The 576,716-nt window shown below is 36.7% G+C and overlaps 2 protein-coding genes across 11 annotated transcripts; one reads left to right on the forward strand and one right to left on the reverse strand.

Annotated features, from left to right (window-relative positions):
- The first annotated feature begins 46,911 nt into the window (after nt 1-46,911).
- ACSS3 (acyl-CoA synthetase short chain family member 3) lies at nt 46,912-126,928 on the forward strand. Of its 2 annotated transcripts, none has more exons than XM_069858251.1 (15): nt 46,912-47,046; nt 57,377-57,570; nt 62,713-62,847; nt 63,532-63,672; nt 66,660-66,740; nt 66,823-66,918; nt 80,215-80,366; nt 87,509-87,612; nt 106,589-106,684; nt 110,266-110,329; nt 120,594-120,675; nt 121,607-121,729; nt 125,612-125,711; nt 125,791-125,966; nt 126,265-126,928. In XM_069858251.1, exons 2-15 carry the CDS (start codon nt 57,403-57,405, stop codon nt 126,337-126,339), a joined length of 1,593 nt encoding a protein of 530 aa, XP_069714352.1. In that variant the 5' UTR covers nt 46,912-47,046; nt 57,377-57,402; the 3' UTR covers nt 126,340-126,928. The 2 variants fall into 2 exon arrangements, with proteins under 2 accessions (XP_069714352.1, XP_069714341.1); XM_069858240.1 differs by having other exon boundaries at nt 46,913-47,046; nt 57,382-57,570; nt 126,265-126,927.
- A 4,535-nt stretch (nt 126,929-131,463) lies between these two features.
- PPFIA2 (PTPRF interacting protein alpha 2) lies at nt 131,464-455,765 on the reverse strand. Of its 9 annotated transcripts, XM_069858265.1 has the most exons (32): nt 455,434-455,761; nt 444,899-445,149; nt 293,280-293,342; nt 255,448-255,549; nt 245,636-245,800; nt 235,442-235,516; nt 209,984-210,100; nt 195,719-195,940; nt 193,902-194,048; nt 191,618-191,752; nt 182,654-182,737; nt 182,161-182,292; nt 181,107-181,169; nt 178,823-178,914; nt 175,173-175,308; nt 174,480-174,700; nt 171,356-171,593; nt 170,419-170,448; nt 169,410-169,540; nt 168,994-169,148; nt 164,619-164,712; nt 148,964-149,045; nt 144,866-145,066; nt 142,697-142,760; nt 141,243-141,268; nt 139,457-139,632; nt 138,500-138,597; nt 136,521-136,696; nt 136,358-136,426; nt 135,242-135,401; nt 133,523-133,615; nt 131,464-131,654 (listed from the first exon to the last, which is right to left on the reverse strand). In XM_069858265.1, exons 2-31 carry the CDS (start codon nt 445,145-445,147, stop codon nt 133,557-133,559), a joined length of 3,762 nt encoding a protein of 1,253 aa, XP_069714366.1. In that variant the 5' UTR covers nt 445,148-445,149; nt 455,434-455,761; the 3' UTR covers nt 131,464-131,654; nt 133,523-133,556. The 9 variants fall into 9 exon arrangements, with proteins under 9 accessions (XP_069714366.1, XP_069714374.1, XP_069714385.1 ...); XM_069858273.1 differs by lacking the exon at nt 133,523-133,615 and having other exon boundaries at nt 455,434-455,762; XM_069858284.1 differs by lacking the exon at nt 293,280-293,342.
- Between the last annotated feature and the right edge of the window lie 120,951 nt (nt 455,766-576,716).

Raw genomic sequence — 576,716 nt, forward strand, 5'->3', positions numbered from 1 at the left:
CGTGCTATTTTCCCTTGCTCCCCCCACTTCAGTTAAAATACCATGTTTGATATACCTAGAGATCCCAGCGCTACTGTTCTTAATGCCTGTGTTGGTATTTCTCATAAAAGCTAAAGGCTTTTTATATCCATAAATCTACTGTAGTGTATTCAATGGAGTATTTAAGTGGATTTTGTGCTGTGAGACTGGCCTGCCAAGGGAATTTGTTAATAATAAGTGTGGAAGATGCTTTTTAACTGTGTTTCTATGGCATTCAACTCCTGAGAAATAAAGTCTAAAGCCACTTTCAGTAATGCAGGAACTGAGTCTCTGTGTATATGTCTACTCACCAAATGAATTGCAGTGAGGCACAAAGGATATTTTAGGATCTAGTGCTGCAAGATATTGAGCTGTGCTAATTTCCTGGGTAGCTGAATAGGGGCATGCTTCCATGGAGAACTCTTGCGCTTTAGAACATGGATTATTCAAAGCCACTCCTCCTGTTCCTCCATGCAAACATGAATTACACAGAGTGCAGCTAAAGAAAACACGACAGGTATTATTTTACAGGCTACCTAAGCAAAACTGCGTTGGGGACAAGTGAAGTGAACTTAGCCTTTATGCTGAGCATAACAAATATTCTTTGAGACATAATTTATCAAATTCATTCATTAAATTATAGGATTGATGTTATTATTACATTAATAGTATTTAGTTAATTAGTAAAGATTGTTAGCATCCACAAGGAGAGAGAAAAAGTGAAGAAGTCAGAGACTAGGCAAAGCAAAGATGGGTTTTGCCCATTGATTCATTGGTAAATATTTCAATAAAGAGATGGTCAATACTCTAAGGCAAAGTGGAACTGCAGGTTTTGAGACTCTCCTGAATGAGGCTTCCATCACTGGCTGTTAGGCATTTTAAGACATTAATTAATTTTTCACTAGCTCCAGAGACAAAATGTATCTGGCACTGGAAGACATTTTAGTTTTGAATCACTGAGAATTAAAAAAAGAGAAAAACTATTGTTTTGTTCATAAGAAAATGATTATTATAGAGCCCCTTTAAATCAAGCTTCAGTGATCTCAGAAATGAGAATTTAAATATTTCTGCCAGTGCCATGTCAGCACACTGCAGGCATTAAATGATATTAGTTAGGGATTTGGTTTCAGTCATATAGAACAGCATGAACAAAAATAGGTACATTCCATATGTTAGATATAGCAATTTATGTTCCCACCCCCATTTTTATTAAGACTACTGTCCTAATATAATATGTAATTTCAGGGAGTGGGATTATGCGTCAGCTACAAAGCTGGCCTTGTTGCTTAGACATGTGCAGAATATAAATTTTGTAAAGCTTTAGAGAGCAGATGGCCAGAGATTTCAGAAATAATAAACATCAGCTTTCTGCTTTGGACTGGTCAGTGTTAGGCCTAGAGGTCACATGCAAGCTGCTCTGAGCTTTCCTGCAGTACTTGGGTCTAGTACGACTCTTCAGTCTCATAGGATTTCCTGGAAGGATCTGTCCTTGGTCATTCAGCAATCCAGTGGAGTGCTATGACTATGAAAATTCTTCAGAACTATTTTGTCTTCTTTTACTCCTCTCCAAACACAGCAAAGCTTCAGCTTTAGCTAACTGCAGTAACATTTGAGACTGTCAGACTTTGGGATGTATCAAGAAACATGAATTATGCAGCTGTCTTCATATAGCTTATGGGAAGCAAGGAATGTCTGTGTGACATGTTATGTATTTTATCCTGTCAGGAGTCCAACAAGGTTCCAAAAATGTGGCAGTAGTTGGGGAAAAGTTGAGTAAAGACTTAAGAAACAGCATGGATGAGAGCTTTGGAAATGAAAGGAGCACTCAGGGTTCAGTGTGAAAGGATCTGAGTAATTCTGAAGTCTTCCAGACAAAAAAATGTCTTGTGATCAGTTACAGCAAAAATTGCAAGGAAATGCTTGTGAGGCTTTCTCTAATTATCTTTGGAGTGTCTGTTAGCAACACTCATATGTTCACAATATGGCAATAGCAGGCTGATTGTGTATATACACCTTTAAATTATATTTTGTGTTTGCAGCCTTTTAGCACTGGATGATCTCATCTTACATACGGCTTGTGACAGCAGCTACCTGAAATGGTGTGGGTTTTTTCATGCTCTGATCTGCTTTCCACAGGCAAGAGAGATTCTTCATAATTGGAAATTTATGTCACTGCTCCCACTAACCACTCACAGGATTAGAAAAGACAGCAACAGACATCAATTATTTAATCATAGTTCACCTTATTGTGTCCAGAAAGGCTAACTACAAAGAAAGGACCAGTTATTTTTCAGTAAGACACGGGATTATTTATGCATTATATTTGAAGTATGTGAACTGCAGTGATAAGTTGACATAAACAGCATTTGAGGAGCCAGGAATCCCAGCAAAGGAACAAACTTTGTCCTTACCTTTCACTGCCTGTAATCAGTTCTCCTTGCTGAGTGACTGCTGCTGTTCTTGGTGATTGGCAACGTAGGCTGTGAGTCTGTCAGCAAAATGAAACAAGTTATAGTATCACTTCTCCCTTTCTTACAGACCTCTTAATTTATATCTTAGTTCTGAATGTTGTTATTAGGCCTGGTGTGTTTCTTTTCTCCAGATCTTTTAGAGAAGGGTACTTGTTACACTGGCATACTGTGTCTTACCCTTTAATACAGGGGTGTGTATATATATATATATATATATATAAACATTTCTGTAAAAGATCTTCATATAAGTTAAAGTTATAAATATTTCTAGAAGTTATTTCTGTAAGTTTGAAGATGACAGCTACACTTTTCTTCCTTTTAATCTGTTATAGTGCGTTGATGAAATTAGTCTTTCTTCCAGCCATTCACAGCTTTTCAATCCCAAACTGTCTCAATCTGTTCCAAATTATTTTTCAAAATAGGTCCTTGAAATCACATCAACTTGTTATGGGAAAAAGTGAGGACCTCATAGACAAAGCCAAGAAAGACTAATTTTTAATCTAAGTGAAGTCTTTCTACTCTAATCAGGAAGGTATCAGCACCCCAGTTCTTTTTTTTGTTTTTTTTTCCATAGGACGATTGTGAGGCTGATGTTAATGGCTTCTTTCTCCTTGCTCCTGGGCTAATTTTCATGTGTTTACTAACACACACTACACCTTGCTTTTTCTTCAGTCATCTACAATGTAGCATTACATCTGGGTTTGCAATATGTGTTGTGGTTTACATATGCTGGATATGCATAAATTTTGTTAAGCCTAATGGTGGTTTCGCACAGCTCCCAAGTTTGCATTCCTTCAACAGCCAGTAGCTGACTGCTGAGGAGTTGCTTATGGCCCTAGGGCCTCAAGAATCATCCTGTGCCCACACCTTCCAAGTCCCTGCTGTCATCTCATGCTTGTACTCCTCCACACTGTATTTTCTTAGCATATAAAGTAGTTCACCCCCTGTAGTAACTATTTGTAATTATAATCTATTAGTTACAGAAATATCTGAGAAATACATGAGAGTATTTCACCTTGCAGTTGTATAATTTTTGTGCCAGGGAGGCTTGGATTTGCTATTAGGAGAAATTTCTTCACTGAAAGGGCTATCAAGCACCAGAACAAGCTGTCCAGGGAAGTGACTGAGTCACCATCCCCAGAGGTATTTAAAAGATGTGTAGAAGTAGCATTTGGGTACATAGTGTAGCGGAAGACTTGGCAGCATTAGGTTAACAATTGGATTCAATGACATTAGAGGTCTTTTCCAATCTAAATGATTCTGTGATTCTATGAAATCTTAGCACAAACTAAAAGAATAGTAGTCCCCTGGATGTTCGGTAATTGCTGTTATAGCCAAACAAACTAAAACATGGCTCCAGAAAGTCCAGGACATGACCAAAACCTCACAAAACCTGAGGTCTATTTTGGTAGCTTAGCATCATGCCTGTGGTCACAAGCAAGGGGAATCCCATATTTCATGGCTGAAGATCTCCTCTCAGAGGTGGAGAATAGAGCCACAGCACCAAGTGTGGCTTGACCTCTTGCTTTCTCAGGTCCAGTTCTGCACGTGTTTTGAGAATACCTACCAGTTTGGCTGTCAAGCCAAAGACAGGTGAGAAAATCTAGTTTAGGTTATGGAGAGCACTGACTGGATAGTGCTGTCTGCATGTTACAGGATTGCTTATATGTGCCCGATTCCTGCATGTTTTTAAGTCTCATTTAATCTACCTTTTGTAATCTTCTTCTTTGAGTGTAGAAGTCTTTTATAACAAAGATCCCAGATATTCTAAAATGCCTGGATCATAAAATAACTGGATCTCATATTTGGGTATAGTGTACACTTCATAGTGTAAGGTCAATCTTGCATGAGGTTTAAACTAGAAGTTCAATGGTACACTATTGGTGTTAAAACCAACAGTGGTGGTTATGCAGGTTAATGTGCTCTTTCTCAAGTTGCAAAGCAAAGTGCAAAAGTCTGGAACGGGTTTTAATTTTCTGTCAGATGTAATGTTTTAATTAATATTTTTTTAAAAAAAATTAAAAATCTTCTGTTAGTGTTGAGCTATTTCATTTTTACTGTTTGATGACTTCCTTGGCTTTCACTGTAACTTAATTTTAGGATCACAGTTACTGCTTTTCCTTTTATTGTTAATTCTGGAAATAGAAGTTTTGTAGCTTTACCTTTTCTGTATTCATCGAGTATAGGTCCCTCTATGTCCTGATCAGCGATTCAGTTCTTGTTATAAAGGAGCAAAATGTCATCTCCTTATTGGTCCTACTTATTTCCTCATAACAAGTAGTTATATTAATTATTGTGGTGGTTTTAATCTTTGGTGTTTCAGATGAACGCTTCATTGAAATATTCCATTACCAAAGTTTTAAAAGTAAAGGAACTTGTTGTATTACTTGTTGCTTACTATTCAGATCCTGCCTGATCATTTCTTGGCAGACTTTGTTATAATATTAAAAATTGGTGGGTTTGAAAGTTATTCTATTAATCTAATCAAAGCAGAGAAGCAGACTTCTGAATAAAATCTTCTGATAATGGGAAATTTTCTGATAGGAGGAATTTGTATATTCTCATGGCCTTGAAATCAATATGAATAAAGTACTAGTAAGCTTGTCCCTTGAATATATCTAAATTCTGTGTTCCACCAAGCATTCATCTTGTATAGAACAGATGCAATAAAAAACATCAGTTCACCACAGACATGTTGATGCAGTACGTATTTAACAATAAAACACTGACAGATCTAATCTGAAATACATAAAATTCCAGTTTTACCCGTTAATATATTTACCGACACATCACTGATAAAATTTTATCTCGGTGATCTCTGTGTGACAAAAATCAGCAAAGCATTATTGAGAGTTCTGAAAGTACCTGTCAGCTTGAATGTTTGCAGATGGCAGGAGGATATTGAAACTGATTCATCATTTGAGAACGGTTACATTTAAGTGCATATTATGACCATTTGCCTAGGCACTTATTTAATAACATAGATGTCTGACAGCAGTCCTCAAACTAAAAGGTTCCAGGCTGGTTGTTTTTCAGATTGCTTAACTTCCTGAGAACTGCATAGTATTCACAGGGCTTCCTTCGGTAGTTGTTTGTGGGAAGGGCTAAGCTTTCTTTGTATACAAGACGTGTATTTTGCTTCTTGTTTATATGTAATATTTTACATTACTAAGAGACCTCTGCTGGGCTATGCAAGAGTGAAAGAGAAGATATTCAAACTAAAGTAAGTTCATGATTTTATGGATCAGCAGAAAAAAAATCTTATAGGTCTCTCACAGATCATTCTTTGAAGTTCAAGAAGCGTGGTAAAATAGAAACAGCTGCTAGAGAATATATTTATACCTGAAGATGATTTAAGTAGTCACTGGCATGAAACTTTTCTAAAATTAAGAAATCCAAGGAGTAAATGTCAGGAAAAATATCTTTACAGAAAGAGAGACAAGAGAAATGATACGCATGGTTGGCATGAGCACTGGCTAAGAAAATAAAATTACTTCTCCAGATAAGAAGAGAGTTACAAGGACCATAGCTGTCTGTCAGATGAGAACCTAATAGCAGCATAAATGAAAGTTCCAACAGTGAAAAGTATAGTGGTGAATTATTCAACAAAGACATAAACCCTATGGTAGCATGGAGCAAACTGAGAATGTATAAAATGATACTATATTCAGGATAACTGGTGTCTTCTGAATATCATTTTCCTGTATGAAAAATAGATGTGTACATTTGCACAGTTACACATAATAGATGAATATACCACACAGTCTGTTTTATTAACATAATTGCTGTCAGGTTATCTAGTCTAGTAATTGAAAAAGAAATCTAGAAATACTGGTCCTGAGACCTGAAACTACCAAGATGACTTATTTATGCCACTTTTGCTCTGCAGAAAGTGCTGGTAGATGTTTGAAGTGTGAAATACTGGATAGGGGCTCATTTCTCCTCTGCTCAGTAGTACTGAGGCCACATCTGGAATAGTGTCCAATTCTGGGCTCCAGCAATACAAGAGAGATGTGAAAGTACTGGAAAGAGTCTAGTGAAGGGCCACTAAGATGATTAAGGGACTGGAGCATCTCTCCTATGAGAGATAGGCTGAGGCTGTTCAACTTGGACAAAAGGTGGCTCAGGATCTCATCATGATGGGAGGGTATAAAAAAGATAGACCTGGACTCTTTTCAGTGACAGGAGTGACAAGTGCCTGGAGACAAGACCAGAAGCAAACTGAAACACAGGAGGTTCCCTCTGAACACCACAAAACGCTTTTTTTTTGCTGTGAGGGTGATGGAACACTGGCACAGGCTGCCCAGGGAAGTTGTGGAGTCTCCATCCTTGGAGATACTCAGAAGCTGCCTGGAGATGGTCCTGGGGAATTGGTTCTAGGTGGCCCTGCTTTAGCATGGAGGTTGGACCAGATGCCCTCCAGATGTCCCTCCCAACCTCAACCAGTCTGTGATTCTACCAGTTAGGCATCACTATAGGTGCATGTCTGTTTGTGAATTTGTATATTTTCCCCTGCAGAGTATGTTAATAGTACTACTAATGCCATTTTGACTAGTTTTACTCTGTCAAAGACAGAAAGAGCATTCAAAAAAAGACTTCACAACTAGTCGTCATGAAGAGGATGCAGTGTAATTTACTATGTGCAATGGGAGTGCTTTGAGGGATATTTATACGTGATTATGTGAGAGAACAAGTAAGAGGAGAGGCCTGGTATTTTTTAACTTTCTAAACAATGCAAACTAAGAAATTAGAAGATGATAATAAAATCATTGCATTAGAAGACATCAATTTGAAACAAAGCAGTCTTCATACAGCCAACTGTCTCCCTGATTTGTCATGTAACCTTTAAATAACTACATTATGGTATATTCAGCAACAGGCTTCTGGAGGCCCTTGGAAACCATGGTAATTTTCCTGACCTGTGAAAGACACACACCTACCTGTTATTAATATACTTTTGCATGTCTAATCTGTCTTGCATTGTGATGAGATTGCACTCTACTGGAGTGGCAAAGTGTAAAAAATAATGGTATTTTGGAAGAAAAATTCTAAGGTTGTTCTGGTAACTCAACTAAATTCTCTCAGCTTCTGAGTAATAGGCTCAGCCTGATCCCAAAGGCTGCATTTCAATCTTTTGATTAGCAGAGCTTGAGAGCACTTCTTGGCTGGCAAATTAAGTCACCATGGAGCAAACTTTGCATTCTGACACATAAATGCTCTTTGCAAATATCATTAACAAGCTTTGGAATAAATCCTGCCTTTGTTTTTTTGCTCAATTTTTTTAACCCCAGAAAGAATTTAACATGGCAAGGCTTTTTAGTACATGTTAGCAGTTGTTTGACATCGATAATTTCTTATGGGACACAACTATCATGCCATGTCTGGTCAGCTTTTTTGAATAAATTTCCAAATTTTGAAAAATGGTGTGCATTCTAAAGGTTATTTTTCAATCTTTTTTTTTCATCTATGGTACAGGACAAGTGCAAATCTACTGACCAGAGTACTGCAAGGAGACTTGAATGCTGCACAGGAGACCTGTGCCGTGGGCAACAGTATTTATGGCATATGCTAAGTTTAGAAACATAACACTATAAAACACGATCAAACTATACAATGAACACAATTAAAGGTGAATGCTGTAGGACTGACAGATTAGTAGTGCTAATTAAATACATGCAAAATCCTGCTTGCTTCGTTATGCTCTATACAACTGTTAAAGTCATATGGAAAAATACAGTTCTGTCTAAAAGCACTCTTTGTTATTGCAAATCCAAGGACAACTTTGCAAATTCCAAGAAAAAGAGAATGAAGCAGTTGTATAGATAAACACCATAAAGAATATTTATTTAATGGAGAAAGAGTAAAGAATTACAGTAAATGAATGAAACTACTCCTGAAAATAAACCACTAGTTTTCTGCTAGGAGCTATGAATTTCATTAATTTCCTGTCAGGATTTTATTTTTGTAGTAGACTTTTTTGTCCTTTTGAGTGGGTGAGTCTCAAGATGAAGAGCTGAAACCATTTAACCGAGACCCTAGAGCTGGAAATTTCAAGTGTAAACTATAAAAGGTTGATAGGGAGCAAGAGTTCACCAGAAGTGCTGCTTTGACATACAACCCCTTTAAATTCAGGGGAGTCAAGATTTTTTTATCTATGAGTGGCTTGTTTTGTTTCTAAATGAAAAACTAAGGAAAAAACCCACATGGGGATGGTAGTTACAGACAGTTTAGGCCTCTAGCTGCTTTTGACAATATAGTTATTAATGCAAATTGTCTTGTTAACCCGTGTGGTCAGGAAGATAGGGTTATGGTTTATTGTGAGTAGTACTGTGAACTGTCATGAGGGTGACTATAGTAGGAAAATGGCAATCCCGATCAGCAGCCAAAGGAAAACAACAATGAAAAAGCCCCACACAGGCAAAAGGAGTTACACACGCTTCCACTTACAGCAAACTAATCTTCCAGTTCAGAAGGCTGGAATGGCCTTTTTATAATAGTAATGTTAGATAGAGAAACGATAATAAGAAGACCCTAGACCACCTCAGTTGTATTGGACACACTGGTCTGCTGCCAAAGTAAACAAGGCAGCCTTGTTTTCTGCTCTTCCAGGAGAAAGACAGAGGCATTTCCCATAACACTCTCAGGGATTCTCCTGTCTTCATTTCCCACCTTTCTTTTATTCAGGCTCTCTTTTTAGGGGTTTCTATTTCCAAATCACAATATTTTATTTTATTTCAAAATCCTCACTGTGGAAAAAAACCACAAATAAAATTATTTTTTTACTTATTATTTTTTTCTTGAAATTCAGTATATGTAATGTGTTTCTTATCTCTTCTTTATCTCAGAATCATTTATGCTTTTGTTTTATATTGTCTCAAAGCTATTTATTATTCACTGCAACAGTAATCAAGGTCTGATTGTACTAATATTGACATAGAACTGGTAAGAAAGTGAAAATTTAGTATATGAACTACTCATTGCACTAAATGTTGCTACCTTGGCTATCTAAAGAAAATGCTGTTTCCTTACAGCCTTTCTCACTGTCGTTCTCCCTACCCTTAACATCCTCTGTAAATTGGGAAGCAGAGGCTTCTGGTGCTCTGCTGGAAATATATTCTGGTGATGCTAAGACATAGCAATGACCTTTGCGTCCACTCAGTCCCCATGTTACTGTAGATGTTTTGCAGATTATAATGCTGTGGTCTCGTTTTATGTCTGTTTCATATGCCTCTCTAAGAATTTCAGTTGAAAAGCCAAGTAGGCTTTTTTTTTATCAGTGCTATGCTACTGGCTGCAGCTTTCTAAAAGATGAATTCACAGTTGGCCTTTCTTGATCTGCACAACCTGATGAGAAAGGTTCACCAAGGATAAGCTAGTATGAGGCCCAAAGTAGGAAAAGTTGGCCTTTTGCAATGGGCAATGTACCTTTCATACCATCCTGACATGAAGAGAACTGAATACCTGAAAAATGCAAAAGTAAAGTGAATATTTAATCTCACTGCAGGTCTGATTCTGACGTAAAGAAAGTGTATACATCACTTGTTATTCTGCAGTAGCTGTTTTGGTATTTCTTGAGTATAAATCAAACAACACTGGGTTGCAGAATTTTCTCAATGAAGAGATGTTTCTGCTGTAATGTATGTGATCACTAAAATTATATTAACTAAATCACCTGGAACTGCTGTAGACATGTCACACACAAGTTCTTAGGCTTACAAGACTCAAACCAACACTTGAAGTAATATGGAAGAGCCAGAAAATATAAATCAAAAAGAATTATGGGTTTCTAAGAGATGATTAAGAATAGGTGTGATTTCTGACTTAATGCAACCAGTGGAAATCTCTGGCACAAAATTCTAGACTAATGTCTAATCTAATTCTAAATGAAGATCTAAAAACAGAGAGAAGAAAATGCATTATTGTACAATCTCTGTTTCCATTCAAGGAATACAGTGAATCTTTGCTTACTGAACACTTTTGCAACAGAATACATGAAATAAGTTGCAAGACTGATAGGCTGGCATACCGATGACTTTGCACCAATATAAAATTTTAGAGGAGTTCCATTTTGGCAGTCATAGGAATAAACTGAAAGCCATTATATGTGGTTCTCTGAAGTGAAAGGTAAGACTGAGAGCATTTTCTGGTAGTAATTTAGCCATTTTTGAACTCACAGAACTACTGAATTAAAAACAAAGTTGTAATTGCTGTTCTTAAAAATGACCCAAACCAGTCAGATACTTGAAGCACAGGAGGAAAATATATTGTTGCTATCTGAGGCAAACTCTGGCATATAACACACCTTTATGCCCTTTCATCTTTACGATTCATGATTTTTCTAATTAGGAATGAAGTAATGAAAGTTATTGAAGTGGAAGAAGAAATTTCATGCAAAATCTAAATTTCCTGCATTTATACATTTTTATAGCCTCACACTGAGTTTATGATCTGTTGCGCTCCATCACTGGAAAACTGCCACACCCAGCAGTAAAGAAATACTATCATCTCTGAATAAAGTAACTTTTAATATTTCAGGGACCCATGTAAGATGATTATTCTTTTGGGGCTTTTCATGCTGAAAAACATTCAGAAGTCCTAGAAGTTAAATAACTTGATGTATTCATGTCATTAAAGGGAGTTATGGTGGGGATGGGAATACCTAACCATTGATGTGGAGAAGAAAAAAATCTGCCTTTATCATCAGAGATTTGTCTAGACAACTGAATAAGTAAGCATTTGATGTGAGGTACTGAGTTATCTAGCACTTGTCAGCAGTGGTGCACCTTCTCCCTTGAATACGTTAACAAGGAATATTACTTTTTCTTCATCATAAATGTACCTCCTGTCTAGGCTGTCCTCATAAAGGTACCTCCTGTCTAGGCTGTTCTCATAAATGTAGCCTAGATTGGAAACTGTCCATGAACAATTGAAGAAAGGTAAGCTTTGCTGCTCTGAATAGGCACTGTTTAAAATGTTTCTCTTCCATATGCAGGCTGAGGAACGGGCACAATGGAGCTTGATGAAAGTCTTGCCATGAGTATACTCTGCAAGCTTAAAAGAGGTATGTAATAGAAATTTTAGAAACTAGTATGCACTTTGCCCAGTGGCCTCCTTGAATGTTTCTTTTCATCTTTGTCTCACCTACATACTTCCATTTTCCTTCTTTTTTCAATGAGAGAGCAGAAGGGTTTTGATTGAGTTATAAAATCTGTGGCAGGGCTTGAGTACTTTGAAAAATTTAATGCTAGTTCTCAAGGGCTTGAAGTGAAAGTACCAGTCTTTAGGGAGAAATGGTTTAATTTTCCTTTACTTTCAAAACAAATGAATGTCATCTAGTCAGTCCCCTTTCAACACTCTTTATATCAATACTACATCGTCTTGCCTTCTGTGAAAGGACTGAAATTCATTTTTATGTGCATTATTGAAATTCTTTCTTTCAGTGGGTGAATGAAAATTCAGTACTTTTTTTGTCTGCTTGCTTTGCAGAAACTTGCTTGCCTGATAGTCCTCTAGTATGATGCCAGAAATTACCTGAAGGTTATTTTAACACTGCAAAAATATTTAAGAGATTCAGGTATTTGAACATTAGTAAAATAAACTGATCAAATATAGAAGCAGCAGAACTAAGTACTTCAATTTACTCTGTTTTTCATTGAAAGATTCTATCTTATGCTTGAATTTTATCGTTAAAAGCACCCAGTCGGTGTGGGTCTGTCACTTTTGCATAAATTGCACAGAACAGTGATAACAGCAAATACATTAAACTCCCATTTCTGCCTACACTCTGTGTTAGGCAGCAGAATCTCTCTATGGGTCTGTGTTACTGCTCCTGTCTAAATGTTCTCTCATTCACTCTGTGTTTGACACCTCTATGCTCAAACAGAGCTAAAGCTGTTCATGGAAAGCCTCCTCAATGAAACATGAGTACGTTTTGAGGGAGAAAGTCTGTGTTGTAATTCCATTCTCTCTTTTTCCAGATGAGAACATCTGTAAGCAAGAGTCTTGTTGGTGCTGTTACAGGTTCAAAACAACATATCTTGCTTGTCCTGCTTTTCTTCCTGATTTTAATAACTTGTACTCCTGCATAGGCAATAGTGATACTGAGGCTGCACAATGTTTTCAGCTTTAAAACCTGATTTCAAATAATGATTTTGTGACTCATTAGCTCTTAAGCTGTAATTTTCTATTTCTGATTCCTAACCAAAGAAGAATCTTATCAGCCTGCATTAGAGCAGCCTAATTATATTTGAGTCAAAACCATGCACAGAGAAATAGTGTCCCAAAATATAAAAATCCTTCTAGTCTTCAACAGGTGCTACCTGGGGAGATCAATGTACTATCACAGTGTGAACATGATCTCTGCATGAGACTCTGTTGAAAACACTGAAATGAGCTTTTTTTGGAGTTCCTTTATTTTTCAGTTTTTAAACAAAACTGGACGTGTCCTCCTGAAGAGTGTTATGGCTGAGAGGCATGTATGTGAAGCAAGGTGAACAGTAAAATACCTGGTCCAATAGTTTTAGTATAAAAAGATAAATGACCTACTATACTACAAATGAGTAATTTGCTTCTTTTGTTAACAAAATAGATATCTTATTCTGCCTTTCATAAGCAATAATAACTCCTTCCTATTCTATTTTAGGTCATGGGATATATTTGTTGAGCAAGAAAAATGAAATTACTTTCTTTCCAAAGGCCAACTATAATTTGACCATGCAGCTCTACAGAACTGGATGAAAGGGTTCCTTGTACTGTTATTGTGGCTTGGCACAGAAAAAGCTCTCAGATCATGTGCAGTGGGCAGTCCTTTTATTCTTAAATTTTTCATTGTAGTCATTAAGCTAACGGCGATGTATAGGTATGTGGGTGGGCAGAATTTAGATGAAGTATCAAAAAAATGGCTTTGCAACAGCATGTGAAGAAGATGCATCATGAGGCTTTTTCCATCCTGGAAAGATTGTTCTTATGAAAGGGTGAGAATGAAATGGATCCATAACAAGATTAAGTGCTTTTTTTCACTTTTAACACCTATTACCTACATTTTTACGCTGTGAATGTACATAGAAGCATCTAAGTAACCTACTTACACTGTCCATTCTTTTATAATAAATTTATTTATCTTCTTTCTCTTTAAATTATACAATTCACATCCTTTTAGTATTACATCAGAAGGCACCCAGCATTAAATTCTAATACCTTTTGATGATGCTGACATTGCAGGTGAAGTTGTATGTTTTAATTTATGTAATGCCATTTCACTCAGTATTTTCTTAAATATTTTCTATGTATTTTTATACATGGTAATACATCACCATAGACATCTTCCTTTTAATTAGAAAATTGCAATGTATAGAAGTAGTTTTCAATGTATATTGTGTGGCTATTTGTTGATTTAAATTTTTGCCTATCATTATGTTGTTTATAGACTAGAGCTAATGATTTGTTTGAAATTCTGTCATTTGCTTGCTACTTGTTGTCTTACCTAAGACATTAAGAAGTTTGGATATTCACGTTTCTTTCCTCAAGGAAGACAAGTCAAGGCAAAACTGAGACACTATGTGTGAGTTCCAGACAGCTAATATCATAGCTGTCCAAATAGTTAGCCCACTAATCAGCAGGTCTCAGTGTTTGTGTTTGTGCTGCTAAATAACAAGGGCTAGGGAATGAGTCAGTCCCCACTACTAAACTGTCAGCAGTTTCTGATCCCTTTTTTCTCCCATTTAATGTTCTTCAAGATAATTCCCAGGCACAGGTGGTTCAGCTTTAACACAGGTAGGATGTACAAGGGATCTCTGTGTATCTTCTCCATTTTCCCACAATATTAGCTCTTCATTCCCCAATATGCACCCATAACCTAAAACTTGCCATCAACACTCTGAGGTTCTTGCTATAGATTTATCACTTTTATGGATTGTAACACAGCCCCCACAATCTTTCAGACCCACACAAAAAAAGAAGTATTCTTAAAACAAAGAGATAGCGCATAGATCCCAGAGCTAAGAACAAAGCAGTGTGGACTCAGCCAGTCTGCACTGTTTAGCCTTAGGGACAAACTTTGGTCCTGGTCCCCTTTTATTTAGAAGTTTATACACAGCTAAGGACTGTCCTTGGATGATAAGAATCATGAGTCTCCTTTCTTGGAGGTGTTTCCTTACTACAGTTTTACTTACTACATCCTTTCTTCTCTTATGGATGCATAATTGCATGTGCTCATCCCCTCTATCTACCTAATTGCTGAACTTGTTTCCTGATTTTTCTAACTATATGTTGAGACATAAGGAGTCAAACCCCTTGCCACTAACTCTTAACAATAACAAAAAAGGTAATTCTGCATTATTCCTAGTTTTGAACTTAGAGATTGTCAGATAATACAATAAATAAATTCATAAGCAAAGTGCAAAACTAATCAATGGGACCCCCTATTCTGAAATTTAAAAACCAGAATAAAATTTACAATTCGATTACCCAGGCAATTGATTATTTTTACCTAATCTCTAGACCTCTGAAAAGATGAAAACTTAATGGAGTTCAAGATTTTAAAAGAGCATATGAATTATTTCTTAATCCAGCTGAATACATATTTAGTTTTCTTTTTTGTCACTTTAAAGAAAAGAGAAAAAAATATGCATATTTCTGAGTCCTTCACCCTACCACAGTAAAAACACTGTCCAAAAATGATAATTAAGGAAGTGGACTTTATGATTCATTTCTAAAGGCAGGAATGACCATCTCATGTGTTTGTTCTGTAAGACACAAACATTGTTGATAAAGGTGATGCTAAGCTCTTTCCTATGGGATGCTTGAGGAGGTCTGTTATGCTTATGCACCTGGGTGAGTGAATGAGAGCATTATCAATGCCATGGCAGCTTCTGAAAACCTGGCTTGGGTTCTCAGAGCATTACTTTGACAAAGCTAGAGAAATAGTTTGAAATCTACAATGCAGAACTGACTGTCCTTCATTATATTAGGAGATTGCAGAAGATACTGAATTTGAGGAGCTAGTGATCTTGACCAGGCCATGCCTGCTCTGTTTGGTTTTGTGTTTAAGGCTGGACTAGCCCATTTGTTATCATGAGCAGTTGCTGCAGAGGAATCTTCTGGAGTGCCCTGTGCTGGCTTCTGTTGAGTGCTGGTAGACATTATGACAGAGATAACAGTTCAGCCTATCAGGAGAAGATGCATGGATCCGTATTTTTACACAAAATTAAAGGCACTGCACCATGGGAGGGAGGATAAAACTCTCCGTAGATGAGATATGTGCAGCATGCTGGGGAAAATCCATCCAGGGTCAGTCCGATGTTACCTGAAAGCAACCTCTTCCCAGCATCTGAAGGGGTGCAAGATTTACTCATTATCTCTATTCCCCTTTGTAATCTATCTTATTAAAACAGCTGTTTTATTACTGCACCATTTTTTTTTTCTTGGGCCTGTCTTACTGAGATCCCCCTAAGTCCCCTGCACCATCTCTCTCTCTCTGCCCTCCCTATCCCTGGTGCAGAACATAAACATTTGTCAAGTATGACTTTGCTGAAATGAAATCCTATCTTCAAACTGGGTAGGGAAATCATTGACCAAAAGCAGCACAAAAGAATCATGCCATCAGTTACTGTGTATTACTGGGGGAAATAAAGAAGGAAAAAAAATATAGATTATATATATTTTCCTCTGCTTGATGCAAGGAAGTGGTCCTCACCTGCATACCTGAAATACTGTAACTATTTTGGACGTGTAGACAAACATGTAGATAGAATGAAGCAAGTTCAAAACAGGGCAACAAGAATGCAAGCCTTATAAAACATAAAAACAGGTTGAAAGAGTTGGACTTCTTTAGTCCTGAAGCCAGAAGCCTATGAGAGGATGTAAGGGCTGTCTTCAAACACTTGCAAAATTGTTCCGATGAAGATAGCAGTCATATGTTCTGTATGTCTATTAGCACAGTAACGAGCTCAGCTTGCCATAAAGAAGTTGCAAGTGGGATATGAGGGAAAGCTTATTAGCTGTGAAGAGCAGAAGCAGAGCACAGGGGGAAATCCTATTGAGCCAGTGTTGGTGGACATTCTGCAGGGAAGCTTGATAAGCCATGTCTCAGGTCCAGGCACACTCAGTTATCTTTGGAATGTAGGTATGGGATGAATTGCCAGAGTCTTGGTTATCGTACGTTTCCATGCTCAAGATCTCCCTCTTCTAAGCTTCTGGACTGCAGTGTTGTATGCAGCAGGGAAGAAAATGGAAAAACTACCATACCAGAATATGTAAACTGCAGCAAAAGCCCTGTTATTCTGTAGAGTATTACACCCACGATTCCCAAGAGGAAAACTGACACACTGAGCAATTCTTGTCATTATTGTCATACCCTAACTCAAGAAATATCTATGATGGGAAGGAAAAAAATATATTTCATATTAATATATCTATTTTAAACAGATTTCAGTTGAGTAAATCAAATAAAATAAGTGAAGATCATCAAAGTGATTAAACCAAGTCAGTTTTGAATGAAGAAAAATATCTTTGAATTGTCTGAGTTTAGTAATTCCATCCTTAATAAAGGGATTAAGTCATTATATATGCAGTTCTGGGCTTTGTGTTTCTATCTTAGTAGATTTTTCCATAGCAAATCCATCCCATGTTTTGTCAGAAAAACCCAACCAAACCAAAAAAAAAACCCCAAAACCTCAAACAACCCATTTACTTTTTGGTACAATGGAATTGTTAGGAAACTTGAAAATAAGGCTAACATAAATGAAGACAGTCAGGTTTTGCTGATGATTGTTTAGGCATACAAAGTGAAGCAGAAGACAGGAACCACTGCATTACTGTTCCAAAAACATTTGTAGAAAATCTTGTTTGAACCTGCTAAATGTTTATGCTATGCTGTATTCATAAAATGTGGCAAAGAGCATAAATATCTAGAAAATTACAAACCCAAATAGGGCCTCATGCTGTTTTACTGATGACCTTAAATAAAACTTTTCAGAGACTCATGTCTGTAAAAAGAACATGGAGAGAGTGCAGCACAGAAGTTATAATTAGGACAAGTAAGTAATCAGCAGAACAGAATACACAAGGATTAGATAAAAACAGGAAGAAAAGAAACATGAATTTTTCTGATACCACTGAGTAGAAATAAAGGACAGTATTTTGAAGTCATTTTATTTTAACTTCTATTTAATGATTTGAGAAAACGTTCTTGAATAATTCCTATATTGCTTTTCTTGTAAGTCTTTCTGGATGATGGAGTATATTTTATGGAGTTTATTTATATTTATATTTTATCTAGGACAAAGTGATCATGTGATGATAGGGTTTTCTGTTCTAGGTGAAGTGAAGAGGGTGGGTAGTAGGACAGTAGCATTACATTTCCAGAGGGCAGACAACAGAGAAGGCTGGTTGGCAAAGTCTCATGGGAGACAGTACTTAAGGGCAAGGGAGCCCATGAGGGCTGGGAGCTCTTCAAAAAGGAAATCCTAGCAGCTCAGGAGAAAGCCATCCCCATGTTCCGGAAAAAATGCCGGCAGGGGAGAAAACCAGCTTGGTTGAACAGAGAGATCTTGAGTGATATCAAGAAGAAGAGAAACGTTTATGGGCTCTGGAAGAGGGGACAGGCCTCTTGGATGGACTACAGGAGGGAAGAGAGACTGTGCAGAGAAAAAATCAGAAGGGCTAAGGCTCAGCTAGAAATCAGATTGGCAAAGTCTGTGAAAGATAACAAAAAATCCTTCTATAAATATATAAATAATAAAAGGAGGACTAGGAAGACCATACAGTCGCTATTGGATGCAGAAGGAACAACAGTGACAGGGGATGAGGAAAAGGCTGAGGTACTTAATGCCTTCTTTGCCTCAGTCTTTAACCGTAAAGAAAGTCGTTCCGTCTGTGTACAAACCCAGGAGCTAGAGGAGCAAAATGAGGCTCCCATGATCCAAGAGGAGGTGATCAGAGCCTTGCTAGCCCGACTAGACTCCCACAAGTCTATGGGGCCGGATGAGATTCATCCAAGGGTATTGAAGGAGCTGGCGGATGTGCTGGCCAAACCCCTTTCCATCATCTTCCAACAGTCCTGGAAGACTGGGGAAGTCCCACTGGACTGGAGGCTGGCTGATGTTGTGCCCATCTACAGGAAGGGTCGCAGGGAGGATCCAGGGAACTACAGGCCTGTCAGTCTGACCTCAGTGCCAGGGAAAGTCATAGAACAGGTGCTCTTGAGTGCTATCATGAAGCACATGCAAGAGAACTGGGTGATCAGGCCCAGTCAACATGGGTTCACAAAAGGCAGGTCTTGCCAAACTAACCTGATTGCCTTCTATGACAAAGTGACTCGGCTGCTGGATGACGGAGAGGCTGTGGATGTGGTCTTCCTGGACTTCAGTAAAGCCTTTGACACAGATTCTCACAGCATTCTGCTTGAGAAACTGTCAGCCTCTGGGCTGGACAGGCGCACACTCTCCTGGGTGGAAAACTGGTTGGATGGCCGGGCCCAGCTAAATGGTGTGAAATCCAGCTGGAGGCCAGTGACAAGTGGGGTTCCCCAGGGCTCAGTGCTGGGTCCAGCCCTGTCCAGTGTCATTATCAATGACCTGGATGAAGGCATTGAGTGCACCCTTAGCAATTTTGTGGATGACACTAAGCTGGGTGGAAGTGTTGATCTGCTGGAGGGTCGGGAGGCTCTGCAAAGGGATCTGAACAGGCTGGACCTCTGGGCTGAGTCCAATAGCATGAGATTTAACAAGGCCACATGCTGGGACCTGCACTTGGGGCACAACAACCCTGTGCAGTGCTACAGACTAGGAGAAGAAAGTCTAGAAAGCTGCCTGGAAGAGAAGGACCTGGGGATATTGATTAGGAACTGGCTGAACACGAGCCAGCAGTGTGCCCAGGTGGCCAAGAAGGCCAATGGCATCTTGGCTTGTATCAGAAACAGTGTGACCAGCAGGTCCAGGGAGGTTATTCTCCCTCTGTACTCGGCACTGGTGAGACCGCTCCTTGAATCCTGTGTTCAGTTCTGGGCCCCTCACCACAAGAAGGATGTTGAGGCTCTGGAGCGAGTCCAGAGAAGAGCAATGAAGCTGGTGAAGGGGCTGGAGAACAGGTCTTACGAGGAATGGCTGAGGGAGCTGGGGTTGTTTAGCCTGGAGAAGAAGAGGCTGAGGGGAGACCTCATTGCTCTCTACAACTACCTGAAAGGAGGCTGTAGAGAGGAGGTTGCTGGCCTCTTCTCCCAAGTGACAGGGGACAGGACAAGAGGGAATGGCCTCAAGCTCCGCCAGGGGAGATTTAGGCTGGACATTAGGAAAATTTTTCACAGAATTTTTCACAGAAAGGGTGATTGGGCACTGGAACAGGCTGCCCAGGGAGGTGGTTCATTCACCTTCCCTGGAGGTGTTTAAGGGATGGGTGGACGAGGTGCTGAGGGGCATGGTTTAGTGTTTGATAGGAATGGTTGGACTCGATGATCCGGTGGGTCTCTTCCAACCTGGTTATTCTATGATTCTATGATTTTAGAAATAAGCCAAGGCTATTTTTTACTTGATTCGTTTTCCTCCTTACTGCTGTTATACATTTAAAAAGTCAGCTACATTAAATCAAAATTTCATTTTTTTAAAAAAAAAGTGATTATACCGTTAGTTTTAGAGAAAAAGAAGTAAATTTTTAAGGCTTGAGTTTTTTGATAATTCTGTGAATAAGTGGCATCAGAATCAAAGCAGCAGGCACTCCATCCTTGGAAACAGTTCGGGAATTTCAAATGAGAAAAACAGTATCTGAAAAGTTTTTATTCTTTTTAAATGCAAATAGGTCTAATTAAAGATGTGCAGTTTGTTGACATTTCTTATTTCAAAGGCAGGGTTTATGCTATTTTAAAATGAAATTCTCTAAATAATGCCTGGCCTTTGTGATAACTTCCATTTTTTCATAAGGAAGATGCTGATTATACTTGTATTGATTTGGTACACATAGCACTACTATAAAATACGCAACAGTTTTCTAATTACAATAGGAAAGGAAAAGTGCATTTTTTTTTCTATCATTAAAAATGTTGTAAACTAATTTTGATAGAAGCTTGTATATGACTTTTTTTTTGAAGGACCTACAGTTGTACAACATTGACTTTTAAAAGGAGCTACTCCGAATCCTTTCTTGTATCTTGGTTACCCTGAACACCAAGAATTGAAGGGCTTCCGCCAGCAAGGATGTTACAGTGTTTCCACTCTGTTCACCACACCTGCATACAATTCTTGTACTAAACCAATTCCAATATGCTTAAATGATTTGAAAGTAGTCTGTATGGATCATTAGTTTTGTCTAGTGACCCTATGCTGCTTCTGTTGTCAAGACATTCATTTGAGTAAATAAGCAAAACCAAAATCACAGGTGACCCACCTGTGTCTTGGATACGTCTACATGTAGATCAAACACAGCTCCTGTAACTGGCAGTGGCACTATGGTAACCGCTAAAACCTGCTAAATGCTCTGAAATCCCAAGCAAGCATCCAAAAGCTGATATTGATTGCCCTGAGACCCTGCTGTTCAGCTTTGTCCCAGCATTTAGTGGAGCAATGGGATCTATGGTCTTCATTCACTACTATGCAACTCTGCGTTTTCTGTTCTCAGATCTCCAGCACATGAAGTATGCATTTTATGATTAATCAACGATGAATTTTTTTTCTTTGTGGTCCAGAAAAGTTCACACATTCATTAGTAGTGGTCATACCAAAACTATTGAGGTAATCAGTAATTTTTAACAGAAATTGCAGTGTATTGCTGTGAAACGATGCAGGATGCTCAAAGAAGAAAAACAATGGGAGATCTAATTTGATGAGAAAGGCACAACAACATTTCATTTGCACACTGGCAGAACTCTACAAAACAGTATCCTATAAAATGACAGTGCTTTGGTCATAAAAGCACTTGCATCCTGCACTTCGGAGCAAGGGGGAATGCAGTACCAATTTTGACCATTAGTAATAGATGGTAGAAAGTAGAGCTCTCTTGGCTAGCACATTGCTGGGGAAGTATTGTATGTAAGTATTGCTGGGAAGTGAGCTAGTGGTTTGGAAAGTGCTCAGCTTTTAAGTCAGGTCTGAGAGATGAGAGGAAAGATTATGACCATGGATTCCTTATGATATGGAGAAATGTGAACTTTTTGCAGGTATGGGCTCCACAGAAGTCCTGTGTTTACTCACTGCTAGGATTCACCTTACTCTGAATGTCATGCCTAAAAACAGAAAAAAGATTACATTTTGTAGATAGGCAGGCTTTATATTTCTTATATTTGGATTAAATGAAAACTTGCAGTTACTAGCCAAGAGCTTAGCTCAATTGCATAAATATTCTCCCAGCCACATCACTTCATCAGGGCTTTTTTTAGGAATAATAAATGTTTCAAAGATAGTCTACAAAAATGCGTAGAAAAAAACAGCAGCAAGTGATTTAGTGTGAGTGAAATAATTGCCATGATTAACTATAAAGCTATATTAATATAACATTCGATTTTGCAGTTAAGCATTTCCCTCATAAATAGGAATCAAATTCCATCAGCTTAGATACTAAAATCATAAATTTCTACAAAAAATGTCATTTCTGCAAAGGATTTTTTGAAGTTTATCTTTCTATTTCAAAGCGTCTTTCAGGGAAAAAAGAAAGATCTATCTCTGATTGTGTGAATTTTCATTGTGATTGGATAGATTTTTGTGCTGCAAGCTGAAGGATGGCTAAATTTCTTGTCCTTTCTTTGCTCCTAGGAAAAGGAGTCAGGTGTGTTGCCTCTGATTGCTTCTTGTTCAAGTCTACACAAGATTCACCACATTTCTGCTCTGTATAAGTCCAACTTAATGTATTCAATTCTCCATTCTCTTAATTGCTGACTTCTTGAGCTTTAGCTACCTGATTTGTCAGAAAAAGTTCTATCTCTCAATTCTTTGCTGCTTTCTTTTGTTCTTCCATCAGAACCAGGAGGAGTCAACGTATCTCATTTTTGCATCATTATCAACACTAGGGCAGCTGTCAAATGCTTTCTTACCGAAAAGAGTGCTGGTTGGTATAAAACCAGTTTGGTATTAGTAAGCAAGACAAAAGTGGATCATCAATACAAATCACAGGAAGAAACTGCCTTTTAAAGTTTCCTTTTAAAGAACTTCACTGAATTAAGATTTTTATTTACTAGTGTTGTATCCCATGAAACAAATAACAGAAAATGCATACTCTAAATTTAGTGGTTGTTTTTAGTTTCGTTTGTCAGATGGAAGAGTGTTTCTTAAGCAACCAGAAAACAATTCACAACATTCAAACCCTTGGATTATTTTTGCTGTGTGCTTTTTTATGTTGCACACTTGAGCAGTGACTGCAGACCAGCTGGTCAGTAGTGCATTTAGCCATGGGTCACAGCCTTGGGCAGCGCTTCTGTTCTGTTAGAGAGAGGAGGTAGGCTGATGCCACAAAAACTTTAAAGTCCTTATTTTAATATTTTATGCAAAACCACAGTCTGAAATTCAAAACTTCTGTAAAACGTTCAGAAGGACTTTTCAGAACCAACTTCAGCACCAACTTTTTCCTTCTACATATCCATTTCCATTGCACCCCATGACTTGTTAATTCAAATATAACCTCTATTGCCCAAGACAGGTTGTCCTGGAAACTATTGTAATAATGTATTACTGGTTGGGTTATTTATATGTATAGCCCTGCACACATCTTATAGCTAGTTGCCCCTATAATTAAAACACTTGTAATTATAGGTTATGTTTATAGTTTACTACAGAATCATAGAATCATAGAATCACCAGGTTGGAAGAGACCCACTGGATCATCGAGTCCAACCATTCCTATCAAACACTAAACCACGCCACTTAGCACCTTGTCCACCCGTGCCTTTAACACCTCCAGGGAAGGGGACTCAACCACCTCCCTGAGCAGCCTGTTCCAGTGCCCAATGACCCTTTCTGTAAAGAATTTTTTCCTAATGTCCAGCCTAAACCTCCCCTGGCAGAGCTTGAGGCCATTCCCTCTTGTCTTGTCCCCTGTCACTAGGGAGAAGAGGCCAGCACCCTCCTCTCTACAACCTCCTTTCAGGTAGTTACAGAGAGCAATGAGGTCCCCCCTCAGCCTCTTCTTCTCCAGGCTAAACAACCCCAGCTCTCTCAGCCGTTCCTCATATGTGACTTACAAATATCTATTTAATATCTATTAAAACTTCCTGATTCCCAGATGAGAAATAGAAAAGAACTTTGGAGTGAGGCTTCATGTATGAGTTTTCCTGGGCCATATTCTTGTGACACTCACCATATTCTGACTGTATTCTGCTTATTGTTATATAATACAGCTGGTTCTGAGGAGAGCAATGTATATGCTATCTAGCTTGTGATTCAATCTTCTTGACTTTGAGTTTTGTTGGTTGCATTAAATGCATGCAGAAGCAAAAGCCAGTTAATATGACAACTGAGAAGTCATTTGTCATTACAATTATCCTCAAGTCTGTGTGAGCAGTGTGGGAGGAGAGGGAAAATCCTGTATCAGAAAGAACTGTTGATATGAAACAAGCACAAAGATAGAAAGTGAAGCAGCCAGAAGTTTCTTAACTTTTAGAATTAACTTACTCAAATAGTCTTGATGTCAGTGGTCCATGCTTACTGGCGGAATGGGAAAGAAACTCTGGATGTTGAAACCTGGAGATAGAGGGCACATTGATACGTATGCTGCTGCACAGAAGCAAAGGTTAATAACTCAGATAAACCAATTGATCTGAAAACACTTTCAAGAGAGATAACTGTCAAGACTGCATTTTATAGAGTAAGAGGCTAAAGCACAGAGTTTAATTCTGGCAGCTTAGTGGTAAACATTGGTCTCAAGTCCTATCAGTTGTCTGTTCATTATACTACTGATACTGACATGTCTCTTCTGGACTTCTCCAAACGCTTACTGCAGTGTAGGAATATACAACCAAGTTATTAGCTATAAGCCTGGTTAAAAAAAAAATGTTTTCATGTGTGCCTCTCACATAGTTCTTTTCACAGCCACTTCCAGCAATGGTAAGGGGCCCTGGGACTAAAAATCTTTTTGCATTCCCTCCACACAATGCTGGCACTCTTTCAAAAGTCATTCATATGAGTTTGAATTATTAAGTATGAAGTATTATTAATTCAGAAGTATGGTAGATGCATGACATTCATCTGTGGATGGTTACTAGCTTACGAGCAATTTCCTGGGACTAATTCAGCTTATGGAGTCTGTGGGCCCTGGATTCATTTTCTGTGGCCATATCAACCATCCTGCTGTGGCAATAGATGGAAGTAGCACCCTCACTGTCAAGTTTCATTCATAACTACAAAACTGACCTTCTGCTCTGAAAGAGTCTTTCCGTAGAGATCTTAACTATTTTGTGTGTATGTGGATCTTGAATGGATCACTGTGAAAATGCTTAAGACTCACGACGTTAATTACTCAAATCTCTGACAAGGTCTCCAGCAAATAGGGTAGTGGATAGGACCATGTTGTGCTTTTCCATTGCTAAGCATTGACTATGGCATCTGTGCGATACCTTTGTCCATAAAGCAACATGAACTTTTCCATGTCTTTAAAATGGGATCTTTAATTATGCTACACATATGTCATTACTTAAACTGATTTTCTTTACGTTCATTAATGTGAATTATTTTTGTTGGATCAATATGTAGAATAAAATCCTTTCTCTGCAGCCTCTAGATGTATAAATGTGCTAACCCGTATTATTGATCAGAAAAGATGTGGTGGAAGTAGCATGCTAGGTCTTGTTTCAGACTCAAGTGATGGCCAAACCTTTCATTTCTTCTTCCAGCTTTTCACAGCATTGTTTCTTCCAATGCAAGGGAGGAAGAAGCTGTTTTACCGAAGGATTAGGGAATGAGACAAAGAGCCTTTGGAAATTAGAAGAGCTAGGCAATGACATCAACAGATGATGGATGAGAATATTGTATAGGTGATTTCATCCTGTCCATTTTTGTTCACTTGCAAATTTGTGGGACAAAAGGAAGCAGGAGAAACTGAAGTGAACTTGAGCTGAAGGTACAGCATGCACTGTGAAGCTTTTTGTCTAGCAGTCAGTGGAGATAAACTTTACATTTCAAAGAGAGCAGGATGAGAGGCCAGATTAATAGAAGAGAAAATTTTTTTTGAGCCATCAGGATCAGAAGAGTTTGCTGTGATAGCATATTTAACATACTTTAGAAGCCAATTTCAAGATACTTTGTGGCACTACTGAGATCAGAGAAGACTTCAGAAATCCTAGAGGAGAGCAGAAATAGAAAAAAAAGCTTCAAGAAATCTCAAAATCCTTGTAGGTTAGTGAGAGAAGAAATTAAATATAAAATATAAACCATTGATGTGAATATGTAGATTTCAGTTTTGTGGCAAACTGGACATTTTGATTTCGCATTTTTTAAGCCAAAAAGAGTTACTGAATTCTGTGAAAACACAATTAGTTAAAATGTTGTGAAGACTAATTATAAGTTTAGCACTAGGAGAAACAAAAAAAAGTATTTTTCCAAAAGAAATTAGTAGGTAAGTGAAATCTGTGTTTTCCTGAATAAAAACAATTGAAGCAACAAATTATGGGATTATGCATCTAGACCAAACATTAACATGGCAGTATTGGATTTCATTGTGTCAGTTGTCCATTGTCAATAGGAGTCACCATGAGAAAAACAGCTGAGTTTTCTGAAAGTCAAAAAATGTGTGATAGAAGAGCCTGCTAATACATGGAGCGCTCACATGTACAAGATTCAGGGTAGGGGCAACCATCTCAGTTTCAGAGTGTGCTTTGTTGACATGCTTAGCTATAGTGTGATTAATTTAGATAACCTGCACTGTTAGGAATAAAGGTATCCTATTAAAAATGAGGTACAGCATGGGAGGACTGTCTATTATCATGGACCTGGATGATTTGTTAGCTAGAGTCTTACACTGATATTCAGGCACTTGTTTCATATTTTTCCATTTTTACAGTGCTATCCCCTTGAAACTCATTAAACTTCATTCTGCAGTAGTCTAGCCACTCAGGCATGAATAATCTAAGGGGTAAAAATAATATTGTTACAAATAAACAAGTGTCTGTTAAAAGAAGTAGTAAACGTGAAGATTATTAAAAAGCAACAACAAAGCACATATTGCTATAAAATAACCGGTATGCTTTTTTTCTTGTAAAGGACTCAATTAGAACATAAGTCTTAGAATTCAGTGAAATAAATAACTCAGCTTGATTATTCAGCTACCATTAATCACCTCTAGATCTCAAGTTCAAAAACAAAAAAGAGGATTTATTCTTTATTGCTTTGTGCCTTATTTAATCATGAGACTCATACAAAACAGATGTAAAAATGCTGTACTGTGTGTAAATGAGGATGCATTCTAACATGATTGCATTGTACCCTGTTTTACAAGGCTGTTGAAAGTTTCAGCTCAGCAGACCATCCCTCTAATTAAAAGCCCTAGGGTTCAACTGACTGAAGCTTAAATATGAGAGGGCTGTAAGGGTTTAAACATTTTGAAAAGTTTGAGGTATCTAAATCAACATTTATACAGATGAGGCAATTAACTCCAAACTTGCCATGTGAAATTCCTGTGTTAAAAGACTGGAGGAACACTGCAGGTGGTGTAATTTACGAAGTGAATCAAGTACATCCAGCGCTGTCTCTCACACACGCGTGTCTTTTGTGGGCAAGTCAGTAGATAAGGAATGGCTTTGTCCCTTTCACTTTTTGTGGATTTTATATAAAAAAACATAGAATAAAATGAGAGATCTCTTCCTCCAAGCTCAAGAGAGTTCCAGCGCAAAGAATACCAAGGCATACAAAAATACCAGGAGGCCTGTGTGGATGAACAAGGAACTCCTGGCCAAACTCAAAAATACAAAAAAGGAGGCATACAGAGGGTTAAAAGGAAGAATAGGTAACATAGGAGGAATACAGATATGTTGTTAGAACATCTAGGGATGAAGGTTGGAAAGCTAACACCCAAAGATAATTGAAACAAGTGGAGGGATCAAACACAAGAAGAAGGGTTTCTATAAATACGTAAGTGACAAAAGGAAAACTAGGAAAAATATGGACCCATTGCTCAATGAGACAGGATTCCTGGCTACACAGGGCATAGAAAGGGCGGAGGTATTAAATACCTTCTTTGTCTCAGTCTTTACTAGCAAGACTGACCTTCAGGAATATCAGGTCCCAGACACCCTGGGAAAAGTCAGCGAGAAGGAAGATGTACCCTTGGTGGAAGAGGATCAGGCCCAAGGATACTTAAGCAAACCAGACATACATAAGTCCCCGATAGGATGCACACACAAGTGCTGAAGGAGCTTACTGATGTTATTAGGAGGCCACTCTCAATAATATCTGATCAGTCATGGAAACTGGGAGAAGGGCTTGCAGACTGGAGGAAAGAAAATGTTACCCATATTTTCAAGAAGGGCAGGAAGGAGAACTACAGGCTAATCAATCAGTCTCACCTCCATCCCTGGGAAGGTGATGAAATTATTTCCAGTGATACCAAGGACAAGAAAATAATCAGGAGTGATCAGCACAGCTTCACCAATAGGAAGTCATTGTTGTTTAACTTGATAAACTTCTATGATGAAATGACTGGCCTGTTAGATGAGGGTCTAACAGTGGATATGGTCTACCTGGACTTCAGTAAGGCATTTAGCACTGTCTCTGACAAGATCCTCAAAGACAAGCCCTTGGTGGCTGAATGGGCTGAATAAGCAGACAGTGAGGTGGATTGAAAACCAGATGAATGGCCAAGCCCAGAAGCAGTGATCAGCAACGCAAAGTCTAGTTGGAGACAGTAACAAGCAGCGTTCCTCAGTCATCAGCACATCTTCATTAGAGGCCTGGATGATGGGGCACAATGTACCCTCAGCAACTTTGTGGATGACACCAAACCAGGAGGAATGGTTGTGCTGCTATCCGCAGGGGCCTCAACAGATTGGAGAAATGGGCTGACAGGAACCTCATGAAATTCAGCAAGAGGAAGTGTAAAGTTCCGCACCTAGAGAGGACAACCAGGCACCAGTATATTCTGGGGATCACTGAGATGGAAAGCAGCTTGGCAGAAAAGGGCCTAGGGATCCTGGTGTGCACCAAGCTGGACATGAGCCAGCAATGTGCCCTGGTAGCCGAGAAGGCTAATGGTACCCTGGACTGCCTGCAGGTTGAGGGAGGTGATCCCTTTCCTCTCCTCAGCCCTGGTGAGGCCACACCTGGAATGCTGTGTCCAGTTCTGGGTTCCTCAGTATAAAATAGTCATGGATATATTGGATAGACTCCAACAAAGGGCCACTAAGAGAATTAAGGGGTTGGAACACCTCTCCTCTGGGTAAAGGCTGGGAGAGCTGGATCTCTTGAGTCTGAAGAATAGAAGGCTCACAGGGGATCTTATCATTGTATATATCTATATAAATACCTGAAAGAAGAATGTTTAGAGGATGGAGCCAGGTTCTTTTCAGTGGTGCCCAGTGACAGGACAAGAGGCAATGAACACAAGCTGAAATACAGGAAATTCCCTCCAAACATCAGGAAATACCTTTTTTTGACTTTAATCAACAAAGATTTCCCTTTGTACTTGTATCTGCAGTTTCTTCGGACAACCACAAGAAGACAGGGCCCTAGAGAGAGCCAAAAGGAACTAATAAGGAGAAATAAATGTCTAGGTTCCCTTTCCCTCCCTGTTACTGGAATTTAGGCACCCAGGTCACGGTTGTGGCTTGATGTTGCCATTTTTTTTTGACCTTCAAATACTGTCTTGAAAAATCAATGTGTGCAAGAGTTCTTTCAAGTAACCAAAGAGGCCTCGCTCTTTGCTCTTAACAGTGGAAGAGGAGGAGATGTTATTGTTGTCCACAGCCTGGATTGAGTCTGATTAGCCTGCTCATACAGCAGGGGATAAAGTTAGGGGGCAATTCAGATGCCGAACTTATAATACCCAGTGCCTTTGAGAAAGGTCTAGGTATCCCATATGTTCAGTGTCATCAGTAATCCTACTGGACGATGTGGTAGCATAGTTTGTGGTTCCACAGGTCTTTCTTTGATTGCTCTTTTGTATCTAGATGCAGAAATTCTGCCTAAATATTTATTAGGATACATAATTTTATTTATAATTTATTAGGATACATAAGCCTTCCTGTTTGATTTTGGCTAAGGAGCAGATTTAGTTTGTTTGTTTCGGCTTGTTTCATTTTATGTTGGTTGTAAATAGTGAAAAAAATCATTATGGGTAATGGAACTATATTCATATAACACTGGACTAATTAGTGCTTTACTTTACCCTACTGTAAATGTGGTCCTAAAGCATACTAACTCACAGGGTTACTGAGAAAATAAATTCATTAATCTTTACAGGTTATGGTCCTCAAATGAAGGCACTCAGAGTCCAAAGTTATTATCTAAGAGAATCTTGACATTTAAAATGCAGCTGGCAATATTTTGACATGTCAAATATACAGTTAGTTTTGACTATATGGAAAGTGTTCAGAGGCTTATTCAAGCCTTTGTATTTTGCTCTGGACTGCAATGATGACTATTTGCAATACATCAAAAGTCAGAGTTCCAGAAGTGAAATTGACTCATGGAAATCAAAAAGAGGAAAACAGTTTGGAATTGATCACGAAATACTCTAAAGAATACTGTATATTTCAACGAAAGTGAGATGATCTTTAAACTCTCAGAGGGCAAGAAAATAATGACCAAACTGAACTCTTTCAGAAGATGAGACTGAAAAAGTTAGGTAGCCGGAAAAAATGGAAGATTAAGAAAGATTCTGCATAACTGAATGGGTGAAATTGGATCATAAACACTTTTGCCGTAGGAAGCTTCTGTCTGCAACTTCAAAGGTGTAAAGAATATAGAGTGTGGAATTGGCATGTATCTGTTTTGTTGCTAAGCTGGTGACAGAATGAAATTTCAAGTTAAGATAGCTTGTTAAATTGAAGCAATACTAGAGTCTCCTTTTCATTTTTTATTGTTATGTGACACTACCTAATCCTTTAGATACAGAAGTGCAGAAGAACCCAGAATTTGATGGCCAGTGCCTTTACAGAATTTTATAATGGAGTAATTCTTCTTTTGGCTAAGGTGCAAGCAGGTTATAAAGAAAACTAATGCTTGTGATTTTGCCACTCATTTGTATTCTATATATTGCATCTTCTTTTGCCACATTAAAAAATGCTTTTGCAAAATGTTCATAGATCTAGAAGTAACCTTGCAAAAATTCTGAAAGCCTTAAAAATGTATGCAAAAGATATTCAGCATATGAAGAAGAAGATTGTTTGGTTTTTTTCCCTTAAATATCATCATTGAAATTACAATGGAATTATCATGAGCCTTTCTCCTGGGAAGCAAGGCTGAGGATAATTATTGTTTTTCTACTGTTAAGTCTAGGCAAGTCTGTTACTTGAATTGGTACCACAGGTATTGAGGCAAAAATCAGAAGGGATTGACCCTTACCTTAAGACATTCTTGATCTGACTGCTGGAAAGAAGTAAGTCTATTGGTTGATATTGAGGTTGTGATTTAGTTCTTTATTTGGAGCTGCCAGGAAAATAAGACATTTACTGCCACAAATTATCAGACAGACTTTATGAAGAAGTATTTGCTTCTTTGATTAATTTATTTAAAATTAATTTAGTTCTTTAAATTCATCCATATATTTTACTGTCCTTTGTGTTTAGTCAGGCTATTTCATTATTAAAATGTAAAGAAATGTGTATGATTGGAATGTTTTCCCATACATGAGGATTCTTGGATCTGAAGATTTTTAAGACTGGTAAGACCCCGTAATAAACTAGATAGTGATGGCAGCGAAAACTGTACCTTAGTTCTCCTAAAAAGTTAATCTATATTTGTGCATGTTGTCAGCATTGGAAGAAGGGATGATTCAGTATTCATCATTTTTCCTAGTGTTTAAAACTCTTGATTGACAAAACAGAAAACAAAGGCTGATCAATTTAGACTCAGAAAATATCCACAACAGTTTCGTACTCTTTATAACAAGTTCTTTCTTACAATTTAAAAAGTAGTTCAGGTTCGTTAGACATTGTGCAGCTCACAGGGTCTAGATTGTATAGGTAGTAATACTGAACCTTGTGATATTTGGCTATGGTTAGTAAGCAGAAAGAGCAAGCTTTTCTATTTTATTCATAACATTTTATCTGTTGTTGTGTCTATGGTAATGCCAGAATCAGAGGAGATAGGTTTTTAGCTTTTGTTTTCCACATTTACCCATACTTAACTAAGAAGAAAGAAGATATTTAGCTGCAAACCATAAATGCTGTAAAAAGGAAGCAAATATTGTTATTTGGGAAAAAGAATCCTGTGAGTTCATTTATCATGAATTATGTTATCTGTCAAGGAAACAGGTCAGCTTTTTGGGAATTGAATTTTACAGAAGATGCCATCTGGCTTTTCCAGTTGTTACAAGGAAGGATGCTCTTTTTTTGCTTGGTATGAAAATATCATAGTGTTCTATAGAGGAAGAGCCATCCTTCAGGGGTTTATTTTACAAGAAAAGAGACTTTTTAAATTATCAAAGAATTAACTGCCTATAAAAATGATATTCAGCTCTTAATGAGTCCACGTAAAATTTTTATATGAGATGAAAAACTAATCTATTTAAAAAGTAAGGACTCAGGTTTTACTCAAAGATTTTTTTTTGTATATTTACCGTGAGATGTAAAACCTGAGTGTTGGTTTGCTGACCTAATATTGCCAGAGGCCAAGAAGTCAAACTTTGGACTCTGGTTTCTAGGGACCATTGTACATGGAGACAGCAATTGAAATGGGTTGTTTGGGGTCTGACAGCAAGTAAAGCAATCTGTTTGGCTACAGTCCATAAGACCCCACTGTAAAACTCTGTTAAATTCCCAAGATCACACACAATGTGTAAGCTGCCCCCTGTAATACACATCTAAACATTTCATAGAAATGTTCATTAATTCAGTCTCTTTAAAGGCTGTGATAACACCTATGTGTTACTTAAGTAAAGCTCATTAGAGATCTAGGCCTTCAAAATTAATGGGAAATTTGGCCTCTGCTATTAGATTACACAGTAAAATGTCATTTGTTGTGTAATCCAAAATACATACACTGGATAACTAAGCAAGAATGAACTGAATGTCCTCTAGATGTATAAGTAACCCAGCTATTCCTGTGAGCAGAAATATTGAGTATAACACCCCTGTCACTGAAAGATAATTCTGAAGATTCAATATTGTGCACTATCTAAAACATATGACTAACAGTAATTCATTGCTTTCCCTTAACAGGAGCTCGCACATATCTGAAGATGTAGTGTGCATGTTGAAATTCCTTTCTTTGACCATGAAAAAGCAGAACCGTATACTTTCAGTAAACTTCAGAGTGCTTGGAGAAGGAAAAATAGGACATCAGTGATAAGGCAAATGACCAGGTTTAAATTTGGGATGTCTGTCTCATTGAATTCCACTCCCATGATACTGATTTGACAGAGAATTTGGCTTTTCTGCCTTTTTACAGTTCCAGAGAGCTTACTTAAATAGGTTATCTGATGGCAAAAGGTTCTTCATTGCCTTTTACCTTGCATTTCTCCTTGATGTGAGAAAAGTAGGGTAAGTGTCCATAGATCTGCTATACTTCTCTTATACTAGTATAAATAGCTATAGAAACTGCAAATTAATGAAAAGCAGTATCTTGAAGGTCGACATGTAGGCTCCACTCTGTATGATCAATGACTTTTGGCCTGTAGATTTAGTGAGTCTAAAATTTTACCTTGCAATCTAAAATCCCCATAGTCATGAAATTTGATTCTGGAATCATATTTCTTAGGGTGCAAATGTAAATGTCTAGCAGTCTACTTCAGCATCCTAAGAGAGTAAGGCAATGAGAAAATGTGGACTTGAATGTACAACTGAATGTATTTGGACATATGATTTTGCTGCTGGCTTCCTAGTAAGGATTTTTCTGCTGCTTATAATAATTCCTGAGCCTGAATTAATGCCTGTTTTTCTTATTTAGAGTCTTCCAGAATCCTGTGACATGCTAATTTGCAGGATGAGCTATAGAAAAACTATATCCAGAGATTATTACTGATGTCATTTGGGGCAAACTGAGTGACAGCTACAATTTCTTCCCTAAGCTGCTGTGAAATTTCATTCATTCTTCACTAGTTTGAGCTGCTCAAAACTGGGATCATTCAAGAAATTCACAGAATTATTTGTTGTATGGCTCTGGATGAACTTGAATTCTGAAAAACACAGTACACATTAATAAATGACAACTGTAATGAAATATGTTATTGGCTTTGCTCTTAGTCAATTTAGGTGTAAATTCCTGGTTTGCTTGCAAGATAATCCTGCAGCTGGACTAATCCAGTGCACTGCCACAGTGTTGAACATAAGGTTTTCTTCTCATGCACTGAATATAGTTATCTAGTGGAATAAGGATCATGAAATATGTCACAAGGATAAAATCCAGCAAGTGTTGAGAATGGGATTGCAAGAATGAAATTTTGGAAGATAACCAGAAAAGGAGCAGACTAAGCAAATGTCGGTTATGCAAAACGAGGCTTTTCAGTATATGCTAATATGTTGAGCCATAATTTGCCACGGGCCAGGTTCCTGGGCAAGTTTGCTACCCTTGCAATATGACTTGTTAAATTCTTCCAGAGGGATATAACAGGTAGCAATATAAATACTAAATCTGTGCCAATTAACTCTGCTCCTAGGAGCATCCTAGGCATCTGTAGCTCAACCAATAATGCAAGTTCTGCACTCCTCATGCACCCAGATCTCTCGTGCAGAATGCCAAGCTTTGACTGTGAAAGCAGGTCGGTACAAGATTTTAGTCATTGTTTTGAAAATCTCAAGCATATGTCTTACAACGCTCCCCCCTAACATCCCACCCCTCCCCCCCGTTTAGCTACATATAAGCCATTTCCCCCACAGCCTCCACAATCCTTCCAAAATGGGAGACAGAATCTCTGTACCTTAGACCCAGGCAAGCCTAGTTATTCTAGGAAAAATCAGCTTTCCTGTTTTATCTTAGACAAGGAAGGCTGAAAATAGGACTTTTAAGCATAGAATTTCCATAGTACTGGCTTACTTCTGCTTATTTCTTGGGCTGCATTCTATATTTGAGAAAGTTTTGCTGATAAGAAATATTGATATAATAGGAAAACTTAAAATTACTTTATTTTTATGCCATTAGTGACATTAGAACTTTGACTGAGGGCTTTTTGGTAGTTCTGTGAGAAAGACAACTTTCTGGGTTAACTAAAAGGTTGTAAAATCCATGGTGATTTTTGTTTTTAAGTTCAAAAGGAGCATCAATAATAATTCTGGTGCCTGAAGTCCTTTTGTCTCCTTCAAAGATATATATTGAATGTTGACTGGTTTGTAAAAACAGTGCTTGTGCCTGTGATGGTTCTAATGCAGTGATCTGGAAAACAGTGGTAGAGGTATATAAAAGAAATGGGAATAGCCTTGGATAAACCAGCAGATTTTACTCTTGAAAAGACAAATAATTGATAATTTGCAATTTCAGGAAGCTGGGCAGCTCAGGGACATCGACTACCTAAAAATCAGAGTTCAATGACAGCCTTTATAAAATTACATCCTCAAGTTTGTATGCTAAATCTGCACAGCAGAAATGCAAAGCAGAAGACAAAATTATACTTCTCATTCTCCATGGAATTTACCATGGTCTTTTTTTCTCAAGCATGCCTAAATATCAAAAAGCATTTTGCTTTTCCATGAAACTATTCTGCTTTCATATGCTTGATTTGTTAGGTGGTGTGTTCCTTTTTTTAGTGTTTTTTAAAAAATTAAGAAATCCCAGTTATCTATTTGGTTTTGTTTCTCACATTTTCAAACTTTTTTTAGAACTTAAACTTATTGCCCAGCAGAATTTTATCAAAGCTGTCTGATCATTTGACTCAGATATAGCAGGGTCTCATGTGAGTAAGATTACTTACATGAATCAAGCTAAGCATATGCCCAAGAAGCTTTCTGAAACAGAACTTAGATCTGGAAAATTATGGATAAAATACAGGTTGTCCTCCTTGGGGAAGAATCAAATCATTAAATCAGTGAAAATTGATACTAAAATAGCACTTTCATTCCAGAAGATCTCTAACTCACTCTTACCTGGATCGAGTCAGATTTTTACTTCAGCACTTCCCAGAAGTCTGTAAAAACTGGTTCCTGCCTGCGGATACAGATACTTCAGCAATTTTTTTAAGTTCTCATTATTTGTCTTCCAGCACACTACACACACTCATTTCTAGAAGACAGAAATAAACAGAAGGTCAGGAATTCCCAGCATTTCAACAGACAGAGGCGTGATCTCCCATGGACACATTGATTTCTGCACTGCATCACTACTCTGGTTGCTGCAAAAACTAAAACACTTCTGACATGAAAGCATCTTTAGGCTGGAAGGCAGCAGTCAAACAAAGAAGAGTGGTAAGTGTAGATATTTCTATGGGGTTTGTTTGGTTCACTTTGTTTTTGTTTGTTATGTGATTTTGTTTTGTTTTGTTTTCTCCAATAACCAGATCGCACTATGGCAGAACAAACCACAGCATCTTTTGTAATCACTAAAACCAGTCAAAATATCTACTTGAAAAGTTCTACCCAAATACATATTTTTTCAAGTAATAATTTATTTGTTTATTAATTCTCTACAAGATTTTTAGTGGATTCCAAGTAAAACTGTGATATGTTTAATACTCTAACACTGGATAAGAAAATGGAAGAATAATTTTATCTACTTATGTTCTTTAGAAGGCACTGGTTAACACTGCAACCTTTATCACCTACCAGGAAAATGTAAAAGTTTATTTTGACTTGAGCTTAACTATGCAGACTACTTTATATTGTAGAAAATTGTGACTGCCTCTATTTGTTAGACACCAACGGTGGACAGGACTGTGAAACTCACTCATATAAGACTGGCAGTTTGTTGGGTGTGCACAGTCTAAAAGATGGACAAAACGGTAGTATAGAACAATAGCAAAGTAATTTGACATATGTACTATTTTTGCAACTATGGTTTCACTTTGAGCTCTAAATGAAATTTGGATTACTAAGGTTTGGAAGTCTTGTGCACTAGGACAGTAAGAGCATTTTGTATACAGGAGATGTTGTTTATAATACTTTTATGCTAATCTTTTTTCAACACACATATATCTCCAAACATGCATGCCTGGAATAAAAGACACAGTTGCAGAAAAGATGCTTTTTTAAACAAAAGAAGTGATTCAGATAAATTATTTTGCAGTTGCAGAAACACTCAGGACATGTTTCACAGTTTGATTTTTGCTAGATCTATGCCTAGAAGTATACATTTGTTTTTTCAATGATGTTTACAGCAACAAGGTTAATTGCTACGCACATCACTTGATGTTATTTGAAAATTTTTTGTTGAGTGTGAATTTCAGGATCATAAAGTTTTGCAAAAATAAAAAAATCCTTAGACAGAAAATGCATCAGCTCAGAAATCTGCTGCAACAGCATTTGTAAGTTAACCTTAAATTGCTAGCATGCAATTGGGAGAACTAGCAATCCCCTCTTTACCCTTTTAGCTATCAGTACGGGCTGCGAGTAGTTTAATTAATGAAGTATGTTCCACAGTTACTCATTACAACCATTCCTTCAGGAAACAAATACTAGGATATTAGCTAAAACAGGAATTTAATGCACTTCATGTTCTGATTAAGTTAATTTGTATTCTCTGCATCTCTAGCATATAATTTCTAGTGGGATTTATACTGAAAATTAATACCAGAGTGTTTACTGTTGCAATGATGATTCCTTTGCCAGATGGCTATACCTTCAAATTAAACACATACTATGGACAGAGTGGAAAAATGGTTAGCATCGCACAAGAAATGCTAGGCACCACCAGACATGACCCATTAAGTATTTATATCTCAGGATACTTCTTTCAGTGTTATTGCCTACAACTAACTTGTTGCAGAATACACACACTTAAATATTTCAGCTAGCGTGGCCTCAACAGTTTAATCCTCAACAGAGAAAAGGGAGATAGTGTTCCAGCTCAGAAATAGGTTGCTCTCACCAGAGGTTGACTGCATGCCGTTGCTGTTGGGGAGTGGGCTTCACAAATTGGGCTGAGGCAATTGATACTTCTCATTAAGTCTACTCATCACATGCCTCAAGTAGACAACCACTGCACTGGATTCAGCTATACAGTGGGCTTGTAAACACCCTCAAGTCTAAGGCTGCATGTGCCGATTTCTGAGCAGGCACCAAAACATATTAATTATGTTTGCATAAGAATTTTCATTCAGAATGGTGACAGGGGACAGGACAAGAGGGAATGGCCTCAAGCTCTGCTACGGGTGATTCAGGCTGGACATTAGGAAAAAATTCTTCACGGAAAGGGTCATTGGGCACTGGGACAGGCTGCCCAGGGAGGTGATTGAGTCCCCTTCCCTGGAGGTGTTTAAGGGATGGGTGGATGAGGTGCTAAGGGACATGGTTTAGTGTTTGATGGGAATGGTTGGACTCGATGATCTGGTGGGTCTCTTCCAACCTGGCTATTCTATGATTCTATGATTCTATGATTCTATGATTCTATGATTCTACGATGTATTAAACAGTAGCAATCCCAGTACGGACACCTGAGGGACACCGCTTGTCACAGATCTCCATCTGGACTTCGAGCCTTTGAATATGACCCTCCAACCAGTTTCTTATCCATTTTACCGCCACCCATCAAATCCATATCTCTCCAATTTAGAAAGAAGAGATGAGAATTAAAAAAAAAAAAATTATAAGAATTAAAATCTAGCAGGAGGTGTCCCTGCCCATGGCAGGGGGGCTCCACCAGGGGAGGTTTAGGCTGGACATTAGGAAAAAATTCTTCACAGAAAGGGTCATTGGGCACCGGAACAGGCTGCCCAGGGAGGTGGTTGATTCACCTTCCCTGGAGGTGTTTAAGGCACGGGTGGACGAGGTGCTGAGGGGCATGGTTTAGTGTTTGATAGGAATGGCTGGACTTGATGATCCGGTGGGTCTCTTACAACCTGGTTACTCTATGATTCTATGATCTTTAAGATCCGTTCCAACCCAAGCCGTTCTGTGGTTCTGTGACTGTATGGCTGTACGATTCCATGACTGTGACACGACCCGGTACGCCGAGGGGAGCTCCCCGTGCCGGCTCTGCTCTCCCGCGGCAGCGCTGCCCGTCCCAGCCCAGGGCCGCAGGAGCGCCCCCCGCCCCGGCCCCGCTCTCCCCGCCCCGCCCGGGCCGCCTCCCCGGCGAGGGCTGCGGGAGCCTCCGGGACGCGGCGGGCGATGCGGCTGCCGGCGAGGCCGTGGGCGCTGCCGGCGCTCGGCGCTGCCTGGCGGCGGCTCCGCACCGGCCCCCGCCCGCTCGGCCGCTACGAGGAGGTGTTCAGGTCCTCCGTGTCCGAGCCGGAGAAGGTCTGGGGAGCGGCCTCCGAAGGGATCCGGTGGGACAAACCCTGGGCCCGGGCCCTGGAGCGGCGCGGCGGCGCCTGGTGAGAGCTGGGGGGGGCAGGCGGGCAGAGGAGTTACCGCTGCACGGAGGGCGGGGGCTCTGTTTGGGCTGAGGCTGAGCTTAGTGTCATCCAAGTAACTCTTTGAAAGTCCGACGCAATGTCCCTCCGATGGCGTGTTTGCGTTAAAACGGTGGTTTTTTCCAGACGCTGCTCGTTCTTCGGGGCCGATGCCGCCTCGTGTTCGGTGCGACCCGCGCCCAGCGGCTCCGGCCGCTCCTGCCCTCGGCCCGGGGCAGCGTCGCCCATCGCGGGGCCGGGCCGGGCCGGGCCGAGCTCGCTCCGCAGCTCCCAGCGAGCAAGAGTTTTGTCTGTTGCAAAGTTCATGATGACATTAAAATTAATCCTTGAAAGTAACAGAATACGCCTAAGTTTTCTGGGAAAATTTATCCCCGTGCGTTTGAGTGGGGGATCTGTTCTGTCCCCAGCTCCTGTCTCGCTGCACAGGATTGATGGAGATCGCTCCCTTACGTGTCCCCTGCCTGATAAAGGGTGCTTGCTTTCTAAAACTCCAGAATGAGTCTTAGAGAGTTTTATTTGTTGACATTTTCACTACCAGTACCGGGGAGTGCTGCCTGCCCACCAGCCAGAGTGAAGAGGCCGGGTGGTTAGCACAGAGTTACTCCAGCTACTCCAGCTACTCCAGTTTGGGGTGGTCAAAGAGATAGGTGCAGAGCACAGAGGAGTTTAATGATTACACTCAGTAAAGCTTAATGATTAAAAGAAGCATAGAATCACATGTTGGAAAAGACTTTTGAGGTTATTGAGTTCAACCATGCCTGTCCACTGCTAAATCGTATCCCTAAGCGCTTCATCTACCCAGCTTTTAAATACCTCCAGGGATGGTGACTCAACCATCTCCCTGGGCAGCCTGTTCCGGTGCCCAATAACCTTTTGGGTGAAAAAATTTTTCCTAGTGTCTAATCTGAACCTTCCTTGGTGCAACTTGAGGCTCTTCTCATCCTATCGCCTGTCACATGGGAGAAGAGATCAACACCCACCTTTCTACAACCTTTCAGGTAGTTGTAGACAGTGATAAGATTTCTCCTCAGCCTTCTCTTCTCTAGGCTAAATAACCCCAGCTCCCTCAGCTGCTCCTCTCAGGACTTGTTCTCCAGCCCCTTCAACAGCTTCGTTGTTGTTCTCTGGACACACTCCAGGATCTGAATGTCTTTCTTGAAGTGAGGGGCCCCAAACTGAACTTGGTATTTGAGGTGTGGCCTCACCAATGCCACATGATCGTTTCCATGGTCCAGCTGGACACACTTTTTCTTATATGGGCCAAGATGCTGTTGGCCTTCTCAGCCACCTGGGCACACTGCTGGGTCGTGTTCAGTCACCTGTCAACCAACACTTCCAGGTCCTTCTCTGCCAGGCAGCTTTCTAGCCATTCTTCCCGAAAAAGGATGGGGAATGAGTATCTTGGGGTGAGAGAGCAGCCCTGTGCACTGCAACATGCGTGGCATATACATGTGTGAGTTTGTGTGTGTCTGGGTGCTGTGAGCGTGGGTGCCCAAATCTCTCCAGTGCGACCCATTTTGGGCCTGGCTTGGGAACGGTGGCTGTGAGCCAGGAAACCGGGCATCAGGTGCTAGGGAAGGTACATGTATGAAAACACAGAAACAGCAGCTTTCAGGGCTGTTTAATCTTAGAAACTATGTAAGCCGGTCCTAATTTAGAGGGCATTGTTAGGGTGGTGGATGGCAAAAGCATTCACATTACTAGATATAGATATATATTCACATGGTGAATAGCAAACTGCCCTAGGACAGAATGTCACAGCATTCTTATAAATTACCGAATAGGATTTTCAGTACTTTCTTGGAGATGATTTACCTGTTAAAATTTTGTTTTGACCTATATCACCTCTAATCATGGATCTTTTCTCAAGGAGAAGCTGTGGTAATATAAAAAAGGCAATGCAGGATAAGGGTCATCTTAGGTGCATTGATGTTCTTTGCTGTTTTATATTTTCCTGGGTTTATTTTAATTTAAGAATACTAATCGTTCTCCAAATAGAATTAAAAATATTAGTCACTCTCAAATATGCCTGCATGATGAGGTATGAACCAGTAGTGTGGAGCTTGCTTGCTTTTTCATGTCTGATATTATTGCTTGGTGCCTCTAGTAGAGAAAATTCTTTATATGTGTTAAGCTAAATGTTAAACAACGCCCAGTCAGGATAAATATCTTAAAGTCAGCAGGGTCAGATAACAGTTAGAAGTCCTGAAATGTATGGATAGGGAGATCTGTGGTCCACTAGCCTTGGTTCCTAGGTCATGGCAATATTAAAAAAGGTTGCCTGCATAACTGGAGACCAGTAGAGCTCACTGGCTCTGACATTCCTGAACATAATAATGAAGAAGTCAATACAATTGTTACTTTTTTAAGAATTAAGGAATGTGAATATACATATTTGTGAGCAAGATTTTGCAATCAGATTCTGTCAGACAAATGTGATTTGCTGAGCATAAGCTTGCTTGCTGAAAGTAATGTGGTTAGGACTTTGTAAAGCATTGTGACTTCTCAGATGGAAGTTATTTGATCTAACGGCAGAGGTAACTGGATGAAGTTTCATTGGCTGAAGTCAGATTGATCAGGGGTATTTTGTGGTCTCATGTCTCATTTGCATCTTTCTCCCTCTGGGGATGCAGATTGCCACAAACTGAAATAATCTCAGTAATGTGTATAAATACCTGAAGGAAGGATGCACAGAAGATGGAGACAGGCTCTTTTTAGTGTTGCCCAGTGATGGGACAGGAGGCAGTGCACACAAACTGAAACACAGGAGATCCCCTCCAAACATCAGGAAACGCTCTTTTACTGAGAAGGTGACCAAGTGCTGGCACAGAGCTGGTTGTAAGGCCTCCATCCTTGGAGATATTCAAAAGGTATCAGAAGGTCCTGATGCTGGTCTGCTGACTCCAAATGTCCCTGCTTGAGGAGGGAGGTTTTACCAGGTGATCTCTAGAGGTCCCTTTCAACCTCAGCCAGTCTGTTACTGGGTGGGATTGTACAAAGATGCAAGTCTCTGTAGACTCAACATCAGGCTCTGACTGTTGTTTGCATGTCAGCATTCTATTGCTTTGTTGTGGATAGTAAAAAGTAAAGCAGTTCACATTTGCGTAATCCTCTGTAACGTCTTGATGTACAACATGCAATTTTCTTTCCTTTTTTTTAATTTAAGTTTACATTAACAGGTAATAGTGATACCAGTGTAGTAGTCTAATGTTTCTGAAGTTGCAGATTGTTACCAGTGTGCTCAGCAGGACAACAGCTAGATGAGTTATTTGAGGGAAAGACTGAATATAAGGGAGAGCATAAAAGAGAATAAAAGGACATGCTGAAGCGAAAACAAAGAGGGCACAACAGAGGAAGAGGCCAAGCTTCCAACAAAAACATAGCTTAATGGTCTAACAGAGTAGAGATGTTGTTCTGTTTCAGAAGTTACCTAGGAAGCAGTTTGTGGAGACCTTAAAAATAGTGTTAAGAAGTTCATATATGGGCTTCTTGAGCTAGAATTTTTGAAAATGTTTCAGCTAGTTTGAGAGATATATTATTAGGTCAATTAACATATATCCATTATTTTCAGTCTCTCTGGTTTTGGTTGCCAAACCTGAACTTACAGAAACAGATGCTTTTTCTATATTTTCCAGTCTCGTTTACTTTGCTTGAAGAAGTTGAAGAAGATGGTTAAAGTATTTAAAATGTAGCTGTAAGGCAAATAACAATTTGTCCTCCCTAAATACTATAAAAGCAGGAGAGAAACATGCAGCATGTCCTAGTACTTTCTCTTTAGTCTTTGCCATTAGAAATACCAGTAATATGTCAGTGGGATGCAAAATTATTTCCAAAATGTATGTCATCAGTGTCACCATCCCCTGGCTTTTGTGTTAAAGCAGTAATCCCATGTACTATTGACTATTCTAACCTGCATCAGTAGCTGGTATGGTGCAAAATGTCATCAGGTTTTGCCCTCATCAGAAATAATGACAAGAGCAAAAAACCATAATTGTTCAAGAAAAAGATGAAGGAATTGAAATTGTTGGGTGTAGAAGTCTAAAAGGAGACGTAAGTTTTATAAGATGTAGAATTTGACTACTGATTTGAAGGCAAAACTATTATCTGAGTTGCCTTTGGAGAAGTCATAACCATAAGTCTTAAATGGCAACAAGGGAGTTGTAGATTTTAGATGTTAGGAAGAAAAGTCTTACTAATGCTAAAGATAGTGGAGCACTTGAACAACTTATTTGGTTAAAGCAAGTATTTCTTTAGGAATGTGGAAGCAGTTTTTCCTAATGTGTGCAAGCAGAGGGCAATTCTGCAAGTTTTGTTTTTTCCCCGATTCTAAGACATAAATGCAATACAAAAATCCCCTCTGAGCTTTAGGAATATTACACATATTGATGATCAAATGTTGCTTGTGCATTTAAAAGCTGTGACTGTATCAATTAACATAATATCTCAAAATATCTAGTGTTGTTGTGGTTTTGTCTGACGCTTTATTCAGCTTCTGTTCTCACTTCATCTAGAAAAATAGTAAAAAAACCCCATTGATTCATGGGAACCTGGCTTGGAGAAGTGTATGTACTATGCATGGCGTAGAAGGATTTTAGCAATATGATTTTTTTACACTTATGGTGCAAAATAATTTTAATGTGGCTTTTTCTTTTGAGTATATGCCAGCTTTATTTGGAGCCTTTACTTTCTTTCTTTTTTTTTGTATTAATTATCTTTGCCTCCAAACTGTTAAATGAAGACTAAAAATTTTCCCTGAATATAGCTACTTTGATTTTTAAGATAGCATATGTTGTTGGAAATTAAAGCATAATTTTCGAATATTTGAGCAAAGTGAATTAAGGCATAATTATGTGTTGCCCTCTTTTCTCCTATATTTATTTTGATACTAGCCGGTAGGCTCTTGTCACATCCTAAAAATACTGAATGCAGTAAAAAAAAATTCCATTCCACAGAGGGTAGATGTTAAGCTGTATATAAGGGGGGTTCCGCTGTGGAAGACCTAACTAACTGATTTGCCAAGTGTCAGTCATGAGCAGGTGATGAGCACTTTTGTGCCCTGTGCTACTCCTATCACTAAGAAGTTAACGGAGTAGTAATTTAAAAACCTGATTAAGGAGATAAGTGCACGTACTTGACATTCCTGTTTGTGAAGCAGCAGAAACTCTGCGAGACCTCAGTGCGACAAGAGCGTCATGAAAAGGCAATGATTCCTAGGTGACTGCTGTAGGCAGCTTTAAAGAGGCTCAAGGGGGCCCTAACATGGGTATCCATACTCAAATTCTTCAAGAAGTGCCTTATTAGATCTAGGTTATGCATGATGTGCATTGCCAAAGGCTACTGCTTTTGTGGATGTATGGGAAAAAGACTTATCAAAAGGATAGATAGATATTGTCAGAATATTGGTTTAAAACGTTGCTGTGAAGCAAGTTGTTTTGATATTATAACCACTATGCTATGATTTTTGACAGGAAGAACCCTGTCATTTTTTTTTTTTTCCACCGTAGCACCAGTGGGCGGTAGATGAGCTCTTCAGAGAGACTGCTTCTGAACTGAATCCAGTGTCTTTTATGTAGTAGGGTTGCTACTGTATACTATTTTTACTTTTTTTTCCACTCTTCCTCTGCTCCATTTGTTGAATATTATTCATTTCTCAGCATTAGGAACGCAGCCTAAAAAAGGTTGTTCAGTCTTGGATTCTTGTGGTTAACAGCATAGAGACAATTGACTGGTTAGCAACAAATTAGCATTTTACATCCCTGCTTATTATGGCAAGATTTACTAGCAGCTCTTACAAACATCCTGCAGATTCACTTATGATCTTTCTGCAGACTATTGTAATATTTTCTTTCCAGTTCTAGACCTCTTTAAAATAGGAGCATCTCATAATTGTCCCTATTTCAAGACTGGATCCTGGTTTCATACCAGTTTCTTTCCAACTAAATCTTATTCAAGCAAATCAAGTTCCTCACAGATATTCGTCTCCTTGGGAATCACTGAATCACCAAAAGTTTGCAGCAGCAGAGGGCAGCTTTTCCAAGCTGGGACACTTCTATTTGACAGCCAGAAAAAGGGATTTGAGCATGTGCTTGAGTGGCAATAGAGAAGCGGAAGTCTTGCAGTTGTGGTCATGGTAGGTGCATCTCTGCTTTTCTGATCCTGTAAGAGCGTCTCCCCTTGTGAACAGGGTAGTAGTGCTCTCATTACACTGTCCAGGAAGTCTTGTTTTTTGTTTCAGCCTGAGTCATGTCTTTTTCGCATACTTGTTCACGAGCAGTTGTGAACACTCCACTTTATGTGATGGTGTTGTGACATTATCTTTAGAAGGATCCAAGCTCTGGTATTTTCTCATGTTTTGACCATTCTTAAATGGTTATGACTAGCAGCCCAGGTACTGTGGTCCCTTGTTCCCTTGTTCATATCATCCTACAGTGAGTTGATATAAAAATCAATGGGTGACCTGAATCCTGCACAACCTTTATGACAGAAATACATAGTTTCTCTATATTATATTACATGAAACTGCTCCCAGTCCTATATTGTTCATACAGTTGTTCTTTAATGGGAAGAGGTTTGTAGTACAGAACGTTTTTGTAACTTTCCTGGTCACCCACTTTGTCACAGAATCACAGAATCACTAGGTTCGAAAAGACCTCCAGGATCATCGAGTCCAGCCATTCCCACTATCCTTGCCAAAGGCATTGTGAAGGAATCATGATAAAAGATTGCTGCGTCCTAAACATCCTAACTGGTTTTGGTTTAATGTTTGCCATTCTTGGACAATAAAGACCATCTTGTGACGTCTGTGTGTATGGATATATGAATAATACAGATAATATACTAATTTAGAGCCGTACTTTATTAGACAGGCTAGGTGAAGGACAAGTGGGTTACTATAGGCCATCTGTTTTTATTTCTAGTTAGATTATAACAATACATTATCATAGTGAATGTCTCCATAGAACTTTGGGAAACTCAAGTTTGTTTTTACTGTGTGTTGCTCTTCTTTTTCTGTAGAGAGATAGGTGGAGGTAGGAAAACAAACACGAAGAGCATTGCGTGGAGTGATCTTCAATTTTTTGATTCTGTGTCATCTGTTAGTTAGTAGAGTCATCTTTGTATCTGGTACCGTCTGCATTTTCTTACTTGAGGATTATGCTGCACTTGAATTTTCTTTTTCTTTTTGTGTAAAATGACAATAAAAATGATATTTGAGTTTGTGAAGTGTTTAATTAGAAGATGGGTTTTTTCTGTGAATGGCTGTTGAAGAAGCTATGAGTCACATCACTTTAAAGGGATTTTGAGTCACTAATGTAAAACATGGTCATGTCAAATGCATCATGAATTTCTAAGATTTAATAACTGTTGGGGTGAGTTGCAGTTAGATACAGATACCTATATGCTTGACTGTTATAATGAAGAGATGGATAAGAATATTTCAAGTCTTGAACCTGTTCTTAAAAAAGATATGTGTGCATGCCAATATAAAGTACTGTGATAACATATTTTCATGATGTTAAATTCTTTTATGTGAATGTGTGCTTTTTCTGTGAAACCTTTAGCTATAAATATCAGAATGACGTGAAGTAAGTTAAATCAAGACCAAGTTTAGCAGATTGTTAGTTAAGTCAATTAAGGTTTAGTACTTCACTTTCACTTTTTCACTAACAGGCTTACTTAGCTTTTTGATTAGATTGTAAGGTTATAGAAAAAAAATGACTTTCTGAACTGAGTATAATGTTTTATGAGCTATGTTTTAATTGAATGTTCTAATATCTTAAAAATAAAATAATTTACAAATAGTCTTACTAGTTTGGAAGGCTGGCTGTTATGGAATTCCAACTTCTTTTTTAGGTTTGTAGGTGGAGAGCTGAATATCTGTTACAATGCTGTAGATCGTCATGTTGAGAATGGACGAGGAGACAAAATTGCCATTATTTATGACAGTCCTGTAACAAATACGAAAGAGAAAATAACGTATAAGGAACTTCTTGAACAGGTATGTTTGAGAATAACCTTTTTGCTGAAAATGGGTGATAAATGTTGCATGGCAGGTAGATATTAGAGAGGCAGAAATGGTCTACCTTGTTAGTTTATTCCTTTTGCTGAGCTCAGTATTGATTTATGAGCTTCACTGCCTGTACCCAATTATACTGTGTCTAAGAGGTTTTGATCTTCCTCTAATTCCTCTTCTTCTTCTGCAGTTTAGTAATTGTATTCCTAGGTGGTTAAATGTTGAACTTTTCTCTATTGGATTTCTGCCCTCCACCCAACAGTTCTTGTTTCATATTTAAAAGGTGAAGTATTGGTCAAGTCTCTTTGATGTTTAATATGGTGAACAAAAGTACTATTCCAGTAGGAATGAAGATGTGTACCTTGGCTATTGCTGCACAAAATTCAGAGTAAAACTAAATGATATTTAACAGTTAGGAACTCTTAAAGAGCTGATTTAATAAGACCCTGCCTATTGTAGGCTATAGTGGGGGTGCTACCCAGCACGAGTTTTCTGTTATAAAGTCTGTGGATTTTGACTCCCCCATCGGCTGAGGTAGCTTAGCACTACCTGGAGTCACGAATAGCCGGTTCTGCACCAGCTCTTTTGGATTTATTCAGTGCCTGACTGTGGGTTGTTTCCACCATATATATTTGCAGTCTTCCCTCTTCAAGGTTCTCTACTCTCACGGCTGTCAGATGGTGGTTTGCCCTTGCCCTGCTCCTCTGTTTAGCTGCCTTTTGTCTTTCAGTTACATGTAGAAGTTGCACTTAACACTGAGTGAAAGACGTGCTGGAGTCAGATTCTTATTCTTCCTTAATGTATTTCAGTGTGCAAGAAGCGTTATATTGAATGGAACACACTCACTGTATTTGAGATATGCACGAGGTGTCTGCAGTAATGTGAACCTATGGTTTTAAAATGCGAAATGAGATTCACAATACAGTAATTCAGTTTTTGAGGGTTTTGTTCCACTGTTGCAGGAAAGAGAAGTCATACAGCAACAAAAAAAATGATAAACTTGTGCTACACTTTATCTTTCAATATCAAATATAGAAAACCTTTACTCCTCACTAGTTTCCTGTTGATTTACCAAATCTAAACAAGAACATAGAAATTCCCATTCAGTATGTTGGAGCTAGAAAGACTAGTTTCAGTGTTTTAAGAAATGAGGAGACTTTAAAAGGGCTTATCTCCTTATCTTATTTTATTTATTCTTTTATATTTATACATATTTATACATATATTTATAATATAATAATTTTATATATACATTTTTGTCACATTTCATATATAAAAATAGTATAGACATAATAGATGCACAAAATATTTATGTATATATATGAAATCAGTTTATGCATCTATCTACATATAAAAATACATGTTGTTTTATTTTAATGAATAATACAACATTTTAATGTAGATTATCTGAGCAGCCTGATCTAGTGGGAGGTGCCCCTGCCCATGGCAGGGAGGTTGGAATTAGATGATCTTTAAGGTCTCTTCCAACTCAAACTATTCTATGATTCTAATTTCCTGTGAAAAGCTCTTGAAAAAGTAGCCTTTGTTTTGCTTTAAGCTTGATGTTTGTATTAAGTTTCTTCAGTTTGTGCACCTGCGTTCTCTATAAACATTTCAGTTGTTTCAGGATGTGGTAGATTTGTGCAGAATGAGAAAGTTTTGCTAGTTAATGTACACATGCTTTCCTCCATGTTTACTCTCGTAGCAGCATTTCCGAAACAAATGGAAGAATTGTTTTAAGTTTTGTGGGGCTATGTAGCAGAACTCATTCAGAAGTTCATTACAATCTTGTTTGTATCAGAGTCCTGTCTAAATACTCTTTTTGCATTCTCTGCAGTTTGCTCTTCTCCTTAATAAAATTGGAATGTAAGCAAAAGATAGGATTTGAGACTATTATCTTGTCTATAGAAAATGTCTAGTCCATTCTGAGGGATAAATTTAATTTAGTTTACCTAGTAACTATTGGACACCTGCTAAAGAAGGTATTAAAAAAGAGATTTGCTGAAAATGAGAAAGACATGGGCTGCTGTATTTTGTGGCATAGATCTTTTAGGGTCTAGGTGAGACTTCGAGAAAATACCTCCTGAACCACTGTGGAGCGTGGGTGATGGCGTTTGGCCATCATTGCTCTGTACAACTACCTGAAAGGAGGTTATAGAGCGGAGGTTGCTGGCCTCTTCTCCCAAGTGACAGGGGACAGGACAAGAGGAAATGGCCTCAAACTCCAGGAGGTTCAGGCTGGACATCAGAAAAACATTTTTCACAGAAAGGGTGATTGGGCACTGGAACAGGCTGCCCAGGGAGGTGGTTGATTCACCTTCCTTGGAGGTGTTTAAGGCACGGGTGGACGAGATGCTAAGGGGCATGGTTTAGTGGCAGATAGGATGGTTAGATTCAGTGATCCTGGGGGTCTTTTCCAAACTAGTGATTCTGTCATTCTGTAATGGAAACAAATGACATGGGTGCTTGTCTGAAGATAATGAGGCTCTTAGGAAGGGTGGGATAGCTTGAGCTTTGTCCTCAGGAAGCCTGTTGTTTTCAGATTAGCCCTATCCTTTTTTTATTTATTGTACTACTGTTTAGGTTTAAGAGCTGCAGTGATGCTGCAATTTTGAAGTTAAGCACCACTAAACTATAATTAATAGAAAGAAATATTGGGAGCTTGTGGATGTTTCGTGCCCAGCTTCTGGGAAACTTTTTTTTTTGGCAGAACTAGAATATGAGGATTACAGGACAATTCCAGCAATTTTTTTATTGGTGTGAATAATGGCAAGATCTGTTTGTGTTGATATTCCGTGCAACTATACTGTCTTCACACGTGGAAAGTCTTGAGAATTAGGAAAAAATTCAGGAACATTAGGAAAAAATTCTTCACGGAAAGGGTCATTGGGCACTGGAACAGGCTGCCCAGGGAGGTGGTTGATTCACCTTCCCTGGAGGTGTTTAAGGCACGGGTGGACGAGGTGCTAAGGGGCATGGTTTAGTGTTTGATAGGAATGGTTGGACTTGATGATCCGGTGGGTCTCTTCCAACCTTGTTATTCTATGATTCTATGATTACAGTTAGTTAAAGTGAAGTTTTACAGTTGAAGTGCATACAGTTGCAGTTTAAGTGTGTTAATTATATGTTGTTACAGATGAAATATTCCAAATTGAGAGGGGAAGAATTCGGCAAATATAAGACTCAACTATCTTCCAGAATGTACTGATTGAACTTTTTTTTCTGCTGATGCCTGCAATAGGTTTTTAAATCAGCATTATAGTGTTGGACCGAAACCGGTGAAATGGAGATATAGGTGAAAGTTTTGAGTGTGCCTTGGGAGATTCTCTAATTCCAGTAATGAGATGGCAGGAAAACACAAGTGAGACACAAATTCTGCTAGAACTATTACTGCATCTGTGTAGTATCAGGGAAATATAAAGATATCCAGGAGAAATAAGGAGCAGTGTCTTATGTTAATTTAAAAACAAGCTTTCTGATTGTGTTGGAAAATACTACCATTTTCAAGTTAAGACAAAGGTTGTTAGGTAGGTGAAAAAAACCTTCTGTTTACATCACTGAGTGTATTCTCTAGAATATCTCACTTAGAATCATAGAATCATAGAATAGCCAGGTTGGAAGAGACCCACCGGATCATCGAGTCCAACCATTCCTATCAAACACTAAACCATGCCCCATAGCACCTCATCCACCCGTGCCACAGCCTGTTCCAGTGCCCAGTGACCCTTTCTGTGAAGAATTTTTTCCTAATGTCCATCCTAAACCTCCCCTGGCGGAGCTTGAGGCCATTCCCTCTTGTCCTGTCTCCTGTCACTTGGGAGAAGAGGCCAGCACCCTCCTCTCTACAACCTCCTTTCAGGTAGTTATAGAGAGCAATGAGGTCTCCCCTCAGCCTCCTCTTCTCCAGGCTAAACAACCCCAGCTCTCTCAGCCGCTCCTCGTAAGACTTGTTCTCCAGCCCCTTCACCAGCTTTGTTGCTCTTCTCTGGACTCTCTCCAGAGCCTCAACATCCTTCTTGTGGTGAGGGGCCCAGAACTGAACACAGTATTCGAGAAGCGGTCTCACCAGTGCCGAGTACAGAGGGAGAATAACGTCTCTGGACCTGCTGGTCACACTGTTTCTGATACAAGCCAAGATGCCATTGGCCTTCTTGGCCACCTGGGCACACTGCTGGCTCATGTTCAGTCACTGTCAACCAACACCCCCAGGTCCCTCTCCTCCAGGCAGCTTTCTAGACAGACTTCTCCTAGTCTGTAGCACTGCACAGGGTTGTTGTGCCCCAAGTGCAGGACCTGGCATTTGGCCTTGTTGAACCTCATGCCATTGGACTCTGCCCAGCAGTCCAGCCTGTTCAGATCCCTTTGCAGAGCCTCCCTGCCCTCCAGCAGATCGACACTTCCACCCAGCTGAGTGTCGTCTGCAAACTTGCTAAGGGTGCACTTGATGCCTTCATCCAGGTCATTGATAAAGACATTGAACAGGGCTGGACCCAGCACTGAGCCCTGGGGAACCCCACTTGTCACTGGCCTCCAGCTGGATTTCACACCATTTCCCACCACTCTCTGGGCCCGGCCATCCAACCAGTTTTCCCCCCAGGAGAGTGTGCGCCTGTGCAGGCCAGAGGCTGACAGTTTCCAAAGCAGAACACTGTGAGAATCTGTGTCAAAGGCTTTACTAAAGTCCAGGAAGACCACATCCACAGCCTTTCCCTCATCCAGCAGCCGAATCACTTTGTCACAGAAGGCCATCAGGTTAGTTTGGCAAGACCTGTGTTTTGTGAACCCGTGTTGACTGGGCCTGATTATCCGGTTCTCCTGCATGTGCTTCGTGATAGCACTCAAGAGCACCTGTTCCATGACTTTCCCTGGCACTGAGGTCAGACTGACAGGCCTGTAGTTTCCTGGGTCCTCCCTGCGACCCTTCTGGTAGATGGGCACAACATCAGCCAGCCTCCAGTCCAGTGGGACTTCCCCAGTCATCCAGGACTGTTGGAAGATGATGGAAAGGGTTTTGGCCAGCACATCTGCCAGCTCCTTCAATACCCTTGGATGAATCTCATCCGGCCCCATAGACTTGTGGGTGTCTAGTTGGGCTAGCAAGGCTCTGACCACCTCCTCTTGCATCATGGGAGCCTCATTTTGCTCCTCTAGCTCCTGGGTTCGCACACAGAGGGAACAACTTTCTTTACGGTTAAAGACTGAGGCAAAGAAGGCATTAAGTACCTCAGCCTTTTCCTCATCCCCTGTCACTGTTGTTCCTTCTGCGTCCAACAGGGACTGTATGGTCGCCCTAGTCCTCCTTTTATTATTTATATGTTTATAGAAAGATTTTTTGTTGTCTTTCACAGACTTTGCCAATCTGATTTCTAGTTGAGCCTTAGCCCTTCTGATTTTTTCTCTACACAGTCTCTCTTCCCTCCTGTAGTCCACCCAAGAGGCCTGTCCCTTCTTCCAGAGCCCATAAACGTTTCTCTTCTTCTTGATATCACTCAAGATCTCTCTGTTCAACCAAGCTGGTTTTTTCCCCTGACGGCTGTTTTTTTCCGGAACATGGGGATGGCTTTCTCCTGAGCTGCTAGGATTTCCTTTTTGAAGAGCTCCCAGCCCTCATGGGCTCCCTTGCCCTTAAGTACTGTCCCCCAATAGACTTTGCCAACCAGCCTTCTGAAGAGTTCAAAGTCTGCCCTCTGGAAATTTAATGCACTTGTCCTACTAACCGCCCTCTTCACTTCACCTAGAACAGAAAACCCTATCATCTCATGATCACTTTGTCCTAGGCGTCCTCCTACTGCCACATCCCCCACAAGGCCTTCTCTGTTCACAAACAGCAGGTCCAGGAGGGCACCCTCCCTTGTTGGTTCATTCACCAGCTGTGCGAGGAAGTTGTCTTCCACACACTCCAGGAACGTCCTAGACTGCTTCCTTTCTGCTCTATTGTACTTCCAGCAGATATCAGGAAGATTGAAGTCTCCCACAAGAAGAAGAGGCATTGATCTAGAGATTAACCCCAGCTGTTTATAGAAGAGCTCATCAGCTGCTTCTCCTTGGCTGGGTGGTCTGTAACAGACTCCCATCACAAAATCACAAAATCCACCTTCCTGGTGGGCTCCTCTGATTTGCGAGAGGAAATCACAAGAATTTGAGGCATGTTATTTGCCGTTGTTAATGCTTGACAGATCATGTACACAGAAGCAGTATGATTTCTCTCTGTGATTCTTTTAAATAACAATGCACAGTTAACATGCTTAATTCAGTGCTGTAATAAATAATTGCTGAGTGCAGTAACGTGATGGGATTAGTAAAACCAGCACACCCCCAAGTCCCTGAAAACATTGAATGTTACAAAACTATAGATGAAAAAGGAAGGACTTCAGGTTATCAACAATGAGCTAGGATGTAATTTCTTCTGTAGGAAGATTTTTTCTGTAATGACCAATGCTATAAAGTATCTTCCAAAACAGCTGTGCCAGCCCTTGTCAGTTTGGATTTATGTGTGTATCTGTCTTGTTCTGCTCATATCTCCTGGGTGTAGGTGAGGAATCACCCAGATTGTTTTGTATCTAGTGGTCTTTCTTCATTCTTTATGCTTTGCATATGTGATATGACACTTCTTAATGCTACAAGATGCACTTCAGGATGTTTTAGGACCTCTTCGTATTTGAAGAATCCTTTTGTGTTTAGCTTGCATTTAAGAACTCGACACAGATGAGACCCAGTCATTGTTCAAACCAGGAAGGTTTGAAATTCTTCTTTTGAGCATTTGGAATAGAATTTCTGGTTTAGTAACTTTTAAGAAAAAATCTCTTCTCAGGGACCAAGCCTGCTTTTTGTAACTATGGGGACAGCCAGGTGATTCAGAACTGCAGTACTTCTCCAAACCTGGCCTGCTAATACAGATGTAGCATTTGTTTGGTACCTGGGTGAAAATAAAGCTATGCTCCCTGGTGTCTTGCATTTGGTAGAAGTGCAATTTAAGCTCACATTTTCAAAGCTGAAAGCCTGTTTCAGTTTCTTATTATATCACTTGGTCTCAAGTGATTTTATTACTGAAGTGTCAAATATATTAAAAGTGATAGAGCAATCTTTGACTTGAAGAAAAGCAGAGAAATAGCATGCTGGTAGGAAAATAGCAACTGCAGAATACAGAGTGATGAAGTACACTGTCTTAATGTAAACGGTAAATGACAACACACTGTACAGAAGTGGAAGGTTTCATGGCTTTTAACAGTTTAATGAAATGACACTACTCACTCTTGCCCCCTCCCTTTTTTTGAAAGAGTGATTGCTTGGATGTTTCAGGGTTTCCACATCAATCTTAAGGGCACTGTAAACCTGCTTTATGATGTTTTCTGGTCTTCCAAATAGGTGCAGATACAGTGTTTTATTACGTATTCCATATGCTCCCCTGGCTGTCAGAGGGATGAGGAAAAGGGCACAAGGAAAATCATAGATACCCATGTATTGTATTGGGTTATTGTCTTTGGTGATATTAAACTCTCTAGGATGGGAAGTTAAGTGCAGGCAAATGATTAGTGGGTTTACACGGAAGACACGTGAGTCCTGTCTGCAACATGCTACATATGTATATATTCTGCTTTAAGTACATTTTACCCATATAAAAATTAATTAAGTACATGCAGATCTCTTCACTGTCTTCCTCTGGCAGCAAGGTACCAAAGTTACATAGCTTGTATACAGGCACCAGGAGTCTTCTGTTACAAAATTAGTAATTATCATAGAATCATGGACTGTTTTGGGTTGAGTTTGAGTTCCACTCCTCCTGCCATGGGCAGGGCCACCTTCCACTAGGTTGCTCAAAGCCCCATCCAACCTGGCCTTGAACACCTACAGGGATGGGGCATATATGACTTCTCTGGGTAACCTGTTCCAGTACCTCACCGCCCTCACAGTAAAAGATTTCTTCCTAGTATCTGATCTAAGTCTCCCCTCTTTCAGCTTAAAACTATTGTCTCTCATCCTATCACTGCCCTTACTGGTAAAGAGCCCCTTCCTACCTTTCATATAGGTAACAGATATCTGTGGATCTTTAAATAATGCCTTTTTTCTTTAGCAGGCAAACATTGTGGTTTTTTGTAATCAGTAATAATTATAAAATAATAATAATATAAAATAATTATAATTATTAATAATTATTTATTAATATATATTATAATAATAATTATTAATAATAATTATAATAATTATATAAAATAACCTGTGTTGACTGGGCCTGATCACCCGGTTCTCTTGCATGTGCTTCATGATAGCACTCAAGAGCACCTGTTCCATGACTTTCCCTGGCACTGAGGTCAGACTGAGAGGTCTGTAGTTCCCTGGATCCTCCCTGCGACCCTTCTGGTAGATGGGCACAACATCAGCCAGCCTCCAGTCCAGTGGGACTTCCCCAGTCTTCCAGGACTGTTGGAAGATGATGGAAAGGGTTTTGGCCAGCACATCTGCCAGCTCCTTCAATACCCTTGGATGAATCCCATCCGGCCCCATAGACTTGTGGGTGTCTAGTTGGGCTAGCAAGGCTCTGACCACCTCCTCTTGCATCATGGGAGCCTCATTTTGCTCCTCTAGCTCCTGGGTTTGTACACAGAGGGAACAACTTTCTTTACAATTAAAGACTGAGGCAAAGAAGGCATTAAGTGCCTCAGCCTTTTCCTCACCCCCTGTCACTGTTGTTCCTTCTGCGTCCAATAGGGACTGTATGGTCTCCCTAGTCCTCCTTTTATTATTTATATATTTATAGAAGGATTTTTTATTATCTTTCACAGACTTTGCCAATCTGATTTCTAGCTGTGCCTTAGCCCTTCTGATTTTTTCTCTCCACAGTCTACACTGCCTGTGCTACACTGACAGCAAAAGAAAGTTGAATGTTTAAACTTCCTATGTTTATTGTAGCATTTTCTAGGGAATGGCAACCTCTTAAAGAAGAGTTTACTATTGTATGTCAGAAGAGTTCCCCCATAAGACAAAGCAACACCTTTGTTCTGAACTTAGATTTATATGTCTTCGGATATCCAAAGAACTTCTTAGAGTCTTTAACTTTTTAGTCTTACCGCTAATGTGAAACTTTTGCAAGCAAAACTGTTCTTGTTACATCTGACTGATGTGCAACCATGCTTATAGAATATGCCAGTTTATGACTTCCTGGGATGATTCTAGTTCCATCCTGTTTCCTAGTAGATTATTACTCTGTTTTGAGTCTTCTTAGTCTGCAGTTTTTCCTGTTAACCTCTTACCTGTGTTTTGTGCACCATTACATGTAGTTTTACCTCAATTACTTATACACCTCTACACACTGACATTTAATTGAAAAAAATTAAAAGCAGTGTGCAGGTTTAGATACTGATTGTTACACAACTGTCAGCCCCTGGAATTTGAGAAACCTCTTACAGCTGGCTTCACTCAGTTGCTCTTGATGAATTAGTAATTTGCTTTTCCTTCAGAAGATGCCACATTTCCATGCTGCAACGAGCGGGCTGGAACAAGTATGGAGTGCTTGTCATAAGCTCCCATGCTCACTCTAACAACTTACTATGTGGTAGATTATCTATCCTGGTTTACTAATGAATTATTCAATACTGGTTTTGTGATGTAATACTATATACTGTTGAGGTAATAAATATTTTCTCATGGCGATACAGATTGCTGACATTGCTGGTGATCTATCACATTTTCTGAGTTCCAGTTCTTTCCTACCATGCAGACTATGTTTTCAGACTTCTGCATACCAAAAATGAAAATCTGGAAGTAAGAGGAAAATGATTTCTTAAGTCTAAATGTACTTCTTGGAATTTGTACTAACATTTGATTCAGGAGATAGGATTTCTTGTCTTGGGTTCTGAGAAATTTGCAACACTTTGCCAAAGTCGGTATGTGTACATACTGATTTTTGTTTCAAACTTAGCTGGCTAGGACAGAATGTGTGTTATGAAATTCCCTGCTTACATCCATTCTTAAAAGCTAAAATTGAGGAATATAAGCAGTTACTTGGATAAAAGAAAGAATGATTAGAGTGTAATTTAAAATTTTGCAAAAACATTGCTACTATTTTTTTTTGATCTAATGTGTAAAATAATTAGCTTCAGTCCATTCTCATTTAAAAAAAAAGACGTGTTGCACTGCTTTTTTCAGAAAGGAAATGATCCTAAATTTATTGAACCTGGATTGAATTGCCCATCTGCTTTCTGTATCGTATTAGTTTGTCTCCTTCATGTTCTGCATCTGTTGATTGTGTGAAAGTTGTTTTTTATGGGGCAGCAGCAGATCTGGAAAAACTTTTAATATGTTATGAATATTTTGTCAGTACAGGTCTCCAAGTTAGCTGATGTCATGGTCAGACATGGTGTGAAGAAAGGAGATCGTGTGGTCATCTACATGCCCATGATTCCACAGACAATGTACTGTATGCTGGCTTGTGCAAGGATAGGAGCCATCCATAGCCTGATTTTTGGTGGATTTGCATCTAAAGAGCTTTCTGTTCGCATTGATCATGCAAAGGTAACATATATTTGGAACAACACACAGGATTGCATTAGTTATTCATATAAATTAATGTCAACCCCCTTTTTTTTTACCCCAGAGAAGGTCCCATTTCTCTGTGTGCCACACAGTCTCAATTTGTTTATAATACCTAACGTTGAAATGTGAACTAAGTACTGCATCTGTGCTGAGAGTGATGCTTTTATAACAGACATTGAGATACAAATTTTGACCTCTTTTTGAAAAGCATCAGTTTAACGCACTGCTGTCTGTTTAGAACATACTTTCTTCTCCCCTTTGTCAATCTTTATCTACAAAGCATCGCCTTAAAACTGGCTTTTCACTCAGCGTTTTCCTCAAGTGTATGAGGAAAATGCTGCCAACCGTAAATGACTTCATTGGTTTACTTGATGTATAGACGTATTATGTAGTACGTTTTTAAGCTGTATAGCTACTTCATCTAATTTGTACATTAATCAAGGCATGTATAGAACCAGTTGTCTTAAGTAAGTGAGACTGCATAGATCATAATCAATAGAAGTGAGTGCTTTAAAGGCTTCTATGTTTGGCACAAGTTGAATGCGTTGATGAAACGTTATAGAAGTCTTTGTAAGTGAAAATTCAAATAGTACTTTAATAGCCTACATAGTAGCTTATATGTGCATATCAGTAACTGGTATATGCATTAGTTTCAAACCAGCTAAAAATATTTGTGCTGTAAGTTTCTGTTCTTGTTTTCTGCCAGTGAACGAGACTAATGTCTTTGTCATCTTGATCACTCAAACTGTCTGTGGTAGCCATCTATCGCTGAATTATGTAGATGTATAAGCCAAAACATTATGCAGGGTGAATTCCACAGGATTTTTGGAACTTCTACTTCAATTTTTGTGTACAGAAGTGCCTTTCAGATTTCCAAAGTCTTGTGTTTTATGAATATTTGTAAATAGAAAGTTGAATGCATTCCCTCTCCTCCCTCTTGATGTTTAAACAAAGCAGAAGTTAATAAAGCAACTGAAATGGTTTGTTGGAATTGTGAAACAGAGACGGGGGAAGACTAATGACAGCTCCATAGTTTTTCTTCTCTGTCTTCCTGCTCCTTAACTTTTTCAAAGAGCTGTAAGAATTAATTTTAACTCATAGAAGCTTTTGATCAGCAAAAGAGGAATGTAGAAGAAAAAAAAAATACTTTTAAAGTGGGAGTTGCTACAATATGAAACATCTGGCATGTTTACTTTTGGAGCATTTTGCAAATATTAATTCATTAATCCAAATGGACTTTTACTGGGGAACAAGGGGAGGCAGCGCCGTAACTATGATCTTTGTTTCATGCATTAAAAAGAAAATAGGGAAAGTTTAAGTCACTTACCCAAGGTCAAATAGCAAGTCTTTTGCAGAGTTAGCTATAATATTACTAGCTGCAGACCAGTGTAAATTTTTATGATGTCTTTTCATTTGTTCTTTAAAGGCACGTCTAAATATTTTGAATACTTTTTTTGTTCATCTGATGTGTAATGAAATTCTAAGTAAAAAGGAGAGGTGCATCCTCAGTCTGAATTTAAAAATGTGTTCTAGTTTCACAGTACTGTAAAGCTTTCTTGTTAAGTGAATTGCCCAATACTGAAGTTCTCTTAAAATATGTATTTAAGTGGCTGTGATAGATGGTATTCTGCTGAACTCAGAAGTTAATGGAAGCAGTCTGAAAAAGACCTAACCTTTCTATTAGGTTTTTATGTGAATTGGTTTAGATGCTGCAGTACAGGACCTACTGTGGGTACGATTACTCAGAAGGAGTTAAAAATGTGGAATTGAAAGCTGGCAGTGATGTGCTTTTGTAGAAGAAAGGTCATATTTCGCATTTTATTGTAAGATCTAAGTGAAAGAAATAACAAGCACTTTCTAGTGACTATGAAAAGGTGCATATAATTTGTGAGCTAACAATTTATGTTGAATTTTAAATAGGTCTGGGAATGCTCCAAAGTCATGCAGCAGGTAGTTTTTACTTTTGTCAGGTATTGCAGTTACAGACTTTCTGAGGTGAATTGTGATGAAGTGGTACAGAGCACATGAACAGGCATTTTTTTCATCTTTCTTTTCACCTGAATCTGGGAGTATACAGCTTGCAATTTCAAGACAGTAGATGCTTTGAAGGACATCAACTATATTTTGAGAAATTAACATGACATCTGTTTAAGCACTTTATCTTAGTAAACTAGGAAAAATGAGAAGGATGCTTAAGAACAATATGCTTATGTGCCTATTTTTGAGGGTAGTTGCTATGCTTTCGTCAACCAAATTTTCTCATAATTTTTGAATCATAATGATTATGTGGTAATTCCAGAGAGCTTTTTAGATTTTAAGTCCAAACCCTCCAAGATAAAATGCGAGTAATGGCGGTTTTCAGATGTGATTTTTGGAAATGTTTCACTAAAGGAGTATTATGAATTGCAAGTGAACCACAATTTTTGAAGTACAAAACGTGTGAGACACCCAAGTTGTTCAAAAGTATCTGTTACTGTCTTCCACTGAGGTCAGAAATGCTGTATTCCGCGCTTACTGACAGTTGATGCATTTGGAGATTTTAATAAGATTTCCTTGAAAAAAGGAGCTACTATGTGAGAGTTTATTCTCAATAAGATGTAGTTCCTGCATACAGATATGCTCTGAGTGGTTACCTCTCTTTTTTATCTTAAGTTGATTGAGCCTTTTGAATGATTAGACAGCAAGCTCAGCTGCTGATAGAGAACCTACTGGTGCACAATTGCCTTGTAATAGTTGCAGTCTGGCCTTGTCTAGAAGCACTGTTTATTTCTGGAATAGATATTGTAGATTACAAGGTACTCTCTTGCTTTTTCTTTTTACCTATTTGTGTGGTGTGAATCAAATCTCTTTCTTTAGACCGGTGTATAATATGTGACAGAACATGGCAGTCTGACTGGGATCATCTAACCACAAAACCAGAGCAGGGCCAGCAGGTGCAGCAGAACTATATAATGACTGCATAAATGCGGGGTTTGTTGAAAATGTGTCACTTTTTTTTAAGGAAAAGAAAGGGGCAACAAAAGTGCAGTAAGTTTGGGCACACGTTTGTTATCAGGTGGGTGGCTGAGGCATGAAGAGGGAAGAGCGTTATATGTTGAATAGCGAGAGCCTGAGTGCTGGATCTCTCTGTAAATCTCTTCATGACTCTCCAGGCTAGTTGGTTTTCAGTTTGGGCTTTTTGCAGCTTTACTAGTTGGCCCAATAAAATGTGTTTATTGCTTTTTCTAAACTTTGTCTTGCATGCTATTAAGAGACTATGGAGGAGTTTGCTGGAAGTGTCTTTACAACAGAATAAAAATGTCTGGTAACGTTGAGCCTTGCTTTATCTCATATTTTTATCTCTTCATGTTGTTTTTTTCCTACAGCTCGCTATTGCTGGCATTCCTTCTCCAGTAAACCTTTGAACTTTCCTGGTTTCCCTTCAAACTAGCTATATTCCTATCTAATCTTATTGTGCATGACTACATGGAGCCACAGAAGGGGTCAGAAGTGGCTGTATGAAAACAGTATGGGAACAGAGCTGCAGAGGAAGAAATGTCAGTAGGCAGAGAGGTAAAACACTGGAAAACAGCAGTTAAAGCCAGTGATGAACCTTTGATGTGCACAGAGTGATCCAAGATGCTTACAAGTACCAACCCTCACTTGGGAGTGGAGCCAGTTTAGTATTGGATATTTTTAAACTTCCTTACTGCATACAAAGCAGTTGATGAGGAGAGGCAACACCTTTTACAATGACTGTAAACTTGGTGTTGACAACAGTCTTTCATCTTAACAATTGAATAGAACTGCGTTAATATCTTACGTTAATTACAGTCTAATTTTGGGATAGCCTCCAGATAAATTTTCAGTTTAACTGCATTGTATTGTATTATTTTTTATTAAAATCAGTGCATCCCAAAAAAGAAGGATGACAAATACTGGCATTTTAAAACTCATGCAAAATCCTTATTTTGAATAATAACTAATTAGAAAACTCTCCTAAATGGCAGGTTTGGACAGGAAACATTTTATTATTGCACAAGAAAATAATTTGATCTGTGGTTTCTGTACTGAATTTAATGCAGGCTTAACTGCGGCATTACGGTTTGTGCCTACTTAATGAGATTCATGATAATGCACACAATTAGTAAACTATCTTGATCAGTCTGAGGGGCATAAGATAAATATACTTCTAAAACTCCAAAAGCAAGGAGATTGTAGACTCATTCTTTACCAATTAAAATGTGTTCTAACACATAGTTTCTTTGGTGCTCTCTCTCTTATTTACTGAAATGCAAGATGTAAAACTACTGATCCTCAGACTTAAGTCAAAATAGTTTGTATGCAGGTTTCTTGACTTCAGAAATTTTACATAAAACTTGAGGTTATTTTAATGACAGATGCTAATGCCACATTTGGAAATAGAAGTTATTCTAAAAAACCTTCAAAGAACTGCAGAAATCTCGATTTTTCATTGTTTTCCAACCATTGCTTGAAAAACTCTAGCTTTGCTTCCATCTTGCGCCTTATGACTTCAGCTTATTCTCTTCGTGTATTTCTAGTTTCCTGTCTTGACTGGTTTGCCTTCTTTTTCCTCGTTCCCCTGTTTTCCCTTTCATGCCATTCAATTGCAGGCTGAAAAAGAGCCATCAAAGTGCCGTGCAATGGGTAGTTTTGATTTATACCGTTAGGTGCAGGCAGATAATTAGAAAGTAAGCTAAACAGGAGAGGTAATCATTGACATCACTTTACCTCTTCTTAATGGAGGGTCTAAGATGGAGGTGGGTTTTTTTCTCTGTTCATTAATTTTTGTGCAACTTACAAGAACTTAATACTGTTGATTTCTTGCTGAAATCTGGTTGAAAATGATGAAGGGCATCAGAAGTTATTACTATGTTCCTAAACAAAAAACAGATGCTTGGACAGCAAGATCACCCCTAAAATTTTTTTCCTTAGGAAACTGATCTACCCTTTTGTTTCTAGTTATGTGAAGATAGATTTTATATGTTGACTGTTCACTAATCAAAGAATTAATGGAAACATTTTATTATATATTATAAATATATTAATATATGTTTATGTATTACATATATAAAATATAATGCAAATGTATGTATTAACAATCTAACTTCTCTGCTTTAGCCCAGACTTATTGTAACGGCAAGCTTTGGAGTAGAACCAAAAAGGAAAGTGGAATACATATCCCTTCTAGAAGGAGCACTGGCAAGGGTACAGAACAAACCTGAAAAAGTTCTCATTTACAAGCGACCTAATTTGGTGGGTGTACAGTTGTGCCTTTATGTTAACTTTTAGATATGTATGTTTTGCTTTTAAAAGTAAAATTTTTGGTGTGTCTGTTGTAATTTGGTCTTGAATTTTATGAGGAACTTTATATTCATAAGATTTAAATAGTAAATAGAAGTAATGCAGCAGAGAGATTATAGAAAAATCATAGAATCATAGAATCACCAGGTTGGAAGAGACCCACCAGATCATCGAGTCCAACCATTCCCACCAATCTCTAAACCATGCCCCTCAGTACCTCGTCCACCGCACCTTAAACACCTCCAGGGAAGGTGAATCAACCACCTCCCTGGGCAGCCTGTTCCAGTGCCCAATGACCCTTTCTGTAAAGAATTTTTTCCTAACATCTAGCCTAAACCTCCCCTGGTGGAGCTTGAGGCCATTCCCTCTTGTCCTGTCCCCTGTCACTTGGGAGAAGAGGCCAGCACCCTCCTCTCTACAACGTCCTTTCAGGTAGTTGTAGAGAGCAATGAGGTCTCCCCTCAGCCTCCTCTTCTCCAGGCTAAACAACCCCAGCTCTCTCAGCCGCTCCTTGTAAGGCCTGTTCTCCAGCCCCTTCACCAGCTTTGTCGCTCTCAATACTGCATGGTTTTTTTGACCACTTCCATGTGTTCTGTCTGTTTTTCTTTCAACACTTTTTTATTTTTCAATGGGCAGGGCGATGTTCCTCTTACCCCAGGTCGTGATCTTGACTGGGAAGAAGAGCTTGCGAAAGCACAGCTTTATAAATGTGTCTCCGTTCCCTCAGATCATCCACTTTATATTCTGTATACATCTGGAACAACAGGCTTGCCCAAGGTAAAACACTATCTCTAGTCTAAGTGTCTGTGACCAACCTATTTGCAGTTCCAGTTGAGGAAATATTTAATTAAAATGGTTGAAAATATTTTGCTGTAAATAATGAGCATTGCTAGAAACGATTTAATCTTTTGTTCACACTTCACTGCTTTAAAGTCAGTGTCTAGAAAAAATCACATTTGTTTATTTTGTTAGTAGTAGTATAAAGATAAATCGTGTTTACTTCAAAATATTTGTACAGTATAAACTTCTGAGGACAGCAGAATGTCTTTTATCCATTAAGGTCTTCTGTGTTTTAACTGTTCGAGATAAGTGTAGTATAATCACTTGATAGCAAGATTAGTTAATGTGTGAGTCATGTAATAGCGTTTATTGCTGGCTAGTCTTTGCTTATTTATAATTTACATATTAGCTAATCTCCCCATAGATAAGATGTGAATGAAGTTACAGTTTAAATGGAATCAAGCACGTTCTGAAGGTTTGTGTTGCTGAACAGTTCTGAGGATATAATTCCCATGAAAATGAAACTTAGTTGAATGAGAGAATACTAGTGTAGACCATTCCTTGAAAAGCATTTGTTTTCAAATGTGAATGAGTCTTAATGATCTATTTTTAGAAGATTTTATTTTAAAAGCAAACTCTTGAATGTTTGCTTGGTTCTTACTGTTGTCTTTTAAAGTGTAGAGGACAAGCTCAACATAATTTTCTGGAGGTAGTGTTGCATGACAAATTCAGAGAGAGTATCTCACATCTCTGGATATCACAGTGCTTAAACTACTACTAGAAAATTATTTAATGATGTGACCTATAAAGTGCAGAATCTGTTGGCAGGTAAGTGAAACCTAACATTGGTTTTGCTGAGAATATCTTCTTCTGCCTTGAACATGGGCATCTTAAAGCAACATACGTATCTAGAATTATTAGTATTTAATTATATTGTCACAGAATCACAGAATCATTCAGGTTGGAAATGGTCTTTAAGATCATAGAGTCCAAATGTAAACCTAACACTGGCCAAGTCCACTGCTAAACCATGTCCTGAAGTGCCACATACACGTCATTTAAATACCTCCAGGGATGGTGATTCACCCACTTCCCTGGGCAGCCCGTTCCAGTTCTTGACAACCTTTTCAGTAGGGAAGTATTTACTATTATGTACTTTAAACCTCCCCTGGTACAACTTGACGCCATTTCTTCTTGTCTTTTCACTTCTTACTTGGGAGAAGAGACCAACACCCACCTCACTGCAACCTCCTTTCAGGTAATTGTAGAGAGTGATACAGTCTCCCCTTACTGTGGGTGTGCTCAATCTCCTTGTCCATATAATTGATAAAGATATTAAACAGAAACTGCCCCGACACTGAGACATGGGGAACGCCACTTGTGACCAACTGCCACCTGGATTTAACCCCATTCACCAGAACTCTCTGGGCTCAGCCACCCAGCCAGTTTTTTACCAGCGAAGAGTACATCCATCCAACCCATAAGCAACCAGTTTCTCCAGGAGAATGCTATGGGTAGTGGTGTCAAAGACTTTATTAGACAACATCCACAAGCTTTACCTCATCCGCTAAGCAGGTCAAAAGGTCCAAGATAAAGTCCTTTATTACAGCAGATATTTTCCTTGACTATTAGTTTCAAAATGTAGTATCTCAGACATGAAAGTTCTCTGGAGAGCCAACACAGTGAAGTAAACTTCTGAGGAAATACAGAAATCTTGATGAATGAATCCCTGTTGTAAGAGGGAGATTGTCAAGTAGCATTAATCTGCAATGAGTAACTTAATGAATAAAATAACCTCTTTAGGAACTTGCTTTTAAATGGTCATGTAAGTAAAACTACTGAGTTAAAACTTCTGTTAATCTCAGAGTAGGGGCTAAGTTAGAAGATGAGTCTAACAAAGACAATCTGCTTTCTGAAATTTGTTAAGTGTTAGTTAACCATCCTGTGCTGCAGCAATCTCCATTTTAATAAGTATGTCTATAGTACCTCATTTCTTGGAAGAGGACTGAAAATGCCTATTTCATTCTATTAACTACATAAAGCGAATGTACTGTGCCTAGCACAGACAGGTAGCTGCATTGTAATATCTGCACTGTAGACATTTGTTTGGTCAGGTGAATTTTAGTTCAGGACATCAGGATGGAGTTTATTTACTTCTAGAAGTACTTCTAGTTCTTCTAGAAGCACTGTACTAGAAAATGATGACATGTATATTAAACATACAAATATTACAAACTATTTCAAAATTTTTCCTTTTAACAGCATTCCAGAGCTGGTTTTTTTCACTTACCAAGGTGCACAATGCTATTGGCACTCTCTTGTTCTAATCTTTAATGCCTTTTTTGGGCAAAAGCTGGGTTGCTCTTCATTTTGCTTTTGTATGTGTACTTCAGGCTAGGTAGTAAACCTTTCAGAAATAGATTTCTGATTTAAGCCAATTTTCTGACATCTTTAAAAAGAGTCAGAAAGAGGGGTGCATTTCAGGGAGTAGTTGACCCTGGTTATTTTAGGGATCAGCTACTCCACTGGTGCACCTTTTTTCCAATGATGAAACAGAAAGACTAGACTATGAAAACATTCCTAGCATTTAGCTGGCTACAGTTTAAGCAAGGTAGATACTCAATCTCTTGTTTTATATGAGCAAATGTTGACTAAATATTTGTATTTTCAATTTTAATGAGAGGATTCTAGTCTTTGTTACTTATCATCTGAAAACTATTATCACCTAGGGCCCGAGCTGGGTTTTTTTTGTTTGATTTATTGTATGTTTTGTTTATTTACTTGTTTGTTTTCTAAAATCACTTCTTCAGTGGGAATGCTAGCACAAGCATGTACTCGTCAGAATGGATCCTTTTTTTAAGTGAAGAGTACTGGAATTAGACAACTTTAAGTTTATTGCTGCTAAAACCCCCAGAATTTCATTGAAGACGGGAATATCATTGCATCCTTTAAATGATCTTAAACATTAAAATTTTCTCATGTAGGGTGTTGTCAGACCAACAGGTGGCTATGCAGTTATGCTGAACTGGACCATGTCAGCTGTATATGGACTCACACCTGGTGAGGTAATTCTGTTAAATAGTCATGTAATTTTTGTAACTCCTCTTAAAAACTCCTCAGTATATTTATGGTTTTATTTAATTTTAGGTGTGGTGGGCAGCTTCTGATTTAGGCTGGGTTGTTGGTCATTCCTACATTTGCTACGGACCTCTTCTTCATGGGAATACTACAGTTTTGTATGAGGTATGAACCATTCTGAAAAGACAGTTTCTCCTCCAGTTAATGATCCTGATGATCCTGTTTGTGCCTGTCCATTCTTTATTCAATATATATTTCAATTGTGTGTATGACTTCAGTGTTTATATTCTTCTGTCTATTACAGTAAATCTTGAGGAAAACTTACTTCTCTCTATTCCTCAAACTTGTTTAATTCGTCTGTGTGACTGGTGATGGTCAGCAGGACAAGGCCAAAACAGTGGACTTAAAACCAGCAGATGATCGAATGTATCTGTGTTGCTGAGGCTTCAGCCACAGGCCATTAGACTACCTTTACTATGGATCCAGGAGAGGATGTTGTGTTTTGCCTGTCTGGAGATAACGGATTCTTGCTGGATCTGAGTTGGAGGCCATCGGGACCTCTATGATTGGAACCAGAAATCTTAATGGACTTGTTTCTTCTTGCCTTCTCTTCGATTCAAGGCATGTGAAGCCTAGACTCAGATGACATTCAGGGCTTGGTCCTTCCCCTTGGGGGTGAAATTCAGTGGAGTGAACAGGAGACTAGTCCAATCAGAGTGGCCTGCTGCATCCTAACTTTGGTGCTCAAAAAAGCAATCATACTACCTTACATTGTTATTATTTTCAAGTTATTGTTGATGCTTTAATGACAGGGCAAGAAGATACAGTGTTGCTTGGACTGCCTTCTTTATTCTTCAGGGAGTGAATCCAATATCCACCAGTGAGAGTGAAAGACTTTATGCAAAACCACTGACACTGTTAGCTCTTAGGTGTGCTGAGACTTGTTTGCCTGCATTCATTTGATGTTAGAAATTCTGGGTATATCCCAGCTTCTGCAACGCTGTGCAGAGTGAAGCCCACCTAGTAATTGTTCTGTCTTTTTAAATGGCTCTAGAGACAGAAGTTGTTTTAGCTCTGCCATTGTGTCATGCTGATTACCTTTTTTGATTTGTAGTGGTAATTAGAAGTGTGTCAGCTATCAAAAGACATCTAATGGTAGCTCATGGCAGAGCATACAAGAACTGCAAAAGTATAGTGAGTGTAGTGGGTACTCAGGGCAAGAAGAAGCACATGAAACAGGCTTTGATGACACCATGGGTATAGCACTTGTTAAACCATGATCTGTACCCAGTGTTTGTGGAGCAGGGGAGTCCGCATGAAGTGGTGGAAAGGTACTGTCTTACAGACCATTGTAAGTGTGGAAGTTCTGCATAAAGAAATGTATATTGTGATTTAATTATCTTCATCTTCTTGCTGATATGCTATACAAGTGAAGATGACCATACCAGAACAGAAATGGATTGTTAATTTTTTCAGGAACAGGCTTTATCAAAACAATCCTTCGATGCTAGGACTGTGCCTGAATTTTGAATAAATATGTTTCCCAGTCCTGGAGATACTGAAGAAGCATAGACAGTTGTAGTAAGATGAGGTTATCTCCAAAATTGTTTGGATACTGCTGCATCAAATGCTACAGAACTGACTATGACTTCCTGTAATCTGTTTTGGAAGTTAAAAGTATACTTTACTGTTTGAAGTTCACTCTATAAACTTGCTAGTAAGATTCTTACAAGCAGAAGAGGCCTCTTGAATAGGCCTCAAGTCCAGAAAAGCGATGGTTCTTAAGGGTGTGTCTGCATGATATTTCAAATTGAGCAGCGGTGCAGTTCTGAAATAAGTCATCTGATTGTCCCTACTTACTGACTTTCCTCACAGAGTGGTTTAGACATATGAATGACAACTTTACAGAGAAAGTGAAAACAGAAGCTCTGCCACTTGGGATAAACGAGTAGGATTTAATGAGTGGGACACCACTGCTATGAAGTTCTCCAGAGCATACAAATAGTATATGTGCTACCAGAATGCTTTAAAACTGTCAAGAGCTCCCCCCTTACTCTGAATTATTTCTTATGCTATGCAAAAGCATATTTCAAATGCTATGCATGACTTCATATTTGCTAGTGACCACCAAATGTGTGCTTGTTTTGACAGCTGCTTCTTTTTTTCTTCTAAGCTTTGGCTTCTGTCCTCTTCACCAGTGTTGATTCTTCTGCTGTTCCTCCTTTACAAACAACATCTTTGTTATAACATTATTAAAACAATTCCCATTTTTCCTACTGCTGCCTTTTGCAGTAGTGACAAACATTGCGTTGACCTCCCAGAATATTAAGCAAGTGGAAGCCTGGAGCTTGGCAGTGTGTACTCTGAAAGACCCACGTGTTTTACTAGCAGATGCACCACTCTGTTGCTAAGGTCAAGCCTGCTGGCAAATGGGAGAGGAAGGATGAACAGCGCTGTGTTCTTTCAAGTACAAGTAGACCATGTTGTTCATGAGGTGGCAAAACTATGCTTCAGAGGTGGCACAGTGTGTGTACCTGTACCTGACATCATCAGGGGAGGGAAGAGCACTCTACCAAGCCCACTACTCATGAGGACATCCATGTCCTTAGTCCCAGGACCAACAATCTGGAAGAAAAGTCCAGGAGAAAGCATGCCTACAGTGCTGCACACATCAGCATGCCTGCTACCCCCAGAGGAGCCCTGTGAAACAACATTCAGGAATATCCCCTCCTTGGCCTGGTATTGCACATGGGACTGTGTTTAGGAGTTTCTGGTAGAATTGGGGCACTGGTAGCAAAGCTATGGAAAAGGTGGTCTAGGTCTCTGAATTAACTGTGAGAAGTGTGTGCCTTGAGGGATGATTCCCCAGGGGCTGGGAGCCATAAGGGAAGTTCTGTGGAGCTGCAACCTCCACCAGGGACCATCTGTCCCATCCCAGCTCTCTCTATGTGCCCTGCACAGTCCCGGCAACTGCATAAACCCTGCATGACTTGGTAACAGAGCTCTCCTAGGCACTTGAGCGAAAACCCAGCCTACACTGACTTCTCCTCTCCTCAAATGCAGTATATAAATGACCTGCCTCGTGGTGGTAGTGCCGCTGGTACTTCTGGCCACATGTCGGTTCCTGTCCCTACTTTGCAGTTAGCTGCTTGTAGAACAAATAGCATTCCGTTTCTTTGAAATGCAGTGGCTAAGGTGGGGGTTTTAGGCAATATATGATCTCTTCCTCTGCCCCAAGTCACATTCAGGAAAGGTCATATAAAGGGGAGGGCACTGTACGCTGTGGTAAAGCATAGTTAAGTTAGCCAGGTTTGCCCAAAACTTATTGAACACACCAAGGGAGTGTGTGTGAACCAGAGGAAAAGGGAGGACAGAAGGAAGTACTGGTAATCAGTTCCTTTTTGATCATTGCATAACATTTCTTGACATCAGGAAAAAATATTTCATGGAAAGGGTCATTGGGCACTGGAACAGGCTGCCCAGGAAAGTGGTTGAGTCACCTTCCCTGGAGGTGTTTAAAAGAGGGGTAGATGAGGTGCTGAGTGGCATGGTTTAGTGATTGATGGGAATGGTTGGACTCGATGATCCAGTGGGTGCTTTCCAACCTAGTGATTCTATGATTTGCCGTATTGAAAGACATTGATGCCCAGCAATATTCCTCCCATCCCTCTCCATTCACTCCTGAATGCTCAGTGGGTTGATGCCTGTCTTCAGGGAAGGAGCAGTCAAGTTCCTGACAGTTGTCAGGAAAGTGAGTTGCTGGGTGCCCCAGCTATGACGAAGAGAGCAGAGAACCATGCATACAGGCACTGCAGAAGTTATGCTCAGTATTTCTGTCTGAAGGAAGGTCTCAAAGATACCCTCACAGATGGTTCAGCCTACAAGTCTGAACTTATTTTGGAAGGTACCAAAACATTTGCATGGTGCCTGTCTCAGTCCATAGTCCAATGTGTTTCAGATTAAACAATGTAGATTGAGGTCCCATTATGCATTCAGTAGAAACGCAAATTAGGTGTGTGCTGCACCATCGTCAGAGTGTACCTTATAGCGTGAGGTGCAAGGGTATGCTCATTGTCATTAAGGACGACATGAATAATCCTGTCACTTCCTGGGAAGGAGGCACTGGCATATGTTTTGGTTCGGTGACCAGAGATATGGAAGATGGAGGATATGGAAACTTTATGGTGGAGCCTACTAGCAGTGTGTGAACTAACATGCCACTGTCATCTACATTAAACAGATGAAAGGGACACTTGACACTTAGTATAAAACCAGTCCCTTCTATCAAGGGAGCAAATATCTGTAGGGTAGCTTTCCATCAGAAAACTCTGAGCTGCATTTTTGGCCACGTTTAGTCTATAATAAACCACAAATAACATCTAATGGAAGATGTGAAGAGTATTGGTTTTAGACAGTTTGATATACTGGTCTGCTCTAATTCACCTTACTAGTTGCTATGCAAACAAAGTCTGTGGCACCATATTCATGTTTCATGTTATTATTTCATACAGGACTAAGTTTAATTGTACCAGCACATATCAGAAGATTATCAGAAGACTGATAATCTCTCATAAAGCTGCAGATTGTGCCTGACACCTGTGTGTGTTGCTTTATGCAAAGTGCTGTTGCTTATCTTTTTTTGTAACAGAAAAGTGTAAAATAAGAAACAAAATGCAGTGTTTAAAGGTAAAGCAAATTTTGAGGTCTTAGAAATGTATTTTGGAATTTGTTCTTGTCTTTGTGGTTAACTTTTAACTTTGTGGTTAACTTTTAAAAGTGTTAACTTTTTCTTCTGTTCTTGGAAAGACTGTGGGTGGTATGTTCTGTTGTTACATGAAAACCAAAATGAACTTTTGTCAGGTTGTTTTTATTCCCTATTATTTTGAGATCTGTAGGATCAGAGGGTAATAATTTTGTGTTTTAGCTTCTTAGGCACTGAATTGTTATTTCAATAATCTCTCAAAAAATTAGGTTTGCAAACCAAGTATTTTTTATTAACTATTAAACTACATAGGGTGGTGACAACAAGTGCAGGTTTTTTTTTTCCCCTAAACAGCTAAGACAGAGAAGGTCACATGTTTTAATGCTTCCACCCAATAACTGCAGGATCTGAAGAAAACTTAAACAAATGGTTATTCTTAATTTGAAAGTCAGTGTACCTTCTGTCTAGGTAGTTTACTGGCTGGCTTAATGTCAGTGTTCAGCATGAAAGCTTGCAATGAATGCATTAATGAAATACATGATGCAGGGAACAGCTACAGTGCAACCATGGCAATAAAAATCAGGCATTCATTTGAGTATTGCTTATGCTTAGCTCTTTCTTTGAAGGGTCTCTGATGTGCTAATCGGTTGGATTCTGTTTGCTTCTATTAATTTACAAACTGACTCACCGTGGAACTTCTGAAAGCTTTTAAGTCAATGACAAATGTCAGGTTGCTGATTGCAGCAGTGACGCTTAGTTCTTAGTCCATGATACAGCTGCATACTGGAGCACGTGATGGGGTAGAACATACAAGTTCTGAAGGACGTTAGTAAGCAAGGTTATTTTTAGGACATAGCTAATTAAAAGTGGTCAAGTGGTGGTTTGTTTTTTTTTTTAAGGAGGAAGATGATTGTTTAAAAGCAGTAGATCAAAGTCCTAGGCAGAGGGAAAAAGGGCAGAATTCAGAAGGAACAGACAAGTGAAAGAACATGTTAGACTCTTGCAGAAAGGATTCCTTAGTAACAGAATATATCTCTATGTGCAAAAGGGAGTACAGTACATTTCCCACACAGTTCATATGTCTAAATACATAGATGTATATGCATTTGCATAGATGGATAAAAATATCCAGAAGAAATTACCCTATATACTGGCATACTTGAACTTGCAGATAACTGCAGATGCAGAGGTGTATGACTGACATTTTACAGCGTGTGTGCACTTGCTGGACAGCTGTCCTATTCCTTTCGCTGATCCCAGAGGTCATGCTTGTCAGATTGTTCCTGTCCTTTCTTCATTTATGTAGAGCAGACATGCATACATCTGTGAGAAGTCCTAAAGATTCACTGAAGAATTTGGATATTGATTTTGATACCTTGATTTGAGTCATGTAGACTCAGTTAACTGCTTATAAAAGAAAGATATCACTGTAATGTATAAAAAGATCATTTTTTTTCCTGTGAAGAAAAGGAGGTCTGGACTCTTTTTCTGATTATTATGGCGACAGAAGAGACCACTGTAAACAGCAGAAACAAGGTTTGGCTCTGAAAAATTAACTGAAGTATGCATGGCGTTGTGTGCTGCGGTATTCAGTGTGCATTTCACCCGCCTTTTCCAGAGGTGAAAGGGTGAGGAAGAACAGTCTGTGTGCTGCACTTAAATCCTGCAAGACTCCATTTATCCCTCCTGCCAGATGGTAACAACCTTTGCTCTTACATCTTTATAGTATGTCAGGACCTTGTGAAATCTTTGGAAATTTAGTATCCTTAAGCAAAAAAACTGGTGCTTGTTTTGACCTTATTCTCTTGTCTGGAAATGAAGGCTTAAAAATACATGTGGACATCACTGTAGGCTATATTTAAATACTTACGTTCCATCCTTCAATCTTGAATCTTCATTCTCAGCAACCTAAATTATTTATATATGTGATCAGAATTAATATGTATGTTCAAGATTTATGAATCAGATATATACTCTAGGAAAAAAATATCTGCTTGCTGATCTTAGCGTTGATGACATTTGTTGCTTTAAATAGTATGGATCAATGTATGAGCTTAATTTTCTGGTATACAGCCTCCACACAAGCTAGCCATCTTTGCTTTCTTGTTTTGCTTGGATTTACTCACACAGAATAGACCTTATAGGCAAAATTAAGAAACAGAAAAGCACAGCACATGCCTGCACCTTCTCAGGTCAAGTGTTAGGTGGATCCCTAACTCTGCAGTATATATTAGTTCTCCAGTTAGGATCACTTCTAGTTTTGGAGTACATAATATAGTAAATTGTTGACTGTTTCGGCTAAAGCCTTTGTATACTGAATTCTTATTTGTATGGGTAGAAATGTGAGAAATCTCAGCATATGCTGCTAAAAGCTGGTCCTTCCAATGTCAGCATCAGATTCTCATATGAAGATGGGTGTTCATAAAGGTAAGCCTGCATGCTATGTAAATATACCTATATAGATACTATTTTTTTTCGCCCCCTTGTATGACTTCTTACATTTCTTAGTGTATTTAATTATCCACAGTATTCAGCTGATTTTTGTTCTTTTAAGCTCCTTTGCTTTTTAGTCCGGAAATTTTGGAGGCAGAGAACACATAACATACCTAGTCAGTGTATCAACACTAAATGCTGACTTTGGTTGAAATCTGGAAGAGAAAGAAATTGAGCTCTTTTCTAGGCTGATTTTATAACTTGCACAATTTACCTGATATTGGCCACTTTTCAAGCCCCATCTCCAACTTTATTTCATCTCCTGATGCTTGATATATATCAATTCTGGTATGCAGTTTAAGGGACTTCAGTGGCTGCAGGATCTCTACAAATAATTGAACAGAGAGCTCTAGTTATAAGTGACTTTCACTAGAAAAATGGAAATAAAATAGTAAAAAAAAACCGGAATGAAATAGTTTTTGTTCCTTTTCAATTTTTCAATTTTCTATTTTTTCTGGGAAAACCCTAGTGATTTCTGAGTAAATTAATAGTATTTTAAGGCTAGGGACCACAGTGGTTTCCCTCTCTCTAATTCTGAATAGCAAGGAGCTGAAACTTCACCTGAAAGCAGAAATGCACATTTATAGAATCAAATATCATATTAACTTGAGTATTAAATTGCTATAGTCTAATTAATGTTTAAACACCTAATAGATGTTAATTAGATTCTTCATTCCAAAGAGATTGACTCATCACCACTGCAGTAGTTACATAGAAGAAGAAAGTGGTGTGAGAAAAATGGAATTTTCTCAGAGATAAGGAAAAGACTTTGATAGTTTTGTATTAGCTATTTTTGACCACTAGCATATTAAAATTGTTGCTTGACTTTGGCAGAAGAGAAGTCATTAAAGGAAATACTACAATGAAGAGATTTTCATTCTAGCAGGTACAGATAAGAATGAACAGGGAGGAAAGTAATGCATTCCTTCAGCAGTCTGTTTTACGTGGTCATCTTACAGTGAAGTTTTGTCTCTGTGTGAATGCATGGGGATCAGAATGGTTATTGGTGTTATAAAGGTACATCTGATTTTAAAATGTGTTGGTTCTGGAAAATAAAAAGGGTAAAAATCCTATTTCTTTAACAGTGAATGTTAAAGAGAAATTGGAGTTAATAGTCTAGTTGACCTACATGTCTGATTTGTGATTTTTACTTTTAGTGAGAACATTATTAAACAGTGATAATACATTTTGCAATTTTTCTCTGACATGACACCAGACAGTTTTCAGAAAATGTTCATGACAGCAGTGTCATCTTTTTGATTAAAAATAGGAAGAAGAGGAAAGATTCTGTACAAACAGGAACAAAAATAATGTTTACAAAGAGGGATAGTGTATAATTTTTCCTCTTCTCAGAAGACTTTCTTAATGATGACTGTTCATAAATTTATAGTCAAAGCTTTTTCTTAATGATAGCCTAATGATGGGTTTTTGGGTAGGGAGTATCAGAATGCTATTTAGATAGCAGGAAAGAACACCTCATCCCCTTTGCCTAGGGACAACCACTATTGAATATAAACTGAGCTGACTTCATACCCTCACTTCTTAAAGTGATTTATTTATTTTTAAAGTACTTAGTAGGCGACAACTTGTCATTTTAACAATTGCTATGGAAACCTCGTGCTTTCAATTTTTACTTACTGTAACACCATTGTCAGGAATGTGAAAAGAGTAATGAATTCCCCTGAATATAGCAAGGTTGTAGTTTTTTTTTTTTTTCTTTTTAAATTGTCCTGAATTGTTTTTTTTCAAGACATGACAAATTTCAGCTATAAATAAGCTACTTGAAGTCTCACAGCCCACTCTGGGTTGCTCTTGCCGTTAGGATTGCAAGCTGTAAGCAACGGGAAGCGGGAAGAGAAAGTCTAGTTACTACCTGTGATGTCAGGAAAAAAGAATAGCATTCTGGTTCCTGCAATAAAGTTTGGGACTTCGAATTTGAGCTAAGGTATGGAAGACGATGCTCATGCTTGCCACGGAGCCGTGCATTGAGGACTCCATTTGGGTGATCTAGGACAGGGAAGAAGCTGCAGAAGGACATTGCTGTGCATGTGAAGCCTTCGTCACAGTGCTCGCTGGGATCCTTCCAGTCCCTGCTGTTGCAACAAAACTACAGGGTACACAGCAACAGGCTTAAAATTATTCTGATTTGGTACAGCTGTTAGCAACTTAGGGACACCCAGCCTTTCTACAGTTTCTGTAAGCCATTATCAGCTTACAAAGCAAGCACTGCTTCTGGAGTTTGCCAGTTTTGTGATCTTTCTGCCATCATCGATCCTGATTGTATTTGTGGAGCAAGTTCAGTGTGATGTACCATCTCTAGTCCTTAGTGGAGGTTTGGTAGCAGGGTGAGCAGCAGAAATGGATGCCTCTCTGAATGAGTGCTTTGGAATCCTCATGTGTCAAGATTTTGTGTGTGCTTTGGTGTCAGCAGGTTTTAGTGGCGATGACTTCCTTGTATAATATTTGCTGTGCAGGGAGAATTTTCTCATAATTTTGAATTTGTCTTTAATTGAAGATCCCCTTGTTGTTAGAGGTCAGACAGGGAGGGAATTACTGAACCGTTACTGATATGTTGTTGGTTATTATATTATAGCTCCTCTTATGTCAAGTAATCTGTCCTTGTGGCTTTTGACTAACACGGGAGAATTTTTCCATCCCTTTGATCATTCTTGCTGCTGGACTATCAATCTTCTGTCATATTCATGTACTACTATCCATCAACACATTCTGCTTGAGGATGTCTGCTCAGCTGGTAGGCATCTAATAAATTATGTGCTGAATCTGTTACTTACACTCCTATCTGTCTGTCTGTCTCTCTCAGAATCGCTTTGTTGGTTATTAAAACAAAGTCTTTTCTGCTTGAACGCTTCTAGCTGATACAAGAAGTATCTGTTTCTACTTATGTTTTTTACATTAGGTGAGACAGATCACACTCTCTCCGACTGTCTTGTTCTTCTTTATCATGCTCTCAGTTCCTGCCAACCACAGGTATTATTGCCAGTAACCTGTAAAGTTAATTTTAATCTTCAGTAATGGTGCAAATATTGAATAGCAATAGGTCTTGAACTGCTCCCTGCAGAAATCCAGTGGAAGCATCTCATTTGCTCACAGTCCCCAGTTGACTCAGCAATGTGTCAGCATATTCTGAATTTAATTACCCTGTGCTTTATTGTTTATATTGCTAACTTCTTAAAAAACAGACTTGCATGTGGTGATAAGCCTCTCATGGCATCTTGCAGTACTTAGAAAAATTTTGTATAATAAATGAGAATTCTCTTTGGATATTTTATTTGTAGGTTTTTGGGCTCTGAAATTAATTTGCACTGTCTGAGATTTGTTTTGCTTATGTCTGTTTTGTTTATGCATTTGGTAAACCGTGAACAGCTGCCAGGGTATCGGAAGTTTTTCTGCAGAAACAGTAAGAGTATTTTACAGCTGGGCCAGATTTTTTTTTCCCCCAAATGAATACTTTAAGCTTTGCCTTATCCTTTGGATATTATTTTCTGTCAGCTATCAGGGGCACTTTCTATTCCTTTCCTTACAGTTTTTGTGTTTTACTTATTTTTCTCCTAGGTCTGAGAGTGATACTTCTGCAAACCAAAGCTGTTGTAGCTTACCTGTGACATATCAGTATGAACCTGTCAGACCCCTGCATGCCTACCCACACACTCTTAAATGTTCAGTAACTTGTCTTGAAAATGCTTTAAGGCTCAGGCTGAAGCCTGCTGCAGGTGCACAGGCATAGCTGCACCGTAGCAGGGCAGGGATGAAGGGTGAGCACCTGAGTGTAAATCACTCCCTGAGCAAGGGGAGGCTTCTTCTAGCTCTTATCACAACTCTGCTAGTGGTCAGATCCAAGGTTACACAGCTGCACCATGAAACCTGGCCTTGAGCATCAACAGCCAAACCCCTCGAAGGCAGTGTATGTGCTCAGGGCCAGGCATAACCCTTTTATGGGCTCTCAACATTTCCATTTATTTAAAAATAACAGCCTATATTCTTACTGATAGACTAACCGGTTTCAGATTGCTCTACAGTTAGGTTTGTTGCTGTCCAAGATAATTGCAAATGGTGCTAGTTCAGTTATGTAATTGATTAACAAGAAGTCTATGAAAACAGATTTTTTCACAGTCAGAGACCATTTGTTTAAGTGTTGGTTGTGTGGGCTTGAACTCCTAACTAGATGGTTGCAGATCTGCAGGTATAGTGAACATTATAAGGTGATGACATGAAATTGAGTAAATAGATTAGTGAACAAATATTGATGAACACTTGGATGAATACATGAAAGTTGCAATGAAGAAGTATGCAAGCAAGATGCTTAAAGGCAGTCTGATGAAAGTTTTTTCTTTGGGAACTGTGCATTATATGATGGAAAAAGAGGACATAGTTCACTTTTGTGGCAAGCGAACAGCATTATTTTGCATTTCTTTTTGGTAATTTAGGATGGGATATTAGCAAAAAGGGAGTTTTTGACATTGGTCATGCTCCTCCTTGCTACTTTGGCTGAGGATTGTTTCTTTTGTGAAAGAGGTGATCCTCTGCTGCAGCACACTTTTCACCAGCAGTATCTCGCTATAGGGCTGCAAAGCCAATGGTACGTATCTGACCTCTGGCATCCTGCATTTTTTAAATCTGCCAGGTGGTTATTTGTGCTCTTGCTGGTGTTCAGGCACAGCTGGGTGCGGAACAAGCCTAAGGAAGACTGTAATGGGGAGAGCAGGTGGAAGAGAGGGAAAGAGATGAATTCCTTGGAGTGCTGCTTTTTTTGTTGGGATGAAGCTTTGATTAGTGTGTGTGTTTTTATTAAGACATTTACTGTGTTATTAGTGTCTCATTACCAGAATAAAAATACTGAATTTAGTACATTCTTCAGGGTATTTAAATGCCTGTGTTCCTTTTATCTTGGCGAAATGGAAAGTTTCCTATGCTATCTTTTTCTAGTGGACCTGTGAATCTGTCTGTTGTATTGTGTTTGTCTCATTGCAAGACTCTCCTGTGTTAGAAGAAAAAGAATGTATGGTTTCTTGAAAGTTACTGGCACGGGTGAAGACTGTACTGCCTGTTGCTAGTGAAGAATTGCTGAGTTGTGCCTGCAGATCTGTGTGAAGCAATAAAATATGTAAATGTGAGTTACCCTTGTTAGGAAGGATGTTTTCCAAGTTTACATTTATGCAAGGATGGTGGAGGTATGAATTTGTCTTGTGACTGGTGAACTGCAGTAAAGATGATGACATTTCAGTAGTGAAACTTTCTCTGTATTTGTGGCCTCTTGCATAAAGCATTGAGAAAACTGTGTTTGCAGTATGGAAAGTATGTGTCTTTCCTAACTTCTGTGCTCTGTTAGAGTTCATCTTCCATGTGTGACCTTTCCAGTAAAAAGGTTATGGTAGTACCTGTAGCAGAAAAGCTCATTTCACAGTGACATCATCTTTTTATAACTTCAGAATATATATGCAGCAGTTCATGCACTCTAATATTTAATACATACAGTAGCATTGGGATTATATGATCCTGTGCAGACAGCTTTTCATATTTGCAGCACCACAGATAAGTATTTTGGATTTTTTTTTTATTATTATTGTTTACCATTGGACCGTTTGTCACATCTCATTATTTCTGTTTTCAGTTCTCTTGACTATGACCCTTAGCTCAAGACAAGGATTAGTTTTTACAAAAAATCCAAACAAACAAGACCACAGTCTGGTATCACACTAAACCAGAAAAGGGGTCTTTGGCTTCGCTCCATTATTCATGTGTGGTAGCTGCACAGAGGTGCCAAGAAGTCAGTAGTACTCATTTAAGTGGGAGTTTTTCCATAATTAGGAGGAAATTGCTAGGTAAGAAAAAGCTGGCATTATGTTCCATAGGCCTTTACAGGGGGGATATAGCTGCAGAGACTCCTAGTTCAGTGGACCTCTGGGTGTTCTGCAGGCTGCTTCACGATAGGGGTAGTTGTAGATGTGACTCCCTCTGCTGTCAGTATAACAGCTCTTTGTGACTTTTTCATTCAGATGTCTATTTGTCCTGTTTTCCTAAGTAGCAGCTAATACGTGCTGTGTTCATGCAAGTGATTGTGCCCAAAGCTTGTGAATTTATTTCTACAAGTGAATATGCTCACAGTGTTATTATTTTTAACAAAGCTTTCTTTAAAGTCGTATTTGAAATCACTGTGCTACAGCTACTGTTACGTGTTCAAGCCTTGAACTGTCAAGGAATTATGAAATATTTTCATCCTGTGACATTTTAAATTATTTTCTCCACAGGGGAAGCCTGTGGGAACGCCAGATGCTGGTGCCTATTTCCGTGTGCTAGCAGAGCATGAAGTAGCTGCCTTCTTTACCTCACCAACTGCAATTAGAGCAATCCGTCAACAGGACCCCGAGGCAGCCTTGGGAAAGCAGTACTCTCTGAAAAGGTGAACTAAGGATACCCTGGAAGCAGTTTCTTACAGAAACAGGCTAAATAGTCTAAGAATAGCAGAGTGTCTGGGGCTTTGCCCACCTCTGTATAGCAGAATTTAAATATATTCTTGATAATTTAAGGGTACATGTATTTATTTGTAAATTTATGTTGATTGAAGGAGATGAAAACCATTAAAAAGATTAGTACTCTAAGTTTAAGAGCTTTTGTTGAGTTAGAATTGCTCACTCAACCTTAATTTTACTCCATGGTGCTTAAACCCTGTAATGCAGTCCTGATTACATGATCCTGTACTGTTTTCCCACATGACCTCATTTCACTGAGTGCAAAGGATCTTTAGTGCTTTTTTCATCAGCAACTAGTGAATGCTTTATTTATCTCTCCGTAACTTAGTTACTCCTTATAGTTCTGTGCTCCAAAGACTGAGCTATTTGCTATCTTTAGTGTTTTTAAGTTGTTTATCACTATACTATCATCATGCTTCAAAATTGTGACTGAGATCATCCTTACAAATCCCCTATGAGATGAGAGAGTGGAATTATCTGTATTTTGCAGATGGAAAGCTGAGGCACAGGGAGATTAAGGTCAAAGTCTTATATTAGTTTTGAATATCCAGTCTGAGCCACTGAACTACCACTGTTTTAGAGTTCTTAGCAATATATAGATAAAATGCATTAATAGCATTATATTAATAAAACGTCTCTCACACTGACTTAGGTCTATGGGTATTTAGTACTTCTACAGACCAAATCTCTCTATCTTATAGCAAATAGTCTAAAAATGCAACATATCTGATTTTGGACCATATCTAGTCTTGAAGTTGAATAAATGGCTCAGCTTCAAACGAGGACTGTGTCAGACTGTGTAGGCAGTATTCAGTCAGAAGAACACGTTTCGTCCACTTGTCCAAAGAGAACGGGGATTATACATAGACATGTAGCTTCATTAGATCTCCACATTCTTAATTGCGCAGGAAAGTTTTCTTTGTTAGTAAGCTGTATTTATTCCTGAGGTATTAATTACTTTCTTCCATCTGTTTTGAGTGCTATCATCATTCTTTACCCAATTCTTAACATAGGAAATAAAGTCATTTGAGACCCTAATGCACTGTTCTTCTATGATGCTTATTGATGACAGTGTGATACAGTTGCTAGAAAATATAATTGCTGTTCCTCAGCAACTTTTAGGCAATGACTATAATGACTTAGTCCATCTTTAGAGTATTCATTTAATGGAAAATCTACCAACTTGCTCTCTAAGTTGGCACATTTTCTGACCAAATGAGTATTCTAGATTCCAGCCTCCTTGCTGTTCTCATTTTCATGAAGTAACTTCATAACACTGAGCCGTTAACTCTTCCTGTATTTGGAATCATACTTCATCCTTTAATTGACCTAATTATTATGAACTGGTTAGGTCTGATTTAAAAATTACTGACAACTGAGGGCATTGTATGAAATGTGGCAACAACTCAGCAGGTTAGATTAATACACAAGTAATAATTTGCAGTTTGTGTCCCATAGCCTTCTTGGCTTTTTGACCTCGAGTTAGTTGTGAATCTGCTGCCATTTTATATGAAGAGGATCTAGAGATTCTTGCTTGTTCATCTGATACAAGATATTGATGTATTTGCTTTAGAAATAAATATGAGACTACGTACAAATGGGAAGGAAATAATAAATATGAAGTAGATTAGGAATTCCTATTTTCGGTTTCATAACACATAAACAAGAGGATGTGAAATTAAGATAACAAGTTTGAAACTGTTAGAATAAAATACTTTCTTATGTAATTGATGTCTCATACATGCTGCTAGAGGATATGTAATTAAGGATTCACAACACTGAAACCCATTATGCAGTTCTATCTGCTCCTTCCTACTCTGTGTTTCTGTAGATCATGTATGGCCATTCCTGTTGGATCCTTGAGTTGTGTTCATGAAGAGCCCTTGTGCAGCTCTACCTCAGCCATGCTGAGAAGGTGCTGAGCTGCAGTTTTGTTCTGTGTCTCTCTGACTGTCACCCAAACCTCCAGTACTTGGATCTTCCTGATCCAGGTAAAATCTATTCAGGGAGGAGAATGAGCAAACACACCAACAAAGAAAAATTAGAAGACTTGAAAATATTTCTTTATTTTGTGTATTTAAGTGTCTGCAGTTTCCAGGTGCTTCAAGAATTAGTGAGAGTTCTTTATTTCCAGTTCATATTAAGAGGTGGAAATGAAGTTCCCTCATAGATTTTTCACGAAAAAAGGAGTTTATTTAACATGATGCAGCTAGAGTTTATTTTGCCAGGAAAAACTGGTGTATGTATTTCAGAATTAAGAACACTTCTGTGATCTTTTAATCTGGAAATGTTCAGCTCAAATTATTGAACACTGAACACTCCTTATTTTGGGAAATGGTTTGGAGATGGTTTTTTCTTTTGTGCTTGGAGTGACACCAAAGTGTGCTGGCTGTATTTAACAATTTAGATTGTGTCAGGGCCATTAGAGACCTTGGTCTGTCCCCTGTATCAGGTGATACTTCAAGTCCACTCTGCTGGGGTCTTGAATAGGGTCTAAAAGCTTGATTGCAGTGAATTTATGTTAGGAGTGTAGGTTCTCCTAACCACAGCCTAGGACACATTTATTTAACAGAGAGGTTTTGAAGTCTTTTTTCATTAACTACATCACAGTGACAGATGATTGCAATAACAGATGCATTGACGTGCTTGTTCAGATTGGGACATTTTATAACCATTGCCATCTCTCTGTTGCTATAGTGTTTGGCAGGAGAAAATAATTCCATAGTTCTTAAGCTTGTGGCACTTCTTTTTTGATGATTTTGTGCTGTAAATTTGCCAAAGAGCTAATCCCTCTCCTTCTTACAATCTAAGATTGCTCTTCAGCCTGGAGATTATTAAAGCTGGCAACTCAGAAGAGAGGAATTCTGCTTTTGGCTCAGGAGGTAGCATGATGTCTTAATTTCATCGAGTCTTTTTAAGTTCTTGGTATTTTAATAGCCTTATTACTAAAAAAAGACCCTTATTTTTTTCAGCAGTTTATAAAGTTAATGAATTAATAAATCGAGTTTTTACATCATAGCTGAAATGTTGTGTTTAACATGCCTAATTACAGAAGTTTCCATATAATGTAAATTGAGCTGTGCTTTAACGGGGGGCCCTGCATGTAAACATGAGTCTTGAAAAAACTTTTCATAGAATATATTTGTGGGTTTTACTTATTCAATATTTTGTTCTCTTCTGTCATAAACTTTTTTTACAGTAAGAGGCATTGAGGTGCAAGATGTTGATTGGAGTCACAGTCATTATTATACTCATTGTCTTCTAATATGGAAGATGTGCTCAGAAAGCAGTTTACCAAAATGATGTTGTATATTTATGAGTACAGAAAATTGTACTTATTTGATGTGAAAGCTGTTTGTACATTTTACCCCCTGTCTTCTATTCCAAGAAAGAAGCCTCTCAAACCCATTGTGAAGTTGCAGAAAGGAGGGTTAGCAAAAAATGCTATTCTGAAACTGAGGAAGTTGAACTATTTCATTTGCATATTTAAGTTCAACATGGTAGCAATTTTCAAGATTTTCTGACTTTCATAAGCTTGTAACTAGATGTTCAGTAAATTAATTTTCACATATCAGATTTCTTATTATGGCTACCTCTATGATTGTTACTTTACTCAGTTCACAGATAAGACTGTTCTCAGGTTATTATATTCAGCTGGTGCAGGGATCCCTACCTTTATGATTTGAGTTTCCAGTACCTTTTGCCTGTGGAAGCTTCTTTTTCTGTATTATAACTACGGATCTGTAAATGGGCCAAGCGTCACTGTGAAAAAAAATCTGTTCAGTTTTAGGCACATGGCTTATTGCAGTTCAGATGATTCATGCCATGTTATACTTATGTTGTCTCCAGATGTAGCTTCACTCTGTACATTCTCCTGCCTTGCATCTATACAACAAGTAAGTTGCTAGTCGTTACATTGTAAGAAGCTGCCTTTTATGCTAAGGGGATGTGTCTGTCCTCTGGAGAGGAACTGAGTGTGAATATTCAAAGTAAGCTTTTTGTTTTGGCAGCCTTGTTATGATATGTCTGTGGTCTGTAGAAAAGAGGTCAATCTCTTAGAGGTATTCTGAGTTCTATGGTCAGGCTTATCTCTGTATTTCTCTTTCTCTTTTCTGACACCCTTGAGTTATTTCCTCTGATTTTTGTCACAATTTCCTAAGTTGCATGGAAAGATGAATTTCATAGTTTTCACTTCAGAGGCACGTAATTTAGAAAGAAGTTTGTTTCATACCCACCATGTGTAAGAATTCTTTCATTTTGTGGCCACGTATTTTACAAAATCAATGCAGTTTGTGTCTGTTGCTGAAGGACAGTAATCAAGTTCTTTGTTCAGCAGTTATCCTCATTCAGAATGTCACTGACGTTGATGTGGCTGGGATAGAGCATACTGCAATCCTAAGGGGACATTTTAGAGAAGCATTTTGAATCCCAGGTCCTGATGCTGGGCCACATGAAGCTCTGTTCATATCTTCATTAGCCATTCTGTCATCTCAGAAGCTTTGAGGTCTGAGGCAGTAGTTAGCAGAGTGCCTCTGCAGTTTCTCCTGGCATGACAGGCTGTTCGTGAAATGCTTAGTCCCTTGTAGTGTGAGTATACCTCTGTACTTACACTCGAAGAAGGAAAGAGCTTATTTGCTAGTAAACAGAGTTCTTCTGATGTGGAGTCTGAATCTGTGTTTGCCTCTTATCTTTCCTCCTTCAACTCTTTGAGGTTTTAAATTGCATCTCTGGGTAAAGTGAAAGTGCTCTCTTTGATCATATGCTGAGCAGGAAGGATTTGGGAGAGGGAAGTCCTGAGCCCACCCTGTGTGGATACTACAGAACAGAAGCAAGTTTTTTTTTGGTCTGTAGCAATAAGGTATGTGCATGCCAGCTCTGCATTCAGAATTCGCAGTATTCCTCCTGGTGGGATTGCAATTGGTGCATAACAACAACAGTGTGGCTGAATTGTTTTCAGATTGCTACCCCAGCCTTCCAGGGAAGGAGATGCAGTTTTTTATTATGCCTTAAATTTCCCTCTGTTTTACCCTTTATTTCCCGAATAGATGATGTCTGTTTCAAAATCTTGCTTAAATAGGGATATGTTTAAGCGTGCAGCAAAATAAGAATGTCTAAAAATTTCAGACATTTCCTATTTCCTTTTCCTGAGATGCAGGAACATCCCTGCCAATTTATAATGCAATAACTTGATAAGTGTGTCTGTTACTTTTTTTTAAACAGTGACTTAACATCTCTGTACTGTACTTTAGTCATATTAGTGTTGCTCTAGGGCCTTGTTTTTCGTTTAATTTTGGGTTTTATTTTGTTTTTGCTACATAAAAAATAAACCTTATCCTTCTCTTAAAGGTAAATTACTTTCCAAAGTGGCCTCTTGTTCTTTGTGGACTATCGAAGAAGCCTAGAGAACTAGAATAGAGATTTTTTTTTTTTTTAATAAGAGCTTATAATGAGCTAAATACCACACATTGCTGTCAATAGAAAACATGCTATCACAACAGAGACTATAAAACTAGTCATGTGCTAGTGACAAAGCACTGAATATAAATCAGCTGTTCATCTCAGTATAGTTAGCCATTCATTTTCATCTGTACATGATGAGCTTGAATTGAAAGTTCTGTGCTTCTGCCCGAAGAGGATTGCTTATTTCTTTGTTGGAGATATGGTGAGAGTGGTGAGGCGCTGGCACAGATTGCTCAGAGAGGTTGTGGTTGCTCCATCCCTGGAGGTGTTCAAGGCCAGGTTGGATGGGGCCTTGAGCAGCCTGGTCTAGTGGCAGGTGTCCCTGCATATAGCAGAGGTGTTGGATCTAGATGATCTTTAAGGTCCCTTCCAACGCAAACCATCCTATGACTGTAGGATAGGACCTTCCTTCCATCCCTTTCATCAGCTTTGTTGCCCTCCTCTAGATGCATTTGAGTTCCTGAACATGCTTCCTAAACTGTGGGGTCCAGAACTGCACACAGTAGTGAAAGTGGGTCTACACCGTATGCAGTTTATCGGGGTTTTAAATTGCTCATTAGGAAATAAGTGAAAAAAATCTGCCTTGACATGAATAAAGTTACTGAGCCAGTATCAGAAGGATCAAAACCTTAGCAATATGCATTAATGTACGGTAATGTCTAGCTTCTGATTACTGATAGTCATGTTTAAGAAAGCTACCACCGACACAGAGGACCTTATCATTTTAAACAGGGTGTGAAGTGAATTTGTAATGCTTAATGAAAGACAATGAAGTGTGACTAAACATCTGATAAAAGATTCCGAAGTTGAAGACTGTGTGTGGGTTTAATACTCAATTGTATTGCGTTGCTTGATTGAATGGTGCAAACATGCAGATCACATCTTTCAGGACTTTTACATCTCTTCTCTGCCAAAGTTGGCTCCAGAACGTCCAGTCAAACCAGTTGAAGTCTGGTACTGCAGTCAGGGACCCAAGGCTGCTGAATGTTCTTCTAATTGGCATTATCTAGTAGGATTACTTTATTTTTTATGTTTATGCATATATAACCTGCTTCTCAACAGGAAAATGGCTTTATGGCCCATTGCATCCCCAGAAACTCATTTCCAAAGGCCTATAAAAATACGATACAACAGTTCAGTAAATGCTAAAATCTCTTTAAATGGAACATTAATAAAACCTTAAAACTAAAAGTTATGCTACAAGTATTGCCTCTTAGTTCTGTTTCTTTCTTCACTAATTTTTCTGATACCTTTTTCTAACCCTTTTTGATATTTCATTTTTAGATTTTGCCTAACAGATATCTACCCAGTTCCTGTGTCCAAAAAATTAATGTTTTTTTTTTCTTTACTTCTAGTGACAGTGCTTGACTCTGGTATTCTGGGGTTTTTGCCTTTAGAAAATAAAGCTTCTTTTACATGATGTTTTAAGTAGCATAAATTAATATTGCTAACATTCTAATTGGTCTTCAGTAGGAAGGAGCATACAAAGACTATGAGTCCACCCTCCCTTTTTCTCTTTATCTGGGGCACCTACCAGAGATGCTTATTGAATTGTCTTGTTTTCCTTTCCCCATCCAGATCAAGATATATACTTTTTTATTTTTATTTAAAGGTTGAGAACGTTATTTGTAGCTGGTGAGCACTGTGATGTGGACACATTAGAATGGTCAAAAAAGGTCTTCAAGGTACCTGTCTTGGACCACTGGTGGCAAACTGGTGAGTGTTTTAAAGTACCATTTGTAAAATACTGTGAGGAGAAGTTTTCAGAATCGTTTTCTGAGTCTTTAGATAGAACTGGTTTCTGTTTCCATGAGCACTTAAATAGGTAAGACCAAGTGTGAAAATAAAAGCTTAAGTGGGAAGAACGTTTTTTGGAAGTGGTCTGAAAAGTGACTTCAGAGTATATTAAAACCAAAGCATTTTTAAAAGATGTATTAAAAAGATATTTTCTGAACACCTATGTTTAAAAAACAAAGAAAAAAAACAAAGAAAAGAAAGTTTACATCAGTATTTTTTTCCAAGTGTATTTATATTGTCTGAATGTGTAAAATTTGGTATTTAGGGAATCTGGGTTTAAGTTTTTTGTACATCTATTTTGTGTAATTAAAAACAAACAGTCTGGCACAGGGTAGACTCCTTCATCTTTAGTATGTTTCTGTATGGATCTCATCCAGCTTCTGTTGATTATTTTGGAATGTCTCCCGTTTATTTCATTAGAGGAGTATTAGATACTCAGACTGCAATGGAGAGTACCAATCTCTGTCTAATTGTCAAAAATCCCAGTTGAATTCTGGATTAAGGCTTGATTAAATGTGTCTTCATGTAACTGTAGATTAATATGTTTTTAAATGTCACTATTACAAGATCAGATTCAGATTTGGCTGCTTATGCACATTATTGCTATTTAATCTAAGGAAGAGTATTACAAAACTTCTCCCCTCCCTCCCTCCCTCCCTCCCTCCCTCCCTCCCTCCCTCCCTTCCTTCCTTCCTTCCTTCCTTCCTTCCTTCCTTCCTTCCCTCCTTCCTTCCTTCCTTCCTTCCTTCCTATAATCTCTCTTCTTTTCTATCATTGTTTTGAGGTGCACATTTTCTCTGGTGTCTCTTTGTATATGGAGAAAAACGTTTTGATTCCCCCATTATGTGTTAGATAGCAGATATATAAGAGTAGAATAAAATCTGGAAAACCCTTTAGTTAATCTATACTGTATGTTATATAATGAGATCAGTTGAGGAGGTTTGAAATGTTTTTTATTAACCCCTTCCTCAATCTTAGATAAATACCGAGAAAGTACTGGAAGGTAGTCGTGTCATTTCTAATTTAATTTTGATTTAATTTGCCAGATAATTGATAAATATGAGGGGCAAGACCTATATTTTGCTCATTTCTCAAAGATCCTAATGCCCATAGGCAAGAACAGGCCTCAGTGATGGAGAATGAGCCATTAACTGGAAAAGATTAGAAGATCAAATAATGTCCTTAACTGCCTACTGAACTGGCAGTAAGCAATATTACTGCATGTAGTTTAGCATGTGTTTTTATCTCTCCATGTACGTGCACATATATATGTATAATCGGCTATAGCTTTGATGTATATTTAGTGCAAAGATTTTAATATTACTGCCTTCATTGAGATGTATGTCAGGTATCAATGAGAGATCTTAAACAAGCATGTGGACATAATGTATTTTGTGTACATACAATGTACTGTGAGCAATGTGTACTCACAGTGTGTAGAGGTTAAATTGTGTTTGGGAGACTTCTCAAAGATGACTGCAAGGCCAACTCAGAGTTTAGTATATTTCTTGATTTTTATATTCATGGTATGCTGTTAAATTAAGTTCTAGCATGACATAATGAACTAAGGCCATTTCAAATACAGTATTTGAGAGTGTTTAATGATTTTATTAGAATCATAGAATTACCAGGTTGGAAGAGACCCACCAGATCATCGAGTCTAACCATTCCTATCAATAAATGCCACATTATTTGATGCTGCTTTCATAAAACTTGGGGTTTTTTTCCTTCCAAGAATCAATAAAATACAGTTGAGTGTTGTCATCAGTAACGGCTACTGGAAGTGACCATCCAAATTTTTCATTTCATATCATATCGTATCGTATCGTATCAGTTTTTTCTTTCTTTCTTCTTTGTTTTTTTGCAAGTGATTTCTGTAGAAATGCATGCTGTTGAATGTAAATAAGGCTGTAGTGCTTGAAGAGAGGACTGACATTTGCTGTCATCTTGTCTTCAATAACTCTCCCAGTCTCCATGACGCGTTAAAGGTCATTGTAATGACATCAGCCAGCTCCCTCAGCTCCCATGGATGCAGCTCATGAGGCCCCATGAACTTACATATGTCCTTAGAGGAACTGATCCGTGAATATCAGCCAGCTCTTGTGGAACCTTCTTCTCTCTATATCCTATGGGATTCTTCTAAGTGGGTCTCTGAAGAGGTTAGAATGTGCTGTTCTGAATTCCGGGGCTGCGGTCTCACTTTTGCTTTGCTCGCTCTTTTCAGAACCTTTGACTCCACCATCTCATGGTCACTGCAGCCAGGGCTGCTCATGACTATTTCATCCTTGTTTCTAAGTATGAGGTCCAGCAGAGCACTTTTCCATATTGGATCCTTGAGCACCTTTGTAAAGAGGTTATCATCAATGTACTACTTAAGTCTGGATTGCGTATACCCTGCTCCTTTGTCCTTCCAGAAGATATCAGATTGGTTAAAGTTCCCCATCAGGACAAGGGTTTGTAAATGTAGACTTCCTTCATTTATTTGAAGAAGGCCTCATTCTGATTGGGATGTCTCCAGCAGATACTCACTACAACAACGTGCATGTTGGTCTACCTGCTGGTCTTCGCCCATAGTTCTTGACTGGCTTCTGACCTGATCTCTGAAAAGGGAGAGCCCGTTATGTAAAGTGCAACACCCCCTGCTTGCCTCCCAGGCACAGGAAAAGTTGCTTAATGGAATACAAGCTAATAAAATAGTTTTGTATAACGATAGAGAACAATCAGGTCTGGTAAATGAGACAAAATAGAAATGCTTCTCCCTGTGCTATCCTGTGTTCCTGAACTTCCCTTGAGATTAACATGCTCAAACGCTCAGGGGGAAGAAGCAGATTCTTCTGCCCCTGAAAAGTTTAGCTTCTCTTCAAGCACAGCAGCCAGGGCAGCTGGTGAAAGCAGCCATCCCTCCTGCTGTCCAGTGACTTCCTTTTTGGTAGAATACTAAGCATATCCCATTAAGTGTGAAAAACCAAGAAGTTACGTCACATTCAGCTGTGGCTGTCACTTAGTAAAATATTGTTGGGAATAAATTTCTGTGCTGGAAAAGCCTTTTTGGTCCAATAGTACTGGGTTTCAGTACACTAGGTTAAAGCTGTACATGTTGAATGTGAAATATTTTACAGAGTAAAACATTTCATATTAGAAATATGCAAGGTTAGTGACTGATGAAAAAATTGAGGACCCAAAAATTCAGAAATAGCAATTTTGTGAACTGTCTCAAAAATAAAAATATGACAACTAAACCCACAGAATAAAATCATTTCTAACATGAAGAGATTGAGAGAATTAGGTTTTTTATGTAGAACTAACAAGTTTTTAAAATGTTTTTTTTTTAGTAAGACAGGTTAATTAAAAATAACAAAACTATTTGATTAATTACATTTTTGTAATTAATGCAACTGAAGTTGTAAGTTGTTTTGTTATGCCCATGATTGACAGCTTCTGACTTACTTCTAGTTATGAAAATGATTTTGACCTTTGATAGCCTGGCAAATTGTTACTTTTTCTCCAATTTGATATCTGTCTGCATTCTTCCAAAGCAAAAGCAGTGCAAAACTTTGAGAAATGTTGGCATCTTAATTTTACCTGTATGCTGTAGATCTTACATAATGCAGTTACTTCTCAATTGTCAGCTCTTCCCACTGAGACTAAAGCAGAAGATGGAGGAGGGGTAGTTAGTGTTTGCTGTATGTTGTGGTTATGTCTAGTCCCTTTTTTATGACTGAGAAAAGGAGGAGAAAGATTAGTTTTCTAGAGATGAGAAGTAACTGAGTCATTATTTGGAGGTGAAAATGAGTATGAGTGAAAGGAAACAAAAGGCTGACAAACAAAAATACTATAAAATAAAAAGGGAGCATAAAATACTTGCTTCTTCATGTTTAGTAAGGTATCATCAAAGCTCTTGGGCTCTTTGCCATGTAATGAAACTAGAAATAAATTGACTTTTGCAAAGAAATGTACATATGGTTTTCTTTCATTTTGTCTTTGGAAGATTTATGGAGTGTATGAAATCACTGTCAGTTGAAACAGTTGTTTGAAACAAAAGAAAGCTTTCATTGGGAGACTTCAAAACAGCTACACCTGGAAAGCCTGATTGGTTAAAACTTTGATTTCTTTCAATCTGCCTTCATCAATAAGGCTTATTTTAAATGTTAATATTTGTGTTACAAGTACAGTAAGCACATCTTAAAGCTGTGAAATGTATGTCACAGGATCAGTGAGTTGTAAGTGGTATTTGAGGCAGTAAGGACTGATAAGCAGTTGCTGTTTTCTTTGGAGACATGGCAGTGGATGAAAGAATGCTACTTTCAGATCTTGTGTTCTTCTGTATGTGGAGAGAGGATAATCTTGTTTGGAATTTGTGCAGGTGTTTAGCTTTTGCTTATTTTTTATGACACTTAGTGTTTAAATAGCAATTTTCATCTTCAAAGTAACTGCACAAACACAAGCAAATTAATTCTCTTAACACCTCTGTGAAGTAAGTAAAGTTATTCCAGTCTTGTAGACATGAAATTGTAGAAAAACAAGTATCTTGCCCCAAGCTATCCATGAAGCCATTGCAAATTCAGTTTAGAAAACTGAGCTTTTCTTGCTCAGAGATAAATTTTCTTGTCATTTTCACATATGTGTTGTGATATTGGGATTGAACAAGAGTGCACATTTTAGACCTTGTTCTATCTCTATGTGTAGTTATGTTTTAAGGAAATGATGTGGTGGCTCTGTTTCAGTATTCCATGTAAGTACATTAAAGGGCACCTTGCCAAATCTGTATGAAAGTGCTGAAACAGTGTTTGAGTTGTACCTGCTCTGTCACATCCTTTGGAGAGGCCTCAGTCCACAAAAAAATGTGAGTTTGGGTTACCTTGCTATTGGAGCAAGCTTTGAATTCTAGAATTAAAAATGACTAACAGCCATGAGGATAGGACGAACTGTGGAAGCATGAAGTTTCTAAAAGCTTGCGTTAAATATCCTCAGCTGATTTCATGTTAGCTCTAAAGTATTTTATAGTAAAAAGAAATAAAATTATATTCTACCACATAGTTTTTGACATTTAAGAAAAAAAGTTGTTATATTTTAACTTTTTCATAAATATAGGATGCAATTTTTTTCTCATGCTGTTTCTAAATAGAAATATTTTGAGATTCTGCCTTAGAGAAAGTATAAGAAAATTCAGATGAAACAGAGCTGAAACTGAAAATTCAGTGATAAAATTTGACATGCATAAAATCTTCAGTCAAGAGGCAATTTTCTCTACAACTGTTTTGGTCATGTGCAGTGGGAGTCAAAGTTAGAGAGCATGCAAGTGTAAGAGGTTTGAATTGGAGATATCTGCTATGTCCTGAGTGTCAGTTCGCTAGCAGACAGAATTGTGAGAAGTTTGTGCATGTTTTCCATTTTCCTAGAAATAAACTGCCTTATCCAATAAGGAATGAATGTGTGCAGCAGGCACTAGGACAAAAATCGCACGATGCTTACTACATTATGACTGCTGAAAAACAAGGTTGTATTATGTGCACATTGTAATGAGATCTTCGGTATTCTATGACATGGTGTGTTAAAATATACTGTTAGGAATTCCCCGATTTCTGTAGCACAGTTTATATGCTCTACCACCATTAAAATTGTTCTTGTTCCTTCTATGTGTCTTACTTCTAAAACATGCAACTGCTCGGTTGGTAATATTTTTATTTGGTGATACTATTATTATTTATTTCCAGATAGATGTAGTGGTTATAGAGATCTTTCATTAGGACCATACAAACAAAACAACTTTGTCATTGAATTCAGTGTAAATAATAGGAATCATAGATAAGTGTACTCATTGTAATATGTTTCAATGACTGTTTCTTACCACAATCGTGTATGGAAAAGAGTTCATTAATGTGGTCTCCAAACAGCACAACATGGTCCTCATGTTGTTGTGTTGTCTCATTGTGTTGTCTTGGCAACATTGTGCCAAATCTTCTTGTGAGTATCTGGAAAGAGGGATTTTGCAATTGAACCTTGTTAGCTAATCCTTCCAGATTTCCACTGTAGAACTCTTCTTTAGGTGAATTACCTTGTCAATCTCGACTTCTGTCTCCTCACTGTTGGCAGTTGGCTTACAGATTTTGTTCTTCAGTCATCTTCTGCTTTTCCCCATTCAAAACTGTGCAGATCAATCCATTGCATTCCTAAACTAAACAAAGGGTGGCTCTTCAGTTTGCAGAAAGAGTTGATTCTTTGAACATTTTTTTTTTCTGAGTGCCAGAAATTCAAAGAAGTTCTGAAGCTGTGGAGCCAAAGAATCTGGAGCTGAGATGACAGAGATGAAACAGCTTTTTCCGAAGTTCAGGCTACTGGTTTAGGTTATCAAGTGATACCTCAGTGTAGATGCAGATCATGCTGTTTAAAGACTTATGTATCCCATTAAGACTAGGATCGTATTTTTTTAGTGTAAGCTGATATTCTGCATAACAGTTCTTCAGAAGTGGCAATTACTCTGCAGAAACTTCTGCAGCTCTGCAGCCACAAATTAGAGTCCTTTAAGCATAATTTACTGGATAACCAAACTTATAACAGTAGGAGAAGAGAAAATGTTCATTTATTATGTTTCTACCTGGGGGCTTGCATTCTGACCCTTGGGAGTATGAACGTAAAGATTGTTTCAGCCATTTTTTGTTTCTTAATAATCAGACTTGAGCAGACGTGGACTGCGTGTTGTTAGGTACAGTACCTTGTTGTTCCATCAATGTCACATTAGAACATCCAGTTCAAACAGGTTTTTGGTTGTCCTTATTGAAGAAGAGAGAGGAGATTTTTTTTTAGACCCAGAGGAATTGCCAAGGGAGAGACTGACCTTTGAGTAGCGTGTGGCTGTCTTATTCTGTTCAGTGGTCTTTACCATGAGCTTCAGAGAAGGAGCTGAACTTGTCTGTATTTTTCTGTTTGGTGAACCTGTTTCAAAATCAAAGAGCTTTCCTAACCCTGAAGGATTGGCTCCTCTCTTGTGGCTGGAGCAATGATAGTTCCTGCGATTTTTATCTTATGTTAATTTAACATAACTTAAATTATTTACATGGATTTAAATTAGGATTTGCACTCTTGTTTTCTAATGAGTCAAATAATTAGGGCTAAATTGCTTTGGGAAAGGAAATTAGTCTCTTACACCTGTGAAAAGCACTTGGTGCCTCTCTGTCCCAGTATTCCAGTAATAACTACCACTCCAATGTGGATGAGGTGGAGGGGAAACCTCAGTCCTCAGTCTGTGTCACATGCCAGTAGCATTTCAGTCTTACAGTCATCTATACTATATTTTCTAGTCTTGAATTTTCATGAATTTTCTTTGTGCAATCCATGTGAAGGGATTCTCCTTCAGAAATTTGGGCTGTATCTGCCTAGCTGAGAATACTTCTTACAGAAATGCCTTATTTATTACTGTGTACTGTTTATGTGTGTTGGACATGAGCAAATGTATGTCTGGACAACACATATTCTGCAAGGTAGTTTTTGCTTTGAAAGAATTGTCACAGCTGCGTAGGTTTGTCACGGTCTTCAGTACTGCTCACTGTCCTCCCCCATTTCATGAGGTGCATTTTCTCCCCAGAAAGTGTTGCTCCCGTGAAGGTTATTTCAGATGCACATTTCACGTTGATTTCAGTTCTCCCATGCATTTTGGAAAATGTGCCACGTTGCAGAGCTGGGTCAGAGAAGTAAGAAGTGTTGTAGCCTAATAGGAGGATGGATCCCTTTGTTTTTCTTTATGCAATTGCTTACAGTTTTGGCACAATTAAGTCAGTAAGTACGCTAGATCCTCCTGGTAAAAAAACCCATGCACTTCTGTTCTGTAAATTGCTGGGAAGGTTCTCTTTTTCCTCCTAGCTGTTCTCTTTTCTTCCCACTGGTCAGTGCTCCTCTGTGCTGATACAAATTCACTATCAGCTGTGCCGTAGCCACTTTTGTCTCATTTGCAATGATGTATTCTAATTTAGAATTGATAGAAAGTATGTATAAAGCTTTTCTGTTCCCATTTGACTTCAGTTTCTTAGTGCTTATTTATCTTAATCTTTTTCGATTGGCTTTCCGCATGCAGCTGGGGACACGCATTAATATGAATGAAGTATTATACATGTTTTCCTCCTTTTAAAAAAATTCATTGATGTGGTTTAGATGATGGAAAATGAAAGAACTGTGAAGCACTGTTAAGTTACAGAGCTCATGAATGATGTTTAGTGTGCACTGAATAGGCAAGGGAAGAAGAGAGGACATCTTTAGGAAGATGTATGTTAGATAAGAATAGTGCAGTCTCGTATGCCTGAAGGAGACAAGCTGTGACAGCATCTCCAGTTTGTATGTGTGTGAAGATGTTACAGGTTGCTGATCTCATTCTTGTTGCATGGCAACTGATTTTTTTTTCTGTTGGTCATAGAATAAAGGCATCATTAGTGTAAAGGAGATGATTTTCCTGATGATTTAAGAACAGCAAAGCTAGTAGTAAGCTGCGGGGATCTCGTACATGCAACGAATGATCCTTTGCTGGATTTAAGGCTCCCAAGTGAAAGTAGAAAGAGAGAGAACTGGAGTTTCTGAGATGTTAAATTGGGATAGGGAAAAAATTATTTGAATTGCATGGTAGTAATTTTATCCGTCGTTTCCATCTTGGCAGTATTACTATGCATACAATATATTAATGTTGTCTGAAATGATTAAACAGTAAATGGTTAGCACTGAGATGTGTAATTACTTTTTATAATCTCAATAATTTGTCTCTTAGTATTTCATCGTGTATTAGTTATGATGTTACAGTAGGAGAAAAATAAAAATTGGAAATTCATTTTTAGTCTGAAAATATATTATAATTCAATGCATTGCCTGTGTTAATGCATCTTTAAACATGCCGTCTGACATCTTCAAAATATGACCCAAAAGCTTTTTTTCTTCTGTGATTTTTTTGGCTGTCATTTTGCTATAGGCAGCTTATAAGATGTACAATTAGAAATTACCATTTGGAGGCAGAGGAACCTGGTATACTTACAAAATGAATGCATAAATTTTTAGTGCTTTATGAGTAGCTTGCCTTTTTGTGATAACTGAACTTAATTCCATCTTTGGTTTTAATATTTGTCATGTCCTGCCAACCTTTATCTAAGCTAGTTAGAGCTTCTTTACAGTTACATTTTGTACATTTATTGTGGATACTTCATTTGGATGTACTTTCAAATCTTTAGATGCCATGTGTGTATGTATAATACCAGGAAGAGCACAGTTTGTAAATATGTTGTGTTTGGATAGGATTGTGAAATGGAGCCTTGGAGGAATTTGAATGGTTATGGGGGTTGATTGTGTTTTTAAATGAGTGGATTGAATATGGAAGTAGAACTGTTACACAAGAAGTGTTCAGTCTTCACAAGTGCAATGCATATTCATGGTAATAGATGCATTATGACTACAATTTATTTGAAGCATTTAGAAAATACTAAAAGAATTGCTGGTTTCTCTTGTGACACTGAATTCTAAGAAAAAGCATGAAAACTCAGATAATTTCAGAAATTATACTAATTTGCAAACAAAATGCATTTTATTTTGAGAAACAGGCTTCAGATTTTCAAATACCTTTAGCTTGTTTTGTGATTATTTTATTTCCCTGTGCTTCTGTACATTCACTAGAAATGAGTGAAACACTGCTTCTGGCTAGCAATACACAGCTGTTGTACAGGTATTAATATGGCTCCACAGTCAGGTTAATACTAACATCATGATTTCTAGATTGTGCAGACAAGCTGGCGGATGTCATTCTCAGTGCTGTATATGTGCAAAGTAATATGGGAATGCTTCATAATTTATTTAAATATGAATATACTTAGTGCCGCACTGTATATGATGCAGTATTTCCTTTTAAAGATTGGAAATATTGTCCCAGCTGGTATAGGAGACATGCACTGATGCCACTGCAGGTTAGGATCTGCTAAGAAGTTAAACCATAGATGAGGTTTCAGAAATTTCGTTGTTGCTAAATCTGTTTCAGAAAAATGGCCTGATTGATGAAAGTGCTTAAGTGCGTACCTGTGTTGCATTTCACATTTAAAATGTGAAGTGATGTCCTAAACCATGAATTGGACAAATTGATTGTAGGGAAGGGCATACTTGTGATACTGTTCCTATTCTAAATGAAACATACCGTGATAAATAGCTTGGTGTTGGTGGCATGTAATTGAGTATGTGATTTGTGAGTGGTCTGAGCTTATGTAAGTGAAAATCACCAGTGAAAGAGGGAGTGGAGCATCCCTCCTTTGTCTCTGGCACTGCCTTTGTATACACCCCTGCTTTTATGCCTACCCTACCATGTGTGTGGCCACATGGTGAGCAGAATCAGATCACTGATTTAGGCAAAAACTAACCTGGCTGAAAGAAAGAAAGAACAATATTTTTTTTAAATAATCAGTTCACTCAAATTCCATGTAAAAATGGGTGGAAACGATAATGGGTTTGTACAGCCCAGGCGTAGCAAGATAATGAGCTCACCCTTTTTTTTTTTATGCTTATCTTCACTTATATGTGTTTAAATTAGCTCAAGTCAGCTGTGCAGTGTCTAATAGTGCATTTCAATAACTAAATTCTCCTTCATGTAGTGGATAATGAAAATGAACATGGCTGTCACATCATTGTCCCTTTTAGCTATTGTCTGTGCTGTCTTTCAGAAGTTAACCACTTTCTATGGGGTCTGTAGTGTATGGCCCTGTCTTTGACTGAGCACTACCATTTAACAGGGAATAAAAGCTTCCAGGGAAAGTGAATACTGAACGGCAAGTAGGCATAACCAGGAAGAATGCAAATTTTTGTGCAAAACGCTGGTCGTGTTGCACAAACACATCTGTACTCGAGAGTCTGTTTGATGGATCTTTCTGGTTTCCTTAGTCACCCTTTAAAAAATAGATTGGTTGATTTCCTATTTATATTTCTTTTCCATGCTTTCCGAGTGAATTTTCAACATTACAGTTTCTAAGTAGAGAAAGTTAAGCAGGTACGTAGAGGTTTTTAGGGTTCAGTATACAATTTAATCAAGTGAGAAAGGTCAAATTTAATTACATTTGGATGTGAACAACAGGTGAAAAATGTTGTTTTTTCATGAGGCTTATAGTTAACTTGTAGACGTTTTACATTCTGTTTTGTAGAGTACTAGTGGGATGAACAAACATGTTTTGCAGTTGTCCCACCTCGTGGTAATAAATCACTGATCTGCTAAATGAAGGTTATGTACAGTGTAAGCAGCCTGTTGGACAAGGTCATGCTTTAGACATGGTGATCTTTCTAAATAATATTCAAGCAAGGAAGTTTTAACTGAAGTTTCTTCCAGTTGGTTTACTGTGTATTTTTTACCCTAGCTTTACTGAAGTTTGTAAGGAAACTCCTTGTAGACAAAGTATAAAAATCTTGATTCCAAATCACTCATCTTACGTATCTCACCTAAAATATGATACTTCTTTTGTGGTTTGCCAAGATCGATCATGGCTACTCACCATATTTTGACATTCTGTGTATGTCTTGTATTTATTGTGTTCCTGCTGCATCTGCTTAATTCACAAGATGAATAAGTTAAGAATGCAGTCAGATGGAGGAAAAATAAATGATAATTACCATCACTGTTCAAGAATATTTCTGCTGCATCTGTCATACTCCTCTGAAATAAGGAGTGAAATGAAATACCAAATGATGCATGAAAGAGTTTTTGAAGTTTCACTGCTAGCCAGCAAAGCTTTTCACAGTTTAGAATGACAGATTGACTTTAATCTAACCTAATTGTGCATAATGTGTGAATTGGATTTAATTTCACACTCTGACAGTTGATGAAACTGAATCAGAGAATTCTTAAGAATTTGTAATTCTCCACATTCTTCAGTCATTGTTTTCTCCTTGTGGCTACTCTAACTTTTCTGTTATAATTTGCTGCAGTACCCTGCTAAGTATATTAGAAGATGAGAATTCCAGTAAATATAAACTGTGTCATTACATTTTACTTCATTTGATGACAGCTTAAATAAAATGAGGAGGAAATGAGTAAATTGGAGGGGGAAGTTCATGATATAATCATCATATATCTGAAAAGTAATTTTCACTAGCCTTTCTCCTTAGAAGGCAGTAAAAATCATGGCATATCAGCATATATTAACAATGTGGGTGCAGCTGTACTGTAGACTTCTGTGTCGATCTGCCAGCTGACAGCCCAGCATCACACATTGCATTTCATTGGGATTATCCAACCTGTTCTCCTCTGTGCCCTTTAATGGCCCGGGATAATAGTGGCCAGCTGTCATCTCCTTGTTTTAATCTTGATGGATAATTAGAATCAGACTGTTTGTAGTTAAATACCCAGCAGTAGCCAGGTGTAGTGCTCTTTCTGCACATTAATACCTTATCATGTCTCATACACCAACTGAGCTGAGAATGTAGATCTCTTCCAGGGAAAAGATGAAGAAAACTTTGTGGCAAAATTACACAGTGGTTATTTTTAAGTCCTTGCTGAAGGCATGGCTGAGCTGTACTGTACAGAGGCTTAAACAATTATCTAAGATGCTCTTCTAGGACCAGTAAGCATAAGAGTAAAGTTAAATATTTGGGGCTGCCAGCTTGCAGCATGGCTGGCTAAACAGAATTTGTCAGGGCTAACAGTGCTAAATCAGATGAGGCCATCTACTGTTAGTGTAGTCAGAGACTTGGAAACTTATTCACGTTTTAGTGATGAAGAAATGACTGGGAAACTGTTGTCTTTGTTCTGCACAGCTGTATGCTGAAGGATGAAGAAAATGAGGTCTGTGTGAATACTTGATGATCTGGCCTTTGAATCTGTAGGACCCTCCCAGAACATATTTTTGTGATGTTAGATTTGTTTTTATTATAAGAAAGCAGTATGGTATTCTGTAATGCAGATTTTGAGTGCATTTATGCGCTACTGTGGTTTTCTGTTCTTGGATGTCCAGTAGTTGTTGCCATACTAGAAAGTGTGTTCCCGTGAATTTATTCAATTTTTCACTGCACCATTTCTGACATAATTAAAATGACCACTGGGCAGAGGGAGCATGTGCAAGGATTCCCTTCAGAGCTGCATTCTTGCTATGTGGATGGATTTGTAATCAAGTACTGCCTAAGCTTTCTGCCTTCCATAGATCCTCCTCTCTGTTTTATCTGTGCTGTCTTCTGATGTAATTTAATTCCCTTCAACCAAGATGACAACTTTATCAAGAGAATGGTTCGAAACAACATTGCCACGGTGGGAATTTATTGCATTATATTTATTGCATTTGTCAATGTGATAATGTCTCACAATTGCTCCTCTTTCTTCTCTTTGTCTGCTGCTATATAACAACTACCCTCCCCTTCTTGCATGCTTCCTGTATTTATCCATTGCTTCCTAAGACATTCAAAGCAGACAGCTGTACATTACTCCCAAAGTGCAGCTCAAAATAAATTATTAATGTCAGAATGTATTGTGTTTTCCTTTAATACCTCCTACCTGAAAATTGAATATTTTAGCAGTGTGGCTGGTTGTTACATTGAGGAACGCCAGACATGGTATAGGAATTATAATGTGACAAGAATGTAAGTGGGGCAGGACATTTTTCATCTTTAAAGTCCTGAGTTATTTTGAAACTGTTATTTTGATTGGACTTGACTGTTGACTGTGAATGAGCAAGATTATATTGAGCACAGAAATCACTAACTATTGCTTTGCATCATTTGGCAGAGCATGGCTTCTACAAGTCAAGCATATGGGCAAGTGGGAGTGTTCTGATGAATAAAGTCAGGCGTATCCTTATAGGCTCTCCTTGGTACTCATAAGAGAGTGTGCCCCTTCCTTCTGCATCAGCAGCATCTACTGTAACATAAGAATTGCTTTCAGAGACACAAATGGCACAATAATACATTTCGCTTGCATGTAGAGTGGCATAAAAAAAAGAAAGTCACATGTTTGCATTTTGAGGGCTATTTCTTTACATCAGCCCTTATCCTGAAAGTAAAAACGTGAAGAGGGACTTGAGACACTTTAACAGTTATGATTTTAAGATGATCTCTCACTAATTTTCTCTTCCAAGTCTCACTGAAGTGCTTTTCATTATTCTCAGAGGTATTTGTATTCATTCCATTAGAACTCAGAGCAAATGTTGAATGTAGCTACCAAACTAGTTCTGAAACACTCCTCTTCTGAATAGCTGTTTCATTGTCACATTATAAGGTGCAAAAAGGAAATTGGTTTTATGATCCAGTTGTCCCTGAAAAGCCTTCCACAGCCGGTGGGTGAACTAACTTGCTAGCATTGCGAGTGAAAGGTTGGTGCCTAAATGTTTGCAGAAAGGACTGGCTGGAAGGCAAATCTATTGTCTCTGCTCCTTACATTAAAAATATGCCAGCTCCTAAAAACTTCATCATTGGGGAATCTGTCTAGACGCTGTGCATTGATTTCTGAGAATCTGCAACTATAAACAAGTGAGTGTCAGGTAAGGGATGTCTGTTTGTACATTCAGAAACCTGATGTAAGAGATAGGTGGAATACTATGTCCATTGGACAAATGTTATCCTTCTTCAAACTGTTGCTGTTTTAATTTTCAGACATGGGTCTTGTAATTTGCATATAGGTCCTGACCTGAATCATAAAGAACACAACTTTAATTCGAAAGAAAGATTCTTAAACAATTTTACTTATTGGGAATCTGTAAAAGGTCCATGCATTACTTGTATTACATATAGTTGGTAAGGAAAGTTTCTCATCAGCACTTGCTTTTCTGTATTCTTCTGAGTAGTGATGATTTGTTTTCAGCAGGATTTTGAATTGAATTCCACTGCCAAGTTAGACTGTTTCTACTGCAATAAAAAATGCCCTAGAAAGGAGTCACTGTTTTCCAATAGGTTTGGGAAATTGATATTTCAGTCCAGCATCCTGTTTGGAAGATTCTCATTGATTTCCCAAGAAATGTACAGCACAAAGATTCGCGCTATCCTCTGACAGTACTCCTCCGTGATTCTACATTGTAAGGAATCTTTAGCATTCAGGAATTGTTAACCTAACACAAAGAACAGATGCTTTTGGGATTCCCTCTCTGAATTAATATCTGGTCTGAACACTAAGAAAACATGTTTTTTTACTGTATATAGAAAAATCTTATTGACCACTGGGAACTGAATGTACAGCTTAGAGATTAGAGTACTGGGTAAATATGAAAATGATATATCTACTGGTAATTGAGAAGCAAATAGAAGAAATTGTCACAGTTATAAAGGCCTGTTTACAAAGTTTTAGAACTTCTGATTCTTGTTTAGAATAAGTGGACTTCTCTTCAGTCTTATTCACTGTTGCCCAGGGACAAAAGCAGAACAATTTGTATGATGAAGTTTCTTTTCTAGTTCATATTGTTTTCATTAGCAGTTCATCAGAGTCAAGCAAATCCAAACTAAGTTTCAGAAATTTCAGATTCTCCCTCTCCCATCAGGGCTTTTCAGTTGAGAGCTCTTGATTAGAACGATTTGTCAGTTCTAACTTTATGCAAATCTAACTGATACATCAGGTATTCAGTGATGCTGTGTTCCTTTTCTCTCAGTAGTAAACCTAATTACTATATTTTGGTGATAGGAAACTGTCTTTCTCACCTGATCTGTTACAGTATGGCTTTTGGTTCTTGCCATGCGATATATAAAATAAGATGCTCTCCATGCTGCTAGTTCTTTTCCTCTTAATACCGTCAAAGAAGAAACGGCCTCTTCCAATTTACTGTTCTCTAAGATTACAAGTTTTTATTCTGTTTTGTGGAAAAGAGTAAAAAAAGTATTCACTAAGCAGAAAATGAAGCTCCTGAACTTCAGGGGGACAGGACCAGGGGGAAATGGCCTTGAGCTCCGCCAGGGGAGATTCAGGCTGGACATCAGAAAAAAAAAAAAATCACAGAAAGGGTGATTGGACACTGGCAGAGGCTGCCCAGTGAGGTGGTTGAGTCACCATCCCTGGAGGTATTTAAAGGACAGGTGTTTGAGGTGCTGAGGGGCATGGTTGAGTGGCAGATAGGAATGGTTGGACTCGATGATGCTGTGGGTCTTTTCCAGCCTAGTGATTCTGTGATTATGTAACTGTGAGTTTCTCTTCCTGCAACTTTCAGTGCGTTCACAGATGAGGTCTGTTAGATTATTTCGATATTGTGTCACTACTGTGAGTGTAGCTTGGGTGTTCTGCTTGTTGGAAGAAAAGGTAAGGTCTGTGATTGTGTGTGGAATGTGCATTATTTAGAAGAAGGAACAGGGGAAAGAACTAAGCAAACACTTTAGCCTGTATTTGTTAGCACTGAGGGCTGATAATTCTCATTTTGTGTCCCACATCTGGAGATAGGCCCTAGCTTAACTATGCTATGTTAGTGATTAATTTCACCTGCTTAATAAGACCTAGTATAAAACCACCACAAATTTCCATAATTTTTTTGTTCTTGCTTCTTTCAGCCCTTCAATTGTCACTTAACAGCTTCTGAAGTGGCACATGAATGCTGTCGAAGCTGAGAAAATTTCACAGCAAAACCAAATCTAGTTTTCTAATGCAAGAGACCTGAAAAGAGTTTTAACTGTACTGATCAGATATAAATATAGAGCTGAAGACAAACCTGCTTTGTTATGCTGATGCTTGAAGTTGGGGTGAACTCTGTATTGCAGGCCAAGTAACCTGAGACTTGGAACATTTCCATGTTCATCATCCAGAATGATAAAGCCACTTTTTAAAAAGTAATAGTCTCATACTGTGTTCCTGCTAATATTCACAACCACCTATACTTGCGTTTCTATATGTCAGAGTTACAGCAGCATTTAAAAGTAACTTCTATAGATTTTTTTTCTTAGAGGCAAAGAGAGAAGAGCAGCTGGTGTTTTTTCAAACTTAGACTCTCTGTTATACAGTGTACTAGTTTTAATTCCTTTTCTATAATAATGAGTTTTGTAGTATAGAAAAGTTATGTAAAATTGAGCTTTCTTAAGAAAAAGAAGGAGGAATTTCCAGCTGTCTAACTGTGGGGATAATTAGAAAGGCATCGTCATTACAGGGGTTATTCATGCTGTCTCATTTGGAAGGTCTGAACAAGGTATTTTACACTGGGGCTTCAAGAAGGGATTCCAGACCTGCCTCTTCTGGGCTCTGTGCAAGGATCTAAGGCATGTAGTGCCAGTGTTCTATTTATCTGTCAGCAGTTAGATGGATAAGTATTTTCTGGAGATTCAAAAACCAAGAGACATCTGTCTTCTTAAATCTCTACCCCTACCCACCCAGTGGAACACACTCCAAAATGCTGTACATAGTAAAAATTTGATGTTTGTAGGTGGAGAAAACATCTGGATTATTATCAAAAAATCTTTAAGCAGTTTGATTTTCATTCCTTAGATTGTTCCTTTTGAGTTTACCGTGGCAACATTGAAAATTTAGGCCTGACTTTTCTACCCTGTTTCTTTTTGAGCCTTTTTGTTTCTTGAAATAGTTCTCACCAAGAAATGAGAGTGTGGTTTCCAGGATTATAAAAGAGGTATTCCTGGCTTCATTTACAGTAAACATTTTTAGGCACTACATCTTCTCTGATCTTCCTGACCAATACTGTCATAGAGAAGATTTGGCATTTAGTTGCCTTCCAAACTTCTGTATGTGTAGCTCCAAAACAGAACAACAGACACTTTGATATTGCTGTACAGAGATGAGATAAGATAATCAACCAAGAATGGGTGGATATTTTTTTTCTGGAATTCATTTTTCTCAACGATGTTGACTCATGAAATAGCTCTTGAAGTCCATCTGCCATACACAGTATTTCTATCATGGCTTTGCTGGTTTCTTACTGGCGTGGTATAACCTTATACCCACAGCAGAATAAACTACAGATGTAATGCAGCAAGTGTTTATTTCTGACTGTCTTTTATGGAGCGGAAGAAGTTCCTTTTTGAAGAAAGCAAATTTCTGCAATGAACTTACATACATTAGATGATACATAAAAGCTCCTGAATCCAGGATCCATTGCTTGTCTGGCATTTTTATTTTATTTTGAGGTTTAACAAGGCCAAATGCTGGGTCCTGCACTTGGGGCACAACAACCCTATGCAGTGCTACAGACTAGGAGAAGTCTGTCTAGAAAGCTGCCTGGAGGAGAGAGACCTGGGCGTGTTGGTTGACAGTGACTGAATATGAGCCAGCAGTGTGCCCAGGTGGCCAAGAAGGCCAATGGCATCTTGGCTTGTATCAGAAACGGCGTGACCAGCAGGTCCAGGGAGGTTATTCTCCCTCTGTACTCGGCACTGGTGAGACCGCTCCTCGAATCCTGTGTTCAGTTCTTGGCCCCTCACCGCAAGAAGGATGTTGAGGCTCTGGAGCGAGTCCAGAGAAGAGCCACAAAGCTGGTGAGGGGGCTGGAGAGCAGGTCTTACGAGGAGTGGCTGAGAGAGCTGGGGTTGTTTAGCCTGGAGAAGAGGAGGCTGAGGGGAGACCTCATTGCTCTCTGTAACTACCTGAAAGGAGGTTGTAGAGCGGAGGTTGCTGGCCTCTTCTCCCAAGTGACAGGGGACAGGACAAGAGGAAATGGCCTCACGCTCCGCCAGGGGAGGTTTAGGCTGGACATTAGGAAAAAATTCTTCACAGAAAGGGTCATTGGGCACTGGAGCAGGCTGTGCAGGGAGGTGGTTGAGTCACCTTCCCTGGAGGTGTTTAAGGGATGGGTGGATGAGGTGCTAAGGGGCATGGTTTAGTGTTTGATAGGAATGGTTGGACTAGATGATCTGGTGGGTCTCTTCCAACCTGTTTATTCTATGATTCTATGATTTTATTTTATTTTATTTTATTATTTTGGTGTGCTTTGAATGAATGAGTACTTAATGACACTTAGAACAATCTTAACTGATAATATTTGTATTCTCATAACAGAATCTGGTTCTGCAATTACTGCTTCCTGTATTGGTTTGGGAAACTCTACAACACCTCCACCTGGACAGGCAGGAAAACCAGTGCCAGGATACAATGGTAAGATTGTGCTACAAATGTTGCTAGAAAAGGATGTTGCTTATGTTCCTGAGTACACGCTCTTTAATTTTCCTGCCTTGTAGGGAAAGCAAATTGCAGTTGTCTTAACATAATTTACTGCTTCCTGTAACAGGAAGCTCTGCTTTTTTGTCTTGTGGAGTGTCATTGTGAATAAACTCAGAGTGCAATTCAAAAAAATTGATCAACTACTTCTTTCTTTATTATGTGAAAGTTCTAGCACATACTTCTACACTGGATATAACAAAGGTATAAAAAATACTTTGCTTTAAGGCTTTATCTACAGTTGCACTGTTTTAAATGAGAGCAGCAATAAAATTTGTATTGGCAAATTGGGAAGAAAAATATTAGTTACAACTGTCAGGAAAAACAGGAAATGATAACTAGACAAATAATTGCTGTAACTTGCGCTTTGAATATTCTGTCAGACCCGTGTTTTTAATTTTCAGAGCCTAAATAGTTTTGGTTTGGGTTATGTGCATTGAATAATTATGTCTCAGGGACACATTAACTGGATTGATTAGATTTTCTTTTGTCCCTGCAATTTTATGAGAAGTATTCTGAAGTGCATAAAGAAGATTCTTACTGAAGTCTGTCTACCACAAATATATCATAGTAAAGAAGCTTGGTGAGGATATATATCTTCTATTTGAACTAATCTTGTACTACTTTAAAGAAAACCAAAATCAGTTTTCTGCCTTTTTATACAGATGTATGGGCTTATATTTGAGAGAGTTGTTAAGCTCATTATCTTTCAGTACTTGGGGAGCATCTTTGTTTCTAGCTGGGAGAAATGATAGGCTATGGACCAGCATGAAAAGGATGAGCACTCATTATCTAGAAGGTATTTGCATACTGAGAGTGCTGCTGTGGGATTAAGAGTGCAAAAATATTTTCCAACCTGGGAGCCCTGATTTTAACACAGTTTTCAAGAATTACTTGAAATCAAAAAGTGATTACAGTATCAATCAAACCATCTTCAGGAAAAGTTCTCATATCATTGGGCAGAAAGAACTAATGATTTTTCTTCTAATACATACAAGTGTAACTGAACATTAATGAAAACAAACATTTTCAGCGGCTCTGGATTTTGGCATTTATAGCATGAAGACAGGCAATAGCTTCAAAATGACATTAAAACAAAGTGATGGAGTTTGTCTGGTGCTGCAATAAGTAGGGAAGAGTGGAAGAATATAGTTGTATCACCCATGCTATAGGATGATAGTCAGACCTAGAAAAGTATGAGTAGCACTTAGCAATTTGTATTTCCTACAATTTTTTGTGAACATTTGGCCTAGTATAAATAACAAATTTCGTCAAAGGGGATGAAGGAAATGTCTTTAGCATGCCTTAGAAGTGAAATGTAAAATGAGCACTAAAATTCACTAAGGATTTATGAAAGGACTTTACACTCTCAGTTGATGATTTGAGACCAATTATGTCCTGTAATGCCACCATTCATAAAATAGTGGATCTTGAAATTACTTTGTACTGGTAGCTGTCTTGCTCTTTTGATGTTGTTTTGCTGCTTTTACTATGTTAATTATAAGAGATCCTTACACCATTTAGAAGATAGATTCTACATATTAGTTTATAGGGGCAACTGTTAATGGTTTTGAATATTGGTAAAGATATGTTGTATTTGTGCTGTGGTATATATAGAAAGTTACAGAATTTACTATTTTTTTTTAAAATGCAGTCAAATTTTTTCATGGCACAGTATTGTAAAAATAAATTGATTTCTTCACTAATTTTTTTTTAGAATATAAAATCTAAAACCAGTATTTAACTATAATATCAAAGTGCAGTGGCCCAAATTGCACTTAAAAGTGAATCAAGATACCATATTAATTTCTATCTCTGCCTTAAATTGAACATTATATTGTGCTTTCCCTTTGACCTACTTGATCCCGTTCCAGATAATTTCATTGCATTGTTTTCAAACTCGAGCAAGTCTTGCATTTTGAATAATTGAGTCAGTTCTTCAGTAATACGCAGTATAACATCTCCATTCCCTAAATTTTTGTACGTTGAAATACACTGCTTGCATGGAGAAGAATAAGTGCTGCAATTGCTACCATAATAAAATAGTTACAATAAACTTTTTAGATTTTACTTTAGTATAATAAAAATCGGAAAAAAATAGGAGAGAAGGCATTGAAAGCTACATGAATGAGTCTTTTTCATTGTGTTTTTTGAGCCTGAATTCTCTAAAAATATATAAGAAAAAAATGTCTTTACAGATTATAAGTGGGTTTTATTTATCCATTCTTGATGATTTTCATAGGTGCCTTCTGTGGTCTGTTCATTGTTTTGATTTCCTATCCCAGTTACTCCTTCCAGGTCACTGATTTGTAAAATTGGGCTCATGTACTTGCTTGAGTTTAAGTGCTGAGTTATTGCTTTCAGCAAGCTCCTCAGTTACTGAAAAATTAACATCCTCTTTGAAGGATTTGCTTCAGCTAGAAATAGTAAAATACAGATGTTAGCATTCTTTGTCCAGATAGTATATGATATTACTCATAAGAGTCTTAGCAGGGTTTTTGTCAGAAGTCTGTCATCCTCTTTTCCCCATTTCCTCTGGAACTTTTAAATACAGAATGTAAGTTTATTTGTAATAATATAGATGCAACTGAACATTGCTTTCTTTGCTTGGGCTGGTTTCAAAAAGCATGGCTTTAAATCCATGTCAGTCCGGTCTGTCAAAACCTTCCCTCCCTTTTTCCCCCCATGGTTTAGTCATTTCACATTGTTTAATTCCATTGATAACAGACCAAGCTGATATCTGCCATTCATTCCTTATGGTCACACCTTCACATGGAATGGGTAATTGTAGTAATTTCCTAGGTGCATGGAAGGGTCTATTTCATGTGTTCTTCCTCAGAAACCTCAGTATCAGGATATGATGCTTTAAGTGAAGGTGTTGGGCCAGTGTTATCCATGGAAAAGGTTTCTGTTGGGAGGTCGGAGTTCTTCACTGAACTCTAATGTCACTCTGCAGTGCACCTTTGGATAGCTGAAGAGACACTTTATCTCTTTGTGCTAGACTAGAAAAAGCTTTGTCAGCTGGGGAGCATCGTGCTGGGGTCTTTCTGGGTGTCTTTCTGAGTCCCTGAGAGCCTTTCAAAACCAGACACACTTACTTACTGCCAATAGTATTTCTCACGTGAACTGGATTAGTTGTTATTCTTACTGATGTTACCTGCATGCTTTTTCTTGTATTTGTCACGCATCCAAAGGGTTTGGTTTTTTTTTTTTTTTTCCTATTTGGAAGTTTAGATTTTCCAGACACCAGAAGGTTTCTTATAATCTTCAGTTCTGTATTTTTAATTTTTGGGACTTCGTGCCATTTCTCCTCCCAAAGCATGAGTTTTATTTAAGACTTTTTGTACTTAAGGCTGAATGTTAATAAGGCCATGAGATTATCCAGTCTGGCACTTCCAAATTACTTAACTCCTTTTGTTCCGTGGTGTATTGCCATTCTGAAGAGTGACTATCTTTCCCCTACAAATGCTACAAATGCACTACTTCACAAGAGTTCTCTTTATATTACTTTTTTGCAGTGATGATTCTGGATGAAAATAAGGAACCAGTGAAGGTGAAGACTTTGGGAAATATTGTGGTAAAGTAAGCAAGCCGAGTATCTTACAGTTAAGAGAAGCGTCCTATATGGGGTGATTTTTGCATATATGGTTTTTGCAAATATGATGGTTGAAGTTTGCAAATATAAAAAAACATAATTGAAGTAACAAGGGTTGAAAAACGTGGCTGTCTATGATACTTATACCAAAATGCCAGAATGTTTTATGTCAATGCTGAAAAACTGCAGATGAAATTGTGTGTGTGAATGAGTATGAATTGCTGGGTTTTTTTTTCTTGGACTATGGCAAAGTTTATCTTTTCCTTACTTACTTGCCCATTAGCACAGTATGAAGCCTTCCTGTTGTCATGTATGAGCAAGATATTGAATCTTTCTCTTAGCTATTTTATCTTTCCATTTAGTGAAATAATGCAGCAGTGCAGGTTGACATGCTTTGGTTTACATGTGTGATGGTGTTTCCTCTTTCACTATCTCCTAATCCCAACTGATGCACTTTCTTCGAGTGACAATGCATAGTTTCTATTCTCTGAAAAACATCAAGATACCTCTGCATGTGCTTTGCATGAAGTAAACTGTTCATTTGTAGTACTTGAAGAAAATATATATAGTAAAAGAATCCAGAAAAAATGGAAGAAAGAAAAAATCACTGCTGTGCATCATGTCAGTGATTTTTTTAATACTATTTACCAGACTCCTGTCAGAGGTGCCAGATGAGTTCCATAGCCTTTAGTATTCTTCTTGAAAGTATATCTTTCTTAGCACCTACTCTTAGATAAAGGGGCCTCTGTTTAGGTAACACTGAACATCAGTTACACTTCTCTCTCTCTCTTTTCCTTCTGTCATCTCACTCTTGCCATAACCTTTCCTTACTTCTGTAAAGCCTGATAGGCTGCTGCTCCCCATAGTCTATGTCAGCTCTGGCTTATGGATGTTTCACAAGCTTTTAGGCAAATGGCATTTTTCTCAGACAGATACCTACTTCATGATTAACTTGTTAACTATAGTCTTCTCTGTTTTCAGTCACAGAAAAGACTTCGGTTCTGAGCACTTTCTAACTGCCAGCTAGTACACGTCCCAAAAGAAATGCATTCATTTACTTCTTTTGTGGTAAAATTTAGAAGAGTGGTAACCCAGTTTTCATTGCTTGCTGAGATGAATGGAAGGCAATGTAAGGATTAGCATTAACTGTCACTGCACATAAATTCTGTCAAAAGCCAAAGCCTTGAGACAGGTGTACCAATTCTGAGGAGCTGTTAGAGAGAGAAATTAGCTGAGCATTGAGGCAATGGCTGCTTGAGCTGAGGATGAGACACGTGAGCTATGGGCACTGGAGTGTGCTGCAGACACGCAGTGCTAAAACTGCTGGCTGAGTGCATAGGGCTTGTTTGAGAGGTGGAATTGCCAAGGTTTGGAGGCTTTTTCTCTGTTGTACTGCTGATCTAATATAACTAGACTACTGTGGAGTCCAAGATAGTATCATGTTAAATTATTGTACTGTGTCATGGTGAAGTGTATACCCTGCCTGATTTTCAACATCTTAGGCTAAGCTGTTGGACGTATAGACACATATTTACACGCACATGCAATCTCCCCTGAAGCAGCAGACTCATATTTAGATGTAGTTTTCCTGTAACACATGTAAGATTTTGCATTCATTTCATTGTGGAGTAAGAGTAACTGAAATTGTTCCAGCCATTAATAGACTGGTTTGCAGTATCAGAAATGCAGGTCAGAGTGGTTGGCTGTCTTTTGAAGATGTCAATTCTTTAGTGCTTGATGCTACAATAAAATGTAAGTGTGTGATCAATGAAGAGAGAGAAAGTTATTTTCTAAGAAAATTGATCCTAGCTGTTTTAGGCTTTCAGTAAGGATGGTGTAAATTGCCTACCAGATGTGCTCATGTCTCTGCCCAGATGCAGGTGTGACACAGTTGGCTCAGGGTAGGTGCTTGTCTTATCTAACAAAAGTGAAATGAAATGAGCTCCATCCTTAGCAGCTCTACCAAACAAGCCGAATTATATCTACCAGCAGGCAGTGTCAGTAGATGTGTATGCACTTAAATGCCTATCAGGAGTGGATATTGCCATATCAGAAGATCCTGTTTAGGGTCATTGTTGGACTCTTAAAGACTGAATTTATCTTCCCTAATGTGGCCTCACATTTAGGCATTTAGCTTAAGATATAAAAAATGTGTTTATGTATTGATTTTTTAATGTTGTTGTTTTATTTTGTCTTGACTTCTTTTACAGACAAATAAATTTATAGGGATAAAGGTAGGATTTTTGTTTTGTTTAGTTTTGGGTTTTTTTTGTGCATTGGATCACTCAAAGCGTAACAACAAAAGGACGCTATTCATTTATCATGTCCGTATGTATAATGATGTCCATTCTGAGACAGAGGGAAGAGTAGGAGGCGAAGAAATTGCTTTGTACAGTTTAACTTAGGTGATATAAACCTAGTTCTGAGGTAGTTTAGCCATCACCCCTCTTTTTCTTCCAGCCTTTTTTCTGACTTAATCTTTGGAGATAATAGGATCTCGTAAAATTCCTGCAACTTAACAAAAAAAAAAAACAAAAACAAAAAAAACCCCGAGACAATGGTATTGATGAGCTGAAGGAGGCCAGTTGTGGATTTTTTTTTAAGATGTCCAACATTGCTATTTGTGGAGCGTTAACAGAAGTTGGTTTTAGGATATTATGGTTTGCAGCATCTTAGTGTTTCATTTGAGGCTTCGTTCTGGTAAGTGACAATTTGTTGCAGTGTTTAGTTGGCTTTTTGGACATAAAAAATCTGTGGGCGTTTGGTTAAGACATGATATTTTCTGTCTTATGCTTCACTCAGGTAAGTAGTTATTTAGCTGTAAATATTTTTCATTTTTTTATTAGGCCTACTTTTCATAAAGCCCTTCTGCAAAGAACACTTTCCTCTCTTTATCTCTCCAGCAGACTTTTCAGGTACAGACCCCTTAAAAATAGTGGGAATTATACATGTTAAGAAGCACAACAGTGCTTGTTAGTCACACCAGGGATATGTCCCTGTGCATCTAGAAGAAAATGGAGGGCTCAGGGCAGTTTTGCCTATTGCTCTGTCGTACACTCAGCAGCAAAATATGGTGTACTGTTTTAGAAGAAAGCACAGGTGTTTGTTTTATCTGCAGTATACGTGAATTGAGAAATACTCTAGTGCTTTAGTGTTTCTTGGAGAGGAAAATGGCCACACAATGCTAATACCAGCTGTGCAAAACTGGTAGGTTGCTAATCTTTGTTATTTTTATCCCAGTCTAACTCCTGGTGAAGACAGTTGGGGGCTGCTTGAGGCTTGTAGTGCTTCTAAGTATAGCATTTAAAATACCTATTCTTATAATAGAGTTTAAATCTTAAATTTTATCCTACAGGAGTCAAATGCTTCTTTTTTTTTTTCTTTTCTCCTTTTATGCCCTTTGGAAAGATTTTTCACTGCCAAGAACTCTCATATAGGCTAATGTACATGAAAAATGTGATAATGTTTTTGACTTCACAAGTCTTTGAGGATAAAGTAATTGAAAGCAGTGTCACAACATTTATGATGAAAAGGCAAGGGAAAAGGAAGAAAGCTGCAATGCATGAGGATGAGCTTGAATGAATTGTATCCAGACTTACTTTTTTTTGAGATAAAAACTTTGGACATGAAAGATTCAGGGGATTTATTCTGAAGTGAAAGCGATATTAGCAGTGACCTCTTATTTCCATTAGCAAGACCAGTCTGATCTAGTGACACACTTATGCTTGCATTGTTCTGATCTACATGTAATTAAGACACACTTGAAAATGTGTTTGTGTATATGTAATTATTATTTGCCATAAGAATTTTTCTAAGTTGCCTGTTCGCATAAGGAACATTAGCCAAGAGAAATCCCATTTAAATTCCAATGCAGTGGGAAAGTGTTTTGCTCTTGTACATTGTAAAGATCATAAACTTATTATGTTTATTTTATGAAGCCGTTGTCAGTACTGTCTCATTATATAGCATTATTCTTTATGTTTATCCACAATAGCAAGAGGACTACATTTGCTGTATGCTCATTCTATCTAGAGAGTAATGCCTGCCAGTAAATTACACACTAGATCCTAGTTACACTTCCTAGTGTTTTTATAGTTAATTTTGTGCCATAAAATGGAGGTTTGTGGAAGAACTATTTAAAAATTTGTTTTACTAATCTCCAGTATACAAACTCACATAGATATTTCTCTTCCTCATTCAGAAAAAGTTGAGACAATGTAGTTACATTATACATTGTTTCTGAAATGTTTTGGTTGCATTAGTTAAAGTTCATTTAAGAGTAGTGACTGTATGAGAGGGCCTGCAGACCGTTAATATTGTGGGGTTTTTTTCAAGAGTTTGGGCTTAGTGGAGGAATAGAATATATATTATATAGATAGTTAAAATTATTCAAATGATGACCCACTCCATTACATAGAGTAAAATAATGCAAAACTTTATGTACAGTGCTGTAAGAGTAGAAAATATTGAAAAAGAATATTTATTCATGAGTTTTCTAAAAGAAAGGTTCATAATAAATTTACAGCTTTTCATAATTTTAATTTTTAAGTTAGCTGAATAGAAACGTGACAGGACTTTTGAAGGAAATACCATGCAGTTAATATCCTTTAGTAGAAGAAAAGTTGTTCAGAAGCTAGCAACCCCAGTTTCAGTGTTTGCAGTCCTCTGTTCAGTACTTGGAGAGCAAATAGATGTTCAATAAAAAGCATTTAATATTTCTTATAATGCATTAAAAAGTCCCCCGGTATCTATATTGAAGTCTGAAGCAATCTGAAGCCAGGAATGTAGTCATTAAGATGCACAGTAGAAATGCTGACCAAAAGAGCTTAAAGGGAAGAAAAAGGAAAGAAAAAGATGTAATTTCTTGGAGCACACTGTAGCACCTTGTTATACCATTAAAGAAAATAAGGGAAAATCTTGTGAGACTTGATGGGTCAGTATTTGGGCATTCTAACTTGGGATATGCACATGAGGAAGGTCACAGCTCTTGTTTGCACTCTGTTCCTTCCCAGGATGAAAAGGAGGCCAGGAGGTGATGTCAGTGTTTTTAGATAGTGAAAGCAAGGGGAGACTCCATCTGAAGGCAAGAAAGGGTTATATGGGCTTAGTTTAGAAGACAGAGCTACATGAGATGCCCAAATAGCGACCGAAGAGCTAATCTTTACATAGAGTCTCAGTAATGAGTGTTGTCAGTGTTTCTCTTTTTGTAAGTGTATGGCATTATTGCTGTTCTGTGCTGTTAAAAGAACTTACTTTTTATCATTAAATTTGATCCAATGATAAAATATAATAATATTCTGAAAATATTGAAGATGTAAATGAGAGCGATTTGAGTTCTAGAAAGCTTGGCTTAAAGAAACTTAGTTTAACTTGGGTATGTAGTTTATCCAAGATCAGTTAAGTGATGACTTCATTGAGGTCAGGAAGTTCACAGAGGACAAAGTTGTCACTGAGAGACTGCTCTTTAATCTAGCATGAAGAGGTCGCTACATAAATTCACATAAGTAAAACACGTTACTTAGAGACAGTATTATTCCATTGGAACATATTGTTTGGAATATGGCATTTTTCCTTGATATCTCTTGGTCAAATCTGGATATATATCTTAAAGATAAACTGTCATTGAACCAAAAGTTATGGGCTTGTGGCAGGATTTAGTAGATGATGTCCTTTAAGCTGTGTTACGTGGGAGGTCAGGTTAGATGATCATGATAAATCTGTGCATAAGATTTCTCTCCCTTGCCAGCCTCACACATGTTTTTTTTATCAGCTTTGTATTTTCCCTTTACGAGTGAAACAGTGAGTTGGGCTTTCAATGTTGGAGCATTTTGGCCAAAGATGGGTTTTCTGGTAGATTTCTAGCTGAGTACCTGTGAGTGACATTTGAATTTTCTTTGCTTTTAACCTTTTCCAAGCACTTTCACCAAGGTGTTTTGGTTTTTTTTTAATATAGATTTCTATCCTCCCCACTAAACTTATGGGGTTTTTATTCTGCAAAACCCACACTGAAACCAACTATTTTTGTGATCTCTTTCAGCTCATTAAATAAATATTTCATGTAGGCTGCTGAATGTTTGAGATGCTCTTTCGTCTCTTGCCCCTTCTCCACCCTTTTTCCAGTGCTGCTATTCCTCATATCTGAAAAAGCTTCTAGGTTCCAGATGGCTTTCAAACTTGCAATCAAAAATTTAAGTGATATTTATCCACAGCATATAGATGCTGAGTAATAATATAAATGCCAGAAAAGATTATTTAGCTCCATTCACAAGTCCAAAGTCATTTATCAATGGCTTATGCTTGCTTTGACTGGCTGTAATGAACAGCCTGTGACTACCATTGTCTACTATAAAATAAAAGGATGTCTTTTCTGAAACTCAGCAAGGTAGCATTGCTAATAGTTTCTGACTTTTATTTGTACTTTCAGAAATCTGCTTTTCTCTAGATTAACTTTTCAGTGCTGTGTCTATAATTGCCTTGTTTTGTCAGTACAGAATGTACATCAATTTAATGAGTAGCATCCTGACAGGATGTGAGACACTAAGTCAGAATTTCTGGGGCTATACTAGAAGTGGGCTGTTGTGCATAAGATCAGACAGCATTGTATGAAAAAAACCCAAACAAACAGGTAATGATTATAGTTTAAAGTTGTCTAGCAGGAAACAGTTGGTGTGAAAGCACTTCAGAGTTTTTCTGCAATGCTGCCAAGCTCACCTAATCTGGTTTAGTTTCTCCAGTTTACAATGAAAGTACCTTCTTATCTTTGTAAAATGTAATCAGAGTGGATGTTTGTAAAATGAATGCATATAGTTTGTCATTCATTTCCACAGTGTACCTAGTTTTCTTGATGTTGTTCTAAATGTATTCAGTCTTGAGTTGAGAAATGGGCCTGGATCTGTATTCAGACCCATACATCTTTTTTGAGGTTTGAAATCCAAAGGTAAACTTCTCAGATGCTTTGATTCAGTTCAGGTACTTTGATTCAGCTCAGTGTAGGTTTTTGTCATGGACCTTGACTTGAGTTTGAAACTTCACCTATTCTTTGCTAGTTAAATGGGGTGAATTGACTGTAGCTTGCCTGATTCAATGTTGCTGGTAACTCATTCATGTTTTAAGAAAAGCTGGCAAGCTTGCCTTGAATATCTGTTTGTGGAAGCTCATGAGTGTCCTCTCCAGAAGGAAGAAGAAGCAATGATGAGATAGAAGACACTAACACAGTTAGTACCATGTGAAAAATCCAAGCAAGAATAACGTAAGGGCTTATCTTTAAACTGGCAGATATGAAGGGTTAACACTGGTTGGTATGTCGCTTAGCAGGTAGGATGAGAGAGAATTTAGTCAGAGAAATAAAGTAAATACCTCCCAAAGGGAAACTAAGCAAAGCTACGTCTTTGTATATTGTGGAAATGATGATGTAGGAACCTCCTCCTTGTATCTTGGTCTTCTGTGCTTCTGTCACTTGTGTAAGGAAAAAAGTATCATGTCTATGGCAATCATAATTATTTATGCATAGCTGGCATTTTTTTTGGTCAATATGTCCTCTTAATAAAAATAATCCTCCAAAGCCTTGAGTATCAACTCAGTGTTTGGACAGAGAGGCAACATTTTTGACACATAGAACTTTGGTAGGTATGTATTATATTTCCTGGGGAGAACAGCCCCAAACCCAACATATTCAGATGTTCCTTGTTTTTTATGGAGGGGTTAAGGAAAGGAAGGGAAGTTGGCTTTCATGTTACTGTAATTTTCTGACTCTCTTCTGGATCCTTTCATATAGTTATGATCCAGTTCTGCTCCCTTGGGAATGCTGACATGAATTCCAACTGACAGTGATGGGGTGGAGGTATTTTTGTCTCTTGGCATTTTAATCCTGATGTCCTGATAAAATTCCAACACACACAATTACGTTCTAGCAAGCTAAATTCTACCTTTATTAATTTTATCATTTACACAGCACCTAGAAATTCTAGTTAGTCATGATGCTAAGATCTTTACTGTTATGGAAGAACTGTATGTGCCCATTGTGTTGGAATTAGTTTGCCTGTAAGATGGACTTAGGGAAGATGGCAATTTTTACTTAGTAAATGGGAGAGAGGCCTAACTACAAGTAATCTTTTACAGAAAGTCATGAAGACATGTTTTCAGATTGTGTCTGTATTGTGCTGTGATTTGCTCTATGGAGATACCTGCAGTAGCCAATATTTTAGCATTGTGCTTTCCATAGACTCAAGAGAGTTGTGGATGCATTGTGGATGTATTTAGCATTGCGTTTTGCTTTAAAAAAAATAAAACACAATAAAAACCAAAGAAACAACAACAGAACAGTGGGAGCAGGGATTGTATTTTTGGTGATATGTTGCATACTTCTGTGTATAGACTTCTGAACAATTACAGAAAGGCAATTATTTTCTGATTTCAATGATAAAATTGATTCTTCTATTTAATGATTAACTGCAAAGTACTGAATAGAGCTGTGGAGGAATAAAGGACTTTGTCAATAAGAATTCTCCTTTCTCTTGCTTCACAAAGATGTTTCAGACTTTTAAATAAACTTAAATTGCAAAATTTGCAATGTTCAACGCTGTTAGGAATTTCTGTGCATCCAGGCAACAACCATAGTAACTAACATTCTGCAGTGTTGGTTTTTTTTTCTTGAATCTAGAGAGTTTTTTCTTTTAAACTCCTACATACACAACACCAGGATCAGCCTATTGGTTTTCTAATTTTTTTTTTTCAAGGCAAATACTCTGTAGGTCATGTTTGTATATCACAAAGATGCTTATTAAGCTTAAAAGGCTCAAAATAGGCCAGTAAATTCCCTCCAGAAGGACGAAAGCCAATCTGCCCTCCTGAAGCCTGTGTTACTACCTGAAAAGTGTCTTGGCATTTCTGGCCTTGCTGTAACTATATTTTGAGAGAATGTGATTTATAGGATGTGCTGAGCTAGAACATTCAGAGAAAGTAGTAATATTTATAGCAACACATTCCATTATGCTAATCGAACTGAATTAAGCTGAAAAGACCTGGGATTGTTAACAAACTATGGTTTTTGAATCATTATGAGATGACACAGCCTTTTCAATGTAGCTTGTACTATTTATAGGCTATTAACGTACATAAATACATATCTTTTTGTAAATGTAGTGTTTGAAATGTGCATGTCACTGAGCTGCTGGCACCTGTTCGCGTGACCTGATCATCATGGGAGACTCATAATGATATTGGTGTTGGTGTGCTACAGAGGTGTGTTTCGCTGCTAGAGGTGTTGTCTTTTGGTGTCATTGGGGGCAGTATCAGACTAGAAGATAAAATACCCCTGGCTAAAAATTTGCTGTATAAATATGTTTGCTTGCCTGTTCTCTCTCTCTCTTACTAGGGTTCAGCTTGATAAAACTTGTCTTGACGTGTCTGAATATGTATCTCATAGACAGTCTGAGTAAACTATGTTTAACCCTATCAGAGCTTTGAAGGAAAAAAATAAAACCACTTCTTTGTTAGCTGAGACTTCTACATCTTCTCTTCTGGCAGATGTGTATGTGAAATATCGCGTATTTTGTCATGTCCATATCCTTCACGGGAATTAAAAAAAATTCTGCAGCTTCACTTCGTAAAAAAAAGTACAATTATTTTAGAAAAAGTGACTTTTATCAGTGACTAAAGTCACTAAAAGCAACGGTTATCTGTATGCTTTCAAAGGACTCCTCCAATAATTCTAATAATATTATGTTTAAATAAAAAAGAAAAGTATTTTTATTCAGATTGTCATAAGTGAAGTAGTTTGAGTTATATCTTTTTACATAAGTTGAAGATCTGTGCATCTGATAATTAATGTCTACACGTGTGAGTGTGTATGTGTTAGAGAGATAACTATAGTAATGAAGTTTTGTATCACAGCGTATATGCATACACTTCTGACAGATACTTCATCCTTGCAAATGTTGAAAGCTGAATGCTGATAACATATCTGTAGTAAATTATGTAGTGTTTACTAGACCAGTCATGATTTTACTGAATGTCAGAGATGCTTATATTGTATAAAAGATATGGCCTGGATACACCTCAGAGCTATATGCATGTGATCAGGGCAAATATATAGCCTTTTTGATTGGTTATCAGCATATTATTAAACAGAAATGGTTTCTGATTGTGTAACCAATGATTATTTATCTGAATATGAAGCATGAATGGAAAGCATGAGTTGTACTCATTATATCGGTGTTTTTAACAACTTCACTCTGCTCTTTTTAATTTAAGGTTACCTTTGCCTCCTGGAGCATTCTCAGGTCTGTGGGAAAATCAGGAAACATTCCAGAAGTTATATTTCCAAAAATTTCCAGTAAGAATACCAAAATAAATTGTATAATCTTTTGGTAATCCCACAGAAGTTAATGGCAGTGGATTGAAACTGGATAAAATACAAAATGATTGTATTTTATTTTAATAAGAGATCTTTGATGCATGTGTTCTAGAATTAAAAACACTTCAAGTTAAAACTTTCTTCATATATATTTTAAGCTTTTGTCACACTTTTTAAGATCTGAAACAGAAGTAGTAAACATCAAGCTTCTGAACCTGAAAGTTGGTTTGTTTAATTTCATAATAAAAGATAGAAGCCTCACGACTATAGACTAGCATAGCTTCAAATATACTACTGATGTCGACATAGTCATTTTAGGTATGAGTCTGAAACATATACTTGTTCCAGTGTGCATGTAAATACATTGGAGGCTGCTTACTGAATTAGTTATGTCTCCTTGTCATATGAAGTATCCAAGGACTTGCTTCCTTTTTTCCCTATAGAAATAGATAGATAGGTCATGTATGAATGTCCAAAATGGAAGGTTTGGCTCAAGAAAAGCAAATGAGTGAATTGATCAGGCAAATTATTTTTTGTGTGCACTTGCATGATGATGATGATGTATGTTTGGATACAGCATACAGGAATATCTTTAGGGGCAATTTGACAACTGTCATTGCATTGTAACAATTCTATTCTCCTTATGTAGATTCAGGCGACATCCTTCTCAAAGCTGTCAGGGGTGAAAGAAAGCAGAGTGGGATGTATTTATATATTGTCTTCTTTCTGCCTTAATAAAAGTTTTTGTAGTCTTTGTTGAAAGGGAGCTGCGTGGTGTATTGTGGCATAAGAATGGTGAAAGTATCAGAAAATTAAATCTCCCAGGCACCAAAACTGTATTTCATTTTAAACAATGGATGAAATGTCCTAGTATGATTTCTGAGTTTTGTTTTGGTTGTTTTGTGTCTAGGGGTGTTATGACACTATGGATGCAGGTTATATGGATGAAGATGGCTATTTATATGTCCTGTCTCGGGCTGATGATGTGATCAATGTTGCCGGACACAGAATTTCAGCAGGCGCAATTGAAGAGGTGAGCATTGCCTGACATAAAATACAAGAGTGAGAGATGAATAAAGAAAAGCAAAGGCTGAAAGTCTCACAAAATTTCTCATTTTCTTTCCCATTTCACCAGCTACTGTAGTTTCTTAGGAGTAGAAACTTCTATTCCTAAAATACAGTTTATAGCACATAATGGACTCAAATTCAGTGATTTTTCTTGATTTGAAGAGTTTCCTTCAGTTTCTTGAGAGCTGTTTTGTCTTGTATTTTATGAGCAGTGCTAAATGAACAGTGAAAATTTCTGTAAAAAACCCCTGCTGTTAAATTGAAAGTCATTAAAGTAATACCCATACAACTCAAAAAGTTGAAAATAGTGCAGTTCATAATAATATCTGAATGTCATATCATTGTTCACTCACATCTCTGGAACTGCTGTGATTGATTGCCAGTTACACATTTCTGTGATGACATATCAATTGCTTATTCAGGGAATGTAGGAAAAAGTGTGCTGAGCATGTACAAGGGAAAAAATACACTTTATGAACTCTGAATTTAACTGTTTATTGAATCACAAACTAATCTGTTAGTCTTTTTTTGCTTTACAATGTCTGTTAGCCTAACGTCTGTTTTTCTAAAGGCTAGGAAGCTTAAAAGACAATAGAAGAAATTGTGATTATGCAGAAGTGAACAAATTCAGAAAAACATAGGCATTCCTTCCAAGTATCAGTCAGCCAGGGAGCTGAACCAGTTCCTGCACTGACTTGGGTCTGTGAAGCCATAGAGGTTGCTGTCAGTCGGCTTAAACCTTTTTCCCTTTGAAGTCATTTTTGTGTATTGCTCTACTAAAGTGCAGCAGGGAATCTCATCCCCACCACTTACTGCTCTGCTGCTTAAAGGCTGAGCTGAGCATTGTTTCTTTGTCTCCGGCTGACTCAATTTTTCTCCCTGCTAGTTAGATCTTTCCCCTAGAAACAAAAATGTGTTTCACCACTACAAAATTCTGGAAGCCTTTTGAAAAAACTAAACCCCAGAAATGTTGTTAATGTATGAACAGCAAATTGTTAGTTAAATGGGAAAGCATTAACAAGCCCGCAATTATCTCTACAGATAGATCAGTAAATATAGAATCAGTTTCATTGAATTGCCATCTAATTTAGAGAGAGTCACCTTGTTGAGAAAGTATATGATCTACATTTACATTATACCTACATTACAAGATTAACAAGCTTTTCCTTGGTGCTTTGTCTAAGAATTTCAGCTTCAGTATGTTCTTTGTCTGAGTTATCTGTCAGTATTACTGGGACTATCTCTTTGCTGCAGTGCAGTACATATTACTGTTTGTCTTGCCAGTTGGTGAATGTTAGCCATTACAGGGTAACATCGGCTTGCGTTGATCTGTCCATCTCTTTTTTCTTTACATCTATGGTGTCCCTGCTTGCCTTGACTATTTCTGAAGAAACTCAAATCAAATCTTGCCTGTCTAAGACAGCAGACTTGAATGGAGGAATTTAGCATGAGAAATATCCTTCCTGTTGGTGTGGTTTCCATTCGCCACCACACTAGACATACATTCTTGTGCCCAGTGATCATTCCCTGGACTCATTTCACTTTCATGAGTTTTTCCTTACTTTTAAACAATTTTTAAATGTCTAGTGCTGATTCTGTTCTTTACAGCTATTTTACAGAGTTCAATAATTTTTAAATTAGTATTTACACTTTCATTCATTTGCAATTAACTGTCCCAAAGTCAAAGGTACGTTGGTAGGATTTTGCATAGATTAGCAAATTAAAATACTACAATGATGGCAATTTTCCAACTTAACAAAAAGTTTATATCAACAAGTAACAGACCATAATAACACAAACAAGCTACTGCAAAACAAGCTGGCAACACTTAAATCTCCATTGTAAAGAGGTCCTGTTGATGCCTGATAGGCTATGGTATTGGTGGAAAGTACAAGTACAATTCCTCTGATTGTAGACCTTACTACTCATCTTTTCCATAATTCATGGCATTTTTTCCTGTGGCAATCAAATTACTGTGGTCAGGGTCAAGAAGTTGGAGCAGGAAAGAATGGGTATTTATTGCAGGAAATGGAATGCTTTATTGAGGCTCTGGACTAGAAGTGACTGAAGCTTATAGGTGAGTGTGATGCATTGAAATAACTTGGAGAGTTGGAGTTATGTAAGACTCATTCTTATATGAGTTGTCATTTTGGATACAATGACTTCTAGGCAAAGTGAATTGCATCAGAATTTAAATGCACTTGTGCATATTTAGTTTCAGCATTTTTGCAGAGACTCTTCTACCCTTCTAGTTCTGGGATGAGCCCAGTCAGAACTAATTCCAGGCTGTTGCACTGGCAATTCTAGATACAGCTTGTACACATCCCATTTCATTACTGTGAAAAATCTACAGTTTCAAGGTGTGTGTAAATGTTCTGAAATATTTTCCTTTAATAGAGTGTGTTTCTAAGTATGTCCATTCGTCTCGTTTTGTGCTGTTTTTTTTTATTTTTGTAGCATGGGACATTTCTGGGATCATAGTTTGTGAAGTGAGTATAGCTTCTGTCAAAGAAAATATGTGAGAAATATGTTGTGCAGATTTATTTTGCTAAAATCTGCTTTGTATGTGTTGTAGTGGTCATGGCACAGAGAGCCAGTTTCTCCTTCCTGGTTTGACTACAAATCTTAAGGATAGTGAAATCTGTATTGAGGGCGGGTTATGGGACACCTTTTGAATTGTTCCTACCACCATCAGTTTCACGACCAGGTCATGCAAGAACCTCCCTTTTGTTAAGTGGAACAGCAGTGAATCAGCTTTTACTTCATTCAGGCTTTTTTCTCCTGTCTGTAGCTTTCCCATCTTCTTCCTCATGCTCTTGCCATGAGTAGCCAATGCAAATATGGAGTGCCTACTTAAAAAAAACAAAAACCAAATAACCTTTATTCTTAAAACTTTACTTTTAGTCTTCCTTTGAATCATCCTACTGCCTTTGATTTTGACAACACAGTGTGTGAAGATATGCTATTGACAAATGTATAGTCCTTGTAAGCACAAATAAATTAATATGCAGTCATATCATGTGACCGCCGTGTGGCCTTTGTGTAGGGTTACATTAGGTCCCGAAAACAGAGGATGTGTTGAAAGCATTATTGACAGCAAGATGCCCCAAGGAACGTTGATAACTACAAGAAAAGAGCTAGTTACTTTGGAAGATTATTCATATCTTAAGTCCAACTTTGTCCCAAGCTTAGTGCCACACTTCTCGGTATGTACTGAGACATCTTGGTGACATTTTTTCAGGGCGCAAGAACCTCAGGTAGCTGATTGGAAAGAAAAGAGAATTCTCTCTCTTTTGACCCTAAAAGGGAGTTTGAGATATTAATGCTACTGTCCATCACTTGTATAATTGTTAAATGTGTAGTAGGAAGGAGAGGGCTCTGGTTTTAATTCCATTTTTTGTCTTAGGAGGCTGAGACCTGATGTTTCCAAGAGAATGAGCTGAACTAGGGTGGCTGCAAGCTGAGATTGGGCCTTTATTTGGCTTTGATTGAAACTATGCTTTATGCAGCAAAGAATGAAAAATATGGAATGAAAGAATGAATGAGTATGACTTTACCGCCCTGTGGTTTTGGTCCTTACTCCATGTTATTTGTAATTTTAGAGTAATGTTCCAGCAAAGATCTCACTAAGAAAATCAAGGCTGCACGTGAGTGTGTTTGAAAGTATATGCACATGTGCACCTGCAGCATGTGTAACTGGAATCCTGAGGCATATCGACTAAATACTTTTTGCTGTCAAAATACAAGAAATGAATCTGGTTTTTATGTCCATGTGTATTGATTTTTTTTTTCACTGAAATGTTCAGTTATTATTAGTTCGGTTTAGGGTTTTTGTTCTGTCCCTTAGTGTATTCTCTTCCATCACGCTGTGGCAGACTGTGCTGTTGTGGGCCGGGAGGATCCTTTGAAGGGACATGTTCCATTTGCACTGTGTGTGCTGAGAGAAGGTGAGAGCTCACTGCTACTGGTGTTGCTAAGACTTACAGAAGTCCCAGAAGGGTTAAAGGATACGAACTTCTTCTCTAGGTGTAAAGACAGAAGAGGAGAAGATTTTGGAAGAGATCGTTGATCGAGTTAGAAATAGCATTGGTCCAGTAGCAGCTTTCCAGAAGGGGGTGTTTGTGAAGCAGCTACCCAAAACACGCTCTGGCAAGATACCACGCTCAGCTCTTTCTGCACTTGTCAGTGGAAAGCCATATAAGGTAAGACTGGAGAAGTGTGCTTCAATGAATTAGGCACACGAGTACATCTAAAGACACAAGATCATGTTTTGAATTGTCCACACCATTCTGCAACTGGTCCGTGACGTCGGGTAGTACATTATATTTTATTTCTACTGTGTCTTACTGAAAGGATATTTGTGTTGCAGAGCTTTCCAGGTGGCTTTTTCTTGATCAGTTTTGAAGGCCAGTTTTACAACATTTTCTGAATGAAATTGTGTCTTACTGTTGAAAAACAGCAATCTGCTATCACCTGCTTCTGTATGTTCTTCCTTTTCAGATAACACCAACCATTGAAGATGCTAATGTGTTTAAACACATTGAAGAAGTGCTAAAGAAAAATAAAATTGGGTAATGGGTTGATAACAAATTTTTCAGTTACTGAAGTATACAGAGAAACTCTCTATTTGGGAATACCACATTTTAAAAACCAGTAACAATTTTAGATTTTTTTTTTTTTTTTTTTTTTTTTTACTTCAGACACATGTTACTGTGTTCTTTACCATATTGTCACAGCCAGTGAAGCATACTAAAGTCTCTGGATGTTGTCGTTATATGGTGGTTATTGAGATTGCTAAGAATTGCAAATAGAATTCATAGATTTATATAGCCTTAAAGTGAAGGATTAACTGGATTATCACATATGATGTCATGTAACCTTGTATTTCGATCCATTATTGTATAGTGTGACCAGTAACTTGGGTTTGGTTAAAACAGCTTATGAACTAAACAGTTATGAACTGAGGACAGCTATAAATAACAATTCTAATTGGAAAACTGTTGCAGACATAAACTGTCTCACTTGTATATTAAAAGCCTTTGCCTTTTACTTTTTTATAAATTTTAAAATTTTTAAATTTTAAATTTTCCTAGATCTTTGTGCTATATGTTAAATTCCTCTATTTTTTACTCAATAACTTTCTGAAGTGCCTTTTGTTTTGTGGAATCATAACTTCTGGCTTTCTAATCAGTGAAAATCTTGTTTTTTTCCACAATAATATTCAATAAAAATACCCATGTATTTTAAATAAAAGCAGGCATTTAGCCTTTGCATTTTCTGCTAATTTTGTTGTGGTTTGTATCACTTATGATAAGGGTAACTGGAATACACTTTTGTTGATATAATTGGACATTTCAGGATTACTTACATAAATCGAACAAATAAATTAAACAAATACAGATAGTAGGCGCCCATTCTTGACTTCATAGGCTGTTTCAAAATATTTGCAGGGTTCTTGGCAAACCAGGGGATGGAGGATATGCTCTCTAAATGCATTTCTTCTCAAGCCGCAGGGTCTTAACAATACATGTAAAATTCCCCTTATATATGTATTTACAAGAAAGTTTGAATGCAGAGAAATTGCTCAGACTAAGCAATGCTTTACAGAGGAAGAAACAGTAAGCAATACACAAATTCAGATAAGAGAAATTCTGTACTTAGGCTACACGAAGGTAGATGTTAAGTCTAGACTAACTTTGCTATCACATTGTGTTGTCAAAGGAGTCCAGGAATCGTGTTATCACTTGTTGGGTGGAAGTGTAGAAGTGAGTATGATAGTACTGCTGAGTGGTAAGATAAACCAAAAAGATTGATGTAGAACCTAAAAGACAATGCTACTTAACATGAGCTATATCCCAATGTTGCCTTGTGCTTGTGACCTTTTTTTAGAGTTAATGAGCCTTACCAGTGCCATATGAGATAAAAAGTCCATGTGTTTTTTCACCAGAGACTGCATGCAGCTGAGCCAGCCGTGTTGAACCAGGTCGTACTGTCATATAATAGAACTGCCTGGTTTCAGTCTGTGCTGTACTTGTTTTGTGTCAAATAATAGCATAATAAAGTATCCACCCTGCTAAGCTGTTTCATTTAGTTGAAAATCTCCATCTGAAAAGGGAATAAAAGCATTTAAAGATTGAGTGAAGCCTGATGATGCTTCATGGTAGGCATGCTAACTATACTGGTTAATGATTTACATGTGGGAGTAATTTTGCTCCTCAGAGATGTCCTGGTAATTTTCTTGAAATACTTGTTATATATGTTGCAGTTAGTTGAAGATATTATGTTCTTCTGGGTGGATTGTTCAAGTACCCAGGCTTTGATAGGAGGCTCATGCCAAATAATGGAGTGCCTTGCAGAGACTGCTGAGTATTTTACAGTTTTGTGATGCTGCAACTTAGCAGCCCGTGCTGAGCAGCTACAGGGCACGAGAGAGATCATGGGAATTGTCACTGACAGGTTTTTTTAAATCAGTGAGTAACTACAGGGGTCTTGTCACAGAGAAACTGTGGCACATGTGTGAGGTGCATGACCATTACTTTTTTGTACAAAAAAAGCTGAGATGATGTGTATGTTTGGTGCAGTTATCCTGGCTGAGGCCATCATGTTGTAATTGTAGAAACAGAGGAGGTGAACCAATGAGTTGACACAAGCCCTTGTGTAAAGAATAGGATGTCAGAGAGGGGAATTTCCTAGATCTTGTATAGTTTTCCTAGTGACAACTCATGTTCCTACACCTCTTTCCCCATTTGTAAAGTAACCTGTTTCCTAGTTTGGGTTCTGTCTTTAAGGAAGAGAGAATTAATATCTTTAAAACCATGTCCATTTATAATTTTTTTTAGGGACTTACCTGTTTTTAGGGGCTTTTGCTCATGTTAGTATTGATTAGAAACAGTTATCTATCATCTTAAGTGTTTGTGTAAAGCTTGAATGGTTAGCATTCTTAAAGTGTGTTCATGACCAAAAATGTTCTTGGTGCTTTCAGAGGAAGCCTGAGCTCCCTTTTTATTTCCGCCCCCCCTCAGTTTTGGTGGGATTCCTTCAAAAGTGAGACTGGGATAAAAGAGAGGGGCAGAGTGTTCAGATTTACTCAACCTGCTGCCAACCTGATAATGTAGAGAACTGCAGAAATGCCAAATGTCTCATAAGCATTCAGACAACCCAGACAAAAAAAAGCCACCATACTGCGGCAGTTCAGTATGGGAAAAAAACATGTATATTTTCATGGTCATTTCTTTTCTCCAGAGGAGCCTTTTGCTGAGGATCTGTGATTGTGGAATGCTTTGCCTGCAGCTTAGGTTTGTTCTTAGCTGGGAAAAGGGAGAAGGGGTAATCATTTTTGTGCAGGGCTCTGGTGCTGCCCAGCAACCTGGTGATGCCATCAAGGAAGAACAGGCCCATTTAGCAAGTGATAAGAGAGCACTGATTTTCTTAATTTTGATTTTTAGAGAGAAGCAGTGCGTGGGTAGATTTGAATGGCTAGGGAGTTATTGAAACTTGGCAGGAAGACACTGAGGTAGTAATTATTCCCAGTGTACTGAAAGGGTGGGAGCCAACTAGACAACATTTATCATAGCCACTCTGTTGAGAGTGGAGCATCAGCTTGTATAGGCGAGACAGGAATGTGTACTAGCAGATTTTAGGTTAGATCAAAACTCAAATCAAAGTAATATTTTTTTAGAAATATATTTTTTTTTTCTGGTCTGTTTTCTTCCACTGTGAAAAAATAATGTGGGGGTGTGGTACTCCTGAGGCAGGATACCTGCAACTTGGTTGCAATATCTTGCTGGTTCTTTCCCCAACGCAGCTCATTCTCCTCTGCCCCTTGAATTTGAGTGTGGGCTGTGACAACATGGGCTGCAAAAGAAATTGTTTAAAGTGGGAGCTAGCATTTACGAGGGGCATTTTATTCACAGAATCACAGAGTAGTAAGGGTTGGAAGAGACCTCTGGAGATCTTTGTTTGGGTGGAACTTTCTGTGTTCCCATTGTGCCTGTTGCCCCTTGTCCTGTTGCAGAGTGAAAATAGTCTGTCTCCCATCACCTTGACACCTCCTGTTTAGATATTTATAAGCACCGCAATGCTTATATTCCAATGATACTGCAACTCAAAATGGTGTTTGCATTGCTTTACTTTATGACACTCTGGACTAAAATAATCCAGCAGGAGGTTGAGGGGCAAGAAGAAGGAACATCAGCAATGATTTCTGTTAAACCCGAGAATTTATGCCTATTTATGGGGTTGTGTGCTAATCCAAGCCGTCACATCGCACCCATCAGCAAGTTCAGTGCTCCCTCTCGTGGCAGATTCTGACCAGGAAAGTGGTTATAACTCGTCCCTGTTAGTGGCAAACTGTGCTTATTCTTAGTTGTGAGAAGGATCTGGCATCCAACTATTTAATGCTACTATATACCAAGCTTAATAGACTTATAAACACAAATAGCACTGAATTCTTTTTTTTTATTGACATTGGGGGAGAAAAATCTTTCACCATCTGATTGACTGAATTTTGCCAAATGAAAATAGACAAAACAAATGTTTATGTACGTGCAAACATTGCAGGTGAAACTGCTAAAAGAAATAACTAAAAGACAGGTCTTGAGCTAAGATCAAGCAGCAGAAAAATAGCAAATAGGTAAATGACTATTAAGTAGGTCTTACTTTGAAACTTCCCATTTAAACAAAGAATAAACAACAATAACACCACCAAATAAAGCCACAGCAGGTAATAGTTGCTCTTCTAAACTTTTGTACACTGTATATTTAGCACTCTGTCTTTCAGTTATTTCCTCTGATAAAACGTGACTTCTGTGAAGTCTCAGCAAGGCCGTCTTGGCTAAAAGCATAACGTTAGACAGGAGCCTGTCTAATGCCCTGTTACAATGAACAAATGGCGGGGTTTGGCTTCTCCTTTCTTTCTTTTTCTTTGTTGAATACATCTGGAAACAAGAATCTAATTGTATGCAAATATTAGATTTAATTTTTCAATACTGGCTGGTATCTGAAGATCCTGGAATGAAAAGGTGGCTCTTGGAAAAGCAAGATTCTTCTTGGTCCGCAGGTAACATAGAAGAAAGTTTTTGGTTTTGTTGTATAAATCATGTTTTATTAAATTTTTTTTCTTTTTTTTTCTTTTTTTTTTGTAAACAGTTCTTCTGGGTTTATTTGTTTTTAAGAGCTGAGCCATCATGGTGCTTCTCTATAGATATCTGACATTTCCATTTTGTTTTTAGAGGTCCATTTTGGCTCCAGTTCCAGGTTATGTCATTCTGTTATACATCATCAGAGGCAGGTGTTCAGCTTTAAATATTGACAGATTTTCTCAGTAGGAACATGTTGAAGCTTCTAACTCTGCTAAACATATTCATTTGACTGTTACAATCCAAAAACTGTAAAAATGGTGGAATGGAAAGATACAAACAGTATTATTGACACCGTCTTGTCAAATGTTTGCACTGAGACCCCATGTACCATAGAGTTTATTTTTAAAAAATCATATTTATATCCATTTACATAAGACTTACACAGTTTAAAAGAAATACATACACAGTAAATACGTAAATGTCTAGTATTTTACAATAAAACAGATGGAACAATGAAAAAATGAGTGGCTTCCTTTGATAAAAGCTTTGGATGTGCACTACTGCCAAATTTCTGATGACAGAGATGCTGAGAGGAAAGGGGAGGTTGTTTTGTTTTAATTTTTTTTAATAGTAATTTAGGTATTTTTTAATTCTTGTTTTAAACTAATCAGTACATGAAAGGAACATTATATCTGTCTGATAAAGCTTATGTGTTCTCTTCCCTGTTACCCTGTTCTTGCAGAGAGTTTTAATGCTCTTTTTTCCTAAGTGACAGTGCACTTCAGGTAAAGTAGAAGGAAGAGATGACATCTAAGGGAAAAAGATAAACATTAATTAGTGATGTTCTTTGATTCTAATGTGGTCTAGGATGCAATAACACCAGAAGATATCATAGCAGTAAGCAAGCTATTGCATGTCTTACTAAAACATGAGCTTTGAGAATCTAAGGCAGACATGCAGTTGATTTTAAATTTTAGATCTGCAGTATAAATCCATTAATAGGCTATAACATAAACATAACAAACATAAATCTATTCATAATCCATTTTATATTAGCATCAGTCATTCTCACATATTAGTCTTTACAATTTGGTGCCCAAGTTTGATACTTCTGTTTGTGGATTACTATACTTCAGACAATTTTTTAATGCAGTGAAAAGAAACTGTTTGGAAAATAATAAGTTGATTGTTGTTAACATACCAATTTTCAGTTGTTGCACTCCTCAAACCTACTGGGAAATATCACCTCATGCCTGGCCTGTTACCTTTGGCCTGTGAGATAGCTTAGTATTTGAACTTAATTTCTTGGTAATATTTTATTGCTTTCAACATTGCAATTCTGAAGCATATGGGAGAAAAGTTATGCATCTCTGCTATCAGTTTCTACCCCCACTTAACCCAGTGAGATTACTGTCATTAAGTTTACTCACATAACACCACACTTTATACCTTGCATACACATCAAAAGATTCACATAGTTTATGTGCTTCATGATCATCTTTGTAGGACCAGCTGCTAAACTTAACTAAGAAGGAGGGTGGGGGTTGGAACTATCTCCTATGCTTATTTTTCAGTAGTGGAATAAAAAGTTCCCTTTTCTACTAGATTAACGTTTTATACTCTTGCAGTCTCCTGAAGATCTATGAAGTAATGCTCATATTATCACTGCGATCCTGACCAATCTGTGTTTTCCACTTGTAACACCTGCCGTTGCTACGCACTTCCTGAACATGCCCAGAATTAGTAAAATCTCAGTGGCCCTAAGACTCTCCAGGCAAAGATAAACAAACAAACAAACAAAAGGTCTTTCTTGCAGATCCTGATTTGTCTTGCTACAGTGTTTAACAGCTATCGAAGCTTGTTCAGTGCATGGTGAAGTTTTGGTGTTATCCAAACATTCTTTCCAGCTCCCCTGCAATCCCCATAGCAACTAAATGGAAAACAAAACTATTTTACCGAGAAAGTGTTAGCATGAAATGGTGCCACACCAATGAAAGCGCTCATCAGGTTAGCAATTTTTGCAAAACTTGTGATGTAGCAGAAAACAGTGTATTTCCACAGAACTTTAGAAGAGTCAATTTGTGAGATGCATAGCCATATTTAAAAGAAATGGTAAGAAATGCAATCTGAAATCCACTACTGCATTTGATCTAAAGTTGCATCCAGTCCAGAATATCCTTTCTTTGCCACTTGCCAATTTTGAGTGATTTGAGAAGGGCTAGAATCTATCTAGCCCATAACTTTGTAAGATTTTCTGTACAGGGGAAGTTTATTCAGCTACCTGTTGTTCTAAATTGAGCAAAATCTCTTACTTAAGAAAATTCTCATGGTAGAACTACTTCAAGTTCTTACAAAGAAAATTCACTGCCTGTGCCTACTGCTGTCTCCCCAGTCCTAGCTTCAAGATTGAGAATGTGCAAAATACGTGATGCATGGTGAGCTCTTATCTAGAGAGGGTTAACTGAAAACTTCTGTCTTATCTGCTAGGGTGGTTTCATCAGAGAGAACCTGATATTTGAGATGGGGAAAAGTATAACATAGCATCTCCTGGACTGAGCTTGAGACTGTTGTCTTGATCAAATGGCCACCTTTGTGAGTCTGATCCTCTGCTCCACAGTGGCTCTCGCTTGAATAATGCCAAGGAATACTGGGTGTGATGGCCCCTTATGAATACTCACAACAATTCAGTGCTGGCTTCTTTGCTAGGCCTTGTCAGCATGAATATGTGCGAACTGTTGAGCTGTCTAACCTCTGCAGTCGTGATGAAGCAACTGCAAATCGCAAAAAAAAAAAAAAAAAAGAAACAAACCAGAACCTCTTTAGAATCATGGAGAAAATAAAGCAGTCTGTTTCCCACCGGAAGGGTGGCTATTAAATTGCTCTGTGCCTTTCTGGGACATCATCTGGGCATGGTCTAGTTCAGAACTCATTCGGAGTTTCTTCATGGCTGCTGTGATATTGAAATCTGTCTTAAGTGAATACAGTTTAAAACACCATTTTGTCTTTATTTGTTGGAAGTCCTAATAACATATCTATCATGCTGTTTAAATACTACAGCATTCTTAGCACTAGGAGATAGGAAGCCAGATCCTGGATGAAGATGTAGATCTTCAAAGCTACCTACTGTTAAGTCTATTGCATTCAGTATCCAGCTCAATAGTAAACTGTATGGAAGACCTCAAGTAAATCACTAAATCTCCTTTCTGCCTTAGTTCCCCTTCTGTGAAATGGAAATAATATCTTCTACATCATAGCATGGCCAGAAGATGAAGTCCATGAATGTTTGTAAGGTTCTAACCTACTACAGTAATGTCGGCCATGGAAATGTCTAGGGACATACTATCTTTATTTGTACATGGAATTTACCTTGGAATGGATTCTTGTCTTACGACCATCATTACCAGAAAGTGCAGGATTAAAAGCAAAGCGTGCACATGAGCAGTGGAGTCAATGGAGTATAGTGATACCATCTGTAAATTAACCTATCCGTATCTGAAACTATAAAGTATTCTTTTTAAAGGTAAGAAACTTTAATGGAATGTAAATGGCTTTAATGGAATTTAGATGGCAATATTGTCATAGCAAGTTGATGGAAGAATTACAGAATGTAATCACTACAAGCAGTACTTTGAGACAAGTCTATTCATAGACCTAAATTCTTTTATGAGGAAATGAACATGAAACAGCCCAGTCTGTGTATTGGCACTCTCAGAACTTTGGGCAGTTACACATAGCTTTATTGTCCATATACCTGTAGGAATATGGGGATTTGCATTGGGATTCATGCTTTCTCCCTGCCAGCTTACACTGTTTTTTAAATTTTACTTATTTTTTAATTATGATCTGCTTGTTACTTTTCAAATCCTTGCTGAGTGAGTGCATCTTCTGGAGGTTAAAAGATTTCCAGAGAAAATTAAGATTGGTAAATTAAGATATCAGGTACTCACTTAGTACCTGAAAATCAGTATTTGCTAATTACAATACCCATCTGATTGTTACTGTTAGCATCTTGACTTATTTGATGGTCAAGGCTAAGCTAGTTAGTTTGAAAGTCAAATAGGAAAATAAAGGTGATGGATAGACCTTACTAAATTCATTCTCTAATATACACTCCCCCTGCGAGAGAGGCTAATGAGCTGAAATATTTGCTTAGATATTATAAGCGATCTCAGATGGAAGTCAGTAAATTTCTCTCTTTCTGAATGTTTCCTTGGCAGACCCTAGGATGGCTAAGTCAGTGTTTTTATGTTCCCTAATTCAAGTCTCCCAGATGCTGTTCATCCTAGTTACGTGAACACAGCCATTCTGGTACAAGACAGATGTGCACTAAAAGTCAATTAGGCATGCTGGAATAAGCTTCTTGCTTTTCAACAGTAAGTGCAGAAATGACTGCATACCATCAGTTGCCATCTTCCGTGACTGCCCTGATGTTGTGGTTAATCTGAACCCAGCCGGCAGCGTTTCTGAGGAGCCTGGCATCATGCTGATCCCGTGAACCTCGCGGGGAGGAAACTGTCGTCGCCAAGAGGGGCCACGCCTGAAGTTCTTGTCATCGCTCTGTCAACACACAGAGTTGTATTTGATAAAGCAAAATTAAAGTGTTTGCTTAATTACCCTGCTGTCTGCCTCTTCTGCTGTCAACTGTATTCCACACCTACACTGCTCTGTTGCACTGCATCCAGCAACTGCAATGCATTTAAGACACTCTTGTAAAAGTAGATGTGTTAGAAGCATTAAATGCTGGGGTGGAAAATCTTTTCAGTTCTCTGGCTTGATATAGAATAGGGTTTTACAATCAGCTACGGTAGAACCTTCTTAAAAGTCAGATCTCTTCCAAATACAGTGACAGAAAGTGCAGTGCTTGATGCATTTAAGAGGCTTATGTAAAGTGCTAATAAAGAATTAAACACTCATGCATGCACAGAATTCACAGGCATCTCACATTCAGTAAGTCCCTAGAAGTCTCATTCCTCCTCATGTGCAGAAGTCCAAGAATTGAATGCTTTTGCACTGGACCCTTACCTCAAGATGAATATTTTCCATAAGTGGATTTGAGATTCCCCATCCTAGGTAACTACATCAAATCCCACTCTATTATATATTTATTATCTTTGAAGAAACAAAAAAACAAACAAAACCCAGCAAAAATATTTTTCTTTTCTTTGTTTTTTTTAAGAAAAAAAGGGGTTTCAGTGTCCTAAAGAATAGGTTGCATGTGCATCCCATGCCACGTGTTCTTGCCAGTGAAACTTTCACTCCTTTTTACATGTTGTCTCTATAGAAATTGTTCATCTTAAAGTAAGAGCACAGTGCAAAATTTAGCATCCAAAACGATATGAATATGTAGCCATACTTATGTTACTTTAACATCTTTGATTAACTTTTCCATATTATTTTTATAGTTGTAGCTGACTCTTTTCAACAAAGTGTGAATTACCATGTTTTCATGCATTGAATTTAATTTTTATATAATACTCTGATATTTTATAAATACTGAAAATAAAATTAATTACTTCCTCAAGTCGTCTTTCAGTTCCTAGTGCTAAAAGGTTGTTGTATTCTCTCTCAAGGATCTGCCGTGCCTAGAGATACCAAAGTAAAAAATTAAAATGGTTGAAGATGAATAAAAGGCAATAATGGGTACAGATTAACCAGAAGTAGTACAAGCAAACTTGCCTGGGTGTTCTGTGTTGGAATCTGTAATAATAAAGCTAAACTGCTGTAGTCAAAGTTTTCATCCAGTGCTATAAGTGAACCATGTACACCACTTTCTAAAATATTATTTGCATATTCTCGGAGGCCAATAGCTTGTATCCAGCGTATCACTCGATCATTGCTCCATACCAGCACATCTGTAAGGACATAACACCAGTTCAGTCTCCTGATAGCTGGTAACTTCTAAACTGTACAGGTGCATGCATGTAGTTGTGCATGCACTGTGGATGTCAGACCGCTTTCTCTCTTTAATTAGGGAATGCCAGCAAAATATTCATATAGCTTTAATATCTCCTATTGGAAAGCCAAGCTGTGGGAGCAACCGTGTGATTTTAGCTGCCTTCAAAGTAAGTACTTATTCTAAATAATATTTCCAGAAGAGAAAGGTACCTCTAGAGGGCATCTCCAGAATGCAATTCCTCCCACCGCCTATATATACTTTTTTTTCAATTCTTAGGCAAGTTTTTACAGTTTAACAGTGTAAGGGTATAGAAGAAATATCCATTCCTCAAGGCTTCACTGGAACATTCTGTATTAAACATCTTGTGAGTCAGGTCAGCACCTACCATTTTATAACATGCCATAACACAAATGATGAGTTCACAATTTTAGAGGCTAAAACTATTTTTAGTTCAATAAGCTGGTTGAGCTGCTAAGGTCCCCGCAATTATAAAGCTATGGCAACAAAACCAGCTAGGAATAGTTTTTAGGGTTTGGCCATTATAAAAAGTATCCTACCCTGCCCATAAGATTTGAAGTAAGTTACTTGTATTTATATTTGCGAGTGGAAAACAGTATTGAGTTTTGTGTGGCTAAGTGATGAGGCTTTTTCCTGAACCCTTACAAGTCCAGCTAACGTAGCTGGTCTGGTAGCAGGCATTCTCCATCACCAAAAGCATCCTGGACTTCTGGGGTCAGGATCAGCTGAAACATGGCGTGGCAGCCATGGATCACTGAGACAGATCCCACCTGGCAATGTTTCTAACTGACCAATGCATGAAAGGGTGAAGGCTGAATAAGAAGGATATAAGCTTTTATCCTTGTCCTAGCAGTGATCAGCTGAAGCAACACCAGAATTTGAGAGCCATACCCCCACGTCAATCTCCAGCTACACCCACTCAGGCTGACTGACAGTGATGCCTCCACATCCAAGTCAAAGTCTTTACACTAGTACATGACATCATGTACCTTCTGCAAATGCACACGTTCACTAGCTATGCCTCCTTCTAATTCCCCTTTATTTTAGCTCATCCAATCAGCACTATGCTTGAGAAGTGTTAACTCTTGTCTTTGCTAGAGCTGAAAATGCTTAAAAGAATCCAAAGATTCACTTCTGATAATGGGAAAAAAACCAACAATTATAATAATTACATAAAAATAGAACCATGCAGTGAGCCTGCGACTGCTCTAGAGAGCTTTTGACAGAAAATACTTTAAAATCAGCTATTAAATATTCTAATAAGCTCTGTTAGCAACTATTCTTATATACTAATCCACTGCCTCAGTGGCCACCCCTGAAAGCGACATTTTCTATGACAAATATTTTGAAGTGAGAAATCAAAGGCAAAGGTTTTCTAAACGAAGAGCACAGTGAGCACTCCAATTTCCCAGCATTGTCCCCAGCATGTCCCATTGATATGCAGGCTATTTAGCCTTCTGGTGCTGAGACTGAAAGAGGCTAGGATAAGATCTTTTCCCAACTCTAATTTAGCAAAATTTTTGTATCAAACCTCCATTCAGAACTGCAGCCTCAATTTAGCAAAGTATTTAACTGTGCCTAATTTAAGGAGATGATTTTTGTTCCGAAGACAGATGGACTTACGTTAGTTTTAGTTAAAGCACATGCTTAAATGCTTTGCTAAAATGGCATGGCAAGGGGTTAAGAGTGTCAGGCTTCAAAAGAAGAAACATTCCCAGTATTCATTCCCAGCAACTATCACCTTTTATTTCATGCTGACTCATTTCTCTTCGCTTTTCCAGTTCTTTTCTATCATAATTCAACCTCTTTAAACACATGATTCCATATTGCAAGCTTGTTCTGTTATTTAAAGAGAAACATTTACAGAGTTAATAAAGATAATTTTGAAGATGGGAACATATGTAGGATGTATTTCCTGCATTTCACATGCGGTGTTTCATGATGCTCATGTAGCAAATCTTGAGGACAGAAGGGAGACCAAAATCATTAAAAAAATCCACAGACTTAAAAAATGAAATGGACAAAACCAACATGAGTATGTTTGAATAAATGTTGTAGCTTAAGAAACTCCAAACATTAAAAATTGTATTCAGAAAAGGTCAGCCCTTGAGAGCTGTGAAATATTTGTCAAATCAGACCTCAAAAAAAGTGACGAATCAGACAGTACATTAAAAAAAAAAATCCACTTCTTGTCTCATCAACATCATTCTCCCTACAGTCTAAATGCCGTTATTTCCATATTTCCAATTTAGCTCCCTGGCTATATCCGTAGATAACCCAAAAACCTGTCAATTTGCTTGTACTGTTAACAGCTTTTATGTGCTACACACAATAGCTTTTCATTACTATGAGATCTCAGGGCTTCAAAACTTTGCCTACCATTTTCTGATACTTTAAACCACTTAATAAGTTATTACTGTTTATGTATTGTCAAGGCTTTATTTATAGATTAATGGTTCCACGCTCACTATGAAATTTATCTGTTACAATATCTTAGCTTTGAGAGACATAATTGCAGCACAATTGCTGTTACTAAAGGAATCTGTCTCAATTCAGATTTCTGACACTCAGCATTCACTTTCCTGTGTGGTTTTCCATGCCAGAAAAACAGAAAGTAAGTGGTTTTATTCTGTGCAGCACTGTGCGTTATATCAGACACATAAACATCTTTATAGGTGTAGTCTTTATGCCAACATACCGATGAAAGCTATCCACCATTTTTAAGTGCACACGCAGATCCTTCTTTGTCAGGTGATCTAACATCCTCGCATCAACTAGGCATTCCATAAAATAACTTCGGTACTGAGGTAAACCCAGACTGGGGAGCCATTCGTTACCTATCCATTCATGGTTCATATCACCATAAGCCAGGGTCTACAGGAAAGAAAAAAAGGAGAGGGAGAATAAATTACTGAGTTTGTTCAAGGTTGCACCACATACTGCAGATAGAATATTTATTTGCTACACTTGCTTGTAGGGAGACTTCCCAGCTTAGAAATTCTGTCTAAAAGAAAAGCATTCTGGTTTTACGTCATTTTGACATTGAAAGCCACTGTGAGATATTTGTTACTAATAGTAGTTTTGCTTGTTTTGGTTTTTTTTTCTACCTTTGTAAATGTAAGCTTTTTTTTTGTAGTAAGAAATCGTAGTTTAAATTTTGAGTTTTAAATGCCATCAAACTGACTATGCAATGAAAATGGATTTGTTTCATTATCTAACTTACTTTCAACTGACCTCCTAGAATATTTATGCTACGTAGATCCTACATTAAACTTGTTAATACAAACATGGCCCCAGGGAAACATCCGAAGTTTGTGCCACTTTAGTGGGGTCTAGGACTTCCTAAATAGGCTCTAATGACATCTACAGAATATTTGAGACTAAAAGTTAGTTTCAATTTTTTGTCAGCCAAGCTTACCTGACCTACCTTCAGCATCAGTCAGGGTAGGAGACAAAATACATTCTATTTATGAGATCTTTTCAGCTATCAATAGCTTAAACCTAGTACATCATATACAGAGCTCAATAAATCATTTCTTTAAGATAGGAACAAGGCAGATTCCTCCTAGAAGCTAGCATTCAGGCATTAAGCTACTTCAGTGTTCAGATGAAATTTTAGTAGGGTGAGGAAGAAAGTATATGAAAAAAACAAATGCACATTCAGCTATTTTTATATGGGTTGCACAATTAATATACAAAATAGACTTTACATCTCACTATTGTCAATTATTTTGGTGCTACTAAATCTTAACAGAAAGGACAATTGCAAGATGCTCAAGAGGATCGTGCTCAGCTTTGAGCATCACTTTCAAGTCTAAATATCTTTTTGGGTTGGTTTTTAATGTCTCCTGCCATTATAGGCAAAAGGATAACACAGTGCGAGATAAATATGTTTTCTGTGAGAAAAACAGTCCCCTCACCTCTCATTCTTGTGAGATTTGGAAGAGAAATGGAATGCCATAAGTAAAGACAGTAAAATTGTGTAAGAATGTGCATATATTTGAGAGAAAGAATTTGAAAAATATAAGTAATTAATAGTCTAACTAAAGTGAAAAAATTTGTTCTTAGTTGTTCAAGACTATTTATTTGTAAACTGATACTTGAGTGTGATTTATACAATTGTTCTAAAAAAAACCCTAGTGTAATTTTAGAAATGTTAGATCTCAAACTCTTGACATACTTATTAGCCTATTGTCAAAACCAAGGAAAACATTTTTCCTAGATTTAGCTGGGGGGTAGATATCTCTGGAATGCAGCCATCTCTTTTAAGAAATATATTTACAGCATATGTACCTCTTTGTGCTTTCCCTAGGAAACCTGTCCAGAAAATATTTTCTTTGCATTAGAAGAACACCAAAATGCACAAATCATAATTCAATCATTGAGATGCTGTCACAATACTATACTCCTCTATGCACATTGATACACTGTTAATTACATTATTATTAGTTTTGCATTCTAAAAATATGGTGAAAGGGTCATACCTGAGCCCAGCTGCCTTCTTCAGACTCTTTCTGTGTTATCAGCAGGAAGCAATTAGTAAAACAGGTAAAAATGAAATAAAAATTAGTTCAAAAAATACGTGGGTTTCATGTGTATGTTAATCTTAGTACAAATAAAAACATGTGAAATGTGCTGATAAAATGACTCCAGTCACTGGCAATGCCCTGGGCTAAACTACCTCAAAAATTACAAGAACAAACCCATGACGTCTTAGTAGGGCAAATGTAGCTAAGGTTACAAGATATAAAATCACTACAGCTTTGTGAAACTGTACAGTATTATCTTAAGCATTTTTTATGGTTTCACAATCAAAACATAACAATTTGCTTACAAAATTGGGTATTAGAGATGACTTTTTTTGTTTCTAGTTAGATTTTGCAACATTCAAAATAAAAAGCTGTCTTCTGGTGAATGTACTGTCAATGAGCATTTTATGTAACATTTTTATGGCAAAACTATATTTTTCTGACTGGCCAGTCAAACAGGATCAATTCTTCTGGTCAGTTGAGTGTGGTTACATTTGTGTTCATCTTTACCAACATTAACAATAATGAATATTAGCTCATCTGTAAAATAAATTATTGATGAGAATCTGCTTCATGAATGTTCATGAGAGAACTTAAAATAGAATAGCAAGGATAAATTTCTAAGAAATCAGTCCTTATTGCATCAAAATTTAGCTTCAGTACCTCCTCCAATATTTATGCATTGGGCTGACTATAAAGTTTTCCAAATTGAAGTTTTTTCAGACATCTCACTGTAAGATTGTATCATGTATTATAGGCACTGTTATGGAGGTGCAATGCTAAACCCGAAACCTATAATAACATATGTTCCAGGTAAAAAAAAAAAAGTCAGAACTATTGAATAAAATGTAATAACATTTATTTTTGTGCCCCCAAAGCAGGCAGAGGTTTGACAAAACTCAATAAATAAATGACACACTCCATGCACCCTAGATCAAACAGCATGAATACACAAGGATGGACATGAAAGACAGCATTAATGGAAACATTGAGTTGTCTAATGCACCATTCTCAAGCCTTTTCTTATTTGTTTCTATTTCAGCAGATATAAAAATACATTTACAATAGGTACTAGGCAGTAGAGTACAGGGGAAATACTGCACCTGTAACAGCAGCAATTTCATTTTGCTAAATGAGGTTTCACACTGGCAGTGAAATTATTATGTACTGTAAAACTCCAATACTGGTTTTAGGTTCAGACCATTTTTTGTGATTGCAGTACAGTTTGTAGTTTATTTTGCTGAGAAATGATGTAACTGTTCTTTAAATACAATTTCACTACTCCCTGTGACTTTCTAATGGCATGCTTGGGAAGCATCCACAGAAGATGTGGCATCTGTGTTGAAGCAGATACATTCTAGTTCTATTTTGAGCACTGAAGCCTTTTTAAATGGAAGTGGAAACACTAACCGTTTTAGCTGGAGCAGCAAGATTTTCCATCTCTTCATGGGTCACCCAAACATTGCCTGAGGGCTATGGACAAGGCCCACAGGGAGGCAGGTGGGATCCACATTAGGTAAGCAGTGGTAAAGAAGAAAGGCAGCACCACTGTAAGTTAACAGCGTATAGCATCACCATCAGCACAACCACGTTTTTGCCTCTACTGAGCTGCAACTAGAGACAACTTTACATAACTTGTTTTGTATCTTTCATTAGAGGATTCTGAACAGACGCGATGGAGTATTTCAATGCGAACTGATGGATGAAATCTGGCAGAGCATCGTCACAGAGGAAAGAATAATAATTAAAACTGCATTTCACACACAAGTGGCAAATACAACCTTAAGCCTATAGCTCTGTCTGGAGGTAAGCTTCAGTTCTCGAAGATTTTCCAGCCTAAATATTCTGCACACATCACATGCTTATATTGTAATCTAAATAATTATTACTTCCCCCATGTTTCTGTAAATTAAAACTGTCAAGAAAATTCACTCGTAAAACTATTTTTCCTTATTAGTATTTTAACTAGGTTATTACTAGGACAATGAGATGAGGCAGGAAGGGGATATGGAAGTCTGCTGTGCACATAAGGTGAAATGTGCCATTTTTTTCTTGACAGTTGATGTAAATTAACTCCTTTCCTGAGAAAGAGTGGAGGCAGAAAGACCTGGGACTCCGAAATGCATGTGCTAGGGCAGGGCAGCTCTGTGCTGCCAATTGGTCAAGGAGAATTGAAAAAAGGCAAAATTATTCCCAAGGTTTCTAGCTTTAGTGTATTGTTTTCTCAATTCTTAAGTGTCAATGTGCTTATGCTTTTAAATATGCTCTTATGCTTTAAAAATCAAAATGAATTTTGTTCAGTAATTCAGCATCATTTTTCAGTCTATACTGCTTTACTTAGGTGAAATCCATTACCATAGTTATGACATATCCAACTGTTCTGAGGGAAGAGAATATTAGATGATAAACTATAATATGTAAAGAAACTTAGCAACGTAAAAGGCCAGTCAATAGGAAGAGTCCAGTTGCTCCTATAACTCAGTGGTTCTAGTACCCCTCAATGGCACCTCAATTCTTACTTCCACCAAAAGTTTCTCCATGAATTCTATGAAGATAAGAGATTCCAAACTACCAACATTATTATTATTAATATTACTGTTATCTTAGCATTAGAAGTCTAGGATGCACTACTTGAGTCTTTTTCCTTCACTCCTGTGCTAGGTTTCCCATCTCATCTGATTTTTTTTCTTGCCCATTGTTTTTGTTGCAGTCTCCGTTGCCTCTTTCGTAGCCATCACCATCGGCCTCTCAGCTTGAAACTACTCCTTTCTTTATCTTCTTTCTTTTTCTTCTCATCAGTTTGCCCTATTTTTCTTCATTTGCCACTAATAGTTGCTTTTTATCTATAGCAAAAACGTTCTTACTCTCCTCTTGCATACTTTCTTGCTCTTTTTGATATATTCCCCTTTCCTTTCAGACCTCTATCTCAGTTTCTTCTTTACTTGCTTCCTTCCCATCTGCTGCCACTCTCCCTCTTCTCTCCCTTCCTTACCAAATGCACATACTTCATGTCCCCCTTCCAGACTCTGCCTTCACACCTCTGATCACTGTTTCTCTTAAAAGCATGAGGAACCTACACCCAGAAGACTCAGATTAATAACATTTGAAAGGATGCAAAGAAGAGGAACGAGAACAAGATTCTAAAGAGCTGTGCTCCTACATAACATCTTCCCCCACCCCACCTTACCTGTCTCCCCACCTCTTCCCAACAAACAAACAAACAAACAAACAAAAAAGAGAAACAAAATCTGATTTGATTAGGAGGGATGACTTGGAGGAAGACAAAGGCAAAAATACAGGCAGAATTACAAATAACAGGCTCAATACTTATCATTTACATAACATCAAGGTCAATCAAAAACATGACTTAAAAAAACCAAGAATATCTCCTAAAGGAAAAATATCAGTGATCAACAATCAGGCAAGCAATGAATGTGTTCTTCTAAGTCTCTATAGGACAGTTCCCACTGATTGTGAAGAGTGTGTTGGCATAGAGCAACTGTCATACTACAAAAGGCTTTTTGCAGACTCCCTGCAGGGTAAAGTGGTGAAGAAAATGTTAGCTGAATAGGACTCACTGTTCTGGATGTTGGAGGTGCTGATGGACTTGTCAGCGATACCATCTCCTGGATTGCTAATCGGAGCTTTAAGCGATGAAGAGGATTACTGATTCCAATTTCTCTTTGAATCTCAGTATCAGACAAGGCAGACATAATGGCTCCACTCTTTACGTTGGCACGGCAGGCAGCAACATACCAGGCTGGCATGCCTAGCCAGAGCTGTTGAGAGAAAGCACATAGGCACTCAAAGCACTGCTTCATTTCTCACAAGAAATTTATCATCAAGACACCTATCAATCTGAATAATCATGGTAATAAACACAAATGAGTACTACTATCAGAGTCCCTAATAAAATGAAATTGTTTCAGAACTTTTGAAATTACCTTGGCATCATGTGACCTGTTTTGTTGCTTTTATTGAAATCAGTAGTTTATTTTCTTGACTTCTGTACTAAAATGACTTTCTTGCTCTTTCCGTGTTAGCTCCCATAGTGTACTCAGAGGGCAAAATCTTACATTTTGCAGGTTTTATTTCTTGGTAGAAATAAAACTAGCAGAGGGCAAGTAACCAACCTCCTGAGGGCAGAGATTACTACAAACTTGGGAACACTCTGGTGTGGTGTCTAAACTCAGCTAGAAATACTGGTTAGAAACTGCAGCAAAATGTAAGCACAGCTACATCACATGCAGATTTAGAAGATAGGTACTGATCACTTCATGCTTTTCTCCTCCTTATCTTAGTCTTGCTAGCCTAGGTCAGCAACAGCCCCTTGCTTCACCACTTACTCTTTTCTTGTAACAGGTACTCTCCACTTCTAGCAGTCTTTCCTGGGACCTACTGAGCATGAACTCTTCTAGGTTTTCTCAGCTTTCTCTTTTTGTGCTGCCTCATTAATATCAGTTGTCTACAGATCTTTGTGCCCAAAGGAGATAATTCCGTAGCAGGGTTACATATATGTGGGAAGTTTTTGTCACAGTGTGAAATATATTATGCTAGAGAGAAAAATGTGAGAAGGACATAAGCAACGAATGCCATAATCACTGAGGTTTTGGGGATAACACAATGGAAGAAAAAGACATACTTCACTAGGTGATTCGCTCCAGAAGATGGTTACGCTCTGTGAAACCTGATGGAAGATGGTACTTCCCTCTGGAGAGTAGCCCTTCCCTGCCCTCTCTCCTTACCCTTTTCCAAATCACTATTGCATGGGAGTTGGTGGTGTGAATTACATTTTTAGTTCATAGCCCTCTCCACTGGGACCAAGAAACATAATGAATAAAAAAAGATTTCCACTAGGCAGCAAAATAGCTGCTATTCTAGCTTTTGTGACACTGGGTGTCAAAATGCATAAATCCCCCTTCACTACTTAACCTTTGATGTATCTGAGTGTACATAATGCTGTATAAATAACATTTATAAACACATTTATACAGCTACCAAATTTTGTTAAGTATAGATCTGTTGTACTTCACTGTACTTCTGTATAATATTCCTTCAAACAGAAATTGTCAAAAGCACTTTTCAAACATACCAATTAGTTACTAATGGCTTGTAGTAGCATCCTATTCTATTCCACTGTTTCTGAAACAGAAACCTGTCCATCAGTTTACAGTACAGTGATACTATGTGATAGTATCTTTCATATTCTACACTTTTAGATTTTTTTATTAATTCCAGGTAGATGGCAAGTAATGACTACCTTTGAATATCAGCGGGACAGAGCACCTGTGAGTCTAAATAAAGTCATCAAGAGCTCTGTCTCTCTGTGCATCTTGCATAGGCCATCTGATTAACTGGTAGCCATCAAATTAGCCAATTTCATGATTAAACTGTTACGAAGTACAATTCATGAAAGTGGTATCATTATCATTATTATTATTATTATTACTACTACTACTACAACCTGCACTTAAACAAAGGGCCATGAGGAAACTGCATAATTTTAAAATGTACTTAATATTCTCATTTACTTTGGCATTGATTTTTTCATATATACACTTGAAAAGCAGGAAAGTGTAAATACTGCAGAAACAGAATCAAATGTTTGCTGCTCATTAGGTAAATTAGCTCTTTAACAAATTAGGTAAATTAGTTCTTTAACAAACAGCTGTCTCTACCAGAACATGCAGTTAGATTAAAACAGTCTCTAAAAAGAGGGTTCTAGGCAGAGAACCTTAATATCAAGATTGATATGCTTTCCCAGAATTAGTTAAGAAAACCCACAGTTCTTAAAATATATCTCAACTATGTCTGTGCTACATACAATTGACCAGAATAATTTCTAAGTCTGACAGTTTAGGCCTGGAAAAGACTGGAAATGTCACAATTGTGAATACATGTGTTTCTTTAATTTTGGCATTTGACTATCTTGATATTAATTTCAATTTTCAGGCCAAGGGCCACATATTATAGTTTCCCCAGGACAGCATGAAATGCATACCATGTCCATCTGCTAACTGAAGGCACTGATACTCATTGAATAAATTCAACACTTCTGCCCTCATATCTTTTTATCATCTGCATTCAATCTTCATTGAATACTGCAACATAAACTTCCTCATGAACTTTCCTGTGCTACCCTCATCATATTTCCCAAAAAGTTCATAGACATCAATTTTTCTTTATAGCCCCTCTCTGAGACAGTGGGAAGCATATCCTATTTTGCAGCTAAGAATAAAGGCAAAAAAAGATTAGGGCTTAACTTTTCAGAAGAGTCTTCAAATTTTGGATCACCCTGGAGGAGATCAAGGGCAGATTTTTCTCAGTATTCAGAAATGTATAGACCTTTGTATGTTCAGCTTTCCAGCAAATCAGCTTTGACTGTTACACTGAATATTTCTAAATGACGCAAATCTGGTTACAGTGCTCTGAGTGTCATATGAAATAGTCGCCGAATTAATGGATGTCCCATATTAACAGAGAGATATTTTTGAAGGAAGATATCATCCTGTTTGTCAAGGTCATGCACAAATGCTTGAACTGCCTTTCTGCAGTTTTCATTTAATCTTTTTCATTAGGTACCTTCAGCAATTCCAAAATGAAGCAAGGTATTTTGTAGACATTAGCAGCTTTCATTCCTCATCCTTCATTTATTCCCTGAAGATACTCCTGTTAAAGCTTTGGACAGGAACCTTTATTTTTTTTTAAATTGAAGGGAAAATACAAATTCTGTCATCTGATGATCAGTGGATCAGCAGACATGAGAACAGGTGGGAATACATAGAGATGCTAGGCATATACCAGGAAGAGAGACCTGTTCCTTGAGCTAACAGATGGGCTTATATCCGCACCGAACTGATACAGCCTTGCTACACCAAAGTGACTGTGTATTTGTATAAAAACATCCTTACTTTCTGTCTCCTTCCCCCTCAGGATCTGAGTACTTCTTTTTTAAATAGTAACTTCACCTAAAACATTCATTGATTTTTGTCAAAACTGATAGACAGCTTTTCTGAATTATTATGGATGGCTTCCAAAAACCCATTACTGTAGGCATTCCAAATAAAGAAGAGCTCTCTGCAGATCAGAGTTCAGAGATCAAGGCACTGCCTGCCAAAACCCATGTGAAAGTGCCAAGAGGAACACGTTTTTATCCTATTCTGAGTGATATCCAGGTAAACCAGCACCCTCCCATTATGTCTTAAAAAGACAGAAAGTTACAGATTCTTTAAATTTGTTAAAAATTCTGAAGATGTAGCTTTGGCATTAACCGCAAATAAAATTTTATAGCTAATTTCTGTTTCCTCTTTAGCACATCATCTTATATAAACTCTGTTTGAAAATGTGAGGTTTGAGTAAATTTGATAAGCCTTTTTTTCCTGTCCTCATCTACCTGTGTAATCCTGTCTTACTTTTTCAGCTTTGGTCTCTGATCCACATAGACTGCAAATATATATGGTGGAAACAACCCACAGTCAGGCACTGAATAAATCCAAAAGGGCTGGTGCAGAACTGGCTATTGATCCAGTGTCAAAATTTGCTTAGTGCTCATGGCACAGTACACAGGGAGCAGAGGAGAAGATTTTAACAGTCCTTTTTTAGAATTTTTAAGGACAAGCACATAGAAGCTGTCTACAATGCAACTTATGTTTCCAAGATATGGAAGTTCTACTTACCTCTAGCCAGGCAACCACTGTAGGCCCATCCCACTGTGCAAAAGGCAAACCCTTTCTCCGAGCTTCTTCCAGAAGTTCATGTCTAAAAATAGATCAAAATCTGTTAAATATGCAGAGGTATATGTAGGGACAACGTAAATGCAATTGTGCCTTTTTGTTAAGGGTAACAGCAGTGAAGCATGATGACAGGCAGAGGAAAGGCATAGACAACACCACTGAACTCTACAGCTCCTTCCACTTTTGAACGCATTCCTTAGATTGTTCCCAACTCTTTTTTTTTTTTTTTTTCTTCCCTTTGGTGCATTTTGACATCTCTTTAAACAGATAGCAATACAGAAGCAATACAGAATTGGGGCAGCCTATATGAAAGGATCACCCATATCACAGTATTCATGGGAGAAGAGAAAACTGAGGGATTCCTCCAGAGGCGAGCTTAGCTCTGGTCTTGTAATGACCCAAGAAGGGCCACAACTGCCAGCTTTTATACCTGACTTAAGCATGGATATAATAAGCTGGGGCTGAGAGGTCTCCTGAAACACTAAACTCTGCTGGACTAGCTATGTGCAATCTAGGGTCTCTGGAGTACAGCTATTTTGCACCTTAAATAAGCCATCCATGGCTAATTGAGTTGGCTGTGTCTTTAATACTTCCATGTTATTTTTTAATTATTGCTTATATACAAAATAAATCCATGGGGTTTATTGATTTATGTATTTCTATAACTATAGAACTGATGTGATTTCTCAATTTTATATATATACACACAGACATATATACATAATAGATACATTTCTATGGAGTAGATGCCAATCCAGCTCCTGCATCTGCATCTTCTCTAAGCAGCAATGAGTGTGTATGTAAAACATCATTCTCAAAACTTAAAATACACTTTTAATAGAACAGTATTAAATATTTAGTAATGTATAGGTCAGTCAGCTAGACTATTAGGGGAATGCTCTATATTAAACATGTTCAACCATTTGACCAGACATTTTTACTCCTGGAGCAGGAGTAAAGATTCCACTGTAGTGGTGGCACAAAAAAAGCCGTCGTTCAAAAGTCTTTTTTTTCTGGTATATTTTCAGCTACCTCCTACTGAGTGAAACACAAAAGAATGCTCTCAGCAACAAGCTGTAGTGAAAAACAAATTAAACCAGGACTATGCTAATGTAGCACGAAAATTTGCTTACATTCCCACGTAACAGGAAGATTTTGGAATTATAGCTTCAATTTTGCTCTGTTCACCTTTATTATTATGACCTTTGTGGTTCAGTTATCTCTTGGCAATTCTTCACTGCCTTAGCAGCCTTTCAAACAAATGTACTACAAAATCACAACAGATAAAAGCAATGGGGGGATCTTACTTGTAAGTACTCCTACTGGGATTTTGCACTGACTAGAGGCCAGACTGAGAAAAAGGTTTTAGCAGAAAATTGAAATCACAGAATCATAGAATAACCAGGTTGGAAGAGACCCACCGGATCATCAAGTCCAACCATTCCTACCAAACGCTAAACCATGCCCCTCAGCACCTCATCCATCCGTGCCTTAAACACCTCCAGGGAAGGTGACTCAACCACCTCCCTGGGCAGCCTGTTCCAGTGCCCAATGAACCTTTCTGTGAAAAATTTTTTCCTAATGTCCAGCCTAAACCTCCCCTGGCGGAGCTTGAGGCCATTCCCTCTTGTCCTGTCCCCTGTCACTTGGGAGAAGAATCCAGCACCCTCCTCTCCACTAATCACGATTTTGCATATAAGTTTAAATCCCTGGCTCTGAATATTAATAGAAAGACAGCTGCTTTACTTTGTATGTTTTTGTTCTAGTAATATATAAAATTACAAATAACTGACAGCTTTACAGCTCCTCCTCCCACATATCCTTTGCAGCATATCTTATCCTTTGTCACTCAGATGTCCAAAGACATTGTAGAGCTGTCCTTACTTTCTGTGAAAGCAAAATCCTCAGTAATCTGAGGAGAACTTGCTCTCTGGGTACACAAACACTATGCTACCTTCAATAGCTGATGGAGGGTGCAAGGAACCCTCCATCCCAGGGAAACAAGCAGTGACGACCAAGAGATATACAGACTTGGCTGCTTAGGAAAGCAGAATTAAGGCATGGTGAGATAGAGCCACCTCCCAGCTACCTGTGGATGAGGTATTTGGGTTGCAGCCTTCCCTCAGAGCTGGTTCTGTGGGGTACCTGCAGAGCTACAGCACTGCTTTACCACCCCCAGGTACCACATGGCTCCAGCTGCAACTATAGCTGTGAGCTGGGATGACTGTCCTCAGGGAGACCTAGGCTTTCAGCGATTTCTCTTCCTCATCTTGCCAGTTGCAGTGTTCCATAGCAGAGCATGGACCCCACAAAACCCTGTGTTGACTTCCTCCTTCCCCAAAGCCAGCCCAAGCACCAGGAGCAGCCCCTTCTGCAGCAGAGTCACGTACATGGAAGCACTGTCCTTGGAGGAACCTCATCTCATATTTCTCCTTATCTAGTCTATTCTCTTCACCCATCCCAGCTGAAAGAGATGGGCTGTAACAAAACAAGTAAAAAAAGGAGATTATGGCTTTGAGGGCTACTGGCCTTCCTCAGCAGCATGTGGTCTACAAGGTGATGGGAAAGAAGTTTTGGCCCATTTCTCTCATTTGGTGTTAATCCCTGTGTGGCCTCAGCAACTGTGGTGCCTGCAGTAGAAGCATTGGCCCTTTAAGGTCTCACTTTGATGAAAAACTTAATTTCTTTCTGCTGGAACTATAGAGTACACATTCCTAGGGAGTCTGCTGTGACTTTACAACATTTGAATTGGCCTGAGGCTTGGTGTGGAGGCTTAGCATTATTCCAGTACTTCTCAAACAAATATACTCTCCCAGAGTAGGCAAGCACTTCTGTAACTTCCGAGGCAGTCTGGCTCACAGATCTAGAGGAAAATATAGTTGTGGTTATTGATTTGGGCTGAAGAAAGTGGGGCCAGGCCAGCAATAATATGCCCTACATATATAATATAGCCGCAGACTACAGTATGATAAATGTAATCCAAAGGGTCTTGGCATGTAGAAAGAAAATGTCTTGGTTTGAAAATATTTTTAGTGTTAAGTTAAAATCCTTTACTTGGATATGAACAGGGAATACAGTCATCATAAAGCCTGTGCCTCACTTATTGCTGTGGAATATTAAAAGCATTTTTATAATATTTCTTGCCTTTAAATGTAATTTTATGCTTCAGAACTTATACTTCCTTCCCTCAGAAGTTTTGTTTAAACATCTCTCCAACTTTAAAGTTATTTGAATTATATTTTACCTTCTGAACAGTACTTTTTGACAACTTTTAACACACACTAGATCTGCAGAACTTGAACCTTCAATTTCTAAATGAGAAGTAAACCCAGAATGTCTATTTTTTGACTGACAGAGATATTCTTTAGTTGGCAGTCAAAGAAAACTCTTGTTTTTTTTAATATGAACTAGAACTACAGAAAAAAACTGATGCTCTTTCAAAATAAGTTAGAAGTGTCATGTAGAAAAAAAAAGTATTGTTTTGATCAATAGTGCAAATCGTCAGATAAATTAAAACCGTGATCTGTCTATTTTGAAATATGATCTGAATATTTCAGAGCAGCCTGAATGTTCTGTTGTCCTTGTGGGATAGTCACTGGCTTCCTGAAAACAGAAGGTCCCCAAAGCCAAATATGGGCTACTGCAGTTCAATTTTCCTTACAAAACCAGACAACTGATCCAGAAGGAGGAAGAGACAAATACACTCCCCCTGCCTTTCATTACACAGATAGGGTTTAGAGGCTGCGAACAGCAGCATTCAGTTTCTCAAATCTGGAAGGTGCTTTGCTGGGGAATGTGGGAATTTTCTCCTCCTAATACTCTGTTAGGAAGACTACATGTTATAATGTGTCCACTTTGCATTGCTAAGGAGGTAGGGAATTAAAACGTAATTATTTCCATGCTCATTTAGCTTTCTGGCAAGATATGAAAACAAGCTGATAATGAAGAATTGACATTAATTAGGCATTACTATAAATGCTGTTATTTTGCAGATAAGGCATTAAACCTCTTGGTACCACAAGAATCAATTCCAAATTGAAGCAGTATTTTTAAAGATAACATTCTTACTGTTCAAGAATAAAATCCTCTTCCTGGAGGATTATAGGAGTAAATGCAATATGCTATCTAACATATATCATTACCCAGAGTCTGGTTTTGCAAAGTCAGGAAATTTCATAACCATCAGCTGTTTAGAATTCATCCAAAATTTGATTGATGTTTGTATTTGTCTTTTTTAGAGAGAGTGCCTCATAAAGCGGGCTGTCTTCTCCCTTTTATCAAAGACAGAAAAGAAAAATCACATACTGTCAAGTTGTGTTGTGGAGTTGTACAGCAGAGAAGGAGGGAGGCTGCCTCCCTAGGACTGATTTCTGATGTTTAATTCTCCCCAAAATTACTTCCTAAGGATACTGGGCCATTTTCTTTAGCACGATTCTTCCAAAAGACAGGTACAACTGCCCATACAAACCTACCAAGCTGAGAGCACAAACTCGTACCATGGAGCCTTATGAATGCTTCAATATCCCTCTGGACAGTAGAGGTAGATGGGAGCAAAAACAAGGGGGAAACAATAAGAGCTAAGATATGCTATTCTCCTGCAGATTTTCTATTTCATATATACCCTTCCCTTACACCAAGAAAATTCTAACTCTGTATCAGCAACTCTCTTTGTATAAAATTCAATGAACTCTACTAAAAATAAGAAAAATATTTAAATAGATTTTGTGTAGATAGTTAACAACATCTTGATTTAAAGCATGCCATTCAGTTTTCTTTATGGGATGAGGCTCTCCTCCATGAAGCAAACAAGAAATAACAGCTTAGGATTTCTGATATACAAACGCTCTGTGTCATACACAAAGTCCAGACACTGTCTTGATGGAACTTGAACAATGTTTCAACACAGATCTTCACATTCCTGCAAATAATAGCATTTACTCTGATAGTTCTAGTAGGATTCACATGAAAAGTCCTCAGGGATATTATATTGTGTGTATTATAATGTCTCTTAGTTAAAATGTAATTATAAATGTAAGATGAATCGAAAAGGAGACATGGTGAAGTCAAGAGCCAAATAATGTTAGTAAAATACAAACAGAATCTATTAAAAAGTTTTGGCTAATGGGCAATTTAGGTCCTATGAGATATCCTTTACTCAAAGACATTTTCTCAAAAAGATAACAGACAAAAGTGTTTATCTAGTAAAGCTTCTGATTATTATTATAATCATGATTGTTATTATAACAAACACTAAAATATTTAGTGTACAAAACAATGTTATACATGGTTGGTTTCTAGAAGCAAAATAGACAGAAATTATAGACAAAATACGCTACATTCCTTTGTGTAATCCTATGATTTCAAGTTAAGATTAAACACATCTGCCTCTGGAAAGCAAATCTACTCATATTCAAAGACTGCAAAATTCAGGAGAGGATTTCTAATGAATTAAGCTGGATTTGGATTTTATCTTTTCTGCTGTCATTTGCTAAATATTTAAGTAAGGTTAGAATCCTGTAGCTAAGGTCATTGCACAACAAAATGATGCTGATTTGATTTAATCTGAAAGGATCTGTCTGACTTAAAGACTGCACTAATTAAAAACTGGGTCAGATGTTGTTTCAACTTCAGCACTTAAGTGACCTGGCTTTTAAATAACTTTAAATCCTCATTCTTTCCCCTTTTTTATTATTTGATACAATAGACTGAGAACAATGGGCAAAATTAAATTTCTATTTTTTTAATAAAAATTTTGTATCCAAGGAGTTTTTGGAAAAAAATGACTGAAATATGGAAATCAGGATGGAAATAATAAATAAAATGTTTTAAATTCATAAGCCAAGGAAGTATAGCTTCAAATTTAACAGAATCCCAGATAACACAGATTTAACAATGCTATAATTTTTCTAAGTAGGTGTACATTTTAAGTGCATGCAAACTGAAGGACAGTGTTCTTTTTGCCTGAAGACATAAAGTAAGCTAAGTGAAGCATGTTCAGGAATGCTTTATACAGACACTAACAAACAGAGATGCAGAGAGTTACTACTAAAAAATCCCCAAAAACCCCTGTGAAATAAACAGACTTCCATAACACACAGCCTTGCAATCTTCTATGTACTGTACTACATAAGGGACACCTGGATTTCCCAGGTTGATTAAGTGTCACCAAATCTATTTTTATAAAGCCATCTCATAATCACATATTCTAAATTAATGTGGTAACCCCTATTCTCTTTGAGTTTCTTATCCTTGCACCTTTAGAAAGTTATCACACAGAAACACTTTGAACAGATGAAATGTTCTCCCCGAGTTTCAAAAATCATTCAAGAATAAAATTACATTTGTACAATAGTTCAAAGAGGAGATGAAGATTTAAAACTTGATTTCAGGTTAACAATGCAAAAAAAAAAAACTTTCAAAATGAACTAGTGAAAAAGAAAATACTAAAATTACATGCACAAATGAAATACAGTGCTTCTACATAGCATGAGGGCTCAAACACCAAAAAAGAAATTGGGTACTCTGGATTACTGAAGTGTTTATGAGTTTGAGTCCTCCGTGACTTAATTAAGCAGAATTTATGCCTTAACAGTATTTGATAACCTAGGTCTTCACTCTTACAACTTTTATACTGAACTAAAACTTGCAAACACCTTTGTGATTCTGGGCTTTAGACATCCCATAATGTGCTTATCTAAGAAAATTTACATAAATTATCTCTAAGTAATTAATCCATTCTGTTAAGTCCTGCAGAAGCAGGTCCTGACCTGAATTTGTATATGCTCTTAAGTTTTACCATTATTTTGAATATTCTGAAAGTTTTCGTTTGGGTCAATTTTCTGCATGTTAGGGTTCACAGAAAAAAAAAAAGAAATAGGAATAAAACATTGAAAATAAACATGGTGCTGAAGATGAATATGTTCAGCAGCCATGGTGTTTTAACTTACCCAGATATGCTTTTCATGAGGTGAAGAGAGATGAATGGAAAAAAAAAGGCACATAAATGTTAATGAACAGGTAGTAGCTCATAAAGAAAAAAAAAGATAGATAAAATAATACCAGCATTATAATTATGGAAATTTTTCACACTGGTCTTTGAATGCTTTACAGAAGTTAAATGTTCTCGTGAAGTAGTTCCATGTCTTTCAAAGTGAGATTTTCATTAAACTAATACTGGCTATTTATCAGGTAACATTCAGCACAGCACATCTTCCATCTAACATACATATTTGTGTCAAAGATAGGTAAACACAGTGAACATGGAATAGATTTTCAAATCAAAGCATTTTGCTTAGATTTGCATAATTTCATAATGATTTTTATATAATACCAAAAATCCTGATAATCCCAAACCTGTGTAAATTACCATAGAAACACAGTAAAACTGAGTGGACTACAAACCAGGTTTTACTTTTCTATGTGCACTTTACTAATACTGCAGCAAAATATCTCATAGGAATACTACATGGCCTGGAGTTCGGGGTTTTGTGGTGCATTTTTTTTTTATTTTAAATATTTGGATTTCATGCACATAGGTGAATAACATTTGTAATGGTTATCCATGCCTTGTAGTAATTTAATTTGAGCATTCATACTAAGACTAGGTTAGTATCAATAGTGATATGAGTGATTTGCCCTCTAGGTAACCTATCGTTGCCCATATAATTGGTAACAGTATCTGTAGGAAAAAGCAGGATGCCATCACTGATAATAAACTATCTTCAGCATCCTTTAATTGCCATCATAAAAGGAAAATTATATGCTTGAATGAAAGTCACACAGCTCCGAAAATTATATTTCTATGAACAAATGATTTACCAGGATATGAAAATGCTTGGTAGCTATAGCTGTAGAAAACTTTGGGGCAAAAAGCCTATGCTCTGATTAATTAGAAAGAGGTTGCTGACATTTCAGTGAGTTCAGGAGGAGGATTGGTTTCAAGATCTTAAATTTTGTTTTCATGTGTGTGAGATCAGCAGAACAGCTGAGAGAGAGGAAAGTGCAATACAGAAGAGGAGGTAGAAACAAATAACAAATTCATACACATGAAAAAGGAAAATTAAGGAAAGAAAGGTCAACAAAGGCATGCAATATAAATAAAGTACTAGAGAATTAAATAATTATCAAAACTGGTGGAAGTACCATTAAAATTGAATATGCATTTGTGGTTTTGGGACAAAAATCTCTACCCTGCTTATTTTCTACTTAGTTAATGGTACAAGACTGACTTCAACACCTTTGCTGGAAAAGCTTTTAATTTTGGACTTTCCAGAGTCTATTGAACCAGAACTCCAACTTCTAACATCTTGCTCTGAGTACTCTTCTGGGTAAAGAGAAATAAACAGGAGGATTAATTAGAATGCAAGTAATTTTCTGGTGGCTTTAATGAGTTAGCACTTTGCAGTCACCTGGGCATAATTTATAGGACCTGAAGGCCTTTCCACCCTCCCTCATTACAGAAAGAGAAGATCAGGGGACATTCTTTCACTTCCTTATCCTTAGAATAATAAAATAAAGCAGAAAGTAATGTATCTTTAAATTCTAGCTTTCACCTTTTCATAAGACAACCATTTTATCACCATTTTATTGAAGGAACACATCACTTTCCTTTAGTAATATATTAAACTACAAGATATGAAGATTTTTTTTTTCCCCTCTGCTGTGTTTTAGCCAGCCTTCTCCTAGATTCTGATTCTACAATACATCTGACAGGATATTTGCATCTGCTGGAGATCTTCTTTTAGAGAGCAGCTGCATACCTGAGGGTAGATGCTTACATTTATCCAGAAATCCCAAATTGCAATAGACAGACTTATATGTGTAGATAAGCCAGGGACTAAGGCTTTGTTCTGTTGTTCTTTGATTAAAAATTTGCAACTCATTGATTCAAACATCCATACCTTTTTGAGGAAAGGAATATTAAATTTGGCAAAAGATAAAGATACCATTTTAAAAATACAAGATTTTAAGCATATGTAAATTAGATATAGAATAAAATTTGTTGTATCAATTTTTTTCATCCTCAGAATACTCTGAGTAAGATTTAGTAGTCCCCTGCAAGAAAGAAAAAAACCCATATATCCTCATATTTGTAATGTTAAAAGGTGTTTGTAACACTATAAATTATCTAATATAATAGCAAGATACATTTTAACATTGCAAAAAATTTGACTGACTAATGATTTGAAAGGGTCTTGTAGTAAGTGTTAAAAATATTTCCTAAAGAAATGGTATTTGAAAAAGAAAAATCTTCTTTATATCTGTCTCAAGAAATAGGTACCAATGCAGCCAAAAGAAAACCAGAGTGGACACAGCAGACAATCCTAAACTGCATATCAGAACACTGAATCCCTCTCCTTTCTCCACTGGGATGAGAAAACAGAAAATAACAGCTACTGAACACAGTATTTTTTGCTAGAAATGGAGGAAGAAGTAAAGATCAGTCTGAAACCTATTAAAAACATCAGGCAGTTTCTTATAGATGCGGTAGGAAGGTAAGAAATTAAATGCAAAACTTGAGTTTTCCTAAATATTCAGAAAATAAAGAACTGAGGAAAAAAATTGCATCATATTCTTAAGAGCTGCTGTAACAAAATAAATCATGTACATTTTAGATATAATGGTGTTTAATACATATTAATTATACAGGAACATTAGATGGATGGTACAAAGAAAGGCCTTAATTAATCCAATTGGATTAATTTTTTCAAAATGTGTGCAATTAAGAAAATCATTTGAAACAGCTATTTGTATACTGCAGAGGATAGAGATTATTTTTAGTCACAAATACACTATGTCAAATTCTGATTGCAGTTGCACACATAAAACCTAATTAAAAGGGCACCGTGGGGATTCTACAGCAACTAAAAGACAACTACAGCGTTTCAAACTCTTATTCCTCAAAAAGTTCTACCTGGATATTTTTTCAAGTAGCCTGTTGAGAGGGATTTAAACTTAGATTTACCCATGAAAAATGGAAGTACGAGCGTTCCATTTCCTTTTACTGATTTTATTTAAATGTTGATTACCAAAAGATGAAGCCGATTTTTTGTCACTTCTATCATCACCTAAGAATTTGTCAGATTTATCAAGGAACTACTAACATTTATGATTCTTTTTTTATGTAAGTATAAAGTCAATTAATACAACATGCTCTTCTGTTCATGTGGAAGTTACTGCTTTTTAATAGGCACATCAGCAGAGACTTAACAGCATTGCAATTCTCTCTACAAGGTCAACGATAAGGCTGTAAATACTAAGAATTTCTTTTTACACTATAATTTTACATATGAGAATTATTCAGGTCTTGATTTTACTAGTCTTTATTCATGTATTTAAGCATATGTATGTGTACTGGCATATCAAGATTCTCTGCAATCTACCTGAAGGCAGGATACTCTATCTGGCAATCAGAAACCTGTGCCGGTGGAGTAAATCTCCCCTGAAAATATTCAAAGGAAAGAGTGGTTTACTTTTATTTTTTTCTTGGGAAATATAAACCTTGCATTTTAAGCTTGCTTTCAAAATGTGAAATTAATAGATTTTTGTCCCAAGACAAATGAAGCAAAATTGAAGAAAAATTGAAGCTAAATCTGTGCTCTTGACTCATCCTAACAGTGCCAGATGACTAGGAATGACAGCATTGTGAGACAGTGCAGTTATTTCATCTGCTATAATATAAGTAATGATTGTTATTTGAAAGCTCATCTCAATAAACTGGGGAACTTATCAGCTTGTGGGCCGGAATCCTGACAGTGTGATGCAGGTTAGCTGACTTGCATGTACGTTTTTTTTCATGGAGATAATTTGCATTTGGGATTGCTGAGGAAGCAATGGCATAGGCCAATCTCAGACTGTACTAGCAGCATGCATAAGGTCAAATCCACCTCCATGTGGCAATATAGGACTACATAGAATCACCAGGTTGGAAAGGACCCACTGGATCATTGAGTCCAACCATTTCCATCAATCACTAAATCTGGGAAACGTCAGTGATTATGACCAACCATTACATACTTTTATGCAACATAGGAGACGTATGTCTTGTCTGTCTTCAGCGTGCTGCTTCTTCAGCAGATACTTGCTGCAACATTGCATATTGTTGTAGATCAAATCAAACATTACATTTGAAATGAATATATGTTACTGGCACTCAGAGCTATAATGCGCTTTGAAATACAAAGCAAGACTCTTTCGAGCTGTATTTGTCACCAGTGAGGTTTTCGGGTAAGGATGACATGACTTCACTCCTGAGCAAAAGTATGAACAAGGAGAGTACAATTGGTGTTAACCACGACACTTGCAGCAAAAGGGAAACAAACTTATGAGAATCTTATGAACAGATCGGATAGTGTATACACAGTCATGGAGAAAAGGTATATATAAAATTCATAATCTGATATTAGTTAACCAGTTTTCACAGGGAGGCTTATGACTCGCTAGAAAAAAAAGTACTAAGAGAAAAGCTTCATGCATGATTTCAGTGATAAGTGCCTTCTGGAAAGCATTTATTAACTGAATAAAATTTATTATTTAGATAAGTGCAAATTATTTGAACCATTGGGGACCCAAATGAATGTAATGGTGATATAGAGGGTGTCAGTGCCTTTAATGCTTGGTAACGCAGAGGGTTTCAGTGCCATTAGTGCTTTCGGTCTTAAACTCTGGAGTTTTCTTGAGGAAGTTACAGATTAGGCAAACAGGTTTTTGGAGTCAGAAAAATGGCAGAAGAAATTATATAGAAAATATTAACAGCTTTTGTATAGAAGAAGTGAAGTGGAATATAAAGTCTAGTTCAAATAATAAAAAGGCAGTACATTATTCTTCATCACATCACAACATCACTCATCTTCATCAAATAATGGAATAACACTTTCAATATTCTAAATAACTGACATTTTTTTGTTTTCTAGGACTGCACACTCAGTTTACAAATAGTAAGTCTTAAAAAGTTTTAATATTAACTAGAGCTGTCACATATTTAATGTCTGAGAGTAAACATCTGTGGATGATTCAGTCAACTGAAGTTCATCTTTTCAGATGATTTTAGGAACGTGTTTGGTCTAATTAACAAATTCTATACAGCCTCCTTAATTTCTCTTTCACGCCTTAGAAGAAAGACTTGTTCCTAATAAATCTACTGTAATAACCAAATGTTGGATTAATAGAGACTCTTGTTTGAGGCTTATAAATGTCTGGCATAACATTGAGACAAACTGTTAATTACATTTTAATGATGGCTAAGTAGTCAATTGAAACCTAAAGAAATTTTACATCTAAATAGCATATTCTAAGTAAGAAGCAGGAAAACTTTGAAATTTCAGTTAATGACACTATAATTACCAGAGAGAGAATTGAACTACAAAATTATCATATCCTCTCATGAAACTTTTCAGAGTGAAATGCATTATTCAGTAATCTACTCTACCCATGTAAATTGTGCTAAAATAGTATAACACACTGCAGTATGTTTGTAACTCCATGAGGCCAGAGCAGGCTCAACACAATGTGCTTGCTATTCAGGGAGCAGGTGGCCAGAGCACCTGGTGGACCATTAGTTCCTACTGGCTCCAGCAGCTGAGAATTTGAAACATTGTGCTTCTTCATGCCTGGGGTAGGGGCATCTTTGCTGAATTACTGATGAAGTTGAATACATTAAAAATTGTGAAATTGGAATTTTAGTTTTTTAAGGTATTTTTCACTTAAGAGATTAATTCAACTGAAAAAAAATTACCATGGACAATATTTTTATAGGAATATTTCCTTTAATAACTTCGATCCAGTTTTAATTTACTAACTCAAATGTAATTGCAAATTCTGGTGAGTTTAATGAGTATTAGGAGAATGTCTTGACCATAGTGAGGAATCAGACCTCTGGTTTCATGTCAAGGGGACAATCCTTGCTTTCCTGCACCAGAACTACCATTGAACTGAAAGAGCTAAGCTGTTAATGGGGCTGAAAGCCATGTAACTTGATTAATCTTCGTGAGAGAGACAGAAGTTCAGCATGTGGTATTATTCCTGCTTTATAGAAAAAGGAATCGCCTCCGAGATCACTGTTTTGAGATTATTTTTTTAAGGAAGTGAGAAAGCCAGCATTTGTGATACAAAGGAGTCCTTCCCTGCTTTAGCCTGTCCTCTAACTATCCCTTCATTGATCTTGGTTTTTCTGGCATTTTATGTCCTAATCTAAACCAGCCCTAGAAATCTTCACAAGGTGAAGTACTCTCCTCTGTCTGGGCTTTCTCTCTCTGCAGGGCTTGTAGGGGAGTTTTGTTAAGCAGTAAAAAAGGAATCAAACTCTTGGACTTAAAACTTACTGCTACGCCATGAGATAGCACATGATTCTCAGATATCTCTTCATACCTCTTACAGAGACCTTACACACATTACTGTCATCCTTAATGTTACACATCATACCATTCTCATTTGCACTACCCAGATCAGCAATCTTGCAGCTATTGTACGTATTCAAAGGCTCTGCTTACAGAGGGAGTTATGTGTTGTTAAGTGGTGGCAAAAAGGAACCTGACCTACTGAGACAAACTTCTCATTTAAATGACTTTCTGGGCCACTTCAATTGAATACTTTCCAAAGTAAGACATGCAAATACCCAACTATTTTTTTCAAGGAAAGGTTAATCTTATTGTACCCTACTGATAGCTTGGCACCTACCGACTTTTGTATGTGTGAGATTCTACTGAACTATCAAAATGTTACATTTTTCCCATATTACAGTTCCTCTAGAACTATATAATATACATACATAAACTAGCAATGTATGTTAAACTTTCTCTGATAGTAACTGAAGAGGAATCTTAAAAGCAGTTGTAAGGATTCCAAAGTGAGAACGTATGAAGATAGAAAAATCTAAAGGAAAAGGGAAAAAAAAAGTCTTTATAATATAGATATAGAACATATACTTAGGATAAATAATACACAGTTCAGACTACATGAATAGGCAGAGCCACAAAGGAAAGATTCCTTTCCTTCCACCAGAGCACATTTTGACTATATCTAATCCATAAAGAACCAAGGACAGACAGACACAGGAGAAAAAAGGAAAGATTTGAAAAGCAGAAAGCATCGAAAACTGTGTGACATTAGACAGAAGTCTAATAACAGGTTACCTCTACACCCACCGTTTCCAGACCCAAAACTTGGTAGCCGCTGTCATATATGTATGTAGTAGAATGTGTCAAATCTTATGTTATTTTATCCCATTTAAGAACTAACATATGAGAAAGTGAACAAAAGTGAATGCATTTGTCTCTTAAAAGTGATTTCAATACTGTGGTACCTCCAATCCTCAGACCTGGAAGATAAATAGGGATTGCAAAAACCAGGCTGCTGAAAATTCAATTATATTCATTATGAACGGTAATGATGGTCTCAAAGATGTTTTCTAGATTTAGTAAAAAAATATATAAATATACTCTTTAGTAATTTAGGAATACATAGTGTAAACAATGATAAAAATTTATAGATAAGAAATGCAGGGACAAGACTCATCAACTGCAGTATTCCTGTGAATGTAATTGTGAATTCCTTAATTGAATTTAAAATGTTTCTTCTTGCTCAGCTAGCACAATTACCCCTCAATCTTTAATCATCAAATTGAGGCTGATTTAAATGGAACACTTATATTTGTCCATTACATGCGTGTGTAAATTTAAATTCATATTTCATTAGGAGCTTGAGATGACTATAGTGCTTAAAGATATTCTACGTATAAATTCAAAGAGAAGTTGAAACATTATCCCTGATTATTTGGAGTAGAATTGTAAATTCTCTTGGAACTTTGCAAAGGAACTTTAAAACACTGAAGAAAACCTGAAAATCTTACAAAATTTAATAAGAAGGCTTTCAGAATCCAAGTAATAGCACTAAAGCTAATGGTTATGGATGAAAAATAAACCTGTTTACTTACACAATGAATTTGTGAAGTCATTTTTAAATACTATGTTTTTTCTCTGACAGCTTCTAATTACACTGGAACTGTGATGCTGCCAAGAGGTTTCTTTTGTGCTTTTAGCTTTATTTTAATGGTTCTCCTTAGCTGCTGGCAGCTGCTGTGAGTCAGTGTGGTGGTTTTAAAAGGAGGTGCACCAAAGACAGCATTAAATTATTATATAAATTATATGAACAAACAGCTAAATTGCCATTTCCTGACAGGAAAAAAGAATGTGAAGATACAGAATGTGTCTGTTCAACAGACAATGCAAAAACTCTTTTTTCTTGCTTCTAAAAAATCTACGTAGTGGGTCATTAAATGCCTGCCTATTTTTTAAGAATTGCATGAAAGGCAAATGTCATGGAATTAATGGCAATGTGAAATAGAAAATGTCTCTTTCTCATAAAGCTATGCTTTTTCACAAATGAAACAATATTGTACAACTGACAGACTCTAAATATTTTACCCTATATTTTATATGCAGCTGTAAAAACTTTTACATTGGAAACAACACAGTAAGTGGTAAACTGCTGTAGTAGACAGTCTTGCTTCTTATTACATGTCCACGTCTGCATAAAACCAACACAGGAAATGACATTTGAATCAAATTTAAGACAATGAGAGTCACATGAAAAAGGTACTCACTTTTTCTTTAATCTTCGGTCCTTTTCTGCTTGGGTTCCAAGTTTTCCCAATCCCAGAGATTCCTGAGCTGCTGCCTCTGTTTCCATGTAACCTCCTGGAAAGCAAAATGAAAGAAACTAAGCCAAACCAACCCTCACTGTATTTTCCCATAGATCTTTTCCAATTGTTCTTCTCCTTAACATGTCACTCCTATTCCCACCTGCCACCATCATCTGTTTGTTTTCTTAAGTAAACTCTAGCAAATGTTTACTGCATGGGAAAGAGTAGAAATAGAGGGAAGAATTGGTTCCTACTCCTTGGTTTAGCAGAATTGTATGAGAACACCCTAATCTCCTTTGCCTGTTTTTCTTTGCCTCCTAAAGTTCAGTTTCATGGTCCTAAGCAATACCCTCACCATTTTTTAATCTTAATTGGGAAACGTAGAGATAAAAGTGCCATCTCAGGAACTGCCACATTAGTGTTACGACATTAAGTGATGTGTATTATGTCAATAATAAAGTCATCTTTTTGCTCTCGGAGTCTTTGATGTCTTTATCCCTGCAAACTCCCAAGCCTGAGCTGACAGAAGGAATCTTTCAGAGAAGTAAAAAGCCTCCTAGGTCTCCCTGAAGGTGCTGCATAGGCACCTAATTCCTGTCAAATTCAGAGGAATTTGAATAACTTGCACAGAGTGACAAGGGAAGCTTGCAGTAAGCCAAGACACCTGGACCAAAATAAAATCGTATTATAAACTAAGGACATGTCTAGTATTGTACAACCCATGTTGATCATACAAAATGTCAGCTAACATGACTATCCCAGTGCAGAAGTGGAAAGATGATCTGAAGTTTTTATTGCTGCCTGGATTCAAGGAAGAAGGGACCTGCTCATAGAGCTGTCCGTTCGGTTTCCTGGCTCTGGCTCCACACTGTCATCCCATTTGCACATGTATGTATGCAAACAGAGGGGCTGCAGCACTTCTTTGAAGGCTGTTCTTTTTCGTGTGCTGCTATTCAGAGGGTGTGTAACTGGCACAAGAAGGAAGACAACAATACGGTAGATGTTGGTGCTTGACTCCTTATTTCTCAGCTAAAGGACAGTGTACAGCAGTAGAGTAGACACCAGCATAATTTAGAAAGCACAGTATAAATTACAATATTTCTGTTCTGATTCATTAATTTTAACCATAAGACAATGCGTGTTAAATAATTAAACAGCATCACCATCTTTCATAAGTCACATTCACTTCAATCAATTGAGAACAAAATCTGCTGCTGTATCATGTTTATCAACATGAACTTAGAAATGCCTAGTTTTAAGCTACCCTTTCAAAGCAGGTGTAATTTTAACACTCATGCTTGTCTAGACAGAATTTTTCTTTATCAAAGGAGGTACTACTTCTGTATGTTTCATGACGAAAATGATGCCTCCATCACAAATGGAGAAAACATGAATGTTTGCTTTGCTTCATCCACCTTTCAAAGTTTTACAGAGTATCTCATGAAATGTTTCTTGCTGAGTCTTATTATTAGGGACTAGAATATTTAAAATGTAATATGGCAAAAATAGGAAAATGTCTAGCGTGGTATTTTCCAAGTTTGAGAAGACCAGATAAGTTTAAAATAAAACAAACAAACAAACATATAAATAAAAGGCTCTCATGATCCCTGTAACATTCCTTTTCCCTTCTCCAATAGTTAATAGAAATCCTGATGAATCTAGAAACCTCAAGTCTTGATTCTAAGAAAGATCTCCTAAGGCACAAGTTGGCCTTGAAACAATAATGCAAATGGTAAAAGTAGCAAATTAAAAAATAGAAAAAGTTTAATGAGTTCAGCAGTTGAAAACTAATAATTTCAGAGTTATGTAGGGAATGCAGAGCAAGAAAATCCCTTGGGTGTTAGCGTTGCTTTGTTGAAGTTAGTGATAAAACTTGGAGGTTCCAATATTTATCATAAATATGAGTACATATTACATGTTCTTTTAGATAGATTATTGAATTAGTTACAGACTTATTATGTGCAATTACAACCTCTAACATCACTAGGATCCCCAGTATTCTTTACACTGGCATGAACTTTAAAGTACTTCTTTAATTGTAGTTGTGAGCAGGTGTAAATACTCATGTAAGAAAATAATTTTTTCTGAGTCTCAAAATTACATTTATTACCTCTTCAGTATTTGATGTGCTATGGAAGAAAAGGTATTTTCCATATTCAAAAATGTAAGAGATTTGTAACTATATCAAATGAGAAACAAATGAGATTCTTTTATTGATTTTGCATTCTAAATTTTTGTTATCATACAAATATACTGCAGTGCAGTCATGATAGGACTTACTATCTAGATTTCTGTGATATAGTACCTTACTATGAAGAGAATTATTAATTATATATCTACACTGATAATGTACTTGTCACGGAACTGATTCAAGTGTACTGTCATGATCACTGCTTTAAATTTTGTTTTGTCTTTAGAGTCCTGACATTGAACAGAAACAGCAACCCACTACGTCTTTTCTCTTAGTATCTTAAAAATTAAGATGAGAAAAACTACACTATAATTCAGCTGCTAATGTCAGTTCAACATCTAAAAATATTTTGTTCCTATTTTTTTGGTCAGTTAACAGTCCTACTGCTAATTTTATAAATGCCTGTAAATCTAGTTTGCTTAATTAAAATGTTAATTTTACTGAAATCTTTGCCGTTGAGCTAAAGGGTGGAAGCCTCAAAAATTTCATATAATTGCATATCTTCACTAATATCTTTCTGCAATTCCATGAGCTAGTGTTGGGAATTACAAATAGGCAATATCCAATTACATATATGCCTTATTAATCATGTTGGTTATTATTAAGAAATTAATCTATGGCCAGATTACATTGCTCCTGAGACTATCTATAAAGTTGTTACTTTAGTTTTTTTACACATTGAACTGCAGGGAAGACCAACACAGGTATTATATCTTTGTCCTCAATGTTCCTAAGGTGCTGTGAAAGTTTAGATTATTATGCATAATCCATCTGCACCAATAAAATTGGTTTTATGGAATGTACATGTGAATTAATAACATAGTCTAAAGTTATAAAATTCTCCATCAGTGCAGATGGTGACATGCAGGTATATTTGAGAGACTCATTTAATAGATTCTGAAATGCATTACACAATGAAAAAAATTGAATAAATCAGTTTATTCTTCCCATCGTAAAAAAAGGGGAATTTAAATTGCGATCAGAAATTAGTTATTGCTTTTCAAGAACTAAATGTATTCATAGGCAGAGAGGAGAAAAGTTGAAGTACAAATGCAGAATTCTCAGTTATTTGATTTTACTCTGATCCTTTGATCTTAATATAACTTTGTTTTATTCGGTATGATTTTAGTGATGGGTTTGTTAGTTGTGATAAGGACCTGTTTTAATACGAATTTATTTTTTTAATTTCAGGCGTACATATTGCTGAAGTATTTACAGTTACTGCAGGCTCTTAAAATTCTTCTACAAGTGTTATGTGGTCACCATGGCAGTAAAAGTTTAGTGCCTCACAAATTCATACTATGTGACATCTTTGTGAGTAGGAAAGAGCTAGTATTCCTGTTTTACTGACACATCTATACCAATTTGATACTTGTATTGCCATGTATGTATATGCTAATCTCAATCCAACTAAAATGGGCTAGCAATACAGACTAGATGTGTTTGTCCATCTGGGCATGCAGGCTATGAGCTGTTGCTGAAGATGGTCACTTCACCTTTGATGGCGTGTGCTGCCTAAGATAAACAAAACTATGCTACGACTGGGTCTTTTTGGCATGTGGTATAGACATATCCAATAGAATATAACAGGAATATTTTTACTAGGAATGAAATAGATGAGAGTCTTGGCAAGAGAAAAGGACAGAAGAAGTAGGAAGAAAACAAAGCATTGCTGTGAGCAGCAGAGCTAACTGAAAGAGTGTGGTGAGGACATTCAGTGATAAGCGGTAGCAGACATCTACTGACACAATGAAATATGAAAGGCTACTATAGTTACTTGAAAGGACCTTCCACATCACATAGTTACACCCCTTATCATGGTTTGTTACTTACTACTTTCTCATTTCCTCTTTATTTCGGTTGAGAATAAACTTAGTACTTTAAACCTTCTTCAATTGGAAGCAGTCGGCTTAGTGAAGAGGATGGCTCTAGTAATTTGTGTCAGAAGACTCCTTTAATTTCTATTAGAGTCATAGCAAACTCCTGACAAATATTGCTAATAATAGCAATGAAGTTTTACAGGAAGGTTCTGCCAGATTAAACAGAAAAATAAGCAAGTGGGAAAACTGAAAAGAAGGAAAATTAAAAAAGGAAAAAAATGACTGTGAAATGGCGATTTTTGTCTTGTTACCACTAATTCCTTACTGAGCTGTCCAAGTCGAGCCTTCTCTTTTTTACCAAACAAACGTCCTATTGAAGACTTGATTCCTTTCTTCTTGGGAGCTTTGTGCAGGGAGTCCTGGCTGCTATTGACACTGCCTAGACCAATGCTTTCTGGCTCCAGTGAAGCAGGCAAACTACTACAAAAAACAAAGAAAGGGAATAGATAACATCAAAATTTGCAGGTAATTTTTTATTTTCTTATGAGCAGCTCTGCAGACATATTAAGTGGTTACATTTCAGTAATAACCTCCTCAAAAGTGACACAATCACATCTTCTTCTTCAAAAGACTTAGAAACAGGGAGAAACCAGGTAATTTTTTAATAGTTAACAACACAATTTGTAAAGAATAATATGTGATAAAACAGTGAATTACTAAATTATGTTACAAATATCTTACCTTCTGGCATCGTTGTGGTATGAAGAAGGAAGGGTATGAGTCATTCTGATAGCTCTGGGTGTTGGAGGAGGAGAAGTTTCACATTTGATTGTGGCTTTATCTTCACGCCCATCTTCTTCAACTACTGCAATCTGAAGGAGAGAAACACCATGAGTGTAGATCAGCTTTTCAAGAAAGTTTGAACACAGATGCTGCATGAATTTGTCAAGTGAACTGAAGCATTTATAGATTGAAGAGCATTTTTTTAGCAAATTGTGAGGATTCTTATTTTTGAAAGAGACAATTGTTTTTTGAAATGGCAACTTAAAGTATGTATTTGAAAGGAAAAAGGTTATATTTGGCAGGAAATTAATTCCTTTTATACACAACAGGTTGATCTAGCAGAGGTCTGAACATGAAAATAGCTTTAGACATGAACAAGTCTCTTGCATTAAACAGGATGATTCAAGTAAACAGTTTCTCAGGGATGCAAAGGAGAAGGTAAACATAGACACAAACAGGACCATTCTCTCCATAGGTTGTTAACAGAATGGCCAGAATGCTTGAAATTAAGCATGAACAAAAGGCAGCTTTGTCACAGGATTTATGATTTATCTTAAATGCCCTTTCTTCTCATGTAAATATAAATTGCACATCCAATGTCGCTCTGTGAACAACTTCATATTGCTCCAGAGGATTCCAACTAATCTGTCTCTGGTTCCTGCAACAAGAAGAATAGCCAAAATACATTTGAAGGCAATTCTTTTGTGTCCACAGTTTATTTTTAACTATGTTTAAGTTTATGCTCTAGAGGCTACTACTCCAAGGTATCACTGGTTGGCCTTCATCCTATGGCTTAGCTGTGACTGCTGCAAGATGTTTGAGGTAGGATTAAAATTATTATGTTCAGGAATCTACTGAAAATGAGCAGAGAAAATGCAGTGGGTAGCAAGGAACCTGGTTAACTAAATAGCAGAGGAATAACATAAATGTGCTCTCCCAAGCATAAAAAAATAATCCGGTATCATACCTTTCTCCGATGTTTCCTTAGGTCACTTGGCTTTGATTGGTAACAAGAGCAACAACAAAAAATAATGATTAGTAAAACTTATTTAAACATAACAAAATGGCACATATTCATTCTTGCATGCAGAAATGGGAAACAGAGATTTCATTAACTTGATACTATACATATTATATACTAATTATAGACTTGGTGCCATAACGTAACCCCTGACAAATATGCGATTCTGGGAAAGCAGCTTTTTTATCTAAAGTTGCAATCTCCTTCATTTTCATAAACTTAGAAAAGAATAGGACATAACAAGTCCCTTTTCAAATCAAACCAGATGTCAGAATATGTCTTCATAGGTACAGTAATGCTGGAAATGCTTTGCATAATTATTTGATGGCTTGGTATATCTTTAGGTATGCTGCTTGCAATGTTGAAATATGTAAGTTAAATGAATTATTGGAAAACAAAGCACTTTAAAGAAGTGTGTGATATACTGTCAGGAATAATGAATACAAAATGCTGCAAGTACTAAAGTATACACCAAATACAGAAATACATATATGAACATTTAGTCATTTATTGGAGGTTTAAACTCAGCAACACTCCCACAGACTACTGTGTAATAACTGTATTACTTCAGAGCTTTTCATTAGTAAACATTTTTTACATGTAATTTGATTACAGTAATTCCAGTGATCAATTATGTTTGTTATTAATTCCACTGCCTGTATGCTGAAGGCCCTTGATTCTTAGATCAATGTGTCCCTAGTGAATCATGCAATGCTCAAAGCCTCAATAACAAAACCCTAAAGCACCCAAATGTCCATATTCTAGGGGGTTTGCTACCTGTATTTATGATGAAGAGGTGAATAAAGAATTAGAGACATGTAATTCATACAGTATTTAATTCTAGAAATATCACAGCTAAAATTGGCATCACAAAGTTTCTTACCAGTGTCATAACCCCCATTCTATCCATCTCCCTGGCTGGACTGCGAGGGGTGAGTTTAGGAGTTGAGTGTCCGCTGGGAGGAGATGAGCTTGCAAGTGATGATGCAGTCACTGAACCAGTAATGGATGCACCTTGGTGGACTCTGGCCAGATTTAAACCTTCAAGACTCACGCTGGCCACTCTGTTCTCTATCTCTTCAGCACGTAGTTCTGTTGATTCTTTCTCTTCTTGGATTAACCTTATTAAATAAAAGAAGAACATGGTTGTATTTGACTCTGCATACTCAAAAAGCAAAATTAAAAAAAAATATTTCCTTTCAAATGAGATTTGAAAGGCAGTGAAAGCAAACATGAATAGCATCAACTTCAAATTAATTCTGAAAAGGGTATTTTTAATCATCGAATTATAAAATTATTTTTCTTCATTCCCCTGTCTTCAAAACCTGTTTGAAGAATCTGCCCAACAACAAGACTTGACATATGACATTTAGAAAGAAGACAGTATAGGGAGCGGGAGTTAACAATCTGATTTACCATAGGAAACTAATTGCAGTCTTAAGTTGTCTTCATCTGATTTTCTGTTACTAAAACACGTATATAAATTTAAAGTCAAACTAAATGGGGCTTTTAAGAAGGGAATTACTAAGATAGTCCGTATTAATAGATTTCTTTTCCAAAAAGCAAGCACTTTGCAGAGGAATGATGACTGATGGAGAAGCCCCAACATCCATCTAGTACCTGAAGGGGCTACAAGAAAGCCGAGGAGGGACTGTTTACAAAGGCTTGTAGTGATAGGACTAGGGGCAATGGGTATAAACTGGAGGGGGCAGATTTAGACTAGACATAAGGAAGAATTTCTTCACCATGAGAGCAGTGAGGCACTGGCACAGGTTGCCCAGGGAAGTTGTGGCTGCCCCATCCCTAGAGATGTTCAAGGCCAGGTTGGATGGGGCCTTGGGCAGCCTGATCTAATGGGATGTCCCTGCCCATGATAGGGGGGCTGGAATTAGGTGATCTTTAAGGTCCCTTCCAACCCTAACTGTTGATTCTATGATTCTATGATTCTGAATTTATGATTCTATAACAAACAAAGAGAACATGCAAAACAATTTCTCTGTTTCTTCCCCACGGATTGATAAAAATTAACAGTTGTTTCTAAAGCATTGAGTGTTCAAGTGTATTTCATTAAAATAGCTTTCTTCCTAACAACAAATATAAGTTTTTAAAAAATATATAGCCTCAAAATGGTGCTTCCACTGAGTTCTTTAGTATTGGTTATTAATTGTGATTGCACCTAGAATGATAAAATTTATTTAAAATAAAACATCTTTTTGTAACTCCTTTTCCCATTAACCCATTATAGAATGTGTTGTATTGCAAAGAGACAGAAGAACTATGAAGGATCAAGGTTAAATGAGAGAATACAAAGTTTGTGGAAGATGAAAATGTGAACAAAGATTTTCTGAGTCAAATGAAGCAAGTACAATAAATGAAACACATTGAACATAACACTTACTCATATTGTATAATAAAATAAAATGTAAGGCAAAATACATTTTTGAATCTCTTTTTATAACTCCAATAATTTGTTAAACCCATATAGTGCAGTTTATTAAACTATCTTTGTAGAATGATTTTTCCTGAAACATATGAAAAATAGAAAATTAGTTATTGAGTTCCTTAATAAGGACAGAGATGGTGATGAAAATCTAGACTTTTGTATAAGCTTAGCAGCAGGGTAAATAAAATACTCTCAGTGGACCTCCAGTATAAACGCCTTTATACAACACATACCTTTGCTTCCTTTTTGAGATAAATCTGTACTCAGCATCTAAGACAAGATCCTATGTTAAGTGAAACAGTGATCTCATTGAGGATGGCACGAAAAATATTCCACGGTGTCATCTGCAGCTAAAACCTTTTACTGTATTACATAATTAACTGTTAAATTGTCAAAATGCTAGTATTTTATTAAAACAAATATACTTGATACATCTACAGTTTCCTGAAATGGTCACAGTGCATGTTTCTTTGTAATCACAGAAAATGTGGATAAGTTTTTCTCTTAGATAAACTGTTTTAACGAGATTTACCCTCCCAACAACAACATTTCTCTTTGGCTCTGTAATAAGAGATTTTTGAAAACAGCGGTGTATTCCTATCTAGATGAAGAAATTCTGAGAGTAGTGAGAATACAAGGCTGTAGATGTATAATAAAAGAAAAAATCTCCCCTGGGAATAGAAAAGTTATTAAAATTCAATGTATTTCCATAGAGTTCTCACTTTAAGGTTACCTTGCTCAGAGAATGACTGACATTTGGCAGAAGTAATCTGGTTTTGATTAAATTTCTAAATACATTCTTTCTGTGTATAGTTTTACATGAAAGCAACCAACATATTTAGTAATCTCTGTCTCCTTCTAGAGAAACATAAATCACTAGTGAGAGGATGTTTTTCATGTACCAAGTTTTTCAAAGTTAACCTTCCTGAAAAACATTTAAGAATTCTTTAAGCCTAAAATATGGTTTTGTTTATAAAACTCACTTAATTAAAATATATCACTAGATTCCCTGTCACTCCATTACATTTGCACAGAAATTATTAAGATGCATTCAATTCACCAACTATTCCCAGGCACTATGACACAACTTGGAGCATGAAAAAACACATTCTAAGCCACTATAGAAAGCCTAAACCATGTCTTAGAAAATGTGGCTTATATGGATGTAGCATAGGAATAATTATCAGAAGAAAGCATGAAGAGCACTGAAATAAAACATTTCTGACAGGAGGTCATTACTGAATAAAAGGAGTCATGCAGAACAGTAAAAAAAAAGGATTATGAATAGTGATCTGTCAAATCTGCCATGCGTTAGCCTTCTCTAACGTATTTCTCTTTTAATTGGCCAGTGGTTCTTCACTTGGAACATTTTTTTGAAAAAAGTTTCTATAGTTAGGAAGTGAAGATGTTATCATTATCTTCACATAATCAATACATATGAAAAGCAGACATATTATCAATCCTTTAAATGCACAAGTGGTTTCCTAATTGTTAGGAATGGTACACGAACTCATGCATGAAAGGCAGCTTGAAAATGTTATCACAGCTGGTTCAGGCTACATACCTGATTTCTTTATTGATTGCATCTAGCTGCTCCTGAAGCATCATGGCCAGAGTCTGGGCATCAGAATGGCCACTTGGTGATAGGAGATCCATGGAGCTAAAAAGTGTTTCTCTATCATCATCATCAATGTCGGACATTTCAGTGTCACTTTCAAAGGGATGGCTGCTCAAAACACCAATCTGCTGTGTCCTATTCCACTCATGATCTCCAAGTGATTTTACCTGAGCAAGAATGAGGATGTACATAGCTTATTTAATGGAAAAAACCCTACAAAGTTGAACTTCTACAAAATGGGAAAGGAAAGCAACTAGCATTTAAGAATACTTATTCAAGGCTTTATTCTCCATTAATACTTGCAATATTACTGCAGATGATATAAAGTATTTTCAAATAGTTCCTAATGCTGTATAAAATTAACCAACAGGAAAACTTACACTAAAAGATACCTAGAAAAGGCAGACAGTTATGGGTGCTTGAACTTCAACCTTATGTTTGAACTTCAGCCTTTTCTGCCTTCACTTTAGTACAACCATACTCTAGTCTGAGTATGTATAGAAAAAAAAAATCCTCCTATTTGTTTTTCTTGTTTTTATTTGGTGGGTTACTGGTTTGCTGCTTTTTTATGGAAATACACAAACTGTAAGCTTAAGAGCCTGAAATACATTCTCTTATCAGGGATTATTGGGGATTCACCTTTGGTTCATCTCTGCGCACGCCCATCCGGCCTCTTCTAGGTCGCCTTATCACTTTAGTTGACCGATAGTCAGACTGGCTTTCGACCAGGGAGCCCACAGAGTACCTCAGTTCTGCTGATGTGTCAAGGTGAGGCCTATGAAAGAGCCACAGAAGTGGTGAGAGAGTAACTGTAATAATAACAGCAACAATCCAATGGCCTCCAGTAGGAACACAAATATATATTTTTTTAAGCAAATAACTGATCATGTACTATAATAAATGGCAAAACATGGCACAAAATATAACTTAAAAGTGAAAACTTGCAGTTATATTCCAAGACAATTAGGGAAGAGAATAAATGAATAAAATATTTGACTTTTTCAAAATTCAGGACTTGCATAGAAAAACTCATGGTTGAAATCTAGTATATGAATAAAGAAGCAGATTTCAGGAAAAGATAATTAACAGAACTGGCTGCTTAATGAACAATCCTGTATATTTTTCTTCCATTACTTTCCTGAATAAATATGCCTGAGGTTACTACAAGCATGTTACATATTCACAAGTGAGGATATCTATAACACTTTCCTACTGTGTGTGCTCTGCTTTATGAAAATACTTGCGAACTGCCCTGCAACATACACATTGGTTATGAATGATTAATGCTTATTTGATGATGCTTTTGAGAGTTTTAACCTCCAGCTTTTCCTGTAGTCCTAGTCAGTCTTGGGATACTGTGGAGAGGCATATATATGATGACTTTAGCAAATCTTTTTCTGTCTGCAGACAATTATCCCTCATCTGTCAAACAGCAGCAGTAAAAATTTCCTGCACTGTGCAATAGAAGCATCCTGCCCATGGGCTGTCCAGCCAAGTCAGAACAAGAAACGTTCTGTGAATCATTTGAGTATTCAATCCCAGCAGTGGAGACCAGAACAAATTATCTTTCTTAGTACATAAGCATTATTGATATAAAAATATATGAATAGCGTGATTAAAGTAGAAGAAATGTTACAAATACTATACCAATAAGACAACTCAATATGTACTTGTTTATAGTGTCTCCTAGAAAAGTGTTTGAAATTTCCCTGTCTATAAGGGCAGAAAATGAGAATTTAACCTTGTACTTACACTAAAAAAAAGAAAAGAAAAAAATAGGGGAAAACGCTTAAAGTCACTTCAAAACAAATTATAGGACTTACAGTAATAATAATAAGTTACGGAAAACAGGAGAGGAATAAGTTTTGTTCTTAAACACGTACATCATTTTTAAAAGAATGCTGTTCAAGAAAATGGTAGCTTTAATTCTAGACAAAAAGAAGGCAAGTAAGAGGAAATCCAAAATGAAGGAAAAAATTCAGAAAGCCATGTATATCTATACTGAAACCCGCAGGCTGTAAGTGTGAGACTCTTCCTGAGCTCTAGTTCTGTGTCTTTTTCTAAACATAGAGAATCCCTTTTCCTTGAGAAGAACTTAATTTGAATTAAAACATACTCATACTTGAAAGACTAAAGCATTAGTCTCAAACTTCAGACTTCACATTAATAAAATAAAAGTGAAAGATAAAATATTTTAATTGTGATATGTGTATATTGATAAATGGGAAATGCAAAAACGTCATAATAAACATGAAGGCCTCTACTATAACCCGCTTTGACAGAACAGTATGAAAAAATGTAATTACTATATGGTATAATAATTACTGTGACAAATCTAAAATAATAACGGGAGGATTTCAAGCACTTGTAGAGTTTGTTTTATAAAAAATAAATACTATAAGAAAACAAATAAAAAAAAGGAGGTACCAGTGTTCCTGAAATGTGACTGTGTGCCATAGATCAAATCAGATACATAAAAATGTTATGGATAATGAACAGTGTCTTAGAATTTAGGTTTTGGGTAAAGCATGCATCAGAGCTCATACTATGGTCATAAATGTCCTTTTCTAAACAGTTATCTATTTATCTTCTATTATACTTCTCATCATGCTAGGTATGCATTTCCATAATATTAGAAAAGTTATTACTTCACCTTTTAGAAAATTATCTAAAACTCTCTATTTTCATTATACAAGCAAGAAAACTTGACAACAGCTGGTCTACAAATACCCTAAGCCCTCCACCTACAGCATCAGACAATAATCTTTTGGGGTTTTATATAGATAATTTGTCTGTATGTCTCTCATCTATTATAGCATTTAGGGCAGTGACTGTTTTTTATTTTCTGTGTTTGTACCATATTTGCTGTAATAGAACTTTTCTTGATAATTGATAATAGTTGGTACTTTTGCAGTGAGTACAAATTTGCTGATCAGCTTCATTATTCTTCTGCTGAAAGAACAAATTCCTGCAAATACAGAACTGACTTTGTGCATAAAACAATAAGTATGTAATGATGATGCCTCCTTATTCCTGAGAGGGCTGGTAGCTTCTCAAGGTGAGGTCATGGATAGGGAAATATACCCTCTTGGGAGAACCTGCTGAATTCAAAGACATTTAGACAGCTTATCATTTTCAAAGACCTCTTTAACAAGGGATGATCGCACTCCTATTTACAGAGCGCAAGCTAATGATACTCATCTGCCTATCAAGAAAAGCTGCTATTCACCAAGGTTAGATGCTCCAAAACATCTCTGATGTTGCAGCAATTCAATAGTCTGTGTCCTCGCAAGCACTCTCAAAAAAACAGTGTTGTGTGTGCCTGAAGTCACACTTACACTCGCAGAGGAACAAAAACTGGAACAGTCTCCATTTACAGAAAAATATTATTCCAAGAAATAGTAAAAGATGGAGTGACATACCATGTCCAGGTACTGAGGAAGATGTCTGAGGAAACAGTGAGGAGACAATATCTGATGCAAGCAAAAAAATTATCTAACAAAAATAACTTTAGAGGATTGTGGTGCCCCGAATTTAGTCTTGCTCCATGAGCTCTGGCTGGCAGGTTTTAAAAGGCAACAATTTGCTTTTTATGAAAACAGGACATGGCACACAATTATCAATAAAATAAAAATTTTATTTGGAAGGATACTTTTATGTCAGAAGGACTTTCTAGAACTATAAATTCATTCCAGCTGTTAGTAGCTCTTTCATCAGTATCTGTCTCACTATTGCTCCCATATGCTTTTCTGACAAAAAGAGGCACAATGTTTAATGTCCTGTTATGATATTGTCAGATCTCTGAATACTGCCTTCACCTTTACCTGAAAATGTCTGCTTTTACACACTAATCAAAGCTGAGTTATTTCTTGATAATAAAAAACATAATTATTAGATGTAATCTATAGAATAAGTAAATATGATCATAAATATGTTGATTTGTTTCAGCATAAAAGACAATAGTTTTGCCTTTATTATTAAGCTCTCTGGGGAATAAATGGGTATTCGGATATACTTTTGAAAACATTCCATAATTCAAAAGTCTTAATTCAAAAGTCTTTTCTTAATCTTGGTGATTGTTCAGTGAATATTCACTGCTATAAGACCCCATTTACCTATGGAAAAACCCCCAAAACAACAGTAATAAATCACTGCACAGATATTACACTTGAAAAAAAACCTGACATTTTTGTGCATGGTCTGAAAACATCCCTGTTCTAAAGGCTTGACACTTATATTCATATTCTATTTCAACTCAAAGTGAGGAAATGTTTGCCATTAAATATTACCTTGACAATGTTGGTTCGATTAAAGAACCAGCCCTCAGTTTCATTTGATCTAGCTCAGATCTCAGTTTATCAATTTCTTCGGCAAGTCTTTCCTGGAAACAAGAATAGTAAGATAGACATGGTTGTGATACAAAAGACATTTACTTTATAAGATTTTGCTCTCATAAAGCTAAACAAGTGAGATAAACTGAATGTAGCTCTGACTATAATAAGAAAAGGCAGTGAACTCATTCAGGTCTCATAATTAGTAATAAGACACATCTCTATAGGAGATTGCATACAGCTAGGGTCAGGAAAAGAACCAGCATGGATTTGGGCACTAAGTGCCCTTTCTGCACCAGTTATAGTTCAGCATGTGACAGGTCATTTGCGTTTTAGAAACAGACATCGTGTCCTGGCCTTTTTATTTATGAATAGAGACATTGACTTAGAGACAATCATATTTCAGGTGCTTTATTGAACTGCAGCTTTACAGGTTACTCTTGGGAACTGATGAAACTCCAGGATGAGGTGCTGCTGGTGAAAAATGAGTGTGCCACAAAAATTGGATTTTTGGGATCAACTACCAAAGAGACTATTGACAGCAACTACAAGAAAAAAAACTCTGTTCCCACGTTTTACATATGAAAAGAGTTTACAAATAAAATGAAAAGAAATCAAAGAATTTTAAAACAAATTAGGAGAAAACATGGAATGAAGTAATGCTGCTATTCCAACAGTTTAAAATGTTCAGAATTCCAAAATGTTCTTAATAACTATCAGATTCAGTAATTCTTATTACAGTGTTTTTACACTGTTCCTTCATTAAATAGAACTACTGAGTTGACTTGGTGTTAAATCTATTTTTATAATTTGCTAGTTATTTAGAGATTTTTAATATCTGTTATGACATCTATTGGAAATTCCCTCATCAGTTTCTTTATCAAAGGGTAACAGAAAAACCCTTCAAAGTGGGAACTTAGAAGATCTGGGGTCAGATATATACAGTCGTGTGTGAAGTGGACCCATCTTCAATTTGAAGAGTGGTAGTGGAGGTGTTCTATTAATTTCACTTCCCACCCTTAAACAAGAACCAATAAATATAGTAAAGAAAAATAACTTTGCAAATATAATTTTAATAGAAATTCAGATTTTTATACCATATTTTTCATTTTTGTCAGTTGTTGATATGTACATTCAAGTCAGAAAACAGACTGAAAAAGAATTAGCAACTGTATTCACTTCCACTCTAATACCATTAAAACAATAAAGCTACATTTTCAAAAATATAACCAAGCAAAATATCTTATTTACACAGAGAAAACTGGTATCCATAATTCAAGTTTAGAGTCTTCGGTAGTGAAATTATAGAAACTTTTGTTTCGATTAACACAGCTTTAGAACTGTCCTTTTTGGCCTTTTTATCATCTAACTTGATGGTGAAGTATGATCCTGATCTTGAAATAGTTGAATCACCTTATAACTGTGGTAATACAGCACAAAAAATCATTTATTTAAAATGCCTTACAAGCTCCTTTTGGGGACTTTAATCTCTCTGCTTTTTTACAAGGTTATCTAAATGAAGACAAAAATAACATTTTATTTGAATAGATACTTGTTTTGTTATTTTTCTCAAAGTTCTTGATTTTGGATGTTATATGATACAATTATATTATCATCAAATGTTTTTTAACTTCCATACAATCTCTTCTAAACAGATTTTATACATTACAAAAACACTCTGTGAACCTCAAGGTGCATTCCACTGAGCTCAAAGCAAGCATAACTTAAAAAAAAAAAACCCTAATGTTTGGAATTGAAATAAATATTTATAATTAACTTGACTGATTCACTAAACAATATCAGGCTTAATTTGCAATGAATTAAGAAAGGGCACTTCCAGCTATAATTAGCGTAATGCCACTGCACCTGTTAAGAAGAATTGCATCAAATCAAGGAATTAGAGTCTTCACTATGAAAGTCTAACCAGTTATGCATACAGCTCTGTTTAGCAAGAGTTTTCACAATCAAAACTGATAGATCCAAAACCTCAGAGCCAGTGAATTCAATATGAATTTTAGCATTACTTTCCTGCGGCTAGGATCTCAACCATAAACTGAGCTCAAAACAACTGTTAGAGAACCTCAAAGGTTAGTTAAGACATCTGGGTGATTAAAGAAATTATCACTGATGCCAGGAAGATTTCACATGTTAGTTAGGTAATTAACATACCATATACATATTCCTAGATGATACATATATAAATTTTGATAAAAATTGATAAAATTGCAATATTTTGTAGTACCTTGTCGTGTAAGGACTCTTCCAGATTTTTCCTGAAACTTTCAGATTCTTGAATCAAAACATTCTAGAAATAAAACCAATATAAAAAATACAGACAAAACAGAAAGAAATTAGGGATACATTAAGTATCAGATATCACCATATACATGTAACCTCCATCTACAAGTTAACAAATTTAAGTAATAAGTGACCATATTCACTAGACTTCAAAATTAATATCCTTCAGTGCTTCAAGTCTGAGTATATTTTAAATTTTAAATGCTGGAAATAATCCAAGTACATAGGACCATTTTTTTTTTCAGGAACAGCAACAACTTTGCATTTTCCTTGAACCAAGCAACTTTCACACTTATACACAACTATTTCTCCCAGTTTCTTCATCTGGGAGGCCCATGCCTTACTTTGTACAATATTTTGGTTCAACAATATAAATCAGAAGTATATCCTCTGAATAGTTCTGAGCTGCCCTTCTGAAAGACAGTGAAAGATTCTCCTCAGATCAAACTGAATGTAAATAACTAGAAGAGGGAGGGATAAAGGAGGGTGAATATAAACGTCATGGGATATGAGTTTTGAAGGCCTATTGTGTCTCATGTATGGAAAACTTCTAAATAACATTCCTTCTTCAAGGCTAGATGCTCTTTGTACTGTGGTTATATCATTTTACTCTTCCCAGAGGAAGTGAGGTAAAATCAGCAGGCTAAAATATGGAAATGACAGCACAGCCAAAATGTGGTGACTCCTCAGTTCTCATCCACTTCCTCTCATGGCCTCACACTGTGTTGAGCACTGGTCCTTTACCAGCTCAGACACCCCACTGATAAAACAGGGAGTCGTAAAATTCAGCATATCCAGTTTACAGTAGTTCTGGAAAGATTCTTGAGCACACTCTTGGATTAAGAATTGAATGTCTAAGTTGTCTAAGTTAGACCACATTCGTGGAAATATTTCACAATACAAAATCAGCATGATGTCTCACCCTGATAAAAGTAGAACAAGTTTCACACAGAAGAATCTTTATTAAGCTGGGCTTTACACTGCCCTTTGCACTGTACCTTTTCTTCAAGTGCTGCCATTCTCTCTTTTAAATGTAGCTGCAAACGCTCATTGGATTCCGTCAAAAGTCTGTCTACGGTATCCGATAATCTTTTGTTGTGCTCCTCATTCATTTTTTCTCTTTGCCTTGCCTTTAATGTAGAATAGAAGAGACAGCTTGGTAGGGTACAAAAATCAGCAGTACAGATTTGCATCATTAAAAAATAAAAAAAAATTATGGTAACTGTAGCCATTTAAAGAAATTCCACAGGAAAGGTAGGCACAGTTACTGGTTAACGCGCATTCATTTTTGTATCAGCACAATACTCTGAAAGCTGCAACTAGGTGCAAACTAGTATGTAAAGATATTTAAGTCAAGCGGGAAGATTCTGCTACCATTGCCTTAAATAAAACGTGTACTAGTAGATAGATTTGTGTGCTGGAATGGATAATGTAGTGCTATATTGACAAATTAAAAGAAAAGTGCACAGAAGCTGTCTGCAATGCACATACTCTTTGAAGTTCCTGATTCTTCTCTTCAAGTTGAGCTTCTAAGTGTCTCATACGCTCCTCAATGTTTCCATGTCTTTCTTCTGCCTGTAAAAAAATAGAAGATTCTTTCTGTAATTGAAGTGGCTTTCTAAGTCTTTATCTCAGTAAAGTTTAAACAAAACATAAAGCAAGCTACTACTAACTGCAAACTTATTTTTCCGAAAAGAAACTTTATTTAAACAGGCAGCTGAACAGCATTGCTTGAAATGTGTCAGCTACAAAGGCCTGTTACATCCAAGCATCAGCAAAACATTGGAGTCATTTATGAGCAATGAAATCAGCCAAATGTAACATGCAGACTGTGCATGGTTTGAACACAAACCTGCCATTGTAAAATTGTAAGCTCCTGAAGCACTGAACTGCACGATGGTTGATTATCAATAAAAAAAAAAAAGTAAAGTAAGTTAAAGAAAATGAAAACAAATCAGATGGATTCTATTTAGCAATAGAAAGTAAAGTCCAGTAGGACTACCTTCCTACGTATGGAGATCATTTCTTGTAGTTTAGCTTCCATAACATATTGATAATCATCAGATGAGGTAGAAGAGGTTGGATCAGACTAACAAGTCAAGGAAAAGGAGAGGGACAAAATTGAAAAATCAGAACTAAAGACACTGACACTGAACAGAACACAGCACAGAATGCTTAAAAGAAAAGTGTGACTGAAATTTAATACTTTGAACTGACAGATTTTTATGTGGAATAAACTACACTGATTCTCAGTGAATATGATGCAGTTGATGTGGAGAAACTGAAAATAATGGAATGCTAAAAAAGCTATCAACCTACACATGGAAGTCCAAGGTTAGTGATGGCTGGCTGATGACATATTACTACAGAGTGGATTCAAAGCAGTTTGGTCTAATCTCATGGATTTATATATTTTTTTTTAATTATGACAAAATAAACACCAGAACAGGACTCTGCAAGGCCAATGTCGGAAAGTCTTTTATAATTCTATCATTATCTAGGAATGAAAACAATGCATAATTACTAAATTAATGGATTGGTCAGTTACAGAACTGTGCAATGTTATGGTACATTTCCTAATTTCTATAAACAGAAAAGAACGTCAAAAGAGACGAAGCTCAAGCTTTAGTATTCCATTTCAGAATACACTACACAAGCCCTTTCATCCAAATAAACAATACAGTTTTCATCCCTTTGAAAGGATCCACCCTGGTGGATCTCTTTGGAAGATCAAGGTCATCAGATAAAAGAAGAACCTATAAACAAAAAATCATTAATAGGAATGAAAAGTCATTACTGAGTACGGAAATGGAAATCCATCCAAATATTCATTACTACTTCTGAGAGAAGTTGACCTTCATCAGGCCATTTGTTGCAAAACATGAATGTTCATGTTATTGCCATAGCAAACAAGTCTATGTTCTAATTCAAAATGAAAAAAAAAATCCTTAAAGAAAGGGAAATGCTATAATGGATTTGTTGCTATGGAAATAGGAATGTGCATAAGGTGTATAGACAGTGCTACTGATGACTTTAAGTAGTGAGCTTGCGCTTGTCAAATTCTATTTCTCTCTATCAGCTTTACCCTCTCTCAAAAAGCAATCCTGAACTCCATCTGTAGGTGAGCAGGCTTTGAGAAATACTAAGTTTACAACTGTGTTTTTTTAGTGAGACTCTTTTTCATACTATTGTCCACTAATGATTTTTCTAAACAAATAGGAATAGTTACCACAGTAACTCCAGATGTGAATCATAACTTAAAATTACCCGTACCTTAAACTCACTACTATTATCAGGTCCAAAATATCATACAGAAAACAAGTTTGTAATCTAGAGATTTATAAATATAAACTGCAGCTTTCGATATGAAGACATTCATGTGAGAAAATCTTGCTTTGTATAAATACAAGAACAACTCTTCACTATGATGAGCAGTACTGTTCTTTTCAGAGTAAGTATATTCACAAAACATATATTCTTGAAAAATATAAGGGGAAGTCAGTATCCTTTGTAACTAAGCTCATTAAATAACTGTAGTTACTGTTTCCGATCATGAAGCAGGCTTATTGTGATGTATTTGAACTTATTCATTAACTGGAACTACTTTGTCTGTTTATCGTGACTTGGATAAGTGACAATCCCTTTATCATTTTCTTTACCATACATTTTTTATTTTACATTTCAGTTTATTTCAGTACAAGTGTTAATGCACAGCTTTGTCTCCCAGTTGGATAGATAGGAAGATAGGACTAAAAAGTTCAGTCCCTGCCACTGCAGAAAACCAGATCAAACTATCACCTCCTCATAGTGACCAAGCTTTATGTTCCTTCTCTAGAGAAGATAAACTTTTTCCCTTTTTGAGTCTTAGCTGAGTTACTGGTTCAAGGTCTTCCCTTAATGTGCTCCCATGAGTCAAGAGAAGATCTGAAATCGTCAAAGCTCTCAGCTGATGATGAAGGCTTAAGAAATTCTACCTCTTTTTGAAAACATTTTCCCTGAATGAGTTATAGAATTCATCATAGGTATCATCCTACAAAATTCACTAGAAGCTTCACTAGCTGAGTGTAAATTTTAAAAGCAAATTACTTAACCTTCACTGGTTCTGTACAGTTAATTGAAGGTTAATGTAAAAGATGAAAATAACCAAACTAATACTTCAGGGTTCAAAGGGGAATTCATTTAAGTATTTTGATATGTGGTACTGTCTGTCATAACCTGCAGTTTAGAAGCCAGTCTAGCTAGCTATATAATTCACATTTAATTTTTGTACTAAAAAAATAGATTTTCAGTCCAAACCATGTCATACTTTATTCTTTAGCAGAAGATAGCTTTTTCAGTACCTAAAATAGTTGTGGTATTAGGCCTAGCTATTATTTGGAAGAGGAATAAAATAATTGTCAAAATTATAAATTATCTGAAGACTTATATAGAAAACATTATTGAAAGAACATAATCGCTTAAGATTTTTATAGCTACCTAACTCTGCTATTTCATAACTTCCTACTGTTTTAATAATTCAGTAAGGTGTATGCTTCAGATAAATATAAATATTTTTGCATAATGGTTTTCAATTATTTCACTAAGAATATTAAAAAAACCCACTTTCCTGAATGTGGCTCAAAGAACATGTGCTTCATTTTCCTGCAAAAAAGAAAACAGAGCTAATCTCCAAGCTCATGCCCCTTTACATCTCTTTGGCAGGATAAAGAGATTTTAAAATTAATTAAAATTCGATATGTTTTAAAATAAAAATAAATGTCATTATTCTAAACCCTTAAAATGCATTTGAATATTTCGTGTTTCCTCTATAAAGTGTTATTCTGTATTACTCTAAAAGAACTAAATTACTTTATATCTGAGATGTTAAATAATTAGGCTCAACTGCTTGTGTGGCAGAGAACAAACACAGGTGTGCAGCCTTAGTAACCACCCTGGGCTTCAATGCTATTTATGGTTTTTAACCACTTGTTTTTCATACGAAATGCATAAGCCCTGGCAGCAGGGAGATGTATCCAAAGGATGTCCTCTCTAAGGGCTAAGGAGACACAAACACACGTACGTTCTTCCTTTTTCTCCTGCTTGAAGAAAGCCACCTGTAGATAAAAAGCTACAGTAGAGAAGAGCAGCCCTTCCATCTCCTGGTGTGCCCACCTGGAAAATACTCCTAAAATGGGGGTTTCAACACCTGTCATTTCCCTTTAAACTGAGGAAGGTCCCAACCTAGGTCTCAAAGAGACCATTCAAAACAAAAAAAATTAGCAATTCAGCTATTCCCTAAGGAATCTGCAAGTGCCTCCTGTGCAGACTTAAGCAGGCTATATTGTTAGGGTTGACTGTTTTATTCTCCATGTGTCTTAGTCAGTCCTAGACATTCCCACTGGAATCGGCTTTTTGGGAGACTTGGGAGCCTACTATAAAAATGCTGAATGTCTCCATCTCCACCTTGTGGTTTGATGCACAAGACAGAGGCTGAGACACTAGTGGTGTAGCAGAATTTCAGATACGTGTGAGACAGGAAGGAGAACTGTAGACTCTGTGGTTCACAAACAGAAAGAAGTTGGATTTCTTCAGCTTGTTTTGCTAAGAGTTAACTGAGCTAAACATTTTTCAAGAGTGGAACTTGAGTGATGACTTGCTTGGCAGACCTTACCCTACATTCTTCTTTTTAATATATGACTTGCATGCCTGTTTGCTAGTACTCTGTACAGAAGGATTAGTAAGACATGTGGTGCAGTATTCAGCAACTAGCATTTAAAGCATTTACCCAGCACATTCAGCTATAAGTAGGTTTGTGAAATTGTGCATTAGACTGGATTAAAAATACATGGGCAAAATCTAAGAATGTCTGACCCCTATGAGATACCAGCATGAGTCTTCATGCTCACTTTGCACTCTATATGCTATGAAATAGCAAAGAAATAGCCAGTATAAGCCAGTAAGAGACAAGAAAATTGTGCTTTGAGGGAATACCGAAGTAGCTTGTATTATTGCTCTCTAACCCTGTTAAAATTCTGCTGCTCCTCCTGCTGCTAATGCGCCCACAAAAAAATTGTTGCTTTCACATCATCTGTTACCATTGGCACTGCACATTTTCTAGATCTTTGTATCTTAGTTTAAAAAAATCCAATTTCAGATGCAGAGACCACCTGTATAGTGGAGGTGCTATCTTTTTTCTTCCTCAGGCTAAGCTGCGGAAACAAATCTAAACTTTTCTTATGGTAGACGCCAATTTACACAGTTTTGAGACCTTCACTTCTGAACACCTGCTGTCTCCAGATTTTCAGCTGTCATCTTATGGCATACATTCATTTGGCTGTCCTTTGAATGAGCAAGTTATTCAAGAATGCATTATTGAATCAAGCTATGCAACTGAAGGTGAAAATAGGTGAACGTGGTGACTGAGTCACAACACCTCACGAGGTTATCAGCTACTTGTTCACATGCTTGCTTCTAACCTGTTATAAATGCGACCAAATATGTTGACTTAAGTCCCTGCTTTTTCTGAAACCCAACCTTTCAGTCACTAGATATCCACACATTGCACCTCCCTCATTCCCCCACTATCTACATCTCATAGGTTTAGTAAGCTAGTTCTCCAATTTACTTCTATCAAACTTGCTTCTTTTGCTTCTTCCTCCTATCAGGACAAAATCTTCTGTGGAAACAGAAGCACAAGAGGAGGTGGTTTGAGAAGACAGTAATGTGTTGCAAAAGCAGAGTTTTTGTAGGCTTCCCTCCCCATAGAAGATTTTATCTTTTTTTTCTTCCAGAAGAGGATTTACCAACTTCCTTTTCCAGCTAACACATACTCTTCTCTCTCTCTCTTGTTCTCAGAAAGAACCCCGTCTTAACCCCGTCCACTTCTTGCAGAACTTCTTTCACTCTTTGCATCCTTTCCACTACAGACCTTCTCTTTTCCCTTTCTTGCAATTTCTTCCCTATTAATGCAAACCAGATCCCCACATTGTCACAAAATAACATTGTGTCCTGCTTGTCTGATTTTTTTATGACCTTTAAAATCAGCTGAATATGTTACTATGCTACATGTGGTTTATTAGGTTTATGGTTTCCTCTTCTCCATGTCACTGCTTCTCTAATGCAGCTAGAAAACACTGTTGGTATTTCTGGTGGCCTACATATAGGAATGATGGAGTAAAATGCTGATTGCTGTTCTGTGATCACAGAAGTGACATGGTACCTCTGCTGCACAAGCACCAGAGGTGGGGTGACTACTAGTGGGAGTGAGCAAATGGAAGTAGGCAGATGCTGGTTATCTCCACTAGATCTCTCCTTGAATACAGGCAAGGAAAAACTATGTTTGACAGACCAACCATGGGAAGATTCTAGATGCGCCAATGTCTGCCCCTTCTGAGGAAAATAAACATCTTACAGGATAAAGAAAGGTTTAGTTAATGTCAGAGGGAGGTTCTTTCTAGTACTAACTGCCTCTTCTCTAGAGCAGGCAAACATCAATACTGTGAGGGTGAGTACAAGGTGGCTCAATGAGTCATGGCAATCTAAAACTTGGGATACATGCCAGGAGCTGTGCTACTTGTCATGACCAGACAGATACCAGTGCAATGGCCAGGCAGGACAGCACAGTATATGGGATCATGCTGTTCCAGGTTAGTCTGCCACAGGCTGACTAACCCTCCAGTTACTCACCCAATGGGCAGAACACAGTGAAAACAAAGCCAAAGAAAATTTCAAATGATTCAGGTAAATTTATGGGTACTTATCTGAGTTCACTGTATAGTCCGAACTTTTGGAAGTTCACTCCTTATGAACTAGTTTGGGCATGGAAAAGTAGCAAAAGACATTCACTAGCCCATATATATAGAAAAAGAAAACCAACTCAGTTCAAAAACTGACACCACAGAAGGATCTCATTCTCCATCTTCCTTTTGCAGAATCCCAACCCAGATTTATTATGAGGAAGAGTATAATAAATTGAATGCAGAATTGTAACATGCATATTTTAAACTGAGGGGAGGGGCGAGGGTGGGGGAAGTGGATCACATTAAAATCCAGAACATTTTTGTTATGCTTTGTCACCACATGTAAATAATTTATCTTATATCACAGTGAAAGAGTTATGATTACTTCCCTTTAGAAAGCATGTAAAATGTATTAGTCTTAACTCACCTCTTTCATATGATTGTAACCCCATTAATCTCAGAGAAGCCACTCTCATTGAGGTAGAACAAAAGAACCGAGAATCAGTTTTTACTTTTTTGCAGTGCAAAACTAGTTGGTTCTGAGGGCCCCATCTTTTACTTAGTATACATGGACATTGCAGTGATCATAACTCAGGTAGATGGTTTTAAGGTAGTCTGAAGCCAGCTAATTTGAGCCTTACTAATAATACATATGCTGGCGCAAAGCTCAGCAAAGGCAAAACTAATTAAGAATTTTTCAGTCCTTTAGTTAAGTCTTGCAGCTTTCACTGAATAGCTAGTGTGGTAACAGTATACCAGCTAGCTAATTCAAAGCTGCAGTGACTACAGCATCGTCCTTGGTTCTGAGCTACATTTATGTAATTCATGAAAATTACTGGACTTAAAACTTTAGAGCTATCAAACCAGCACTGTAATAAGCTCTACAGCTTGCAAAGATTCTATGTAAGACATAGGCTTACCTGGACTACTGGCCAATTTCTGACATTCTTTTTTATGTAATATATTCCAGAACGACATAACTTTAAATAATGTTCATTCCCTCAGTTTTTCATGTAATCACAGAGAAATGAACAGAACTGGTACTATAGTCTAATATAGAGTTTCCAGCTTGGCAAAAGCTTTGGTAAAGTACATCAAAGAGAAATGGGGTGGAGCGTCAGCTCTGTTCACAGCTCTCTAACCATATTCCATGAAATAATGTAAGACAAACAGCAATGTATACTGCAGCTTTATGGTCACAATAACAACAGTATCTCATGGGAGTTCCTGAGTGCTTTGCATGGCTGAAATGGGATTTCTTCTTACAATATTTGTCGTTAATATATGTCCAAGGAAAAATGCAGTTTCAAGACAAGACATGCTTCAGACTGCAAAATACTTACTGGTGCCTAATTGCTGGAGAAATTATTCAGGAAAAATCCTCTTAAAATAGAAAACAATATTTTTAAGCTACTGAGGGAATTACAATATGTAATTATTTGTTGAATCAGAAACAACTGAAAGAAAAATTAAAATGCCAAGGGACTGCTCTTATGTACACATGAGTTCTTTTAACAATGCAATGATTTCTTTTTGGTATTTCTTGTGGCTCTGTTTTTGCTTATTCTTCTTTTTCTCCACCATTGTGAGACTCTCTTTCAAATTCCCACCCCCATTCATACAAACCTAAAGTGGACAGCACAAAATCTTCATTACTGAATAATGATCTTGTCTTATTAAAATTAAAAAAAAACCCCAATACATCAAAAACCCTAAAACTTTCTCTTTCTTTCTACTTCTTGACTAAATTACTTAAAAACTGGACTGCAGTAGTGAGCTGCTCAACACTTATTGCTTCACTATAAATGGAAAAACACGAGAACTGAAAAAAATCCATCAACTATAAAAATGGCTAAGCACATAAATAGCTAGAAACATTCCTTGACAAGGAAAGGAAAGCTTAGATAAACCAGAATCATATGTAATATAATCTCTTAATCATATATTTCATTATTTGTCTGATTTTAAGGGATGAAGAATAAATGTATTATCATTATAAGTCTACATACTTTCGAAGTTGATAATACCTGAGCTGTTGTAATAACTAAATGCACATCTCATAGTATTAGAGGCCAAATATGAAAAGCATACTACTGAAAAATTACTTTTATCTTGCTATTTTTTCTGCAAGAAAGTTGTGATACAATAAATTTATCAAAAAAAACCAGTTATAAGTCCTCTCAGGGTTTCACATGTCTTTTCAAACACACGATACAAAGAATCATTCAAAATAAGCCTTGTAAGCATGTCTGCAAGTTGTCTTCATTTGTGTTCTACCTACAATCCCAGATGCCACTAAGATGTGATTTTATACCACTTACTGGAACGAAAATAATAGTTGTTTCATATACACGTCGTATGAAAACATCCACAAAGTGTAGGAATGGGACTTCCCCCACCCTTCTCACCTTAAATTAGAAACTTTTACGCAGTAAAATGAATCTTCCTGGCATGCATAATGCTCATATGTATTGGAAATATATGACTCCTTTGTAAATATAGTCTAGGATAGTTTACAGATAACTGCTTTTTCCCAGCTACCAAAAAGGTAAGAATTACGAATGCTGCATTGAGACCATTCCTGGTCAAACTAGTGTGACATGCTTAACAGGAAAAAATTTCTACTTTCAAATCGGTTTGATACTACTTTTGTTTTGTCCTTGAGGTGAGGAATCAGGATGCAAATTTGAATTAAACAATGGGCCTTCTGAAGTGAGTCTTTGTCTCAGGGCAGTACCTTAGTCAGAGCAGCAATTCTCTGAGCCAGTTCAGCCTCCACTTCAGGTAAGGTTTCAGCCTTCCTCATTGTCTGCTGCAGCTTCTGCTCAGCCAGCTCTAGGCGCTCTTGCAACTGTCTGTTTTTATCTTCCAACTGAAGGCCAAAGATAAATAAACAGGTATAAAAGAATAAATCAGAATTAAGATTTTTCTTCAGTTTCTGAGGTATTGGGGAAGCAATCAAACCTCTCTACACAGGCATAGATACCCCGCAACCTAGGAGAAATTATTGGAAAAGTATTAACTCAAGCATGGAACAATATAGGCTGCCAGTCTTACTAATGATGAGTGATTTGAGGCTCAATGATCATATAAAGGTGAAGAAAAAGTTGTAAAATGGCACTAAGAAAAAAGTACAAAAAGCTCCTCTGATCAATATGTTGTTTATCTGAGCAAAATAAAGTATTGGTGCCAGTAAAAGCAGAATTTTCTAAATGGAAATAGTGAGTCCATATCACAAAAAAAAAAAAATAGCTAAAATATGAAGAATTACAGTTCCAAAAGGACAGAACTCCCATCAAAGTTTCTGAACACACTGACTAATGCAGCTTTCTGAAAAATGTCGAACATATATTAGGAAATGTGAAAACTAACATTTCATTCATGATCACAGCCTAGTTGCCATTTGCTTAAGGTTGCAAATATTGTTCATTTTGAACCTACAATTAAGTCCCATTTTACACAAGTGAAATTGTTTGATCCATGATAACCATCAAAAAGAAACAGAAGGACTTTTGATAACTGCAGTATTTTCTGGTCTACTGAGATGGATCACACAATTAAGTATTTTCTAATAGCATGTTGTTTACTGCTTTCCTGTTCATTCCAGGTAACAGAAGACAATAATGAAAAATGAGTGTTCTATTAGATTCTTTTTTAATCCTTCAAAAGCATGAAAAGATAGGTTTTTCACACCCAGTGCTGCAAATCAAGTTTAAGTCTGCCCGTATATATTCTAAGCTTAGTTCTATTGACCTCTGCACACAACAATGACAGCAACAAAAGTTCAGATGCATGTACTTTACTTTTCCATTGTTGGGAATTTGTTTTTTTTTTTCTCCTAACAATTAGTGATATCTCTTAAAATAGTCAAAGGAAGGTCACAGAAGCTGGAGCATTTGAGTTCTGATGCATGAATTTTCCTGAAGAGGTAGTTACATACATATATATACACACATACAGAAGGATGTGTGCGTGTGTGCCAATATATCTGCATAGAATTATAGAAGCAGAGATTATCATATTTTCCAGGTTTACTTCTTATGTAGCATTTTATATTGTTTGAAGACATGCTAGGTGAAAACAAAATAGTCTGATACTGAAGCTGAGGAGCAATTTCATCTTTTAGAGTTTGAATTATCTTAATTTCATGTTATCTTTAAGTTCACACTGTATTCTTCAAATTACAAACCATTTTTTTCTGTTCAATTTGCACTTCACCTTTGGAATCATCGTGGAAACAAATTACCATGAGAGGAAACTGCACAATCATGTTATATTCTTTTCAAAAAGATATTCAAGGATCATTGAACATTGTAAAATTTATCTACACATTGTTAATATATGAAATCATTCAAATCTATTGTATACAAATTTTGATCTTTCTTGCAGAAGGGAATTTATTTTACTTAGACTACTGTTTCATTTTTTTGTTTAAAATTTAGAAAATCATTATATAGGAAGCAAAGATAAATCTTTACTTATGGGTTATGATAACATGCATTTCTGTAAGACCATATTAGAAAACACAGTTATTTTAGAATGTTGAATGTACAAATTAGTTCGCTATTCACAGTTGTAGTAGCTGATATGAAGCTTAGACATGCTGGATCACTTGGGTATTTTGAGATCAGCTGATCTGTTGAATAAAAATTAACAAATTAATCTAATGCAAACCTCCTACTATAGAATCATAGAATAGTTTGGATTGGAAGGGACCTCAAAGATCATCTAGTTCCAACCCCCTGCCATGGTCAGGGATACCTCCCACTAGACCAGGCTGTTCAACGCCTCATCCAACCTGGCCTTGAACACCTCCAGGGATGGGGTAGCCACAACTTCCCTGGGCAAACTGTGCCAGTGCCTCACCACCGTGAGGCATAGTGAAGAAATTCCCCCTTACATCTAACCTAAATCTGTCTCTCTCCGGTTTATACTCATAGCCTCTGTAGATCTGCCTCCTTTTTTCTGCATTATTTTTCACTGTGTACAAAGAAAGCAAATGACTAAAAGAGATACAACACCTGACGCAGGATGGCTTCCTTGTTTGCAAGTTCATTTTCTAGCTTATCATTCATGTCATGTATGGAGGTGGATTCTCTCTGTGCACTGAGGTAGCGCTTCTCCAGTGTAGTTATTCTTTCTTCCATATCTTCTTTTTGTGCCATTGCCTAGTGGGACAAATAAAAATAAAAATCAAGAGGCATGCATTTACAATGCTACGTAATTGTAAACTAGTTTAATTTTCATGCTAACAGTAGACAGGGGTATAAAGTATGCTCAGCAGTAATTCTTCTGTTTTAAAGAAAATTTACTTCCTTCTGGATTTCTTGTAACCACTAAACAGAAACAATTCACATCTTTTGTATATTTTCTAGTTTTTGTATTTTACAGTGGAAAAATCCATAGCAAACACAGCTCACATTTACTTATTTGCTTCTTAAAAAACAGCAGGCTTGATCAGAAAACAGAAAAACTGATAGAGTTACATAACGGTAGAAACATAGCACAATGTTGCGGGGAAAAAAAGGTACATACACATTTATACTCTCATTCTTGGGTCCTGCTAAAATTTTCTTCTGAAACACACATACTAGACATCAGATGACACGTCCTGAAATTTCAGGAAAGCAAGTAACCACAATGTTGGGTACATAACATAGCCAATAATTTATTCAAGTTACATAGCTCTAAATTATCCTTGAGCATTTATTTAATTTTCTGAATAGAGGCAATATGAAGTAATGAAAACAGGCACTTCTGCCTTTACAGATACTTTTTGCAGTAGTTTTTGCACTGATACTTGCTAATTATTCTTCATGCAAATATATTAGTGGCCACCTTGCTTAGGAAGCAAAGAGCTGAAAGCAAGTAAGCATGTAGATGGTGTAATGTGATATTTAAGGGAGGAAGAGCAAGAGGCAATCAGGTGTCCCTGAAACAGCAATATTTGTCAAAAATTAAATGAAAATGTTAGAAAACCTTAGCAGCAGGGGAAAGGAGAAACATATTAGTGCAAAGTAATTTCTCTAAGGTGATAAAAATGATACAATACTTAAAAAGAAACAGAATAGAAAGATGTGAAGACACTTGGAAGCTTTGTCAAGCATCAGAAGTTCTGAAGAACTTATACTTACATATACATATATATACAGATATATATATATACAAACACACACACACAAATTCACATGAAATACATATATTGTAGAAAGCAGTGTAACAGAAAGAAAACCAGTCTAATTTCCAAATATTAAAACAGATTATAGAAACCAGCCATCCACATATTTTGAGCTCCACATGACAGAAGATATTCTGGAGAATACTAAGGGCCATGACAAATTTAAGAGGAGGAAAGAAAAGGAAAATCAAATTATATTTCCATTTATTGAGAGAAGGGAATAGCATATTATAACAGGGGCAATGAAGTTAACACACATGAGTATGTATTATAATTGATTGTATAAATAACACTTTTATAGAACAGCATAGGAGTTTTAAAAATGTACTTCAGACTATCTACATGACCAGCATCTCTATTTAAAAGAGTTCATTTTAAAAACTTGAAATAGCTGAAAACTTGCCAGAGTGCACTCTAGAAATGCTAAACCACAAAGCAGTTGGCCGTCCTCTATTAGCGTTGCACATATACACATCAACTTTTATGAACATGTTTATATAGATAGTTCTAGTGTTACTTCTTAATGTAAATTTTGTGTTTCCCATTTGCTTTTACCAGCACTCAGCTTTTCCTTCCTGGGAATTGGCCTTTATCAGTTTGTATTGGGTATCACAGGAGCAGCAGTCAAGAAATAGGAGGTGAGCGTGGTGAACTCCTTACCTCTCTAATATCTCTCTGATATTTACTGTTCATTTCTTCTGTTTTAATGAGCTCCTTTCTGGCAGTCTCTGCTTCCTGCTCTACTTCTCCCACACGAGAAGACAGTGCAGCCAGACGCTCCTTCATTTGTGCCATTTCATAGTTTTGCTTTTCCAGTAGTTCCTGAAGTTCAACAACTTGACTGGCTTCATCATTTGAGTCTATGGAGCCATTGGACAGACGCTGGTAACAGAGAAGTGACATTATTTATATTATCTTTTAATGCAGACCCCATCTAAAGAACTTCTAAACCAAAAACTATTTTAAAAATTACAAAGCAACTAGGAAGGGAAAAACACAAATGTTTTTATGGTAGTTAAGACAGGTTATGAAAAAAAGTGAAAGACTAGTATTAATGCATGTCAAGAGATTCCAGAATGTAGCATCACATAGAGAAATAAATGTCTGTAGAGCACAATACTACAGGAAAATAGCTTTAGTTTGACATTATCATTATTCACGTACAAATTGCAACAATACAACTCCTAAAAGTCACCAAATTGCAGGTATAAGTCTTAGCTAAATTTACACAGCATTTAAACTTAATTGAAGCCTATTTCACTTGCAAAACAGACCATGCTGAAGACAAGAAGCAGCACTAATAAATTACAAATTCTCTGTACTAGGAAGTGCTTGGAGTCTGGACTACATACTGGTTAAGTTTACATTAGAAACATTTTCTGCTGAAGTAATCTGTGTGCTGCTAAAAGCCCTGGTATGCATATAGATACAAGGAAGAAAACAAAAAATCCAGCACACACTTATTGTACTTTAAATATGATCCCAGGGATATGATGTATGTTTTAAATAAATGACTTCAGGAAAGAAGTATGTTCACTAGGAGGACTTGTTAGCATTGCCTCATTATAATAAGATAGTCACACTAACCTTTTCCAGCATAAGCTAAGCCATAGTTTCATACAAATTTAATTATATCTTCTCAAAAAAATAGGCAAAATAACAAGCAAAACCAAAATGACTTGATTTTGACCTATAACACGAAAAAATAATACCAAAGCAGTCCAACCTTCATTAACTTTCTTGATGAAGTGCAATTTTATGGGTTAAATTTATATTATGCAGTCTAGGAACAAAACATTTTGCTATGTGTCACTTAAAACGTTATGGATTTCAAAGAGCGTCATACAGGAATATTGGTCCTAAAAAGCAGTTACTGTCCTTTGGATGGTAGAGTCTATAGCAATGTATAGATGCAATATTCCTAGCAAGAACTGAGAGGAAACCAAGCTTGTTTTCATTAGCACTTTTGTAGTATTATTACTGTCAAAATATATTTATACAGAAGTCTTCTAGCAAATTCAAAGAACATTACTTTGTTTAATGGCTTTAATGACATTCTTTCCTCAATCAGCCATAAAATGAACACAGATCAAGACCACCTGCCCCTCTGCAGATCATTGAATAAATTTATTTTACTCTAACAATTCATTACATCAAATAACTCAGTTCAAAAATTGCTTTCTTTATACTAGTTAATTATATTATCTAGACTTTTTATATTAGCTGCTGAACCATCACTGATGTAGTTTCAGGATACCATGGAAAAATGACAATGACAATTTTAAAACTTATTTACAATCAGTTTGTTGTTTTGAAAGTGTTTACTTAGTCTAATTGAATCAAAATCACATTACTGAACAAATAACGTGTGAACAAAATAGTACTGAAACAAGATAAAACATCCTAACCATCATACTTGATACCACTGTGCAGATTTGAGATAACCTATTTATCTATGTTTATTATAATCTGTTGTATACTATTACTCTCATACAGCAATTAATAACATTAATAAAAACCATGTAAATTAAATGCAAAAAATATTTTTCTACTAATTTACTTAATATCTGAAGTATATGTGAAGATAAGTAAACATGTATTTAGCTAACCCCTCACTACAAGACAAATGCTGTTTGCCAATTATTCGTATCTATATTTTGATTTATCACATAAACTTCTCTCATAATTCTTTTATGGACTCTTGTACAAACTACTTCTATGCATTGTTCACTTTTGCTTTACATTATTTCTGTATTCATTTATAGAGCTGGTTGGCATTTAAAATTTCCAGCTTGAAATAAATGCCAACATTCTTATCTTTCTTATTACAAATGGAATTGAAATGTTTTCTTTCAAAATACTTTTAAAAATACTGCCCTCCCCTCAGCTTAAAAATTTGTTTTTTTAGAATTTTGAAGCATACTTAAAAAGTTTACCTAGAAATTTCAACTGACACTATGTTGAATTTATGCCTTGTTATTATTTGATGATATATCCATTGTATGGGTACAGCACATGGAGTAATGACTCCAGAGGATCATGTGCAGAAAGTTGTTAAGCATTAATTCAATAAGTAACTGACATAACATTCCTCAGATTTTCAGGAGTTTTTTTACCAGACACTGTTAATTATTAACTGAAGCAGTAAGGGAAATCTCAGAAGAACATACACAAATAAAAAGTTTCAAGGCATATATTCTTAACTCTCATATCCTTACATGCCTCAGTATTTCAAATATATGCAAGAAATACTGTCAAATTACTACAGAGAGTGGAAAAGAAAGTACTGAAAGTAAGCTGAAACACCTGGGAAGTCTTTAAATGAAGGCCAGAATCATAGAATCACAGAATCACTAGGTTGGAAAAGACCCATAGGATCATTGAGTCCAACCATTCCTATCAATCACCAAACCATGCCCCTCAGCAACTCGTCCACCCATCTTTTAAACGCCTCCAGGGAAGGTGACTCAACCACTGCCCTGGGCAGCCTGTTCCAGTGCCCAATGACCCTTTCTGTGAAAATTTTTTTTCTGATGTCAAGCCTGAACCTCCCCTGGTGGAGCTTGAGGCTCCCTCTTGTCCCGTCCCCTGCCACTTGGGAGAAAAGGCCAGCTCCCTGCTCTCTACAACCTCCTTTCAGGCAGTTGTAGAGAGCAATAAGGTTTCCTCTCAGTTTTCTCTTCTCCAGGCTAAACAACCCCAGTTCCCTCAGCTGCTCCTTGTAAGGCTTGTTCTCCAGCCCCTTCATCAGCTTTGTTGCTCTTATCCAGACACACTCCAGAGTCTCAAAAGAACATTAAAGAAAACTTACTAACAAGTTGAAACATGCTGTAGCAGAGAAAATGAAAAATGTCTATGGTCCCCAGAACTGGTTTACAAGTTAGCCATCCAGATGAAGTCCAACAAAATTCATGACGCTGTCTATCAAATGTTGTCATGAAAAGGCAACATATGGGCACATTTCTTAATTTCAGTACTTTCACTGAGAAGTGTCTATTAGCAATTGTTATTTTTTCCTTGAAAAAAAAAAGTGGTAATAGCTGACATGTTCCAATGCGTCACTTATTTTCACAAATTACTTTATTCTATAAAACCTACTCCATCTGTTTCTATCACATTAACTTATTTAGACCACAACGCTGCAGAAATGGTATCATCATATATTCTTGACTTTATCATTTTTACTCTCTGCAGACACAACAGGTACAGACACCTGCAAAGTGTGCACACCTGTTACACTTGCCATAAGGATCTTTGCCCTCCCCCCCAGCCCCCTACCATGGGTTTCTCAGCTAGATTAGAAATCTGCCTGAAAGGCAGCAGCCTGAAAGACCTAATCCAACCTCAGACCTCTTTGCCTGGGCTCATTTATAGAAAAGAGAGGTAAATGAGCAACTACATCTGCACCTAGCAATGTAGCACTTGCTTTCTTCATTACTGGGAAGAATGGGGGAGAGAGAGAAACAGCAAGGGAAAGGCCTGCTGTAGTGTCATTTTTTGTTGTTTTTGAAGTTTTTCTGTTTTGGTTTGGTTTGGTTTGGTTTGGTTTTTTTTTACGTGTTGTACATTACCACATACCAGAGAAATAACTGAAAAATTAGAGTCCATACTAAAGGCTTAAGAGATACTTTTATTTTATAAAGAAAGCTTTTACACTCACTCAAATGAAATGAAATAACCTGGGAGGAGAACTGAAAAGGAGATGAAAGAATCGTCAAGTAAATCTGATGACAGTGATAGTTTAACTACAACAAAGGAGGGATATCACAGAGGAATCAAAGTTCAAAAGTATCCTGCAAGACCGAGTACCATAAAGGGTAACACGGATTAAACAAGAAATGTCTGGGTGAAAAAATCTTTGAACTGTTTATGGTCTGTGGGAACAGAGGAGGAAAAAGAATGGTCATGTTCCCTGCTGCTGAACGGTATGAAAAGGAAACCAACATCCCAGATATCAGATTTTCTTTCTTTCAAGATCCAAAAAGCACAGCAGTAAGCCAATCTGCTGCTCATACAGGAGCATCAGCAGGGAGAAAGACAGCAAACTGGAGCATTACATATAACAATAAATCCCCTCTAGACTGTTGCTTCTCTCTCCTATTCTCTCTGCCAGGAAATAAAAAAGGAAAACCAGCCACAGACTGGTTTACTAGTAAAAAAAAAGAATGACAATAACAAGAACAGCAGGAGAAAGTGTAAAATAAGACTAAACCAGAATATTGTAGCCTCTGTTAATCCATTCCATATTGCCCTTTGCATTCAAACCCTTAGTAATAATACTGAAAGCAAACTGAGTGGAGGAAGGGAAGTACACTTAAGCGAAAAAAAAAAAATAAAGAGGAATAAGGACACCAGACTAAAGCAGGCAGCAAATAAATTGTAAAGGATATTGATTGCAAGGTAATTTTCCTTTGTATTTTGTAGAAAGAATCTTACATATGCTACATATGTTGCAAAATATAAACAGCAATCATTTTTATAAAAAGTATTCCCATGAACAATAAAAAGCACCTCTGAGTGAGATTTTCCTCTAGTTATAAAACACCTAACAGAGGTAATGTTTGGTCTGAATACTATCAATCAGTAATTAATTTTATATTTTACACTAGAGTTTAATGTAGGAGGGTGGTGAGAAGGAAAAAAAAGACTATCTCACAGAGTTACTTCTGAACAAGCAGCAGTGGAGATAGAACTCCTCATCAGTGTGGTAGCACAAGCACAGGTAATTCATGATGCCTATGTACATAAACATTTCCATGCCTGCAGACTAAATTAAGCTCTGTCTAACAACAAAGTACCTTTGAATAACTGAAAGCAATCTTAAAATTTAGATTTTTTTTTCTTTAAGAATTCCTAGACAAAACTAGTATTTTTTATGGTGTAAGCAATGGGCTTACTTTTAGAAGTCTATGTGTTATGTCTACTCTTCGCTATGAATCTCTCTGAATTATTTTCTAAAGGAGTGCAGGCAAGTTCATTGCACCATAAATCACTAGTGTTAAAATTGAAGTCCTCACCATGATCTCAAGTCATTTCAATGTTGCTGTGGGCTTTGAGAGTTCATGCTGAAAAGATTTCTCAGTCTTTCCTCCTAATGTTCAAGGCAACTGTCTCTGTTGGTTATGCTGGCTACATTTTGCAAACAACATGATCCAGAAGACTTCTGACACTAAATTACACTAGATTTATGTCAGAATTATCTTGAATATGAAAACTTTTGTTAAAAGCACCCTTTTGATTATACATTTTTTTCTTGACATGCAACATAAAATCTAACATTAAAATGTCTTTGCAGACATCTTCAGATACTGACTTCTACTTGCTAACTCTGTGAAGGGTTATTTGCTCATATAAATATTACAAATATTTGTAAGCAAAGAACACGAGTCCTCTCCAAACCTTACTACATTGAAATCAGGGTGGATTTTTCTTTTCTTTTTTTTTTTTTTAGCCAGCATGAAGTTAGACAGGAAAGCAATGATTTGAAATACACATAAAGAATAAAGTGATGCATACAATCGAAGTTTCAGCAATATATTTTTTTCAGAGAAATCACAATATTTAGAAAAGTGTAAAAAACCGGAACAGTATTGTTTCTAAATAACAGAATGTCACTGCTGTAAAAGCTCTTGGAGACTGGAATATAATGAGACATATCATCATATCTGCCACAAACCCGTGACTCTAACACTCATGGTGACTGGACTCCAAGATATCCAACTACCACTTGTTGTTATTCTAGGATGGTATCTCAACCTGAAGAAACATCACTGACTCATTTAATTGAGTGAAACTTCTCCCTTCATCTTTTACTAAGGCAGGTACCAGCTGTTACTATATAAAATATAGATGATTGGTAAGTTCATCTGACTTTTGGTCAGTCAGCTGCAGATATGGCTCCTGAGATATGAAAGCTTTCCTCTACTTCATGCACAGTATACAGAATTTCAAAGGTATGAATAACTCCAGAATTATTTTGGAAATGCAATATGATTTTAAAATCTAAGTTATGTTTAGACTCTCTGTGAACCAAGATAATTCCTACAAATAATCCATATATGGAAAATTCAACATCAGGAAGACTAGGGAAGAAATGTAATAAAATGTTTAGAAACTTTAAAACACTTAGTTTTAGGCAGACAAATTGGAAAATTTTGTCCAAAATCCAAGGGAAAAAAAGATTATTTTTATCTCTGGCAGTGGTGATCTTCCTTCCAGCTTAGAAAAGGTGGCCATGAAGGCCAGATCATCAGGGGAGAGACAGGTATTCTGTGGTCAATACAGGTGACAGGCTTTCTGAGTTTTTTATCACAGAAATACTAAAAAGGAAGTAAAATAAATGCCAGAGGAAGATAAATTATACACATCACTTGACTGTATGCACTAAGAGTAAAATTTAATGCTGCAAAGAGTAATGTTTATACTGGCACTGTTGAGATATAAGAACAAATGAATAACAACAGTTAAAAGAACGTACTCTTTATTACACTGTAGTGTTTTTCTACCCCATTACGTTCAAAAGCCCCATGCACAAAAAGGCAGAAGAATGTAAATGATATAAAACCAGATACTCAGCTACATGATAGCCCAATCGTGACAACTAACAAGCAAAAAGAATTCTGACCATCACCCATATAATCAGCACACAAAATAGAATGTGAAAAACTACGCCAAAACCAATAGCACTACACCAAAGCTGCCATGGTCATTTCTAAGGGGTTGGTTGCCTCTTTATGTTTGAGGGCTATGCTAATTCTCTAGGTTTCTCCATGTCGTTTGGTCTGTGTCAGGCAGTTATCTCATCATCATTTGAGGTGTCCTTTCCAGTTACTCTGAATTTTCTCTGATCTCTAATCAACTATCTAAGTCAAAGACAACATTCTCTCAGCTGACATATTGCTTCACACACACCCCACCCCCTGACAATACTGATGTAAATATAGCCACCTTCTCTAGCACTTTTCTCTCCCAACATCCTCACTGCCTTGCCGTTTCTACCAAGCCATCAAAAGACTCCATCTTTTATTACTGCTTTAAATATCCGGAATAACTCTGCTTTCTGATCAGCTTTCAGCTCTTATTCTTCTTCCTGAGGCCTATAATCATCTGTCACACTTTACTCATTTTGAAAAATAGGGTAGAGTAAAAAAGAAAAAGAGTTTACTTGATGGGTGAGCATTTTTTTTCTTGTTGCTGGTCTTTTCCAGAATGCCTGCGTATTTCTGTTTTACACTGTAAAAAGCTTTTCTGAGTTCTCCACAGAAGACAGAAATTGATTTCTGCTTCTTTATTATAAGGGCTAGCTAGCTGCCCAATCCAAATAACACATGCAAAACCTCTCTGACTTGCCTTTACTAACTCTTTTTTCTTAGTCTCACTAGCCCATCATTAGCAATGAGAGGTCCAGACAACCCCTGCAGTGAATCATCCAGCAAAGGTCTGTCAGCACTGTGCTAGCTAGCACAGTGCTTGATGTCTAAAACTCCTGTGCAAAGGCAATGAGACTTTTAACACAGTGTTTTAACAGGCTTGATGTGTAGAAGTACATAGGGGTTTCCATTAGGTGACAAGGAAAATGACTTTTATAACTGAAAGACAAATTAATTTACATGAAACAGACAAAGAGCTGACTTGAAAAGATAAGGATTTTCAGTATTATAAAATCCCTGTGCTGAAGTGTTCAACCCTAGATATTCATAGTTCTGAGAATATACTCAAATACAGAGCAGAACGGTATTTATAAAACATTTGCCTAGACTATTTGTCAGAGAGAAGATTGCATGCTCTCCCAGACTTACTCTTTAGATTCATTAAGAATTCTAGTCACCAATGAAGATTCATTCCAATTTGCCTTTCACTCGGAAAACTCCTCACCCCTCCCCAGATGTGTCATGCCATCAAAGTTCCTTAAGTCTCCTTCAGCACATGCTTCTTTAATTAGCTTTATCAATATTAATACAGAAAGGAACGTTTAGAAAGCCATAAAGATATCTGTTCTGCTTAGAAACTAACCTCACATCAGGTTATCAGGCATATTTTGTGTCTGAAGGGTATCATATCTCTAACTGAGAATGTGAATGTTTTGGGGCAAGGATCATGCCTCCTGCTATTTTTGATATACTATGCATTCAGACTGCAGACAGTAAAGAGCAAACCAAAATGTCCTTACAGTAATTTTTTTCCTGAGTTGCAAACACCTGTTTTGATGGTTTGTGTTCAATTCTTAATAAACTAGTGCTCTTAGTGAGGGCACCACGTGTCCTGCCTTCACTCCTTTCCCTGCTATTCCACTACACGACCAGTTAAAAGGAAAGATTTTTTAATCTATTCATTCAAAACAAAGGAGCACATGTGATATAAATTAATAAGTAAAAATTGGCACTGAAAGTTTTCTTCTGCAATTTTCTACTAACCATATAAATTGAATAGAAAATCCAGAAACAGTCAAGTCCTGAAATGGAATAGATTCTGACAAATCAATGCTCTGAAGGAGGCCTGATACTTCTATTATTTTGCTTATTTAAATTTTATTTGATCTGCACTCTGAATATTTTAGCCCACTGTGTTTGCTTTGGCAAAACACCTTCTACTCCTACTGGATACAATATGTATATTTGCTGTCAGTGTTTTAACAGATTTTAGTATTTATAACTACCAGCATTTGATTTATTTATTGAAATATGTTAGTTTATGAGTAAGAAGGAAAAATGTGACTTAAATAATCTGAATGTGAACTGCTTGAGGTATACTATAAGGCAAAACACGTCCATCTGTTTAATACATGTCAAAAATTATTACATACAGCTCTGAGTTCCTTGTACAATGTAGTATTATTATTCAGTTACGACAATAAAGTCTTTGTTGCACTGGAACTATTGGACTGTTTTACTAACCTGGTATATGTTTCTGTTTCCATGTGCTTAAAATCTTCTGATTAATACTAATCAAGTAAGGAAAATCTCATATTGGAGTATCTTAACAAATTATCCCTCAAACATTGTGAAAAAGTATTTCCTTGCTCCCAGCTGACCATGATCATTGGCTGGATATGGATGAAAAAGATTGCTAGTTCAAATGGTTTTATACTGGTAATGCAGAATCTCTCTCCATCTCTCTCTCTCTCTCGATAAGTTTATTTTGTTTATAATATGAATAATGAGACTATTCAAAGTGACTTGAAATAGGACACAAAAACCTGCTTCCAACATAGTTCTATACATGACTAAATAGAATCCTTGCACAGGAATAATCCCTAATACTTGTTTTGATGGATTTTCTCTAAAATATGTCATAATTTTGAACGGAGAAGAAAAAATGCTCAGTTATCTGGGTCATTAGTTTGCAATAATTTCATTTTCTTTTTCCTTTAAAACTTTTCTTACAGACTTAAACAATTAATATGATTTCATTATTTTGTGTAAAATAATTACACTGATGCATGGCAATAAGGGCCAGTTCTAGAATTTTGCATGTCCTTGATTTAGTCTACTTATTAATTGTTTCTCATATTTAGTTCTTGTCTTGGTTTCATTTGTTTTACCATTGGAATATTTTTGTCTGTTTTCTCTGTTTTAAAATTCCTCTTAGCAATCATACATGAGAATTAGTCATATAGTTGTCAATGAGAAGGACATATGCCATGCTTTATCTTGTCATAAAACTACTTTTGTATTCACTCAGAGTTTTGAAGCACTTACTGAATATGTTATCACTTTTATTGGGAATTAATATATTACTGTTGGAAGCCTCAATGCATCAATCAGTGGACAGACCTTGTGATTATAGATTTTAAAATGATACTCCAGCTGTCCTGTGACACAGAATCACAGAACAGGCCACCAACTTCTTGGCACTGTAGCCTGTGTAAAATGTAGTTTATTTCTCTTAATAGCCCTTGAAAGTCTCCAGTTCTGGAGACCCCTCCTTCTCTCAGATTGTATTCATCCCTGTCTTCTTAAACTCTCTTCAAGAGTGGGACTCAAAGCTGGATACAAGACTTCAACTGAAGCCTTATTGGTGCCAAGGAAGGTGCAGGATTATTTTACACTCTGCACATTGTAGTTCTGCTTAGCTATCTCATCATGGTATTTGCCTTTACACTGTTGATCCATTATATTTTATTTTTATCACGACATTAATCCCCAGATTCATTTCTATAGAATGATTATGACCTCATTTCCTCTATCATTTAGGTGCTATGTTTCTTCATTCCAGCCTTCCAACAGCTTGTATGAATTCTTAGAAGGTAACTATGAAGTCTTATCAGGGAGCTTTTTCCATAAAAGAGATAAAGCTTATTCCCTACTTGGGGTTGAGATCCTACCTCTGTCACTGGCAATTTCACCACCCTAGCTAATCTTCAGTATAGCTCTTACCTCCTGAATAATTCTGCTTATTGCTTGTACAACACTTAATCCATTTAACATTCCTGCTTTGTGATTTATAGTACAATCTGATCTGAATGGATTGCAAATTTTTCCTACTTAGTCTTCAACCAACCAGATGATATTCTTCTTCTATATTGTCCCATTAACCTTCTAAATTTATGAAATGTTATGAAAATTCAAAACCATCCAGCCTAAGGGTTGAGGCCAAATGACTTTGTGGGCTTCCTTTATTTCTTCTAACGTAGAAATCCACTGGTCAAACACGTTCCTGCTTTTCGACGAGATATAGACCGTCATTGCCTATCAGCTCCTGAAACATCACTCCAGAGATGAGAAAACCAAAGATCACTTGGCAACACCACCTGTGCAGCCACACTTCCATTTCCAGAATGTATCTTTATTTCTGAGCTATGAAGCTTATCATCAAGGGTTGATGTGAACACCAACTCTTCTTTCCCCAAAGCATCATCATTTTGGGTTTGCTTGGAATAAATACCATCATGCAGTATTGCTGGTGCAATAATTTTAGGCAGCAGATGTACTTTGGTAATGCTTTACGAACATCTTGCACTCATGTTTTCCCAGAGGTACATCCGGTGCAGTCAATAGAGCCTGATCTTACTGTCAGGATGGGCTCATCTTTTGTCACTCACTGCCGGATGCTTCGTATGGGAAACCATCAGTGTTGCAAAGATGCTCACATAAGCTAACCCTCTGCACATGGAAAGCTCCTTCTTCGCTCTTTGTGCCAGTGCAGAACTTCACACTTGTCCAGCTTGTTTCCTTTAACATGCCTGAACGCATCCTCCATTGACATCATCCTAATCTCTAATGCTGTCCTACCCACCTTTGCCGCTTCCCTACCTGTTTCCTAATAGATTTCCCAGTGGGCATTTATTAACTGATAATTCTGTATTTCCCGACCTTCACCCATGGGAAATCAGGCTATCATCTATACAAATCAAATGAAGGATCTTTGTGGTAGCAAGTGGTATTCAATGGTCATAGATCTAGGGAGGAGAATATGTGATAAGAGAAACAGTTCCATCTTAATTCTTGTAGCAGGTGATCTTTGACAGATTTTTTTTTAAACATGTTTTCAGAGTCCTTTAAAGCTCTTCTGCTTGTACAAGTTGGCCTCTTTGTAAGTTTCTGTATTTGCTAACTTTTAAATTTCTCTTGCCTGAGTGATATTGTTTAGAAACTTTATTGTTGTAGAGCAGAAATTTTAATATACTTAGTCAAGATCCTCACTTCAGAACATGTGTGACCTTACCTGTGCAACGACATGGCATTCACCTGCCAAAGCAAGCAACTCACCGTGCACTCTGCCATGTCTTCCAGGCACAAAAAACCAGAACCAAGTAGCTCTTTGTCGGTGTTTTGTTTTGTTTCATTTTACAACAGGCAAATAACATACTGAAATCTCTAATACAACAGAAGTTTTGCAAAGTTTGGAATTTTGTGAAATCTTAATTAAAAACCACTGACTCTCTTCTTAGATTTTTTTAGAATTTTTCTTTTTTTTCTGTGTGAAGTTATTAATATTCCTAGTTAATACTCCTGATTTCTTTTATTTTACCATTATTTTCTTATGAGATGTTTCATTTATGCATGATAATGTGTCTCCAGTTATGATTACAAACTGTCACCATTCATAAAATTTCTATTCATTAAAGACTAACTAGTTTGATTTTCCTTACTGCTTTTTTTTTTTTTAAATGCTATATATTGAGCCATTGCTTTATAGAAAATAATTTATGGTATAGTAGAACAATTTCCTTTTGAACAAATTTTTTTCTGTCTAATAAAAACCAAATACATAACCTACATTCTGAAAAATGTATAAACTCTTGTTGTAGTGTTTCTTCATTTTCAGGTTCTGGAGGGTTTTTCACTATTAGCTTTCCCATAATAATATCAGTATAGATAAACAGACTAATGCAACTTTGGTCACTTTTTTAATTATTAGCATGACATTAACTGTTCAGTTCTCTAATGTCATCTAATTTTTCCAAGACTTTTTTAAAAAGAGAATGTATGGTCCGGCAAAGTTCTTAGACTGTTCTTTCTACCCTTTTTAGAGAAAGTAGCCTAAAAATATATAACAACTTCCTTTAGCACCTATTCTAAGCATTGAAGTATACAAATTATTTCTGTGTTGCTGTGAAATGTAGTCAGGTTATGTTTATTTTTCCCCCAGGAGTATAGTAACCATATAGTCCCAATGCTACAAATTATCTAGAATCCATGTTGACATCTTTTTCCCAAATACACAAGAAATTATACCAGCTTCAGAACAGACAGTAAACTTTGACCCACCTAAATCTCAGAAAACAGTCTAGTCTTCGTGTTTGCTGTGAAAGCCATGCTGGCTAACTCTTTCATTAGCTAACTTTCACTTGAGCAATCCTCTAATTGCCTGCCCCTGTTTAGGACTACCTGTTCTGGGAACCCAGGCAAGCTCTACTTCAATATCTGTGTGGACTTTACCATGCCTGTATGTCCTGGAAAGGTAGGCATGATTAACATGGTGACTTCCTTTTAAAAATTAAGTTTTACCTATATGGTTTCTGTGACAATCACCCAAGAAGTGGTAACCTAAAAGGCAAGATCTATGCAGATTGACTGAAATGGAATCTTGATCTCCTGTGTCATAGGAGGGTGCAAACAACTACCTCATGGGTCTGTTCTCCATCCTTATTGCTGAAGTTGAAGGAATATTTCCTAAACTGATGATTACTCCGGGTTTACGCTGAAGTACTTTATGAAGTGGGGACTTCACAAAATAAGGAGGAATTGATGGTGGTCAGTAAGGTAACTAAAGAAAGTAGAAAACGGGTTTTCAGCTAAGCAACGTGGTTGTATTTAAAAGCACGAGTGAGTGGGTTGTTTGCTGTTTTAGCTGTGAAGCAAGAGAGGAATACATGCAACTTAGTTTTTATCAAAACAGAAAACTAAGGCTTAGAAGAAAACCTTGTTTATAAACCAGATATTCTCTGCAGTTTTTTCTCTATCAGCCTTAAGCAGCAAATATCCTAAATTCAATATACCTGCTTTGTAGTGAAAGAATGCTAAGTAAAATGCTTTTCACTTTTCTCTATATGAACATTAACATGCAGTTGAAGAATATCTATAGGTGGCACAGAGGAAAATTGTGTTTTCTAATTTTTAGGTTCCTGTCTTCCCCTTATAGAATATTTTGGTAGCAATTTTTGTATGTATGCCTTTTGCATGTATGTGTCACTACACCTTTCTCTTCTTTATGTGCTGTACAGAGTTTGTGTGCTGTAGCATTATGAAAAAAATGCAAAAAAAGTTGGTAACAGGCTGTGGTCCAACTCGATGCCATCTCAAAAAGCATGGATGTGCCTATTTATATTTCCTTTCCATTGAAACAAATTAATTTTTTGAAACTAGGTTCAGTAGGCAGACAATATTCTAAAGGGAATTCCCGCAACATTGATATTATAAAAATCTTACACCTGATTATTTCTCACATTGATTGTGTGATCCAATGAAAACTAACATTTTATACCTTTTCATGGACCTTTTGCCCTGGCTCCATTCCTTCCATATGCTCTGATTCAGCAGGCCCTTCACCAGATGCCATTTTCCTTTGAATGTGTGCATTTTGTTCACGCAAAGCTACAATCTGCAAAAGAAAGGAAATAAGTGGTCAATACATATAAGACACCCTAAAACTACTGAGCAGACAATTTGTAAAATCTATTAACATTTTGATCCTTTATCAGCCATTTGTAATATTTACAAAATTATTTCTATACATGCAGAAAGGTTTAAAAAAACCCCGTACATGTTAATAAAGACAGTGGACTAAATGACAAAGGAATCTATAAATGACAGGATAGTCAACATTATCTTCTATCCTTATTTTGCCTTAGGGAACCTTTTATTTTCTTAGCTAGAAAGATGAAAGAGACCAAGACTTGTGCATTTATATAGAACACAATGGATGGAAAACTGGCATTATTGGTAAACAGTGCTAAAAAGCTATGAATCAAAACCAAGTGATGTAAAATGAAGTGCTAGCTTTCTGTCAACTTCTCATCTGTTAGTAACTCCAACATACACTCTGTTTTTTAGTTAAGATAAGCATGTACATAAAAGTTCTCTACTGTGGTATTCATTTACTTTAATTAATAATTTATTTCATTATTCATATACTGTGGTATTCATTTACTGCTTAGTGCACACACAGGTATTATATTAAAAATATTGTTTTATTTATTGGTAGTGGTATAATATAACATATATAAAACATTATATATAAAATATATATATAACATAATTGTATAATATATAATACAATATTAAAAGTCTCATGCAGCTACTGGAAAATAAGTTGCTTTATCTGACTTTGTGGCTTATTCTCAGTCAATATATGAGATGGAAAGATTAGGGATCTAAAAGATTTTTATATGGTATAATATGATAAGTTGGAAGATCTGTCTAATATAAAACTTAATTATTTTGAGAAATTTCACAGTTAGATCTCTCTGTACCATTCTGCTTTCATAAGCTCATATAATAAATTATTTGCTCAATGGACATCGTCGTGTATTAGATATGGTTGAACAATGGTAGATTATATAGATGCCAATTTTGGAAAGCAAGTGTAAATTTAAAGGCTTCTATTGTGTCTTCATAAATCCTGAGTCAGAAACACTCTAAAATACTGTCCTGTCCTAGAGTACAAAAGCATGGGAGATGCTGGAAGATTTAAGGCAATACTACCTGGTAAGTACGTACAGCAGCCAATATTTTGTTTTAAATTTAATTTAATTTACAGTAAAATTATTTAATTTCACCTAAATAATTTAATTTGAAAAAAATTTAAAAAATTTAAAAAAAGTTTTTTTCAAATGTGTTTTTTTAACTTGTGTTTGAGGTCTGATTATAAAGACCATTTGAATCAGCTCTGACTAGCATTTGAGATCTCAGGGACACACCACTTAAACAATTCTTCCTTTATATAAATGTTGAAAACTGTTGTGATATGAGTCAGGCTGATTCACTGCTCACTAAAATCCAGGGTACAGCTATTGTAGAACTAGTGTGGCTCTCACTGATCTCAGTGCCAAGACTGAGACTTAAGGGCAACATGTCACCTAAAGCTGTTATAGGAAAATATAAAAGAGTAGGAATTAAAACTGTCTGAGACAATCTGAGACTTTTGGAGTTCTACAAATACTTTGAGCTTTAAATAATGGAATTTGGTTTTTCTTAAATAACAGAAAACGTCTTCTATAATGCATCAGCATAGATTAGATTTGTATACTATTATCAGCAATTTAATAAATTTTATTTCTCAACAGCTTCATTCACTTTTTTTTTTTTTGCAGTTCAAATGGTTCCCAGATCTCAAATAAAGAAATTATGGTTCCCACTGAGCAAAATTAGGCATCAAGTAGTGCTAGAAGTGGCTTTTCAGGTAGATTAAGGGAGATACTTCAAAGTATCTATTAAGAAATTATGGTTAATGGAGATTAATAATGCATCATCGAAAAAAACCCCATAAAATCACAGGATATGTAAACTTGCAGCCAACCATAGATCTGGATTTTCATTTGCTAACCTTCCATTGATCCATTTAAATGCACATTCACCTATGCCTTCACTATGAATTATCAACTATGTCTACTACAAATCCTCAATTGACCTTTAGATCAATAAGAATTTTACATGAATATTACTGCAAAATTTTGTCATTTCATCATATATTCCACAAGATTTTGGGATTTTTTGGCCTCTACTAGTCTTCAGATACCCTAGGATCATCACTTTCCAAGTAAATAAATAAATTAATATTAATAGAATTAAATTATCCCTTCAAAGTGAAAGGCAAATAAAATAATACAATATTGTGTGTCATTATTTTCAGGGAGTCTTTTGATTTTTTAACGTTTGGGAACAATTTCTTTGCCAAAAAGTCATCATCATTAAGGCTTATTGTTTCAATGATTTTATTGCTGTAATGAATGCAGAGTAACTATATACAGGAACAACATGAATTTTGAAGTCTGGCACATCTTAAAAGGGTCAGATCTAGGGTAGTTGTAAGTTAACAGATCTAAGTTGTGAAGAAGCACACAGCTAGCTTGCTTTCATACTTGTATAAATGAATACATTAGATAGAATTAATGCTCCTAAGGAAGCATGGAAAATCCTGTGTCCTACAAATACACATGACATTTTTTACTTTTTGGTTTGTTGAAGCAAAAAGTTTTTAATTGCTATCACACTCATGTTTATTACTTATTTTTTCTTATTTAATTTGAACTTTCAGTACAGAAAAATTATTTTTAAATGTGCTAATTTGATCACTGTACAATTCCTGTAACTTCCTACGCATCTAGCCAAGACATGTCTAAATGGTTTATTATGATGAAAGACATGAAAGTGAAGACATGGGTGTCTCAATCCTTTCCTATGTAGCCTCTGAACCTTCTTGTAATGATTTGAATGATCATTACGACAGCAGCCAGTGACAATTGCACAGATTTAGGTAAGAAACTGGTTGTTCAATATAGAAAAAAGGAATATTACTTTTGAGAAATATTTATTTCTTATAGTGATGCTTTCATGTTTCTGACATCCACCTTAACATATCTACCACAAAACATGTCTACAGACAGCTTTCCAAGTATGTACATACTGTTTAACACCCTAAGGTAATAATTGCTATAATTCTTAATGACTTTCACGTTAAGATGTCTTCTGAAAAAATAAAGGGTAAAGTTCTTTAGGATGGAGTTATATCTACTAAAACTAAAACAAAATCAAAAAAAATTAAAGATGACTTACTAGAAAATAAATCTGCATAAATATCATTGTTGTATTTACCATTGTTGTATCCAAAACTGGACAATCATCTAAAATTTTCAAGTCCAAATAATACCTGCTAAAATTTGAGCAAATATATCACATATCTTTTTCTTATCAATTTCTGATTGCAGATCTCAGATGATTAGATTTCTTTTCTACATTACTACCACAGAATTTATTTTCATATTTAGCACAGCTGTCAAGATTTTACCTGAGACACAGCAACACATTTTAATGTGACTTTAATCTGAAGTGAGTGTAAAATTGCAGGGATGCTAGTCTCTCCATAGTTAAATCTAAAGATAGCTTCCTGTCACAAATCTAAATTTGGCTCCTTGCTAACTTTGCCAAGCTCAGTCAGCTGAACTGACAAGGTGTTTTTTGACTGAGAAAATGAAACAATGGCTGTGAATATAAGAAGATTTAAATGTAGAATATTACTTTTTTAGTTGTACCTTTCTAATTTTTATGGCTTAAGCCCATAAAAATATCCTATAACCTAAAGAAACAGCTTGTTCTCTTCTCACAGAAATGTTGGTCTTTCATGTTCTCCTCAGTTTTGTAGTCAGCTTTTGTGACTGACAAGGGACAATTTTATAACACTGAAACTTTTAAGAGCTTCCACCTATTTAAATTTTGTTTTCTGAATTTCAAAGGTACATAGAAACAAGTGGCACAATTTATAAGCCTCACTCTGAAATAATAATTCTGAACATAAACTTACACAACTTCTAGATTTTTGCCTTAGCTCTAAAATCTAGTCAACTTTCCTGAAGTCCAGCTTTCTGAATTACAGTTGTAATACAAATACAGAAGTATAGTTGTATACCAATACAAATCCCCTCCAAAATCTTAGCAGGATTTGTGTACATTATTTACAGACATCAGTGAATCTTATGTTTTTGATAAAGTTAGGATTCAAGAATTCAGATTCAAAATTACAAATGATCTTCATTTCCATAAGTGACTAAATCTACATTTCATGCCTGTACACTTGAAAACAGCGATCTGAATTCAGGTGTAAAAGGAATTTTCATTTCAAATATGAAAATACACCATACAATAGGATATAAATACGTAACTCAAAACTGATCTGAAGAAGTTATAGAATGTATGTTATAGATGATGTTGTAGAACTTACCCATCACCTATGCTCGTGAAAAAGGATAATGCAATAAGAAAATAGTTCCATAATGAATAAAGATTATATAAGGTTATAAATTAGGAAGCAATAGCATAAATTCTGTCTATTAGCAAAAGAATATATGATTGCTGTCTGTAGCAGTACACAAATGAAAGAAAGAAAAGTTTCACATCATAGTGGCAAATACTACCAAACTGTGAAGGATAACCAAAAAGCATAGGAAAAATCAGCACACAAATATGGCAGCATTTGAACTACGCTCATTGGATAAAATAAAAATAAAGTAGAACACACAAACTATACATGAAGACACAGTGGACTTATTCATGCCGGTAAATCTCTCACAAGACATAAAATGAGGCCGGAAAAAGCATTTCCAACTACATGTTTATTTATGACATTTTACAATATAATAATTAGCTTAGAATTATTTGAAAGGTGTGAAGTTAGAATCCATTACTAAATATACAGAATTCTGAATGACTGGCTACCCGTGCTGCTAAAAACTTAACCAGTTCTCTACTTCCATTTTTTTGAGTGGCCATTTGTTACCTCATTAGAGTTTCAGGCTACAGATAACTAACTCTATTATGAACAAGTAATATATATACCTATAACAACAATGAAAAGGAAGTACCAATTTGTTAAACTTGTTTTGTCAACAGTTGCCTACTATAGATCCATATTTTTACTATGCACTTGTTGGCATGTTCAGTATAATGCCATTCAAAAATCTGCCTTACATTTACAGAATTTTGATCCTGCCTCTTTACTCCTGATAAACACATCTCAAGTACCTATGGAGAAGCATTCATTAGATTTCCTAGGAGCTTACTATGAGAGTTTCCATCGAAGCACCAGCATTCTCCAACTCCTTATGGATTTGTTTAGAGATGTGTGTGATGTTTTTGGCTGCTTTTTGCCCTGTGTTTTGGGCTTTTTCATGTATGTGTGCTGACGGAAGGATAACGGAAAGATACTTTGCAACCAGACGTATAAGTATAGGCCTGAATTAATTTATTTTCTTGACCAAATTACTTTAAATCCAACAAGAGATCAGCACATAACCTACAGAAAACCAAGGAACTCATCAGATTTGGTTTAGATAGATGATATAGATATGTAAGAAAATATTTCCCTGTTCAAATATTAAATAAAAATCCCTCTGGTCTGATGGAAAGGCACTAAATTAATTCCTTTTTCTGTTATGCATCATGATGATATTTGGTCCATAAGTAGGGCTGACAACTCCAGGAAGGAAGAATGATAACTTTAGACAGGAAAAATGATTTTGTAGTTGAAGCTCAGGGAGGCTGGGGGTTTGGAAGTCTGAGATGAATGCTGGTGTTCCTACCTGATAAGATTTGGAGTGAATCAAGTACTACGGACTAGTTAGGGACCAGACAAAATAGCGCCCTCACTGCTAGGCTTTGCCTGTAAGTGTTCTGACATCCTCAAGGAGAAGCTGTCATTACTATCAGTGTATATCAGATACTGTAAATTACAAGGATAGTATTGTGGATACTTTTCCTAAACACAACTTCCTTTACTTGACATCTTGACTCCTGAGGCTCCCAGTGCTGCTGTTCTGTAAAAAGTGAGTTCTTCATATCTGACCCCAGCACAGAGCATAGTCTGCTTAGAGCATGAATGCTAATTTTCAGCCTTTGGCATCCTGTATCACCCAGTGACTTAAGGCAGAATTGCAATTTCTGAGCTGAAAATCTTGAACTTATCTGGCTGGCACGGAGCAGGATAACTGAAAAGCCAAAATGTTGAATGCTTAGACTAAAGTGGTTATCTGATTCCTTCTATAAATGTTGGAGAGAGAAACATTGCCAGGGGATCTTCTATGTCTGAAACAGGTGGGATGAATGATATGCATATTTTTTCTCCTGATTGAAGGGAAAACAGATTATTATCTTAAACTAGAGGCTCCCATTATGACGGTTAAATTTAAGCAAAATAAATACCATCAAAGGATTAAAGAAATTCCAGAAATAAATTATGAAATAAAAAGCATGCCATTAACATGGTATATACTAACATGGTTCTGCCCACTTTGCAGACACAGTGGGAAATCTATTTTGGGTGCCTTATGAATGCATACTTCCATTCTCACAATATATATACAGTACAGAGTATTGTTTACAATACTGTACAGAGAAAAAAATAGATTTAGTTAAGAGTTTTACAAAAATATATGGGCTCTGCGTAGGCTAAATAAAACCCTATCCTAATTTTTAAACTAGTTGCACAGTCGATTTCTCTATTGACTTTTTCTTCAATGTTTTTTCCTATTTAAATTGTATTTAAAGCCATCTGCCAGTGAATAATTTAAATGCAATTACTGTAATAATCTTGATTTATTTTCAATTTCCATTGAATAAATTATAATAATATGTAGAGATATAAAGATATTTAATTTAATTTATATAAGACCAAACATTCATAGAGGTTTCTTTTCTGTAGGATTCTTTCTAACATTTAATCCAGTGGAAATTTTTTAATGTATTTCAAATTTTCTACTTCAAATATATTTAATGTATCATTAATTTAAATAGTATTAGAATAAGTTAAATATATTATTCTGTGGTTAATAGAAGCTCTAAACAAACATGTAAAGTTAGACAGTCCCCTGAAAACCATAAGCACCTGAATCACTCAAAAAATATAAGGCATTAAAATAAGACAATTATTTTAACCTTCTGAAATAATCTTGTCCTACCTTAAACCACTGAATTTGTTTCTTTGATCTTCCAAAAGTGGAACAAATCTGTCCTTGGCAATTAAACTCACTGATAGCCATGTTTTATTTTGCTATAGTTGAGAGATCTTGAAGGCCTTTTCTTTAATCTCTTCTTATCAAGAATGTGTTTCTTTTTTCATGGATAGTACACAAAACTAAACTTCATGTGATTATATTGTCATTTTTCCACCCAGCTCTTCTGTATATAAGTCTTTCAGAAAACAGTGAAATTGCCTACTTGGATGCCTTCCTACATTATTCTATCATAACCATCTATATTTAAAACTGTGTTAAATATCAGATTTCAGTCTACTGAGAACATAATTCAGACTCCTGGTCCACCTTCTGGCTTTGCTTTAATTTTGACAGCGATAGCTTGTGTTAAGCTTTAATCAATGTCTATAATTTTATATGACAAATAGTAAGTATAGCATGGGGAATAAAGTATACTTAGAGACTCCTTTTGCTTCAATGGAAATTTAAACCCTGATTCATAAACATAAATATAATCTTTTCCAGTTATATTTCCAATTTGTCAGCCTTTCAGAAGCCGCTGATTAGAGACTTCAGAGATATTTAAACAGTAAGACTGAAATTGTTTTAATTGTACAATAAATTTGCCATTATTAATATTTCACCTTATTTATAGGACCAGAAATGCACAAACATTTTCTTGACATTTCATATGTAACTTTTGAAAGAAATTATAATGGTAACCAGCATTTTGCATTATCAGAAGTTTTATAAATTATTCACTAATTTCTTTCACTCTTTGGTGGAGGAAGAGCACAGTATGGGATGCACACTCACAAAACCTTTTCAGAAAAAATGAACTTATTTTGAATCAGAGTAAAAACTAGGCATTATAAAAGGTGTTTTTTTAATGAAAGAAGGGGAATTTTAACCCAACTAAGACAACTATGTGAGATTTTATGTACTCCTGAGGACAGGTTTAGGAACGATGCATCTCACTCAGTGGGAGTCACCTGGATACCCACTGTAAATTGTGAGAACAGAACTTACATAAAAACCTTGGATATGTCAAAATATTAATTTTAATTGAGTTTCTCTTTGATTAAAAAATGAATCCTTTAATAATCCCATTCAAAAGAGATTTCAATATTTAATTAGAATCCCACTGAATAGTTTCAGCTTTTACTACAATTTTAATGACTATGTCAGTTGAAGTGTGAAAGATTTAGCTGCAGTACTTGAAGACATTCATTCCTGCATCCTCTCAGTCTAAGTTTATCAGCAGAATATCAGAAGAAGCATGAGCAAGCACCCAGGAGCTGCTGTTCACAAGTTTCCACTTCAACACAATTGCATATAGGTTGTAGAACTAGGAACTGTTGTACCTGAGGTGCAGAAATGCATTCTCTATTACAGGGGCAGGGGATGTTATACAAGTACAGAGAAAAATAAACTGGGGATTTGAAATTTCTTAGTAGGTTCCTCCAGTCTGCAAAGTTAATTCAATTTACAAACTGAAGGCAAAAAAAATATTGCCACAGTGGTGTCTGAAAGTCTTTCCATCCCCTACTTTCCAGCTTATACTCCTTCTTGTCCCAGTGTTTCACAATCATTTGCAGGCTTATGACTGCTGAATTATAGCAATTCCAGCACAGTATACACTTACCTGCACATGTTTCACACATATTCTCATCACTGAATAAATCGCTGATAAGTTTGGACTTGGAAGTCACAAAAAGGACCTCTATATAGGTGTTAATGTGTAATGGTTTAGAAGTAGTCAAACTAGTATGAAAAGATTTGGATGGAAATCTGTTTTATCAGTGTCATGTCAAGCTTTTTGAATGAGCAATTAAATTTTGCCTTAAAGTAGACACATTGTTAAGAAGATTTGCCATTTCTAGGCTTTAGAAACTGAACAGCCCTATCTCCAAACACGTTTAAAATATACATCCCAAAGAACTGAGGGAAACCTCTACATTCATGCATATGGGTGTTGCACACGTCCCTGAGTATCTTTTTTGCTGTATTTTGTGCTCTGGAATGAGTTAAGAAACCAGTTGGGAAAGGCAACTTCATGACATCGCACCTTTTGGCACAATAAATCATGTTTTACACAAAAGAAACCACTTCTAAATTACATCACACTGTCACTGTTTGCAAGATCCCAGAGGAAGCCCTACACTTGCCAGGCTGCTGGGTGTGCTCCAGTACAAAGCACAGAAGTGGATGTAACCACAAACACCACAGGACAGCAGCTGGAACACAAGCTCTCATGGTGAGAAGGAGAGCCACCAACCAAGCGCCAGCTGCGATGAAAGGACACACTTGGAGGACTACATAGGATCTCAGGATTAGCAGCTTGATTGCACTGCTATGAGACCTATTTGAATTTCAGTACGTTATTTTATATAAATTATAATGGTTGGACTTGATGATCCAAAAGGTCTTCTCCAACCTGGTGATTCTATGATTCTATAGTTCAATACATAAAGCAGTGCACTGGCTTAGGTGGTTTTGGCAGACGTCATCCTGGCACCTGACATTTAAATTCTCATAAGCATTCCTTTTCCTAGTAAAAACATATATGCTCATCAACATTACTGAACTAACTCTTATTGGTCATCCACTAATGGCAAGTGTCTTAGCTTGTCATAAAGATCAGTAATGTTTTAATTATTTCCAACAATCAATGGGATTAAGTCGCAAATTCTGATTAGCTTCATTTTCTCCATCAGTCAAAGGCAGAGCCCAAGTAGGAAGCTTGCCTCATCTTTGAATAACAGTGATGAAACTTTTACTAATGAGATGGTCCAGTATTAAGACCACCACGGTGTTCCTGAAAACCCATGGCAAGAGGTGGTATGTGTGACTCAACCACCTTCTCACCATTCTTTACTTGATAACAGCAGATGAAAGTCTAAGATTCACAAGTTTGTCTACTAAAGGAAATTCCTTCTCATCTACTGAAGCGTTTGTTAGGTGGGATAAGGAAAAGGTTAAAGCAAGAAACAGATAATGTTTACTTTTTTCCGAGAAGACAATAAAATACAGAATTTTGGAGCTATCCATCTATAAAATGAAATTAATTAAAACACATGGAAAAGTACGGCATTAGCTTGCAGTGGGGAGGATCATTCTTCCCAGAATGGTACCTAAAATCTCAGTATGTTTCAGAATCATGATCAAATGAACTGCACAGGATTGATGACGGGCATTTGAAAGAGTGACTCCCAGATGCTTTTCAGGTGATCATAAATGCACATTCTGACTTAAACCAAACTTTTCATAAATCCATTCAGATTATTTTAAAACATCAGATAAAAATGAATATCTGAAGATGGTGATTTTAGTGCTAAAATGCTTTAGTTTTTCCATTCAGTAATGCAGGTTCTGATCTTTATGACCTATTATATTTAAAAGCTCAAAATGGATTTAGACCCTTATTTTCACAACAGGTAGGTCTTAAAATAACTATGGGCCATACAGTATTGTAATCAACATCAGCCACCCTTTGAGAGAACAAAAGAAAAGAAAAAAGCCTTCAGCACTAACAATGCACTTTGGGCTCACTTCAGGGGAATAAAAAACATAAAAGGTGCTGTTTTTTCCTGTTAAAACGTAGCACTTCTGTCTTCCATTCGACCACTTAAAACAAAAGAATCACACCGATTTGCAAGCAGGGCTTTTGCAGTACTCTGAAAATACACTTGTAAACTACATGTTCATTTCTGACTGACAGCCTCAACCAGGTTTATTTTCTCTTTGCCCGGATTCCAGTCTATTTTATTGCTATTTAAGTGGTGAGCTTTCCAGAAACTTTACACAATTGAGTCCTTTAAATGTGTCCTGACATGTCAAGATAAATACTACTTTATTCAAAGAAAAATCCTGTAGGAGTTATGAGTAATACATATTTTCAACATTTTACATCATAAATTCTTCTCTTCCCTCCTTTTTAAGATTGTTGACCTTTATTAATATAGCTGTTTAGCTTTCATTGCTATGGAGAAATACTCATTAAGGTGAAATCATCCTTGTGAGGAAGTCTTTATAACCCTTGGAGATTAGACAGTGGTTGGCCTAATGAAAATAAATCTTGTATGTTTGTGCTATATGGAGTTTAAACAAGCAGAAATTGAAATAGAATCTCTGTTCTCTTATTACTTAATGGCTAAGAAGCATTGCCTTATCATTACTAGAAATCCAGCATTTGTCAGTGAGCTCTGCAAGAGAATGTACATTCAAATGGTTGGACTCGATGATCCGGTGGGTCTCTTCCAACCTGGTTATTCTGTGATTCTGTGATTCTGTGAAATGCACAGCAACATTTTTTAAGCTGATCAGAGGAGTGTTGTAAATGACAGCTGACTTGAGTCAGGGAGTCTTTACTTTGTTGCAAAAGTGGGAGGTAGCACACTGTACTCCAATCCTTGATTACAGTTCTTCTATGGGTTAATTAAGTCTTTACCTTCTATACTACAAATTAAGCCAAAGAAAGCTGAAACTTCTTGTTCCTGTAGCTTCTGGTATGTCTTTATTATTTTACTCTTATCATCTTGATGCAGGCACTGCTCTCTATGACCCTGCTTGTATGGTGGCTAACACTTTAAAGCTCTGCTTTCTTGTCACTGAAGTGCAAATAACAAATGGCAACAAGTAAAGATGATAGGAGGTGCTCTAGATCTGTGGCATATTAATTATTTAAATGGAAAACATGAAAATACTAAGAACACATGTGACGTTTTATTATTGGTTGTTTGTGCTTCTGATAACTATTGACAGGTCCTGGCCATCAGCGTTTTATTGACATGCCTATGAAGGTCGCTTCTGCTCATTACAAGGGTAGTGTGGTTCAGGCAAAGCCCACAGCTGTGGTGCTCAGCTGGCTGCAGCAGGGGAGCACTTGCAGGACCTCCTGCCATTCGTTGTTGAGCCTTCTAAATTCCTTCTAAACACTAAGTGCTTGGATCAGCAGTAATTTTTGTACTTTAAATATAATAATACACTAACATTTTAGGCTGGTAATAAGGCAAGGGGGTTTATTAGTCTCCACTTCATTATGAATTCTGAACCAAATTAAGTGGTTTTGTGTAAATAACTGTCTTGTGCTGTTGCACGTAGTCTAGAGCATGGACCATTAAATTCTATGGTGTTCTGGCAATACTTTGTAAATGTAATAGGAATCATTTAAAGTAACCGTGCAGTTGCTCTTATGAAAAAGAATGTCTGTCAAGATTTTTCACAGATTACCTGCTATATTTCAGTACATTCTTTCAGAAAACCTTATCTAAGTAAACAGAAATGTGCTACTTCTTTTAATTTGTGACAAAGATTGCATGAAATTTGATAGAGAAGAAGAACTGTCTTTTACAGACACTAGCACAAGGGAAAAATAATAACAAATAACAATTATATGGTTGCATTATAGTGTGTATTTGACACCTGCTGACTAATATATCTTGCTTTTTTTCTAACCAAGCTCAAAGAAACAGCAGAAAAATTATTATTCTTTCATTATTAATCTCAAACTGACACTAGTAGTGCACCCAAACCAGGATACAAAAGACCTAGAGTTCGTTTGGGATGGATTTGGTAGAAACATTATGACTTTCAATGTTTTCAACAATATATGAGCCTTTGAGATCTATATGCATAATATGTGTGTGTGTATATATATGATATACATGATATATATATACATATATAATTTCTTTATATATATATGTATACCTGCCCCATATATAATTATATATGGATATATATGGTTTTAGGCAGACAAATATATTTTTAGTATCTAGGACACTGAATATAAATAAAATATGCTTCTAGAAATTTATGTTCTTGCTCTTAGTACATAAGCATTTAATTGATCAGTACACATATTTAATGTATAAAATTAAGCTTGAAAAATCCTCCTCAGTTTAAATGAAGAATTTAGCTTTTTGTATTGCAAATCCATTTTCCTCTTCTAATTAAATTAATATGTTTTCCTCTGAGTAAAAAGTCATCCCCAAATGAAATTTTGTATTCTTTGTCTGCATATTGTCAACTAGAGACTTTGAGACTGTTTAAATTTGTTTTGACTGGACACAGCTGTTATGAAAACCCTTCTATTCTGCATGTGTAGTTTTATTAAATTTTCCTATACAGTCTATCTGTATTAAAATCACCATCTGTGCTACTGATTGTACAAAGCATGAAAACAGAGCACATAGATAGGATATGAATAAAAAAAACAGAAAGGAAATTAACCTTACCCCAGAACTACAATTAAAGAACATCAAAGCCACAATCTGCATGCAAAAACTGCAGAAATCCCAACTTAAATCTAACTCTCAGTCTGCTGAAATCAAAGCACAGTAGAGGGAATTGAAGTCTATATTTCAAATATTAAACCAAATGTATGCGTTACATTTTAGTCAACATTTTAATACTTTTAAATGACATTCTTACTGGAAGTATTTTTTCCCCCAGATTTCTCCAGTGAAAATAAAGGATATGGTCCACAGTGATATAATTTTAGAAGACTTTTTAATGATGGAGAACATTCTTCATTAAGTGAAACTTCTAAAATAATGTTTTTATTCTAGAATTACTGCAGAAAAGAATCTAACATGACAGCCAGTTTCTAATGCAAAGGAATTATACATGTTTTCTTTATTTTCTTCTTTTTTTGTAACCATGGAGTCTACATGTTTAAAGGCATCCAAACTATACTCTCCGGGTCAAGCAAGCTGAATCATTTCTTATGGACTGAACCAAGTAAAATAAGCTCTCTACAACCGCTCTTGGAATAATTTCACCTATACATTGATAGTCCCTATTAATGTTAACAGACATTATTTAGTATTTCCTAGTGGTGATATTTTCCAATCAAGATGCAAAAGAAGTAAAAGTATCTAATTTTGCTCACCAAACACAAAATATTTTTTACATATTTGGATCCAAATTTAAATAATTTCTGTATTTATTTCTATTACAGATCATAGAATCATAGAATCACAGAATCATAGAACAGTGAGGGTTGGAAGGGACCTTAGAGATCCTCTAGTTCCAACCCCCCTGCCACGGGCAGGGACATCTGACTAGATCAGATTACCCAAGACCCCATCCAACCTGGCCTTAAACACCTCCAAGGATGGGGATATATGATGGGAACTTGTTTGCATTAAAATAAAAGAAACCCTGATTTTAAAATTCTCCTGATACGTACTTAGGTAAGCATTGACCAAGATAAATCTGTCCTTTGTGTATCCCAAGCACAGTCTCTGCTCCTGGTAAGCAGTAAGCTATTTTATAAGCAATAGCAGAGCAGTAGGAAAATGACAATAATTTTCTTCATAATCTGTCACCAACAAATGTGGAATCTATTTGTCATGCTTGTGGATCTTGCTCTGCCTCTTGACAATGGAGGGCCAATACAGACCTCCGAGTGGCAAAATAGAATCCTAGAATCAGAATAATTAGGGTTGAAAGGGACCTTAAAGATCATCTAGTTCAAACCCCCCTGCCATGGGCAGGGACATCTCACTAGATCAGGTTACCCAAGGCCCCATCCAACCTGGCTTTAAACACCTCCAGAGATGGGGCATCCACAACTTCCCTAGGCAACCTGTTCCAGTGTCTCACCAATCTCACGGTGAAGAAATTCTTCCTAATGTCTAGTCTAAATCTGCCCCTCTCCAGTTTATGCCCATTCCCTCTTGTCCTATCACCACAAGCCTTTATGAATAGTCCCTCTCCAGCTTTCTTGGAGGCTCCTTTCAGGCACTGGAAGGTCACTATAAGAGCTCCTCAGAGCCTTCTCTTCTCCAGGCTGAACAAGCCCAATTCTCTCAGACTATCCTCACATGGAAGGTGCTCCAGCCCTCTGATCATCCTTGTATCCCTCCTCTGGAACCGTTCCAAGACCTCCATATCCTTCTTACATTGAGGATTCCAGAACTGGACACGATACTCCAGATGAGGTCTCATCAGAGAGGAATAGAGGGGCAGAATCACTTCCCTTGACCTGCTGGCCATGCTTCTTTTGATGCAGCCCAGGATATGGTTTGTTGTTACACAGAAATGTCAGGAATGTTCCCATGATCCCTATTTACTGACAAATACAACACATTGCACAGACTCACAAAATAACTCCAGTAACTTGACCTCACAAGATGCAGAAAATGTAAACTTTCCATACACACTGATGTTGTATGGATAGTTGTGTTATACAGTGAGCCCTGAATACTATGTCCTGCAGTTACTTAGAACCTCATGGAGGTTGCATGGCTGCAGCTTCAGCCTCTCTTCCATTACAGAAAACAGGCATGGAGCTGGTGTTAGGACATGTACTCAGCATTTAACTTCCAAGCATGGAGTTATGACAAGGTCAGGACATTAGGATTTGTGCAGCATACCAGGATTTATGCAGTGTGCCAGGACAACAGCTGTGTGGCAGACTGTACACCTGAGTAGATGCCATTACAGCCAGCAGCTGTCAAAAGTCAAGTTATGCTCTTTAGCCAAGTTCATCTACCAATACTTACAAAGTCGATCATTGCACCCATGAATTCTATCAGATTGCATCCTACTTTTTCTGCTGCAGGAACAGTAAACCAGTCACCTCTGTTAAAACAACCTCGATGCTTTTAGGAGTAAGAATATTCATAAAAGGACAAGATTAGGCTGAGTCTTGAGAGTGGTATTTGCAGAGATCCTATGATACCAAAAATGATAAAAGTGACGTCTGCTACATATTATACACAGGTCACCATGCTACCTTGGCTTTACAGTAATGCCCTCTATTCCACAGCTGTATAAGCAATGGACACTACAAAGCAAATTTATACTAGAAATGCTCTGGAGCAGGAACTAGTTTTTAATACCTTTTTTTACAACAAAATGGAGTCCTGGTCCTTTACTGGAGCTCTATTGGAAATGTAGTAATGCAAATATAATCGTAGTAAAAATGTGCAATAAAAGCACTCCAATATAAATTTGAAGATGGAATATATTACTCTGAAATATACCAATAAATATTTATATTTACAACAGAATGAATATTTGTCACAGATCTCCTAGAAACTTCTATTTACCTATTTGGACAAAAAATTGGGAAAAAAGAAGATGCAAAATTTTTCATCACTTATTTAACATTAATTAGTAAGTTTGATGACAGGTATGATCATTAAGGAGTGATATAAAGAAGTGTTATTACAAACTTTTCTAATGTGAAACTATAGGTAAAAAACCCAAATCTACAGGGCTTAGAGGGAAACCTGCCTGGACTGGAGGCGAACTCATGTGGTAAGGATGGAAATGGGTGACATTAATGAAAACTGTTAGGTCAGCATGAGATCATAAAAGTAAAGCTTGCTCCGCTTTCGGAAAAAGTGAATGAGGTGAAACTCAGCAGATCTGGCAGATGACGTAGTTAGAGCAGCAAGGTAGGAAGAGGACCTCCACCAGTTCTTACAGGAAAAGTTCACATTAAATTGTTATACAGTAATGAATTTAGTACACACCTGTGTTTTCCAGAAAGTGCACAGCATCCAGAACATGGAACAAAAGGAGGATGACATTTTTATAATAGATTAGCAATACCTAACTTGTTTTCAGGATGAATATCCTAGATATATTTGCTAAAACACATACAGAAAGAATATGCTGGATTAGGTTTATGCTTATTTTGATGAAGATGCTAATTTTATGGAGAGTTTGTTCTGCAAGGTTTACAGGAAACAAAATTTTTAATTTCCAGTTATCTTTTATTCAGAGATAAAACCAAAGCATTAAAACACCTGTGTTTCTAATCATGAGGGACCAAGTTTTCATGAAGTCAAATGCTTCTGTCAGACAAAAAAAAAGTAGTTCTGAAGAGATTTGCAAAATGTATTTCAAACATCTAGTTGTCTGCTCTTTTAACGTATACTTAAACAATTGCTCCATAGCTGCACAGCAAGTTTGGGGAACAGTAAAGTGAAAGCAATTAGCAAGCCACAGTTATACACAGCTTTCTTTACCCTTTGCCATGTTCCTTTAAGCATTATCTTACAAAAAACAGATTTGTCTTCAGAAAGTGCAAGTAACAGCTTATAGCAGTTTCAGAGTACACACAGGGATGTGCCATACCAGAAAACTGAGAGGTGCAAAAGTACTCATGCTGTTTTTTGAATAATCAGAATAAAACTAAACTCTGGTCTTCAATGATAAATCAGTGACACTGTAATTCACTCTAGTCACAAACCTTTATATAACAAATTCAATTAAAAATGTCACAAGTAAATAAAGTGAAGAAGTATTAGCCACCAGGTTCCAAGAAAAAAAAACATAAAAATTGCAGTGGAGGTTTTTAGTAGCCTGGATATATCATTTTGGTGGAAGAATCTGACTCCTGCCTGAAAAGCAGTGACATCCTGAAGTACCATAATCCATCCATATTTGGGATTTTAGAATATTTGGAAAATAAAAATAGGAAGTAACAATTGTCTTTGTGACATTATATTGAAAACAGAGTAATGCATACAAGTTACCAAGCGCTCTATATCAAAGATTTTATTAGAACTATTAAAAACACTGGATAAGTGAAGGAATAAAAAGCTCTCACTTCAGCTATATTTCTCCTTAAGAAGCTCTCCATAAATGCATGAGCACAGACTACGCAACCTTTCTGTTAATCACATCCTTTCTTACAAATTAGTTCTAAAGAATGCAGAGGAGAAATTCAAAGTAGATGAAAATTCAGTGTCAAATTCAAATGTGTCATCAGTATTTTAGGATCTGTTACAGCTGGCTACATGCTAAACAGAGGGTAAGAGATGACAACATTTCAGAATCTCTTTTGCAAATACCCTAAGATATTTGGGCAGGTACACAATTCTGCTCCGCAAAATCATTTCAATGAAATACAAAGTTGCTAGCCTATTTAAAATATATTATTGGGTTGCCAACAGTACACTGCAGCCAACATATAAATAGGCTATACTGACTAAAGAAAGTTATAAAAGGGGAACTTAAACCTATAAGCATTTTTTATGAAGCTTTTTGTGTAGCAATATTAAAATATGTGCAAAATCATAATCTGCTGTCACTGCAGATAATGTACACTCTTTCTGTACTCAAAATTGTTTGGATAATTTTTCTCTGGGATAGACATTTTTAGAAGTTATTCCAAGAAACCCCCTTTGCAAGTGGAATCCTGACGTTCAACTCAAACACGTCAATAGTAATTAATGTTCTTAAGTGGCTATCAAATTTTAGACCTATTTAGTGAAATTTAAAGCTGAATTTAGCAAAGAATTCTTACGATGGAAATGCAAAGTGAGCTCTGCCGCCCTCAATACCCACAAAGAATTTCAGTCATCTTTTTACTTCTGAGAACTTTGGTTAGAATTAGTTGAGGACAAAAAATCAAATAGCTAAAGCAACTTAATAGTTTATTTCTTGCACTTCTTTTTTACTTTCCCTCAGCATAGGAAAGATATGAACCTGATAGAGCAGATCCAGAAGAGGTCCACAAAAATGATTAAAAGCCTGGAACACTCCCCTGTGAAGACAGGCTGAGAAAGTTGGGGTTGTGCAGCTTGCAGAAGAGAAGATTTTGAGGAGACCTTACTGTGGATTTTGAATACTTAAAGGGGGCTTATAAGAAAGATGGGGAAGAGCTTTTTAGCAGGGTCTGAAGCAATTGGACAAGGAGTAATGGTTTTAAACTAAAATAGCAAAGTTTTAGACTAGAAATTATGAAGAAATTTTTTACACTGAGAGTGACAAAACACTGGAAAAGGTTGTTCAAAGAGACAGTAGATGCCCCTTGCCTGGAAACAATCAAGGTCAGGTTGGATGGAGCTCTGAGCAATCAGATCTAGTTGAAGATGTCCCTGCAGAGGGGTTGGACTAAATCTCTTTTATGGTCCTTTCCAATCCAAACCATTATATGATTCTGTGACTCTATGATTCCATGACTTTGTAAAAAAATTAAGCAATAAAGGATGTAGTCCTACTGTAGTCATTTTCAATCTCTTCAGCTGCCCTGCTACACATCCTATTTCAAATGTGTGGAGACAGAAACTAATGTTGTGGAACATGAAGTATGAAAAACATCCACAAACAAAAAAAATCATAATTTTGCTTCTTCAGAAAAGAGCATTTAAAACTTAAGGGCAGCTAACTTTCTGCAGAACTAACATTTAACTAGACGGCTAAGGTTAAAGGCAGAACAAAAAGCAATTACACGGAGGACATAAAGATTACATTTCCAACCAAGATGTTTGTAATTATGTGCATCTTTGCAGAAATGATATCATTTGGCACAATTACATAGACATTTGAAATCAAAGTTCAGACCACAAAGAAGGTCTCTCTAGAGTCAGAACTGTGTAAAATCGTGGCTTAAAAAAGAAAATCTAAGTGCAAAGCATTATATTTCAGTTGCACCATTCCAAGAAAATATAGTAAAATAATACAAATGAAAGCCGTTTCAAAATTTTCACAAAAAAAATTATACTTAAAGTCACCAGAAGTAGGCACATGCCACCTAGTCTGGCTTTCTTCAGAAAAAAAAAATCACTGAATTTCACTGATTTTCATCCAGAGATTTGATATCCATAATTTCTGAATTGTGGATTGACAAAATTCTGTGTATATCACACATTCAAGAAATGTACATGGCATTTTTCTCAGCAAACTATACTTTTATCAACATTTCTACCCCAAAAATCACTTTGCATTATATATTCATGCAAAGGCTAAGGCCACCAAGAAACTCTTGTAATAAAAAGTGCCTTAAGTGCACAGGACCTGAAACAGCTAGGGTTAAAAATATGTTTTCACACGCAATCATGAGTAAAAAGAACACACCACAGTAAGCTGAGGTTTAACGTTAGAATACATACATAATAAATATTACAGAATATTTCATTAGCAGTAATACTACAATCATGTCTGCAGCATTCCTCACGTCAGTCAAAACTGTCCTCGGCTGTTGAAAGTATCTGCATTTTTTACTGGTTTCTGTATGACTATACAGAAGTCAGTACATATACAGTATGACTAGCCCTGTGTAGCGTAAGTCAGGCAGTTAACATGGTGTTTGAAAGTTCTTAGGTGAAAGTTCTGGTGTTTCTGTTATATTACGGAATATAAAGAAACATAAATTGTGAATCATCCCTTCTCTTCAGTGATGTAAATAATTTATGAAGGCTTTCATGGATGCTATAAAAAATAACATTGCAGCACCCTAATGAATAAACCAACCTACTGTCAGGAATAAATCCACTGACCAAATAAGAGTATGCATGTGGTTATATGATGCAGAGATCCATGGACCAGATCTCCTGCAATCTCTGGTAGCTCCAAGAGTTAAATATATCCTCAAAGGTTGAGTAAAATTCTGTAGAAGCAAGTGGTAATTGTAACAAAGTGTTTTTAAAAGGAAGCCTGGGTGTTTTAAATATAACCTAAGTGTCAATTGACAGAAGCAATATAATGTTTGGCATTTGCAAACAACATCGGCATTTTCAACAAATGCTGAAGAAAAGAGTATGGTAGCACAGTGATATATAAACTCAAACAAGTAATTACCCTAATTTCGTATTCTACACAGTCTCAGTGTTTTCTAGGTCCCTAGAGTACATATTTTTTAGGTAATAAATGTAATTAAAGCTGCATTTTCCATGTCATATTTTCTGCTAATGAGTAAAGATGGAAAAGCCAGCATATTAACCAGAAACAAAAAAAGGATTTTTCAAGGGCTGGATAAATGTTTAAGGGCAGAAGAAAATTCATGTGCAAAGTAAGTACAATCATTTGAAAAATTGTGCCCTTGCAGTATAGTATTAACTGTGTATAAAGCTTAGTTATGCATACAAGCCTTGGGAAAAAAGCTCCAAAGGTAATTTTTGGGAAAACTATTTGTTGAGAGTTCTGAGAAACAGTGAAATCTGTGTATGGAAATCTCAGCAGTTGTTATTTAACACTACTCCTTGCAGCAGAGATTTATTTAAAAGCAAAAGTGGGTCATAGTACCACCTGTCTATAGTCTATGTATCCCTGCCCCACAGAAGCCACTAAAGCTTGAGTTCCTGGTGGTATGTATCACTAATGAAATATCTTAGTGCGTTTGCATGTGCTGTGGTTTAGCATTTTAACAAGAGCTCACGCTTATAATGCTAGTAAAAGAATCTCATAAGCTGTGGAAAAAAAGTGATTATCTTGCCCATAGTTTCAATATTAAAGTTAATTTCCATTAAGATCATAAATGACAAAACCAGGAAGGAAAATTCTCATTCCACTTCCATTGCAAATGAGACTCCTTCTGCTCCAATTAGTGTGAATAAAGGAAGCTGGTTAGCAGAATTTTGTTGGAATTTGAAAATGTTCATATAGTCACTGAAAAACACCACATTCGCCTTCAAAATGTTCATAGACAGGCACAATTGTTCTACTGAGCTTTGTTATTGGATGTACCACTTGCAGCTTGTCTAATTGCTAGCTGCAGATTATAACCTTCAGCAACAAAACTATTTGGAGAGACCATGGGTTATGTGGAATCAGATGAAAATCAGCATAATTTTAAAAGCACCTGAGGGCTGCACAGATGTGTCTATATTTTAGCAGTTATTTTAATGAAAAACAGGAGGTAAATTTTTGGAGAAATGTTAACACAATCTACTATGCATCTTAGCTACAACAGACACAATGACTAGGACATCTAGTAGTTGTGAACAAATAATGGCTCCCAGTATAAGCATAAAAGGAGAAAAATGTGATATCTTTGGGTACATTGTGTGATAACTGCTGATAAAAGGCAAATATTATGACTACAGAATTTAGTTATCTTGCCCTAGTCTGCATGAGAACTCTCTAACAGCAATTCAGATTTGTGCTATGTTTAAGGGTTCCTTCTACTACCACTAATCAGTTTTAGCAAAATAAAAGATAGAATCAAATAACTAACCTCTAGTAAAACATATGTTAAAAGAATTTTCAAGCTATCCTTTAAGTATAATATAGACCCATTTTGTATCTCTCCCATATCTAGAAGCTGACTGCCTGATTCCAACACATTCTGCTGTTTGTAAGGAGTGAGACACCTAAGTTTAGCTTTCTATTCATCAGGTGTCCACATATGAGCTTGTTGTGAGAGTCATGTACCTAATATAGTCATTTGGTATCATCACAGTGTGAGGGGGTATTCTTACCCCATCTCTAGCTCTAGACAGTCATAGCTTTCCCGTCAATTTAACCTGACAGACAGGATTTTCTAGAGCTCCCCAGACTAGAGGTGATTTTCAGATATCTGGTTTATATGTAGGCACACAGAATCAAGAGTTCTATTTCTGAGCTGAACCCTGTGTTCTGTAAGATACAATATAATGTTTAGTGTCCGTAAACATTTTTAATAAGTGTTCCCCAGCTTGATAAAATTTAAAAACAAGGCTTCATATTCAGTAGAATAGTCAAGGTAACTAATTTGGTTAATTCTACCCCTGTAACATTGTTGTTAAACCTGTAGTAAACATAGGGATGCAATTGATGATTTGATGTATCTTTTATATTGTAATTTTTAGAGAGAATTGACTTTTAAAAGATATTACAAATTGTTAGCATATTAAAATATTGCATAAAATCAAAATAATTTCTGTGTAGCATTTATGTAAAAATGAGATATACTACATATTCATTTTTTTATAGAAACTATTGCCTTCACAGAATCAAAACAGCTGTGAATCCTTTGGTAGACATTCTTGTGTCTGAAAACTTCAGCTGAAGTAATGACAGTGACTTATGCTCTATTGATACTCACTATTGGAACTGCAGATCAACATCCTTCTCTATTGCCTTTGTGTGATTGCACATAAATACTAGCTACACAAGCTAAGTTCCCCCAATGGGTCCAACTCAATTGCCCCAGCATTTTAAAGTCAACGTGTGTTACTATTCTTGATCAAATATGAAGTGCTTTGTAAGACAGTGATCGCAACTACAGCTGATATCAGCTTTGCCAGAGTTTTGGATGTTTTCATTCACTTTGCAATGTATTTAATACGCTACAAAGACTGTTAAATGAGAGCTTTTTTACCATCTAATGATGGAAAACTACAGTCTTTCTTCTTTCTTCATAAAAGAATATTTTCAATAGCTACTCATGAGTGTCTGCAGTTTCTCATTGTGGCTCTGTGTCAGAGTCATAGCCATGAGCTTTCAGAGAAAGATACTACCTTAATATAGATATTTCTACTAATTTTTATCCCTGAATCTGATACTTAATATATACCTAAACGTATACTGATTTAATCAGGGGACCATTATGCTGTCATCATTTTATGTTTCAATATAGTCCTAGATATGTAATATGCTCTTACAATCAGCATGAGGAAATGGATATTAAAGAAAATGTGAATTCTCTTGGGAGAACAGGCATTGAGTTACAAGACTACAGAAACTACTGAAAAACATATGTTCAACTCCCTTGGATATTTGGCCCATTTATTTTCATAAATTGCACAATAAATTTCTAAGGCCTGTTATTGCCTTTGAATTCACTGAGGAATCTAGTATAAAAAATAGTTTATATGTTGCAGTTGTCTAATTAATTTTGTCTCCCTTAAATAACTAATTACGTGACGTTATCTGAACTTTTGTTGAAATGCACTGACTGTTTGAAAATAATCAACTCATTCTCTTCCACATCTTTTCCCATCTAATTACTTTTTCATTGTTTATTAATTGATTTTCCATTTTTCAGCTTTAACAGTTCCTCTCAGGAAACTGGAATAACCGTATTCAGATTGTGTTAATGATCATGCTATGCTTGCTTGATTAAATATCCTGTCTAAAAGTTTTTAGTATCATGTAGACACAAAGTTTGGACAACATTTCTAAGATTTTGGGGCAAGAAAGGCTATGAAAGTCCTACTTCTATTTCATTTCACTGTATATGTTTTTACACCTCATTGTAAGTACAAGTTTCACTAAGGTTTTTTTCGGTCGAAGAAACAAGGCAATATTCTAAAGATCTGGTCCCATGCCCAGTGAAGTGAACTTGGATTTAAGTGGATCATGAATGGGAGGGATTGGAGCAGTGGGATACATCTCATCTGGCTTGACTGATCAAAAGGACTGCTTTCTATTTAATAAATGTTACTGTAAGTAACAGATTACTCAGCATACTGTAACTAAATCATTTGAACCCAAGTTTTCTGGACATTATGAAATGCAAGAATAAAAGAAGGATTTTTTTTTTTCACAGATAAACTGAAGTTAACTTCAGAGAAGAAATGAATTATTCAAAATATCTAGTTCATGGCTTATAAAAAGGAATTGCTAATATCTTAATTGCAGAACCTATTTTTAAGGAGTTACTTTAACCTTAGTATTGGAAAAGATTACCTTAGAAATCTATTTTGCATTATGACACAATATTCTAAATTACAGGTATTATTTTTTCTAGAGTTAGTAGCACTTTAAGTTTTAAGTACTTTTGAGACTGAGTTAAATGACATCAGTAAATGGACATATCCCAGAACACCTTTAATCCAACTCTATTGCTTATCTGACTTATTTTTAACAGTGTGAGAAGCACACATTAGGTGGAGATTCACAACACGGTGGGGATGGTCAAGTCACCAGCAGACTCAACTATTTATATTTTTTTGGCCTCAGAATGACCTTTCTGGGGTGCAAAATTCCTTCCTATAAATGTGTAGAGTTGTGCCTGCAATACAATTACGTAGTGCTGTTTACCCTTTCAAATAAAAACAACAGTCTGCAAGCTACCATACAGGAAAAAATATCTGTTGCCCAAGTTCAAAATGCTTATACGGCAGCACAGACCACCCTGATACACTTCAGTTAAAAGGGAAGGGACAAACATAAATTCCAAGGTCATCTATAATCCTTGCTCCATCAATGTTTATACTAATGTAATGTGTGTATATACATGTGTGTGCTTTACTTAATTTTATAGTAAAATGGAAATTCGGGTTATTTAATTGTTTATAGTATCTGACATATTTGGTCATTCACACCTTCTTCATGTCAATAAGATATTTGGGAATTTGTAACTAGCTCTTGGATTTTGGTTTGCTCACAAGGGAATAGAAGAACGGAATAAGTCAGTAAACAGAAGGTTGTATTAATCTTACAACCACCTTTAAACAAGCCTCACTAAGAAGCTTACTCAGAACGTAGGATTTTTTTTTCTGATAGTTTTAAAAAAAGCGACAGGGAACACAGGGGACAGAGTATTAGAGAAATTGAACCTCAAAATGGGAGAAAGTGTTTTATGTTACCTCCTGGTTAGCAGCAGCTAGTTCTTCTTCCAGTGCAGAGACTCTTTCTAAAGAAACCCTCAGTCGTTCCCTTACCTAGAAGAAAAATCAAAATATGTGCAGTAACGTAATTTCTATCAGTCTTTAAAGATTACATAATCTGCCATATGCACTTTTGGATGCCCTGACAGTTTGTTTGCAGGCACGTGTGTTGCATCCTATCATGAGACATACTGTGTAGTAAACATTTAAACCTAACTACATGAAGATTTATTCCGCAAAATTAGGTGTCAAACTTTAAATGCCATACTGCTGTTCCCCAGTTCCCCTATAATTTTATGGAATACACAGCAAATGTAAATATTCTAAGACCACATTAGGCATAAAAATAAAGAAGTTGTTCACAAGCATCTTTTACAAAGGATAAGGGAAAAAAACATTTGCAGATGTTTTAAGTCTACTCCATGGAAGACAACTAAACTGTTCATATTAAATGAAAGCAACATATTCAGTGAAAAAATAACTTGCTTTACTGCCTTCAGGCATACATGTTAAAGACTTTTTATATCAACATGCAGTTTGTTTGGATTTTGCAAAAAGTCATAAACAAGATATACTCTCATAAGCAGAAATGACTGCTTTGTTTGTACCAGTTTTGTAGATGACCTGTTGTGCTCTAAAGATGTCTCTGATTTACTCAATCATTATTATTATTACCATTGTAATTATTAGTAAATATTCATTATTAATAAATAATAATTTAATAGCTCTGAAGATGTATTTACTGTTGTTTGAGTGCTCTGGCTCAGAGTCAGCTCATGTAGCAACAGACAGTCTAAGCTGGCAATGTAGTCACCAGTCTCCCAATATGATCAAAGGCAAATCAGACCTAAAATGACCTTCTATGCTATGTGTAGGTGACTCTTTTTTCCTAACTATGAAGCAAGCCTATGGCAACTCCTCTCCTAATCTACACAACTATATTAGACACCTCACATTAAAGAACTTAATAACCTGGCTAGTGAGTCGACACTCAGAATATATTTCTATACACATTCCAGATGCACTGTGGCAGTTCTGTTCCAGCTGATGATACAAGGATGTTTAAGGCTATTAGCAACATTTGTAGAGAAGGTCAGCATATTCTAGTAGACCAACAGATGTAGCAGGAAAACAGTGAAAGAAAAAATCAGTCTTTAATGTACTATGAAACATTGTACATTTTCATGTAAATGCAATTGTTTTCAGACACTTCACTAATACAAGAGACCCCTAATGTTTTCATCCCTTTTCCAGTGATTCCTCTGACTCTAACATATATTGCCTTTCTTTACATACTTTGTTAACCATTATTACTCAAAGAAGTGAAATTTTGCAAATAGACTCCGTACATCCCAAAATTGGCTTAGACTTTAATAGATGAGACTTACTAGTAAATGTATAACATAGTGTGTACACTAAGTTAGTCCCAATTAAACTTTAAAACTCACTAAACTGAAATATCAAATACATATTCAGGAAATGAACACTAAAAATTAAAACTCTTCAGCCTTTCTAACAAATGCGGTTGCTTATGCAGTACTTTTAGGTTTTGATTCTCTTTATGTACCATACCTCTATTAAAAGAAGCCAAATTTGAATTTTTTTTTAATATATATTCACATAAATTATTTCAATCATCTCAGATAACTGTAGTTTTACTACGCACTAAAAAAATGTTGCTAGCCTTAACAGAACAGAAAGGAAGAGTGAGAGGTGCTCAAAAGAGCAAAAGAAAAGCAAGTTGAAGAGTGTTAAGGCATTGGGTATTCTTAGAAATACCCAAGACGAGAAAGATAGCTTTATAGTCCAATACATGATTTAATAATTTCCCTCTATTCCTTCATCACTAGAAGACTGTAATAGATCAACTGTTAATGTTTCCAAAGATGCATATTGTATCTTAAATAGATATTTCCTGTAAGATATGGCTATGTAATCAATAGCTGAGCTGCAGTAACTGACCCTGCCTGATTCACACCCAATGCAAATGAAGTGTAAGCCATCTTGAAGTGGCAGATATAAGAATGAAAATTACTACAAATTGTCATGACTGTTTTAACTGTTTTCTTACATCAGAACAACAGAATGCAGTGAGAATATGCAATGGAACCCAAAATGTTTTTCCTATTTATTGATCTTTTGTACTATATTTCACAAAAAAAATATATGTAAAACCCTTTAATCATAAAGTTTGCTCTCCAAAATGAGCTACATAATTTCTGGAAAACATGTTTATACATATATCTTCAGATTATGGTAGTACATAAACTATCTTCACAGTCATTTTATATAAATGTTTTAGTACTCAATTCTAACACCCTTGAAATATGTAAAATTACTTTGAAATATTATGTTTTCTAATTCTAATTTATTAATGATTTCTATATAACTATATTTTTCATTAAAATACTTCACATCAAATATATATGTAATACACCAATCATTCTGGCTATAGTTGAAAAACTGTAATTGTTTAAATAGTAGAAAAAACATTTTATAATTGATTCACCTTTCCTTTTCCATCCTTTTAAAATCATATTCTTCCTGCAAAACAGCATTATTTCACCAGTTCTTCTACCAGCTTCCAAGGGCTGCTCGATGACCTGTTTCCCTACGCAGATGGACAAATGTCCAAGGCAGTAAGTGTCCCCTATCTGGCACTCTTATGCCTATTCCTACCATGTTCTCTGACTTCTGAGAGGTTCACAATTCTTCTGTAGATTCCAGAGCTCTCTTTCTGTATCCTGCTGCTCTTCCCACTGCCATCTATGTCTTTCACTAGTTCTCCACTATTAAAATCCATGTCATGCCAGTGACAAGGAACTGGAATCAGAAAACTATACTTTTAAACTTCATACAGTGTGGCATTGTAGAACTGAATCATATGGACAGCTTGAAGCCTGAAAACAACACTATCTAGAAACAATAGGCATTTGTTTCAAAGAAAATTGAGTGGACACATTTTTTACATGGCAATTCTGAAAAAATAGGTAGAGCGTTAATGTCTTCATTCTAAATGTCAAGCTATTATATTACAATCCATTTTTTTCCATTCTTTTCCAGTTATCACTAATAACATGGAATAATATCTGTGTGACACAGAAGCACAGTTGGAAATTGTTTCCTTTACCTTGCCTTGCCATCCCTCCCTTGTATTTACACAGTTAATGTCCTGCCTTTTCTACAATGACGTAACCAAAATAGCCATCTGATGGCCCTTATTGGATCTGTGAATATAAGAGTTTATAGTCCAGTAACTGTAACTTTATTTCTCACTTTAAATGTCTTTCTCAGTTTTCAATTGATTTCAAAATAAAGTTGAGGAAGACCACAAAAGCTGAATAAAGTTTTCAGGTTGGATCATACACATTCTAGGAAAGAATACAGGCTACAAATGCAATACTAATGGATGCAGTATACATAAATCTTGAAAATATTTTACTCTGAGCCATATTTACCAATTAGTTATCGTACTAAAGTTTTCCTGAAATTTATAATGTCATATTGAATAAACTTTGTGTCTAAAATACGGGGCAACAGCCAAAGCCTCTGAAAAGCCATATGCAAATGTACTACAAAAAATTTTGTACTAGATTCCCTCTTCAAACATATGTTACAGCAAACAAACCAAACACAACTATAGTCATTTCTGAAAAGTGCAGTAAAAGGCTATTGTTCCTGGTCACTATTTTAGAGACAAAGGAGCAGGAACAAATGTAAACTATTATCATCTGGTTTTTTTCATTTTTTTTTTCAAATTGAATTAAAATTGATACTAGACTATTAATTTGTTTTTTTCTGGAAGTCAAAGAAAGTAAGTGAATAAATACAGCTCATAGAAGTATGCATTATCTTAGTGAGATTATGTTTATCACTTCAGAAATAAGACACTATTTCATATGGTCCTTCAATGTACTCCTATTTTCTTAGGCACTAGATAAATCTTTTCTAAACAGTGCTTTACAAAGTGAGACTTATCAGATGTCACCTGACCTATCAGAACGAGATATAATATATAGCTTTAAGGGATGGATTACTATTATATTGCCACAGACACACCAGAAAAGGGTTGCTCTCTCCATGTCAGGGGGTGTATTCCACTTATGCCCAGATGACTGGATATTCATCTGGCTTTTAAATGCAGCCACATTATCTTGAAATGTAACACAGTCAATGTCACGTTAGCACTGCTGTCGTTGGAAAATATCACCCATCTTTCTCTGTATCCTAGCAACTGCTTCCCACTTTTTTTCCTTGCTGTCAAATTCTTTATTCTTTCTCTCCAGAACTGCAGCCCACAAAAACCTTTTAAAAAACACTTGCATATGCTAGAATTGAATCACATTTTTTTCACCTTTTGAATAAACCCTCTCCTAGCTACCTGCTAGTGAATAGAAAGACAGTGATAATGTTGGCATGAATAGGTTGGTTTTATTTGCAAGAATATTAGATATACTTTTCTACATGAATTAATCTTAAGAGAACAAGTGGGATTTGAGTCTCAGCTAGGACAATAACACCTGGTAGATGCTTTCCTCTATGAAGATCAACCAGACACTTCTCTTAAAAAATTGCCAAAATATAGGTTTGGAGAAGGAGTTGCCTTAAACAGTTTCTGCTTTCCAAATGGACATCTTAAATGTTGAATGCAAAATTTAAAGCAAAATAGGGAAAATGGCTCCGGGAAAATACACATGTTCATACAGATATTAGAAGTCAATTATAGATATGTAATGTTGTAAATAAATCAACCATTTTTAAAGTTTTTGTTCTGCCTGAATTTAATATAAGGAATGTATGCTTCCTGACCTACTCTGTACTCAATATCTGCTCTAACCATGAAGCTAGTCTGCACTTCTATTTCCTATTCAACTCTAATGATGTCTAGTAAATCTCATCTTAATTTGCAGTAATATAAAGTATTCAATTTATATGTGTTTATAATATCACAAATAGAGTGTTGCCTTACATTACGTTTACAACTTTTCATTGCATGAAATAAAAAATCAAAATAATCAGCTTCTTAGCAACAGTAAGAAGATTTTTTGAGATCTGAAGCACTGAGAAGGTCAGACGTGATCAGCTGAAGAGAAGTTTCTATACAGAATATCTTGCCTACATATACAGCTGCAAATTTCCTGAACTTATGCAACAGCAAAAAACTATTAGAAATGTTAAGTCAGAATTTCACATTAGTCCCCATTGTAACTACTCCTAACCCCCAGTGTTTAAAATTTGTCCATTTTTCAAACAATGCTCATTGTTTGTAGGATACAACCTAACCTTACATTTAGAAAAAAATTTTACTTTGAACATGAAAAAAATCCATAATTGCTGGCAGTTATCCAATCCATAATTGCCCATTCCCTGTGTTTTCAGATATCTAAAAATTTTAACATAATTAGTATATTAAGTTGTTTGAAAATATGTATTGCTTCTGTCAAATTAAATTTCTAAATAATAGGACAGTGTTAATTTCATTTGCTGTGACACAGCTCATTTGCCAAAGGAGATAGAGTGAGATTACTTTGAGATACACATAAAATAGTAAATATAAACTAAAGAAACTTTTTAATTATCCCTATGTCCTAAAGTAAAAATTTTCACAAAATGCGACTATTCAAGAACAGTCTTGGCACAGATAGGATCTCATATGGATAACAGAGTAAGAATAACAGCATACTCTTACTATCTTCTGCTCTCTAGGATGGTTCTACAGGATTCACAGAACTGGCTCTCTAACATAGGAACCTCATGACAAGCTTTCATTCTCCATGGAGTGAAGAGATGTTGAAGGAGTTGTCAGACACTGAAATAACTGTCAGTGACAGCCATACTGTCTCTGAATAATCCAATCATGGCCATGATCTCTCTATGCTGGTCTGTCTTTTGGACAAAAGGTCAAAGCAAAACCCATACTTCATGTAATATATATATAGCCAATAGGGTTTTTCAAATAAGTTAAGTTGTCATTGGTTTTCCTTATACTTAATCAGGCCTCTATGGAAGTATGAATCTTGAATTGCTATGTTTTATTTTCCACTTTCTAGTCTGTTTTGTACTTTTCTTTGCATGTCGTTATAGCAATGAGGATGTTTTTGTACTTTCGTACTGTGTACATAACAATACTTGCATAATCAGTCAAATTTTGTGGCAGCATTTGGTACAACACCACAAGGTGTTTTAGTATAGGAAACGAAAACATGAAAGAACATCTGCATTTAGGAAGACTGTAAAGACTACCTTGGGATCTTTGAAAGTTTCAATGGCAAATCTTTTAATGAAATTATCTTGCTATGCTTTTTCAAGCATGTAACAGATAAATTATTTTTCTTGATGTCAATATTTTTTTGTGAAGAAAGAAAAATTAAAGAAAGTTTTCCACTATTTATTTGCAAAGGATCACGATACATTTTCAATGCAGTTTTGACAGTGTTTGTTACTCTTTATCCATTAACCTACTTCAGTTTTGTGTGCATATTTGACGAGGCAATGCTTATTTGATGTGACATCATTATATCACATATCATGCTTCTTTGCCTCAGTAATTACTGCACAATTCTATCCTCAGGCCTCCTTGAGCACAGCAGCAGAATCTGTGGGAGTGAAGCATAACCCACAGTACAGGAGGACAGGACACTTAAGTGACTCACATGCTTAAGTCAAAGGGAATAGACTGACTGCAACCAAGGGTGCTGAGAGACTTGATTAACTCATCACAGAGAGATCTTTTTCATCTTTGAAAGGTAATGGCAGTCGAGGAGGTTCCTGGTGCATGGCAAACTCATAAACGTGTCTGCCATTATAAAAGGCAGAAATTATCCTGGGAGGACCCAGGGAAGTACAAGCTAGCCAATGCTGGGAAAGTTATGAAGCAAATCTTCCTGGAAGTCATTTCCAGATATGTAAAAGGGAAGGTGGTGATCGGTAAGAGCCCGTATGCCTTTGTCAAAGGCTGATAACAACTGGTCAACCTTATTGCCTTGTGTTATGAGACAGATGACTGGCTCCGTGGATGAAGGGAGAACAGTGAATGTTTTTTGCTTTGTCTTTATCAAGGCTTTCTGCAAAATCTTCCATTTTCTCCTATAGAGAAAAGGGCAAGATAAGAATTGGATAAGTGGGTTATACAGTACCTAGAAAACTGTCTGAACTGCAAGACTCAGAGGTTTGTGATCAGTGACACAAAGTCCAAGTGGCATCTCATTACCATGAACGGAATAACCCCAGGCAACAGTACAGGATTCTGGAGGTGAGAGCAATTTGGCAGAAAATACCTAGGGGTGAATAAGGCCAGACACGTGGAATTACATCAGCAGAAGTTCAGTCAGCAGGCTGCAGGAAATGATCACTCCCTTCAGGACATTTGAGAGTGCATTTTGGTTTGGGCTCCCCAGTACAAGAAAGACACTGAAAGACTTCAATGAAGGCTCACGAAGTTGGTCATAGTCTGAAGCACACAGCATATGAGAAGAGGCTGAGAGAGCTGAGTCTGGTCAAACTTACAAATGGAAGGCCCACAAGAGACCTTGTTGATGTCTACAACCATCTAACCAGAAGATGTGGAGATAACAAAGCCAAATTCTTCTTGGATATGGACAAGGACAGCACAAGAGGCAACAGGTGCAGGAGTCAAGAGAGGAATCTCCAGCTAGATATCATGGGAAAAAAACAACCCTAAAACAATGAGGGTGAAACATCAGAGTAGGTTTTCTCCCTGGAGATATTCAGAAGTTTATTAGACAGGATCCCCAGCAAACCTGAAAACTTTGGCTCTGCTTTGAGCAGGAGGTTGGGCCAGCTGTCCTCTAGAATGTCCAATGTACATTATTCGATTAACCTCTGAATCAACAAGTTTTCATAGGTGGAGTAATATCTTATTTCTGAAGAGTCTGAAACAAATCTAACTTCAATAATCTTTCTGTAAAAGAAAGTGTAGAGTAGGTGACTGATATACCTTAAAGGTTTTTTAGCACATTTGGGTGTGTGCAGTCTTTATTACTTCCATTATTTTTTAATAAAAATCCCAATAATGCTGACAATGAATGGTACAACACAACAGCACTACATCATTAAGTATCTGAATGATATATAAAATGTATTTGATGCAGTCCTTCTAAAGAGAGATACTATAATGTAAACAGATAATTTCATACAGGATTTGAACCTGAAAATTATGTGTGCTAGGTTTATAACAAATTATTTTATAACCATTTACTAAACAATTTCCTTGATTGATCTCAGATTGTTTTATAATGAATATATATACATATATCAAAAATTAAAAAGATGAAGAACTCATAGGAGAATTTTGTTTTGCCAATCGATTTTAAAACTTCTTTTATAATTTAACAAATCTCCTGTTAATATGGCTGATAATTATCATTACACTGAACCACCCCAAAAAATTTAAAAGAACTGTATGCTGATTTTAACATGTTACATTAAAAAATACAAAAATGGAATGTTTAAGAATATAGGCTGAAATATTATATTTAGCTTCAGTCTAATTCTGTACATTTTTCAAAATGAGATGTAAAATAAACTGCATGGCACCTTAACACTAAAACATTCACAAAAGAAAGTGTATGTAACTGCTGAATAATCAGAACCTATTTGATGATTAGTACTTATTATTTCTCATATTTATCCAGTATGGTGTCAAAAAGTATAAAAGCAGGAGAGCTCCCTACTATCTTTATAGCATTATCAGTATTTGAAGTGTTTGATAAAAGATCAAGGCTCAGACCATAAATGTTATCAATCCTTAAATGATATTTTTAGTAATACAGGATTTTGAAACTCTTAATGACACCCAAAAGCTTTTTAAAATTAATCACTTACAGCAGCTAGAAGTCATTATGTTCCTTTTTCTAGATTTTATTCAAGTATGCTTTCATAACATTAAACTGAATAGAACATAAAATTAAGGAGATATCGCTAAATACAAAATAAATTTGGACTTGGCATAAGCTACTTAAATTCCTTTAACTTTGAACCAGAGAGTTAATACAATATGACTCATAACTGACAGTCTACAGTGTCTCACACGTTTATTACTATGGACAAATAAATATTACTATATAACTATGGTTACCCTTTTCATAAAGCTGTTTCTTTTATTAATAGTTCCTTAAATATAGTCAACTTTCTGAATTTAAAAAAGTTAAATTTATTACTGTGAGACCAATGAAGTGGTTCTACACAATACAGCTCAATTGTGCAGTCAATGTTTTCTGATGCTGTGCTGCTTACCCAGCCATCTCAAAACAGAGAAGCAACTGAGCTGCAGAGATGAGTCCAAGCAAATCAGCCAAGACAGACCCCACAAGGAACTAAGGTTCTTTACTTGTAAGCGACAGTTCTCACGTGCTCCTTGCATGTGTAGTTTTGAGGCACTTTTACAATTCAGGACAATCCTTCTCTGAGTATATTTCTGGACTTGAACTGGATTTCTAAATTCTTGTAAAGCAATGCTCAGGGTGACACCTCACATTTGTGGAAAGTTTCATTCACACAAGAGTCTTTCCAGCACAGGATACATGAGGAATCCAGTGGAAAGACTCCCTTAATTAGCATGACTAGGTGTAGTTATCATCTGTGGTTTTTATCTAGACCCTGCAGGCCCCTCATTACCTATGATAAGAAAGGATTGACTAGTTAGGTTACCCTACTTATGGAGGGAATACTGTGTTTATATAGTAAATTCTAAAAACATCTCAGAAATTCAGGAAATTTTCCTCCTAAGATTTGTTGAGAGGGAAGTTCCTTTATGTAGTTAGTAAAATCTCATTCTGCCTTTTTACCTGGTGTGATTTTAAAATTTGAGATACTCACATTTTCTCAGCAATAACTTAAAAGCACATTGAACATACAATAAATTCCATGGTGTCATGTTTATTTAGTGCTAAATAGATCATGCTTGGTGGGGGTGAGATTTCCTTATTTTGAAAAGTCAATTCTACTGTTCACAAAAGATGGCTAAAGGGACTCAAAGTGCATTACAACTATTGGCAATACATTCTTATGGATTTCTCTGGACACATGTTTATGCTGTAAATATAAGACATATTCCAAGAAGTAAATAAACAATATTGTTGCTCTGCTGCATTATAAAGCAAAGTAAAATAAGTTAAAGAGTGTATTTATTAAGCTTTTTTTTCCATACTGTACCTTTTCATCCAAAGCCTTGTGGTGCTCAAACAGAGATTTCAGAGCTTTGAGGACCTCAACTTCACTGGAAACTCCTGAGGGAGACTGTGCTTGCCGTTTCACCACTGTCATCCTCAGTGACCTTTCGTGTCTTGAGACAAGGCACTCCAAATGCTCCAGTAACAGCTATTGGATTTGATATAAAAGGTTATTAATTTTTGTGCACCTAAATGGCATTGAAATCCTAACTATAAAGTCCATGGTGCCAAAAGGCAATTTTCTTTGCAACCTCACTGTGGGAAAGACTGCTGGAATTATTGACAACATTTCATGATTCTAAATCAGATGGAATAAATAGAAAAATAGGAAAGCTACTCCTGATTTCATTCAAAACTCTGTTACAAAACTAGAAACCAACAAATCACTCCAAACAGGGTCACTATTTAATTAAATACATATTTACAATATTATTTGTTCTAGTGATTGATGAGCATTAACAACCAAATAACAACCAAAGACAGTCTAAAGCATCATGCAAAAATACTAAAGACCTTTACAATTAATTCACCTTAACTATAATACATTTTTAATTTGTACTGGAAGTTACTTAACAAGAGATGTAAAAGTCAACAGTATATTTTATCAATTTTTTAAGACTGTTCATTCTAAATGACACAGCTAATGGCATTTTTTACCTTGTATTACAAACACAACAGAGACAAAAAAGGTCTGCAAAGAGAAATTTCAGGCTACTGCAAATACCTGGAAAATAAACTGTAAATAACCTATTGTGTAAACATATGCTAATTACTTTCATTATTACTCTGAGGTTAAAAGAAAAATTAAAATTATATGTTAATGTTGTATAGAAAATTCCCCATTTGTCTAAACTTTCATAGGGCTACCATTGCTGTTCTTACTGTCTGATCATAAAAGAGTTTTTTAGCTGTAAAATTAAAGCAGGGTAGCTAAATTCATGAATCACAATGTAGTTAAATTTATTGTAATTGTAACATACAATTACATCTAAGTCATTGAACTGGAAATTTGAAAGTTGCACGGTAAATTATTATTTCTCCTTTGATGTGGTTCTTAATATAGCTACTATTAGTGAAGATATATATTTATCTGTAATCCATAGTTAGTCACATTATTGCAACATGAACTAATAGAAGAGCAAAACCAGGGTGTAATCACATTGCATTTATAATGTATTGCTATTGAGTCAGGAATGATTAGTTTGATGTTATCTTTGCTTCAAATATTGTTCTTGTGTCTGGATTTGCATCTAGTTATTACGCTACTGTAACTATCATTCAGAAAAATAGTCAACACGCATACAGACAATATTAATACACTAAGAACTGTAATGACTCCATGCAGCTCAACAAAAGATGGTATTTCTACCACATCTTAATTCAAGTCATGGCCCATATTTACCAAAAGCAGATGAGCAAGAAATTAACAAGCTCTGTCATCTGATCCCTGTAGGGTTGACAGCAGATACAGGTGGATTTTTAATTATTTGAGACAGTCCAAAGTAAAAGGCAAATTTGAAGAGATGTCTTCCTTATAAAGGCTTTGGGAAATCGGTACGAGGATGTGGTAGGTTAATTCTGATGAGATCAGAACAGCTTCCAAATACTTACAGTCTATTTCTGTTCATAACAGTACTTAAATACATGGTTAATTGCTGTCATTAACAGAAGGAAATTTCTGAATTTTGATCTAAATTCATACATATTTGTGAATTTTCTAGGCCACCTAGTTATTTAGGAGATAGCTGGTGGAAAGCAAGTCAAAACACTACAACCTACTTTCTTCCCTGTCTCTTGAAAAAGACTGTGCAGCTGCACCATTTCCTTCTCTCTGCAGCCAGACTCTGCTTGACTCTGTAGCCTTGGGTAGCCAGGCTCTGACTCGTCTATGCTGTAGACCTATATTTCTCCACAGTCATTCCCACCTGCTGGCTGATTCTGGCTTATTCTGTTCCGTCCCCTATCTCATCTGCCTTTCTTTATGCAGAAACTTTTCAATGCACCATAGCTACCTCTGGAATACTCTGAATCTGGTCAAAATGCCAAGAAATTCTCTGGAAATTTTTTTAAAAAGGAAAATGTCGAATCACAGTTGAGTCTTCAGCGTGGCCATTCCTTCCACGTCTGAAGCTCAAACTGACACTCACTAAAACAGTCCAGGATAACACAACATTGATACCTGGGTTTTGGCCCAACACTGAGCAAATTTATCATATTTGACACCCTACTATACTAAACTGTTTATCTCCCATATAAATCCTGTGGCGACTGGTAAGTGTACAGGCCTTAGTGGGAAGGGAAAATGTGTAAGATGGTGACATAGAATTCTTGACATGAAAAACTTTACAGAGATAAATAAGGAACACGGGAGGGGAAAAAATAACACAAATCCAGCACACCATTTTGAACTGGGGTAGATAGATGATCTCAACAGGGAATTTGAAAGCAGTATGGACAGAAGAAAGACAAGAACTTTATCAAGAGAAGGAAGAATGGAGACTGAAGAGAGTGATGATGAGGAAAAAAAGAGTTAAGTTCTCGGTATAGGAAGTGGTGGAAGTGGAATATACACAAAAGCTAAGTTTGCCTTTAGCTTAGAACTACCAGTTTAGAGGTAACAAAACTATATTTCAATGTCTGCATATATTTCATCTCTGTTAAATAAAATATTGCAAACAGTGCAAAATATTGTGTTGACTATTTTAATGTATAAAGACAGATAAGCTGATGTCACAGCTGAGTGTCAAAATACTCATGGAAAATTACTTGTGAGCATTTCGTACTTTTTCTTTCTGTTTTTATTCACTCAAGCTAGTTGGTTTGCAGCAGTTCATTTGTTGGGAAACTGTGTCTGAACACTGCATTTTGCTTACTGTCAGCCCTAGAACACTTAAGAAGTCATGTTTCTATAGGTTCCTGGCTTGTAAAAATTTCATATTTCTGCTTTTCAACAAAAGTCAACTCTATTTCTCCACAAATTCTGTGAGCGCTGCTTACAGCAAATCCAGATGAGCAGAGAGTATTATTAACCAGGTATCCTATGCTGCATTAATTCAAGCCATGCTGAAAGGGAAGTATCACTCAAGGGTTAGAATGTCTGCTGTGACTGAGCATCTGACAGCAAATCCTTGCCCCTGCTCTGCTGAAATGATTCTATTTTATACATCTTTGCCCCAACTACAATTAAACTTATAAAAAAGATTAATGGATGTTTTCTGCTTCCTTAGGAAGTGTAAAAGTAAGTATAGTCATAGAACTATGAAGTTTCCTCTTGCTACAATGATGGTAGAAGGGACTTTTAAACATATGAAATTGAGTTTGAAGACAATATTGTGTCCAAGCAATGTTTAATAACTGAAGGAATTCATAATAATTTGTGGGCACAAGGACATCCTCAAGCTCTTCCCCTATATAACTCAAGAATTGCTATGCAAGAATATTCATAAGAACACCACAATATTTTATGTAAACATAATTTTGTATAGTACTGGTAGTCTGGGGGTGTTGGTTGACAGCCGACTGAACATGAGCTAGCAGTGTGCCCAAGTGGCTAAGGTCAGTGGCATCTTGGCTTGTATCAGAAACAGCGTGACCAGCAGGTCCAGGGAGGTTATTCTCCCTCTGTACTCGGCACAGGTGAGCCCACACCTCAAATCCTGTGTTCAGTTCTGGGCCCCTCACCACAAGAAGGATGTTGAGGCTCTGGAGTGAGTCCAGAGAAGAGCAACAAAGCTGGTGAAGAGGCTGGAGAACAAGTCTTACGAGGAGCGGCTGAGAGAGCTGGGGTTGATTTGCTTGGAGAAGAGGAGTCTGAGGGGAGACGTCATTGCTCTCTACAGCTACCTGAAAGGAGGTTGTGGATAGGAGGGAGCTGGCCTCTTCTCCCAAGTGACAGGGGACAGGACAAGAGGGAATGTCCTCAAGCCCTGCCAGGGGACGTTCAGGCTGGACATTAGGAAAAAAAATTTAATGGAAAGGGTCATTGGGCACTGGAACAGGCTGTGCATGTAGGTGGTTGAGTCACCTTCCCTGGAGGTGTTTAAGGGACGAGTGGATGAGGTGCTGAGGGGCATGGTTTAGTGACTGATAGGAATGGTTGGACTTGATGATCTGGTGGGTCTTTTCCAACCTGGTTATTCTGTGATTCTATGATTCTATGAAAAATGCACATACTATTGTGAGTAAATGAAACATCTTAAAACATGTTTATTAGAACCAAAAGAACAAGAACCAAGGAAATCATTAGAAAACATCCAGTTTTCTGTATTTCTCTTTTCCAAAGCACTTTTGACAGTGATTGATTTCTATGAAATGGAAATGAACGGTTAAGTTTAACCATATAAACTGCTTTGGTTTAGGCCATCACCTGCTTATGATATGTTATACCATGATTACTACACAGACACTGAAAAAAAATGATGATGATGATTCAGTAAGTTGAAATTAGTGTGACTCATTAGAGTTTGAATTGCTACAGGACCTGGACAGTAATGAATGTAAAATATTTTATCTTCACTTCCTTCATTTTCAACAAGCATGTTTGTAGAAACAAGCTCACAACAGGATAATAAACAGTGAAACTAAAGAATGAGGAGAGGGTGCTGGAGAGAAAAGGAGAGACATAAAGAATGCAATACAGGGGGAAAATACAACACATAAGGAATTTACTAAAATGAGACAGACTTAGCTCAAGGGCTTCCCTAGAGGAATGGGGCAACCCGCTAAGTTGAAAATTATCTTCTGAGATGCAGCTTAAAATTTTTCAGCATCATGGACAAAACTGAATTCCCTTTCAGTCTATATTTAGAATGCACATTGTTCAGTGAATCTCCATTTCTGGTGCAAGCAAGGAAGACAAGTAAAATAAGTTGACAAGGGTTTGAAGATTATTTCTAAAATCAGTCATAAAATCAGTCACTTTCTTCACCGTTGTTCCACAGTAATGGAAACCAATTTGCACCCATGGTCAGGTGGGGTGACCTCAAATAGCTATACTGCTAAACTAGTGGTGAAAATTTTTCTTTGAAAAAATAAAGTTATAGCCTAGCTACAGCATATGTCCTGTGTCTGTCTTCTTGTACATCCAAGACAGAAAAGAAAATAATGGTAAACCATAACCTTAATTGAAACACATATACACGAAGCAAAAGTATGAAAGAAAATGTAGTAATCAGTATAATGATATAAACCAACAGAAATTAAGGAAAGGGTTTTTATGAAAATAATGAATACAAATATAATAACTATTAGATTATACAATGTATGCAAATATAGGTATTGAATTACTATATATTAAATTTACTATCTATTGTCAACTTTTTTGTGACACAAATTCTTATTTTAAAAGAAGAAACACAGGATTTTAGAACATGGATCATAATATTGAGGGGAAAAATAATGAAAATTACTGTCATTTACATTGGTCAAATAATGCTTTTGCCTTTACAGGACTTTAGGAAACAAGTAAACTTATTTTTACATGCACAGTGCTTTCAGACTGTAAGAACTTCCCATGTTTAAAACAAGAAACTATAGTTTGATTTAGTTTCAGCATCTATCAAATTGCTGTAAGTAAAAAAGCCCTCTAAGAAAATACGACCTAAATAAAGGAGTTAAAACCATACTTTAAAGGTATTCTCAGAATTTTCTAATACAATAAAAGGGAACTGTAATCATAAAATATGTGGTTAATTCCTGGTCTATGGCTGTTATAAGACTGCAGTGCCTAATTGAAGATGTTTCATAAACCATTGACTAAGGAATTGAGACAATAAAATATGAATAAAATTAAATCTAAGTCAGTCTTGCTCACTTTAGTAAATGCTTCAGCTCCTGAGATACTAAGTAAAAGAAAAGTGATGACACTATGTCTGTTGCTGATGTTTCATTCATTAACATAGGTTTAATTGCAATTGTTTCTAAAACTGTTTGATGTGAAATATTTCAAACAAAATTGTGTAACATTTTATGCTATAAACAGAAAGCCTATGTATGTCTTTCACTTTGTTGTAATATAAAAAACACAGCCATATTAATCCATATCAATATTTTAACAGATCTTCTGCTTCAGCCGCCAAAACAACCCCTAGATTTTCTCATATTCTGATTTAATAATTAAATACTACACACTTTTTCTACTCTTAAAGTATACATATTGAGATAAAAATAACTTTCAATTTTAATTTAAATTTAGTACAGTGAAATTAGTGTTATTTATAACTTCCATTAAATAATATGCTAGATCACATTGACCTGTGTTCCAGCTTCAGAAAAATGCTGCCTTTTGACATGCAATAGGTGATCACTCTAGGTAGAGAATATCCAGAGAAATAACTGTAACAGATTCTAGTAAGATATTTTTGTTTTCAAAGTTCCATGTAATGATTTTCCAGAGAAGACCTGTTTGTCTTCCTGTCAGCAATGCCACACCAATCAATACATATATATTTACTCTTGCATTCTCTGTTTTGCCTCAATACTGACAGATTTAGTTGCAGTTAAGTTCTTGACATAAAAATGTTTCTACTGTAATATGGCAGAGAAAGTTAATTATTGTAGGCAGTAGAAATACATATTCAACAGCAAAAGGTCAGCAGGGAGCTTTGTTTAAGAATATTGCTAGAATAATTGAGTAGGATCTTGGTTAAATATTGAGTAAAGGCTTAAATCCTGGAATATTGGCTAAGACCTGGACTTTATGGATCCCAAAATATGTAATTTCAGCATAGTCTTTCTCTCTCTTATAAGCGCTATTGTCAGGACCAGCCACGGCAGCTTGGCATAGAGTAGCAAATCAAGTTGTGTTCTTTGTTTTTTTTCTCTTGTGGAGACAGGTAAAAATTGTATGAGGTTGTTCCCAAGAAATAACCACATGGGAGTGGGTCAAGTATAAAGTAAAATCTGCTAGTTAGGAAAAACTGAAAATGTAAAAGGGAGTTAGAAGATGAGATAGAAGTGTTATACAGAACCTGACACAATTCTATTTCTTCTTGCTGATCATCAGTTTGGAGCAGTAGGTACTTCAAATAGTATCTTATGGTGTTACCCCAGGGAGATAAGAGGTTAGAGTAAAAAATTTAAAAAGAGCAATCTGAGAATTTGGAACTGAGCCCCTCTATGTAAAAGTAGTAGGTAGTTCTACTTGGGGAAAACAGTGGTTGTAGTGAGTATTTCCACAGCATGTGGTTACGCATTAGAGTGTCCTGAGAGAGCAGATAAGCATTGCTAGCATAGCCCAGCAAGAGCTGGGTTATGTGTAAACAATAGTGGGATAGAAGAGAGAGGCATTAGTTAGGCTCAATTTAGATATTAGAAAAGGCTTTTTATATCATCATTGCAAAAGTATATCAGGGGTCCTCCAAATACTACTGCTTTGCTAGAATCTTTGCTTAATAATAGAAAAATGTGGAGCAACTTTTTCCTTACATAACATTAATCTTGTTTTGATTAGTAACAGCATAGATCCCAGTTTGCAAAAGTGCCTCTTTGCAGGCAATGCCTTGTCAATGAATGTTGCTAGGGATGCCATCACAACCATGACATCAAGACTGTATTCTGAAAAAAATAGCTTTCTTTCTAAAATTATGTTCTTTCCCTGTAAAAGAAGAGTACAGGAACCTATAGAAGACAGCATGGTTATTACAGCAAACTCTGGCAACTAATGTAGTATATGGCAGCTTACAGCCTGGCAAGACCAGGGATGCTCACTCATTAAAGAAATTGCTAGAGGTCAAGGTAAGGCACGTCTCTGATTTCTTCTCTCTCCTTCCTCATTAATACTCGCACTATATCTTCCCCTCTTGTTTACTGTAACTTCTACATTTCCTACATAGCCTATATATTTTCATCTCCAATACCTACCTTCATCCTTGTTCTGAAAACATACTGGTGGAATTTACTAATTTTAACTGCAAGGACTTGTCACAAGGATTATCACACTCTATAACTCTTATTTGTTGGTATTAGTTCTCCTGGAAAATCTCTTACTAATTTTTCTTTTACATAACACAAGAAACATGAGAATGGATGATCTTAAAGTTTTCTGATTTGTTAGGAAAGTGTTTATGACAGAGCTCAGTCTGACTTAGGCGATGACTTGCAGTTGACTCATCTTTTTTTTCTCTCACAGTTATTTGGCAAGTGAGTATCTTTGGTTTGTAGGCTGTATTGGGATTTTTGTTAGTCTCCACAGTAAGTACTGGTACATTGTGGTTTTAATATATAAAAGCTGGTGCTCAATGGATAAAGAATTTTATAAGTGGTTTTATGCACGTATTCACAAATAAATTAGGGCAACTGAGAAGGTGGCATATTTAGTTTATATAGTATTTTTCTCTGTAAAGTAAGGCAAATGCAGGAACATGTATGTAGAGATTACTGAATAGGTGCAATTGAGTATATATCTTAGCTACATCTCTGTAGTCTAAAGATTGTGTTGGAAATAGACACAAAGTATCCTTTATTCTATGTAAACTACTTTCTTAATTGATTTTCCCAGTTTTCCCTTAAATACTAAAATAACTGACACATGTAGCATTTAAGCAGCTTTAGAAAGACTTCAGATTCGTAGTTAAGATGGCTTACTAAACCTAAAGAATCCAGTGCAATTCCAATGTGCTTCACCATTGATTAATTACATTTTTGTGGGAGTAATTTTGGACAGTTTCGAATGTATGAGATTCATGGGAGAAAAAGTACGTCTAATCCATGTTTCCCATCACATTTTCCTATCACTTGTGAGACTTTTGTGCTAAATGCTATCATCTCTCCTTGCTCTTCCAAGCTAGTGCGGAGGTAGATGGGCAGCTTTGCCTCTTTGAGGCATCATCTTCCTTGGATTTCTGAAGTGTAAGGCACACTAGTGCTACTGCTGGACTGAAGAAAGGAGGGAGAAAGTATCTCTCAGCATTTTCGTCTTGTACATCATTATATCAGTTTAGTGAGATAAAACAAAACTACTACCCAGATGACAGAAGAATGAAATATGGATATGAAAAAAACATCTTTGGTGTTCAACCACTCTGAGATCTACTCTGTGTCCATTACCAGCCTGGATCCTGTCTGATCTGGGAGCTCTCCATCTCTTTTCTCACACCTTTCTATAACTATAAAGCCTCCTTTGCTCTGCTCTTAGATTTCTTGATCATTTCTGCCTCTGCGCAGAGACATCATGTGCAAATTATTTTACTCTAAAAACTATACTGTACATAATTAGAAAATTTTCACATATTCTTGTTCTCAGAATAACATCTTCTAATTGAAATAGAAAACAGTAATTTAAGAGTGAAAACTTGTTCTTGCTCAGCTGTATAGCAAATTACATTTACTTCAAGGGTCACTTGGCTGCATCTGGATTAAACAGCAGACTCACTGTGATATGTGTGGCAGCCTTCGTCTCACCCTTATTCACACCAAATCCAAGGCATAAGTTTAAAACCTGGGTCTGCTGCAATCCTGCCTTTTGCCTTTATAAGAGATGAGTATATGTTCAGGCTACTTAAAGCAGGCACTGGAGCTTGAAAGTCTATATGAGTCCCTTGCTTTAGAAAACATTTAAACTGAATGTACTTACCATGTTATAAGCCAAATCTCCTGTTTTTTTAATATATCTTGCTAACATACAGCCATTTCCTCCAGGGCTGATGCATCCTGTCTCTTACTTAGATCTTTACAAGTCTTACATACTTATTAAAATGCTTGGATTTTGTCTTCTTGTTTATACAAATGAAGATCTAAATTTATATTCCCCATACTTAGTACATACATGATATCCAGAAGGATCTACTGTATACTTACTCTTGTGTTGTTTCTTTCAGCTTTCAGTTCTGAAATCTCCTCCTCTTTTTCAAGCAGCTGTTCCCTGCATGCATTTAATTCTTTTGTCAGTGCAGCAAATTCCTATGGAATAAAATTCAATATGATGTTACTTGAGATGTAATCCATATGGATTCTAGAGGTTCACTATTGTAATAATATTTAGAAATCATCAACACAAACTCAAATTGCATGTGCAAACAACAGCATCTACCAAAATTATATTAATTCTGGGCATAACTAATAAAAAACATCAATGGAAAACACAGATTTACATATAGAAACAAAAGAAGGGTTGAGATTATGCAACATTTCCATGCAAAAACTGTCAGAACCACACCAGGTAAAACCAGAATTGCCCAATTTCATACAAAAAGAGATCCCATGTTTCCCATATGAGGATCAACTCAACATGTATCTACTTATCAAGTAAAGCAGCTGTTTCAATATGAGAGAAAAAAGTGGAGGTACTTAATGATGAAAATGTACCTAATAGGTGTATTGTGAAAAAATACTCTAATTATTTTTACTTGATATTTGAATTTCACTTAAAATGTGTTTGGCCATTATAGTGAAAGGCTGTGCTGACTCAGAGCAATACCAATGTTTTCTGGTTTAGATGAGTTTCTTATTAAATAATGACACAAACCAGTTTTTTAAGTTGCTCTGGATGTTAAGTATTATACGTGCAGCTAACAGGTTTTCTGAAAAACATATTTTTCAGTTGTCTAAATGCCTAGTAAAATGTCTGGATTTTACTATTGCTGTTACTCTTCAATAATACAAGTACTTTTTTTGTCTATACAAACAGCAGTCAGAGATTTGTCATTCATTTTAATAATGAAAAGGTTTCAATCCATGTGGGGTTTTTTTGACAGGTATAACATATTCTAAACAGTGGTGATTAATTTTATCCTTTGCAGCAAAAAGATGCTACATGTCTCAAAAAAAAAGTGAGGCAAGGGATGAAAAGCCTTTAAAATTCATGATCAGGTGTCAAGAAAAAGAGGTCTGGATGAACAGCATCGCTACTTAACAAAGATATATACATATTTGAAAATACTAAGTTGATTTTAGTTATATCAAATTAGTCAGTAGCCCTCAAGAGCACCCACAAACAGCCAAGGTTAAACTGAAATAATACTTGATTTTCCCCCTCCCCCACAAAAGAAAGCAATTTAAGAAAAAAACATGTCCAGGTGGTTCATCTTATCAGAGAGTAGGATGAAGCTGAAATTAAATCTACATATTTAAAACAAAAGCTAGCAGTGATTTCAAAAGGGCTTGGTTTGCTGCTTCCTCTCAAGTTGCTGAAAGCAGCTTTTATCCAAGCCAAAGTGCTGTTCAACACAAGTTAGATATTCTAAGACTACTTCTGTTTTACTCATGTTTCTTAATAGTTAATGATATATTGTATTGTTCATAATAAAATAAAAAGTAGTGTTCTGACAATGTTTGACTATAGTGGTTTTTTTTTTTCATTTTTCATTAACTGGAATTGGATTGACAGTAAACCTCCATGCAGAGTAAGGAAAGTGTTGCACTGACATCCTCAGTAGATTTTGCTTTAGATACCTGCAACTGATCACATGAACCATGCAGTGCTGTTTTGTGTCATACTTCTTAATCAGTATTTTCACCTTATATCCTGGCGGTCAAGAATTTTTAAGACTGCACAGGATACTTTGATGTTCAAGCCCTTAAATCAGATTTGAAAATGAGATTTAAATTTTAAAACTCCTCTCTCACTTTTCAGAAGTATCATTTCAACTTCTGCCTATAGGTCTTATCCAAGGATTCAGAAACCACCACTGCAACAGTGTAATTTTGTCTAGAATTTTGTTGAAAAATTGTCCTTAAGATTATAAGTAATGTTACACACCAAATAAAAATACCATTTTTAATAGAAGGCCAATACTCTCAAGTCAGATTGAAACAGAATTTTGAAACACTAACCACTATTTTTTCCACATTCCACTAAGATAAGCTTCATAGTGCTGCAGGGTGGAACTCTTGTTAGTAATTCACATAGTTGGTTAAGCATCTCTAATACTTTCAAATTCTCATACTATAATCTTCTTGTATAATTCAAGTTGTATGTTACCATTATCTACTTTTATTTATTTCTTTGTATTGTTGAGTTAAGAGTTTAAATAGGCATTTTGTCATCTGCTTGGGCATCTGGATGGGTGACAGCTGATGAAAAGGATGAGCATCATGCGATGACTTCCAGTTCCTAGTACAATAGGGCAAAGGAATATGATAACATGGTTTTGTTGCTTTGCTTGGAAACAGAAAAAGATACGAGTTTATCAAATTGTACAATTTTGCTCTGCCAAGGCAAGCCTGCGTTAGCAGTGCAGTCCCTAATGCTTTGGTCAATATTATCTCAAATAATTAAGGAACAGAGGTGCTACTAGTCTTCTTAGGGAAATTTTGTTTGGTCATTATCTTAAGTTTTCCTTTGCTTAAAAACAAATAATGACTCAAAATTCTGCTCTCTGAGAGTCCCATACCAAACACAGTGTCCTCTCAATTTTGAAATACCTTCAGCTCATATTCATAGTAAGTATTAGCATCCACTTTAGCTGGGCTAAGTATATCCAGTACTCTAGACCTTTTTTCTTGAGTCACTGGCACAGCCCCTTCAAGCTTTTAAATTATTCAGCTGCTACTGCTTTCTGAAATTCCTCCATGCTCTTGACATATCTACCGTACTAGTGTTTACAACAAGCAGTCACCTCTTTGTACTTCTGCAGTTAAAGTGGCCAACTTTCTTCATGTGAAGTACCAGAGACTGCTCAGTCGTCAAGAGCTTTGACTTCTCTGAATTGAATGATGACAGAATGAGAGCTTTTTTCTTGGTGTTTGTTTCACAAACCTTTTACAGGGAAAGTCTCAAAGTAAAATTGAGTGTACCCTAGAGCTTTACAAATGATTACTTCTGTCGCATCTGCTTTGATGAATTAATAACTAGGAGAAAACCTCACAACAACTTGTTTTTCAGCTCATGCTTCCAAAACGACAAGTAAAACTCATTTAAAATATACCTTTTTTGACCAAGGTTTCCCTGATATATGAAAACACAATGCTCCAGGGAACATTGTCTTCCATAGGTTATAAGGAAAGTAAAGCATTGGTTTTAGTTTTACCCAGTTATGTAATAAACTACACGTGATGACAACGAACTCTGCTCTTGCAATTCCCTCCTACATGCACAGGGATCAAGGGAATACTGTCATCTGGAATTATTGTTTGCGGCAGAAATCTTGAATGGTCACTCGTACTTTGGGAGCCCTGAAGATAATATCTGTTGCATAACTAATATGATTTGACAGGCTCAATTGCACTCTTATAGTTTATGTAGAAGTTGTGTGTCTATAAGACTAATTAAGACAGGAAGTGAATTACATCTACGTGACAATTATTGAGCTAATTGCACTGGTTTTGTACTGTAATAGCATCAAACCCAATTTTTTTTAAAACAATCTCAGAGCCTATGTTATCAGTGATTTCTTTTTTATGTTAATATTTGGGCTATAACACTCAGTCTGACTGAAAAATTGCTGACACAGAACAACAGCTTTTCATTTATGCCATGATTATCTTTAAAGAGAGGGCAGAAGCCCTGAAAACAAATTCAACCTAAATTTGTAGCCATTGAAAAGACTGCTAGATGCTATGCATAAAAAAGTCAAGGACTTCCCCTTGTGAAGAATCTGTGATGCAGTCAGAGCAGAGACTGCAGGGTGCCCAAGAGTGTGGGAAGCCGTAGGGGCAGGCAGGCTGACAGCACTGCCAGATGTGTTGGCAGCAGAACTGTGCATGGGAGGCATACCACAGCTCCATCACCATTAAACCTCTGCCTCTAGGGGCCAGCTTAACAAATCCTGCTTTCTTTGCTTATTGTTTCCAGGAAAGGCCTGTGAGGTTTATTTTTTATGACCTAATATGCAGCAAATATATATAGCTAGCCTCCAAGCTGAGGGTATGTCACAGGAATTATGAGATCTCATAGGTGCAACACTCAACTGCACAGCCTGTGTATACAGTACAGAGTGAGTTGAACTCAAATGAAAATAAAACCAGCCTCTCATCATTGCCACATAAAAAGAACGACTGAAAGGAGAAATTTTGTAAGACAACCCCCCCCCCCCCAACTACCCCCCAACAAACTCAATCAACCCCTCCCCAAACAACAAATAACCAAACAAAACAAACAAACAAAAAGAATCCTATTAAACTGACTTTCAGAGGCACTAGGGAGATTTGGCTCACAATCTGCCCCCTCTGGATCTTCCATCTTTGAATCACAGTTAATTTCAGGAATGAATGAATGAACTAATCTCTACATTGAGAAAGAATGGTAAGGCTTTTTATAATTTTTATTTTACATTCAACACAAGCTATGTGTGGAGACATGCTTTCCTACAAATTTAGATGTAAGTCATTTAACATGAGAAATTATTATCTACTACAATTCCCTTAGAGTTTAACCTTTCATTTACCATGTTTTCATCCAACTCAATTTTGCAAAATTATACCTTCTTTCTTTTCTTACTATTTCTTCATTGGAAATCTTGTTGGAAATTCTCCATGCTTTTTAAATGACCAAGGATTTATTTTAGCAATTTTGCTACTATCAGAACATGGATTTCAAACTTGTTGACTCCTATTAAGAAGACAAAATACTACGAAGTACTGAATATAATTCACTGCGTCTCTTCTTACTACAGAAGAGCCATAATAATAGTACTTGATTCCAGATTATAATGAATGCAAGATTTAAATATATGGGTGTGGTGTCAATCTTCTGAAATGTTTATCATGACATTTCTGCTCAAGATGAGAGTTCATCTGCACACAAGTTTTAGGTTGGAAAACATTACCCTGGTCTCTTCATACATAAAGAAGTCATACTTTTGCAATTGTAGAATAGACTCTGAATAAATCTCTTGAGAATATTACCAGATCTGTTTGTACTATGATGCTGTTTGCATGGAGAGTTTTCTGCATTTCTTCATGAATAAATGTAAGCAAAATAGCTTGTCTCTCTTTCCTCCATTTTTATACAAGCTTTTTCTTTTCCCCCCACCTCTTCAAGAAAAATGGTCACTAATAATAAGTTATGTAGCAGGAAATATGATGTGGGTGGGCCACATCACATTGAACTACTGAATCTCTAACTTGAACTGTTACTTTGCTTGACCCACACCATACTTTCAGACAGTGAATAAGGTGCTTTTCTTCAGGTGTGATCTTAGTGGCTTTTACATAGCCACTAAACATGCTTCAAACTTTCAAGGAATTACTAATGGTGGTTTGAGTTGTCTATTGGCCTGCAAGGCATCCGAAACATGGAAAGCGTGATTAAATATGAAAACGTGAGAGTTCATTAATTCACAGAGAAAAATGAAGACTATGAGATTTTTGTTTCCTAAAAGAGAGAACTCATTTAGCAACAGAGTCGACTTGTGACCCACACTCTATTAGTTATATTGAAATACTGAGATATGCTAAGCACAGTCAATTCTCCTTGGAAGAACGAAAAAAAAAAAACCTTTTCAGAGGCTCAGAGTGAAAGCTAACATCTACAAGAACCAATAATCCCAATACATTTCCTGAACACAAAATGGGATAAATGAAGAACTGCTAAATCTTTTTATGAAGAAGGAATTCCTTTAAATACTCAGTTGAATCTACATCAGATTTTGAACTAAATCTTGCAAGTATTATTAAGCTGAAAAGAGGTGATAGATTAGATATTAGGAAGAAATTTTTTACTGCAAGGGAGGTGAGGTACTGGAACAGGTTGTGCAGAGAAGTTGTGGATGCCTCATCCTTGGAGGTGTTCAAGGCCAGGATAATGAGGCTTTGAGCAGCCTGGTCTAGTGGAAGGTGTCTTTGCCCATGGCAAGGAGGTTGAATCTAGATGATCTTCACCTCTTCCAATACAAAGCATTCTATGATATTTACTTATTAAATCATTCCTTTCTGGGTAGAAAAATAATCTCAAACTTGTTTAGCCTCTCTGTGGATGGCCTGCTATTGTGAATGAACTATTTACCATTGTGATTGTGGTCCCAAATTTATCCAGGTATAACTGTTTTTTTCTGAGCAAAAAGAAAATCCTCCAAATTCTCTTTCAGTATCTTAAAACACCCCAAGCAACAAATTTGCTTCTAGAATACACCAGAAAAAATAATAGAGAACTAAGTATTATACTAGATAAAGTGTGTATATATATGATTAAGGCCATTGAATATTTTGAATTAGTTTGGATACACATATTTTGGTTTAGCTTTGCAGCATATGTAACCTGACTTTTATACAATTTTCATCTCAATTCAGCAGCTATATCGTTACTTTCATGATGTTTTCAGAACAAGAGTACCAAAAGTTTTAAAAACTGAGTTTCAAAAGTTGCCCAAAAAGAACCTTTAAATGTTGTCTGTTTAAATGTTAGTCCATATGACAGCATTTAGAGATAAATTCGAAGACAGAGGGAAGTAGGTACCACTGTCAGGACTTGTGGCCTTATTTGTCATCCAGATCTAGTGGAAGGTGTCCCTGCCCAAGGCAGGGAGGTTGGAAGCAGGTAATCTTTAAGGTCTCTTCCAACTCAAGACATTCCATTATTCTGTGAGTTTATGATCTCAAGCTGTAAAGCTTGAGGCTTCAAAGAACTTGAAGCCTCCGTTCATAAAAAAAGTAAATGTTAAAGATTATGACAATACAGCCTAAATAGCTTTTATTATCATAATGTATCAAATTCTGTTACAGCAAACTAGAATCATTCTCCCATATTTACAAATAAGAATGAAATTAAGGGGTATTTTTCCCCTTAAAAAAACAAATCGAAACACTTGTAGGTCTCTTGTTTTGCAGTTCTTGTTAACCAGATAGGTTTAATTTGGCATCAATATAACAGTGAAGGACAGCATACTCTGTTACTTTGAAAATAATAACAATTGTGTCTGCAGTGATTTGTTCCTAACTAATGGGAACACTGAAGCAATATAATAATAAAGCTGAATTTGTAATTCAGGTGGGTGGCTCTTAAACAGCTCATAACAGTATAGATATTGTAGGATAAAACTGCAGATTAGCTTACAATGTGTTCTAATTCATCATATTTCAGAATGTTATAATACACATATTGTATTCTATTTTGGAGAACTATCACTAATGTAAGACATTATGGCAGCACACTTCTCAAGTGGGAAGAAAGTGTTGTTAGTTGGGGCTGTAGTGATTTTTTTCTTCAAATTGTACTACTGAAGGATGGAAGTGAATCAGCTGTTTAATAAGGGAAAATGCACCATCAACTTCTCTTCCATTTAATAATCAATGCCTTTGTTTTACAGATATTTGTATTTACTTCTTCTAGAATAACATAAATAACATTCACATATAGTAAGACTGAATACTATAGTACATTGTCATTTTCAAGTGACTCAATATAGAAGATTTTTATATCAGTATGTCTTGATTAAATACTGTACTGCATCAAAACTGATGACAATTTACTACTCGACAGATATAAATTTATCATATATCAATAAAGAGAAAAATATGGTCTAAAATGTTAGACTATTTATAAAATAATTGTATGGAAAATGGGACTTATTTTATCCCAATTCATCAGAAGTGTGGTTTTCCAGATATTTAAATATTAAATATGTGAAATGGTCACAGAGTAGTAGCATAAGTGAAGAATAAATTTCTGTATTGAAATGAATTACAAGATTAAAACCCCTCATTGCCAGTATAGAGTTTTATTTTATGCTTAAAGTCCTATTTTTTTTTACAAAATGAAAAGAAACACAAAGCTATAAAGGGAATTGGCTGGATAATATGTAAATTATTGAAGCGCTTTACAGACTGTAAAATGGTTTCAGCAAATACGTGCATACATAACAACTCTAATTATAAGGCCGATTGAGATCAGTACATGTCCCTGAGAAACAACCCAAAATAAATCCTGACAGAGGATATATGAGGGGTGACTGTAAGAAGCAACAAATACTTACTAGAAAACACAATAGGTCTTGCTTTATAATGTTGATAAGGAATGTGCAGCTTATTTTGACGCCAATTCCAGCTTGCAAGTCTGGTTGATTTTTAGCATGCCTGACTTACTTTTAAAACTCTTTAAAAACTCTACTTCACTAGCTTTGACTTATTTATCCACACAGTACCTTCTTGTTTTCTTCCAGGGAACACTAACAAAATACAACCTGACCTTTCCTTCTCTCTCATTTTGGGGAATACAGGGTTCTGGCATTTGACTCTTTCCTTTCTTCCTTAGCATTGTCTCTGAGTAAATTTTATCCATGATCATTCATTCAGTTATTAATAATAAGTCAACAAGACCGTTGTTCAGATTCAGAACATACTCTTACTTTCAACAGTAAACTCATATTTTCCCCCTTTCAGATTTGAATTACTAAATAATTGAAATTAAATAATTTAATATTTTAAATATACTTAAAATAAAATACACATTTTTTTTTCATCACTTTATAATATCAACTGAAAAGTATCTGACATTTTGGCTGTTTTCCACTGTTCCCTACTTCATGAATTTGCTCAGCATGTAAAAAAATACAGAAAAGGAGAAGGAAAGACAAAATTTAAACATGCTTAATTCTATTATTTTGAATAACAACTCCCAAACTTCAGAATATTATACATGCTCAGTTGTAATGAAAAACCATTGAGTTAAAAAGTTGGATTTTTTTTTTTTATCAGAAAAAGATTTGACAAGCTAAGACCAGAATCAAGTCTACTAACTGACCTTATTTGTCACCTGATCTTCTCACAAAAAAATGTATTTGATCTTTTTGGCAAGAATAAGTGTTAACTGATGCTCAATTATGCAAATATTAGATTTTCTGAGTTGGATTTATCTCATGTAATTTGAAAGGTATGCTGATCACCCAAGAGTAGCAAAGGGGAATAAGGTTACATTTAGGATATGATTTACTCAACATGCTCTAGATACGTCTTTTGGTTTGAAAAGAAATGGGCCTTTAAATTCCTTATTTTTCAATGCAGGGCTTCTATAAAGGCAATTGGAAAAAATACCTGTTCTGTTCTATAGATTTCTGCTTCTGGACTGACGAGTCCAAGCCTAACTAAACCTTGCTTGTGAGAAGTAAATGGAATACCCAGTTTTAGCTATCAAGATTTACTTTATAGTTGGTATCACTGATGGACATCAGCTACTCCACCTGACCCCCAAAATTAAACTATGCAACTAAAAATTATATTGTAATTACTACACTCTTCTAGGTGTTAGTATTCAACTGGAGCAGTGCGGGGTGGTTTGGGTCTGGGAGAAAACAACAAATTGACCAGAGTCAGGATGAATATGAGGAGGTTCAAATGACAATATAATGAAATATAGGGGAGAGGGTGTCTAAGATGGTTTAAAAAGGACAGACTGTTTTCTCTGAAAACTTAACCAGGGACAACAGTAATTTTGCTCCCATAAGCAACAGATTGTATGTTACAATGAAAATACTCTTTATTCTATTCCCTGAATTTAGATGACCAGAGTATATATTGACTCCTATGATGAAATTGCATTTACATATAACATTTTCTTGGTGCCTCTGTTGGAGCTAATTTAAGTTGTGGATTTTACTACCTTGCTTTCTGATTGATCAGAAATTTGAGATACAATCGGTTTGCTTTGTAGAAAAGTTTTCTTAATTCTTACACTGGAAAAAAAAGACTTTTTCTTCTTATGTTGATCCACCCTTTTTCCATATAGTCTAAACAGTTATCTCATACACAAATTACAAATATGTACCCCAAGAAGGAACTTCAATTTTTCTCTTTCCAGCAATCTAATAGGACATTTGACTTTTTATGTACACTAGAAGTAACACTAGAATTTGCTGTAACCTTGTTTTATATACTGAGATTGCTAACAATCATCTTTCATTTGGTCTAGACAATTACAACGGACTTCAAAAACTTCAGCAGAGAAAATGAAATAATTATTTGCAGATGTTTTTCATCAAGAAACACAATGAATTGCTAATTACTGATACAGAATTTGTCCTGAGGAAAAATATGCAACGTAGTTACAGATGCCAGAACATCCAGTTAAGGAATGCATCTTCTATACCAGAAATCACAAAATCAACAAAGATCTGACTAGCCTCTGTGCCTCCCATATGAAAGATACAGGAATAATAAAACATCTTAAAATTATGTTAACATTCAGACACTGGCAATTTCATCCACACTAAATTATTTTAAAGTTGTTTGTTTGGGGTTTTTTTTAAGAATACAGAATAATTTATACAAAACACATAGAGGTCTTTCAATTCTGAAAACGTAGCGAGTAAACTTATCTTTTTCTCTCTAAAGAAAGAAGTCAAGAAAGCCCTGTAGGTTATAGTGATAATAATAAAAGCATTTGTTATCCTAAAGTTTTTTTTTATTTTGAGTCAGCAAATATAATAGAAAAAGTCCTGTTTATTTCAGAAACACAGGCCACTAAATCAGAAATTTTGATGAAGGGACGTTTTCACTGATGTTCAATAATGTTCTGCAGTCATGAAAGGAGAAAACAATTATAAATTACATCTTCTATACCTAGCATACTCTTGGGTATGAAAAGTAGTTTGATATATAAGAAAAACACTGCTTATCAAGAGCTCTGCGGGACTCTGGTGATTGCATTCAATAAATAAGAAATTTACATAAAAATTAGACCTCATTAGCTACAAATTTTTGAGCTGACAGGTGATCTAGAGGCTTATGCTACTCAGAGCCCAGGCAATTAATGCTTCTGTGTCCACATTTTGTTCTTCAGGTCTTCAGGCATTGTTCATGTCAGTGCAATGCTAGAGAACAGCATGACTACAAGCAGGACAGTACTCCAAAACTGGAACCTAGTCCATGACTTCTCAAAAGTGATGTGGTATCTATTCAGATGACAAATGAATGCACATTCCTGAATTTTCTTGCTTGTCTTGCTGGAACTACTCATGTATGCATATGATCACCTACATAAACATTACACAGCATGTGAAATAGAAGAAAGTTTTGTTAATTTAGTTAGATGACTCCATGTTTCTCCATGCAAAGGAAAATTCAGCAATGAGCAAACACAGAGATTTTTAAAATGTTATGTTTAATATATTTATGACAAGCGTGTGTCACAGAAAGGTTTGCTACTTAATCTGAACACACACTCTTCAGAGGCAGTTGCGCTTGTTTGAATGTGACTGTCACTTTGAAAACTAAATCAGATTTGCTGATTTAGATCTAACACTCTAAATGAAAGTTACACTTCAAACAAGCCCAGTTGCCTTTGAGGTGCTGTAGAGCTACTGTTTCTGTTTGAAGTTCATAAGCCTACTACATTGCTACCATTTAAAAGCTACATCTGTCTCCTCTTACTACACTGTGTCTCCAGATAACCAAATAAACACAGATGATAATGTTCAGGACAACTCGTACGTGACAGCTTTGAGCTCTTCTATTCAGGAAAGTTCAGTTTAGGATTACACCTATGACCACAAGATCTGAAAGAGTCATATAAAGGGGACAGGAAATAAAAGTTACCTTTCTAAGGTAGTGTTTTACTGAAATACATGCACACTCACAAACATACACGCACACACTATTAAATACTTTCACCACATATAAATAAATCTCAAAACCTACTGGACTCAGACTATAACTTAGCTTTCTTTATCACTCTGCATTTGCAGTAGCTATCAAAGAAAAATGGAAAACGATTTTAGTAATACTGATTCTCAGAAATACTGATGCATTTGAAACATAAACAAACCATGTACTTATTATGCCTCCCCTGTGAAACAACGCATACAGACTCATTTCTACCTGCCCTTAGTTACATCTCTCAGATTCACTGTATAGAAATACTTCACAAATCTCTTGCATTTTACTGTATAATATTCAGTTTATGATTTGTATTTCTCCAAGATGTAGTGATTTCCAAGGTTCAGAAATTAAAAAAAAACCGCATCCAAACCAAACTAAAAACCACAAACTAGCTAACATGTAAAAAAGAGTATCTTAAATACACATTTTTTCTTGACTACATTTATTTAGAGTATGTTTCCAGAAACAAGACTATTATAAAAATGACAAATAGACTTCAAAAAAAAAGGCGAACACCAGAAAACTGACAGAAGTAGAAAACTTGTTTCAGAGCATACTCATAATTGTCATCTGGGTTGAAATGCATTAGTACTGCAAACTCATAAACCAAACCTGTGTGCATAACTACATATTATCATGCAATAGTGCTAAATCAGGAAATATTCTCTTTCTGAAACTGGCTGTTTATGTTTCTCATGACAACCACAAGACAATAACCAAAATATAACTAGATATATGCTGAAGCTTAGGATCCTGTAGCATTTCAGGATATGCTACAGCTAAATTCTCCAGCTAATCCTACAGCTATATTCTCCTCCTTTTGCCATTGTACCTCTACCTGATACATACAGAAGCAAAAAAAATCAAACTGAATCACAACAGTGGGGAAACTTCAAAGGATTTAGTTTCTAAAAAGTCAGTCCTTAGACCTAACCCATCAATTCTTTGAAGCCAATTTATGATTGAAAAGCACATTGAGATGTAAAGTTTGATTGTGGCTCAGCCAGCCCAGGAGCAGCAGATGACATCATGATGCCACAACATGATTCTACGCATCAGCACTCACAAATGAGATTAAGATTGTTAGTTTTAAGTGTCACCAAAGAATCCATGAGGGTATTCCTGTATTAAATCTGTGATTGCCCTGAGGAACTGATACGCAATTAATAGCTAATAGCAATTAACTTGCTCAGACAGCTTATTCTGTCAGGTTTCTGAATGAGGTTAATGCTTTTTGATAGGCAACTGGGGAAAAGTAGGAGATAAATTTGTAAATAGTTTTCTGAAAATATCTCTTTCATAAACCAGAAAGCAAATAAAAGTAAATACATAAATAAAGGAACCTGTCTTCACTCATCAGCTCTTTGGCACATCTACAACAGAAATAGTCATCAAGTAAGAAAGATGAGGAAAAAAGTGATCATTGTAATCAAGGAGATAATAAATGTTAATGAATAGCAAATTTTAATACATTACAGTCTTTCCAGAAGATAATTTCTTGTATGAGTTGGTAAAACTTAACAGCTGCTTGTTTGCGCAAACTACCAATAAAACTCTGTGTTAAGCCATTTGTGCTAAAAATCTACCTTTTATCTCCTTAGTAAAAGAAGAAAATTTCTTATAATTGTAGAGGAATACATCAGTCAAGAGAAATGGAATTTGGTACTTTTAACATAGAAAAAAGCAGGCAACAGCATTGTATCACACCATTTGTATATGAAAATAAATGTTCCACTCCTAAAGGCAGCACTTTTCAAAAAAGTCTTAAGGTCTCCCCACAGCCTTCTCTTCCCCAGGCTGAACGGGCTCTCAGCCTGTCTTCATAGCAAAGGTACTCCAGACTTCTGATCGTCTTCATGGCCCTCCTCTGGACCCATTGCAACAGTTCCATACCCTTCTTATGTTGGGGATTCCAGAAATGGACACAATACTCCAGGTGGGGTCTCACAGGAGCGGAGTAGAGGGGCAGAATCACCGCCTTCAACCTGCTGGCCACTCTTCTCTTGATGCAGCCCAGGACACATCTGGCCTCTGGGCTACAAGTGCACATTGCCGATTCATGTCAAGCTCCTCATCAGTCAGCACCCCCAACTCCTCTCTGCAGGGCTGGTCTCAATCATGTCATCCCCCATCCTGTATTGAAACCACAGATTGCCCCAGCCTAGGTTAAGAACCTTGAACATGGCCTCATGAGGTTCACACAGGCCCACTTCTCCAGCTTGTCCAGGTCCCTCCGGATGACATCCTTCTGTTTTAATACCCGCACCACTCAGGTTGGTGTCATCTACAAACTGGCTGAGGGTGCACTCGATCTTGCCAACTGCATCATTGATGAAAATATTAAACAGCACTGGTCCCAGTACAGACCCCTGAGAGACACAACCTGTCACGGATCTCCATCTGGATATTGAGCTGTTGACCACTTCTCTCTGAACATGACCTTCCAACCAATTCCATATTCACTGAACAGTCCACCCTTCAAATCCGTATGTCTCCAAGTCAGAGAGAAGGATGTTGTGGGGAGCTGCCACAAAGGCTTTACAGTAGTCCAAATAGATTTAGTTTTTCCGTGCCCCCTGGTGAAGCCATGCCAGCTACCTCTAATCTCCCTGTCCTTCATACGCTTTAGCATAGCTTCTAGGAGGATCTGTTCCATCATCTTCCCAGGCACAGAGGTGAGGCTGACAGGTTCCCAGGGCCATCTTTTCCACACTTTTTAAAAATCGGCACAATGTTGCCCTTGTTCCAGTCACCAGGGACTTCTGACTGCTATGTCTTTTTCAAATATCATGGAGAGGGGCTTGGCGATCGAATCAGCCAGTTCCTTCAGGACTCCAGGACGCATCTCATCAGGTCCCATAGACTTATATATTTTCAGGGATCTCAAGTGGTCATGAACCTGATCCTCCCCTACAGTGGGAGGGGCTATAACCCCCTGGACCCCATCTTGTTATCATTTGACCCAGGAGGGGTGAGAAGAGCAGTTGTCAGTGAAGATTGAGGCAAAAAAATTGGAGACTTCATCAGCAGTCTCCTCGTCTGTTGATATGAGGTTACCATTTTCAGTCATCAGTGGAGATAGGCTTTCTTTAACATTCCTTTTCTCATTGACATTCCTGTAGAAGCCTTTCTTGTTAGACTTTGCTTCCCTTGCCAAGTTCTACTTCAGCTGTGCCTTGACCTTCCTGGCCACTCTAGGAATCTCCTGGACTGCCCAAAGCTTGCTGTGCTACTTTTCCAGCATATGTCAGGGTGGTTTAAGCTCCCAAGTAGGATGAGAGCTTGTGAGCATGAAGCCTCCTGGAGCTGGAGGAAGAAGCCTTCATCAGTGGGCTCTCCTTGATCAGGTTGCCTGTAGTAGGTACCAACTGCAAGGTTTGTTTTGTTGCCTCAGCACTTTATTCTCCTCTGTGATCTTTTGACCTGTTCATGGCTATTCTTCTGGGACAGCTTTTTACACTTTATCCATTTCCTGATATGGAGGGCAATGCCTCCACTCCTTGTTCCCCATCTGTCCATTCTGAACAGCCTGTAGGTACCAACAGTCACACGCCAGTCATAGGATTCGCCCCACCACGTTTCATTGACTGCCATCAGGTCATAGATTTCTAGCAGCACAGTAGCTTCAAACCCATCCTGTTTGTTGCCCAAGCTTGTGTGCATTTGTGTAGGGGCACTTCATCTAGGCTGTTGGCTGTATCACCTTCTTAGTGGAACACCTTTTATTTCCCTTAGGGTGTTCCATGGAAGTTCCCTTGTTGGCCTCTGTTACTTCAGGAGCCTCCCCACCTCACCTTCACAAGACTTCAAGTGTGCTGCAGCGTCCCCAGCATGCCTGGGCACAACAGCTGGAGGGCCCATAATAGCACCCCATCCCTCTAAGCGTAGTGCGTCCTCCTGCAACTTGTCATAGGGCAGCCCGATTTTATCCCCCTCCCTCTTCATATCTAGTTCAAGGCCCTGTCAGTGAGCCCTGCAAGCTCCTGGGCATAGACCCTCCTTCCCCCTTCAGAAATGTGTCTCCCATTTGGTGCCTGCAAGCCCAGTGCCATGCTGACTATGCCACTGTCAAAAAAACTGAAGTCATATTATACTACACTTCATAAACTTTGATGTAGAAACATGCAGTCCTCCCAGTCTGAAGCCCTGAATATCTGTTGTCACAAAAGGCCTGGAAGATATTTAGTATATAGCCATCATCCATTGGTTTACAAAAATATTGAATATCTTTTTCAGGCAGACATTTATTATAGTTTAGCACTCCTGAGTTTATACTGTTAACAAAGCCTGTCATGAGGAAGAGGTAAAAAATGAAAGAATCCCAGGCGTCAGAAATAAAGCAGACTATAACTTCAGAGGTTCTTGTTATATGACAAAGTCTACATCCTAGCTGTCCATAAAACACTGTTCCAGGTGTGGCCACGCAGCTTGCAACTCAGCCCACCTTCAGCTCTCTCAATAGGTACCACAGCTATCTCACAGTTTGTATGTAATCTGTCTGCAGGTAACCTGGCAGGCAAAATCGCTGCCTGGGTTCTAAGCTGCCTAATGTAATGCATCGGTATACCTGGGCAGAGCACCCTGTCTGTATGTTGACTTGCCTGATGAACTGAAAATCTGACATCTTTTTCAGCCAAAAGGCTAGTTGCCTTCACTATATTTAGTATACGCTAATCACATATGTATTTACTAAAAGTCTTGAAGATATCTATGTCAGAAGAGATCTATTTTAGCACTACTGGCATGCAAGAAAATCAGATCATATTATGGAGCTGGAAGTGGCACCTCAAGACACCTCTTTTCCTTCTCATCTTTTTCAAATCAATCCTTTTTCAATACTCTATAAAGCTGCATTTTATTTACCATTTCTATTTCCAGTCTCCATTATTCAGAATTTTATTACCAACTTTATGAATAAGCCACTGAACTATATTAGGAGTTAATACAATATTTGTATTTGAAGTATAATATATATTTCTTATGCACTACAAAACCAACGTATTTTAATATGGGAGAAAGCAAATGGACATCTAAGAAAAATACAAGTCCTTATTTAAATTTTGGAGTTATTTTTCACCTGCATTCAGTGGCCAAAAAAAAAAAGACTACATGCATTAAACTGCAGTCACATTTCAGCATTCATTACCCACTTTTAGACCTTTTAGGGAATAAAACCCAAACAATCTAAATCCGTAAGAATTGTAAACATATCAAAACATTTTCTCAACAGGAAAAAATGAAATATGAGAACTGAAAGAGGGTGCTCTGTAAAAATAAGAGGATAATAAAAGCTACCCTTGTCTGCACTTCATATACGTAAACACTCAAGCCTATATCTGCTGAAATAGAAATACTTGAAAAAATCCTTCTTCTCTGATCACACTGAGCTTTGTATAAACTTATGACTTCTGTTTTGCCTCAGGAAGCCTATTCAACTTGATCTGCCCGCTTTCTACCAATTATGTGAAGATTTAAATAATTCTATTTGTTTGCTATTAGGTAGCTTATGTAAAACTATAGGAACATATATGTATGCAGTCTTTACAAGATCTTTAAACAGCATTTTGCATATGAATTTATGCATATCTTAAGTTTATATATAAATGAAAAGTTTTATTTCTTTTAAATTATTCTCTAAAGGTCTTCACTGTAATAACTGGATAATATTTCATAGATATGAATCAGACAATTAATTATGTAATTAATAAAACCTATTGATATAACTGAAGTCTTCTTCACCTTTCCTATGTGCAGTATCATATTTCTGTTTGTCTGTTGATGAAACTTCCATATTAGGACTCCTATATTCAAGAAGACTTGAACAAAAAGGTGAATTTGAAAAACATCAGCTTTATCACCTGATTGTGGTCATTTGCCTTGTTAGGGAAGGAGGGACATGAAGGTACATGGTACTGAACACGCTCTTTTTGTTCTTGCAAGAATATTTGCTGTAATTTGCAATATTGCTGACCTTGTGTCAATGAACCCTCCAAAATAAAATAAAGCTTAGGGACAAAGATTATGTGCTCATGAAGCTCAGAAAAGAATGTTGGAAGAGGTCATAGCTACGATATAGAGAGCTGAACTTATCTCAACACCTAGGAGACTGGAGGGTGGCCTTCATTGTAGATAAATGGCTGTACCATGGGTAAACTGGTTATGTAAATGACCTTCTCTAAAATAACCAATATAAAGCATTATCTTCCTGAGCCAAACAGACCAGCATGGGGGAGCTGTATATGTGTCTTAGCCCAACACAGAGTACTACTGTTAAGCAAAGAGCAAAACTGACTTTGAAGAGAGCTGGCTTTGATTTATGTGTTCCTTCCCAGCCACTGGGAATTCCCAATGCCATGACAGTTAGCATACAAAGAATGTTAATGGGAATTATATTCATTATGTGATTTCACTGTATAGTATGATGGCTACATTGTGCTTGTGTTGTGATTTCAGAATATTGCTGTATCAGTTTTCTAAATCAAAATCCCAGGTAATGTCAAATATCTTCAAATAAGTAAATTTGGCATTAAACATTAAACATGCCTCATATGTAATATCTAAAAGAACCTAGGCAGAGACTATTGGGCTCTGATCTTACGAAAACTCAGCAGCAGAAATTCAATAGCTCTCTCAGATTTATTCACTTCTTTAGAGACTCATGATATTATGTAGATGTGTGGAGAATGTTAGTTTATGTTGGGTCTCCACTAAAAGGATAGACCATGGGACCATACTGTGGATACAGCTATGAGTTTCAAAGCAAATGAATAAAATTGCTGCTCTGGGATTGCAAAATGTTTCCAGAAGTCTTGACTACATTGGCAAACCTCTTAGTAATAACAACATATGAATGATTCAGACTCGAAGGCTTTTTCCATGAATTGGATTTCTGTTGTGTTGAAATGGGTTTCTATGGTAGCAGTAATGTCATAAATGATTTTCCATGGCTTAAAATTATCAGGTGGCAATGCCTCTAGCACCTACTGCACTATTTTCAATCAAGAATAAAAATCATGCTGGGACCAGATGAGAAATGTGCATCATCAGCCATAGACACCATTGGATCTGTTAATGTGGCAAGGATAACCATGTCAGAGAGTTTGCCCCTCACATTAAATCTTGCTAAACTAGATCCCAAGAATGCCTTAATATTTCAGGAATGCTTAATTCTAAAAAGTAATCCACCTAATTCCAATGGATGGATTCCTCCTCAAGGACGGAGTTATCAATTGAGGTAGTTGGGATTCCTCTACCCTGACTTAGGAGTTGGACTTCAGATGTCTTTCTCAAAAGTCGGCCACATTGGGAAGTCAAACCAATAAACTTCTTGTGAAGGGCAAGATCTAAACTACCAAAATTTGACAAAGCAAGCTGGTGCATTAATGTCATTTGAAAATAGTAAGAAGGTCAAATATATTATCCCATGCCTACGTAGCTTTGAAAGATTTTGCTACCAGCAGTACAATACTTGGAAACAATTTCTCATTAAGGACAAATATATTGGACATCATCTCTGATTGATACAAGTGCAAGTAACATTATTTCCCCTTCAGTCTTTATGCTTTAACACTCCATAGAGACAAACAATTTATTTCATATTAAATAATTTGTATAAATTTGCAGTAGAAAATGTACCCTTAGGCCTACCATTTCATCATACCATGTGGTATGAAAGCAGAGAAAGATATACTTTCCCTCTGAAGAAATTTTTAATCTATGAAAAATGAGGCAGCAAATTGCAAGGAACAAGTCAGAGACAATGTGACAGCATGACAGATAATTGGCTTCAGCTACGTAGTACATAATCAATTTTCCTGATAAATCAAAAGAAATGAGAAATTATAGACATCACAGCCACCTGGGCAACAAACAAGCAGTAATCCCAGGGGAGAGGCAAATTACACACTTTGATACAGCTGAACCTAGAGCTTGATGGGTCCATATTGCATTTGCTCTCCTTCAGTGCTTTGATTGCTAAGGCTTCCTTTACAGAGTCATGAGCCAATAACATGGGCCATGCTACCTTTTGACACAGCCCACTTTTCAGTGGGAACTCTCATTTACATTTTCTTTCTCATCTTTATGTTGAAATAACACTGTAAGTGTTAACACAGCAAATACACCCCTTCTTTCCCCAATTAACAGTAAAATCTCCTTTTAAGCAAAATGAAGCAGCTTTGAAAAGTGCATGAAATTGTAAGCCAGAAAGAAAATGAACAAAGTAACAACAGAAATATACACAATAAATGAAATGGATGGGAATTAAAAGGAAAATATGTAAACAGTAGCTAAAAGCATTATAAGTGAAAATAAAAAACCAAATGAATGCCAGGATAAAAAGTTCAACAAGACAGAACTAACTTTCAAATTTCTATAATGGAATGATATGAGAATGAATTAAAAGTAAGTATAACATTTCAGTGAAAGGATAATATATAAAAATAGCGGTGAAGAATATAAAAACAAATATATTATTTCAAGGCACACAGGCTTCCTGTCAGGTATGAGAATAAACCATGCCTGCTTGCATTTATGAAGACTATAGCCCACCAAAAGCTGCAAGTGGAAACCTGATGCACTTCAATGGTAAAGGTAAAATGACATAGTCTGGTGAAACCTTTGCTAATTAAACTTCCTCTGCCTTCAAAAGAGGGTAACTACTGACAAATTGCTCAGTGGCTTTCTATCTTTGGCTCATAACAAATCCCAAACCAAACCTGGGAATGGTTTCATGCCATAGCTAGTTGTCCTGGGGATAAATTGTGTTGGTATAATTCTGCTGGGTTACAGCTATGGATGATCATCTCTAGCCACAGGGAATCTCCACAGTGGATGGCTGTTTTAGCACCTGGCTGAGATTTAAGACCCAAGATGTTCTGCAGCAGCTTCCCCCTCCTGACTCCCTGACGGTGCTAGGAACTCCTAAGAGTGTTTGCCATACCATAACCACGTTACTGTCCTTACTGGTCCTGATCTTGAGCAAATGCTTTTGTTCAGGCCAAGTAAACTTCATTTATACAATCAGAATAAACTCATCTCCTCTGCTTACAGCTGGAGAGTAAATGATACTACAAGATGTGACAGAGGTGCAGTCTGAAGAAGATCTCGTTCTCAGGTGCAACTCTAGAGCGAAGAAAATAAGCACACAGTTTGCTAGTGGTCAGATCTTCACAAAAATGTAATTTTCCATTGGAATTTGTACAAACCCTTTTTGTTCCTTGTCACGTGAGAATACAATATTTTAAGTGGAGGGCAAAAAGTAGAGAGAATTATGTGCCTTCGGGGATACCTTCAGAGGATTTTTGGACTAGCTAAAATACATAGATACAGGTCACACATTTATGGTTACCAAAAGAGGAATTATACCACAAGATAGTCCCTGAAAACCTGCCTCCTTACCCTATAAGGCATATTTGCTTTGCAGAAATAACTAAATCTATTATATGTTAAACTGCCCCCAAGTGTATGTCAACTGGACAGCTGGTCCTGGAGTTGGAGGTTTAATGAGATCTTCAAACTCTAGCACTCTAACAGCTCAGACTTATCCTCAAACAGATGTAAGAACAGGAAAATTAACAGGGATATTATGCTGTTTCTGGGCAGGAAGTCCTAAGACCAGACTGTCCTGTGGAAGGAAAAGGTAGAACAGTATCTAGGAAGTACATGTGTTTTTCCTGCAGTAGCTCCGAGGAAGAAATATTCTTACATGTGAGCAGTATGCTTGTTCCTGGTGACTGTGGAATTCACAGGATTGAAACTCACTATCATTTTGCAGTCTTTTCTGCTTCCCAGAGAAAAAAAGACCTAACATGGATTAATTGTAACTGCAAAATGTATTTTGATACAGGCTATGTCCTATAGGTCCCATTATATATACCTATTTAGAAATACTAAACAGATTATGACCTCTTAGTCCTACTTTTACCTTCCATCTGCTTTTAACAACTTCATTTGATTTTAGGTTCTAAGTTAAAACAGCTCCAAATTTGGTAGAAAATGAAAATGACAAAAGACTACCAGTGTGACTGTTTAACCTTATGTCACACTTTGTAGCTACAGTCCATGTAATTTAAAACAAACCATATTATTTTAAATAGCCAGACAAGTAATTTGCATATTGATTGACTGGATCTAATAATAAACAATACATCTTGAGAAACAGCACCTTCTCAAAGATGTTGCTTAAACATATAGGTATCAATTAAAAGTCATTCCTTTTCAAGATAAGTATTGATGCTTACCCAATATTTTAAAATCAACTGAGTTGAATAAGTGACTTGTTCTGTATCTATTCTCATCTCCTTTAAGAGAAATATCAAAGACACTGTTCATAGAACAAATACAAATGCATTATGAAATTTGAGGATGATATTTGAGAAAGCAAACTAATTTAAAGATAACATTTCCTAATAAGGCTTAAGTGATGATACTTTCCTAAAAAAATGAAATTAATATAAAATTCCTTTTGCATAACTGCAAGAAGAAACAGATTTCCAGTGTAAGCCTGAGCTAGAAATATTTTGTTAATTTTTTAATTGTTTTGCTTTAGTAAAACAGTAGATTAAAGAGATAAAGTGCCAATTTTTCACCCAGTGAAAATAAGTAAAATGCATTGAAATCTATATCAAAGTATTATTTAATTCACCAGGAAAAAAATACACAGTGTTAAGAGGTACTTCTACTGCTTTTGAAATCTAGTAAGGTTTTTTTCATCATATACACAAGCTATTTTTTATTTCTGATAGTTTTAAAAGGGAAACAATTCTCCTTCTATTCCTATAATCTTGTAACCAAACACATTCTTGCTCTCCTTCCCCTTCTCCCTGGTAGGGAACATGCCCTTCAAAGGGAGGCATAGAATGAGCTCATGATGAGATGATGTTAAGGACTTCTGAGAGGAAACCATCCTCCCAGCACATGCTCCACATCTAAATCTAAGTGAGCATGCACGCTTCAAAGTATCTTCAACTCATTTTTTTTCAATTCTCTCAAAATTAATCTATCTAATCCTCAAAAGCAGTACTAGCTGATTCCAGAAATCATGAGAAAATTAAAAAAATGTTGATAGTTTTTGATCCTCACCTGGCAGATGTAACTGTAGAGAAGACAGGAGAATTAATTTCACTTTTTATTTTATAAAAATAAAGTTATTTCTTGAAGAGTATTTTTAAAATTAGTATTTCTAAAAATGGAGAAACTATTCGCTTTATGTAAAATTTATTATGAAATCTCACTATCCAATTTTCAGTGTTACTTTAATACTACTGTCAGAACAGAAACTTAGACAGGATCAGACTAATCCTGAGAAGTTTTTAAAACTAAGATTTGAAAAGGACTTTTTCCCCATTTGTATAAAAATTGGATGAAGTCTAATTGCAATAACAATAAAGCCAAGAAGTAACTCAATATGCAGCAAAATCAAGAAGTCCCGGTAGTAAAATTTGTTCATTATTTGTCTGGTGAATAATTTATTCATATAGAAAAAAAAAATTAAATTTAAAAAAAAAATTTTAAAAAAATTTTTGAGAGATAGCATGCCTTTCTAGATCTATCTTCATAAGGTTTATTTCTGCTCACTTGTCCCTAAATATGTTTATTTTTGTTCCATTTAACATTTAAATATTTCTCTTATTTCAAATCATATGTCTCATGACATTCCCCCCCTTATCCTATAATTATACCTTATTTTCTAACTATGCTTTTTACTATGCAAAATAGAAGTTAGGGAATAATGGAATAAGAAGCCAGTTTAAGCTAATAATTTGATATTGTTAGGTCTTTAAGTTGTGTAATACAAAAGACAAATATATCTAGGTCAAAAATTAATATTTTATGTATATACAATAATTAGACATAACAAAGATCAGGCAAGTAATGATGACAAGCTCTTCAAAGTTTTTTACTTGTTTTATTTACCTAGATTAAAATGCATCAACAATTTAATCAGAAAAAGAAAATAGTGGCAAAATTTATTGTATCAGAGCACAGGTAACCTTTAATAGGCTTACCAGATCTGAATGAAATATTAATGGTGCAATTCAAAGTTCAAATGATATTCAAACTCTGCAGAAGGATTATATTCCCATTTCTATCTTTTTTTTTTCAGTAATAAACTAATTCATGCCGCAGCAGCGTTAGAATGTATATGTAACAGTTGAGGGAGAGTTTCCCTAATGAATTTCTTTTAATGGTCTATCTTCTTGTCTCCTCAGATGTAAAAAATAAAAATGCTATATTTCAGATGTACAGTTTAGAGGTCTCACAGTACAATTTTTTTCCCCTGTTATTTCCTTTGGGAAAATGAAATCAAGTTTAATCCTTGCCTTAGTATTTTATTCAATCATTATTTGTATAAAGCATTTATGCATTTCCAAGCCAATGTCTTCCTTGAGGTACTGAGCAAATTTAAAACATAATCTTTGGTGTAAGCTTTTTCCCGTTATCCATCACTTGCAATATCTGTATGCTTTCCTATTATTTCTAACTTCAATCTGCTGTAAGCATGAAATGAGCGCTTCACTAATAGTGACCTTTAAAATAACTCCTTTTCTTTCTTGGGGCAAGTTTATTTCTTTTTAGTAGATAACAATTAGCAATTTAATAAGCCAGAACTATTGGCTGGGGAAACAACTACAAAAAAATTTTATCTCACCACTCAGACTGTAGTTTACTTGTATGTATATATAGGTACAGTAAAAAAACTATATTAGAAGAGTCCAAGAGTGTTATTTAGGTGGCAGTAGCAGGATTATGGTTGTCTACAGAAGTGCCTCAGTCATACAAGCCACTATTACACCACCATTCACAGTTATAGCTATTGAAACTCAGGATACCTTCGGAGGGGGCACCTCTGTCACACTTCCATCCTCCCTCGGTCTCTAGACCTGAGACATCTTTCCTACAAAACCTGATACATTTCCATGAAAAGTTTTCTTTTCAATGGTCTGCTCTTTCAGCTGGGAGACCCGTGTCATTGAAAGCTTCCTTCTCCTCTCTTAATTCTCACCTGTCTCAGTTCATGTCCCTCCCCAACAGCCACCTGTCCCTGTTTCCACTGTCGTCTCTGATCCTCCATGCTTAATGATTCATCATTACTTTTCCCCTTTCAGTCCTTAGCTGTCCTTTTCAACCTGATTGTTATTTCACTCTACTCCAGGATTTTTCCATTTTCCCCTTCCTTCCTCCTCTGACTCCCCTTTGGTTCCAGCGAAGGCGCTACATCAGCAAGAGTAAGAAATGCTCTCAGGTTCAATAAGCAAAAGCCATAGACCAAAAGCAAGACAGACCAGGACACATCAACACCAAAAGTGTGTATCAGCACTAATCAACATTAACTGTCAGCAGTACTGAAGTCTCATCTCTACTCTGATAATATGACCCATCAAATATCTTTGTTTCAGAGACTACAGTGATTTTAATTTTAACTCTATAAGAAGTACTAAACACTGAGCCTGAGTGAGGTTTTCTGAACATCTATGAGGGTTGTGTTGTTTTCAAAACTCACATGTTATTCTGAAGCTCTACACTAGGGCTGTTGTTACAGCTAGCAACCACAAACTCTGGCAGCTACTGCCTATTAAAGGTCAGGAGGTTTGCATTATGGGATATAGATTGAAGGAACACTGTTTTAATGCACTAAAGCAACTGATGAGTCTAGCTACCTGTCACACTTACAACCCCTTCCACCATCTTCTGAGGAATTTAGATGAATTTACATACATTATAGCTACATTTTTAGAGACAATTTATAAAGGGTTTCAGCAACAGATTCCAGTTTAAATCAAATTTGCCTAGTAGCATATTCACCTCAGCTATATCTGTGTTGGGGAAAAGATACTCTTTCCAGTTGTGGGGCTGGATGTGCCGTAAGCACATCCCCATGTGAATCAGAGTGGTTTTATCTGCAGTCATTGTTGTAGAGGACAGCAACATCCTAGCAGGAAGGGCAGGAAGGAACATCAACGGGCTCCGATCACAGCCATGAGCAGCACAGAAGAACCAGAGGGTGGAAGCAATGACCCCTCAAACATCAGAACTGCAATTTTGACCTGACCCTTGTGTTCATAGACTTCACAATAGAAATGCACAATTTACCGCTCTATGAAGGTTTAGGCCCAGGACAGCAGCACTGAACTGCTGAACACCAGTACTAGAAGTAAATAGCATGAACATGACTGATATTCATGTTCTAATGGTGATGCTCTGTGTACTAATTGTTTACTGTCATTTTGTGGCTGTCCCTTTACACTTTCAAACACAACTTAGGCACATATGTTAATAAGAAATAAAGATTTCTACATACTTTTTAAAAAAAGTTATTTTAAACTTTGGCTAAACAGAAATTAGACTGTTCAACCTTTATAGATGTACTTAACCTCTGCTTTAAAATCTGTTAGAAGACTCAATCAAAACCTTCATTGTCATCCTTTGTAAAAAATCAGCATGTCCATAAATTTATGTAAGTTTATACTTCCATAATTATTAAGATTTTGAGTAATCCCATTTTGAGACTTTGAATCACACACAGAATCACAGAATCACAGAATAACCAGGTTGGAAGAGACCCACCGGATCACCGAGTCCAACCGTTCCTACCAAACACTAAACCATATCCCTCAGCACCTCGTCCACCCGTGCCTTAAACACCTCCAGGGAAGGTGACTCAACCACCTCCCTGGGCAGCCTGTTCCAGTGCCCAATGACCCTTTCTGTAAAGAATTTTTTCCTAACGTCTAGCCTAAACCTCCCCTGGCGGAGCTTGAAGCCATTCCCTCTTGTCCTGTCCCCTGTCACTTGGGAGAAGAGGCCAGCACCCTCCTCTCCACAACGTCCTTTCAGGTAGTTGTAGAGAGCAATGAGGTCTCCCCTCAGCCTCCTCTTCTCCAGGCTAAACAACCCCAGCTCTCTCAGCCGCTCCTCATAAGGCCTGTTCTCCAGCCCTTTCACCAGCTTTGTTGCTCTTCTCTGGACTCTCTCCAGAGCCTCAACATCCTTCTTGTGGTGAGGGGCCCAGAACTGAACACAGTATTCGAGGAGCGGTCTCACCAGTGCCGAGTACAGAGGGAGGATAACCTCCCTGGACCTGCTGGTCACGCCGTTTCTGATACAAGCCAAGATGCCATTGGCCTTCTTGGCCACCTGGGCACACTGCTGGCTCATATTCAGTCGGCTGTCAACCAACACACCCAGGTCCCTCTCCTCCAGGCAGCTTTCTAGACAGACTTCTCCCAGTCTGTAGCACTGCATAGGGTTGTTGTGCCCCAAGTGCAGGACCCGGCATTTGGCCTTGTTAAACCTCATGCCATTGGACTCTGCCCAGCGGACCAGCCTGTTCAGATCCCTTTGCAGAGCCTCCCGACCCTCCAGCAGATCGACACTTCCACCCAGCTTAGTGTCGTCCGCAAACTTGCTCAGGGTGCACTCGATGCCTTCATCCAGGTCATTGATGAAGACATTGAACAGGGCTGGACCCAGCACTGAGCCCTGGGGAACCCCACTTGTCACTGGCCTCCAGCTGGATTTCACACCATTTACCACCACTCTCTGGGCCCGGCCATCCAACCAGTTTTCCACCCAGGAGAGTGTGCGCCTGTCCAGCCCAGAGGCTGACAGTTTCTCAAGCAGAACGCTGTGAGAAACTGTGTCAAAGGCTTTGCTGAAGTCCAGGAAGACCACATCCACAGCCTTTCCCTCATCCAGTAGCCGGGTCACTTTGTCATAGAAGGCGATCAGGTTAGTCTGGCAAGACCTGCCTTTTGTGAACCCATGTTGACTGGGCCTGATCACCCGGTTCTCTTGCATGTGCTTCATGATAGCACTCAAGATCACCTGTTCCATGACTTTCCCTGGCACTGAGGTCAGACTGACAGGCCTGTAGTTTCCTGGGTCCTCCCTGCGGCCCTTTTTGTAGATGGGCACAACATCAGCCAGCCTCCAGTCCAGTGGGACTTCCCCAGTCTTCCAGGACTGTTGGAAGATGATGGAAAGGGGTTTGGCCAGCACATCCGCCAGCTCCTTCAGTACCCTAGGGTGAATCCCGTCCGGCCCCATAGACTTGTGACTGTCCAGTCGGGCTAGCAAGGCTCTGACCACCTCCTCTTGGATCACGGGAGCCTCATTATGCTCCTCTAGCTCCTGGGTTTGTACACAGACGGAACGATCCTCCTTACGACTAAAGACTGAGGCAAAGAAGGCATTAAGTACCTCAGCCTTTTCCTCATCCCCTGTTACTGTTGTCCCTTCTGTGTCCAATAGGGACTGTATGGTCTCCCTAGTCCGCCTTTTATTATTTATATATTTGTAGAAAGATTTTTTGTTATCTTTCACTGACTTGGCCAATCCAATTTCTAGCTGAGCCTTAGCCCTTCTGATTTTTTCCCTACACAATCTCACTTCCCTCCTGTAGTCCACCCAAGAGGCCTGTCCCTTCTTCCAGAGGCCATAAACATTTCTTTTCTTCTTGATATCCCTCAAGATCTCTCTATTCAACCAAGCTGGCTTTCTCCCCTGCCGGCTTTTTTTCCGGACCACAGGGATGGCTATCTCCTGAGCTGCTAGGACCACCCCTTTGAAGAGCTCCCAGCCCTCCTGGGCTCCCTTGCCCTTGAGTACTGTCTCCCATGAGACTTCACCAACCAGCCTGCTGAAGAGATCAAAGTCTGCCCTCTGGAAATTTAATGATCTGTTTAGTATAATTCAAACAATTAAAACCTACTGGACACTGATTCCAAAAGTGTATTATATGAAAAAAATCTGATTTCTTTATAAAGTGATAGTCTTTGCCATCAACTATTTCAATACGACAGGAAGAAAGAAAAAAGTGTATTTTGCTGCTGTTGTCAATTAAAACCCCATGAAAATAAGACTGCAAGGTTTTCTTACTTATTTTAATTGAAGGATTCCTTGAGATCTAAACATAAAAACAAATTGAATCTGAGCTGATTCTTTTCCACAGGTTCTGGTACTAAAGACTTGGGACACTCATGAATCTTAAATCCCTCCTTCCTCACTTACTCAGAGCAGAACCTCACTTAATATAACTTTCCAATTCTGCAGTACAGCAAAAGTTTAGAACAGAAACATGTGAACCTGTTTTCAGACACACTGGGAGTGACATATCCTGTTGTTTGGGGAGATCTCATCTTTTAGGAGATTTAAAAGTATTATAAATGTGGAATAATGTTCTTTTCACAATAACCAACTATTTCACCTGCCAGGAGTCAGTTAACAACTGTAGTAGCTCTAAAAATTTACATGTAATCAAAGCAAGAAAGACTAGCATTACTGGTAAGAAAAGTCTTACTGCCAAAAAAGTAAGTCTGTGATTTGATGCACTGATCAAGTTACAAGTAATTAGAGTTAATTCTTTTTTACTAAAATCACAGCTGAAGACATTTAGTCAGATATTTCCATTTAGTTGGAATATCAGCTTATAAACACACAGTATTTAAAAAACCCAACAAGATTATGACTGAGAAACTGCTCAATATCCCAAGTAAAATAAATCCTAGTCTCCAATGAGAGCCAGTGTGCATTTTATCACAGACTTTCACTGATCATAGTGAGTGACAATTATCCATGCCTTGAATAGACTAAAAATGACTTTATATTGTAATGCTAACAAAATCACAATACTTGACAATCATGTGGCAAAGACAGATAAATACAAATCTAAAAAGATTTTCTAAATCCATTTAGGCTCATATTTGCCAAGAAGCACACTAGAATTCTTCGAGTACAGTTTCTCCCAGTGTTCTATTGGCTGGGAGACAGGTTTGACCTTTGATGCCTTTGTGCTTGGTGATTTTTTTTGTAAGAATGCTAGAATGTAAACTTTGTTTTGATTTACAATAGTGTCAGAGTGAATACAGCACAAGAGAGCATAACAGAGCGGCAGAATCACCTCCCTCGACCTGCTGCCCACTCTTCTCTTGACGCAGCCCAAGATATGGTTGGCCTGGGCTGCGAACAAGCATTGTCAGCACATGTCGAGTTTCTCATCAGTCAGCACCCCCAACTCCTCTCTGCAGGGCTGGTCTCAATCATGTCATCCCCCATCCTGTATTGAAACCACAGATCGCCTCAGCCCAGGTTAAGAACTTTGAACTTGGCCTTGTTGAACCTCATAGTGTGTTAAACCTTTTTGTTCACACAGGCCCACTTCTCCAGCTTGTCCATGTCCCTCTGGATGACATCCCATCCTTCTGTTTTAACACCTGCACGACTCAGGTTGGTGTCATCTACAAACTGGCTGAGGGTGCACTCGATCTCACTGACTATATAATTCATAAAAATATTAAACAGCACTGGTCCCAGTACAGACCCCTGAGAGACACAACCTGTCACGGACCTCCATCTGGATATTGAGCTGCTGACCACTTCTCTCTGAACATGACCTTCCAAACAATTCCATATCCACTGAACAGTCCACCCTTCAAATCCATATCTCTCCAGTTTAGAGAGAAGGATGTTGTGGAGGGCTGCCACAAAGGCTTACAGAAGTCCAGACAGATCACATCTGTTGGTTTTTCTGTGCCCACTGATGTGGTTACCCCATTATAGAAAGCCACTAGGTTGGTCAGGCAGCACATGCCCCTGATGAAGGCATGCCAGCTGCCTCTAATGTCCTCCCTGTCCTTCATGTGCTTTAGCATAGCTTCTAGGAGGATCTGGCACAGAGGTGAGACTGACAGGTCTGTAGTTCCCAGGGTCATCTTTTGTCCCATTTCAAAGAGCGGGCACACTGTTGCCCTTGCTCCATTCACCAGGGATTTCTCCTGACTGCCACGACTTTTCAAATATCACAGACTGTAGCTTGGCAATCACATCAGCCAATTCTTTCAGGACTCTGGGATGCATCTCATCAGGTCCTATAAACTTATATCTGTTCAGGTTTCTCAGGTGGTCAGATTTCGACTCAGCCATGCTGGTCTCTTCCCTTCCCTGCCTGATTTCCTGCATCTGGGGACTGAGCGCTCTTGCGCTCTATGAAAACATTCCTTTAGTATTTTCCAGCTCTGTTCTGGTTCCTTGTCTCTGAGGATCATGTCCCAGAGGGTCCTACTGGCAAACTCCTTGAAGAGATTGATGTTTGCTTTCCTTAAAATTTAGGGTCCTGACCATAGTCCTAATATGTCCCATATACCTCAAGGCCTTGTACTCCACCAATGCCTGATTGCTTCAGCCTGAGCTGCCTCAGATGTTGACATCACTGATGCGCTTGCTTGCACTGGTGACCATCTGGTCCAGTATTGCATCCCATTGGTCTGGGGTATCTATTACCTTGGTTAAGAAATTATCTTCTAAAGAAGCCTGAAGCTTGCTGCACTACTTTTCCAGTGTATGTCAGGGTGGTTGAAGTCCCACAGTAGGATGAGAATTTGCAAAGATCCACACTGCAGCTCACAGAGGATCTTATTCCACAGCAGAGAAAAGTGTCAGTGAGAAGGAGTGGAGAGGAGCTGTTATGAACTTACCCCCATGCCCCTTCCCACTGCGCTGCTTGGGGTAGGGTGAGGATGGAGGATTTGGGAGTGAAGGGGTGAGGAGAGCTTGGGAAAAAAAGTGGGGTTGTGTGGGAGGTGTTATTTATATTGTTTGTCTTTGTTTCTCACCATCTATGTCTATTTTAGTTGGCAGTAAATTAAACTTGTTTTCCCCAAGTGTCTCTTTTACCCATGTGATAGCTGGTATGTGATCTCCCCATATTAATCTCAACCTATGAGGTTTCTCATCATATTTTATCCCCTTGTCCTGTTGAAGACAGGGAATGAGGGAGCAGCAGGGTGGGCATCTGGCTGCTGGCCAAGGTCAGCCCAAAACAACAACAATCAAACTTCTCAGTGGGCCACAGAGAAAAAATGCCTAGCTTAGGAGTCCTGGGTATTTCATTCCACTAGATCTGATCAGTAAAACTGTTCAGCAACAGCTAGTTTCTGTGAATCCAGACAAGACATATTTCATATAATACTCTCCATGGTGATATTGATGTACTAGTTTTAAAGTTGTTTCCTCTGCAAGGATACAACACATAAGCATGCTGTGGTTGAAAACAGAGCTAACAATACAGTACTGCGTTAATTTCCAGTGTATGTATAAATATCAAAATTCAAAGGGTGTGGAACAACTCAGGTGTCATTTGATCATTCCTCCTTGCAATCCCTTGCTAACACTGCTACAACTCCTAATTCCTGATTTCCGTTTTGCAATGACTGGAATCAATGTATTGGACCTGTGTCAGTTTAAATGCCATGGAAAAGTGTTGGTGTGTTTGAAAGCTCCTTGGGACACTGACACAGTGCATGTAAGTGCATTACCATGACCTCAAGTCACATACTTAAGGACCAAGACACCATGCGATTGCTATTACATATATTTTTCAGTGCTCTGTCTCCCCAGTTGCAGCACATCACTGCTATCTCTGTCTACCTTAGGATTTAACACACTTGGCACCACTGGCTGGATTTGCCAGCTAATTGCCTGCCACCAGACCTGGAGCAGAGGCAAAGATGCTGAGCTGCACAGTAAGATTTGCTTGCCCTGTGGCAGGGAAATGGATGATGAGGGCCAAAAGACTAGTGTCATCCTCAAAATATAGGACTGCACAGTCACTGTCACTCAGAATGAACTGAAGTTGCTTTTCTGTTTTTTGTTAATGAAGTAACTCCTGAAGACTTTGAACCATGGAGTTATTTTTTCCTCTAAATCTCAAAAATGTTCCGAGGATAGAAAAAAAGATTTCTGCTTGAACTTGCCTGAGAATAAAGGCATTTAGCTTAATCTTAAGGAAAAAAAACAACATGCCTGTCTTGTTCACATGATCAAACTTACGAAAACAAAATTTATTTAACCTTTGATAAATAAAAAAAAAAAGTATCTGGAAAGCACAGGAAGCATAGTTTCATTCTCATTTGGGAGAAAAATAAATACATTGATATTTTAAGGTATCTATATATTGCTTTCTCTTGCTCTCACCCCTTACTATAACCATCCCCAAACACCTTTTGAAATACCGTAAAAAATTAGGAATCCTGATAATTGGAAACCAGCAGTTTTATAAGATGCCACACAACAGCCAGATTTGATAAAATGTAAGCAAATTGCTGTTTTCTTACAGAACTACCCACATATGCTCTATATCTTGTCTAAAGCCATAAGATAAAACCACTGATGTTAAAAATTTAGACATATTAAAATATGTAATTAATAAAAACATTTAGCCAAACAAACCGGCCTCATTCAGATATGCAGGACTTCAAAAAGCCCCACATTGCAAAGTAATTTCTCTAAAACTTGTAACTAGCTTTATGAAGAATACCTGAAGTTATGTATCTCTTTAGGCAGAATGAAGTGGCTTTTCCATGAAAGAGTATTAGAATAGCTAATGGTACAATAACAAAATGCATATTTTTGCACTTGATTAAAATTAAATAATTAGTTTTTTTGAAGTCATATGAAGTATATTTTCATTAATTAGATAAAGCAATTTTGTTTTAAAAAACTACAGACTTAAGTTCTGCTGTTTCAGATAAAGAAAACACAGTGTGTTCAATACTCCTCACTATATTCTATTGTATTTTATTGTTTACATTTTTACTGTGGACCTCAAGAGCTGTAGAAAAAACGAATATTAATACTGCCATTTTGCAGAAGCTCAAGGTCATGCAACAGCAGCATCTGGATCTGCATACAAAGTGTCCTATCTTTATTCTGACCAACAGCTTCCACTTTTTCCAGGCATCAAGTAACAGCATTGAAATATCAAAGTATGATAGACTGTTCTGTCTAAATGACACTATATCCATCAGTAATGTCCATCCAGGCATATTAGAACACACATCTACCTTAAGAGTATATCTACAGAAATTACTTCTTATCCAGAAACAGTGTTTCCAAAGTATACATCAATTGTAATGGCTGCTTAAAGACTAAACTATAAAAATAATAGATATACAGATAGTAACAGCTGAGATTTAGGATATCTTGCATGAAAGACAGAGAACCTAGAAGTTAAGTGCCTCTTATTATCCCACTAAACCAAACGTAAGAGAAGGGAATAAAGTGTATTACTACTGTGCATAATATCAATTTCTTCTCCCAGCTTCTGTTGTGTAAATGATTTATAATAATGAGAAATAGAAAACAGAAAGTTTATGTGGGAATAAAGGTAAATTGAAGCCTATAATGAGGATTGTGGACATGCAAACTTCACTAAGCAACAGCATGCAAATTAGATTTTTTTTTTTCTTTGTGGGAAACTGTCTACAAAATTATAACTTGAAAAGCATCATAATAACTGAGTTCTCAATTTTTAATACATTTAGTGTTTTTTGATTTTAAGTTTAATTGCAAGCCTTGCAGTATATTTCTATTAAGCAAAATTATGTACTATGCACTCCATTTAAAAACTGCCTTCATTTGTTATTAGTAAAATGAGGAAATATAATTCGGACTTAATAGAGCCTTTAAAAACATTTTAGCATATTTGTCCTATGAACAGTCTTTGTTGTCTGTACAGTTTTATCATCTCAAACTCTGCTTCCAGAGGAGTACTTTGAGAAATATATTTTAGGGCTGAATTTAAGAGTTAGAAAAGCCACATCAAATGTATTGTGACTTCTTTTGACTAAATAGCTAAATTTTACAACTAATTATAACTGTATTACTAATGCCATGTAATTAAAATGCTGAACCTTTGCAAAACTGAAAATTTTATGCTTCTGAGAGCATCCTCCACAGCTATCCCTTTTACAAAAGGCAGAAATACAAAGTTGTGCAATTCACAGTAATTACAAGAAACCAGAAAACACTTCAGAATAATGTGTCCCAGTAACCAAAAAGTTACCATGTATTCAAAAGGTTTTAGCTGTAGATTCAATGGCCTTAATGCCACTTATTAAAACTATGGTTCACAGGTAATTGTGGTTTTGTAATTCAATGGCATAAAAGAAATTATTTAATTAATTTTCTTTCTCATATATTACAAAGACCATTAAGTTGTTCCTTTAGCAATTTTTTTCTAATTAGCATAAGAACAATTAGTCATAATATAAAATTGTACTTGTGAAAAACTCTAAAGAGCCAGGTTTTATTCAGTAATGAATGACTACATAAACAGTTTCCAGTCATCAAGAAACTAGAAGATTTTGGAATGAAAAAAACACTTTGCAGTTATTTATCAAATTTGGATGACTCTTTTTAGTTACAGTATTTCTCTAAACTGAAGCCAGACCTCCTCTTGCAATTGTTACTGTGCCCCACAAAGAACTTGGGCTAAGAGAAGTAGTTGGAAAGCAGAACTGCCTTCCCTTCCTATACTCCTCTCAAGATGCTAGGTGAAAGAGTGAGTGCTGCTTTCCAGTCTCTACTCTTGCTGCAGGCTTTGTGCATTTGGGTGACATGTAAATGTTGGCAGGAATTATTTTCTGTCTCTGAACAGGATTCATTTTATCTAACAGGACTTTTTGTCATTGTTAATTACAAACTAAAAAAAAAACGCGATAAAACTGAAAAGAAATTTGAGGAATTAATCATAAAAAATCAACTGCATAAGATAAACTTGATTGAGAATTATTTGGAAATCTGAAACACAGCAAACACTGTGTCTCCTTGTTAAGAGTCCTCAGAGTTAAGAATTTGGTTGTTTGCATCTATTTATAAGGTGAGATTCTAAAATTGGGCCTCATGACTTGACAATGACTTTGGGCATAAGTAAAAAATAATGGCAAGAACTTGTTTCATACCCTTTGTGACTGAACTGTGTTATTTTTCCCTAGAGAGGAAATAGACAGTAATTTTGAAAATGAAAGCTTTTATTTTTAGTACATTTACATTAAAAGTAAAATCTAAAATGGGACCTAACATTTATTAAAGACTACTTAAGACTACTTTTTAGTTTACAGAGAGATTTCAGAAGAAATGTTATACTCTAGTCTTTCAATTGAACTGCAAGATTTTTCACTGTTATCTACAAAGCAATTACATTGTTTCCCAAGGTTTAGCTCTGAGATTGGTCTTTAATGTGTAGGGCAAGCTATCTGCCTGACCTACTGTTTAAGTTAATAGATAAAGACCCCTTAGCAACAATCCATCCAAACTATCTTAAGAGGGGATAATTCTTCAAATGGTATACCCTGTTTTCTTCATCGAAAGCAGCTGCATCACAGCTTAACTGAACATCCAGCTTCTAGTAGGCTACAGTTTGGTAAGGTAATTCTTGTCCTAAACATCATCTTGAATTGGGGAAACAGGTTTTGTATTATTTAATCGTAATCACCTATAAACAAGATATCTGAGCCAAGATGGCATCTTTTGTCCCCTTTTTAGTCAATGGAGAAAGACTGATACCTTCAGAAAAGCAACTGACTCTAGCCTCCACACACTCTAGAGCAAAGACAACTACATTAAATTCAACATTAAACTTTAGACAAAAAAAAAAAAAAATCAGGATGTCGAGTTAGAAGAGAATTCAATGAATTCTAAGTTTTATCTCTTTTCTTGGAGAGGTTGATATATTTCTTTTTGGTGAAAGAAAAATTCTTACACAGCTTAAAGAGAAGGAAGAAAATTGAAAATGGAGGATAATTAAGAAATGTCGTTTACAATTACTTGTGATTTCTAAAGGCAAGAATAAAGATATTCTTGTCCAATGACAGTTATTTAATTGCATACTGATTTAAATGATAATGGATATAATCCAAATAATGAAAAGTAACTGAGTTGTTGGTTTGCTTAATTCTTTTAAGAAAGCATCTATTTTGAGCCTGTGTTAATGTACTTTTCAGGAAAAGAAAGCATAATAGAAGATCCCAAATAATTTTGAAATAATGATACTGACTGAATGTGAAATAATGCATTTTCCATGTTTGTCAATTTTGTCATATTATTATCCTTCATCTTACAATTTTTCATTAAAAATAGTATTATTTGCAGACTGAAATACTTAAATTGTGTTGGAAAATTTAAGGTCATGTTGAAAATCCAGAAGAGATTGGAGATTAATCATACATTATGGATCAAGGAAGCTTCTTTCTCTGCATTTTATGCAGATTCTTGAAACTGTTACTGAACCGTCCAAATCATAGCCAAGAATTCACAATATTGATCCATTCAAGGAAGGTATTAAGGAATCTGTAATGATTCAGATAATCAGATGCAGTACCTTCTAAGAATGCTTATAAAGAATTTCTCTATACTCCCATAAGAGCACAACATTTCCCGAAAAAAAGTTTGTTCTAAGATGCTGGATTTTTTTTCCCAGATAGAGAGGAAGAACTAACTGCTTCCCAATATTAAATCACAGTATTTTTCCTCTTAGCACTTTAGTTGCTTAACTATATTGTGCTTGTACTGTGATTATTTGTTATATCTTAAAAGAACTTAAGATGATGGAAATGTTTATCCAGAACTCCTTCTGCCAGTTCCTCTATAAACATGATCATTTTTAGCTGCAAAATAAATTACAGGATAACAAATAGCTTTTATATAAGGCAAAGCCAAAGTATTTTCTCAGTGGTACATCTCAATTTCTCATTAATGCTTCCCCATTACTGTATAAAAGTTCAATTTTTCCCAATGACTTTCCATTATCTGAGTAGTTTTAGTATAAAAAGATAAATGACCTATTATACTACAAGTGAATAATTTGCTTCTTTTGTTAAGAAAACAGATTTCTTATTCTACCTTTCATAAGCAATAATAAGTCCTCCCTATTCTATTTTAAGTCATGGGATCTATTTATTTAAGCAAGAAAAATGAAATTACTTTCTTTCCAAATGTAGCATTACACATCTTTATATCAAAATCCAATTTAGAACAAAGTCAAGTAGAATAAATATAGCCTCTCCTTGCTTTCCTCATTTTGCCTGTTGTCGTTCTACTGATTGAGCTGGGTGGGAAGCAAGGTAAACACAGAAGGAATTGTGAATCTATTATCATTGTGTTTACTAAGCAGCACCCTCAAACCATACAGAAAAAACAGGACAGTAATTCAGTAAGTTTTATATACTGAGACCTCACTTGTAGTACAATATTCATTGACCCTGGAATATATAATGTGAAGTAACCTCAAGATGCACAAGCTTCTGTGGGCAAGTAAATATCAAATTCACATAAGGAAGCTTCACATTAAAATTACACAAAAATCCAAGACATTTTGAACATACATTAGGGCAGGATATGGTCCTTTGAATGTTATTCTCAATGCTCGTACCAGCAGCAACCGTCATCTGAAAAAGGGTGCAACAGAGATTCTGCTGAATGGAACAGAATTTGTACAGTGCTACAGTATATTTAAATTACACCATGATAACAAGATGAATGTTATTATCATTCAAGCAAGCTGATCTAAGAGAACAAAACTGTGGCTCAACTGAAATTCACACAAAAAATTGAAAGTATTGTTACATTTTTCTGGCTCACGAGGCACTGAGAACATCCAAGTAGTCTCTTCATTATTCTGTATTGCATTCATGAAAGTGAACTCCGAAGCACTGTCAAACAGTCAAATAGCTATGGATAAGTAATCACAGCTCCATGACTAACTTTAATCTGAGGTCCCTACATAAAGCAAGAGGTTTACTTGTTTGTGAGATTTGAAAAAAAGTAGGATCTCCCGCTCCCGATTAAAACGTCAAAAGAAGTAAACCTATTAAATTATTTAGTAGAATTTACCTATTAAATTGATGATTTTTTCATTCTGTTTCAGACTGTTGCACAAAACCATCATAAGACTGTAAAAATAGTAGGAAAAATGTTATGTGCAGTTAAAGATCTGGAAGTCCCTTCAGCTATCTGAAGAATACATTTAACATTAAATGCTTTTTTCCTCCTTTTTCAAGACTTTAAAATTTATATTTGCAGAGCCCAACATTTAATATTCTTCTTTAGAAAGACCCTGACTAGTAGGCAATCTGACCAGATGACATTTTTCCAGATCTCAATACTCACTGCAGAGAAAATTAACAGGATAAATTTCCAAAAAGTTCTAGAAATACTTTTTAATTTCTGGTTCAATCTGTCCTGACTGCCATTTAAAAACCAAACAAACAACAAATAAATGTGAGAAGAACAGCTCTAGACTAAGTCTGTAAGCAATTTCTTTTCTATTATTGTGAGCATATGTAACAATACATACAATATCCATGCTAATTATAGTTGAGCTTTGCGGTCTGTCAAAATAAATATTTACTTAAGCTTTATTTCTCTAACTATTTACTGACACAATTCAGTAAAGCTGGTATTCAGAACTGTCAAAACGACAGTATATTTGGATTCAAGTATTTCCAGTAGCACAATATAACATTTGGAAAATACAACATATTGCAAGATGTGTTTTACAATGACTCTACTATCATAACTGATGAGGAAGTTAAGCCTGACTGCATACTATGACTTACTTTAACAGTAAACAAAAATGTGCGCTTTACCAATATATTTTATAACAGCTACAGGCTTGGATCCATGTTCATCTCTCTACAAAACACATTGCCAATGAGCTTCACATTGTGATTTGTTTAAGTTTTTAAATATTTGAAAATTTTTAACTTCCAGTGCTTTAAAGGAGAATTATGCTGTTAGTGGTAACAAAAGAGTAAACCTTGAGTTTTAAGCAAAATTCTCCATGTATGGTGGCAAGTCCTTAACATTTCCCTTTAGATTTACACCCTTAAATATTTGAAAACATTTTCATAAATTTTGTGTCTGGTTTTTTTCGGTTTTTTGTTTGTTTGTTTGTTTGTTTTTTAAGGAGATTCCACTTCATACAAAATAGATACTTTTGAAAAGAAAAGCAGCTTTTCCATGCAAAGCAACTTCGTGGTCAGTTCATGTATCACCTTTGGATGGATCTTTAACATCATTATTGCTCCAGAATTTCGCAAGGAAAATACAGCCCACGTTATGTCAGCATGGCATTGTTTTAAATAAACAATATCTCAGCACAAGGAAACATACACATTATACAGTTTATGCATTCATTATTTCAATTTCACACATCTTTATTCAAGAATATTAATAGTTATCCTTCTTAAAATGAATCTCAGTGTTCATACATATACCACTACTAAAAAAAAAGGTTGAAACAAATGTACCTGAATTAATGTGTAAATAGTTTCCACACTTTTGCATATTTTTAAATCTACATACAATTCATGTATGAAGTTTTCTGATAATTTTGCACTTCTGTGTGAAAAGGTAGATCTACTGTATACTTTTGACTGCTGCATCTGAGCTCCATTAACTAATTGAACTTTGCTGTCCATCACTGCTGACAGCAGCGATCTCTGAGTAACTTCAGTCTAATTTTTCAAATTATCTTGTAAACAGTTTTCCTCCTCTTTCCTCTTGTAGAACTGGGATTAAAGGTTTACGGCTGAAAGGTATAAAATTGACAGTTTTCAATTCCAGCAGCTGATAGGTTTAAGGTATATTATTTTTACTCCTCAGGCTTACTAATGGAAACTTTACATAATTGGAAATGAGCGATCCCTGGTATTTCAATGCTGTAAGGCTACTTCCTTACAGCCACGGTAATTTCCTATCCAAGTGGACTCATAGTACCTAAAATGTCAAATGTAAGAGAAGAGAAATTAAAGAAAAATATTCAATAAACAGTATAAAATGTATGCATGTATTCTAAAATTGTCTTGAAACTATGCATGTTAAAGCAAATATGCTGGATTTTCAAGAAGATTTTACTGGCAATCATTTGAGATGCAAACTCCATGAATGAGTTGCGCAGTGTAAGTAATGCTGCAATTCCCATCTCATGCATGTTGATAAAATATTTATTCCATTCAGGAGTGCATCTAATATTATAGCATCTACTTAGGTTATAGTTGCTGGGTACAAAGTATTATTAGTATTAATACTCATGAAACTTTCTATTACAGTTTGGTCTTCTTCCTTGAGAAAATGCATAAGCATTAAAATTTATCAGAGGAGAATATAGAGTCAATGGGGAGAGAAAATTCTGAAAATGAAGCTCTAGAACATGCATATATTCTTGCTTGCAATGAGCACTTCATCTATTACCTGGCTGAGATAGTAGCTGAGTAGTGAACCTCATGTGCGGGGGATACAGCTCAAGCTGTATCCTTAGTGATTGCCCTAGAAATGTTTCCAGTCTCCTTCACTCTCTATTGGGTTTCCACATACAAAATCCTTGTGTGAGGCTGTGGCACATCAGAAAGCATTTTCAGAAAATGCATCACCTATGAAAAGCCCTCTAGGTACATATACAGCCAAGATATAGCTCGTGGAGTTTCCAAGACTACATCAGACAATAATCACAAATAATGGCCCATATATACACCAAAGTGGCCTGTGTTTTACAACTAGATGGAAGGAGTGACAAAGGATATACTAGACTATAGTTTCAAGCTTCTGTGGAAGCACTAAAATCAAACACAGTTTTAGCTAATTCTGTAAATTAACCGATAAGAAATAGGTGAAAATTGATGAAGTCTAACTGAGCTTACACCATGTAGCAATTCCATTTTTTTTTAACTGGTCAGTTACACTAGGCTTTCAAGTGATCTTGCTGTTCAGATTACACAAAAGAAGGCATATTTTCTTAAATACTAGTATGGTTATAATTCAAACTTTCTTAGCAAGTGTCCAGTCAAAGCTCTGGTAAAGGAGAAACTCCTGCTCTCAGTTATGATGTCAGCAATATATCATTTCAAGGCCATGTCCAAAATAAGGATATAACATAAAAAAGGAAGTCAGGTTTTATAGTCAGTGGTATCCAAAGCTGCTTACAAATTTAAAGATATTCACTGAGTAAATCTAATTTGTTGATAGATTGAAGAAGCCAGTGCAGAATCTTTCCTGATTTTTTGACTTCTATAATATAAGTATCTGCTGTAAGTAGGTTGAACCTATTTAGTAGAAAAATATATTGTTCTTGGAAATAATAAAAGAAAAAAAAAATCACCTTCAGGGCAATATTGGCATTTGTTGCCAAGAATTTTGTAGTGTTCAGTCTTATATCACTCACCACAGACCAAAATCTTATTTAGGTGTTTTAGCCTATTTAAAGTTTTATTTACTCACACTAATTAGTGAAAATAGGCAATGCCAGAGAAGAACTGTTTCCTCTCCTTACATGTCATCTCTTTGTGGGGGAGTTAACTGAGGTCATGCTTAGTAAGCTATTTGAACAGTTCTCAAGACAAAAAGGCCAAAAGGAACAGACCCACAACCTACTTTCTAAAGCCATTCCTGTAGAAATTATTCTATTTGTTAGTGTATTAGCTGAAGAAAAACAAACAAGATAAACCCAAAATAGACACTTCTACATTATATAAGCACAGTATTTCAAGAACTTCATATTTCATAGTGAAAATCACTGTCTATTCTCTGCTTTCAGCCTGAGAAATTGGCTTCAGTTAAGCATAGCCTGAAGTGGTGTATATTTAAAGAGATAATAAGATTCATATTTATTTTTTTACCTGTATTAAAGTGACTGAACTGTTCAATTACTGTTTGATTAATCATTTAAAAAACCTTTTGTGATGTGAATGCTGAAAATCACCAGAGTTAAAATAATCTTTTAAATATGCACTGTAAATTATTGTTTTAAATATATTGAACTTATGAGAAATTTATTATAGCCAATAAAGATTCAGAACAGTGATCACAGAATCTGAGTTTGAGTCCATGAAGCCATTAAAATAACTTCAGATCATGCCTCTGTGTTATACTGAGGCACAGAAATAATTCAGGCATATATTCCCTCATTAAAAATATTGTTAATAAAAATAGTCTAGAAAGTAACTATCTGAATAGTTCTCAGTCAAAACAAAAAAAAATATTTCCTTGCCTAATTGTAGAATTTACTTTGCATGAAGTCTTTCTAAACTATTAGAATTTTTTTACAAGTGTAGAAAACAAAGGGCATGCTCATTTGATACCACGTAAAAATATGAAACTGTATGAACATGTTGGAATGTTATGCTAGTTGGTTTTCAAACTAGGTCTGTGGAAATCATGCTGACTACTCTTTTGCTGTGTCTAATGAAGCACAAAGAGTCTGATACTTCCATTCCAGATCCAGTTCCAAGTCATATTATTGACAACTAGAGAGGAAGGAAGGAAGGAAGGAAGGAAGGAAGGAAGGAAGGAAGGAAGGAAGGAAGGAAAACAAAGATCATGAAAGAAAAAGAAACCTAACCCTCCCCCCATCCAAATACACCTACAGTGCTTTCCTGCACAACCCAAGCCAAAATTCTGAAAACACATTCAAAATACAATGAATCATACTATTTCTAATTTGAAAATTTTGCTTCCTGGTGTCTCATTCTTACTCTACAACTACAGAAGACAGCAAAGCCAAAAGCATGTCTAAATCATTTTCAGCAACGGCACACAACATTACTTGCCCTGTAAAAGCCAGGTGAAGCCTATTCAAAGCCTGTTCCTGTTTCAGGCCTCAGGTTTCTATGTAGGAAAAAAAAGAGGAGACTGAATCATGGGTTTATTTTGTGGTAATAAATATTTCCCACATTTCCCTGAATGCATGTGCCAGTGTCTGCAGCTGCCTGCAAATGGGGAAAATTTGCGTTCTGATCTCCTGGAAGCAGGATGAGGCAAAAGAAAATGTGCCTTCGGGTGGGTGCAGAAGGCAGCACCTTCTTGCACTCTGGAGAGATATTCTGCTCTGTCTGGGCTATGGAGGACTCTGGGATATGCCTATTCTGTATAAGTGTAAACAAAACAAATGGAGCAACTGGTCCAACCCACTCAGAGTACCTTAGGGAGGCCCAGAGGAATATATCTCAACTCATGGTTACTATGTGCAAGAAGAAGGTTGGATGACAAGGCAGAAAGCACAGAAGCCTTCACTGGGTCTTGTAATCATGTCGATCTCCTCAGTACTCATTTTCCATGTACTCCTCAGGGTACTTCAAGCTGTAAACAGGTAGCATTCAGGTTCACCACATTTATTATGTATATTTCCTGTGAGAATATAGCGAAAAGGCTAAATTAAGCTCCTTTTTTGGGGGGTAATTTTCCAGTAACAGAACAGCTAGAAGTAAATCTCACAGCATGAATGTGTGTAATGATGAAAAACTCGAAAGACTATCTTGAGGAATATTGCAACTAAGCATTCCGACTAGGTAAGACGTGAACTTCTTTTTTGCTGAAGAAGCCAATCAGTGCTTATATTTCCAATTTAAGCACCATGTCACCTGGCTTCATGATTAGGTAAGTGTTCTTATGGGAAACCATAAAAAAAAATTCCCACCACTATAAATTCTCAAACATCAACATTGAGGGCAAGCTAATTGCACCTTAAAAGAAGAGATTTGTGTTTTTCTATTCCTGGCTTGTGCATTTACTTTGGAAAGCATGAGTTTGATAGGGTACTCTTCAAGGGCACTTAGCACACCTTCATCATTTAACTGTACATACAAATTCATAAAGAATTTGTGCTGTGCCTAATAAATTGAAATATTCTCACCAAGCCAAATAATCAGAATGTAGGCTGAGCTATTTTGACCAACTGCAAACTTGTCCTTCAAAAACAGTCTTCAAGATAAGTGTGTCTGGAAATTCCAACCATAGATAGCTAAGTTTCAGTAATGGTTTATCCTTCATATCCTCCATATTCCTAAAAGAGCCATAACAGTATAACAAAACAGTTTGTATTAATTTAAAGTTTCCTAATTCTGTCTGGGAACTTTCTGCTGGACCCCCTCTGCAAACCAGGGTCTGCTTTGTCATGGGTGAGCTTTCACTTTCTACGCTGTGCAGGTTTATGAATCCCCAATATGCCTGACCTTAAACATAAGCTAGTAACTCCTTTCTAGGAAAAATGAGAGAATGTATATGAGGACATGAGAAGTTCTCTCTTCAGACAGTAAAGTAGAAAACTACTGTTTTATTCCTTTTACAAAGGAAAAGGAAAATAACATCTTCCCTGAAAGTCCTATGGTACAGAATGAAAAAGAAATTACTCTATACAGTCCATCTTCTGCTGCCAGGGAAGCCAGTCATGAAGGACTGGCTATACCCCCACCAAGCTTTTGTGTTCAGTGCACCTGTGTCAAAAGACCTGCACAAACCCAGAGAAAGTTAGTGGAGAAAACTGCTTCAGCCACTACAGGAACAAAGCAAGAGTGAGTTTGACTTTGATCACATCCCCCACTCCAGACACTACAATGTATCTCAGGGACAGGGTGCATAGGGAAGGACACATTTAACACTTCTTGGATGGTGCATTAAATTTTAAGTATGAAGGATGTGAATGCACAGTAAAATATAATAACCATGCATAAATTGAGTGTCTAGCTCAAAGTTGTCTTGAATAGTTTTGATATGTACACTTAACAGACTCTCAAACCACAAGGTTCAGTCTTAGATATCATCAGTTGGTAATTTCTACTAAGACAGATGTCTTTAACATTAACCAAGGAAATACTATATGAAAAGGATTTTAAAGAACATACACTTTCTTCCTTCTCCTGTCCCTTTGATTCAAATACATTTTGGAAAGACATCCACAACAAATAAAATGCCTCTTTTAATTTATGGTGATTTTCCCTTTGACATCTGGCTACACAGTGATTAAGAGACTATTTCCGATCAATCTTTCTTTGGCTGTAGAAAAATAAGAGAAACCTATGTGTTTAAAAGTATATAGCTCAAGAAAGTTAAAGAGGAAAATAAAAATTATATGGAAGCCCTCTCTCTTTCCTGATGATGCAAAAGGAATACGATTTTTGATTAATGCCCTGCCCATTCTAATTCCAGCAACAATAGGTCCATTGAGATTAACAGTGTTTATTATTACCCACAAGAAGAATTTTATATTCTATTTTCTCTTTTTATACAGGTTAAACACCACTTTTGTAACTCTAACCTCATTCTACAAGCCCAGCACACTGCTTTTTCCCATAGTCTGTCCACAAGAGAAATACCTGTACAGACGCACAGATATCTGCAGTCTGCAAAGTATTCTGATAGAATACCTCTTAGTTTCATGGTTTGTTTTAAAAGGATTCTTCTTAGATTGGTGTTTTGTTTTAAATGTCTATCCTTCTAGAGAAGCCATTGCTGACAAAAATACAGGCATATGATAATGCTGATTCCTGGGGGATTTAATGCTACTCTGTGGGGCCAGCTTACAAGCAATCTGGCTCTTCCCTTCCTTGCCTCACTGATGACTGTACAGCATTTTGCATAGGTCCTGAATAGGTGATGACCATCACATGCATTCCTGCTGTCTTACAGCAATTATTATTTAAATTACTTTACATCATAACTTGCCACCATGTTTGTTAGACACTATGCAAGTGTAACTGTTAGAATTTTTCTTCTCTGAAACAAAGGCAGAAGGGAATATTTCATGTGTGCATAAACAATGTATGCATGAGATACATGTACATCTGTTGGATGCTTTTAGCTGGTTTTGCTTCATTTGCTTTTCCTGGCAAGTATAGGACCTTAAGCCACAAACTTCAGCATTAGTACTAGTATTTTTCTTTAAAAACTCCCCCAGTTCTTTGAGATACCAAAAGATATCTAAATACCAAACAAATATGCAGCAGTGCAGCGAAATATTCATGATTTACCCACAGTTTCAGGAACTAAGGCTTCTTATGATGCTACCAAGCAGCAGTAAAGACAAACTAACAAGACCTTGGTCTTTTTCTCAGCTGTTTATAAGCTTTGGGCAACTGCCAAATGTCAGAAATCAGTTCAGCTTCACACTAATGTCAGTTGAAAAAGCCACAAGCAGTGGCAGACACAGGCAGAGAAACCTTGGAAAGACAGCCCAAAGGTGAAGCATAATAGTGGAGAGGAGGTGGAGGCACCTAAAATGAAAAAAACAAAGAAGCTGTGAGTGGGGAAGAGGCAAAACAGAAGCCTCTTTTTCACTCTCTTCTGAAAGAATCTAAAAATTAGTATACTATGCAACAGAAAAAAATATTTGCAATAGCCCTCAAATATAGTTTCATCTCTTGTATTGCAATAGGGCAGGGAAATAATCATAGAATCATGGAATCACAAAATAGTTTTAAAATTCTTTTTCAATTGTCATTTTTGACACTGCTTTATAACTCAAGACCACACTGACTGAAAGCCCAAATCTAAAATGCTTCAAGAAGAAAATAAGTTTTGGGAACTTTTCTTCAGGTAGTTTATTTTCTCCACATGCAATACTCCCTTCAGCTGCTTAAAGCATAAATCAGACCAAATTTCCTAAAAGAATACATTGGAAGAGCTATGTCTTTTGATGAAAATGACCAGAAATGGATGTTGAAAATCTGCTGAAAATAAGTCCTTAAATTTTATGTACACCAGAAGACTTAAGAAAAGTGAGCAAGACAGCTGGACGTGTTTACAAAGCTGGTTCCCTTCGCTACAGAGCCACAGGTCCTGATGCTGCAGCAGTGACCAAGGAGTGGTCCAGCGTAGAAAAGGTTTCCTTATATCTACCTCTGCATACAGCTATTCTACCTATAAAATCACTAGGATTTTACAATATAACAATGATTATTATGCCCATATAAAACTGAAACTTCAGCACAACTTAGAAGGCTAATTTCAAGACCACACACTCCATTGACTAAAATGAAAAGACTATAACAAAAAGAGTAAAACATTACCCTGGCAACACTTACTCAAACAAGACAAAGAATTAGCCTCAAAGCATCATTGGGTAAATATTGGCTATATTTTTTCTCAAATTTACCCACACAGCAACATAAAAGACTGCAGATAAAGACAAAACCAATTTTCTTGAGTACCTCACAACTGTAGATATGGACAAATGCAGATATAAAAAACAGAGAATCTCATTTGAAAAACAGAGGTATCTTGTTGGTTAATGTAAAGATCATTGTTTAAACCATGAGGGTCTGACAACAACACTAACATAATTTTGTGATTTTAATAAAAAATAGAAATCTTTGAATATTGTTTTGGGATTAGAAAAAAGACATACAGCTTTCTAATATTTATTAGCCTCCAGAAGAATAATCACCATAAAACACACAGCCAGCCATCATACCCAGGAAATTGGTTGAGTCACCATCCCTGGAGATATTTAAATGACATGTAGACGTGGCACTTAGGGACATGGTTTAGTGGAGGGTTTGATGGTGTTAGGTTTATGGTTGGGCTCAATAATCTTAAAGGTCTATTCCAAACTAATAGATTCTGTGATACTGTGATTCTGCAATAATGAAGATCTTAGTCTTGTTAATAGGGCAAGTTTTCTGTCACTTGGGAAATGGGGACCTAAATACCCTGATCAGTTAAAAGACTAGTACTACAGAAAAGAAATGGAGAGAGCACAGGTCAAGAAAGAGCAACTATGATCCAGAATCCATACCAAAAAAACTGAAAGGGAATTTTTTACACATCTTGTCTAAATTAGATGTAAGTCAGAGTACTTGAAGTTAAAAACTCACCTATGAGTGAGAATGGCAGGTACCTTCAAAGGTGATTCTTAACATTTAAGTGAATTGCCTAATGTTAGACAGTTTGAATATATCACAGTCCTCTCTCTTAGCCAGAAAGCTGCCAGACTTGCTTCCTAATGAATGCCAAGCATAGGCAAGGCATTTTGGTTTTTAATCCATTTTTCTTGGCAAAACACAATACGTTGCTTTGAAAAGCTGCTTCCTCACCATTGCTGCATCATCGCTGCCCACATGCAAGCACAGGAAAGAAGGACTATAGCAGGTGCCAAATACACTGGATTTTCTAGTTGGCACTGAAGTTTACCACATTTCTATCAGAGGAAGCCTAGCTGAGTTCCCATTTCAAGCAAAATACAAACGAGTTGCTATTTGTAAAGGATACAAACAGAGGCAGAGAGACTATGTAGACTACCGAAGAATGTTGACAGGGATATTTTCTACAGGAAATAAAACACAGTATTCCTTACAGTGTTATGGGTTTTAACTGTAGCAAACTTATTCCAGCTTGGGAATGCTCACCCCTACCTGCCCCCCACCCCCTCCTTCTTCCAAGATGTTCTGTATATCAGTTGCAAATGGAATTCAAAGGTCAACTTTAATGTAATTTGCAATATCACAATTCCACATAAAACATAAAAGGAAATATGTCTTATACGTATTAAGATACTGCAGAAAACATTATAACTTCAAATATGCAGACAACAGTAATTTACCAAAGGAGGCAGTATAGACTGACTGCTGTTCTTGGTCTGTGGAAAATACAAAGTAATTTGATAAAGTAGAACATGAACTGATTCAAGTAACTTTTTTTTTCTTTTTCATTGTGGTCTAAACTAAGTTACATTACCTTGCACATACCACAAGTTAACAGTGTGTATAAACAGTTGTGCTGGCTAGACTAACTCACAGGAATGATTTAAAAAAAATATCTTAAAAGCAGTGAAAACAGCTCATGCATTTGGTGGGGAAAGGAAGGATGGGAAAAGGATTATTCTCCTGAGGTTTCCGTTGGTAACTGATGGACAGCTGCCAAGTCCACAACCTAGGAAAACCCATAGCGCAACGTTCCCAATAGTGGAAAATCAGACAAAGTGCTGGCTGGGCACAGGGAAGTCACATTCCAAAACTTGCACCTGCTAGTGTTTCCCAAGGAAGTTGCCTCTGACTATAAGACAGAATCTCAAAGGGTGACAGTTCTGTATAGGCTTCGATGCTGCAAAGAGCTCATCACTAAGCTAGTCTTACTGGTATTGACACAAAAAGCTTCGTGCAATGAAGTATCTTATGTAACTAAGAGGTATCTTCAGTCAGTAATAACTGATTTTAAGGTATTCCTCTAATCATTATAATTTTTGTGTATATGGAAAAGGTGTTTTTTAGGATGCACTTGTGAATTTTTTCTCACATCCATCTATCAATCCATCCATCCACTCACAAGATTTCAAAGTATGATTAATTCCTAACTTCATTGCGTTTATTTTTTGCTTGCATTTTGGCGTTCAACATTAATTAAAATGTGCCACCACAATTTTTGAAGTTAGAAACATTAGTTAAAATTGTAGCAGTAGTCACAGGAAATAAACTCAGGAAAGAAATGGTCACCAAAAAGATGACATTTAGTCAATAATTTGTTTTGCAATTTAACATTGCAATTGACTAAAATGTTTTAAATACATAATATTATATTTCAACAATATAAAGAAGCAAACCTATGAAGAATTTCACCATATGCATTCTAACTAACATTATCTCCAGGCAATGGCTTGGCATACGCACTTGTGTGCATCAAAGGAATACATGATTAACACTGGCAGAAGACATGGTTAACAATATGCGACTCAGAAGTGTGGCAGTTCTAATCATTAACACAACACTTGTTGTGGAACAAAGACATATACACTACATCAATATGTGCATTCATCTGATAGTCTTAGCTATGAGTATCATGCAATCTTAATGGAAGTGCCACCTTTTCAGGCTCAGAATCCTGCTCTTTATCTTTATCCTGCTCAGCCTCTTTTGATGCAATTTTATCAGCATTATGGTTTTACTTATCCAGTTATCTCAAAAACAATGATGGTTTCATCAGTAATAAGCATCTACAAGGAAAAAAATATTTCAAGATATTTTGCAACCCTAAGTAATACTGAATAATTAAATAATGTATAGTGAGAGAAGTACCCCAATGCTCCTACAATAAGGCAGGAATTAACCCATAGCTATAATTTCAACTGGCTTTGAAAACATTCTCTGTTTCAACCATCATCTCAGTGAAACGGAGAATAAAACATTTTACATGCAACAGAGATTATGGGGTTATGCTTCTTCTTCAGTTCCACATATGCATGCCCATAGTTCAGTATTGCTGTTAATAGTTAAACATTTCTATGCATTCGAAGTCCTGGTCCTGTTAGGAACTACTATATTGTTATTAAAACCAAAAACATATGTACCTAACGTTCCAGTGGGAGTTTAGTTAGCACTCGGGCACTAAAGCTGCCTATCTCCTGACTCCACTGTCAACCTGCAAGAGCATCTCTCATTTACTTCTGTCTTACTTATTAAGAGCATTTCAAATATAAGACAGAGACCCTCACGCCAATGCACAGTACAGCTTAGAGACTCACACAAGGACACATGTCAAATTTCTTCTCTACCATTTTCAGAACATGGATATGAACCAAAGTCTGTTATTGCTCAGGTGAATGTCCACTGGATGAAATTCACAAAATATTTTTGAACCTTAATCCCTTCTATTGGAGTTTTCAGAAAAGAAAATGACTTTCAGACCACCTGAGGCACTTTGAGCAGTAATTGGATTTTTGTCCCTGCCCTACTTAGTTGTTAACAGTTTACACATGATGTCGTCTTGTCACACAAGAGTTCAAGACAGATGAGGGGACAGCCTGGCTGCAGCACCCTCTTCCAGATGATGACAGGAGTGGAGGCAAATCTTCCCTAGCACAGAAGGAATCTAAAGGCTGCTCTTACTTAATGTCTTATCCTGGATCAATATCACAACTGCTAAACAACAGGTAAAAAAGAGGACCATATCACACATTTTTAGTTCACTTAAATTAACTACATGAACTATCAGCTTTGTAACCAAACATCTCACTTTTTTTTCTGACCGAGGTCTTATTAATAGAAAAATTAAAACTTGCACTTACAGCTCTGATGTGAGCAGCCACAAAAGCAATCTGGTTAGAAGGGAAAATACCTGAATAGAAGAAAATGTCTGCTGAAATACTATCAGAGAACATGCCTGCCAGCCTGGGAGCTGTAAGCATGCGAACCAGGCCTGTGAACCAGAAGCATCTCTGAGAAGCACAGCTGGCATCTTTGAGATACAGCTGGGTACACAGAAATCAGAGATATCCTGAGATTCCACTGATACACACAAAACCAATGAATTGTAACAGTAACTCATTTTCTGAAAGCATGAACAGTAGTCTGGAAAAAGGAGAAAACATCTTGACAAAGTAAGAATCTTTAACTGCCATTGGCAGCTCTAATTGCAACAACTGGTAAACAGGATGGAAAAACAAAATCGGAGTCAGTTCATTTTGTACTCCCAGTTCATGGATGGTTGGGTCCCTTGCTGAGGTGGGTCAGTCCTCCCTTTTAGTGTGGTTTGGCACCTTCCAGAACCTGTTTCACGTGCTTGGTACCATACATATGCATATAAGTCATCTATCATAAGTATATTTTTTGTTATATTATTGATAAGTTTGCATCACTAGTAACAAGTTTGTAGTAATTTGTAATATCACATTACGTTAAATATAACATTACATTAAATAGTGTACATATTTGATCACTGCTATTATTAGGAGCTGCTACTATTGATTGCTCTTACCCTATTGATTGCTGATAATAATTTGCAATAGCTTGATATACATGTTTTTTCACTTTATTAATCTTAGGTATACTTGCTAGTCATGATTTATTTTTTTTTGTGGCATTTGTGGTAATCTGTAATAAAGAAGAGAATTTAAAGGACAAAGCCTCTTTGTCCTATGAACCCACACTTGTGATCTCTACACACCCACAGCATGGGTAACCCTTCAGGTCATGACAAGCTCAGAGTGGCATGGTTATCCTCACCTGCTTGTGTATTGTGCTGCCAATCAATTATTCACTGTCAATATGACAGTATCACTAAGGTGATCAGATACTGCAGTGAAGGGCTGGTATGAGCGCCAGGATAAACAAACAAAACCTTCTGCCTTTCACCATCCTGAGGAATAGAAATTAACTCTTTTCACTTTTCCAGTTTGTGTAAGCTTCATCATTTTATCTTCATATTTAAACTACTCAACAGAATTTTCCCAAGAGGATGAGGTACAGATAAAGTGCAATTGGAGCATTTAATGAAAATCTGGCTTTCATATACATGCTTGGTTAGGTCTGTTACTCCAGTGATTTTATCATTGTAAGTTTCAAAGACTGAATGTCAATGAATAGATGTGGGCTCCCGTGTTGGTATCTATTTTTAATTCCATCAGAGAGGCTTAGATTTAAACATATAATGGAAGAAATGTTAGTCAGAGGAAAGCAGATGGTATAGATAATTTTTTTCACAGTGTTTACACATAGCTGAAATTTTGTTAACTCTCACAGCAGAAAAACAAGAATACTCTGGTCACATATAGCAGTATTCATCAGCAGGCTTTAGAGAGGAAATTGCTAAATTTTTATCTGTTTTTATCAGTAGGTAGCCTGGCAACAGTACGTACTGTAAAGGCTTGTATCTGCAGCCAGTGCCAGCAGCCTCCAAACTTCAAGTTGACTACACTCCTTCAGTATGCTCACCTGGAGCCTTATGCTGTCTGGATGTATATGCGAGTTACACACAGAACAAGAAGTGTATCTTATGACTTATTTCTTATAAGCATAGCCAAAGAGTCCAACTCAAAAAGAAGCCCAGCTCAGACTGTCCCAACCAGAGACAGAAATTAAACAAAATATGTCAGCAATTAAGGAAAAAAAAAAGGATTTTTTAAGCAAAATGTAACCATTTCAAAATCAAGAGTGCAAAGAACAGAGTCTGTGAGCACAGCTATGCTGTGCAATCAAAGACCCTTGAGTGAGTCCTGAATCACCTAACTCCAGAATGAGAAGCAGCATATCCATACAAGTTGAGCATGATTCCTATGATAAAGCAGTGATCAGTAACCCAGGAAAAACAAAGACAAAATAACCTCGAGCTTTTGGATACAAAGCAAGTGTTTCTGTGCTACTCTGTGCCATGATCTGCTCGGGTGTTAGGTCCATTGGGACTGCAGTGAGTTGTATAAATTCATGGAGTTCCAAAAGGGAAGATGAAATGGTCCCACCTTTAGTTGTTTCTAAGATCTCTGATGACCACATTGATTTTTATTATAACCTTCAAAACTAAAAAGGACAGAAACTTGCATTTAAAAAAATGTAAGCACAGATTCTTAAGTAAAGCTTTAAAGCTTTTAAAATAAATGTCAGCACTGCAAACACAGTACACAAATACCTTAGATTTTAAACATCTGTTTTATCAGTTTTCCAGTATTGCTTCTTAGGATTGTATGTCATATACTATTTTAGAAATTATGCTAAAACCCATATTATCATTGAGATTATTAGTATAAATACTATTGACTAATCCATTGAGAAATCAAATGCAATACTGGGTTTCACCTATATATGTAGACTTATTTTTGGTTTTCAGTTCAAGGTTTCAGTTTTAATTGTTTAATTTCAATAACGATAGCATTACTTGTTGTAAATTAATGTTCTCCTTGCACTTATTGCTCTCGACAAGAAATAAGCCCTGCAGCTGTCAGAAAAAAAAAAAAAAGAACCTATTGCTCTGGAACAGTTCTGCTGAACTTTCAAGTCATATTGAATATGAACATTAAATACTTGTGCACTGTGTAGAATAAAACCATGCAACCCATGGGAGAATGCGCTCCAAATGTGCTCAATTCAAAATGCAGGTAAGACAATCAAGCCAACTACTTCAAAGTATATGAAATGAATACTGAACTTCAGTAAAGAGCAAGATGCAGACTGCAAGTTCTCAAAACCATGTTGCTTACTTATGAAAAGCTCCCTGTTGCACTTTGAACACACATTAAAAAATCCCTGGCTTTAAGGCTTCCGGAATTTTCCTTTTGACATTACTGGAGGCATATCAAGAAACAAAAAGAACAACCTGACCTAACAGATTTCTCTACTGCAGAAATGCAAAACAAATGGAAAAAACATTAATGAAGCTTATTCTTTTTTTCACATTCAAGATCAGCAGGAAAAAAATCACCAGTTTTGGAGAAGTCAAACAAGAAACTCTTAAAATCTAAATTATTATTAGAGCTCTTTCCTCAGTTTTTTATCTATTTCTAATCTTGCAAGAGATAGACAAACTGCAATTTTAATTCTTGAAATGTATCTTTTAAGATTATTCTTGTAAGTGTGTTCTGAAGCCTGATTTCCAGCTTTTGGTCAACATAAATCACAGGAGATGTTCTCAAAATTTTCAGTGGCTGGGGATAATTTTAAGGTAATTTCAAATTGAAAATATTTAACTTCTCTCCATAACTTTCAAAACAGAGCTTTGTGAAATAACCAAAATACCTGTGAGAGTAAAAGAACAACTCAATATTTTAAGCCATCACAAGCACATGCTTTTGCTCCACACACTACTGCAACCAAATGGAGGTAGAATAGAAATATTCAATGCTGCTGTTCCATAAAAGCAAATGAAAGGCTTTTAACAAATACCATCCAAATAACTGACTTCTTTTAGTGCCCAAGGTTTAATTTACAGATATCTTGTTGTCAGAACAATCAGCGCTACTGCCAGCTCACCTCTTTTCTTTTAAGAGCGAGAAGAGACTGTCATATCAAGAACTGTAACCAATATGTAGCCTCCTGTGGAGTTAACAACACATTATCATTTCCAGACCTCCAAAACTTTTAAAATGGATGAAAAAACTTTACATGTTATTTGGATCTGATATTTTTCCAAACACAGAAGGATACTATACTGTACTCCAGCATTCTGAAACCTCACTTAGAATAAAGTGCTGGTTTAGAACAACAAAACAACTGAAAAAAAACCCAGGTACCCCTTTCTGACAGCCACTGATTTGCATGTATACTTCTTTTCCATGTCACTTCCTGACACTAGATGAAAGAACTTGCATGGAAAAAAACTACTTATATTTTGAAAGCAAGATGGAGCGGTGTCTAGATTTTAACATTTGTTGGATGGGAATGAAATGCCACATCTTCACCTGCTAATGTTTTATTATGTTACTGAATATTTCACTTAAGACTTTTGTTATTATTTATCTTCTGAAATACATGCTTCTGTCACTGCTGTCTAATAGAATTGTATCTTTCCTAAACAACTATTTATACAGTAAGAATTATAGTTCTAATAACAGGGGCACCCACTGCTGATAAATCCCAATTGTGAACATATAAAATGCCTTAAAAATCTGTCAGTTTGCAAACTTTGTTTGCAAGTACAGTAAGTATTACATGACTTAGATGATAGTGCATTATTTTCTGCTTTTCTACCTCTGCTCCAGCCTTCCTTTAATTTGGTGTGCCAAATCGTTATATTGTGTGCTCTGTGTAGTCACATTACATTTCAGCCCTACCTAGAACAATGGGTCCTCGTCATTGGTTAGACTAAGTGGTTTCACCAATATTAAAGAGTGCATACACTACACAGAGCTTATAACAGTCCTGATGTTAAAAAGAGATGCAATATTTTTGAAGAGTACAAATATTATATGTCACAATGATGAAAGTATAAAAATGTTCTTCAGAAATATTATAGTTAGTTCAAGGTCTTTACATGAGGTATAACCTTAAAAACGAAAGCCGGCAGAGATGGATTAAGAAGGATCCCGTGGATTAGTGAGCTGTAAAATCATGAGGCAGAAGCAGAGCAGCAGGCAGCATTTCTGAACACAACTGATTACTGCTGGCCAACTGCCCATTTTAAAAATCTTTAGTTCTGCATTTCTGCAGGAGTTAAAAGACCTGCAGTGCTGAACACTGAGTTTGGACAAGTGCAAAAAGAGGAAGAGTCCTTTGTATAAGAGTCCATCCTGGGTTTTTTTAATCTCAAATGTTCTGACACCAGAAATCAAATTGTATTGAACTGCAGCCTTTGCACAACTAGGTTAAACCTGAAAATATGTACTGAATGGTGTAATTTTACTTCACAGCACAAACCAAAATGATTTTGAGAGAGGCATGAATTCTAAGATTGTTTCTCTATTTCTGAAGAACATTACTAGAGATATCTGCTCTGTTAAATATATTTTTATGTATTATACATACAGTATTGCTTAATTTCTTTATCAATGCTCTGGATGACTAGGTTGAATGCTCCCTCAGTAGGTTTGCAGATGACACCAAAGTGTGAGGAAATATTGATCTACTTGAGTCTAGGAGGGCTTTGCAGAGGGATATGAACAGGCTGGATCGATGGGCTGAGGGTAATTGTATGATGTTCAACAAGGCTAAATTTCTGATCCTGCACTTGGGTCATAACAACCTCATGCAATGCTACAGGCTCTGGGAAGTATGGCTGGAAAACTGCCCAGCAGAAAAGGACCTTGGGGGTGTTAGTCAACAGCCTGCTGAACATGAGCCAGCAGTGTGCCTGGGTGGCCAAGAAGGCCAACAGCATCCTGGCTTCTATCAGAAATAGTGACTAGCTGGAGTAGGGAAGTGATCCTGTCCCTGTACTTGGCACTGGTGAAGCCACACCTCAACTAATATGTTCAGTTTTGGGCTCCTCACCACAAGAAATATATTGAACTGCTGGAGCATATCCAGAGGAGGGCAACAAAGCTGGTGAAGGTTTGGAGAATAAGTCCTATGAGAATTGGCTAAGGGAACTGGTACTTAGTCTGGAGAAGAAGAGGCTGAGGGGAGACCCTATCACACTCCACAATTACCTGAAAAGAGGCTGTAATTAAGTGGGAGTTGGTCTCTTCTCCCAAGTGACTAGTGATGAGAGGAAAAGGTTTCAAGTTGCCTCAGGGGACGTTTAGATTGGATATTAGGGAATAATACTTCACCAAAAGAGTGGTGAAGCATTGGAACAGGCTGCCCAGGGGAGTGGTCACTATCCCTGGATATGTTAAAAAAATGCATAATGTGGCACTTCGGTGCATGGTTTAGTAGGCGTGATGGTGTTGGGCTGACAGTATGACTTGATTTTAGAGATCTTTTCCAACCTTAATGACTCTATGATTCTATGATTCTATTTTTGTTGAAACATTCCTAACCTTTTTTCTAATTTCTAATCTCTCAGCAGTTGCTGTTCTGCCATCTATCAGTCCGCTTCTTCCTCAAATACTGTAAATTACTCTGCCCAGGCAAAAGTAAACACCTGAGAAGTCTTCCAATTTCATTCACAGCTCTTATGCACTGGTTCTCCCTACACATCAGATCTTCTTGTAGCCTCTAAAAGTAATTTACCAATGGCCTGAAAGGCAGTTTCCTGCCCACTTCCTGTCATGCAGTTCTTACTTTGTGTTAACTACCTCCACAATAACTTGTCTAACCTAACCTGTATGTGCTTCACACTTTGTGTCTGCTACCACACACCACACAACCAAATACTTGACCTGAGCCCCATAGGAACATCCAAATTTCAACTAAAGGGGAGCCAACATATTGATGTCATGTCCTGTGACCACTTCTCACGAAAACGGTGACCTTGTATCAACAGATGAGGAGAAGGCTGAGGCAGTCAACAACTTTTTTTGCCTCAGGCTTCACCAACAACCACAATTCTCACCCCTCCTGGGTCAGTGGGAAACAAGAAGAGGACCAGGGGCTATAGACCCGCTGACTGTGGGGAAGAATCTGGTTTGTGATCACCTCAAGAACCTGAAAATATATGTCTATGGGACCTGACAAGATGCATCCCAGCAGACTCAGGGAACTGGCTGATGTGGTGGCCAAGCCACTCTCTATTATATATGAAAAGTCATGGCAGTCAGGAGAAGTCCCTGGTAGCTGGAAGAAGGGTAGGAAAGACGATCCTGGAAACTACTGACCTGTCAGCCTCACCTCTGTACCTGAGAAGATCATGGAACAGATCCTCCTAGAAGCTATGCTAAAGCACATGGAGGATGAGGAGGAGACTGGAGGCAGCCAGCATGGCTTCACTAGGGGCAAGTCCTGCCTGACCAACCTAGTGGCTTTCTATGATGGGGTAACCACTTCAGTGGACACAGGAAACCAATGGATGTGATCTATCTGGACTTCTGTAGAGCCTTTGATGCAGTCGCCCGCAACATCCCCCTCTTTAAACTGGAGAGATATGGATTTGATGGGTAGACTGTTCAGTGGATAAGAAATTGGTTGGAGGGTCACATTCAGAGAGAAGTGGCCAATGGCTTGATGTCCAGATGGAGATCCATGACAAGTGGTGTTCCTTGAGGATCTATATTGGAAACACTGTTGTTTGATATCTTTGTCAATGATATAAACAGCAAAATTGAGTGCACCCCTAGCAAGCTTGCAGATGACACCAACCTGAGTGGTGCAGGTGTAACACCAGAAGGATGGGATGTCATTCAGAGGGACCTGGACAAGTTGGAGAAGTGGACCTGTGAGCCTCATGAGGTTCAACAAGGCCAAGTGCACGATCCTCCACCTGGGTTGTAGGAATCTGCGGTTTCAATACAGGATGACGGATGACGTGATTCAGAGTAGCCCTGCAGAGAAGGACTTGCAGGTGCTGATTTGTGAGAAACTCGACATGTGCTGACAATGCTTGCTCACAGCCCAGAAGGCCAACCGTATCCCAGGCTGCATCAAGAGAAGAGTGGGCAGTAGGTCGATGGAGGTGATTCAGCCCCTCTATTCCACCCTTACAAGGTCCCACCAGGAGAATTCTCAACATAAGAAGGCTATGGAGCTGTTGGAATGAGTCCAGAGGAGGGCCGCAACGATGATCAGAATTCTGGAGCACCTCTGCTCTGAAAACAGGCTGAAAGAGTTGGGGTTGTTCAGCCTGGAGAATAGAAGGCTGTGGGGAGGCCTTAGAACAGCCTTCCAGTTCCTAAAGGGGGCACACAACAAAGCTGGAGAGGGACATGTAGTAGACGGGGGAATGGGTTTAAATTGGAGAGAGGAAGATTTAGACTAAACATTAGGAAGAAATTCTGCACAATGAGGGTAGTGAGGCACTGGAACAGGTTGCCCAGGGAAATTGTGGATTCCCCATCCCTGGATGTGTTTAGGGTCAGGGTGGCAGAGCCTTGGGTGGCCTGATCTAGTGGGAGGTGTCCCTGTCCATGGCATAGGGGTTGGAACTAGATGATCTTTATGGTCCCTTCCAACCCTAACCATTCTATGATTCGCTGATTCTTCCCTTCTCAGAAGCTACCAGAACGTCACCTTTTTTGACAACTTTATGGTATAAGATATCCAGTCACCTCAGCCACTTTTAAAAACCATATCATTTGCTATTTAGGTTTTTTTAGAGCAGTACAGGGAAACATAATTCAGAATAAAGACTTTTTGACTGCTGATGGTGTGCTGAATTAGTCTGAAAGCATTCACAGTACTTGTTCACAGCCTGTTTGATTTAGAGGTTTATATATGTACATACAGATATAAATACATACATAGAGAGCGAAAGAAACGGGTATTTCTTATAAGTATATCTTTCTGAGTTTTTCTTATTTGAATACATCCACAAAGAAAAAATGCACATGTAGCATGACAGGGGCCACTAATACCTCACTGAATAAACCCTCATGCAAATCCCAGCTGTAAATATAGGTTAAGTCTTTATATTGTTAAATGGGTATCTTCTTAAGTAGATATTAGAATTCTGTGTGCATCTGCTTGACTAACATAAAACTGTGTCCATATGCTGTCACAAGAATTTTTAACAGAACAATTTTATTGTGGAATTAAGTCAAACAGACTTTAACAGCAGAACTATGGGATATAAGCCATTTTTAATTGAACAGTGCTACTGGTAGCCTACTTAACCCTCTTATGTTTAGAACAAAATGACATAGATCTAGATTTTATATTTAATAACAATCTACATCCCAGCCACCCTCCTTTTGTAACCATTTAAGTCTTCCAATTCCATCAGATTTTGAAAGGGATAAGCTACTAATGAATGCAGTTTTAGATCCCTATTTCATTTAAACACAGAAATAAGTAAGTAAATATGAATATAGTTACAGTGATTCCCAAAGAAAATCTTTCTGTGGTTTAAACTCTAATCCAGTTTTATTTTGGTATTAATACACATAGCATCAAAGAATCAAAATAAGAAACAAGCTGCATATTAAGTTCTGCTCAGAGTCTTCTAGTATATCAGTATGCAGCTGGAAGGTTAAACACAAACCATTCTCAGGTTGGTGAATGCTTTTGAAATTTTGTGTTTGACTATCAAATTTCTTCAATAGTGATTTCTTCAATGAATATTTCTTTAGAATTTCTGAAGTGTAACAACAAAAATAATTTAAACCTTATATGGAAGTCCATAAATACTGAAAACTACTCATATCAATTAAACTATACAGAGTATGTACTTATGTATGACTACAAATCTTTACATCTTCATATACGCGTATCTCATGCATTTCTTATAAAAAACTGCTTGAAGGTCATATCCTTAGGAATAATTTTTTCAATATAAGGGGAAAGATGACGAAAGCTAGTTAAAATTTTACTCCTTTCAAAATAAATGCTAGATTGGAGCATTCTCTCTGCACTGACTTCTGAAATACATGAAGAAACGTAATAAAAAATCCCTCCACTAAAGGTACAACAGTTGATATTATGATGACTATGAGAAATCTATGAAAAAAATAATTCTGGTATGAAAAACATACTTCAGTTAAAAGCCCAGAGAAATCCACTGCATGCAGGTTGACACCAGGATCTGAAAGTCAGAAACGGTTATTTTCATCTTGGTCACTGAGACCAATAAGCTTTTGGAATCAGAATCGAGTCAGTGCTAATGGTGATGATATGAAGGGTGGAATATATTGCACTTCCCTAGAGTGCTGTTGATATTAGAATTCTACAAAGGAGAGAAAAGCAGAGAAAAAATAGTTATCCCTAAAGTGCATGTGTATGACTCACAATGTGTGCAAGAGACAGATCATTGGAGTGAGAGGGTGCTGTTTAAACACAGCTCCTTTACGGAGAACAGATGCTTCAGGATAATTTTCAATTATAACTATAAAAATAAAATGGCTGTAATACCATGGGAGCGAGAGGCCAAATTTAACTAGCAATTTTGCTCATCACAGTGCCTTTCACTTCCTTACACAGCAAACGATGAGTTTCCCTTTATCTTTCTGCTTAAATAGGTGAGTGTTCATGTGAGTTTCCTCCCTCAGGAGGAAATGTGCAAGTGTTCAGTGCAATTCATATATTTTTAAAATACAAGGCCTTTTGCCCAGTCTCTTGAACTCTTGGTCTCAAGTGCCTGACAACAACGAAAAGTTGTGAAGGACATTATAAGGCTGTCTATTTTCAGGACTCCATTATTCTGTCTGCATTAGTTTTCCCATAACATTCCACTTTGAGGGAGCTGTATTGCATTTCTCTTGCTCCCATCCCCATATGGAAGATCCTTGATATCAATCATTTGGAGAACTGGAGGAAATAATGGTGTCAAAGTAGCTAATCCTGGTTTTGCATTGTTTGCAGAATTTCTTCTCAGACTAAACGGTTTCTCTTGTTTCAACAAGAGAATAAATTAGTTTTTAAATCAGTAATTGTTTTTAGCTATGATCTATTCTATTAACTAGAAGATACAGGTAATTAGAATTAATAATGGAGGAAAAGAAAATAATCACTTTTAAATAGTATTCAAATGGGGGCTGACTAAACAAATTTTATTTACAAAAAATTACAAATTACAGATTACTAAAAATTCCTTTGTTTTATTGATACAAATTGTTGTGATTCCAGGGGTGCTTTTTAGGATATACTATTGACATCCATGAAACTCTTTTATCTAAACTGTGAAGCTAGAGGGGCTTTACTTGCTATTACTGGTCTGAAGTTATATAATTTTCCTCATAGACGTTATTTGTCTTTTTGGTTTTCTGAGATTTATCATGAATCATAGAATCATAGAATAACCAGGTTGGAAGAGACCCACCAGATCATCGAGTCCAACCATTCCTATCATCTGACCAAACAGAAGAATTTGAGCACTAAACAACATCTGACTTGATACATTCAATCTCAGATCAAATTTCAGACAGGAAAATTCTACCTCTGGAGCACTTACACATCAGTTGTTGACATCACCACCACACTCCTTACCAGCCCTTGAAACAGAATGAATGTCAATTGCACTAATTTTTCTACTAGATGGACTCCACTGTAGTATCCAGTTTTAAACTTTGCATGTCATCTGCAGATTCAGACCACCGTGGAAAGACAACTACTGTAGTCATAGCCATGCTGTGGCACAGAAAGCCATGCTCTTGTACTTTGTGAGTAAGGGCTGTAGCTCGCAGACACAGAAAGCCTGCACTATTTATGTAGTAGTTCCTGCACAATTATGGGCACAAATGAATCAGGAAGGAAGAGAAAGGGACATTTTTCTTCCTATTCAAAGCTAAATTAGGGTAATTTTGCAGAGTAAGGTTATAGTCTCCCTGTCCTGCAACCCCAGGTCAGACCACAACAGTGAAAACTCTTAGTGATTGCAAAGTGGTCAGAACACTACCTTGATGTATCTGAGATGCTCTGAGTTCAATTGTAGCATTCAAATATGCAATGAGTGCATGCAGTATCAAATTTATTTGAGTTTTCATTAATCCAATGTAAGATTTGAACTTGTCAGCTCAAGTGGGACTGAAGGATTCGTCCATTGCCTGGAGTCTCAGAGGAATAATAAAACTACTAGGGTGTTGGTTCCTAGTAGCCATGATGGTAAACACTACGACGAAGGTAAACATTATGATGGACATAGATGCTATCATTAGCAGCTGTAGATTACCACATGCCACTTTTATTCATTTTCCATCTCTGCCATACGCTTCCTTATAATTGTTGCCATTTTTTATTGTTGCAAACAAATTCCCAAGGCTGATTTTTACCTGCTTCTATCTACTGGATTTTTTATGGCAAGAAGGATGTTCAAGAGCTATTCCAAAAGTGCCTCATCACAGCAAAATCCTGTTAACACCAACACCACACCCAGTACATGATACCTAACTGGGTTTCAGGAATGTATAAAAAAGCTTCCAAAAAGCATCACAAGATTTTTAAATCTGTCCAAGACCAGTTAAAGTCTATTTCAAAGTGAAGATGATTCATGCTCCAGTTCCCTTGTCAAATAAATACTTTGACTGAAACCACAATGATGAGGACTGGGACACCACTGGCAGTGGTCTTCAGTGAAATTTAGGGCATAGCTGGATAAATGGTATCATTCCTGCCTTCTTAGCTATTACTTCTTGCTTTCTGCAAACAGTACTATACTTTAGAGCACTTTTTTCGTGATTATTTAAACTAAACCAACTTTTTCCTTACACAAGAAGTTGGCTTCTGTATTCATCAGGGGACTCTGAGAGCTTGAGCCCAAACCACATTCCTAAATCATGTTTAGCAGAGGGAACTTTGAGCAGATAACACAAACTCACAATAGAAAAGAGGATAGTTAAACTGAGCACCAAGTTCCTAAATTTAGTCTTAAGTACATGTTGTGCAGGAAAGAGGATGTGTTTATGTAGAGAATTTTAAGATGTTTTATTTTTAAAAATGTCTCAAAGAAGCAATTCTGCCACCATTACAATATTTCAGAAGTCCCATGATACAGCTAATACTCGGTTTTTCTTTCAGTAAAACAACTACTGCAAGGGAAATAGGAAGACTTAATGCATGCACTGTAAGTCACTATATAACCCCCTTCCCTAAGGATTATTTTCTTGCTTGCTGAGGAAGCAGTGGAAATTATGTAGCACATCACAATGGTAAATTTAACAGAACATTTTGCAGTCTACCTGATCAAGCAGATAGATTCATAGCTTGGAGAGATAGTACTTAACTAAAAACATTCTTACACTGTTATTTAGAATTGTAAAGATACATTTTGGTACACTCCCTGTCCTTGCTGCTGTTTCCACCTCCTCAGCTGAAAGCAAAGAAAATACTTTTCTACAGAAGTCACTACTATAGTCCCTATGTGTTATTCAAGTAACACTTCAGTTGAACAACACAATTTTGATGCTGAATATCTTTATATATACCAAATAAAGATATTAACAACAGTATCTAAATATAATTAGAACAATTAGCACTTCATATCTATTATGAATGGTATTGACTACAAGTTAAGACTATGTTCAAAAATCATCCTATATTGTGCTGTATCTTTGTACACAGGCACTGCTGAATTCTTCATTGACTCTTTAACCTCATTTAATGTATTATTTTTAATAGTCACACTGATGGCTGTGAACGCATGTGAACAATGGTCTTCTATGACAAGTGTTAAACAATAAAAGACTTTCAGAAAAACAACTATATGCCATAGCTAGCAACAGTAAAAACATGGTTAAGAAAAGAAACTTCTAAGAGGAGGCAAGATGTGCAAATAAGAGTTGAGTCAAGTTGTGGCTGTTTAATGCCTCTCTCCCTGTAGTTGGTACAGAGTGCCCACTCTCCCATCTGTCTCAAAACAGATATATCCATTTGGGAGAAGTAATCTAAAAATATAGTCAACACCCCTCTATCAGGAAAAGAAGTTTCATAACAGATCTATTAACGTTCTCATGGGTACAATGTTCTGATACAGTCTTAATACCACATTTTATATGTAGCTGGAGTCATTACTGTTATTCAAATAAATTTTAATTCTGGTAAATCTGAACAAGGTGATAACAATGAAGAAAAGAACGTGGTGGCCAACCTATGCTTATTAAAGTTAATAATGACCATGTTCTACCTTGGACCTTCTATGAAGATGTAGTATATATGTTCAGTTTGTTCACACTCTATCCACAAATAAAATAAAGGAAAGCTGAAGGAATTATTAATGAAAAACATTTATTTGCTTTCACATGCTATTTTAATAAACACATTGCATATGAAGTTGTTCTTACCTATTGTCTTCTTATTAGAACATATGGAAGTAACAAGAGGGGCCAATAGTCTCTTAACATTACAGACACTGAAATATGGGAAATATCAGGATTACAAAACTGTAACTACAGAATAGCATCAAGACAAAAGAGATTATATAAATTCATGCCTGTCCTCCAATTGTCTTTGTAGTTAAGCTACAGCAACACCTATTTCCTACCAGTTAATTTTACCATCACAACAAAAAGTATAGCTGCAGAATAATAAGAAGTTTGGGTGCAGGAATAGGGGATATTATTGGGAAATAAGTCTGTAGCCAATGATAAAAACTAAAAATATCTCGAATATAGTTTCATATTAGGAGACAATGGAATCACTGTAATGAAAACTGAATACTAATTGTTCAGCACAGAAGCACTACACTGGCATAGAGAAGGATTTACAAGTGTGCACCTTCATCGCGTAAGACCAGTTAGTTTAGTATATAAAAAATCAGCTTTCATTTCAATCCAGTTTCACCAAGACAGATTCCTCAGAGATAAATAAGATCAAAAATGCTATAGCTTTGAAATACAAGGAAGCTTACTGGAGAGCAGCTTGCATTATAACTACAGACTGTCTAACATAGTCTCTGAGTAATAGCAGCTTAGTGCAAGTGTGTCAATCTGGTATGCAGGTACGGTGAGCACACTGCCTCTCTGATAAAGACTCATGACATAGCCAGAAAATAAGCAACAAAATTATTATCACTTTCTTCAAGAGCAGAGAAATATCTGTCCCTCAGCTTTCTCCTGAAACATAATTTGACTTAAAACTTAACTTTTCAGAACCCTTAGAATTGTGACTTTATCTCAGAATATAATAAAAAACAAGGCAGATTATTATGGAACTGCATAAATACTCATTTACAAAAAATTTAGGACAGAATTTACTTTGCAAAACAACATAAAAATCTAATTTTGTGCTTACCAATCACAAGTTTCCCTTAAATCCACTGCTGCGGACTCAGTTATTCCAAAACCAATTTAAGAGAAATGCACAGGATTAACATGCAACATTAATTTTACAATAAGAATTTTAAGATTAAAAGAATATTTTTTATTTTGATGGTTCAAGAACTGCTTGGAATAATTGAAAATATCCCTGTGTCCCTGAAGTATCATAACAATCAATATTTACAAAGTCTTAGGAATAACATTTATTCATGTTTCTGAATAATTTATTAGATACTATACATAGGTGTAACTGACTCTTAGAAGGCTAAAATATTAGAATAATATTCTATTATTTATTGAAATACTGAAAATGAGAATATAAGCTCTCTAGACTTTATACTGTGAAATAATTGCAAGCACATATACACATTAGGATTTGGGGCTAACTATGGACTACCTGTTTTTATTTGGGAAGAGAAGTTATTGATTTTCTTTGGTCTCATTATATACAGACTGTCAGCAGAAAAACATAATACTTAGTTACAGAAAGCTTTTTCCACTACTGCCAATTTCCAGTTACATTTTTAATATATGAGGCAGCATTCATTATTAGGTTTGATACTAAAATATATTTATTCAAGTTAAGTTGCAAACTAGAAATTTTTTAGCAGCTTATCTGCTAAGACACTGATAAACATGTACAAACAGATTATCTTGTATATGGGGAAGATCAACAGAATGGTTACATTATCACATTAATTGCAGACCTGTAGGTCTGAGTTAGGCAAGGAGATTAAATTATTATTTTAAAAAGAGGTGCCTCAGAGAGTCTTTTCTTTTAATCATTAGCCTCTAGGGAGGCTTGACATTAAAATAACTCCAACCCCCAAAACCTCAAAACTCACTGTTCTATGAATTAACATAGAGTATAAAAGATACTAGAAGCAGTCGGTATCATTGTAACATAACTTAAAAAGCTTCAGGTCAAGTAAATGTATAATTCATTTACTATTATGAGCTATGCGCTCTTTCTAAATGTAAATTATGCTCTGTAATTATTTTTGAGTTATAAAGAGTATAATTCATAAAGCCAATTAAAATGATGTTGTGATTAAAGTAATTAAAATTCCTGTATAACATCCCAAAGGGCAGCTTCAATGACATCATAAATTTCACAAGTGTGGAGGTTCAAGACTCTATATGGAGTAGAAAGAGGTCATCAGCTGCAGAGAATGGCAGTGTGCAAGACTGCCAAAGAGCAAATCAAAACAATTGTTCACTGAATTTTGGGGTGGGGCAAATAATAATGCTGCCTGAGGCATGTAGGTTGGAAGCCAAACTGCTCCAGCAGCATCTCTAGCAGACAGTAGGCAGGGTGAATTTCTACCAGAGGGATTCAAAGTACACTTTCAGACATTGCTAACACGGTGACATAAATTTAACATGAAAGGGTAAATTCCATTTGCATATGCTGACTATATGCACCTCTGCAGCTTACTTGACTCCTCTGTGAGAACACTGAACAGAAATTTTCATGGGGGGGAAAAAGACACATACTGCCATGGGGGTGATTTATATTATTGGGTGAATGTCCTGGCAATGCAAAGGGTAGAGTAGAACCTTGAGGCCAGAATGTTGTAATGGAAGGAGAGAACAGGAGTTTGTGACTGCCCCATGGACAGCAGGCAGCTGGTATGTCAGGTTAGGGGTCTGCATAACCACGGTCTCAGAGCAGGTTAGTCCTAAGTTTGGTCTTGTGGAGGAGCATCTTTGCCTCCTTTATCAAGGAAGCTACCTTAAACACCCAATGTAAGACATTTACATTCCTTCCTCACTGTCTCAATAAAACACTATCAACTCAAAGCATTGAGTAAATCAAATCTAAACTCTACCACCAGCAGAGCTGGAGAAGGTCAGAGTTCTCTGGAATCCATGGAAATAGAACTTATCTCAACTTGGTACCTAATTGTCACAGACACAAAATATTCATAATGATCTCTGAAGCCTCCCTCCTCAGTTCTAATGCCCTGGACAGACCAATGGCGAGATCGAGCTTCTATGAACTCAGAAGTAACCCCTTTTATGGCAACACTTCTGTAAAACTACTTTGCCAATGATAAATATATTTTAGCTTAGGATCATGCAATGTTCTCACCATTATGCCCCTTGGTTTTATTTTTATTTTAAGAGAATTTAATATGTTTTTTCTTAACTTCTATTATTCTGTGTGTCCAACAGGTGCAACACAAATTAGAAATGTACATAGTTTCTACATTATAACAAATATAAATTTGAAAGAAAGTTCTACAGTAAAATATCCTTTGAAATAATTCTGTCTTTTAAAATGGCCTAGAGAGGAACACAGGAAAATAAAGAAATCCAAGAAAGGAGCTGTCATCTCAGTACATATCCACATTTTTTAACCCTTACTCTTGTAGCTACCTACCTTCTACTCATCCTCTGACCTGTTTGCAACAGTTTGGCCATGTCCTCACACAGTAAAAGTTTTGAGAGAATTACTCAAAGCTTGTAATACTGAGTTTAAGGAGTTTGTAGGTTTTGCTCTTGTAATAATTCCAAGGTTTATAATTTCCCAGATGTTCCATGGAAAACCCATGAAAACCCCACACAGGATTAAATACTTACAGGAAAGGTTCTCTTAAGCCTACAAAATTCTAGGGTCACTCATGAGAGGGTCTGTATTTCTGAGCTATACATTGTGTTATCTTACTGCTTCTGCAGTAGGCATAAGCGTAAACATAACACTTATCACTCCATTACTGCACACCTTTTTTTCCTCTCGAAGAATGAAAAAGTGAATTAACTAAATGCTAGTGCAGCTTTTTATTAGAAATACTGCCAATTCTCTGAGGTAGCATAAGACATTTTACAGCTGCTCCTGAGTTTCAGCTTTGGCTCAGTCTGGCATGTCTTCTCCTGACCAAGAGACAGCTTTGGTGAGGGTAATGGACTTGAAACTTTCCTTTGGTAATGAAAGGTCTACATATTGAAAAAAAAAAGCCAGTGTTATGGCCAGCATCAGTGTGATGTTTTTAAAAGTCATATTCGATCAAAATGAATGTCTGTGCAAAGACATAAGTCACCTAAAGATAAATATGTTTGTTTGTGCATATTCTAACAGCAGAAATTACCTTTCAGAGTCAAGCAATAGTACCTAAAAAGAAGTGTGTATAAAATGCATTATTTCGGTACTCAAAAGCAATGGGAATGCTTTGTATACTCCCATCTCCCAACCCTTTCCTTTTTTTTTTCTTTCTGAGTAATAATACAAAATAAGACTGTTTTGCTCATTTTGAAGCAGAACACAACCCTCTGTTATTTCAGAACACAGGCACATTTCTGATCAAAAGGTAATTCATTCCTTACAAGGCTCAAAAAAAGCCTCAAAAAACAACAAAAAACCCACCACCACAATTACAGTGAATTAGGTTTTTTGTTTTCTGGACTCTGTAAAGCTCACACCCAGCACACAGGTGCATCATTTGGCAGCAGCACGTCTGGAGTCCTGCCAGAATATGTTCTTTCCCTAATTTGGGGATGATATCCAGCTGATAGAACAGCATCAAGATACAGAAAAAGCACAGTCATAATCCATAATCATTCTTCTAATATTCTCTAATAGCAATGCACTGACAAAATGAAATTAATTTCAACAAAAAGCAGAGCCTACTGCTTCATAAATTAAGTACCTTTGTCTTTTTATTTTCTTTTTTTTTTATACAGAAGCAGTTTGTGAAGAGTGAAAACCATTCTCCCCTCTGTGAACTGTATAATACTAACATTGACACAGAAATTTTCAACTGTTTCTTCATTTGATGAAAAGTACATTTTCTTACAGGTGTTCTACAGAAATTTTTAAAAAAGCTATAATTACTCAGAATAGCTTGTGTAACCCACAGTATGGTAATTACCAGGCAGTTTTGGTTAGCTGTGCTAACCTGGATCATGGGGGGAAGTGCCATTGGAGGGCAGTCTTGTTTTTCCCCTTCCTATCAAAGTCCGCATGCCAACATGAGTGTCCCAGAACTTCTGGAGGATGCAAAAAAGGATTTCTTACAGTATGTGGCAAAACTCATTTTAACTTCTTAAAGTAAAATAAACCTTTCAAGTATATATTTTTGCATTCTGTGAAAGAAAAAAAAAATGACTCTTTCAAATTGAGAAATACAGCTATTTCTGAAGAAGTTAAAACTGCTCAGATATACACATATAGTTTAAAGCTTCATTCTTGCGTTTTTCTCTAGAAAATATAGTTGAACTGTGGTGAAGATAAACACTTTCATTAACAACTTGAATCTAACCCTGTCAAAATTTAAGAACCATTTCCCAGTCAGTTTTAGTGTCTAGAATCCCAGTGCAATGAAGATGCACATTATGGTTTGAGCAACTTTGTGATATATGACCAGGGTAGAGCCTACTTTTTAAATGCCTTGAATAACTTTAATAACACCTAAGTAACCTTCTTCACTATGATGCCGTGAAAAAAGCCAAACACAATAATTATTGTTCTTATTATTGCTTAATGATTTATTCCTTCCTTCAACTATGAAAAGTTTCCTTAGGTCATTCCATCTAATAAATAAAGTCTGAATAAATTATCACTGGCAGTTAAGAAAGTCCTGCAGTAGAACTTGAGTACAGTAAATTCCATTTGAATATATCACAAAATAGAGGGGTAAACTAGGATTTCATAATAACAGACTTCCTAGAATCTGTCTGAGACCAGTTTTACTACATGAACACATACCGTTACCTCAATATTAATTTAAGCTACCTAGATAATTTATTAGTAATTTTTTTTCAATAACAGCTTAATCCTATTTTCTAATAGATAGCACTTTTATGTTATTTGTAATTAAACAGCGATATTCCAAAGATATAAGGAAAAATAATATTCCTTATATATAACAGCTACATTATCCTCAGCACAGGAAATTTCAGGTAAAATTCTATACAAAAAAAACTATGGAATATTTGCCATAATTTTTTTCATGATATTTCATAACTCTTTGACACTGCATTACTTTCCAATTAGTCAATCGAAGTACATTTGTCTGAAACATATGTCTAACCTTTTCAGCTATTTGGGGGTTGTTCGGTATGGTAATCTCCATCAGTTTAGTCAACTTAAAAATCCTCACTGATCCCTTCATATAAAAGGTTTAAAGACTTGGAGCTTAGGATCCTCCTCACTGTTAGCAGCAGAAGCTCATTCAAAGCATTCTTTTACTCTAGATGAAGCTAATCCCTTGTCAGAAAGTAAACAAGGAGTTTTGCATTCCATACAACAAAACAAACATGCATAGAACAATAAGAGAACACACTAAAACAGAACAGGAAACAGCAATCCCAGAGGGTTTCGCTCAGATTTCACCTGAATACATAAGGACTCTGAAAATGCTGAACCTGCCTAGACAGATAAAGCAACATGACACAAATGCAGGGCAAGGATTAAATGACAGGCCACAGCTCTCTTGAATACACACAAATAATAACTAGGCATAAGGTGTGCATATCCAGAACTTGGTAATAAAAACACCTTTTGTATTGCATAAACACATAAGCAAAATATTTTACTTTCCTCAGAGATCAAACTGGATGTAAGATACCTCATTTGCTGAACCTAGAATTCCTTATTTTTTTTTTCTGAACTCATGCTCCACCAGCTAACTTTAACCTTTGTCTGTTGGTGCATATTCGAGTAATTGCATAACAGCTTGGCAGCTTTTGGAACTTCAAATAAGCTGCCCTGGAGGCTACAACATGGTTGTGTCACCACAATGCTCTCTAATTTTGTAACATCAACAAGAATGGAAAAAAAAAATCAGAAAAACATGCCAAACAACAAAAATTTCCTACATGCCTAGTCATTTTTTACAGGACATTATTTTTTAGCTCCTGCTATCAAAGGAACTGCTTATTCCATACATATACCATGACTGCAGCATCCTGACCACTGACCCATACAACACTGAAGCTGTCCAAAAAATAAAATCTCACTCCTCTCCCCAGTGCAATGAACACTTGGGGCAGAATTTACTTAACCTTAAACTGATCAAATCTTGCACTTGACCAACAGGCAGGAGGACTTAAGTTTTCAGACGTGATTTGTAATTCTTGGAAGGCACCTAAAAATCTTTGTTCTTCTTGGATTTGTTAAAACAGGCCAATCTGAAGAAAGAAAGTGCCATGAGTTCTTGATTTGTACTTGAGCACCAGCAAGAAAAAAAATAAATCAAACTACCAAGCAGAGTGGAAAGCCATGCCACATACATCAGGCAAGAAAGGAGAAGTGCTTGTCCATCCTGCAAAATGCAAAGGTGGCACTGTGCTCCCAGAGACAGCACAGAGGACTTGATCGTTTCTTCATGTAGCCTTCATGCTCTTCCTGGTCAAAGGGACCAGACATTTAATACACCCAAAATTTCTTCCAAACCACCTGGAAAAGGTGTGGGAGGAAAAAAATGGTATTCAAGCTTGTTCTTTAAAGCACTTATTTTTTTCTTTTTGAGTCAAACTGCCTGTCTTCAATGCTGGGTATTCTTGAAGACTATAGCATTGCTGCATGAACTACGTAGGTGTTATTCAATGAGAAGCAACATATGGAAGATACTGAGTAATTCATTTTCTTGAGAGTTCTGAAAGAAAATTGCTTGCAAGTACAGGCTACATAAGAACTATGTCAATATGCAATGAGAACTTTGATAAAACTATATGAATCTAACAGGAGATTTTACTTTTATTGTTCAAATAATTTTGCTTATTTTTTTTTCTCAGTTAGAAGACACTTTAATTGCTTTATCTTTGGTATTTTATTAGAGAAAAAAACCCAAAAACTGCGATACCTGGACTTAAAATACCTAATTTTATCTTGTTTATCTAATGTTTATTCTTTTGTGAAGGGTAATTTCATTCTCTACCAGATGCTTTTTTTAATACTTGTTCAAGATGTCTCATCCTTAGCTCTGCCTTACTTTTTATAGCCAGAATTTCTATTATTTTAAAAAATAGTTTTTTACACTGCTAATGAGTTTAATTAGATTGGCTTTCTGTAAATTATGTGAAGCCAGTTAGATAAATATCTCAGGCTCATTTAGGATATTCTGTGATTACCAAAAGAATTTTTGCTAAAAATAGGATACTTTTAACAGCTTCTGACACACTATGCTTCTTCCTCTTTCACTTTTTTTATGACAGCCAACCTTCAGGTCTCTGACCTTGCAAATTACTAGACCATGTGCTTAATTTTAAGCACAAGGAATCTCATCAGCTTCAGAAGGTCATCACGGTCAAGTATGTTAAGGGTGTCTAATACACTTTGATAAACCTAAAGCTTCAATCTTTGTAATTCACTGGCAAAACAGTGGCTTCATTTGTCCAATCCAAACCATGTGATGATTAATAAATAGTAAATATGACTTCATTATGTTGTTGATTAGACTGGAAGACATTTCAATATTATTTATGCAGCTGTTTTAGGATTAAAAAAACACTAACACAAGCATCATGGGAACACAGCTAACATAATTATCTTCTCCCAGTAGCGCAGGGGATTTTTCGCTACTTTTCCCTTGTCTTTACATATACTTCAGCCTTCTTCATTAGCATATTCTGATCAAAAAACCCACTAAGTGATAAAACTGGATTACTAAAGCCATAAGGAATGTTCAAATTAAATTAAGGAGCAGTGGGTTAGTAAATTGCTTTACAGTTATACTTCTCTTCTTAACCACAGCTGCAGCTGCTTGTAGCTGGATAGTAATGAGCACTTCTGTTAAGAGATACATCTCAGAGTAAGTGACTTACAGATTGTGGACCACTAAGAAGTTCTGTCTAGTTTGAACCATTTTTTTAAATGTCTGTCTGTTTCCAGAAAGTCAGTGAACATTCTTCTGACATTTTTAGTAGCATACATATCAGCAGAGATGACTTTTTCCCCACAAAGATAAACACAACCTGTATATACTTTGCACAGATAGCTTCAAGAAAGATTTCCAAGCCTCACCAACAGAGTACTGTGCATTGGTAGAGTGTGTTACATAGATTTCAGAGAGCTTTCCCAGATCTAAGACTTCTGGTAGTAGTAATCACTTTTACTTACTTCTAAATGGCACGAGAAACCCCTTACCATGTTACATTTGAAAATAAGCTGGCATAGGCACACTAAGCTGAAGTCAAATCAACATCATTTTAAAAAAAAGAGGAAAAAGAAAAGGAAAAAAGGCAGACTAAGATAACAAGAAGTGGCACTAATTCAGGGAAGCAACCCTGTTCACTGGATGTCTTGGACGGTGCCCCTTTGACCCCTGTAAGCCTGAAAGCTTTCAGACACAGCTGATAGCTGTTTTACCAATAGAATAAAAGAGAAAAAAAACCCCACATCACTGAGGTCCTGGTAAGGGTATTCAAAAGATATGAACAAGGAGGAGAAAGAAAAGACAGACCTGGTGGCTTGCAAAGTCAGAGTTTCTGATTTTTTCCTTACTTGAGAAGGAACTGATATGTCCCAAAAGTTGACCTATGTTATCTGTGAGCAGCTGACGCTTCACCTATGAAAGATGACCTGCTTCACTGCCAGTATAAAGCCCCATCTTTGATCAGCTATGACAAGCACTTATGTGCATGCTATAGTGTTTTTCTGAAGCAGAGTCAAACCAGAGAAAGGATATGAAGATGAGAAAAAAAAAGGAAAGGCAAAAATGCAAATGTTTAGTTGAGCGATTAAGAACTACCTTATATACTACAATATACAGAAATATATTTTCCCAGTACAAATATGTAGCTATACACATTAACAATACTTCATATAGTATCACTTGCCTATTTCAGTGAAGTAATTTTTTTATCAGTAATAAAGTTAAATCATGTGCCTGAGATTGTTTGAACAAAGTATTTAAAGACAATGGGAAGAATGCAATTTTTTATAGACTATAGACTTCTAAAGAGGCAAGTGCATGGCAATGTCCTATAAAAATAATTTTACCATCATGTCATGGGAATAATAATGAAAGTAACTGGATTTATTTTTCACTCCAACAGTAACAGAAAAAGTCAGAGATTCAGGTCAATAAAATGATTTTTTAATAAATCTAATGGTTTACTTTCATTAGATGGCAGATTTTGCTAATATTTTTGGTTAATTTTGATGTCTCCAAAATTAATTGAAGGTTTTTTCTCAAAATACAAATTTATATATTAAAAAACAATCTATGTATTTAACTTTCAGAGGACAGTATTTCATATCTGGAAGTGAAATAAAATATCTGTCTATGAAATATCTATTTCAACTTAAATCATATTTTATGCTTCCTTTTCAACTTGCTTTTTGGCAGGAAAAAAGGTAAAAACAATTATTCATTCTTGCCCTGAATTGAACATTTTTAATTTTGTGGTTCAGAAAGCCAGTGAGATAACCAGTCTCCTGGGTTTTATATTGCATTCTGTATTGAGAAGTCTGCTAGACTTTGCAGCAATATTCAAACACACTTCCCTCCTCTTCCAAAACCACCTGTTCCCCTGACAGTCAGTTCATGAGCTAGATCCCATGTACATTTTAATTGGTGGTGAAACTCGATTTGAAATTGAAGTTACAAGTAGGGACCCATGTGATATATTTAATGTTCTTCTCCATAACCTGTTTTTTCCTCTTCTCCTGAACATTTTCTTTCTCTTTATCTTCATGATAGTTTTGCCCATTGCAGCAGACATCCCTGATTCTTACAAATGTTAAGGGTGCCAGAATAAGAGGTTTGGGGATTGTTGGGAAGGTGTGCATGTAAAAGACCATTTTAAATGATTTATGTTTATATATTGGTGGCTTAAAAAAAATAAATAGCCTGATATAAGAAACAAAAAGTCACCTTCAAGGCAAAACTGACCTTCAGAGGCTGTGTTTTAAAGATCTCACATTCCTATAGTGTTCCATTTTCCTGTTTCCTCACTTCTGTGATAGCTTGGGAAACCTGTCAGGGTACAGTTTAAAAATTCTAACTGATTTGGGGAGCTCTATCACAGGCTGCAAACTTCATTTGAATGTAGAGCCTTATTTGTTTCCTTTGAAATAGCAGCATAATGAGACTATAAACAGACAATCCTCTGATTTTAATGGCCTTTTCAAAACTCATTGTTAGAGAGGTAGGAGCCAGGAAACATATCTAAGGAAGGTGACTGAGCAAAACTAATCAACACGTTACCTGAAAAAAAGTTGAAGTTATAAAGGAAGGCTCTTTCCAGTTCTTTAGAATAAGAGGAGCAGTTCTTTAATAGAATAAGAGGAGCAGTTCTTTAACAGAGTAAGAGGAGCAGTTATTTTATAGAATAAGAGGAGAAGAAACCAGTTGCTGAGAAGAGAATCTGGAGATCCATACTGTAAAATAAATAAATGCTGGAAGAAGAAAAGGCGTGAAGGATGTTGAATTTATAAATTATGAGACTCTAAGTCCAGAGAATGTCTATCTAGCAGTAATTAACTGCTGTGAGAAAACACATTCAACTCTAGTATTTCCTGCTTAAATCGTTATTTATCTGGGCTAGCAAAAGTTAGAGATGATCAATGTTGGAATACCTACATGATTTCTGAGTCCATATGCTCAGAGAATGGGTGAAGCTGGAGTGTTTAAGATCAAACATTTCTGGATGGAGGGGCTGTGGGACAGCTTTGGTATTAACCCCAAGGAGGCTGGGCCACTGGGAAACTAGACATCCGGCTGGGTAAAGGCCAAAAGAAAGAGAGCTGCAGCCTGGCCTGCCTGGGAAAAGCTGAATCAAATTTAGGCCAAACATCACAAAACTCGAACCTAGCAGCAATTGCTGGATAAATGTCCAGGTCAGTCCACTTCAATGAAAGGCTTTCTTTTGAAAGTTATACATAAAATTGGTCTACTAAAGGCACATAAACTCAAAACTATGAAGCTCAGTAATGTTTTTTTTACAGAAGCAGGTGGGTTTGTTACATGATGGAAGCCCTATTTACCATATTGGTAATATCGTGCCAGTTGTCAAAATGATACAACTATTAGCAATGGAGAAGACAAGAAGAGAAGCATGAATATGAAATAGAAGGTATTAGCTTATTTACAAATGTTTCAGATGTTCTGCAATAAACAAAGAATCAAAACAAAACTAAGTTTTGAGTTTATGTGCCTGTAGTAGACCTTGAAGAATGTGAAATGAGACTTGCCTTATGAAAAATCTAAGTTCTTCGATCTTCTAATTTTGTAACCTTGATGTACTTTTCCTTAACACAATTAATTCTGGTCTATGATCCATGCACAAGCATCACAAGACTAAGATTTAATTATTTCTGCATATGAAAAGGGTTTATTTACAGGGTTTGCCTTTGGAGTCATTAAAAACTACCGGTAGTTTTGATAAAAGTTTCCTCAGAATAAGGAGACAAATTTGGGTCTAGAAAGGGTTAAATCAAATCCATTAGTATCTGTAGGTATATTACAGATATATAACTACTATTTTTCTTGCCAATAGTATATTGCAGTAACTAAACCATATTGTAAAAAGCTGTAAGGACTAATTAAGCTTTTATTATTTTTAATTGGATAAACTCAGTATAAATAGAAAAATTTCAATATCAAATTATACAGCCTTTTTCAAAAGTATTGTAATGGATTAGCTAGGCAATGTACAGTAGAAAGTTGAGCAGTCTAGGAGAAAAAGATTAGATGAACTTATAAATAAAATTCAGGAATAGTAGACTATTTCTTACAACTCCCCCAAAGCTCCAGCTATCAGCAAGAACAAACCTATGTGTTAGACCATGCTAAAGTGTGGGTCTGTGTTGGTCTAAGCATACCTGGAGCAAGACTTTGGCAATGTTATAGCTAGCTACAGCAGTATTTTTAGCTGGGTTGTTGGAAGGAGCGTGAATGTGTATGTACTGGCTAGTCCCATATTTTCCTACTTCCCCAAAAGGCAATAATAAAAATTGATACATTCTTATTTAAATCCCAATCCTGATATCCGCTATGCATGGGTTCACTACTGTATTCAAGCACAATAAACTTATGATTAGAATTATAATGTTTAATATTTCATTTCTAATCCTGTTATTTCTAGTTATCCATGGTAATTACATTCCTGTTAGCCATTTAGTATTAGACATGCTTTTCATTTAATTGGACACTGCCAGCTCCCTTAGGCCTACAGTGGACTTTGAATTCAATTGCTGTGGTAGTAATGTGATTGGATTTATTCACATAGTTCTACAATTTAAAACAATCATCCAACTTATTTTTAATAAACTTACAAGACATATTCTACACACATGAGATGCAAAGCAAGACTGACATTCCTTGATCTACTCAACTCTTTGATTATATACATGTACATGAATGGGATACTTAAAGACATGTTTTATACACTGAAAACTACAAACAAAACCTAACAAAGTAATTAATCATATTTCAAAATCTTTTTGATACCCTTTTCTTACAGATTTTTTTTTACTGAGTGATTTTTTTAATCATAAGATATAGTATATAGCTAAGTATAACCATATCAAGGAAAAAAAAGCTTCTATTCAAATTCATCTTTTTATGTTTTCTTTAGTTGTTGGGTTTTTTGGTTTTTTTTTTTTAATAATTATGGGCTAAAACATGGCAATGAAAGTTTGGAGCCAAACAGTAGATGTATAGACAGTCTGGTCCAATAGGTAGCTCTGACAGCCGGATCATTCTCTGTTTATATAGACAATATTCATTCTGGCTCTACCTATCTGAAATAAAATTTCCTCCCAGCTTGTTACCATATTTATAAAAAATAACTGTTAGGTATTAGATTACAAGTTATTACTCCATGATGCTAGATTATGCCACATCACTGTGCCCCACTGTGCTTCTAAATTTAGATGCTTATACTGTCCCTTTGATATACCTTAGAAGTGACTGTCTCCTAGCTATTTATCTCTTCTATTGCTTTTCTAAAGCTCAGGCTCTAGAGGCTACTGTATTTTTTCCCAGGGTCTGTTGATGGCATTATGAGACACAACTCCATCCAAAATCCATCCAAAGAATGAGAATATTTTCTTTAATAAGTCTGTGTGTTTCATCCTCAAAATCACCAACAAAAATGTATCTTCCTTCCAGAAAGTTGGAAAGTGACTTTAAAAACAGGACTGCAGTTCTTTCTCTGTGCTGAGTTCTGCCATTCTGTATCATGTCCCCAGGAGAGCCTATATAGAGGAGCATTTATCTCAGACCTTTTCCTCTGTGATTTTCTGCAAGGAAAATTCCTTGTCTATGACTAACCAAGAATTCACAAAAAAATTTAAAGTTTCTTAGTAGTATCCTAAGGAAACTGTCACAGCACAAGGTGGGTAAATGCAGTCCCTTAATATGGGATAAGTTTTACCAAAAACTTGAAAAGAAAAAAACAAGTTTATCAGTTTTAAATGTGGTACAGAATGACGATCACATTTTATTAAATGGTTTTATAGACTTAAAGGATTGATAGTGTCTCAATTATGCTGGATTATTTATATCACCAACTTTACAAGCAGCCATTAATAATTAATAGCACTAGTATTGTAAGTGACCATATGATACTTCAGTTTCAGGGGATATATTGCTGTCGTCCTGCTTACACAATAGTTGACCTACAATATAGAATGTTACTTTAAAAACAAACAACCAAAAACAACAACTGCTTCAAATGATGTAAAACCTCAATAAAAACTTGTATTTCAAAACAACGTTGCTATTAAGACAAGAATAAAGTAATATTGTTCCCTTAAGGATTAATTACTGCAGAGTATTCTATGTTTATTCTGTTCATCCCATATCGGATTCTTTAAGCTGACACTCCCTGTGGCAGTCACACATCTTACCAAATTGAAATTTATAGTATCAGGCTGTCATGTGGGATCATAGCTTTCCTACCTTGTTATACACAGAATTTGTTGGGAAAAATATCTCCATTTAAATTTTATTGGTCAAACCTGCTAAGATACTGCATGATGTGACATGCTCCCGAATAAATATATCAGATGCGACATGTCCAGATATATCTGATGAACTAAACATGATTATGGTGAAAGATGAAAAATGTCACATAGCAAGGAGTAAAAACACGATCTACACTCTCAGCCTTACTTCAATTTCATTGATTGCTTTGTATGTAACTTATCTTAAAATAAAGAACTACACTTGCAATCCAAATTATAAAAGTTTCCCTGTACAGCCTCTGTTCTGTAGGATTTGATCTGAATGGGTGATTTGGTATTTCTTCATCTAAGCCACACCGCCCCTACAGTTTATTTGTGAGGTGGCTTCGATAGCAGTCTTAGGCAGATGACAAGCTTTGCCTTTCCAGAGGAAATTTGCCAAATCCCACCACTTGATTATCCTTAAAACCATGAAGCATCCTAAAGAGTTTAAGTAGACTGATCCTTCCGGCATTTTCTTGAGACATATAACAAATACCACTTCATAAGTCAAATGACTTCTGTTTAAATGCGATACTGAAACTTCTTTTTTTGTTTGTTTTTGTTACTTATGTTTCAAAAGAAAAACAAACCGTCCAAGAAAACCTCATCCTGTTGGCCTCAGGGCCTCGATCCAGCCTTTTCAAATCCCTTTGCAGAGCCTCCCTAGCCTCAAGCAGATCAACACTTATTCCCAGCTTAGTGTCATCCATGAACTTACTAAGGGTGCACTCAACCCTCTCATCCAGGTCATCGATAAAAGATATTGAACAGAATTGCAACCAGCACTGAGCCCTGGGGAACACCACATGTGACCAGCCTCCAAGTAGATTTAGCTCCATTTACCATGACTCTTCAGGCCCGGCCACCCTGCCAGTTTTTAACCCAGCAGAGGATACGCCTGTTCATGCCTGTGGAAGTCAGTTTCTCAAATAGAATACTGTGAGAAATTGTGTCAAAGGCTTTGCTGAAGTCCACTACATTCACAGCCTTTCCCTCCCCCATTAAGCGAGTCAAGGGTGTTGTTTCAGTAAATGCTGATAAAAGCTCTGATAAGTGGCAGAAGTGCTGGGCAAATTATCCATGGACAGCTGAATGCTTCCAAGGTAATAGAGCTACCTTGTTCTGAAGGGCATGCTTCAGGTGTAACGATGCAAAATAGCATGTACGGAAATCACTGCTGGTGGAGTTCAATGGGGCTCATTGCAGAGCTCTATGTTTAGCCTGTCTGCTATACACAGGCTCCAAATTTCTTACATCTTGGAGCTTTCTTCCTGCCAGTCCTGTGTTCTCACAGTTCAATGAGTTAATTTTTCTAATTTTTTTTTTTTTTTTTTTTTTAATTACTAGTCTGGAAATAAGCAATAAGTTATAATTTTTCAAGCCTAGATTAAAATACAAGAGCATGATCAAAACTGAGATTAAATTTTTTAGTGATTATTCTGGGCAACCTTTTTGCATGGGATGAATTATGTGAAAAAAACCCCACATATTTCATGGTATGCTTTCAAACTTCCCCTCTAAATGTTGGAGAGTATTTTACTGTTTAAATCAAAGTATCTGTTCACAGAATCTAGAATATAAAAACAATCTATTGAAAAAAGGTCTATTGTATTTCATGTATTATTAATGTTGCCCTATTTTTAAAGTCACTCATATTAGGCCAGTACTAAGTCATATTTTCTGCGTGCAATTGTAAGTGTGTAATTTAATAAAATGAAAAAAAAGTTTCTTAATTCTACAGTTAAATAAATATATTTTGAAAACTCACCAGAATAAGGAAAATGTGGTATATAAAGATAAAATATGCACAAGTCAGTTATAGGTAGAGGAAAAAAGAAAAATAAGTAGACCTTCTGGGTCATTCACCTAAAATACTTTCCATTATATAGCCAAAGTGCTGCAGGAAATTGGACATAGTTTCTGAGCAGGAAAAAAAGGGGCAAGAGAGATATTTAGTAGCCAGAAGAATGTCATGGACTTGTTCTATAGTCCTATATTGTTATTAAATGCATTATAAAAAGAAACTGGGACTTTGCTTTCTGGGTGAGAGGAGATTAAAAAGCCTATAATTTAATATTTTGGTTTGTATTTATGGTATACAAAACATCAAAACTCTCTCATTGCTCCTGGATCACGAAGTCCCACTAAGGAAAAGTAACCTAGTCTGTTCTTAACACAAGCTTCAGAGAGGGAAAAAATGACAGCTGAAATCACTGGACAATGTTTTAAATTCATAATAAAAGATGACAGAGGTTTATAAATTCTGCATATTGCTGTGTACACTGTCCTTTATCTAATACTAGGTATGACAGTCATTATCTTGTATATATGACCATGAGTTTTGTTTTATTTTTCTTACTATCCATAGGATGCCATCCTTTGGCGAAGTGACAGCAAAAGTTGGAACTTGGATACCCTGGATCCATGCCAACTACATTTTCTGTCTTTTCTCTTAACACTACTCTGCATTTATTTTTATATATGCATACATAGATTAATATTGCTAATTTCCAAGAACTGTAAATAGCAGGACAATGGACATTTTTTAAAGGAAATGTACTATAGAAATGAAGAAACAGAATTGTTTAGTATTTGTGGATCTATGCAGCAATGGTCTATGTCAGCCAAGTTATCTCATACATTTTATAAATCAATTCCAGCATTTCTAAGACTAACAGTTAACCCTTAAGGCTTTATAATTTTAGCATAGAAAGAAAATGATACCACAATATAATATTTATTTTCATTAAAAGCATAATGATACTATATACTTTAACGTGTATTTGAAGAAAATGCAATAAATAATTCATAAGGTACTAAATCATGGCATATATTGATATGGTTTCATATAAAAATTTATATTAAATATATTCAGAAGCAGTTGTAAGGATGCAATTTATCTTATATATTTCCATCAGCTTTCCTATAAAGCAGTATTCTTTTGCGCAATATGTCCTTTACATAGTGAGTAAGCTCCACAAAAATGACAAAGCTTTGGGGGTTTATAGTCTTTGAAAACACTGACAATCTGAACAAGACATGCCAACCTTTATCATTAATCCTTCCTCTGAGAGATGGAAAAGTCAGCTCAGAAGTTCTTCATTCGGAATACTTGCAACAGAGCTACCCATACATTGTAAGTAGTAAAGTTGTCATTATTATTACAATAGCAGGACTTGGAATGGAAATGCTCTTTCTACCTCATAAAGCACAACAATGTAAAAAATTTTTAGGCTGCGAAGGAACCTTAATTTCATAAAGTGTTTTAGCCTTCTATCTCATAAAAGAAATATGTAAAATTCTAGCTTTTCTTAAGGAAATCACCACAGAGCAAGAAAAGAGGCAGAAGCAAGGAAAGAGGAGAGGGAAAGTAAAGAGAATCATATACCTTCTTGTAACTGCTCTGAACAAATGAAGAGAAAAACAAACAATAGCTGATATGAAACAAGATTTAATTTGTCTTTAATTAGCAAGTTGAGAAGCACAGAGTTCCATCTGCTCTGCTAGGGACTGCAATAGATACTGTGTCTTGCAGTTGTGGGTCTACAAACAAAATCATTCTACTCCAATACTTGGTTTGCAAGAGCAGATGAGTATTTTATTTTGGAGCCCCCATTCTCCAGTATTACTGTTTTCTACAAAAATGTTTTTTGTTTTCAAAACTAGATTAACAAAAGTGATTTACCCACAAGTTTGGGAAAAATCCTAGATGATGTTACTGATCAATTTGTCTTTTATCTAATAGCATGCTCAGAAGAAACCTTTCACCCACAGCTTTAATGCATAAAACATTTGATATTGTGGCAGACCTTGTTCAGTTATTAATGATTTTCACAATGCCTAGTTTTTATATGGAAGTAAACTGCATTTGTGAACTAAGGAGTGTCACAGTCACAGATCTCACTACATGTCTAATTAACCCCTGACGTGAGGCTTCAAGTGCTGCCAAAGACAGAGATTGTATTTTTACCAACAATATACCCCGCACTTCCTTCTGTTTTTTACGGGATTCAGGCAGTTTTGGCTCTAAGCAAGGGAGATTTGGAGCCAACTGATAATTGGAAAGATAAATCCCAAACAATTCTTTTGACAATGAGTTGCCTTTTTTGTCCCTCTGGAAGTCATCCTTGGCTAACAGACAGTGGCACCTTCTGCATCAACCAGCAAATCCTAAAAAATTCCATTCAGAGCAGCTCACTTGAAATATATGACTTCTAAAACATCTGAAATATTGAGAAAAGGTTCAACATTAATAACAACAGCACAAAAAAGCTGAAGAATGTGTTTTCTTATCTAAAGAATTACTAGGCCTGTATAAAGTCTGACTTGGAAAATCTGAGGTCAATGTAGTATTTTACTCTGTGTTAGTCACTGACAAGTTCTCCTTCTCTTTCTAGACAGTACTTTCCTAACTTTTTTTCTAATTTGTTGTTCCTAGATTCAGTAGAAGCCCTTAGACTCTGCAGTTATCCAGAGTTTTTTTCTTTAGAAAACAGTCATTTTTCCCTAGACATGGTAGAATACTTTCCAGACACCTGCTTATCTAAAGCCATTGCATTTGTTTGCTGCAAACCACCTAACTACACTACTCAAGAACCAAATCATTAAAGATTTCAAGAACCCAGTACATCCGTATATATATCACCCCACAATGCAGGCCGTAGTGTTCATAAGCTGCTATAGAGTACTGCTAGGACCATCGGAGATGGCTTGATGTAGTGAAAAAAGCTGCAGTCCTTCAGTCTTTCTACATCTCCTTAAGGAAAAACTTACTTTTCAGAGCCAGAAGACAAAATGAAAGTTGCCTCTCTATCTGTTATGCCTGATTTATGTTTTTATTTGGACACACGCTTTTATTTGATGGATGCACATGTAGAATTTACTATCTTCTTCCTATGATGGATTTCAGTATGAAATCAAATAGGATGCGGAAAAGAGCAAATTGGTATAGATTTTAACTTGCAGCCATACTGTATGGCAAAATCTACAATTACTTTGACACATACACTTTAATAAGAGAGATAATAATCGAACAGCTCCTTATATATTGTTTGTTCAGAAGATCATTACTGGAATTTTGCAGAAATAGCCTTCTTTATCACTTTAGAAAAGCAAAAAATTCCATTCAATTTCAACAATAATATGTTTAATTTTTGTTCTAACAAACCTGAATGTATTGCTTTTACCAAGGAGAAGCCTTTCGCTTTATCTAGCGTTGATGTCTGATGCAAAGATTAGACAAAATGTACAAAATTTGAACAGGTTCTCCTTTAAAGACTCTGACTTCTTTAAGTTAACCTCTATACTTCCTCTGTTTTTATCAAAAATGATCATATAGCATTTAAAATAGCTGACAATTTTAATAGGTGGTTCTTATAAAGTATACTGTACTATTATTTCTTAAAACAAGATTGATCTCTTGATATGTAAATTTTGACATAATTCTTTTGTTTTCCTCTGTCTCTCAATTCTTGACAGAATTATATCAAAACTATTTTGAATATTAAACAGACAGAAATTTCCCTTAGCAGTATAAGCAAAGTAAACATATCATAGAGAGAGTATTCAAATTTGAAAGCATAGCCAATTCTGCTACAAATGTGAGTAAACAGTATTTTTAGATGTGTTCTTAAAAGAAAGATTTATCTAAAAACCAAAACTACATCTATTCATCCCTGGAATCCCTAGTCTTGTCATGGCTATATACATAACATTCGACATAAAAATCAGTGAATGTTTATTTCAGTAACACAAAGTCACTATATCATAGTCTCTAAAATAATGTTAGGCATAAAAGGATCAAAAAAACACATTGAACCTTGCTATCAGCTTATCTTTATCCATTTTTCAGAAGGTGATTGGAATACACATTTTTCATATTCTGATTTGTTTTCCTCCAAGTAAGTACACAGTGAACACATGCACATTAAATTTTCATCAATAAATTTTCAAAATGTAAAACTATGAGCTAAGTTTAACAACAAACAAAAAATATTCACTCTTAAGCCTCTGGACACTGCACGTAAGTTCTAGTTGACTAAAAAGCAGCCCATAAAAAAATCAATGATAACCATCCTCAGCTCTCAAATCTTAGAAAACTGTACTGTTAAAGTAGTTTTTATGTTTACACAGAATGCTGAAAAAGGCTAATGGAATTGCAAGTAAAATTAGGAGTCTAGGTAGAGCTTCACAGTACAGATACGGAATATCAAGATAGCTGAACCTTGCCCTGAAAGTAAAGGTGAAACTTTTACATTGGAAAGATGAATCCCCAAAACACAGACAAATTGAAGGAATCTAGGTTTCCCTTGACTTCTAACCCAAATTTGTTTCTGAAAAGACAAAAGGTAGAATTGTGCCTTCGCTTAGGAAAAAACATGCCTTGGCTGTGCACAATCATTTAGAAAATTGTACATATAATTTCAATTGCTTTAACTCTGACACATCGCACACAAAGACTCACATACAGTGTAAATAAAACTATGATTGCAACAAGCCTGCTTGGTTTCTCTTGGGCAGAAAAGTTCACAGTTGAGTTTTCTCAAGAATCAAAAATCTTAGGTTAAGAAGAATATCCAGAGCCATTAATAAAACCTTATCAGGAAGTAACATAGCACAGTTACTTGGAAGAAATTAAGTGGAAGAAAACAATGGGTTTGATTTACCACTTTTACACTGGTTTCATGCAAAAGTGAGGTGAAAAATCAGAGCTAACATGCCTGATTTTCCCAAACTCACCAAACACATGGAATTAAAACATTTTTATTATTCCTTTAAGAGATTATACCATGCAGTCATACTATACTGTGTACTCAACTGCTATCTGAATGTATATTTTTGTCATGTTTAATAAGATGTTAAAAGAACTGTAACTATACCATAGCTGTAAGTGGAATAAAAGGAGATTAAATAATGATAAAGCAGCTGGTACACTAAATGAGTGGGACTTAAATTTGAAAATATCCATATCCTTTTTCATGTGTGAGAAATGCAATCCAGTTTTATGATTTGGATTTCACATGCTGCAGCTGCCATAGGAAAGCTTCCAGCATATTCTTCAGCCACACTATGAGTCCTCCTCATTTAAGTTTCTCAAGACCCAAATTAATGCTCATTGTCCCCTTGTTAAAATCCTGTAACAAATAAAATTAGTGTCTCTATAAATTCTTTCTCCTACAAGAATTGGTTATCTTCATAAGACCTAACTCCATCCCTTTACTCAGTTGCAAAGACGTAGATCTGATACATTTCCATTTGCTGAACAGGGAATTATCAGAAATGATTTCATAAATGCTGACTTGCCAAAAGCAAATGCATTTGGTCTCCACATATTTATGGAGAGAACTGTATTGGCCAACATACCTCATTCCCTTGTTCTGGCTACCTTTGGAGAAAAAAGATAAATTAGATGTGATTTTCAAGTCTTACAGGTGCTTGACTGTATATGTAACCCAAATTTTCTCTCTGTCACCTAACTGTGTATTTACACTTAGATACAATGCCATTCCTACCCTTTTAGTGAAAGCTTTGAGCCAAAGTGAGGAACACGCCAATACCTCCTTGTGCATCTGACCCTTGGCTCCTCACCTCACAGCTCTGAAATCATTCTTCACTGAAGAATCAACTAATAGATTTTTTTTTCCTGAAACTGATATAAAATATTCAAAAGCAGTTATCTGACATCTAGCATTCTATGAATGAGTCCCTGAGAGGAAATATGTTCCTACTATATGCTGACTTTCCCCAGAGTCCATAAGGCTAGGAGTCTCCAAGAGGTAAAAGTCTTAAGGTGAAGCTTGCTTCATTCAGATAATAAATGGGAATGATGAGAAACAATTGCCTGGACAGTGCATTCTTTTCTGCAGGAATGGAAGGTAAGCACTCTTTTTGCTCACCAGTTTTCTATACAGCCTTACCCATGACATTCTGAAAGCAGTCAAAAGGTTGAAGAATAAAAAAGTTCTATGTATAGAGCTCCCTCAAATTTGTCTGGAAAATCACAAAACTTTTTTATGAATACTGTCAGTAATTAAGTAACACTTCAGCAGGTCCAGGGAGGTTACTCTCCCTCTGTATTTGGCACTGGTGAGACCGCTTCTCAAATACTGTGTTCAGTTCTGGGTCCCTCACCACAAGAAGGATGTTGAGGCTCTGGAGAGAGTCCAGAGAAGAGTGATGAAGCTGGTGAGGGGGCTGGAGAACAGGCCTTATGAGGAACGGCTGAGAGAGCTGAGGTTGTTTAGCCTGGAGAAGAGGAGGCTGAGGGGAGACCTCATTGCTCTTTATAACTACCTGAAGGGAGGTTTGTGGAGAGGAGGGTGCTGGCCTCTTCTCCCAAGTGACAGGGGACAGGACAAGAGGGAATGGCCTCAAGCTCCACCAGGAGGTTCAGGCTGGACATTAGGAAAAAATTCTTCCCAGAAAGGGTCATTGGGCACTGGAACAGGCTGCCCAGGGAGGTGGTTGAGTCACCTTCCCTGGAGGTGTTTAAAGGATGAGTAGATGAGGTGCTGAGGGGCATTGTTTAGTTGGTTTAGGGATTGATGGGAATGGTTGGACTTGATAATCCAGTGGGTCTTTTCCAACCTGGTGATTCTATGATTCTATGAGCACCACATGTAAGTGGTCTGTGACATCTAATGACAGCTGCGTAACTGTTAGAAATCATTCTTTCTCAGAGATATTTCTAAACTCTGATTGCTGAAACTCCTCAAAATTGAAAAAATAAAAACCCACAAAAACCATCAAAACCCTACTCTGAAGAATTCTTGCAGTTCTCCAAAGGTTTATGATGTCATGCCATTTGTATCAGTTTCCAAAGTGCTATTTTTCCATAAGGAAATACAGATAGACTTATGTATATATGCACATATTCAAATTCATGCATATATATTTAGTTTATATATAATTACTGGGGAAAAAAAAATTCAAGTGAAAAAGTAAGTGCTCAGGTACTGCTATAATAGTTCTCAAGTGCATTTCTCAAATTTTCCAGGGTAAAGCTTTATCAAGACATTTCAGAATAAATGTCAGAAAACAAAATAAATCTTCTATAGTGCCAGCTAATAAACATGGTGGAAGTACTGATCTCCTTCCTGAGATTTACCTTAAAATAAAAAACAAGTATTATTTTAAAAAGTCAGTGCTCTTGAAATCATAAATGGATTAGCTTACAATTGACCTAGAAACTGCTCCAAAACACTTGTGTTGAAGTTTCATAACATTGTTACAGTACTTCAGGGAAAAAAAGAAAAATCCAAACAAAAGAGCAGACAAGTCCTGCAATGACAGCAGGAAATATTTGAAAGCAGCAATGTTTCACTATGCTACTAAGCACAGTGACTATAGAAACTGAGCTACAGGTACACCTGCAAGCAGCACCTCTATAAATGATTCTGAGAGGAAATAACAAGCTTCCTGATTTCAGTTCAGTTGGCATATCATTTTTAGCACAGGCTAGACAGATAGCAAATTTACAAGGCAGACAGGTTTTTGTCCTGTGAAGATACACAGGTGCTTATAGTCATAGATTAGGAATAACTCCGTTGAAATCAATGATCTGTCATACAGAGAGGGGAGCACTATACTCTCTTACTTTTTTTTTTTTGGAGGGTTAGGATCTTTATTAAGTTAATATAACACTTGGTTTTACAATAGAAATGGACAGCTAACTCTCCCTTTAAGCTTTTATCTTAAAAGACTGATAAATACGAGCATGAGTTTTCTCATGGGCATTTCTTTTGAACTTAGGAATTTTCACCTTAAATACTTATGACAGACCAGGCATACTATTGCTCTAGTAAAGCCCACCACTATTACTCTACAGATGGAGTCACAGTCCCTATAATGTAATTTGGTTATTCTGCTCTTTAGCTACAAAGTAATAGTGGCTTGAAGCAATTAAATCACTTTACTTTTAGTTTAGAGATAAGAATTAACCAAAAGATGCAACAACTAGTGCTAATACCGCCTGTTTTCAGGGTTGTGCCACCACATTTCTCAGTATATTCCAGTGAACATAAATGAGACTCAAACAGGATGACCAGCTGTTAAAAGACTTCAATGCACATCAGATTTCTCTGTTAATACAGGAAAGCAAAGAACTGATGCAAATTACAGCAAAATATAGGCTAAAGGACTAATGTATTCGTTACCTTTATTTTCCACTTCCAGCAATCACATTTAAAAATTCTTACAGATAAACATTACATTTAAGTAGAAGACACCTCCATTGGGATGGAAGGGCATTTAAAATTAGATAATCTAATGAAATCCTCCACTTGTTGAATAAAAGTGTTGACTATTCTCTTGGTTGTTGTTTTACAATGATTAAAGATTAAATTTGACATTAATACATTACTGATACTTTTATGCTTCCAGAGGAATAAGCTTCTCTCTATAAATAGTCTATGAATATTAACAAATCATATGTAATGGAAGAAGAGTTGGTTTCAGAGACCTGTTATGAATCTCCTCACAAGCCAAACATGAGAGAGGATGAAATTTGTCCTGAACCTCAAATCTTCAAAGGAGTTGTACTGCTTAGAATAGGGAAATAAGGTGCAGTCTATGAAGTGTTGCCATATATCGCTGTTCCTGGAAGAGTAATAAAGGAAGTGGGGAACTGTGAGAAACTTTCAACAACAGATTTATTTTATTGTTGGTTCCTTTTTTTGGTTTTTTGGGGTGGTTTTTTTTGGTTTTTTGTATTTTTTTTCCTTATGGTCCCTGCTGACTTAGTTTGAGCTTAAGAATCTAATTCTACATAACGGCTATTTGGTGTATTTGCTATCTAACCCCCAAAATCACACTTGACTATGACTATATAATAACACTTGTCCAAAAGTATGTAGCTTTAAACTGTAACTTGAAATTATTAGAAGTTTATTTGACGGCAATGCCCCGTAAGAGAGCAGGCTAAAAATTTCTATTACCTAGGAACTTTACAACAAAGCTGTACACAAAGGTGCTGTACACCACATAATGTCCTGCTGGGTCTGAAATGCTGGTAGTGACAGGGGAAAAGTGAAATGTAGTGAAAAATATGAATTTCGCCTTGTCAGGAGAAAACAAATTTTAATTTATTTGAAATACTGCTGTATTTATTTACTACACAATGTCTGAATGAATTATGTTGCTTGTGTCAGTTTGTATTTATTTATTTTAGAGAGCCACTGAAAGGTAAGACCACTTTTCCAAAGCTTCTTTGTCTGGAAAAGTGGAATTGGTGCCAGTGAGTAGTGAATAACGACAAAGCTGAGACTCATTATTGACTTCAGATATGACTTCTGTAGTAGCAGAGCTCAGCAAAAGTGAGAGTTCCCTCAGGGTATGTACAAACTGGGACAGGCTTTCATATTATTTGTGGGAAGTATTGCCTGCCTTCTAGTCACAAAAGATGCGCTATGTAGGATACAGCACAGTATTGGAAGAAAAGATATTTGATTCTACTGCATTCAGTGGCAGCTATGTTCTACATATTATTCACTGAGTGACCCTTAGAAAAAAGAAACACACTAGAAAATATCTCAATGTAACTTATGTATTTTGGTTTCTTACTATTCAAATGGATGCAACAACAAATAGTGATTTCTGAGAGAGAGAAAAAAAAAGTACTAAACAAGATACACTATGGTAAATGCAAAATCTAATTAATTTGTAACTAAAAATCATGACTGATGCTACCAATATTACTTTGATTAAATCAGGATAGTTATTCCACTGTTTGCCAGAAATCCAAGAAGCAATTCAAAGAATTACTCCTCCATAATGAACCCATTACAGTTTCCCATCATACTTCTAGGAATTCTCATAAATGTCTTAAAAATTATATCAGTAAGGAAGCTTTGTGTGTGCTTGGAAAGACACTGTGTTTAAATACAGAAATAAAAGCTAAAGTTTCCTAAGGGGTGGTCCATATAGAATTGACAGATTCTTTATTTTAATGGAAAACTTTCAGGTTGGTGTTTGTGCTCCCTACTGACCTGATTTTTTTCTTGGCTCCTTGATTAATAGTTTGGTTAAATACATTGAGTTTCATATCATTATCTGAAGTTTAACAAAAATACCCCCAAAGACCCAACAAAATATATCTGTTCATCTCTGTGATGAACAAAACTGCTCATTCTTTCTTCATTCCCTTACATTTGTGAGCTGTGTTAGTTTTATATAAAAGAAATGTGATGGTGACTGTTACATCTGCTGAAAGAAGAGATGGTTGTTTCTTCTGGTACTAAATTGGAAGCTAATGGAGAATTCCACATTCAGTTTTCATATAACCTCTTAGTTTATTCAAACTTAAAAGTCTTTCATTGTCTTATACTGACCAGCTGAAAATTCACAGGCCATCTCAAGTAAGCTACAATGTCCTCCATCTGAGATGAACAGACTCGCTACTGTCATAGGTTCTTCATTCAAAGCACAAAGGTTGATGTATACGGCTTTACTTCAAGCAAAAGACATGCTTATGTGTGTGTTTAGTATAAGTGACTAATCTAATGCTTTTGCTGAGCACAGATTAGCAGATATTTAGCTTTATGCTCCACTGTTTATTACAGTGCTAGCCATGTCACCCAAGGCTTTAGGCCAAGAGAGGCCATGTACGCTTTCTAAGTTTATAAGATACATCAAATACATCTGCTCAACCCATCTGGAATTCAGGTTCCCAACTGCGTGAAACAGAAACTCGATTACTTACCTGAAAGAATGCTCTGTCTGCCTACCACTGATGTAGAAGTATGGTAAAGAAAAGAGTATTCTATAATTTAATGTCAAAAATCTTTTTCTTTATCAAAATTGTACATCAATACTTTTTTCTTTGCTCAGAAATGTAACTTCCTAACAATAATTTTCTCTACATAATATGTATTTCAGTAACAGTCCAAGGAAAATAATAAAACACACTACAAATAGCATGCCTTGAAAAGATTCATTTGAAACAACTCAGTGTAGTCTTCACCAGTATAATTATATTGATGAAGATTATCTCAACAAAAGGCAGACTTTTTTTTCTGGAATCCTTCATAATATGCTCTCCGATGATTTGGGACTCACAGAACTTGACCCTTGTTCTGAAATGCTGCTTATCTGAACCTGCCATGAAAGAAATCAAGTCTACATTAGTGTTTTTATTTGCATCAGGAGTTCTGAAGCAAATTTCCCTGTTGCGTCAGCTTGCATTGCTTTGCATCATAAACTGATTTCAGACTTCCTAAACTGGATCCCTCCTGAATGAAATGAAATATTGAAAGGTGATCTCTGAGAGTGCATCTGCTTACCATCCATTCATGAACATTGACCCAACGAGACCTAACTAAACCCGTTCCAAAATAACCCACCTAGCCCCCAAACATGGATTAGAGACATTGAATTCTCCTCTTTTGTTCTAGAAATTAACTTCTGTTTTGCTGGAGTACTTACTAATGGATACATACTTGCAGAAATCCAGATAGTAGCTTCCCTTACACCATGATCAGGCTTATAGCACAAGCGTATCTTTACTTGTGATTGCACCTGCAGTGCATTTTCAGTGCTACTGGCATGTCCTCACCATTCCAGCTTTGCTCAACACCAAAACTATTATGGCTGATGCTGTAGACAAAGTATCTTCACATTGTGCCAACAATATGTATGCAGTATCAGAATAATTAATCTAGAAAGAAAAATTTAGCTCATACTTTGTTTAGACCTGTCACTAGGAATAACATATTTGATAGGAACAAGCACTCTTAGTCATGTAAAACTGGAAACGGTATAATTCCTTGAGTGAAAAAATATAAACAGCATCACTTCAATTTCTATGAATTAGTAATTCTAATGCTTTCAGTAGGAATAGGGAATCCATATTTTTCTCATTTGTTTACTTATTTGAGTGAATCACAATATTAATAAAATTATGTCAGCTGTCATTTCAAAACGTTCCCAGCATCATAGTCCGCTATAAATGTTATGTTAAGCATAACTGCCAACTGAATAATGAAGCAGACAGGAACGGATGAGGAAAAATACTCTTTTTTTTATTAAAATCATTATGAAGAAATTTAGCATTTAAAATCTTGTGGTGTAGATTGAAAATTTCAAAATGAAAATATAAACTATGCATAAAGATAGCATTGGAATGTTTACTTTAATGTTTCTGTCACAGTAATTTCCCAGGAACAGGCATATCTGTAGGCTAATAATTTCCTCAGCAAAATATTGATTCACATCTCAACTTGTTTAAACACATGCATTTTTTGCTTGCCTTCAATCACAGGACAGTTCAACATGCTCAGTATTTTACAATGTCTGTCTTCATATGTTTTTTTCATTGCCTCTAAAACAGATGTAAGAAAAAGAAAAACTTTGCAGGTAGGTCAACCACCTCTCAACATCATCAGCTGATGCTGTTTATAGTGAAGACTGTGCGAGTAAATGCTACATGAATAATGTGCAAGCAACAGATCCTCACAACTTTATGAACTACACATGAAAAAAATCTGTGAGTACAAAATGCTTCATATAAAATAAAGCGAATATTATGATAGTTGGCAATTATACTAATTCCACTTACTTATTTTTTCCAAGTCTAATAAGTTGCTTCTACGCAACTATCCTTCCTCTAGACAACATCTTTCTCCAAATGCAAAACTTTTTTGTTAAGTGTTGATATACAGTATTTCCAGCTTTTGAAGGATATTTAATTAGTGTAGGCTAGTCAGTTGATGTAGACAGCTATATTTGTGTTTTTATAGCTGACTAATTCAGGATTTCAGACAGTAAAAGCTATACTAAGAAGAATTTTTAAGCTGAAGTTATACATAGTACTAAAACTAGTCAAGACCGTACTAAAAGCTTCCAGACCAAACACCCTCTTTTATTAAATATCAGGAAATTGTACTCTCCTCTACTTGTTCCCATCTGTAGAAAATCAAGAAAAAAGAGGCAGCATGATCTAGATCTGAGACAACTACTAGGAATATATTTGAAATTTACAGGGAAATCAGCAAATTACTCACACTCTCCTTCCAGACAGGGATGGGAAAGCTACAGCAGTGCTGCGTAGCAAGATTGGTAATATTCATCAAGGGAAAAACCATACTATTTCCAATAGATTATGATCACAATTCATACAGGATGTTCAGAACAACCATCTACAGAGACATGATCTGTACTCTCAGAACAGACTATGCCTATATTGATCTATTTTTACCTATAAGGAAAGCTTATTATCCAAGTGTTCTGCTATCTCACTCTATGCAGCTTGTATTCTGTTAAGAGAATGGATCAACCAGTATCAAACCAACACATGTTATTGTGCAATAACCCTTAGTATTCTTACTATTCTGGAAAATACTAGTACATTTCTCCCCTAGTTTTATTTTCTATGCAAATTATGGTAAAGAAGCCCAGATTCAGAATCCAACAGTGAAGGAACTTCTGAAAATGAGCCAGAAACATGGTTTCCAGCTATGATTCAGAAACTGTACCATGGTCCTATTTCTGGAACAGGAGGAAAGCACTCCTATTGCTATTCCTCCTACTCATCCCCTGCTTTATTGGTTACATCCACTCAGCTGCAAAAGATATGGAAGCTCTGTTTCGGCCCCAGTGCTTTTGGCAGAAAAAAAGAAGGAACTTTCTAACTCTTTATAACGTTACTTTGCAAAGTAGAATCAGCACACTCTGAATTACAGGAATTCTGCAGAGGAAAGGTGCACTGACTGCTCTGCTTGGTTACTGTTCAAGTTAAACAACAAAAAATCCTATTACATGGACAAAATATTTTTGTATGATTGGCAAAAGAAAAAATTACCTAAATATTGACTTAAGACACAAAGCCTTTAAGCTCTTTCTGTTTTGTTTTCTGTGTGTGTTTTAAGGTTGTGTAGTCTTTGCTTGCTCTCATAATAATTTTTGGGGGAGGTAAACAACATAATTTACACATTATGTCTCCACAACTGAAAAATACTATAGATAGAATCCTTCCATGCTTGATTATTTTCTTAACTATTTTTTTGAAAGTGTGTCTCTATGTGAGTGCATATATTTAGTTTTGACTTCTGGATTTCAGGGAAAAGGATTAGTTTTCCTGATTTCCACTACGAAATTCATGGTAATTAGGCCTACCCTAGAACCATAATGTTTTGCATTTCTTCCTAAAGCAATGTGTGTTTCTACCCAGAGGAGAATGCAAATGTATGTATAGATCAAAACAGTCAGTTAATATTCAGTCAAGTTACCAGTTCACAACATGCAGAATGGCATATTCATAAAAGCTATCAGACCGTTTTATTGACTAGCTGGGAAAAAACTATGGAAAATGAGGCCACCACCGATTTTTAAGCAGGAAGAGGGTGTATGGTGTCAGTTGGGGCAGCTCTCAGCATGATTCCAGCTAAAAATCAGAAGCTAACCAGGAAACAAGTAGCTTCACAAAGATAGTCCCCGTGTCACGGGTGTGGACAGGATTTTGTGAGCTGTGATGGCCACAAATCGCAATTTTCTGGCATGACAGAAATAGGCAAAAAATCCCCTTGGTAAAACAAAATTATTTCTCTAGATACTTAGGGCATGTTACATTAAATACTTCACAGTAACACAGTTTTAAGGCTTTTTTAGCTGAACACTTAGACAATATTTTCCCATCAGCCTGAATAATTCTATTCCATATTGGAGTCCAAGTGCCATATTCTCACCAACTTGGTAAAATCATTAAACCTGCTAATTGTCAGTATGGTTGGCCTGATTAACAAATGCTCATGGTCTCCTCAATTTTACAAAAATAAATAAATAAATGAAAAATTAACAGCAGTACAAGATGAAATTTATTGAAAGTTGATTTGATATAAAATGTTTTAATGTATAGAACTGTAAAATATTTCTCCTTCAAAATATAATTGTTTTAATACAGAAAACATTACTATTTTGCATTAACACATTTGTATTTGAGCAGAAAAGTTTTCAGTTTGTTCCTTACAAACAGGTAATAAAAATACATATCACAGAATAATAATAGTAAATAAGAATAAATAACACTTATTTGTGAAGTAAGACCAGCTTCTGTTGTAATTTGTCATTTATTTCTGATTTAAAGAGCATGTAAGCATATTCCTCATACTATTCCTCTGAAATTCCTAAATTCCAAAATTACATAAAACCCACTTATATAGCTATAAATATTTCCAAGCTATTTGCAAGGGAAATCACTTTATTATTGTGTCCTGCCTTTGACACTGCTCAGTATTTTTAACAATTTTTTTTTGGTTCCAGGGTAGAGGACTGGTCCAGCATTACTATTTTCTGTCACTGTCAACATGTCAGAAGTCTTTAAAAACACCTCACCATCAGCCTTTCTGCTACTGCTGTTATTTATATTCACTAAGACAGCTTTCAATCCTTCTGAAGTCTACAACAACCTACAAGATCTGTACCACAGCGTTTTGCACACAAAATCAATGATTCAGTTGACTCCTCTTATTGTTGGCTTTTTAGTGCTGTTTGCCACCACTACAATTCATCAGTTGGCTATGGAGTTGCAGCTCTCACAAAGAACATGCCTCTAGTACTTTGACATTATGTTTGTACAAAAAAGAGTACAGCACCAGCGCATTAAGACAAGAAAAATCTTTATTTAGGCAAAACTAAGGGACAAATCCCATGCCTGGCAGAGGGCTGCTGGAAGGAGCTGCCCACATGCTTAGCCAGCTGAATGGCTTGAGGTAAGATCAGACTCCAAAGTTCTTTTGTGGACCTGGTGACATAGCATTGAAAGTACACACAAATTTCTGGTCACATTCTGCATGTGGTATATGGTACATCTTCCACACACGCAATTAAGTCTGTATAGAGTTGGAATAGAGTCGAGAAACACATATTTCACAAGAATTTTGTAGTGGTATAAGTGTTCATGTCAGATACAAGTTGACAAATAACCCAACTCTATTACCAAAAATATATTTTCTTCCTAGAACTGGGGATTTCTGCAAAGAAACTCAAAAGCTGTTGTCTTTGATATTAAATTATATTGCATAGAAATATGCAAGTCAACAAAATAGTGAAAATTAAATGTTACGGCCTACTAATCGGAGTAGCATAGCACACCTGTCCAAAGCATAATCTAATGATAAATGAGTGCTAATAAGTGCAATTATGAATTTTAACATGATACTTTCTGTTGTAAGAGAGGCTCTTTTCTTCATTTATTTCAATATAAGAAGATACATGAAAGAAAAAGGATTACTAAAACCTTAATGCTATAAGACAGTATAAACAAATAGTTCTGGGTAAGTATACAGTTCATTTACACTATTATTATTGGAATTAACAGGAAAATTAATGAGTTTATCTAGTATATGCTTTTTTTCCTGACACAGCTCAAAGTGCATTCTGTAGCAGAAAGTAACTTTTTTTGTTTCCGTTCTGCTGTTAATGTACTATCACTACAGTGTAACACTTAGTTGCTAAGAAATAAAAAACCAGTAGCAATCAGTATCATGGTGATAGATACGTTTTATGTATAGAAACCTTTCACAGTTTCCCAGTAACCCAGTTTCAAAACTTCGATCAGCAATACATTTTTAGTAGTTCATACTGTATTTCCATTTTTATGTCTCCATGTGCTGACAGAACTTAACTGTGTTTATTTCTCTACTGCATGTGCCTAGTCTCTAAATCCCGCCCATTCTCAACTACTTTTAGCCCTTAATTAGGTCTGTGCTTAGATCTGTGCTTTAGATATGTGCCTAGCTTAATAACTGAAAGTTACAAAAGTTACAAGTACTGTACTCAGAAATATTTCAGTATTTTTTCTTTTGCAAAGATGCTGAAACAGAAAAGTTTCTTGCAATTTTAAATTTGGTTGAAACAAATATTGTATATAATGCGAAGATATTTTGAACATTTAGAAGTTAGAAATCAGTTAGTATTCTAAGGTAGTATTCACATGTATTAGTGAAGACAACTGATTTAGGAACACAAAAAATATTTACTGGATATTATAAACCAGCATAAATTTAAGTTGTTTTTAAATTATAAAACCAGTATTACACAACTTTGAAAAATGCGATCTGAACTTTCAAAAATAAGATCCTTTGTGCTATATGTTCATAAGTATGAAACTCCATAAAACCAGCTTGATTAAAAAAATCTTTTCAGTGCACTTACGTTTTCCATTTCATAGTCAATAACCGAGTTAAAAATATCTCCATTCTGATCCTAACTTTTCCACCTGTATCATTATTTTACACAAATAACCACTAAATACAGTGAAATACAAGACCAACCAGAGAGCAAGGGAATGTTACTTTCATGTTTGCAATGTTCATGAAAGATACATGCATACTGTGGAACTGCCAGCAAACTAATTTATCTACATAGAGTAGTAGAAATATTATATTTTTATCAGGCTTGAAGACAAAAAGAAAGAAAGAAAACCACAGCTTTCTGTTATATCGCTGCAGAAGTCTCCCAAGTTTGGCACAAGCAAATTGAGATAAAACAGAGAGATATTCAGATACAAAGCACTAAACTCTGGTGTTGCCTTGGTTATCATAAAAATTAACCATGATCATAGTAGTATTACACATCCTTCCTTTCATATAGTATATAACTTCTTTATATGACCTCCTCTCATTTAGTGTTCCCTTTTAATTGCTTTAATTAAGCATAGTCTAGGGATCAAAACTTAAGCTTCCTCTAATTATAACAGGTGGTTCAGCATAGCTGTTGAACCAAATCATGCTTTTAACATTTGCAAAATTTCAGGACAGATTTCCTGAGCAGAACAAAGGTACTAGGAATTTCATAGCTTCTAGACAGTTGAAGATATCAAAGTAATTTTCAAATTCAAACCTTTTTCTGAACGCTAGGCATCCTGGAGACCAAAGAAGCTAAAAAAGCCACAGCAAAGGGGGAGAGTTCAATGTGCTGAGACCAACGGGATGAGGTTCAACAAAGCCAAGTGTCCCATCCTTCACTTGGGACACAACAACGCCATGAAGCACTACAGGCTTGGGGAAGAGTGGCTAGAAAGCTGCCTGGCAGTGAAGGACCTGAGGGTTGGCTGACAGCTAACTGAACACGAGCCAGCAGTGTGCCCAGGTGGCCAGGAAAGCCAATAGCATCTTGACTTGTATCAGAAAACAGAGTGACCAGCAGGTCCAGGGAAGAGAATGTGCCCATGTACTCAGCACTGGTGAGGCTGGATCTCAAATACTGTGTTCAGTTTTGGGACCCTCACTACAAGCAAAACAGTGAGATCCTGGAGCACATCCAGAGGAGGGCAATGAAGCTAGTGAAGGGGCTGGAGAACAAGCCCTATGAGGAGTGGCTGAAGGAACTGAGGTTGTTTAGCTTAGAGAAGAGAAGTCTGAGGGGAGACCTTATCATTGTCTAAAACTATTGGAAAGGAGGTTGTGGCAAAGTGGTTGTTGGTCTCTTTGCCCAAGTGACAGGCAATGGCCACAAATTGTGTCAGGGGAGGTTCAGATTAGACATCAGGAAACATTTCTTCACTGAAAGGGTTATCGGGCACTGGAACAGGCTGCGCAGGGAGGTGTTTGAGTCACCATCACTGGAGGTGTTTAAAAGATGGGTAGATGAAGTGCTTAGGGATATGATTTGATAGTGGACAGGTACAGTTGGACTTGATGATCTCAAAGATCTTTTGCAATCAAGGGATTCTATGATCCTATGATTCTATAAAAGGAAAAGTGAAAAAACTGTTTATTCATCCTTTGTCATTGCAGCTGAAAATATAATTTTAAATGTTGCAATTAGTTGTGGAGAAAATTCCTTGTTAATTTCAACTACTAAAAATACAGTTTGTCAGACAAGAAAATCTGAATTTGAAAATTTATGGCAGACTTTCAATTTATGCTCACTTATAAAGTGAACATATTTTATGACATTGATTTTAAAGCATGCTATTAAAGCATTTGATTAAGATCTTAATAAATACTCAAATATTTGTAGAGATATACACTAATTATGATTCTCTCTAGCACAAGTGCTCTGCTAGATGGAGCCCTGTACGGCTAGCCTCATTCCTTGGCTTGTAGAGCCCAATTTGGTCTCATTTCAATCAATATCAATGAAACGCCAATAATAACATTACAACTTGCACTCATGCTTTGTGCTTCCTTCAGTACCATTTTTGTTTCTGAAAGAATGAATACACTGTAGTTTTGAATCAGTGTACAGTTAACTCAACTGCTTTGTCATTACATAAACATACAATTAATTCAGTAGCTTAATCACTCATTACCCTCCATCAGTCAGAGTTCAGGCCCTCATCTCACAATTTTTGTATTTGTTCCATTTTTACCATGCTAGAACATTGGTTTTGCTAAGATTATTTTCACACATTTAGTTAAATACCAAATCAAGAACTAGTTAAGCTGTCCCACAACTTTGCAAGCTATTTAAATGAAAGAGATTCTATGTCTCAAAGAGATCACAGTGTAACATATAAAAACAATAGAACAAGTAGGAAAGCAAAAAGTGAAAGTCATTTAAAACACCTCAAAACAATTAACAAGACTCATATGAAGTCCTTTTTAGCTATTATTATGTTCATAAGCAAAGACTGAAGTAACTCAAGAGGGAAAGAGAAGATACTGCAAACACAGTGATCAAAAGCTAGGAAGCGAGAACTGTCAATGGAAGCCAAGGCAAGAACTGTAAATTTGCTTCACACAACTTTCATTATACTGCACATACGTAAACAAATAAACAGAAAAAAACCCTAAAGTTGGCCATCACAGGAAAATATAGGCTTTCTTTTTTATTTTTTTTTAATTCTGCAGGATTCTTTCAGCACTGATAACACCAAGCTGTTCTAGAACACAAACACAGACTGTCCTGCATTAGCAGCTTTACACTCCAAGGTCATTCAACACTGCTCATTAAAGTATCCAGAACACAATAGGAAATTTAGTTGTATCTCCCTTTTATTTATTGTCCCCTCAGTTTAAAAATCAGTGGAAGAAATAATTTCTAAAAGAAAATTTTTGTATGTGGCATAATATCTATAGTAATCACAGAGATTGCAACAATTGCAACAATATATAGTGTAAAAAAAATTATATACTTCATTGTCAGTGCTTACTTTCATAAATGACTACATTATTAAATATTCAATTTGGTACAACCAAGTATCCTAATTTTAGTGTCTTTTTCAACTGAAGACATTCAGAATAAATATCTGACACCAGGAACTATGTTTAAGAGCATAGCTACAGGAGGCTATACAGAATATTTAGATGTCAGTGTGTGAAAAAAGTAGTCGTGCTGTAGAGGAACAGGCCTGGGGCATTCATGTCTCTGAATCACTGCCAGGGTCAGCAGATCGTCACTGTTAGGACGATGTCACTCTTTCTGCACAGCCCTCAACTATTACTTGACACCACTGTAAGAAGGGCAAGGCAGTACACTTAAAAACAGTGGATTAAAAGAAGACAAGAATGAAATGCAGTTACTAGACCGAAAGAATGGGGCATTTGTATTTTGTGAAAGAATTTTGCCATACATTTTGTGATCAACTTCTAATTGCCTCAGATTGTTCACTCTGGTAGATTACACAGGATTTATTACATATTAAAGACACCACTCTACAAAAGCATAAAGTAACCAAAAAAGACAAAACTGTTATACAATCAGGAATGGGAAGTTTATTTAAATCCTAACTGTGTCAGAGGCTGAGCTGAGAAACCTATTGCCACTTTAAGTAGTGGAGTGTTTGAATTACCCTGCAGGGCCAGAGTGCTATAACAAGCAGCAGGTGAAGGGGGGCTGTGGAGCTGTTATATTATTGTTAAATCTTAATGTAGGATTACACAGTTTTCCAGAGCCATGGTACTGAAGATTTCTTTTCATTAAATCCTACTGGAGATGGTTGCAATTAGACTGGTTCACACATTAGATTCAGAGCCTATAATAAATTCTTAGCTTTGGCTAAGCACACATACACCTGAATGTGGCAAAACTTGCCTTAAAACTGAGAACCTTAATCCTTAAAACAGAGATTGCTGTTCTATCAATTGCACATGTTTGATTACTATCAATATGAATCAAATTAAGCATCAGCTAGCATGAATCTGTATTCAGAATTATTATTAAAAAATCCATACAGGTACAACATACAAAGTTTTAAAAATCTTTTTTTGTATAGTACGAATTTGGAATTTCTGATAATGCCAACACAGTACTTATCTAAACTAAACAGAAAGACTCTCTGGGTCTATATAAGGAATTATAAATATAATTAATTGTAAGATATTAATAATATTGGGAAAGACATTCAATAGCAAAATCATTGTGAATGCAATTTTATGTTTGTTTAGGAACAATTTACATGCTGGTCTTTTTAATTTTTAAGGCAGTAAACTTACTATGACAATAACGACTTCTTACATATTTTCTCCTATCAATAAAATCAATTAACACATAAGCTTCTTAACCTATTAGTTGCTCTTACTCAAAGTTTAAATACCATGAAAAATCCTTTCAGTTTTATAAAAGTTCACTTACCTGAAAAGTATAAAACCGAGTCCCATTAGGAGGATGCACTTTAGGAGAGGCAGAGACAGTGTTCATATCCGAGAATATCATTTCTGGTCACACACACAATACAATCCACAGAGAGCTACAGACGCAGAGTAGAGTCCTAAGCTCGGGCATAAATCCTTTCAAACATTTAGGTAAGCAATCGTACAAAAAGCAGTCTGCCCCATCCATTCAGAAATGTAGCGATAGTGCTTTTAATTCCCCATTCCTACATCTGTGAGCTAGAGTGTAAGGTCATCCCTGACCTCCAGCTCAGACAGCCCTTCAAAATATGCACAATGAATAAAAATTTGAAATGCTGAAGAAAAGAGAGCTAGAACCTACAGCACATGGAGCTTGTGCAGAATCTGGCAATGCTTTGGACCTGCCCATCTGTTCTCAGTGATAATCACCTCCCTCCACCACAGCCTTGCAAAGTGATTATGCTAAGCATCCCAGTTAACCAATAACACACAGTTTCATTTCAAGCAGGCGTGCACAGTGAAAAACAGAGGACCTCTTCTGACTAACCTGAAGCATGCCTTATGTTCACTTTATAGCTGTATTTGATAACAATGATAATTCTATCATTTCAGTTGCTGACAGCTATGTTAACACATACCAACTTGCTTTAAATAACACACAGGTGTTGGGGTTTTTTTTTGTTTTGACTGTCTTGCCTAGATAGAAGAAAGAGTGTACTGCTCTCTGAATTAATATTTCTTAATTTTTTGGTGCTATTACAGACCTCAAATAGTGGGAAGTAAGCACCTGTGAGACTGTTTACAGAACTACACTCAGTTTAAACATAATGCACATTACAACCCTCTCTTTTCTCATTCTTTTCTCATTCTGTTTTTCTTATCTTCAGTTTGAATCCCTCTTTAGGAAAGGTTTGCCTAACATTACTAAGTATAAAAGTGAAATTTTATCTCAGCCTTACTATGCTTCACAAAGCTATAGACCTACAGTTACCTCATTAGCTATACAAAATACCTTTTAAAAAGGATATTTTTTTAAGGTTGATAACACTCGTGAACACCTACACTGAACATCCAAAAAGCATTCACTGCATTTTTTCTTCACCCACAGATTATTTGAACTACATGAAGACACTGAACAAAGTTTTATTCAAAGAACTTGACACATTTTAGCAACAACGCCAAAAAAGTTCCATTTACAAAAACTAAAAAGAAGGGTTTCAGTAAAGGGTAAAAAAATGCAAATGGATTGGAAAACTAACTTTACATGTTCTGTCAAGCAGTTTGCATTTTATTTATATGATTTAACAGAAAGACAGAGAAATCACTTAAGAAATGGTATTATCAAACTGAAACTTGTCAAGAATCTAAAAGCCTGGTGAATTGCCAGGCTGCCTCTGTTTTTTATTCTGTTTTATCATAATGCTTTTAGCAAGTGAAGATAATACAGCTTCTACAGTAAAATGACTAAGAAAGGAACTGGGATAGATGCAGAGATGTCTGTCTGTTTAAATGTGTATGACAGTGTGGCGCATAGCATAATAATCACATTTTGCAAGCCAAAGAGAAAAAAATCCTCTTAGATCCTAGTCACGTCTAACAATTTCTTATAATTACCATGGCATTGCTTCTATAACATTTATTAAATCAAAGCAAAAATACTGTCTGGAATATTTTCTTGAGACCTAGATTTCAGATAACAGATTATTCTTCCCTCTTCCAGAAGATCTAGATGCTGGTATTAGCAAAGGGGTCCCTCAGCTGGTCAAAGGATAGATATCAGATTGTTGGTAATCTGAGTATAGAACCTTTCATTCTGAGCTGATACTTTCTCCTTTATAATCATAGAATCATAGAATAACCAGGTTGGAAGAGACCCACCGGATCATCGAATCCAACCATTCCTATCAAACACTAAACCATGCCCCTTAGCACCTCGTCCTCCCGTGCCTTAAACACCTCCAGGGAAGGTGACTCAACCACCTCCCTGCACAGCCTGTTCCAGTGCCCAATGACCCCTTCTGGGAAGAATTTTTTCCTAATGTCCAGCCTAAATCTCCCCTGGCGGAGCTTGAGGCCATTCCCTCTTGTCCTGTCCCCTGTCACTTGGGAGAAGAGGCCAGCACCCTCCTCTCTACAACCTCTTTTCAGGTAGTTATAGAGAGCAATGAGGTCTCCCATCAGCCTACTCTTCTCCAAGCTAATCAACCCTAGCTCCCTCAGCCACTCCTCATAAGACTTGTTCTCCAGCCCCTTCACCAGCTTTGTTGCTCTTCTCTGGACTCGTTCCAGAGCCTCAACATCCTTCTTGTGGTGAGGGGCCCAGAACTGAACACAGTATTCGAGGAGCGGTCTCACCAGTGCCGAGTACAGAGGGAGGATAACCTCCCTGGACCTGCTGGTCACGCCGTTTCTGATACAAGCCAAGATGCCATTGGCCTTCTTGGCCACCTGGGCACACTGCTAGCTCATATTCAGTTGGCTGTCAACCAACACCCCCAGGTCCCTCTCCTCCAGGCAGCTTTCTAGACAGACTTCTCCTAGTCTGTAGCACTGCATAGGGTTGTTGTGCCCTGAGTGCAGGACCCGGCATTTGGCCTTGTTAAACCTCATCCCATTGGACTCTGCCCAGTGGTCCAGCCTGTTCAGATCCCTTTGCAGAGCCTCCCGATTCTCAAGCAGAATGCTGTGAGAAACTGTGTCAAAGGCTTTACTTAAGTCCAGGAAGACCACATCCACAGCCTTTCCCTCGTCCAGCAGCCGAGTTACTTTGTCATAGAAGGCGATCAGGTTAGTTTGGCATAATCTACCCAACAAACGTGCTATTTCCCTGCAGTGCACTACTGAAAAACTGCACCTAATTCTGAACTTCTTTTGCTTCAACTTTCACAAATTTTTAATCCTCTTTTCTACTAGCAATACAGGAAACTCAGTTCATCTTCTCATACAGGTGTTGACTAAACCTTCATTCATTTCATCCCCCAAAAAATATTGCCAACATCTTTAACAAATTGTCCATATGAAAGTATAAACATAACTGCTTTAGTGACAGTTTCAATAATGCATTCCATGATCAAAACACTATTGCTGTAATTTGACTTGATTGTTCCCTATTTGTTCCTCAAGGTCTGTACAACATCTTCTAGCTTCAGCCTTCCACTGGGAGCTCTTATTGGGAACACTGTCCACTATAATGTAGCTGGCCGTTATTTTGAAAAAATACTGCTTTCAAAAATACTGCTTCTGAAAATACTGCTTCCAATCTTTTTATCTGTTGTTTTGACTTTCCAACTTAGGTGGAAGAATTTGCACTTAAAAAGACATTAACATCAACACTCAAAACACACCATCCACCCACCCCATAGTAAGTTTCAATAAAGACATCTCCCTAGCTAATCAGTATAGTTATAGAGAGGACTCATGGCATTATACCTGTTGTTCTGTCTCACCACCAACTTTTACCTTGTGTGAAAATGCTCCTGGTAATGACTATACATTTTCTTTTAGCTCACTGTGAAGCAAGCCAACATCACAAATTTGCATGACCCTCATAGCATCAGAATTAAATTTCAATGTAACACTCAAAACACTTTAAAACATTTGAGTAAAACAGTGTTTTTCCGAAAATCGGGGAGCCTGCCTCCTCACAGGGATCAGTCAAAGTATAGGTAAATTCAGTAAAGTATGTCATAGAATAGAATCATAGAATCATAGAATAACCAGGTTGGAAGAGACCCACCGGATCATCGAGTCCAACCATTCCTATCAAACACCAAACCAAGCCCCCTAGCACCTCATCCACCCATGCCCTAAACACTTCCAGGGAAGGTGAAAGTACACAGAGAAATAGTCACATTTCAGAAAAGTCAGCAAGCCAAAGCTGTACAAATACTTGCCCCAATAAGTCTTCCAATAAAGTGAAAATAGTTGGGGAGGAGGGGAATCGCCTATACGAAAAGAAAAGAAATCCTACCTCTTTAAAACTATCAGACATGGCAATGCTCCTGAGATGGCTTTAGTTACAATTACTTTTGAATGTATGAGCTACCAAACTCTGTGTCTATACTGTATTGCTTTTGCATTTTAATTAGATACCTCTCTCAAAAACTTCAATGCTCCTGGAGGAAGGCATGTCTTCTTAACATGGTTTTCCCCAGTAAAGACAGAAATGAGCACAGTATGTGATATAAATTTAATATTTCTGGATAATTACTAATCTAGTTTAATAAAGCCTGGTGATTTAAATCTTAACTCAAACCATTTGTTTTTCTGTTGCACTACATATTCTGAAGAGAAACTATATCATGCAAGCACTAGCATATTAAAAAAGCAAGCATGTTTTTTCAATTTAAAAAAAATTAAAAAATGCATCTTGTCTCTGTAGTCAGATATATTAGCTTTTTATTGGTGTCCCTGAATTTCCAAAGTACTTCACATAATGGTATGATATACATATATTCCTTCTTTTTTGTTGTGTGAACTAGTGGGCTTCTAATACATACGTGTCTCCACATTTCAAAATGTATCAACATATATCTACACTTTTTTATTAAAATAAAGAATAGTAGGTTACATACCAAAAAAAGAACAATATTTATTTTCAAAAAAATTACATCAGACATTAAATTTATATCATATATTGTGCTCATTTCTTTCTTTATCAGGGAAAACCATGTTAAAAAAACATGCCTTCCTCCAGGAGCATTGAGAGCATGTTATTCTCAGAAGACTGGAGAGCTTTCACATTAAACCTAGGCTACATCACTTTTACTTCACAGACTCAGAAAAACCCTATTAAGCTTCCAAAATCTATAACATTCTACTTGAATTGGTGTTTCTTTAGTACCTGTTGTTGTATACATTACTATAAAGAATCATATGATACATCATACGATCACATGGCTAAAATTCCCTGAATTTACTTTAATCCGAAAACTGTTAGTGTTTAAAGAGTTCTGATCTGGAACTATTAATGGCTGAGAAGATGCTAAACCTTCACCACAGTTCAGGCAATAGATACTCAAATTGCATATCAAATTGCAATTAATATCTTCATAAAGCCACATATCACACACAACTGTTCTCCGTATCCAAATTAATTTACATTCGTTTTTCGCTCATTTAATGGAGTTCTGCACCAAAAGCATTTCCACTTCTTCCATAAAAAACCCAACACAAAACATATCATCAGGCAAATTAATATACTTTAAAGAATGTATAAAACCCACACATATCAAGTTTCAGAAACTAACCTATACACTAGCTGGTATAGCTTCCACAAGATTAAGTGTCAAAGAAACTGTGCCTTTGACACAGTTTCTCACAGCATTCTGCTTGAGAAACTGTCAGCCTCTGGCCTGGAGAGGTGCACACTCTCCTGGGTGGAAAACTGGTTGGATGGCCAGGCCCAGAGAGTGGTGGGAAATGGTGTGAAATCCAGCTGGAGGCCAGTGACAAGTGGGGTTCCCCAGGGCTCAGTGCTGGGTCCAGCCCTGTTCAATGTCTTCATCAATGACCTGGATGAAGGCATCGAGTGCACCCTTAGCAAGTTTGCAGATGACACTAAGCTGGGTGGAAGTGTCGATCTGCTGGAGGGTCGGGAGGCTCTGCAAAGGGATCTGAACAGGCTGGACCGCTGGGCAGAGTCCAATGGCATGAGGTTTAACAAGGCCAAATGCCGGGTCCTGCACTTGGGGCACAACAACCCTGTGCAGTGCTACAGACTGGGAGAAGTCTGTCTAGAAAGCTGCCTGGAGGAGAGGGACCTGGGGGTGTTGGTTGACAGCCAACTGAATATGAGCTAGCAGTGTGCCCAGGTGGCCAAGAAGGCCAATGGCATCTTGGCTTGTATCAGAAACGGCGTGACCAGCAGGTCCAGGGAGGTTATCCTCCCTCTGTACTCGGCACTGGTGAGACCGCTCCTCGAATACTGTGTTCAGTTCTGGGCCCCTCACCACAAGAAGGATGTTGAGGCTCTGGAGAGAGTCCAGAGAAGAGCAACAAAGCTGGTGAAAGGGCTGGAGAACAGGCCTTATGAGGAGCGGCTGAGAGAGCTGGGGTTGTTTAGCCTGGAGAAGAGGAGGCTGAGGGGTGACCTCATTGCTCTCTACAACTACCTGAAAGGACGTTGTAGAGAGGAGGGTGCTGGCCTCTTCTCCCAAGTGACAGGGGACAGGACAAGAGGGAATGGCCTCAAGCTCCGCCAGGGGAGATTTAGGCTAGACGTTAGGAAAAAATTCTTTACAGAAAGGGTCATTGGGCACTGGAACAGGGTGCCCAGGGAGGTGGTTGAGTCACCTTCCCTGGAGGTGTTTAAGGCACGGGTGGACGAGGTGCTGAGGGATATGGTTTAGTGTTTGGTAGGAACGGTTGGACTCGGTGATCCGCTGGGTCTCTTCCAACCTGGTTATTCTGTGATTCTGTGATTCTGTGAAGTGGGAGGCAGAATTAAGTAAAATGAAACATAGTACAAGGAAACTTTTGCTCCCTTTCAGCCTTCAGGTACAAGCAGAAATTCCTTTTAGAATGGAAGGCATGTAGAAATAGATCAGTTTATCTTATTTATAGGTAAAGACTGTTACTCATCCTATTTCTGTAAATAACAGTTGTTTATCAATGCCTTCCATCATTGTTCTCTGTTGCTTTGTTTCTTGGATATACAAATACCAGTATTTGTATATATATACCGCTTGCTTTGTTTCTTGGATATACAAATACCAGTATTTGTATATATATACCGCTTGTACAGGGGAGCGTTCCTTATGAGGGCCAGCGCTGTCACCAAGACAGCATGCACTTCTGAGCCCTATTTAACCTCAAATATAAGGTTTTGTACAACCTATGAAGGCAAGTACATTGCAGAATAAAATCTCTTCTGTTAGATGTATAAACTGTATGTCAGTGATAGTAAAGGAAAAATCATATACTAACACCTATATTCTATACAATGGCCTACCTTTCAAGTACAAGAATGATGACTGAACCTTTCAGAGAAAATACAAATATGAATGGAATTCCTTTTTGCAGTACCTTTGCTTTGTTGCAAATACTGGGGCATTTTACAAAGTATTGCAATTATTTTGAAAAAAACAGAGTCAACACTTTCACTGAACAAAAAACTTGAAACATTCATAACTGTTTCTCTTATAAATAGCAAATTTCAGAATTAATTTTCTCTAACACTATCTCTCTGCTAAAAAAGTCAATAAAATTTAAATCACTGATTCAACATCTAAGTGAGTTTATGAATATAGAAGCTAATCCAATCATCAAATGCAACCACAATGCAAATAAGTCCAAAAGACACAATGATTGATTTTGCAATTTGTTTGCTTGGACAGAAGCAAAATTACCCTTCTTTTTGTACATTCTGGATGGGCAATCATTGAGCACAGCTCGGATGCTTGTGTGGCAGTGGTCTACAATGTTCTGGCCATCATAGGTCTAAGAAATTAATTCCCACACTGTCAAGAATTATTGATTAAATAGCTGTATACCTGAGTCCCCTTCTACATGGTTCAACAAAGCTGAGATGAAATATCCCGAATACCATTCTGTTTTTCTTTAAACATTTTAACTCCTCAGCAGTGGGTCTGTGTTTTCTTTATATGACTTGACCATCATTAAATCTAGACTGTATGTAGAAACTTACTAAGCAAATGAAATGAACCGGATCTATTTTTAAGTTATATATTGATGACAGTGACTCATTCAGTGAATCTAAAGAGGAACTGAATGAAAACATGAAACTTGAATATATAGAAATTTTCTGTACATTGAGTATCATGTGAGAGTGGAAGGAAGGGAAGGTGGCAGAGTTGCGAGGATGTGAAATGAATGAAAAGAACAAAAAAAAGAGGGAAGATTTATCTCTGTTCCACTAAGTTGAATATTATCTGATTTGAAAAGTCACATACTTTTCTCTATGACTCTTAAGCTTCAATTGCCAAAAGCACAGACACTAAGCTATATTTAGTATACAACCTGTGTCCTCTGCCGTTCATTTTTGATGTCAAGTATGATTACATTTCTGTTTTGTGGCATAACTACACCTTTCATAAAAAAGTCTTGAGGCTTTTTGGAGTCAAAGATACTTTTTAATGCAGAATCACAGCAGTAACTGTATTTATGAGTATTTTTAATAAAATTCCAGTTAAATCTAAAATTAACTCTTGATGAATCAAGACCAAAACCTCCAAAATGAGGAGGCTGAGGGGGGACCTCATTGCTCTCTATAACTACCTGAAAGGAGGTTGTAGAGAGGAGGGTGCTGGCCTCTTCTTCCACGTGACAGGGGACAGGACAAGAGGGAATGGCCTCAAGCTCCGCCAGGGGAGATTTAGGCTGGACATTAGGAAAAAAATTTTCACAGAAAGGGTCATTGATCACTGGAACAGGCTATGCAGGGAGGTGGTTTATTCACCTTCCCTGGAGGTGTTTAAGGCATGGGTGGACAAGGTGCTAAGGGGCATTGTTTAGTGTTTGATAGGAATGGTTGGACTCGATGATCTGTTGGGTCTCTTCCAACTTGGTTATTCTATGATTCTATGAAAATAATGTGACCCCAGATGGTGGCAAAGAAATAATGAAAAGAGTCAGCTTGTTATTTCACTCCGCGTCATATCACTTAGATATCCCTTTCATTGTTTACATCCTTTAAGTTGTTTATATTGTAGCATTATACATGGTAGGATTACTGTATTTGGCAAAATAAGAGTAGTTTCTTACCATTAAATGTAGAATCTAAATCACATAAATTACTGCAAACGATCACAGTACATTAAGGATGAAAGAAATTATGGAAGAACATAAGAGATTATAATCTTTGCCTACGTATCATCCTCAGCAGAGAGGCTTTTTCTTTTTAAATGAAATCTTACATTATCTGCTTCATCATGAGGTTAAAAATAGAACGAGGGTCTATGCTGGAACAACAAAAGAAGATGCAAATTTGAGATAACACGTTCAAGCACTACAACTTAGCACAGCTCACTATTAATAGGTATCTTCTCTAACCTGCCTCTCCTCCCTTCCAAAAATATTTTTTCTTCCTAACAGTAATATTTTATTTTTATTCTGTTGATTTATTTTATGTTAAATCTGCAATCATTACATACACTGAGATGTATCCTCTACCACAAATGCAAAAACTATTAAGAATGTAAACTACCAATGAAAATGAGTAGCAGAATTATATCTAGAAGATAGAGGCTGTCAGAGAAGCTTGTGCCCAAGCAATAGTCTTTGTCACTTATTTCCACTTCTGCTCTAAGAGAAAATATCTTCTGCCTTAAAGACTGATGCATGTTGCTAAACTGGTCTTCTGAGTTAGAACATAAAGAACTGAATCAAAAGCTAAAATTCACAAATGATTAGTTCCATATTTTACATGGCATCTGGGAATACTCACTTGAATAAAGACTGTGAATATCAGTAAGCTTTTGCAGAAGAAGTCTGTTGGTTTTCTTACTTGTTTAAAGTTTCAGAACTTTTTCATAGTGTCTGAACATATTTCTGAATTAACATGAACTAGACAAATATGAATAAACAGAATAAAATTCATAAAACTCCATAATCATGCCTTTGTTCACATTGCACAAGAACTGAAATATTACTGATGATCTAACAAAATTCTCAAATGTAGATTTACCCTACTAGCCTTTCTTTTCTGAAGCTAACTAGAGCAACAATTCTAGAATTGCAGCCTTTGGAACTGGAATTTGCTAAAGGACTGTGAAAGGGAACAATGTTTACGGTTGTACTTCCAAAAGCAGTAATTAATGTAGTTGTTTAATTGAAGACATCTTTCATCTCAAGGATTTTCAAGGATGCTAGGTCTTTGAGTGGCCTCTCTAAGTTGCTTCAGCCCTACTGATGCTGTTATATGCCACTTTGAGTATCAGGTCTCACTGCGGTACACGTAACCTGGAGTGACTAAGCAAGCTTGAAAATGTCAGACCTGTAGCTCCAACGCTATTCACAAAATATAATATTCCGCAGAAAATGAAAAATTCCCATTTATAGCTAAAGAGAAGCAATCAAACCCTCTAACACTTTTTTTTTCTTTAAGTACATACCATGAATCAGTAATAACATATTAGCTTGAAAAGACTTTATGACTTTGCTATAGTACACATCGCTTCATTGACATACATATAGCCTTATAAAGATAAGTGGCCATGGTAGAAAACCAAAACTGTCTCTTCTAAAACTATATCCTATTGCTTCTGCACTTGTCCTTAACCTCTAGATACTATTTTCGTTTCAAAAGTGCAGTGGGAGTGTTTGTGAACTGATACTGCCTAAAATCACATTTCCAACACAGACATGGAATTATAAAACAAAAAAGGCAATAGCGTCCTGAGGGCTAATGGCTGTTCCGGCTCTTGACTCAGCAGACTCTCATTTCCCCTTACCAGCTATCATAAAAATACAGAACGATCCAGCAACTGCATGTCTATTAAGAAGAAGCAAACGTTGCATTTTTCTGGGAAGAAAATTATGATATACAAATACAGTTGAAAGACAATTTTCCAGTGCTAGGAAATGTGAATTCAAATAAAACTAAACACTTCTGATGTTTGGTTTTTCCCTTTATAATTCAGACTTGGGCAACCAGAGAATATGCTGTGCTGACTAATGTTGATTTAGTCTTGGTTTTCAATTATCCTATTTATTTGATAGAAAAGTTAAGAGACAACGACATAAACCCACCATCTTCCTAACATTTGGACTGAATGGCTTCAAAACATGCTAAATCCAAAAAGAAAACAGGACTTTCTAAGTCTTAATCTTCACTATAGTCACCTTTATTCTTTATGAAACACAATTTTTTTGGGGAAAAAAGTAAGATCAATACTAAGTAGGTAAGATAGCATTTATAGGATGTAGGAAAAATAGAAATATTTTTTATTTCCCTCCTGCATTCAGTCTTGATGACATAAGAAGAGAAAAACGGATTCCCTGCAATATTCATTGTGGAAGTGACTAAGCAGAATTATTAATGATTTCTCTTGCCACGCACGTAACAAGTACGCTTTTTAACTTATAAACATTGTAATATACATAGTCTTAACATTCTAAAGGCTTAATCTATATTTATTGCTAGAAAACTGAGATGAAGATGGATTGATAATTAACAAGTCTGTGCGCCAATATTAACTGAAGAAAGAACTGTCATTCTTAAAGAAGATGATCTATAAACTTACACTTGGACCAGAGGGTTAGGAAATACAGCTACTTGACAAAAGCATAAAAACGTAGTAAAACCTAAATTAAACACTGATACTGACACAGTACTGCTCTCATCTTGAAACAAAATCTTTTTCCTTCTGCATGGTAGCAGATGATTGCTGCCTGGTGTTCTGCATTCATGGTTCATTTTGAAAACTCTGAAAGCTTACTGGTAAGACTGTAAAGATGGCAGATCAAAAGAAGACCATTACTCATGGACAGAGAGCCGCAGGTGGACTGATGCCAGGGAAGATGAGAATTTGGTGTCTGCTGTTGAGCAAGGACTACATCCCCACATTGAAATCTCCTTGCCGGATTGAAATCTCCTTGCCCTTCCATTTCTTTCTTTCAAGGATGCAATGGCAGGAATGTACACCATTCTTCTGGTGGGCTTTATCTGACTCTAACTGCCAGTGTCTCTGTGCATTACCACAGCCTCTCTTTAAAGACAATAGAGACAGACATTTTCAAGGGGCACTGCTTCTGACCTATTTTAGGTGTCTATTTTAGTTTGAGATGAATCACACCACAGAGGTGGGAGGCACTAAAGACACAAATGCCTACGCTGTAGATGTCTGAAGTTAGGTGCAGTGAATCCTACCCTGGGAGCCTGAGCTGAATGTTAAACAAGTCATCACAATATGACAAGAAAATACTATAATCAAGGACAAAAACCCCACCACTGATTAAGTACATCTGAGGGTAATTTGTTATTAGAAATAACCATTCCTATAACTATGTGAAACAAAAGCAAAACCACAAAAAACCCAAAAAAAGCTTTTCATACTTTCCTAAAACAAATGATGTGAAAAACAACATCCGCAGCAACAAATTCACAGTCACATCCAGATTTGGTCTGCTGTTATAATCACATGCAAGATTAACATCCCAGACAGGGACACACAGGACATTATGGACCTCAGCAAAATCAACCGCAAAATTACTCATGTTCTGTAAAAGGAGATACTGTGACATAAATAAGTTAAATCACATCTACAAGGTTAAATAACACAGCAACCTCAGGCCAGGCAGTTCCTAATTCTTAGTACTCTAACTGTGCATTATTTCATGATCACTGCAGCGTGAATGTGGGTCATATGTACATTACATGGGTACAATATACATTTATTATGATTCAAAGCTCATAATTTTATTTCATATAGTATGAAGTTGCTATAAATTTTGATAAGTACCAAGTAGAAGTAAAATCAGAGTATTTGTCATGTGTAGAAAATTTTCCTAGTTGAAGTGCATTAGGAAAAAATTTATTTGAAAAAAAAATAGCCCAAGATAACAGGTTTAACTTGAATTATCCATATAAACATTTAGTCCTTTTCCGAGTCTGACGCAGAACAATACCTTTTGGGAAAGATAACCATAGAAAAATTATACACAGAGTACAATTTGTTTGACTTCATAAGTTTTAAATTTTTTCATCTTTCAACTTCACCCACTGGCCTCTATTCTGTTAAGAAAATAAAAAGATAAATTTGGTGTAGCTCTTCTATAGCAGTTACGTTTTGTGTACATTGTGGTTTATTTCTCCTTTAACTAAAAACTGCTAAACCTTACAGCCTCTCTTCACTTAAAAATTTCTTCTATTAATTTTCACTATTTTTCTCTACATCTCCAGAAAGCAGCTTACCATTCCAGAATATGTCTTGCTCCTTCTCTGCACATCCAGATGGAAATCAAAAGGGAACAGTTTATCTTACTCCTACTCCTGTCCATTTACCAAGACTCCAAACCTTCCGAGTTGGCGCATGGAAAATGGCACCGAAAATTCAGTTAACTCTGGTTTGCTAAGACTGAACAACACTACACCTCGGAATAAAGAGGTGACATACAAACCAATTTAGACAAGCACAAACAGAAATCTTAACTCAACGCGTTGGAACACTGACCATGAAAGAAATTTCATCAAACACAAAACCAGTTTTCTATATTTGCAGTCTCTGTTTAACTGAAAAAAATAGGGTGACCATGGATGTGGTCTGACAGACAAGCAAGAGAGAACAGTTGGGAAAATAAATCACAGATGAGTCAACAATTTAAATGAAACTTGTGATTTTATTTTTTAAAAAATTTCAAATGACTCATGCATGATTATCTCATCATAATTTTGCATTATATGCACACAGCCTCATAATATCTGAACAGATGAACTTCATTTCTGTTCAAGCTAGACAAGATATTTTATTGCTTGCTACATCTTTGAAGTGTCAACATATTCACTTAACCAGTGAAACCTTCCTTTGCTTTACAAGAACACTGAGAGATTCTTCCTAATTTCTGCAATACCATTTTTTGCAATTAACGCATCTAAAACGTAAAATGGCAAAGTTACAAGAGAATGAAATGTCCACTGTGAAATGCTGAGTGCTACAGTTAGATTAAAAATGATATGTTAGCTTAAGCTCTATGGTTAAAAAATTATCTCTTTCCATGAGGGCTAAAAATAAGGTTTTACTATTACAAATAACAAGCAGAAATCTGTTTCACTGACAGCCTTTCAAAGACTCTTTTTCAGCTCAGTTGTTTCTCGTTTCAGTTCACACAGAGATCATTCTCCTAAGCAATCCCATCCCAAACATTGCTGTATTGCACTGTTGCTGCCCATCTCAGGGTTTGTCGTCTGAGTCGCTGGAGACATTAATGGGGCAGGAAAGAGGCAGGCATAACCTGTCAAAGCTGAAACAGTATAACAGAAGAGGTAGCAAAGTCAGCATGGGGGCTGTGACACCATTAGAGGGGAAAGGAAAGCTATATTTAGAGGACTAAACTAAATGTGTTTGGAAAAGTTCCCAGTCATTGTGGCCAACTGGCACAGAAGAGTACACAAATACGCTAGTCAACACTAAAGTGTCCAAAGAGGCTGCCTGCTTATTGGGAATGGTCCCTGCAACAGTCCTATTCCCACACTATGTTTAGGAATTGCCCAGAAAGAGCGTAAATTAGCATGAATGAAAAGTGTGCCAGGGTTTGGGCCAACAGATTACCACTACAGATGATTGTGTTTGACCATCCAAGAACATTTCCCAGTACTGTCTGATTTACTAGCATATAAACATGCCAAGCCTTTCCAGGAGGTTTAAAGTTACGGCACATAATATATGATTTCATGGATTTGCAATCTCGTTGTTGAAAATCATTTGATATTTAAAGACAGTATATGAATGATCAATATTAATCAACTATTTCTAAAACTTCAATCAAGATAAATCATACTGGATGCAGTGTAGTAGCTGCATTTTTTACTGAAGAACACAACATTGTAATTGGGAAGAGAACGCAGATTGATGGGTATTTTTAATTCATTTCACTCAGCTATCCCTAGCTGTTGATATAAAACAGCAAGTGCTCTGCCTATATTGTCATAGAAGATCATTGATTCCTGGCAGCTGTGCAGCCAAGTCTTCAAGGCAGCAAGTTATGTAGAATGAAACAAGTTATATTACCTGGATATATTGCAATTATATCTCCTAAATGCAGCATGCATGCAGTCTGAAATAAAGCTTGCGAGAATGTAAGTTACCAAAACTTTACAGTTTCTGATATGCTTATCCATGTAGAATACTTGGAAGACTCTCCACAGTTAATAATGAAAAAGATTGTGAAAAATAACTCAATATTCAGGCACGGGTTTATCACAAGCAGCAAACAAGAAAAATCCACATATAGAGATCTCAAACTAAAGCACAAAGTGTGTACAGCACAGTTAAACATGCACAGGAAACAACAGAAATACAAACCACAACAGACAGGCAGAAGGAAAAAAACAACCAAAAATAATACAATGCAAGTTAGATGGGAGCTGTCAGAGTATAGAAAGCAGGAAAGGATACAAATCAAAAAGATAACAGAAGATTTTTTGAAGTTAAATGGAAAATTTATTTACAAACAACCTGTAAGAAAAGTCAAATGTAAAAGCATACAAACAGAACATTGCACAAGGCTTACACACGTCTTGGAACGAGATGTCAGAACTCAGATGAATACAGTGAATGATTTAGAAATAGAATTGGCCAAAGTAAGCACATATCTTTAAGCTATCTTTAAGTTAGATGTAAGTTTCAGTCCTAGAATAAGAGAACAGTATTTCAGGGTGGAAAATAACTAGTCGTGAAGAATGCTCAACTTCTGTAATGTACATTTAAACAACAGTGTACATGGTACAGCCAAGAGGGATTATACCATAAGCAAATATTCCTAGAAAAGCATGCCATAGCAATATTAAAAGAGGATGACATAAGGCTGTTGAAAATTATTCCACAATAGCTACATAAGGTACTAAAGAAATGGCTGTAAAACGTGTCAGTGGAAGACAACAATTTGACCATGTAACAGACAAGTTAGAGGGCAACATAACAGATTTTTTGTGTTGTTGTTGCTTGTGTTTTGTTTTCTTTTTAAGGTTTGGGGCTCAGTTTTAAAGCAGTTGACCTTATTCTTACAGAATGAGAGTTTACTTGAAATAGAGATGCATAAATACTAGATGTGATCAAAACGTTTCACATCTTTTCTCAGGCAGATAAGATGAAAGGCATTCCTTTTCAAGGCATCCTTTGACAACTAATACTTTCAGAATATGTTTAGGACTAGAAATATCACTTTTTGTGACATCCTAGACAGCAGAAATACTCCTGCAGAAGCAAAACAGTCTCTCAGCCCTTGGTACATGCTTGCAGAAGGTAACAGATGCATATACAAACAACGAAGTACCATCTGAATCCCAAGTTCTGCTAACCTCTTCTATAAAAGATTCTATATAACATCAGATAATCATTTAGACTGGAAAAAGACCCTTAAGATTGAATCCAGTCATTTACTTAACACGGCAAAGTCCATCACTAAGTGATGACCCTAAGTGCAATAAGTCTACATGCCTTTTAAGTATTTCCAGAGATGGTTCTTAACCACTTCCCTGGGTAGCCTGTTCCAATTCTTTACAACTCTTTTGGTGAAAAGACGTTTCCTAACAGACTGACTGACACTGTGAGAGTTTAGCCTTATTTGGTTGGCAGCTAAACAACAGACAGTTCATCATGCAGTTTTCCATAGCCCAAGAAGAAGAGGAATCAGGAAAGAAAACAGAATACCTAAAGGTGGAAATAGAAAATATTTTAAATTAAAAAATAAAATCTAATACTAATAATATATACAAAGTTTGAATTAAATAAGTAGCAGTTACAGAATGCATGCTGTCAGCAATGGCCGCCAGATGGGACACAGTGCCGAAACAGCAGTTGCAGTTGGTGCAGATGTCACTGTCGTCGTGCAGAGATCATGAAAGCTGAAACTGGACTTGGAGCAGCAGCTGGACTCTAAGCAGCACGATGAGTGAATCTTTGAGGGACAGTGGCCATTAAAAAGTACTGTCCTGAGAAAGTTTCTTGCTTACATAAAGAGTGTGAAATTTACAGTATGGAATACTTTCTTTGTTCTCTTTGTGTCAGCTGTCCAAGATCTACAACGTTCTGGACCTGGTCGCCTTGAAACTCCAAAAGTTCTTGAGTTCCATGGAAATGGCATTCCATGGCTGACCACAGAACTAAACCACTGTGTCTTATCACCTTTATTCCCATGCCAAATTTAATGCTGTAGCTACTCAAAAGTGTAGAAATGTAACTTTTTGCGAAGAAAATTGATTCAATCCCAGCTGAAACCATGACAGTGACATTGCCAAACTGCAGCCAAAAGCATCAGTTAATTTTACATCCAACGTGAAGTACCTTACAGAACCTTTTTCAACAAATATGGTATTATACAACCAAAGCAATTTTGTCATTCTTACTGGGACTCCTTGAGAGCTGCAAACTTCCCATGGTCTCAAGAGTTAAGAATGGAGACTATGTGTCAGGAACAGCTTGTGAATGTCTGTTATGGTGTATGTTTATGTGCCTCAGTAGTCTATAGCAGAGGCAGCGAGGCACGTTTCAGAGAAGCTTTCAACTGCTTTAGCCAGAAGGAAGGCTTTTTTCTTTTTCGGCTCTCCTGTGACTCTCCAGCATCTTAGTAGCAGTAATAGTGGCACAGGAGAGTCCAGAAGACAACATCCTCTTTCACTAAGTGTTCCTGATTTAATTACCAGAGAACAGACCATATTGAATCTCACAGATGGGAGTACTGCATAGAACTCTAGGTATCTATGCTTGTAAAAGTTGAGGGGGTTTTAACTTAATTTTTTTCAGTCTACTTGTTTCACAAATGATTTTACCCTGCAGCAAAATGCAGCCACAAGCAGCTGACTCTGGAGAAGCAAGTTTTAATTAAAACCTGTTTTTCCACACTTTTGTTTCAGCTAACGATTGCCAGGAGGTGTTGCTAACAACAGGTTCTTCCCATTACATGCTAAGCATCCTCATTTCCTATCACCTTCTACAGAAATGATGGGTGCTCATCATATATGATATGTGAGAGGACACAGATATTTCTCTGGCAGCTGAGCTGTGCCAAATGAAAAGTATGCACTGAAAAGTTCTTATTTTGTTATCAGTTCTTCATTAAAGAAATCGTTTCCAGTAGTGAGTAATACTGCCCTAAAAATCTAGAAGTACAGGAAAAAAAAAGTCCTGTATAATTTATAATTGTAAATAACGTTTGACAGGATAGTCATGATTTAATGGTTTTCAGTGTTTTCTGAATCAACTGTTAAAGTTATGATATATATGCATTCACAATAATTTACGTCATGATTGGTTGGGGTTTGAGTCTAAGCTAGGATCATGTGCCTTAATTCAGAGCACTGAATTTTTTGCTCATTCATTCGAGAAAAGAATGATTAACTCAAACGTCTTTAAAAGCGCTGCTGTCAAAACTACACCGGACCTTTTCAGGAACAGTGGATTATGCAATGGAAGTCTTCTGGTTTCGACATTTATAAACGCGGGATTTCTTCCTCTCATTTATTTGCTTCTTCAGGAATTTGGTGAGCTAGATTTTATAGAAACTATTAACAAAAAGTCACTTTCATTAAAATCTAGTTGGTTTGACCTTATATGATGTTCTGTCCTAAAGGTTGCTACCCACAGAGAAGTCCAAAATGGTACAACTCTGGGCAGTCCTTCCTGCTCCGTAGACTGCAATGCATCAGCCCTGGAAGCATCCACTTTTACTCCCTTCTGCCACCTGATACAGAGAATACTAATGAAATAAACCCTTCAAGAAACACACACGCTATGAACACTACAAGCAAATGCAACCCCTAATGACTTATAATAAACCACTAGACCACTTGAAACAAATGTTCCAGTATATGAATAGTTTTCAAATCTGTTGCAAAGCAAAGGCTCCCTCACAGAATACTGCTGCACAGATATTGCAAAGATGGCATAAGGAAAAAAAAATGGCTTAGACTGGAAGATGAGGAGCTTTTCCCATGAAATTAAGCTACATAAACAAAAGAACGAGGGAAAAACAGTGAACTGGTTAAGTAATTACCACTAAGAAAAATTATTTCACCTCCTGTCCAAGTAAGGACTTTGTTTTTCCTGTGATTAGCATACATGCATCTTAGTGTACTTGTAGGTGTTGAAAGGAATTGTTTAGCACAATGAGTGGTATGAAGGAATATATTTTCCTGCTACAGCTAATAAAAAAAGCGGTAGAGAAGCCAACTTTTTTTTTTCTATACTATTCAATCTGTTGAGGGAGGGGTCTGTGACCAGTACTTGAGTATAACAACGCTGTGTTGAATGAACAACAGCCTCTCCCAAGGTCCCAGCCAAAAACCAGAATGCTTTTGGGTTTTTGTTGCTGAAAGATGACATCATTGGAAGAGAAAGTTTTAGGTTTTGGCTTCTGTGTTGATGTAAATTTTGTATCACACTATTACAAATATTTAAATATTATTCTGTCCCCTATGTCTTGCCCTGGGTTTCTATCCCCTGAAACATCTTAAAAATCACCCTTCTTTAATGATTATGCAATGTGCTGAATGTATTCAGAAAGATGAGGACATTCCTTCAGAAACAAAGAAAGGAAAACAAAGCCAAAAACAAGTAAAAAGGAAGATTCTTTAAAGAAATTCACCTTGTGTGAAAGATGTAATATTTCTACTGCACTGTGGTTTCATCTAAAACAAATGTAATTATCTCTATGTGACTTGCAATTGCAGATCCAAAGAGAACAAATGTGGGTATCAAACTATTCAGGCAAAAATAATCTGTGAATCATCCTACCAAAGGTCACATCAAAGTTGAATACTGGATTTTAAATAGAGGTTGTAGAAAAATGCTTAAGGAAGCTGCTGATACACATAAAAACAAGAAAAAAAACCACTCTGCAGTTCAAGAAATTTAAAAATATTTACCATCACAGAGGCAATTTATTGTAGAATGCACAGGTTTGATGCCACACTAATCTCTGCTCAGTATCATGGTTTTCCAAATATAGTAAATAGGCGAGATGTTATGTATCTGAGATTAGAAAGTGTCCCCTCAGTCACTAAGCAGGCTTTTCTTTAAGTATATGCATATCCTATTTAAAACACAAGGGCCCACTTTCTAATCTCTGTTAAGCAGGATGCAGTTTACGGACATCTGCAAACATTCAGTGTTACAATACATGTGAATCAGGTGATTTCTCAGATACACAGTGATGTATGTCACAAATTTAACATGGACTTAGGCACTAAATCTTTCAGGTAAAAACAGCCAAGACACTGATGGTTTAGAAGCCATTTTAATCTTTGTGGAAGTGAGGATTAATGTGCCCAATTCATTGTATTCCTAGCTATTCATTAAATGACATGAGAAAACCAGAAATCTTCCTATTAAAATGTGGCATCCTACGTAGGATTTAGACCTGAAGCAATCACTGATCAACTGTAAGATATAAAAGCATCATTTCTAGTTAAAGATGCTATATTGAAGCACAAAGACAACCTATTCATTTTCTGGTCTGAGAAACCGAAAGGCTGATTTTCTGCTATCAGCCGGAGCCCTCTCCTGCCCTCTCGTGTTCTTGGTTTGTGCTAATACTCCCAAATCCCAGCAAAACACTCAGCGACAGCTGAGCTCTCCCCTGCTCCCCCTCTCTGGCCAGGGGCCACCCCCGGGCTTCAGCCCCCCAAAGCCTCCTTCACCGCAAGCTAGGAATCATTCAGGATGCTCTTTCAGAGCATCAAGAAAGAAATGCAAAAGACGGAGATGGGCAATAATTCTGGGGAGATGGGAAGTCATCCCTTGGCATAAGGATAAGGTTGTAAAAAAAATAGAATCATAGAATAGTTTGGGCTGGAAAGGACCTTAAAGATCATCCAGTTCCAAACCCCTGCCGTGGGCACACCTCCCACCAGATCAGGCTCCACAAGGCCCCATCCAACCCGGTCTTGAACAACTCCAGGGATGGGGCATCCACAGCTTTCATGGGCAACCTGTGCCAGTGCCTCACCACTCTCACAGTGAAGAAATTCTTCTGTATGTCTAGTCTAAATCTGCCCCCTCCAGTTTATACACATTGCCCCTAGTCCTATCACTACAAGCCTTTGTAAAAAGTCCCTCCCCGGCTTTGTTTTAGCCCCTTCAGGTACTGGATTAACGTTGGGGCTTCTCCATCATTGTTCCTCTATGAAGTGCTTGCTTCTTGGAAAAGAAATCTATGAACAAATAACTTATATAGACATGGGCACTTGTAATACAACACAGATTACTCAATCCATAATTACAATAATTTTAGAAACCCTTTGTGTTATGTTTTCTTTAAAATTGTGATAAACAGTTCTAATGGAAGCAGAATGCAATTACAGAGGAAGTAAATCGGGGTCCTTTGAATTATTATTATGGGTGTTACCAAAAATCAAATAGGTTTGTTGCTTCATTCAAGAGAAAAAAACCAGTCAGTTGAATTGTAAAATATTTTTAACACTTACTTAAAATATTTTATCAGGAAAAAATTGAGACATAATTTTGGATTATTAGTTTTTTAATTTCGGGGTATTTTAAAATTTGGCAAGAAGGCCAGGCATTAACTTATGATAATTCTCTAGAGTTTCAATCTTGCAAACATATACACTACATATCTCTCTCTATATATATATGTACATATATTTCAGTCTTGCAAACCTATACACGCATAAGGAACTTTGCTCAGCTGTAGTCTGAGTTACACAGTTTAGGCAAAGTTTTAAGATGAGCCTTCTAAACAGCTGATAGTTATGGGAACCAAGTACTCCTCATTTCTTGTTAGACTATTGAACTCACTTAAATAGCAAATATAAATTATAGCCTTACTGGAAAATTTACTTTTAAAGCTCATACAACTGGGACACAGATTCGTATCCCTTGTGAAAAATTTGTACAGAACTATAGGTGCTTCTGTTTCATGCAAGATGAACAGTGCAAGAATCATAATCACATCTGTTCTCCTGAGGTGGTACTGTGTCACTTTTATGTGACATTTGTAACAGTGCTATAAAGCGCAGTGAGGTTGAAAATTTCTTAGAATTGTACCTGCACTATAAGTATGTTCCAAAATTTTCTAACTCTGCAGGAAAAAGTCAGTGCTAATATTTCTTGTTGAGTTTATTACTGTGGCATTACTCAATCATAGAGTATCAAAACATGCAGACTCTGATACCTGTTGCAAGCAGTGTTGATTCATGGTATGCCCCTACAGTTACCTTAAACAAAATGATGGACTTGTGATCTACAAGAACAAGTTTTCTCCTTCTCTGTAAGTGGGTGGGAAAATACAAAGACAGTGCATGACAAGGAAACAAAAGCTGGTGGGAGTCACCTCTTTTTGAGTCATGGGATCACGTGGAGCACTGCCAGCTCAGTACAGGCAGGTTTTCCAACACAGCATCTAACCAAGTGTAACTGTATTGTATATGACACATATTTCTAAAGCTCTCAAATGTACAGTTGCAAAAGTAGACTGCTTGCAGAAGTGGAGTCAAGGAAAAGGAGCTGGGGGGCACCTCTGAAAAGCCTCACACAACTAAAACCTTTCATGACTAACTGAGATTAAAAAAAAAAAAAAAAAGGGTAAAAATCACTCTATTAAAATGTGAACTTGGGCAAATTGAAACTCAAGGCTCTAACAAGGAGAATCAGTAGGCAGCAGCAGCACTAGGGACCATGATTTCCAGGACTGTTATCAATATACAGAAATTTATCAATGGTAACACACAGTATAGTAGGGAAATTGTGGTTTGTTGGCCACACAGACACTATGACACAAATTTAAGTAGTTGATGTCTGTAGTTTTTGTTCCCCAAATTACAGACAATACCTTAATATTTACCTCATCAAAACACTCCAGAAAGTTTTACCCAGCTTTTGACGAGGAAACATTTCCATGAGAGCATATAAAAAAAATTAGTGCTTCACGTAGAAAGTTTAAACATAGCTTTCCTGTCTGTTTGCACGTAATTGTTTTAATGACCTCTTTGAACGACTATGAATCCTGACAAATTACATAATACAAGGCCGTATTCTTGAAATTACTTCAATATACATAATAAAATGGAAGTTAACAACTACTCTTTGTAGGAATACACGTCCCATAGTCTTTTACAAGTTTGAGTAACTCTACAAAGTTACATTACAGAAACTATATTTAGGGAAGAAGGAAAACAAGAAGAGGGTTTTTTTCTGATTTTGTTTTAATATATTTGCTGCGCACATTGAAATCTCAATATTATGCCACAACCTGCAAAATATATAAAAGAAAAAGAGAGAACACAACAGAACAAACCTTCAAGCAGCCTTCTAAATAAGAAATAATAAGGCATGGCAGAAAAAACCCTCAGACTAAACAAAGATTACATCATCTTCCTTCTGTCTTCAGTAGAGCTGTGCCTGTTACATTTCCAGGCAGATGTATTTAGATGTGTAATTTCAGAAGGAGGCACCCATCACATGTACAACCAAAAGAGGAAAAGCTGTTCCTAACACTAAGGAACTTTTCACACATCTTAAACATGAACAGACGTGAGTAAAGGTCTGTTCTATAGAAAATGTATGTATACCCATTTACAGTACTCTGCCTTTTTCACAAACTGAGATTCACTCACACATATTACACTTTGTAGGCTGTAACGGTAGCTTAAACTACTAATAAAAATGCTTCGCACTGCTTCCCTGGATTGTGATTTGTAGTGGCTGAGATGAAAGTGCATCTTCATTACTTTCAAAACATGATGTGACCCAGGCCAAGGGTAGGCATCTCTCACAACATTGAGAGGTGATAGTACCTGAAGCTGCTGCAGACATTTGTTTCAGAACACATTCTCGTTAGTTTTTTGAGCAAAGTAAAAGATACTACATTCCTCCCAAACCTGCAAAACAGCAGCAGCTTAAGAGGGGAAGGTGATAAATATCAAATCCATTAGTACAGTCATTCAAAGTGAGAAAATTTAGAATATGAGTATATTTCTGTGAGTTTTCACTTCCAACATGTGGTAGGTTTCAAGTTAAAGAATGATCATTAACCTACATATACAGAATATTTAGCATTGTAAGATAAACTAAATTTTAAAATACCTTTCATTCAGAGTTCTAACATAAAAAAAATCCTTCCAAAAAATCCACTGACAAAAAGAGAATTTCTATTGTAAATAGACAGTAAAGAACTCAAAATTTCTTGCATTTTCTCACTTGCTGGTCTCTCAGATAAGAGTGTAATATATAGATTGTGTTAATTTTCATCTGTGTTCACTGGAGATAGACACATCACACTTTAAGGCTCTAAAATATGCTTTTAGCCTGCATATACACATCTGTTACCACAGACAAAATACACTTACCAGGAGAGGACCAAAGCTATCACTGTGATTGGTCATGCTAGCCTACCTTCAGAAACAGTGAGAATAAGATGCTTTCTTTTCAGAACACTTCAAACTACAGTTTGAAGCTTTTTCAGGATGCCATCAGAAATAAAATGATTCCTTCAACAACTTAAATGGAAATTTTCAAGAAATTTTTTGCTTGAAGGGAGATTCACATATCAAAGCAAAGCATGTGTATCAATCTGATTTAGCGCTTGCTTAATCATACATTTGATATGAAATAACAGTAACAATCAATGTCTACACAGGGTGGCTAGGACAGTCAATGGGAATATAAAAATTATTTTCATGGTTATGAAGTCCACTCAGGTAATACTAACAAGACTTCCAAGTACTTCTGCAATTCATTAAGTTATACCTATTTTGAACAGCATTTCCAACAATAAATTAGTTAATGCAAAGTTGTCGTATATCAGAAAGAGACATAAGCATGCAAATCTGTTCACTCATTCATTGAATCAACTTTTGGGAAATATTCTGCAGAAACGTGTATATATGTGCATACACCTGAAAATACACATCTGCATTTTATAGATATATGTATAAAACATTAAAATAATATCAGTGCAACAGATTATTTGTCATAGGAGAACCTTCTGTTGTTAAATGAAGGCAAAAGAAATTGTGTATTTACTTTTAAAGCAAGATACTTTTATGCTCCTTTATAGAGGCTTTTTTTCTGATATACCAAATTATCAATGTCAACGTCAATTTCCTGGCGGAGGACAGCGGTCTTGCTGGAACAATTGTGCAGACTTGATCATGTGCATGCAATATGAGGCCTGACTTCAACAGGTTAATAGCTCTATGTTAAAGAGCCATAGCAACTATGCTGATGGATCAGAGAGTGTCACATACACACGCCAGTAAAAATGTAAATTCTGAGTGCTGATTTCACATAAATAAGTGATAGCCTCAGTAAATAGTTTATATAAACAGAGTCATTTTCCTTTAATGAAGCAGTATTATTTGACATTTTTGTACTTAATGACTTTGGAAAACAAAGCATGACAACAGCCAGCCAGTACAGAGAGGTACAGAGAAATATCAAACATAACTGAAGGTCTAAGAAGACTGCACACCACTAAATCAGAATAACATCTAGTACAAAAGTGACTGCTTTACAATGAATGCACTATAGGCTTAAAAATCCAGGCTCCAATAGCTGGCCCTACCGCAAAGGACAGTACTGTGGCTTCCCCTCTAATGACATCGCCTTGCTGTAGCAAACAAATACATGAAAGTGTATAGCCTAAACTTAGTTTAAAAAAATATCTGTGCAGGAATCATAAACCTCAATTAAAAAACTTGATGTTTGTAAAAATTATCCTCAAATCTAGAATTCTCAATTTGTCATCCTAGAGCATGTAGAGAAGTATCTCCTTATTTAATCTTAAAGTTTATCTCCTTCAATAAGGTCTGAAGTTACTTTTATGCATCCAAATTAGTCTTCATGAATCCTTGAGATAATACACAATAAACGCTATCTTGTTTTATTATTTTTTTTCTTAATTCCTTAATTCTCAGCTGTAAAACTGTAACTATAAAGACCACTGATGCTGAAACTTGCAATGCACAAGCATAACTGCACGGCTTTCAACAGGATTTTAGCTATTCAGCACCCTCAGAACAAGAACTTCCACAAGATGGTGCTCTTTCTTAAATAAATCCTACTAGGACATTGAAATGCCAAGAAACTATAAGAGGCTCCACTCCATTTTATCTACACGATATTTTAAACGATAAGATGCCAAAGCCTACGTAATAAAATGTTTTGACTAGTAAACACTTCAAACAGAATAATTACCTTGTGAAAACAGGACTGAAAGCACTATAGTCACTGGCCAGTGACCTCCTGGCAATTCGGTCGAGGTCACAAAAAAGGTGTCGTGTCCCTTGTTTTCCAAGACAATGTTCACAATGGTAAAGCTATGGGAAGCCAAGGGCGTATGATTCTGGTCCCACATCACTGGCAATGGATGAGGTTCTGGGTGCGCTTTGAACCCATCACTAAGGAGCTGATTTAGATAAGTTCCAGAAAGACTTAGATCATGCCCTTCAAGCCTGTAACAGCTGTGATTTGCTCCACAAAAAGGCTTGATGGGCAGCAACAGGGTTGTTTCCAGAGCCAGGAACCCCACAGAGTAAGTGCAAATGTCAAAATCGGGATTTTGATCTCTCTTCATTTTATTTCCTCACTTGGGAAATGAAGGATGATTACAGTTCTGAATCTTGTGGGAATTAAGTTAGCACACATCCAATAAAGTTGTAAGTTACCCATAAACACATATAAATAACAAAACCACACATAGTAAAGTAAAATTTTAAAGACAGGTAAGAGTTTTGCCTCAGTATGAATTGCGCATACATCTCTGAAACCTCAATCCCTGGTCCAAGGAGGGATACGCTATTTTATGTTTATTGACTTTAGCCCATTTTCATTAACTTAATAATGTTTGCAGATGTTAACATTTGCTTCCCTGGAAAGAAAAACCTTCTTGTGACCTGCCCTTAGCTACATGAAAAATATCTTACCAACAAATAAACTTGAATTGTAATTGGTATAGAAACAGATACTGCAGCAATCTTGTCTTCACAACAGAAAATCTACCTTTTTGTTAAGATCCTATGAAAAAGCAGATTAAGTGGCAAATAATATTGCATGACAACGGAAGTAGGTACTGTGCAGAATCAAAAGATACTTTAAGACTTCTCAGCTATATGGGTGAAATAGAGATGGGAAGGAGAAGCAGCCTAGATAAGCAGTGGGGAAGCTAGGGAGACTGGGAGATAAGTGTGCTTTCAGGTGTTCTCTTTCCATTTAAAAAACACTCTACTCCCTCTTCCACCTTTCCCCATGTTATCATCTTTCCTTACTAATAAAGGGCACCCAACTCCTCCCCTTGGGCTGGCAGGAAGAGTTCAGCACAGGACCATCTCCTTCTTCTAGGGTTTACAAGCATCTGCAAGAATAGAGATCGGGAGTCAGAAAAATGTCCAGAGACTGTCTTCCACTTCTGATGCTGCCAAGGATCAGCCACACTTCTCCTCACAGCATCTCTAGAACTAAAATCAGCAGGCACAGGCTGGTCAGTTTCCTCTAAGCAGACTTGCACTTTTCTCTTTTGCAACCTCATACTCATTAAAAATAAAGCTATAAAGATTAACTTGCATTGATGGGATAAGATCAAAAATAAAACAGAGGAAAGCCTCTTTCTACTTCCTTTTTTTATTGTGATGGCTGTAACTTGCATCAGCTCACAGAAAACATTCAATCTGATCCTTGTATCAGTCGACTCAGCACAAGGAGAAGTACTGATTATGTTTATTTTACAGGAAACTGCTTCAGGATGCTGTACCCATTGTGCATTCTATTTTTATCTCCTTCCAAAGAAAGCATCCAAAAGATGTCGGCATGTGAAGGGAATATCAACTGTCTCCAGCTTTGCAAATACCCACTTGAACATGGATTGCAATCAATACCTCCATGCCCTCAGGAAAGTAGTTCTGTCTCAACCATTTGCCAGTTCCTGAGAGTTGTCAACCACCTCTGATGCTACATGGGGATATTAGCAGTTTCACTCTCTCTCCTGATGGTGAGGGTATCACGCTTATGTGGCTCAGCCTTTCTTTTTAAAAGAAATCAGATGTCAGGGAAGCTTACTACAACATCCTTTTCTGATCAATAAAGTTCAGGATGACTAATGAGTTGCAGTGTCTCCAATTTCAGCTAACTTATAGTCTTCATTAGTTCCAAGTTGGTTGCTTCAGTGAACAGAATGACCCAATAATTATTTGAAATTAAAGCACTGATGTGGCCCAGGAAGCTAAGGAAGTTTTCTGAGTAGCTGTAAATGTCTCAATAATTAATACTGCAGGTGGGTGATTTCCTGTACTTCTCTCAATTCCAGTACTAAGGGAGCTCAACTGGCAAGAGAATTTCCAACATAGTAGCTAGAGTGTGCAGGAATAGTGGGGCCTAGAAATGGGACTTTATATTCCTGCCACTACCTATAACCAGCTGATGCTGCACAGATCCTGCAGGTTTTTCTAGCCACTTCAGCTTGCATCCCAGATTTACCAAGATATAGAGGAATCATGCAAGTCTTTTGTAAACATGAATGCTGCCAGCTCAGTGAGAGCCTGTTATAAGATTAAGAGAGAAATTCAAGTTGAGCTGAAGTCTCATACTGAAGGGCCATCCCCGCTGCAAGGTCTATGTTCACTTCCCCCCATGCACATCAGAACTGTATCCGACTCGACCTGTGAACAATCAGCACCAAAATGCCTGCCGAGATTGTAATTTCAAATAATTTTGATTCATCGTAGGTGTAAGCAATTAAAAGGGAATTAATCAATGGATATCATCTTGAAAATAAGAATTCCAAGTTCCAGTCTGAGGTGGCGAGATTCAGACCCAAGGTTTACCATGATGCCTTCACATTACATATAGATATACTAGCACAGTGGAGCTCAGATGTTTTGCACTACTGAACTGCAAAGATTAATCACTTCCTGATTTAATCTATGACAATTTATATAGTTAAATTTTTCTAGTATGCTGGTAAGCAGATTTTCCCTATAATCATAAATGTCTCCAATAAGCACTGCTGATGACTGACATACATGTTTATTGATAAGAAAGAAATCGAAGCAGGAATGTTATTTTAAAGGTTTGGGTACTTTTTTACTTTAAATTAAATATACTAGAAATAAAATAGATTTACACAAGCAAATAGGACCTTACAGCCTCTCAATAAATTTAAGGAAATACAGTCTATGAAATTAAGTTAAATTCATTTATCTTGAAATAGACAATCAACAAAAGCATCAATAGTGGAAACAGATTTGTTTAACATAAATGCTACATTTTAAATGCAATTTCTTTTAACATGGATCACAGAATCTCCCAATGTGATTATAATTTCAATTTTCTTCTATATATATGGTTTGGCTTAGCCAGAAAAACCCTCTGGCAATATGTTAAGACAATTTCTCTGCAACTTTGCTGCAGATACACAGCAGAAGCTGTTTTTATGAAGCAAACAGGGATTTATGGCAATCTTTTAAAGGAAATAACTGACAAGATTTTGAGAGAAACTCTGTCTCATTTATTTAGTTTCAATACACTGCTACTGTCTGTATCCTGATTTTGCTATGCTTAAGGCACATATAGGCATAATACTGTATCATCGTTTAGACAGGATAGAGGGCAAAATAGAATAAACATCAACATGATATGCTTTCCCATCCTTGTTTTCTTGTTTTTTCCACATGTAGAAACAGCAAGGGGACAAAATGAAAATCACAGTTCCTAATGTTCTCTGAGATTTGTCAATGACAGTTTGCTGCAGCTCACGTGTGAAGCCGAGCAGCAGAGACAACTGCAGAGAGCAAATCAAGAGTGTGAAGTCACAGAGAGCAAAGTCACAGAGACAGAACAATCTCTAAGCAGCTGGGGAGGAGAGGAGGAAACCAATTAAAAAGATAACAAGAAGAGGGAGTAGGAAGCAACACAAGCCATTTTTTTCTCTATTTTTGATAAAAAATGAAAACTGAACACATACTTTTTTTAGGCTTCAAGAATATCGAATAGTCTTCAGCTGTACCACAAAGTACAAATATTTTTTTTATTATCAGAGTTGAATCTGGTTAGCAGTCAGTCACAAGTGGTGTCCCCAGGGCTCAGTAATTGGACCAGTTCTGTTTAATACCCTTATCAATGATCTGGATGAAGGGATTGAATGTACCCTCAGAAAGTTTGCACATGACACCAAGTTAGGCAGGAGTGTTGTTCTGCTTGACAGTAGGAAGGCTCTACAGAGTGATCTGGACAGGCTGGGTTGAGGAGTAATTGTATGATGTTCAACGAGGCTAAGTGTCTGATCCTGTACTAGGGTCACAACTACCCCATGCAATACTACAGGCTTAGGGAATAGTGGCTGGAAAGCTGCCTGGTGGAGAGGGAACTGTGAGTACTGGTCAATAACTGGCTAAACATGAGCCAGTGGTGTGCCCAGGCGGCCGAGAAGGCCAACAGCAGCCTGGTTGTATCAGCAATGACCTGGCCAGTAGGCTAGGTCCCTGTACTTGGCACTGGTGAGGCTGTACCTCTAATACTGTGTTCAGTTTGGGGCACCTCAGTACAGGAAAGAAATCAAGTTGCTGGAGTGTCCAAAGGAGGGCAAAAGAACTAGTGAAGGGTCTAGAGAACAAGTCTTACAAGGAGCACCTGGGGGAACTGGTGTTATTTAATCTGGAGAAAGGAAGGCTGAGGGAGGTGCATGTCTCTTCTCTCAAGTAACTAGTGATAGGATGAGAGGAAATGTCCTCAAAGTTCTGTCAAGACAGTTTTAGACTAGATATTACTAAACATTTTTTCACCGAAAGGGTTGTCAAGCACTGGAACAGGCTGCCCAGTGAAGTGGTTGAATCACCATCCCTGTAGGTATTTAAAAGATGTGTAGATGTGGCTCTTAGGGACACAGTTTAGTGGTGGCTTAGCAGTGTTAGGTTTACAGTTGGACATGATGATCTTAAGGGTCTTTTCCAATGTAAACAATTCTATGATTCTATAATTCTATTATTCTCATTAAGGACTTTTTATTCGATGAGCAAATGGAAAAGTTAATCCAAATTAGGGTCCAAACATTCTGTGACAGCTATTATTAGCAATAATTATTACTGCAGCAGGGTGACTAATACAAAATGAACAGCTATTCACTCACTATCTCTCTGCTGCTGTTTTTGAGGTCTGTAAAAAAAAAGCTCTTTCAGTACTTGTTTAATATTGGGTGGGGTTCTAATTATTTTTATGAACAATGCTTGGTTGTTGCTTGTTCTGAAAATGGATGAGTATTCTCATCTTACATGCCTTATTTTAAATGTACATATATTCCTCTTCTATATATAATGCATCAATTTTTGATGCCATCATTCACAACTGTAATTACAAAATCCGCTTTGTATAACTCATAAAATTCCTCATGTCACTAAACATTCCTTTTAATAAACTAATTTATTAAAAGTCTGTGAGAAGAAAACATGGCCTGGAAAATTTCTATATATTCTCCAGAAAAAAATCCAAGAAAAGTAATTTTATCACTACTTTCAGATGTTAAAAGCAGCATATTCAATTTGGGTGTATGATGCGAAGATTTGAGTGTGTTTGTTATGAGCTGCTGGCAGCACGTGGCAGTTGCTTTACAGAATCTTTAGGTATCTGCCAGTGGCAGTCATAAGTTTAAAAAGTTACGTGTTTTCGTTTTGTTCCTGTTGTACTATACAGTTATAACATTATATAAAACTGTAAGTTTTATATGATAGATCATGAAATAAAGAAAATATTATAGGAATGGTATCTAAAATGAAATAGTGGGAAAGCAGTATTTTTTGTATTTCTCAAAACAGGATTACTAGAAATGGTGGCATTCTCATGAGGCACATAATATATGGACAATATGCAACAGATGAGAGGATACCTAAAAGTACCTCCATTAGACACAGGCACAGACTGAAAAATATAGCTCTTAAATTTAGCTGGAGAGGCAGGCAAAGACATCTCAGATTCCCTTTTGTATCACACGCATGATCCTCACAGCTGAAGTGCTTCAGAGCTCTGCCCTGTTTCTGTCTTCTCTATCATTTCCTCATGTTAATCACCTCTTCTCTAGCACTGTGTTTTGTTTGGTTTTAGTTCTTCTGCAAAAGCAGCTTTGTGCCAAAAGCTTGGGAATTAATAGGTCTTCGTGAGCTGAAGTTTGGACAACTTTGAAAATGTATACGAAATTTAAGTAAGTACTTTGTTAATTTTGGTTCTGGGAAAAAAACCTAGCAAACTCTAAAAATTTTAGATATAAAATATATATTTGCTTTGTTCTTGTTTCTGGCTCTGTAAGTGTATACAGATGAGACTAGAATTAAGCTGCAAGAACACTTCTCTCTTTAGAAATTAAATCCCAAATAACTTACTGCAAAATTTGATATATTCAGTCTGAGTCTCTAAAATTAAGATAATTCAGCCACTTCACTTCAGAAACAATGTATGGCAGTACCTAGGAGGAATCATATGGGCAGGTCTGAGTAGGTGATCTTAGTAGTATCTTAATGGATCTTAGAAAGCAGCCTTACTAACAATGTCCTGAATTTGTTATTTTAGGGAGCAGGGCATTTGCCCTTCCTTCCTCAAAATTATTTATCTGCTAAATCTGAGAATTAATCAGGAAAGGAATTATTGATTTAGTTTTGTCTTTTTACATGATATGAAGAGACAAGATTTAATATATGTAAGGAAGCCCTTGGCAAGCTAGAGAAGAGTACTCTTACTTTACAGTCCCTAACTGGTGCAAAATCACATCACATCATCTATTTAGGCAGCCAGCTCATTCAGCAGAACACCAGCCTGAAGACAGATTTCCAAATTTAGCTAAGAGATAAACAGCAAGCAAAAATATCCTCAAAATGGTATGCATATAATAAAATAGCAATAAAAAATGCAGTACATTGGGATTCACCTTGTAATCTTTACCACTTCTAGCACAGAAAGGGAAAGGCAACAGAAGTAGCATGGATGGTAGCAGGAAAACCAAATGACAGACCTCTCTCTGAGTTTTGATTTAACCTACATTTTTTAAGACTCTTTTGTTAGTGCTGCTGCTTCTTGATAACCACGGCATGATTATTATTTTCCCCATTTTAGACAGCTAATGAATATCAACAATGAGAGTTGTTTCACTAGGTCAGACAGTTTTCAGAACAACTGATACTTGACCTTTACCATAAGGAGTTCTGTTTGCCACAGATGGCTACAGATTGAGTATTTTTGATGTTCAGTACAAGCAACCTGGCTTGAAAGAATTTCATGAAACTACATCACATTTTATCATATTTAACACATATCATGTGAATCTAGGAATGATTAAGCCTGAGTGTCATAAACATTTCAGGAACCTAATTGATTTTCCTGTAGTGTGAAAAATAGTTCTTCAATTATTTTTAAGAATCCTTCTTATAAATAGTGATTATTTTCAGATGTTTCATGTGGTGTTAACCAAAAGCTGTACCATGTGTCTTCAGGCCAGATTTCTATGCAAAGTTTCAACACTCAAATATTTATTATTTGAAGGGAGTTGCTCTTGAATTCGAAGGGAGTTGCTCTTCAAATTACACTACTCTGATTTTTACAGTTATGATTTTTTTTAAAGTAAAATAAATCCACTTATAGCTAATTTACTTCCTCATGTACAATTTGTCCAATTTGCCTCTGGTCAGGGACTTCTTCACCGTATCGTTTCCTAACATCCAGCTACCCCATATCATTGGACATAAAACCTTGAAGTTCATCGGTGATTAACTCTCTGTTTTAATGGCTAGACATAAAAATAAGTGTCAGGTGCTTATACAAGTAACTTGGAGGCACCTGGTCACTGGGGTGGAATCCAAAACCCTGTATTAGGCACCAAGACTTCACAGAGCGCACAGGAAATTAGGTATCTCAGAATAGAATCCATAAATACACACCTGCTGACTGGGAAGTTGCAAGATCTGTAAAAAGAATGGTTCCTATCTGGTCTTAATAACAGGATTGCAAGGCAAACCACAGTTGCCACTTATTATGATGCTGCTACTGAAAGTGTTAAATTTAGGAAGAAGAGAATAGAGAATTATTCACAGTCCCTAAGCTTAATATTTAGCCAGCTAGTTTTCATAAGACTTTCTCTATAGATCTCTTTCTGCAGACTGAACCTCCAGAGTATGTAACATAAATGAATTGCATGCCTAAAGGAGGGTGGTCTGAAGTTGTAGACATCAGCCTATAGAAAGTTCTGATGAAACATCATTTATTAGGACAACAGAGACAGAAAATAGTTCTCCTTTGGCACTTCAGAGCAGGCTGTTTCATTGCCTATGGTCTATCATACTAATTCTCTGGGCTGCAAAAGGCCATCATTATCAACCACATACTGCTAATGTACTCCAAGACATCTGTAGTACATATTCCTGAATTTTATTAAGAAATATTTGGTCTAATGTTTTGAGCACAGCTGTTTGGGTTTCTCTGAAGGCTGCCCGTTATTTCTAGGATATGGCAAGAGAAAGCAGACAAAAGGGTATTTTGTAACATCCTTTGGAACTGCTCTGAGAACATCCAAACCCCTGCATATACCTTCAAACTTGGCAAGTGGTTTTGAGGCAGCCCTGAAGAACCATTAGGGAAATTGTTTATATCACTCTGACTTGGTTTAGATTCTCTGACAGTTTGCTGTTTTGTCGATGTGTATCATAATGCATTCCAAGGGCTTGGCACTTTCTAGTCATTTTTTAATTACTGGAAGGCCAGATTTCATCTGTAGCTCCCTGAAGAATGTTTAGATGTACCTAAAATATATGGGCAAACAATACAGGATCATAATGTGACTATACTGAATTGAAGGAATTTCCTAGTGGTAAAAACACTTGCACAGTCTAGGATGTTGTGAATCAGGGCTCACAATTCAAGCAGAAAGCCTTAATTTCTAGGCAAGTGACTATTCTGTGTGGTAAGAGCTCCTGCCGTGGCTCTTGCTGATGCTGGGACTGGTAAACAATACAAGGGTCCAGAAACAAAGCCAGCAAGATGAACCCTGGTACACAGGCATTGTGAAAATTTTGGGCACTTGGCTGAAAGAAGGTTAGTTCAGTGGTTTTCAATGTGATTCCAGCAGCCAAGCACCAATGCTGAGACTGTTAGGCTGCCTCTTCCCAGTTGTCTGGTGTCACCAGTCTTGTGCTGCACTCCTGCTCACCTTTGCTCTACCTGAGAGGTTCTTGCACTTGTGGCTACAGAGTAATGCAGCTTCCCTGGCCAGGATGCTGAGGAGCCCCTCTGACAGCTGCTGGCAGCCTGGTGGGTAGGTCACTCATTTAGGGTGACACAAGTATGGATCCAAGCTGAGAAGAACCAAGACCCAAAATCTCCTATTCTAACCTTCAGACTACTGAATCTGTGATCTGGAGAAGATAACCAAGTCCTGAATCATTCTGAAAAGCACCGAGCCACATGAATACACCAAAGTATCTGGTTTGTAACATTTCCGACCAGCTGTCTCAAGACTTCATGGCCAGCATGAAGATGCACCAAATTGCTTTACAGAACAAGACTGAGGCTTGGGCTCTTGGTTTAAACACTTTGGAGTGCCCACACTGAAGATTTATACAAATATCTATCCATTGTTCATATGGAGAACTTGGACAATTTAACTAAAAGATTGCATTGGATTACAGCTAGAAAGGAACAGCTGACCTATTTTAAGGTATATATGAAGAAGCCTAGATACACACCTCGGCGATGTTAGCTCTTTTCAAACATTTTCTCTTTGTTCTAGACAGGCAAGAACACTAGTGACTTCAACTCAAGCTTTATGGCAAGGAGCAAGTGGGAAGTAAAGGAAAAAACAGAACAGATCGGCAGAGGCCACCAGAACTGACATTGTTCAAAGAAAGACCAGCAATATTTCATACTGGAAACTGATGTTTCTTTAAGACAGAATATGCCTAATACTGGTTTTGAGCTACTTATTCTTGTTTTGTTTGATTTTTCCAGTGGTGGGCCTGAATTTGCTTTTATAGTCAATAAAGCAAAGGGAGGTCCAGTAAAAACATTGAGTTATGAATTATCAACCAAATTTTAAAAGTTGAGCTCTATCCATGGCCTTTCAAGATCAAAAATATAATGATTATATATATTATACTTAATTTATAAACAGGCATCGCTAAGCTTTTCACACTAGAGGGCACTTTGCTTATTCTCTTATATTTAATGGAATTATTACACTATAACCTGCATGGAGTTATCTGCAGTACTGGAATTCCAGAAGCTTTTAGTGCTGTTGTCTCTTGTACATTAATGTGAACATCAATTTCAATCAGTATGTATCTAATATAACCCTGCAGTTCTTAAATCACAGGGAGAAAAAAGTGGGACAGATACCCAGTCTAAATACTCTCACTGACTCTCAGGATACTGAAGGATCAAAATCAAACTATAATTTTAACTATTTTTCTGCTTACATTGCTATGGTAATATATACTGGCTGGAAATAAAATAAACATGACAGTATATCAAATATTTTGTAACAGAAAATTTAAATTATTTTAATATAACCTAAAAAAGCTTAGTTTATATTTTGCAGAGCAGCAATTCTTGTCTACTCTGTTGAGAAAAGACCATCACTGACAAACATATACAAGATGTTTTACTTATTTCACTATCTCCTGCAAAAAGATATGCATGTTGCTATTGACGGATCAGCGTTCACACAATGAGCAAGTCACATCACACAGAAATTCCATTGCTACCATTTTTTATGCTGCCTTTTTACATATCAGCCAAGTATTAAGGTCAGACTAATCAAAATCATGTACATATCCTCGTTCATTTCTTGGATGAGAATTAATTCAAAACAGTCTGCTCTCTATGTGATACCTCTTACAGTAACGGGTCTTGAGAAATCAGAGGTCTGTGCATTGACCAACATATCTTTGTTTTTCAGCCTCAGAAGCCTGTATATATGGAGTATAAGTAGCCAGAGAAACCTAACACAACAGACACCATACAAGATTCTTGCCTTGGTCTGCCAGGTCCCACATTTTAAAACATTAAAACTGTATGTTCTTCTTAGAGTTCATAGGACATAAAACCACAGAAATATTCTGTCTTGTCTTGTTTCCTTCACATTAGGACATTCTTTCCTTTTCCTCCCTACTGCTCAAATAGTGCTTTACAATATGTGAGTATAAGTATATAAACCTGAGGAGCTAACAATTCAATCCTACAACAAAGCAAGGACTTCCTGCAGAAGTGAAGAGACTTTCAGGGTTATGCAGTCTTCCATTGAAAGCCATTGTTGCCTGGCATACATGCCCTATGGCAAGGTTTTGACCTACTTGAGAACAGGCATTATGCCATCCAAACAGATGGGCAAAAGCATAGACAGTCAGCAGATCACGTTTGTATATCAAGCATGGATGACGAGGCCACGATTCTCAGCTGAGAACATTTAAATAATTGTTCATTCACAGCTTATGCTTCTGTCACAAAAAGTAATGTGTCACCATTAATCAAGTTTGGAATTCAATGCCCTTTCGGAAAGGCACTGTAAAGTAAGGTGGTTATAATCACCTAGATAGGATTCTGTGAATGACTGGTCTGCAACACAGTTACAAAAAATCATTGACTTCTAATCCCATTTCTGCTACTAACTTCATGAAAGTGACCTTGACCAATTCAACCACACTGCTTCATCTGGTCTCCTCTCATTCCACCAAAAGAAGTTTACTATACAAGCAACACAGTGGGTATAAATCAAAGTGTGCAAAGCATCTGTAAGAGAAAAGGGTACACATCACTATAGCTGCTTTATCATTTGAACCCTGTAGTGAAATTTTCGTACAACAGGTACAAATTTCCATTTGTGAGCCTGAAAATTTCACATGGCTAGACTTCATATTGTTGGCTTTCACTATCATGGGGATTTTACATTTTGAAGAATAAAACAGTTAATCAGTGAGCAGAAGTGGATAGAATTGCAAATGCTTCCACTTTGTCATTTACAATTTCACATGCTTCATTGATTTTAAACATGATCAGCATGCAAAATATAGATGAGTGGGTACAACAAATGATTCCAGACTAATGCCAACATTAATAATAGTCACTACTTATGTACTAATTCATGCTAAAACTGTTTTGGACAAGAAGGGAATAGAAGAGACATAGTTGTGCACATATTTTTGCAAACCAGACACATATTAAGCAGGCTATAAGAAATTTAGGTACTATACAGAAACAACTGGATGTAGGTCCAAAAAGTTTGTAGCAACTGTTGACTTCTAGAAATAATGTCTGAGTTGTTATTAGAATACAAACCCAAATTTCTTTACCAGTGCTTGTAGACATGTAGCATGTAAGTCAAGACATTGCTATCAACAAAGTAAAAACTAAGTCTGAATTTCAAAGAAGTATCTACTGATTTGGGACACCCAGTCTGAGAACCTTTTCCTTTGTGACTTTTATGAGGCAGTTTGTTAGCAGTGTCTGAAAATTAAATCTGTTTGGTTCACTAGTCTCAGTATCTTGATGGGACTATTTACACTGTAGTCACTGTGTAATGCCATTCAGAGTTATTTGGGTATTTTATAACACTGACAAGCAACCAACTTTCTGAGGAACTCTTCTTATACTATTAATTTTGTTTCCTGTCAATTAGGTGCTGATGGAAATGTTATTATCCAAATCCACTGCATGTTGTTCTGAAATCCATTTAAATTGTATTGGGATAAAGTCAATTTCCAAAAGCACTTCTCAGAAAAGCTACAATGTGTTAAATTGGTTATCATAGTAATCATCTGTTCAAATAAACTGTTCACTAGCATTTAATTTTCAAGAACATATACAATATTAATTTTAAAATATGTGTTGTGTGATATTTTAGAACAAATGTGTTGTATACTCTAAGAACATTTCTAAGAAACTAAACTATTTGCCAACTGATAGCCCTGTAGTGTTTTCAACATTTAGTCAAGCTTAACTAATTTCAGGGAAAGGCGTCATCTTTCAAATATATGACATGTATTTATTATCCAATTCACAAAAGTTTTAGTGCAACAAAGCAGCAAAGAACCTTCATGATGATTAAATGTCAAAAGAAAATCTAATCACTCATATTATGAATTTTCCCCAAATTGTAACCATCACTGTTGTACTCCTGCAATTCACAGTTGATGACAGAGGAGGTCCAATATGGAGGGCATGGTGTGATATTTTCTGTGTAATTTATATAGTCAGGAGTCATTCTTAGGGTGTCATTAAAAGTAACTTATACAGGGAGAAGCATAGCTGCAACTATTAGTTCACTCAGTTGTAGCATAAATAGAAATGTATCCTTGCAAATAACGCAAGATATTAGAGGCAGCAAACTATTCTCCCTGATCACCTCCAACAGTGGATGACATCTTTCTCAGGGCATTGTTTGAAGCACACCTCCTACTGAATGAGTTTTTTTCTTGTCTCACATTCCCTGAGGCACACAGTGCCCCCCTGCATTTACCTTGAGGTAATGTGGCTGTGCTTTTAGCAGTTTAGCTCTGTGTCTTACAGTCACAGCCTTGCTTTCTCTTCTATACGCACATAAGCAGAAGGAATGCAAATATAACTGCATTTTACTATCTCTATTTTCTTCATATGATCAGTTATTAAAAAAAAGTAGGGTTTTGTATAGGAAGTAATGAACACTTTTTTTCAGTCCTTTACAAGAACAAAAGCAATAGCCAGGAGCATGTAAAGGAAGTAAACAAAAAATTCCTCAAGTTAGCCATATTTTCTGGTTTAATTATTGTTTCTAACTGCTTTATTCTATACTTCTATATTGCAATTACTTTAGTAATGACAGGAGGCTTCCAGCTATTCCTAAGCCCTTGGTTTGGAAATATAATTGTATTTTTTTAAAAAACACACATTTCATAAATATTATTGAATTGTTTTTAATAAATGATGTGTCTCTGTGACTACAGTATATAAATACCCTTTATAAGTATGTATTTATAAACATATTCAGATTCAGGAAGATCATGCATAAGTAGGAATATTTTTCATTTCTGTTCGGAAAGAAATCTATAACCAGCTCTGAGACATGGGATAACTGAAAAAGTAAAAATTATTGAAACTGTTCTTCATGCATAACGTATAAAGTACACTAAAATTAATTTATTTTATACTTAAGAGAAATGTCAGTCAAATCACTAGCTTGAAGCAAGCACATCACTTTTATCATGCATCATTAGCAGCTTCACAGGAAGCAAGGCTGTGCCTCATCATGCTTGAAAACAAATCTCTAAGAAATTAAAAACATCAAAATAAAAACGGCTATAATTACTTTATTAAGTATCACAGCTGAAGTACAGGAACCTAACCTTCTATGTTAACTGAAAGCACCTGAAGTTCCAATACACCTGAAAAACTTGGAAAGCATCTGCAAAGGGCCTCCTCCCCTACCTTCTTCTCTGCTGCTAACACGATGGACTGCTTGGAGATTTTCTAAATATGCCAACATGTGGCTGTTGCTGACAGGAGCCAACCTCCCAGGCTCAGTGCAGGAATTATTATAGTCTATGCGTTCAGAGGATCTTCCACACTTAATATCTCATGCTGCTCTTTTGCATTCACTTCAGAACCATACTGTTTCACTGGGACAAGGCACAGTGCTCCTAAGATATGGAATACTTTATCCTACACAGTTTAATAATTTAAACATTCCCACCTTTCCCAAGACCATGCATGATTTAGCTGACAAATCCCATGGTGCACCCCACCCAGCCTGAGACGATTTCAGAAAGGTATATGAATTATAGAAAAATTCCAAATTTCAAAGGGCCCATGCAGACCTCAAGATTTTCATAACTATTTGTCATGGTTTAATCCCAGTCCTTCTACTCTGTCGGGGGATCTGTCCACTGTCCACTGGATCAGCAACTTTCCTGGAAGAACCAAAGGCTTCTTTTTCCTTGCCACTCACATTCCAATTACTCTAGGGTGAAGGTAGGTTTTCCTCCCACTTCCTCATGTCTTCTCTGTGGTCAGGCAGATAAAACCATGGGGTACCTTGTGGTGTGTATCCTCTATATTCTCTCTGTTGAGCAGAGGACCACTTATTCGTAATGGCTGAGATATTGGCCCATATGGTAGGGAGTAGGACATATCTTTGAGTTGCTCAAACTCCAGTAGATTCAGAAGTTTTTCAAACATGTTTTCAGACATTTCTGACAGTCTTTCCACAGCTGAGATGCAGGCCCTTAGAGGGGAAGATGTATTTTCTTTATATTGCTGCAGTTGGCCAACCACTTCATCCACTGTTGGTGCCTCTGTCATTCCAGGCCATTACTGCCAATGAATTGGCATATGATGATGGTGTGCTCCACAAAAATGCATTGGACTTCATCTGGATCTGTGGGCAACTGTGCACTGTCTGGGTGAAAATAAATATTCCAGCATGGCTAATTCCACCAGGTATTGAATAGTTCTCTCTAGGAAGGTCCATTTGCCCGGGTGACATACAACATCATCCTTGAAGGGATACTTTTCCTTCATGCCTGACAGGAGTCACCTCCAGAGGCTGAGGACTTGCATTATTTTTACAACTGCCTTATCAATAGACACTTCCCTAGACAGGCATCTCAGCTGCTTGGCTACCCTAAACTCTAATTCCAAGCTACTGGTCCTACCATCTCAGCATAAGAGCAGGCAGGTGACAATGTGCTCACATGGATGATGGCTAAATTCTTTCTGCATATTTCACAGGTCACTCATGGTAAAGGATCAGATAATTACCTCTGCTTCTACCTCTTCCTCCTGTTCTCATGATGACCCTGGCTTATCTTCATTCCTTACCAAGTGAGCTAAGTGTTTTGTTATTTCTTCTTCTGTATCAAGGTGACTGATACCAGTACGGGCTGGCTCTCTAGTTCAACTGCAGTGCCTGTCACCAGGGTTTCAGTGGCTGCAGTAGTCGTCACCAGGGTTGCAATAAGCACAGTACCTACTTATTTTAGAGTTGAACAGGCTTGGTAGGCATAGGCCAGGCCCCAATACAGTGAGGAACATCCCAAGTGGGATGGGGAAGAGAACTGAAGAAAAGTAAAACTCCACGCTTCAGTTTCTTGTTTGTGCTTTACTCTCATCAGTCATTAGTACCAGTGAATTGCTGTGGGTTTTTAAGGGCTATTATTGCCTACAGGTTGTTTGATTTTTTAATTCACATCACTCGCCTTTGATTGATGACAGGAAATGAGAAATTACATATAATTCCCCAAAAATTCAATGTTTGTGTGTAACAGAACACTTACAAGGATCCAGTGATGTTATTTATAGGTTACTTAATAATTTCATGGAGTCTCCTGGAAGTAATACAAGCAGAGAAACCTTCCACATCCCCATACAGTTGACATAATCTTGTGCTCATTCAACATGTATTTTTGTATTGAATCCATACCCTGTGTCCATAAAAAAACCAACCAAACAAAAATGCCATGAGAGGGGAATTAATTTGCAACAGAATGTCAAATGTTTGACTCAGTGGTGCAAGGATAATCAGGAAGAAGGGGAGAATTTGACAAGGCAGAAATTACTGTTATCCCTTTGGACATGGGTTCACATAAGGGAATAGACTGATGAGCCCAGAGCAGCTAATCAGCTTCTTGGGTTAGTATCACTGTGAAAAACCCATTTTTCTCTTTGCCTGCAGGCTGTTTTCTTTGTATACCCTTCTCAAGTTGGCCAGACAGAGATCTCTCCTAATCCTTTTTCAGACTTGTTTTAGACTAAACTTGATTCAGTAATTAAACTCCTTGTACACCTCTGAGAGAAACTCCATGTAAGAGTAACAGCATAAATGCTAGTGCATTTTAAAATAACCTCAGTAGTTCCTTTAAATTGCAGGAGACTTGGCTGGCAACTCAAGAACTTCACACGATTTCAGAGTGCTATGATTATTTTGGGAGAGATTCTCTCATACTGGGAGCTTAAAAGAGGGGACCAAGAACACTAATTTCTCCTTAGGCGAATGCCCAAGGTAATTTTTATTTCTGGTTCAAAATACAGCCACAACCCCCGGGAGGTTTATTTTACTTACAATGCACAGAATGGGCACAGATTAAGACAGACGGCTCCAAGAAGAGAGGTTCATTTAAGCTAGAATGAGGATTTTTCTATGCCACCACAAAGCACATCAGTACAGCGGAATGATTAAGCCAAAGGGGTAGGAAATAAAAAGCAATGCCTGCAGATGAAGTTCACAGAGTATACCTCTCGCTCCATTGTTGCAAAAAGTATGCATTACATGTGTAGAGAATGGTGTTATACACACAATCTATGTCAGCAGAGCACTGATTCTGCAAGTGAGGATACTGCGAATTTTAGAACCCAGTTATAGATCACTTAAGTGCAAATAAATAATTTCAGTGGAGAAAAATGCAAAGATCTTATTTGATGGAGTGAAGAAGGTAAAATAAATTGTGAATGCATGTGGCATGCCATTGTGCAGATGGAAGAAGAGAAGCAGTACTGCTTCAGAAGACTAAACAAGTAGATTTTTTTCATTTTCCATTTAAGTAGAGGGCTTTTTTAAGAGTTTCTGAGGGATATTCTTCTGTTCAAAAATATTGGTTTATGAATACAAAACCATTTCATGGGAACATAGATTTTCAACATTTACTTCACCTGAACTTTGAGCCTGAAATGTCACACAGCACTTACTGTTGAAATAGTCCATTAACATTTTTCCAAACTAAACATTCTGGATTTCTGCGAACAATATTCAAAATAGATTTCAGATAAATATTTCAGTGTGATAAGTTTGTATATTTTAATTTTAAAATTGAGCATTTTAATTGACCAACACTGAAGTACCTCTGTAAGTGCAGATTTGCAAGAAAGGTTAGGATCTTGGTCCCTAAAATATTCAGCTTACAAGAGTATTCAGATCACAGACTTTTCTGTCTATCAGTGGTTTTATACTTTCTGCATAAGTCTGCTCTTCAGGATTTTCCCATCAAAATACAGGGCTACTAAATTGAAGAATTAAAGTGTGTTTAAAAAACTATAAACTTCTGTTATGAACTCAGAAAATGGAAATGTAATGTGAAATAGCTGAAATTAATATTCCTTAGATCAGCTCTAAGGCTACTTAATATATTAATATTAATACGTGGTAGTTAGTTGCTATCTGAATCTTAAAATATTCTGTGTTTTTCTTAAAAAAAACTAAAACCAGGGCCAGCATAGAACAAGGAGCAATTTCAGAAACTTATGTCCTGTTTACAAAATAATGGTGCATTGAAGAGAACACCAAATTTTCCATGTGATTATTGCAATCTTAATGCTAACAAAAAGGATTCCTGATGTGGTAATAACTAACACTTCTTTAAAAGAAAAAATGGCATGCAAATAAGTAGCACATGATGTTCTTTAAAAAACAGTCAATCACCTTTGTTTCACAGTAAACATGTAAACATCACCTGCTGTACAAGGTACTGATTTATTTTCTTTAAAAAGCTTCTGTATGTGCATAATTCACATAATCCTTACAGTTGATTTAAAATATTTGAAAACACCACTTTTGACTTTGCAAAACAGACTGCATTTTCTTAAAGAGGGCACACTTCAGATCCCAGTGCATATTTAGAGATATTCGCAGGGATTACAGATGGGAAAAGACAAAGGTTATGTTCTAATGGAAATGGTAATTTGTGAAATACATATATCCAATACACGTCAAAAACATAAAATACATGTCAAGTACATAAATATTTCTTTCATTTGGCTAAACAAGCAAACAAAACTCCCCAAGCACATTACAATCTTTGTGGCAAAGTATTTTGTGTTTTGCAACACAGAGTCTTATAGAGTCTTATAGAGGAACATACAGTTCCCAGGCTCTTCTTTCCCCTGAAAAATTACACCTGTTAAAAGAAACAGGTTTCTCAGTTTCCCGCAAACCATAGTAAAATTTATAAAATAAAAAGACTAAATACATTGATAGTTGCTTACATGGAAAATACTTTGAACAGTGGTTAAAGTATCATAATGCAGATTTCTATATCAAAGTTTTATTTGGCCAACCAAGTACAACCACTGTACTTAATAAAGCACCATCTCCATTTTCCACACCTCTGATAAAACTAAAAATTTAGAATAAAATGACAGTAGCAATTTAATTGAAGACATAACACTGCAAGAAGTATGATTGCTTTTTAGTAATTTCTGTAATCATGGTCCCTTCTTTTCTTCCTTAGATGCAACATTTTTATTCTCCTTTGTCTAAAAAACCTGACGTCCTGTTAAATATTTACTAATGAGAAAGTAAGTGGATGTAATAGTCCAAAACAGGCTTAATTTCAGACGCAGGAAGATATAATGGTAAAAACTATGTAGCTAACTGTATAATATCTTACAAAATTCTCTGCAATAGTTTTTATTTCAATCTTTTTTTGAACTTTACAAATAATATTACACAATAGACCTAAACAGGCTTAATCACATTATATGTGTTTTCTCAGCTCACAGAGTAAGAAATAACAGCCATTTTAGTCTTGTTTTTTTAATATCTCTAACTTCCAGCCTCATGGTTTTTTCCAGAGGGCATTATTTTTAAATATTGATCTGATCTCCACATCCTTCTCTAATGGCAAAAAAGAAGACAGAAGGAAATAAAAGCAAACAACAAAACAATACCCGGCCCTGAAAAACTTGACAAAAATTCAACTAGATCGCTACAAAGTATGGAACTCTTCAAGATCAGCCGGTGCCAGAGAGATCAATCATTTCGTGTCAATGAAGATGAACACTTCATATAATCTTTCTCATAAAGTGACCAAGCTCTGTAAAGTGCAGGGTGTTTTTTTTTCCCTTTCCCCTCCATTTCATTACATTCTTTAATACTCTCAGAATTACTAGAAAATTGAAGTGACCTTATTTGTCTTTAGCGAGTTCTTTACACTTATTAACCAGGCTAAGAACAGCAGTTAATTCATCTGATGTTTTGCAAAGTCAGGCTTTACACATCTCGGGGAGGGCTGAGGGGAGGAAACAAAAGCACTTATTCCTCCCAGAAAATGAAGAAACACCAGTTCAAGGATGTCTCAAGTAATGTTCACCAATTCCAGCTCCATAAGAATTCTTCAAAGGCTATAAAGCATGCAATGAAAAGGTACCTGTAGCAACTTTGCTGCTTCATGTCCATTCTTATTCCTTTTTCCAATATACCATTATGTTTCTCCAATGCATTTACATCATGTTCTACAGTACTACGATATATTAAAACATTTTTTGTATCTCTCATTTAAATTGAGGCATGCATGCATTTTCTCACATTAGCAAGAGAGATAGTGTTGAGAGACTTTACTTACTAATTGCCCTGTTTAATCTCTTTCAGTACGCAAAGTCTTGTTGTAAACAACACAGATTTGAAAGGCTATGTTAGTAATTTATTACCACAGTAAAAGTCTGTGTAGAAAACACTCACATAGAAAATTAAAAGGAAAAATAGGTACAACATCAATTTCAACCATGTTTTTTCTTCTTCGAAGAAAAAAATCTCTTGTGAGATTTAGAGGTACTGTGCCTAATTTCTAGAGTTAAAAGAAAAGGGAAAAAAATTATAACAAATTAACAAATTAAAAAATTAAAGAGTTTTTTTGTTGTTGTTTGTTTTTCCTTCTTTCCTCAAAAGCTACCAACAGAAATGTGTATCTTTACAAAATCATTCATGGCAAACATGATGCCTAAAGTTTTAAACCTTCAGTCAGTTTTCCATAATCGTATAACCATCTACTGGTATTCCTGACAGGCAGTCCTCTGATCTGAGATAACATATGACATGAACTTCTGACAGTACCCTGGCAATGCCTGAAATTTTTAACTCCAGAAGGACATTTAAAGAAAAACAACACCTGAAACCCAGCTAATATGTAGCAACAGATCATTAGCACCAACATGATAAAGTAAAGGCAGATTAAATTTTATATTTTTATTTTATCATTCAATTAGAAGGAAAAAAAAAAAACACCCAAACCACACAACTGAAAATATCCTATACGCTGTGATTCTAACAAAATTCAACACCATGCCCATATTTAAAAGTTATTGTCAGGACATGGAGGACTTCTGGTGGAAAGTATTGCTTTGCCCACAACAACTAGACCATATGTGATCTACTCAGACAGAGGATGGCAAGGAAATGGTATCAATCTGGACTATCACATTTTTAGCCTTGCTTGACTGTGAGTTTGTTGATATCCTGAATAATTTAAGTTTTGACATTTAATTCACCACTTTAGCTGACAAGATTACACAGAACTCTTCTCCATTCTCTTCACTCAGTGAGCAAGGGTTTTATGTTTCTGGTTTCTGTTGTTGGACAGATAAACTAGAAGAGAATTCTATATTTGAAGCATTCCTCTGCTAAGTGGCATATTCCAGAGGTAGGCTACTGTTGTATCATTTCTGAATTGTTCTTTTCCTCTTGTTTACTTCGGTCAAAAAGTGGCACCTCTGGCTGTGGATGGTGTTACATGTAAAGTGTTAAAGAAGGAAGAGGATCAAAACAAGCAAACTTTTGCTGCTGATCTCCAGTGGATAATAATGCAAGGTTTTTCACAACCAAGGAAATTAGCACTCCCACAGAATTTTGCAGTATAAAGAGAAGAGTGAGGAAATACTTTTTTTTAAGTAATTCTGCATTTATATAGGAACCATTTCTTAGATTCAGGTCACCTGACATGAAAGTTAACTGCATCAACAGAGGGACAATGAATGGGATGAAAGGTTGATCAACTGGAATACACCAGTACCTTCATATATAGCTCTGTCTTTGAATGGGGATGTGCCAGAAAGGGATTTTGAGTGGAGGAAGCATTAGGGATGAGTTAGCGATTAAAAACCTGGAGTCTTGTGGTAGCCACTAACAAACACTGAAGTCAAACACTTAAAAATGTAGAAGGACATTCCCTTGAATATGCAGTAGTAAAACTGCTAAGTTGTTTCTCACTGCTATGGGCTATGATGACACCATGGGTCACATATAGCACTGTAATATTTTACAGTCTTTATGTCAATATAATACTGTATCCTCTTTAAAAGAAACAAAGGAGCCTAAATCACACTGTGAAATAAATTGTATTCTCAATAACATAAAGTGCACTTGGAGGGTTTGACAGTATGACCGGATGGGGAAATGCCATAAAGCCATCTTGTTTTGTCTGTCTGCAAAATGGACAATTATCCTCCTAACAACAGGACTGTTAGAATAAACTTGCTGGCTCAAATTTTCATCAGTCCTTTTTTCCTATACATGTGGCTGTACTCATTCCTTCCTCTGCTCCTTGACTTCATGTTCAACCATAAGCCAACATCCACATCAATAAGAATGTGAAGGTCAGTCAGTCCGGAGCAAGAGAGGGTATTCATGACTATGAGGAAATCTGGGTCTGGATGTGGTTGATCTCACTGGCTGTAAATGTATTGTAACATAAACAATGTTATCTGCTTGAATACTCTTCCCTTTCCAGGCTCATCTGACTATGTTTCAAGAAAGGGTAAAGGACTACGCCGCCTCAAGTGATGTGTCAGTTCTGAGGTTCACCAAGTCATACACTGGATTTTAGAATCATCCTCTGTGGGAAAGTTCCATTACTACCCCTCTCTCCCACAAGCAAGTTTCTTACTTGTGCTTACTGACTGCTGTGATTGGGTGGCGATCATACAATCATAGAATAACCAGGTTGGAAGAGACCCACTGGATCATCGAGTCCAACCATTCCTATCAAACACTAAACCATATCCCTCAGCACCTCATCCACCCGTGCCTTAAACACCTCCAGGGAAGGTGACTCAACCACCTCCCTGGGCAGCCTGTTCCAGTGCCCAATGACCCTTTCTGTAAAGAATTTTTTCCTAACGTCTAGCCTAAACCTTCTAGATCTTCTAATTAGAAGTCTTCCCCCAAGTAAGAAGAACTTATGATGAGATGCAATATTGACAGATAGGATACATGTTTCACAGGTTCCCCCCAAATAAAGACATGTAAAGACAACCACTTCCTACTGAGACATGGGTACATGACATGAATGAGGCCTTTCTGAGTCCGCTCACATAAGTACTGAGGTAAAGCTGAGGTGCTAAGGGGCATGGTTTAGTGATTGATAGGAATGGTTGGACTTGATGATCCGGTGAGTCTTTTCCAACCTGGTGGTTCTACGATTCTATGATTCTATGAAATGCTACAGTAATATATTAATATGGACTTTAGAGGTATCATGCATATACATACATGCAAATCTAACTTCTGTGGCAGCTATGAAAGGCGGTACTTTCACATGTGTCCCTCTGACCTTTACAAGGCAAGTAGGTGGGAGACTGCTAATAATCCGATATAATACTGAAAAGAAGGAAACAAGGAACAACATAAAATCGAAAAGTAGAATTTTTAGAAAAATCATTGACTTAAAGCAAACACCAATGTGTCTAAAAAGTAAACTGGATTATGGCTGAAGTTGTGGTAATGGTTTAATTGCTGTGAAAATGCCGTTAAAGACATGCATTCAAACCAATGGTCAATTTTCTTATCTAATTAGAAAGCAAAATGAATGTAGGCAGACTACCAAAATAAATTCATGCTTCTATTCAATGAAATATAATATGGTGGATCAACTATGTAGTATAATCTAGTAAAGCAGCAAATAAAATTCAAATTCTTTTAAAAGTGCATTTTTTTCATTTGTGTTTAAGAAATACAAGCAATGAATGTCTCATGCTGAAACTGAAAATGGGAGATATGAAAGCAATAAAAACACAGTGAAAATTTACTGTGTCTTAGTAGTAATAGTATGTCTATGTTACTCACAATGACCCAAGGGCTGGTATATTTTTCTGAACAACAGAGATATAGATCAGTCACATCCTGAAGTAATGTGCTAATGAAGCATCAGTTTCCAAGAAAAATACTATAAAATCCCTAATCATGTGCAATTGTTAATAATGTCTCCCAATATCTTAGCTATGTATGTATGTCAAGATCTAGCAAACAATGCTTATTTGGAAGAAAACATAGTATGGTCTTCAGAGTAACCTAAACATTACATGATACTAAAAAATACTGGAAGCACAACTTTAAACAAATAAATTTTAGTCTGGAAATAAAACCAGTACATTAACTAGAAGTAGATTGTATCCTGTCTTTGGTTAAGAGAAATCAATGCAGTTTTGGCACAGCCACAAATTTCACCTACCTTGTTAGGAAGAGAAACTGGTCTTTAGAAGTAACCTCTCCCCGAGTGTGACAAGAATAACACCTTTGCATTCCATGGTGGTAAGCTGAAGGAAAGGTGCTACTTACTGCCAGTAGCTTCTTCCTAATCATTTGTGATGGAAACCCGAAAGTTCCTGCTCTGACTACCACTAGGCAGTGGCTCACTTGATCCTAGGAACACCTGCTGACAACACAAGGCTGGAAAGAGACATATCTAAATAACACTAAATTGGTCACCCACAGCTAGCTTGTGCTGTAACAGCAGTCACTCCTTCCAGATGTTTCACACAGTCCACTGGAACCTCTGGCTGGACTTAACATGTCCATGACTAGCTCTTAAAGCCCAGTTTTAGGAGATGGCAATTACCCTAAGAGATCTGAACTTTTGAAGAAGATATTCTTCCTCTTTCAATGAAGGAACTGTCAAGCTCTGACCAGAACTGTTCTGAGAAGGAAAAAGTAATTCCTCGTAACTGTCAGAGAAGGAAGTTAAACACCCTTTATCTTTCCCAAAGAATATTCCAAAGTGCTTATGCAGCAGCAAAGGTCTACAGGCTCTCTTGCCTGCAGCTTGTGGAATGATCTATCTACATGTGATCAAGAGGTCAGTTTGGTGAAGAACTGCCTAGGAAATAAGGAAGTCCATCTTTTCCAGTAATTTTTGGTAAAACTTTGCCTAATCAACCAGCAGGGCTTTCCATCAAGTTCCTCAGGAGAAGGAAAAAAAAAATAAAAAAACCCATCCAACACATGACAAGCACAGGAGCAGTAACTGGTGGGGTCACAGTCACAAGGCAAATTGAAAAGACCGCGGGCACAGACGAAGAAGGGACTGTAGCACAGAACTCTTGGTAAATTCTTCACTAACAGGAACTAGAATTTTAAGAGAACCATATTCATCCCATCTTAGTCTATTTACTTTTCATTCATATTATATGAAGATAGTTGTGAATAATATTTTTTTTTATATTGTACAACATTTTAAATCAGAGGCATTAACCATGCTTCCCTTATCCATGCAATTTAAATTTTCCAATAAGAAAAGAAAGCTGTATATCTCATGAGAGACATAAAGAATAAACATGTGTTTCTGCCAGCTGTTCTTTTGCTAATGATTCTATTTTTTCTCTCTTGCTTTGCTTAAGTCCCAATATACATGGAGAGCTTTGTTTGATTATTCATGGCTGTTTGCCTTTCTAATATAATGTCCTTTCTTTTTCAGTGGGTATGAACATCTATGCCAAGATATTTTGGTGCACTATGCCTCAATTTTTGTTGCTCACATTTTTATACAAGTAAAACCAGAGGCAATCTATTCTGACTCAAAGTAAAAAGATGAAGAAATCAGAAAAAATATACAAAATGCAGATGAGTGATAATTCACATACACTTAATTAATTACACTCTAATTAAACTTGAAGGTAATTGGAGAATTTTTTCCTTGTTCTTCTGAGATTTCTTTTTTGTTTGTAAGCAAAGCAAACAAATCTGATCATTGCCCATTTTAAGATATCATTTCATATCTGGCTCATAAAATGTGTCTGAACTTTCTTTCTACTGGACAACAGAATATTAATGAGGAAGTTCCCATAAAATTCATTTTTGTTTGGCCTGTCTTTCTTTATTCAAATGAACATTGCTTACCAAACTAAGAAGTTTGGTGAATAAATGATAGCCTTGAATGGATTAAGGTATTAAGTGATTAGGATGAAGTCTACAGCCACTCCTTCCCAGCCTCAGATCTGCATCGTGAGCACCACTAGCTCTCACTAAGGCAATTTTGTGCCTATATTTGCTCCAGAATTACAAGGCAATCTCACTGTGTGGTATTGTTACTGTTTCTGAGAGGCCTGAGGAAGGTGAGAGCCAAAGCTGTCACACGTTCCTAAGTTTGTGCTGCTCCAGTGCTCATAATGGCTTTTGGCACATGTAAGTTAGAGCAGGAAATACTGGGCTCCCCTAGGAAGCAGGGCTGTCCAGAGCTGAAGTACAAGAGACTGCAACTCCACCTCTCCCACTCCTGATGCTTTTCCCTAGATTAGTGCCAAAGCTGCTAATTCAAAGGAATATTCCTCTGAGCGCACCCTGTGGTTAGAAGCTTTTTACAACTATAAAGGACAGAGCAAAGATAAGAGTGTCACTAAAAATAACAGAAAGTTAGTGCAGACTAATTAAAATCTGTAGCCAAATTGCAGAAATGCTAATTACAATGTTCTCCAGTAGACTGGAATCTGTGTTCATTCAATCCAGCTGTTCTTGCCAGGACATCTCAGAAATGTGACAGGTTGTTCAAAAGAGGTCTTGGATCAGGCCCTAAAGCAGATCATTACACATGCAATTCAACTGAACTTTCTATCAAGTATGACAACTAAATCTCAGTAAGTTTTGTCACTACCTGGCGCAGAAGTTAAAACAGTTTGCCTTTGAAAAGCTGCATGCTATTTAATTTAGAATACAGAAGTGTTTACAGAAACAGAACACCCAGTAGCCTTAATTCCATTTGTTGCTCTGCTTAATCATTTCTATCTGCCACCATACAATAACATTGGAAATGGGTTTGCAAATACAAATTCTTCTTCCTTTTATAAAAATGAACATTGACATCTGTAAGTAAAAACAACCCCAACAACTGATTGATTGTCCTTACATTGTATTTTTTCCTTCCCTTTGAGCTGTAATTTAAGGATATTTCAGCTATATCTACCCATTCCCATCAGTGTGCAGAACTAGGAACTTAGTTCTGGGTTTGCTTCAGAGTTCCATGTTGGGAAAGAATTTGTTATGTTCAAAGTCCTCTTCTGTTCTGAGCATCCATGAGAAAGACATCAAGAAACACAGAGTGGAAGGGAGCCTCCAACATTTGGCTGGAAACAATTCAGCTATCAAATTAAAAAAAAAAAGTATCCCAGAATCAGGAGAAACACTTCTTCCCAAAACTGCCTAAGTATTTCTTGTATGAACAGCAAACATATTAAGACACATTTTTCAGTTGAGCCTTCCCACACACGTTCACTTTTGGTATGTTTATTGGTGAGAAGTGACTTAAACACATTGTGAAGTTACCCATTGGTAAATAAGGCAGACCCATAACATCAGATATTAAGTTGAAGACTGAATTCAATAGAAAACAATCAATTAAATTGGGCTACAGCAACACAACTGCCTAAAATAGGAGAAAGAAAAAAAAGCCACCCCCCTCCAACAATTTCTCACATTGTGCACCTAAGTGTAAAAGGTAGTCACTTGATTCATGATGCATTTATCTTCCAAAATGAATGATGTTTCTTGACTTCCTCTCTCAAGCTACAGCACTAGTAAGATAGCTACCTGTGTTTCTAACTGGAATTCTGTGAGTGTTTAAATGGAAGCTGAGCATTAAGCATAACATGACAGAAAACTCTACTTACTTGTGACAATCTATAATCTATATCTTTGAGTTTATTCTGAAACTGTTTCTCATTTTTGAAAGGAATCCTGCAAATTTCTATGATTTTACTGCTTTCCTTCAAATTTACTAATAATATTCTGCTTTGTTGCAGCAAGAATAAAAACTTATGCAATGGTTGATATGAGCACACCTCGATTAAATTTCTGATCAATATCGTCTTCTGGCAATCAAAAATGTTAAGCTATATTTCTTTTGCTACCTCAGCCCACTGTCCTATCTTAATAGAAATCTTCTCCCTATTCACTGCAGTGCATCTATCAGATGTGGCTAGTACCCCTAAATTCCCTAGAAAACATGGGTTTTTTTTAAAAAAAAACCAAAACTCATAGCTCACAATGAACTAATGTTACTAAGAATTAGTTTTCAAAGACTGAAAAATATTTTCTATCTTTTTTGACTGAAAATCTGTAGATTTTAAAAAGATGAAGTCTTCTGTACCTAACATTATGAGCTAGATTCCCTACTGCAAGTCTTTTTTTGAGCAGTTCCTAACAGCTGTGCAAACATCAGCCGCAACGTACAGGCACAATGCCAAATAGAAAATTAACAAACAGATGAAAATAGCATGTCTTTGCTGAAATTGTTACTTTCCAGCAAATTCTAAGGTACACACATGAACAGTACCATCTTGATTGTTTAGAGTTCAGAGTTGTTTAGTCTTAAGAAAAGAAGGCTCAGGGGGGATCTTACCAATGTGTATAAATACTGAATAGGAGTGAGAAAAGAAGATGGAGCCAGACTCTTCTCAGTGATTCACAGTGAATGGACAAAAGGCAATGGACACAACATGGAATACAAAAGATTCTATTTAAACAGAAGGAAAACAAAGGCTTTTTTACTGTAAAGGTAATCAAACACTGGAACAATTCACTGCGAAAGGTTGAGGAGTCTCTGCCCCTGAAGATACTCAAAACTCAACCGGACATAGTCTTGAATAATCTGCTCTAGCTGCTTCTGCCTTGAGCAGGATGATTGGACTAGATGATGGCCTGGGTTTCATTCTGTCCTCACCCATTCCACAATTTTTTATATCAAATTCAAAATGAATTCTGTTTACTATAATCAGTCCTTAATTTTTTGGAAAAAAAAAAAAATTGCTAGAGTAAACCAAACAAGTGATCACAGAATATAGAACCTGTATCTTTAGGCTTCAAAAATCAAATACTAAGTTCTGCAGAAAAGCAAAAATTATCAATTTCATACATGCTTTGTTTTTCTACATGAGTTTTTAATTGTCATACAGGTGCAAGATAAGGAAATAAAGACATAATTTTATACTGCAGTAAATGTGGCTACCTGACTTCAACAATCCTTTTGTGTTTAAGATGGCTTTAAAAAGAATCCTCACAATTTTCCCTGCCTCATTTGTAGTCTATACCACATTACAACTTTTATATTTAACACATTAAGAAGATAGGAATCACATCAGTCTGTTCAAGCCCAAGCATATGGTCATGAAAAACTAACAATAACATCAATATGTTCTTACAATGTCATAAATATTATGCAGTCAATGCATTTTCCTGACTAAGAGGTTGATTTATCTGCAAAACTGATATACCAGGAAATGTCAATTAAAGACTAAAAAATATATATTCAACTCATGTGGACACATTTTTTAAAAAGTGACATTGTTAAATATTTGCTGAGGAGGAAACTCAGTTAAGTTTACCTGTAACATTAACGAACAAGGAAGAATATAGTCTGCGCCTCCCTCTTCCTCCTGCCCTGTCCAAATTCAAATTTTCTATATTTCAACATTCAACAGCAATGAACACTGTCACATAAACTCCTCATACCATAAAACTGAACTGACAGGACTAGCACTATCTACTGATACACTTCCATTTTGTGTGGCATTTGACATGGCTTGCCTTTGCTTTAGTGCCCTCCTGTTCCTAGTGGGATTAGAGGGGCCTAAGGCAATTTTTTTTAAATCACATAAGAAGTAGAAAAGAAAGGTTTAAGTAGCTTTTGGAGCAGAAGAGTGCTCCTTAAATTCTCTGTGTTTTAAATGAAGCAATTCCCAAACTCACATATTTACTATATATCTGAAGCTCATGGAAAAAATATCTAGCAGTTATCTAACAATCATTAACACGATACAATGAAAAGTAATATTTTAATGCTAGTTTCAGAAAACTACAACTGAAGAAGCACCATGCAAATTAAACAAGTTAATTTCAAATTAACAGCTGAAACTTTATTAACTAAGAAAGTTAATTTCAAATGATTAGATTCTTAATAATAACTCTTAAATGGGGAGCAAAAGGATAGGACATTCACTCTTCCCAATTCCCAACTTACATCTCATTTCCCAGCAATCATGATCAGAGGATGAACATTATAACAGATCAACTGGAAAGCAAGCCTTTTGGTAAATAAAAAAGAACTAATCAGAGCTCTTCACCAAGCATGTGTCATTCATCCACTCAAAAAGATAAGAAGGATGAAAGCTGAGATTCTGAAGCAGTTAAGCTGATGCTAATTGATCCAGCAAATTTTGATTGACAAGTATGAATTACAATCAAAAATAAAGGCATGAGGTAAGAATGTGTAGACATTTCTATAAAAAAAACCAAACAAATCAAACCCCAAAACCCCAAACTTCCCATAGCTAGGAAAGATCTTGTTCAGCCAATCTCTGTTGTACACACAAAAGTTCAGGCTTATTTACCATTGTTTTATGAAATCCTGTTTTATATAAACAGAATCTTCTTGTAATGTAAGATGTGTAACACTTTGATGGAGGAGGGGGGAGGAGGGAGAGAGTCGCATCTGATAAATTAAGGATCTGCCAAGCATTGACAGGAATAAAAGGTATCAATGCAGCTTCCAATTCTGAATTAAACATACTCCTTGAAGAATAAAACGTAGATCAAAAATTTCTGCATAACTGTAGTCTGTAACTGCAGAGTGGGGATAGCTATTTCTTAAAAAATCCACACTGGCAGCATCAAAATCAGCGCAAGCAGTGAAGCTGCACATATTGCTCTCATATGTATACAATTATCCCTTGCATTCCATTTAGAAGGCAGAACACTGGATCAAACTGAATTCCTACCTGTGCGACAGGAAGCATATAGGCAACTTGGATCTCCGCTTCTGGGATTGTCAGTGCAATTTATAGTCAAGAAGGGGTAGGGAGAGAAGAATGCAAAGCCAGCATATGACATAGCTGCATTAATTACTGCATCTGCAGTGCAGTTTGCACTGTTTTTATCTTACAACAGTCATGAAGCTTCGTTGTTCCTTCCTCACCCTCACTGTTAATCTGCACCTTTGGACTGAAAGGATCTATACATTAGAGAATTAGTGTGACTAGACTGGAATGGACTGCTGGGTCAGAGCTTCTCTCAATGTCATTACAAACATCAAGAAGCTGGTTAGCTTCCAAATCTGGTACTCAAAGGAGCTAAGTACTATGATGAAGCATAAGAAAATTATTGATTTAATGAAATCAAGTCTGAACAGTGAAGAAAGGCTTGTACAAGATCACCTTTTCTGACCACAACCCACCTCCAGGAGACTGAATTTCTAAAGTCTATCTGGTAGTCCTGGTAGCACCATTCTGATTCTGGTTAAAACACATCGTCTTCTTTCAGTTTGAACAGACATACTCACAACAATTTATCTTTATTATTTGCTTGGTAACTCCAAATCTAAATAGATCTACGTTATATTTCCCTGTTGTAGTTATCACTGCTTTAATTTCCACACACAGAATCCTATTTTAATCCTCTCTACTAAGTTATCAAGCTCGACATGGTGGACATGTAAATGCTGTCACAGGGGACTGTAACAATGTGTAGGAAATACATTGGTGGTTATCGTTCACATCCCTACTAAAGCAGCTGGTAAGTAAGATGACAAGAGGTATCCTGAGTCTCGTAGACATTCCTTTTTCTCTGTGTACATGACCCTTTAAATTTTTTGCATAGACTAGTAGATTTCAAGGGCCTTTGCACCTCCAAGATAGCAAGTGTTAGGGACAGAAAGAAATGGTAAACAGAACAACATGAATGATAACTTGTGACAGAGTTGGAATGAGTTAAAGAAAAAAGAACCTAGTAGGCAGTAAGGGAACTCATGCACCTGTCAGAAAGTCCTCAGTATTGCATGCTATGAATGTGTATATTGCAGAACATCCCCTATGTAACTTTTTACTTCCAGCCAGCATAACGTAATTTGCATATAATTAAATATTTAATATTTATGCTCTACAGGACTTTAGAATCAATACAAATATTACGTTAAAATGTATTCATTTCAGAAGGTAACAGAAGAACCATGCTGTAATTTCAGCATTTCAGTGTTGCAATGAAGCACGAGTTCTTCTCTTAAGTAAAAACCCCATTTGCCTCAAGAAAAAAAACAAAATTACATTGTTGTGTCACCTGTTTGGACAACTTATGGCTATGATAACCTATACTTCATTGTTGACAGGTAGACTTAGTGCTTCTAAACTACAGTGAAAACCAACCTATAGCTTAAATGTGCAGGAACAAGGGAAATGGGGAAATTTATGTTGCATGCCAAACAGAATGCTAATCAGAACTACTTTACTGTTAGAGAAATAAAATTAAGCTGCCACCCAGCCCTTAAATACTCTCAGCAGTTCTTAGGGAGTCAAAACTATCAAGCAGTCTTAACAACACATGCTGCTATCCACTTCATCTTTATTAAGTTAAACTGGTGAGACTGCACCTCAAATGCCATGTTCTGTTTTGCACATCTCGTTACAAGAAGGACATTCAGGTGCTGGAGTGCATGTAAAGAAGAACAATGAAGCTGGTGAAGGGTCTAGAGCATAAGTCTTATGAGCAGCAGCTGAGGGAACTGGGGCTGCTTAGTCTGAAGAAAAGGAGGTTGAGGGGAGACTTTTATTGCTGAGTCCTGCTAACTGAAAAGAGGTTCTAGCAAGGTGGATGTTGGTCTTTTCTCCCAAGTAACAAGTGATAAAGTGAGAGGAAACGGCCTCGAATTGCATCAGGGGAGAATTACTTTGGATATTAGAAAACATTTCTGCACTGAAAAGGTTACTAAGTATTGGAACGGCCTCCCCAGGGGAGTTGTTGAATTATCAACACTGGAGGTATTTAAGACATGTAGATGTGGTGCTTTTGGGCATGGTTTAATGGTGGACTTGACAGTGTTATGTTTACAGTTGAGCTCAATGATCTTAAGGGTCTTTTCCAAACTAAATGATTCTATGATTCTTATTTTAACTTGCTGATTTATTCATGTAAATATTTTTTTTAGTTGAGTATGCTTTACCAGTTTCTAATAATAACACGTTTTAGGTCTTTTTAGGTTCAGACCAAAAGTGTCAGACTAACAATGGCCCATCTAATTTCCTTTCCTTAAACTTAGGTTTTCATTTAATGTTGACAGCCACAGAGTACACAGCAGAGTTTGCTGATCCGTTTCCTTCTCTGCAGCCAAAGTCTCTCCTATGGAAATAAGTCTGTTGTGCTAGTATGAATGAGCAGATGACTAAAATACTACTAGATTTGAGGAAGAACACAGTGTACATTTCCTGATCCAAGGGAAAAAGATAAACAAAACCAGGCTGTAATCAAATATGTTTGTAGCTGAATAGATACATCCACAGCAATTCTGGTCAGGGTTAGAACTTAAGATATTGCTGTGCACACAGGTAACATATACAAACATACACAGGCTTTAAAAAAAAAACCCTTCTGTAGTTTCAGAAGAAACAGAACAGAGAACAATTTGAACACTATTGAGTGTCCTCAGATCAGCGATATCTGCAAAACTTGATACACTAGAAAAGCTGCCTTGCAGGAGCTGAGGGAAAAAACCCATACCTTTAAGGTTAGTGGATTTTTATTTTGTTATTTCATTTCAAATTATCTTGTTAAAGTAAGAAAGGCAGACAGTTGGAGACAAAATGGTTCAATTTCTTCCTGTTATATATTTTGTGGATAGAACATTATTAGAGCAAGAATAGTTTAGACAAACTACTCATCTCATTGCTTTAATGTAATACACAACAGGGAAAGAATGATGAAGTTTGCCACTGAAATAAGACAATTTGCATTCCCCTGATCATGCAGAACCGATATTGTCAACAGTTGTGCAAATGTAGCTAATGTGCTTATTAAGATAGGGAAGAAATATAAAACGTCATTTAGCCATCGAGCCTAAGAGATGCTACGTGCCTGTTTTCATCCCACTGCCCCACACCCCTAAATGGAGAATTTTTTGGAGGTGGTCCTCTTGAGTAAAAAAAAAAAAAAAAGCTATCTGCTTTAGCAAGAATTGAATGTATTGTCCTTCCTATTCATTCACTGCAATCAGCAGGATACTATTTGATTCTTAAAATTTTAGTGCATTAATGTACCTTTGGAGCTAAAAGCACGGGCTGATTTAATTTAAGAAAACACCTGACATAGCTGAGATTCTCACAAAGAGAATCAGAAGTCTCTTCAGGCTTGCCTCATGTATCAGTAGGAAGCAAAACAAAAAAACTGTGTAAGCATATACTGACAAAGGCATTTTTATTTCATTTTCTGACCTCCTGATAACATGCCTACAGCCTGCTGTCTTGTACTACTAATCTTTTAAGAGGTATGTTTCAAGAAGACATCAAACACACTACATGGAGAGAAAGCTTCATTATTAGAACTCTAGACTCTAATGCAAGTCAATAGAAACATCTTCAACAGCCATGCTTTACATGGAAAAAAAACCCAAAACCTTAAGAAAAATAAACTCAGTGTCCTAAATGGTGAACTCTTGTAATTATTAGCCCATTACTTATCATAATGAGGAGGCACAAGAAAGAGGCTACCAAACCCAAGAGTTCTCTTCAACATTTCTTTAAGCCGTTCCCACTGGACATTCCATATTAGGTAGCATTGTTGCTGGAATTGAATTGTAGGTTTGTATTTCTCTTCTTTTGTACTTTTGAAGTTCAGCTTCCATAACAATATATTAGGTGTGCGTCAACCTACAACTTTAAGTGGCAGGAAGCATGATAAAGTCAAAATACAAATCACAGAACAACTTACATAAGCACTAGAATTTGTGTTGCCCAACACTTATACTATGCACGAGAGGAAAACTAAGAGTGATTTATTTCTTTATAAGAAATACCATCCTAAATTCATCACTTAAAGATTTTTATAGCTACAGCCTCAACAGTAAAGAAATCTCCTTTCACCGAACTGCCACAAAATGTTGTGCTGGTGGTACATTCAACTGAATGCAAATTTCTACAATGAATAGATAAAATAAAACTTTAGAAATTACCAGAATTTAAGTTTGGAGTCTACATAACAGGTTAATCAAGCTTCTTACGTTATTATAATTTGTTAATATTAGATTATGGTAAGGATAAATTCAGATGATAATCTATGCTGATCCTGAACATAAACAGAAGCTTAAAACAGAATTTCGCTCCCTTCCATTTTCCCTCTACATTTACTATATTATCATCCTTAGCAACTTACTTCATGTAAAGTTCTTATTGTAATAAAGCTAATTAATGAGGTTGTTTAACTTAATGATGATACGGAATATAATAAACAACTTCAGAGAGCATGGCATATGTGCAAAGATAATAGTACAAAACTGTAGAATCTGCATCAGCTCCACAAGGACATTTAAGTGCTCATTGAATTATTTCCAGAGAACTAGATACTGAATACTGAGCAAAAGTTTTTCTAGAAAAGCACTTGAAACTATGTATCAGTAAGCAAAACCCAAAATCCTTCATTCTTTTTGGAAGTTTAACAGTAGCATAAACATACCAATACAAGGCTTTAACATCTTTACTTGATATTAATGATTAATACTAAATTGAAACATTAAAAGAGGTTGCATTAGGGAAAAATACATGCATTTCTACAGACCATTGGTAGCAGACAGATGTCATTATCTGACTAAAATAAAGCAGAAAATGCATATATTATGTCCAGACTATAAGCAAGAGTAGGCCCTTTCTGAAGGAAATGGAAAATTAAAAGATAGACTAACTGATTTCGAAAGTAACAATAAATTTAAGAGTGTGCAGGTATCCACACTGTTATTTTCAGAGGCAAGGCTAAAAACTGTTCTACAACAGACTGGGAAAAGAATCAGGCCCATCCTGATATTATTTTTATTTTTCTATTGAAGTTCTTTTGTGTGTTGAAGAAAATAATATATTTATGAATTCACTGCCACCAGCACAAAGCCTGGTATCAGAATTAGACCAACCCAATGGAGTGAGACAGTCAAAAATAAGCTATTTTGTCTGGTGATTCTAAACAGAAACAATAATTCCTTAAGATTTTGAATCACAAGCTTAGCATAAAGAATGGCAAATTAAGAGTGTGACCAAAATCTCATGCAAAAGGGGAGTTGAAATTTAGTTATGGTCAATATCCCCTCCCCAGAGAAGGAGGTAAGTTCTTTCCACAAGTTAGGTCACCTACAAGGTTGACAGTATGCAGACAGAGATTTTTTTGACTTCACAACAAAGACTGGAAGAAAAATACGAGATTTTAAAACACAGTGTTGTGAATTTATACCTGAAAAATCACGCCTAAGAATGTCTAGCAAAAAATTAGGGTAACTATAGTTAAATTATCATGGAGCACTGTTAAATTAATCTAAGCTAATGAAAACATCAGCATTGACACAAGGAAGCAAATGAGAGATGAAGCAGAGAGAACATTAACGTGGGGAAGTACTGGGGAAAAATGTCTGAGGTATTAACCATTGAGGCAGAAATATGACAGTAATACAACAGAACACCATTTCACCACTTCACCATTCAGTAGTTCAAAAGGAACTCAACAGATCTCCAGCAACATCTTCCTGCTTTCATGGCAACACCACTCCTGATACAGCATTCAGACTTCAGTAACCAGTCCCACAGGAGCCAGCAGGGAAGCATAAGCTTGCTCTGAAAACCAAGATGAAAGCAGCTACAACCATTTTTCTGCCACTCCCTGTTATTTACTCTGCTACTTTTACGAAACCTTTTCAAGAAAAAATAACTTCAGGTATTGCAGAATCCCACTTTGAAGCTCATTTGTCTGCAAGTAGATGGAGGACAAAACCATCCTGTTAACAGTGGGAAGCATCTGATAACAAGCTGTCTCCAAAGCAGTAGCTCAGGTGAGGCCAACTACCCCTCTGACACAATGCAGGAGTCTACAACCAGCCAGCCCACCCAAGCCCCTTCCAGCACACAGTCGCATACTTCATTTTCTGCTTGCCTGTTGACTATAGCCTCTCTCCCTGACATCAAACCCACTCAGGTGCAGCTAGCCAGCGCTGTGCTTCTTCACCTTCCAAGAACATGCAAACCAAGTGCTTGCTGGATGCAAGAAATCTGTTCTCTATAAATAAATAAAAAAACTAAAGAAAAAAACACCTGTGATTTCAACGCAAACCTGTTTCTAAAATTGGTCCTTTACCACCAACTACTTTTTAATTAATATTAGTTAATTAATACTTCATGAAATTTGCAGATATTGCTTTCCGTATGTAAAGAGCTTCCTCTCAAACCAAAACATATCAAGACTTTTATCTGCACTGGAGCGTATCTATCTATTATGTGACAGAGGCACTTTTTTTTTTTAAAGAAAAGAACATTCAGACATGTATAATTTAAAGGGACCTGGAGGTAACTGTGTCACACAGCTGTTGATGCGTGCTGAAAGCAATAAAGCAATAATCTGAGGATGAAAAGCACACAATGAGGTTGAGATACAAATCAGTAATGTCAAATATCGCTCAGCTCATTTCTGGATTGTCACTACTTCTGCACGCAGTTTTAAAATGAGTAAAATTTATCAAATCAGATACTTTTTTACTTCTCCCAAAAGCCAAGATAATAACATAAAACTAGTAAAATAACCAAACTATCAAAAATTACGTAATTGCCAAAATCCTTCCTTCTAAACTAGGCAGTTTTCTGTCTCTGTAATAGGTCACATTCTCATTCCACCAACAAACAACACGACGCTGAGCATTTCATGAAGCTGTGGCTTCTATTTATACATAGGCCCGTGGGATTTGCTTTAAGCATACGTGAAGTACAATGGGATGGCAGGAACAGGGTTCGTGCGTGACTTAGACTCTACTGCTTCCTTGTCCCCACACTGTGTTAAAAATGTGCTCTAAAAAGAAAAGCTTTATTTTATTAATACTGATACATAATTTATAACAGAGAAAAAAAAAGAAGCGGAATAGGGAAACATTTGCATGCAGAGTACCATTATAACACAGCAATAAATTCAGGGCCCTGCAACCAAACCGGTTTCAAAGCAACCCAGAAAGAAATACTGATCCACAAATGAACCATTTTCCTTTTATTATTTTTGTTTTGTAATGCTTTAAATCATGCCCTTTATGTACCAGTGTGACTTCTTTCCAGTTTGCTTGCTACTTTTACTGTCACGTCCCATGTGCCCCCCACCACAGGCTTTTCTCACTGCTGTTCCAGTTCACAGCATAACAACTGAATGTTTGATTTTGTGCTAAGAATTATTACTGACAGATCTTGCTTTTGTAAAATCTCTCTTTTTGCAGAAGCCCTTACATGGCCTTTTAGACCAGGCCATGTAATATTTTACACAGAACATTAGAGTTCAGATTTTTATGATTTTAAGCAGATGAAGAAATGTAACACAACCTTTTAGAAAGAAGTGCAGATTCATTTTCCTACCCACAACACATCATCATAAACAATCAAAGAAACAGTTGCATGCCTTTCCTGATTTTCACTCATATCGTTGCTAAGATACATGCTGCATTTTATTATTACACATGATTTTATATGAAATTCTTTTCAACAGAATATTTGTATTAGAGCAGGCTTTTCCATTACATTAAAATTTGAGTAAATGTCTTTCATTCACATGCAGCCTAAATCTCCCATTCTAAATACAAACAAAAAACATTTTTTTTTTCATGTACATACAATGTTTATGTGCATTGTAGATTTCAGGTGACTTCATCTGATTTCCCTAACCTTTTATCTTTTGCAATGTCACAGAATCCCCTCTACATCTAGGGTTCCTAATGAAAAAAACTCATCTTTCTTACCATATTATATATTTCACCACCAGGTGCACACTTCATTTCTTACTTTTATTTTAAATATTTAAATAATAATAAATAATAATAATAAATACACACTTATTTTCAGCACTTGAGAATGCATGATGTCATTTTCCATCCTTTCATTGCTAAGTAAACTATTTTTCAAGAAGCCTTTCTCACCTATATAGCCTGTTTACGACTTTGACATAACTTCATACTACTACATACTCCTCCTACTTTCCCAATAAGCTTGGACCAATAAGCTTTTAACTGCAATTTAAATTTTTATAGAGAAGAATTTGAAAAAGGCTGAAGACTTCCTTTTCAACAAGAAACACTTTATCTTAAAAGAAGAGCAATTTACCAACTTCCTTTACAACTTTTCTGACTATCTGTGGTGGTGCAGTGCCGTAGGCCACTCTGAGATCTCAGGATAAGACACGTATTCTTTGGGAAAACTCGCATTGTGCCATTATCTTGGTTACAAGTGGTGGTGGGGCTTGGGGAGTCGGGCATTCCCTGGCTACACCTAGGCACGTGCTGCCTGAACTGTATACCAGAATAACTCAGCACAAATTGTGGCCAGTATGGGAAATACTGAGCAAAGCCAATCATGTCACAATCCTATAAGCAGCGATCCAAACTAAGGCCCTTTTAGCTCTCCAGGACTACAGCGAGCTGTGTGACCTAGTGTCTCCCCCTGAGCTGGGATATCTTTCAGGCTAGGTTACAGAAGGACTGAAAGATCATACATTGATGATTTTGCAAGGAATCAAAGGTCTGATTTCACAAGGTTAAACGACCATACAGTGATGAATGCCGACACATAAAAGTAAGTAATTCATGAAAGTCATGAAAAGGTAAATTTTAATCACAGATTAACCTCTACATCTGTGTGCAATTTGATTTAGAACCGTGTGTCTGTCTTTTTGTGTCTCTCTGTGTCTGTGATTTGATTTAACCTCCATTTGTGTGTATGTGCAATTGGATTAAGGAAACCCGGCGGTAACTCTTGGGTGAACCTCACCATTCTTGAGACATTAACTATCTTGCTGTTTTGATTGTAACAAATTCCATTGAATTGCTCTGTTAAATTGGCTGACAATTAAGTGCTGTTAAGAATTACACTACCTAATCTTGTGATCTATCTCAAAAATATTAACAAATCCTAAATTGCTGCTAAACCAACACAGTGTAAAAAATCATGTTCAAGTCACTGTCTCACCAACGATGTTTTATCATCACTGACTGTACTCAAAGAATCTTACCTCACGTCCAAATTTGCCTTACTTGAACTTGTAGGTCTGGCTACCAGACTAGTGAGACCATTAGAAAGCAGAAATGTTCTCTTGTTTTACAGATTAAGGTTAATCTCAATTTATCTAAGATATAATATTTTACTGTTTAAAATAACCTTTTAGTATCTAAAATACAGCTGATTTCAAAAGGTTTGAACATGGAAAGTAGCTCATTCAAAGGCCACCAATTTTGAAAATAAAAATAAAAAGTTCTCAAAATATTTTCGACACATTCTATATCAGTGTGGTACTGCATCTGACCTAGCACTTCACTAAAGATGCCATTTCAAGATTTTGTTGTCCTATCTTTGATGACCACATCTAGCCTTTAAGAAGCTGGCGAAGAGTTGCATAGGTTAGACTATCAGTTCACATTCTAAAACCCTCAGCTAACTGTTACTGTAAGTCTAAGTCTATACTTCAAAAGCTTTTAGAAAAACATATTGCTTCACCACAGCTCTATAACGGTAACAGTCCAGTTAGAGTGTTTCTGTGACAACTGCACACATATATCATGCAAAGTACCTGGATATTCCCAAGAGAGTGTTTTCCCTTTAAGATCAGTTCATTAGGGACGAGCTAGATTAATTTTTTTTCATGTTTTTTTCTTTTTAGTTGATCCCATTTCATGTACAAACCCATAAAATCAGGAAATGAAATTCAGATGATACTACTCCCCAAAGTTAGCGTTACTTCCCATGAAACTGCATTCACTTAATGAGGCTGGTCACAGAATATGCGACCTAGAATACAAACCAAGTCATGATTACAGATTAAAAAGACCAACTTTGTTTTGAAGTAAATGCACTCAGAAGAAAGACAGTGCAAAATTACATATATTTGCATAACTCTGCCTAGAGGAGATGAGCAGCCAGCATAATGTACTGTGCTCTTTCCATGACCTCTCTTATATGCAATTCAGCATGAGTTTTGAGCAGCCTGAGAAGACAAAAAATGCATGCCTTCATATAAGACCAATTATACCCAGTTGGCCGGCCTGTAGGCAATAAAAATAACATATGGTACTCTAGAGACCTACATTTTATAGTAGGTTTGTATTTTTTAGCATTAAACAATGAAGAAAATTCATAGGTTTTTAATTTTCCCCCAAACAGACAAAGACTAGATGAGAATCAAGGTTTCTTTTCCAAGAACTTGCAGCAGTGTAGGCTGTTGGCTGCAGAGACTTGCAGCTGCTAGGCACTTTGAGCTAATTACCAGCACAGTAAGGAGTATTTAGCTGAAGTCAGTGGGTGCGAAAGTTGAGGTACAGAGAACACTGGAGGGTTGGATAACAAGTCTAGTTGTGCTTTACAGTATATATGAACCTTAACCTCTAAAAGGAACTAATTCTGTCAGTTAGGCAAAAGATATCTTTGAAGATCTGGGCCATTTCATTTCAGTTAGTGAAACTAACAGGGATTGTACAGATGCCCCAAAGAATGAGGGCAATCTGTCCCATCAGGAAACAAAGTTACCCTACTGATTTATGCCCATCTGATTGCTATTATGTGGAGCAGAAATGACTGTATAAACCTACTCACTAGGTTATTCACCCAGCCTCTCAAGTGATTTAACCTATACCTGTTTTCCAATTTATATTTGGAAGCTGACAATGAATGGTGTATGAACAATCTACTGTGTTAAAAGAATCTTTAACAGAATGAATTTAACAATCTCCATGAGGTTATTCAGAATTATACAACTATTAAAATACATATTACCATTTAATAGCATCCTGTAACTTTGCAACTTAAATTAGCCAGACAATCTTCACAAATATAACACTGAGCTCTTAATAAAATTTTTTATTGATTTCCAGAAATGATATTTTTTAATTGGGGCTGTAACATTAAGACTATCCTACCAACCTAAAATGCTTTGAAAGGAAGGGCAGTAATTTCAAAGTCTTAAAAGTACACATTAAGTACCAATTAGGGACAATAACACTGTATTTTCCTTATTATTATTTTCTCCTTCCTTATTAAATACTTTTTTCGGCATGTTAGACAACCACTAAACACCTGACGTAAGAGACCATAAAAATCAAACACCGAAGCACATTATAGCCCTTCAGCCAAGTAGTTACATGAAGTATCTCTGCTATAATAAAAGGAACACGTCCAGATCATTAACCTCTAAAACTCTAGATAAGATCATCTGTGACCAATTTCACTAGCATACTAATGACTAACTTATATCTCATCTGAAAGGATTTCAAGACTCATTTTAGTTGAGAGGTATTTTTATTTTAAAATCTCTGTGAGAATTGTCATCTCCAACAAATCTCAGTTATAAGCTAATTGGGTAGTGATAACAAATCACACTAATTTATACTGGTTTGTCACTCAGGCATATCTAATTATGTTTATTGTCTTCTTGCTAGCAGAGTTTAAAAAGGTAGTAAAATAGTTTTTAAGTTTCTAGGTGACAGAACTTAAGTTTAAGAAAACTTCCAAGAATGTTACCTATCTGCAATTCCCAAGGCCTCTTCTTATTTCAAAAGAACATTGCCTAACCAGCTATTTGAAGCCTCCTGAAGACAAATGGGCTGGACAGAAGACTTTACCAGTTGCTCTAAATTTATGATTCTATGAAAATCACAGCTTTTGATTATAACTATCAGTGTAAAAATTGGATTGGAAAATTCCTTCTTAATTATGTATTTCAAATTTGGGGATAAATACACACAAAAGAAATTCATCACAAAGCAAGAGCCATTAATATATGCAAAATAAAAATGTCTTCACATTTCACAATATATTTGTAATCTTTCACAGCCCAATGCAGGTAGTGGAATCCTACTATTTCATAAACTCATCAGATCACAATACTAACAACTCCACTCTGGAAAAATACACTGAAGATTTCTTTCTGTGAATTACATCATACAAGTTATAGATTTTCTATTCTTAAAGGTTAAAATGGTAACACTTGTAGCTTTTTGCTTTCCTTTGAAGACTCAATAAACCAGGACTCCAAGGGCACCATCAGCCCTGGACTGTTCCTGACCTCTCTTTGCAGACACCCCTCACCTGCCGATGGTCCGGGACCCCACAATTGCCTGTCCTTGTCCCCAGGGAGGTGCCCAATGCCTCTGGCTGGGGCTGACCTACTGCCCCCTACCTGGGGCTGGGATAGCCCTGGTGCCCAGACCTTACTTGCCACAATGGACCCTGGGATCTCAGGCAGTCCCCAGCTCTTGGACCCAGACAAAACATGCCCACAGGATAAAACCATCCACATCATTACTTAAGTGATTTTTTTTTTAAATCATAAAGCCATAAAAATCTACAGCATATGCACCACACAACGACACTAAATATGAAGACTGCTAATATTTACAATAAAGAAAGTATTGTATAAATGCCACAACTTTGAAAGCTCATCTTATATTTTTTGACTGAAAGATCATAGAAATCTGGCAGATTTGTATGTTAAATTCACTTCTAAGTAAGTGATGTTCAGAAAGACAGCAAACAGTTCCCTTTTTAAAAAACTATAGTCCAAAACTAAGCAGAAAATTAATAGACATCTAAATGGAACAGACAGAAGAGGCAAAAAGAAAAGACTTTTTGCAAAAAGTCTTCAATGCAAGCAGCGCTTTTCTGAGAAAACTTGATGAAACAAAGAAAACCTGAAAACTATCCACCCACACCAGGACACTACAAACGCAAACTTATTCAGCATTACCACAGACATGAATGGCAACAGCGATTGAATCATTGTTAATATGAAGTAGAAATTACATGCTGTATAAATTTTCCTGTGGCTATAAAGATGGATTTAAGATGTGTGTTTATTTATAAACTGAAATTATTTCATTAATAAAAGATACATAGCTCCATTCCTTTAGAGTCACTGCTGCACAAGTATTAATATTTACTGCAAAACTGAATATTCCAAACTGTATTGTACATCTTTCAAAATTCTCAGCTATGCAATGAACCAAATAAGGAAGCAACTGTACACAAACCTTACTTTCATAGCTATCTCTCAAATAGTTTCTACAACGTAAAAACTGCAGTGCTTACTTTCGTGTAGCACAAACTGGAAGTTTCAGTTTCATTTAGTGTCACCCACAACAGGCATTAAACTTACCTGGTCTTGCACAGGTAATCTTTCTCTATTTGTTAACACTAATTTGCTCCCCATCTCCCCTTTCAAAAATAACTTAAAAGCTTTATTATGACAGTGTTTTTTATAAAACCTTCCTCCTATGTTTGAATAAGAAAAGGTATTTAAATCTGTCATGAAAATGTCCACATAGTCTATTCCAAAACCTACCTCAAAGTTTTATTTAAAATACTTTTTCAGCCTAGTTTCAAACAGTACACACAGATAGCGCACTGCTGTTTTCTTTGGAAGACTACTGTATACCTTAATAGAGCTCAATATTCAGAAACTAGAACAATGTGCACCATGGTGTATGGAGAGTTTGTTTTCTTGAGTGACGGAGGAAGAAAGCGACCAGTTAGATCAAAGCCTGCACCAGACCTGATAAGTATTAAGAAGGTAAAGAAACAGAAAGGAGACTATTGCAGAGATTTGATGAACTGCAAATGTGAGTGACTGACCTATGATTTTATAGGGCATCAAGGCAGACCTAAGTACTTCTGATCTTTTGTAAATCACTGTCTTGTTTCACAAGATTCATTTTCTTGCTGTGCACTCCTGTCCCAAGTAGACTTCCAAACATACAGTCCCACTTCTTTTTTTATATTCGAACTACTTCTGCAGACTGAATTAGTAGAAGTAAATGTGAATACTGCTATTCCTCACTGTGCTATTCCAGTTGCTAAGTAGGCAGTTAGAAGCATAAAGCTACATTATCTGTAACATACCAGAAAGAACTGTATGCGTGCCTTTATCCTGTAAGTCCAAGTCATACCTTCCAAAGGCTGCTCTTTCAAAATATGGCAGCTCTTGCTTCTAATTAAAGAACATCTGTGTTTTCTAATGACATACCTTTCTTGATACAATCACTTTAAAAATCAGTATAATTTAAAAACTAAACAGAAATGATGTGATGATAGTCAATATTCTGATTACTCAAATAATATATAAGAGATAAGGGCTTTGGGATATTTAAGACCTTTTTCCTTTAAAAAAAACTGCACTGCCACACTGTATTCAGCTTTACTTTGCAGGAGACAGGAGAGAGAGAGTTTAGAACAAGAAAAGCATATCTGCAATCTATAAAGGAAATCTGTTCATCACTGACTGAATGCGGTTGTTAAGATGATCCTTAATTTTCCCCCAATGTTCCTAGCAGCTGAGCAACCCTGAACAAAGAAAGTAAGAAATCATCTACATTGGGTTGTCTCCTCACTCCCTGATGCAATTGCTTCTCAGTCCTACTTGTAGAAATGCAGATTAACTTTTTCAGGATGTTTTTAAATTTTTTAATGAAAGTAAGCATGGAAGTGACATCTGTCTGTTTGAGATAGGAAAAAAATACATGTTCCTCAGCATTTCAGAGCAGATCGTTTCATATGAAGGAAAAGAGCCATTTTCTACAGAGGACGAAGGATTTGGTTGTTTCAGGGACATTCCTATCAGCAAACTGGTTGCAATACTTAAAAAGAAAAAAATTACGTACACTGTTCTGTAGAAATATCACATTTTACTTTCCATAACATTTTACCCTGGTATAGAACACTGAAAATTATGAGATATTGTTAAATTAAACTTCATGTCTTATTTTGAGATATAAATTGGCAACTTGCTTTAATTAGTTGAAACTAAAACTCTACAAAAATGCCATAAGGCAAGAATTTAGAGAACATTTTACATGTTATTCCCAATGCACTCCAACCACTTTGCTGAAATTGCAGATTTTTCAACTATAGCCTTTTCTCCTTCCTTCCTTGCCATGTGCTCAGTAATGCTGAGTACCTCATAATTACTAAATGAGAAATGTCGTCAGTTGCTGCCATGCCCAAAATGTGAAAGGAACTTCATGAGGTATTACTTTAGTTCACTGAGCTACAGACTTACAGGAAATGGTAAAATAACCTTCAAAGGATCTTTAGGCAGAGCTTAATAAGAAATTCTCCCATGCAGTTGCAGAAGGTCCTGAAGGCCAATTGTTAATCCAAACAGAATACTCCAAGCCTTTGTGTTTGTATATGTCATGTTAGTTGTAGAAGAGCCTTCCCATCAGAATTTGACTCAAAACCAAAGCCACTCATGTAGACTGCAGTGCATTAATTACTTTTGGAGACAAAGGGTTAGGAGACTAGATAGGTGACTATTGGAAATTTAGATGGGTATACAGGCTTAGTTCCATTAAAAAAAAAGAAAGACAGGAAACATTTGATTTTAAAACAAAGAGCAACATCTAATTAAATAGAATTTCTAAATACTTTCTCTTTAAGAAAAGGTGGAATGATCAAGGTAAACCACATCATAATACTTCCTCTTCTTTTTCTCTCAAACCATGAACAGAGGTGATTGACTGTACCACTGAATAATACTAAGTAAAGCTGAGGCTGATATATTTGACCAGGAAGTGTTTTTCAGGAAGAAAGGTAACAAAGAACATAATTATAGTGGAAGGCAAAATAACCACCATTTGTTGTTTTACTAAAACATAAGAGAAATAGACAGCAATTTTTAAACCATCATGAAATCATACTCTATTTTATGTCTCATTTTAAAAAAAAAAAAGCACATATGTGTTAGATCCCCCTAAGGTGATCATTACCAAAACTTGAACACAAGAGGCCTGGCTACTCTTCTTTGTGAATTCACCATATTTAAGTGAGTAGGAAGAATTCAGTGAAATAGGCCAAGCTTAGTAATATATCTATGCCGATTTCACTGCTTTAAAAGTGAAGTTTAGCAATTAACAGTCTTTAAAATTTAATTTCTAATAAACTGGTTTTGCTTTCTACACAATGAAGGGTTTTTTTTCAGATTTCCTTGATTAAAAAAAAAAGCCAGGCAAATCCCAAAACCTTGTTTTCATTTCAGCTGCTATGTTTTATGCCAGCTGAAGATAATCTTTGTCATATCAAATAGGCAAACTCAAACTAGTAGACTATTTCTAAATGAAAACAATTAAGATTTCATTAAGGTGTTCAAAAATTACTCAATATGTGTAAAAAGTGCCTCCGGATTTTCTAATGTCAGTTTTTTTCTTAAAAAAACCAATATCCCAGTACTGAAAGGCTCTGAAAAATAGGTCTGGCTGTCAAAACAAGAACTTCTAGTGAATAATTTCTTTCTTCACAAAATACAACCTCCGCCCCTAATAGAGAGTTGTATTTTTTGCCAATGAACTATTTTTCAAAGACGCCTTTATATTAAATGGGTCCAAAATATTAGTTTATAACTGTAGAAATAGAAACTGAAAATATTTCAGAATTTCTCTTTCATGGAAAATACAAACTGTAGTGACATAAAAAAATAATAGTTTAGCTAGGAATGGTTGGACTTGATGATCCAGTGGGTCTCTTCCAACCTGGTTATTCTATGATTCTATGATGGTTATGCTATCAGAATAATATAGGATTTTTTAAAATAAAATAAGTAGAAATTTCTGTGCAGTAGCAACTGAATTTTAAGAGAAATTGAACATGTGCGTCATTACTACAAGAACAGCTCCAGCAACAGCAGTGTACCCAAGGCTGGGCATGCGCAGCCATCAGCGTTTTATTTATATTCCATGTAAGCCTACTCTCACAAGTGATTAAAACTGCTTCCAACAAGTGTTATTATGAGCACAGAAATTGGTTGCAGAAGCAATAACCTGCAGAAGTTTCTAAAGGAACCTAAATCACTACTAGCAGTCTAAATAGATACTAGTACTGATTTTGTTCCTAGAAATTAAAAGATGGATCCTGAAGTATAGTAAGTATAGTCCTACATTACAAAATTGCCACCTTGTCAGAAAACCAAATATATTAATTGCCCTTGGCATGTAAAGCACCTTGCTTTTCAAAACAGAATACGTCACAAGCCATTTAAAACTCTGTTAATGAGCAGCCATCCATGAGAATATTCTAATATCTATTGTGACTTTGACTTGTGTCGCAATTCTTTATATATAGCAACTTTATACTCAAAAACCCCTCAAGTTTGGAGAACTATGTACAACAACCATAAGTCACAACTGATTCATGGAAAAACAGGAGGTAGGCAGGTTACTCAAGTTTGAGATCTTGTTTAACCATTTGTTTTAGAAGTCAAATTATCAACTTTCAGCCTTAATTGTAGGCTCCCAACTAATCCTCACTGACCTTTATAAAAAAGAACAGAAGACTTGCGTGGAAATAAAACCATCTGCCCATGCACAGTATTATTACTGAAGACTTAATCCGAGAACTTCATAGACATGTTTAATTTTGTGAAAAACTGTGCTTCTTCTCAGAAGTATTTTTTTAAATTTACAATGATTTTTTTTGAAATTACAGTTTTCAGTATACTATACCTCCTCAAATCTGCCAATGCCATCCAAATATTGAGTCCCTATAGGGAATCTATACAATAGATACATATATAAATGTAAGATATTGTCAGATTATTGACTGTATGCTCATAACTGCATGCCGCAGTTGTAGCCAGAAATAGTAGTAGTTCATACTGATATGGGTCAGTGGGACTACAGACTACTTCCTGTGAAGTCTGTCTTTCACTCTTATTGAGTTTTCCCACTCTCATGCAGAAGTATCGTTTATCTACTTGTTCACTACCTTTTCGTTATTACTCCATCTATTTATTTATCCTCACGTTCCCTTCTGTTCATTCTTGAAAAGAAAAAAAAAAAAAGCCTACAGGAAAAAACAAATCTGTGATCTTGCTTACTTCATAAGTTGAAATCACAGAATCATAGAATTAAAGAAAAGTTTGTGTTGGAAGGGACCTTAAAGATCATCTAGTTCTAACCCCCCTGCCATGGGCAGGGACACCTCCCACTAGCTCAGGCTGCCCAAGGCCCCACCCAACTTGGCCTTGAACACCTCCAGGGGTGGGAGATCCACAACTTCCCCAGGCAACCTGTTCCAGTGCCTCACCACCCTAATCATAAAGATTTCCTCCTTATACCTAGTCTAAATCTGCCCCTTTCAAAATCATAGAATCATAGAATAACTCAGTTGGGAGAGACCCACTGGATCATTGAGTCCAATCATTCCTATCAACACTAAACCATGCTCCTTAGCACCTCGTCCACCCGTGCCTTAAACACCTCCAGGGAAGGTGAATCAACCACCTCCCTGGGCAGCCTGTTCCAGTGCCCAATGACCCTTTCTGTGAAAAATTTTTTCCTAATGTCCAGCCTAAATCTCCCCTGGTGGAGCTTGAGGCCATTCCCTCTTGTCCTGTCCCCTGTCACTTGGAAGAAGAGGCCAGCACCCTCCTCTCTACAACCTCCTTTCACGTATTTAGAGAGAGCAATGAAGTCTCCCTTCAGCCTCCTCTTCTCCAGGCTAAACAACCCCAGCTCTTTCAGCCGTTCCTCATAAGGCCTGTTCTCCAGCCCCTTCACCAGCTTTGTTGCTCTTCTCTGGACTCACTCCAGAGCAGCTTTCTAGACAGACTTCTCCTAGTCTGTAGCACTGCACGGGGTTGTTGTGTGCCAAGTGCAGGACCCGGCCCTTGGCCTTGTTAAACCTCATGCCATTGGACTCTGCCCAGCGGTCCAGCCTGTTCAGATCCCTTTGCAGAGCCTCCCTACCCTCCAGCAGATCCACACTTCCACCCAGCAAACTTGCTAAGGGTGCACTCAATGCCTTCATCCAGGTCATTGATGAAGACATTGAACAGGGCTGGACCCAGCACTGAGCCCTGGGGAACCCCACTTGTCACTGGCCTCCAGCTGGATTTCACACCATTTCCCACCACTCTCTGGGCCCGGCCATCCAACCAGTTTTCCACCCAGGAGAGTGTGCGCCTGTCCAGGCCAGAGGCTGACAGTTGCTGAAGCAGAATGCTGTGAGAAACTGTGTCAAAGGCTTTACTGAAGTCCAGGAAGACCACATCCACAACCTACAACAAAAGACCTTACTGTAGGTCTCTAAGATTTATTTAATACTATTTGTTTTGACAGATGATTTACTGTCCTAACAAATTGACTATCACAGTATAACTGGGGGTATTTAGAAGTCACACATGGCAAAAAATGCAGTAGACTAACAATAATTCTTAAAAAAAGCCCATAATCTGATCCTCACTGGGGAAAAAAACCTAAATCTATAGGATGAGATATACTCAATAAATGATGATCTGGAGCACATTCTTGAGTACACTATAGAAATGTTATATTATAGAAAATAAGCTCACTGCTCTAGCTGGCCCTTAACTTCTACCCATAGATGGACAGAATCCTCATAGATTCCTGGGGATCACATGAAAGATACACATTCAACAGTACAAACAAAGCTGTTTTCTTCAGAGTCAACAGGAAAACTCCACAGACTTCAGTGAGAACTAAATTATGTGAACTTCTGAAAAAGTCATGTCTCCAACATAATTGTATGGTTTTGAGCAAATAGTTGTTAATATAGAAGACAGACTGGATAAAACACTTCTAAAAGCCAATTCTTAAGTATTCTGCATTTTCTTTGGTTTTAATAGAGGAATTATTAAGGAAGGAATATGTGTTTTCAAGAAGCTAAACTTTTGTCTTGCAGTTTTGCCTTGATGTACTCTTGGATGATGGCTGCACCCCTGCCATCCGCTTTCAAGGACATGAGCAAGGAGCACCCTATCAGAGTTAAGCTTTATAAAATTTCTTTATTTTTTCCAGTTTTTCCTCACTGTAGAACAGAATAGACTATTTTGGTTAGAAGGGACCTACAGTGATCTAGTCTAACTGCCTGACCACTTCAGGTCTAACCAAGTTAAAGCATATTAAGGCCATTGTCCAAATTCCTCTTAAACACTAACAGGAATTACTATAGCTGTCACAACTATCACTGTTACGATAACTAAAAAAAACACCAATATATTACTATAGCTGTTATGAAAACTATGGTGTCTACAATTTTCATTGCAACAACTTCATTTATAAGGACTTGGATAAGCATTTCTGCTCTGTTCTACTGACCAGCACCATTGTGTTTTTATCTCATATTCAGTCATGTATCTTTATAAGCATTCAGATAATGAGCCATCAATAGTTAATGCAGCAGTTGATGTGCCTGGTTCAAGCTAAAATAATTGATAACAGTGTTTATGAAGCAGACATAAGAGTGAAATGGGAGTACATAGTCTTGTTACTAGCTTCAGGCATCCACCACGTGCTCCTCCTCTTCTAAATATTTATATTTCTGCCTTTTTTCTTGTATCCTAGCTTTTTCTTCTGCTGGAATGTCACATCAGTTTTCTTCAGTTATGGAGTATTTATTACAAAGTCCACACCTTTTAAGAGAAAAATTTCCTGCTTGTATTTACAGTGTGCTACTGAATACACAGAACTTCACAAGAGCGAGGAAATAAACTTATGCTTGAAAAGAATTCAAGTAATTATTTGTATGTATAATTATACCTATGATTATTCTCTGTTGGCAATATGCTGGCAGTTTGAAAAAAAAGTGTAGAGAGGAGCGAGCTAAAGCATTGTCCTACTTATACCACTAATACATACAGTCTGTGTTTTGACAGATAATATTAGTTAGGAGTCATCAACTGTAATAAAATTGGGATTTAATACCATGCAAACAACTTTTATTCTCTTTTATGTAGAAAAAGAACAGCCATGTATGAATGTTCTGTAAGTAACTGAGGAAGGTAATATTTAAAACTTTCCTAAATGTTTCTAAGGTTGGCATGATTATTTCATCATTGTGTCTACTTGAACTATTGTAGCTTAGTAAGGCCAAGTTTCTTCTGAATTCCAAGATGCCCTCTCCATTACACGTTTAAATTTTGCAACAAAACATACTTACTGCTATATGTATTCTTTTAGAATTAAATGGTTATGTTTAGTATCTGGACTTTTGCATGCATAGTAATATGATTCTCTTAATATTCGTAACTTGAGATAGACAGTTGAGATAACTAGCAAAAAAAGCACCATTCCAATTTATGAAAATATTTATGTCATATTTAGTAATCTAAACTGATTTTAGGAGTCACAAAAACTTGCTACTTTGCACTGATTTAGTGGGAACTGCGTGGGTTCAGAACACCTGAAAATAAAGACACTTTTACTTAGTAGCCTTAACTGTTTTCTAAGACAGTGGAAATCTCACAGAGACAGCAACAGGCACTGGATTTCATACATGAATACTGAGTGCCTCACTGGACTTCTGAGACTGAAAACTTGGAACTTCCACCTCAGACACATGGGCTAGGATCTCCATTTCACTTCTTGGAATTCTTTTTAAATTACTCTGTGGAAATGTGAGAAAAAAAGTGTTTTATCTTGCAATACAAATAAAACTGATGGAGACCATACAAAAGCCTTTCACACAAGAGAAGGTTTTTTAGTACTTAAAGAAGTACCGATTATTCATTCAAATATACACAATGCATTGGTACTCTATCTTATTCAGCACAGCCAGAAAGAAAGTATGGAGAAAAGCCATCATTCCATCTTTATCACAAGAAAAAGAGCTATTTTAAGAACAATATTGTGAGTCAAACTATTATTTCTACCCAAACAGTGAATATCTGAAATTGCCTAGCACGTGCCCAGTCTTACACAAACAAAATTTACTTTCAATTATCTGAAGACATTTTGGTTTTGTTCTGATAGACTATCTTATTTTTTTATCTATGTCACTATTTTGTATCTATATACTATATACACATACATTTAAACAGAGAATACAACCTCAGAATAAGGCCCAACTGACTTACTCTTCCTGCACCTTTCTTGTCCCTGGTAGTAAAACATTTATTGTTCATCAATACTGGAAGAAACTGCAAGGCTATCAACCAAATTCTCTAATCGCAATCCTATTAAAGCTTAATATTGATCAACTTATATAAACTGATTCAATAAAACAAGGTCATTACATCTCCCTCTTTGGATTTTCCCTTCTGTTGTGCCTCCACTAAGCGTTTCCAAATAAGTGGTATCTTATTGGATTAAATAAAACCTTAATGATTACTAATATATTTATATTACTGATTTTATTACTTAATTATTGTAGCTAACACTTAGTGTTTAGCTGAAATCTATTTACCGTAGGGGATGTCAAAGGATTCTTTTTAGTACTGCAGTTCCCCACCCCAAATAATTCTACTACCTTTATTCAGAATTTTCAAATAGTGTTTATGAGAATATTTATTAGAGGGAAAAAAAATAATTTTGCATCTTGAAGAATTTATACTTAACTAGATGTTTAGATGTCAGAGAGATTAACTGGAATTGCAATACACTCAAAATTACTGGAACTAAAAAAAATTCAGTAAAAATAGATTAAGAAACTGGAGCCATTTCCTCTCCATGTTCCTTATCAAGACCAAAAATTATGTGTAACTTTGATTCTTTAGTACTGGATGTTTCCCTGTCTGTTATAAAGATTCATAGTAAAGATACTTCCAATAAAATTCTGAAGAGGCTAGTAGAGAAACAGGCAAGTCAATTTTTATATCATACATATAATATTGAAGATCTTTCATAAACTTGATTTTTTAATTAAATATTTAATAAAATGAAAGGTAATACCTTTGTTTGCTAGCTACCATTAACAGAGATGTTTATTATTGCTGCACAATTTCTCAGGGAAGGATGCTGTCTCAGATGGACTAGATAACATTTAAAGGTCCTTTCCAACCCAAACTATCATATGATTCTATGAAGTAGATTAATATGTATTTCAGTAACACCCTCATACTAGGCCTGGAGGACTAGCCCTGCTTTGCAGGGGTTTTGGACCACTTGAGTTCCAGCGGTTCCTCTCAGTAGAAATTATTCTACGATCTCTAATAAAGAATAGTGTATTTACCTGCTGTAGTTTTAAAAGGTCCATTTTAAATATAGGGGTTTTATATTTATGCACAGAAGAATAAACTTCATGTAAGCTTCACTACCTAAAAGTTAACCATCCAAGCTAGATATTAAGGTTCTTTCTGTAGTCACAAGAAAGAAACAAAGCAAAACCAGAGCACTTCCACGTTCACCTTACCAATCTTAGAGAATGAACTGCCCTTTCTGAAGGGTCTGATTTTCCCATTTCTTTATAGAGATAGTGTATATAATTAAGACAGAATGCTGACCTTTTAGATAGCTTTATTAGTCAGAATGAATTGTACTATAAAAGACATAGCATAGATGCAGATTCCTAGATGCAGCAGAACATGAAAAGTTACAGCTATGTAAAAACAGCAGAAACAAAACTGCTACCATAAACACTCAGTGAAATCAGGACTTACGCCTTCATTACAAAAATCCAGCAACTCCCCAGTAAAGGAGATCAAAACACACGAAGGGTAGATATGGTAAATGAATAATGAGCTGTTTTACACATTCTCTAAAGCAACAAAAACTATGTACCAACGTCTTTTACGAACTTGAAAATAACAGCATAACTACAGCAATGTCAGTGATGGCATGACATTTCCATCACCTATGAATTTGCTATAAAACTGATTTTTTATTCAAAGACTGAACAAAATCAAAGTAATACTGTAAATATGAAGATTATCATAGGCTTTTTCAGCCTTGCAACAGCATTTCTCTAAGCTCGAGTGTAAAAATTCTTTATCAACATTTAAAATTTTATGATTTTATGAAATAAACACAAAACTTGTAAAAAATTGTTGCATTAGCATTGAATTTTAGTATTAAATTTAAGAGGATAAATATTCAAAATTTTATTTTTATTCAAAGAACTTCAGAAGAATATTTTCATTAAAATTATATAAACATTCAAATTGAAAACCAATTTATTGCATTTGAAAACTCAATTTCTAATTTAGTTTCTCAGAATCATCTGCAATATAATACTGTTAATAGTCCAGATTCAGACTGAAAGTAACTTACTCATCAGAATGAAAAGCTCTTACACATTTTCATCAGCCATTTAAAAATGATCCCACTGATGTTTTGCTAAATTCCCAATGCAGGACAGGAGAAAGAGACTGACAGTTAACAGAGAAATTGTCCTGACTTTGACAATCATCAGGATCTATTTCAGCATCATGAAGTCTTGTCAAGTGTTACCAAAGTTGTTCTAATTTAACAACTTGCATTGCCACAGGCCTGGGCCACACTGTTACTCCTGTTTCTGGCAACATATAATACTCAAGAGACAATGGGCACAAACTGAAACACAGGAGGTTCCTCCTGAACATCAGGAAACACATTTTACTCTAGAGTGACTGACTGCTGGCTTTCCTAGAGAGCTTATGGAGTCTACCCTCAGAGATATTCAAAAGCCCTCTGCAAACAGTGCTAAGCAGCCTATACTTAGTAACCCTGCTGGGGCAGAAGTGTTGGACAAAGTGACCTCCAGAGGTCTCTTCCAACCTCAACCATTCTGGGATTCTGTGAATATTAGATTAATTTGTAGGTAAATCACAAAGGAAGTACATCATTAACAAACAAAATACACATATTTCACTAGAGAGTGATGACCTATGAACTTCTTAATATAAATAATACCCCAACATCTTCCATAACTTGAAACTATTTCTGAAAGTCTAAAAAAAAATAAAATAATAAAACAACCACAAAACAAGCCTAGTTCATCATTTATCAGAGCACATTTATAATTATGATAACTCTTAATGATTCATTATAAGTCTGACAATGACATAATTTGTATTTGTCATGTTCACAAGGCAACTAATGCACGTGACATTTTCTAGACAATTTACCTTAAAGAAGATGGTGGTGAAATTTGCTTCAGAGAGTTGCAACTGAACATTTTCCTTTCTCCTACTAAAAACAGGAGTTACAGTTTCTAACTACAGTTACTAACCTTTAGCAGAGCACTTTTTATGCTACAGTAAAAGATCTAATTTTAATCCAATAACATACAAACATACTGCTAAGTATTTAGATCCTATGCTTCCCCATTACAGTGGAGTTGTATTTAGCAATTTTTTTTTTTTTTTTTTTGCTGGACTCAAGAGTCATGACCTAAATACAATAAATTCCTGTCATAAGGGAACAGCAGTGCAGACTCAAATACACTTTCCTTAGAGGCTTACACTGTCAACAGGCAACTTCGGGAAGAATAAACAAGACTCCCTGTGAACTAGATTCTTCATATCAGAACACCTATTATGCACAGAACATTTCTCAACTTAATTCCACTGTCACATAATTCTAATATTTTTAGTAAAAATATCTAGACTCATGTTTCCTTCTTTGTGTGAATGATCCCACACAAAGTAGAATCTCTCTACAGTGAAGGAAGGGGTGTTTTGGCTCAAGGTCAGAGATTAACCAAAGGTACTATGATATATGATATTTTTCACATCAGTTTCATGTTTAAAACACTTCGGGGGTTTTGTCCTGTCTGTCTAAGAAATATGGATTCTGAATGTCATTCCTTGATATTCAAGACCTTCTTCTGATGAATGATAGATGTTTATTCATGGCATCCCGTATTAATTTTTTCTTCCAATAACATTGCTTTTGGCTTAAACCACCTCTTTCATCTTTACCTAGGCATCTTCCTGCCTCTACAAGAAAATTTACAAAATCACTCACATTCCCTATCAACTCAGTTTTCTGCATTAGTAAGAAAAGTTCAAGTAGTCTTTTCATGAAGATGTTATTGCTGCTTTGCTCTAGCAGTCTTTTTCTGAATCTCTTCTAACTTACGATTGGCTCTTAATCATGACTGATCCAAAATACAGACAATAATATTCAAAACGCCCCTTGGTTTAACTGCATTAATATTTACCTACTTCTAATAGAAATCTCTTACATAATACATTTCAGAATGATATTCACCTTTTTTATACCCACTTCCTACTGGCTGCCTACAACATCTCTACTACTGCTACCTAAAGGGTCAGAACATAAAGTTTTGTTATTAACTGTGAGATATAGGACCCTTACCTTGTAACATGCATTATCATCCCTCCTCTGTTGCTCTTGTTCTTGTGTAATATCATACTCATTCCCTTAGTGTACTGATCAACTCAATTTTGTTTGGTCTAAAATTTCTACTAGCCCGCTCCTTCTTGTGCTCAAAAATTGATCCCAAAACCATATTCTTCATCAACCAGTACTAGCCTCCCTCCATCCTGCCAATCTCTACTGTAAGTGAAATTTTTTCCTCTTTCTCTTTTATTACTTACCTCACTAACTATCTTACTTTTTCTTACTCGCTTCACATCTACTAGTAATTTAAATGGGGCCACTTCAAAAGATACCTGTTTTAGGGATATGATAGTCCCATTGTCTAACAGTCTTCGTACCAGAGTGATGTTGAGTTATTCTGTATAAAAATAAGTTTAGTAAACCCCTGTCATATTTTTAAGTTAATTTTTTGACTTATTATTATTTTTTCCTCCAAAATAAGTTTTAAAGTGTTCTCTATTATTACGTTTTGTTTATCTGGTCTGTAATTGCCTGTTCGCTTTTTCCTTCTTTCCTTAAACACAGCTGCTCATTTAAGCATAGATGTTCCTACAATTCAGACTGACAATCTGATGGAAATAAAAATCACTTCAATGGTAGCAACTGGAAAGACAACTGTATTTCTGTAAATAAATTTGAAAGATGTACTAAACTACATTTTTATGCTGCAGTATAGATCATTATAAAAACTTGGAGCAATCTACAGTGATACCTCACATTTTGGCTACAGCATTTAACAGCTGTGACTGTAACAGCATTAACTAATATCTCAAGCTTCATACTTAATATTATTAATGAGCTCCTATTTCCAAATGGACAAGATTTTTCAATGGCTCGTTCATTACCCCAGTTTTCATGCGAGTTGTTTTCATTCAGATTCTATTTACAAAAAGTGCAATGATTTTTCCAGATCATATTTTTAACTGTTAAGACAATAAACAAAAAGTGTCCTAACAAAAATGCTTTGCAGTGTAGCTATGTCAATACACACTTTTTACACACGAAGGACTACATTAATGCTAAGAAATAATTTAATTTTGAGAATAATTCAAGAAGTCAAGAGATAAAAGGAATATATTCTGATAAAGCAAGACTCATTAGATATCACACCATAACTGAACAACAATTATCATACAGTTATTGTATATTTATGTATTCTTCTCTTAAACTTAGTGAACACAGAATTCTTCCACTGCACAATAAAAGCATTAGGTAGCGTTTTGTCCTAGGGCTATGTCAGGCAGCCAGCAATGCAAGCTTGCTATTCATAAAACTGTAAACAAAAAAGAAAATTATAAAAGTACTATGTAGAATATCTCAAGTCCAGAAAGGAAGCTAAATAATATGGCAGCCATATGGAAGTTATTTTCTTGGTAGGCTGAAATACTAGAATGTTATACTACTAGGCCAGTGTTCTGTACTTATAGAAACAGGTTCCTACAGAAATGAATTACTTACAAGAAGACCTACGCAATCTAACTTATGTGAAAAAGATTTAGTTCTGCTTTGAAGTGTAAGCTATATGCCACACAGTTTCTCACACAGGAAACCCGCACCTCTACTTAGATATATGGCTGAATGCTACCTGAAATATGCATTTTTAATGGAACACGGTAGTATAAAGTCTTCATCTGACAAATTAATTACTTTCAGGGGTTGTATGGCTATCATTCAAAACGACACAACACCAACATTTACTAGAAAAAAGATTAAAATCATATTATGATCCAGGGCCTAAGAATTTCTGTTGCTTTTAGCCTCTGTATCATGTTTATGCTGAATACTATTTTTCTTAGTGAGTTGCCTGCATTTTAGGAGAGGTTGTCCTTATGTGAGACACAGAAACATTAAGGCTTGGACACCTTCTAGCGCTCAATGGAAACACCTCACTACAGGTTGAGCTTAGAGTACAATAATAGATTTCTAGCAATAAACCTTTGAATAAAGCATCTATGCTGTCTTTCACTTACTCTTTTAGACTCTCCTATGTAGACACACCAGTGGAAAAGAAACTCAACTGCCCACCAATTACAGAAAAAACAAATCTTGACTTTACTTGTATATCAAGATAATTACTACTCCTTTCTGTTTGACCCAAGCCAAGTGTAGTCATTCTTGTTGCCTGGAGCTATTGCTGAAGTTGCTAATGATATTCTTCAAAAGATTACAGTCTCTTTTTCTTTTTCAGCCCTATCGCAAGATATTTCAACAACCTGCTGGGATAGCCCTTAAGCAACTGTTTCTGTTACCTACTCCAGGGGATGTTTTTTTCCTTTTTTCTCTTTAAGAAATTTGTCATTCATTTGAATCCTCCTTACCACCTCCTTATTCCAATCACATAGCTGAACCTATGTTCCTTTCTCTCTGGCCATTGTTTAATAGGTATACAACTTTGCCCAAGCAAGTATGGCTACAATGGCAATCATAGCTACAATCAAATTCTCCAGTATGGGACAGCTGAGCAATGCAATGAAAATAACATGGAGAAAAAGTGCATTTTGAATCATGCTATACTGCAAACCCCTAGCCAGATATAGAGACTAAGTTAAGATGTTTCTTTGCTTTTAATTCTAATATATTGAAAAATAATGCTGTATTGACATATAATATTGAAATTTAATATCACATTATTATTTTAACTGAAGCAATTAATTCTGCAGTTCCTGAAAAAGACCAAAGTAATTTTAGATAATGAAATTTGTATAATTATTTAAAAATAAATGAATAAAAATACTAAGATATCAATTTTTGTGATTTTGTGTAGTAACTTAATTAACCTACATACGCCAGTTTGATTTGTTGTAAAGCTTGTTAGAAACTTTTATCTGGAATTCAGTTTGTAGGAAATATCCTCATTCTTATTTCTTCATTCACACCATTAGATCTTGAATTTAAATGATCCCTCATCTGTTGTAAATGCTAGAGCAACAGCCAAAAGAATCAGTAGCTACAGGCCTTCATCTTGCTTTCCTTGAAGTCAACAGCATAACTCCTACTCTTAACTTTGAAGGGAAGACAGGCCCCAAAAAGGTCAAACCAGGTGCTATTAAATTGATAGGAGCTCTGCAGCCAACCTCAATGGGAGCAGAATTTGGGCCTTGAGGACAAAATACTGATTAGCGTTAAAGTAAGTGGCATTAAGCAGAAAATTGGTGAGCCTAAAGAAAGAATCTTTATGAACTACATACCTGAGGCAGTGCTGAGTTAAGCTGTCGCTGGAGGGAGTCTCTGTCATAGATGACATCCTGTAGGCGTTGCTGTGCAAGTGACAAGCTTTCCTGTGTCTCCCGAAGAGTATCAAGGAGACGGTCCCTTTCATCCAGCATATTCACCATCAGCTGCTCAAAGTGAGAATCTGAGTCCGAGCCACTGCTTTGGGACCCCCGTTGGCTCATCGGGGTGTCCTCGTTTATCGTTGGCATCACTTCACACATCATTTCTTTAAAAAAAACAAACCACAAAACAGGGAAAAGCTCTTCAGCAGAAAAACATGTGAGGGGATTTTATAAAAGAAATTAACTCTGTCACATTGAAACGGTAGATTATTGCATTGTTCCCTCTTTTAACTTTGTGCTTTCAATGTTAATCAGGTGGTTGATAGGCAGGGATTAAATACAGAGACTAATTCAACACAGCAGACTTTGCTTTCTAAACCGAGAAAAGAATGACTGGAAGGAGATATAAGGTAACACAATAATTTTCATTATTAATAGTTTTGCAAATAATTCTCTCTTAAAAAGACAGAAAAGACTTCCTCTACAACTGTAGTCTCCTTCATTGCTGATTTTCTCCACCTTCTTACCTTAACGTCACTGTTGAATTGTTGCTACTGATGCCAACAGCTGCCACTAACTGCCAGATTTTGTCCTGCTCTAGGCATTTCTACAGTACAGCTCAGGCTAACCATTGATCCAGTATCATGCTGCCTTAACAATGCCAGGTCAATCTATTTTTCTATCTAGTTATTCCCACCCTCAGGGGAAATTATTCTCTAGTGAGCTCATTTGGTAAGAGTTCAAGAACTAGGAACTCTCTGCTAATTACTGTCCCTGTGATATCTTGTGTAAATTGAATTACCAGGGAAAGAATCACTGTTGTTTGTTTCCTAAAAACAGTCCTGAATAGAGCATATATTACCTAGTCCTATTCTTCAATTATAAAGCTTCTCATGTAAATCTCAAAACCCAGTTCATATGTGGGGAGAAGCTTAAGCTATGAGATGCTGGGTTCAGCAGATGGGAAAAAGAAAAACAAGACAATGATATGACATGTTTCAAAGCTCAGATTTAAAAAACAAACATACAAACAAAAAGATTGTGTTAATAGAGACCTATTCAGTGAAAGTCGCCTAAAGAATCAGAAACTGTTTTTCTAGTATGACTGATTAAGTACAGCAGACATAAATATACATAGTTAAGGCTTAATTTACGGGAATTCTCTTATCGTATTAACTATTGGGAGCCTTTCATCCCAGCAAGTGGGATCAAGGTGCTTTGGGTTCATACACTGGGTGTAGTTTGCTGTGGACCTTCTGGACATGAACTACCATGCATGTGGTTGGCACACTTCCACTGTAAAGTGTGCCATCATATAACATTCTCACCATTTCAGTCTCAATGGTACAGTGGATTTTCTCTATATATTCTTAAATCTGCTCTGCTTTCCAAATTAGGAAAATGGAACTTCTGAAAGTGTAATTTATAAAGAATGGAAGATCTAGCTGTTACAGAATGTAACTTAAAGTCAGGCCACATACCAGGGAACAAAACAGCTAAGAGACCTGTGCTTAATTCAGTAAAACTCCTCTGACCATCACTAAGACGCAAGCAATCTTTGTGCTAACAGTGCTTGCTGCTAAGATTTACTGGGAAAATCACATAGTTTCACTAAGATTGGCTGGCCTTGATCATGTTCTGAATGTTCATACAGAATTTACTGTTCTTAAACTTCACTTTTTCAGTAGATGTGATAACTAGCGAACTTGGTACCAAGTACCGGTATTTCAGCATGACTTATAAGCTACTACTGTGTAGTTTTCACAGGCAATAGTTTCACTACTGAGGTTTCAGGTAGGTCTTAAGTGACTGAACTGGAGGCAAGGTCGAGCTTGTTTGAGGCTATTATTCAGTTAATTATTTAGCTACAAGAGAAGCAGTTAATAGCTTGAAGTGATAGAACTGAAAAGTTCCTCACATCTCCAATATATTTAAGTCAGGTATATTTACTCAGGATTATCTGATTCAATGCTGCTTCTTCATTACTCACTAGATTGAAAACTTTCTATTCAAGAAACCTTTGACTCTCTTAAACTATAGGCTCTACTAGGAAGCACCACAATGTCTTTTCATACTGAGATGCTGTTGATACAACGATGCCTCCATCACCATAAAAAAAGTTCCAGTTTAAAAATATTTGCACCATTATCAGCCGACCTTCATGGTACACTTCTGAGTACGGACAGTGTGTAGTGTGAGGCACCACAGATGGGGATTGACTAAACTCCAGAAGAACAGTTTGAATAAGTGAGAATCTGTCCTCCTACACTTCAATTTCCCTGCAGAGGCAGAACAGCTTTGGTGGAGTTTTGTTGCTGTTACTGCTTTGTCCACTGTCCACAATTATCTTGAGATGTAGGACTACCAGCAGGAGGGAACCATTGTCTTGCCTCCACGATCCGCTCACAATGTTGTGGGAGGATATTGTACTCAGAAAGGGGCCATCACTGTGGAGTGTCTCCACTCAGGTCCCACCTGTGGCTAATCAGCTTGTCAGGTTCACAAATGGATAACTAAAACATCCAAGGCCACCTGCCACTTGTACAGTTTAATTGTAACATTTCTGTATGCACTAGGCAGCCAAAGGCCAAGGTCTGTGTGTACCCATTCTTCAGGACCAAAGAAAACAATTCAGATTGTCGCTAAACCTTTCCTGCTAAACCATCTCATAGGGTATGTATCCTGCCTCAGGGGTTTCTCATCAGTGAACCTTCATCATTCGATAAATTACCTCCAATGTCCTACACGTGCAGACCAGGTTTACAGCCTGAGCAGCATAACATACACTGCTGCTGCTTACATGCAGCGGCAGACTGAGAGTGATGCAATCTGTCACGTGTGCTGGTATGCATGTGGGAACAGGTAAGCAAACCTCTGTGCAGACAGCTGTTGCTACCTTAGCACCTTGTAATCAAACCACATAGAAAACCTCCTCCTATAGTCATGGGGATGTGGAAAGCAACGTATGTAAGTGGAGCAACAATAGAATCCATGGGTTGAATGCTCCTGGCACTGTTACCATGTCTTCTCTCTCTAAGCTGCTGTATTCAGGGAGGGGAATGAACCATGTAATGTGCTTATTTTGAAAACCTGGGTTCATTATCCTGACATAGCACAAGTATCAAACTTGGGCCATGAGTAAGAGAGCAGAGAAGGCATGGAATGGGTGGGCAAGTCCTAATGTAGGCAGTTGCTATTTGGAAGTTTTCTCCCACAGCTTGCAGCTTCAGGAGAATCTTTAAAAGGTACAGCAGTTCTTTCAGTTAGACTGGTGAGGTATACTGTTTCCTGGAAGCATGGAGATCAATGCCATTATTCCATTGTAACCACATGAATCCTCTCCCTTTCCTCACTCTCAGCTCAGAGACAAAGATAGCAAAGCAGTGTGCTAACCAATGAGAAATACTTGGTAGGGCATGCCAGAAAGGGATGCATTGATACTTGCAACAGTGAGGAGTGGGGGAAACTGGGATCCTGGGCTATGTCCTCACAGGGATCTTTTGTGGGAGCCAATAATGATGACCCCAGAACAACTCTGGAGGCAACCCAGCCTGTTAGGGTCTTTTAGGGTCATCAACCCAGAAAGAAGGAACGAAATTTCAAACAGTAACAGGTTTACTGTGAGGTTCCCAAATAAAGATTTCTTGTAGCTCATCATGAAAGACATATACGCCAAGCTGTTCCAATTTACTATGATTTGTATCTTACTGCCTTTAGAAAATCATTCTTTTTCTTTTTTTTAAACTTTATCAGGCATTTATCACTTTTACACCTGCCAGCAGAAGGGATGCTTTCAACGTCCTGAGGCTGCCACCATCATACCCAAGAAATGCTGGCCTTCTTTCAGCACATGTTCAAGGACAGAGCCACTTATTGCACCCCTTGTGAATTTTCTCCTTGATAGTGCAAAGGAATCAAAATACTGAGAATATCTGAAGAATTTTAAAAGGAAGGGAAAAAAGGAAATAATAAAAGGGAGGTTCATCAAGAGGGGTTACAACAAAACCTAGGGCAGGTAAAGCACAGAAAAGACTTCAACAAGAGTAGAGCAAAAGTGGCAGCAAACAGTCCAATCACAATTTAGTAGAAGAAGATTAACAGCTGAAGACAAATAAGAGGGCATGCATGCATTTGGATCTTCATAAGGCAAGTGAATCACATCAGGGAGATACAAGAGTGCTTGAAACTTCCAGAGACTTCTGCTGGTGTGCATGCATTAGACAACCTTTGGTTAACCACATGATGATGTGGTTCACACATGGGGTCAAGACATTAGATTGAAGAGTAAGCTTACAGTTTAATTATAGCTGGAAGGAATTTAGTTTTCACACACCAAAAGCACATAAAGAACCAAGACAACACAACGCAGATGTAAACAACTGATGGATTCACATTAAAACATAAAATAAAAATTATATTCCTATGAGCAGTTAGGTCTGATTGCTAATGTGGTCATACTCCAAGTAATTTTAATTATACTTTCCAGTGGGGGAAGAAAGCAACTTCTGATTTTTCTTCAATGCAACTTTGAACTTTAAACTTAATTTTGGTGATTTAAAACTGCCAAAACCCCAACAATTTTTACTCTGGCTTCCTAATACAATCAACTTAAATATTTCATACACTGAAATCAGAAGGAATCACTGTAACTACCTACTCTAGCCTCACTCATCGCAAACCATAAATCTATGTTAAGCTAAAGTATATATTATACAGGAAGGATTTCAACCGTTATGAACAAAAAGTGATCACTCTAGTAAAATAACCAGAATTAGTCACTCTTCCTGTAAAAAATATACACCTCATTCAGCTGCATGACAGGAAAGAGACAGTCACATTCAATGCTGCAATTCTTAAAGGCTCAGGATAAGGCTGTTGGCAAGACCACTTCTATTATGTTTTCAGCCTACCATGGCAGATGCATTTTTGTGGCTGATCTGTGACTTTACAGAACTTTTGATACATCTGAGATACATTTTGCAATGTATGCATGAATCAATTTTCATACAGCTAAGTCAGAGGCATCTTGACTTACAAGATATATGTAGTTCAGGAATAACAAATCCATGCATATGAGATAGGTATTTGTCTAAAGGACACAATTCTTTGTTCATGTAGATGGGAATCCTACTGAGAACAGAACTCAGCAGGATAAATAAAGGACCATCTTTAAATTTCCTTTCTGTCCTCCATTCTTACTGCTTCAAAGGCTAGTTAGTCTTGTAGAACTTGATTTTCTAAACCACAGCTTTTGGATAGACCAAATACAGTCATACACTGGCATCTGGATATTCCATGTTTTCTAATTGTGTTTATCAGCCAATGGTTTGAGATTCTGCTGTCCTGTGATATAATGGACTGTATATAACTATATAAACAGAGACAGCTCCACAAGATCAAAGATCAAGATGAAGTTTCCCAGCCCTGTACTCTTCTGAGTTGGTTTCATACAATGTTAGTTCTTCACTCAACCCCACATGCAGACTGACATTCAGATGCAAAAATACGTTCATTGAACCTGTGCATATATTTTAAGCTCTTCATTTGGTCTGCGCATGCTCCTATGTTAAGATTTTTGTTATCCTAGGGTACTATTCCTTTGACTAATCAATACATTCCTATCAACTATTACAAGGCAATTACACTTACATATCTCTGATGAGCCCAAGTACGGAAAAAGAATTCAGAGCTGACAGTAACAGTAAAGGAAGGATGAGTGAAGAAAAACAATTTGCCTGAAGCATCAGTATCCCTTCTCTGAAGTTTACAGCAGAAAGCATGAGTTGCATTGCCACGATTCTATACTGCAAATTAACTTTTAATTTTCGGGTCATGTGACACTATATAAGCAAAATTGGAGTCTATAAATATCTGCCTTAAATATCACAAATTTACAGTGATTGCTGAATCTTCTTTTTATTTTCTACATCTGCACTAAGATCTTATTTTGCAGCTGGCCAGCACGGGACAAGGTGTAGGTGCATATGACCTCCAAAGGTCCCTTCCACACTGAATAATTCCACGTGTTGGGACACAGTTTCAAACTAAGTGCAAATAATTCATTGATTTACATTTAAAGAAGACTGGAGAGAAATTTGAAACAAACCAAACAAACAAAAAAGCCAAAACCTCACATTATCTCTCATCTCATTGCATACATACAAAAAACCCAAACAAAACCTGCCAATTTTATTAGGATGTCCTGCCTCATGGAGAATTTGGGGCTCTGTATGTTATACTCACAAGAAAACACTTCTACTAAAAGTGAAGAAAATTGTCATAAAAAATAAAAATAAACCTGTTTATAATTGATTACTCATCAAATATGTCCACATTTTCAGATATCAGTATTTACACTAAAGGTCCTAATCTCTGAGTGACATTAAAAAAAAACCAAAAACCAAAAAAACGTGCCTTTTAGACATCCAAATTTAAAAAAAAATCTGTGCTATCTGGGCTTATTTTTTCAAATGAAGGCAATTACTTTTCATCAGAAAATATACACAAAAATATAAACTAAAATATTATACTGGATTATAAAGTGCCATATTTCAGAACATTTTATACTTAGAAGTTTGAAAGGTCAGCTTTTATGGCCTCACATTCTGCCTTTACTTATCATTCAAATTATTTAAACAAAAGAAATATTTGAAAAAATATTTTGATGCTTTATATTTTTTCACCTATCTAGTGAATCACAGCAAAGCAAATAATAAAACAATATTTTTAGAATAAGGACTGAAAAGTTGCTGAAGCCTAGCTTGGCTGGGGAACACATATACATGGTATGAAAGTAGTTATAAATTATATATGCTCCTTCTAGAGCAGAAATTGAAGAAAAAATAAATACAAATAAATGTTTTACCCCAAAATTCCAACATTGAAGCCATTCCTGTTTAAGGTCCTAATCTGTTCTCAAGTTAATGTTTAAAGCATATGTAAAGGCATGAGGTGCTTGGTATATATAGGAAGTCTTCTGACTATGCCATTAATGAGAAATCAAAACATGAAGACATCATATTCTCACGGAAGTAGGGAAAGTTTCCTAAAATCATCCTCTCAAAAAAGCAATCATTCAATCATATAATCAAACCCTCAAACTCAAGAACCAAGAAACACAGACTTTCTTTCTTCTCAAAAGAAAGATACATGGTGTTGAATGAACTCAGAAATCTGTAAGCAGCTATCAGGAGTCAGCTTTGCAGAGTCTCAGTAAATTCCCAGTGACGTCATTCACTAAGGATTTCTTTACCAAGACTCTGTTCATAAGAAAGAATAAGGAAAAGATGAAGGAGGAGTACTTTAAGCATCCAGCTTGGTTTCCTAATTTAATACCTCAAATCCTACTTAATTATACCACTGGTCCCCAACCACGCATCTAGCAAGCCCATGCACATCTTTGTGCCACTAGAGGTGAACTGCTATTTCCCCCAGAAAACTGAGTCAGTAAAGGAGGTGGGGGAGGAATGGAAGAGGAGAGGGAACACATAATGAATAACCTTCAGTAACCACCCTGGTCCTAAGGAGCAGATGAGGAAAAGGCCAGATAACAGTAGCAGCAACCCACTACTAAGTGGCACCTCTCTTGCTCTCTCAGGATATGACTGAAGATACACTGAGTTATATATACGTGAGGGAACACATGCATCCAAAAAAGAATATTGAGGGAGCTGGAATTTCTTTCAGTGGGTGTTAGGAAATGCAACTGTTGGATTAAACACCTCTGCCTTGTCTCTTCAAGACCACAGAGCTCTGTGAAAACAAAATAAGCCCTCATGTACATTATTCTGTGCAATACTTCCCATACATCCAGCCTGCAAAGAAGAGGAAGAAATGGATGGAAAGGATTTAACAAGTTGACATGTGCTTCATTAATACCTAAGCATGCATTATATATCTCTTTACTCAAAGGAAAAAAAGAATTTTTGTACTCCTTTGCCAGAAAAAGGCTGACTTGCCCTTGTATGTTACTTGTAGTAACACAACGTAATTAAAGCTATGCTTGACTGATCTAAGTCAACAAAAATAAGACTTTTTAAGGGTGTTTCTCTTTCTTTAAAAATAAAAGCTCCATTGATACTGAACTTAGTATCTCTGAAGTAAAAAGTTTACCACTTTACCTAGCATTATGAACATAAATAAAGCAAACCCTCAATGCTGTATGTATGTACTTCAAGCCATCAGCATTTTACACAAACACTGTTTCTTATATTCACCAGGAGTCACAGAGAAGACATTACAATTCTCTTGCTCTGGGAGCACACAAAGCACCCCAAACTCTCAATGACTGCAACAGATACTAAACTTGTGTAGCACCTTAGAACTATCCCAAACACTCTGGGAGGTTCTGAAGGGGGAACGGAATATTGTCAAATTACTGCTTCCCTTAAAATCCATGTAGCACATACATGCTCCCTAGAAAAAGACTTTTAGACAATGCAATAACTTTAGAAATTTTTTATTTTGAAGCAAAGTCTAAGCACTTATTTTCATAGTATTTCTAGACCTCGAGTGCTCAAGTATCCCAGCCATACACAATGGCAGCCTTTGAAACATCACATTAAAATTCTCTAAATACATTCTCTTCCTTGTCCATTGCATATTTACTACACCATCTATGGCAACATATATTACAGTTCACTTGGCTCCTAGTTCAGTGTTTTCTCCAATTATCTGCATGAAGCCTAATCCAACAACAGCTTAAATTCATGGAAATTCTATTGTGGACTTCAGTGGATTTAGATCAGCGTAAATGGCTAGAAAAATCACTCATATAGGCAAGCTATCAACTTCTTGTCATTTTACTACCTCTGAACAGGAGCTTTAAATCACTGAAGTATGTTATGCATGACTTGGGAGAACACTGGATGTTCATTGCTTACAATATTACAAGAAAGCATGAACAGGTTTCCCCTTTAAGTACACAACTTTCAGCTGGCAAACAGCAATGATTGTTCAAAGTGATCTGTTCTATGAAAGGGGGAAAGAGTGTCCTTCATCGTCACTGCATTAATGATGTTTCAAGTTGTATGAAAAAATGTCGTAGCAGATGGATTGCATTAGCTGCATTATGTCTTCATTAAGTGTGAACACAAATATTAGCTCAATCAGGAATTCTGCAGCTCAGTTTAGACATCCAGATAAGTGAACAGACAAGAATTGCAATGAACAGCCCAGGATATGCCCACCCTTGGTTAAGAGTTATATAAAGCTCCTTTTCAGGAGCTACTCCATTAATAACTAAATTGATAGCAATTCTCTGATATTATCTTCTTTCTACAGATGCAGACCAGGTCTGAAAGTGCATCCTCAATACTGACTTCTTCTCAAATTGCTTGAAATTTCTGTGGTGCATATGCTACAACAGTGGAAAATGAAAAAGTTGTCACCTTTCTTCTCATTGGACCCCACCCTATCTGACATCTTCTGTTATCTCGATTGTCCAAGTCTTGGGATTATTTATTTTTTTACAGTGAATTTTTAAACAAACACCTCTGCAATCTTATGTTGCCTGGGAATAATTTACCAGCTGGACTTCTTTCACTTGGGCAAGCTCTGGGAATGAGAAGACTGAATACTATTTGGCTTCAGCCTGACAAAGGCTCTTAGACAAGCATTCATTTTGCTCACCTTGAAGGCTACCACCTTAGATGTGAATCTAATTTTATCTCCTCACCTTTCTCTCCACAATGGATTTCAAAAAGCTTATTTTCTGTATACTCAGATGTTTGATTTGCACACTGAGGTTAAGGAGTCATATCAAGTTACTTGTAATTTTGCTGCAGGAGAAAGAAGTAGAAATCTAACTAGCTACCATACGTTCTAGCCTGTCCACAGTGACATCAGCTTGAAAACTCATTTCATTGGATCATTCCGGATATTTTGCATCTACAGGCTGTATTTTTTTTCAAATCAATAAACAGTTACAGTGGTTGATAAAACCAGTTCTTACTGTAATTATGTCTTTTCAGATGTTCTCAGCAAGATTGCTTTTAGGCAGCACGGTGTAATTCCATAAGGAAAATCCTTCCTATTGTCTGAGTTGCATTACATGCATATTCCTCCTCCTAGTTAACTCCTTACCTGCCTGTCTCTCCTAAACTATGATATCACCTTTAACAGAAGCATCCCCCACTCCTTCCACACAGGAAAGGTGATCTACATAGTATCTTAAGAAAACGACTCATTCCAACTATTTGTTCTTTATGCCATCCCTCTGGCCTCGTATCTCCCTTAATGGCACAAAAAAAAAAAAAAAAAAAAAGAAGTTGGCTTCGCGTTCTTTAGTCTGAATTTCCCCAACTCCCATTACAGAAATACGTTTAAATAAAATCACACAAGTACTACAGAAAGAGACAGGCAGCAAGATTTTCCATTTGGACCCCACCTCCCGGAGGGTATCGAGGCTAAGGAGGGAATGTCTAACTCAGAAATAGAAGGTTCAGTACCTAGTGGCTTTTATTCGGCGTCTGCTATTTCACTTGATCAATAACAACCGCAGTCTCCAGCGGCTTCGAGCGGGGACTCACACAGCCGAGCGCTCCCGGATCATCCTCCTAGCAACGGTGACACAGGCGACGCTCCGAGGAACCCCGAGCCCCCACACCCGTCCTCCGGCAACACTGGCCGCTCGGCACCTCGGCATTTTCCTCGGTCACTTCGTCAGCAGCCAAGAGGAGAAGCATCCATGGGAAAAATGGCATATTACAAATTTTGCTTTGGGAAGCAGAGCTCGGCTCAGACCATTGTCGGGAGCAGGAGGGGGGGGAGCGGCTCTTAAAGCTCCAGCAGCACCTTTCGAGCAACAGCATCTTTGCAGCTGGAGGCACGAGATGACGGGGAGGGGGAGGGGCCAGGGCGAAAGCATCTTTCTTTTATTTCTTATCTTTTGTTAAACTCAACTGAGGGCTATCTGGCTCCTCGGGTTCTTCGGTACCTCCCAGGCTAACTACGCCTCCGTTCGTCACCCGCGTCCACACGCGCGCCCGACAGGCACGCGCGGCTTTCTCCTTCGCAGCAAGAAACCCTCCGCCCGCAGCGCTGGGCGGCGGGAGCGGGCAGAGCCCCGTCCGGCGCCCCCCGAGGGGCAGAACCGGCCTCGCACCCCGCGGCCCTTCGAGCGGAGCCCCGCGTCCCGGCTCCGCGCGGGGCGACGGGAGGACTCGAGTTCGGGCAACCGCGAGCACGCCTCGTCTAATCGGATCTAGACGGCGTAATAAAACGTATCATGCGCCGTAATCCGGCCGCGACAAAGCAGCGCGAAAATCTGCGCTAATCTGGGATAGTCCGGCCGTGCGAATTCACACCGGCGGGTGCCGCGAATTCACCCCCGCGCCGGGTGCCGCCCCGGGCCGTGCGGGGCTCGGCTGGCTGGGGACGTCCCCTGGAAGCCGCTGCAGTGGTTTCCACCAGTCCTTAAATAAATTCTGAAGTAATCGCGTCTGTGCTCCCTGCCTCACGCACGCGGCTCCCCAGATGCAGCTGCGGCTGCTGCTTCGCGGCTCGCGCGGCGCCGATTCCCTCACGGCCGCTCTCCTAAAGGCCCGGGGGGGGGGATCCGACTGCCTCAAAGGAGGTGGTGGAGAGGAGGGAGCTGGCCTCTCCTCCCGAGTGACAGGGGACAGGACAAGGGGGAATGGCCTCAAGCTCTTCCAGGGGACGTTCAGACTGGACATCAAGAGAAAAATATTCACCGAAAATCGGGGACTGGAACAGGCTGCCCAGGGAGGTGGTTGAGTCCCCATCCCTGGAGGTGTTGAAAAGAACGGGTGGATGAGGTGCTCAGGGACATGGTTTAGTGGAAGATAGGAATAGTTGGACTCGGTGATCTAAGATCTTTTCCAACCTAGCGATTCTATGATTCTATGATCCTATGATCCTACCCTCTATTCACTGCAGCCAGTCTTCCTGGCCGATTGCTATGCCCGGTGTTCCCCACCCACCTGGCTCTGCACCCCCATCCTTCCTTGTCCCCAGGAAGGAGCTGCCGAGGGGAGGTTGGGGCATCTCCGCCTCTAAATGCCACCTCTGCCAGAAGCCTGTTGCCTACAGAGATGCCCCTTGAACTCTCCTGTCCTCCTTACCCACCTGTGCCGGCTCACGCTGCCCAAGGCAGGTGGAAAAGGGATAGGGAGACGGGACACTGGCACGGGCTCTTGGAGGAACTGGGTGTCGTCAATAAATGACTATCAGAAAACTATTTAAATTGGAGTTTTCAGAGTGTTCGATGGTAATCAAGTTGCTTCCAGTTGGAAGACAACATGCTGATATCAACTATGCAAACTTTGCTTCTGAAGAAACATTTTAGTGTTTCTGGATTGTGTTGCTTCCAACGCCTGTATCACTTCATCTGCTTTGGAAAGCTGCTGGAGAGACAGGGCAGCAGCGGGTTTGGGCTCAGCAATGTCTGGTGATATGGTGGCTTCACAGTAGGTTTAATGCTGTGTTGTGTGAAATGTAAATGCACAGAGTATGTATATGTACTGAGGACGGCAAATAGGTGAGAAGAGTTGCCAACGTGGGCATTTCAAAAACAAGGGCGAAGAAAGTACTGGCACCCTCCCAGAGTCAGTTGCCACAGCTTGGCCACTTAGTGCAATGCGTGGGTTAAAAGAGACAAAATAAAATAAATCTTTCTTCCTAACTTTGCCACAGTTCCAAGTGGCTTTTTCTGTTACTTTTCTTGGCCATTCAATATGCCTGTCCTGACTTAATTTATCTTCACCATATAAACCATTAGTGCAGTTGTGAGACAATCACACTGTAGCTGAGGGCAAGATCTGTCATCCATCAGAGACTTGCACACATGGCTATCACAACAGATCTGAGCTTTGAGTCAGGTGTGCTCAGAGAGCAGTTGTGAGAGCAAGTCTGTTCAGCGGGCAGCCGTGTAGGCTGGCTAGTGTGAACGTCTTCAATAAAGCATATATCTGGTGGGGTGTTTTTTCCTTTATTTGTTTTTGGTTTTCTTTTCTTTGGGGTTAAAGCACGCTACTCTGTGCAATAAGGTATGTAGGTCAGATCAGAATTTGCAGCTTCAGACTCTCTAGAACTCAGCACTGTTATTTTTTTTATAACAGCATCTCTGTGCCTGGAAGTATCGCTCATTTTAAAATATTGACAGAGATGTCATTGATGACATCCTTCCTTCTTTCTCTCTTTCAAAAAACAGTTTACTGAGTAAAGCATTTGCCAAGCATGTAGGAAATCTGAGCTTCCTGTTGGTGTTCATGCAGAGTGGTTGTTTTCAGCTCTTACGTTGGAAAAGATTCCAGTCTTTGTTCCAGGAACTGGAAGAGTCAATTATTTGCAAGATGTACGGCAGACAGGCCTCCTTCAAAGTAATTGGATTTATAAACTTTTGTGGAATATTTATGGAAGTCTGTTGGCCCCTCAGCACCTCATGGCCATCCTCTCTACTGCCTTTCAATCAATAAAGCAAAAAAAACAGTGCAGGAAGAGTATTAGTGTTACTCATAGTATTGTCCTAGTTGACCTGCTGCCCTTAGCAGGTTCTTTGAGCTTTGTAGTAATAAGAGAATGCTCACTACAGGAGAGAACATCTTTTGGTAAGATTTAACTGTATGGACAAATTTGATCAAGAGCATAAACTTATAATGATATGTTTAATGGAAACTTTAGTATTAAAAGGTACTGAATGTACTATATAATTATGAGCTTAAGCTCCCCTTGAATAGAATTTGACCATCAGATCTCTAAGACATAATTTTGCTTATGTAAGCTCCAGGCATGCCAACAAAATCTATTAATTACCTCAAAAGTATGAAATGCCTGGTCTCTCTGTCAGCTGTCTCTGTTTTATCTGGTATTTGAGTACATGGAATTTATAGGAGATTAATCAAGTAGTTAAAGACAGGTAGGAAAGGTGCAGTCAGACTGTACTCTGCATTACCATAAGAAATCTACCTTACCATTTGCCAGGTTATTTAAAAAAAATAAATAAAATCTTATGATGGAAAGTAAAGTATTCATGTCTGAAAGCTGGCTTCCTCCCCTGTGTAAGTCTTGCCATGGGTCTTTCTCACATGCTGTCTCCAGCAAAGCAAAAGTAGGAACTTATGAAATCTTTTGCTATAACCAGATGAAAGAGGGAACTGACAACTCCATACACTGGAGGGATAACTGATCATACAGGGGGGTGACGAACCAACTTGGGAAAGACTTGCCTTTACTTTCAAGACATACAGTGCAAACTGAGGAGCCAGTAATGATCACAAAGATATGTGATGTAATCAAAGCAATAAAAGGGGAATGTGATTGCTGTAGCCCTGTTTTGAATAATAACAATGATGCACTTCATTTGTTCAAGTGTGCCAAAGGCATGATGAAGGCCTGCACAAGATTTTTATGGAGATGGAGAAAGGAGAACGTATCTTAGAAATGTTAAATAGGAAGAAATAAAGCCACAGGATTTAGGGCTAGCCTTCAATTGATAAATTAGCCATTAGAGACTGAGAGAGGAGTGCAAAAATAAAGTTCAGAGGGATCTTGGCTGAGACTGGAAAAGAAAAATGTAATATTGTGTGAGTAAATTACATTCAAATGTAACTGGAGTTATCATTCCAATTGTACTTTACAATTACACTAATGCTTATTTCCCAAAGGTTCTCTGCATATTATCATAGCTTTAAGGGTTTCTCTGTAGTTCCTCACTTTAAATTTCTTACCTATTTCAGCTGTGGGTTTTACCTACCATAAGTTGATTGCTGTCTTGCACTAAAAGGCTGTCATAAACTTGTTTTTCTTACACACACACAAAAAAATATTCCATTTATGGCCTCAAAGGTCATTATGGTAACCTTAAAAATCTCTCATTGCAGACATTTGATGGAGAGAGAGAATGTTTAGAACAGGGAGGTGCCTTTAGCTTAGATCTGAATTGTTCAAAGCTAACTAAAGACCAATAAAAGATATGCTTAATAGTTTGGTAGCACAGTTCATACCTTTCAGTATATCTGAAAGTCCTCAGCTGGGAAAGGACGAGTTTTATCTCTGCTTTGGTTAGGAGATTGCTTTTCATACATGGAAATGTAAAAAGTATGCAGACTCTCAAAATAGCAGCTGTGATCCAGAAATAATGTATCGTGATTTAAAAAAAAAAAAAAAAACAAACATATGAAAGTTTGTGGTCATTTTGTATTTGGTAAAGGACATTTAATTCATATTCCACTTTATCACATAATGTAAGTTAAGGAAGAAGGAAGTAATTCTAAAGCCAAGTTTAAGGACCTTAAAGTACATGTTGACAAGAGGAATCAGCAAAGAATAATATGAGCTTTAATTGATAGTGATGGACAGTCTTAAGAAACAATCCAATCTATACCACCACTGGCAATAAAACAGCTATCACAGTCAGCATCACAACTAACTGAAACCATTAGTCTACTTTTCCACCTCATGATTCTTGCTCCATCACAAACCTAAGAAAATAAGAAGGTAAAGACCAATGACCTCTCTATCTGAAAATGTCAAGACACAGAGGTCTCTGACAGGGGTTTCTGGTTTTGCCTGGCTCCTTCACACGCAAATAAATCAAACTTGTTTACACTAAACACGTGCAAAGCAGTATTCAAATTAAAATTTCCATCACTAGATTGCCAGTAAGCTCTATCTCAGTGTAACGTCAATGTCGTCACTTCAACTGCATTCAAAATCTCTCAGCTTTGCTACAAATCATTTAGACTGTGGTGCAATACGACTACTTAGCTGGGCAGATTCCTCAGAGAAAGGCAAAATGTATCCTCCACTCTAGAGTAGCCTCCATTCTAGAGTTTAGGCGGAGGTATATGGAATTTTAAAATAAGTTCTGACTCTCAATCTTTTCAAATATTCCATGGGGGTTTTGGGTGTCTGCAGTTTCGATTAATTAAAGTTTGGGGTTTGACAGTTACATTCTTTTATTATAGCAGAATGTTTTATTATTGGGAAAAATCTCATCTGCTTGGCAAAAAATAATAAAATGAAGGACCCTCATAGGATTTTCTTAGCTGCTGGGCTGAGTGTAGCAGTGTATAAACATGCCAAAACAAAGATATGCAAGAACACATACTGAAGTAAGACACTTCACTGCACACCTTCTGCCTGTGACAAGATAAAGAAAAAAATGCACAAGGGATGCTAGGTAAAACAGATGACAGCAAAAATGCTCTGTGCATTACTTTGAAAGAATAAGAATATTATGTTAAAGAATGGGATATAAGGAGCTATACAGGTTAAATACCTTACCTGGAATGTTAAACAGATTTTCATAAAAAATATTATCTCTTTCTCTTACTTTAAATTTTTTTGCCCACCTTTCAACCATTCAGTTTCATGTGTAGTCAAAGCATTTCCACTTTTGCTTTGGTATTGTTAAGAGGATGGTAACTTCAAGTGCTAGGAAAGAAGGTCACAAGATAATTGGTTGCCAAAACAATAAAGCCTTTCTTTGTCAATACACAAAGACAACAGTTTAGGAGATTTCAGCACTGCTTTCCAATATCTGCTACTGTTCATTCCTGCTGCATGTGAGAACTTTCAAAGAATGCTGAGTTGTTTATCGAGCTATGTTATAGCTCATCATCATAGATATGCAAAATAACACTTTCCAATATTTTTTCAAATAAATAATTAATATGTTTACAGTACAAAAATTGGCAATGCAATTTTAAATCTTCTTCCACCAAGATATTTTTTTTTAACTTCACCATATGCATGTACGGGCTCTTTCTCACTGTTTTAATGTTGAGGTTGGGTTTCTTTCTTTTTTCTATGCAAATTATTGGTTAAAGGAATTACATTAAAGCAAAAGAAAGTAGCTTTCTTGCTTTCTGGACAATGTAAATCCATTTAGTTTAGTACATAGGACATTATGAATTATGAAATGAGGCCCTTAAAGAAATGCAAACAAACAGGCGGAACAAGAAAAATAAATTGTTTTCTTTATTCCCTGTGGAGCCTAACAGCCATGTAAACAACCAGGTACTTTGGGGAGGTTTCCAGTTTCATTTGCAGAAAATGGGGACTGACCATGGAAGTTCCATGTGTACAAAGTATTTTCATAATTAATGTAAAATAGAGAATTAGAAGCCAGCATTTGAACGTCTTACATGGCACATACTTAGGTTCACTATCATAAATAAGAAAAAAACAGTAGAACGTGTGGAACTAGAAAAAGCTGAAAGTTCCTTGTTTTGGTAAGTCATGTACTCACATATGTTTTCATGCACAAACCATTTTATTATGCAGCTGTTGCATTTGCTGCCCACAAAATGTAACTGACAAAGAACCTCAAATAGTTTATAAAAAACGACAGACAAGAATGACAACAAGAAAAAAAAACAAAAAAACAAGAAAAAAGAGAGATAAACTAAAGTACCTTTCATGCTACTGTGCTTGCAACCAGAAAAGTGTTTTTCATAGCATGGCCCAAATAGAACTGAGTATTTTGCAATAGGGTTGGTAGTTTTCAGCCTTTCCCCCGTCAGACTGCACACAATCACAGGTCTCTTAGCTTTGCTCTTTTTTGTACTCATCTATATGCTTATACAATAACAGGAATAATCAGCTATCTACAAACAGAACTATGAGTGCTCTGCAGCGTCATTAAACATGAAGCAGTGCAAATTTAAATTAACATAAAACTCATTTGTATTGAGCCTGCTCTTTACTGCCTATATGTTAGATTCTTATGGATTACATTAGACAAAAGGTAATCTCTTCTAGGGCACACTTGGCATAATATATTATTGTCAAATATGTTACTTTTGCTTTTGAATTCTAGTGCTCTTTAATGCCCATTATATTTAATGAAAACTATAAAAATGTTAATTCTACTTTTTTCAATTAGCTGAATACAAATTTGCAGTAGAAAAAATTAATGGGCTAGAAATTCAGTAGTAGGGAGAAATACATGTATTAGTAATATTTCTAAGTTTTCCCCTTTAAGTGAGTCATATTTTCTGCTAATTACGTGCATTGCTGCTAGAAATCTATTTTGTTACTTTCAAACTATTTTCAGTCATGGCAAAGATTTCTTAACATCTCTATGAATGACAAGCTTCATAATTCTCCTGGCATTAGTTAACAGAAGCCAGAAAGGAAAGGCAAGCACAAGAGCAGAAATGAACAAAAAGTCACTGTTTGCAGAACTCAGGATCCCAGCTGAAAACCCGTCATATTTCATGCACACACACACTCATGTACACACCTGCCAACAGATCCCTAAGAGAATTTTTTTTTTAAATCATACCTAAAAAATTGCAATGCAGTAAGAATTCCCCAGAAAATTAACAAATAAATTTATAAAAAACCCCAAATATTGTTTAAGTATTTTTTCAATATAAATCACATGAAAATGAGCAAATCTTACTATAAAATGTTATCAATAGACATTTCATTTTAGACTAAAATTTTTATACACCTAAGGAGTTATCTTCTGTTCACTTTGTACATCTCCATGTCTCCTTCATATCTTGGAGATTTTTTTTTTTGTTCCTACTTTTTAGCATTTATTTCATTTAGCTAAGAATAACTGTCTAATTTATTACTAGAAAGCTGAAGATGATTATTAACTGCTATTATTGATCATTAATCTTTTTTTTTAAAAAAGCAACTCTACCTTTTGCTTCCAAGTAGTCCATTTTTGTCTCTCTTAATTTGTTGATATTAAAAGCAGATCAAATCTAATACACATAGATAGCTATTATAAAAGACAAAAATCTTTCAGATTATAAGAAAAAGTGGATCTGTAGTTTGCAAAGGAGAAAAATATGCAGTTCAGAGTTTAAAAAATAAGTTGTAGAAGTAAAAACTGTTTAGTACACTGGACGAGAAAGAGAGATATGTAGTTAACCAATGAGCAAATCTTACCTAGTGTCCTCAGAAAGAAAAAAACAGCTGTTATCATTCATCGTGTGATTAATACAATTAGTCAGTTATTTTCCTATTAAATTGAAGCTGTGTTAAAAAGTTGAATGTCATAATTCTCAGCCTGCTAGGGAGAGAGAGAAAAGTAAAGACTGCCTACCACTAGCATCAGAGTTCAGTGGCCAAAGCACTGACAAAGTACAAGATGCTCTTTTTCCAGCCACTGACTTAAAAAGTATTTATCAACAGGCCTCACGACGCAGTGCTGTATGGTCCCTTTAGAATACTGCACTAAAACCTCTTTTTCTTCAGAGAAACTCCTACTGTTTGGCATAGACATACTGTCCTTAGCTCATTTTCTTATGTGAATCTCATCAGAAGCAATACATTACCTCGTTGCCTAACACTTACACCTAAAGAGTATGATGGAGCCAATTAGGTTTTACAAAGCTGAGAACTTCCCTGCTATGGACCTTCAATACTACAAATACACATGGGGAAAAATATTCCTGTGTACTCTTTCTAGGTAAAAGATTAAAGAAAAGTGAATTTGGCTAGGAAAATATTTTACTAACATAGGAAAACCCCTACACGAGGAACACGTTTGCTAACCAATAGCAAATCATTTACTTAAGCATAGGGAAAATTTCTGCAGACATTGAACTTAAAAATATGTTGAGCATTTTGCCAAACCGTTTCCAGGTAGCCCATTTACTGTTCTTAAGAGTCAAATGTACTGGGTTAAAGTAGATAAAGTAAGAGTGTTTTGTAGTCTTACTACTTTTCTTGAGACAGTTTTCAATACATAACAATTACAACATAAAGAGACTACTTCGTGCACCAGATATTGGTGTAAAGAACTAGGATGAAATTCTGGCTCTGCACAGACATGGGTTTTGGCCTCAATGGACTTTAGATTTCACAACATTTAGGTGTTCAAATGAATCATTCGTTATGTCTGTTTGATTTTTAATTACAGAAACAACTTGTTTTTCTTGGTATGCTTGAACAAGATGGTATGTTGACTCTCATATTAATTGCTGAGTGTAAAAAATTATTATTGCTTTCTGAGTCTTTATGGAATTTTAACAAGTGGTGAACCTATGTGGCAGGTTATCAGCATTTGTTAATGGCTGCTGTCAGGGCCCTCAGGCCTCAAATGTAGCACAAGATATTTGCAATTTTCTGTAGCCCAGTGCAAGTAGTGTGGAATATTATTATTTCATAAACTCATCAGATCACAATACTGTCAACTCCACCCTAGCAAAATACACTGAAGATTTCTTTCTGCGAATTATGCAACATCAGTTACAGATATTCTTTTCATAAAGGTTAAAATGATACTGTTTGTAGATATTTTTTCCCCTTGAAAGCTCAATAAACCAGGGCCCCAAGGGCACCATCAACCCTGACTGTCCTTGACCCCTCTTCGCGGGCTCCCCTTACCTGCTCACAATCTCATATCAGCCCTCTGGGGCTGTAAGCCCCTGCACCAGTGAAGTGGCAGCAGGGCTGGTCTCCAGCTCCCTCAGCCCAGCCCTGAGTCGTGCCCACCTATGGGCTTACATCCCAGCCCATCCCCAGGCAGGTGCCCAATGCTGGGGTTGACCTGGTGCTCCCCAGCTGCCCCATTCCTGGCTGGGGCTGGGAGGGACCCTGGCACGAAGCCCTGTCCTGGAAGGAGTCCCTGCTGCCCCATCCCAGGCTGGTCACTCAGAGTGTCCTTCCCTACAAGGCATTTTTAAAGAATCTTTACTGTTTAATTTTATCCTTTTCCTTCAAGTACTATGTTGCATAAAATGTTAAACATATTACAATGCAAGAAATGAAATTTTATGGCAGCTCTCCTAAAGCACTCAACAGATTGTCTATATTTTAAACTGTACTTGTCTGCCAATTTACCACACATTATTTTTACAAATAACTTCATACTGACTGTACACAAAGACTGAACACTTTAAATAGTGAGCCACATAAATGAGGAACAAACTAAAGAATAAAAGACTAAAGTACATGCGGCTTTCTTGCTTTCTTGTTTTTAAGTGAGGGTGCATCTAAGGTGACTGAGCTTTGTCTGTAAGAAGCGTATGTTGGCTCTGCAGTGACTGAGATGTCACCAAGAGTGTATGTCAGCCTGTGATCCCTGCAGTGATCCTCCTTCCAGCCAGCACCCAGTGTGTCCTTACAGCTACCCTCTGTGGCCTTGACATGCTACACAAGTCAGTGGCTTTAGGAGGACCCCTCTCAGGGCAAGCCAGGAATTCGCTTGAGGACATTTCTCTGCCTTTCATCTCCAAAGTGGTATCTTACTTCTCCTGTCACTGCTGCCACACTGTCACTAGGCCCCTGCGCAGCACATCATAGCGCTAGCAATATACTGAACTGAAGGGAGGCAACATCCATGGCACACGTGGGAAGGAGGCGGGATGAGGAAGCCTTTCGCCTCCAGCTCTCAGGAGCACTGTCACAAGTATGGCATGGCAGAAGGCAGGGGGCTGTTTAGTCCGTGCTCTCCTCTCTGGCAGTATCGGGTTTTCTGCACATATTGCTGTATTTGTTATTGTGTGTTAGAGATTTCTTTTGCAACGTAACGGAACCCGAGAGTTTTGTGTTTTATTTAAAATTAAATTTACTCTCATGCAATCCCATGAGCCTGGAATCTGAGGTGATAGGCATGTCAAACCTGTAGCTTAACTAGGAATTCTGAGTAGAGGGGAGGAAAGAGACATAATAAGGACAGCTATGGTAATGCTTGTGAAAAAAATTGAGTACATAAGCGTCTTCTTTCTTATTGATTTGTTTTCCTTTTGAACATGGGTCAGTACTTCTGAACCTGAATGAAAGAGTTCCAAGCAGATTAAAATTATCTCAACCTGAGAGAATTAGGGAAGAATGCAGAAATAACATGAGAAATAATTCATTGTCCCAGCTTCTCCATACCAACAGTAAACTTCATAGCAGGTAGATAGACAGACCTAAAGACAGATCATCTGTATATTGTTAAATATCACCTCCAAAATGCAAGTGTTAAGAGAAACACCACTGTCTGTCTGTCTGTCTGTCAGCCATTCTGAGGCTCATATAAGATGTTTTTTCCACAGCCCATATCACTCTGCAGGTGATGATAAGCAGAAAATCCTAAGGCGTAATTTCTAAACACTTATATGACTTTGGTAGTCTGTCGTGTCTTTCACTGGTGTTATATAAAGGAATAAAACTTTCTTAGTAAATGACTATCCTGACACTATTTGATTTCAGAGGGTCTTCTCTTTTGATCCATTACAGGTAACTCATAAAGAGGATTTTAAAAATATAGGATAGTAAAATACAGCTATGCTAATAATCCCAATGAGGGGTTTTTTTGTATTTCTATTTGGAATTCCTTAACAATTTTTAGCCTTCTTACTATATTAATCATCCTGTAGTCAGTTTTTCTACAAAATAGAAATCCCTTTCTGTGTGTTTATTTCTCTTCTGACAACTTACTTCACTGGTTTTTACTTTTCATTCTATAATGCATTAATCCTTGCACTGTATGTGAAGTAGATACCAACTGTGGGGATTAAAGATGTAGTTTTCCATGTTTCAGATAACATTTGAAGAGGAACAGAAATACCTTCCTAATATATTAGTATGACTTGATATAATATGTCTGTTTGGGAATGAAAGTAGTTTAAATTCTTTAAAATAGTCCAAAACTGCTTGTTAGATCAAATGACTGGAAGAAAATATTTGATGAGCATATATAATATGAATGTTTATACTAGAAACTGTCTGCATATATTGTCCTATCTTAGGTTTTCATTGAATAATGCAGTATTCATAATTTCAGAGTATTCTACAAAGTATCAGGAAGCCAGTTAAGGCATATAGTGTTATCAAGCATTTGATTTTTTTTCAGTAATTCAGGGATGTCATGGCAATAATGAGAACTATAATATACCCCCCTAAGTCTTGTGTCTTTCTTATGTAAGACATTCTGTCATGTTGGATTCAAATCTAGTTGTCAGGAAGACCTGCTGTTTTCCTCTTTGCCTTTAAAATTGTGTACTTGTGATAGAATTAGTCACTGACAAAGCTATGATTATGGTTGAAATAAGTTGTATCTGCATCGCTGTGAATTTCTTTTCATTTTTGTTGTGTCCTTCATTATAAGCATGTATCCAGCATCTCACGCAGTAGCAGTTGATCTGGTATTTCGAAAGAGAGGGAGAGGGAGGGAGGGAGGGAAGATGTTCATATACTTAGCTAAGGTCTTCTTTTGAGAAAAAGAATTTAAGAAAGGGTTCTCAGTCTTCAAAAGTCTAAATATGCTTTTGTAACTCTTCAGCAGATGGGAGAAAAGCCGAAAGAAGCACGCTGACTTGACATCACTTCTATTAAAATGGCACATCAGTTGTCCTTCCTTCTGCATCACTGATGTAAAGCAAAACTAAATCAGAACACATACTAGGTACTTTTCTCTCTGGACTCAGGGACAGACCAAAAATCAATGAAACTGTTCTCAAAGTGAAATACTAATCAGCAGGAGTTTAAATGTGTCAGAATATGATTCTATGTGGTCAGCAAATAAAGCATTGACTGTATCACTTTTCAAAACAAATTAATCATCTTTTCCCAGTATATTTATATCTTCTGCACCAAGACAACAAATAGAGCAGAAAATGAATCTTTCATATTCAAATTTTGCTGAACACAGGATGACATTTACAGCTACAGGGCTTGAATATCATTTGCATATATTCTTATATCACACGTACATCTTTCTTGGACTGCACTTGGACAACATTTTTCAATAACTATCTCTTGAAGATTATGAGACTAGTTGTGGATTAATGACATGTTCAGAACATACAATGGTATCAGAATTCATTCCTTTAGAAACAATTTGTTTTGGTTTAGTTCTTTGAAGTTTGGGAATAGGTTGGTCTGTTTATGCGTTTTTATGCAGAGGAACACAGAACATGCATTATCACTTGTAATTTTTACATGATATCATGATTTTCCATATGAAGTAGTTTATGCAGTACACTAAGACAAAAAAAAAACAAAAAAACCCAAACAAACAAGCAAACAAACCACTGAACAGTTCCAAACACAGATAAAGATAGTGAGCTGTAAAAGAAGCGGCTTCCTTATTTCAAAGAAGCTTGCATGATCAAGCCCCTCAAAAGAGCGAGTTCAGCCTTGTCCAGAATGTGTTTTGGACAGTTGAGGAGTGCCTCTGGACCTGTGAGAAGTATGTATGTGTCTATTCCTCACCATGTTTTTAAAGCAGCATTAGAATTTTAATTACACATCTTTATTCAGCATACCTTAATGACTGGTGTTCTATGCTATGCCAGAGCATAGCATGAGGGGTATTTTGATCACCTTAAAACCATCAAGTCAGTAATGCAAGCTTGTTCAGGTTTTCTCTTTATGGTATTTTTAAGTTTCTCAAAATTTATAATGAAATTTAACTATTTGCAGAATGATGTGCTCTCTTTGGGGAGAGAAGGTTATATACCAAGCAGAAAAATTTTAGTGTGGATCGGAAAAACTGGTTTCAAATAATCGCAAACAATCCAAATCCATTGTTTTCATGTCTGCAAAAACAACCAAACAGGTTTTCTTTCTAGTGTGAGTATTCCTACTTTTTCTTCTAGCTCCTGTTCTGTTCTCTTAGGAGTACTGGCTTGGGTTGTGGAGACAACAGCATCACCTTTCTTGTTGATACATCTGTAAAACTCAAATTTGGATGACACCGACTCAGTAGTTTTTTGGTGGCTAGAGGATGGACTGAGAACAGAAATGAAGCTTAAAAGCAGGATGCAAAAAAAGATAATCATTAGAATATGAAAAATATAGAAGAGACTCGCACAGCTGAAAAGGACATGAAGAATGGACAAAAGAAAGAAAAATGGAAGAAGCTTTAACTAAGAAAACAAGTGGGAGAACATGAGGAGGCTTGTTTCCTAATGTAGCCTAGCAATACAGGTGGTGTAAGCGCTGAACTACGGTATTTTACTTCAGGAAAATACTGGTTCCTTCTTTTTAGAACGCTAAATCTTTAGACAAGATAACTTGGGCGTATATAGAAAATGTAAAGCAGTTCAAACTATTTTATTTTGTTTGGTATATTTTAGGGTTACTTGTTTTCTCTAGTCTAATATGAATGAATTAGTTACATCTTAAAATAGGATTTTTTTTTTCATTACACGCCAGAGAAAAGCTTTCTGTTTGTCATTGTGGCCACTGAAGAGTGCAGCCGCTGTTGCTCCGTGATGTTTTATTCCCTTAGGAAGATAGAGCCTTAGGTTGTATACGTGAAAAATACTGTTCAGCTATAAACCCAACATCAATCCAATATCTACAGACTTTTTTATTTCTTCTTTGTGCATGCAGGGAGACATTTGATTTCAAGCTCTGAAGAAAATTTGGAGAGAGAGCTAAATGAAAGGTTCCATCTTCAGAATATCTGTGTAAATATTTCCTGGCTGTAACTTCCTTGAAGAAAAAATTGAATTTAACACAAGCTGCAAGAAGATAGATTCAGAATAGTAAACACAAATTGCAGTAAAACTAAAACAGCCTCTTGAAATAAAATAGTATAAAAAATAGTATTGTTCCAGCAAGAGCAATAAAAGGAAATGTAAAAGCAAACAAAATTATTAGAAATAAATAAATTATCTAATAACCTGCAATTCAGTCAAATTTTGTGACTAGTGGTCTTGGAAACACCTCTGTACGTCACTATTTAAAAGCCCATGTCAAATGAGCAAAGCTTGACGACTAGAAAGTGATAGATATGGCTGGAACGAGAATGAGAATGAGAATGAGAATGAGAATGAGAATGCATGAATAAATTTTGAAAGTAATCTGAAACAAAGCAGGAAATATCCTGGATTAAAGGGGGGAAGTTTTTCCATGTTTTCATTTTATTCGTTTTTTCATGGCTTCAGAAACATTAAAATATCTATGTATTAAATTTATGAATTCTGAGATAAACTTTTATGTTTAAGTAAGCGTCATTACTAATTATATGGTGAAGTAAATTACTCTTATAGTCATGTTGGTGTACTTCAGAACTGGAAGGAGGAATGGACATTTTATTCAGTAAGTAAAGCTTTTACATTAGTGAGAGTTGCAATAAAAAGTAATTTGGCTCCGTGTTGTTTGTGCTTATGCAGCTGGAAGAAATATAAATCCTAGTATCTTCTGCAATTCAAAAAATACAGCAGTCTCCTCGTAAGTGTGGGGGAGTGGTCTGGAATAGAAATTAGAACTGCTAAGTAGATTTATTTAATCACGGGAATATTGTTCTTTATTTCAAGAGGAAGTTGTTTTCCATGCTGTTTCATGAATTGTACAAATGGTTTTATTTGAAAATCTTTGGTTGTCATTTTCAGACCACTGTAACAGGCTGCCCTGAAGGGCAATGGAGTCTTCCTCTCTGGAGACACTCAAAACCTGTCTGGATGCATTCCTGTGCAACCTGCTGTAGGTGAACCTGCTTTTAGCAGGGGAGGTGGACAAGATAATCTCCAGAAGTCCCTTCCAATCCTGAACATTCTGTGATTCTGTGATTTTCTCTTGCTTTAGGGCATGTGAACAGTGGATGGCACAGCTCACAAACCTCCATGAGGTTCCAGAGGACCAGAACCATGCCCTGCTGGGACTTTTATTCATGAGGTGTAACATATGGGACAGAAAGCTGCTAGGCAAAAGCCTACATTGATTGTGAGACCTGCTTGCTGTAAAAGTAGTGACCTGAACCTGTATTTTGGGCCTCAGAGGTTAGTGTCCTTGCCTGTGGTGTTCGTAACTGAGACCCAAATACCTATAGGTATTTAAAAACACTAAGTGCAAGAATGAAGAGTTCTGAAAGAGAGCTGTACTATTCAGACCTCCAGTGATTTTAGCACTGATACTAGCGATGAAGTGCCTACTTCAATTTGGATCAAATAGATTTTGATACTGGCTTTCACATTACTTAGCTGTGGGACTTTAACTGCGAAGATAGTGGCTATTCTGTTATATATGATGTTGTTTTCTTCCTAACAGAAACAAGAATCTCTGGACAAACGATCAGAGAGCATTCCTACTGAAGTATCTCAGTCAGAAAGAATCACCTACCTGGCTAGATTTAGATGTTGATCTCTAATAAAGAGTAGATGGTTAAGTTCTTCTCATTTTTTCAACATTCCAATACATGATTGGCTTAGGCAGATAAACTATTACTTCCAGATTTTCCCTTTAGGCATGTTGTTGAATAGTTTGGCAGGCTTGCACACTTATTTCAGAGATGGCGACTCTGTGAGACGGCAGGAGGTTTGAGATCATGGTCCTCAGAAGTGCAATAATTACCTTTGTTGAAGTGCAATAATTACCTTTGTTTAAGTGCTTAAGAATAAGCTGTAAGTTTCTTTAGTGGCAAACATTTTCCAGTCCAAGCTACTAAACGTTTATGACAAAGCCTGAATCTTAGCCTACTTTTGCTGATATTTAGGAAACAAGGTTTTAAAGCATATCCAAAGATAGTTGCAGACTTACAGCCAGGTTGCTTGGTAAGCAGGAAACAAACAGGCCTGAAGACTTGTATTAGAGAGAAGTTCCGTCCAAGTTTGCAAGATACTTAACAATGACTCCGTATTATACAATATATTATTATTACTGTGATGCTGAATAATTTAGAAGACTTGTTAAGATGTTGTGAAAAATGATGAACTGCTAATGGAAGAAGTATTAATCACAGTAAAAATAATCTCACAAGAAGATCATAGATTTTGGTAATAAATCTTAACATTTTTATATGCATAATTAACATATATAGTTAGCATAATATAATATATAACAACATCTAATGAAAGATAATGCTTCTGAAATTTGTAATGAGAGAAGGAGTACCGATAGAAGTAACTCTGAAAAGAAAATATCTCAGCATAGTGAAATTGGGAGGAAAATTCTGTTTCCCACCATCCCGCATTTCTTTCTCAGGACTCCTCATAAGGATTGTCTGAGTAGTCTGTATTGGGATTTAGTCATGTCAATTTTGCCTAAATTACAAATTATGTCCTTTTCAAATTTGTCGTTGTTCTAAATAGCAATGCAGTCCATCTACTTTCCAGGACTCTCTCTTATTTTTTAGTAGTTCCCTTGGCACTTTACATTAGACATTGATACTTAAGAGTGGCTGCTTTGGACAGAGGCTTTTCTCACAAGTAGAGCTCTGCTGAGACTGAGATTTAAACAAAAAAACATGTTGACTGCATCTGCAGTGTAGTCAAAATAGAAGAAAGGACCTATGTTAGATGGGCTGGATCTTTGAAAATCACTAGGTGACCAGTCCATCTAACATAGCTCCTTTATTTTATTTTGGCTACACTGCAGATGCAGTCAACATGTTTTTGATCACTAAGTCTTCAGAGGTGCTTATTTCTCTGTATTGACTGAGACTTCAGTCCAGCTGGATCAATACCTTCCTGGAGCAGTCATCTGTAATTCTGGTGAGACAGTTGCTGTGGTAGTTCCCATCTGAGATTACAAGATTGTAGTGCATCTGCAGATACCAATAATTTATATTGATTCTTTTCCTCTTTCAAGTGTTATTGTGCTTTTGTGTTGCCACAATTTTGTACCAAAATTTATTTTATTTCCCAACCTTTTGTCTCACTTGTGTGAGTCAGGTCCTCAATAACCTTTCTGTTGTAACGTTGAATCTAAAAGTAAAGTACCACAGTAAATTCTAAGAGGCTGCTTAATGAATGTAGTCAATGCAAACTACAGGCTATTTTCCAGCATCCTGTGGTGGACAGAAATGGTACTGTTAGACTGAAGTCAAGAAAAATTACTGGAGCTTGTATTTCTAAATAAAAGTCAGATATAACCCCATGCAAATCAAACTCATCACATTTCATGCTGTTCATCCTCACAGTCTGAAACAGATAATATTTTCAACTACTTGTTCTGACAAATAAGGCATCAAAGGCTTGTGCATCACTTAAGCTTTTATAGCACCAGAGTATGTGCCAGCTTTGTCAGATGCTAATAGTGGAAGTCAAGTGGATTTATCTGGGCATTCAAAGCAAGTCTTTCATGTGCTCTACTTTCTTTCAGTTATAGCTCCAGTTGAGCAATTTATAGTGTTATGCCATTTTTTCTATCAAATATGAATCAGTCCTACTTAGAGGTAATGAACCAAACTGTGCGGGTGTGTCCTCACAAGCAGATAGGGTAGAAACCAAAATAAGCTTATCATAGCATGAAAAAACTCATTTTACACTTTTTCTGTCTTTCCAGCCACAAGTTAAAAAAAACAGCATGTACATTCACTACTAGAAAAATTACTACTTGTATTTATTTTTCTTCTCATATCATCTGGATTGCAGTAGAAACCTATGCATTTTTTAACCACCACTGCTAATGTGGAAAGAGCAGATTAGACTGATATCTTTACAAATTGGTGTATATACTATTGATAAAAGATTGCGTGAGTGTGTGCATATATATTTCTCTGAAAAGATGACATCTCTGAAAGATGACTCATTGCCTCATGGTGGTTTTGATTCACATACATAAAAATTAATGTTATATTCCAATTGAGTTTGGACCACTCAGTAGCAGGACAGAAAAGACCTTGGTTGGAATCTATATCACAAGCCTATCTACATACTTCTATAGCTTCCAGAACAGAAGCATGCTTTCTTTAGTAATCTGATTGCTATGTTAAAACAAACACTAAGATGTAAAGATTTCTGCTGCATATGGAAAAAAAAAATAATAAAAATAAATGGAAACTATGCCCTTAACTAACTATAGTGCTCTAATAAGCGTTATAATAAATAACTCTGCCTGAGGTGGGTGGAATCAGTGCCGAGATTGCATGCAATCAAATATTCCCACAGTAGCAGGATCTCCACTTACTCAAAAATATGTCATTTTTTAAAAATAACTTGCCTACAGAGTGGTTCAGATCTTCTGAGAGAACGTCTTTGTCTTTCCTTATAAGAGCACACTCAGGATACACATAGATATTGATTGTGTATTTTTAATGTATGAGTCATAACTAGAAAAAATTAAATGGCAACCGGAAAGAAAATAAGGTAGTTTTTTCATTGTATTCATCAGTAAAATATAAATAAAGTGCAAACATGACATTTTGTGTTATTTTAATCTATTCTTAGTTAAACATCAAATTTAGAGACATGACTTGAAAATTGTAATGCTACCCTAACTGAGAAGAGCATTGTGAACAACAGAAAATATCTATAATACTTTGAAGAGCTATGCTTGATATTTAAGCTAAATTACTGCGACTATTAGCAGGAAGGTTAAAGAATGTCGTTGTTAAGAAGCAGAACCACAATGTTACATTTATTTTTGCTTAGTAAGAGTCTTCAGACAAAAAGAATCATGGAGGAAAAATATAAAAAGTATAAAAAAATCCCCCAAAAATCTAAAAGGAATAACAGATGTCCCAGTGTAATATTTGCACTGCAGCAAAAAGACTATCAGTTTGTCCTAAGGACAACTGGAAATACCAAAATGAAATTCCATCTATTTAAGGGCTTGGGGGAAATCCAACATTAAGAGTGTATAAACGTAGAGGTCTCTTGCTTTTAATTTCTTTCTCTTAAGTGGTGGAAAACAGAAGCTGTTTGGAAGAAATGTGTAGCAGTAAGCCCTATTACTTTTTACATGTAATAAAAGCAAATATTTGCGGGGCTAAGGACTCTAGTTTGATGAATGGCTAAAGATAACACAGGCATTCAATCAAAGAAGAAAGTGAATTAATGAGGAGGCGTGGTCTGAAGGAAATGTTCTGAGGAACTGGAAAAATTTAAAATTCAGTGCAATATTTCTAGAAATATAAGGCATTTTCTGCAATGTATTATTAAAGTTTGTGGACTTGTATGCAAAACCAAAGATAATTTTGCAGTTTGTATTTTTCTGTAATATCTGTCTCTGCTGTTATGTTCCTATGCCACCTTTGGAAATCACTGACACCCAGATCATCAACAGCATTTTGGGACCTATATATTTTGGTAAGTCACTGACTCAGATTTCTTCTGGAATCTTAGTATTATTAAAACATACAGTTCTCTACTTAGTACAAAGAGTTCATGATGGCATTTAATGTAATTCTGTGAATTAGCTCCAGGATCATAGATGTGAATGGGAGATACGTGAAGTTCTTAATGGAAAGGCTTGGATAAGGCAACTACAGAAAGAAATCTTTCATACAATGACTTCTTGTGAGGAGAAGTTGTAAGAGAGGGGTTGGCGACAGCTGAGTAGCTCTCAAATAGAATAAATAAGCCTAGGGGCTCTAAAACAGAAGTGGTAAAGCACTATGCACAACAAGTTAAATGAGGGAGATGTTAGCATGGAGAGACTGGCATTTGAAAGTTTTGGGAAGGAAAAACTTGGGGGCAAGCTCTGCAGCAGAAGGTCTGAAGTTCTGGGAGAGCTAGAGGTCCCTGAGGCAGGAAGTTGTAGAAGCTACTGCAGACATTGCATGGGATCTGGGGGTGAGGACATGCATATCCTCCTCCTGTCCTCCATCTAGATCCTAAGTTTATCCTCTTTTGTTACTTTGGATAAGCTTATTGACTCAGATATGGGTCTGTGCTGTTGGATCTCTGTGGTTTCCAGACCTTGAAGGTGAGGTCTAAGTGGCTCAGAGCGTGTGTGCAATGAGCACATCACATTCTATGTCTACCTGTGCAGACATAGACCCTTGAATTGAAGCCAACACAGAATATCCATGCTGTTCATGGCCAGTCATGTCCTCAGTGGAAATTTGGTTTCTTCACAAAAATATCTGTGTAATCATAAGGAAGCCACAGGCAGATGATACTTGGTATTGATGTTAGTATATCTGAAACTTTTGCTAATATCCATGTCAGTGCTTCTGCCTGGGGTGCTGTTTGCTGCTGATTCTTAGATAAAGCACCAGCATCTTTGAAAGAATTGATGTTTCTAAAAGAATTGACAGTGAAGAGCAATATTTTACCAGTGCAAGGTAATGATGACAACACCTATGTTGCCTTAGCTTGTGTTTGAAAGTACAGGAAACTACATAAAATTGCTCATAAATAGGTTGAAATAACTGTAGGGAGCCAATCTCTTTCAAAGAGCAGAATGCTTCTCACCAATTACTTTTTTTCTGCCAATGAGAAGACTGTTCATGAATTTAACTACCAAGCAAAGTGACCTAATATAGTATTAAGGTGTCCATAGTGCCTTGTGAGTTTCTGTCAGATAATTTTTACTGACTTCAAAAGTTAATGAATCAGACACCTACTAAACATGACAATATCTGTCACCTTGGGCATGTGCAAGGTATATTTTTTTGTCTTGTTTAGTTTATTCATAATTTCTCATCACCTTATCATCCTATGTCAAGTAGAATGTGTCAAAACATGCCTCCTTTTCAGTGGATCTAGATGCTTAATAACTCTGAACTTTTGCAGTTAGGGAGAGTGGATTGTCACATAGAGTGTATTTTAGGTTTTAAGTGGGATGAATGACTTCCTTAGGCTACGTTTACCCTGAGGTGCTGTCACACAAAAGAGGTCACAGACTTTTCTACTTTATACCGTCCAGTTTTGAATACAGTACTCTAGCTTAACCTGTTGAAGAAGTACTGTGCATATATATATTACTAATATGCATCTGTTGTGCAGTTGTACTAAATATTAGTTAATAATTAGGAGCAGATTATTATCAACAGGTTTTGTTCTTTGAACTTCTCAAGTGTATTTTACTAACCTCATATTTTTGTCTGTAATATGGTTGTGAAAAATGTGTGAAGCAGGTAATCATTATATAATTTTATAGCCTGTCGTTGAAAACAATGAAGAGATCATTTGTATTAGTACCACCAATAGGTACAATTGCACATACTAAAGCAACTATAAACCTCATCCTACTGGTAGATGTGTTTATGCATTTCGTGGCATGAGAAATCATTGAGTCAAATAATTCAGATTTCTGTTGCGGAAAAAAAGCAAGGAAAGAAAAGGCACTTTTCCTTAGCTCTCTTTTCTAAGTGAAGCTTAAAATTGCACAGATTATTTGATCTGCAGCTCTCTGAAAGTTTTGTTTTAGATCAGTTTCTTGTTTTAGCATCTATTTTTCTAATTCAAAATAACCATATCCTTTTTTTCCCATTTGCAGAGAGGAGTGGTGTAGCACAGCAGAAGAGCTTCTATCATGTTGAAGCAGCAGTCCTACTGTGCAAATTTTATAATTGTAAATTACCTGAAACATATCTGAGAAACCAAATGCATTTGACTTTGAGAGTTTGATTTGTCTCTCCGCGGGAGGTCTTCTCTTATGTCTACATTGCAACTGGGACTATGATTGCAGCAGCTGTAACTATATTTAAACTTGCCTTCATCTAGCTAGCCTAAGCATTCATTCTGCAGAAGTCCTACCTGTAGTTAAGTTTCTGAGAGAATGTTCTCATAGGCCATATTCAACACTGAGCTGCTATCTTTTGATTGTTTTACCTTGCTACATTTAAACTATAGTAGGTATGTCTTTTTAGAATGCACTCATGCCTCCCATGTGAAGGGTTGGCATGATGAGGATTGTATATGCAGATCCTGAGAATACAGGCCTGAGGGCACTTTTACACAGGCTAATTTTGTGGCCATAGTACTTTGTGTTTGTTACCATCAGAACAGAGGCAGGATGGGCTAAGAGAGAATGATTTTTTAAAAGAGAGACTTACACTTGAGAAAACTGTAGTTTATGTCACTGCTATTATAATGAACAAGCTACTATAGGAAGAGCTGCTTTAGCAAAGACATTTTTTCCAAACCAAAGAAAAGACATAATTGTCTTGAAAAGTTATTTGAAAGCATGATGAATTCAGTCACATGACTTTTACTAAGTTTTAGCATTACTCTGCAGTTTAACTTGCAAGAACAGTGACATATAGATACTACTGCAATGGTTCTTTTCTCTGCTAAAGAAATTTATTAAGATGTTATATGATAAAAATAAGTTTTTGTATAATACATCATTCATCTGTTAATAGGTTATGATATATATTCTTCCTAAAGCAATGACTTTTGAGAGATCCATGAGCTGGCAATGTGCGCTCGCAGCCCAGAGGGCCAACTGTATTCTGAGCTGCATCGAAAGAAGCGTGGCCAGTGGGTCAAGAGGGGTGATTCTGCTACTCTATTCCTCTCTCATGAGACCTCATCTGGAGCATTGGGTCCAGCTCTGGAATCCTCGGTGTAAGAGGGATATGGAACTGTTGGAACGGGTCCAGAGGAGGGCTACAAAGATGATCTGAGGGTTGGAGCACCTTCTCTATGAGGCCAGGCTGAGAGAGTTGGGCTTGTTCAGCCTGGGGAAGAGAAGGCACTGAGGAGATCTTACAGTGACCTTCCAGTGCCTGAAAGAAGCCTACAAGAAAGATGGAGAGGGATTATTCATAAAGGCTTGTGATGATAGGATGGGGGGGGATGGTTATAAATTGGAGAAGGGCAGATTTAGTCTAGACACTAGGAAGAATTTCTTCGCTGTGAGAGTGGTGAGGCACTGGAACAGGTTGCCAAAGGAAGTTGTGGCTGCCCCATGCCTGGAGGTGTTTAAGGCCAGGCTGGGTGGGGCCTTGGGCAGCCTGATCTGGTGGGATGTCCCTGCCCATGTCAGGGGGATTGGAACTAGATTATCTTTGAGGTCCCTTCCAACCCTAACTATTCTATGATCCTATGATTCTATGATCGAGTTTCTTCATCAGAAACATATCAATTGTCCCTTTAAGGACAAAAATGTAGTTCTTTTATTGTTTTTACTGTTAATGATGTATATTTTTCTCTTTCAAAATTTAAAAGGAATGCAGACAGGGAGATTGGAACTGAAAGGTATTATTTTTAAAGCCATGGGTTTTTTTCCAACTGAACACCTGAGTTCCCATCACATTTAGCATTTCTTACTAAGAACAATGTATATGTAAATCCTGGACTTTTCACCTCAGTGATCAATCTTATAGGAGGAAAATCCTCAAAATACTTCTGAAATTTCCCCCATTAAAATATTAGTAAGGTTCTTCATTGTTTTAAAATACATATCTAATTTTTTTAATTCAAATTATGCTATTTTATAATAACTAATAAACTGTCTTTTTACTAGTACCTCTACTTGCCTTCTCTGAAAGAAGCTTTGAGAGTTTTTACTTCTGTTGTTTAAACTAGAATTAGTTATCACAGAAACACATCAATCTACAATGAAATACTATCAATATAGACAGCAACTATCAATAACACTATAGAGAACAATTAGCTACTCTGTTGTTAGTTCTGCTGCTATTAATAACATTAGTTTTCTGTACAATAAAATGTCTACAGGGAGGTGAATTTTGGTATTTCCACTTGTTCCAGTATTGTAAGAAGTGGCATCATGACTTTACTATATAGTCACATCTTTTAAAATATCAATTTATTAAAAAGGTGCTCATTTACTTAAGTTGGGTGTTTAGTTTTACAAACCAGAAATAATATGCCAGTTATAACTAGTCTCGGATAAGCATAATGCTTTTGAGAGAAGCAGTGGTACTGCTTAGTTAAGAAAACAAATTTCTATGGGAAGTTCCAGTGGAAAAATTCTCTACTACTTCCTAATGTGGGTACTTTCGTAATTGTTACCACCAGTTCAATTTGTGTGGTTGCTGAATGATTTGATGTAACATCCCTGTGCATAAATTTCTGTAGCTGCACGCACAGTGGATCACTGCTTAGGCCACCAGCTAAGCTGCTGTCTTTGCTTCCTGGCAGCTGTCAAAGTGCACTCAACCACCTGCCCATGACAGCTCCGTGTTAAACCATTCCCAATCTCCCCAGGGAACCTGAACGTCTGACTACCTCCTTTCCAAATGTCTTCCCTGCTGCCACACAACCTCCATTTCCTTGCAACCTATGACTCTCTTAAAAGAAGGAAGCAGAACATCAAATCACCATTAGTAGATTTATGCCCTCTGCAAATGTGTTATTGCTCAGCCACTTCATCATGCGACAGACTGGCATTGAGAGCATGTGTGCGCAACACTGTGCAGTCACTGTTGTCAGTGTTTTTAAGCAGAACTTGTCTCAAGCCCCGGAGAATTCATGCTTCATGTAAATAAGAAACCGATTTTACTAGGCTGCTTGATCTCCTTGGGAAACCAAATAAAAATGTGACAGTCAAAAAGCCATATTGTGCTAGAGCCAAGCAGTACCTAGGCTTCCCTCTCAAATATTTCACATTTGCAGGTATGAAAAATAAAGGTACTCACAAAATTTCTCATGGGAAGACAGAGACAAATTAATTTGAAAACAGGACATATTTGTTTCTTCATATGTAATTCCAGAAATAGGATGTGGATGCTTCTATGAAGATGAATCAATGGAATTTTAAAATTAAAATTAATTAAATTAATTAAAATAAATAAGACAAAAGCCTAAAAATTCCAGGAAAAAAAAAATCTTTCTCAATAACATTAGTAGGGTAATATGGAAACAAATAGCAATGTAGCTAAGACACTTATAAATATAGGCAACTTAAAATTACTAGAAATTACTAGAAAATACTTCTGATGAGGCTCCTTGGTGAAAACAATGCTCAATCCTGACTTAGAATGGAAAAATATTTGACTTCCTACTTTTCCTTCTTGATGCTGCTAACAGTGAGGTTATGAAATGAAGCTTGTTTTTACAAAATAAAAATAAATATAAATTATAACAATTCTTTTCCATCTTTTCTGTATATGCATTGTTCTCAGATATATTAAAAATAAATGCACCTTAAAATAAATCTAATTAACAAAATAATAACTAGAAATTCTGAAAATAAATGATCCTTCTTTAGTGATATAAAACACAGAAACCAAGTTGTTCTTTTCTCAAATGTAGCCCTCATATGAGGAAGGAAGATACTGTCTTCGCTCTAATAGTCAGTTTATTGTTTTCTGTTGAAATCCAGAAAATAATTGCACAAGCACTTGAGATTACTGGCATGCTCTATGTATTACAGGTAGTTAAACCAGTCAGGGTTTTGTTACCCATGCCATTTGGCAGAGAGTAATGGAGTGCATTTGTCCCCGGTAACAATTAACTCAACTGAAAACTGTCAACAGTGCATTTAGTTATCAATGAAAAGCGATTCATTATTCAGTAATGGAAGATATTTCTCAGAAGTGCAAAGAGTAAAAATTTATGTCACACAATAAGTAAAACTCCTGTGTTTACTTGTGTTTTAACTCATGCTTCTTCTGTTCAATTTAAAGAAAAAAAACACATTCATTTTGCAGATGATACACTGGAAACAGATAAACTGCTTTTCTTTTTTGTTCATCTGTAGAAAAAGCATCCTGATATCTTGAAGAGATTCATTCTGAGATACTGTGAATTTGCAGAAATACTTTCATTTAATAGGCTCATCATAAGCCATCAACAAGTAATAATAGCACATAGCACTTTTCATCTTTAAAGCACTACAAACATTAATTCAATATATGACTTCATTGATGCTAGTGGTGTTTATATAGTCTCTAGTACACAACAGTGCTTTCAATACAGATCCAACTGGGTACTCAGCACTTTCATGCGATGTTAGAAAAGAACACAAAAAGTGAAAAAAACCCTGCTAAAGAGGCAAGATTGGACATCAAAGCCAAATGCAAGATCTCTTGAAGCAGAGTAACTCTTATTTGTGTGTTCTTAGACTGTCTTGTATATTGCCATATAGGAGGCATATTAAGGCATTGATGTACAACTGGAATCTCTAAGTGTAGTGTGCTCTATATGCTACAAAAATAATATTTTCCAGAAGATTTGGAAGGCCAGTATGATGGCAGCATGAATCATTTCATAAATGCATTGTGAGCTATTCCCTAACAGTTAAAAATTTCTAAAATAATGATTGAAAGTGCATCACTGGTATTCCTCACATACAGAAAATTATGTGGCAGTTCATTGGGTTAAGACAATTAAATGATAAGGCTTTTTACAGCCAGCAGAATATGAGGAACATTCCAGTCATCTTTGTTTCCCCAGATGATGATCTGTATCCCTTAAAGTCTGCCCACTGAAGGTCAGCTTTGACATAAGTGTGAGGTGAGTCTTGTATTCAGTCTTTTGGATACATAGGCTAAATCTTCAGCCCTGCTATAACTGCACCTTTTTTACAGAAATTATATATGTGTATTTATGTTGCAAAATGATTGGACAAGCTGAGAGGAGATGGCTTTATTTAAAACAAATGCAGTTTCCTGACTACTAAATTAACTTTGCACATTGCTTTCATTAACCTGATCTCAGTTTGCATCTGAGAAACTAAAGTTCCAATGTTTCCTGTTCTTTTCTGAGGAATACCCTATTGGTTTCTTCACCCAGCATCAGCCTTTTTTCATTCTTCCTGTATTTGATAAAATTCAGTTATTTCCCATGTATGCCCTTCAGGGTAGAGATGTGTGAAATTTTATAGTGTGATTGTATTTCTGATCTTTTACTCAGATTTTGGTTGGATGGACTTGAAAATGTCATGATGTAAGGCCAGAAACCAGAATGCATAGATGAATGAAGACAATGTACCCAAGGAATTTTTTTGTCCTAGTTTTGTATATGCCTGAGTGTGTGCCTTCACCCAGCACTTTCTGATCACATTGTCCAGTTTCAAACTAATGTGACACTTCAGAATATCGGAAAAATGTGATTTATGATATCTATGAAAATACATAATTGTATAGGGAAAAGAAATCTTATTAGTGTTCCCATGGAGAAAACTGGTAATAAGCTCACTTCTCATTAGCATGAGGGAATCCAGCAAAATATTTGTTTTGTGTTAAGAACCTACCAATAATACAGTCCTTCCCTGGAGGCGTTAATAAATGTAAACGTTCAGGGAAGGCTATTTTTGCTTTGATTTTTCATGACATCAATGGACTTCAAATGAATGTTTGGGTCATTAGCTCCACAGAGCTACCAGCTATTTTCTCACTAATTGCCAAGTAATTTAAGCAAATCTGGTACTTGAAGTTTTTTAAAAAATGAGATTGTTCAAATCACTTACCTCCACGTGTCTTGTCTATGTCAAGTTCCTTGCAATTCTACAAAGCATTATCTTTCACTTTTTTATGTTTAGACTTTTCTAAATGAAAAAGTTGCACTGATGTAATTTGAACTGGTTTTATTATCTATAGAAGTGAAGTATTTCTGTGTTAGATTGTTTAGTCAGAATATTATTCAGTTTTTAAAAAGGAAAATAAAAAGGGAGAATCAGAAGAATTCTGTAAAGCCTAGCTGGATCTGATCCTTATGGGTCCCTTCCAACTCAAGATATTCTATGAGTCTATGATTTCTTTCCCATCTATTGTAAACCATTGTTGCTAGCTAACCATAGGATCATTTATGTTGGAAAAGACCTTTGACATCTTCAGTCTAATCCTTAGCCTAGCACTGCCAGGTTCGCCACTAAACCATGGCCCTAAGCATCACATTTACAAGTCTTTAAATACTTCCAGGGATGGTGACTTCCTAGGTCAGTTTTAGTCAAAAACCCGAAGCTAAATTCATTGTGTTAACTACATCAACAAGATTTCACTGCTGATATAATGAAATATATTTCATTTTAAATATAATAATAAATGTCATGATTATGCACTGTGTGGTCTGTTTGTTACCTGTGGGGAGGGGATATACCGAATGTATTGAGTTCTTACAAGTTTCATGAAAACAGCTGGGTAGAAAAGAGATGCTGTTAGTGAGGAACAAGCTGAGTTTGACTTATTGCACGTCTGATTATAATTTTTGTTCTCCTGCTTATTTCACATACACGTAGCATAGCATACCCTTTTGTGCATGCAGTGAGTTAATGCTTTATTTCCATTGTACCAGCTACTGTGTCATTTTCTTTTTACTTTGGGGTACTTTTTATTTTGTTGTTTTTCTCTATACACTGCCTTCAGTTTCATGGTTCATCATTTCCTGACTTCAGTCTCTACCTGGACAACAGAGAAAAGCCATCCAACAGCTGTCCTTACTGAGAATGTGCCTGACTCATCAACATCAACTCGTTTTCCCTCTCTGTGAGTGCACATTGAATGAAAGACTCATGATGTAAAATACTTCTTTCTAATTGGATATTTTTATGATTTCTTTCCACTTGTCAGTAGAAATGTAAGCTACGTTATGATAATTCCAAGCATGGGATTCCAGTGCCCTGGGGTAGGACAACCAGTTTCCAATTAGTTAAGTCTTTATGTCCTTGACATGTGATTCTTTAGTGTAATGAAATACACAAAATGATAATAAACATTTTTATGGGTTATCTCTATTGTATTCATATCTGTTTTACTTTGTCAATACAATGGCAGTTTGCTGCAGAGCACATATTTCCCACAGCAGAATATTTTGGCTATCGCATTTTTGCTAAGGCTATGGTGGTATCTCTTTTACCAGTTTATGAAAACTTATTAAATACTTCTTAGAAATATTTAATTAATTTGTCTCTGCCTTTTTTTTTTTCCACTGATCAAGCTTCTTCTGGCTTGCACCATGCTAATGAAATCTGGTTAAATGTCTTCTGTGTGGAAACTGAAGAACAGAGGGGACAACTTCTCATCAGTAAGTCAGGTGCTATCTAAGTACTAGCAAAGTGGAAGAGTGATTCTCAGTCTAACATGTATCTCCAGGACAAAGTAATTATATATCCTGTAGGGCTGCAGGGAGGACCGGGATAATTTTCCTCTGGTTCTGGCGACAGGACAATAGCTGCAGATGATGGTAGCCCTGATTCCCTTGTGCAGCTCCTGCACAGTGAATGAAACCACGAGAGTCTTCTGTTCAGATTCATCTACCATCTTCCTTTCCAGTGGGTGTCCTCTGGAACACCACCAGTCAGAGGTCAGAAGACAGCTTATTCTAGAGACTGTTCCCAATAGGCAGCATGAAAATGACTTCACCAGGCTGAGCTCCTTCTACTGAATGTCATCTTCCCACATTATGCTCCCACCAAGCTTTGCAGCCTCTGGACCCTCTCAAGCCCTCATGCCATACCATGGAGCATTGGTGAATTCAGTTTCATGGTATGAAATACCACCATTCTGATGGACTGCAACACATTCTTCACATCGTTGTATACAAAATAAACTGCAAAGAACAAACAAAAAATGCTTATCTAGAGCCAAGGGTTCCTCACAAGAAGGGGGATGGAAATTACCCAGAGCCAAATACAATACTACGTAATGTGGACACAACCACTCAGTGCTGTCTGGCTTCAATGTTAAAAGCAGTCCCTAGGCCTTTTGACACTTACTTTCATAGGAATATGAAAACAGCTTCTTAACTACCAACTTTCATACCCCATCTCTTGTCATACCCAACCTCCTTCCTTTCAGGCAGAACCCTGGTTAACAATACCTTCTGGATCAACTGTTCTTAGTCAGCAGGCATGACTGCATTCTTCCCTTTTGGAGGCTGTAATTGGTGATGAACAGACTAAATGGACAGTTTCATTCAAATGAAAACATTGTTTAATATAAATAATGGGTTCAAGCATTGTATTGAAGAAAAAGGTATTTAAAACACAACTGTACTCAAGTATCAGTCACAGCTGAACTTCACTGTTCAGTAAACACAACTGTCTTCTCTACTTCTTTATCAGTCCTTCAAATATTTCTTCCATTCCTTTTCCGTTTTGAGTTTCACATTGGAGTGCATTTCTGTTTCTCAGCCTGATTTGGTGATTTTGGATTGTTTTTCTTTTTTTTTTTTTTTTGACTCAGTCCATTGAAAAATAATTCAGTGAATACAAGGGGTTGACTAGCCTCTTCAGTGACTCATCTTCAAACTACCCTCAAATGTGGGAAGGTATTCTGAGTCATCGTTTTGCCTTCCTACTTGCTTACGAACAGCTATCCTGAGTTAACTCTTAATGAAAAATGACATTCTCCTGAGAGGAGAGAGGTCTGATAGGAGAGTCAGGCTGGAGAACTTTAGTTACAGCTATGCTTTTGTTCAATCAAATTAACCCATGATCATTCAATCCAAGATTTCTTTGCTTATTCTTTTACTTCTAGCTCTTTTTTAGTGATCTTGTAATTTAAGAAAACCACATTTAAAATAGGATAGTCTCTTTTCAGTTCAGTGTCTATGGTAGAAAAGTCTGTAGGCTATCACACCTATTATTATACATGTTGCAGAATTGCCTCACATTGGTTTTGTACAATCAGAAGCTAGATTTTCTCATAAGAGAATATTCTTGGCATTATTGATACCTTGTATCCAGTCCTGGACATCTAAAAGAGCACTATCCAGATCATAGAATCATAGAATCATAGAATAACCAGATTGGAAGAGACCCACTGGATCATCGAGTCCAACCATTCCTATCAAACACCAAACCATTCCCCTTAGCACCTCGTCCACCCGTGCCATAAACACCTCCAGGGAAGGTGACTCAACCACCTCCCTGGGCAGCCTGTTCCAAAGCGGTTTTGAATGAGAAAAACAGTCTATCCTATTTTGCTGTCTCTTCTTATTTCCTGCAGTCTATCAAATCTTTACTATCTAATACTGCCTTAGTATTATCTTTTTATATATATATATACACGCACACATATATATGTACATACACACACACACACACAATTTAAGAACACTGCCCATCCTTCAATAATGGTGATCTAGATCAGAAAGTTATTTTAATTAAACTTCAGAGGAGTTTTTTCTGTATTGTTGAGCAAAGCTTTTTAACTATAAATTGCATAAAACAAAAGAGAATTGGTATTTCTTGAATTATTGTCCATCACTTTTTTGAGCAGATTCATAGCTTTGACTAATTGTACTGTGTACTGATTCTACTTCCGTCTGCTAAGCTCTTTCCTTCAGTTATTAAAACCTTGCTTTGTCAGATAAACTGGCATCAAATCACTCTCTTAGGAGAAATTAAAAGACTAAAGCTCTGAATTAAGTCACCACATATTTTAATGAAATCGGTTCTCAATGAACAGAAGATAAATGTATCTGCTTGGTTATATGCTTCTGTGTTATATCTGTGCCATTGCTTATTTGAATGTAGTTAGTAGTACAAAAAATGTCTTTACATATCTCAAGTTTCCTTACAGTTTGTCACTTTACAACTTTCTATGGGTTTACCTCTTCAGTTCTGCTGCAACCTACAAATTTATTCATAGTTGAATTTACACCAAAGGAAGCCTTGACAAAAAAAGAAAAAAAAAAAAAAAAAAAGAAAAAGCAGCAGACATGCACAGAAGGCATACTACAAGTTGTTTGCTACAGATTGGTTGGCAAAAAATGTCCTGGAAATCTTGGGAGCCACAGCCAAAAGAATGACAGATGTTTGATTATTTCACACAAACTGGAAGCATTCCTTTGAAAACAACAAAAAACTTATTTTCCTAATCAACCTGTACAATAATTGCAGTTTGAGTTGTATTTTTGAATCCTTTCCCACATACACAAGTACATTCTTGTTGAAATGGGTTCGGCTACTTTTTCCTCCCTTTCCATGGTGACACAATTTTACCGATCTCAAACTAGGGCATAGTTACTAATAAGGTTAATCTGATAGACCAAATGTATTTCATATCATTCCAGAATCATCGAGGATGCAGGCAAATCAAGTTGATGATTTCAAAAACAAGCATTATTTACTCAAAGGTTTGCAGCTTCAAAGACAGAAACTTCTCACCTACGTCAAAACTCTTCCTTTATTAGAGAAGTCTATTTAAACTAGTTTGCTTTGTCTTTAGATTATTAGTGGCAGATTAAACTTCTGATTTGGTAACAGTGTCTCTGAAACCACAGGGCAGGTGCTGATCTAAGTGCAAGTCCACGAATTTCCATTATAAACACAGAGCATTTAGTATCATTTGTGGTATCATGCTTGAGCTTTGCCAGTCCAGAAGGTCACGCATGGGTCTCCTTCAGGTAATGTGTGGAGGACAAGCCTGGGTAAGTGCTTCAGATGCTCAGGAGAGTCTCAGACAGCACTAGACACCTCAATTTATCAGACTGAATTGAGCACCGTCTGTCTTGTCAGGTTTTGTTATTGCTGGAGCTGTCAGTGTGTTTTGTTTCTGACCCATTTTTGAAAATATCTGTTTTTCTGTGTTAGACATCTGTGTTAATACCATGTTACCACTGTAACTGGAACACAGCAGTCATGCTATTGTTAAAAGTCAAGAATTTTTGAAAAGTTAGGAAATTTTTGGGTTTGGGTTTTTTTTTTATTTTTCTGCTGGATGACACCATTGATTGATCTCAACTTCAGGTACAGTCTCTGTTTTAAGTCTTAGAATCATTACAAAATGAAGTACCATACTAGCTATTATATATCATGAATCATGGTCTTGAAAAAAAAAAAGAGATTTGCACGTCTGTTCTTCAAAAAAATGGAGGACATGACAAAAAAGGGAGAAAAATGATCCAAAGCCTCACATAGTGATTTTTATAGTATGCCATTTGTTAAGATGTTTCTCTCAAACAAATATAGCAGGTAGTAACATTTAAGGTTCAGAGATAATGTGGGCCTAAAACTTCAGCTGTTACTTAGGTGAATAGCCTCAGTGGAACTGTAAATCCTCCACAACAATTTTAAAGGATTAATGCCATCTTAAACCACAGGTATTTTTGAACAAATTCTTAATTGTCTCTGAGAAGATGCTGAGATTTTGGTTTACACAGTGCCATACTTTTATTAATATGAAGAAGTAGTAGCTTTCAAGCAGCTAGTCATGACAATTGCATGATCAGTTTTCAGGTAACTCCATCAAACAATTTCTGTGTATCACTTCATATACTACAGCTCAGGAACAAACAAGTTTCATTTCTAATAGACAGTTAAGGATATTTCCTTTATTCATGCAGCAAGAAAAAAAACTCACCAGGATCCGCTTGAGAACTAGATAAACCAAAACAGTGAATTCTTTAAAATATAGGTGTATAGCCAGGTGCAAAACATGCCTTGGAGATGGTACTGTCCAGAATTAGACACAAAACCTGTTTTCAAACAACTGAAATATGATTTAGAATTATACCATTTTTATGTTTAAGAGAATAGAGCATTAATTTTCCATGATATTTTTTTATCAAAATACAGTAGTTGACCGTTTTATCAACTAACGCCTGATAAGTGATTAAACAAGATTTTAAGTTCTTGGATGAGCAATTAATATGCTGAACCATCACTACCTCTATTTCAGTTGCACAAATGTTTCATTTTCCTTTTCATTCTAGTTACGTGCAGTGAGCAACAAGCTATTTTCCAGCACTTTGATGATTGGAATTATTCCTCTTTCACTGTTCCTGTTGTAGCAATAATGTAAATACACATGTAGTATATAAATTGTCTGAACTCAAATTTATTAGAAGATAAGAAAATTAGAAATACTGAAATTTTATAAATCACAAGAATTTATGGTTTCGTTACTTAAAGCTACATTCCCAAATGAGCAGAAGGCACAACTTAATTTACAGCTTAGTTTTCCCTACTTCCGAGCTTCTAGTTGCTCATTCTAGAATAAGTGGACAAAAAGCCTCACTCCCTTAGAAAAAGCACAGCTTTTTCAGATAACATCCATACTGGAAGGATGAGATGTCATCCAGAGGGACCTGGACAGGCTGGAGAAGTGGGCCTGTGAGAGCCTCATGAAGTTTAACAAGGACAAGTGAGAGGTCCTAGACATGATTTTCAGTACACGATGGAGAACGATGTGATTGTGAGCTGCCCTGCATAGAAGGACTTGGGGATGCTGGTCAATGAGAAGCTCGACATGAGCCGGCAATATGCGCTCGCAGCCCAGAGGGCCAACGGTATCCTGGGCTGCATTGAAAGAAGCATGGCCAGTGGGTCAAGAGGGGTGATTCTGCTACTCTATTCCTCTCTCATGAGACCTCATCTGGAGCATTGGGTCCAGCTCTGGAATCCTCAATATAAGAAGGATATGGAACTGTTGGAACGGGTCCAGAGGAGGGCTACAAAGATAATCTGAGGGCTGGAGCACCTTCCCTATGAGGCCAGGCTGAGAGAGTTGGGCTTGTTCAGCCTGGAGAAGAGAAGGCACTGAGGAGATCTTACAGTGACCTTCCAGTGCCTGAAAGGAGCCTACAAGAAAGCTGGAGATGGACTATTCATAAAGGCTTGTGATGATAGGATGGGGGGGGATGGTTATAAACTGGAGAAGGGCAGATTTAGTCTAGACACTAGGAAGAATTTCTTCGCTTTGAGAGTGGTGAGGCACTGGAACAGGTTGCCAAAGGAAGTTGTGGCTGCCCCATGCCTGGAGGTGTTTAAGGCCAGGCTGGATGGGCCCTTGGGCAGCCTGATCTGGTGGGATGTCCCTGCCCATGTCAGGGGGATTGGAACTAGGTTATCTTTGGGGTCCTTTCCAACCCCAACTATTCTATGAGTCTATGATTCTATGAACATATTTCCATAAGAACCAATTCTTTACTTTTCAATTAATTGACTTCAGGATTTAGAATACAGGAATAGGATGGCCTCTTTTGGATGCCTATATTCCTTCTTTAACAACATCAAGATCAGTGTCTTTTTTAATCACTGGTAGTATTAAAGCAGGATTTCCCTCATGACATCTCCTTTGTAGAGGGATGGGTACCATTTCTCCCTCTTGCTGGAAAAGCAGGATATTTCTGTCTTCATATCAGCTCTGTGTTCTTAATAGTAAACGGCCACAAAGGACTGAAAAAGGACATGGAAATAAAAGGATTGCTTGTAGACAGTCAGCAACTATATTTAAGCTGAATGTAAAAGCCCCTAAAATTGCAGCCTGATGTCTTAATTCCAAGTCCACTTCCTTGACCAAAAGATCATGTTAATCTTCAGACTCATGTTAGCATATTTCTATGAGACTTTTAAGAGGCTGGTTGCCCACTATCACGTAACATTCCAACCACTGCTTTTACAGACCAGTGAACCTCAAAATCACCTGGGCTCTTTTGAAATGCTAAAATTGAAGGCATAATTTTTTTAGCTTGCAGTAAAAGTTGGATATTTTTTTTCCTGAAATCTAACCCATGAGGCTATGCCTACGGCTTTACTTTCTGAAGCTTACTATCAATATTTTTGTCCTTTACCATAGTTTTGAAGATTTGAGAAAATCATGAAAGAAATCCTAATAATATATAATGCCAGTATCTTTATTTCTTTCCATTAATGAGCAAATACTTAAAAATGCATTTTAACTCTGAAATACTTAATTAAGTTTACAAATGCAAGTGAACAAATACCACTTAATTTCTTAGAATTTGAGTAATCTCAAATGTCTATATCAGAATATAAATATATCAGATATTTTGCCACCCATTTTGATGTATATAGGACTCTTAGATGGCATTAGTGGTGACTGTAATTTTCCATTCCAGTTTCACACCATTCCACTGACACTGTTTCTGATACTTACTCTTTCCAAGTGTGCCATTTAGCTACACTAAGGATTTATACTTTCATGCCAATAGCAAGAAGACTTTTCACCTAGGTTTAAGAAGAGCTGTTACTGTTCAGTTTCATTGCTGTCATAGATGTTAACTGACAGGTTGTTAAAGATAAAACCTAATTTCTGGAGCTTAATCCTGACAACATAAGTGCTATCTATTATTTCTTAAAATGCTTGAAATGAGGAATTTGCCACCATAGAGGTAATTTGAATTGAAAGTTGCATTTCAGAATCTGAGGATGTTGTTAAAATATAGTCTATCTATTGACAAACTTCCTTGATCTTGTTAAACAGCATATTAAGCCTTCTCTTTGGCAAACACTTTCTGCTTCATATAAGGTAGTCAATCCTCACTATCATGCAGAAGCATCAAAGCATTTTGAATAGTTAGAAAGTGAATCAACATGTGTTACATAAAGTTCCCAACTTTACAGAAATGTCAGCATGCAATAGAAATTCAAAAAGCAGCAATCTAAAACTCAGAGGTGTTAGGGTTTAATTCTTCTTCATTTATGTTTCACAAATTAGATGTTTACATGTACAAAGATTTATTATAGCTGATGGCATAGATTGATTCTAATCATGGAAGTTACTTTCTGGGAAAAACAAGAAAACAAATGGGTAGAGAGAGGGAGGAATAAAAATTGACAGGGAAAACTCCTCAGTGGCTTTCATGAAAAAGAAAATGGCAGGTTACATAGCTGCTGGTCTTCAGTGAAACAAAGGCTACAGCAGCTAAGACACTGCAAGACAGTGATGTACTCCAAGGTATAATACCAGCTGCCACATTTTATTTGACAAATTTATTTATATGCAGCTTCCTCAAAAACCTAAAAGTGTTTCTGAGATTCACCTTTGCTCACAATATATGACTTGCTGACCAGCTATCCAGAAATGTGGGAATAACAGGTGACGTGGAGTACTAGGAAGAAGAGTCATTACATAATTTACAGGAAAAATGTTTGGAACTGTTCACTACCATTCCTCGAACAGTTTTATAAGGAACTTTGACAGAGCACAAGGTGGACAGCAGGTTTTAGATGGTCTTCCCAGAATTATCCTCATTGCATACCATATAAGAATTTATTGTAGAGGAAAAATAAAGGAGTTTATGAAATAGAGCAGATAGGTTCCTTCTTTATCCAAGGTTTTGTACTACACATAAATAAGGGAACTCTGTTAGGAATCTCTAGACTCAAACAGTGCTGCTATGAGAGCCATACTGAAGGGCTTGATAGACCTTCGACAGAAGTTACTTATTTAAAGACAGAATAGAAGTCAAGATTATCTTAAAGACTTTTTTGACTCTCTAACTCATGAGGTATTTGGGGAACAAAACCACATAGCCAAAGCAGAAGGAAGTTAAAACACTAGCCGCATGTCTGCAACAATAAGGCTGTCAAAGGCAGAACAGTTATTGTCCTCAGGAAGCAGAGTATTTATGTACGTTTCATTTCGTATGAAAAGAACACAATCATACATTTTGTATATAAAAGTAAACATGCTGAAGTTGCAAGGGTAGAATGATTTTTATATTTGAAGCAAAATAAATGCTTAACAGCTACACTGGATCTGGGCCCATATCAGTATTTAGGTCCAATAGGTCTAGATTGGACAGAAAAGTCCTCCTGCAGAGACAAGATAATAAAACCTAGAAAGACTGTAACATTTAAATAGCTTTTTCCTGTTTCATCACGTAAACAATAATTACAGGGAAAGTTATCTGCATTACACCTGCCTAAATCTGTAATGGCTTGTAAGAGGGAACCGTAGCTCTGGAGAAGCAGAAATTGCTTACAAGCTTTAAGTAAAATAGAAACAGATAGGAACCATCAATGAAAATTAAAAGAATACAAACTTTTCCATAGATGCTCGGAAGAGTGAGTGCATGATTGTGTATGTATGGACCCGTGTACATCGTTTTACTTTCTTCTATGCATCCTCCCTCTACTCATCTGTCTGATTTGCTAGAGGCTCAAACTAAATAGCATATGAATCACCTGGAAATGAGTACAACGGGCTGATGCTATCAGTCACTGTGATGAGAACCTTGCCACGGACTTCTTCAGTTCAATTCTGGTCTGTGTAGTGCTGTTGCCTTTCTCTGGAAAACAAAACAAGGAGCAGACTGGTGTAGTGCTGAGGTGCACCCAACACAGCACGAGGATACAGAATCAGAGAATCATTTAGGTTGGAAAAGATATTAAAGATCATCAAGTCCAAACCTTAGCCTAACACTGCCCTGCTTCCACTACAGATAGGAAACATACTGCAGCTTCAGAGTCAGAAGCAGGCTTGAATCCCACATTTTAGAGATGTACAAATAAGAAGGACGGAAGACATTAAACAGATGAAAAGGATTGTTTACAAAGAAGTCTTCACAAATCTCCAGGGCATGATTTTCAAAGACTCTGCCTTGTAACTAGCAGTGCTCCCCGGGAATTTACTGAAATTTTGCTGCTGATTTCAGTGTAAGTAAAGCTAGGCTAAAGCTGATCAGTCATAAAATCTGCTCATTGCTATGTCTGCGGGTATCTTGACTGGATTACTCCCATTTTCAGACATTCTACATACTGTGTGTTTCCATGTTTTGCATTGTAGTTAATGCAGTTACTGCTTTTTGTGATGGCATGTCTCAGGATTTCCATTAGTATTTCGACTGTAACACTCCATTCCAAAGGCAACAGAATTTTTGTTTTGTTAGAATATGGAAGTTTGACTCTCTCCCTTGCTTGAAAGATTATTAATGATATGAAATTTTACTATAGCATAATTGTACAATTTATTTCTACTGTAATGTATTTTATTAAGGATTTTTTTTCATATTTTAGCCTATTGTAAGCAAGGCAATGAAGCAAAAAGACCCCACTTATCATCTTCACTTTATGTTGTCTATACGAATTACAAATTGTGTTAAAATATAAATATATTTAATTTTAGAATAGCTGCCTTTGTTTTATATATGCAGTTTAGGTGGTGACTTATCACACTTATTGTTCTTGAGGCCTCAATGAATATTTTATTATCTGAACAGAGGAACGGTGCTACAAGACTATAAACAATCTCATTCATATTGGTATATCTCTGAATATTTCTTCAGTGAAAAAACTGTTCTCAAAGTAGAGAACAGTTCCTTCTAGGAACTGTGCGGAACGTATTTGTTGACTCCAGCTGAAGTGTACCAGTTCATTTAAAAATAGAAGGCAACAGGATAATAGATTATCCTAATAGAGAATGTGGTCCTAAGCTAATAATAATCAGGTCAATGTAGCACATTGTACATTGTTGTACGGCTTACGTTCTGTTGATATTTCATTAGTGCTTACAACACTAAGTTCCTCTGTAACCCTTCATTGTTTTATGTTATGTTACACTATTTTGTGTGAAACAAAGATACATGCTACAGCTATTCACACACTATTCTTATATAGATTAAATCCTCAGGACTTTTAAGGGTACAATGCTCCTGAGAAATCAACATAATAAATGAAAGCAATGTATACAGGTACATACTGTGCTCTCTGTAACCATATTCATGAAAGTATTCAAAATACAGAGGTGAATTTACATCCTCTCTATGAACAAATAAGAAGGGACAACATGTCAGTACTCAGAGGTAAACTTGCCTAAACTCTCTCATGATTAAACTGAACAGACACTTGAGCCAAGGTACAAGAGTGTGTCTTCTTTTTCTGAGCTCTCATTCACTCACGGTAACAATTAATTAGAACATGGAAAGCAAATAATAAATTACTTCTCTATGTTGAAAATTATCGAATTATCACTCTTTCCTCACAAAGTGTCAGCTTGGCATTACTGTTTGGATTATTACAAAATGATGCCTTGTTTATGGAGTAAGTGATGATGTTCGATTCTGTGTGATGACTTTCTGAAAACATGTTCTGAGCCTTTCTATAATTTAAACGTGAAAAAAACTCAGAATTCTGTACTTCTTTTGTGTCTGACAGTGATCGTTATGTTCAGAAAGGTTTTAATGATGCAGCTAACTACGTCAGTATTTTGCTTCAAGAGTGTTTCCTTTTATATAAGCTGTCCTTAGAGATTAGTGTATGAAATTTTATTTGTAATAAGGGATCATGGTGAAACTGCTAAGTAGAGAGGCTGAGCTCAAGAGATTAATTACATTCATTGGAACCTTAAAAAACCATATAAATGCTGTCAAATTTGTATTGAAGAAAGTTCTGCGTCTAATGCACAAAAAAGTTATAAGAAAACAGATGGAGATTTATCATATTTTCCTCATGCCAAAGCAGCATTTCAAGATATGATTACTATTTGAGGTGGAGTAAGTAAATACAAAGCTTTTTAAAAGAGAAAAATTGGAAAGTGTGCCAAAGATGCACAAACATGATATTATTCATTTAAAAAGAAGCAGAAAACATATACACAACAGTACAGTTCCAAAGTCTGACTTTTCTCAAATAGTCGTAATAACAACAGAAAACTCAGATGAGTACTGTACATTTATGAGCATAGTAAATAGCTTCAGTCTTCCCATCTCTGAAACTAAATGAGAGCTTTACCTCCATCTCAAGGGAGGTCCGAGAGAGAGCAATTTCTTTTAATAAGAGTATCTAGTGAGGAAAAACTTTCTGGAACCATACTTAATATATTCACACCAAAGAATTAAGTAGTGATTAAAATCTCTATTATTATGTATTTCCTCCCCATCCTGAAATCCACATTGAAATTGCAAATTTGGCTCAGACTATGTTGACTAAGCTTCCTATATCTCATGATACGGTTTTGATTACTAGACATATACATTTTTTTTTCTCCCAGGCCCTTGTCTGCTGAAGTGCAAGAATAAAGAGTATTCCTTGAAAGGATAGCTTCATGTTATTTTTCTTGTTTATTCTTCATTATTCTAGGTGTATGAGTCCATCCATTATTTACTGTATTCGTTCTGAACACAGAATTGTTCATTCTCTCATGAGCTTTTCTAAATGCTTGCCAGCGCATCCAGTGCATTTTATAAAGATGCTAATGAAATTATCTATGTAGTCCTTCTGTGAGGTAACTCCATTTCACACATGAGGAATTATCATAAATAGCTTAAGGACAAAATTATCCAAAGTATCCATTCTTCAGGATGCTAATTTGGAACACACAGGTGAGTTTTTCAGAATACTTAGTACTTTGATAGCGTTAGTATGCATTTTACATCTTTATATGCTGAAAGCAGAGCTCCTTGTTTTTTTCAGCAAACTAGAGCTAGGGTATGTACTTCGAGATATCCAAACCCACATACTAACAGCCTGGTTTAAATGAATTGTCCAGCCTCTCACAAAGGCACTCAGTAGCAGAAACAAGGACCACTCCTCACAGGCATCCAGGGGGTGGGGGGTGAGGGATTCTAATTAGGGGGGAAGGAATATCCCTCCACTTGTTCACTGAGCTTCTCAATGAATGTAACAGAGATACTCAGAACAGAAACCCATAATTATTCTTGCCCTGCTACTGTCCTACTAGTTCCTTACTTCTTTTTATTTCTCACAGTTAATAAAGTCAAGATCCTGTGGAAAGAGGTGATTGTGCTCATGATCACATAATTGTGTATTGTGTAGTAAATAGTTCTGTAATGTTGTTTTGCACATTCTGTGAGCGTGTAGTCCTCATGAACAGAACACCTTTCTGGCACTTTGTCTAGTCTCAGGTTGTCCTGTTTGCATCCGTCATTAGTCCAAGCCTTTTGGATTGGTCAGCAGTGGCCCCTGTGAAGCCAAGCAGGTCTACATTCCTGCAAACTTTCTGGAATCAGATCCTTCTTGCATTCCCACTGTTTCTACCAGTTACAACAGCCTAGGTATATTCTTTGTTCCTAGTACACACAAATAAGCTAAGAGTGGATGGGTCATAGCAGGCAGATTAGAACATTAATTGTCATCTGTGTATTGTAATTTATTAGCGGTTTATCAGTTGACCAAGTTTGGAAGAACATTAACAATATAATAAATTATGGTTATTTTATTACGCTTAATAAAATAAGAAAGCATGATATCTTTCAGAAGAAAAAAGAATCCATACTCTAATAGTGTTATTAATGTAGGGAATCAAAATATTTTCACTAGTCCCTTCCTGGGAAAAGGCTGTAGTATTTTAGCATGTACTTCCTCAGCAAATTGTCTCTTTAGTAGGCATAGCATGGAAAATTTCAGTCTGAGCGGTACATTAAGTTTGACGAGACTAAAAGTAATTATAGACTGAGTCTTTTAATGCTAACTAGCAGGCATCCTTAAGTAGAGGCTTTACTACTTGCAATACCTGTAACAAGCAATTTTATTGTATTAGCATAAAAAGCAAATCTATTACTGCCTTGTGCTATTAGAGCAGTTTGAACATTTCTACTTTTCTAATATATTGTGCACACACGAAATTCTATGTAAACACATTTAAAGACTCTTTAAAGTGACTTTTTTAATTCAGCATTAAAAATATTTTTAATTATAATGTAAATAAGTAATATATGGGAAAAGCAAGAGAAATATGTTCTGTTAGTTTATTTGCATGCTTTTTAAAATAAGATATATTACATTGAAGTTGCACAAACAGAAACAGATAGCTTCTCAGTAAGCACTAATGGACGTTTCCCACTAATAATATTTCAGCAGTTAGCCGCATAATTGTCGAAGATGTACTCTTCAATTATTACAGGATGCAAAACCACCTTTCATGATGAATGTAGGTGAAGTCAGTTTGCTCTTTGCTTTGCACAAGATCCCTTGCAGTGACAAGAAGCCATAATCTTACGTGACCAGTGTATCAGTATCAAAAGATGTTGACTACTTCAAGGACAAGGTGAGGATGGCTTTGGTCTAATTAACTGAGTTATTTAAATAAATTATGAAATGATAAAGCTTGATTGAAAGGTTGCAAAATTCTCTCAAACCATGCATTCAGACCTGCATGCAGGAGTGACTGAGCATATTCCCTCAGTTGGCTTGAATATCTGAGAGGCATCTTTCTAAGCACTGTGTTGAAGGTTTAAAACTGTCTCAAACTTCCTAAAAATGCTTCCGAAGAACATGAGATGCTTTCAAGAGAGAGATTGGCCTGGAGTCACCTGTTTGCTGACAGGTGTTTGTCAGTGCATAGCTCTCACGATGCAGCTACCCCGCATAAATAGTTTGATATACACGGATTGTCTGCTTCTGTTTTCATTTATGGTAGATTACGTGAGTATAAAAGTCTGTTTTCCAGTCTCAGTAATGCTTTACAACCATTTTGCAATGATTAGATAAATGAATACAGGTGATAGAGACATGCAGAGAATCATAGTCATCTTTTGTTCTTTTGAAGAATTCAAAGTCATAGAAGTCAATGTAAGAAAACTATTAAACAGATGTGAGAAAGCAATGAATACTACCATTATTCAATCTGCACTAATACATCTTTGTTAAAGACAAGAATATGGAGATGTTAGTTCATACACATTCAAAAATAGAGACAAATTTATATTATACTTGTGCTGGGATGTTGATATTTCCCATTTAATTCTCTTTAATGAATGAGAGTGAAGATAAAGAAAATACTTCAGACAGAAAAATGATGACCTACCCAAAAGCCTTACTTCAATAAAGTATTTTTCTGTTTGTCTTTTTTCACTCTAGAGGCACCAGCACACTACAGGACAAGTAACTATGTTGTTATAACTGTTGTGGCTAGATATATTAATGGATAGACATAAACAAAACTATGGAATGATTCGGTTTGGAAGGGACCTTTAAAGATTATCTAGTCCAATGCCCCTGCAATGGGCAGGGACATCTTCACGTAGATCAGGTTCATCGGAGCTCCATCCAGCCTGAGCTTGAACACTTCCAGAGATGAGGCAGCCACGGCTTCTCTGGGCAACCTGTTTCAGTGTCTCACCACCCTCATTGTAAAAAGTTTTCTCTATATCCAGCTTAAATCTACCCTCTTTTAGTTTAAAATCATTGTCCCTTGTCCTGCTGCTGCAGGCCATGTTCAGAAGTCTTTTATCTTCTTCCTGATAAGCCCTCTTTAAGTACTGAAAGACTGCTATAAGCTCTCTGAAGCCTTCTCTTCTCCAGGCTGGACAACACCAACTCTCTCAGCATTTCCTCATAGGAGAAGTGTTCCAGCCTTCTGATATTTTGAGGCCATCCTCTGGACCCACTCTAACAGATTCATGTCTTTCTTGTACTGGGGAGCCCAGAACTGGATAGAGTACAGTTGGGGTCTCATAAAAGCAGAGTAGAGGGGAAGAATCACTTCCTTTGACCTGCTGCTCATGCTTCCTTTTATGCAGCCCAGGATTTAATGATGGGCCTTCTGAGCTGCAAGTGCACATTGCTGGCTCAGATACAATTTTTTTCATCCACCAGTACTCCCGTGTCCTTCTCCACAGGGCTGCACTCAATCCCTCCATCCTGTAGTCTGTGTTGTTACTGGGGATTTCCCTGACCTGTGTGCAAGACCTTGCACTTTGCCTTGTTGAATTTCATGGTGTTCACATTGGCCCACTTCTCAAGCCTGTGAAAGTCCTTCTGGATGGCCCATACCTCTCCAATTTAGCAACAAGGATGTTTTGTAGACACCACATGTGGGGACTTGAAAGCAATACCTCAGGTTAATAAAAGTTCATAGTAGGCTGTTGATATATCAAAAATCTTCCTTTGAAGTCCATTTTTTCTCAATTCTAGATAAAGATTTAGTAGGTCCTTTTCTCATGATTAGTTGGTCTAAGTAGCAAAAATAGTTAATCAAACTATTATTTGCTAACTGTAAAAATAATGGTATTTGAATGCAAAGTGACAAAATTCTCTCAAAACACATACTAGTCACGCAGTAGTGACTGAGAATATCTTTCCTTAAGTTGCTAAACCACCTGATATGCCAGTAAATATTTACTGATTTTAACTGAGACCTAAAAGATTGTGAATTAGTCTTATAATTAATAAAGTTATAAATAACAAAGATAACACAGCCTGCACTTAAGAGTTCACTGAGAATTTTTTGCCCAGATTTTACTTTCCCTTCTCTACAGCTAAACAGTGCTTTAGGTAGTCATTGTCCTTCGCTTGGCTGTGAGCATTCCTGGGCTACATGGGCTACACAAAGAAGAAGACTTCTGATAAAAATGCGCTGCATAAGTGTGCATGTTAATGACACCTAGTAGCAATTCTTCACCCTGTGATTTTGGGAAGAAACGTTGATTCTAACTCAGGAAAAAGGCTGGTTCCTGCCTGTTTCACTACTGAAGAATGAATCAGGTCTGACAGGCTCAGCTTGTTCATTGTATTTCATTGCTAATGGAAATTATTTTCATTCCTTTGATCAAAAGCTCAGTTTTTGATTCAATTTCTGTTTAGAAGCAATGACGTGAGAAACCAGACTCAGCATTTTTGAGGTCCACACACCTGGTGGATATATGTGTGTGTGCACGTGTGTTTCCCAAATTTAAATCCAAGTCCCTTTTTATTCAAACAGGAATTCTTTCTAAATCTTCCAAACAACATAGGTATGTGGCTGTTAACAATTTAGTTATCAATATAAATAGAAATCATCCATTGATCTTAACTGATTCTTCTGGAGAAACCAGGTCTTTTGCACTCCTTCCCTAAAAAAGCAACTGTCCTGGGGGAAGTACAAGCTGTGCTTTCAAAGAGATTGGGAAACAGGTAACAAATATAACTTTCTAAAAGCTACAACAAATATTAAGAAGTGTAATAATAGGGATGATACAAAGCTTGAATTATACAAGGAAAAAAATCAGAAAAATGGATAAACACATTTTAAGGAGTTGTTTGGCCAGTTTGGATTGTATATCACTGTGCAAAATATTAATTTCTTTTGTAGGAATCTATGAACCTCTGGATCAAATTGCTGCAATCTTATTAGACATGAGAAGAGCTATTTAATCTAATCACGAGAGAAATCAGAGTGCTAATAAAGTTTATTGTAAGCTAATAAGCATGAAATAGATATCTTTATGGTACTATACCTATGGATTGACTAATGAGGATAAGGTTTGGAATTATGTTTGAACAAATTACAAGTCATTAAATGAAGCTTCTGATGCAGATGGCTTGAGAGAGAACTATTATAGTCAAATACTGTCTTCAGTTTAGTAAATGGGTAAGCTTTTGTTGAGCATGGAAATGGATTGCATTGTTAAATTTTGTATTTAGGAAAATTTTATTAAGTAAAATAGATACTATTTATCATAAGTTCTTAAACTATAAGCTACTATTTACCTGAGTTAGGAAAGTTGTTCTGTCATAAGTAAGCTTCATATTAAATTTAGAAGTCAAATTCTAGAATCAACTATAAGAAAACCACATATATCTGAAATTTTATTGCAATTAAAATACAGTAACATTCTTAGCTTGCAGAAAAAGTAATTAATACAGAGTAAGGCAAGCAGAAAATATAAGAACAACAGACAAGCACATTTTAAAATTGAACTAAAGCTATAAGGTTTGAATGCCTGAGAAGTTTATAGGATAATTCAGGATGGAAAGGACTCCAGGATGTCTCTAGTCCAACCTCCTGCTCAAAGTAGGGTCAGTTTTGAGATCAGATCGGGTTGCTCATTCAGGCAGGTATTGGAAATCTCCAAGGATGGAAAGAGCATAGCCTTTCTGAGCAATCTGTTCCAGTCATTTAACTAATAAAGGGTCTTGAGATGGACAGTAAAGATGTTGCTAATTACAAAGGAAAAAAAGTAAAAATAATTTTCCTCCTAATTGTCCTTTAGCCATCAGAATACCACTCTGTGACGATTTGGGAGGTACATTGCATTCTGCAACCATGACTGCACTTCAGTTAACTAAGGAGTGTAGATGTTTGATTTGTTTATATTTATAATAAATGCATCAGCCATCCTGTCTTATGCATTCATGTAGTCTAAGTCCAGTAATTTCTTCTTACGGAGTATCTAATTCAGAGCAGTACCTATCACATGTGGTGGCACAGATTTAATTTTTCACTGTCATGTGAAATGAATATTTTCTGTTATGGTAATAAGTATGGCTTTTTATTGAAAGTTTCACTCTCTCTTGCCTTTCGTGCTTCCCATTTCATAAGAAGAGCTTGTGGTTATACTTAGTAAAACAAGAAGACAGTCTGGAGAACTGTCTTCTCCAGAAGGAGAATAGTCAAAGCAGCTTTTCATTTCAGTGGACTGTGGGGTTCACTTGCATATTCCTGTGGACATGATGGGGTTTTTTTGTTTTTTTTTTTTTTAAGTATCTACAAGAGGCACAATAATTATAATCTTCAGCTACAAAATAAGTTACTGCAAATATCATGCAAAGGCTTTGTTCTTAAAACCTTCTTCATGAATTTACTCTTTTGCAGCTTCAGTAATGCTATAATCTTTATTAAAAAATATTCCATTTAGAGAAATATGAAGTGTCTAAATTCTGCTTGAATCCTTTGGTAAGATCCTGAAGTAAGAGTAGACCATCGAACAAAATGGCAATACTGGGTCAGGACTCAAAATCTTTAGCTCTAGTCAGTAATGAATGCTTAGCGAAAGAAAAAAAAAGAAAAAAGAAAGACTTACAGAAATTTCTTCTTGGAGAAGCTTTCTGATCCAAAGAAAGATGTGACAGGGGCTTAGAAAGGGGGACAAGGGAATAATTAAAGTTCACAATAAATGTATTCACTCATGTCATGCCATGTGTTCCATCCAGGCACTGAGACTGTGCTTATATCTGCATGTTGACAGCTGCAAACATCACCTTTCATTCCTCAAAATATACAACGGTAAAAAAAAAATCCCATTAATCAAAGGGGACAAAAATACAAAAACAGAAAAAGAAACAAAAATTGTGACATGATGGTGTCAAAATTGGAAGAGCACACCCATCTGCCATGCTAATTCCTCATCTAACTAAGTCTCCACCAACAAAATGAGCCATGGTGTAGGCATAGGCTTTTTCCCAGCATCATTAATACTATTTAGTTGTTTACATGCTCCTTGGCACAGCTCTGACCGGTGGCAACCAGAAGTAGCTGGGACAGTATATGTTAAGGGTTTGACCTGGGAGGCCATGTGGATAAGCCTGCTCTGCCTCTTCTGCTTTTTTGCTTAAGGAATCTTTTGGTTGGCTGGTATGTTTCTTGTTCTTCCTGGGAAGAGCTGTCTTATGCCACCTAGTTCATCTACTTTACTGCACAGGCAGATGCAGGCTGTCTGGCTGGTGTACTCATGAGGTTTGTGCATGGCTTTTTCATCAGGGCAAAACAAGAAATAAGGATTCTCCAGGGGAATGGAAGGAAGTGGAGGCAGTCAGGCAATCCAACCACCAGATACTCCTAGGGTGGGGGCTACAGTATAGACAAAGTCATCCCCCACTGCTGGCAGCCACCTCCAGCTAGAAAAAAATTAAGAATGAGACAGGAAGGCTAGGGAAAAGCAAAAATGCAGCCTGATGATGGTAGAAACCGAAGTCTAGGGTTTCAGGGTCAGACGATCCAACTATTTGTACGATAGAACCTGACCTACATTTGGCACAGCAGTTCATTAAGCCATCACTGCTAATGTCACAGATTTCACTCTCTGAAGTGATGTTGCCATGACCACTTCCCTTGATAATTTATTCCACAGCCCAGTTGCTTCTGTTGTTTTTCAAAATCGAACTGTAGATTAGAAAGTGTTAATACACAAAGATTTGTGCATGCCTATTCTGGATGGGAAATTTCTAACTAGGATGATGTGACTTTTGTATTTGAGCCAGAGTACAGGTTCTTAGAGTGAAATATGAATTAATTTTTGATAGCTAAGAAAATTTTAGTGGATTCATTTCTGTGTGATAAACTTACTTATGCATTTTCTTTCATTGCAAGTGACTGACAAGTACACTTGCAGTTAATATTCAGAACTCTCAGATGATTTTACCAATAACTGCTTTTGATTTGGAAACAAGAACTCTAGGATTCCTATCTGTGATTTAATAACAGTGTCTGCCTCATTTTAGACATCTCTGGGGGCAGCTGTTTCCATGAGGTTACTTTTTAATGATTTATATTTAAAATTATATATATTTAAAATTATATATATTTAAAATCAACTGAAGAATTATTTTATATTCAACTGTGCAACTATGCAGAAAAAAGTGTGTATGTGTGCATGTATGCACATGCATTTACATGGTTGCAAATTTTGCCTTATTAACATCTGTCCTCCTCACACACCAGGATTAATCTTGTTGTAAGAAAACAAATATATAAACTCTATGGTTAAGTTTTGTCGTAGTTCACTAGAATCCTAGAAACAAGAGTTACTATTGTGTTCAGACAATATGGACCTTGAAAGACATGTTGAGGGGAACAACCTAAAAGCTAATGTCTTTTAGCAGTTGGTGAGGCTCAAAAGAAGAAAGATCCTCCTGAGTCACTGAATCCCGCACCTTGCTCTTAGAGACAGCAGGGCTGTATGGCCTTCTTTCACAAAACAATTACAGTTTTGGGTGCCATGACTTCCATTTCAGCTGTGTTCCAAAACTGAATTATTTTGGTTTCCTTTTTCTAGTTTCTAGAGCAATCTCTTTGTAGTTAATTTGTTGCCATTTTTCTTTTGTGCTAATCCTGGCTCTTAGTGCAAAAATCTCTTCATCTTCCAATTGTTTTTCTCCTTTTATATTTCATGCAATGGTGATATATCCTTTCAATATATATCCATTTGATAAAGCAAGGAACTTAAGCAACTTTTTTGTCTCCATATAGAAAACATTTCATTCTTCTTATCATCTTAGCAATCTTTTTGTATTCCTATGCAATTTGAAGATCTTTCTTGGACAGAATTATACACAGAATTGAGACCTTGTGAGGGTATTGTTACGTCCATGGCCCCAAATCATCTTGTAATCAACTAGTACTTTTTTGTATTTCTGTTTAGACACATTTGAGCTCCTGACATTAAAAAAAAAACCCTAGTTTTTATTTTTCCAGAAATAGGAACTTGCATTTTGTCTTGCTTATTTGCAGCTGAGAAATAAGTAATCTGACCTGAAAAGCACCGAGAGGTTTGACTCTCCTTGAGGTTTACAGTTAAGCAAGACAATGAACACCTGGAATGAATTAGGAACCACTACACTCATTTTATGAGGTGTAAAAATTACATGTTTTAATTGCTTGACAGATTTAGCTTTAAATTTTGATTTATGGTATGTTTATGACGCTGAAAACTTTCACCTCTGTCTGTTAACTGACAATAGCTGCATGATGAGCAATTAGTCTGCAAACAGTCTCTCTCAGTCCATTTACCATCCTTGTTCCAAACATGTCCCTGTGCAAGAAGCCATAGGTAATATATTGTACTTATGTTTCATATTTGCCTCTAAAAAAAAAGACTGGAACGGAGACGGCTCTTCCAAATAAATACATGTATTATTGACGCTACACCTATTCTCTAAATCAAACAATCCTTTCTTCAGAAAGAAACATTTAACCTTGGTACTTTCAAGGTTCAAAGAATGAATCTACGATTATATGTGATAAGCAAGAGGAAAGAGATGTATTGCGGTTAATCACATGCTTCCCTGCAGCAGCGATCACAGATACAGGACTGATGTGCTGTTTTTTATAATTGTCATATTATTTCCTGATCTTAACTGGGAAAAAAAATCTAGTAAAGAGTATTATTGTCCCAATTGTTACTAATGGTATGAGTTTTCTATTTTTTTTTTTAATAGGATGGAAAAGGGATAGTCTTAGTTCCAACTGAAAGGGCAGGTCACAAAGGAAGCACAGTATTTCTGTTGCAGGAATGGGGTCCATGAGACTATACAACGTCAAGGGAAGACCCACACAGCTTATACATTAAAGAGGTGGTGAAAAATGGATGAAGTCTGAAACAGCAACACAACCTTTTAAAGAAGTTGCTGTCAAAATTTCCTGAAGCAATGGTGTGAAATTGTATGTTGTATGAGTAACAGAGACCAGTGCAATCCAGTAATCCTGAGGAAATCTTAACAGGCATGGATGTAAAGAAAAGCTCTTCAAAGGTTTCCATTGACATCAACTGATGAATGACATCAATTTTTGTGCATTGTTGTATGTTTTCCCATGTAAAAAGCTAATCTTTATTCTGTTCAATTTATTGATAGATCTTGATGTGAGGGTGTTTCTTTTTAAGAAAATGAATAAGGATTTAATAAAGTAAAAGCTGAATGCATTGTAATTAAAATTTTTCTGTATTTCCCTCATCTTGCACAACAATAGGCAGTTCTTTCTATCCAAAAAGAATGTTTACAACTTTAACGTTACATCCTGCCAGATTTTCTATCAAGGGACATCAGCTAAAATTCTCCTAGGAGCCAGTACTTGTCAGTGTGAAAAAAACCCTAACAGAATGCAATCACACCTATCTAATCAAGGAACAGAAGTAATTTACATAAATAGTCAAACAAAGAAGAGCTGAAATTTCAAATATTACCAAGGAAGTAGCTTAGAGACTGTAGAAATAATACTCTCTTCTTATTCCACCCTTTTCCCATATCATCATCTCAAAAAACCAAAACACCTAGGAAAATTTCATATGTATTTAACAAAATATTTATAGTCACATCTAAATTGTTTGAGAGAGATACATTTGATTTTTTTATTCATCAAACCTATGAGATCTTTTTGCAAAAGAAAAAAAAAAACATATTCCTGTTCTATTTAAAAGCTAGTCTCAAGATAAAGACATTGGAGGAAAATTAATGTTTTTTTCACTTTGCAAAAAAGTCACTAAATAACAAACATATCTAGTAAAACTTTCACATTGCTTTGATTCCAGTAGTGGTTTGGGTCTGGCAAGCCACTGGAAACCCTATATGCTTAAAAATTCTGTCAGAACAGTCAAGCACATCTAAGGATTCAGCATACAAAAAGCAAAGTCAACCATCTTTTCACCCTTCCCTTGGGTTCTTATCCTCCTATTTCTACTACACACCATTGCACATTCAGTTTCTACATGTTCAGTCTAAAATGAAGCCACCAATATCAAAGATATTTCATAGGAGCTGAGAGAAGGACTTATGCTAAAGACAAATAACAATACATTCCTTAGTTGTTGTACAGAAGCTCTTGAAAAGACAGTGAGTTTATCCTCACATAAGCTTTATTTAGCAAGTTACAGTATTATTTCTGTACTAAGTTAAAGAAGTTGAGATATATTAGGATTGTGTGTCTTTCAAGGTCAAAAACAATCTGCCAACCTGGTAATTTCATCCGCATTTTCTGAGTCACATCGCAGTGATCAACAACAAGGTCCTTTTCTCTGACATCTCAAGTTTCAAATCAGAATGAAGTTTAGATTTTATTTCATTTTTCTGTTTTACCATTCATTTCTACAGTGTGAATGACCTTATTTAAGAATAACAGGAGGCACTGACTGAGACCAGTTTATTGTTTTTTGCTGCAGAAAGCAACAGGGTAGATCAAGAAGCAGCGACACACTAGAGGACACCAAAAGCACTTCTGCCAGTAAAAATCAATCATCCTCTGCCACTTCACTTCTCATGAACATCAGTGCAGTAGTTGCTTCCATCCACATTGACATCTGGCACATAGAAGAAAACAGCTTTATTCAGCAAAACAGAAATAGGAGTGCACATAAGAAGCATTTGATTGAAACAGTTAGAAAGTCTGTTTCAGTGAAGAGTATGAATTCTTGGAGAGAAACTCTGAGGATTTTTATATCTTTTACGTACATGATTCTTTTCATTGTTTCTATACAGCAGTATTCTGAAAACACCTTGAGGCAGAAATCTTGTTTACTAGTGATCTAATACCCCCTCTAGATGTTGAACTGCAAAACAAACAAGTTTTAACACTTTTCAAGGTAGCTTTGATTTACAGCTCTGCAGGAAGGCAACAGAATTGTGCTGATTTCTACCAGCTAAAAATCATGTCAGTGGTCTCAGAGACAAGGTAGAAATTCTCAAAAACAAAACTGTCCTGCTGGAAGAGGAAATTTTAGCAATGTGTTTCATAGCCACCATTTGCATTGAACAAACTTACTATTGTTTTAAAGCAACACAGATGCTATGGTAAAATCAGTACTCATAGCCAATAAAATGGCAACTGCCATATAAAAATATATACTTTAAGATTAAAACAGCAAAAATTTTTAAAGGGATCTTTCAGTCATTACAGGTTTTCTAAGAAAAGAACTGGGAAACACAAGCATTATGAATTCAAGTCGCCCAGTTTGTTACTGAAACATATTTATTTCAGAAGATGACTATTTATCTGGTTGTGGCAAGCCCTAATCATTTCTTATAGTCCAGTCATAAGTATACACTTATATATTGCAATTATTTATTATTTTTTTTTATTTTATGTGGTCTGGATGTCTTCTGAGGCTGTGATTCCAGTAGCATTGCCACACTGCTTCGTACTGAGAATGTAGCTCACTACTCGGGGGCAGATATAGTATTCTTACAAGAAAAAACATCTGCTTTTTGACAAACAGATTTTTTATATGTATTTTATTTTTGGGGTTTCTATTTTATAGTACCATTACACTTTTTGTAGTCTTTGAGCTGCCTATATACTTTCTTTAACCCGATAATATGATTTTTTAGGACTAATATTTATAGATGTCTTTATGTTTGGCATGTCATGCTAAGTCAATGAGATGTCTGGCATGCTAGACATTTCTCCTAAAATATCTAATACACATTATATGTTTCAGGTAAGTTCACAAAATGCAAAGATGAGAGTTATTAGATAATTAGAAGAGAAACTAATAATCTACAATCCCTAACAATTTTGTGTTATAAGGGTTCCTCTTCATTCCAGTATTAGCATGCAGGTTTTTTACACTAAACAGTAGTAAATGGTTAGTAACTAATTTGTAGTTATTACAACTTATAAAATAAACTTATGTGATAATTTATCTCAGTCTAATTACCAATTACGAGTGACACAAAGTAGACAGTTCCTTTTTCTTGCTAATAGTCCTAATTTATTTCAAAAAGAATGACCATTACAAGGTCAGAGTGACAGGCTCCACAGGCAGCATCAGCATGCACCACTCTGAGAACTGCAGACTACAACTATACCTTCTAAATGAGAGAAATGGGGAAATGAAAGATGTACAAAGGGACTTAAGCACCATTAGAGAACACACCATCATTTCCATAACTTAGCTCTCTCTGTTGTGGACTTGCCTGCTTTTGAAGAAACATTTATCAGACCTAGTCTGCCAAAAGAAATTAAAAGATGGACTAAAAGAGTGTTAAGAGATATTGCAGCACACATGATCATTTTTCCTTCATAGCACTTTTTCAAGACTTAATGATTCACTAATTGAAAGAAAACTTGAGTAATGTCTTTGCTTCCTATAAATATAAATTTCCACAGATATTATTCATTGTAGAATAACTACTAAGGTTTAATAACTTTAAAGACTAAAAGATTAATAACTTTAAAGACTAAAGAAATTTCCTCAGATCTGAGGATTTGCGGACGATACTAAGCTGGGTGGAAGCGTGGATCTGCTGGAGGGCAGGGAGTCTCTGCAAAGGGATCTGAATAGGCTGGACCGCTGGGCAGAGTCCAATGGCATGAGGTTTACCAAGGACAAATGCCGGGTCCTGCACTCAGGGCACAACAACCCTGTGCAGTGCTACAGACTGGGAGAAGTCTGTCTAGAAAGCTGCCTGGAGGAGAGGGACCTGGGGGTGTTGGTTGACAGTGACTGAATATGAGCCAGCAGTGTGCCCAGGTGGCCAAGAAGGCCAATGGCATCTTGGCTTGTATCAGAAACGGCGTGACCAGCAGGTCCAGGGAGGTTATTCTCCCTCTATACTCGGCACTGGTGAGATCACACCTAGAATCCTGTGTTCAGTTCTGGGCCCCTCACCACAAGAAGGATGTTGAGGCCCTGGAGCGAGTCCAGAGAAGAGCAACAAAGCTGGTGAAGGGGCTGGAGAACAGGCCTTATGAGGAGCGGCTGAGAGAGCTGGGGTTATTTAGCCTGGAGAAGAGGAGGCTGAGGGGAGACCTCATTGCTCTCTACAACTACCTGAAAGGTAGGTTATAGGACAAGAGGAAATGACCTCAAGCTCCGCTAGGGGAGATTTAGGCTGGACATTAGAAAAAAAGTTTCCACAGAAAGGGTCATTGGGCACTAGAACAGGCTGCCCAGGTTGGTGGCTGAGTCACCTTCCCTGGAGGTATTTAAAAGACGGGTGGACGAGGTGCTGAGGGCCACGGTTTAGTGTTTGATAGGACTTGATGATCCAGTGGGTCTTTTCCCACCTGGTGATTCTATGATTCTATGATTTTGTCCCCATATCACTAGATGGCCATAGCTTTCCGGCAGATTTAATAAGGTATGTTTTTAAACAAATTCCATTTTAAATGTTTACTAGCTAGTAGCAATACAACATTGCATTAGGGCTTGTGTGAATTTTCATTTGACATCCCAACTCATGACAGTACACTTCTGAACTGCACACCTCAAACCTGCAACAAAGAGAAAGTGGGAAAGAAACTTTAAGCCCTCTGTGCCTTACAGAGAGATGGTTTTTAGCTCAGTTCTCTTAAATGGCATCTGAAATCATCAAAGGATTCCCTGTACTTTTGAAATTTATGCGGAGAAAATTATAAACAAAACAAAAGGAGTTTGGAATCACAGTGGTTAGGTAGGCGTAGTGGTAGGGGAAAAAAAGTCAAGGGAAGTGATTGCCATACAAAAGCACTAAGTGCAGAGTTTAGCAGAACTATAACAAAGGCAGGACTGTTGAATGTGTAAGGATAAAAAACTTGGTGTCCAAAGTCATTAACTGAAAATTCAAAGAGATAAAAACAATTAATGTGTCTTGGCATTTTCCAGCCTTGAAGTACTGGATTGGGGAAGGTGCGTGTCACTCAGCAGCTGTCTGTTTGGAGCACAGCCCTGTCGTTCAGGTGGATCTTGAAGCTCCTGGAGCATGTAATGGATTAGAGGCTCACTGCTCTCATCATGTATGATAATTTACATTCAAATCTCAGCAGGAAATTTTGTCTTGAAAATGGTTCTACTGTAATGTTAATCCTGCAAAGTGAAGCAGTCAGAAGTTAAGGAATATTAACAGCAAGAATACATTTATGGTTGTAACTCTGGATTGTTTTCCCCATTATGATACACTTTGATATTCTTTAATCAGAAAATATGCATTATGATTTCTGCTGGAGATCTGCCTTAGGTTATTGTATTAAATGATAACCCAACATATGTGTTTTGACTGGCTCTCAGCCACCACTTCTAGTAGTCAATCTAGCAATTATAGTTGACAGTTTCTAGTATTTCTGTGCTGGTGGATTTTATTTATTAGAAGTAAATAACACCAACGCATACTATTAGATCTAATAATTCTCCAAAGGCTGAGTATATAAATCACCAGGAAAATGTTGTCTCTTGGAAATACTTCATATTGGTTAATTATCAGTAGAATTTTCCATTATCAAAATTGTGTGATTCACTGAGTGCTCAGTTGTAAGAAAAGTTACAATTTCTGAGTATCTGAATGGCTTTACACTTTAAATATCCCACAACACTCTAAGCACTCTTTACATACTCTCTAGGATAGGTGTTTTCTTCCTTGGCTTGAAGTGCCATAACTTCCCATTACTTATTGCCCACAATATTTATCAGGGGGGAGGGTGGGGGGAGGAAGCAGGGAAGGGCACATTGATTAATTAGTCAGTTAAAGTGTTTTAAATGCTTGTTATGTCAGGCACTGATGCCTGTGTGTCCCTCACTGTCATTTTTTTCTTTTTTGAACAAATACTTCAAAACCATTTTCTAGCATTAGTGGGAGAGAGTTTCATCATGCCATTGTTTCACTATTTCTACCATTTGAATTAATGGTTGCTGTTTTAAACTATAAGTGTCAGAATCTTAAAGTTTCTAAGAAGAAATGGAAGACACTCAGGTACAAGTAAATTATTTCTTAAAACTCAGAGTGAAAGATTTGAGAGGCACCATAAAATGAGAAGAAGAAAGTAACTGCATTAAGAAGAAAGTAGCAGGCATATAAATATGTCTTCTCTCATATTTTTGAATAAGAGTAAATGGAGATGAATGTAAAGTGAATGCCATGAGAGGAGTTATTCCTGATTTCTCCTTATACATAAATGACAAGGTTTATAAACCATGAAAACACGGAGATGCATATTGGACTGGAAGCATAACAACTTTCAGAATACTATTGAGGCAAGTAAAAATATCCTCATTATTAATAAATAAACATTGTTTGAGTGCTGACAGCTGCAAAGTAATTAGCATTTGCAAGGACTGTTGCAATATCTTGGGGACTGAGACTACAAATGGAAGAGCCCTCTGTCTTTTATCAAGTATTTTAGTTTTGCACATGCTTTGGGGTTTAATTAAAATTGTTTTGACTTAGTGACAGCTCATAAGAAAACAAAAAAGATAGAGATAACACAGAGCAAAAATATAATGCACGAAGACCTCACCTTTGAGAAGTGAAATATTGTTTTGCCATCTACTTCTGGTTTGCCGAGCCTTACTTGAATGCTATAGTAATGGCACATAAATGCAATTAAATGAACTCTTGTTTTCTAGGTTGGAAGGATATCATACCTTGCATTCTTCAAAATTTGAATATTCAATGTATGAAGAGACAGAGATGGAAAGGTTGTTTTCTGAAAGTGTTTGTATGCAGCTGGGAGCCCCATGCATTGAAACCCAATTGAAAATAGTAATATAAAAAAAATATTTTAAAGAGTTTAACTGACATTTTAACACTGCAGTTCTGGTGCTCCTGCTGGGCTGAATACAGACCAGAGAAGGACCATACTGTGCCTACCATCAGCCTGCTATTATTTCTTAAAAAACCTCATTCCCTACTGCTGCTAAATACCCACTTCCACACCAGCATAAAATGAGCAGGAGGAAAGCCTGTTCTTCCCATGAAATTTAAGGCAAAATCCACTAAACGATTGTTTTGCTGTCTCAGCCCACAAATACATGTATTGTATGTATTAGGTAGCCATTATTCTGAATAAAGCAAAAGGGGAAGATTTCTGGTTTATATCCCTTTCCAGCTTTGACAGTGATGACTTGAACAACTCATTTTTGTACATCCATTTCACTGTTGATAAAATGGAGATAATGAGGACTCATTTGTGAAGGATTCAGAGTTATCATTGAAAAGCCCTGACTAAAACTTGATCTTATTGTTTACTACAGAAATGGCCATCAGATATTTCAGAGGACGATAAATCCCTTTACACTGCATCTATTATTGTGCAATGCTCATGAACAGAAGAAAAAAAGAAAAGGAGAAAAGAGATATTTCGTGATTCAAAGGAGTTGTGAGCAGATTCCTGCAAGCTCAATCTTCTGTCTGTCTCAGCAGCAAATGGATGTGGTATGCCTGCGTGAAAGCGCTCCACTGCTCGCTTTACATTTCTGTTATACCTGCCATGGCAGAAAAGACAATGTTTAAAGCATATATCTCACCCATGCAACATTCAGTAGTTAATTTTCAGTCCCACCTTCCCCCAGCAATACAAGAGTTGTGACTGTTTCATATGGCTGCATAGCTCTGCCAGGCAAACATGTTGCTCGGAGGGACTGATGACTTGCATTTGCTAGGATGGACTAATGAACTTCAACTGCTAATTCCTAATGATTTTAATGAGAGCATGAATGTAGACAGTCCTTATCTAAGCAACATTGGCTGGGCTAGCGGAAGAGAAGATTTATCTACTGGTCATGAACTTATCTGTCTTCTCTTTAATTCTGTAAGGGTTTTTCTAATAATTTTGAAATGTTTTTGTAGTAAAAGATTAGCCTCTTAAAGAGGAATATTTTCTTTCATTCTGAGACAGAATAAAATGTAATAAGATACAGAAAAAAATCCCAGATATGCAATTGATAATAAATAGAACATTATTTCAATTAAAATAGTCTTTTGTCTGATTTTAAAATTTGTATAGAAATTATAACCTTTTTGCCTGAATCTGAGTTATATCAATACCACTAGTAGCACCAGGATTTTTCATGACCTGAAGCTAGCAGCTGCTTTACTTTCTAGGTAATTTTTTATATACACGTTAGAACTTACATAAGCTTCCATGCAATGAACATAAACTTGTGGGAATTGACTTCATATTTATATTTCCAATTTCTAACAATTACCAGTATAGTATCTTACTGTTGCATCAATAGAAATATATTGTCTTTGTTGAGGCTTCTTGCAGCTCAATACTTTTCTACATCAAATATCTTATAATCACACTTCTGGATCAATGACAGACATTGTTTTCCAAGTATCTACTCTCAGAAATATTTCTTAAAGTACTATTGAAGGCGGTTTTCAATGTATTTATAGTAACTTTGTAAGAAGCTTTTTGTGCTACTGTATGTAGCAACTTTAGCTTCCTCATCTTTATTTCATGAGAAGTCAGAGGTACTGAAAAAACCTTTATTTTCAGTTGTCAGAGATCAGAAACTTATCTGAGCAAGGAGTGTTAGTAACTTAATACGTTTTCTTCCCAGATGTTTTTGCAATACACTATTTAGCTGTAACAGCAAGGATAGGATTAGTTTTGTTGCAAGATGGAAATGAACTGCTGGGTTTCCTGCTGAAGTTCCTGCCATTGCCTGAAAGAGAAAGCCATAGCAATGCCTATGCCTGGGTTTCTAAAATCATTGAAGATTATTTAAGTGTTAAAAATTTGAACTTAATACATTTCTATGCCTAGATAAGAAGACAATGCACCACAATGGGAAAAAATCTGTAAACAAAAATGACTGAAACTAAGGCTACTCCCACCATATGATAGAGCAGGGCATATTTCAGTTTAAATTCAGTCTGGATTCAGGGATTCAACTTATTCTTTGCATTGAGTGTTTCAGCTACTCATGTGATTGGACTGTTTTTGTAAGGAAAAAGTGTTAAGTAGGTGGTGGAAGGTCTTGTGGGGGTACAATGTGCACATTGATTTGGAGCATAATGTCCCGATTAGCACTGAAGCACTTAGAGAGCAGAACTTCTCATTTAGTTTCCTCTGAAAAAAAATCTATTTCACGAACACCAAAACTGCTCTCAGCAGTGAAGCAACACATGGTAAATGGAGACAAGCAGGGGATTAGCTTCAAAACTGTACTCTGCTCTGAACAAAATCAGTGAAGTGGATGTAGCCATTAACACTCTCCAGGTCAGTTAGAGCAGACAAAGAGTTCATTTGGTACAGCACTTCTGCTGTCCCGTACAAGTGCAAAGTGCATTATAATTTCCTACCTATGCAGTTCAAGTTACATCTTTCTACTGCTTCTAAAAACTTATGGTATTGCACATATTTTACTGAATGTTGTGAATGATAAAATAAAAGTATCAGTTGCACTTAGATCTCTAGACCCTGTTACTTACATCCATTTAAGTTTTGTTAGCATCTAGCTACACTAGATAATATCCACTGTTGTAACTAAAAGAAATTATAAACTAATACATTAGCAGGAGTAAAGATGGAAATATCACATGCCACAAGAGTAGCAGAGCACACAAATGATAAAGGGCATCAGTGTGCTTTATAGGACTGTATAATCAGTGCTCTTTTCATTTACTCTAGCACTTTTCATTTACTCTTAGTGCTCAACACCATAACCCAGATGGAAATGAGAAAAACATCTCATCTTCCATACAATAAGGTTTTACGGGAATTCAGAGACATCTCTGAACCAGTTCAAACAGGAAAAAAAAATATGTGTCTAGTTCTGTCTTAAAAGCCCAACAGTATCTGAGGCATCTGCTTCTATGGGTAAACTCTTCCCTCCACCCGTGAAAGTTGGAGACTGAGAAGGATACTTGTAAGTGATGAAAATGGCACTATATCCAGAGTCTAGTTCTTGGACTTTATAAAATTATCATCTCATATAATATAAAGACTATTTTTAAGCTTCCCATGGAACCTTTGGCATAAAATTGGCCATTTGAAGTGAGACACAGAAGTTCCAAAAAATGAAGTAGTAAACAATCTACTACCATAGGTTCAGAAACCACAACTGGAAACTTCTGTGAGAAGAAAAAACATTCTGCTATAACAGATGTTCTTGTTTGTTAGTACAGGGACAGGTTGCTCATTCTTCATTATTGAGGTATATAATACATTATAAGGCACATCCATTATATTTATTGACTACATTAACTTTCAGCTCTGTGCCAGGAAGTTTAACTTCTTAAGGGAAAATTTGTACTTACAGATGGTTGATAGAAATGCAATAAATTACCCAAGGAATTAAGAGTGAATTATACAAAGAATGCTTTTTATAGGATATGCATTAGATAAGTTTGTCTCTAGTCAGTGCACTGGGAGTTACTGGAAGTTAACACCTTTCACCCATGAAACAATTTAATCAGGATCCTCCTAAATTTGAACTAACCTCCCTTGTAAGGGTGAATGGGTAGGATATAAAGGTATTTATCAGAGAAATTTTAGGAGAAAAGTATTAGTCTACTCTTTGTCTCGTATTTAAAAATATTTTGTTTTCCTGCAGCTAGTTGTTGAATACAAATGAATGAGCACCTCCAGGCAGTAATTCCTGAAAAAGTTGTGTGGAGATAATCCTAAATAACTATTTGCAGAGTCTCATGACTAACTAATAAACTGTTGATTTGCATTGTCCTGGCAGTATTTTACACAACCTTTGAACTAGCTTTAGCTTTCATATGAATACTTGAATCTTGGAGAAGCTGTCAGATGCTGTCTCCTAGCTGACTGGTAGGCAGCATGTCTTTTTATAGGCAGGCAAAATATCAATTTTCTACGTTCTCAACTTTTCAGGCACCCTTGGGAGCAAAGTATAGCTTGTAGAAATCATGCTGCAATGAGATTTATTGCCAGCCAGCACCAACTTACTCCATATAAATGGGAATAATAGCTCTCTAAAGTATATGAATATTATAGAAAACATTACCTATTCTGAAAGAAGTTTGTTGTCAAGCAGCCAAATTCTAAGGAGCACAAAATTTTTGTTGCTTCTGTATAACATTCATTTGGATCCTCTGTGATTATGGAAACCAAATTTCATCTGCAAAGTTTCATTCTGTCCTTTCATCACAGCATTCCTACTTTCTTCACTGAATGCATGGTTACTCAGTATTATTTTCATAGACTTTAGTCAGTCCTTAGCCAAATGCCCTTTTCACTAACATACTCTCTATGTCCTGAATGGAAAAAGTAACTACTTATTTTTTAAGGGTTTCTGTTTCCACAATGTATGAAACAGATAGCAGATGTTAATGTATGCCTTCTAGTATCACTCAGTGATATAAAATAATATGAATAAAAGTGGAATTATTATACCTAGAGTATTTGTTTTAAATATTTTCATATAAAATATTATCAGTCTAATCTAACAAACTGATGTAAGGAGCCAAGTTAAAACATCATTGTTTCAAAGACTGCTGAAAGCTGTTGCAAAGCTGCTACATAGGAAGCCACTGAAACTGCAAAGTTGGCAGAACAGCAAAGTCTGCCTGGAGGAGAAATATTCCCAACAAAAGAAACAAGTTATGGACAAGCGGTTGGCAGAAAGGAATCCCACGTGATCTGATGGACGTGTTACTGACAGAAAAATTAGAGAAGCTGGTATCTGAGTGGCCCGAAAAACAAATAAAGAGAGAGACAGATCTTAAGTACATCGCTGCTCCTGATGCACTCTCTCTGATTGATTTACCAGAAACAGGGATGCATCAGAATTTTCCTCTAGTTGGTCCTTCCCTCTGCAGTTCTCAGCTATCTTGATATTTATAGGATGTAGAATCTATAGCCATTCTCAATGCTTTGGTTGGCCATGGTCCCTTAAATTTTCAGAGAATCATAGAATTCACAGGGGGTGCTGATTGATCAGAAGCTCGACATGAGCCGGCAATGTGCTATCACAGCCCAGAAGGCCAACCATATCCTGGGCTGCATCAAAAGAAGCATGACCAGCAGGTTGAGAGAGGTGATTCTGCCCCTCTACTTCAGTCTTGTGAAACCCCACCTAGAGTATTGTGTCCAGTTCTGGAATCCTCAACGTAAGGATATGGAACTGTTGGAACGGGGCCAGAGGAACAAAGAGGATCAGAGGGCTGTAGCACTTCCCATATGAGGACAGACTGAGAGAGCTAGGGTTGTTCAGCCTGGAGAAGAGAAGGCTCTGTGGAGACCTTATAAAGACCTTCTAATACCTGAAAGGGGCCTACAAGGAAGCTCGGGAGGGACTTTTACAAAGGCATGTAGTGATAAGACTAGGGGGGAATGGCTATAAATTGTAGAGGGGAAGATTTAAACTCAACATAAGGAGGAAATTCTTCACAATGAGGGTGGTAAGGCAATGGAACAGGTTGTGCAGAGAGGTTGTGTTTGCCCCATCCCTGGAAGTGTTCAATACCAGGTTGGATGGGGCCTTGGGCAGCTTGATTTAGGGGGACGTATCCCTGCCCTTGGCAGGGGGGGTGGAGTTGGATAATCTTTAAGGTCCCTTCCAACTCAAACCATTCTGTGAGTCTATTAGTCTATGAGTCTCTGTTTCTATGATGTACAGCATTTGACCTCAGTTGTATCATCGTCTTAAATCTGGAGGATTCCAAAACAAACTCCCCCAGCTTCAGTCTGGGACCTTATCACTGGCATAGACACTTAAGATTAAGATAAAGGCAAAGACTTTGAATGTATTATTTTCAAAATATTTTCTGAATTCTGATGTTATTCAAATTTGTGTTTTAAACTTCTTTTGCTTTCCAGATCATGATTGGCATTGACTGTCCTTGCTGCAGTGAAGGATCCCACAGAGCTAATATTTCAGCAGTATTCAGTCTTTGCTTTGATCCACTAAATCTCACTTGTTTTGGCAGATGTCCTAAATGGAATCATAAAGAAACTACTGACTGCAAGGTATTTGTATGCAACCAAAATTCTTTGACTTAGAGGAGAGTAACTTACACTGCAGTAGTACAAATTTAAGTGAAAGTCCTCAAAAAACTTATCTGCATGAGCAGAATTTATGGTTACAGCTCTTAAGTAGCTCTTGTTACCTGAGAACTGAAATTTTGAGATATAAAACATAATACAGGATGTGTCTTCCGTGTCTTAAACATTACCTTTATTAAAACATATCTTAAAATAAGAAACATTCATGGTTTATGACTCAGTGGGTGTCAGAAGCTGCATTAAAGAGTTTTGTATTTTTCCACAGTTTAATCATCTGGGGCATTTTGTGCAGTTTGCAGCTTTTGTGTGACCTGACTGAGTAGGGGAAGAGTTGAAATTGAGACTGCTGAGGTGTCGGCAGAACTATTGAGGATGCATCTGGTGGGGCAGTGGGTTTGCTACCTCCCGGGATGAAGCTGTGAGACAGCCTTTTCCAGAAATCCCTCTGGGGCTGCATCGCCTTCTTGTGAAGGCAGAAGATGTATGTTGGCCCTGATTTTCCTAAGAGGTCTTTAACTGAAGTAGCTTTCATATGACATTTGATTTGATTGACTAAAGTTGCTGTGCATAAACCAGCTGCTGAGCATATCTCTGCTTTGGTGCAGCCTGAGTCCACTTTCAGCTGTAACAAGAAGAGGTTTTGAACTGTTCTTTTATCTTTCTTTTCTTTTTGTACTTGCTTGCTTCTCCACCTCTAGAAAAATATAACTGTGGTCCATCATTTTTCATACTACAAAAGAAAGAAAAAATACATAAAGACATTTATAAAAGATAAGTTTGAAATTAAACAGTGCAGCTAATAAGGAGGGATCAAATTCATTGCCACATTCAGAGCTGTATCATATTGCATCATTTTTATACTAAATTCTTATTCCTAATAGTACTCTTTATTGTCCATATATTTCACAAATACCCCACCCATAGTAAGGATTTCAGATATTACAGTACAGTGGACATACCCTCCATTCAGCAAATGTGTAATACTATGAGATACTTGGTTGGGGCACACACTATTCATCTAATACCTTTTTAAATATCAAGTACTGGGAATGAAGCAGCAGTCCAAAAAAAAATTGCAGACCTAAGCCCCCAGATCTTCAAAATGATGTTTTTTCTTACTTTAAAGCACATTGTAAGCCTTACATCTCATGGAGAACAAGAAAACCTTCCCTGGGCAGCTAATGCCAGAGGAAAAAAGAGATAGCAGGCCTTACATAAATTTGTCAAGTTAATTGTAAATCATAATAACTACTCAAAATGAGAATGCTTCATTTTGTGACACTCATTTTATATTCATACAAACTGTATTTGGACTATAAATATTTAACATTAGGGCTCTACCATTTGGAGTCTCTGTAGGCAGTGTCAATATCTATTGTGAGCTGGTTTATAAGCAGCATGTAGTGAGGGGGTTGTACAACAGTGTATTCCTGCTTTTGGTATCTGGAGGTTAGAACATGAATCATCTCTTTAAAGAAAAAAACCAAAGGGATTTCTGATTTTCATGTTCACTGGATATTTGGGTTACAAAAGAAATTTGGACTAAAGATATTCCAAAGCTGTGAGGGGGGCAGGCTGGAAGGGAGGTGTAACAGGGTTCTATCAATTCCCAAGAAGATCTCAGCCCCTACAGGACATGCTCCTTCAGAAATAAAACTGAGTTAAACCACAAAGTGTAGCTTAACAGGTAGAACTCCATGTGGTTCTCAGCAAAGTCTCTAGGCTAGAGACACAATACACTCTCTTAGTATCCATAGAAAAAATACATTCCTGCCTTGGGCAAGAGTAGCCCACTATCACTTACAAAAGAAGGAAAAAAACAAAGGAACTATAAGCAGCATTCAGGGGACAAATGCAGGATGGACTGAGGCAAGGCACAGCTGTAGCTCTTTCCCGAGACCTGAAAGGCTACTGAGGAAAGAGGAGACCTGGTCTAGTAGGTCAGGCACTGGTTTGAGTGTGTAGGGAAAGGCAGTGATCACGTCCAACATAAGGAAGTGCATCAGACAAAATATTTTTGGGACCACACAGTTCTTGGAGCAAGAAACAGGTGCTGAAACCTGTCCAGACACCCAGGATTTGCAGCATCTAGTGACAGGGCCTTTAGTTGTTTGGGTTTTCTTTTAAACTGCTATACTGACCCAATTATATAATGCAGTTGTCTGGTAATCAACTTCTACCTTAATGATTTTTTGTCTTTTTATGTATTTTGAATTATTTGCATTCAGAGATCTCTAAATGTGGGCATGTTTATTTACTCTGACTTGTAGTAAAGCTACCATATGGTCTTTCTTGTTATTGTGGACAAATACTGATGTGGCAATTAGCTTAGTTGTTTAAATGGGAAATAGTCATGCCCTTCAAAAAGACAACAAATAAATTAAGAGAACATAAACATCATTTATTATGAGTTTTTCTTGTTGATTTTTAATATTTCCATATATTAAAAAATTAATAACTCTTTCAGGAGCTCTGGATTCTTTCCTCGTAACATACCATTGCAAATGTGGAATTTAGAGAGTGCTGCAGTTTTAATATTTCCATGTATTAAAAATGTAATTCCTTCCAGGAGTTCTGGACACTTTAGTCATAGTGTGCCATTTCAGGTGTAGAATTTAGAGAGGATTCAGTTTGCATCCAATCAAGAGGTGCACTTTTCCACTTTTCTGATACTGTTAAGAAAAAGCAAAACTCCTGTATTAATTAATTATGAGGTATGGATTCTTTTGTAATATTCAGTATCTCATTTGGAACACAGAAGAGAATTTCAAAGGAGATAGAGATTGGTTTTGTCTATATATGTTCCTCTACTTAATGGTTTTGAAACAAAAATGCCCCATACAATCACAAAACTTCAACATAAGCTCAAAAGAGAAAGCTCAGATTCTAAAAGCCTATGACTTAAGCCATACTCAGCAAGAAAAACTGCAGCATTCAACTGTAAGGTAAATGAACATGCATGTCTTCTGTGCTAAAACTGCTCTTCCATGAATCGTTAAAATAATTCTTCATTATTTGCTTTCTACCTGCCAGAACTACCAGTTGTAGAAGTATTATCCAGGTGGGATCCATACCGTTACAGATTAAAGTTCAGCTAAAGAAATAGGCTGGTTTCCTCAATTTTGGGCTGGAAGAGTAAGTCATGGCTGCTGTCTCCTCTGCCTTTAGAATGATTTTCATCCATCCTCAGACTGAAAAACAAAATAAATCAGAAAATAGAGGAATTCTATTGAAACCAGAGAAAGCACCTGTCTCATTCAAATTACTTGTTTCAAGACAATAAAACTTAATCTGTATCTAGAGCATATTTTAACACAAAACTACGCTGAGTCAAATCCAATTATGGTATGAACAATTATTCAGTATTATTAGGCTTTATTAGCCCTGATTATATGCTGAATGAAACATCTGTAGCTTAAACTGCAAAATTTACTTGAACAATTATATTGTTTAAAGAATGTGCAACTGTGTACAATATAATCAACTATTTGAAAAGTTTGCAGGAAAAATAGCCAATGACAATCTCTTGGCATGTAACCAGCTCTACATCGTCTTCCTTTTTATTTTCAACATTATTCCTTAAAAAAGTGAAACGTAGTAACATTTACAATATTTTTTCCACAGCATGAGTAAATCATGTGTAAATCTGTTAGCTCTGTTGGTCCGATCAGTATGATTTGATGTGTAAAGAGAGTGAAGAGCCATCCACACAGCTGAATGCACCTGGGGTGGCCTGCTGGCTGTTAACTTTCTGCACAACAGCCCTTATGGTTTTGGATTTGAGTGATCGCATAGCATCAAAGCCTTTTTTATTTCCCATTCTTTCCCTACGCCAGTGAGCAGGCTGAAGGTGAACAATTGGAAAAGGACACCCCAGGACAGCTGACCCAAATTGGCCAAAGGGACATTCCAATAGTACATGACATAACTCAGCAACAAAAGCCAGGGTAGAAGCAGAAGGAAGGGTTTTTCTCTGTCTTCCAAAGTGGCTACTGTGCAGACACTGTCTGGGAATTGGTCTGCCTGTGGGAGGCAGTGATTTCCTTTGCCCTTTGCATCACCTAGCTTTTATTTTCCTTTTCTTTCCTTCACCTGTTAAACAGCCTTTATCTTGAACCACAATTGGTTTACTATTGTTCTTCCTATTCTCTCCTCTGACCCACTGAGGGAGGTGGAAGGAGTAAGCAGCTGAGTAGGTGCTTGACTGATGGCCAGGGTCAGCTCACTGCAGTCTAACATGCATTTATGAAGCCCAAATGTTCCTTATCCCTGATTGGAGAGCTCTATAGCCACAAAGCAGGTTTTTTGTTTGTTTTGGTTTGTGTTTGGTTTTTTTTTTAATTTATCTATGAAAAAGTTTAAGACAAACATGAAAAAGAGAAATAAGGAAGTTAAAAAGAATTTCATATTTTAATCAAGTTTTTTTTTTCACCCATTAGATAAATGAAGGAAAAGGGAAAAGAAACCTACCTAATGAGCTAGAAGGAAGAAGAAATTGCAAAAAGGTCAAAAAACTATAGATCTGTGGGCAAATTAATTAGCTAGTGTAAAAAAAATGAACAGTTAAGCAGTTGCTAAACTAATTGGGTAAATGGTTAAGACAACTATAATACCTCTCAGACAGAATATGTGTCTACATTTTAGAAGTGTTAAGACAAGGAACTTTGGTTTATCATAGTACTTGCCATAATATCATAATATATTGCAGTTTTGAAAGAAATCATCAGCTCAGAATTCGGTAAACTACAACGTAAATTTATCTCACTAGATCAAGGTTTAAACAGCTCAGGCCAAACTAGGTGTTTTGAAACACTCACATACTTTAAGAGGTGCATTTCTGCAGAATCTTAGTGCCTGGACTGTTATCTATTTTTATTTTTTCGAAACAGAAGGAGTAGTAATGTTAATTTTTCCACACTAAAAAAGACCTGCTTTCGTCTTTATGAAAGGACAATACGAATACCACCATTTGGTAAACTATTATCCACAGATGCCAGTAGGTCAAAATAAAGCACCTTGTCATTTGAGGGAGAGGGTAGTCGTTCATAGTGATGCCCATGCTAAGAGAACAACCTTCTTAGGGAACTCAGGCATCCATATCTGAGACACCAGAGACTTACTTTTTTATTTATTTTATTGGAAAAAAATGAAGGCATCATGAACAGGGAGGATGAATGGATGACTTTTTTTTCATGGAATATTATGAGGAAGCAATGTCAGTAATTTATATAATACGCCTTATTTTTGTGAAATCAGTGTTAAAAAAATCTTTGCATGTTTCCTGGACCCAACAACACTATCAAACACACAAATTTTAATAAAGATTTATATTTTAAAGTTGTTGAAATTTCTGAATAGGAACAGATGAAAACACTGTGATAAATTTAAAAGTTTCTTGCCCCTTCCAGTCTTCCTCCAGGACTTTTGGAAAAGAATTAATGAAGAATTTAGGGTATCTTCTAAGAATAATGATGTAAGTGTAATTTTAGCAGGTTATTTTTAGATTTTGACTTTACAATAACCCAAATTTAAGTATCAGTAGTAAATTAGCTTCGAAGTGCTACTGCAATGTTTTTGTCTTGAATGCATTCTTTGGTATACCCAACACTACTAAAAAAATTGAATAATTTATTATCTGGAAAAAGGAAGATGAAACACTGACAAATATTAAAGGCTAATGGCAAAAATCAGGCATTGGGCTATCTAAGCTCAATTCAGTTTGTACTAAAGTCCATGAAACCTTTTCACACTGACTTCACAATACTGTGGATCAACCTCCTTACCAACAAAAGAAATCGAGATTAAGGATTAGATAAAAGATGATTCTTAGAAAGAGAATTGACATCGTTGTAACAGAGGATTGTGATACAGTTTAGAACACTTAAACTTTCAGTTAGCACAGAAAAAGTGAAACTTCCTTAAACAAAGTAAGTTATTAAAACTTTATCCAAGATATGCAATATTAGAAGCAGGTTTTTGCAGGATAGCATATCTTTTTTTTTTTTCCTTAGTCAGTAGATGCAGGTTCTCTATTCCTGACAGAACTGATTGCCAAAGAATTTTCCTTTGACTTGTGTAATCTCCTCTACAATATTCTCAATAACACTTCATCTTTTTTACTCAGTTTTTCAAACCATTTCAGCAACTGCTTTACCTACCCTCTGAAGAAGGTTTTAATAAGGTAGCAGCCAAAACTTGATAGTTCTAGGGATTGACTCAAGTAATTATTCTCATTACTGTGTTTACTTAACACTATTTGATTTCAGCTGAAAATTTACCTTCTAAGTTATTTATTTAACCTCTCTCCCCAAAACATTTTTTTCTAACAGAGACATAAAACTACAGCAGTGAAACAGTAATCTGATCTTTGGATATTTGAGAGAAGTATTCTCCCTATACCTGTTCCTTCTGTCTTAACTGGAATTAATAATAATTTAAATAAAATGAAGCACAGCTCCCATACCAGTAAATATATTCTGAAACGTATGTAGTGGCCTCATAATGATAAGTGGTAAAACACAATTGGCAGGTCTTCAAAACAAAAATCAAGCAGAAATGCTTGATTATGGTATCAGTCACTCAGGAACCTAAAAACCATTATTTCCACCTTATATAAAAATTGAGACAAAAAAAAATTACCCAGAGTACTCTTTTTGCCTCAAACTTCAGATCAGACCCTAGACTCTCTCTGCATTCATTGGAGAGTTAGTTTGGCTCCTGGAGGAAGATGTTTAAAGCAGAAATGTGATTAGGACAATCTATATTACTTTTCCTGTCTAGGAAGTCTGGAGAGAAAAGAATATAATTTCACAGGTGAATTTTGATAGTGTGATTATATTTGAGTATCCCCTCCCAGAGAATTTAAGACAGAAAAACCTTTTCTTGCTTCTGCAGAAGGCAACAGGAGTTTTTCTGTGACACTATTAGTAACAGAAGTAGTTAATTCTGCTGGGTAAACGGGAAGTGAGTGTATTCATTGGCTTCATCTCTGAAATGCAGTTCCATTGCATTGGAGTATGCAGTCATGTCAGATTTTCAGTCCTTATAATTAATCCAAGCTTCCACCAGAAATTGTAAAATCTGATGCTTCAGCTGCTTTTTAAAAGACTGGCCTTTAGGTTTCCTCCCTTTTCATCCTCTTGACATACTGTAGAAAGAACAGCCAGCTGACCCCAAAGTATTCCTTGTCAGTACATGCCCAAGCACCCTTCAATTCTTATCAATGCCCTGGAAAATCGAAAAGAAATACAAATTGATGAAGGAGTTTGTGCTGTGCTGTAAATACTTCCCCTGTTGAACTCTTTGGGTGAGTGATGTTGTCATATGTTTGATGGACACAATAGTTTGTGTGTTCTGGACTTTTAGTACATTTCTAGTGGTCTATTCCAACAAAATAGATTTCGTACACTACTGTATAAAATAAAATGAGAAACTAATGCCTTAATATAGGATATTCTATGGCTTATTCCTTAACTTTTAAAAATAGCTAACAAAAACTATGTGGAGGAGAAATAATTTAAATGTACATAAAAGATTTAATAACATGGGAAACACAATGGGAGATTCATAATTTTTGATTACCTGTTCCTTCTGTCATTGCATCTTTCACAAAATTTGTATCATCTGTAAATCTGGTATTTTTTATTAATAACAGACTTACATGAGGTTTCCTGGGAAACTGCAAAGCTACTCTGCAAAGGCTAGTATAATATATTGAAATTTTTATTCTACCCCAAACTAAGAAAACTCCATTTAGCCATTATTGGTTTATTCTACTGCAATTTCAGACATTTTAAAGAATTCTGTAGGTTCTGTTCATTCTTTACTGTTACCATTAAGTGAAATACTTAAATGTAACTTTAACAGAATGATGTAACACACTGAAGGACTCTTTCAAATGAAACTTGGAAGAAAACAGCAGTGTTGAGTTTTTATTATAATACAATTTTTATTCATCTTAGAGTGAAAACACACATAGACTGAACTTGTATGGAGACCAGTATAGTACTGTTTGTATCACCATACCTCACTAAGTCTCTTTGTTTGGTAGAATACAACTTCAAACTTGAGCTGACAAATTTTTAGTATGGAAGGACTAGATGTTCTATATATCTAGTTGCCAAGAAACAGAAGTGAAAATAACAGAGTTTAGATGATGACTAATCTCAGAAAAGTTTTTGCCCTCTAAAGAAATTCACACTGTGCCAGAATTCTTCCATGTCCTGTGCCTCAATGAGTGATCCCAACAGAACATGGAGCCTGATCATTTCTCTGTAAAGAGAGAGGGATTTCACTGACTTACTTGGGTTGAAGGCAACTGAAGAGTAACTAGGTCACTCTCTTTTACAATATCCCATAGGAAGCGACACATTTCTGAAGGAAAGATGTTGCTTCTCTAGAGCCTGGGAGTATAAGAAGGGAAGTTTCTACACTCACTGTACCTTGCCTCCTAACTGGGTACAATCTGTTTGTCCACAGTCCTGCTGGTTTTTTAAAGAAGAACATAGCAAGGATGAGATATTAAGTACCTATGGCTTATTTACTATCCCCCAAAGGCTCTGGACAAATAAAGCAATTTATTTTAGTTGGGTGTGTAGACTTATAAATTTGTATCCACTTATGTAACGTGAAAATTTCCTTAAAATACACTTCATTTCTTGTATACAAGTTATTAATTCATTTCAAAAACACAGGTAAAGAATGCTGGATAACAGGCTCAGTAAGGAGGGCCAAGTTGATCTAAGCAAAAAAAAATTTGCTTAGTTTTGCTCATTTCTAAGGACAAGGAGAGAACGAGAAATTTGTGAGCAGAATGATGTAATCATAATGAACAAGTGAAACAAGAAAGCAACATTTTTTCAACAACATTGTCAGTAGTAAGCAATGATTACAAACTACTCCCTACTGTGGTATTCTTATAAAAAACTAAGTTGTTTAAATAAACCTGGGAACAATGCAGCTTCGAGAACTACTTAGAAAGTATGTATTCATAAAGTAGTTCAAATGGCAACCGCCTGTGCCTGCATTTCATTTGGTCTTATTTCTTATGGTTTTGATATGAAGTTTTTGTTTATTTGTTTTGAAATTTGGTCTGGTTTTGCAGTTCTCAGAGTTTACTATAATGTGATTTTCAGTGTAATTTTTCAGTTTGTTCAATACAGTGATTAAAAAACAGATGAAAAGTTACTCAGCCTGCAATCTATATGACAACATACGCATTCTTTGCATAAGAAATAAATATGATTGTCTTTAATATTTTCAATGGCATATATATATGCAAATTTGTGTAATTATTTCTTGCAAATGTGTCTTGACATTATGACTTAAATGTGACTCTGCACTGCTTTACATAATTCTGTAGTTTCATGGCGTGTGAAGAAGACTGGGAAAGGTCTTGTGTAGAAGTCTAGTAATTTCCTAGGGAATATAAGAGCAGACACTCTACTAAAAGTATGTCCTTCTTTTTACTGTATTCTCAGTGAGAGGAACATATGCATTTATTCCTTTAGAGTGAGCAACTACAATTCCTCTCCCAAATACAAGGCTTTGATTTCAGGACTGATCTCTTTCTACTAAATTTCACAGATATGTTACTGAAGAAGGGGTTTTGACTATATTTAAACTGAGAAACAAAACAAAGACCTGAGGGGGAATGTGACTGCAATTGTAATCACTGAGGCTTGCCCCTTCACAATCCTTTTTCACTATAATGACTTTACTTCCATTAACGAAGGGAGATATGAGCAAAAACTTCAGCATATTTCTGAAACAATCTCTGCTTTTACAGGTTTCATACGATAAAGCATTTTTAGCCTTGCATCTGGATTTGAATGTAAAGCACACAAAATAATTTCAAACCTCTAATGTCTGGAGAGGTCATTTCATCCAGACTGCATCGTTTTAGGTCAAAGGTTGTTCATCAGAAGGCAAATTCTGTATTTCTCTCATAAGGGTTCTCCTCAGCACATATCCTCAACTATTTCTGATAGCACTGATTATTTTCTGCCTTTTTAGCACTTACATATGTGCCATATTTCCTAACATTCATTTGCTGGAAATGGAAAAATGGGCTTGATATTCAAATGAATCCATCTATATCCTCTCATATGGTGTCTGCTGTCAGTACAGATAAGCAGTTTTTCCTGATCCATACCAGGGGATAGTTAACAGGTCCTAAGAATCTTTCCCCAAAGAATAGTTGGTTGAAGGCCAACAAATTTATGTACTCTGTTGTGGTGTCTGTGGGCTGAAGCAAAGAAACAATAATGCCACTGAAACTCATACACAGACATCTGAAACTTGGTGGCTAAGGAGCCAAGACAGTTTTTCTTAAAAACGTGCAGGCATTAGGTGAATCAGATGTTATTTCCATTTGCCTGCTCTCTTTTTTTTAGGTAATAAAAGATCACAGAGCAGAGAATAGAGTGTATGAAAGGTTTTAAGCAGTCTTTCCTCTCTAACAGACTTGTTTTGAAGGGGTTTTAATAGTGTTTTTTAAAGGCACTGAAGGCATTACTTGTAGGAAAAGCAAAAGGCTGGCTTTGAGATTCTCTCAGAAGAGATCATAAGTACTTCTACAGGAAATTTATTTTTATATTCTGTAAATTTTTGCATATAGTGCTGTAATGACAGATCTCAGTCATAGATTCTGAAATACTTATCTGCCTACTGACTTGTAGGCAGAGACTTGAAAGCTAAAATGATAACCACACCTTCTTTCCTTCCTTCCTTTCATACCAACAAGGATCCAGAGCCTGCAACAGTTCTACAATTTTCATAGAAGATTGCCTACAGAAATGGACAGATAATTGCCTTTCTACTTCATTTTTTTATGAAGGGGCTCTTTATCAGGGATTGTAGTGATAGGATAAGAGGTAACATTTTTAAGCTGAAAGAGAATAGATTTAGATTAGATATTAAGAAGAAATTTTTTACTTTGTGGGAGGTGAGGCGCTGGAACAAGTTGCCCAGAGAAGTCATGGGTGCTCCACCCCTGGAGGTGTTCAAGATGAAATTGGATGAGGTTTTGGGCAACCTAGTCTAACAGAAGATGTCCCTGTCCATGGCACAGGGAGTGGAACAGAACGATCTTCAAGGTCCATTGCAACACAAACTATTCTATGATGATTCTATAATAACAATATTAACTTTGTTTATCTTCAAATCCTTTGAAAGCTCTCATTTAGATGAACTAAAATGTTTGCTGTATATGGAAGCAGATAACTAATGAGTGTAATGAATGGACGCAGGGAAATTCTGACTGTGAAAAAACGTTATATGAAAGAGCACTTTGTTTGGGTTATTTTGTGCTCTTTTATTTGATGAAATTTTGTGGCATATTCATTAAGCTTTCTTTATTGTCAAAAAAATTGCTAGCCAAACATTAAATTTTCATTCAAAATAATCACATTCTTATATTACAAATAATACCACAATTTAGACTTGTTTACATAATGGCTTGTTTAAAACTTCTTAAAATAATTCTTTTTGACCCATGTGCCCCATCCAACTTTTTCCAAAAGTTGTCCCCTTCATTTCCTCCATCCATTTCAGACATTCACATTTCAGCATAGAGAAACCTTTCCTCCAGAGGAACAACAAAGTGATATTAAAGTGGGTTTAATTTCATTTAGCAAAACATGTCAACTACTTAAATTAATTTTCTGCTTGTATGTGATAAAGTTTTATAATGAAGCTGCCAAAATGGAAGATACACATTGCCAAAACTGACATAATACATAATATACAATGTATAATACATATACTCTCCTTCCATGGAAAATCAGTGCAAATTCACTCATTATAAAATGAGTCCTAAAAGAATCCCTTGGAGGTCATAGCTGTTTTTATAATCTTGGGCCTCATTGCTATGTCCGTGAAAATAATTTTGTAGCACTTTGATTCTATAAAAGAATGTTTACATTGTCTTTATGGTTTAGGTATCTGACAAAAGTGATAGGTGGGGCATAAATAATTACATTTCTTTACTCAAAGAGATTTCAATTAGATCAAATCTAAAATTAAAGCTTTTCCATTCTACTGATTGAAAAGAGACCTCTGTGGTTATACAATTAGGTAGATTTCTCATCAGTAGGATTTTACCATTATTTTCCATTTAAGTAGAAAAGAAGATAAGATTGTCTGAAAAATAAAAAGACATTACATGCCACCACTTTTTTTGAAGTGGTGGAGTTTTATTATTGTGCATTGAGGATTGAATGATAAATTTTTATCTCTGAACTTAATAAATCCGTAGAAATAAAAAGAAACATTTTTTAAAAAATAAAGTGCCACAGACTATTGTTTGTGGAATTGCTAAGTAATTATTTAACTTCTAATGAAATGTGCAATAGCCTACACAAGTTCTGTTTCTTTTTTTCTATGAAGACTTGGTACGAAATTTATTTTCATTTCTTCATTGAAAAGTATGAAGAGATCAAGTTTTTGTGTGTTTGCAACCTGCAGGTTGTGGGAATTGGCGAGGTGTTGATTGCTAATGTTTTATCATATAACTGTAGATTAGTGATGGAACAAGTAGGAAGGCAAGGACATCAACCCAATTTGCAAAAGATAGTAACAGTATAGCTATGCTAAACAGAATAAAGTTTAGAGACAGGAATCATGGAGAAGAAAACCAAGCCATTAGATTCTGTGTTATTTAGTTTGTAAAGATAATGAAGTATTACTGAATGCTAAACAGGTTATATGCGGAAATTTGGGCTTGGAAGAAAAGCTCTTATCATATTTCTTTATAGCAATGACAGAGACACCCAACAATTTAATTACCCAGATATTTATTTTCACAGAAGACATTCAGTAGCCCCTCAGTCTCTAATTAAACACAAAACAAGTTCTTTTTAAAAATTTAGTGTCACAATTAATTGTTTCCCAGTGCAATCATAGCTCATTCCTGAAAACAATTTTCCTGCACTCATTCTTACCCTTCTGTAGTTACTCGCTGAGTCTTAAAAAATCCATTTTAAATTTAGCCTCATGAAGAATCATTTCAATGCAATCACTGGATGTAGTTGAAAATAATTTTCCTGCAGTTGGTCTAATTTGTGACCCTTCACAGTTATTTCTCAGTCCTTTCCAATAAATTGAGCCCATCTACATTTTGTTCCAGTACTAGTGAACCAAAAAATATTAGAAACATGTCAGTCTCAAGAAATTTGCATTGGGGAATGCATATATTTCATGGAAATAAATTTCTGAGGTACACATTTTACATAGGTATTAAAAGTTGCAATGTAAGTGTCATGATAAAAAAGCAGTTGTTATTATATTTTGCAATTTATGTTGAAGTTTTCTAACTCCTACACTGATGTATGATTACACAGTAAAACATCACTGATAGGGGCTTCTCTCACCCCAATACATTGCAGGTCACAAACACAGCCCAAAATGATCTCTTTTCCTGCTTTTCAGCAAAGTTTTGGCAATGTATAAGGATTTGGTAATTTGTTTCAGGGAAAAAATCAAAATATTAATCTATAAATTCGATTCATGAGGGATTTATTGTTTCTTAATAGATACATACTTAAATTTTTTTATTTCTTCACACAATTAGGCATTCTGCTGGGTGTATCATCTTACAGATGGAGCTGGTAGTCATGCATACAGTTAAAATTAGTTGTGATTTCTAACATCACTTATGACTTTGAGTCTCATACTTTCTACTGTCAGAGTATCAAACAATCATAACAACTTTAATAATCCCATCAGCATATTGTTCCCCATGAGAGACCTATGTTAGGGTTAAATCAACATTTTCAGAAAATTTTCTGATGAGGATTATCCATGCTGAACTAGACATACTGTCACGATAAGAAATTCCAAAGTCTCCCAATAGAATTTTAATAGCATTTTATCTTGGTGAAAAGAAAGTCTAGGAGTCAAGCTAATACCTTTAAGGACCTGAAAAACTCCCATAAAACATATCAAATCAAGATAGATAATTAGAAAGAAAAATTTTCAACTAAGGCTACTGGAAATACTGGGTTTGTATTCTATATTAGCTGTTCATGGGATAAAATACAAAAAATATTCAGGCACCTAAGGATGAAACCCTAAATTCATTCTTTCAAAGTGGTGGCTAAATTATGGCATCATAAAATTGTGTTTTCTCTTGAAGTTTTCTCTTGAATTTTTCTCCCAGAGGTGCAGTATCAGGGATGTGGGCATTTGCAGTACAGCCAGGCTTACATTCAGTCATGGCATTCTCCAGAAAAGTGAACAATGCTGTTTTAAAAATATAAAAAGAAAAAGTGAAACATAGGGTGTGTGCTAAATGGGCCATGGGAACATAGGTTAAATGAGGAGAAGAAGAACAGACACTGAATAGCTACTTATTAAGCAAATGATGCAAGCAGCCATCCAAATCAAAATAATATAGTCTAATAAAAAACGAATTGTCCCATGTATGTGCAAAAGAAGAGTCAATTTATGGTAGGAATTAATAGCTTAGGATTTATCTGTTTATGTGCTTACCTTTTCCATCTAATATCCTCTTAAAATAGAGTTCTTTATGCACTATTTTTGTGTGAAAATACACAAAGATAGAGATAGGATCTTCCTATCTCTACCGAAAAGACATCCCTTGACTGGAACGTTTTGATATTCCTTAGTGTGTATATTTGGATTATTCCTGCTGTTAACTGGTGCTAGTCTGTCAGCCCTATACCAGGGTCCCCAGCTTCTGCAGGCTCTTGGCTTAAGAGAGGTGAGTGGGCCAAATGAAGGAGGCAGAGGTGGGCACCCAAAGCCGTTAGAGTGATCCGATCCCTCTGTGAGGCTTTGTTTTGACTGGAGCGTTGTGGCAGTTATACAGGGATGTGTTAGTTTGCCTGTAACCCTGCCGAGTGTTTCCCAACTCTCCCAGCTCTGCTGAGCAATCCAAATGGGAGCTTGGGCATACTAATGCTCCTGCTGGTACCTACGTACCAGACACCTAAATTTAGGACAAACTGAATTTCACCCCACTTGCCAGCTGCTCTACGTATTAGTTCTATTGGAGCAAATGGAGACCAGGTTGTATTCTTTTATTTTTCAGTTGTTCTTTTGTACTACGGTCTGTACTTAATCCTCTGGGACATGTGGCATAATTCATTCACTGCTAATGAGTGTGATATCATGGCTGCAGAAGTAACTAGGATACCTGAAGTTCCAGACTGGAGGCTTAACCAAGACAAACCATGCCTTGTTTCACTGTCACTCCTAGCTTTCCTGCAGCATTTCATTTCTACGCTTGCACTTATTGGGAAGCACAGTTATGAAAGTCTTCTGTCTTCAGTGCAGCACTGTAGGAGTGTGAAATGGTGGCTGTATCATCAATATTTATTGTATGTGCATGTATGCACACAAATACATTTTTATTATATTCTGTATTAAGTGGCTACAGATTGAAGGATAGGAGGTTGGTGACTGTTATTCCCAAAACTATTATGTAGATCAGCAGAAATAAATTCTTTCTGTGCACAGTGATTGAGATAAAACTCTGATACAACATTCCTCTAACCCTGCTTGTTACCATGCATCTTCAGGAATTATTACTATGTCTGCTTACTTTTAAGAATCTGAACGTAAATATTCAACAAAATCAAATAGAATACGATTTTTAGACCATGTGGGTTTTAGCAATGAAGGCAGTGGGAGTTGTTAGTTTTGACATGTTTACTTTGTTCTGAGGCTAAATGTAAAATATAATACAATTACCTATTTTACATGTAAACATTTATTTGATAATGTTGGATTTTGTAATGTAATGGGTTACAACTGTAAAACATAAGTTACAGCAGGAATATGAATTAAGTTATTCTTAACTATGTTTAATGTGTGAATAAATGTGGATTTTTCTCGGATTGTTACATTCTCATTTTCCCATACACAGACATTATGATGACTTGCAGTGATCCTTTCATGGACTTTGACAGCAGGAATGCAGCAACCCAGATTTTTACACTGGAAAACGTGTTACTTCTTGTATGTCAGAAAAAGGCACAAGGATATCAAAAAAAAACAACCCTCCTTTTTAAACTTGGTCTATCATCAAGAAGTCGGTGACCAACACAGAATGAAGCCACTATGCATGCTCATTAATTTGTTCTTCATCACCAAGTATAGGGTTATTGACTTATTTTTTCTATTTTTAGGATGTCTTAGTAGAGATAAGATTAGACAATATATAACAATGTGAATAAGAGCTGAGAAGAATTTAAATGTCTAAATGAATGAACAATGTTCAAGTCAGTATTTAGAAATATCAGATGAAATCATCAATTATATTCTTTAGCATGGGTCAGAGAACTTTCAGAGGGTGAATCAGCTTACATGTTAATGGCTGAAATTAACTAAGAAATTAACCATCTTCTTTTTTCTATGAGGCTGCCTTTAATACCTAGGATTTCACTCCTTGGGTTCACTGCTTGGCTACAGGAGTCCTTGTAGCAGCACAAAGGCAGCAAGGGCACAGTGGCAGAAATACGATGTCAGGAGGGCAGAAATACTTCTTATAAGTTACTCGTCTCCAGTATACGTGGAAACACAGCTCAGAGGAAAGGCTTTACCCATCGGCAGTGTGTTGCTGTTTGCTTGAACACTGCAGAGGGCTCAGGGAACACCGGGGACAGTGGCATCTCCTAGACATGTTTCTGGGTGACAAGAGCCTGTGTCAGTCCTGCCACTCACCACTTTGCTGGTGCCGCATGTGTCAGTACCTTAAACCTCTGCTGAAGAGTTTACTCCCAGAAATGTTTCACATAAGTATACTATTAATATAAATCTGCTAGGGTTAGGTGTTGGTTTTGCAGGTTGGTTTTTTGCAAGGGGGGCTTTTTGCTTTGTTTTTACAAGCAATTTCTGAAAGTTTACCATTGCATTTGATAACAGATGTTGAACGAGATCATTACTGAAAAACACATACACAAACATGGGTCTTGAAACTGTAAAATTACGTATCTCTGTATTACTGAACATAAAGTTATATAAAGGTTTTAAAAAGCCTTTTAGCTATGATATTCTACTACTTTTTCAGACCTTGGAATGCTTTGATGTGAATTGAATTTAAATTGTTCCACTGCCATGGGGAGGCAGAATTGCTGGGCAATCTTTGTGAAGATCATACTTCAGGAAGGAACAAAAATATTTTTTAATTATAATAAAAACATTTTTTTTTTCAGGGACACGTATCCAGCATTACAATTACTTTAAGCAAAAAATATTCTCAATTATGTGGAAGCTGTCTACAAATATTTCATGCTAAAATTTGTCTTTAAAATATGATTGATTTTTTAAGTCAATGATAGCTGAGGTTTTAAAATTATGCTGCATTCCTTTCTTAATTAAGTAGGTTTACTGAGGTTGGTAAGAGAAGCTGAGCTGACATTCAGGGTAGCACTTAATGATTAATGGTTCTTCCATGACTTTCTGAAGTTTTGCAGTGTACTTGACACAGTAATCACATAGGTAGCTGGAACATTGTAAATTATGTGCTTAGTAATTTAAGGGACAACATAAGTAAGAATTCTGTTTGTGAATACTTTAGAAATCTTCATGGAATAAAACTTGTTTTCCTGTGGGTGGCAGATCTACTAGACTATAAAATATATTTTTCAGCACTATGTCTAGAGCAATTTTGGTATGACGTATATAATAAGTTAAAATCTAAGTTTTGTTAAAATGGATTTCTAGAGATAAAGCTGCACCCTGACAGCAGTGGCCATTGAGAGAGGACTGGGTTCATATTCCTGCTCTCTATGATATAGATAGTCTTGGCAAAGCCACTGGCCTGATGTCTACTCTGGTCACATCTCCACCATAAACCAAGGTGAAGTAACAACACACCAACTGAGCTGGCACACTCTGGTGGTGTAACGCAGCACCTGGCAAAGGTACTAACTCCAGAGTGAAAACAGGCGAGTCTTCTGCCTTGCTCAGCTGAAGCAGCAGTTAGACACACAGGCAGAAATTATCAGGCAGTGCTGCAGCCTATAGTCATATATTTTTGCCCCCATCCAGTGTTTTTGGTTTTTTTTTCCTAATAAGAGGATCATCAAAATAATTTAAAGAATCATAGAATCATAGAATGGTTTGTGTTGGAAGGGACCTTAAAGACCATCTAATTCCAACCCCCTGCCATGGGCAGGGACACCTCTCACTAGATCAGGCTGCCCAAGGCCCCATCCAACCTGCCCTTGAACACCTCCAGGGATGGGGCATCCACAACTTCCCTGGGCAACCTATTCCAGTGCTTCACCATCCTCATTGTGAAGACTTTCCTCCTTATGTCTAGTCTCAATCTGCCCCGTTGAGATTTTGTGACCTTGGTTTGCCCAATTTTTATCACCATTTTCTGCTCCTTCACAGATGCAATCTCTAATGTCAGCATGGTTAGAGAAGGAAAGATCACACCCCAGTCCTTCCCTCCATTTTCCTACTCACTGCCACTATTGCAGTATTTGATGTGCTGATCCATCCCTTCTCTGTGTCTCCAGGAGTGCTCTCAAATTATGCTTGGTAAAGTGACCTAGCTCACCCCAGGCCAGAACTGCAAAGGGGTGATAGAACATAAGTATGCCATATACTTTCATGATATACCCTTGGTCTTAGCCTTCATCTCTAAGACAAATTCCATCTTTTCTACATTGCTCATTCAGCTTTTCTTCAGTTCAGTGATTTGCACATTGGTTCATATGAAGAAATGAACATTTTTACTGCTTCGTTTGTATTTAACCAGTGAACTGAGTAGTCATGAGAAATAGCCTATATGCTCTCTGAAAGCCAGTATGCATACACAGTAGACAGCTGCCTGTCCAAACTATACTTCTGCTTACATGGTCTTTTTAAACCAAAAAATATCTAAAAGTGTTCATTATATTTTTTTCAGATTATAGTGTAATGATCCATTTGTTAGATTTATTATTTGGATCACTTTAATTCTTAATAACTGCTTGCTATACTATACCAATCTGTAGGAATAAATATCTTTTTTTTCCAGAGAAAATGCATATTTTTTAAAAAAGTGATCTTTTCTCATATAAATTGCAGTTGTAAATTCTGTATTTTCCAATTAAATTAAAAGAAAAGACATTAACTTTGAGTTCCTGTTATCTGAGGCTTATTTCTTTTCATAAGTCAGGAATCCTACTTCAAAATACATGAAGGTTTTTCCAAACATTTCCATCCTCTTTTCCTCCATTTTTTCAGTTTGTGCATGAACACACACTTCGAGATTACTTACAGTGGTGCTCAACAAAGGAATCTAAACAGAACAGTGAAGAACATTATTTTAGAAGTAAATCAAATATAATACTAGCTAAAATAGTTAGGCTGTATACTGGAGTTCTTCAGGCATTTTAATGCGTTTCACTTTGTACACACTGTACAGGGCACTGGTGAGACCGCACCTCGAATCCTGTGTTCAGTTCTGGGCCCCTCACCACAAGAAGGATGTTGAGGCTCTGGAACGAGTCCAGAGAAGAGCAACGAGGCTGGTGAAGGGGCTGGAGAACAGGCCTTATGAGGAACGGCTGAGAGAGCTGGGGGCGTTTAGCCTGGAGAAGAGGAGGCTGAGGGGAGACCTCATTGCTCTCTACAACTACCGGAAAGAAGGTTGTGGAGAGGAGGGGTCTGGCTTCTTCTCCCAAGTGACAGGGGACAGGACAAGAGGAAATGGTCTAAGCTCCGCCAGGGGAGGTTCAGACTTGACATCAGAAAAAAATTCTTCACAGAAAAGGTAATTGGGCACTGGCAGAGGCTGCCCAGGGAGGTGGTTGAGTCACCTTCCCTGGAGGTGTTTAACAGACAGGTGGATGAGGTGCTGAGGGGCATGGTTTAGTGGTTCATGGGAATGGTTGGACTTGATGATCTTGTGGGTCTTTTCCAACCTTGTGATTCTGTGTGATTTCCTTGTCTGTTAAAAAACTCATATGAGAGAAGGCTGCAGCCAGCTTGCTTCTCTGCTCACTTCAGAGAACTGAAATTTCAAGAGACCTAACACTGTGTCTTGAAAAATATTTACTGATCTTGCATCTCTGTGTGTAAGACCACTGATTAGCCAGTAAATCATAATAAAGTGAGATCTGTTCTTTGTCTAGAAAAAAAATCAGGATTGGTGGGTATAGCACCAAAAGCTGTGGAGGGGTTAAGACTGATTTTTTTGCTCAGTCTGTAAACTATGAAAAGTAAAAGAAAGTCATTTATGTAAGATCAGTTTCTATAAGCTTGGTGAGTTAGCAGTACTTGCATAGTTAGGCACAAATGGGATAGTTTTCTTACCTCTCAGTTTCGCCTTAGAAGTTATCCTGAAATTAAATCTTTAAGCTAAAATTTGTTTTGAGCATGAAGATTAATAAAACCCCAACAAACAAACAAACATACAAAACCCTCAATCCCCCTAACTATAACTTACATCAAAACTCTACAGTGTTTGCCATCAGTTAATTCTTTTAATAAAGAATTTACAATCCTCTTTTGCTTCCATCCACTAGTATAATGGATCACACAGGCTATAAAGAAGTAAAGCAGGTCAAAGCCAGTAAACCCTAACGAAAACACACCACAGAGATCTAGAATTCAAATGTAAGAATATGAATTATCATTTCACTTTGCCATGGCACTCAAAGTTGTTACAATTACTCTTCTTAAATGCAATAATAAAAATGTTAATGAGAGTAGGATGATAATAAATAGACTCTATGCATACTTCATTGGCAATAGATTCAAAGCTAAATGTCAAGTGATTATTTCTTTGTAATCAAAATATTTTATGTATGAAGTAAATATATTAAAGCATAGTTTAAATACTAGAAGTTGCAAAATTTATGTAAAAGCCAATTTTAAAAGCAAATTATTTTAATAACTTTGAAAGTACTACTCATCTATGAACTTGGCTTTAACATTTATCACAAATTTCTTTCCTGATCATTTACACATATTGTTTATTTTCTTTCAGTTCCTTCTATATTCAGTTTTCAGATTAATTTATTTAATGCCTGGGTTTGCAATGTTCTTTCTTCCAATAATCTGGACTGATAGAGCACAGTATTATGGTGTGTCTTTCATTGTACAATTATTAACTGAAGAACAAAAGAGAACTGCACAGGCAGTGCAAGCAGGGACAGAGAACATAGAAAGTTCAGGGATGCTGCCCAGTTGTTTAGGGATGGTGTCCAGAAGGTCAAGGTGTAGCTGGAGCTGAACGTGGAAGGGAAGTGAAGACTAGCAAGAGGGGCTTCCAAAGGTATGACAATCAGAAAAGGCAGTTTAAAGAGAACATACCCCCACTGATGGATGAAAATGGTGACCTCATATCAAGAGATGAGGAGAAAGCTGAGGTACTCAACAACTTTTTTGCCACAGTCTTCACCGACAACTGCTCTTCTCACCCTCCTGGATCAATGGACAACAAGATGTTGACCAGGGGAGTAAAGCCCCTCCCACTGTAGAGGAGGATCAGGTTCATGACCACCTGAGGAGCCTGAAAATATATAAGTTTATGGGATCTGATGAGATGCACCCCAAAGTCCTAAGGGAATTGGCCAATGTGGTTGCCAAGCCACTCTCCATGGTATTTGAAAAGTCATGACAGTCAGGAGAAGTCCCTGGTGACTGGAAGAAGGGTAACATTGTGCCCATTTTTAAAACGGGTAGAAAAGATGACCCTGAGAATGACCAACCTCTCAGCATCTCCTCTGTGCCTGGGAAGATCATAGAACAGATCCTCCTAGAAGCTATGCTAAAGCACATGGAGGATGGAAAGGTGATTAGTGGCAGCCAGCAAGGCTTCACCAGGGGCAAACCCTGTATGACCAACCTAGTGGCTTTCTATGATGGGGTAACCACTGCAGTGAACACAGGAAAACCTAGGGATGTGATCTGTCTGGACTTCTGTAAAGCCTTTGACATGGTCCCTCATAGCATCCTTCTCTTTAAATTGGAGAGATATGGATTTGATGGGTGGATTGTTCAGTAGAGAAGAAATTGCTTCAGTAGTTGTTTTCAGAGACTAGTGGTCAATGGCTTGATGCCCAGATGGAGATCCATGACATGTGGTGTCCCTAAGTGGCCCCTACTAGGACCAGTGCTGTTTAATATTTTCACCAACGATATTGACAGTGAGTCAAGTGCACCCTCAGCCGGTCTGCAGATGACACCAAGCTGAGTGGTGTAGTTGTCACACTGGAAGGATGGGATGTCACCTCTCATGAGTTTCTACAAAGCCAAGTGCAAGGCCCTTCACCTGGGCTGGGGCAATGGTCAGATGTGCTCTGTCCAGAATGTGTGATTTCAAGAGAATATTCATGCCTGGTCTTCCTTGCACTTCAGTGAAAAAACAACTAATTAAACTGGCAAGGTTTCAATTTTATGATGTGCCCAGAGGGCATGATATTTGTCCATATATTGGCAGTACCAATTTAAAAAAGAGAAAACAATGAATGCGTAAGGGCTGAGGTGTTGATATTTTGGTCACTTGCAATGAAGGCATTCCCTCGATTTGATGAATATTTGCCTTGCCATGCCCAAGGATTTAGCATTCCATAACTGCTTTGAAGCCTGATACAGTTATTTCAGGGTTGCTGATTAAAATATATTGAATTTGATTTTGGGGGGGGAAAAAAAGCAGAATATGGATTTTCAATGTTGGAACATTTTTTGAACATTTCAACTTTGACATTCTATATGGTTAAAACAGTGCAACAGGGGAAAAAGAATTTCCAACCATTAGGATGATGCTTGACACACAGAGCAGAAACAAGCAAGCCTGCATAAAGGCTGATAAGCTTCCTAAATCCTGCAGGGTTTATTGTACATCACTATCTTTTTAGAAGGTTCATTTAAGCAAGTAATTTAGGGTTGTGAGCTTTTTTTTTTCCTCTCTAGGTATGTGGTCTGATGAGTTTAAACAGTAGCACAGTGCTTCATGTCTTCAGCCACACCAGCTTAATCCCCTTAACTCATAAAAACATATAATTCATCTAATATTGGCCCACTTTGTCTGTTTAAAAAAAATATTCAGACGGAGTGGCAGGAATTCTGTTCTTGTTGACCTCTCTTAATCTTCTCATTGATTCATGCTAGTTTTGTCTTTCACCTGGTTCTAAGGCATCTAGGTTTAAAAACATTTTTGTTGTTGATTTGCTCTGTATAGTACTTAGTACACAAGGGCTTTTTTGCTAATTCTGAGATTGCCTCTGTGTAACACTGTACTTACACAGTCTTTGCTAAGAATCACATGACATTTATGGCAGTGCCACACTGCAGGCTTAAGGCTAAACACACTGCCTGTCCATCTGGCCCTTGGGACCACATGCAGGCCACTCTAACTAATATTTTGGGAAGGACACATTGGGTACAAATAGTGCCTACAGTGTCCTCCAAGGCGTATTTATCTGCTGCATGGCCACACCTGGACTCTGTGCAGCCTCTAGCTATCAGACCTATCTTGTCACTAATGATGTCAGGCAGAAGAGAGTTGTTGAGATGTTGGAGATTTCCCTGAAGTGCCCTGAGGACATCTGCATGAAGAACAACCAACATCTAAGTGACATGAATGCAGATTGAATTCTGGAGGTTTTGAAGAACTCTGGAGATGCCCGAGTTTTGCTTTCAGTAATTGCTGAGAATACTTGCTCCTAAGGGTGTGTTGTCAAATGCATTGTCAACATTGCCATAGGTCACAAATCAGGTTCCTCCCTTGGATGCTAGACAATCACCACTGCCTAGGTCAAATCAAAAGAAGCTGTGGAATTGGCTCAAACCTGCACTGATACATTCCCATGGGAGTGGACAATGACACTTATAATTACCAAGGAAATAAGTAAATGAAGTTAAGGGAGTGCACTCTATATTAGGTGTCTAGGACGCAAGGTATCAAAGAAATATTGGGTTTATTACATTATGTACATTGAGATAGGAGGACAGAGTTCTTATGCACTGTAAACATGTGTGCTTCCTAATTCTCCCTTACTTCAGTCACTGAAGTGGCCTCCTCCTGGTATCCAAATACCCACTTTCCTCCTTCCTGAAGACCTCTTACTATGCAATCAGAAAAGTTGTCAGAGATTTTTGTTATTTCGCAGAGGTAAATGGCATCGCATGGCATAAGTTCTGGACGTAACCATAGAGCATCTCTAAAAAAGGTTCCTTATTTAGTCATAGCAAAAGGTGGAAATGGGGCAGACAAGGCTATTAGTGCATTTTCTTACAAGCTGCAGGAAACTCCAAATTCACATGCTTATCACAAAGTAAAACTTTGTCTAAACTAATGGCCACCTAGAAAAAACACAGTGGTAACTAGAAGATACCACTGCAAGTGATGAATTTGAATGATACTCCAAGATCAGTACATTATTATAATATGTAGCAAATAATTAACAACTAGTTGATCTTCCTGCTACTTTGTATGCCTTAAATTGAACTTAGCCAAGAACAGGACTCATTGACTGCCTTATTACATGAGCACAATGTAATTTTGTAGTACTTTTTCAACGTTCCTGCTGTTCTTTCTATACTTGATCTGTACAGAAAGGACAGTGCATACTAATAAAATAGCATATGGTAAGCTAGCATTTAAAATTATATCAATCATTTTGTCATATAGGAAAGACTAACATCAAGATGAGCCTTTATTCTTTAAACATTTGAAAATTTTCTTACAGTTCGTCTCATGGATGATCTATCACCCATCAAACAAGAAGAGCCATTCATGATTTAGTAGTTAGGCAGCATTGCATTTATATGCAAAATAATGCCATGAAGTGAGTCTTACTGGCCCATACTCTATATGATTATAAACCAAACCTCTGGCAAAATTGATTGTACAAACTCAATAAAGAAGGTGCAAATATTTTCCATTCCAGCTGGCGAAACTATCAACCCATGACAATGAGTGTGAAGTCTTAGAAACTGTCATCCTGAAAAGTCATTACCTAATGACATGTTCTCTTTTGATGCAGCAAAAATGCATCCTCTTGATCCACTGTGTAAACATAATTATTGTAGACTGCTTATTTTGAGCAATTTATTCTTCGTTGGAACAGATGTTTCAGGGAATGCTCATGATCCTGTAGAGGACATGAATACTCTAAACAGATCTAAGCTTCAATGAGCATATTATCTTCCAATGCCTACATCAGAAAAGTCCCCACAGTCATATCCAAATGTCATATCCAGTCCATTGTACTGGATTTTTTAATGAAACTTTGTGCTGGGACAAGAAGTAGGAAAGAATAGTAATCCTAGGGGGAACCTGAGCCACAAAAGTTGCTGTCTTCTGCTTTCACCAGTGTGCATCCAAGATTGTAGCCCAATAACGTGCTGCTTTCTCAGCACCACTGAGCAGCATAAAGAAGAGGCCACATTTCACCTTAATTAACTATATTTACAAAGACCCACAAGCATGCTGGAACCAGAGTCCTTGTACTCAGGAAAATTACTACCAGTTCTGGAGTGCAAAGTATTTTGCCTTTGGGTAAAGGACAAAGAACTACGCGTGGACATGAGACACATCAAGTTTTTGATACTATCACGCACAAGATGCTTTTGACTTGAAAAAAGCAAGCTGGCAGGAAAAGGCATGAGGCATGTGGAGCTTAGCCTCTCTGTCATGCACAAATTCCAAGGATTAGGGAGAGAGTGCTAGACCTTCTTCCTAAAAACATTGGTGTGTGTATATATGTAGCAGAATATGTGAATACATAATATTATTCTGTGTTTCAAAGGGGAGTGTTAAGATTTAGGTAAATAATATTGATATATAGGAAGAAAATAATTCTAAGTTATATTTTATACATGAAATTTCTATTACCATTTTGTTAGAAACCCATGGGAATTATTTTCAACACTCTGCTTTTTCCCTTTACAAGATAAGCCCTTGCAAGTCACAACTGCTAAGTGAAATTACTTGGAAGGATAAATTTTAAAAATATAATACAAGATGTAGATTCAGATTTTTATGAGAAGAAAAACTGTCCTCATGCATAATGACTGACAACTCTAAAATTACACAAATAGTTTACTTAGACTATTAAAAAAAACTGTGAATATGATCAAACAGGAATTTGATCACTCCATAGAAAAAAGTTTGTAATTTACAGAAGCTAAAAGCAATTGTGGGGGGAGGGGAGGGGCAAACAAAGTAACTTATTCAACATCTATAGAAATATTTAAAATATTCTAAAACCTGAAAAGTTCCAAAGAGCTGAGAGCAACCAGGACTGATATTTATTGCTATGTCCTATGAAAGCACACAGAAATTGAATTATTAGCTGTAAAATCCTATCCTGCTAAGCCTAAGAATAATTCTATAGGGCTGAATGTTTTTTTAGATCCTGACCACTACAGCTATGACTAAATGCAACAGGATTCAAAAACATGAAGTTATTCTGAAAAATCTTTCAGATTTTGTTTACAGAAAAAAAAGTGTTTAATTCAACAATAGTAGGTGAAAATAACATTTGTATTTTTATCATTGACAACATTGATAGGAGTTTCTTGACAAGTCATGAACTCACTTATGCTGCATAATCTTATTAAGAAATCAGTCTTAGAATTCGTCTCACTGTACGTTTAATTTAGCTTTAGCGTGAAACTTAGACAAATTATTTCTATATGTAAAACCTATAGACAGGATTAGGCACATAATAATAACAGCTTAGAAAACATTAGGAAAATAATAATAGAATTTATTAAAAATTAACAACACATGCGAGATACCCAAGTCTTAGATATGAAATGCAAAAGTTTTGCTGCAAAAGTCACCATGTTGCTGTCTCAAGATAGTTAGCAATAGGCAGGCTACAGTTGTAGACAAATTTTCTACTGTTGTTACATTTTTTGTATCTCTTGTAAATACTCACTCCTGGGATGTGTATGCATTCTTTTGAAAGTTTAGTACAGGTGTCTGTATCCTTTACTTTAGTACCGTGTTTTTTTCAGTAATTTAAAACATGAACTTTCCAACCAGGTAGTATCAGAGGATACAAATTGGGAAGGTGATGAGAGAGGAGTGCTTCCTCAAGTGTTTGCCATCATGATGTTTGCCATCATAAGTCCATCAGCTCTTGGCAGGCATGCTTGTGTGCTGCCAACAGCACACTCAGTGCCTTTTCTATGATCTTTGCTGGAGTTCCTGCAGATACCCGTATGGCTTGGGCTGCTGCCGTATGCTACTTCTTTCTGTAGCTGTTGGATGATCGGGTGAAGAAATGTTCGGCTGTGTTTATTAGTGTCAGATCTTACATGCCTTTGGTTTTGGCCCACTACCTGCTTAGCCTGGTGTTGCCTCAGCTTGCTCCGTTTGTTCTGATGGCCTCTTCCAATTTTTGACTGGTTTTTGACTGTTTTTTTCAACTAACGTGTTCCAACAGTGGGCTTTGTGAAAAGCTATTTTACCTAGAATGTTGTGTTAAATATTTTCAATTATTCCGAGAAATATAGAAATGTTGCTAAAGGAAATGGAAAATAGTATTTAACAGAAAATTTCATCACAGCAGAGAGAATGAATAATAGTGGCTACTCCTGACAGATGCATGTAAGGTTAATTATTCATCAAAGTTATGCATCTGAGGTAAGTAGATGAACAAACTGAGTTTATCTAGCATCATAATTTTAGCAACACCAAATGCTACTTCAGAAGAACATAAATAACACTTCACACTACCCAGAAAGTTTATTGCCTTGCCATTTTTTGATTAATATAGAACTGCTGCATTTATTAATCATGAGGTTTGGGAAGTTCCACATCAAATTCAAGTAGCTGAAAGCCAAGAGCCATCATAAGGCAAATCAGCATAAGTAAATTATGAGTACTGTATAGTGGTAGAAGGAAAAACGTCATTGGTCTTTTAACAGCAATAGGTTTCCCAGATAGTCCAGAATGACCTTACAGTATATCTAAAACTAGTAAATGATCTCTCATATATTTTTAAGCTAAATAACAAATGTCTGTAATCGGTCTGTCAGACCCTTACCCTGTGACAAACTTACCAAGATGCCATCTTGAACCCTAGAAAATTTTGGCCAAAGAGAATTTTCCTAAAGAGTAAGACAAAATTTTTCTTTCTGACTAATTCCTTCTAGCAAAAAAAGGTTCATCAGAAAAGTCCTGTTCCTTTCTACTTAAACATATAAACCAAACTAACCTTATTGCCTTCTATGACAAAGTGACACGCCTACTGGATGAGGGAAAGGCTGTGGATGTGGTCTTCCTGGACTTTGACACAGTTTCTCACAGCATTCTGCTTGAGAAACTGTCAGCCTCTGGGCTGGACAGGCGCACACTCTCCTGGGTGGAAAACTGGTTGGATGGCCGGGCCCAGAGAGTGGTGGGAAATGGTGTGAAATCCAGCTGGAGGCCAGTGACAAGTGGGGTTCCCCAGGGCTCAGTGCTGGGTCCAGCCCTGTTCAATGTCTTTATCAATGACCTGGATGAAGGCATTGAGTGCACCCTAAGTAAGTTTGCGGATGACACTAAGCTGGGTGGAAGTGTCGATCTGCTGGAGGGTAGGGAGGCTCTGCAAAGGGATCTGAACAGGCTGGACTGCTGGGCAGAGTCCAATGGGATGAGGTTTAACACGGCCAAGTGCCGGGTCCTGCACTTGGGGCACAACAACCCTATGCAGTGCTACAGACTAGGAGAAGTCTGTCTGGAAAGCTGCCTGGAGGAGAAGGACCTGGGGGTGTTGGTTGACAGCCGACTGAACATGGCATGGCAATAGGACAAGAGGGAATGATTTTAAACTGAAGGTAGATTCAGACTAGATATAAGGAAGGAAATCTTCAGGCTGAGGGTGGTGAAACACTGGCACAGATTGCCAAGATAGGTGGTAGATGCCCCATCCCTGGAAACATTCAAGGTCAGACCGGATGGAGCTCTGTGTAACCTGATTGAGTTGAAGATACCCCTGCCTAATGCAGGGGTGTTGGACAAGACAAATTCTAAAGGCCCCTTCCAACACAAACCGTTCTGTGATTCTGTGAATAGTATCATAAGAGAAATAAAACTTCTGCATATTTTTTCTGGGGAAATCTGTTTCCATCTGAGAGAAGATAGAATTATTCTGGCACCTTGAAGTTTCAATATCCTGTTCAATATAATGTTATATGTACACGTGTATACACGAAATTAAAATCTTTTAAATTTCTTTTTTCTCTAAACTTTGTTTCAAACTGTCATTCTTTGTGTCTGAATACGTTTGTTGCATAAAGTCTTCAAAAGACTATATTGGCAGCAAGGTTTTTTTGAAAAATATTTTATTTATTTTGGGATTTTATAGGTATGTATGTGCCCCTGAGACTGAAGGCAATAGCTGAAGTTCACAAACAACTTTAAAGGCAAAATATTTAGAAAAAGTGCAATAACATGATGACTCTTTTCTCATTTTGCATTTACATGCAAATAAGCATTCCATAAAATAAACTATATATTAATCAACACTTATCAGAATATCTTGGCTGTGGGATTTTATTCTGTGTCCTATTATGAAGACTAAATATTGGTAGCATAAAATGTAGACATTCTGTTTTTTGTATCAAGCCCAACTCATCAAACTTTTCTAGACCTAGTACTGTCTTAAGCTACCAAGAGAGAAGGTAATTTGTCCCTATGGTGAAAAGGTATTACACTATTTAGGTGTGCATCAACCTTTAGGCTTAAAAGGAATATGAGCAACAGCTTAGAATCACAGAAAATAAAAGAATCAACCAAGAAACTTATTTCCCAGGGAGGGGGGAAAGCAATAACAAAATACCACCTTCCAGGTAGCTTAAAATCACCAGAGGAATGTGGACAGAAAAAAAACCCTGAACAAATAGCATAGGCTGTTTTTATCATTCCATGCTTCAAAATAAACAACTCATTTTATAAGTTTCTTTAATATTTCTGTTTGCTTCTCAACATGAGGCTGTTTAATGAGTGATAACTTCCATAATGTTTCTTACTGCAGTATAGTCATCAGCCTGAAACAAAATGCTATGAAGAAGAAAAATAAAGTCACAGTAAGATGAAAAACACACATGTTTTCTAAGGGAGAATATTAAAATATAAAAATCAGCAAGGATATTTGCATATAGAAGATATCAGTATGCGTCATGCTGCCCTTTTTATTTTTCTTTTTTTTGTAACCTCATCTAAATTAGGATTAAACCAAAGGCTAACAGGCAAATTGACAAACAGACTTGCAAAAATCTATGCATGATAGAATTGATCTTAGAAACTCTATGAACTGCTGTGATAGTTAATTTCTTGAAATCCATTAGCAAAAAATGCAAAGTTAGGGACTCGCAAATGTAGCCTGGCATATTTCCATCGACTTTTTCTCTTTGTTCTGTGAACAAACTGAACAATGACCTGTGATGAATCCTCAGGAGATAGTTGTTGAGTGTGCTTTCATGGTAAATTGCATAATTATTTCATTTCTTCCCACCAAAACCATATTTATTTGTGTGTATTGTAGTGTTATGAAAGTGCACGTGGCTGTTGCAGTTAGTTGGGAGGAATTCAGACAGCTAAGCAAAGTGCACCTTCCCTTTGTGTGAATTTTCTCTTTTTGCTTGCAGCAGACAAAGGCATATCTTCAATAAATGTGAATGTGAATGAAAAATATTGTATTTTCTTCCTTTTGTTCTGCTCATTCTTCCAGAAATTTTTTCTTTGAGATAAAAAGCTACATCCAAACTCATATATTGTTAAAATAAAAGACAACTTGGGTAATAGTGGCAGATGTGAGTGAGTAGGCAGATTGTAATGCACAGATAATAAGTATCAAAAAGAAGATAGGGTGGGTATTGTTGTTTCTTTTTTCTTTTCCCAAGATAGTGCATGTTAAACTCACATTTTCATCTTAAATCTAGTTGATGGCTATATTTTACTGCAATTAACAAACACATCAACTAGATTTCAAGCTTCCCTCGTAAGTTTGTTAGCAATATTTAATTGTCTGAACGAAAGAAAGATTCTTTCAAAAGAAAACATATGAACAGATAGATGGAAGGAGTTAAGAATTAGCTATTGACATGAGTCCAGGTTTTTTAACTTTTTTTCTTTGCATTATTTACCTGTGATTTTTCATCTCTCATAGCAAAGACGCAACATTACTATGGAGACCAAATATCTTTGCAATTAATCTGCTTTCCTCAGAAATTTAGGCTTCATCTATTTTACCCACTGAAGAGTGAAACTGAGAAGTGAAGACACTGCAGTGTGGATCAAAGAAATAATGGGAAAAAAATATTCACTCTTTCCTGAGATATCCCTTGAAGCATACACGCTTATTGTAAAGCAAGATAAATCAGGAAAAAAGGGGAAAGTAAAAAACTAGCCTCAGGCAGACTTATGATTTATATAGGTTTTATATATGGCTGTATTTTCTTCTGCTCAATGAAAGATAAAAAGAGAATAAAGCACTTGGCATTTCAGTTGGTTGTTCTTTGTGTGATTGCTCCCCACCACTATTCCCCACTCAAGGGAAAGGAGCAAAGGCTGGACTTCTGGAAGTCTAACTCAGGATAAGAGACACTGAAAGCTAAACTGAAGAGAAATTTGAACAGAATTATTCTGAAGAATGTTCAATGCTATTTTTTCTATAAGTAATTCTGTCACAAAGGTGATGAAGAAATCTTTCTTATTGTACCCAGAGAAGTCACAGACTCTTTGATCATTGTTATGCCAGTGCTTAAAAATCATAAGAAAAATTTAAAACTGACAGCTACACAGTTTAACATATAGTCTTCATTTGGCTGGTAGGATTTGAATGTATGAAACTGGACCTTATTAGATAAATGATTTAATGAGAAAAATGGGAGAATTTTTAAAACATAGAAACCAGATTGCTGCCATATTCTGTCAGTCCTTGTATTTAAGATGTTAAGAAAAAGACCAGCATATCAAATCTTATTATAAAATACAGGCAACAGGGAAGGACAATACAAGTGATGGGATCTCATGCTCTACACTTCAGTGGGTTCACAGTTGTGCCTGTAGCTACCCTTGTTTCATTACTACAGCAGATAAATGTGCCGGAAAGAGGTCTCTTTTGTTATATAAAGACAATGTTTTCTAAAGACCTTAGCTGCTTGTGCATGCATCTAAGATTTTTTTCAAGCTAAGATTATCAGCTTGAAAAGATCAACCTAAAATTTAGCTTATTTTCCTGCTATTTATTTTAGAACTGTCTAATGAGGCCTTTTGCCACAGCAACTTTCTTCCAGCTCCTTCAAAAGGGGTTCTCTTGGCAAAGCTCTGTAAAAAGAACAATGCAAAATAATACACCCATTGTTCAGGGAAAAGGTGCAATGGTATAATAACTGGCATAACTGCTTCTCTTTGTGTGCCAATGGAAACTACTTTTAATTCTGCTTCTGACTACATAAAAAGGCACAAGAAGTCTTTTACCTTCGGGGTTGGGGGGGGGGGGTTTGAAAAGCTAGCAGTCCTAAAGGGACAATAAGATATAAAAAGGGACAATAATTGGATACAATAAGAAATTGCCTATGATTGTCTAATAATTGTCTATGATCCTGCTTTCCAGCAACTGAGAACTGTTTGGAAGGAAAAAAGACATAATCCAAGCCAGTAGTATCCTGAACATGGGCTAAGTTTATCAAATTATCCCAAGAAAAGTAAGATTCAAGCAGGAACTCTAAGCTCCCTCTATCCTGGTAGTTACTATTATTCAAAACAGAAAGAGAAACAGCTACTACCAAAATTCAGAATCCCAGCATGAAGGAAAAAATATCTCTCTATATTACCACTTAACTTACAAAATTACTGGTAGGGTCACCTTAGGAACTCAGGCAGATAGAAAGTGAACAATAAACTAATTTGTAATAAAACTGCAAAATTATGGAAAGAAAAGGGTCAACCAGTTTGTAATGCTACATACAGTTCAGTTGCCCCTGCAGTAATACCAGTCATTTCCTGCAATCTGAGTTTTTAGGATCTGTACAAGGGTTAATCCATCTGCAAATCTGATTCAGCTCCACTTGCTGTTGAGCATGTGTGTCCTAGGTAGATCTCATCAGCAAGGTTAAGTGCCATAGAGCAAGACAAGAAGAGACAGAAGGAAGAATTCCTGACAGGTTGAGATTTGTTTTGAGGCAGAATTGATGTAAGGTGAAACTCTTTTTAAGGAAAATGCAAAGAATAATTTATCCATGCACCTTCTTAAAAGAAAACTGGAAAATTGTCCATTATGAGGAATAGGGCAGAACAGAACAGGTTGGAATAAAAATGTTTGGTTAGTTCTTCTCCTGCACAGAGAGCCTGGAAAAGGGCTACATCAGTAGATTAGCTTGCTGCTGCTCTGATATTTGAGTGTTGAAATCTGTCAGAGAAATGGAAAAGCTTACATGCTCTCTCCTTTAACCTGTAACAAGGAAAAATAAGATGCAAGAAATATTGAAGATTTGGTTGCTTCCTGGCTTAGAAATGTAAAGTCTAAAGCTTGATAGTGGCTTGAGCTGATGAAGAGAAAATAAAGGGTATTTATCCTTAGATATTTCTCTATCTATTCATCCAGTCATGCATGCACTCATCCATATATACACACACACTTTCCTATATAAAAATACAAACACACGCACACACACATACACCTGTTACATGTCCTCACCTGAAAGTATAAGCAGTTGAGAGGCTCTGGTTTTTGAGAAGGAGATGTTCAGACGTTAATTTTATTTTAAATTCCTGTGATGCCCCAACTGTGGAGTGAAAATCCTTTCACCTATTACTACAGAAACACAAGAGGGTTGCAGTGTCACAACAACTAATTTTCACAGCTCAGATTCCTAAAAAAAAAAAAAATGTTATCTAATATCTGCATCTATATGGAAATAAAGCTGAAATAAGGACTGGAAAGGGAACATGTCCAGGCTTTTGTACTTGTAAGATGATTTGTAATCCCATCTTAAGCCATACGAAGAGCTTTCTCATTGTGTGGAAGCCCCAAATCTTTGCACACAATGCCACAATGACTTTCACCTACATGACTTGTAATGAGTCTGCTTGATGTATTCAGGTGTCTCCCGGTTTGCAGACCCATGGCTTTTTTGTTTTGCTTTAAAAATCTGTTACTACCTCTAAATTGAATATCAGCCAGAAATACTCATAGAACAGCCAGATTTATGGAGGATGAAATTGAGGCAATTAATATCTTTGTAAACTTTATATGAACATATGCCAACAAAATGATAAATGTTCAAACTGACCTTGATTAAAAGATCAAGGTGGTACCGGCATCTGCTTAAGTTGTTAACAGTCAGGAAAGAATAAGAGAAGCCAAGGTGGGGATGCTGCTGAAATAGAGGATGAATCTAGCTTTAAAAAGCCCAGAAGGCATGGAAGATCAACTAGGGACAGACATAGACATCCTGGTCTTATCTGCTTGTGGCTTCTGTGATTGGTGCTGAAAAGCGTGACACACTGAAAATGCTTATAAAGCTCCACAGTCAAACATCCAGAGACTGAAGATCACAGACAAGCATACACAATACCTGCACACCTAGGCGGCCAGCAGCCACATGGTCTGTGTTGCAAGGAGCTGCTCTTGTGTGGGTGACAATGTGACAGCTTCGAGTTTCTCTTAACTTATAATATAGCAGCTCTCAATCTCAATCTTTTCCCATTCACCAGACTACACTTCAAAAAGTTTCTATCTTTTGGATTACTACTACTCACTCATCTCCCTCACTGTTTCTTTTCTGAAAAAACATTAGGGGAACAGACCTGTGTCTTAAACTCTCTTCTTTCTGTGTATTTCCTGGCTAATCAAAGGACAGAGGGTGTGAACACTGTCACCTGAATGCCAACCCCTCTAGATAATCACTGTATCTGTACTGGAACCACAGTCACTGACCCTGATTCTTTGAAGCACAAGATTAAAGGTGCTTATTTACTGTCACGTCATGCTTCCCTTTTGCTCTTGGGTCCAAGATGCCCCATTATTTATTATGACTATTACTAGCTTGCATGCAGACTGAGAAATAAACTGTAGTGAACCAGACACTGGGATTTATTTAGATACCAAAAAGATTAGACTCTGTTTTTTTATTTTACATACTTACTTCTCTCAGACTGCCATGTTTACTACTTCTTGACTTCCCTTTGGGGAGATCGCTCCTGATCCAGGAAGGCTCAGTTTTTGTTGTTTTTTTTGTTTTTGGTTTTTGTTTTGACACTATTCACTGTTCTTAGTCATCCAGAATTCATATCCATAATGATCTCTAGCTTTCTGGAGTCAGGATCTTCCTTCCAGACAGAAATATTCTTCTCGATTCCCTTCTTATTTCTGAAACTCCTTCTTCTTTCAATGATCCTTTCTTATTGACTTTCTTTTCATTGCCCTGATTGTCTTGTTTTCCAAATCTAAATAGTTTGTGCACAGAAGCAGAATAGGCTATCAGTGTCCTAACTGGTATTTCTGGCTTGTTTACAACCAGCCTGCTCAAATGTTTGATTTCAGCCATTCACCACCTTCCCCCAATTATCTGCCACATGTCAATGCTCACAGTTTAAGACATTTTTGCACTTAGAACACCAGATGCAGACATCATGGGATCTTTCTTCCCAGTGAGAGCTCCAACAGCAGTCTCAGCAGGTTCTTCTAGAGAACATCCAATCGGGTCCTCCTGCTATTCACCAATGAAGCCCAGGTGGCCTGTTCATCTTTTGAGGTGTGTGGGATTCATAAGTGAGATTCAGTCTGAGATTAAAACTAAACATAGATGTCTAGCATGAACTACATATAGCATTACAGACAAAGATCAATATGGGTATTTGATACAGTAAATGGTGTGTAAAGAATGCAGCCAGTCAGCTATCAGACTCCTATTTTAAGGTGAGCAGAATTGCTCTCTACAAATCCACTCATTATATTCATTTTTGTAACTGCTTCATTCAGAGCTGCTGGTTAGTGTCTTAAAGCTTTTTTACCTATAGCACCATTGTCATGCTTCCTTACTTATATTGTCCAGACACTCTTTAGGAGATAAAGATTACATGCATTCATCGTCAGTTCCACTAATGGAAACTGTACTCCACTTCCCCCTATAGTCTCAGCATTTCTGTGTATCGCAGCACCTTATTCTCTCTACTACTGTTTTGCTTCTTAAATGTATTCGTTCCCCTTTATTGGCTCTTTGAAGCACTTTTTCTGATGTAAAAATAGTAATTTTCCTAAATTGAAGTCTAACACAAAACATTTGGTAAATTGGTATAAGAAATGGGCTTTTCACAGTCTAATCAAAGGAAATACGAATGCACTTGCACATTTGAAAGCTCTGTAACACAGGATTGCCAGAAAACTCCATCTATAATGGCTAAGTTAGGTGGGAATTGGATATAATCCATGGTGTGTGTAAGAAAACCCTGAGAAAGTCATCTTGCAGTCCCAAAAGCACTGTATTTGCATTGTATTCTTGGACAATTACAAAAAATCTACCAAAATAAATATAACCAGACAGTATAGATCATGGAAGATCAGTTGTGGTTTAGCCAGTGGTGTTGCCCTGATAGGTACCATAGCATCTGTACCACTGTGTTCAAGATAGCTGAGATTTTACTCAATAAAGTCATTCTAACTGTGCTACTGCTGTGCTCTGGGTCTTATCCTGAGTTAATAATGGCAGCTGCACTACCAATATCACAAGTGTTCAGTATCCTACTCATCAGTCTGCAAATATAAAACTCTAGCTCCTTTCTGCCTCCAAAAGATGACCATCTAAATCTCTGCTCAATCCTCAATTCCTCTCAATCACAGTTATCTCAATTTCTTGACTATTCCTGTTCTATTACATCCCTACTGGAAATTTGACTTGGCTTTCAAGATTTTGTGTCTTTTCTCATCCCAGTATCCAGGACTGTTCCCATTTCTCAATCTGCTTTTTCTATGCTTCCCTGTATTTACTTGTGTCCCAAATATAATTTTTTTATTTGGATCAACCAGACAGCATATGTTTTTCAAGAGCCTTCCTTATGGATATCACTGCAGTAGGTAAGACAGGTCAATGAAGGATGTATTCTGCTAGTGCCTAATGAATAATTTCCTTCTAACAAAGTCAACTAAAGAATGCTGTTAGTAATTGTCAGGTTCGTACCTGGTCAGCAGCATTACAGTTGGGATGTTCAATGATATATCTAGATTTAGAACTTTAACATCACCTATCTAGGAACCTTCAGAATTAGGTAGCAGTGTCTTTATGAAATTTGTATGTATTCTAGAAACAATTTTCCTGGGCTTGACTGTGGTGGGAATGATCATGGGTGGAGTGTGGCAGTTTAAACAGGGATAATAGAATGACACTCTTGACAAATGTAATTAAACACTGTATTTTTCAGTAGGTACACATTTTTGTATTTACATAAAGATTATTTGGTTACCAAATCATATTTGAAGAGTATGTTGTTAACTTTTTCACACGTTCCTAAGTTAATCACTGTTGGATGGATTCTGAAACTTTCATTCAGGATGACATCCTCAAACATACAACGAATGCCTGTGATAGGCTGTTCTTGAGTTCTATTATTGTCAATACATACTACTGGGAATACACAGAATGTTTTGAACAGGAGGTTGTGTTACAAGTGTCTCATTCTTTAACTGTATTTAAAACCATCAGTGTTTCTTAGTGCATAAATTTATTCACTTACATTATGCATAAATCTCAGTTCTACATTCCATAAGACTCTTTTGTCCAGTAAACTCCCACCTGACATGCAAAAGCTGCATCGTAAGTAGCATATGAGTGATTTCATATTATGATGGTTTAAGCAGTATCACTCACTTCATGTACCAGATGTACAATTAATCTGGGGGGTAAATACAAAAGTAAAATCAAATGTGAGTAATATCCAACAGTCTGTGTACAATGAACAGCGAGTATCTGTCCCTCCAGAGGTCAGTCACTCTAGACCTACCTTGGAACTTAAGCACATGTTGCCTAAATATTTAATGCATCTTTTCTGGGTTAATAGGCAATCCCACAGGTAAATTCACAGCTTTTATGGAATGGACAATATTTCTTATAAAACAAAGCCACTTTGTTTCTAGTAGCACACCCACTGAGAAGGACAGTTCTTAAGATTTACTGATTAGCGCAGAGGGGTCTGTGTCATTATCTGTTATTCCCATGCCTGTCTCTATCAATGACAAGCTTTGTAAGCTTAGAGAATCTTTCTCTGTCTTTCTGGTTTACCTGTCTGCGTAAGACTACAGCAATATGTTCAATATCTTAATTTTAGTGGCACCAAAGCATTCACAACATTCTGAATCCTCATCTCTAATTAAGGTGAGTGCAAAGAACACTAAAACTGTTTAAATAACATGAAAATAACATGAATTATTGTAGTAAGATAACAATTGTAATGAATGCCTTTTTAAAATGATTGCGTCATCAGACAATGGACTCTCTGAAAGTTCTTGATGCTCACCTGAAAAAGAGATGTTAACTTCCTCGCCTTGGTTCAGCTACAGTGTCACTATTTGTTCTTTTGCTATAAGATTCGCTCTGGTTTTATTGATTCATGGGAAATATCTTCAGGTATACACACATATATACATTGGGCTATTTTCTTAATCATTGTATTGTCTTGGGCAACTAGCCAAAGGTACAAATTTGTTATATCTGTTCCGAATACTCAAATAGCTCGTTACAGGGACGGGTACTTTCTGTAGAATCTAGCTGCAGGTGGAAAATGCAGCTATATTTCTTTTTTTTTCATTGCAAACTTTTCAGTTGCAAGTGTTTTATTCTAAAAGATATTAGATTACATTCTATTTAAATGTACATTAAAAATGTGCAGATATTTAAGGCTATATTGTTGATCACTTTTTTAATAAACCTATAGATTTCTCCTTTTCATAATAGTGAAAATACGATATCAATGACCAATTCTTCATTATTCTCTTAATAACCTGGATTCTTCATTATTTTTAAAAGTCTTAATAAACAAATTTCTTTACCACACTTAGATACCTAACATGGATATTTTTTTTAATATTAAAGCTGTACAGGGTGTTAATCTATGATTTAAAACAGCATTTTTGAGGAATCCGTTGGGAAGTGGGACGGGAGGAGAAAGGGTTTGTATTTAAACACATGATTATCACTTGGTTTTACTACCATGTAGAGGACTGGCATCCTGAAAAACAAAAAGCGAAAGGAAAGAGGCATGAAGAAATGTAGTTTAAGGTCACCTTCTCAGAATTAACCTTCAAATATCTCAATTATTATTATGCAAGTGATGTGTACATTTAATGATGTTTCAACATAAAATTAAGGGTTAAAACCTTTAGGCATAATAAAGATATCCTTCTATTTAAAACAATATAAATAACCTTTCAGAAGCGTCAGGCAAAATATTTATACAGCATGATTTTAAGGGAAAAGGAGAATGCTTGTGTATTATTCAGGTTGATTACCAGAGATACAATCAATCTGGCACATCAGTAGGAGACATAAGAAAAATTCTGTTCTATTTATAGCATGGGCTCCAGAGCAAGCTCTGCTCTTTTATTTGAAGCAGCAAAATTACAACTGCAGAACAAGCACTTTGTGGATCTATGGCTCTTGGCAGGAGATGGAAACTGGTTCAAGGCCAAAGAAACAACACCAAAAGTGCTGCTGTTGGAAGAAAACAGAAAAAGTAAAAGGTACAGATATATAAAGAGTGCGGAAAGCATGAGTAGCTTCTGAAACCTAATATTACCCAAAGCACACAGAAGGAAGTTGTGATGGAAATGAAATTAAAATAAATGGGCATGGGACAGACTTTTGCGCAAAGAAACAGACAACCAAAGAGACATGCAGCATATTCCCAGCAGCAAGCAAACAGAATTCTCCTGGGCAAGGTGTCACTACATTTTCCATCAGTGAATTGCTGATATTCTGCATACAGATGAGGGATGCTGGTCTATAAAAGGCTGTGGGCTGAGCTGAAAGCAAGACTGAAACTGTAGAGGTCACAGCCTGTATGCATGTAGAAAAGGTTATTCCTGATTCCTCTAGATCTCACAGAGGGGGCAGAAACAGCACAAAATAACTAGATGAGCAGGGTGCCACCCCAGCTTCTGACATTATGGTGCTAATTTTTTTCAGTGCAGAAGAAGCCATATAAATATGTCTTACAACCTTCCCAAAATATGTTAGCAGATTTATTAGTCAAAATGTAACTGGGAAAATCTAGAAAAGCAGTTCAAATATGAATGCCTATATTGTTGATGCCCTTGCCCTCTTTCAGATGGGTCCCAAATACAAAATGTGTAAGTTAAAATTGCTAGGGGAAAAGATGCTTTGTTAGGATAGCTGATCCAGCATTGAAACACTAAAGATATCAATGCATCAGGTGACATTAGTTTGTGTATTTAAGACAGCAATGGTAGGAAAACTTTTACCATGGAGAGTTTCTGTGACAGACCAAAGAGGTTGCTGATGAGATTCTCGTGTTAAAAAAAAAATTTCACTTTTAACTAGAAAAAGTCTCTTTTATGGCTCGGCAGATATCCTAAAAATCAAGTAGAATTCCTGGGAACATAGTTTGATATTTGGGTTCCCTGAAAAGCAAAAATAGAAATCCCAAATGCTCATAAACATTAATCAGAAGCCCTTAATTTTTATCTGGCAGCCTAGAGAAACATATGGACGATCATATGATGCATGCTCTGACCAACAAGCTGAAATACACATAGAATTTTGCACACCTAGCACTCTCAAGCTGTTTCAACCTATCTAGTTTTATTTTATTCTGTCCTTATAATGGGAAATTTGTGTGGCTCTAGTGCTAAGAAAAAAATCAGTACTATAACTCCGCTAAGAAATTCTAATCCCAACAAATCAATCTCCATCACTTATACACTTGCAAAAATTTAATCAAGCAAATAAAAAATATGGAACAAATTTACATTGTACTAACATCAAAAAGAGCTTTCCGTTTTTAGTATCTGTATTATAATAGAATGTAGACCCTTCATTTGCTCCACTGAAGAGTAACCTTGTCTCACCAGGTCACAATTTAAAACTCTGGATCAGATGAATATTACTGGTTTTACGTGATTCTCAAAAGGGAGCTAATATATTATACTCCTTAGGCTTCAAGGAGGAATTGAATGTCTCAAGCGTGTATGTCCCCTTTAAAGCTACACAATGCTTTGCTTAATGGCAGAAAATGCCTCTTTTTCCCTTATTCTCTTATTTCGAATTTTGAGGTTTTATTTCTTGTGTACTTATTTGAGCAGAAAGGTTCTTTCCTGACCTAAGAAATTTACTGCTCTCCCAATGTATGTGAATATTATTAGTGTATAAATGACATGGGTGCATGTTGGGTGATTCTGACTGTCAGTGGAGCACATGCTATGCATCTTAGGCATATGGTAGTCTGGTTCAGTCTTGAAACACAACAGAACAAAGTCTGCATGCAAGAAATGAATTTCTGACAGGATTTGTAACTCTGGTTCAAAAATACCCCTTGGGGTATGAGAGCTTCTTTCAAAGATCACTTTGAAGTATTGATGTAATAGAACTAAGTAAGTGTCTAAATATATGAATTTGCTTTAAAGGCTGTCTGAATTTAAGCCTTTAATGAATAAAAGGCTTGAACATCTGGGAAGAAGTTATAAATTGCAAGTGTGTAGAGTGTGCAAAGAATGATAAAAGATACTGTGAACAAATCATGAAGTTGTCTGCACACAAGTGCAATAGAAAAACTTACATGATCAATGAAATTTTTGCAAGTGATGGTTAGTAAATTCTGAATTTGATATGACACTACATGAAGAGCCACAGTGCAGATTCAGCATGAGTGATGTAGTCAGCTAACCTGAAGATCATGTCACCTGTTCTATGTTGACTGTGATTCGTTTCTGTGCCATTGAATGAGACAGAGAACATAAAGCAAGCTCCACCATCATTGCCTATCCTAGGACAACCCTTGTCAGTCTTCTACACCAAATTGTAGAGGTCATTTTTGTATGTCCCTACATGTACAGTGCATGTCTGAGAGAGTCTCTGAGTTTATTTTTAAGATATGACTATTTGTTTCTAGCTTTCAGAAAAATGTAGAGGAACAAATATTTAGTATTTTGATGAAAACGAATGTTTTTTCAAATACACTGCACTAACTACATGGCACTTTCAGCTCTATCTATATTTTTGCACAACTTCAGCTTTTATTGTGTTAAAGTAATTGCACTCGAGTTAAGTCCATAAGTTCTTTCTTTTAAGTTATAGATTGTCAATGGTCAACTGAAACTGCTGCTTTGGCAATTCAAATATTATTTTTCTTTGGTTATTATCAGAATTCACATTACCAGTGAAGAAAATGTATAGTCTAGTGCTGTGTATCTTTCTGCCTTCTAACATTATATCCAAGTTGAGATCTTTGGGTTTTTGTAATTAATTATTAGCTCTATTTGTGCAATTCAAGAAGAAAATACTCTCTGCTGGCATGATTTCCTGCCACTTTTTGAAAGAATGACTTCATGTAATATCCTCTTAAATATTTCTTCTTATAGATTTCTTTTAAATTTCACTTTGAAGAACAGTTATATTTACAAAATCTGCATCTAGGCAATGTTTTTTAAATGAGGACTTATCTGTGTTGTATGAGCCTCTTCTCTGTGTTGTATGAGCCTCTTCTTTTTATCATACTGAAATCAAGGACAACACAGGCAGAAGTAGGAGAATAAATTCTCACTGACACGATTATCTCTTAGTACAAATTTGTGTAGCTTGACCATAATCTTAATGTGAAACATTTTCAAAGCTAATTATTTCTGCTCGTAGACCGTAAACTTCAAGATATTCCTGTGTGAATTGTGGTATGGAATGTCAAATACTTCCTTAAAAACTAAAAGTTGCATATTAAAGGGTTGTTGGTGTTTTTTTTAATCTGCTGGTCTTTTTGGTATCTATGGTTATATTGAAAAATTTGGTGAATGTGTAACCTTTCAGGTGAAATCCAAGCTTCTTATCCTTTACCAGATACCTTCTTTTTGTTGGTTAATATGACACTATGGCAAACAACGTCAGTGAAAAAAAATAAAATATCTCACTAGCTACTGGAGTAACTTAAATCAGTCTTCTTTGATACTTAGTCTGTAATGACATCTTTGTGAGAGCATTTATTAGTTCCATATTGCATTAAAAACATTAAGTATTTTAGTGTTGAGTTCATCACCACAGATTTCCCACTGGCTTAGATCTACCAACAGATTTCCTTGACTTCAGTCTCTTTCTGCATATGTCATTTCTTTGTAGTGTAAGAAACCATTCTATGTAATCGTGAATGTTTAATTTCTGTTAGAACTTAATAGTTTCTTTGATGCTAATCTACAAGTAGCTCTTGGAAACATTTTATTATACTCTTTGTTATCACTGTAATGAGGGTTTTTTCCTTTTTTTCTTTTTTTTTTGTTCATAGACACTGTTATTGATGTTAAACAATTATTTAGAAATGGGAATTGATACAGTATTTCACTATGATTTCTTTCAGCATTTTCTTCAGATTTTTTACTGCCATTATCCACGTATTTTGTGTTGTTTTCTTTCTAATTCCTGTTTGCAATATTTTCATTCTGATTTTTCATATAATTCTACATTTCTTCACTCACACAGTGTGATAACCAGCTACTCTTTATTCAGCATCTGTGACACCATTGTACTTAAAAGTTTGTGTCAGTTTAACATTGATCTTTTACATTGAGACCAAGTTTTATGTATTCTTCAGTTAGGCTTAAAATTGTCACCTTAAGATCATATACACTAGATTTTTTTGCTATTAGTTTTCTTGGTTGTCCTGGTGGATTTTTTTTATAATTGATCTTCAGTTTAACCTCATACAATTCAGATGTTGAGTCTTCTGTAACCTAGGGAATGAGAGCATATGTCCTTCATATCTAGACATAAATGGTCTTTTCTTCTTTTTTCTGAAGCATTTTGGGGATTTCCAAATTATCAGAGATATCTTTATGTAGGACTGTTAGTCTACTAGCTGTGTCCTGATACAAAACAGAAAACTAGCATTTCTTTCACCATTGTGTTTGGAAAGCAAAGGCCACGGAAGTCATGCATTCCTGAGCATATGTCAAATATCTGAATACTGTTATCTAAGGTTCATGAGTAATTGTTAGCCTGATCATAGTAGCCCGTTCGTTTGTAAATGTAGATTACTGGAAAACTTGTTTAAAATTTTTGATTGTTGTTTGATTCATAGTCTGTGGTGATGTCAACAACACTGAGAGCAATATGAGGTTTAAAGATTCTTGTTGGTTTTGAATGAGCAAGATAGTGGAAATTGTCTAGTTATAGTAGTGAATGGATCAGCAATGGCTCTGTCAACTTCCTTAGAAATGGAGTAGAACTCCTAGTGACAGGTATGACTTTTTAGTAGGTGAAATACTTTGATATTTCTATATCAGACCACAGTACACAACAAGAAACAGCCTTTACCCTGGTTAAGAAGTTTACTTATCTCTGAGTCCTAATATGATTTTCCATCATTATTATACTATTTATTCATTTTTCAATTGTTTTTAGGGAGTCTTCAAATGCTGATGTTCCTTTATTCTATGGTCATTGCAGTTGTATACGTTAAATATTTTTCTTTTGCAATTTGTTATTATCGCAGAAATGCATTTGCACAGACACTTGCTTTCCCCTCACCTCTTCTATTTCTGTCTACAAGAAATTCAAGATTTAGTAGGGTCCCTGATGCTTTCTTTCATGGAGTAGTGAGGGACTGCAGAAAGGAAGGCTTAAGAGAACAAGATGATGATGTGTTGATGATGATGATGATTATTTAATCTTCCCTTTTCTCCTCAGAAAGCTCTTTGTAGCTTACAGACAGTTTTTGCAATATAAATGATGAAACTGTTGCCAAGGTAACAGCTAAAGTACCCAAAGTCCTGAAAGAAGAAAAGAAACAAGCAAAAAATCTTTAAAATAAGAAATAACTGAGCGTGGTTTCTGGTAATGCTATAGCCATTCAAGATATTCACATTTTCCTCCTGAAAGGGCCTGAATCATGCCAGTATTCCACAAAAATGTATGATTATGATCAGGTAATTGACTGAATGAAGCTCAACAGAGTCAATGTACTTTACCAGTGAAATCTATGAGTGTAGAGAATGAAGAAATATATGTATTTTTTAACTTGAAAAGTTATGACTGTGTCATCAGTTTCATTTGACCATCTTAAATAATCTCTGAATAGTTATAAAAGCTTAGGCAATTAAAAGTAAATAATTTCAGTAGATATTCATCGTACAGGATGTCATACATTTGGTGTTTTCAAAATGTTATTAACCTGGGAGATTTGAACTTAATTATTTTGAAAAATCTGTTAGTGCAGTAAGAAAGATTATGATCATTTATTCAAGATACAATGCCTTATCATTGCTTATATTGCTACTTCTTTTAGGATCTATAGTCACAGATCAGAAGTTTACTGTATTGGAAGGAGCATCACCATGGGATCTCTTTCTGTGTGTTTTAGTGGTGTGTATTTATATAGCACCTACATAAATCATAGGTAATGACATGAAGATCTGTTTTGCTGTAGAAAATGAAATTGAAGTTGTTTAGTGTTAAAGTGCACTTGAAAAACAGGTGTTTATCTTGGATGTTCTATTCTGAACAGCCAGTAATAGACTGCTTCCAATCATTCCTCTCAAAATCATAGGTTATCATAACTTTTGAAAATCCAGATTTGAAAATACTGGTTTGGAACTCACATTTTTCAGACTATATGGGATGTCAACAGCACCACCACCATCATCACACCTTTAGTTCTTTACTTTACTTAGTTCCTTCTGCAAACCTAGAAAACAATTTGTTGCTACATAAAACATACATCCTTGTCCAGGGTGCACATCTGAATTCAAACTGTATCAGAGCCTAGAACTTTGAGATTTCCACTCCAGAGTTATCAAATTTGTCAGAGCTATCAAAAGGAAAATATTTTATATACAGACAGGAAAACTCTTTGAGGCTAGTTTATAGTTGTGTTTTAACATTTAAATCTAGTTATTAAAATTACTTGCTTTTGGGGTGAAATGTTATTATTACTAACAGAACTAATATACCCAACATTTCAGCTGAGAATTTCTCCAAGGCTATTGTACCATACTTTGAATAAATAATATTTTGAGGTAATCTAGTTACTTAAAATTACCTAACTCAAGAAAAACACGCAAGTTAAAAATACAAGCACCAATTCATAGCATTCAAAAACTACTACTATGTATAGAAAAGGCAAGAAGTGAAGACTTACAGACAATGGCATTCACATCATCATCATTATTCACTATATTTAATTGACTTGTGGTAGCCATCTTAAAAGGTTTTTATCCCCTCATTCATCTAACTTTGCATTTACTTCCTTATAAGAATAAGCAGGATTTCATTTCCTTTCAGTTCCTGCTTCACCTCTTGGCTGACAGTGGTAGATGTTATAACCAATCTCAGCTTTCGACCTTTGAAGTCCAAACCTTTCACCTTTGCTTCTGGCACTGATTGGGAACAGTGTTGCATTGGCCTCTGCCCACCAGGTCGATAAATCAGACGTGATCTGAGCATGCAAACAGATAATAGCCTGCTACACATCTTTGTCTCATGATAGGCCTGATAACAGTGAAACTCTTTGGGATAGCAGACCTGTAACCTGTTCTTCTTTAGCAAACTCCAGCATCAGTTCAGTGAGTTGAGAAGTTATACCAAAACTTAAACAAAACAGTCAAGTGTAAATAAATTCCAGTTATTCTAAACTTTTAGCCTGATAATACTTACGTGAAATACAGAATAATAACTGTACATCAACTCCTGATACAATACCAGAATTGTTCCCAATTTATGGCTCCTGGGCTGCCTTAACACAGCTTGTTTTACCTGGGAGAGGAAAGAGGCTCTATTTTTTCCCTCTTTGTGTAAGCGCAAGAACTGTTTCTCCTGGTCTGATTATTCTCTTCTTAATGAAGCATCTGAAACTGTTGATTAAGTCTTACCTTATAGCAGCAAACAGAGTATTTTTGACCGTGGAGGTATTGGTGGGGTTTAACATATTTGCTACTGTTGGAGAATACCAAACACCTCAGACTAAATGTTTGCTAGAAACAAAAGTGGAGAGTGCTGTCCTGCTCCAAGTCTGATATTTCACAGTACTTTCTTTTCTTATCAAAGACACACATTTTCCCCCCAGATGCTGCTTCCTGCTGTAAAATATTTAAGTTCCTGTTCAATCATTTGCATTCAGGAGAACTGACTTTGATTTAAGTCCATATTCAGTTAAAACTTGTAATTAGTATAATAAAGACCCTAAAACAGGTTTAAAAGAGATTAAAAGAAATCAGTGAAATGGGAACCTGCAGAGCACAGTGATATACGGATGACAACCGAACAGCAAAATTTCTTAAGTAGGATGAGAAAAGGTGCAAGTTACATCATTTCAAACTTGTTTAGCCCCTCTGAATCTGAACATGTTTCACAAATCTCACATGGCCCTCAGAGTAGTTGGGAACAGCTGGCAGTTACAATTAATTTAAACTGGTAAAGGAACATTGTAGTTGAGAGAGTTTACTGTTGCTCATAAAACTATGATGTTCTGCCTGAAACATAATTCCATAAGATAAGCCCTCCCTTTTTATCCTGGATGTCTCTGCCATGCTTTCTGCCTGATGGGAATGGTTTGTTAAGACAGGACTGAAAGCATTAAGTCATGAACTTGACAGACAAGCCCTCAAACATGGCAGTGTTTGACACTTGCCATAGGAATACTATAACACATAAGTCACATTCCCAATTGTTTAAAATCTAATAGATAGAATGCATAAAGGGGTGTGTCATACTCAAAGATCTGCATTCAGGAAAGACTCTGGAAGCTGGATAGGTGAAAACTTGCTGTTAATTGAGGTAAAGGATGGAAAGACTGGCACAAGTTTGTTGTGTGTTAAATTGCACAGCCTCTTTTTGCACTGCAGCAAATGATATTAGACAACTATAGAACAGCCATAAAAGCTTTGGGATTCAATCTATCATAAAACATTTTTGTTTGAAACAGAATTGTTCTTTTTTGTTCTTAGATGTGAAAAGCATCGGAAAAGGATCTCTGTGCAGGTTCCTTTTCATCAGTTCCAGACATGAAGTGGATGAAACTCTGCCATTCCTTGTCTTTCATTTGAAAAAGTATCTGGGTGGCTAGCTGCCCTGTAAGTTTTAGCACAGGACTTGGAATAAAAAAATTCTCAATTCTCTTTCACTGAAAGCAAAATGAGCTAGTGTATAGTCTGTCAAGTATTAATGGCTTAATTAACATTTACTTAGTTACCTTTCCTTGTAAACATTTCCCAGGCATGATAATAAATTCAAGTATAATTTATTATTTTTTAAAAAAAAATTCTGTGTGCAGTGCTGAATAATAATTACCAAGGAAGTATTTGGAGATACATTAAGCAGCAAATGAGCAAAGTTCACCCAAACTTAGGTTATAATCATAGCTCTAAGAAGCTGAGGCTAATATGATGACAGAGTGTTTTAAGAAACATACACAATAGTGTACTGGCAGCAGAAACTACTCACCAATAATAAAGACTTGGCTCAGTGCTTCCTTTAAGCATTAACTCCAATGTCCAGCTTAACCCACCCCACTGACAATCTGCCAATCACAGTGAAGATTCCTCTGGTGCAGAAAAGACTCTTCATCACATCTCCAATAATAGAGTTGCTGTATGTGCAGTGTCGAGTCCTCTGCATCTTGGTAAAATTTTGCATGACAGTCCTAGGAGTTCCCAAGAACCTGAGCTGATGCTGACCTGTACTTCTACTCATACTGCACCTTGATTTTTCATCTTTGAGGTCACCCTTTCCACTGTGGGTTATTGTTTGAAACAAGCCATTGATCAGCATAAATTAATCAGAAAAAAATTATTGGTCTAAGCAAAGAAGATGTGCCAATAACATCCATTTGTATAAAGTGAATTTCATTACTCTCTAGAACGATCAGAACTTCCAAAACCCCTCATGTTAACATTTCTGTGAAATTAAATTTCAATCAAATGTAAGCACAAGCTCAGCAGCTTATATATCTGTTTGTTTTTAATAACGGACTGCATTTTTTTATCTAAAGAAGGGGATCCTGATTTAACATTTTGAAGGATGAGAGCTTTGTTGCTACAATTGGTGCTTTCCCCTGTGAAATTTTTACAGCAATTTATTCTGTTTTAGAAGAAAAACAAGGTCATAAACTGCAGTTTCACTGCAACAAATTTGTTAAATGAATCTAATAGAAAATAAGCACAATTAGCTAAAAGCTTTAAATCAAATTTCAGAATCTGGCAGACTTCCCATTACCCAAACCCAAGTGCTGAACCGAGAATTCATTACAAAATTTGACAAGGACCTCAGGATGATTGCTAGCACACGGCCAATAAATGATTTCATTTCAATTCTACAGTCACATAAAGGAAAAAATTATGCTTACTACAAATCACTGAAACTAAAATATAATGCATTGTTTTTCTGTAACTGTGATGCTTTATACTCTAAAGCCATAAAAGCTTAGTGCTTGAGAAACCTCACAAGAATGGAGTGGCAACTGCTTCTGATAATAATTCCTACTTCCTTTTGCAGGGTCTCCATATATAATGAGTGTTTACCAGAAGCATTTTTTTTTAATATATATACATGTGTGTGTATGTATATTAGCATGTATACAGTTATATGTGTGTCTGTGCAAGGAACGCTTTTAACTAAAAATTATTTTCTTAAAAGTTATTAAAGTTTACTAGTCTAATGAAAACAAAATTGACAGGTAGTTACAAGGATGCAAGAAATAAGGATGGAAAGATTTCTCCAAGCAGACAGTGAAACAAATTAATGTGCCAAGTAGCTTGGGCTGGCTTGGTTGATGGTAACATCAGCATCTGAGCTTTGGTTGCTCCTGTCAGGTATTGGAACAGCCAAGTTATAAGAGAACAGTTGCAGTATGAAAGCAAACCACCAGCTCATGACTGTGAGCTGCAGACACACGAAGAAACAGGGGCCTGGGGAAGGATGTGAGTGCCCAAAGTAGCAACAGCCTTTGTTAGGCACAGAGTGAAGCTTTATGAGTTGGTGTAGGCCTGGGTATATGCTACATCAGTCCTTCACAGATGGTCTCTGGTGTTGCTTGTGAGAGCTGAGGAAAAAAGGAAGAGCCCAGGAGATGTGCAATAAAAAATGCAGAAGAGAGGGGAAGCCAGCTGCAAGAGGAGATGAAGAGGAAAATTTGAAAAAAATGAAAATTGATTTGGAGGCAGAGATGAGTGTGTAGTGATATGGGAATGAAGGATGAAAGCCTTGAATTTATTACATGACATAGGGAGTCAATAAATGTGGAATAAATGTGATGTAGTCAGTGGGGGCAGGTGAACCCAGAGGAGGATCCAATAGGCACATTCCCTATTCAAAGAGTACCAAGCATGTGGTCCCTTGGCTAGTGATGGTGGCAGTCAAAAAAATATTGTTTTGAGTGACAGAGACAGGAGATTAGAAATGGAACAGAAAGGAAAAATAACTGAGAAGCCGTTGATTTTGCATAATAAGACAAATGTACTTGAGTTATTGGGAAATATGAAACAAAAGAGGAGATGGATGTCCTTCCTCCCAGCCATATCAATAAACATGATACACAGGTGAGGTGGCTGAAGTGATAAAAGATGAACCAAGGCTAGATATTGGAAAGGCAGATGGAGATGTAATGCTTCATGAATTTAAATTGAACATATCCGAGAATGCAAGATAACTAGAAAAGACTATGAAAAAAAAAAAGAAGGAAATTAAAATAGTACTTAAACTGCAGTTGATATCAGGGCCCTGAGTGTGCTATCAGGCGATGCAACCTTGTTTCATCTCCCTTTCCTGAAGGGTTGATTGCCTGTTTTCAAGGCCAGCTTTGCTATAGTGCAACCATGGCGAGCTGCCAGAAAAAATAGATGTCAGGAAGCTGTGTCGGAGGCTCTTCCCGTTGTGCTCAGGAATTGCATTTAAGTAGACTGTGGGGCTGTGGGGGCAACTGGATGATGCTGCTCCATAGAGACCAGCAAGATGCATGACAAGGCTGATGGCAGGTCAGTGCCCTCAATGGGGTTTCTGCCAGCTCTTCCTAGTAGTCTCCACTGTGTCTACATGCCTGTGCCACCTCCCAGCTGCCCTTCAACACAGGCAGCCACACAACCCCTCACAGGGGTTAGTGTCATCTTCAGTGTCCTAGACCTTAGGACTAAGAGTAGAAAGGATGCAAAAATGCAGTATTTGCACATGCAAAAGTAAAGCATATTTCATATTCAAAGACATTTAAATGAGATGCTCTAAATTCAATTAAATCTTTTTCTAAGGTTCAGTTTCACCTTGGTCAAAAAAATACCACATTTTTAGTTTTGAAGACACAGTTGCTTAGCCTGTTGTCGCACATGGAATTAAGCACATACAGAGCCATTCAGACTGGAACTCACAAAAGAGAACCAGAGCAACAGTATTTGCTTCTGCTCCAATGCCAGCAAACTAAGGTGTAAGTTGGCAGAAATATGAGAGAGAAAATAAAATCTACCCCTAAATTAAAAGATCACTTTATTAGCTTTTTAAAATATTTGGTGGGCCATTGTAACATTAGGAAATAAAATATTCAAGAAAGGTAGAATGAATTCCACTGGTCGTGGAGTAGGCTTGTATACGAAGACCTTGAATTATGTTAACAAACTAAATGCTTTGGTGAATTACATGGAGCCTATATGGGTGACTCTTAGTCCTAGGGCTCGGCTGTCTGTGATCTGGGACCTGGTCTGGTACAACATGGCTCTGGTGTATTCTGTCCTGCTCAGGACACTTTTCTGAAGGTGGGGAAGAAAAAACAAAAACAAAAACAAAAACAAAAAAAAACCCTGTGAGATAAACCATGCAAGGTAAAAAAGTGAAAACACAAATGGTATCCAGAGACAGAGACTTCAAAGACAGCACAGAATTGCAGGACCAAGGATCAACTGTGGATAACCCTTTCATTCTGACTGACGACTATCCGGCCAGGAAAGTCTCCACTGCTACTTCAGTGAAGTGGAGGTAGAGCATATTAATGCTTAGCCTACAAGCTCATTGGTCATTGTTTCCCTATTGTGTGTAGCAGCTAATAAATAATTGCTAGTTCATATTTTGCATATATTATGCCTCTCCCTATGCAAGGTATGAGTCAAATGGAAACGACCCAGAGACAGAAGGTTACATATTAATTGGTGTTTCAGTCCTAACAATAACATAGTATTGTATCTATGTTCTCAGTGACTCAATGGGGCAAACAAGATTGACTTGAATAAGCTGAAAGAGATACAGAAACAGGAAATACAACTGTAATAAGAGACTTTAATTACTTTCAGACAGACTAGACAAATGTCATATCCAGACATGAAGAAGAGAAATTTCAGATACCATCAATGGCTCCCGCAAGAAATGGAGAAGCAGCTGATTAGGGCGCTCACAGCAGGAAACGCAATCGTGGGCTGGATTGTGAGTAATGAAGAGGCTCTGTTACAAAGTGCTCCTGGCAAAGAGCAGCTCTTAAGCACTGGCCATTGGTAACTGAGAATTGGAAATACGTACAATAATAATAAAGGCCAACAGGCCCTGAAATTGGAATGTTGGACTTCAAAAAAATGGAAACCTGTAAAAAATAAGGAAAATTGTTAAAAAGAAAGTGGCCAAAAGAAGCAGTTCAAACATTTAAATCCTTACAAACGGTAAGAAGAAAATGCCTTCCTGTTAAGCACAGAAGCGGCACATATCCCAGTTAAGATCTTGTATAAGATGAGAAGAAGCTGAATAAGAACAACAGGTGAGGAATGAATAGTAAAAGAGTCAAAATTAATATTAAAGCCTTCTTCAAAGCCAACAGGAGAATAAAAGCTTCCAGAGAGTCTGTAGGGCAAACTGGTGATCAGGATGTATAAAAGGACACCAGAAAGAGGACAAAGCCATTAGAGGGAATCGAAATGGAAAAGTACTGAGCAGTGTTCACTGCTGAAGAAAGCAGGAAGATTCCTGTGACCTGACCCTTTCCTTTGTGAGGAAGGGTTCAATAAAAATCTGTCTGCAATTTAAGTGGTTCATGATGAGGCTGTGAAAACTGTTGGTGCAAGGAACACTAAGAAATCTTCAGTATTCAGAAAATATTCACCCAAAATTTTTAAGTGTGCTCAAGGGGGAAATTTAAATTACTCATAGTAAATCAGAGGTAGAGTTTAACTCCTAAATGAAACATTTCTTCATATATGAGGACTGAAGGATGTCAAATTAAATACCATTTTTAAACACCTTTGGAGAAAAGTCACACTATAATCCTTCAGTTCTCTCTCTGCTTTCCTCAGTCTTGACAAATTACTTTTCATTTTTCATCTACACCTTTTACCAACTGTTTCATAATAAAAGTATACAGAAGTACAAAAGTAGTATTGAATAGTATTCTGCAGGAAAAAAAATGGTTTTTAATCAACTGTGTCCATTATAATCTGTAATGCCACTTCAGTTAATGACAAAACTGTTTCCAAGATCAACTTCAGAAACTTAAAAAGCTGTACATCATTAATGAAATTTAGATACAGAGAGAATAACATCCAAATCTTAGCCACTGAAATTAGGAACTTACTTTGTTCTTTAATTTGTGACAATTGTGTAGACATATCAATATTTTGAATAATTTAAAGAGAAATGTTTTTAATGTGAAATATTTTGCATTCCGTGCATATTTTTTTCCAAGGCACTGGAACAGTAACTACAATTTTCTAGAGAAAAACACTAAATGCTCATCATGATCTTATTCCACTTCATGGAATCATAGTAATAAGAAAGTTCTTTTATCTTTATTTTCCTAATTAATAGCTCTGCACAGCATCCATCCTCCTCTGTTCCCCCTGAGCTTTAATAGCAAATCTAACAAAAAGCATCCTCATGTCAAGTGGTTGTAAAATTTCCCTCTACTCTTAAAGATTTGCTTCAGTTTCGTTTCTCTGTTTTTTGTAAACAAATGCTACCCTCTTCTCCTGTGAGTATTAGATATTATTTGTAAAATGCCTGGTTGCACTAGGTGGTGTTGGACTAGGTGATCCTTGTGGGTCCCTTCCAAACCAGGTCATTCTATGATTCTATGATACAGAAGATATAAACTTGTGTTGTATGCTGTTACCACAGCAGGCTTCTTTCTACTTAATGTTATGATACAGAACCACTGCGAAGCAGCCATCAAAGCCAATGATCACTGACAACAGTGGGAATTTAATTTACTTTACAAGGGCTGTATTGAATCTTACAGGCTTCTCCACTGAAAAGTCTTCCACTGGCTGAAGTAGGGCTTGTGAGCACACAGAGACTGGCCAAGGCCAGTCTCCAGTTTCACCAAAGGTCTTGTCAAGGACTTGGATGAAGGAGGATTAGGTCCATGATTAGGTCCCCTGTGCCTCAATGGAATGTAGGACTTCTTGATTCTGAAAAATATTGGCTCTAATAGAGGGTGGGAGAAAGTATTTAAACCAATCAGAATTTTGTCAGATAAGAGCAAAGAGAAAACGTGTTCATCCCTTATATTCAATGAAGATTCTTGTCTAAAAAAAACCCCATAAAACAGCGAGAGGAATCTCTGAAAGCAAAATTTTTAAAAGTGAAATGTGATTGTTCCCAGGTAGGTTTTCATCATACCATTCTGAGTTACAAAAGAGAGGTAACATTTAATTTCAGTTCTAAGGCAGTGTCATAGTTTATCCCTGGCCCGGCCAGTTTTGTCAGCTAAAACCAGGAAGCTAGGCTCCCAAATTCTTCCACCGCCAGGAAAAGTGGAAAGGAAAATGAGAGGAAAGAGATTTGCAGGTTGGAAACTAAAACAACAGTTTTAATGAAACAACAACAACAGCAATAATAATAATAATAACAAAGTAATAAAACATATATAAATATATGAGATCACACCCCCACCCACCCCACAATGTCTCTACATCACCATAAATGCTTTAGAGCAGACATGAGGGAATGCGTCTATGGCTAGGAGGGAGCTGGACTCAGGAACTGGATTCAGGAATGCTCTGATCTGGGACCAGGAGCAAACAGACAGACAAGGTCCTTACTGGACATCAGCCATCGCAGAAGAGACGGAGACTCTTGTGATCTCTCATTTTTATACTGAGCATGATGTATATGGGATGGAATACTCTGTTGGACAGTTTGGGGTCACCTGTCCTGTCTGCTTCTCCCGGCAGGTGCAGCCTGTTTCTCCAGCTTGAGGATGGCCTTGGTTACTATAGGAATAAGTATAAGCATTAGCCTATCTGCGTAACAACGTCCTGTGTCATTACTTCTTAGAGAGAAACTGTCTGAAAAACGTGCAGTTAGCTTTCAGAATATGAAGTTACTTAGACAAGACTGAGTTAGAGTTAGAAAATCGATCCTACTTTAACACAAATCACAAAAGGCAGTATCACTGGTTTCATCTTCCATTCCTTTCCTGTCCTTGCTGGGCAGCCAGTACATTAAGCACAATCATGCATTGCCCTGCGGAAGTCAGCTGGCTTTGCTGCTGCTGTTGAGCTATGATGTGCTGCAGCGACCTCACATCAGTTCTACCATGTCCTGCCCCAGACTAATGCTGCTACTTCTCCTCACAGAGCTGATTTCCCCTTACAGGGACAGCAGAAGGCAGAGGAAAAATAGAAAGGAGAAAATATTGAAAGGCAGCTGAAGAGGTATTAAAAAAAGACCTCAATGTCAGATTGCTGTACTAATCTGTGAAAGCAGTTCTAATATAGTGTGGGCTTAGGCATTCATTATTTGTTTTGTTGGACAGGTCTTACGGAATGCAGTTTAACTTCATATAACATCTTTCAGAACTCCAAATGGTTTCTAGAAATAAACAACAAGGGAGAAGCTAAAAGATGTAAGCACAGAGAATTAAGAATTTGGGTGGGTGAGTAGGCAGGCAAAGAGGAGATACATTTTTCAAATGAAATTTGCAAATTGAGTTGATGAGGCAGAGATACAGAGAAATGATTTCTGCAGTATATTTGTATTACATAGGAGAGATATTTATACATAAAAAGAGCTTTTGCGATGTGACAGTTGTCATGCTTTCCAGGCACTCAGTTCCCTGATCGTCTTCATAAGAGAATTTAGTCTCCTCAGAAGGGGAAAAAAGAAGCTATGCAAATTTGCAGAAAGTTTTGCAATGTAATCTGTTCTGCATTATCTCTATTTGCTTTACTTGTACTACTGGTTTTGGAACAGCATATATCATCATGTATCATGAATATTTGTTTATACTTAGATTTCAATTTTCTCTTGATTGCATAATTCCTTTTTCATTGGTTGACCACAAGTTGTTATATTACAAAGCCAAGTAGAAAATCTGCAGAGAAAATCTTGGCTGAAATTATATTAAGGAGTTCAAGTAATAACCATATGTTCTGTGCCATACATTGGCAAAGATTATATGCTAACATTACCCAT

The sequence above is a fragment of the Phaenicophaeus curvirostris genome, chromosome 1, assembly GCF_032191515.1.
Source record: "Phaenicophaeus curvirostris isolate KB17595 chromosome 1, BPBGC_Pcur_1.0, whole genome shotgun sequence".
NCBI lineage: Eukaryota > Metazoa > Chordata > Aves > Cuculiformes > Cuculidae > Phaenicophaeus > Phaenicophaeus curvirostris.

Excerpts from the sequence above, each read along its gene's own strand:
- PPFIA2 (XM_069858265.1), bottom strand. The coding sequence starts at position 445,147 with ATGATGTGTGAAGTGATGCCAACGATAAACGAGGACACCCCGATGAGC. Across the intron at positions 171,594-174,479 it reads GCAATCAATAAAGAAATCAG|GTTAATCCAAGAAGAGAAAG; the intron begins GTATGTAGCCTG and ends TTATTTAATAAG. Across the intron at positions 139,633-141,242 it reads AAGAAGGCAGCTGGGCTCAG|ACCCTGGCTTATGGTGATAT; the intron begins GTATGACCCTTT and ends TCTTTCCTGTAG.
- ACSS3 (XM_069858251.1), top strand. The coding sequence starts at position 57,403 with ATGGTCAGACATGGTGTGAAGAAAGGAGATCGTGTGGTCATCTACATG. Across the intron at positions 62,848-63,531 it reads TTTACAAGCGACCTAATTTG|GGCGATGTTCCTCTTACCCC; the intron begins GTGGGTGTACAG and ends TTCAATGGGCAG. Across the intron at positions 125,967-126,264 it reads TCAGTGGAAAGCCATATAAG|ATAACACCAACCATTGAAGA; the intron begins GTAAGACTGGAG and ends CTTCCTTTTCAG.